Raw genomic sequence first — 535,601 nt, 5'->3', positions numbered from 1 at the left:
GACTGCAATGGGCTGGGAGGCCTATTGGTCTTTGTTTGTTTGATCACATGCACTTTGAATGCAAAGCTTTTGTCTTTATGACTTGTTTTCAGTGGTGAAATGGCACATGCAGTTCAGAATTCCTCCAAGGCTAGTCAAGATTGTGTCAGGTGATTTCAGCTCTGGGAGGGCTTGAAGGGGATTGTAAGTCCCTTTTGAGATGATGGTCACATGTACTCCTGAGTCAGTTTTAAAGTCAAAAGTCTTTCCATGACTATTCAGTTTCCCTCTCCAGGCAGGCTCTGTCATCACATGTGATAGATCCCATCAAAAATACCTCTTGATTGTCTAATATTAGTCAACTCCCTAACTGCTTAGGTACAGCAAACAGCTGGAAAATGTCCATATTTTGTGCATTTATTACTCCTTGGGCCTTGGCTATTAGGCTCTGATTTTTCTACATAGTAAACATATAGTCTGAATGGCTTTGGTGTTTGCCCGGGATTCCCTCATAGCCTTGGGGCTTTAATGGGACTGTTAGCACTCATGCTGTGTCTGTATACAGCTTTGAAGCTAGTTTCAAGTTGTTCCTGCCTTTTGGTCTACTGTTAGACTAGTTCACACTGCTTTACTATCTCTATAGCTGTGGGTAGATTTAAGTGTAACTTTAATTGTAGTTGTTGTGAGAAGAGAATCTGTTAACCCAAGATTCAATCTGTTTCTGATATTTTCATGTTTTACAGCCCCAAAATCAGTTTTTCAGCCAGTGCATGCAAAGCTCTTATAAAAAACCTCACATTTTCTCTTGATTTCTGAATCCTCTGCTGAAGACATGCCCTTTCATAAACCACATTTCTCTCAGATATGAAGAATGCATCAAGCATAGATGACTATGAAAGGGTTCTGGCTTAGTGACTGTCTTCAGTAAAGGTAAAAGATTTATTACAGACTAGTGCAGAGAGCAATCAATACATTAGACTCAGAGTTCCTGAATGGACCCGTCAAGTTTGCCTTTAGAGGAAGATTCAAGCTTTGAGAATAGCTTCAAAATATAGAAGCAATAAGACTGAAATCAAGGCATCTTATTACATCAGTTTTCCTTTCAATTGTGGATGTAGTAGCTGAACCAGAAATACTGCTTAGTGCTACAGAGGTTGTTATATGGTCTCAGGTAAATTATATTCTTAAGGGTTTTAGATGATATTTAAGAAATGGCAGTTGAGAACTGAATCTTTGTTCCTTCCAACATTTTGGTCACTAAGTGTAAGGCCCCATGCATCTAGGCCTGCAGAGCTCCTAAGCAGCTGGCATCTCCAGGCTGCTGCCCAGCAGTAGTTGTAATCAGCTTGCGCTCCATCACCTGGTGTGGACACAGACCATTAGAAGTTCCGCCTCAAGGGTTTGACAGGCAGGCACTTCGTGGCTCCTGCTTCATTCCCTGCCTCATATAAACCCAAGGGGAATTCTAGGAAGTGTGCAGACAACAGTGTTGGTCTCCTGTAATTGTCTATGTTCCTGAATTCCTGGCTTTGACCTCAGCTTGATTTGCACTTCACCACCTGATCTGGACCTTTGTATCATTCCTGGCCTGGAACTGATCTATGAACTCCTCTGCTGTGACCCTTGGCCCTGACTGCCCTTGTTGGGATTCTGACACTAAGGAACAGATTTTTTTTTTAAAAAGCACACAGCACACAATCGAGGTCAGATTTTCATAAGAGCTCACCATCTTGCGCTCTGACACTTCTGAAAATCTGGCTGTTAGTGTCCTTATCAAGTGTGGGGGACAATATGCCATGCATTGTGTGGGCACTGCAGGTGTGGAGATAATATCTATTTGTCATATTTATTAAATTTCCACCACTAGAACTCAATTTTGTGACAATCTCAGAACACCCACTTGCCTTCTGACAAAATAGTAGTGATACAAAACAAGATTAGTAATTTGTTATTTGGTGTTTCTAGCAGAAACACCAAAGACTAGGCTTTTTTCTAGAAGACTCTAATATACTGAGCTTGGAGTGGGGTCTGGCCATTATTAACATGCCTTGACTTATTAAGCTGTGTGAAGCATTAATAAAATAAGGTTACTAATGTTTATATGTTTCTTATTCTCTAGCACATCCATTCATTTTCAAAATAAGAGTAATTACTGATTTTTAAGAGCGTTTATCCTTAACACCCCCCCCCCTTTTATTTTTCATATCCATATGTGTGAAGTGACAGGTTCACTTTATACTATTAAGAGATATAGAGCCTCAGGTATTTGTTTTACATAGAATTCAATTCACAAGTCAGTTACAGAACTACTTAAATCTTTTGCCTAGTCTCTACAGTGACTTAAAATAGTTAGGAACAGATGGTTCTCCTAGGCAGGTGATTCCAACAGAGGCAGGAGTTTTGATTTGCATTTTTTTCCTGGAATTCTGCTGAGGGCTGAGTTGGCTCCTGACCCCATGGAACTGACCTGTATCCCTCATTCTAAGGTAATGGATCTTCTGAGCTCCATGTTGACCTCATGGGTGAGCTGCAAAAACACCTCATTCACATGGGAAGAAGTCCTGTGCCTGTTCACTGGGGTCATGCCCCTTTCAGCTCATTCTGTCCACAGTCAATATGACTCCTGCAGTATTTTTGTTGTCTGGAAATTAGAGGCCACTGCTTCCAGATTTCTCTCTAAATGAGGTTCCGAACTCTGGAAGAAACAGGGAATTAAGATAATCCTGAATGAACAAACATGAACTCAACTGCTGAAATACCAAGGATTTTGGAAGATATAAAGTGCTGCCTCTGCAGCTATCCTGGGCCTACCCCTCCCCAAACAGATCTGAAACCTCATATAGGGACTTGTAGTGGCTAAAGGGGGAAGGAAAAATAATGCAGTGGTGGCACTTCCCCACTGCATTCTAGTCCCTTTTTTCCACCAATGCAGAAGGGACAATATGGCTCTTGATGAGTCAAGGAAAGAGCACCTGTCTGGCTCTCTGGATTTAGACTAGTATCAGAGAGGTAGCCGTATTAGTCTGGTTCTGTAAAAGCAGCAAAGAATCCTGTGGCACTTTATAGACTAACAGACGTTTTGCAGCATGAGCTTTCGTGGGTGAATGCCCACTTCGTCGGATGCAAGAGTGGACACCCACGAAAGCTCATGCTGCAAAACGTCTGTTAGTCTATAAGGTGCCACAGGATTCTTTGCTGGATTTAGACTGTGTCCTGACATTTCATTCATAAGGGAAAGTGTGAGGTGGGGCAGTAGGAATTTCCCTAATGAGAAGTTTCACAGCTACTGGAAAAAAATAAATATTTTCCATTTCCATTTCATGATCCCAGAAGCCCACAGATTTTCTAGGGACCAGTAGTCATAGCAATTCCTTTTTACTGGTCTGAGACCTCTTAATATATTGTGAAAGCTGAATGCATTTATGTGAGTCTTATGTGGATATGTTGGCTGAGGTGTGGTGATTGTGTATGTGGGATAGGATGAAAGCTTCAGTTTAGGTTTCATTGTGAACTCACTACTGTTGTGCGCATAAGCGCATAATAAAATGCACAACAGTTTATTAACAAGGTCACGTAGCTCTTGAAAACTTTTTGATATATGCTTAGTCAAATCCCATCACTTATTGTAGCCACTCAAAGCTTCTCAACAAGGTCAATAAAATTATGCATCCGAGATATACATCCCTGTGGCGGGGCAACGACTCACTGGTGTGGCGCCTCCTGCTGGTCGTCTTGGGAATTAGCTCTTTCCAGCCCAGAGGGCCTTCTGCAGGCCAGTGTCTCGCCTGCCGCGGGCTCCGTGTCCCTCCCAGACCCTTTGCCCCTTTGCCCAGTGGTTCTGCACACAACAGTACCCCCTTGGTCTGGGTCTCCCCTCCCAGGGGAACCCCCAACCCTCTAAACCCACCTTGCCTCACTGGCTACTGCCAGTCATCATCTAGTCCCCGCTCCCTGGGGCAGACTCCAGTCTGTGAACCACTCATCATCGGCAAGGGGGTTAGGACCTGCTGCCTTTGCCTGTCTCTGGGTTGCCCCTCTGCAGCCCCAGTACCTTTCTTGGCCTTTTAACAAGGCCTGCAGCCTGGAGTTTTACTAGGCTGGAGCTCCCCAGCTCCATCTGCCCTTCCCCAGCACTGGTCCACCTCAGGTACCCTTCTCAACTCCCAGGCAGCCAGGTCCTTCTGTCTCAAGAAGCTAGAGAGAGAGTGTCTTCCAGTCTCTGGCCCTCAGCCCTCTTATAGGGCCAGCCATGGCCTGATTGGGGCATGGCTGCAGCTGTGGCTGCTTCCCTCAATCAGCCTAGCTTTTCCCTGCCACAGCCCTTTGCAGGGCTGCTTTTAACCCCTTCAGGGCCGGAGCGGGATGACCACTCCGCTACAGTCCCCTTGCCATGTATACCTTGTATATAATAGGTTTCAGGGCTGCTACTACCAGGTCATACCTCTGTACAAGACATAGACGGGTATAAATATGGTAAAAGGACTCAACCCTGTATAGGCATATATGATTTAGGGTTTGTTCAGAGTGAATGCACTGTCATTGTCCTATGGGGGAGTAGAGGGGGATGGTGGAGGAACATAGGCAGACAGGAGGGAGCCTGAGACAGATGGAGATGGAGTGTGAGCAAATGGTGAGAAACACGATGGGTGGGGAGGGGAGCCAGAAACCAAGAATAAGTGGAGAGGCTGAGGCTGAGCAGAAGACAGATGGACAGGAAAGGGTCTCTTTGGTTTAAAGCTGGCTGGTCAGATCAGTCCAAGTGTGATGGTATGTTTCTATTTGTTCCTGACCATCAGATCTGGTTGTCCCCTGTCATTGATTCATGTTGTCCTGGAAACCCCAAACCTGAGAACAAAATGTCTTTCCGATCCAGCATGTCTGGTCTAATGTGCATCCCTGCAAGCATCACTGGAGCTGAATTGATCTCTTTAGGATGTCACAATAGGCTCAAACTGACTTGGGCATTAGATAGCACCCAGTGAGATATTTGAGGAAAGGGAAATCTTGAACTAAAAATATAACCTATAATAGCCTGTACATACAGAGATTTTTTTTTATTTAGAGAGTGCTATTTTTTAAGTACACTTAGTAATCAGTTACTGTGCGTGTATTCAAATTGAAGAATATATACAATAATGTTGTAGATGGAATCCAGTTCCTTTGTTCCTTTGTTAAATCCCATTTGTTGACAACCAGTTGTATTATTTTGTGTACCATTAAATAACCTTTTATCACAGTGTAACACAGCCATGCCCCTGTCCCTTCCCTGGGATCTCATCGCTAACTAAATTATATCACCTCTGTTAATGACCATTAGAAAAGTTTGGTCAGCAGTATAGGGACAGGGTGACCCTCAGATGTATTTCAAATTATAACACAATAGACCTACTCTGAGGGGTCAGTTTACATTGGCTCCACAGCTTGCTTCCCATAGAGATACCCCAGACATGTGTTCACCTTAAAATACTTTATTGTACTGCCAGGAATGGCTGGTGTGAACTTAAGGTCTGTTACACACCGGTTACCTAGTGGTTGAACAGTATAATACAATTTAACATTCTATTACATCTCCTCTTTTAAGCTTCCATTCCTACCGTTTAAAAATCACATTATCTTACACAAAAATCATGTTATCTACAAAGTTCAGTATGGATCAGCCAGTGAAGTGTCTCTGAATCATATAGGGTTTCTAATTCCATGACTTGAATGTTTAACAACTTGGTCATATGGCTGTCCATTAGTTGCAACAACTGGCTGTGATCGGTCCAGAATCCTTGGGTTGTCATCTTGTTCTGCATCTGCCATCTGTAGTGTTTCCTCTGTTTGTTTTTTCTGAGGAACAAACTGTAGATGTGGATGGTTTCTGTTGAACTCTCCACTGTTGGTCTCAATCATCAGGCAGTTCTTTGAGTGATGCCTGCTATAAAAATGATCGTAAGTTCTTTTTGCCTTTTTATCTGATTTGGCTACTCTCTTCATGTCTGGCCACTTTGAAGATAGGTTCTTTTCCAAAGTTGGAACAGTAATTCTGAATCGTCTTACCATCAGGAGTTGTGTTGCACTATATCCAGTAGCTGCTATTGGTGTTGCTATGTGAGTCAGAAAAGCAAGGAATAATCTGTACTCATCTCTCAGACTCTCCATGAACTTGTGAGTAATGTGTTTTTTGTTTGGAAAAACAATTTTGTTTAGAATTACTTAAATTCTGCTTGATGAATTGTGGTCCATTGTCTATCACTAGTTGTTCTGGAATACCAAAATGAGCAATAATGCACTTTAGTTTCTCAACACTTTGACATACTGTCTTTCAAGTACATTACTATATATCTGGAAAAATTGTCCACTATGACCAGGTAATGATGTCCTTTGAATTCGCTTAAATCAGAAGCTAGTCTCTTTGAAGATCCGTCTGGGTATTGGTCTACTTTTATTGGCACAGCTTCCACCCAAAAGTTCATAATTATTTTTGTCTCAGTCTCTGAGTAATAGTTATAAAAATGCCCAAAAGCACCCTGAGTCCTTTTCTATCGATAGGAACTCTCTTTGACTGGACAGAGATTGATAAATCTCATGGATAGGAGTTTTTCAGGGCACCAGTACGTTCTTGTGATCACAGATTGTGCTACACAATATTTGAAGGCAATATTTCTGCATTCCCCAGAGGCAGAAATGGTTGACTCTTGACTCATGAAACTTTTTGCCCAGATAGGGAACATTTTCAGACCAAGGGACCAATTTTTTCATTAACCAATGTGGTTAATGCAAGAACTATGCACCCTCCTGAAAATTAAGTCCTTAAAGATGTCCATGTACCACACACAAACACCATGACTGAGAGAGTCAACCAAACACTTAAGGGAGTGTTGAAATGTCATGGGCAAGTTCCCTTTGGGGCATAGGAAGAGGCGTTACAGCTCTGTGGCAGAGTCTATCTGATCTCCCTTAGCCTCAGGATGGCGTGGCCTCATGGCCAGAGTCAATACAGCTGTCCTCTCTTGCAGGGTGGCCTAACAGCTAGAGTCAATATGGCTGCCCTCTCCCACAGGACTGCATCGCCTAATGGCCAGTGGGGGATGGGCCACCCCCAAAGGGGGGTGTGACCATGTAGGGGACCCGGACCCTCCCTACTCCACCAGGTCCCAACCCAGGGCCCAGTCAGAGGTGGGTATACTCACCATTGTGTCAGCAGTGATCCGACTGAAACATGCTGACTTAATTCCTGGTCCTACAACCGGATGAATGGCTAGTCTCCCAGGGTTACTTTCTACCCTGTCTTCCAATGAAGTGGTCCATGAGTCTCTGGGGTTTCTGGCCTCAGGAGCTTCCAACAGTTATGACACCTCTTGGGTGACTGTGGGTAGTTGGATATCTGCCCGGTGTCTTGGCAGGCTTCACCTCTGTGGTATGGGGCTCTGGCAGCTCCCGGGTGGGATCCTGCAACATGTATCCTCTGTCCTCAGTGCTCTGGGCATGATTTTGAGAGCTACTGAGCACATTCAAATCACTGGCACTTGTGGCTGATTAGGAGGTGTTCAGTACTTTTCAGAATCAGTGCAGTGAATGGAAATCATCATACTTAGCAGTTAAACAGCACTAGTTTTTTCATAGTGGCAAAATTGTACCTCTTCTGCTGGTTTGTGTAGAAAAAATGGCAGTGTTGTGCTTGCAATCCTGTTCTGTTTACTAAAAAGACTATTGTATCTTAATGTGAAGGCTTGACTGAATAGATTTTTAGGCCTCCAAATCCAGGCCTGAAGAAAAATGAAAAACAACCAAAGAAAGAGGTGTGTGTGTGTGTGTGTGTGTGTGTGTGTGTGTGTGTGTGTGTGTGTGTGAGAAAGTGTTCTTGTGACATCTTATTTCCCTCTAATAATGGATGGTGCCATTCTGCTACACTTAAGTCCCATGTTTGGATTCTGGGGGCCCTGAATCCTTGAATTACCTTGCAGAATCTCCCAGACTATCATAACTCCCAATGTAATTCACGGCATAAAGAACAGTGACAATTCAAAGAAGAACATTATGTGATCATTCAGAAGTCCAGCTATGTCACACTGGTAATGTGATGGGTATATATCCCACACTGGCACTAAAAGGGTTAACTAGAGCTAGAGAACAGGAGTACTTGTGGCACCTTAAAGACTAACAAATTTATTTTAGCATGAGCTTTCGTGAGCTACAGCTCACTTCTTCGGATGCATAGAATGGAACACACAGACAGGAGATATTTATACATACAGAGAACATGAAAAGGTGGAAGTATGCATAACAACAGGAAAAGTCTAATCAATTGAGATGAGCTATCATCAGCAGGAGGAAAAAAAACTTTTTGAAGTGATAATTAAGATGGCCCATAGAAGGTGTGAGGAGAACTTAACATAGGGAAATAGATTCAATTAGTGTAATGACCCAACCATTCCCAGTCTCTGTTTAGGCCAGTGTTAATTGTATCTAATTTGCATATTAATTCGAGTTCAGGAGTTTCTCTTTGGAGTCTGTTTTTGAAGTTTTTTTGTTGCAAAACTGCCACCTTCAAGTCTGTCACTGAGTGGTTAGAGAGGTTGAAGTGTTCTCCCACTGGTTTTTGAATGTTATGATTCCTGATGTCAGATTTGTGTCCATTTATTCTTTTGCGTAGAGACTGTCCGGTTTGGCCAATGTACATGGCAGAGGGGCATTGCTGGCACATGATAGCCTATATCATGTTGGTAGATGTGCAGGTGTACGAGCCCCTGATGGCGTGTCTGATGTGATTAGGTCCTAATGCTAAAATAAATTTGTTAGTCTTTAAGGTGCCACAAGTACTCCTGTTCTTTTTGCGGATACAGACTAACACGGCTGCTACTCTGAAACTAGAGCTAGAGAGTTCAGGCACTTGGTTTCACTGGGTGCGGGGCAGACTCAGCTAAAATTAAGCCCATCTGGGGAAGGAGCTGGATGGTGACAATAAATGGTGGAAGCCTTGATGCAGAAGGGTTGTGGGAGAGAGAACTCTGTAGTCCCTTTCTGGTTGCTAGAGAGTGTGAAGAAAGGGCTGAGAGAGGTAGATATACAGTAAGCCCAGGGAGGAGCTGTGGAAAGGGACCTGCAGGAAAGCCAAAGCAGGAAGAAGTCTAGCGATGCAGCAAGAAGTCTGAGCGAGCAGACTCTAACTGCTTTCTATGGGTTCATTTGACTGGAACCCAATGGAGACAGAGGGCCTGGATTCCCCTATCAGCCACCAGGAAAGGTAGTGCAGAAATGCTGTGACACAAGGGGGAGAAGGACTGTTGAATTTGGAGCCAAGCCTCCAAGGAGAAAAACCCTGTGAGGTATCACATTGAATGTGAGAGGGAGGACAACTCTGCAGAGCCTGGCAAGTGATGAAGAGCCTGGGGAGAAGTGGATCTGGTGAAGAGTTATGTATGTTTGAGTTTAGTTTATTGGACTCTTCGTTTACTCCAGAAGGGGTGGGACTAAACAGGACATGGCTGGAGGTTAAGTTACAAGAAGAGGCAGACAACCTCTGAGCCAGAGCAGCTGTCAGCAGGGGGTACTAAGTGAGGTGGGCCTCCTATATCACACCCAGCCACAAGGAGGTGATCTAGCAGTGAGTCTATTCTTCTCTAGGTAACATCAAAAAAGTTGTTTTATTTTTCTCATGATGAGTTTTGTGGACACCTTCTGCTTCTGTTTGATTTCAAAGGGGATTAAATTGGGCCTTTAAAGATAAAGGTTCTTGTCTTTTTGATGGTGTATGATAGATATTCTTAATGAGTGATACTCAGACCTCAGTGGTTCAGAAGCTAAATCCGTGATCCACATTACACAGAAGACCCTCAGCAGTGTGAATTCATTGTTTGATTTACTAATATATAGTAAATCTTGTTGTTCTGACTAAGCATTATTATTTTATCAACTACAACTGGTTAATAACATAGAATATGCATCCTGATTGGTTAATAACTTAGATTGGTTAATAATTAAATCACACAATGTTTTAAAGAGCCACAGGAGACACATTAAAAAGCCACTTGTGGCTCCCAAGCCTCAGGCCTTGTCTACACTGCCACTTTACAGCGCTGCAACTTTCTCACTCAGGGGTGTGAAAAAACACACCCCTGAGTGTTGCAAGTTTCAGCGCTGTAATGTGGCAGTGTAGACAGTGCACCAACGCTGGGAGCCGCACTTCCAGCACTGGTAGCTACACCCCTTGTGGGGGTGGTTTTTTTACAGCACTGGGAGAGAGTGCCGCGACTACGCAGCCACGGCAAAGCACTACCACTTTAATGTTGCTACTGAAGACATGCCCTCACTCTGAGTATCACTGATCTCAATGTTTCTTCAGTGTGGCTTACATTGTAATGGAGAAATTGCTTTATGGGCCCTTTCCTCTCATGATTGTGAAGATCATCTCATTACATTTTTGATTGTGTAACATTCCTGTGGCAACGACAATAACTGCTAACATGGATAAATAACTTTAGGAAAAAAATTAGTGTTTCACCTTGAATATTTGAGAGTAAATTGTGCTGCTTCAGTAAATAACAGGTTCTTTTATTTAGACAGCTACCTAAGAAATTTTACTGATTTTTTGAGATTGGTGAAGCACGTGCAGATTGAGCTTTAGTTAGTTCAGATACATATAACTGAAATAATAGGAAAATAAGAGTATGAAAAACATAGCAAAATGATCACCTAGTTCAGGGGTAGGCAACCTATGGCACGTGTGCCAAAGGCAGCATGCGAGCTGATTTTCAGTGGCACTCACACTGCCCGGGTCCTGGCCACTGGTCCAGGGGGTTCTGCATTTTAATTTAATTTTAAATGAAGCTTCTTAAACATTTTAAAAACCTTATTTACTTTATATACAACAATAGTTTAGTTATATATTATAGACTTATAGAAAGAGACCTTCTAAAAATGTTAAAATGTATTACTGGCACGCGAAACCTTAAATTAGAGTGAATAAATGAAGCCTCAGCTCACCACTTCTGAAAGGCTGCCGACCCCTGACCTAGATTGTGCATACTTACAGCCTTATGATAGTACAAAACAAAGCAATTCCCCAATGTTGACATTCTCAGAACCTTGTGAATACTTGCAACCTTATGGAGGCCCTTAGAAACAAAGATAGAAACAAACTGTCAGTGGAGCACACCACAAGGAAATGACTTTTTGGGCTAACACTCACTTGTGATCATTCATGAGTTGGGTTTTATATTCCCTCTTTCATACATTTATTTATCATGAGTATATTTAGTTAGGTCTCAGCTTATCCATATGTGGCTTTCCACATATCCATAATTGGAGTTCCAATTGCTGATACAAGCTTTTTGTGTCAATACTGCATTAATACATTTCCCAATGTTTCATTAGCCAAAAGGGTACATTTTATTCAATAACTCCCCTCCCTTCCCAGTGTCGTTAGGATTTCATTACTTTGTTCTCTTGTGGTTAACTTGTTATAAGACCCCTTATTGCTAAATCTTATAACCCTAGGTCACTTAGTTATGCTAAGACCTGTTGTTTATTATGTTAACAAACCTATAACTACTATGCCTCATGTAGACTTGTCCCTATTGCCAAGCCTACCTTAATGTTAATACTCAGTTGTATGTCTCAGCTAAATGTGCTTCACTCTTAAATATTAAAAAGCAATCACGTGTACACTATATGTATTAAACTCAAGCAATCAAATTAAACTTAAGCAATCCAGAATCAGGTCATGGATCAACAAGTCGAACTTTCAAAAGTGCGTAAGTGACTTAGGAGCACAAGTCCCATTGAAAGTCAAAGAGTCTTATGCTCCTAAGTAGCGTAGGCGCTTTTGAATATACCACCCATAATATATTTTTTGCTGTTTTAAAATGAGATTTTGGCAACTGGAAACAAACCAACCAGCTCTATGTAGACACCAGAAGTGCACCAGGGATCACAGTTTGAGAGTCTATAATGTAGGAGTTTTCTTTTATGATGTCATTGCTCATAATTTTATTTATGAAGAAATCTAACATTGAAACATAGGCAAATTTGTGCTTCATCTTTTTTCACTTTAATATTAAAGATGAAAAGCACAGAAACTAAATTTGATTTTTCATGAAACGGTGCACTTATGAACTAGGGATGAGAAATTATTTGAACTCAGTACATCTAATATTCAGTTTCTTTTATTAATGTTTTCTTTGTAATTCCCAGTATGTTTTTGTTGTATGCAGGGAGCAATAGGGGAGCCCTTCTGTAGTTAATTTAATACACGTCAGTTCCCATAGATGGTAATAAAAGATTGCAGTCTACTGAACAGTGTCCACTTTTCACTGCAAAGATAGTAAGTTATATCCTTGCAGGAGGACTGAATTTTTATGAGACATTCTTCATATCATTTACTCTCTTAAGGTCAAAATATCATTAAATCTTTAACGCTTAATTATCTTTATCATCCAAAAGTAATCTCCATTAACAAAAACATTTAATCAGTTCATTTCTTGCAGAAGCAAACAGAATATACAGTAATATACCTACTCTTCATGAAATTGTGTATGCAGTTAGGTTCTCTTATGAACTAGAGTACAGGGACTATTTGAACTCTAGAGCTCTCTTTTATTAATATTTTCTTTGTAATTTCAATATATTCTGTTCAGGGAACAATAGAGACAAATTCAACATCTGAAAGTTCTGATATTTTATAGCTAAAATATAAACCTGTCAAAGGGCTGCCACCTCAAGTCTAATATGAATGCATTGCAAGATTTTTGGCTCAGATCTCCACCCAGCTATGCCTTCCATCCTGCAGCATGGGGCATGGGTCACTTGCTGAAGGATTCTCTGCAGCTTGAGGTCTTCAAACCACAATTTGAGGACTTCAATAACTCAGACATAGGTTAGGGGTTTGTTACAGGAGTGGGTGGGTGAGATTCTGTGGCCTGCATTGTGCAGGTCAGACTAGATGATCATAATGGTCCCTTCTGACCTTAAAGTCTATGAGTCTGAGTCTATAATAGAAGTTTTGCCTAAGTAAAGACTGGATACTCAAGCCTTTAAATAGGAGCTGTGTGGAGTAGCTGCTATTGTTATGTAAGGATGTGAGTGTGGTTCCAGAGAACAAAGGTCATCCTCCAGTTTGGAAGGTGGATCGTCAGGACAGCAGTGAGCTCAGCCAATACTAGGCTCTGTCGCTGTTGTTAGTCATGTAATGTTTAAATAAAAATAAATAGTTGTTAAATACAGGCTCTCCATACCTGAATACCACAGTGGCATACTCTCAGCAGCGGTGCCAATTCAAATGTTTCTTTGGAGGGAAGTTGCAAACCCCGTTCTCCTCCCTCTCTACCTCACAGCCAGTTTTGCTGCCCCATCCCCCATGGGAGGGAGTTGCTATCACAACTCAGAATGAGCAGGAGGTGCATGAGGATATGGCATCCCTGCCTCAGCAGCGCTAGCAGCAAGGTTCCCTCTCTACCCTTGCCTCAGCTCCCTGCTGGGCTGCTAGGGGCTCATTTCAGCACCACCAGCTCTTGGGTGCTGCTGCTGGGGGCAGCGATGAAGCTTGCTAGGATGGGACAATTAACAGTTTCCGTGTGTCCTAGTAAATGCCTCCCCCTTCCCGCTCCTTACCCTGCTGGTTCGAGGCTTCCCATGGCACTGAGAGGAGCTGCCATGGAGCAGGAGAGCCCAGCAGAGTGTGACTCAACTGCTGACTGTGCTCTCTCCTAGGAGCCCCTGACTCCCGCACCTTGCTCCCTACCCCTCCTCCCTGAGGGCTCGAGGCTTCTTGTCAGGCCCCTGGTGCCCAGAGGAGCTGCGGTGTGTTCCAACAGATTGAGGGCCTAGGTGCCAGCCGTGTGAGATGTACAGTCAATATCCTGCTTATCAAATGCAAAAACCTGGGGGAGGGGGATGTCCCTAGCCCTCCTCTAATTGGCACCTGTGCATATGCTGTCTGTGCGTAATCACATTGATGTTAAAAATCCAGCCAGCCTCTGTTGGAGGGAATATGTACAGAGGCATGCAAGAGCTTCTCCTGATTATACCTCCTCATAGCTAGCATTTGTTAAAAATATCCCAACCAACCAAAAACCAAACTAGAAAGTCTATCCAAAATTATAATGGGGGGGAGTTCCATTTGACAGTTCCATTGGTTAATACACACTGATCCTGCAGAACTATGGTTTGAAAGGGGTAAAAGTCTCCTTAGCCTTTCAGCTGAAGAAAGTCGGACATGGTGGGAATTGACAAATAATGTATAACTGATATTTATAGTATAGTAGCACCCAGAGGCCCTAATCATAGAGCCTCATTGTGCTAGTGTATTCAAACACATGTGAAGACATACCCCTATCCCAAATATTTTACAACTTAAGTCCCTAATTATGCAATTGGATCCATTCTGTCAGACCCTTAGAGCTCTGTGTAAGGGCAAGGGTCTGCCTACACAGATCCAGTTGTGGGGACTGGAGTTTAAGAATGTACTCTAAAATGTGCTAAGAGACAAATCCACTCTTCCTGTGTGAAGCATAAGTGTGCATGGCACAACCTGAGGATGACACAAGGGTTTTACTCTGGGGCTGAAAGGGGAAAGGAATATACCACTCAGACTGAGAGGTACCTCTCCAGTCTTACCACAATTCTGAGACTGCAGTACTGCCACATGATCTTCTAGTGAGTTGTAATTATGGGTTGATATCATGATCATTTTAATCGGTAACCCTATTCTAAATTAGCCTGTGTTCATACAAATCACATCTTCATAAAGTTGAAATATTCTTTTTTTAAACAAGGCTTTGTTTTTTATTCTATTTTATTTATTTATTTTTGCTTGTGAAATTCTTTGGATCAGGTATTAATCACTGCAACACACTGAGACTACAGTGTATGTAACCTTTTACATCAAGTTAAATCCCTGTAGGTTCAGAGCTTTTGTCACTCCAGTTAGATAAAAGCTAACTACATACATCTTCCTTGATCTTTCTATCATAGTGAAGAACTTGGATCCAAAATTTGCCAGCTGGACCCCTCTCCACCTTCACTCAGACTGTCAAGGACTTTATTTACCACTGTGATTGAAAGCACCTTCTTTTCTGCCATAGGGCTTCTATGCATAATCTTGACAAGTTGCTCTTCATCACAGAAATTGTGTCAATCTTTAAAACTGCAATCTTCCTTATTTGGTTACAGCATCTGAATACCCAACTGCAGAAGGGGCAAGAAAAGCCACATGGAAGCAAAATCTAAACAGAATGTAAAAACGAAAGAAGGGAGGAGGTATGTGCTTTGACATAGGTGTGCTCTATGTTGCTGCTTTGCCTTTCAATTATAGCTTCCATTGGGCACCACTTCTGTACTGTTCTCACAGCTCTTCTTATGCTCTAGTTTCCTTGCTGCCATCAAAGCAAATGAGTAATTTTTGTAGTGCACAAGGACTACACCTTAATTTTATTCAATGAACAGCCTACTTATTGAGGAGGGTCTCTCTCTCCACAAGGATGACACCAATACTCCATGATCTGCACTACCTGCCTATTGCCTTCTGAGACAAAGTGGGTGAGGTAATGTCTTTTATTGGACTGACTTCTGTTGGTGAGAGAGACAAGCTTTCAAGCCACACAGAACTCTTCTTCAAGTCTGGGAAAGGTACTCCAAGCATCACAGCTAAATGCAAGGAGGAACAGATTGTAGCTAGCACATATTCTAAGGGACCATTCACTTTATATCTGACCACCTATCAGTCCTCATCTTCAAAGGAAACCTGCACAACACTTTCAAAAGATGAGCCTGGAAGCTTAAATTCATTAGTTTGGTAGGCACTGAAATCACGGACTGAACAGACACACTGGATTTATGGCTTATTACAACAGTCTGTAACCCACAAACTCCCTCTTTTTGTCCTATGACTGCAGAGGTGTTAATGGGCCACTCTACTTCAAATGGGCCCTTACAATATGTGTTAACGACTTATGATAACAATCTGTTCCACCTTACATTTAGCTGTGACACTGGGGGCATGGCTACACTTGCAGATGTAGAGCGCTTTGAGTTAAACCATCCTTCATAGAGTGCAGTAGGGAAAGCACTGCAATCTATCCACATTGACAGCTGCAAGCACACTGGCATGGCCACATTAGCAGTTCTTGCAATGGCCACAGAGAGCAGTGCATTGTGGCAGCTATCCCAGCATGGAAGTGGCTGCAATGTGCTTTTCAAATGAGAGAGGTGGGGTGGAGTGTGACAGGCAGTGTGTGTGTGTATGTGGGAAGGGAGAGTGGGTTTTTGGGGGGCTGAGAGCATGTCAGTGTGCTGTCTTGTAAGTTCAGACAGCAACAGACCCTCCTCTTCCCCCACCACCTCTCTCTCGCTCTCTCTCTCTCTCTCTCTCACACACACACACACACACACAGCATTCCACAGTAATGGTTGCTTTGTCTTGGAGCAGATAAGCATGCCGGCTCATATCGGCATGCCTGCTGCGATTCAAAACAATGACAAGAGTGGCCACTTGACTTAAGGGGATTATGGGATGTTTCTGGAGGCTGATCAGAGTGCAGTATTGCAACACATCGTTCACACTGATACCCGGGTGTTTCAGCCAATGCGCACCAAGTGTTAATCTTCTCGCCGAGCTGGAGTACCAGGAGTGCTCTAGCCCTGGAGTCAGAGTGCTCTACGTGCCTTGCCAGTGTGGATGGGTACTGAGCTAGTGCGCCCGGGGCTGCTTTAATGTGCTCAAACTTGCAAGTGTAGCCAAGCCCTGGGAGTACCTTTCCCAGAACTGAAGAACAACTCAGGCTATGTCTACACTAGAAACTTCAAAGTGCTGCTGCGAGAGCGCTCCCACAGCAGCACTTTGAAGTGTGAGTATGGTCACGCACCTCACAGCTCCCAGCGCTCAGAGCCTGTCCACACTAGCACTTTAAAGAGCTCAAACTTGCTGCGCTCAAGGGGGTGATTTTTCACACCCCTCAGCCAGCAAGTTAGAGCACGATGAAATATAAGTATAGACAAGCCCTCAATGTGGCTCGAAAGCTTATCTTTTATTGGACCAACTTCTGTTGGTGAGAGAGACATCACCTTATCTGCCTTGTCTTTCTATTATCCTGGGACTGACACAGCTACAACTACATTGCATATTGCCTTCTGGTGGAGTTTAAGGTAGTGTTTTTGGCTTATAAATCCCTCTGTGGCCTGAGACCTGTTCTGCCTGTTTCCACATATGTTTTACAGCCACAGGTGAGTTCAGTGGAGATGCTCAGAGTGAAGCCCTTAATATAGAAGGGAAGGAGCTGATGGCAGGATATTCTGTGACTCCATTTTCAAGAACACATATAAGTACTAAAGGAGATGCTATTCAGGAAAGTACTTGAACCCTTAGTATGGGCTGAATTTCCATTGATTTAAGCATCTACGCTAGTGTTCTCTGAATGAGGGATGCTTTCCTGAATCAGGGCCTCTGAGGAGTGTTCTGCTTTGCCCTGAAATATCCTGAGTCTGACCTTTGCAAAGCTTGTTTAATGCAGTGGGCATTTGGAGAAGGCTGAGATGGGTGTGGAGTAGTATTGTTTCAAATTAGTGTCAACTATGAAAAAAAACCCCAAACCTTCTAATGATAAAGCAAAGTCCACAAGAATACATATCCAGGAAGTCTGAGGCCACAACCAAGATCGTAGATAAGCTAGGTCAGGATCATACTGAATTTGCTGACACGTAGTACAGCACTTCGCCTTCCTCTTAGTGTCTGTCAATTCCCGGCCACCAGATGTGGCTCTGGGTTATGGCCTTAATCTGTACAGTGCCAAAATGACCTTTGTGATTAGCTTCCAAAACATAAGATTGAAGTTGTGTAAACTGGGGATTCTTATGATTCAACATTATACTGTGTAGTACCAGTCCCTTCTCAAGAGAAGGCACATAACATAATCCTTAACAGTTTCTTTGATATTTGTGCTAGTAATGGGTAACCTATCAAATTAAGATAAAACACTTTGTCTGAAGTTTCTGTGGGTTGATGGAGGATTGGGCATGGGAGGTTTGGCAGCCCATAAGCATTGCCATGCTGAGTACCTTTATGGTCTTGAATGGTATAGGAATGAGCTGAAAGTAACAATGCCCTTTGTAATATATGAGCAGCAGCTGATGACAATTCTATGTTTTGATCGAAACATACCATATATATTTAGATATGGAACTTCTGAATGCCAAAGATAGAGCGAGAAGCTCTGCGCATTATCTGTGAATATTACCTCTCAGGAGTGGTGAGTGTATGTGAAGAAGGCAATTGTTTTCTCTATGCCATCAGGGAAAATTGTGTGAAAGAACTGCACCCACTTCATATGGTGAAGAATCACAAGCCAATTGCAGTGGCAGCGAGCAAGAAAGTGCGTAAGAACTTGGGCTCATGTCAGTAGTTTCTTTGCTTCTTTAAATGAACACACACATTTAGTCCATTTCCATTTTTTCCCCCTGAAGCAGGTCCCGGAGCTGTTGCCAGATTAACCTTAAATTTACCATAGTAGTTAAGCAGTCCTAAGAATTAACATAGGTGTTGCATATTCTCTGGTGGTGACATTTCTCTGGTGATTTCCTTAAGCCTGTGGCATCAATTACACATCCAAGGTATTCAGCTGAAGGTTTGAAAAACTCAAATTTCTCTCCATGTACTTTCAGTCCACAGTCTTCCAAACATTGTAAGACAGCGTCCAAATTTTGAACATCATCCTCTTGCTCCTTTACTGTAACAATGTCATCCAGCTAGCGTTGAACTCAGTTCCATGCCTCCAGGATTCTATCCTTGTGGCCAATGTTATAGTTGGACCTAGCAATGAAAGAGAGACACTGGGGAGCTGATTTAAACACAGAAATCTGCTGTGGTGACTTCAGTGTTATAGCAAGAAACAAGAACACATGGAAGTTAAGGTCTGCTCTGAGTACAGAGTACCCAACCATTTAAAAGGGTAGGAGACATCGCATTTTTGAATCCTTATTCAGCTGTTTTCCCAAATTAATGCTGTCAAGCCTGATTCCCCACTCTGGCACTTCAAATGCAGAAGGTGGCGTCCCACAAGGATTCTGAAAATTAATACTGGCCACTCCAGGCTTGTATTAAACTTCCAAGGTTACAGCTTTTCTCTGACCTTGGATGGGTAGATGCTGCCACCACCCAAGTGCAGAACCCCTTTGAGAACCCAGGAAGGCACACTTGTGAATTCCTTCCTAGGGGTACCCTCAAGCCCTTTCAGCCCCCCTTCAGGGAAAAGCTGAGAAAGAAAACAAAGGAAATCAGCTGTTGCCATCAGCTAATTAAACATCTGCATAAACCTCTTAAGACACAAAACTCCAATCCTGTCCTTAAAAAAGGTAAACTTTATTAAAAAAAAAAGAAAGAAAAAATACATCTTAAAAACTCAGGTATTGCTAGATTTAAAAAGAGCAAATACAAAAATTAAGAAGCAAGAATAGCTTTCTTGATATCCAGCTTAAAGGTTGCAAGCAAAACAAAATCACCTGTGGTTAGCACAGAGGACTCCACAAGCCATAAAGAAATAAAAGTGATAAACCTAACTGCATCTTCCTAAACATTTCCTGATCTACTTACGTATCTGGGGTTCCAAATGAATAGTTTCTAGGTATGATATGATGATTTCTTATACCTGGCCCAAGCTCTTACAGCATAGTTCCAGCCCTATGTCTGCTGTCTGGGAGAACAACACAGACAACAAGGGGGAAGTTTTTTTTCCTAATTTTAAAAAGTTCTAGCCTTCCCATTCACTCTTCTGGTCAAGTGCCCACTCCCTTCCTTTTACCTATGGACTTTTTAACCCTTTACAGGTAAAGCAATTAGAGAACAACTACTGAGAGGGTGTTTATAGCTACCTGGCTGGCTGGGTGTCCATAAAAGGAAGCTGCTCCCCACTTAATTTATCACAAATGCTGTGTGCCCTCTCCTTTTATTATTATTATTATTATTATTTTTTGGTTGTACATAGACTCAGAGCTTGCGAGTGGGGAAGCATTGCCTCTTAAAAGTACCCGGGGTGGTGGTTAGTTAACTCAGATTTCTGGGTGGGTGCTTAAGTCAATTCTGTTTTGTAATGTTAAAGGGAACCCTTACATATTGAACTTGGCTCTTGTTGCTGCTGCTAACACCTAGCAGAAGGGTTACACATACATGACAGTAGTATTTAATCAACTGTTAAAACATTAAATAGGAAGTGTAAGTATTTTCACTATTTACTCCACTTTATTAAACCCAAAATTTTAGGAGTGCATTTAGTACTGTAGATTAATAATTGGCAGCAAAAGTCATTGCCCTTTTCTAACTTCCTGGCCTTCTTATGGTATATAGTATAGTTGCTCTTTCTGTCTTTTCTCCAATCAGCATTGTTCAACTGAGCAAGAATTCTGCTCTGAGAAATAATTAATTAGGGAGAATTTTCAGGTACAAAAATAAGGCTCTGGATGATCTAAAGTGTATACTAAAATGAAGTGAAGGAAACATAAAAGTCACCACTGGAAAATTGCTGAAAAAATAAAGCTACTGAACCAGTGTTAATGTGGTATTCAGAAGCAGTTTTGTTGAAATCTTTCTTCGGTGATTACTTTCCCATGGGTCAATGACCCAGTGTCTTCATGATATACCACACTAGAATTTTTCCCACTGCTGCTTGCTAAAGATATGTATTTTACAACAGGGGGATAAGCAAAGACACAATTATGGTCAGGTTAATTTGATTGTTACTTAAGACAATTGAGGTTCTATAGTAATTTCTGAATTGGTTTATCTAATTGCACAAGATTGAGTTAGTGAAAGCAGTGAAATTGATAAAGATACTGAAATCTGCCTAACTTGCATGTACAAAATTTACTATTAATACAGGTGTATGTGTAGTGTGCCTATTCCACATGCTGTGTGTGTCCAACAATTTGGAGAAAATTCCATAGGGGAGTCTTGGAATTTTCTTCTAAGCTCTCATGGTAGTGTGAGGCAGGCCAAAGATGACAATTTTTACTTGGATCCTGAAATGAATGGGAAACAGACAGGTTTTCAGGAGTGGGATGACTAAAAATCCAACTCTTAGATATTTTATAGCTAGTAAAAATAAATAAATAAATAAAAATATAGCATGACCCTGACCAAAGCGGGGCTCTAGAGCTCTTTATTTTCAAGTGTAAAAGATAGGAATAGAATAGGAACATGGCTGTAAAGATTCTTATAAGAGCTGTCATGTTATTAAAATATTAATTGCCATTAATCATGTGATTAATCATGCTGTTAATAGAATATGGTTTATTTTTGGCTGTTTTGTACATTTTCAAATGTATTGATTTCAATTACAACACAGAATACAAAATGTACAGTACTCACCTTATATTTATGTTTTATTACAAATATTTGCACTGCAAAAAACAAGAAATAGTATTTTTCAATTAACCTAATAAAGAGATTGTACTACATTACTTGTATCATGAAAGTTGACCTTACAAATGTAGAATTATGTACAAAAAACGCACCTGCATTCAAAAAGAAAACCATGTAAAACTTTAGAGCCTGCAAGTCCACTCAGTCCCACTTCAGCCAATCACTCAGATAAACAAGTTTGGCTACAATTTGCAGGAGATAATGTTGCCTGCTTCTTGTTTTGAAAGTGAGAACAGGCATTCGCATAGCACTGTTATAGCCAGTATGCCAAGATATTTATGTGCCAAATGCGCTAAAGAGTCATATGTCCCTTAATGCTTCAACCACCATTCTAGAGGAAATGTGTCCATGCTGGTGATGGGTTCTGTTCAATAATGATCCAAACAGAGCAGACCAACGCATGTTCATTTTCATCATCTGATTGAGATGCCACCAGCAAAAGGTTGATTTTCTTTTTGGTGGTTCCGGTTCTGTGGTTTCTGCATCTGAGTGTTGCTCTTTTTAGACTTCTGAAAACATGCTCCACACCTTGTCTCTTTCAGATTTTGGACAGCACTTCAGATTCTTAAGCCTTGGGTCTAGTGCTGTAGCTATTTTTAGAAATTTCACATTGGGACTTCCTTTGCATTTTGTCAAATCTGCTGTGCAAGTGTTCTTAAAACGAACATGTGCTGGGTCATGATCCGAGACTGCTATAAGATGAAATATATGCAGAATGAGTGTAAAACAGAACAGGAGACATATAATTCTCCAAGGAGTTCAGATAAAATTAATCCTTTTTTTTTTTTAAATGAGCATCATCAGCATGGATGCATGTCCTCTGGAATGGTGGCCGAAGCAGGAAGGGGTATACGAATGATTAGCATAACTGGCAAGTAAATACCTTGCAATGCTGGCTACAAAAGTGCCATGCAAACACCTGTTCTCACTTTCAGGTGACACTGTTTCTTTAAGTAGGAAGCAGTATCTCTTGTAAATATAAACAAACTTGATTGGCTGAACAAGAAGTAGAACTGAGTGGACTTGTAGGCTCTAAAGTTTTATGTTCTGTTTTTGAGTGCAGTCATGTAACAAAAAAAATCTACATTTGTAAGTTATACTTTCACAGTAAAGAGATTGCACTACAATACTTTTATGACATGAATTGAAAAATACTATTTCTTTATCATTTTTACAGTGCAAATATTTGTAATAAAATATAAAGTGAGCACTGTACACTTTGTATTCTGTGTTGTAATAGGAATCAATATATTTGAAAATGTTGAAAAACATCCAAAATATTTAATAAATTTCAATTGGTATTCTATTATTTAACAGTGTGATTAATCATAATTTAATTTTTTTAATCCTGATTAATTTGAGGTAATCGCATGAGTTAACGGTGATTAATTGACAGCTCTAATTCCTATAAAACAAAAGCTAAATAGGTGCCAAGCATACAGATGTGGATGTAACCTTGTGTATTCATGAATGATTTTTTACAAGAAGGTCAAAAATCAGGAACCACAGTTTTCATACCTCTGCAGATGATAACTAACTTCTCCATTTGGACTAAGTATAAATAATGTAACATTGTTCCTAAAAAATTATTATTATTCCTTATTGATATGTCAGCATTTGGTTCCAAAAAGAAAATAGTTTCCTGCACTGAAATGATATTGTAAAAACACTATGAGAGATAACATGACAGATTCCAGGTTCTGATAACATGCACATCAAATGATCATGTGCTATGTGTTTATATGGACAATTAGATTTCAATATGTTAGTGTAATAGGTTAACTGCAACTTAATCTGTTCTGAAGGGATCACAGCAGAATCAAGAGAACACCCATAAAAGCACAAATAAGCCAATACAGATGGCAAGACAGAATGTGTAATATAGTCACCGTTTCACCCCAAGAGTACCAAACTATGGAACTTTATTCTATTTATTTGCACAGAGATCTAATCGTTCTCAGTCAGATTGTTCCAGGGGATTAATAGACAGAAGACTGGTTTAGCCACACTGTTTTCAGGTCACACAGAAGAGCTTCTTTATTGTCAGGAGTCCGTTAGAGCTACATTTCCAGGGAGCCCAATGCCGGGGGGGGGGGGGGGGGTGAAGGGGGAAGAGAGAGAAAATGACCGGTGTTCAGAAAAGAGTTTTGTATTAATGGCCTGGCCTTCCAAGACAGGTGGAAATCCTTGAGTTCTGGAAATAGCACCTCCTTGCTCTATAGGGGCAAAACCTTCCCTGAATGACTACAAATCTAGCAGTTCCACCTCCCATAGGTTTTTCCTATGGAATGTGATCTGGCCCTAGAGTGACTATACAAAAAATAATAAATACATACCATATTTTTAGGAGGGGAACAGAAAATTATGAGAAACCTGCAGTAAGTGGAGAATGAAAGAATAAAAAAGAATTGGGGAAAGACTATAGAACAGTGAGAAGTCAATAATGTTTGAAGTACACATTTGGTTAGAAACAGCACTTTGAGACATACTGTGTTGAAAATTGAACAGAACCATAATATGCAATTGATATTGTTCACATTAGAGAGAAAAAAAGAGCTAAAAAAGTACCTAATGTGCAAGTGCTGGGCCACTTCTTAAAGTGAAACATCTTTGTCTTTGTAAAAAGCATCAATTGATATCCACGTGGTATGTGGGTGTCAGAGTGGTTGACACCTTTAAATGAAGTAGGTCCAGCTTCCCTGTGCCAGGACAAGTGCTCCTATTGGGCCAGCAAAGAGGACAGAGCAGCACTGGGAGCTATAAAGGATCAAGGCGAGACTTAGTGAGAGGGAGCCCCAGTGAGTCGGAGTAGACTGGTTCAGTCAGGAAGAACAGATAAGAGCTTCCAGAGACCAAAGAACTGGATGGGTCCCAGAAGGAAGCAGAAAGCAGTTCCTGGGAGAAGGCTGAAGGCAGGAAAGAAAGCAGCATGAAGGGTTTGCTGCTTGGTGTCCCCAAACCAGAGAACCTGGGTTGGAGGGCTGAAGAGGGCAGAAGGTGTTGCATGAGGACTCTAAACTGGACAGCTGGAGCCAAGAGCTGGTGAGGATTGAAGGCAGGTGAGCAGCAGAGGAGCTTACTCACTGGTATCTCCAGAGCCAAAGACCTGGACCCAGAGGAACCATGAGAGGACCAAGGAGATTGAGGGATAATCCTAGCAGAGGGGCTGTGGGGGTTCCTGCTGGGAAGAGTGGGGTTGCACTCCAGTTGGAAGGGCTGGGGTGGCTGAGGACTGAGATTCTTGGTATGTGGGAGGGCATCAGTGTGTGGTACATGGGGCATCAAGGGATGAGATGTCTTGAGTTTTAATGACTGCTTGTGCTGGGGTGATAAATGGACTATTTAGCTGAGACTTTTGTTATGGACTATTTGGACTAGCAGGTTGTACACCAGCCCTAAGGAGGGATAGTATTGAGACAAGAAATCCTGAAGTGAAATTATTGGGCTGCATGAGGGGGAAACTGAGGCAGACATGCCTGTCAAGCTGCAGTCTGTTGCAGGAGGGTACCCCAGAGGGGCTGCCCAGAGACAGTGAATTAGAATAGCTCTCCCCCGCACCCTGCATCTGAAAATACCAAAGGCAGTTTTGTAGTTGGTCTGTTAAAGAAAACCCTTTTAAAATGTATTTCAGATGTTTTGTCTTTGTTTATATCCACAAACCAGTACCATAATCTGGTTTATGACATCACAATCATTTTCACAGAATCCAGCTGTAATATTGCAATACTGCTTATGATGAACTCAGTAGACAATGTCGAGAAAGAATGCAGTACACTTACATACATGCGCAACTTTAAGCACATTAGCGGTCCCACTGAAGTCACTTACGGACTCTTGGAACATTCCATTGATGTCACTGGGACTACTGGTGTGGTTATTAAGCACATGTGTAAGTGTATGCAGGAGTAGGGTCATTATGGTAATATTTCCAGGGTAGACAGCCAAGCCACAGAAAGGACTCAAAGCTGAAAACCAAAGCAAAATGTTGTATGATAATATAATAATCCAGCAAGCATAGTTCAGTAGTTTAAGCATCAGCCTTAGCATACAAAAGTTTCATTGAAACCCATGATAAAATTTCAACAGGTCAACTCAATCTTTTAGCCTGCAAAAAGGTAAGTTTAGTCAGCAAGAGGGTCTTTCAAAAGAGATTTTCAAAATCATGGTCAAAACCTTTTCAAATGGACACTGCACATCTTAGGCTTTTATATTGTGCACAGATTTGCATAGGTGGTTACATTTCAGTGGGGGCAGTGTATGCATAGAATTTGTGAGGTGCTCTAAAAGAGTATTTCATCGGGAAACAGAGTATGTAGCAGTCTAATAAATTTTCATTGGCTCGTGTAGTATCATCTCTTGGAACAACCACTGTTAGAAGATCATTGGCATCTTTGTTAGAGAAACCCATGCAGCACAGATTAACAATTTCCAGTTGTTGATCTAGTAATGATTTTTTATGGACTAACTAGTGCCACATCGCTCTTAATTAGCATTTGGCAGACAAGGATGGTGGATTCAGCTTTCAAACTTCCCACTGTCCCTTCTGGCAATAACAAAACTCCTTGGTGCTTTGATAGCAGTGATTCCTGTAGTTTAGCAATTACTGGATGGCAGCTGTCCTACAGGATGTTCCAGGAGCCCACAAATGAGAATAAATCCAAGTAGCTCACTGTCTTGGCCCAGAGTATGGAGGAGGATGCTTACGATGTTGGAACTGGCAGATGTGTACTAGATGGCAGCACAAAGCTTGGCAAACAGTTCAGAGCTCTCTGAAATGAAGAGAAGTAGTGTTTTCATTTTTTGTCACTGAGATCAGAAGCTCGGCAATTCATGGCCACCATTGCCAGTAATGTATGTGATACAATTTTTTTATTCGAGTTGGCCTCTGTTCTTGCCCCCAGACAGCTGTATTGCATTTGGAACTTTTTTACATTAGTGTGCACAGTCAACCACCAATTACATTCCTTCTATAAAAGTACTGTAGCAATCAAATAGTCAGAATTTTTCTGTGCAGCAAAAATTGAAGATGGACTTACTATAAATGTTTAAGATAAAGAGGAATTTTCTACCTCAAATGTGGTAAAGAATTCAAGGTCTGTAAGAAAATATAAAACATTAGTTTCCATGTTATCCATTATTGCAGAAACTGTCTAGACATCTCAGCAAATCCATGATAAATCCAGGTCACTGGTATGCTGGGGCTTGGTCCTGTCAGCTGCTGAGCACTTCAACCTAATCCAGAAAAGCACTTACAGGCATCTTAAAGTTAAGCACATGCTTAAAGTGCTTTGCTGGAAGCGGGGAAGAGTGCTCAGCATCTTGCAGGGTCAAGCCCCTGCTGAAGAGGGAGAAAAATCTAGAGAGCCTCTTCCCTTTGTGAAAATAGGCTCTGCAGAATTCTCAGAGAGATGTGGCTAATGAGAACCACAGCCCCAAAATCATGTTCTGTGTGTTATGGTGCCCACCTAGCCTCCCACATTGGCTGGCACCCATGCCACTATCAAATGGAGGGTAGTTGTGCACACTACTCCTGATTAGAAGATCAGCAAAATGCACCCCATGGTGCTGTGTCTTGGACCACTGGGCAGAGTCTCTGCTCCCACTTACTGGAATGAACAAGGTAGTGCTTAGCCCTTGCAGGGGTGGTGAGTTATATGGCCCCGGGGGACCCATGCTCCAGCAATATACAGGGCACGGGGGTCCAGTTCCACCAATGTTCAGGGCCGGGTCTCTTCCCCCTGCCTCACCTGCTGCCCTGCATGCCTCTCCTGGAACGTCCCCTGGCCCTGCGCGCCTCCCCCGAAGTGTCCCTGTCTGCACCCTAGGCAACGGGCAGCTGCCCTGCGCTACAATCCCTCACTGGCCGCTGGTGGCTACAAAAGGGAGCAGCTGAGGCATTTGGGTGAAGGTTCAGAGGAGTGAGGGAGTGATCGCAGCAGTTCAGGGAGCCCCAGGTGGCTGCTCAGCCTGCTTTGGGCTTTTTCTTTCCCTTCCCTTCCTCTCCTCTGCTTTTCTTTTGCTAGTTTCCCTTTTCTGTGGCTGTAGCCAGGACACTCCGCCCTCCTCCCCCAGTGCTTCCTCCTCCCCATCTCCACTTTAGGGGAGAAACTTGGGCTGTTTTCCTGACTCCTTGCTGCAAACAACTTCACTGCTTCTCCTCCTCCCTCCTCTCACTCAGCCAGCTTCTTTTCCCTCTGTCTCCATTGGAGCAATGTAGCCTCCAGCTGCCCCACAGCCAGCAGAACTTCTCGCTGCAGCTTCTTTCAGGGCTTCTCCCGGGGTACAGCGTGAAGTCTTTCTCCCGTCCTTCCCCATAATCTCTCTCCAGAGTTGAGGGTGGGGAAAAGTTTGTTGATAGTTGGTTTTCCCTCTGAACTCTTGTCACTCTTGTTTTTGAATGAGGATTTCTTGCTCTGGGGAAGTGTAACCCCCAGAACCTGAGAGGGGCCCTAGGAGCATATGGGGTGACAGTGGTGCGGTATGAGTGTGCTGCCGGGGGGGGAGAGGGCTGGGGGGAATCCTCCTCTCTAGCTGCAGCCCCAGGGCAGCCTGCCTGCACCCCAAACTCCTCAGCCCCAGCCCCACTCCAGAGCCCACACCCCCAGCCAGAGTCCTCACCCCCAGCCTGCATCCCAACCCTCTGTCCCAGCCCTGACCCCCTCCTGATCCCCTCATCCCTGGTCTAATCCCTGGTCACAGCCCTCACCCCTGAATCCCAACTCTCTGGCCTAGCTCTGAGCCCTCTCCCATACCCCAAATCCCCAATGGCCATAACCCCAGCCAGAGCCCTCACCCCCACCACACCCCTATGCTCTGCCCCAGCCCTGAACCCACTCCTGCACCATGAACCCTTCATCCCCAACCATACCCCAGAGCCCTCACCCCCCGCCAGAGCCCTTATCCCCCATACCCCAACCCTCTGACCCAGCCCAGAGCCCCCTCCTGAACCCCTCATCCCCATCCCCACCCCGCAGCCCTCACTCACAGCCAGAGCCCTCATCCCTCCCCCCCCACATTGTTCAATATAGGGAAACTATTAAATGCTTACTGTTCTAGTGCATTTTTACATTTTTTTTAAATCCACTTACAAGTCAGATGGGTGGGTGGGACGGACTTGGACCCGTTCTGGGCACCACCAAAAATTATAGAAACCTGCTGCCTTTGGTCCTGGGTAGGTGATAAGAGATATTTTATAGCTTGGTTAGAGTAAGTACAGTGATCCGAATGATATGCAGTGTTGAAAATCCTTACGAGGCACTGGCCCAGAGGCTTAGCAGCAGTATAACATGCTGTCATATGGGGTTCCAAATTCAAGTGCTTAGCTCCATCCTATTCCTTGTGCCAAAGAGGTCTGGAAAGGTCCTGAGTTGCTCTGTATGCTCATCTCCAGCAGATACTGACTGAGGGGACTTCATCCAGCTTTTCTTGGCCTGCATGCAGCTGGCAATAACAAAGACTTTGAAGGCAGAGGAAGCAGAGATGGGGAAATATGAGAATCCTACAGCCACAGTAGCACCTCTGAACATTTTTTCAAGGGGGGGGGGATTCTTTGCATATGCAGTAAACATTTCTTTAACCACAGATGAGTAAAAGCTGTGAAATTCATTTCCAAATCCAAATTTGAGCTCCCACAAGGTTCAGGAGTGCTTGGGTCTGAAATTTTTGGCTTAGGAATCTTTCTTTATAACTTGAATATATTCCCAGGTTTGAATTTCCTTTTATTTTTCAAAATACCAGAACCTGTGGCCCATTTACATGTGTTAATAAATTGCCAACTGTCATTTCTATAAACTGAAATTTGCCCTTTGTATATTTTTTGTGTGGCTTGCAGCTAAATCAACATTGTCAGGGATGATTAGGCAGTGAACAGAGATGAGCTGAACACCATCTTCAGTCTGCTTTTAATTTGGATACAGAATTTTAACAAAATGTGTTCTATAGCCCCTACCACTACATTACTTAAGTTGGTCTCAATGTTTCCAACAAGAAGTAAATGCTTTTGAGTTCTACACACGTTCATGCAAAGGAAGCCTATCATACTAATTTATTTTCTAGCACATTTTTGAAAGTGAGTCTGACAGGCACATTCTGCTAACACTGTCTGGCTCATGGACGTTTCTGTATTGCTGGCAGAGTAAAAATAAAACAACTCCCTGTCACGGGGCTGATACACCCCATCACCCCATGGGGGTGGGGGAGAGGTATATCAGATCCCTGTGATCAAGTTTGAAAGGTGACCTGGGTCTTGGGGCAGTGTGGCTCAGGGGCCTCAGCCCTTACTGCAGTCCCACTGTCAGGGCAGTGCAGCCCAATGGCCAGAGTCAATACTATAGCCCCTGCTGTCAGGGCAGCACAGCCCAATGGCCAGAGTCAATACTTCTGGCAAGCTAGCCCATCACCCCCAGGGTGCATGATGGCCAGTATAGGGGGACCAGGCCCATCCTCTCCACCAGGTCCCAACCCAGGGCCCTGTCGGTGGCAGGTTTGCCTGCCACCAGCTCGGTGAGGGTCCAACCAAAAGACACCGAGCCTTGGTCAGGTTCTGTCACTGTTTCCCTGCAAGACCTCCCTAGGTCACTTCCTACCCAAGTCTCTGGAGTCCTCCATCTCTGGGATTCTCCAGTCTCTCCCCTCTCCATGACGTCCCATGCTGGTGTCCATCTCCAACTGGTTGGCCTCCACATCTTGGGGTGAAGGTGGTCCTCCCTCAGGAGCTGGCAACACACCTCCTTCCCCACCAGTAGTCAGCCCAGACCAGTGGTTTCCCCAGGAATTGAAATTAGGGGGGGTGTTCAAATTTACGGGGGGGTGTCAGGACCAATGAGATATATAAAAAAAGATATGAATAAAGTAAATGTTTTGTTAGGATTATGCAAATTTAACATAAGGAAAATGCAAGTTACACCAAAACACATAACAGGTCTAGATTTCTAAAAAAATATACATTTAAAAAAAAAGTATTTAAATTGACTTTTGAAAAGTAAGCCATCATGGGGTAAGAGGAAAGTCCTCTCATGGATCAGTAACTGGTTAAAAGATGGGAAACAAAGGGTAGGAATAAATTATCAGTTTTCAGAATGGAGAGATAAATAGTGGTATCCCTGAGGGGTCGGTACTGGGACCAGTGCTGTTCAACATATTCATAAATGATCTGGAAAAATGGGTAAACAGTGAGGTGGCAAAATTTGCAGGTGATACAAAACTAGACTGCGAAGAATTACAAAGGGATCTCATAAAACTGGGTGACTGGGCAACAAAAATGGCAGATGAAATTTAATGTTGATAAATGCAAAGTAATGTACATTGGAAAACAATCTCAACTATACATACAAAATGAAGGAGTCTGAATTAGCTGTTAACACTTAAGAAAGATCTTGCAGTCATTGTGGATAGTTCTCTGAAAACTTCCACTCAGTGTGCAGCGGCAGTCAGTGATTCCCAACATTCTGTTTGCTTTTTTAAAAAGAACAGAAGCACTTGTGGCACCTTAGAGACTAATACATTTATTTGAGCATAAGCTTTCATGGGCTACAGTCCACTTCATCGGATGTAGCCCACGAAAGCTTATGTTCTTTTTGCAATACAGACTAACATGGCTGCTACTCTGAAACCTTTGCTTTTTAAAGAAAGGGATAGATAATAAGACAGAAAATATCATATTGCCTCTATATAAATCCATGGCACATGTACACCTTGAATACTGTGTGCAGATCTGGTTACCCCATCCCAAAAAAGACATACTGGAAATGCAAAAAGTACAGAGATGGGCAACTAAAATGATTAGGGGTATGAAACAGGAGAAGAAATTAAAATGACTGGGAATTTTCAGCTTAGAAAAGAGATGACTAAGGGGGGGATATGCTAAAGCTCTATAAAATCTTGACTGATGCGAAGAAAGTGAATAAAGTAAATGTTTTGTTAGGATAATGCAAATTTAACATAAGGAAAATGCAAGTTACACCAAAACACATAACAGATCTAGATTTCTAAAAAAATATATAATTTAAAAAATGTATTTAATTTAAATTGACTTTTGAAAAGTAAGCCATCATGGGGTAAGAGGGAAGATCCTCTCATGGATCAGTAACTGGTTAAAAGATGGGAAACAAAGGGTAGGAATAAATTACCAGTTTTCAGAATGGAGAGAGATAAATAGTGGTATCCTTGAGGGGTCAGTACTGGGACCAGTCCTATTCAACATATTCATCTGGAAAAATGGGTAAATAGTGAGATGGCAAAATTTGCAGATGATACAAAACTATTCAAGATAGTTAAGTCCCAGGCAGACTGCAAAGAGCTACAAAGGGATCTCACAAAACTGGGTGACTGGGCAACAAAATGGCAAATTAAATTCAATGTTGATAAATGCAAAGTAATACACATTGGAAAACAATCTCAACTATACATACAAAATGATGGCATCTGAATTAGCTGTTAACACTCAAGGAAGAGATCTTGGAGTCATTGTGGATAGTTCTCTGAAAACATCCACTCCATGTGCAGCAACAGTCACAAAAGCAAACAATGTTGGGAATCATTAAGAAAGGGATAGATAATAAGACAGAAAATATATTGCCTCTATATAAATCCATGGTACATGCACACCTTGAATAGTGTGTGTAGATCTGGTCACCCATCCTAAAAATATATATATTGGAATTGGAAAAGGTACAGAGATGGGCAACTTAAATGATGAGGGGTATGAAACAGGAGGAGAGATTAAAGTGACTGGGAATTTTCAGCTTAGAAAAGAGATGACTAATGGGGATATGATAGAGGTCTACAAAATCTTGACTGGTGTGAAGAAAGTGAATAAGGAAATTTTATTTAATCCTTCACATAACACAAGAACTAGCAGTCACCCAATGAAATTAATAGGTAGCAGATTTAAAACAAAACAAAAGGAAGTATTTCTTCACACAATATAAAGTCAACCCAGGGAACTCTTTGCCAGGGGATGCTGTGAAGACCAAAACTATAGCAGGATTTTAAAAAGAACTAGATAAATTCCTGGAGAACAGGTTCATCTGTGGCTATTAGCCAGGATGAGAGGGATGCAACGCCATGCTCTGAGTGTCCCTAGCCTGTTTGCCAGAAGCTGGGGATGGGCAACAGGGGATGGATCACTTGATGATTCCCTGTTCTGTTCATTCCCTCTGAAGCACCTGGCCTTGACCACTGTTGTAAGACAGGGTACTGGGCTATATGGGCCATTGGTCTGACCCAGTATGACCATTCTTATGTAAAAATTAATTATAATAAAAATGTTTAGTACAGAAACTCCCCAACATAATGACCTCCCAAGATAGCAACAATATGAGATAACAACCTTGGCAAATAATGCATTTTAAAAATCTTGGCCTACTGGGAAACATATTTATATAAGTTTCCATTCCCAGTCACAAATCTAGCATTCTGGAGCAAAGTGACTAAAATATAGTCCAACAAACAAATGTTTATTTAACGTGCCCCTCACTTTTCCCTCCACCGCACTCCATTCACCGGTGTTGCCGTTGGTCAGTGGAGACTCAGAGTTCAGAAGGGCTTTCACGTGAGTACACCTTCCAGGTGGGGGACAAAAAGGCACAGTTTGCTATGGCCATGGCTGTTCATTGTGCCACCGTTCACTCCACCACTCTGTTGCCAATGGCCCTGCACAGTCACCTTCTGCTGTCATCTACCACTGTGACCTCTGTGAGTTGGTCTCTTGAGGTTCCACCAGCTCGCAGTGATTTCAGCTGAGCCCTCAGTGCGGGAACCTCGCTGCTAGTGCAGTCTGGGTTGTCTCTTACACAAAAACACTGTACCTACAGGAACACTGTCCCCACAACAAGACTAAGCACTTAGACCTGATTGTCAGTGATTTCAGCTGCAGTGGTCACTTAACAGAACAAAAGACTATCTATGGAGCCTAATCAGCTCTGTCTTTAAACAGTGGAGAGGGACAGGTCCCCACCCTCTCTCTTGATGCCTTCAAATCATCACAGGCTAAGTACAGTTCTACTGCCCTTTACTCATACAATAAAGAACAACATTTCATCCCCCCCTTGCCCCCACATTCAAGTGGTTTGTAACCCAACCCCAGCCAAAAACTATCACTTGGACAACACCGCTCTGTTTGCTGGATACCTAGGTAGATTAGGTGTGAATGTAAATATAATCTGGCCCTGAAGCCTTAGCCCCCGGCTCATCACTAGCTGTCAGGGAGAGCTCATTTAGACTTTGCTTACAAATCATCATTTGAAATTATTAGGTTGGCCAACATCACCAAAATGAATGCACTGACATCATAAAAAACAGCTGTATAAGGAAGCAAGGAAGCTAGTCTATGGTCATACTTTTCAAATCTATTATACTTTTTCAGATACACATTTTATCATACACTGTATAAGCTTTTAAAGCGTGTATTAATGTTTCAGTTTAAATTCAGATTTCCAAACAGTCACTAAATTGGTATGTAACTAGCTCACAAAACTGGTGGGGGGGGGGTGTTGGGAAAAATCAGGGGGGGTGTACACTCCCCCTGAGGGGGGGTGTAGGGAAATCACTGGCCCAGACTGAGCTGCTCTGCTGGCTTTTATATCCTGCTTCCAGCTGGAGCATGCCCAGCAGAATCCAGGGGGCGTGGCCTCCTCACCTGAGAGAGAAGCGTTAACCCCTGCTGTACCAGTACAGGGCTGATATACCCTGTCACACTCTCCCAAAACCTCTGAGATTTTCTGTAACAAATGGCCTGCAGAAACAAACCGGAGTAAGTGGTGTCAGCATGCTAATGTGAGTACTTAAACATAGATAAAACTCAGGCTGATGTCTTAAAATTAGCCACTGAATTAACTTATCATGATTAAATTTACTGTTAAATTCAGAGACACACAGCTTCAATGATCCCCAGCCTGAAGCAAAAGCATGCCAATAAAAATCAACAATCTTTTCAAGATCAAATACAAAAGCCACCTCACAAAGATTGAAGTTGCTTTTGAGCAGAAAATTGGCTGGTTTGCAGAACTTGAAGATAGTTTTTAAAGTTCTTGGAAATCAGTCATCACTGAGCCAGCTGCCAGCAGATTTATGTCAAAGCAGTGTATTTCTATTTGAAGATATTTTGCCAGGTTTGGGGATTAAGCTAAAGAGCTGCATTTACTGTCTAGCCCAAAGTGGGTTACAAGGCATACAATAAAGCACATGGGGCAAATCCTCTTCTCTGTACACATACTGAGTAAACAGATTATGTGCTGGGGAGGTCTGCAGGTGTTAAAGGAGGTAATCTTCCTCCTCACACCGCAGAGTCATAGTGCTGTTGCCTCTCCCAAAAATGGATAATTTTGGATCCCACCCAATGTTGTGCCAAGGGTGTTCAAGACTTGGTTCAAAGACTCAAATCCAGCCCTCTTGGCTGCATAAAACCCTGCTTCACCACTAAGTATTTTTAAAAAGGGACTTTCCTAGGCTTCATTAATTAGAACATCCTAGTCTATCAGCATTGCTTCTGAGTTCTCTATAGAAATAACTGCCAGATAACTTAACCCTTCCTGTTCCCTGGATGTTCTAAGGTAGGTCTTGATTAATTTTAGCTTGCTGAAATGTCTTTTGATAGCAGTCACAATTACTGGAAAACATCAAAAATACACTGACATTTCTGTGTTAGAGAAACTCTCATCTAAAAACCTTGTGTGAATGTAGCTAAGGAGATCAATGGGTGCCTTTGTTTCCAAATCATCCTTAAAGACTTATTTGTAAAAATTGGTGAAGAGCTCAGTCTCGTACTCAAAACTCTCAGAGTTTAAAACCTCAGAGTAGCTGGATGCTCAGTTTTGAGCATACCTCTAGGTTTTTGCTGCTTTTCAGTTTCTTACCTGTCAAAACCCCCAAACATTTCTATAAGTTCATTGTACTTGTGCATCCTATTGTCCAGTTATCTTAGTGTTGTCTAAAATGGGCCTGGAAATCTCACATCCAAAAACTTTTTAGGGGATCTGATGACCTTTGTCCTCGCATGTTCACCGGCATTGCTTCTCTCCTGTGAGATGGGCATATCTATGAAGTTCAAAGGGACACTAATGTTTCAGCCTGTGAAACAGCAGCTTTCTTACATGGAATAAATCCAGAAGATTGTAATTCCAATAAAGTGTCTCAAAGGCCAAGTAAACCGTGAGCTGTTTGAATGTCAAGATCTGCACTCTGCAAACTTTTGCTCATGACATTAATTTTTAATAAGATACTATGCCACATCTGGGTTAAAGCAAGAAATGAAAATTCTCAAATGTTATTTTGAAAGCTACCAGCTTCTGACTTACGTTTTGGTGTAAGATTGTGCAAAGCTTTGATCTCATCTTAAAACATCTAAAAACACCTTCAACCTTATTTCATAGTAAATGGATGGCCTCTACCCTTGCTGACCATCTTGTTGTGCTTTTTCAACACACCCAACAACTAGTAGAAGTGGAAAACAGGGAATACAATCTTTGAACAATTCCAAAAAATTGGAACAACTTGGGGGACAGCCATTGCAGCAGCTTTTCCAACAAGATTCAGTGAATGGCAGCAGCTGGGATGAAAGTAACATACTCATTTACTTGCTGAATTCAATTTTGAATATGTTTGCCATGTTAGCTCCATAGTCATAGCTTTGTCCTCTGAAGTCAGCTACATCTAAACCATCTTTTTTCAGCTTCTCTAAAATAACTGCCATAATACCTTTCTCTGGTTTGGTGTAGGGATCAGTGAAATGTATAAAGCTGACAACTACCTTCACTCCATCTTTCAAAACTTCAGCATACTTTAATACCCGAGATAATTGTCCCATTCAAGAGAGGCCTGGAGTGCAATCAAACATAATACAGTAGTTAGCTTTCCTAACCTTGTCGAAAATAGACTACCATACTTTTCTTGCGATCCTACTGATAAATTCGTTTTGTATTTGGTTTGATAAGTATGTCACCTTTGCAGTACTGGCCTTAAGAGCTTCCACATGCTCTCCCAACATACTATACCTTGCCAGAGACTTAAGTAAACCCAAAAACTTATCATGATCAAAACTGTCTAATTTCTAGTTTGAACCTCTGCAGGGGGAACAGACCCTCCCCTGCTGGCTGCCCAGCACCTTGTAAAGATAGGCTCTGAGTCGGGCCAGTGTGGGTGACAGGAGAACAGAGGCAACAGCCCTGGCAAAGGTCTCAGACCCCCCACCCCCACTCTCACTGCACCTCCCCAGCCACAGAGAGACTCCAAGCCCACTGAATCTCACTGCATCCCCAGGCCTGTATCCCTAGAGAAATCTCCAGTCCCAGTGAATCACAGTGCACCCCCTAGCAGTCCCAGGGAGACGCCACAGTCCACTGAATCTCACTGCATCCTAAACCCCTTATCCAGAGAACCCCAAATTTGAAAGCCCGCCCAATCCCAGTGACATTCACTGCACCCTGTTCCCAGAAAGGGCCTACCCTGTTTTAGTGTCGATATCAATGGCATTTACAAAGCACTAAGTGGGGACTCCCGAACACACTATTCAAGACTCTAAATGGAGGAAGCTAGTCCCCATGATGGAAGAAAAGAGCGAGATGTAAAAGAGTAAAAACACCAAAAAACAAAGAATGGGGCCTTTTATGGTTCCACTGGAACCATTTGAACCCCTTTGCATGGCCCTGATCCAATTCGCTTCACACTAAATAAGCTCCGGTGTGCAGCAGCTACAGGACCGCGTGGAGTACAGCTCTCTGATGCACAGGAGGTTGACAACCTCTGTCTTACACAAGCAGTCATGGGTAGCAGAATCCGGCTTTATTGCACAACAGTTTGCTGCAACTGAATCTATGAAATGGAAAGGGAGTGATTTGGTCTATTCACACGTAGTTAATGCTTGTGCCATCACAGTTCAGTTAGTTGCTGCTTTTTCTGTTTGACTTTGTAATGGAATCCTAGCTTCCAACAACTGTATGTTCTACTAACAGTAGCTCTGTGTGGCTTCATCATGTGGAGGGGGCAGTTGTTTTCTCTTCCTGCAGATGAGCTGTCCAGCATCATCAGATAGCATCAAATCACAACTTTGTGTGCCTTGTAACACTTGGTGTGATAAAATGGCAATAGAATGATATGCACTTAGAGAAAAAGTATACCTCTCCAAACCCCCGCCCATCCCAGATATTTGCTGGGAGTTGCTGATGTTAAATTATCTGAGGATCCACAAAGGGACAAATGTGTTGTGACTGCAATCCACAAAGCTGAGTTAGGCGCCTGGCTTCCCTAAACCAATGAATGGGGAAAGATAGGTGCCTAATAATGCAGTCCACAAAAGTCAGTATGCTAGGTGGGGAGCCACCCAAGTAAGCCAAAGGGAGATGCAGAGGAGAGGTATGTGTGTTAAGTCCCATCCTCTCTTGGAGATTGGCACCTATCTCTGCTTAGCAAATAATAGTGCTCCATTAAAGGGATGCCTGCAGTCAGACAGCTTAGGCATCTAAAGCATTTTTTGTAGAACTGAGTTGGGTGTTGCACACAACAGCTGGAGGAGGTGGTGCTGCCCACCTTATAACTTTTAACACGGTAGCTAGAGCACACACATGGGATGTGGGAGATGCAGCTTCAATTCCTGCCTCCTCTCTGCCAAAGGGGAAGAAAGAATATGAAATGGGTCTCCCACCTCTCAGGAGAGTGCTCTAACTACTGTCATGGGATATTCTGATGTGGAGCTCCCTCAGTCTCTCCTGATGAAGTTGTTACACACTGGATAAATAATGAAAGAGTGGTTGGAGCAGTGCCTTGTCACAGGACTCCCAGGTGGTGTGATAAAATGGCAATAGAATGATATGCACTTAGTATTCTCTCTCTCTCTCCCCGCCCATCCCAGATATTTGCTGTCCAGTCACTGTGGATAAATGCTTACAGAGTTGTTCTAAATGGGACATGATCCACTAGGAGCTTAGGAGCAGTCTACCACTGTGGGCACAAATGTGACATAGGCGTTTGAACACGTGTCTTTCTCTCCATCATGAATCATTCTGGGGCTTAAGTGAGAAATAGGCAACCAAATACTTAGAAGGAGACAGCAGTGTGCATGCCCAAAGGCAGGAACATAGGCACCTAGGAAACTTTTACTTTGAAAATGTAGGTGCTAAGTGAGTTTAGGTGCAAACTGGCTTTGGTGAGTTTTGTGGATCGCAGTGGAGCCAAAACTAGGACATATGCAACTAAACCTAAGACTTAGGTGCCTAAGTCTGGGATTTAGGTGCCTAACTACCTTTGTGGATCCCACCATAAATATTTCCAATAAACATTGTCTTACACTTATTACAGAGGAGTCTAATGTAAGTGGTACAAAGGTTACAAAACAAATCTAACATATTTAGCAATGCCAGAGGCCCTGGTTTGCTCTATAGCAGCAAATGTTTATTTATTTATTTATTTATTTATTTTGGAAAATAAAGGTAGTGGAAGCTTGCTGCATAGTGATATATATGGTGTGTCAAGGGTTAGGGCTGGCATGGAAGATGGCACAGACATATGAGTTGGAAAGAAGGGGCTGGAAGGGGCAATCATGATGTGTTGGCAGACCGGAGCACTTCAATTTCAATCCACAGGTAATTTCTTAGCCACCATGACAACCATAGGCATATCCCTGGTGGTTATTGGCTCAACTCATACACTTAGCCATGCTTTGGACCTGCTTTTTGCATTCAGTTTGAAGGTTAAGCAACTGGACCTTAAACTTGTGTTATGGACTGACCATTTTCTCCTGTATTTACAGATTGAGGCTCATCTCTCCTTCTGTGGCAAGGAACCCATTTTGAAAGGTTCCAAAGAGATCTAAAAGAGTCTTATTCCCCTAACAGAACATTAACTGGCTTGATTGTTTGGTAAGACTTTGTAATTCCCATAGAACAACCCTGGTTTACAGATGATGAGAGAGAAAATGTGGGTAGAGCACTGGAGGCAGAAGTCTCATGCCAAGGCTGATCGGTTGCAGCATATTTTTTTAAAACTCTCATACTGTGGCTGAGCAAGAGGCAAATAAATGTCCCTCCTGCTGTAAGGAAATTTCTTGTTATTTTTGCAGATGCAATTGATTAGATTAGAAACGAGCTGTTTGCTCCCATGATGGCACTGTGTTCTTGAGGGGAAAAAAAGGCATTGTCTTCGCTGCAGGAGTTGCAGCCAGTGATACTCACGGCGGTATTGACATAATTTTGGCCAAGAACCCTTTCTTTGGATCTGTGTGCTTCTCGGCTGCTGAAGACCAGTGGGGAAGTATTGGGTCTTTTGCTTGTGGACGCTATCAGCACCTCTTTCAGGGTATGTTTACACTGCAGCTTGGAATGTGACTCCTAGCCCAGGTAGAAAGATACATGCTAACTCCACTCAAACTAGAATGGTAAAAATAGTAGTGGGCCATGATAGCACGGGTTAACCACCCAAGTACAAGTCCACCTGACCACCTATGCCTGTGATGCAATGTTCACACTGCTATTTTAGTGTGCTAACTCAATAGAACTAGCAAGTGTCTGTCTATCTGGGCTTGGAGTCACACTCCCAACTGCATAGTAGACATATTCTTAAGAGGATGGTGGTCTATTGCTTTAGTGTGGCCTTTGTTCAAGAAGCCATGGCTTGACACTTCGACAATGTAGCTAATTCTCAACCAGTACCACATCTTTCCTTTCTGGGTAAGATTGTGGAGAAGGTTGTGGTGAGACAACTTTCAGTGTCTTGATGCTTCTGATCTCCCTGATGTTTGTCAGTCTGGGTCTATAGGCCTGTCTTTGGCACTGAGATTGCATTTATCAGGTTGGTCAATGCTCTCCTCCTGGTGATAAAGATCAAGTCTCCAAGCTGATGTTCATAGATTAATCAGCTGCCTTCAATACAGTCGATCATGAAGTGGTGTTGGCCTACCTGTGAGCAGTGGTATAGGACAAGCCTGGTCTTAAGTGGCTTTGTTCTTTTCTGTTGGAGAAATCTTAACAGGTAGTTGTGGGCAATCATACCTCTTCCCAAAGAGCTCTCAAGTGTGGGGTGCCTCTGGGAGCCATTGTGTCACCCCTCCTGTTCAAAGTGTATATGGAGCCATTGGGAGGGTCAGTAAGGAGGCACGGGTGTGGCGCTTCCTGTGGATGACAGCCAACTATATGTCTCTATCTTGTCTGACTCGGACAATACAGTTCTGTATCTCAGCCAGCATCTAGCTGAAACTAGAAAATAGTTAGGAACAAACTGGCTGAAACTCAACACAGACAAGATTGATAGGTGACTGGTGATGGAAGGTTGTGGGGGAAGCAGCTGGAGATGATGGTAAAGATGATATAAGTTTCTTTGACTGGGGGAATGCACCCACCGTTAATTAGTAGGGTTCAAAATTTAGGAGTGATTTTAGACAAGGAGCTGCTGTGCGACCATCATGTTACAGCAGTGACCCCATCAGCTTTTTCCCATCTGGGTTTTGGTATGACGTTATGATCTTTCCCTTCAGATGTGGACTTTGCCACTGTTATCCATGCTTTTGTCACCTCAAGATTAAACGAACAAACATGAGGAAGTACTTCTTCACACAACACACAGTCCACCTGTGGAACTTATTTCCATGGAATGTTGTGAAGGCCAAGACTATAACAGGGTTCAAAAAAAAAACTAGATAAGTTCACAGAGGAAGATAGGTCCATCAATGGATATTAGCCAAGATGGTCAGGGATGCTATACCATACTTTAGGTGTCCCTAAGCCTCTCACTGCCAGATGCTGGGACTGGACGACAGGGGATGGATCACTGGATAATTGCCCTGTTCTGATCATTCCTTCTGAAGCATCTGGCACTGGCCATTGTTAGAAGACAGGATATTGGGCAAGGTGGACCATAGGTCTGACCCAGAATGACCATTCTGCTTTCTTATTCTTATGTAAAAGACTGCAGTGTGTTCTACTTGGGGCTACACTTAAAAACCATTCAGAGACTGAAGGTGATGCAGAATGTAGTGGCTCATTTACTGAGTGAGTCATCTTGCTCGGAACATGTGACACCAGCACTCCAGGATCTCCATTGGCTGCCAATTAGTCTCTGGATGGAGTTTAAAGTGTTGGTCATTACCCATAAAGTCCTAACTGGCCTGGGAACAGCCTACCTGAGGAATTGCCTCTCTCCCACTGCTGTCATTATAAAAGAGGGGACAGAGGATAGGGCATGAGGCTCAGGGTTTCTGGAACTTACTCCTCCACTGGTATGGAATAGCATTAATTTGGTGACTTTCCAGGCATGCTGCCAAATATATCTGTTTCACAGGGTTTTTGGAGAAGGCTGAGTGTATTGTCCTGGAATGATGGAGTGGGAAAGAGCTATTTTGTAGGTGGCTGACTAGCCAAATTTCTGTCTAATTGATTGTTTAAAACTGCTGGTGGTATGTTGTAATATTAATCGAGTGCTAGGTTGCTCAGAGCCTTTTACAGGCTTGTTAAAAACTATTTAAATCATAATAAATGAATAAAGGCAGGAGTAAGAAGAAACGCGATCATAAATGCACTTTGAGGTCAAATTGTTCAGAGCTTAGAATGTTATGTCAAGGAGATTAAATTTTATACAGAGGGTGAGAGAACACCAGTGAAAGGATTTAAGAGGTGAGTGACGTGATCAGTGTGTTGGGCAGGTGTGATTATTTTTATAGTGGCATTTAGGACAGATAATTGATAACAACAGGAGCAGCTCTGGGGAAATCATTGTTACTGTCTGCTGATAGCAATTTTTTTTTTGCGGGTACCACATATGCAGTTGGTGTCTTTAAAAAAATCTCAGGATAATTTAAAGTAATATTGAGATTCTTGAAGAACATCTCATTCAGGTAATAATAATTTAAAATAAATAAAAACTAGTCCTATGTTATTTGAAGTGTCGTTTTTAATTTAATCATCCTTTGGCGAGCTGAGGTCTCATGCTGTGGTTTTTTGTTTTTTAATTTTGGTCAGGATATCTATCTATCTCAGATTCCCTGTTCTCTTGTAGTAAAAGAGAAGGATTTACTCTTTAACTAAGCACTGTTTAGCTGAAAAATAAAACATAAGAACACAAAAGAACATTAGAACGGCAATAGTAGGTCAGACGAAAGGACCGTCTAGCCCAGTATCCTGTCTTCTGACAGTGGCCAATGCCAGGTGCCCCAGAGGGAATGAAAAGAACTGGTAATCATCAAGTGATCCATCTCCTGTCATCCATTCCCAGCTTCTGGCAAACAGGCTAGCGATGCCATCCCTGCTCATCCTGGCTAATAGGCATTGATGGACCTATCCTCCATGAAAATATCTAGTTCTTTTTTGAACCCTGTTATAGTCTTGGCCTTCACAACATCCTCTGGCAAGGAGTTCCACAGGTTGACTGTGAGTTGTGTAAAGAAATACTTCCTTTGGTTTGTTTTAAATCTGCTGCCTATTCATTTAATTTGGTAACCCCTAGTTCTTGTGTTATGAGAAAAAGTAAATAACATTTCCTTATTTACTTTCTCCACAGCAGACATGATTTTATAAACCTCTATCATATCCCCTTTAATAGTCTATTTTCCAAGCTGAAAAGTCCCAGTCTTATTAATCTCTCCTCATATGGCAGTCATTCCATATGCCTACTTATTTTTGTTGCCCTTTTCTGAACCTTTTCCAATTCCAATATTTTTTTTTTTTGAGATGGGGCAACCACATCTGCATGCAGTATTCAAGATGTGGGCATACCATGGGTTTATATAGAGGCAATATGATATTTTCTGTCTTATTATCTATCACTTTCTTAATGATTCCCAACATTCTGTTCATTTTTTGACTGCTGCTGCACAATGATTGGATGTTTTCAGAGAATAATCCATGACTCCAAGATTTCTTTCGTGAGTGGTAACAGCTAATTTAGACCCCATCATTTTATATGTATAGTTGGGATTATGTTTTCCAATGCGCATTACTTTGCATTTATTAACACTGAATTTCATCTGCCATTTTGTTGTCCATTCACCCAGGCACATGATGGTATACTCTAATATGCAGCTCTAAAAAATCCAACACAGTATAGTGCATGTGTTCTTGGCATCTTGAAATTGTTTTAAAATACTGTCTGCTATTGCTTTGTGTGAACACCTTGGATAAAACCTGCCAGAGAGATACATTTTCCATATACTTCACCAGGTTACATATTTTTGTTAGTAGGGTTGTCCTGAGGAAATAAACTTTAAGGAGAGACCCACATGAAAAAAATGCAGGCTTTTACATAGGCTTTTTTCCTGTCCTTGGTCCTGAATGTTCTAGGAGACATACGGAAAAAAGAGTACTGTGTTAGAGAAGAATTGAAATGGAGAAGTTGAATCTAGACTTCAACCCTTTCAAAGTTTGAGGAGTATGGATCTATCTTTATCAATATAAACACATAGGTTTAATCAACACAGTATCTAGGTGCCACAGGGGTTCTAGATCAGCCTATTATAAAATTAAGGAGCATTCACAAATTGTGGATCAAGATATTGCTTCTGATTATAACCCTACGAAGTTTGAGGATGTTTTGATACAAAGTATGGGTTTAGGGTTATATATAATTATAATTAAGCATAAATACAGTGATTTGGGTAAAAACTTCTGAATGATTCAGAACCATCAAGTTGTGCACTCTGATAGTTAAGACCAAAGCAGACTGTGAAGAACTTCAAAAAGATCTCACAAAACTAAGTGATTGGGCAACAAAATGGCAAATGAAATTTAATGTGGATAAATGTAAAGTAATGCACATTGGAAAAAATAACCCCAACTATACATACAACATGATGGGGGCTAATTTAGCTACAACGAGTCAGGAAAAAGATCTTGGAGTCATTGTGGGTAGTTCTCTGAAGATGTCCACGCAGTGTGCAGAGGTGGTCAAAAAAATCAAACAGGATGTTAAGAATCATTAAAAAGGGGATAGAGAATAAGACTGAATATCTTATTGCCCTTATATAAAATCAATGGTACGCCCACATCTCAAATACTGCGTACAGATGTGGTCTCCTCATCTCAAAAAAGATATACTGGCATTAGAAAAGGTTCAGAGAAGGGCAACTAAATTGATTAGGGATTTGGAATGGGTCCCATATGAGGAGAGATTAAGGAGGCTAGGACTTTTCACCTTGGAAAAGAGGAGACTAAGGGGGGATATGATAGAGGTATATAAAATCATGAGTGATGTAGAGAAAGTAAATAAGGAAAAATTATTTACTTGTTCCCATAATACAAGAACTAGGGGTCACCAAATGAAATTAATGGGCAGCAGGTTTAAAACAAATAAAAGGAAGTTCTTCTTCACACAGCGCACAGTCAACTTGTGGAACTCCTTGCTTGAGGAGGTTGTGAAAACTAGGACTATAACAGTGTTTAAAAGAGAACTGGATAAATTCCTGGAGGTTAAGTCTGTTAATGGCTACTAGCCAGGAAGGGTAAGGAAGGGTGTCCCTAGCCTCTGTTTGTCAGAGGGTGGAGATGGATGGCAGGAGAGAGATCACTTGATCATTTCCTGTTGGGTTCACTCCCTCTGGGGCACCTGGCATTGGCCACTATCGGTAGACAGGATACTGGGCTAGATCGACCTTTGGTCTGACCCAGTACGGCCATTCTTATGGAAATCTGACATGAAAGATTTTTTTTTATTGCATGTCCAGGCAATAATAGTTCAAATAAATAAGTAAAATACTCTGGAGCATGTTTGGACTATTGTACGTATTATGTGATTTATTTTAGGACAGAGAGATCTTGAGACTTGCTAACAATCCATCACGATTTGTTGGTCACTCTCCAAATGTCCTACTTCTTCCTGGAGAAGTACTAAGTAGTATCATAATTAGAATTACAACAAGAGGGCATTCAGAAAATATAGGCTTAGTTGTAAAGTTTGCACAGAGGCCTGCAGAGTCTAGTGAGTGGGGAGGTGTGGGAAGAGCCAAGAGCTCCTTGACTTTCTAAAGCAATGTAAGTTAGGTCTATGCTTTTCCTGTAACTCGAGAGAAGCCCATCTAGCTTCTCTGTAAGTGAAGTGAAGGATTAGATGAGACCAAATTTGCATGTAGACTGTTGTTTTGAAGTCTTTTTCTCTAATGCTTTGTACTGTTTGATAATAAACCTATGTGTTTTAAGAAGGTCGTTTGTCAGTATATGACTTGTAAAGGGAAGAAATGCAGCTGTCCAGTTGGACTTGAGAAGTAATAAGTGGTTGGCATAGATGGTGTAGTGGTGTACTAGATTCCAGTCTCAGAGTCGAGAGTTGCAAAATTCCACCCTCAGCCATCTAAGGACGTAAAGTCTAATATCTGAAAGGGTGCACTCAGGGAGACCAGAAAGGGGACAGAGGTGCCATCAGCCCTGTTGTTATGACATTACATCATAAGAGGTGTTTATATGAATAATGATATTTTGTAAATAAAGAGGAGGAGAATAAGTGTAATTTAGCTATAATAGTTAAATAAAAAGCACAATTCCCTCCCTGACACTTGTGAGTATGTGAGGAAAGCAACAAGGGGTAGGTATAGAAAGGAAGTGTGCGAATGGTAGAGGTTATAGTATTTCCCCAGATATATGCCAAATATGTAGAACGAGGCCTGATACTTTCAAAGCATGAAGCTGAAATTTGAGTGGTATGTATTTCTTTATTAAACATGGTAAATCAACCGTGCCTGATTAAACAAAACACTACTCACATAATTAGTCACTTTAATATAGGAAAATTGGTTTAATCATATGAGTTTCAGCAGCCAAAAATCTGGCCTTGGTAACTATTGTAAATGCATAGTTCCAAATTTCATGGCAATTGATAAACTATTCTGTATATGAACAGCAGGGATCTGATTCATTTGGGTCTCTGCAATGTAGACTTTATGAATATGAGAAACCCTACAACCACATTCCATGTCTAGAAAACTTTTTAAAATGGCTAACATATTTTTATTAGATTAAGCAGCTTAACTAAGAATGTGGTAATTACCAAACGCATGCTGTGTAAAAAAAGATAAAGTGACTTTTCACGTAGAAAGATAACAGTAGTTGTAGTTTCAGCTAAGCACCTGCAGAGTACTTAGTGAATTTAGCAGCTGGAGATCTAGCACACATTTCTCTTCTTTGAGTCTTTAAACCTTTCTTCCTGATCTCCAACTATGGCATAATGTAGTATGGTCTTGCTCCAACAACTTATTCTCAGGCCTTCAGATTCAATTTAAACTTTAGGGTCAACATTTATAAAAAGAAACAAGGTAACCACTCAGTTCAACATGTCTGACCCGGGACAACTGATCTTCTTTTTCCCCTTCTCCCTTCCACAAAAGCTGTAAGTATAATACCAGTTCCTTTAATATCTCAAGTAACTCCATCTTTTTGCAGCATATCACTACAGACCATTAACAATGAGATACTCTCAAGTAATTAGCTAATATGAAATAATTCCATGTCCTTGAAGATTAACTCCTATGAAATCATCCTAGACAATTAAACTATCGCCTATACAAGATCCGAGATATTCCATGGTATGCCAGACCTACATTCTGGCCAAAGTTCCTTAAAACCTTAGCAGTCACTTCAACGGTGTAAAGGTAGAATATCTTCCCAAATCCATGGAATGTGTAAAAGTCATATATGTTGATCTGTTGATATAATTGATATAAAAGTACATAATGTTACTATTATAGTTTTGCAAATATATATAATTAACAATGTTAGACACACTATGTTTAAGTAATAAAACATGAAAATATTAGCCAATATAATAAATCTACAGAACACTTTTAACTAAAATATGAAATTACAGTTAGTGTGCTAAGTGCAATTCAAGAGAAAATATATAATTGAAAATATCATTTAAAAATAAAACAAAACACCCCCTAGAAACATTTCAAGCTGTGGAAAATAAGACAAGGTCACATAAACAGTTTTGACACTAACATTACCACTCAGCTTATACATATGCTCATGTAGTTTTAATCATTAGTAAGTGAAAACTATGTATCCTAGAGTTAGGAATTTTTTTTTAAAAAAACCTTTTAACTTACTTTACTGACATTTCCAAACAAATTTCAGTATGCACTGGGCTCTATCAGAGTGAAAAAACAACATGGTGTTATACATTAAACACATAGAGAGAAGAACCTGAAGAACACAAATCATATACTGCTAGCTCAATTTTTCACCTCTGTTCAGAAAGTGACTTGTCAGATTGACAGGCAACATGGTAACAGCAGATGGCTGAATACTTCCTAGAAAGAAGCCAAGGATAAGTCCTGAAAGATAATCCTAAAAAACAAACAAACAAAAACAAAAAAAAAACCCCCCTACAACAACAAAAAACCTCATGGTGCATCTCTCTATAGTTGCCCAAGAACAGATCTCTGTATTTAGCAAAAAATTACTATACCTCACAGCCCAACATCCTGATCTGCAATGAATGAGGGTTATTTCACGTACAATGCCAATATACAAGAAAGATGGATGTGTCACTTAAAAATTCTATCAAATAAACCACCAAGAACAACATTATCTGACCCTGAAGGTGCTGTTGATTCTGCTACAGAGAACAGCAAGTATGATCGCAACTCCAAATCAATCAGTGAGATTTATGATAGTCATAAGAGGCAGTCATCAAAAAGATGTACTAAGCACCCGTGGCATCAGCAATGAAGACCTTATATAAAAAGAACCCCAGAAATGAGAGAGATTTATTTTAGTTCAGTGCTTTAATAGAGGAAAGTATCTGAAAATGAGTAATGCTAAAGCTTTCTGCCAATCTAGAATAGCAATGAAAACTGGCAAGAATGTATCATCATGCTGTTCCCACCCATTATGTTCTCCATAATGATCATGAACAGCTCTTTTAACATTCCTTAGTCCAGAAGAAGGCCTGAGTAGGCTGGATTTCTACATTATCATTTTACGGATGACCAGATTTTTATGTGCTGTAACAGCCAATGGAGAAGCACTGGGAACTCTTCCAGGAACTATACCCATGCTTCATTAGTTTTAATTCTACCTTCAGCTACATAGGCAGACAATGCTTGCTTGTGAAAAATTCTTATTCTCTATGCTCAAATGAAGAAACTCTTAGATCGTTGAGCATTTGTAATCAGTTCCAACAATATGTCCTGTTTCTCAGTTGAAACACAGACATTTGTGATGGCCTCTGGAGTCCATCAGGCTGGTTGTGGCATTCAAACTTTTAATATAAGTCATTTATATAATTGCAAAGTAGCAATGAAACTACCGGCTGTAAATACAAATTTACAGCCAGGAAATCAGTGATTAAATAGCATTATCGTTGTCACTTTTGTTGGAAGCACAGTTATGATAACGAAATTAGTCAGACTTTCATGAAGAAAAATCCAAGTTTGGGTTACGATTGTCTAGTGGCAGTATATGCACATCAGGAGGATAACCAATGAAGCCTCAACAACAACAAAATACCCACCTAGGATTTTTGCATTTTAATAGAGCTCTGTTAATTAATAAAAATGGTCTTGAAACTTAAGATAAGAACATAAGAACATAAGATGGACAACAAAACGTAAAAGCCATCTGTAGTGGCTGATCATCAAATTTCCCACATGACCTGTTGGGACCAATTTAAGGCAGAGAATGCGATTCAATCCAATATGCATTCAAACACTGGCCTCTCTGCTAAGCTTGTCAACAAAGATGTCAGTTACTTTATGTTGTCATGATATTTTTGTGCTGTGGACATTGATCTGCTAGCAACTAGACTGAGACCACAAATTCATTTCACATAGGCCATCAGAAGGTCATCAGTATTCCTAGACTGTATCTGAATCTGTTATCTGGCAGCAAAGAACTCTATAATCTCAATACCAGTCCTTTGGAGTCTTCCAGTCTCCCCTAAACAATTTTCGGAGGAATTTTATTTTTTAAGTAACCTATGACATGTTGCTTTACTGACACCAAAAGACACAGCTCTTATTTTACCATAATCTGTTTTATTTATTTTGGTTTTCACTACTATATAATAAGAGCCTACCCACCTACACAATATTCACAGTGAAAAGCTGAGTTCTGAAAGCCTTTTATCCTAATGAAAATGCATGATATCCCATTTTACCTTAGTTACCACTGTGTTGGTGATGATTTGTTTAACCGCTATGGTTGCTATTTTAGTCTTGCGGAACTGTAGGGGGAACTGATAGCAAAATCTATATTTAGGTTATAGAAGTTTCTTTCCACCTTTTCTTTGAGAAGATCATGCCCTTCTGCTCTTTGTAGCAGGCCTTTGATATATGGCAACGGGAATCCTCTTAGGTGACAGAATTGCCTTTTCTTTTTCCAGTGATTTGTCCAAGCTATAAAGTGTTAAAAATTGCCACTTGCCTTCTTTTGTATGGGTTAGTTGGGGAGATGTTGGCAGAATGCCAAAATCACTGAATGTTCTCAGGTTTGTGCTGCCACCAGAGCAACAGCAGAAGTAGCCTACACTGCGCTGGGAACACCAGCAAGTGGCTAGAGCATAGGTGGGGGGGGGCAGGGAGGGGTCAAAGAGTCAGAGCAGGCTGCCCACCACTGTAAACCTTTGGACCCTACATATGGCCTAGGGGTCCATTTGTCACCCCCTTCCACAGGGTCCCCACAAGAAGCAGGAGCTCCCAACTCCTATGGGGGAGGGTCAGAGAGAGACAGATGGGGCTGGGTTTCCCCAGCCACATCCTGGACTCATCAATCCATCCCCTCTCTGGGAAAACAAGACTTTTCCTGCAACCATGCAATGTTGTTATTTCTTACAGGGAGCTATTATATTAGCATATGATAAAAAAATAAAAACAATCTTCAAGGGAATTATGGAAGGAAAATAATGTCCTCACTCTGAGTTTGAAGCAACAAACCAGAGGCAGCTTTATTTCAAGCAATTGCAATATGCACCGGAGAGTACACACGGGCAGGGGTTCCCCTCCCTGGGGATGTCTCCTTTAGATAAACAATTAGGGCAAGCATTTATACCTTTTGTTACAGACAATAATGATCAACAATCGCATCTTGTTTGTACATATTCCTTCTGATATCTTACTTTTCTCAGCAGTTCCTGCTACAGTCTGCATTCCATTCTTATCTAACACAAGGTTGAAAACCAGTATATCTTACAATTTTTTTGTTTCACTCGCTTTCCACTTGCCCAGGCCCTGCCTGAAATCTCACGTTATTAGAGCTAGTGTTAGCCTGACTCTTACTTTATTCCTAAAAGTTAAGATACCTGCATTCAAATTCCCTTTATCCTTTTCCCTGCTTCCACAGAGTTACACAGAGAGAGAGCAAGTTAGGTTAAAAGAATGATATTCAGGTTCCCATGAGTATTTGTCATGGGTTGCCATAATGTGGCATTTCCTAACTTTCAAGGTCTTGACATTGCAAATTAAATAACATTATTTTAACTGTGTGTGTTAGGATTGCCAACGTTGTGATATTTAAAACCAGACACTCCAGCAGGAATGCTGGAACCTTCCCTGCCCCGCCTCCTCCCCACGAGGCACCGCATGTTCTCCCCAAGGCTCCATCCCCCATTCACTCCTCTTCTCCCTCTTCCCCTGTCACTGCTTTTCCTCCCTCCTCCACCCCATGCCTGGGTCAGGAGGGATTTGCCTCCAGAACTGGGACTGGGATCTGTAGCTGCCAGATGCAGGTAGAAGGCATCCCTGGCTCAGTGGGGGCTGCTGCGGCTCCTCCCCCACCCACAGTAACCGGATGTTGGGGGTCCGGAAGTAGCACTGTCAAGTCCCCTTTTGACCGGACTCTCCAGTTGAAAACTGGACCTCTAGTGTGTGCGTGCTTGGGGCGGCAAAAAACCTAGAGCTGGCCCTGAGTTTAAGGGCTAGATTATTTTATTTTTGATGGGGTTTTTAACACTATTTCTTTAGGAAGTTTTAACAGGTTTACAAACCCTTGCCATGTAAATACCAGAAATAAAACAGTAACAAAAACAATAGGTTTTGAGCTTTTGTTTAAAAAGACATTATATAGTAGCCTGGTCTTCCAGATGTTTGTTTTAAGCACATCTCCTAAAAAGGGCATCACCCAGGAGTAGCCTTAGGAGGCATTGGGCCTCAGAGACTTATCTCTGAATCACATTTTCCTCTCTTGTTTCCTCTTTGCTCCCAGGGGTTAGTAATTTATTGCTAGCATATGCCACCTATAATATGTCAGTGTATATATAATATAGCCAATGAATGTCTAATTCCCGCACTGACTCAGCTCCTTTAGGGCAGGTCTACACTACAATCTTACACTGACCTATCTTAAGTTGACTTACAGGTACTGCAGTAATTACTGTGGTGGCTGATGCCCACACTACCTCCTTTTGTTGGTGGTGTGCATCCTCATTAGCAGTGCTTTCACTGACTGAAGAGGGGCAGCGAGGGGTGGGAGGGGAAAAGAGTGAAAGCCCTGGCTCTCAGCTCTGTGTAGCTTGTCACTGGGAGCCCAGCTGCCCCTGGAGCTTTTTGCCTCCCCATTATCAGGCGGGAGCAGGGAGGAAGCTGACCAGGGCTTCTCACCTCCAGTGGGAAGATCCGTGCCTTGAGTCCATTCAGCTGCTGTGCTCCTGGTAGGAAGTGGGGAGCCAGGATGCTGGGGGCAGCCTAGCTTGAAGAGGAGACTCAGCAGCAGTCCAGCTGGGGAGCTGGAGCTGGCTTTCATGTCAATTTTGCAGCTTCACTAGAGCCATGAAATTTACAACACAGTCAACAGCTGATGTAAGGAACGCAGTGTCTACACAAACACTGCATCACCCCAACTACACCAATATAAATCCTACGCCTCGTGTGCAGCTGCCTTATGTTGACCTAACTTTGCAGTGTAGACCAAGCCTTAGTCAACACGTGGAGGAATACAGCAATAGCTTGGCCCATTCCTTGCCCAGCCATTCCTTAGAGAAAATGGGTGAGTAGCCGCACTTACCTCTATGCAAAGAGATATCCTTGCTTCCATTTCCCCACTGTGCATGTGTGTAGACTGATTCATAATCTGGCCTTAAGTTAGCAATGTTACTATTTTCTTCATCATTATTCAGTGGGAAAATTTAGGACCAGTGCTAATTTTTCCCCTTTTCAATGTGGCCATTTTTGTGTACACATTCCATTGTAATTGTACAAATGGGGTGTATAATTAAGCACCTAGACTGTTTGAACTTCTTCCTCCTGAAGTCCCATCATTAGGCTTAAGAGTAATAGCCCCTTAAGAATAGGACAGCATGAACTTCTCAAAGCTGTGCTTTCAGGCTGCCTGCAGACTCAGGAAGACAGCTACCTCAGTTTGGCATTAACTACACTTGATTCATATCTGGTAGGTTTCTTCAGAATCAAAAGGACTAAAACCTTTTTAAAATTATGATGATGTTGATACCTAGCTCTGCATCTGTAGCACTCTGGAAGATAGAATGCATTCTGAAGGATCTAAATCTGTCATGGAGTTGAATAAGTACCACTGATTTACAGCCTGCAAGGCAAGAGTTTCACACCACTCTGTTAAAATCTATTAACAACAAGCATGAGAGTATGAAAATGATAATCTTTAAGGCTCTTTCCTCACTCTTTTGTGTACCCAGTGCAAGCAAGAAGTAGCAGAATGTGGCATACCATTTCACTTGATCCTAGAGAAAGTTTAAAAAACCCAGACAGCATGTTTCATGAATATGAAGGCACTTACAGTCGAGTGCTCCATTATAATTCCGGGTGTCACAGTATAAAGAGAAAAGTATAGCAATTATGCCAGCTGCATGTCTAGCATTCTTTTGACTCTAAGGTTTAGTCTTCTTATTTTGCATGTTTAATTGTTTTAAGTGATTCTACGTCTATGAAAAAGCTTCCATTTATATTTTTGCTTTCTGATGCTCTCTAGAGTTAAAATGACATGATATGCTAAAATATTTCAACCAGGGGAATAAATGCTTTGACACCTGCCTCACTGCACATTCTGCCAAATCGTAAACCATAATCACAATGATTAGACTGAGTTTTTCCTGTCTGGGATGTACAGATTTCCTTTTGTTAATTGTGTCAGAAGTATTATCTGATGACACTAAGCATGACTGCAACTGCTATTTCCATTTTGTTTAATGTAGCAGGCTATAAAACAAGATTTAGCAATCCCAATATACTGTAGTCCAGAAATCTAATTACATTTACACATAGGATCCCTTATGGATAGCAAGAGGTTTTAAATCACCAGTTACTATAATTTGATCTTTGCATCCACACACTACTAATGAACTTTGACAGATCCGAGTGAGAATGACTTTGTTCTGATATGTTTTGGTCCCCAAAGTCCCTGGCAGTACATCTTTGGCTGCACTGAATTTGTTCTCTTGACTGAAACGGAGTGTGCAAAAAAGGATCAAGTATGAAATGCTAGTGACCATGTCAACACAATGGATATCCGCTGCTTTTGATTCAACTTTGGCCTTTTTCTGCCAGTATGTAGAGTGATTTAGCCAGCCTCGTCATCACTGGGTTTTTTAGCCATTCCAGTATGGATTTCTTCCCCCACCCCAATACTATTTTACTGATCAGATGAGGCCCCATTCGTTTCCTATTGATGCTGGTGACAAAAATCCCATTGGCTCCACTGATGCAGTATCAAGTTCCTACTGGTCTCTACATTCATATCAGTGTATAGCAGGGGTGGCCAACATTACTGAACCTCCAAGCCACATATGACAACCTACAGAAGTTTGAGAGCTGGGGTGCGCCTGCCCGGACTCAGGGCTTCAGCCCCACAGGAGGTGCCTCTGGGGCTTTGGGTATCAGCCCCGCTACTACTGAAGCCCTGAGCTCTGCCTGACATGCCCTGCAGGGCTGAAGCCCCGAGACACCCTCTCTCTAGGCAGAAGTCAGAGGCGACACATGGTGGAGAGCACTGGGGGGGGGGGGTCACGTGCCCCCTCAATTTTTGCCAGGGTTTGCTAGCCCTGCTCAGTCACATAGTGCCACCAAGCCCCCTCCGTACATGGTAGATGCTGGAGTCAGCAAGCTAGGAGCTGCTGTCCTGAGGAGAGGCAGCAGCAAACAGCAGGGTGAGACACTGCTTTTACTGCTGTCTCTCCCTGTGATATAAAGCAGCCGTCCCTCCCTGCAATTCCCAGCAGTTTCTTGCTGCCTCTCCACACAAAGCTAACACCTGGGGGCTTCAGGGAGGGGCTGCTGAGGATAAGAGGTAGGGCATGACTCAAATTGTGCTCCCCATTCTCAGCAGGCACCAGTCATCTCTGGCAAAAGGCCCTACCCCCACCACCCTGCCACAGGGCAGAAGCACCGAACTTCCCCCTCACAGTTCGTGAGCTGCACTTATAACTGGCCACCTCTGGTACATAGTCTGATTCTCCACTTGCTTGCACTGTGTAGTCATTCCCACCTGTGCAAAGTGAGTGTACTACTGTCCTGATCAGTCTCACACTGGACCACAAGCTAAATATGAGTCAACCATGTAACACTGTTGCAAAAAAAGCGAACATCATTCTGGGATGTATTAGCAGGAGTGTTGTATGCAAGACACGAGAAGTAATTCTTCCGCCTACTCTGCGCTATTAGGCCTCAGCAGGAATATTGGATCCAGTTCTGGGCTAAGTATTTTATAAAGTGCTTTAAGAAGCCTTCATAATTATGAAATGTGCTATATAAAACAAGATCTGTTTTGATGTATACTACACTCCTAGATTCAGCCACATACTGTTTAAAAGTCCCCATTAACATCATGCAAAATGGCTTTATAGTAAACCAAAAACCAACTAAATTGGGGACTAATCACACAACTTAGCTTCTTTCCTGATCCAGCACATGCCTTCTTCCATTCCTCAGTCTCCAGGATTCCGTCCTTATCATTAGACTTCTTAAATGGGGCCCCAGGCTGCCTTTGGTCTTTCTAGCAATTGCACACTAGAAACTATGGGCCTGTAATGGGGTCATACATGGTCTGGTTTCAGACCCAACTGCTGCCTCAGTTTCCCATGTCAGCAAGGAGCCATCAGCTCCCATGCTGGTTAGGTCACTCTCCAGCTATATCACAAAAGTGAACTCCTTCCCAAGTTAATCAAAGCCCCAAAAGTAAACACAACCCAATCTTCCACCTCAGGTTCTTGCCAGGAACAAGAGGGTCTGTCTGAGGGTCTGTCCTCTTCCACCACAGCCTTTAGCTCTTCTCTTCATGTCACAGCCTTTCTGGGCTCCAGTCAGTCCCTTCATCTTCTCCCTTATTAGCAGGGTTAGCTCGACCACCTCACAAGGTGGCAGCATAGAGGGAACCTATCCCCACCGTTGGTTACCATCTCTTGGACCCTAAATTATTGGGTTAGCTGCTCTATAACTCAAACTGACCTGCTTTTCCTTCCCAAGGCTTCTTCTCTTCTCTTTTACGAAGCACAGGCTACCCTGATATTCCCAACAGCCTGGCACATGCTCCCCCTTGTCACGAGACCCCTACGCTCCTTCCCCATGTAAGGAGGATGCTAAACCTGGCACAGATGGAGCTGAGTGTCTAACATCCTTCACTGGCCAACTCACTTTTTGACAGGGCTCCTTCTCCAAAAATGTTCTTCACACACCACCTGGCCGTATTTAAATGAGACAGTGTCAATATTTTAACAAAATGCGCAGCTTTTTCCCCTACTTTGGCCATCCAGAAACCACACTTAGTCCAATTCATTTTAGTGTCAATACAAGGCATGTCTCTATTTGTTTCCATAAATGCTCCACTTTATGGGTTTTCAATGAAGATGGTTATGCTTTTTATATTTAAATAAAGAACTTAGTGCGGTAAATTGCAGCTCATGCCTTGTGTAGAGTAGCACAGAGGTACGGTGGAGTGACACAGGCTAATTTCACACTCTTCATGAAATCTTGTATAATTTGTCGCTAGTTCTCATGCAGCAAGTCATCATTTGCATTGGGAATAAAGGGTTGAAGCCACAGTAACCAATGGTAACTCACAATATAAGCAGTGCAAAATCTCATGGCGGGAGTGAAATTAATAAGCTCCTGTCACTACTGTGTGCTGCAGTATCAAGACATAGCAGACAGCATCGGCTTTACAGGGGGGAAAAACCTTTCACAGCAATACCATCACGTCCATTTAATCAAACAAAAATGCAATAACAAGGGCCATGGGAACGAAGATGATGCTTTTTACATCCAGAGTATTTAATTCAGATCTTTAGGATGTTAAGAGTTGATTTTTAATTAAATATGGGACAGTTTAAATCCCTTCTTAGAAAACAGACATGCTACAGTGATTATTTAGATGAGCCAGAAGGAGGTCTGTTTCTTCTATAATGGAATAAATATAACTTTTATTAATTATCGTACTTCTTATCTATCCTCTTTTAAAAAGTTTTCAAGTAATTAAAAACCAAGGGGCAGATTTTCAAAACATAACCTCTATTTATGCACATTCTAATTTGCATGTTCTCTCACTTTAAGTAAGCCATTTTATGCACTGTCAGTTGTCTGTGCAAAAGATGGTTTACATATACATACAAAGCAATATGAGATTTGCACATACACATTCTATCATATGTGCTCACTAGATAATTTGCAAAAAAAAAGTATGTGCAAACAATTACAGGAAGAAAGATACACACACACATACACACACCCCTACACCCTTCAGTCCTCTTTGAAAAGTTGCCCGTAAGAAGGTGAACTGATCAATTGTTATTATGCAGTCAATGTTCAGCACTAGTAGATTTTCAGATCATATAACTGATGGTACTGGTGATGTTTACGAAGTATAGAAATGTGGCTGATACAAAGATATGATTTTATTTCTGAGGATTCTCAAATGTTCTCATTTAGAAAGTTTTTCACAAGGAGAGAAATATATTTCTAAATATATTGAATGTATATGAAGACAAATTAACTTGTTTAGCATCGTACCTTTTTAATATGCATATATGTATTATGTTTTTCTCATTGCAGAAAATTCATTACTATATTTATTAAATAATATAGAGCTTCCCTGAATATCTGTTACAGCATAAGGCACTACTATTTGGAATCTCAGTTCATTAGTCTCTAGACTCACTCCCAGCTCCCATGGGGAGGAAGAGTGAGCTTCATGTCCCTAGCCAGTGACACCTCTAGCTGATCCAGAGGTAGTGTTGATGGAACCCAGAGAATGTTTTCTTCCAGTCCTCCTTGATGAGGAGTCTCCACCATGTAGGACCTTAAAAGGGGGGAGGGTTCTTGGGATTTTTTTAAAAGGATCCCTTCCTGTAAATGAATCAAACTGGTCCATAAACATTGGATAGACCTTGAAACAGTTCAGAAGTTCAATCTAGTTAAAGTTCAGATGACTAGCTCAGCAATCTGAGCCTCATCAGCCTTAGCATGACCAGATATTTTGATATCATTGGGACCGTCTCAATATTAGGGGCTTCTTCTTATATAGGCAACTATACCCTCTGCTCTCTGGGGAAAAAAAGTGTCCCAAATTTTCACACTAGCTATCTGGTTTCCCTAATCAGCCATCAAAATAGGGCTGGAAATATTATAAAGTAAGGTTTTCTCATGAGATATCTGGCACTTCCTGATTTTGCTGGAAATACCATGAGAAAAACTTTTGTTATGGTCCCTTGGCAGCGTTCTGGTTTTGGCAGGAACTAGGCATTGCAGACATACATGAAAATGAACAATAATTGTAATAGTAGTATCACCAACAATAGCATTAACCATTCTTGTTTAAATGTAAATGATGTGCAGGTAAGGTTCGGTATTAGTTTTGGGTGAAGACTGGAGTACTTATGTTTTCTGAACAACTTTTCCCATCCCCTCTATTTCCTCTCTCTGTCCTCTCTTCATGGGCAACTACAACCCCCACCCCCACCCCTTACCATTAATGGAGTTTGGAACACATTAAGGAGAGAATGCTCCAGTAAAAATCATCCACTCATTTTCAAACCAGCGTTCAGAATGATGCTAGAAATGGATAGTAATAAACAGAGAGTGTCTCATCTTACCCATTGAAGTATTACCATATATACGCGTTCATTAGCCCATTCATTTATAAGCTGACCCCCCAAGATGGATAGGTAAAAATAGCAAAAACTGTATGACCCTTTCATAAGCTGACCCTATATTTCAGAGGTTGGCAAACTTTGGCTCTTGGCCCATTAGGGTAAGCCGCTAGTGGGCCTGGATATTTTGTTTACCTGGAACGTTCACAGGCAAGGAGGCCCACAGCTCCCAGTGGCTGCAGTTTGCTGTTCTCAGCCAATGGGAGCTGTGGGAAGTGGCGCCACTTCCCACAGCTCCCATTGGCTGGGAACGGCAAACCGTGGCCACTGGGAGCTGAGGCGCTCTGTGTCTGCAGATGCTCCAAGTAAACAAAATGTCCCTACCCACCAGTGGCTTACTCTGACGGGCCGGGAGACAAAGTTTGCCAACCCCTGCTATATTTTAAAAGCTGGCGTCAAAAGAAACACTCAAAAGTTTTGCTAGAATTATTTTAATGTAATCTAATGAAAAACCTGTTGTTATAATAATAACTGAACAAATATATATTCACCTTCAAAATTACAGTCAATATTTAAAATCAGTAAATGGATATTTAAAACAAGTAACTTAGAACAATATGAGACTTTAAAAAGTCTTGAAATCCTTCGAAGTCTGAATCAGTCTCTGATTCACCAAACCGTTCATTAAACTCGGCTTCAGTCACAGCTGCACCTGCATTGTCATCATAGATGTCAGCAGTGTCGTCTTCAGACTTAGATTCCTTCTCATCATCAGCCTCTGTTGTGTCATCATCAAATATGGCATCATCTTCTGACCCATTGAGTGCATTGCTGATACACCATTTCCTAAATGATTTTTCTATCATTTCCGAGGGAATGGACACCCATGCGTCTTTGATCCACTGGGTGACCAGATTGATTTCGGGCTTCATAAGATTCCCGCCTTTTGTCATCTTCGCCATGCCTGAGCACATCCATTCAGACCACTTTTTGCGTAGCCTGTCTTTAAAGGGTTTGTTCAGGCAGACTTCAAGCGGCTGTAGAACTGAAGTTAAGCCTCCAGGTATTACAGCCAGGTATTACAAGTTTCATATTTTTGGCCACATTTTTCACCTCATCCGTCTTGTGTGCCCTGAACATGTCCCAAATGAGCACAGCAAGTCTCTTGAAAAGTGCTCCTGGTCTCTTATTCCACCCTTTTCCCAGCCATTCAATAGTCCCACTTTCACCCATCCATCCCTTTTTGTGTGCATGTATGATGAAACCAGCAGGAAATTTCATGTTTTTAGGCAAGGTTTTTCTTTTAAAAATAACAATAGGAGGGAGCTTTGATCCATTTGCCAAACATGATAAAACCACCGTAAAATGGATTTTTTCATGGCCAGTGGTTTTAAAACTGTTTTCTCATCAGCACCGGTTACCGTTCTGTTGCTTGGGAGATTGAATGTCATCGATATTTTCTTCCAGATCTCTTGGCAGCTTTTGTGCTATCTTTGTTCGCTGATGAAGACATGATGGTTCATGAAGCAACTGCCCCAACCCGCTGATGTGACAAACATTGATGGCTTTACTGACTTGTATTTGTCGTCTTTCGACATTAGCAGAGCACACAGACGAATTCCAGTTCTAGTGACAATGTACCCATTTTGTTGACATTCAACAATCCAATTATTGAGATCTTTCTCCAGCTCAGGAAATGAAGTGCACCTCATTGGACATTTTTTCTTGCTTCTTGGCATGTCTTTTGGTGTTGTTTTATTTTTTTTTTTGCCATTCTCTTACTTGCTTCTGATTGTTACAGAATTCATGAGCAGCGGCGCAATTATTGTTTGCTTCTGCATATTCAACAACTTTAAGTTTGAACACTGTGTGATAAGCAGACATTTTTCTTTTGATTTCACCATTGTTCATTTTAAATACTAGTATGAAAATAGATTATTATTATTGTAGTTATAGATTTTGTAGGACTTTATATAGGAATGTCACCTGCTTTATCACTGTCAAATTATTATTGTTCTTTGTTTATTTCAAAGCATGCTTGTAGATTGGCATGTCTGTAGGGATAATAGGCTATTTCAGTTTTATTAGAGATTCCATCGATTCTGCACATTATATTTTCATATTGGCTCGAGACTTATGAGGTCCATTGTATAAAGAAATGCACAAAGAGAACAAATTACACAGTAGCGGACTGACACCAGTGCTATAGTGCTATCATTCATTGTATTTTTCTGATTGGCTTGTAAAGTGTAGCATTTTGTGAAATGCATGGGTTAAATGTCATGCAGATCTGCAGCACTGCTCTTTTAGTATTCCTTTCAAGCCAATCTAGTCCACTAAACAAAGCCTTTGCAACTTTAAAAGGCTGCAGTATTGACATCAATAAATGGGTCAGCAAACTTTGGTTCCCAGCCTGTCAAGGTAAGCCGCTGGCGGGTCAGGACGTTTTGTTTACCTGGAGCATCTGCAGGCATGGAGCTCCTCATCTCCCTGTGGCCGCGGTTCACCATTCCCAGCCAATGGGAATGGTGAACTGCGGCCTCAGGGAGATGAGTGGGTCCATGCCTGCAGACACTCCAGGTAAACAAAACGACAATGTATTAGATATTCAATTCAATGATTCCATAGAGTTTAAAATCATCACATTTTGGTGTAGACCTGTTTATAAGATGACCTCTGCTCTTTGATGCATCACTTTTTTACCAAAAATATTCGGCTTATGAATGAGTATATACGGAATTCATCTCAGCAGTTAGGCATATCAAGGGCAGCGGTAGCTTGTATATTTAAAACAGATTTAATTAAATATAAAAATACTTTTATCTTCCTCTAACTAATTTATTTTATCTGATTTTCCTCCCTCCCCACCAGTTATCTCCTTCACTCATCTTTCAGTAAGTACAGTGAATATAGGCATAGCTTTATTTACTTTGTTGAGTGGAGTTGGGAGATGGTATATGGATGTGACTCCAAAATGTCCAACTACCCAGGTGCAATATCCAAAGCCATACTCAATTTCAGGATAAAAAGAGACACAAAGCATTCACAATCTCTGAGAAACCAATAGAATGTTCACAGGATTTACATCGGCTGAGGATCTGGCACTAGATGTGTTGCTCAGAATCTTTTTGGAGAGATCTTATCAGCAAGATTATGATTAAAACTCAGATCCATAATCAACTTGTGGAACTCCCAGCCACTAGATATCATTGAGACCCAGGGCTAGAGCCACAAAGGGAATTAGGTACCTACCTGCCACTTTAAGAGCCTAAGTCCAAAATTTAGATCCAAAAGCCCCCCTGCTCAGCTGACACCTAAACTAGAAGGACCATTGGTTTGATTCAATAAGGCAGTTGCTATGTTCTGAAATTTAGTTAAAAGCCAGTGCCCACAAACACTTCTTAAAGATTAGACTAAATAAATGCAATGTCAATAGGAAATATATTCCACAAACAAGAGGAAAAGAGAAAAATGCTCAGATGGGTTCTGGTGCTCAGTACTCAGGGAGACTTTGAAGGGGGAGCTAATATAAAGGACTATATGATGCTACTCTGAAAAGTCAAGTCCTAAACTTCTCAGATTGAGCACCCAAAATTAGAAGGATACCTTTGACAGTTTGACTCTAATCTCTGTGCCTCAGTTTCCCATGTGTAAAATGGGGATAATAACACCCCCTCATCTCAGAACAATGTACTGAATATTAATTCATTATTGTTTGTAAAGAACTAAGGTACTGTGATGAGGGCACCACAGAAAAGCCCATGAGGAAATTAATAATTCTATATTCAGTGCAGGGTCTGGATGGTATGCGGTAAATAATGCATTGAACCACACTGATTGAGGATGGAAAGAAATATTTAATAGGTACCCATTCAGTGGGCACCATCCATTCAGTGTTCTGAATGAAGCAGGGGGCTTTTGGCAAAAGTTAATATATAATCATGTAACTGAAGATTGTATCAAAATGCATACACACAGGAGGGGAAAACTAAGGTTTCCTGATGAAACTTAATTTTGGCATTTCTTAATGTTGAGTACTTGACCTTTAATAGTCTTCTAACATAGCTTTTTAAGATGTAATATACATTAAACTAAACTTGTGGTGACTGAAGAAAAGGAGAGGGTGAACAGCTGCAGTGCAGTGGGCTAAAGACACTACAGGTGTGTTGGCTTAATTGGCAAATAAGTGTGTATAACTAAAGCACAGAGGGTGCAGAGCAGGAGCTCATAAAGGAACAAAAGATTCAGGCACAGAACTTAAGGTGAATATAGAGGTAAATAAAATAATTTACCCTTATTATAGCTAGAATTGCAGTTGGTGGGAGTGGATGGTTGTGGCTTATACTACCTGAAGAAATCTGAGGGAAAATCCAGTAAATTGTAAGACTATTGTTTAGCAGTTAATTTAACAGCAAATGGTTTTTCTTGTAGTGCTGTATTGCTAAATAGAACTGCAACTGGTTGTCTTTAGTGTGGAGAAAAACCTGAGGCGAATGTGGGTAGTTGCTATGCCAAGTTTGCGGGGGCTTTTGCATTCAAGTAAAGGAGAGTGGATAGGGATGCAAGTTAGTGCTGGTTTAGAGGAACTGTGAATGACTAGCCAACTACAAAAGCAGTTTTTCCTCCCTTGGTGTCAGGGCCACCCAGAGGATTCAGGGGGCCTGGGGCAGGACCGAGTCTTCGGCAGCAATTCGGCAGCGGGTCCCTCTTGGAGGGAAGGACCTGCCGCCGAATTGCCACTGAAGAATGAAGTGGCGGTGGTAGAGCAGCCTAAGTGCCGCTGATCGTGGCTTTTTTTTTTTTCCGCCGCTTGCGGCGCTTGTACTCACCGGGCGGCGCTTCGAGGCTTCGGCAGCACTTCTGCGGCGGGCTCTTCCCTCGCTCCGAGCCTTCTGCTGCACTGAAGGACCCGCCACCAAAGACCCAGAGCGAGGGAAGGGCCTGCCATGGAAGTGCAGCCAAAAACCCGGAGCAGCTCGCGGGGCCCCTGTGGGGCCTGGGGCAAATTGCCCCACTTACCCCCCCCCCCCCTCTCAGCCCTGCTTGGTGTTCACACCTCAACTGCTAGAAGAGGGCCTCATCCTCCCTGATTGAACTAACCTCATTATCTCCAGACTGATTCTGGCCTGCATATTTATACCTGCCTCTGGAAATTTCCATTACATGCGTCTGACGAAGTGGGTGTTCACCCACAAAAGCTTATGCTCCAATACATCTGTTAGTCTATACGGTGCCACAGGACTCTTTGTTACTTTGTGCTACAATGTTAGCAGTGGAAAACAAGGGCTTCTGTAAGGAGCTTTTCTGTGGCACCACTCTGCACAGAAAATAACAATGGTATTTCAACCACTAGTCTCAGTTTGTGCTAGAATAAGGGCTTTTAAACATTGAACTGATTCCTGCTGTTCATGAGGCTGTGTATCTGTTATTGTGGTAAGCAGAAGCTGTTTGAAGAAGTGGGATATTTCTTGGCTGTATTTTGTCCTATGCGGAAGCTGTGATTAAAGTCCCTTGCTCTGCTCTGCCATTTCTGGGAAGAGAGACTGTGTTTTAGCTAATAAGGATGACACTTAAGGCTTTTTATCTACACTAGCAAGAGGAACATACTGTGAGAAACTAGTGGCAAAACATACAGAAAACTTTGTATGTTACAAAGCAAGGCAGAGCCTTTCTAGACAAAAGAACAGCCCATTCAGGCATTTCTGCCTAATATTTTTAATCAGGGATTGATTTTTGGGTGGGTGGCATCACATCAGTGATTTAGCACTTTTATTTTTTAATCTAAACTCTCTAGCCCTTTGGGTTAAAGTTTCTGCAGGGAGCCTGAAATAAGAGCTGTGGAAAGTGTGAACTGCCCCATTCACATCAGTGGAATGTCAGTTCAGATACCCAAAATAGGAATTAAAATGTCAATATTAACTTTTTCACTATTCAAAAAGTGTGCAGATCTGATTTCCCCCCTCCCCTGCCTCCAATCTACTGTGGGTGCGATCTAAATGTGGTGACATGACTGGATGGTGTTTAGCAGACACCTCTTCGAACAGCCACTCCCCCAGTCTGACTTGTGAAACTAAAAGGGACAATCCCACAAAATTTAATAGTTCACTTACTCCCCACTGAGGGGAGTTAAATCTATGGAGCCTCAGTGACCACTTCACCCCATACTTGTGAGGCCATTAGCCCAACAGAGCAGACTTAAACCCCAATCAGTTTTCTCCCTGAATCTAATGGCAGCTACTGCTCCTCCCTCTGTTAGAGGCTATTTGCAGACTGACAGATGTGACCTGGGTGTAACCAAACTGTTTTTCTTTGTAACCATGATAGCTAGAAATGTGTGTAGCTATATAACTCTCTTTAAATAAAAACTTTGATTCTGGGACCGCCTGTATTTTGGACATCTGGACAATATTGTGAGTAGTCTTATTTAGCATCACAACTGGGAGCTTGGCTTTGTGGGAGGAACTGGGAGAGAATACCACTCTATTACGTGGCCTACCTACATGCTAGTTTGAGACGTGCTTTCCATTGTACTGATCACATTTTTGACTCCTGAATCTGATACTTCAATAGATGACTGAGAAGCTTTGTTTGTGTGTTACAAATACAAACCAACTTGGTTTTGGTGACTTCACTGTTTCCACCATGAAGTGAACTAAATCAGTAAATGTATCTAAAGAAGGAAAACTTGCTGATGGCACTTTTTAAGAGTCACAGAAATAGTGACTGGGCAGTAAAACAGTGGCTTCTTTCTGTTAAAGCTGAGCACTTTGAAAAACCTGGCACTACTAGCAACAGGCAAAAGTAAGTGTCTGAGCAAAGCTGTCCAATTGTGCAGCAATGAACTCAGGTGAATTTTTGAGGTGTGAGTTATTCAATGTCGCAAATGCTGCAGTAGGATGCCAAAATTCTCCTTGAGCAAGTAGAAAAGATAGGATTTTTTTTAATAAAACACTATTAATACATGTGCAGTAGCTGTTCTATGAAATATTATGGGGTACTCTACCCCAGCATAAGCACCTTAGTTAAATATACACTTTTTTTCTACTGACCTGTCTGTGGGTTGCATCACAGTGCCCCATATTAGTTTCTGTGTGTGTGTGCACACAGAATGATTTAAACACTTTATGTAAACTTTCTATTTAGCTTAAAAAATCTGATCTGGTTACTCTGTTTGGCAAATAATATTTGTGCAAAGATGGTGGTCACAGTGATGAGTTCCACTACAGTAGGGTAAAGGGATGGAGAAAATCTATCAGTTCCTCTCCCTGATTTTTTTTTTAAGTCACTTTACATTTCCTAAAAAAAAAACAGGAGTACTTGTGGCACCTTAAAAACTAACAAATTTATTTTAGCATGAGCTTTCGTGAGCTGCAGCTCACTTCTTCAGATGCATAGAATTGAACACACAGACAGGGGATATTTATACATACAGAGAACATGAAAAGGTGGAAGTATGCATACCAACAGGCAGAGTCTAATCAATTGAGATGAGCTATCCTTAGCAGGAGGAAAAAAAAACTTTTTGAAGTGATAATTAAGATGGCCCATAGAAGGTGTGAGGAGAACTTAACATAGGGAAATAGATTCAATTGGTGTAATGACCCAACCATTCCCAGTCTTTGTTTAGGCCACAGTTAATAGTATCTAGTTTGCATATTAATTCAAGTTCAGCAGTTTCTCTTTGGAGTCTGTTTTTTAAGTTTTTTTGTTGCAAAATTGCCACCTTCAAGTCTGTCACTGAGTGGTTAGAGAGGTTGGCATATGTCACGTTGGTAGATGTGCAGGTGTATGAGCCCCTGATGGCGTGTCTGATGTGATTAGGTCTTATGATGGTGTCACTTGAATGGATATGTGGACAGAGCTGGCATCGGGCTTTGTTGCAAGGATAGGTTCCTGGGTTAGTGTTTGTTGTATGGTATGCGGTTGCTGGTGAGTATTTGCTTCAGGTTGGGAGGCTGTCTATAAGCGAGGACTGGCTTGTCTCCCAAGTTCTGTGAGTGAGGGATCATCTCTACGGATAGGTTGTAAATCTTTGATGCGCTGGAGAGGTTTTAGTTGGGGGGCTGTAGGTGATGGCTAGTGGTGTTCTGTTATTTTCTTTTTTAGGCCTGTCCTGTAGTAGGTGGCTTCTGGGTACTCTTCTGGCTCTGTCAATCTGTTTTTTCACTTCAGCAGGTGGGTATTGTAGGTTTAAGAATGCTTGATAGAGATCTTGTAGGTGTTTATCTCTGTCTGAGGGATTGGAGCAAATATGGTTGTATCTTAGAGCTTGGCTGTAGACAATGGATCGTGTGGTGTGTCCGGGATGGAAGCTGGAGGCATGTAAGTAAGTATAGCGGTCAGTGGGTTTCTGGTATAGGGTGGTATTTATGTGATCATCGTTTATTAGCACAGTAGTGTCTAGGAAATGGACTGCTTGTGTGGATTGGTCTAGGCTGAGGTTGATGGTGGGATGGAAATTGTTAAAATCTCGGTGGAATTCCTCGAGGGCTTCTTTTCCATGAGTCCAGATGATGAAGATGTCATCAATGTAGCGCAAGTAGAGTAGGGGCGTTAAGGAACGAGAGTTAAGGAAGCGTTGTTCTAAGTCAGCCATAACACCCCTACTCTACTTGCGCTACATTGATGACATCTTCATGTCACTAATGGAGTTGTTTTGGAGACTAATTTGCTTCCATGTGTGTATCTTAGACCTTGTGAGAGGATGTATTTATGCTGAAGTTTCCCAGTTGGCTCCTCTAGACAGTTCCATCTGTCTCAGACTGCATTCTCACCTTGGTTAGTTCTCAGTAATAATTACTCTGCTTCAGTCTACATGGTGCAAAAGAAAAAACACAAGTCCCATGGCAGCAAGTGTCAGTGTCTGGGTCAACTGATTCAGGCTCACGCTATGTGGCTGAAAATAGCAGTGTAGAATGTTCCTGGCATGGGCTCTAAAACCCCATCAGGGTCTTGTAGACCAGGTGCCAGTCTGTTTATGCTGGTATTTTTAGCTCTGTAGCCCAAGTAAGTTGGCCTGGGCTTTGAGACTTGCCAGTGCAAGTGTAGACAGTGAGCAACAATAAGTTCATCTTGCACTGTGCTAATATGAAAACCATCTTGGAACAGGGAAGAATGCAAAGTGCCTAATTGCTAGCTTGAATAGAATGTTGATTATTAAAATAACTGTGGTAATATCTCATTTCTAGAGATAACAGTAGATTGTCTCACACTAACGTTAGCCTGGAGTCCTTGATAGTGGATATTTTCTGTGGTTATTCCAGCCACCTTTTCTTGCTTGGGGCGGCAAAAAACCTAGCGCCGACCCTGATTGTAAAGCTTAACTTTTTTCTTCAGGACTTTTCCATTACAGGCAAAAGGAAAAGACTGCACTGTGGGCCAAACTGGCTTGCTTATTCCTTACTGTGGGTTCCTCCCTCAGACAATATCAAATGAATTGCATTTATGATTGTCATAAATATAAAGGAAAGGGTAACCACCTTTATATTATAAAATCCCTCCTGGCAAGAGGCACACAATCCTTTTTACCTGTAAAGGGTTAAGAAGCTCGGGTAACCTAGCTGGCACCTGACCAAAAGGACCAATAAGGGAACAAGAGATTTTTCAAATCTGGGGAGGGGGGAAAAGCTTTGTTTTGTCTGTTCTTTGTCTGTCAGTTCGGTGTGCTTGCCAGAGACAGATCAAGAAGGCAAGCAATCCAACTCAATTAGAATTAGAAAGTAATAATAAGGGAATTCTTTAGCTTACTTTTATTTTTGGCTTGTGATTTTCCTTGTCTAGAGGGAGGTTTATCTCTGGATTTGTAACTTTAAGGTTTTGCCTGGAGGGGAGATCTTCTATATTCTTGAGTCTTTTGTTGTTCTGTAAAGTACTTACCACCCCGATTTTACCTTTTCTTTAAAATTAATCTTTTAAGAACCTGTTTGTTTTTTCGTTTTAAAATCCAAGGGTTTGGGTCTTTGTTCACCTGTACCAATTTGTGAGGATACTATTCTCAAGCCTGCCCAGGAAAAGGAGTGTAGGGGCTTGTGGGGGGGGATATTTGGGGAAGATAGGGCTCCAAGTGTCCCTCCCTAAATGTTTCTTTAAATTGCTTGGTGGTGGCAGTGTTACTTAATCCAAGGAATAGGGGAGTTTTTAACATAAGCTGGTAGAAATAAGCTTAGGGGGTTTTCATGCAGGTCCCCATGTCTGTACTCTAAAACTCAGAGTGAGGAGGGAACCCTGACAATGACTGATGATTTTTTTTTATTAAGAATAGCACGGTTATGAATCATTGTGATATACTTCAAAAATGATTTTTTTTTAATTTTAGACATCTTGAAGTGACTCCGCAACAGCCTTCTGAAAATCAGTCCCTTTTATGTCATCTCAAGACTTGGGCGCACACAAATTGGTACTCAAAATCACTTGTCACTTCTGAAATACAGGATAGTAAGATTGTGTATCCCAGATTAGGTGCTAAACCCTCTAAAAATTACTCAAACTCTTAGCCTTGATTTTTTGCATCTTAAGTTCAAGATTTCTAAATATGGAATTAAAAGCTTAACTTTAGGTGTCAATTTTTTGAAAATATTGCTGTGTGTGCAGTGTGTGCTATTTAAGTGTTGCTGCACCATGTGGGGTGTGGTGTTGGGAAGTTTCTAAGGGCTTGGGTTGACCCATGATTTTTTTAGCATGATGCTCACTCCGTGGTGACCAACCCTTACCACTGGAAGACTCTGATCTCTCACTGGGTTTTAGTTAACAATCAAGGGTCTTGTTCTCCCTTGTCTTGCATCTTGTGCAGTCATTTACCCGTGCAAAGAAGATGAAACAGCACTAACATTCTGATTTTTCCCTCTCTGCACTGAAGTTAGTTCTTCAGGTTAACAAAATGTTAGAATGTTTTTAGGTCTCAGGTGGTCTATTTAGAGGAAAGTCTGTTTAACATTTTATTTTTACATTTTTATTAAGGACATTTTTTTTAAAACAATGTCTTTATTTCTAAGTCAGTAGCAGAAACAGATGAACTCCGCAGAGAAAAGGCTCCTATTTTTATGCAAATATTTTCTGTATTTCTCTTGTACATTTTTTTTAAATATTGTGAGGATATCTATTATAAAGAGCATTGTTTTTCAGTAGACTTTGTTTCAAAGTTTCCCATGAGGTGTCAGTGGGTCTTTTAAGTTTTAGCTTCTTCATCTTTAGAACTGGAGTTTTAAATGTGACATCAAGCCTGTCTTTCAAAACCCCCTGCCACCCCCCCACCCCCCCCAAAAAAAAGTGTGTGGAGTTTTACCATGCTCCCACGACTATTTTGGGTGGGTGCTTATTTTGACAGAAAACTCATTAAAATAGTACTTGTGAATTGGATGCATCTGTCCTGGTCTTTGTTTTTTAAAGGAAATCTTAAGACTGAACTAGTGATCACTGAAATAGTTGGTGGTGAGTTTTTCACAGATGAAAACACCCAAGATGATAAGTATAGTTTAAGTAATTGCTTATATCCAGCTACGCAACTGAAAACCTTGCCCTTGTTGATGCAGCAGAAAGTCTTCACCAATGAGATTGCACAAGTGAGAATGCTTAGTGTGCCAGGAAAATCCAATAGTGCCCCACTCCCAAGTCTCAAACCTATTTTGGTAAAGTGGTGTGGTGTGGTATGGTATAGGCAAACATAGCAAGTACATCATGACCCTGGGACTAACATTTTACATAGTTCTGAAGATGATTCGCCTCTGAGATTGAATCAGTTATACTCGTTGCTCTAATTGTATGCTATGTATGGCTGATAAGCTATTATCCCCTTCTGACTAGCCAAAAATTTAGTGGTTCGAGTTAGGAGGAGAAATTGGTGACAGTTGGGTATTTCTTTGGTGTAATCTTTATTTTCAAGAGATGCATGAAGTCCTGTGTCTCAACAAGAAGGTTTCAGAGTAGCAGCCATGTTAGTCTGTATCCGCAAAAAGAACAGGAGTACTTGTGGCACCTTAGAAACTAACAAATTTATTTGACCATAAGCTTTTGTGGGCTACAGCCCACTTCATTGGATGCATGCAATGGAAAATACAAGTAGGAAGATGTGTATATACACAGAACATGGAACAATGGGTGTTACCATACACATCAAACCTATCAGCAGGAGAGAAAAAGAAGTTTGTAGTGGTAATGGGTTCTTTTTCTCTCCTGCTGATAGGTTTGATAGCAAGGTTCCATCCACCTCCATAACACTATCGGTGGAGCTACACTTCTTACCAGCTTTTATGAGACACATAGGGCCAAGTGACTTTCAGCAGATCATAATGGTTCCTCTGATACATATAAAGCATGCCTTTTAAGGTGAGATCACGATTATATGAAAATGAAGAATACAGGGGCTACAGTACACTCCCCCAAGATGTAGCATATCACACATAGTCTGTCACCAAAACGGTGCATCAGCCCCATGAATTCTAAATGCAAGCTGTTTCCTCTAAACACAGTGGTTTTCAGTCATTCTAGAACACGTTTACTTCTCTAGAGGTAAAAATTGTAGCTGAACTATGTAGTTCAATCACTATCCAATACTCCCTGTGGTTTGTTAGAATAATAAGGGTTGTCTTAGGAACAAACTGAAAGGAAAACAAGGTTTATACACTGTGTGAAACTTGATGCAACTGAATCAGTTGCCTTTTTTAGGTAAAATCTGTAAATACATAAAATGAAAGCTTTTACAACATGCTATGGGCCTTCCTTTGTAACACGCTTACTCCTATTGAATATGCAATAGGACTTCCCCCAAAAGGACTGTTGTGGCATAAAGTATTACTTGAAGAGTATGGGTGGCATAAACAAGCCTTTAATTACTTCTATCTGTTCTTTCCCTGCTATATCCTAGAAGTCTTTGCACAGGTTACTACAGTGTTTCAAAGGATGTAGAAATCCCCCACTGTTTCCAAATATTTGTTGCAGTAGTTATGGGAAACGTGTGCTAGTGATCTTCTGCCCCTTCCTCCCTGGAAACTACTGGGAATCTCTTTAGGATACAGAGGCCATAATGACCAGTAACTGGGAACTGACGTAGATAAACTTGGCTTATATTGTGAGAGAGCGCAATAAGACCAATGAAGAGGGATTTGTTTGCTTGCCTTTTTTAAGTAGATGGTAAAGCTCACTTTTTGGAGGCACATATACCCAATAATATCTATGATTCAGAAGGAACAAAGCCTTCATTTTGCAATAGAAACTAGAGATGGCCATCAAATCAGTTATTGAAAGTATTGCATTATTTCTTTTGGCAACTAATGAGCAAACTGCTTTTAAGGAATGTGACAATTTCCAGAGCCAGTGTCTATGCACATCAGGTACTATCTGAAGTAGTAAAACACTACTTGCAAAAAGTGATATGTTAGCTTTCTATCACATGTATGAAAACTGCCACTAAGCCAGACTGTACCTAATGATAGTTTCCCTCCGATTTGGAGGGGGGAGTGAGAGTTGTACTGAATGATTATGGAAATAAATATCAAGAGAACTCCCTGTGTATGATGACAGCAGCAGTGTCACTCTCTCAGTAGATCTGAGGAAAGAGGTGATATTTGACATTGTTTCCTTTAGCTGAACTGATTAAATCTAGCAAAATGGGTTTAATATTTAAAATAAATATTGTTGCACACGGCTCACAGAAGCTTTGATTTCCACGCTGCTATGGTATAAGCCAGAGGAATGCTAACAGCTCTGTGACAGAGTGCAGGGAGTGAGCATTGGAGTTTGCACTCTGATCACTTAGAGACTAATTAGTGCCCCAGCAGAAGCTGATGGGAGGGGGAGCAATGATCTAATCAGACTGGTGGGCTGAGTGAGGTAAGAACTCAATTGGCCCCAATAGCCCAATGCTGATAAGAGGCATCAGAAGGAAGTGCAAGGAGGAGGGAGAGGGAGGAATGGGCTAGCGTCATAGGGCTCAGAGTAGGGAGACTTCTGTTCCCCCTCTGATCCTGGTGAGAGGGCTAAAAGCTTGGCTAATATTGTAAATAGGCTGTTGCATGGAAATTGTAGTGATGTTGGTAGAAGAAACTAGAAATAAAAGGTCAGTGAGTGTATGTCTGGTGGAGCTTTTGTAGTTTCGGCAGGGAAGAAGATGGAGGTGTTGCTCCAAGGTAGTGACTTAAAGACCCTGAAAATTTAACCAGATTCAAAAACCTGACCTTATTTATGGCTCTTTCACCCATTCCTTTATTTGGAGCTATTGTTGCCCCTTCTGAAGTGATCGCAAACTTGGGGCCTTGCAAGTCAGTTTCCTATTTGGAGGAGAAATTAGTGATGTTGAGTAGCCTTGTGTAATTTATTTAAATATAACATACAAATCCTTTTTCCTAGAAAACATAACTCTTTCAAAAAATATCTCTGGCACTGCTGCATTGTCCTATGAAGCAGCTGCTTTGGGGGTGGATGAGGTTTGTCTCTAGTACTTGCAAAAAAAAAAAAAAAAACTCTAAACAAATCCAGCTGTTTAAACTGTCTTATACCCTCTTTGTCCTTAACTTTACACCTGTGAAACACCAAGTCCAGGGCTATCCTCAGACAGCAAAAGACCTGGAAAAAGGTGACCTACCCATTAACCCTCCTTTTTGCAGATACTCTGTGACACAAAGGAAGCTCACAAGTCTAATGGCTCAGACAAAGAGTTGTGCTGTAACCCACACAATACCCTTAACAATAGTGATTACTAGGAGTCAAACAAAACACTTGTCAGAAAATGTGTATTAATCAAAACCATAACTTCTGAGGGAAACCCCATTATATAATTTTAGGACACTTCAGGAGATATGAAACCCCCAGATTCAAGTCCCAGCTTTGCTGATTTATAGCACTGACTTCAACCTAACTCTCCCGCATTCCAGCCACTACCACTTATGTCAGTGAAGCTTATCTCACACAGGGTGTGAATAAGCCACTGCCCTGAGCCACATAAGTTACACCAACCTAAATGCTGTTGTGGACAGCGGTATGTCAGTGGGAGAGCATCTCTTGCTGACATAGCTAGCCCGCCACTTATTGGGGGTGGATTAATTAAGTCGACAGAAGCATTCTCTCCCTTAGGCGTAGAGTCAGGTGTGATGGAAGCTTTCAAAGTGGGGAAGGGACCACTGGCACTCTAACCATGACCACTTCCCCCTGAGCCCCCTGCCCTCACACCACCTCTTCTCCCCAAGACCCCATCCCTGACTCACTCCCCTCTGCCCCTCCCCCTGTCGCTTGCCCTTATGGTTGGTAAAAATTGATGGGGCCATATCTCGTCTCCCCCCCCCCCCCTGTTCCAGTGCTCCTGATTAAAAGTGGCCACACTAGAGAGCTTACAGCGGTGCAGCTGCATCAGTACAGCAGCACCGCTGCAAGCTTTTTAGTGTAGTCATAGCCATATACAAAGTGGAGCAACCTCAACACTGGAGAGACCTACCTCAGAGTACCCCATAGCATAGCAGTCAGGTTTCAGAAAATGTGGGAGACCCAGGTTCAAGTTGTTGCTCCAAACAAGAGTGAAACTAATACTTCCAAGTCATTTTCATAGTATTGCCACCCCCAAATATTCAAAAATCATTAATCAGGCTCACCAAAAATCATGAGATGGGTTTTGAAAATGATCATGTACAAAATAATAGATTTGGTGTTCTTTTTATTTACATTCTGCTTTTTTGAGCCTTTAAGGTGCACTGGGTTCACATTTTAAGGCTTTCTCCACAGCCACACGGGCTAGAAACTTCATTTTTCTTTAAGAATTAAGGCTGAAATAATCATATCACTTGACTGAAGGAGCTGGGGCTTCAAAGAAAATAATAATGATCAAGACTCATGACAAAATCATCAGTTGGCAACACGGCTTTCACTTCTGTTTAAAGGCTAGTTACTTTCCAGAAGGGTCTTAAACATACTACAGTGATTGAGTTGCAGTTTTCACAGGAGAGTATTTTAAATCAAACACCAACAAAATTCCAAATTTTCAAGTTGAGGAAAAAGTTCAGACTTCTGAGCTATATCAGGGCCACTGCAGGCAGGGGAGAAAGAAGGAAAAAAAAAACAGGCACAGGAGCTCTGGGCAGCTCTTCCTCGTGAAAGAAAGTTGGAGGATCAAATCTTCTAGTCCTTAATCAAGTAAAACTTCTATTGCCACAGTGCCTCCACTAATAGATATTCACTTCACAGTGAACATGTGATAACATATGTGGTCAATAAATATCTGAGCCATCTTCTCCAGAGTTACACATCTTGTGCAGTGGCTCAGGGACTGCATTTTCTGTCATATTTTGAACAGTGCTGAGCACACAGATACTGCCCAGTGAATACAAATCATAACAATAATTGTTGACTTTGTGGACTGAGTGGATGCAATTTGTATTTTGTTCTGGAATTGCCCTGAATACAGCTGAAATCCTAAGAATTTGTGGCATAATCATATCTGATACTTGTACGACACTTCCTCATTCCTCCTTTTCTCAAACTCAAAACAGAAGACAAAATAAAATGATTTTCAGTTAAAAATTAAAATGGCACAGTAGGCATTGCTGTACAACCCAGCCTGGGGCAGAACCTGTGACCCATTGGCAGTTTAAGTGATCTCCTCTTATCTGACTTTCTTATTTTCCCTTCTCCCCCATCCCCCTCTGAAGTGGCTTTGGTTTTGCTCCCATCGGAGTCATCTTTGAGAGAGAGAGAGAGAGAGAGAGAGAGATACAGTAGATAGGAAGCTAGCCCTGAGAGACCTGGGTTCTACTCTCCCCACCCCCCCATGGACTTTAACACTTTCCTGTATGACCCCCCACCCCCTGCATTTGGCCCCTTCTTTTCACCCCTACCCCAATAGGTGCTGGCTTCCTCCGGGCCCAGGGGATTTCTCAACCCCCTGGTTCTGTCCCTGCCCTGCCTTTTCCTGCCCAGTTCTGCCCCTGAGTGTGCCGCCTCCTCCTCCTTCCTCCCTGAGCCTCCTGCATGCTGCAAAACAGCTGATTGTGGCAGGGCAGGAGGGATGGGGAGGAGTGAAGCACTGGGAGGTAAGGGGAGGGGACCTGGCTGCCAGTGGATGCTAAGCACCCACAGAGTTGGTGCCTAGGCCTACCACCACCTCACATCTCCCTCTTTTTCTGAATGTAACCTTGGCTCAGAGGGCTTAGCTGTATTTCTTCTGAGTCCCCTGCATTGTCTCTTCAGCACTCCCCGTCCCCCTCAGAGATTCCTGTTTTACAGGTTAATCTAAGGGCTTGGCTACACTTACAAATTTGCAGCGCTGCAGCAGGGTGTGAAAACACACCCTCTCCAGCGCTGCAAAGCGCCAGTGTGGTCAAAGCCCCAGCGCTGTCTGTTATTCCCCACAGGGAGGTGGAGTACCAGCGCTGGCGCTTTGACTACACTTAGCGGCAGCGCTTTGAAGTGCTAAGTGTAGCCACAGCCTAAGGCTTTCCAGATCCTTAATTTAATTACTAGTCTTGTCTTATCTTAATTACCCTGCCTCTGTTGGTAAACAAAGCACTGATTTCCGTGCCCCAGGGGCACAAGCTGAGAGAAGAACCTCTCTGCAGAACTTGCATTCCACACTAATTCTGTGCAGTTAAGATCTCCATCTGGGAGCACACTTCCTGTATGAAACTTGGGTGGGGGGTGGCAGCCCCCTGCCCTCCCTAATTGGTGCCCTTGGTCATCCCACAATGCCCTGCAGTGACCGAGTTGGTACAAGCACTCCTGGTGAGGATGCGCACCACTGACACAAGGAGTGTAGTGTGAACACGCACAAGTGATTTAATTACTGCAGTGGCTGTATGCTGACTTAACTCTAGGTCAACATAATTTTGTAGTGTAGACATGCCCTGAGAGTGAGTTACTGAAAGTCTGTTTGCAAATAATAATCTTAGGGGGAAAAGATTGGAGACACTAGAGACTTGAAATGTTTTAAGTGCTCTAACTTCTGCAAAGGACTTATCTGGATCAGTAAAAGGCTTAACTCAAAAGCTTTTACAATTAACATCTACAAAATCAATTTTACATTGAAGTCGGGTATAGGGCATTGTTTGCAGGATCAGGGCAATTAACTGTAAACTCTCCTGTACAGTGGCTAGCACACTGGGGCCCCAATCTTGAATGGATCCTTCAGGTGCTGTCACAATACAGTAATAAAATACTTACAGCCACGCTTAGTTGTGGTGACTCTTCTAGATGAGAGAGCTGAATGCTGCTGCTGATTTTTAATTTTTGAGTTTGTCCTTTATCAAAGAGACCCAATTTAAAAACAAAAAAAACAAACAAACACAAAACCTCATGAAGCCCTTCATTGTTTTCCCCACTTCATGGAATACCATATGGCATTAGCAATGTTCCTAGTCACCACTAGCTTTGGGGCTTGACTTTGATCCCTCCCAGTCCCCTGGCTTATACTCCATGAACAAAATCCTGTTCACGTATCATTAAATCAAGTCTGGGTATTGCTTTCAATATTTACAATTGGGAAACCTTTAGAAGGCATTAACAATGTAACAAATCTTCTGGGCTAGGCTCCAAGTTCTAGAAAACAAAAGGGGCTAGGAGGACTATTTTGTGTGAACTTGCACGATGTGAAATAGATTGATTTGCACAGACTTGCTGTTAAATCACCCATTCGACCACCTACTGTGCATCATATCTTGCCACGTCATTAATCTCAACTACTGTATGGGAACTGGAGTCTGTAAAAAGATTGCCTACCAAAGGAGCTGTCCCTAGGCAAATGCATAGAAGAAAAGCTCTCAGATATTCAATCAGCCTATTTACTAGGGAGTTTTTTTCTCCAAAGTAGCAAAAATATATATGGGGGGGGGGGCAGTGGCCATGGGTATATAAATGGAAAAACCCAGTAGTACTGGGTTTAGACTATCAAAGTCGTGACAGATAACTGCATACACAAAGTGCAGGCTAGATGCTTGGTATTACAGAAAACATTACTGCCTGTGTTTAAACCACTTCACCTTGAATGGTACCTTAGAATATGTTCTAACTACTTATGCTACTATCTGTTTGATCTTGTATTTAGCTGTGACTAGAGTACTTTTCCCAGACCTAGAAAGAGCTCTGTGCACCTTGAAAGCTTGTCTCCCTCACCAATAGAAGTTTTTAGTCTGATAAAAGATGTTACCTCACCTACTTCATCTCTGGACTTAAACCAGGCATTCAGTACCACCACAGTAACACAGCTTGAGTTAGAACAGTTTTGTATCTGCAAGTTAAGAGCAATGAGAAGTTCAAAACCTGCCTTATTCAGGGCTAGTGCAATCTTTCTTGCAGTCTGTTACACCTGAATCTTTTCTAAGTGAGACACTTGATATGTGGCAAATTCTGCAGATAGATAAGCACTGGTGCACATGCAGTGTCCTGATCAGAGAGATTTCCAGATGGTATTTCTTAGCTGGTGAGTAGAGGTGTGGTTTTTTTGTTTTGTTTTGGAATACAATATCTTGTCTAATCTATTTTAGTTTTTATACACTCACTATTGCTGTCTTATCTCTAGTGCTAGCTCAGAGTCAGCTATTATGCCTAATAGAAAGAATGGTGCACAAGTACTAATCATGCTGGTCAGCAAACATGTGCCCAGAAGGTGTCATAACTTGGTAGTTTTTTCATTGCAACACTTCATGTTGTGATACCAGCCTTTAAGTTCTGTGTTTGCGAAGCCCATTTTCCCAGCTCAGATTTAATAGAGGACTATATAAGGGAGAGAATGCCCACCCCTGCCATTGTGCTGTGGGGTTGAACTCTACAAGCAAAAATCTTAGGATTTTACTAGAATCTTGAGCTTGGCTTTCAGACTTCTGGTGGATCAATTTGGATAGTTCCAGAGTTGTGTTTTTTCTTAGAGTTAATCTACTACAATTTCACAGGCAATTTAATTATAACAATCATCTATCACAGGTTCAGTACTCTAGCCAAGCTTGTAACTTAAGCACTTGAATACCATGCTGATGAGTTGTATAAATGCTTAGATAGCTAGAATGACTATTTGCTCTCCTACCTTCGCCCAGTTGCTATAAGATTTTCCACCTTACTCCATAGCTTGGTAATAGGAATATTTTGGAGGAACCGCAGTCTGGGAAAGTACATCTTTAAGATGATGTGCTGGGGGAAAAAGGCAGCTGAGTAAAGGAGAGGAAGAAGGGTCATGGAGGTACTGGAAAGGACAGCTGGGAGAAGCAAGAAAGTGCTGCCCGGTTGGGAGCCAGTTGTTGAGAAGATGCTTGTGAGGATATATGAGACAGGATGGAGTAGAATTGTTCCTTGAGCACTGTTGTTAAGTGTTTAGAGGAGGGGGGGGGGTTAAGGATCAGGATATGGCTTGGATAGGTGCATATACAAACCTTCCTGAGCTATCTCCAGTTTAGGCATAGATTAGAACTTCTAAAGAGGGGTGTATGTGTGGTGTTACAATGAAAGCGGTATCTGAATATGGGGAGCTGTAAATGATGATGTATGTACAGGGAATGAACCCCTGTCCAGCTGATGCACATTCACTCTAGTGCAGAGAGCCTTTATAAGGTGGCCTGAAGCATCAATGAAACCCTTAATATGGGACTTAAAAGGGGTAAAGTGGTATGTATGCCCTCATGCAGATTCTCTGCACTGGAGTAAATTTTGTGTGTAGCAAGTACAGCATTTTATTTCAATAAAAAAGTACAAAGCTGACATGTTCCTACTACATGATAAACAATGTGGTCTGTGGCTGTCATATTGCCATAAGTTAAGAGGGAAGGAAGCTTCAATTAGACTGAGAGACTCAGGACATGGCTACACTTGCGAGTTAGGGCGCCCGGGGCTGCTTTAATGCACTCTAACTCACAATGCATCCACACCGGCATTTCCCGCCCCCCCCCTTAACTGTCTTGAACATCTTTCATCAAAATGATTATTAGCAGAGAGGGATATAATAATATAATATGGCTCATACATACACAACTACAGTGGCATTAATTCTAGTGTTGTCTAGTTGAAAACTGATTATCAAGAATCCCAACAACAGCGGATTAGAGAGGGCAGAGATGTTAGGCACTTCATAGTCTAAAAGGTATACTAGTGGAGATGGAATTGATTGAGTAGACTCTAATTAAAATGTCTGTCAGGGATAGCTGAAATGGTTGGTCTTAACTAGAACATATATTTCTGAGATATTTTGATTGCAGTGAAACTGCATCTTTCAAAGAGCCTGTCATTGGGAAGCCTTCTCAGAGAAGAGACAACCTCCATCCCAGAATAATCAATAGCCTACATCTGCCTGATGAGAAGCAGGGATTTGCACCAGGGTCTCCCACATCCAGATGGGCGCCCAGACCACTTTCGCTGTTTTTCATTTTTGAAGGAAAAGTTTTTGTTCCAATGCAGAACAGAATAAATAAAATCAAACTGTGTTCTCCCCACTGCAAAATGGAATTCTTATTTTTTAGGCTAGCCCTATCTGCCATCTTTAATTGACTTCACTACAATGGTATAATTTAGCCATACATGCGAGAGCAATTCTTAATTCCTTGTGAATGCTTATTCTCTCTTTATAATGTATAAAAGTTAATAATCTTCTGTAACAGACTACCTGAAGCAAGAGGAAGAATGTGTATTTTTTAGCTATTGTATATTATTATCTTGTGTATCTCAGAGGTCTGTTAGATTTGAACTTTACCAGTGTATGATGTTTACGGAAACAGCTATTCAAGATTTGTGCTGATGCTTTCTGCTTCATATTGAATTTAGCAGCTTTCAAAATTTCTCTGAGGTAAAATGATATATTGATCATTTTGGGTTTCAGCATAACATTTGCTACTCTTTTAATGTACAAAAGGTATCTTCCCTGCAGGCTGTGTGATTTGAACATTTTAAAATTTCTTGGTTATGCTTGGTCACAATAGTAATCACTTATTTTAACTTTAAGCAATAACTGTGTTAGTATGAGAACTTAATCGTGTTACTTGATTGAGGATAAGATTTCATATGTCAGGTGGCTTTGTAATAGTTTTAAGACAGTGATAACCTGGATTTGGTAGTGGGGAGATGTCAGAAGTACAGCCCTGATAAATTGTCTTGCTGTAAATATTCTAAGTATGTGTGTGGTATATGTGGGTGTTTTGTTGTTTGTTTTTTTAATTGATTTAATCAGCTCAAGATTTCTGGGAGAAATCTTTGTTCTAGTTGAAACTGCATCTATCTAGGTAACATTTAGTTAGCGCTCATCACTGTGGTAGCTGATCTCCTGAAGCCAACTCCAACCATTGAGCTTTGGAGTGACTCCATTGCTGTTTCATACTTTGGGCGAAGAGGAAAGATTCATTTCCTCCCTTCCCATTAGAGATATCCAGCACCCAACTGAGTTACTCAGGATTTGTGCCTTAATTTAGGGCAGGACCCTTCCAGCACACAGAGTGGTAAGTAGTTCCTCTCACAAGTAATTTCACTGAAGTCAACGGGGTGAATCAGAGTCACAATCTGGCCCCAAACAAAAAATTTGCTAAACATTTGGCTCAGTTTGTCTTAGTGTTATTTTGAAAGTGAGCATTGTCTTTTTCATCTATATTTGAGATGATGAGACTAGCTGTGCCTCAGAATAGAAACTTCATCTAGGAGCAGGCTGTTATAGAACCTACAACAAAAGGAATTACTTGAGTATACACGTTGAATATACTTAATTGACTTACGAAGGAAGGAAGGAAGTTAGTATCTTGCATACAGTGACTAATATATATTAGTCTTCTGTTCTGTGTATGACTGCATTGTCTGCTTTGACTACTACACCTTTATCTGTAAACATAAGTCTTCATAACTTGAGAACGATGCCATGTACTTAACTTAGCATTGACTTGCAGAAGGGACCTGTCCCAGGCCGGAAGGTGCATGGAGAGAAAACCAGCATGGGAGCTGTGCACCTCTTCAAATAGCCCTTCCACTTCTGTGCATTGGTGTAGTACCAAAATTAGGCTAAATATGCAATACGGGAATTTAAAATTTGAAGAAAGAACAAAACACTTAGTACAGCAGTCTGTAGGTGGATTACACTGAGTGCAGACAGCGTATCAAGAGCAAAATGAGAGATACATAGGTAATATATGCAGAGTATAATCAGTTCAGTGAGCAGGTGTATTCCATGAATTGCCTCTAAAGTGAATAATAACTTAAAACACTTGTTACTGGAAGCCAGTGTCATGTCCTCAGAACAGGAAGCCACGTAAGTCTGAGTTTAAATCCTAGCAGACGTGTAATAAGTACCTTAAACTGAATTAAGGCTCCCTGTTGTAAAACTTTGAGAGAGTCAGTCATTCTATGGCGTTGTGGGTTTTTAATAGTGCATTCATCCCCAAGCTATTTTTTGTGCATTTATTTCTGATTTAGAAACTCTTCAAAGCACCATTAGGGACACTTCTACTGGAGGATATCTTCACCTAAGCAACTAAATATGAAAAAGAGAGGCTCTGTTTTAATGTGACAAAGGTGACTTGCTCTTCTTCAAAACAAAACTTACAGCAAATATGTCCTTAAAGCCAGATACTTGCAGTCCCTTAGTCTTTTGCAGCTTTATTTCATATTGGATCAAATGTCCAATGTTTTGGTCCTGGGTCTTTAACTGAGGTAGTTTACAGAAACAGAAAAACAAAAGCCCTACTTATACAAAGCTAACAAAAATAGATGCTATAAGCAACACAATGTGTCCCTGTTCCATGCTTCAGTAGAGCCATTTTTGTTTTTGTTTTGTTGTTGTTTTTTATTTTTAACACAGGGGAATTTGTAGACTAGATAAGCACTAAATTGAAAGTAAGGTATATATAAATTGGCTCTTTGAAAATAATCCCTTACAAAGCTATCCTTTTTTCCAGTTTGTGTTTTTGTTTAATCACTACATTGATCATTCTTTATAGAAAGGTCCCCTTTCCCCCACATATGCTCTTTTAAGCATGATGTGTAGGTAATTTGGTATTAGATATGCAAACTCCTACCCAATGATCATGCATAGAAAGGATGGTCTAGTGGGCATCTGTAGATTTAGTTTCCAGCTCAGGCACAAACTTCCCCTGTGACCTTAAACAAGACACTTAATATACCTTTCAGAGTAGCAGCCGTGTTAGTCTGTATCCGCAAAAAAAACAGGAGTACTTGTGGCAGAGAGAAGAACAAATTTTTTTTTTCAGCATGAGCTTTGAGCTACTAAAGCTCACTTCTTCTAGATGCATAGAACACAACACACACATATATACATACAGATACATACAGAGAACAGGAAAAAGTGGAAGTGGAAGTAGGCAGAATCTAATCAGAGAGAGATGCTATCTTTAGCAGGAGAAGGAAAAAAAAATTTTTTGATAATTTAGATAAGATGATGAATAAGAGGAACTTAGAGAGAAATACAAATAGAAATAATTCAATTGGTTCCATGACCAACCCATTTTTTTGTTTAAACATGGAAATGGAAAGGAACACCTGCACACACCCACCACACAGATGGACTACACAAGCTCAGGAACAGTATCCATCCAGTATCATCCCTAACCTGGTGGCTGCTGACCTGGTGGCTGAACTTTGTGAACTATATTTCACATTTACAATATATATATATATGTATATATGTGGCACTGGTGTGGGGTACCCTGCATGGCCCTCAGTATGCCAACACATGGCTGACTACTTACAACTTTTTTTCCTACTCTCGTTCCCCTAACACTACTCTACTTGCTAACATGATTGATGACATCATCATCATCTGGACTCATGGAAAGCATCATTCGGAAAAGATTTTTTTAATTTCCATCCACCACCATCAACCTCAGCCTAGACCAATCCACACTCAGCCCCTACCAATCCACACAACACACTGTGCTAATAACAAACCTACTGCTACCATAAACGACCCCCACCCGAAACCCACTGACCTTACATACCTGCCACTTACATCATCCCAGCACCCACATCCAGCCACCCACACCATCCACAGCACACAATCCAACTTCTTGCTGCAACAGACTCCAAGATAAAGACACATACAGAATCCCTCCTCAAGAGACAACCTACACCACACCTACAAGACAAACAAAACCTGCAGAAAAACAGAAGAGAAACCCAGAGCAGAAAGACAACTACAGAGACAAAGAAAGAGAATAACAGGCCTAAAAACTAAAAATCACCCAAGCCCCCAACAAAACCACTCAGCACATCACAAAAAAGCAAAACCTCCTGCAAAAGATCATCCTCACACTCACTCATCTATCTTGACAGATCAGTCTTCACAGGCTACAGGAAGACAGCCAACCCCAGCCTCCAAAAGCACTCAAATACAGCAACATACACACCAACAACCCTAAACATCTATCAACAACATAAAGCCCCCACCAGGCAATCATAACCCATCCTCATATCTCTCACCCAATCACATCAGACACCACATCACACACACCACACCTCACACACTCACATCCACCCATCAGGCCCCTGCACCTGCATCTACCATCATGTGCATGTACATTGGCCAAATGCCATGTGCCCTCCCAAAAGAAAAAAATGAACACAATCTGCTCAAAAACATCTATCATAATCAAACCAGTGGGAAGACATCACAAAATCACTACAACCACAGTGACCACTTACAAAAACAACCAAAACAAACAAAAAAGACAAAAAAAAATTTTGCAACAACTCAAAAAAACAAAAAAAAAAGAAAACATTAATATGCAAACTTGAATTAATTAACTGTAATTTAAACAAAGACTGTTACACAATTTAATTTGGGGAATTTATGTTATTACCTCACACTATTTCACATCTTACACCTATTTATCTTATTTCTACTTTCTCATCTCAAAGTCTTTTCATTCACCTCCTGCTATCAGACTCTCTCTATCTGCTTACTTCCTCTCACTTTGCCTAATTCTCTCTGCCTGTTGTTCTCCCTGTTATCCTGCATCTGTGTGTCTGTGTATGTATCTGTATGTGTGAAGAAGCTCATGCTTTGTCTCATCTGAGCTTAAATTGAAAAAGTCTTAAAGTTCAACAAATTTTAATATACCTTGTTTCTCAAGCCATAAAATGGGGTTAATAGTGATCTACTTCACAGGTGTATTGTGAGGCTAAAGTCCATTAATGATGCTTGCTCAGCTAGTATGATAGCCCTATAAGTGGACTGAGAGTTGAACAGCCTTAGAGTACATTTCCCAATTGCGGGGGGGGAGGAGGGGGGTTGGTGGAAAGGAGTCCTTGTGGCACCTTAGAGATTAACATTTATTTGGGCATAAGCTTTCGTGGGCTAGAACCCATTTCTCATTTCAGTTTTTATCAAAGTGAGACTGTCTCATCAGTGACAAGTGATTTTTTTGGGGGTGTGTGGGGGGGGGGGCAAGGAGGAGAATGTGAAAAGCAGGAGTTATGCTGTGCACGTGTATTGTAATGCCGACAGCTCCCGGTCATCGGTGGGCAGGATCAAACCTGGGATCTCTGGAGCTTAGTGTATGAGCTGCTACCACATGAGCTAAAAACCAACTGGCTGTTAGATAAGGCTGTAGAGCAGACTCATTTTTTCTCTCTCTGTGATCTCGGTGCTATTAGATGGGACAGAACACCACACCCAGAAGGTGTGTGGGTTACACATGCACGCGCACACGTGTTTTATGTTTGTTTGGTTTTGCTTTTCTGTGTTTAAGGCAATTACACACACACACACACACACACACTTACTTACTTTTCCTGTTACTTCCTGATGTCTGAACTGCTGTTTCAGATGAAAATACTACTTGTGTGTGATTGGAAGAGGGTGGGGGGTTTTCTTCTGGAGAGAGGGAGGTGGCACTGGCAGACTAGATGCCAGCTTATGCCTAGGCCTCAACTGAACACTGACCAGTGCATAGCTGAAGACCAGTCTAACTCACCTGTGTGTTAGTATTGGTAAAATAGATTATTAGATTTATAAAAACGCTTAGTGTTTAGACTTGATGACATGCTTGTGAGTTGCTGCATGCATTAATCTTGCCTTATAACCTGGGATACAGATATAAGTGTTTTCTCTGAAACTGTGACCCTTCCCCAGTCAGGAGGGAAGCATTACCAAGTATGAAATACTAGTTTACCACATGAGGTGTTATCTCCTGCCCAACAGAAGGTCCATAAACACCATTGACTATAACAAGGTTGCATGAGGTTTAAGTCCTTGGCAGCATTCTGGCTTTGTACTTTTGAATTATTGCTCTTCTGTGAGGTTTTTTTTTTTAAATTACCCCCTTCCTTAGTCTTAAAACCATTTTAATAATCTTCATTATTATGGGGTTTAATCTCTATTTAGATAGAATTAGAGTAATGGTTAATAATCTGATCTGGTCTTAACAATGGTAAGAACTTTGTAATAAATCACAGGTGTAGACAAAAGCCTGACCCTTTAGGCTATTGAGCACCATCTGAGAGATGTTAAGAGCCCTCGATCCCCTAGTAACTGGGACTTGGGAGCACTTAGTACCTACCAGGTTCAGGCACCTAACCTTTCTTTTTTAAAGAAACCTCTTCATAGTTGTATTCTGTAGTCACAACTGTCTGAAATGATGAAATTCAATGGCTCTCTGAGTGACATCAGCTGACAACTTTTTTGTTTTAAATAGTCAGGTTTTTTTTTTTTTAAAGGTATTAGGCTTGATGGCTTAGCCAAAGTTCATAAGATGACCGAGGCATTCAGCATAAGACACTCAAATGAACAGCTTTTTATACAGCCTCTTTTTTATTGGAATTAATAGTTTCATATTTTTTTCTTTATTTCATTATATCACTCCAGGTGTTATCTTGTTGTCTCTTGTTTTATGTCTGTAACTATCAGAGAATGGGTCTTTGTCTCATTATTCACTTGATAGCAGCTGCCAGCTGTTTCTTGTATTTGCTGCCCTAAGGAACTTCGGAATGTTGTCACTAAGTGTACCTATTGAAATGAAATAGTACTGAATTAATGAGTCTAGTAACACTTCACTAATTGGAGATTGGTCCTGCTTTAAGCAGGGGGTTGGACTAGATGACCTCCTAAGGTCCATTCCAACCCTGATGTTCTATGAAACCTCAATGATGGTGAGGAGGACAGTAACTAAAGTGAGCAAACACATCATGATGATGCAACTGTATACCCAAGGTTCAGGATTGCAATCCCATGTGTATATGATAAAATATGATATCAGTGTTTCATGACTTGGTATCTTAAGTTTTAAAGCAGACAATAGTTAGTGACTTAAAACTTCAGCTTTGTAACTCCAGAATATAGAGAAAAATATTGTGCCCCAATAAGATGAAGAAAATGTACAATTTGCTTCTTTTTAGAATTATAAAAGAAATCTATTTTGCTATGTATATGTAGGGTGACCAGCTGTGCCAATAAAATTGGGACTGTCCCAATATTTAACCCTTTTGTCCCGCATCCCAATCAATGTACGATTGGGATGCCATTTGTCCCAATATTCAGGTAAGGAGGTGAGTGGGAGAGAGGCACCGACTCTGTGGGTGCTCCAGGGTTGGAGCACCCATGGGGAAAAATTGCAGCCAAGCTCCCCTCTCCTCGCTTCCTGCTGCCTAACAGCTGTTTGGTGGCGCTTAGTGCTTTCCAGGAGGGAGTGGGGACGTGGCACACTTAAGGGAGATGGTGGAGAAGAGGCGCAGGACAGGGGCGTGGACTTTGGGAGAAGGGGGTGGAATGAGGGTGGATGCTTGGGCGGGAAGAGGTGAGGGGTGGGTGAGTACCCACCCGGCAGAGGGGAAGTTGATGCCATAGGGGTGAGTGGTGGGTAGGGGGGTGAAGAGGCCGGTGGGCAGGCGGGGGATGGGGAACTGAGGATGGATTCAGCAAGCCAGCTAGGGATTGAGGAAGGGCACGGGGTGAGGGGAGGGGCAGAACCTGGGGCAGAGTACGGGCGGAGCCTGGGAGGAGTGGGGCTGGACTGTGGGTAGGGCTGACAGCACTCCAATGTGTCCCAATATTTTAGTGTTATGATCTGGTCACCCTAGGTATATGCAGCAATATTAAAAAAAAAAAAACACAAACCAAAAAACCCAAACTAACCTAGTGTAGCACAGCAGCAGTAATTGAGGCTGATCTTGTATTTCCATTCTAAATTATTATTTGGGGGGCATAAAATATGACCATTTATCCAGAATATAATTTGTGACATTGAATGAAAATGTATTTGCAAACAACTTTTTAAAAATTGACTTTAAAAGTCTTAGAAGCATAGGACTGGAAAGGACATTGAGAGGTCTTCTAGACCAGTCCCCTACACTCAGGGCTGGACTAAGTATTATCTAGACCATCCCTGACAGGTTTGTCTAACCTGCACTTAAACCTCCAATGACATAGATTCCACAATCTCCCTAAGCAATTTATTTTAGTGTTTAGGAAAAACTTCCTAATTCCAGTAGTTCATGTCCAACCTAAATATCCCTTGTTGCAACTTAAGCCCATTGCTTCTTGTCCTATCCTCAGAGCTTAATGAAAACAATTTTTCCCCTTCCTCCTTGTAACAACCTTTTATGTTCATGAAACACTTTCAGTTTTTCAGTAAAAATGAAACTGAAACCTTCCAAAAAGTGTCTTTTCCAAAACAATTTTCAGTTAAAGTATTTTTGGATTTTGAGAATCCATATAGTTATTACCTAAAAGAGAACTGAAAACTTAGTTGGGGAAAAAAAAAGTTTGTAAAAGGAAAACTTTAACCAAAAAATTCTCTCCTTTTGGCCAAGAGGCCATTTTTAATTCAAAAAAATGTTTTGAAGAAAACTTTTTTTTTTTTTTTTTAGCAACTTGGTTATGTCACAGTAGTGCCCAGAGGAAAGGAGAGGATGTAGGTAATACACAATGGCTGAGATTCTAATATGATCAAGTAGGGAGGAAAAGCTTAATAGGTAGGTGGCTTGATCTGTCCTGCTATGAGAAAATAACCTCTCTGTGCAATAATGCTTCGTTTTTATTCTCTCCTGTATGTTCTCCATTAAAAAGCATGCCACTTCTGTTTGTTTCAATGAGCATTTTTCCAAACTCTGTTTCAACCTGTAAGTACTGGAAACTTTGCTACTGATATATATATTTTTACAAAATCTTTCTGGGATGTGCCAGACACCAGCTCCGTGACTGCAGCCCCCTTACAGGAGTGGTGTCTTGTAGCTTACAGAAAGGTGATCCAAGTCCTAGGCTTTTTGCAGCCCACATCTAGCCCCTACTCTGCTCTCTCAGCAACTTTAGTTGCCTCCAGGTGTGCTGCCTGTGTGTGGCATTTACAGCAGGAGGCTACCGCGCTCTCTGCTTCTGCTTCTGCTCCTGCTCCGGATTATTCCAGCCTTTGAGCATGGCAGCTTTCTACTGGATGACATCATGGGAGCCGTGTGAGAGCCGGCACAGAGGGGGGGATGCGACGACGGGAGGGAGAGAGAAGCAGCGCCGGGCTGCTTGCCACTCGGCTGCTCATCAGCGAGGTCTGGAGAGGAGTGCCTGGCAAAAGGATGGGGAAAAGATGCCAGCGCTCCGGTATGCAGGCTGCTCACTGAGAAACTTAACCCTCCGCTGGTGAGTGATTTCCACACGCATGCAGTTAACACAGGAGGCGAAAGCGAATACACATACCCATGCACGGTGCAAGTAAGGAGCTCTTAGGTTAGGTGCAGTGTCAGGGAAAGATCTCGGATGCTTAGTGCTGGATCCCGAATGACCGACCAGCCCCTCCTTGTGCGTGGGGAATCCCCAGGAACCGTGCGAGTGAGAGATGACAAACCCAGTGCGTTTACTGAATACCAGCTATGCCCCAGGGCGGAGGGAGATGTGTGCGGTGAGGACTAGGGCTGGATAGTTGTTCTGTAATTGTGCGACATGGAGGGCTGCTTGTTGGTTTTAGTTACTGGTCGCTTATTTTGGGTCCATGCTGGTCAGTTAATATTACTGGTGCAAACTCAGGGCACCTGGTTCTCTCTCTCCGGGAAGCTTCCAAGCTGGTAGGACGTGGGCTGGTTTAAACAGCCCCAGCCCCTGCGAACTCCTCCACAGCAGCGGTTGGGGAGCTCAGACTTAACACTCCTCTCGCTTCCCTTCTCTAATTCTTACTGCTCGTTCTCTTGGTCTTGCAGCGCCCGTCAAAGCGCGCGCGCACAGCTGCAAGCTTCTAGGCGCTTTAGTGAATGGTAAGCGAAGGTGGGGTGCAAACAATTGACTGGAAAATTTGTGTATTAGAGGTTTGCACTGTAGTTACGTAATTGCCACCACAAATGTGACTGGTTTGTTTTGATTAGTTTTATTTCCTTCCCTACTCCTGAAATCCGTTTGTTTGTGTTTGCACTTTTTGTTTAGAAACTCTTGTTTCTGATTTTTGTTTCACAAGATGAAGCCCATTGACTTCACATTTGAAAATATGTATTTTGCTCCCACACAAATTCGGTTGTCAAAAATTGAAGAAACAGGCTATGAGGGGAGAGATTTTATTTGGCTGCATTATACTTAGGTATTCAGATATGCTTTTTTGGTAAGGCTTTTTCCCACTTGTAATTTCAAACACCTTTATATAACTAAAGGGACAACTTCACATACCTCTGTTTACAATGTGATAGATGGTTCTTGAATGTTATGGAGTTCTGGCAACAAAAATGAGCCTGGTAATTTGGGAGAAACAGCTGTCATAAGTCTCTAATATTCATACTAACTTTGTGTGTGAGAGAGTTTGATTAGTTGGAGCTTACAAAAGTGAGAGACCGAAAGCTATATCAGCTGTAGGTAGTGAAGACAGGTATTCATATTCACCCACTCAGATCTGCCAGTGCACCTTACTATAATCATTACCTGGGCTATTTTAGTTCTGGAACTCTCTTGAGCAAGATGATAGATTTCTCATTGTTTGTGTTATGAAACCTGTTATCCCACTGAACTCTCTCATTCTTCCTTACTGTATGCCCCCTTATTCTCATATTGACATTTTGTGCTTTTAGGGAGTATAAACTTAGCCACTTTTCCCCATTTATTCTGTTACCTTACAGCCATTGGTGAGATGAAAAGAGGAGAAACAACTGAATAATAAATCCAAACAATCTTAAGAGCAATGTAGAGCATGAAAGAGGAAGGTGAAGTTTCTCCTACAATGGGAGAATGGACAATAAACTACTGTGAAGACCAACTTCTAAAGACTGTTCTCTGGAAACCTGATAGCTATCTTTGCTTTCTTCCTTAATCCATGTGATGATTACACAATCTAAGTGCAGTGTCTTCAGTGCAGTTAAGCTCATTCTCTTGTTCATCTTGCAGAAAACTTCACTTTTAGTAATGAACAGCTAAAGTTGACCATGGCATGGTACTTTATTAAATAGTGGAGAGCTAATTAGCTGTTGCTTACAGTTAGAGTTCAGGTTATAATTAGGGTTTCCAGATCAAAGCTGCACCCAAACCATGTCTTTCATTTTAGATAACTGAAATGAAGAGAGAGAAAAAATTCTCCTAAAATTCTGACTGGGTTATGTACTTAGATCTGTTGCTGTGAAGCGTCTTGTGTTTTTATCTACAAATAGGAGGAAGCTGAATAGTGTTGAAGCTTATAGCTCTTCCTGTGTTAAGCTATTCTGGTTCTCTGTAGCACGACACTTATATGTCACTTCTAACTAGTATGTTCTTCAAGATTAGTTCACAGGGTGCTATGAAAGTACCAAATATACTTGAGACAAAAGGAGCCTGACATAAGGATATGAGGAAGTTTGAATCATGAGGTCATGCTATGTATTTTGTCTTGCAATGTGTGTCCAAGGCTAGCAATCTCAGCCATGCTCAACTGTGGAAGGAGAGGAAAGACCCGATGATGTCCATTCAGGGGTGTAAAAATGCCTTCTGATTTCTTCTTCAGTAAAGGCCATAAATACACTATAGGTTGATACTTGAATGGTCACTGTTTAAGTAGGTTGTTTCGGGGGGAGAGTGGTGAACTGCCAGAGTGAATCTTCCCTTCACTTTACAGTATTTTATTGTGGATCTATAGAGCTCTTAGGGCTTGTGCTCAGATATGGAGGAGGGTGGTGGCTGCCCTCTAGCAAGTCTCTGATTTGTGGGCAATTGTGGACCTCACTGAGGCTGATCAATATGCTACCCACCTTTAATTCAGGCTAAATGAGAACAATTAAATGCCCCTTTGTTTCAGCTACCACTAAACAATAGCAGCTACCATTCAACGTATGGACCAGCATGGCATGGCCTGAGTCACTGACCCATGTGGCCTGAGTAGATTTCCTGGAGGCTGATTGCGAATGCTGGGACTGGGGCATTGATTTGACTGTATGTGAGTGATTGTGAAAGGAACCAGAAAGCCAGGAGAAAGCTAAGAGGCACTGGTAGAATGGTCGTGGGAGGGAGCAGGGAAAGAGCCTCTTTGGGCAGAGGACTGGCTGGAAAGCGGGCTCTGATTTCTGAACAAGGAAACTGCCTCTTGTTTGATCCTCCTGTTTTCAGGGAAACGGAACTTTATGTACCTCCTTTGTAAATCAACAGGATTGCATCAGAAATGTCTGACTTGTATAATTTTTTTTCCTTCTCATGGAAACAACCTGGAAGAGTCACAAATATTGTCTAACTGCTCACGCCAACAAACAGCTCACTGTGAATCCGTGAAGATAATCATAAAGTGTGTGTGTGTGTGTGTGTACGTGCACCCGGGTGCATGTGTGCAATGAAAATGAGCATAGAGAGTCTTCACTGATCCAAAGGTCTCTTCCAATGTACATGATTATTTCCTCAGAACATAAGAAATCACCTGATAGTCCCAGTTGTTTCTAGAGGTAGTAAAAACTGAGGTGAAAGGGCTTTTTGTTCAATGTAAACCTTTGAAATTGAGTAGCTAGCATGCACCATGTAAATGAAACTTTTTTTGTTCATTCTTTTAGTTATTGTTTGATAGGGTGGGAGGAAACCTAGAACATGACTGTATATTAGGTCCATGGAATCAGGTGTAGCTTGAAATTTGTAGCATCTGATGTTAAAGAATAGATTGTCTATTAACCTAAACAATAGCATCTAGAGAGAGAATTGAGTTATAATTCATATTAGGGATAATCAACCTAATTATTGCTTGGCTCTGCAGAAACATGCACACGCTTCCCTGAGTCCCAGCCATACTACTGTGGCTCTGTTACCAAAATGCAGTAAATTTGTAGCTCCAAACTTGAAAGTATAAAGAAGATGTCTAGAAGCAGTGGTGTCAATTGGGGGAGCAAACAGGTCCCCCCCGCAAGTTTTTGCATTTGCTCAAAGTTCCACAGGCCTCAGAGCTGAGGGCAGGGTGTGATTAGACTTCTTTACTCAGTGGTCTTATGCATAGTCTTTAGGAGTGCTGCTGGAGCAGTTTGGAGTGTTGCCCCAGCTACGTGGTCTCAATGCCACTGAAATTTGACAGAAGAAGGGGCTGCCAGGCCAAATTTCAGTGAGTTGCTTGTGATCTGGTACACGGGGTTGCAATGCCACTCAAATGTGGCCTGGTCATGCCTCCGGCCTGACTGAGGGATGTTTGGGCCAAATGGTGGTGTGCCCTTGAGTACTGGGGAGTCTGTTCCTGTACAGTGGAGTGATGGGGAGTCCATTAGAAATGTGACTCTACAGTGAACATGCCAGTGCCACCTGTGGTAGGAGAGGGGAGACTACCCAGCTGAGGGAGATGCAGGGTCCTGGCAGGGAGGAGCAGAAGCTGAAATTTGCCTCCTCCCCCCCACCCCTAAGAAATATGTGAATTGATGTCATTGGCTGGCTGCATGTGGAGGTCAGAGAGTGGGAATATTTTAGATTCTCTGCTGAAGTTAGGTTAAAAGGATGTTGTCACACTGTTCATGCCCTCAAGTTGACTTCATTTAAACAGATGCCAAGGAAGATTCTTGTAAATTGATACATAATATTTATTTGCCGTAACATGCTGTATTCCTGGGGACCCAAACAATAAGAATTTTAGGTACTCAGCACCTCTGAAAAACAAAAGCTTTTATTTAGGGCCCTAAAGATGAATTTACAAGTCTAACTGTAGGTGCTGGAGTTTGGAAATCTTGGCCTTTAATGTTTAATAGTTTGGGTATACCTAGCAATCAAGGAGCATATATGGATAATATCCTCGCAACTGGATGTATTTCTTTGAATCCGAAAACTACTAATGACCTCAAACTGCAGCTACATATCATTTAACTTTCATATTAAGGAAGGTATATTTTGAAGCCCAAGCATATTCATTGTCTTTATGCAAATTAAACACTCCCTTTGCCTGGGTGGTGTAATGGGGTCCAAAGCAGTACTGAATGAGTGGGAAATATAAAGTCAGAGGAAGAGTGCTGACAGGGAGCAGTGGCTCTTCAGCATGCACCTTCATCCCTCCAATATATTATGGAAGACATTTGTGTTGATGCCATATGATGGGGGAACATACCAGGGCAGCAAATGTGACCTAATCCCTTTTGGGATATGTTGGATTCCTGATAGGAAATATGTGTTGAAATTACTGGGGCATTAACTCCTGTTTCTGGTTTCTGTTCTTCGTGAGGTGTGGAGAATGGAAGAGAAAACAGTGGCAAGAGGTCAGGGATTCAAGAGAGGAATGAAAAGAAAGCAGGCTATTTCCAGGCAGAGATGACCCTTGATAGTGGTGGTGTGGGTAGGGTGACCAGACAGCAAATGTGAAAAATCAGGACAGGAGGTGGGGGTAATAGGAGCCGATATAAGAAAAAGACCCAAAAATCAGGACTGTCCCTATAAAATCGGGACATCTGGTGACCCTAGGTGTGGGGCACAATTTAAAGGTTGGGAGGTGGGGCATGTGACCACCCCATGCCTGATAAGGCTGCACATGTAACTGAAAGTAGAATATCCGCTTTTTTGGTCTAATAGTACAAACTGTGTGTGAAAACAGATAATCTATTGCAACAGCATTGATGAAAGTCTCCTGCAGTTGAATACTGAAGATTTTTAGTAGCATTCCTCTCTAGTGGTTCTATTACTCAGCTATTTCTGAACACAGTTTATTGGGAAATGTTGTCCTCTGAGCTCATACACCCTCTTCTCCCCCACCCCCCAAAAAAACACAAAACAAAAACCAACCAAACAAACCACTTCTGAATTGCAGAAGGTACAGTGGTGGTATGCAGTTGTTTTCTGTCACTTCACCAGAAAAAGGTAACAAACTGTTTCTCTCAGTGAAAGTTGAAAACAGGATAATTTAAAACTGGGGTTTTTATTTTAGAATGGGGAGGCGAAATCAACTTTTTAAAGAAGCAAAGAGTGAATGGAGATGAGCAAGAGATGAGTAAGAAAGATGAAGAGAAATAGCAGTGAAGAATAAGGGGATCAAGACTGTTCAAATGAGAGTGGGTGAAGAATTTTAAGAGAAAACATAAAGGAATCTCTTGAGGAGGAGGAAGCGTAAAAGATTTAGAAAATGGAAAAAGGCCGCAGGAGATTAAAGGGAACAAGAAGCAATAGATTAGAGGTAAAAAGTCTCAGTGAAAGCTGTTGAGATGGAAAATTGGGAAAAAGAGTAGATTTAAGAGTGAAAAGGAGCAGTAGAAATAGAGCAGGTAGAACAACATATCTTGGGTCTTGATTTTGATATAGAAGAAAAACAACTGCATGGATGTAGGATGAAAGAAAGCTACAGAAAACTCAGTGTAAGCTGTTGGGTGAGTACTTTAACAATTATTCATGAGAATTTGTTCAACTTTAAAAGGAATTTTGCTTCAACTATTTGCAACCTGTTTATGTTCATTTTCCAAGAATAGTATAAAGAACAAATTTACTGGCAGAAACATTTTGCTGAAACACAAATGTGTAAGTACACAATATTCAGGAACTGTGAATTTCAGTTTAGTTACTTCAAATATTTATACAAAACCTTTATTTTATGGCCATCCTGCAATGGAACACAAAATGTTGACTTCTGTGTCCAAACAAGAGTCTGAATATTGATTACAACATTGGAAGAGAGAATGCTAATAAAAAGAGTAGTAAATAATGTTCAAACACTTGTTAAATATTTTCAAAAATAGTGGTAATTTTAACTTGGGGAGAGATTCGGATGAATTTGACTGACTCATTGATTATTCCTCAACTCATAGAACTGATTTCCAGAATTTGTTTGAGGGGGAAAAAGACTAACAGCTTTTTTTTTTGTAATTTCTTCTTGCTTTTTAATAGTCCATTTATCATTTTTACAATATATGTTCTCTGACAAGCCCTCATACAGGCAAGCTTGAATCAAGGGGAAAGGATGTGATCTTATCCATAAGCACAAAAATACTGTCTTTCCGATGTTGTGAGGGCAGCAAAGATGGAGACCAAATGGCAACAAAATATGGCTTCTAGTGGTCCACTGGTTCTTGAGTTGATGGACATAGTGTCGTGCTTGACCAGAAGCAACCTTTAAAATAACGTTTGTTTGTTTAGACAGGACCGCACACAGAAAAACCTGAATAAGTCAAGCAAAGGTAAAACTACCAAAAAATGAATCTTGAGTGAAATCTGGTGTGGTACAGAGCCAAAAGTAAAATAAGCTTCATGTGACACTGATGAGTAAAGAGCTCAATGCTATGAGGAAAAGGAAGCAGTACCACACAAGCTAATTTTCTGCCACAAGATAAATGTGCTGTGATAGAGCACACTTACAGCTTTCCCCATACGGATATGGGGAACTGATTAAAAAAGTTTTAAAATAGTGGTAACCGTGTGAAGAGTTGAAAACAAAACAGTCAATTTTAAGGAGACTGAAACTTGAAGAAAACATGAAAAGTCTAGATTTACAAAAGGAATTATGGGCGGAAGAGAGGGAGAAGAGGCTTTGTTGATATGAATATATAAAGGACTGAAATGAAAAGATTTAGATGCTCGGAGAAACAAGTGCAATCAAGAAGATGGGATTTAAAAAAAAACAAACAAAACTAAAAACAGTAGCAAGCTGAAATAAGAGAGTGAGTGAAATTTGTCCCTGTACAGAGGACTAATGCAAGGCCTTTATACTGCTTAAATTGTACTTCAGCCTTGTTTTGATGGCTTAAATATGTTTTAGTCCCCTGCTCAGGAGTGAAACGTACCAAAAATGAATGAGCTGCCTAGCATTGTGTTATAATATCAAGCAGAATATTTCCAATTCCAGATCGGGTGAGGTGCTCAGGGAAGATTGGACGGAGGAGTTTGTGCCCACTACAAGTCACTGTTTACTGTAGGTTGGAATGGGAACCCAAGCACCTTGGGTTTCACTATTGCTCTGCTGGCTGTAAATATCTGTGAAAATCCACTGGCAAAATATGTCCCACCCTACCCAGTGCAGGTCCAATAGATGGCCACCTACTACTGTTATCTATTACGCTGTTAACTCAAGTGGCAGAATTCTGTGTGATGGATCTAAAGACCATGTTGTGTGTGTTTATAATTATGAGAGAGTCCTTAATTATGTGATCTCTCACACTTTCTGCCCCCCCCACCCCCAGGAACTCTGCCTAATTCAGTGAAAATAGATTTTTTAAAATGTGTTAAGCACTTGGTTAGTATAGTGATGAGTGCCATAGAAAAAGCCATGAGAAAATTAATAATTCTGTCTTCAGAGCAGGGTTTGAATACTGTGCAGTAGATAATGCCTGGGGTGTCTCACTGACCAACCAGAAAAAAACAAAATATTGACTTGAGGACCATCCAAGTATGCTGAATGATGCAGGGATTCTGAGGAGAAAATAGTAGGCGATCGTATGCATATAGGGCTGTAAAAGGTTGCACGGACATTAATTATAGCACTTCATAATTTTTGTTTGTGCAGCCTTAATATTCCTTTAAACAAATTTGTTGTGTGTAATGTCACTAATATGATGTAGCTCCTGCCCCCAAATAATAGTGTGTGGCTTTTCCAGTGCTGATATATATCAATGTGTATTTCTGCACCTATGCTCCTCCACACTTAATACATGTATGTTGTCTAGGGGACCCATCCAAAAAATATGCAGATTATCTAGGAACAGAATACCAAGAAACCACAGAATGGGACAAAAGATCTTGAAAATACACCTCTACCTCGATATAACGCTGTCCTCGGGAGCCAAAAAAACTTACCATGTTATAGGTGAAACTGTGTTATATCAAATTTGCTTTGATCCACTGGCGTGCACAGCCCTGCCCCCCCAGAGCACTGCTTTACCGCGTTATATCCGAATTCGTGTTATATCGGGTCGCGTTATATCGAGGTAGAGGTGTAGTTTTGCCACCTTTTTGTAGGGTTAAATAACCATGGCTGTGTGCATAATTCATATACGTTGAGACTCTTTCTTGGTTTATTTAGAGGTGTTCTTCCATATCTTATGGGAAGACACTTCAGTCATACAAACTAAGTATTCTGGTAATTGATTTTTTTTCCCCAGGTGCTGGTGTTTGGACCAGTTGAGAATTAACTAATGTTACTTTATTCCCACTATCCTTAAATAAGGAAAGGAAAATATAGACCATGACCTGTTCTCCCCACTAATATAGGCAAGAGCTTATGGAAAATCTTTAATAAGAGGGGCTTTAGTAATAGGTGTACTGTAACCACAATACAGCTGCTAATTAAGGGGGAATAGGCTATTTTAGCTCAAGCTGCAAAGGCTCATGCTTTCACCAAGGGATGTGTACATTCTCTGTCACTTGAAGTCCTTGTCAAATAATAGCTCTTAAAAAATGATTAGGGGGCTGGAGCACATGACTTATGAAGAGAGGCTGAGGGAACTGAGATTGTTTAACCTGCAGAAGAGAAGAATGATGGGGGATTTGATAGCTGCTTACCTGAAAGGGGGTTCCAAAGAGGATGGATCTAGACTGTTCTCAGTGGTAGAAGATGACAGAACAAGGAGTAATGGTCTCAAGTTGCAGAGGGGGAGATTTAGGTTGGATATTAGGAAAAACTTTTTCACTAGTAGGGTGGTGAAGCATTGGAATGGGTTACCTAGGGAGGTGGTGGAATCTCCTTCCTTAGAGGTTTTTAAGGTCAGGCTTGACAAAGCCCTGGCTGGGATGATTTAGTTGGGTTTGGTCCTGCTTTGAGCAGGGGGTTGGACTAGATGACCTCCTGAGGTCCCTTCCAACCCTGAGATTCTATGATTCTATGAAAGTTATCCAGTGTTCCAGTTCAACCAGATGCTATGGGGTCATGCATCAATTCCTGGGTAAAATGCTGTGGTTTCATTTTGTGCGAGAAGTCAGACTAGATAATCATAATGGTTCCTTCTGGCCTTAAAAATTGATGAATATGTGAAAGTCAAGAATGATACTGAGTATTCTGCTCATTTTAACTTTTCATTTAGTCCCAAATTCTGTTCTTGTTTATATTGTAACACCATTCAAGGTCATATGGCTATTACTCAGGGTAGTTTGACTCTTAGGTTGAAACCCCATCCCATTGCAAAGGGCCTGTAAAAGTGCCCTTGTACCACTTCAGTCTTCAGTGCTGTGTAAGCCCTGTGTGGGACATCTGCAGTGGGGTAAGTTTCACCTTACTGCTTTGAAATAGGCATGGTATGATTTGATAAGGGCAATATACATGAATGCCATGCCTCACTCTTTTAAGTTAAAGATGATTGGGGGGGGGGAAGGTATGTTTAACCGCCCCCCACCTTTTTTATAATTTCACAGAGAATCTTTTGGCTTTCTGAATTATTCCAATGCCTCTCACCTTCTCTGTGGTAATATTTGTGAAGTGTAGAAAACTCTTCCTTGTGACTGCCAGACCAATAAATTATATTATTCCATTGTACTGTAGTTGGCTAACAAGCTATTAAGGATTTCAGCAGAAAGTTTTGCCTTTGGGGCTAATAATTGGAGGGTTTCTTGTTTCCACCAAAGAGCAAATAAGAACACAACAGAGATCTAAGAATAAAATAATTAGACTCTTCTGAAAATAGAAAAACCTCTCTGCTCAGTGGTGTAAACAAAGAAAATTAGTAGTAAAAATGATCAGTGCTGTTGAAATGCACTTGCTATCATGTATTTACCCTGGGGAAAAATGACTTGCATCACTCAACTCCTATGTGGGGTGGTGTATGTGTGATGAAGTAAAAGCAGATAATGATTTGCGTGAGGGAGTAATTGGCTAATTTCTGGCAGTTATAACTGATTGAGGAACAGCCAACTGGTATGACCCCCTCAACTCTCCAAAAATGGCAAATGTACAGCTGTTAACCATGACCAGTCTTTAGAATGTCAAGAGCCATTTTTAATTCTATCACTTTCAGCAGAACAGATAAAACAGACATCTTTTTGACAACAAAGTCTGATGTACTGCTGGGAGTAAACGTATTTAAGGGAGGATGGAGTGGAAGAGCTTTATTGCATTCTTCAAACTCCTCTAAAAAAAGCTTTGAGAAACATCTCATTCTCTTCCAAGTCTTGTGTACTTTACACTGTAATCCTATTCAACTTGCCTAAAGATGTGCACACTTGGGTGATTGGTACATGGGGAAGTGAGATTAAAAAAATTATTCCACATGTTTAAAGATACAGTGCCAAATTCTGCCTCTGAAATCAAGACGTTTGTATTAGGTGAAAGTCTCCATGAAACTTGTTTATCCGAAATGGAAAACTGATGTGGCCCATGGCCCACAAAGGAAAATAATGCTGTAGTCACTCCTCTGAATAAGCTGAAAGGTTTAAAAACTAATCACAGCAATAAGTGTCTTACTGAGCAAATGCCTTTGCATAGTTCTCTAAATTGTGTTTAGTACACTAAGTAAAGCACTTTGAAATTTGTAATCTTTGCCAGATGTAACCTTAAAGTGAACAGACAGCCAATTAGCAACTAAAATGGAGTAGTGTTTTCAAAATCAGAGCAGTTATTTAAAATACAGTATCCCAAGACACAGTTTGGGACAGGTACTGATCTTCACTGAGACAAAATTACAATTTAAATCTATTTTTGCCTGAGTGTAAGACTGGACCATTACTTAGTCATAGACTTGAGTAAGCATGGACAGTACATCAATTAAAGGTGAATTGTAAAAAGGGAAGAACCTTGGTATTGCAACCCTTAATTTTTCTGTGCAATGTACAAAGATTCAGTTCATTTTTTCTTTTAAAAATATTTTCTGTTTTTGTTGGGAAACTGGCATGTGGTGATGAGATCATCAAATTGAAACCTGAGATCCAGCTTTCCTTGCCCTTGATAAATAGGTTAAATAATTATGGCAAAAGTAAGGCATGTTGTTAATCTGTTCTAGCAAGTATTCAGTATTGTCAACCCCAAATGTTCAAAAATCATGAGTCAAACTCACCAAAAATCATGAGATTATGTAAAAATAATAATTTGGTGGTGTTATTTGCCTTCTGCTTTTTGAGTCTTTAGGAGGCACTGGGCTCATATTTTGAAGCCTTATGCATAGCCACAAGGGCTGGAAACTTACTTTAAGCATGAAGACTGAAATCATCACACATTCACTTGACTCCAAGAGCTGGGGCTTTAAGGAAAACAATAATTCTCATGAGGCTCGTGATACAATCATGAGAATTGGCAACACTCAGTATTTGATGTGAAGGTTTTCATAGAAACAGTTAAACAGAAAGTATTACCCCAAATCCCCCCACAAACTTTGCTCCGGTAAGTGTACCTGGATTGTTGTCATGTGAATTTTGTAGAATAAGCATACTTCATTTCAGTGGGATTTGCAGAGAAGCTAGCTTTGAAGGACAACAGGTATAGTCAGATCTTGCAGAGAGTTTGTGTTGCAAAGCAACTCAGCAAAACGGCCTTTTTCTATTTGTTTCTGCTCTGGCCCATCTATGGTTTCAATCCACTCTAAATTGATTACTGTTTACCATGTGAAAAGAATATTTTACAGAGCCCTGTATCCTTTGTAGTTATGTCACAAACTGGTGTTCTGGGACAGTGAAGTCCCTCTTCTTATTATTAAGTCAAAATGTGCTAGAGAGGCTCTTCTGTGCTACTTTTACATTTTCCACAAGATGGCATTGTTATTGAAAGGTAGAGAACCATGGAAATGCTACTTATTTTTGTTCAGCGACTCCAATCCAGTGAAAAGCTGCAGTTTGGCTTCAGATACTTATTGGCATTGTTCACCCTGTTTTAATGAGATCTGAAGTGTTTTATGGAGCTGTTACAAGCCTAGAGCTCAGTTCTTTGGCTAATTTCCAGAGGAACCTGGCATGTTTAAGTAAATTGTAGAATACATTTTTCCATTTGTTTGCTTATCTCCGTTTAATATTTTTAAACTGAATTTCAGTCTTTGTAAAAAGGACTAGATTGGCAGAACTAGAAAGCTGAGATTTCCTATTCATCCATAGAAAAAGTACAGTATGGGCAGTATCTGTGCAAACATGGACCTCAGTCAGGGCTGGCACCAGGGAAGGAAGCAGGTGCTTCGGGTGGCCAATAGATAGGGGCGGCATGTCTGGGTCTTCGGTGGGAATTTGGTTGTGGGTCCCTCTTTTTCTTTGAGCTGCCGCCAACGAGGAAGAGAGGGAGTGAAGGACCCGCCGAAGAATGAAGTGGCGCAATTGAGCTGCCACCAAAATGCCGCCGATTGGCTTTTTTTTTCTTTCTTTCTCCCTTTGCCGCTTGGGGCAGCAAAAAAGCTGGAGCTGGCCCTGACCTCAATCATGTAGAACCATCTATAGAGGTGAAAAGCTAACTTGCTCTCCGTGGCCATCAGTCCTTGAATTTTCTGCTGAGACTTTTATGAGTGCCAGTCGGTGCTGTTTGTGAAGGCTGGACTCTTCCTACTAGTTCATTTCATACCACACTGGACTGAGGTCACTGAATAGCCTGCAGATAAGGACTAAATGTTGTTCCCATCCACTTGTTTCATATTTCATACAAAGCATTTCATCTCTTATGGTTACCGATACGTGGATTATTTATTTAAAATGCTGTAATTGGAGCCCATCCATGCTTTGTCCATACAAAGTGACACCCTCTCCCATATATATGTAGAGTGCCCATCTTTACCAATGAGCAGCAAGGGAGTCAGATGGAGGAAAAAATGTGCCCCCTGAACATGTGATGTAGATTGTGTATTAAAACAAACCTAGAATGTTATCAGAATACAAGCAATATGGACGATGGTGTTGCGTCTAGAGGGCAGTTATTCCTACCTTGTAAACTGTCTTAACTCATATGGTTTGAAGCTTTGTTTCTCCCCCCCGCCCCCATACTTGAAACACTGCATGGTAGCTTTACATAAGTAATGAACTAGTACAAACCTCTTACATGTGCTACTATATATTAGCAATAAAATGTGTAGAGCTCTGTCATGGTGACACAGCAAGCTGCGCTTTATACCCCTTTCAGTCCCTATCAAGTGACAAGCCTGGCTCCCTGCTCAGAGGGGTAGCCGTGTTAATCTGGATCTGTAAAAAGCAACAGAGAGTCCTGTGGCACCTTACAGACTAACAGACCATGTGGTCCTACCACTTTTAGGCTAGATATCTGGGTGACAGTGCCCCTGTTTGCCAAGAGTGTTAGCATGGGAGGCTCAGCTGGTTTGAAACCTAGAAGTCTGTGGTCCTGTCTCCCCCTCCCCCCCCCCCCCCGAGCAGCAGATTAAAGTCACTCGGGTAGCTATTTTCAAAACAAAATATTGTTTGTTCATTTCCCAAAAGTACACCACACATAGGTGTATAGGCCTTTCTTTATTTCACCATTTGTTCTTTTTCCCTGACCCCTTACCTAAACATTAATCTTTCCTTGAAAGCTTTAGTAAGTTTCATTTAGCTCAGTTACCTCTGTCTCTGGGTTGGGGGGAGAGCCTGCTTGCTGTAGTTTCTCTTCAGATCCTATCCAGTGGCTGCTTGCTGTCCACTCAACCCCCCCTTCTCTAGGCTAGTATCTTTAAGATATTAGTATCTCCTTTTTATTCTAGGCTCAGGCCATGAAAAGACCATACCAGTTTAGTTGGAGTGAGGCAGGGGCATTCCCCAATTCATAGTTCCCTCATTGTTTCCTCAAGGACCCCAGTATTCTCCCCAGTATACCTTATTTTTACCATTGTTTCATTTCCTGCTTGTTTTTCCCCTTCAACAACATCCCTTGATTTAACACCTGGCAGTCAGGCAGGATAATAACAAATAGGTGAATGGTGGTGCATGTGATTTTATGTGGGGAGTTTTTATAACTCCATAAACTTTCTCTTTGGTGATTGTAAGCACAGTACAAAGAAAATATCTACATTTTCAGAGGGGTGAAGTAGGGAAAAACTTAAGTCACTTATCAAAATCTCACAAAAGGTCAATGATAGACCTCATGAGAGAATCCAGGTCTTTTGATTTCCTGTCCCATGTATTAGCTTCAAGGCAACTCTACTCTTTTTTGCCAGAATGCCTTCTTGAAAAATATAGTATACAGTAATCTGATATATTTCCAGGTTTTGAGACTAACCCTAGAATTGTGTTCTAATTATTCTTGTATTATGGTGGTATTTATTCAACTTCATTGAAAAATGAGAGAGAGAGAAACCAAATTTTAGCATTAACTGAGGTCTTTCATGCCTTATTAGGGGACTCCTTGTATATAGGATGGAGTGGCCAAAGTTGCAATTTCTGCCGTGTGCATGTGCTACACCTACAAATATTAAAAAAAAAAAAAAAAAGTAACCTAGTATTAAACTGGTGTGGCATGGAGTAAAATAAATTAGGACTGTGATGAAGTTGACAGTCACTCCCTATTCATAGAATTTAAGGCCAGATCACCTAGTCTGACTTGTAATTTGACAGATCACTTAATATCACCCAAATATCCCTATATTGAGCCCAGTAACTTTTAATTGGCTAAAACATATGTTCCAGAAGACACCAAGATATGCTGGATCATCCTCTAGCTGGGAGAGGGGCAGAAGGAAGGGGTCTGCTGAGTGCATCTCCTCATAATGGGACTGATTTAATTTGTGTTCCACCTTAGTTCCCCAGAAGACTGGCTCCACTCTGAAGAAATTTAGTCAGTATGCCTTAATAAGGCTTTCTTCTTCACACCTTGGGAGGAAAGAGTGGGAAAGGAGTTAGGGGAATTTGCACCCCCCACCCAACTGCCCTCTGAATCTCACTTGGTCCCCATTCTGATTGCAGGGCTTCCTTAAAAATTCCCAGACAAAGATTTGTTAAGGTGAATCTCAGGTTGTAAACACTGTGGTTTGAGTATACTACCTTCAAGAACTAAATTGCCTAAATTGAGGCACTCGCTCTAGAATATTCTGCTCAGACTTTGGCTCTAAATTTTATTTGAAAACTTAAAAGAAATAAGTTCAGAATGGTGCTTTTTTCTGACAAAAGCACAACTTCCTTTTTATCTATTCTGTTATCCAGAAGGTAGGGGTGTGTGTGTGTGTGTGTGTGTGTGTGTGTGTGTGAAAGGAGGGGGGGGAAAAAAAAGGAAGAGGGTTGTAAAATGTATGCAATCTATTCCATGACATAGGAAAAATAAGTCCTTGCATGGCACGTTCTTGGCATGTTTTGGGACTATGCACTCTTAGACGAAGGCCCGTAAACTTGGAATGCAACACCACAGATCCACTGTATTAGTGCTCCTTTGCTGAATGTTGACTATTTAATGTGTAGAGGCACTCCAGATTTTGTTCAGTGCTCATCAGTATGCTGAAAGACAGTGAAATGTGAACCAGTTATGCTGGAGGTAACAAGAAAATTAATGCCATCTTTCATGTCAATGAAAGTGATGCCTCTGGTGAAACTGCCTTTTTAACTTTGCTTGTTGAGCCAAGTGATGTGATACACATGCCAACCTTAGAATTAAACTTGGGATCAAAGGTTAGTGGATGGAAAATACTTCAGAAAATGAAAGGTGATAGGATAGTGACCAGTGGTTCAAAATGTTAACAAGAGTCTGTTAACCCCTTTGGGAAGAGGTTCCCTATGCTTGATTTCCTGTTGACATGTCTAATCAGGGCACCCAAGAGTCTCATCTTTTCCCCTCACTCTGTGCTGCACATATTAGACTGTTGTTCAGAATCTCCTTGCAATAACGTGAGCCTAAAGTAGAGCACTTACAACAAGCAAACAAAACTTGTACAAATGGAATTTTGGATTCCTTATGAAATATGTCTAATCAGGTCAAAAATTAGAGGGGTAGCCGTGTTAGTCTGGATCTGTAAAAGCAGCAAAGAATCCTGTGGCACCTTATAGACTAACTGATGTTTTGCAGCATGAGCTTTCATGGGTGAATACCCACTTCTTCAGATGCAAGTAGTGGAAATTTCCAGGGGCAGGTTTATATATGCAAGCAAGAAGCAAGCTAGAGATAACGAGGTCAGTTCAATCAGGGAGGATGAGGCCTTGTTCTAGCAGCTGAGTGAAAACCAAGGGAGGAGAAACTGGTTCTGTAGTTGGCAAGCCATTCACAGTCTGTTTAATCCTGAGCTGATGGTGTCAAATTTGCAGATGAACTGGAGCTCAGCAGTTTCTCTTTGAAGTCTCTGACTCAAAGAATACTTTCAGGACAACACTGAACAGCGCACTGATACGCAGTTACCCTCCCACCAACAGTACAAAAAGAAGAACTCCACATGGACTCCTCCTGAGGGTCAAAATGACCGTCTGGACCTATACATTGAATGCTTCTGCCGACGTGCACAGGCAGAAATTAGTAATAGTAATATAGTAATAATTGGAGATATACCAATCTCCTAGAACTGGAAGGGACCTTGAAAGGTCATCAAGTCCAGCCCCCTGCCTTCACTAGCAGGACCAATTTTTTTGCCCCAGATCCCTAAGTGGCCTCCTCAAGGATTGAACTCTCAACCCTGGGTTTAGCAGGCCAATGCTCAAACCCCTGAGCTATCCCTCCCCCCCTGAGCACTGGAATGGGTTACCTAGGGAGGTGGTGGAATCTCCTTCCTTAGAGGTTTTTAAGGTCAGACTTGACAAAGCCCTGACTGGGATGATTTAGTTGGGAATTGGTCCTGCTTTGAGCAGGGGGTTGGACTAGATGACCTCCTGAGGTCCCTTCCAACCCTGAGATTCTATTATTATGATTCTAAGGGGGGACTCAAGATGGAATTTATAGCAGACAGCCTACTTCTCTTATAACAGGCACTGGGACTCCTGAGTCCTGGCTCTGCAACTAACTTTTTTGTGTGGTATTTAGATAAGTCTCTGCCATAATCTCTCTCTGGTTTGGATATATTTTATCCGTCTTTAAAATAGACGTTTTAAAGACGGATATTCTTATATCTGTCAAACATAAGCGTAATTTAATTATCTCTGAGGTGCCCAGATGAAAAGTGCCAATAGAGACAAGTTGACAAAACCTTAATGTGCTACTCAAAATAATATAGCTATTAAATGTTTCCAACAGCAGAATGGAGGTTCAAAATTGCCTGGTCAGAGTGCAGAGAATCCCAGGATAAATCCTAAATTCTGGCTTTTCACAAGACCATTCATTTCTCAATATTTGGTTACTTTTAATGGCGGGCGTGAGGGAGGCAGGGAAATCAAGCCCCTTTAAAGCATTTCTGGTTGGGCATCAAAAATCACTAGTCACTTTTGAAACTGTGTTGGATTAAGCACCCAGTCACTTATTATTTCTGTTTCAGACAGCAACTATGTAAATAATCAGTGAATTGTTGCCTTTTACAAGCACTAGGTAAAAATACTGAAATTCACATGCAGAAGTGAATTAGGTATGATCTTTCTAAAAAGGCACTGGTTATATTAAAGGTGACATACTGTATATGCCTCCTGATTGCAGCGTTGTAAATACTGAGAATTAGCGCACAGCCCACCTAGCGGGCCATAGGTTAGTGATCTCTGTTAGGGTTATGGGAGTAGGAAGAAGTGGGAAGTGGTCACAGAGTTGCTCCAAAGTTGCTTTTGGAGTTTTAAGGCTGCAGTAACTTTGATATCTACAGCCCTGGTTGGCTGGAAGATTGAATTAACCTTGTCATGCCCTAAAGCAATGGATCTCAAAATTATTTGACTGCACCTCCTTCTTTGTCTGTTCACACCGCAATTACCTCCACACAAGCACATGCACTAATTAAAAACAAACATCAACATGCAACTCTCACTAAATATTAAAAATAGTAAGGCATTGATTCAAACAGAGGCAATGATCCAGTCTAACAAGCAAAAACAAAACTGCAATGGTGGTCGGTGCTTACAATTAAATGTGACCTAGTGTTGTAGCAAACTAACTAAGGTACAGATGGCAACTTTGTAAATCTGTCAAAATTGACAGCGCCATCTGAGAAGCTGGTATGTCTGTCTGGAGGAATTAGCCTTTCTAGTTATTCATTGCTGTGGGTAAAATGTGCACAATGTCTTCCCCCCACCCCCAGCTTCTCATGCTCCCCCAGGGAGCTCTACCTCTCCTTCCCCCATTTGAAAACCTCTGATCCAAATTTCACTTGGTCGTGGCCAGGCGGGTGTGTCTGAAGAGTTGAGATTGATTTGTGTAGTGGGGTACCTGCAGGGGCGGCTCTAGAAATTACACCGCCTCAAGCAGGGCGGCGCGCTCGCCACCGTTCCCCGGTCCCGCGGCCAGGGCAGAAGTGTCTGCAGCGGGTGCGCTGGTTCCGCGGCTCCGGTGGAGCATCCGCAGTCATGCCTGCGGGAGCTCCGTCCGAGTCGCGGGACCAGCGCACCCGCCGCAGTCATGCCTGCGGGAGCTCAAGCGGAGCTGCAGGAAGAGGGGACCCTCCGCAGTCATGCCTGCGGCAGGTCCGCTCGTCCCGGAGCTCCAGTGGACCTCCCGCAGGCATGACTGCGGAAGGTCCGCCGGAGCCAAATGCCGCCCTGCCGGGACAATGCTGCCCCACGTGCCTGCTTGGCGCGCTGGGGTCTGGAGCCGGCCCTGGGTACCTGGACCATGAAATCAGGCCACATTGGTTGCTTACTGGGATTGCTGTAGTACTAAGGAGGGAGTCAGATTTGCCCTTTGTTGATTTAATACATTTGGACGAGTGTGCTGACAAGATGAGTAATGGGCCTGGCACTTGATTTTTGCCTACCATGTTATACTGCATATGTTATATTTACTATCCTACCATGTGCCATGGTCTCTTTTGGTGGGCCCTCAAACCCAGATGTGAATTTATTTATATAATTAATAATTTTCTAAAATTTCTTGTTGTAGTGACGATTGCTTGTAAACCCGTTTTTTGTAAATTCTGTCTGCTGACATCTGGTATGGTCCTCTGATCTGACCCCTATCAAAATAAAATAAGCCAAACAATCTTTGACAAGGTCCTTCTAGTCGATGCATTAAACGGTTGTATTTTATGTGTCCTAGCTTGCTGGTTTTTGCCTCGACTTGCTTTATGCTAGTATGTGTATACTAATTAAAATGTTGATGCAGTAGGTACTCTTTAGTATTAAGTGAAATGAATATGTATCATTTATGCAATCACACTTACTATAATGAACCAACATTTTGGCCTTGTGGCAGATTTGAATTCTATACCAACTTAGAATTTTCCCTATACTATACATATTTTTTTCATCATTACCTATCAATCCTGGTAAGTAGTAGTAATGTGGGTTTGAGAGCAATGTCTTTCCTCTTACCAGATCTCCAACTTTTCAAAACGGAATTTAAAATGAGAATAATTGACTATAGCTTGAGACATTTTTATACAGAGACTCTAGTATGGTATCTTCTAATGTATATCCTATTATTATTGTGTTCTGAGTATGCTTCCTAATGTGGAATTCTCTTTGAACTACTAAATATATAATATTTCCATGTCTCTTCTTTGCCTTCAGGTACTCATTGCTACTTATATCAAGGCACCTAGGGTGGGATTTTCCAAAGCACCAAATTACTTAAAAGCATGCATTCCTTTGAAAGTCTCCTGGGATTTATCTTCCTAAATTAGTCGTATTGACTCTCCATTTGACGTAGGTACCTAAGTCACTTAGGTAGTTTTGAAAATACCACACTGATACTCAGTAGGTATGTAACTATATAGAATAAGCTATTAAAAAAAATCACGTGTGAACTGTATCAATGTCTGTAGAGTATCCGTTAAACTCAGTCCTGTCCCACTATAGAGTAGGCTAAATTTTAAAGTCTAGGAAGGATTTCCTGGAGATTTTCCATTGATTGTTTCAAAATCATGGTAAGAGATCTGCTGGGGATGTTCCTAAAACATTGGTTACCATTACTGATGCACTTGAAATAAGAATCTGAACGTGTTTTTCATCCCCCCCCCCATTGTAATATCTATGTGCTGAAAGACCAATAGGAAGATTTCAATTTTGGACATGGTAATACCATACACTGTTTGCTTTCTCAGATAATAGAGTGGTATCTAACCTTGTTTTTACCCAAATTGGTTTTATTTCATTACAAATGGCTTCTGCTCCTAAACAGTGTCTAGTCCTAAAGGTGGAGCACCCAAGCCAGTGGCTGTGGCATTCTCACGGTGAGAGGAAGAGCAGATGCCAAATCTTAGCCTCTCTCCAGTGACATCTGCTGGTTTGAAAGCTGATGGGAGACTGTGGTGTGATGGAAGGAGCATTCACTTAGAATGTCAACTGGGGACTGGGCTGGAAAACAATGGTGGTGGTAGTAGTGTCTTGTAGGATGATTTTAAATAGTTGGTCCCACTCCAGTTGAAGTGATGTCAATATTGGGGACCAGACTGGATGCAAGCAAGCTACATTTTGTAATTCACTCTGTTATCACATTATGGAATGATGGTGAGGGTCAGGAAACTTTTTTTTTTTTCTTTTTGCACACAATAAGTATCTTCTCACTGGTCCATCTACCTGCTGAGAGAGTGCTGAATTTGTGTGTCTGGATTAGTAATTCAGTTAGCAGAAACCCAGTTAGCAGATAAAGATATAGTATCATTTTTGTGTTCATCAATCTACTTGACTTAGATGCAAAATACTGGCAACTTTTCTAAAATTTCTAGCTGTCTTTTCTTAACGTATTGATTTCTAGAAACCTGTCACATGCATTTTAATGAGCAGTTTCCCTGCATGTGTCTTTGTATACCAGCATCCGAAAAAATAGATATTTTGTCAAGTCCACTTTGACAGTTTTTTGTGTTGATTTCCTTTCCACCTCTCCTGTTTTTGTTTTACATTCTAGGCTTTTAATAGTTTTCACTATCACACTTCCTTTTTTTCCCTCCGCACGGTACTTTCTCTTCTCAGCAGTCTGCACAGTGACATGGTACAAGCTCCATCTTTATTTCCCCACCCTCTCTTCTCTGCAATCTGCATAATGACACAACCTAAGCCTGTTTTCCCAGATTGCTAAAGTCCTTTCCCTATTGTTTTTTATATGGCTGTTACTAATATTATTGGACAGATTTCTACTTTCTTCTGTTTTCATTCCTCAGAATTAGTTCCTCGAGTGGTTATTTTTGAGATGTTAAAGCTAGTTAGCTTCTGAAATGGAGTCTAAACATGTTTGCTTTATAGAGTTGTTGGGGTGTGCGTGTGTGGGTTTTTTTTAGTGTTTAACAAAAATGTTTTTATCTGTGGAGATGCGTATTAATAATCTGATTTCTTTGCTAAAAATTGTTCCCTGTTTGTTTTCCCCATGTCTTTTGTGCAGCAATGTAGCTATTCCTACTGTACCTTTAGCTTTCCAGACCCTTGGGCAAAAACCTACAGTCCCTTATTGCAAGTACTGCAATTTGGCTGTGCAGGGTTGTCGAACATACGGCACATGGATTTAATCTTTCTTTGTGACATTTTCTGTTCTGTTCCTCCACCCACATAGCCCTCCTTTTTTTAGACACTTTTAAGCCTTCTATAATGCAGTTCACTTAAGTTACAACTTTTGTTTCTGGACCAGTTTGAATTTGTCAATTATATAATTCATATAACCATTCTCTAACTTTCTGATTATGGATAGGCAGGGTATTACAGCTGTACTAGCTAACTTAATTGTATTAAATCACAATTTCATAGAATCTTGGATCTGGTAATCCACAGAGATGGGCTTTAATTCTGTGTGTTTTCAAATGGCTTCAAAATCAGTCACAGGAACAATGGTATAAATTATAGCTGCTCACAGAGTATCTGCTATAATGGTTTCAGTGGAAAGAGGTTGTATAAGGAGTGGTTTGTCTCTTGAGATGCCAAATGTAAGGAGAGATGCAAGTCCAAAGTTCAGATAAAGGATGTAATATATTTTCAAATGAAAATTTGTGGTTTGTTCTGTTCTTTAGTATAGTCTTAGTCTGCTGGAAAATGCATATTAATGGAATACCAGAAGAAATCATACATGTTCTACTGGCCTTCTGATCTAATAGCAAATGGCAGAAATTACTCTTGTTGGCTTTTGGTCACTTCTTAATTCAGTACCCATCAGCCCTTTATACGATTAATCCTTTATCATCATTCCATTTGTATCTGTAGGAACTCTTCCTCCAGCTGGAAGCCACTTCCTTGGAGAACTTAAAAGGTTCAGCTTCTTGGATTATCTGCAGGACAAGACATTCTATCAACAGGGGAATTGGGTCCTTTTAGTGTAATTCCCACTAAAATGACACCTAGGACAATTTATGCCTTTGGTGCATGTGTGTTTCCTCTTGAGCTCAATGGGAGTCGTATACATCCAAGGTCAAAATTTAGCTCCTACTTGTTTCTAGGCACAAGAATCCTGAATAGGGCTCGCAACCCAGTTCTCTCATGCTCATTTCTTAGGCAACTAGTTTAGTTTACTGTGCTTTCCTATCCCTGCTTTGGTGTGCTCTATTATTTCATAATAATGAGAAATTAAACCCAATTCACTTTGTGGCTTATGATCCTAGACGTGGTGAGATTTATTTGAAAGATTTTAATATCTTAAGGACAGATTATTTTAAAGAAGCAATTTATTATTCATTAAAATAAAATGCTGACAGAACTGTAGGCAATGGTGCCTCCATCCTCCCCACAATTGTCTGCCTGAATTCAATCACTTGTTTACAAATGCAATAAATCATCCACAGCATCAACAGTAATCATAACCTAGAGTGATACTTTTTGACATTTAAGGTTAAATTTGAAGGACAAAGGAGGCTTCTTCACTTATAATGCTCTTCAAAGATGTACACACTATATACCATTTCAGAATTATTTTTTCAACCTTCTAGTGTTACATGAGCAGCTTCCCACTGAACAGATTCTGTAGCATTATCGTTTTAACCAGTGTTAAAAATGCTAAGTACTCCCTTCCTTGCAATTTTCATTATAAATAATGTTGTGATTAGGTGATATGACTTGGGTATTAGAATCTATGTGGCAGTCAATTAGCGTATCATTTAGGGCAAAATGGTAACTTGTCCTGTGTGCCTGCATGGGGAAGAAAGGGGGTTGTGTACAATACCACCTACTGCCTGTCTATGGGCTATCTAGACTTCCTGTGTATGGATAATAGGTTCCATGGGGCTGCTATTTCATTATAACCGTGTAGGGGTAAGAAGTGGGAGGAGTCTTAGTTTTGCGCACACACCCTCCAAGTGTTCTGGCCAATGCAGCTGAGCTGGCACTGGGAGGAGAAATATTCTGTGTTTGATAAAAGGATGGCATAGATGACTTCTCCCTTGGAAGAACGGGGTGGGGATGTAGAACCAGGGAAAACTTGTGATCTACGGGTCTCCAACCCGCCAGATCCACAGGTTCCTGGATCATCATGGTCCATCCTTCACCCAATGGCTTATGGATCAGCTAGAACTGGGACAACTTGAAGTCCAGTTCAGATGGAAAACTCCATCCCTGGGCTCCAATTGGTGGAACACCAAAGGTCCTGACTGGCCTGATCCTCCTACTTAAGCCAGAAGAGAAACAGGAAGTCATCCATTCAACTGGGCTCCATACTGTTTCAGACTACTCATCCAGTGCTACTTGCTCCTTTCTCCTGATCCTGACCTCCTAGTTCCCTGACTCAGCCTGATTTCTGGTATCTGATTCTTGATTGCTGACCTCCTGGTTTTGAACCCTAGCTGATGTGGGGACCCAGACCACAGCCCTATGCTAACTACTAGGCCTGGCCTCCTATGTCCCAACACTGACAGAACTGAGATTCTCCTATAGACTTTAAGGCTGGAAGGGACAGTCACGTGTGACAGGGTCAGGCCAGATGGCTACAAGAGTGGTCGAAGGTAGATCCAGGTTAAGCAGGTCCCTTTCCCCTGGGTAAGATAACCAGAGCAGTCAGGAACTTTCTAGAACTAATTGAGGCAGGCAGGCTAATTAGGACACCTGTAGCCAATTGGGAAGCTGCTAGAATTAAAGCTAATCAGGACACCTGGTTTAAAAAAGCTCTCACTCCAGTTAGTGAAGTGTGTGCAAGGAGCTGGGAGTGAGAGAATGTGCTGCTAGAGGACTGAGGAGTAAAAGCGTTAACAGACATCAGGAGGAAGGTCCTGTGGTGAGGAAATTGTTGGGAGGAGGCCATGGGGAAGTAGCCCAGGGAATTGTAGCTGTCGCACAGCTGTTCCAGGAGGCATTCTAGACAGCTGCAGTCCACAGGGCCCTGGGCTGGAACCCGGGGTTATACTTTGGAGGTTTACCAATGGTAGAGAGTCCTGTTGGCATCTCATCTTTGAAAGCTGCCACCCTTGTGTGCTGCAGAGGAATTGAGTAGCTCACATATTCAAAAACTCAATTTGAATTTTGGCATTTTACCAAGCTACCTGATAGCCTTTTCCCATTTTTGTAGACTGTTCCCTAAGATGGGATGTTGTCTGATCTCCTGTGGGAGCAAAGTGTCTTCGCTATAAATCAGGTTGGAATGGAGAAAAAGAGCAATATGATGCTTCAGTGCTCTGCCATGTGGGGGTGTTTGGAGTTTCTGTAAAATGTAACCAGTTCCAAAAATGTCAAATTACAGCTTTTCATTTATAAAACTTCCAGGAAGAGAGGTGAATGCCTCAATAAGCTGATTATCGGTTTCTTTCCATGCCATGTAAAACTCAAGCATTTTCTATCTAGGGCCCTTGCCCTCCTCCTTTAATGCTAAATAGCTATAAATAGTAGAATTTGAAGAAAGTACAGCATTTGGGGAAGGATTATTAATGTTTTTCAAGTAAACTCAGTTATGTGTAGATAATGGTAAGTTATCTCCTCTTGAAAGACACAATCTAAAGTGTGCAGATGAGGTTGCATATTTAGTGTTGGTTTAGCTCAATTGAGTGAGAATTGTACCCCTATATTCTCAAATCTCCTGGGCCATTGGTATTGAAAATCGAATTAGAAATTCTCACTGGAACCATTCTTAAGAGCATTACCTCTGACCAGGGGCAGTTTTAGCTTTTTTGCTGCCCCAAGCACGGCAGTTAGGCAGCTTGCCTGCGGGAGGTCCGTTGGTCCCGCGGCTTTGGTGTACCCCCTGCCGAATTGCCACCGAATCCGTGGGGCTGGTGGACCTACTGCAGGCACGCTGCCGAAGGATGCCTGACTGCCACCCTCGCAGGGACAGGCAGGGCGCCCACAGTGGCTTGCCGCCCCAGGCACGCGCTTGGAGCACTGATGCCTGGAGCCGCCGCTGCCTCTGACTTGGTTTCTGTGTAAATATGACCAGATGTAGTGCTTTAAGGCCTGAGATTTCTTTAAGATATCAAAAGAAGGCTTCTATTTCACTGAGATCAAGCAGGTGTCATTTGCAAAAAGAGCAGTTTGGTTTTTTATCATTGACTGTGATTCTCCAGTCTTTGCAGCATCTCTGATAGCTGTTGCAAGCAGTTCAATGGGTAGAGCAAATAGAAAAGGTGATAAAAATACTTTTACCCTGTGCCTCCATTTAGGAAGAAAGTCTCTGATCACAAACCATTTTAAAGGAAGTAATGGATATGTGGAATTGTGGAGTAGTTGGATGAGTTCGTGGCTGAAGGTCTGAAATTTTAATTTCCTCAATACTACTAAAAACTGTAGAGAGCACCCTATCTGCAACTAATGCTAGAAGAAAGCCACTTGTATTTAATCAATTTCACATTAAATAAACTATGATGATATTCAGTGAACATTTTTGGCTTTCCCTTGAATAAAACCAGACTTGTCAGTGTTGGAACAAACATATCAGCTGAAGAGGAACCACTTTGCCAAACTTTTTGGGCAGTATTTTATTGTGCAGACTGATGATACTGGTCAGCAGATCTACATTCTCTAGGACTTTTATCTTTTTGTTGGAGTATGGCTATGCTGGTGTCAAAACAGGAATTCAGCAGTTATCCCCATTCAAAGGGGTGACAAAATTATAGCAAGTATTTGATGGGCTAGAAACTGCTGAAAAAATGACTTACAGAACTTGATGCCAAAGCCACACCACCCTGAAGATTTGCCATTTGGAAGGTCCCTTGTAGCATTTTGTATTTTCAGTTCATTTCTGTTTCAAATTACTCTTTCTTCAGTAAGATGTGGGGGTTTTAGGCTTCAGAAAACTACTATAGTTATAGGAGCTCCTGAGGCCAGGTCTATACCACACATTTATATCAGTATAATTATATCCCTCAAGGGTGTGAAAAATCCACACCCTTGAGCGATGTGGTTCTACCAACCTAACCACCAATGTAGACAGCGCTATGTCATAGGGGGAAGCTTTTCCCATCGACACAGCTACTGCCTCTCGCAGAGCTGGGTTAAGTGTGCCAACAGGAGAGGCTGCACTGGTAGAGCATTTTAAGTGTAGACTTGCCCCGAGTCTGCACGTTTTGGCTTTGGCTGATCTTTTATCAGAGCTTAAAACAAAAGTGTTGGCTTGTTTTATTTTCTATGGTTTCTTTTTAATGATTATTTTTAAATCAATTTGGTGGGGGCATTGGTTTGAAAGCATTCAGCTGCCTTTATTTCCCAATTAACGGGGGGAAAAGTGTGTGTAGTGCATATGAGAGAGCTGTTTGTGGCATAGAGGCAATGCTGGAAAATTGCCCCATAATTTCTTATATATCAGCTTTTGTTTCTCAGGCAGCACCAATACATAGTTGCTTGAAGACATTTTAGAGGTTCCTGCCCTCAAAAACAATTTACTCTTGGTTTGTATCCTATATTTAGATAATAGTCTCCATTTTATGTATACCTAGGAGGCCTGACCAGTACTTAATGAAGTTGAAATTTAATGAGTGCTGGCTCGGGCAAAGCCTGTGCAAATACTGCTCTATTGCCATTTATTTCAGGTACGCTATGTTCACTGATCGAACAAAATATGTTTTTAGTGTATTATAGGAGACTCTTCATCTACGTTTCTGGTCTCTGATTCTAACCAGATATAAACTGATGTGTGATTTGGAAATAGATATCGCCTGATACATGTCAAAGAAGTGAAGACACTGCAACTAAGATCTTTAGTCAAAATCAAATTAATCTAATGGAGGATAATCAAGTTTGGAATGGGAAGTGAGGAGTGATTTTTAAAATAAATCTTTCATCAAAAGCCCTTCTAGGGGTATGTCTACACTACCAGATTAGTTCGATTTAACTTAATTCAAATTTGTGGAATCGACCTTACAAAGTCGAATTTGTGTGTCCACACTAAGGACACTAATTCGACTTTGAGTCCACACTAACGGGGCAAGCGTCGACATTGGAAGCTGTGCACTGTGGGAAGCTATCCCACAGTTCCCGCAGTCCCCGCTGCCCATTTGAAGTCTGGGATTTCCCCACAATGCATGCTGGGGGGAAAATGTGTCAAGGGTCGTCTTGGGTAACTGTCATCATTCAACGTGCTTTCGGGCGTCTCAAGGGGAGATGGAGGAGCTTACTGACTCGCTCGGATCTCAGCGAAACCAATATCCCCATTGTTATTGCAGCTTGCTATATGCTCCACAATCTCTGTGAGAGCAAGGGAGAGACCTTTATGGCGGGATGGGAGGTTGAAGCAAATTGCCTGGCTGCTGATTACGCTCAGCCAGACAGCTGTGCAATTAGAAGAGCCCAGCGGGAAGCGCTGTGCATCCGGGAGGCTTTGAAAGCTAGGTTCCTCAGGGAGCAGGGTAACCTGTGACTGCTCAGTTTCTTTACAGAGAAGCTGAACCTGCCCCTGCTTCAGTTACTGTTGACTTTGTTCTGCGGTTACATACCCCATTCACCACGTTTTCCCCCCTTCCAACACACGTTTAAAAATAAAGTTAATGGAACATTGTTAAATAACAACGTTTTCTTTATTAATGAATTTGTGTTAAAGGGCTGAAACAGGGATGCAGACTGTGGTGGGTAGGGTGTGCAGTGATGTTAACACCGCTTCTACACTCGAGGAATGATAGGCTCCTGCTCCTAGAGCGGTCTGCAGTGCCGGACTGGTTGTTTCAACGGAGCCTGCCATTCCTCCTTTTTGGGACTCTGTGCGGGGGCTACGTGACCTTGTGGCGGGGGAGGACGGTTACAGATTCCCCTGCTGCGTGGCTCTGTGGTCCGGGACAAGGACGGCTGCATAAGTTCTGTAACCGCCCTCCCATGCCACAAAGTCACGTACCCCCCACCCACACAGAACATGGAAAACACCTCCCAGACCGACCAGGGTGCCTACTGACTGCACTGTGTGTGTGATCTGCTGTTGATCCTGCCCCCGTGTCTGTACCCTGGTAAAGGTGACTGTCCTATGCAATTAACAACCCCCTTCACCGACAGTCTTCTGTAGAAAAACTTGACGGAAATAGTAATTAACAGCAAACTACTTTTAATAATCAACTACACAGTTAGGGGATGAAACTGGGATTGGGGCTTCGGTGAGCCAGGAAGGGAAGGACTTCTCAACATTTAGGGAATGAGAACCTTCTTGTATTTGTGCACTCTGCAGGGGTGCAGTGACAGTTTTCACGGCCCCTGTCGCCCCTCCTTCTTGTTACTTTGGGTGAGGGGGGTTGGGACTCTGTGGTGGGGGAGGGCGGTTGCAGATACAGTGCAGGGGTGCTCTGTCCTCCTGCCTGCAGTCCTGCAGAACATCCACAAGGCGCCGGAGCGTGTCAAATTTTCCCTGGGCATTTCCTGTGTGGCTGGTCAGAACATCCAAGCTCGGACTGCTGTCCAGAGCGTCAACAGAGTGGTGCACTGTGGGATAGCTCCCGGAGCTACTAAGGTCGATTTCCGTCCACACATAGCCTAATTCGACATAGCCATGTCGAATTTAGCGCTACTCCCCTCGTCGGGGAGGAGTACAGAATTCGAACTAAAGAGCCCTCTAGGTGGAACTAATTAGCTTCCTGGTGTGGACGGGTGCACGGGTAAGTCGAATTAACGCTGCTAAATTCGACAAACTCCTAGTGTAGACCAGGCCTAGGTGGTGGTGGGTTTTTTTTTTTGCCAGAGATACTTCGGTTGAAAGTTTTAAGTACACCTGAATAAAAAAAAGAAAAACAAAGACGCTTTAAGTTAGATATGCTTACCTACAGAGATCTTTCAGCACTAAGAGCCAAATTCTGACTTTTTTTGTGTGCCAGAAGTCTGCTTCTCAAATAATAGTGGAATTCAGTGCACATTTTTTTCCCCTTCCTCTGAGTTGTAGGTACTATAAACTATAGCACATGTGGAACCCACTGAATATGAGACCTAACAATGTAGTTTCTTCCTCCAGGAATGATTGTTATAGTCCTCTGAATCTTTGAGATCTGACGGTTAGCAGCTTCTTTTCAAGTTCATGACCTCTTTCCCAAGACTCCTGCCTTTCATCTCTGCCATGATTTATTCAGTTATGCCAGCTCTAAGTTTGAAAAAATATCCTCATATAATGCCAAATTTTCTGGGTCAAGTAATGCCAAAACAAGTTCTGGACACTGAACTTGGGACAGGTTTTCTTTGTGGGGAGGAGTAGGTTGTGGAGTATGTTAGCTACCATAGTGCTGAATGTGGTGTAAGTGTCAAGACAGAAAAGTAGGTAGAATTTTCTCAGGGGGAGGCCTTTAAACTCCCTGAAGTCCATTGTCTTGTCACCAACAGTCCCATATAGAGGTGAAGAACAGGAGCATGACCAATGGAACTGCAAATACATGGATCAACAAAACAAACCTGTTCTCTGAGTGGGAGCAGCGCTGGCTGCAACAAGACTGCTGTTGTCGTGGGCTGTCTGGCAGAGAGTACTTTGTCCCATTGAACCTACAGAATATCTTTTTGCATCTATTTGGATTTTGTGCAGGAAGGAAGGATTGGCCTATAGTGAGTTTTTACATATTTTGATGCCACCCAATATGGCTAGGGGTATTGCGTCCTTTTTATCCTGCCTTGTCAGATGTAAAAGGAGTTGACATTTTTCTTGTTTTACTGCTTAACCAGGATTCAGGAATAACTGCATGTCAAGGAGTGTATCCAAGTGTAATCATAATAGGTCACAGTGTGGGTTTCAGTCTTTTGCTTCGTCATAAGGTAACTTGGAATTTGGCCCTATATATTCAGTTGAATTCAAAATGAAAATTGATTTAATACAAACAGAGGACCTATGGTTCCCAAACACAAAGATATGGCTTTCAAATGCTAGGTATCAATATATGAGTGCACAAATATCACCTTTCCCTTTTTATGCTGTGATTCTATATACAAAACATGACTTAGTCCCATAGCAAAGGACTCAAAATGTACTGTCAGGCTGAGAGACTGAGCACTAAGCTTTGCTATGTTAATTTATACCACTAATTAATAATGTTCATGTATAACTAATATATACCAATTGCATGTCTCTCTTGATTATTTCTTCAAGTTATTTGATTCCTAGCCAGGGATCAGATCCCATGGGTATCATTAAGCATATGTTAAAACAAAATACTATCATGGTGGGGGGGTGAGAAAATTAAAAAAAATATTTAATTTCATGCAGAAAGCCTGAATTTGCTTGTTGGCATAGATTAATTCTGCATGAATGTTCATTTGAGGTGAACATTGCATCCGACGAAGTGGGTATTCACCCACGAAAGCTCATGCTCCAAAACATCTGTTAGTCTATAAGGTGCCACAGGATTCCTTGCTGCATTTGAGGTGAAGTTCTACTCTTAAAATGTGCACATTTTTGATGCCGTTTCCACAGAAGAGGGAAGATGAGAACAGTGTATCTGAGAGTGATTTTTAACTGCATTTCCATGTATTCAGAGATTAGGGTTTCTTATAAGTTTAACCGTAATTGTGAATTTCCTGGGTTGCCAACTTTGTTTGTTTGTTTATTTTTTAATACTTGCACTCTTTTTTGGAAAAAGTCTCATGGCACAAAACCTTAACTTCACCTTCAGGGAGTGTTTTGGTCTGGAAATTAGATTAGAGCTGGCCAAAATTTTTTGTCTAGAAAATGTTTTTCACTGGAAAATGTTAATTCAGGTCAACCAAAATATTTCATGAATTTGCATCAATTGTGGAAAATTGTTTTGATGTGAAACAAAATGAATCAGAAATTACTGACTCATTTTGGCACTGAGAAAAAAATATTTTTGATTTTTGTTCAGGCTATATTCACAATGGGATTTAGGTGACAGTAATTCACAGCTGTATCTGAGTGGTATCCACAAGAAGTGAAACGGCCATGCGGTCGGCCTTCAACGAGATGGGATGATTTCCTGACAAGGAGATATGGACAAGCATGACAAAGGATGGCTAGAGTGAGAGAAGATTGGAAGATGTGTTGTGATCAGCTCAGTCTTAACTGATGAAGGACCGACAGTCTACACAGACATGGAGGTAGTGCCAGAAACACTGAGTTGGGTGCTTCAGTTTGCTATATGTTTTCCTGTTCAGAACAGAATGAACATTTTGCACCCTAAGGTGCAAATATTTTGCAATATTCTCCAGCTGCCTACACTGCAGTTGGAGAATAACAGCGAAGACTTGGCAGCACAGACTATGGTATGGGTTGAGTACAAAAGTTCATGCCCTGAGTTTCAGGCAGCCTTATAGAGCCTGTGCTGAAGCTCATGCTGCTCGTGTCTTCACAGCTATTTTTAGCCATGCTAGTTAGATTAAAACGCACCAGTGTGCAATTACATCTCGTTACTTTGTAGTCATACCCAAAGTTGATGATTGGTTGCCTATTCCTAATTATTTAGAATAGTAAAAATGCTGAATGGAAGGATTCCTGTCTCCATACTGCCTTACACTGTCCTAATCATACACTTCAGCATGTGTAGTATTGGCTAGATAGTTGATGACTCTACATTTCTTGTTATGGTAAATGTAACTGTACAGAAGTTGCTGGGAGGAAGCTTTTTTTGTGTGTGTGACTAGTTATGTGAATTTAAATGCTCAGTAATTGTATGTAACAGCTGTGGGTGTTTGAAGGTGTGTGTGTGTGCGCGCACACCTGTTGAGAAGAATAAAAAAAGGCGTCAAAAGTCATCTTCACGTGTTTGTAGAGGAGCAACTAAATATGTGTGAGCCCAGCTGTTTGTGGAGATAAAACTTCATTTAACAGCTTGTCAACTGACAATAGAACACCTTCAAATGCCCTGCAGCTCTAAATTGATCAGAGTCTTCTAATAAAGAGGGATGATCTTTTATTTTAATTCACATATATATTCCCCTATTATTAACTCTAGTTGTTTACCTAAAAAAGTTAGCATTTCTAGCCATGTCATTTTATGTAAAGCTCTGTTCCAAAAGTAATAACTTTTCAAGGCAGTATATGCTCTCCAGCAAATTGCTTGAAAGTGTATATTTAAAATCTAAATGTGTTTTTAAGCCACCATATAACAGGGACTGTTGAGGAAAAACGGACTCTCTTCTGTTTACAGTTCTCCGTGAATGATGATATTCATTTTTACAAAGTAAAAATGGATCAGCTTTTGTTATTTCCCATTTCTCTGATATTTAATAACTCTTGTAGTTATGTAAGGCTGAAGGTCTGGCTTGTCTATATAGAAACCACTGAATCTTTGGAAACTCTTTGATAGAAGCTCTGCCAGGGTAAAGTCATTAAATTTTAATTGCCGGGAGTACTGAAACATTACCTTGATTCTTACTGAGAAGTGTGGGGTAGTGTGGTGGTGTTTGTTTTTTACTATTTGACAAGAAACAGTGGATCAGTTTTCCAGATCAATGGGGTACTGCACTTGGTTGGAGTTATTCAGTTCTTTGCAGGTCCACATTTCATTTAAATCTTAGGATTTATAGTCATGGAGGTTAAGTCCATTAATGGCTATTAGCCAGGATGGGTAAGGAATGGTGTCCCTAGCCTCTGTTTGTCAGAGGGTGGAGATGGATGACAGGAGAGAAATCACTTGATCATTACCTGTTAGGTGTCCCAGAGGGAGTGAACCTGGGATTGGTCACTGTTGGTAGATAGGACACTGGGCTGGATGGACCTTTGGTGTGACCCAGTATGGCCGTTCTTATGTCCTTACGTTCTAACCTAAATGAACCCAAAGTTATGGAGACAGACATGAGTCAAGGAAGCCAGCAGAGTATCAGAAACCTGGAAAAATCTCTGACTGGATGGGCTCAGGTATTTGGTCACAAGCTGAAGTGGTTCAAAAGTTTTTTGGATTTTTTTTTTTAAGCAGAATTTTTATATTGTTTCTTTTAAACAATAAAACACAGCAAGCGGCAAATATTTGGCCACACGCTTCTGAAACCTCATCCCATGTTCAGATTTTGGCAGACTAATTTCAGCTTTTCAATTAAAAAAAAAAAAAAAACCACAACAAATTTTGAAGGAAAGCAGACATTGTCCATGATTTTTTTTTCTGCTTTTAAAAAAACCCTAGTTTTCGATCCCCCCAAAAGTTTTGATGGAAAATATTTGTCCAACCTTTTTAATGAGCTTTTAGCACTTGCTGTTGCTGAGAACCAGTGATAACTTCTTTTCAAGTCATCTTTACAAGGTTTCTCAAAACTGGGTTTGTGCAGAGATGCGGAAGGTTATAAAATATTTATTTTTTCCCAGGTCTGCCCCGGGGCCGCAGGGGTCCCCATGAGAATATAGTTTTCTATAGTATTGCAACTTTTTTTATGGAAGGGGCCCCCAAAAGTGCTTTGCCACAGACCCCCTGAATCCTTTGGGCAGCCCTGTGCATAATCTACTTACAGGTGCAACGGCAAAACAAACTGCTAAAATGTTCTCATTAAGAGAATGATTTACCATTACTTTTACACTTTCTTTCCTATGAAAGACATTAATAAAAATGTGTTGTCTGTTATCAAACTGAAAATCCAATGATTTTAAAAGAAATGGCCAAATTAAAAAATCATAGTTCTGTTTGTGTCCTGCTGGTTCTACTGCCAGTGCACAGAGAAGGCAGAGCCATGTTTCCTTTTCTTTCTTGCTTCTCTGTTCATCAGAATAACAAAAATGTATGAAACTTGATCTTGGAGGGGAAAACCTGTAGCCTAAAGGGGACTTATTGTCCTCTAACCTTACCAGTGGCTTGAAAATGCCCAATTAAAAAAATGAATAAAAGATTGTATCTGCAAGCATGCTTGTACCATAAAGGTTCAATACTAACTAAGCTATCTTAAACAGTGAATCTTACATGAGGGGAAAGCAAGTAAACTATGCTCTTATCCTTTGAATAAGCATCTCTTTTTTGGATAAATGAAGCTTCACTTGCTTCATTTTCTAGTTGTAAGCATCGATACTGTATTTTTTTTCTGTTTGAGTAATGTAAATTTAAAAAAGGTAGATGAAAAGCTTTTTTTCTCTTTCAAGAGGCCCTATGAGGTCTGTGTGTAATTATTCACTTTTTACTTTTGCCATCTATAAAATAGGCCTGAGAGTCTCTATTACTTGTTCACAAGCCTTAAGTAGTCAATAATAATACTGACCTTAGAGTTTGAAAGTTCTGGCTCCTATTATCTGGTGGCGTTGTGATAAGGCTATTGGATCATAGCCTGTGTTTCCTGTGGAAACAAAGGGCTACCTTGAATGCAATATTGAAAATGGAAAATGCCATTAATAAAGTGATGTTTTTTCGATATGACGCCTTGAGAAAGTATAGTCGGCTGTAAGTAATAGTTGATGCGGCTTAGAAGGGTTACTTAAATATGGCGAGGTACAGTCTTGCCACTTTTTGGTTACATTTAATTAAGAAAACCTTAAGTTTCCTAAATATATTGTATCGGAATGTCATTCTATTTGGCTTGGCAAAAGGCAGTTATGCCATGTTGGTCCTCTTGCTCCTAACGTTTACAGAGAGAATACTAGGGTGACTGATCCAAAGCCCATTATAGAGTCTTTCCTCAGACTTGAATGAACTTTGGAATAGGTACCAAATGAAACTGTGAAAATAAAAGAAATACCTACTGCAAAATCTTTTCAGCATATGTCTAAGACATGCATGAATTGTCCTCTTCGAAATAATCCAAACACATTTTTAAGTTTAAAATCTAATTGGCATTTGTGATTTGAAATAAACCTAGCTCCAAATCAAACATTTTACTGAATTTCTCACTCCTAAAGTACTTATTGTACACACCCATACTTTTAAAAAGTCTCTCTCAATGTTAAATCATACACATCTTACAATAGTAGTAGTAATTTACCCATTGTACAGGGCTGTGTACGTCTGTCATTATGTACATAGTTAAATACCCCCAAGTAAATAAGAATCCTTGACCTAAAAAGGCACAATAGAACAAGCACATAGCACTAAGTTTTATTATTAGCAAGAATCCATCATGAAAGAGGAGATGGAAGGAAATTAGTGAACAGTCTGTTTTTTTTCAAATGTAAATGGTAGAATGAGAGAGAGCATGAAGTTAGGAGTGGTGAAGGAGATAGATGAAGGAACTGAGAGAAGCTTGGAAAGCCCAAAGAGGACAGGAGATGATGTGGAGGGAGATGACTTAGAACAGTGCTTCTCAAGCTATCTGATGTGGGGACCGGCAATTTTTTTCCCCAATGTGCCAGGGACCAGCGCCATATTATTATCCTATTCGATGCTCTTATGAGGAAACTCGCCGCGGACTGGCAGCCGATGGCTCGCGGACTGGACCACCACTTTGAGAAGCACTGACTTAAAATACTCATACAGAGCCTTGACAGAAAGGAAGAGCAGCTTGAATTTGATATGGAAAGTTAATGTAAAACAGGGAAAGAACATGTAAAGGTGTGAGAGATGGAGACACCAGTGGTGAGTGAAGGGAGAAAATCTTTGAGGCAGTGGTTTGGATAGACCGGAGGAAGGAGAGCAGAAAGATGGTGGTGGCTATGACAGCAGGTGCCAAAAAGATGGATGGACCAAAACTGTAGCAGCGGGAATGGAGTGAGAGGATGAGGAAAGAAGTGACAGGAGCGGGGACTTAAGGGAAGCATGCATCTAGAGATAAAAGGAAAGGTATAATCAAAGATGACCCACAGGTTGTGAGTTTGGGTGACACTGACAGGAAGGATGGTGAAGTTGTCCACAATGATAGAGGAGCTTGGATGGAAATATTTAAGATCCCAAATGAATATTTCATGGTTACAGAGTGAAGATAATTCTCTGGATTTTATTTTGGCATCATTGCCTGTGGGGAAAACTGTGCTGAAAAAAGTTCATACTACTCAGTTGTCTGTCTTTCTGCACCCCGATTGGTCTAGACCAGTAACCATTATGAAGGGTTGTGATTCACTATAGTATAATTGAGTGGATTTGCTCTTTTAAACTTATTTTCAGGCCACTCTGTGACAGGTTACCCCTGACTCCAGGGTGCCACCTGATGTACTGAGGTACCACTGGGCCAGGCACTCATGCCGCCTCCAGCACTCACAGTCAGGGGCACACCCAGCTGCAGAAAGACACAGAAATCAGCACTGCATGGGAAGGCTAAGGGTACATCCATACTACCTGCCCAGGTCGGCGGGTAGTGATCGACTTCTCGGAGTTCGATATATCGCGTCTCATCTAGACGCGATATATCAAACTCTGAACGCGCTCCCGTCGACTCCGGAACTCCACCACCGCGAACGGTGGAGTCAGCGGGGGAGCCGCGGACTTCGATCCCGCGCCGTCAGCACGGGTAAGTAGTTCGAACTAAGTGTTAGGGATTTTAAGGGGTCCCACTTGCCCCAGACTGTGTCCCGCTTGCCCCATGTTGAATTAGCTGAGCATAATTAACATTAGGCCATTATAGGTCAGCTTGATATTAAGACATAGGATAGCTGGTATGGCATAATCGAAAAGCCAACAGGAGAAAGGGGAACCAACGCCTACTGATAATTGTGAAACATGGCCTAGTATAACAACATATTAGCAATGGAAAATTAATAAAGAGTCTTGTACAATGTAGCCGCACGTAGGTGGGCGCACATGTAGTTGGGAGGGGGCTTGCTGTGCAACTCTATTGGAAGTAGTTGTATTGGGCAATTTGGTAAACAATAAGGCGTTATTAACAATTAAGATCCAGACCCCCACCCATAGGGTCAGAAGCAAACTGCATCCTAACCCCTGCCTTTCAGGCCCAGGTCTGTTAGCAAAACCCAATTGCTATATAGAACAAAGGTTAACTTCTGCAATTCTTGTCTGTCTATATCAGGGGCATGAGGGGGTGATGAAGAAACCAGAGAAAGGGGAACTGAGGAAGCTCAGCTAGAATGCTGAGCCTTATCCAATGCAACCGCAAAGGAGGGGTCTTACAGGCAGGCAGACTACCAACGAAAACTGCCCAGAAACAATAAAAGGAAACACCATGTATGAAAAAAACTGAAGTAGCTTGCAAATGTCACAACTGATACTCCCAAATAAGGGTATTTTAAGTAAATGCTAATTTGCGGTTTTAAACTTTATAAGCTCGGTAAAATTTGTAACAGGCAGAGGGGAGTTTTAACCCTCTCCCTGCATGCATGCTTGTACTATAATAAAAGTGCCTCAGTGTGTCTGACCCAAAATCAAAGGCGTGGTCAATTTTTCCACGACAATTTGGGGGCTCGTCCGGGATCCACAGATGACATCCCTGGATCAGAGGACCGCGGGCAGTTCCCTTCCAACCCCAGGGCCCATCTGAGAGGTAAGAGACCTTTTGAAATCTCTGCTGCTAGGGGCTTGGAGGAGGACTGGTCCGTAGGCTCTGGCTGGGGTAAGTCATAAGCTGGATCCAACCTTGGGACATGGTCAGACGCACCTGAGGCCCTTGCTAAGGCCTTATTAGACTCGAGTTGGGGTGTGGGAGGGACAGGGGAATTACGGGAAACGTGTCAGGTCAGGTCAGGTCAGGTCAGGTCAGGTTAGGCTGAGCTACTGTAGGCTGAGCTACAGTCTCAGTCTCAAGGCAAGGTGTGCCGGCAGCCCCTCGGACCACGCTCTTTGGGTCCGGAGAAAACTGATCGCCTATTAGAGCTGGGCGTTCGGCGTCCCGGAGCCACTAGGTTGGGAGGGACCAGGGGTAGTTTCGCCCTGGCAGCTGTGCCAGGAAACGTGCCTGTGTGTGTGAGGCCGTGCGGCCTGTGTGTGTGTATAAGGCCAAGCGGCCGGAGTGTGTCGGTTGTGAAAAAACGCTCCACGACCCGCTTGAAGAGAGATTGAAAAGCTTCCCTGACTGGCAGGCTTTGGTAAGTGGCTAACCAGTCAGGGTGCTTGTGTGTTCCCTATCCTGTTGTCCCTTACCCCTCCATATCCCCATGGCCCTGTGACCGCTCTTTGAGCACTGCCTTGTAAGAGGCCGCAGAGTCCCTTTTGTTCCCCGGAGCCATAAGCTCCCTTCCCTTCTTCGGAGAGGAGGAAGCCCCAGGAAACCGTACCGTCAGCTCAAAAGCTACTGCAGCATCGTTGGCTTGCAGGCTGGTGCCCAGGGCTGAGAGAGACGGGGACCACGGGTTGTTCTGTCAGCCCGCCCCCTTGTCCGCTTTCCTGTAGGTTCGCCAGAGGAAAATGCCTGGGAACCTGCTCCTTGTGTTCCTGCCATGAAAAAAGGGCAGGCCGAGTTGGGCCATTAGTGTAGAACTGTGGCAACCCCCGAGTTAGCATCCTGGTGTGATTGGCTTGAGTGAAGTGTGCTGTGGTGAGCATGGGGGCCAAAGGATCGAAAGTCCTGCCGGTCCCACCCCCAGGCACGCCTGCTTATATGCGTACATTATAGGTCGTCGACGTGTAAATATTTAAAAAATGGAATTGGTATACCAGAAATGATCCAAAACTGCAATTTCCCTGAAGGAAGTTTTGACCTTGACGGGATTGTACACCTCAGGGTGCACTCCTTGTCAACGCCATGCCTGTATTGTGAAGGTTGTTTTGTGTCGGTTATAGGTTTGGGGTTAGAACCCGAGGTATAAGTAGCTATGAACCCTGGGGAATTAAGTAACCACGGAGTGGTCCTAGAGAATAAGGTTGGCCAAGGCTCCCGTCAGCAATAGGCAGACAGTGGAGGGGCCGTAAAACTAGCTGTCAGTAATTGAAGCTAACAGCCCGTAGATGTGCCAGTGAATGCTGAAATAATTGAGCGTTACACCCTGACTGCTGGTGAGAGAGGCAAAGGGGTGTGATGTGTTTTGTTGTATGTTTTGTCCACTGTGCTAGCATGTCTGTTAAGTGTTTTATAGTTAGCCCTTTGGGGATGCCTGTCAGCTAGGTTGTAATTGTCTGCCCGGTATCCGTAATGGGGGCAAAAGGGGAATCTAGGTAGATTCCCATGCCAGAGAAGGGCACTCCTGCCACGTATATATACTCATATTATGGTCCTAGAAAGTAGGCAGGGAGCTGTTGCCCGGCCTCCACTGGCCCCGAGGGGAAGAAATATCAAAAGATTTGCTTTGTGAATTAAATTGTGCGATCTGTTGTACCCCAAATGGTGTGTATCTGGATGTGTCTGATCCCGCTCACAATGAGGTCCTGGCAGGTTTTCAGAAGGACACTCTGAAGGAGCAGACTGACCCCAGCCCTTCCTCGTTGCAACAGGAACAGCTGGTTAAAGTCTCTCCCTCCCTGTGGGCATTGTGAGCCGATCATGCCAACCAGGTTGGGCACATTGGGGCTGCCCAACTGGCTGAAATTTGTCTAAACCCAGCATGACCCAAAGTGTAGTAAACCCTCTCTCAAACTAGACCGAGAGAGGAATTTTACTGTGCTGTTCATGCTGTTGTTGTCAGTGCTGAGGGGTTGTCACCGGCTCAGAGAAGGATTGTATTATGTCCGGACATAGAAAAATGTTATTAATAAATAATATGCATCAAAATGTGATGTGTGTATGTAAATAGATAGATGGGGGGTTAAGTCAAAAGCCCGCCCTCCTTGCTAAATTGGTAGTGAAACAATGCCTGTGCCCATGAAAAGAAAAAAAAAATGTAGCAAGAAAAAAGGATCGGGCCCATACAAGCAGGCAACCGCAGTTTGAGGAAGTTAAAAGAAGGAAAGTTAAAAATTAACTCTGTAGTTATTGGAGGAAATTAAGCAATAAGACTGTCTGTGAATAATCCAGGCAAGAGGTTATATAAGTAAAAATCATTTGACTGTAAAAGATAGTCAATTTTGTTAAAAAAAACACGTATGGTGGGTACAATCTTTGTTTTATAATAAATTGGTGTTGTTTTGGGGTTGTAAAAACAAACAAAATGAAACTAGTGTTAATTTTGGTATTTAATATTTGATTCTTAAGGTAATGTAATGTGTTATAAAATTTTGGTAAGAGATTTTAAATCTGTTTTGGTAACAAATAGCAACAGTGATTGTGAACTTAATATACTGGACACATTGTAACAAGTTATGTGAAGCTTCACAGATCTAGTATGGTCACATGCCTTTTGAAGGCCACTCCCAATTGAAAGGCCAGATTAAGCTTTTATAAAATTTATACCAGGGCACCCAATGCAACTATCAACAGTGCCCTGCTGGCTTTGGCTCAGATGGACATTCATTTAATAAATAACACAATGCTTAATTATTGCAAGAGACTAATGAAATGTGTTAGGTCTTTTTATATATAATAGCTCTGCTGCTTGCTGGAACCAGAAGGCTGAATCTACATGGAAGTCCACCAGTGAGAAACTACTCTGGCCTCATTCTGAAAGACCCTTATCAAATCCTATTAATTACCAACACCGCTGTGAAGTGCCGAGAACTGACTACCTGCCCATGTTTCTCACTGTAATGGCTCTCCAACTGATGAGCGGTCTATCTTTCCTTCTGGCGTTGTTGCTCCTTCTAGACAACAGGAGTAAAGGACAGGGTAAAGATGTGGCAACTTTTCCTTTGTCTGCTGACAAACCCACTGAGCCTTTGAATCTTACTAAGAACACAACCTTTCCACCTGAGGACATAATAAAGCCTCCAAGCAAGCAAGGTGATAGTGCTAGCAACCTCTCCCTTGCTGCCTCACTGCCGGACAGCTAAGTGAATTAAGACTACGAAATCTCGAAGAATAGCCGGAAGCTAGCCAAAACTACCTGAAAATGAAACTTGTAGTGTTCCTCAAACTCTCCTCCTTAATGAACTTAGGGTGGGATGGGGCTGATGGAGCAGCTGGATGGTCGGTAGCGCCCAAGACTTTGTTGCCTTGCTTTGCTCATGTGACCCATGGTTTGGCCCACGTGAGCAAAGGAGGGATGATTACACTGGTGTCACGACACTAGTAGTACACAATAGTGGTAAGCCAGTCCGGACTAACGCAGCTCACCCCACTCTGTGGGGCCTGTCTGTGAATATCTGGATTGACTTTATCAACATGCCAAACGGTTGCTCATATGAATATGTGTCTGTATAGTCTCTGGATGGATTGGAGCCTTGCCTTGTGCAGAGGCTGCCTCCATCACAGTAGCAAAGAAATTGTTTAGGATTTTTATTCATGATTCGGTCTCCCTGTTTCTATAAACAGTAACCGAGGTATCCACTTTATGGGTCAGGACATGCAGCAAGTCTGCAAGACTCTCCACATTGAGCAGCATTTACATTGTGCTCACCACCCTCAGTATGTAGGGACAGTGGAACGGGAAAAGGGGAACTTGCAAACAAACTAGCCAAACTGTGTAAGGAAACAATCTTTGACATAGATGCATTCTATGACAAGGTAGATAAAATGCTAGTTTCTGGAATCTGCCACGATACTCATGGAAAAGTCTGTTTTCCTGCCTAGAGGCCATCCCTGTAGCAGATAACATCACCTGTACCTTATTATAGTATTCTCCCTCTCGTACTACAAACCCAGAGGCATCGCAGGAAGTTGTCCACGTATATAACCAATAGCTGTGGTATAGCCCCTATAGAAGAGACCCAGAGGGATTCAAATGAACTATACTTAATGCCACGTTAGGAACTATCAGGTTTACTTTACCGTTAACTCCCTTTCAAATTGCCGCTATTTGTCCAAGTATTTGTGAAACCCAACAGCCTGAAGGTAAATTGGGCCAACTGGAAAAGTATACCCAGTATTATTTCTGGGGCGCAGTTAACTCAGGTGTAGGCAGGAATGGGTGGATTGCACGTTATTTCAGCCCTTAGTTCTATGACCCAAAAGGTATTAAGAGGTGGTATTAAATATCACTGATGCTGGGAAGGCATTGCAGTGGGATCTGGCATGTTTGGGATTTCCTGAGTGACCAGCTACTGGCCATTCAGAGTGATCTTAAGCACCAGGCTTGGCCCACGGCCCTTACAGACATCTCAGGAGTACCATCTGACCTGTGGTCATGAAGGCATAATTGGAAATTCTCTGGGTAATTCGTGTGCATTCACAGTACTCCTTCCAAGCATATGGACCAGTTAAAGAAAGTGTGACTTTCCACATACCGAATCCTGCCAGGCCCGTGGGAAGCATGCATATGAGATTGGGTAATTCGCCAAGACATTTGGGAAATCAAGCCACCTGATATGCCTAGCCCATTACATTATCAAAACCCTCTAGCCCTCCATACCTCTAGGTACATATAGTGGGGACTATCAAAAGGAGGGTTGTCCATGCATATTTGTTTTTTGTTGTTGTTGCTGTAAAGCTTGTTGTCCCTGCCCTATATTTGCTTTGTTTATGCCACTTTATTAAGTGGCCCTTGTTCCCTTGAGGGAAATAAATCCCTGTCTGCCTGAAACCCTGGAAGCACCCTATAAAATGAGCCTACAAGTTTTGAGGTCCAGGCCTTAATTAATATTCACATTGAGGAAGTTGATGCCATTGATTTGGCATCAAAAGGAGGGAATTGTTAGGGATTTTAAGGGGTCCCACTTGCCCCAGACTGTGTCCCGCTTGCCCCATGTTGAATTAGCTGAGCATAATTAACATTAGGCCATTATAGGTCAGCTTGATATTAAGACATAGGATAGCTGGTATGGCATAATCGAAAAGCCAACAGGAGAAAGGGGAACCAACGCCTACTGATAATTGTGAAACATGGCCTAGTATAACAACATATTAGCAATGGAAAATTAATAAAGAGTCTTGTACAATGTAGCCGCACGAGGTGGGCGCACATGTAGTTGGGAGGGCTTGCTGTGCAACTCTATTGGAAGTAGTTGTATTGGGCAATTTGGTAAACAATAAGGCGTTATTAACAATTAAGATCCAGACCCCCACCCATAGGGTCAGAAGCAAACTGCATCCTAACCCCTGCCTTTCAGGCCCAGGTCTGTTAGCAAAACCCAATTGCTATATAGAACAAAGGTTAACTTCTGCAATTCTTGTCTGTCTATATCAGGGGCATGAGGGGGGGGGGGTGATGAAGAAACCAGAGAAAGGGGAACTGAGGGAAGCTCAGCTAGAATGCTGAGCCTTATCCAATGCAACCGCAAAGGAGGGGTCTTACAGGCAGGCAGACTACCAACGAAAACTGCCCAGAAACAATAAAAGGAAACACCATGTATGAAAAAAACTGAAGTAGCTTGCAAATGTCACAACTGATACTCCCAAATAAGGGTATTTTAAGTAAATGCTAATTTGCGGTTTTAAACTTTATAAGCTCGGTAAAATTTGTAACAGGCAGAGGGGAGTTTTAACCCTCTCCCTGCATGCATGCTTGTACTATAATAAAAGTGCCTCAGTGTGTCTGACCCAAAATCAAAGGCGTGGTCAATTTTTCCACGACATAAGGTAGTTCGTAGCGTAGCTGAACTTGCGTACCTTAGTTCGAACCCCGCCCTAGTGTAGACCAGGCCTAAGAGAGTTGGCACTAAAGTGCACACCCCCTCTGGAGTGTAAACCCCAAATTGTATCGTCTTGTGCTGGACAGAGAACTATGCAGTGTAAGTTCATGAAATCCGCCCCACCCCCAATGTAGAGGAAGATATGCACAGTTTAACACACTAGATAAGCAGGATATAAATTATCACTCCTCAGGGTGAGAATTTGCTGAACAGGCTGGCGAACTCATAAGGCTCAAGTAACCTGGGAAACCCAAGGCATTCATACACAGTCCTTCTAGCCTGGGATGATCAATTCCCACAGTTCAGTCCTTGCCCCTCAGGTGTTTCCAGGTGTGTTGTCGCACGGAGAGTGAAGTCCTTTCATAATGTCATTGTCCTGCTTTTATACCTTCTTCCCAATTGCTGGAAAGCTCTTTTGCTGTGACCTGGGTCAAACAGTTCCCATTGTGTAGTGCTAATTCAGAGAGGTTTCTATTGTACACAGTTCCTGGGTTAATCCTTGTGCTTTGTGTGCATTTCCTTAATAAGCCATTAACATTGTTTGTTTGACCTTTTTACTGTTGTATCTGAAAGGCTGCTTGTGGATGTTTTCAACCTCACAACAGATTTCAGTAACACATATGTATCCTTACTTCACATATGACAATAATACATACAATCCAATGAGATATTAATGTCTAGCAGATCAAGACTTTTAGAATGATACCCCATAAGACCTACTTTGTACAAAACACATCCTGATTACATGTTAGTGGTCAATATTGGGGTGCCAGGGTATCACACACTCAGTCACTTGGCATCCTGGGTTCTGCTACCAATTTTGTTTTATTTCTCTTGAAATAACTATATTGGCCAATTATTAGTAAATGTATGTGTCTACGTAATAATGAGCTCAGATCTAAATCTGAGAGAATAGTGGTTCATGTACAATACAGTGAGAACTATGGTGTCTTGAACAAGCAAAGCAGGCCCGTTAGTGCTCTGTAGATCACTTTTCCGTGCAGCTGGAAACTATTTCCATTCTATCAGTGACTCTTCTCTGTACCAGGTTTCATTTGGCCACTATGCACTAGCCCTCAAGCTGTATGCAAATGTATATAGAAATCATTGTAAGTTCACATTGTGGAGGTGCATCTTTCATATTTGATATGCCAGTGTTGACAGTGATGTAACTAAAACAATCACACATATATATGTCAGCAAAGTATTGTTAATGTAAGGGACAAGGTTATCAATCAGAATGCAGTCTTGGATCAAAACTTTTTAAACACAGCTCCTTCCAGTGGATGAAGCTTGAACACTTTGAAGAGAGCCAGGTCATGGCCAGAAAGAGTACGAGAAGAATAATTGTTTTTAATTAAGTAAAAAATGTCCTGTAAAGTTGGCTGTATTATATTTTTCCACATTAATCACTTAAAACATGAGGACACTGTATCTTGTATTTTGAAGCCAACAAGTGCAATGTTATGTCTTACTCCAAGGTTGGGATTGTTACTTTATGTAAACAATGTGCTTCATTTGTTTTAGGCCCAATTAAGAAATGGCAACCCTGCTAGTGTTAAAGTAAAATATCTAGATTACAGATTTTAAAACATATAAAGATAAGCTTGATGCCCTCTGTGAAATGAATGCTGGAAGCTGCAGGCCTTTAAATTTCTCCCAGAATAGGCTGGAAACTGTAATATAAGACGAGAACCTTAACAAAGAAAATGCAAGACATCCGAGAAGCTTTAGAGGTTACAACTAGAGAAAAGCTTAGCTTTGAGAGAAAGCTGTACATGTTAGAAAATAACATTAGAGCTAAGAACTTGGGGGTACTGAGTTTGCAGTCATCATCTTAGTCTGCTGATTGGATCATTCGCTTCAATGTGAAGTTGGGAATGGGTTGTTCAATGTGAATGTTGATCCGTCCCCCCTGGGTTTGCAGTGATTAAATGCATCTGAGGTGTCCATTTCATGTTAAATTCTGTAACCCTTACTCATGCTTAACACACACTCAGATGCTAGTGGACTTTGGGGAGAGGGGAAGGACAGTATTGTGGTATCAGTTTTCTAATGTTCTGCTCGGCTAAAAAGTTCTCATAGCCTAAAGCAATATGAATGGCATAATAGGGATAGTCCTATATTTTCCTTTCAGAAGTCCGTAGTAATAGCTTATATATATTTGTAAGATGGACAGTTTATAATAAGTAGAAGCACCAATTTAAACTGAAAACAAAGGAAGGAGACAAATGTTAATAGGCTTCAAGCCAGAGTTAGTTGATATTACCTCACCCACTTTGTCTTGCTTAGTTAACATGCCCAAGGAATAAAGAACAAAAGGAAGCATAAGCAAAGTCATACAATCACGCAATTCCAAAGCTAAAGGAGTGTTTGTGAAACCCCCTACTCTACTACTGGCTAGTGAAATGTAGTGTATGCATAGCAATAGGAAACTGTATTTATTAGGATTAAGCAACTGAAGTGACAACTGGAATAAGGCAAAAGTGTATTATGTCCCCACTATTGTATGTACTGGTCATTGAAGGCCAAGACTATAACCAGTTTCAAAAAAGAACTAAAGTTCATGGAGGATAGGTCCATCAATGGCTATTAGCCAGGATGGGCAGGATGCAAAACCATGCTCTCAAGTGTCCCTAGCCTCTCTTTGCCGGAAGCTAAGAATGGTCTGCAGGGGATGGATTATTTGATTACTTGATCTCTTGATGAGGGGGGAGGAATAGCTCAGTGTTTTGAGCATTGGCCTGCTAAACCCAGGGTTGAGAGTTCAGTCCCTGAGGGGGCCACTTAGGGATGTGCAGCAAAATCAGTACTTGGTCCTGCTAGTGAAGGCAGGGGGCTGGACTCAATGACATTTCAGGGTCCCTTCTAGTTCTATGAGATAGGTATAGCTCTCTATTTATATTTTTACCTGTTCTGTTCATTCCTTCTGAAGCACCTGGCATTGATCACTGCCAGAAGACCGGATACTGGGCTAGATGGACCATTGGTCTCACCCAGTATGGCTGTTCTTACTCATAACGTGGTCATAAAGTAGTCTCGGCAGGCAACCTAGGTATTGTATGGACAAATGATAAAGCACAATTGGATGACCTTGTTTTTGCTTCTGAGCTGTTTCTTCTTAGTTCAACACATCACTTAATGGAAGAAAAGCTTTTGGCAAACACAGCAAAACAAATTCTTGTTCATCAACAAGAGGAAGACAAAATATGGTTATTAGTGCCCCAAAGGCAACCATTAGAATAGAGAAAGAAACGCTACAGGAAATGAGTTTTTTTTTTCCCCTTCTAGGGAGTGAGATATGCAATGACAGTGAAGCCATGTTAGATGTCAAGCAAACAACTTTCATAAGCTTGAAAAGATTTGGAAAAGTAACATGATTGGTTCTGACACCATTTTGATTTTTTTTAACATTGGTCTCATATCTGTCCTCTTTTTTTTTTATTGAACAGAGCTATGGAAATCTGGAATAGAAATTGATAGCCAACTCATTCCAAAGCAAATGCCTCTGAAGGATATTCAGAGTAGAAAGTTTTCTTGCAATATCAGAAATTCCAAGTAGAGCAAACCAACCTAAAGTATCAAATGTGGTAAGGCTTTTTAAGGATGCCATCCACACGACTTCCACATCAAGTAATAATAAGGATACTAGTTGGGTGACCTAGAGAAGCATTATACAGAATAATAGATGCAGCCAGATTCAATGTGAACAGACCTGCTCAACACTGAAACAAATGGCAGAAACTGGTGGATGCTTTACTCACCTGTGGGTACACGAGGATAAAGGAAGAATACATAACTAGAACCAAGGTATCTGATCAATAAAAGTGAGTTTATGATGGAGTACCTCTCAGCAAATTATGAATTAATCCTCCTTGTATAACCTAGACCAACTAATAAGTTTTCAAGCAACTCCTAATTCAAAATGTCATATTATTGTAATGGATGTCGTGTTAGGTATTAATTAGGAAATGTTTGAAGTGAGAAACTAGAAGTGTGGGTTTTTAATTTTTTTTATCCACCTTATGCAGTTAAAGACATTGAAGATGATGTATCATTTCTAGAAATCAAGTTTACAGACTGAGTCAAACAAAGCAGCATTTATTGTAAAGTCACCTTAGATGTGACTGCAGTATACTTTTTTTTCCAAATGATGCCATCAATATGGTTAGATTTTAATTACATTTTTTTTTGTTCTTCAAGGCCAACATTGTTTCTGAAAATACGGTAAGAAAAGACTTTTTGGTTTCTCCAAATGAAACTCTTGAATGAAAAAATATTGAATGAACTGGAGTACCACTTGGATAGTTACTTGCCATTTACAATACAATATTTTCTTTGGCAAAAATGGTTTGATCAGTGTTGGTGTTTGAAATAAAGGTCTTGTTTTAGCAACAAATAATACTAAAATCAGAAAACCTAAGCAAATTTTAAGAGCCAAAAGCGCTAGTCTTACTGTAAATCTCATGCCATGGGCCTCTCTTTTTCCTGTGTGTGGGGGGGCGCAATTCAATACAAAATGAAAGTACCTCCCTCTTTGGTAATCACACAAATACTTGTTGTGCAACTGATGAATTTGTATATTGTGTTATAGAAATGATTTGTAAAAATCTAAGCAAGCTCTACCCAATCAAAAAAAAATTCCATCCAAAACACCTACATTATTCTTCTAGCCTCCCAGTAAAAGAGTACAACACATAAGAATGGCCATACTGGGTCAGACAAAAGGTTCATCAAGCCCAGTATTCTGTCTTCCAACAGTGACCAATGCCAGGTGCCCCAGAGGGAATGAACAGAACAGATAATCAAGTGATCCATCAGCTGTTGCCCATTCCCAGCTTCTGGGAAACAGAGGCTAGGGATACTATCCCTGCCAATCCTGGCTAATGGCCATTGATGGACTTATCCTTCATTAGCTTATCTAGTTCTCTTTTTTGAATGCTCTAATAGGCTTGGCCTTCACAACATCCTCTGGTAAGGAGTTCCACAGGTTGACTGTGTGTTGTGTGAGGAAATAGTGGAGTCGCATCATGCGCACAATGAGCATATGCCTCGGAGTGAGCGTGAGATGGGAGATGTGAATCTGCTGTTCCCGCAGTCGGTCTCAGTGCCTGCGTGCCTCTCATATTGTGAGCCTCTCGCTGCACTGAGTGTGATTCTAGTGTTTTTAAAGATGTGTATTTTTCGTACAGCATGGCCCCTAAATGCAAGCTACCTACTTCATCTGGTGCTCAACTGAAGAGACAGCGATCTGTTCAAATGCTGGAGGAAAAACTGACTGCGTTGGACTTATTGAGATACAGCACGTCAGTCTCCAACGTGGCATGTAAATATGGCAACAACAAATCTAGCATCCGTGCCCTCAAGATTCGAGAGAGAAATTCATCAAGCTGTGGCATCAAGTGCTCCAATAACTGCTAAGGTGATGAGCGAGGTGCATGATAAGACTTTAGTGAAGACTGAAAAGGCATTAAACTTATGGCTGGAAGATATGAACCATAAATGTGTGCCTATCGATGGCAAGGTGTTGCAAGAAAAGGCTCTTAGCCTCTACGCGCTGTTCAAACCTCCCGCCGAAGAGGGACAGCCTTCTGATGAGAAGGCATTCAAAGCCAGCTAAGGTTGGCTTAACAGTTTTAGGAACCGCTTCAGCCTCAAAAACGTGCAGACTGCTGGTGAAGCTGCATCTGCCAATGAAGAGGAAGCAAAAGCCTATCCCAAACAATTAAAGAAAATCATAGAAGAAAAGGGCTGTCTTCTGAACAAGTTTTTAATGCTGACATGACTGGGCTCTTCTGGAAAAAAAAAATGCCCAACTGCTCTTACATTTCGAAATCAGAAAGACAAGCCCCTTGCTTCAAAGCAGCTAAAGACTGTGTTGTTTTGTGGCAATGCAGCTGGGCAATGCGGCCGGGCTTGTTCTACTGGGCTGCAAATCCCTGTGCCCTAAAAGTCAAGAACAAAAATCTCCTGCCTGTGTTCTGGCAATCAAATAAAAAGGCTTGGGTGACGGCAGTATTATTTCTAGATTGGTTCCACAAGTGTTTGATTCCAGAGGTCAAGCGGTACCTTGAAGAGAAAGGACTTTGACTTTAAAGTGTTGATCATAGACAATGCTTCTGGCCACCCTGAGGGACTCCAGTTTGCGCATAACAACTTTGAAGTCTTCTTTCTCCTCCCCCCCCCACCTCCAATCTCTTGACTAAGGCATGATTCACTGTTTCAAGGCCACGTACACAAGGCTTACATTCTCACGGATATGTGGCGCTATGGATGCTGATCCCAATCTTAATGTGATGGAGTGTTTGGAAGTCCTTCAACATTGCCAATTGCATTACATATATTAAACAGGCACTAGATGCAATCAAGCCTGAAACAGTCAATGCATGTTGGCAAAACCTACAGAAAGAATGTGTGAATGATTTTAAGAGTTTCCCAACCAGTGACAAAGAAGTGAAACGCATTGCTCAGGTGGGCAGGCAACTGGGTGGTGATGACTTTGTCGACATCCTTGAGGAAGAAATTGAAGAATTAATTGAGAGCCATGGAGAAACATTGACTAACGAAGAGTTAGAGGAACTGATACAATCATCTACAGAAGATGAAGATGATGAACAGGAAGAGCCAGCAAGTTGGAATCTTCATCAATTTGCTGAAGTGTTCCAAGCAGTGAAACACTTGAATGATTTTAATTTCTGAATATGATCCCTCTATGGAACGAAGCTTCAAAATCACACATGGTACTACGGACTATTTGAGACCGTATCAAGAAATGTGTTTGAGCAGTTCAAGAGAACAGCGACAGTTGCCGATTACCCTGGTTTTTCAAGAAAAAACAACCAGCAGCAGATGAGCCTGGCCCATGGTCTCCTGGATGGACATCAAGCTCTGACGACACCCCCAAAAGTGTCGTTGTAGACTAGCAAGAATATCCAGGATGAATGGTGAGTGGTTAGGTTTACTGTTTTCTTTTTTTTATTCTTTCATTCTTCCATGTCTCTTGTGTTTAAAAATACAGTACTGTAAAACTATATTTTGCATATATACTGTATACATTACTGTACAGGGTTGTATACTGTACACAACCATGTATATTGTACTCTATGGGTGATTTAAGGGATTTTCAAGGGTAATTTTGACTATACGCGATTTTCACCTTACGCGCTGACTTTAGAACCTAACCTCCGCATAAGATGTGACTCCACTGTACTTCCTTTTGTTTGTTTTAAACCTGCTGCCTATTAATTTCATTTGGTGACCCCTAGTTCTTGTGTTATGAGAAGGAGTAAACACTTCCTTATTTATTTTCTCCACACCAGTCATGATTTTATAGACCTCTATCATATTTCCCCCCCCCCCTTAGTTGTGTTTTTTTTCCAAGCGGAAGAGTCCCAGTCTTATTAATCTCTTGTCATACGGAAGCTGTTCCATACCCCTAATAATTTTTGTTACCCTTTTCTGAACCTTTTCCAATTCCAATAGATCTTTTTTTGAGATGGGGTGACCACCTCCGCATGCAGTATTCAAGATGTGGATGTACCATGGATTTGTATAGAGGCAATGTGATACTTTGTCTTATTATCTATCCCTTTCTTAATGATTCCCAACATTCTGTTCACTTTTTTTTTACTTCCACTGCACATTGAGTGGATGTTTTTCAGAGAACTACCCACAATCACTCCAAGATCTCTCTTGAGTGGTAACTGCCAATTTAGACCTCATCATTTTATATGGATAGTTGGGACTGTCTTCCAATGTGCATTACTTTGCATTTATCAATATTGAATTTCATCTGCCATTTTGTTGCCCAGTTACCCAGTTTTGAGATATCCTTTTGTTGCTCTTTGCAGTCCGCTTGGGACTTAACTATCTTGAGTAGTTTTGTATCATCTGCAGATTTTGCCACATCACTGTTTACCCCTTTTTGCAGACCATATTAACACTAATTGAGTTTTCCTTCATAATTCATATTGTACACTTGTGTAGTCTCACGTCCTGACATCTGTTTATTACCATCATGTGATGGGGTGGCTGCCCCACCTCCATGTGAGAGGGGGCTAGAGTAGGCCAGAGAGGCTGCGCAGGCTGGCAGGCAATCAGGAAAGGGCTTACTGAGAGCCAATCAGGGCTCAGCTTGGCCATATATAAAGGCTGCCCAGAAGAGCAGCAGGGAGTCTCTCTCAGACCTTCAGAGTGGAAGGTCTGTCTCCTGAGTGAGGAGACCAGCACCTGGGACAGCGCTGTGCTGGGCAGGCTCGGGGGAGCAGAAGGGAACTCCAGTCCACTACCTGCCAGGCTGCAGGCCCTGAGGGAAGGGCCTAGCTGGTGCAAAGAGGCCAAAGGGGAAGCAGCCCGGGGAGAGAGGCACACAAGGGGAGAGAAGGAGGGCAAGAAGGCTGCCACCAAAGGGTCCCTGGGTCAGGACCCAGAGTAGTGGGTGGACCTGGGTCCCCCCCGTTCTCCCTTTTACTGCAGCTGGCCATGCACTAGGGTGGCTGAAACAAACTGCAACCAGCCCTTGAGACAAGGGGCTAGACTTTGGAGGTTGTGGGAGGCCAGTGCCAGAAGAGGGTGAGGATGGACTAGGGGGCATTGTCGGAGTGCAGTGGCCTGAAGGGGATGCCGCCAAGTGAGAAGCAACGCGGGTCCAGACTCCAACAGAGGACGAGATGGATGGGAAACCACCAGCAGAGGGTGCTCCCCATGGACTGAGCTAATTCCTGGAGTGACCAGCAGGAGATGCCACGGTGGTGAGTCCCAACCCTGTCACACATCACTTTTAGGCTTATACTTCAGTTCTACCTTTTGAGTAAAGCTCATGTAGGTAATCTGTCCTTACTGACTAAAGTGGCTCTTCAGAACTCAACAAGTTGATAGTTAAATGGAAGATTTGATTTAGTTTAATGCTAGTACAGTAGATATTTTCATCCCTGAAAGCAGAGTATGTCCTTGTGTTAAGTAAATTTTAGGGTATAAAATGTTACTCTAAGGATTTCTCTTTTTCTGCTTATGTAGTCTAGCCTGCACTTGTTTGAACATCTTAAATGTAATACAACAAAGAATTTTTTGACTGAACCTCTATTTCAAATCTGCATTAAATACTGGTCACCTGGTCCTTCCTTCTCCATTCAAATTGGTTTTACCCTGTGTGACATGGTGCAAGTTGCTTAATCTCTCTGCATCAGTTTTTCACTTGTAAAATGGTCCCACCCAAGGGTGGCATGAGGATACATTAATATTTGTGATGGACCCTATCACTGCAGTGTCAGAGGACATGTAATGATTTGGATGACAGTTCAAACTAAACAACACAGGGAAAAATATTGGAAAAATAATTTCACTGCTTCTACCAGTCTGGATACATATCATTAGCTACCTTTTATTTTTATTTATCTGTTTATTAAAGGATATTTATTGGTGGTCTAGTGGTAGAGAAGGATGCGGGTAGTGGACTAGGAAGCCTCCTTGTCAAAGAAGGAGACCTTGAGTATGAGTGTGTGGATTTTTTTTTTTTTTTTTAGTTCAGTGTTAACTTCTACAGTCAATCTCTCAGATGTTTCTCTGAGCACATGGACAGATGGCGATATAATTTCCAAGCAAAAATTCCAGATATAGACTGTAAACTCTCTAGATTCTGTGAAACAGGCATACCACCACACTAACAGTTTGACTGCTCAGGATCATACATTGCTCTTAAATAAAGAATAAATATAAGTGACGATAAATGGCCATCCGTGGAACAAGGTCCTTCCCCCTCTCCTGCTCCCCCTGCAATAATACTCAATACTGAAAAGGTTTATTTTTAACATGCCTGAAAATGTATGAAATAAATTCTACTAGCTTTCTTGAATAATATTACATAATTTGAGTATGGCCTGTTGAGAGACTTTCATGAAAGTCTTTTGAATGATGGAAATATATTTTTACTGATAGGGATATTATAAATATTTGCTCTTGAAAGGATCAAGTCTGGTCCTTCTGAAATGAATGGGAATCTTGACATTGGTGTCTGTAGGTTAATGATTTCACTCTAGGTAGACACATTCATCATTCTCCATTCGTGTTACTGCTTTTTTATTTTGTTTTGTTTTGAACATGCTTATTTTCTTTCTCTTTAAGTAACTGCTACTTGCAACTGACTTAAAACAATAAACATTCAAAGCACCTGTAGAGCCCAGGTCATCTGTCATTTACACAGGTGTTTGAAGCTGATTAAAGTTGGTCTGGATTTACACCAGTGTAACTGAAAGCACATGAGATTTAAAAAAAATTACTATGAGAAGAAGCTATATAGAATTTAGAGGGTTTTTGTTTGTTTTTAAGCTTGACTAATTGCATAATGTTTCTAAAAATTGCTCCATAATTGTTTTCACATTCTGGGCCAGATCTTCAGCTGAGAAATCTGGCATTTTTCCATTCAAGTAAATGGACCTATGCTAATTGACACTAGTTGAGGATCTGACCCTATATCTTAAGTATTTCATATTATAGGTAATATAGGGTTACTAGAATTTCACCTTGGAGTTTGAGGCAACATTTTAATAGTACTATTATAATGTAGTGTGATAAATTTTTAAACAGTTTCTGAAGGAAAAGCTCTATTCTGTGAAAAGAAACACTTTGTGCTCTGATGTTTTTATGAGGAGGACAATTTTATCCTTTTTAGGAATCATTTCGGAACAAGTTGGTTCCATTGTGTGCATAACTTTCTTCACTCAAAGTCCCTCATTTGTGGGGCTATTAATGGCTAGGTGAGTTTTAAGTAAGCCTCAGATTCTGACTATATTCTGTAAAGGTAGCATAACCACTATGTGCACAGCCTCTGCGGCACCTGAGTTGTCAACTACCCTCAATTAAATTGTGAACTAGCCTCAAAACAGGACCTTATGCTGGCCTTTTGCACACCCAGTGTCACCCAGTGGGAATAGTGGAAAGATCTCAAATGGTATCTTACACCATTTTGTCCAAATAGAAACTGCTTCTCTTCTACAAAATAACCAAGTTTGGTTAGCATAGTGAGAGGTTAGAAGAATAAGTACCTACTTCCGCTGTAATAGTAACATTTTCTCCTTTCTGGTGCTTCTACAATATTTGTTGCTAAGGTCAAAAGACTCTGAAGAGCATCCTATCCTGAGAAATGAGAGCTTAACATTCTAATAAGAGCCTGATCCAAAGCCCATTAAAGCCAACAGGAGGCAGGCCCTAGGTTATCCAAATTCTTGGAAGACAAATCCTAAAACATCAATAGAACATAAGAGGGCCTGTATTGTGACATTTCCTTATGGTAGCTGGGGTGCCATAAGCAAGTCACTGAGGAACTCAAACACAAGTAGGGAGTGAAATATTGTTGTTCATGAATATATTACTTTTGGGAAACTAAGGAAAAACATGGCATATTTCCTGATGTTAGAGGAATAAATGCACTGTAAGACATTCTATGAAGTACATAAGATGATGGCTAGGGACAGGAACACTAAATGCATACCACTATAAGAATCTTAATTTTTCCACTGTTTTGTGTCTTACAAGTAGAACATGTATTTCAGTGTGGTTGAACCGTATATTGGATAAGTTTTCTGTTATGCCGTAAATCTGTATAAACATATTGGCTAATATCAGTTTTATGTAACTTACACTGGAAAGGTGTTGCATTGTTTGCAAACCAATAAATGAACTATTTTTTACTTGGATCTTGAAAACATGAGGTGATGGCTCTGAAAGTGATATTCCACAACCCTGATACTTTAGGATCACCTCTCATTTCAAGGGACATGTCTCAGTTTAGTTCCAAATTTAGTCATGACACCACATCTATTATAAATTATTTTACCTCAGAAGTATTGAACTAGGAAAGAGCGATTTGTAGGAAGCATTTAAGAAAGATTTGAATCCCATATAACTTGACATTTTTTTACTTTCTTTTATTCTTGTGCTTCTAATTCTGTCTTACTCCCACATAGCAGTCCACATTTGTTCCCAGATATATTGAGCATTGCCATGCAATTAGGAACACTAATACCTTAACAAAATATTGTATCCACGTCAGCAAATTGATCTGTATTTTGAACATCATGGCTGTTAAAAGCCTGATAAAATTCATAGTCACTGCTTTCAAATAGCACCTTAATGCCATTTGTCTGCACAGAATCATGTTAGTGCCAGAAAAATGAACCCCCTTTATTATTGGAAAACTATATTAAGTGGCTTTTGAGATAAATTGGAACAGATTAAAAAAAAGATATGCTATATTGAAAGGGCATCTAAATATAAAGTGTTGATCAAATTAAGATTTCTATCACTACTTTAGAACATTTTGCTAATGCATCAACATTTTGCAAATGCCGCTAAGACATATTTAAAAAAAAAAATCTATCTTTAGCTCTCAAGTTCTGACACCCCAGTTAGTAGATAAATTAAAAAGGAGACAAAGAACAGAGAGCTAATTATTCACAATGTAGTAATATATTTTTAAATGCCAAGTGTTTTATCTAGTTGTCAAAAAGACTGTCATCAGTGTAAAGTCAATATTAAGTCATGACAAATTGTTAGAGGTTGGAGAATTGGAAAGAAGACAGAGCATGAATCACAAACATTTTATACAGTTAAGTTCAAGAGACTGTGTCTATCTTAGCATCAGCGATGGCCTACTTAAGATGTCACTGACTCATTTCCCTCCCCCCCTCAAATCTTGGTGTGTATGAAATCAGTGGGTTTAAGTCAATGGCCTATATATATAATATATATGTATGTATACATCTCCTGTACTTTGAAACTTTTATCAAAACACTTATTTTAAGGCAAGACTGGGAAGGAGCATAGTATGATCAAAGCATGCATAGCATATTGCTGCCTAACAAAGAATTGTTACTCATGAATAGAAAGATGCAGAAATGTCAGGAAGAGCACTACTATGGTAACACTTCTCCATTCTTATTAAGATCTTTAGTGCCATATGTTTTTTTTTTCCTGACCTGTATACAGTTACTGAATTTAGCTCTAAATATATTCAGTCTCCTAATAACTACTGGTGTTGAACATAGCCAAGTAAGCGCTTGCCTCATTTACCTAATGGATATAGACATTTTTGTTACAGAAACACTTCCTTACAACACACAGAATGTTTTCCCCTTCACAGGATAGTGTTGCAAAGAGGAAGGCTAAGATTTAAAGTGACTGACAAATTTGAAAATAAAGCCCCTTTCAAGGTGTTTCAAATTTGGAATACAAAGGTTGAGTGCTCAGCCTGTTGTGAAAATCAAGTGCAAGAAAAAGGCATGTCATGTTAGACATCCAATATCAGTAGTCTTTGTAGGCATATTTATAAATATTAAATACTCCATTGAAAGCAGGAGGGTGGTGGGGCAGAATCTAACCACAGGATTAGGAAACAAATTCCTGAGTTCTTGTTTTCCTCTAAGTCTTGGACAGCTAACTTGGGGCTTGATTGGCGGTCACAGATTAACAGTTGCATTCAGTTTTACTCTTTGTGAATGAAGGTTAAGTTGAGCAAATGAGTGTACCCCTGTTCAGTGTTACAGGGCACTGCTGGTATAAGCGACCAGCTGCTCCTGCAAAAGTGCTACACCCCATCCTTTTCCCCCAGTGCATTACACTGGAGTGTCAGTGGCTCTCTTGTCTTGTAGTACTTCAGGGCGGGGGCATCCATTATCATTTGTTTTAGCATGTCAGATGTTTGCTGTTGGGAACCTGCCCAGTCCCACTCTTCCTTGTGATCTGATGTATGGGTTTTGCTACTCCAGCCAGCTACAGACAAATTTTCTGTTGAAGTTTTCTCATTCTTATGAAGTGCTGTACCCCTTTCACAGACATGTCTGTGTCTGCCTTGATCTTGTTATTTTCAGTCCCTCTGCTGGGAGCTGTTATCCAATGTATGTCACCTCATGCTGTCTGAGTTGCATTTTTTTTCTGGGCTGAGTTATTCTTGTCCCTGCATTGCTGTACAAAAGCTTGGAGCTTTCTTTCATAGTCTCCTTCAGATTTTACATCATTGCTCCTTTCACCTACAGTGAGGATGATACTTGCAATTATTTTCACCCCAGGCAGTCCTTCTAGCACTTTGAGTCTCCTCTGGAGCTCCTCTGATGCTGGGCTTATACCCATCAGACTACACATCTATCTGTAGTGACCAAATGGAGTTGCAATGATTGTCAGCATGCCGGACTCTTTATCCAGGTTTATGTTTCAAAACCCATTCCTTACCTAGCAGACTGTAAAGATTCTAGCTTGGTAAAGCTCTGGCAAGAGGTCCTCAATTGTGAGCAGCTGTCAATGCTTGCTTCAGAAGCTTTGAGTCTATGCAGGTACATAACACGGCTAATTGCTTTTTTACCATCACCATGCTGCTTACTCAAGCTGTACTGGTCTCTGTAGGTGTTATGATACCTCTACTCTGCAGACTTTTGAGCTTCTTGTATTTTCAGTCTCCTTATGACCACTAGCCCTGACTTCCTCTCTTATCCTGCAGTTCCAGTTCTCTCCCTAGGCTTCTTGCCCCGATCTAGTTCTCTTGCTCTTCCCTGAGGTCCAGCTCTTGTCCATTCTGCATCTGAATCAGGCAGTTTCTTCCTCTGTGCTGTCCAGGCCAAGCAAAAAACTGTGATTTGAGAGCACAAGAGAGACAGGCATGAAACTGGTCTCAGCCTAGACCTTAGTAGCCTAGAGCAGCAATTTCAAGGGAAATTCTCATCAACCCACAGCTGGAGAATGCCACTGTGGATGGAATCTTCATAGAATTTAACTCTGATGCTGTAGCAAGTCTTGACTGAGTATGAGTCATATGTGATGTTTAAAAAAACGAATTGGATAAATGTCACTGGATTTTCACAGGCATGGCAAAAGGCACATCACTGACAAATGCCAATGCCTTGCCAAATTACATGTCTCTGCTCCAAAGCATTGGGGTGCTAGGTTACTGGAATGTTTTCACATGGGCAAAACAATGTGTTTTCTCATAATCTTTTTGTCTGAGTCCACAGAACCACTTTGGCTGAAATAAATAAAAGAATCAATTCTGAGTCCGACATCCATCACACACAATTTCAGCCCAATCAGTTTAATTTGGCAAAGTTATAAGCAACTGGAAACAGGGTCTTATGGGAAGTGTCAGGCAACCTTAATAATAGCAGTGCTACCAACCCACCTAGAATATCTTGTTACTTTCTCCCTCCTCCTTTGACAGGGAACCAGCATTGAAGTTGGACCATAGGGATACATTTTAATACTAATGAAACACATATGCATCTAAATTCTCACATATCACTGAAAATGTGTTGTGAAGTATAGCATATTAACCGGACCAGACTCTGGATAAGTCAGGACACAATTTGGCTGCTAGTGGTGAGTTAAATGTTTATGTATAATACTATATTGAAAACATTACAAAGTATACATTTTGTGAGATTTCAAAACATCATTTATTACATAGTCTTATTAGGAGTTGTATTTTGACTAATGAGAAGCTTTTTAATTTGATCAGTACTGACAACAGTGACGTATATAATCCAATTGAGAAATAATGATCATATTTATAATCTATTTTGCGTTCAGTTAATGTTTAATGTCTTATTGGCAAAATTAGATTGTGTGTTCCATTCTGGAAAACTATGACATGGATTCCTTTATTAAGTGTAAATACTTAATTGTGCAACATTTGTAAGAAAGGAAGGCAATGTTAAACTTATGTGGTACATAAGTAAATACTTGCCTGTAGTGGTGGTCCACTCAATATCCATAGAGACCTAAGCCTGGATCCACAAAGGGGGACGTAAGTGTTTGTTTGACATTCTGGGGTGCAATTTAGACTAGTGAAGGGTTGTCACCCTTGTCCTGCAACCTGGGGTGCTTCGTGATCCTTTGCTGTTGTAGCTCCCAACCTGAGCCCTTCACAAACAGCTAAACAGTATGCACGTCACATCCTCAGTGTCTGTGCATAGCTGCAGTCTGCCGGCACACTCGAGTCTCACTCTGGCTTACAACAGCCTTGGTTACCATTTGCAGGGTGAGCCCAACACACTCCCAGTCCCAAATTTCCCCCCAAATGTGTATTCTGCACTGTCCAGCCCTCTCCTGGACACTTCAGATATTTTAGGTCCATTGGCCCTGTGAGGTAACGATATCCAATGGTTTGTGACTTTAAATGTTGTTAACCAAATAATTTGTAATACTGGATTAGTTTTGATTAAAGAATAAAACAAGTTTATTTAACTGTAAGGAGAGGTTTTGAGTACAAGTATAAGGCATTAAAGTCAGAAATGGTTACAAGAGAAATAAAGATAAAACACTGCCTAGTACTAGAACAGTGGTTTTCAAACTTCTGTACAGGTGACCCCTTTCACATACCAAACATCAAAGTGCGAGCCCCCCCCCATAAATACTTTTTTTATATATTTAACACAATTATAAATGCTGGAGGCAAAGTGGGGTTTGGAGTGGAGGCTGACAGCTTGTGACCCCCCAGGTAATAACCTGGGGACCCCCTGAGGGGTCCCCACCCCCAGTTTGAGAACCCCTGTACTAGAACTTGGTTCAAAGTGAAATTCCTTACCATCTATTCCCAGTAACATTGCCGACCAAATTTTCAGGCCAGGATTGGCTCCCAGCGTCCAAAGCTATTTCTTTGTTATCTGAGCTGAAAGAGAGCTTGATGGGGGGAGCTACTTTTGGGGTGTGTTTGCCCCTCACTTTATAGATCAGTCCCCTTTTAAATGAATTTTTCTGAGGCTTATCCCTAGATAAAGTTAATTTCTGCTGTGCAGATGGAGAGAAGGAGTCTCGTGGTGAAAAAGGTTCCATGCTGTTTGCTAAAATGTAGATACTTTTTGTTCCTGCTCCCCCGCCCCCCCCTTTTTTTTGTGGCCAAAGAATGGTCACTTGACAGGTGATTTCCTGTCAATTTTGATACCTGGTTAGAGGTAGAAAATAATTGGGCTCTACAATCCAAGTAAGTTTCCGGATACTTACACAATGCATGGGGAGAGATAGGCACTCGAGAATGTAATCCACAAAAGTCAGCATGCTAGGCAGGGAGCTGCTCAAGTTTCCCAATGGGAGATGTTGATAGAGGCACCTGTCTCTGCTTGTGATAAATAACTGGAAGCCCCTCTCCTGGAGTGAGGTGGCTTAGGCATATATGGTGTTTAATTGGGAGAATGAGTCAGGTGCTGGCTTAACTCCATACAAATGGGGAGGGGGAGGTGGTGGTGCTTGTGCTTCTATTACCCACCTTCAACTTTTAGCCCACTGGTTAGAGCACTTATCTGGAATGTGGGAGACTGGGGTTCTCCCTGCTTAAAGAGGAGGAGGGATTTGAAACTGAGTGTCCTAACCACCAGTCTATAGGATATTTTGATGGGAGGGCTCCATCAGTCATTCCTCCACAGTTGTTCCACTGTGTATAAATATCTATGCAGTCATTGGGGCCAGAGGGGGTGAGTGAGAATGACACTCTAACCCAGTGAGTAGGGTACTTCCCTGGAAGGTGGGAGACCCAGAGTCCAGTTCCCATACTCTAGTGATTATTTCATTTATCCAAAGTGGGACAACTTCAACATGAGAGATTGAGGGAGCCCAACAACAAAATATCGCATCGCTCAGTAGTAGAGCACTTTTCTGAGACTCCTGTTCAAATACTTTCTCCCCATCAGTCAGAGTGGGGAATTGAACTTGGGTTTACCACATCCAGGGTGAGCGCTCTAACCACTGGCTAAAAGTTATAAGGTAGGCACGCTAACCTCCCGATTTTGAAGAGGGCCTGATCTGAGTACCCTACTGGATGTGGCCCCACAGGTAAGGTAGGCTCTCATCTACTTATTTCCCCCCAGGATGTGGATTGTGCCAGGGCTTATATGAGAGATAAGCATCCAGATGCCTAGACTGAGGCAGCAGTGCATATGCTCAGAGGCAGAAACTGAAGTACCTAGGGAAGATTTACCCTGAAAATGTAGGTGGTGTTGAGTGAACTTTGCTGCCTACAGGTTTAGCAGCAGCCAAGCAGGGGTTCTGTGAATAGTAATGGAGTCTAAAATTGAGATTTTAGGTACATACATCTGGGTTTTAAGAACCTAAATACTTCTGTGGATCTGAGCCTCAGTTATTAGTAGAGTGACCAGACAGCAAGTGTGAAAAATCGGGACGGGGGAGGGGGGTAATAGGAGCCTATATAAGAAAAAGACCCAAAAATCGGGACTGTCCCTATAAAATCAGGACATCTGGTCACCCTAGTTATTAGCAATTACTGGTCACTTATTGACAGATAACAGAACATTATCACTTGTTGATAATCATGTGAGAGTTTATTAATATGCAGCATAGTCATAGGTGTGTTGGTCCCAGGATATTAGAGAGACAAGGTGGGTGAGGTAATACCAACTGAAAGCGGCACTGGACCCTGCAAGAACAGATGCAAAACCTGTTATAATGATCCACTGTTATAATCACCCCCCCACACACAAAAAGCCCACCTCTTAAGATCCCTGGGTCTTACACATGCCTATCACATGTGGTGTACCTCATCCATGAACTAAATGCCCCAATAACAAGTAAGTGAGCGAAACCAATCACTATGCTCTCGAAACTCTCTGAGGAAAATGATAAAAGATGAAAAACACCACATCACCTGTGGGTGAACTCCTTTCACAAAGCCATCGTTCTGTATCTCACCTATCAGTCCTCATCCTCAAAGGAAACCTGCACAATACTTCCGAAGGATGAGTCTGGGAGGTTAAATTCATAAAGCTGCTAGAAAATAAAAATCTTGACTGAACAGAGACACTGGATTTATGGCTTATTACAACACTGTCATCCACTAACTCTCTCCTTTTGTTCTCTGACTACAGGAGTATTAATAGGCCACATTACCTGGAATGGTCCCTTACTGTATGTGCTATTTATGCAAAACAATTCTTCCATCTGGCGTTTAGCCGTGAAGCTCGGAGTACCTTTCCCAGACCTGAAGAAGAGCTCTGTGTAGCACCAAAAAGCTCCTCTTTTACCAAAAGATGTTGGTCCAGTAAAAGATATTAACTCACCTTGTCTTTCTAGTTTACTGATGAGCAATTTAAAATCTGCCAGGTATTTTTGTTTTCAAGTGAAAAGTGGTAACTGATTTTTAGGAGAGACCATCTGAATGGTGCCACTGAGCACTGTAATATGATTTGTGTGTTCATATAACACCTTTCTTCCCAAAGAAGTCCAGTGCACTTCATAGGTGCTGGAACTAGGAGTGCTGGGGTTGCTGCAGCACCCCCTGGATTGAAATGGTTTCCATTATATACCATCTTTACAGTTTGGTTCAACAGCGCTCAGCACCCCTACTATAAAAATTGTTCCAGCATCCCTAGTGCACTTTATGAACTAATAATTACATACATAGACAGAAATCCTCTTCTAACCAGAGACCATTACTTCCTTGGGTTTGTACAGCATGTAGTATATTGTAGGCACTATTGGTAACCTTTCATCCCTGAAATGCAACAGCCTTTGGAGTGTAGATTAGCTGTGCAGCCAGGTAACAGATACATGATAAGGGAGAGAAGGATTGTGTAGCTTCGTATATATTACTTCTGAAATTTTACATCAAACCCTGTGCCTACTCTAGCCAACTATGGCAGCTACCAAACTCTGCCCTCCTTACCCATAAGACAGACTCTTTGACTCCATTTTCTGGGTCTTCAGGGATGAAATTAATGGACAATTCCTCGCTAACTCTTCATGAATAGGATTCAGTAAGCTGTGCTTTATGGCTCATGGCCAGTAAAGCATTAACTGCATCCTCACTAACCTTCATTCTTGGTTGATCATTCTGAAGTTGACCTGGCAGCTGAGCAAGGGATGGGGGGCCATTGAGTCAGAATTCCTGCTTCCAGGAGAAATGCCTTATTGGGGGGGGGGGGGTGGAGAACTGATTTGATCTCACTCCAATCCAGCAGCTGCCTGAGCCTAGATCTTTTTCTGCTGAGAGAAGAAGCATTGCTACAGCCTCTTTTTTTCCTATCTCTTTTTCTCCCCACTCCCATCCTCTGAGTATAGAATCATAGAACTGGAAGGGACCTCCACGTCATCTAGTCCTTTCCCTTACACTCATGGCAGGACTAAGTGTTATCTAGACCATTTCTGACAAGTGTTTGTCTAACCTGCTCTTAAAAATCTCCAATGATGGCGATTCCAGAACCTCCCTAGCAATTTATTCCAGTGCTTAACCATCCTGACAGGAAGCTTTTCCTCATGTCCAGCCTAAACCTCCCTTGCTGCAATTTAAGCCCATTGCTTCTGGTCCTATCCTCCATGATTAAGAACAGTTTCTCTCCCTACTCCTTGTAACAACCTTTTATGTTCTTGAAAACTGTTATCATGTCCCCTCTCCATCTTCTCTTTTCCAGACTAAACAAACCCAAGTTTTTCAGTCTTCCTTTATAGGTCATTTGCCTGAAATGTGGCACCCAGAACTGGACATGATACTTCAGCCGAGGCCTAATCAGCATGGAGTAGAACTGAAGAATTACTTCTCATGTCTTGCTTACAACACTCCAATACATCCGAGAATGATGTTTGCTTTTTTTTGGAACAATGTTACCCTGTTGACCTCTATTTAAGCTTGTGGTCAACTATAACCCCCAGATCTCTTTCCGCAGTTGTCCTTCCTAGGCAGTCATTTCCCATTTTGTATGTACTGTATCAACATATTTTGTTGTGCTGGAGATGGTTTTCCTTGTACTGTTGCTGATAAAACTGTGGGCTCCCTTTTCTGTGCTACCAGCAGGGGATGGAACTGTCGTCTTGTAATCAGGAAGTAGAAGGTCCCAAAATACATTGGGGATTTTCAGAGGTAATTAAAGAAAAGGAAATCCAAACATATCTAATACTTCCCTTGACCTTCATTAATATCAACCATATTGCATTCAAGTACAGTCATGCTTTTAAACATTTTCAAATAAATGCTCAGTTAATTGGTGACGTAGATAGACAGTATGAATGTTAAGATGGTGATACAGTATATATTTTATACCTGTTTAGGCATGGGGAGACTTGGGCTGAAATGTTTTTACCAATAAAAGAAATATACTAAAAGATCAAGAAATTAGTCAGATTGCACTTCAGAGCATCCAAAGCCCTGAATTTGTGGAGGTCTAGGTAGTGCTAATGCTTCTAATGCTTTCTGTGGCAGCTAATTATTTTACATTACATTTTCAGGAAGGTGGCAACCCTACCTAGCAGCACATTCTCATCTGTTTTCTTCACAAGAATAGAGAACATGATTAATGTAGTTTGATTCAGATGCACAAGCTGTTTATTATGTTTCAAACATGCAAATTATTTGTGGGTGGCATACTTTCTCTTATTGTGCTTCTGTATCTGGAATCATTTGCCATCTGATTTGAACTTCAATTTAGTCAGCGCAGCATTTCAATTTAGAGGAAAATTGAATGCTCTTATAAAATAACGTCGTAGCAGGATTAGAGGTATATGGAAATTTATATAATTTATATTCTTGTTATGTAACAAATTGTAGAGTAACGTTTTAACTTTGTCCCTCAGAATTGTTCGGGAACACTTGAAAAGGGAAAAAAAAAAAGACCTCCCCCCCCCAAATACTAAGGAAGGTATTCAGTCGCTAATGTGTGCCTTACAGAGATGGCATTCTGAAAGAGGCTTTTGTATATTTGCCCTCATGAGAGAAATGGACAAGTGACATGAAATTCAAAGTAAAGACAGAGCTTTCCCCTAAGTAGTGGATGGAAAGTGACCTCAGGTGAGTTAAAAATGAAGCTTCAACCATAGTTTTGAACTTCTTGGCTTTGAATTTTATCATGAGGCCTTTCCTGAGTTCAGGTATAAGATATGGAGGCAGCTGCAACAGGTGCTACATGCAAGTGGCACCAAAACCACCTTGGGACTGCTGCAATTCCTCTCCGGAGCCTTTTTATCTCCTTCTGTGGATAATTTATCTGCCGGGCTAATTGACTCTAGAAAAGCATTTATTTGTCCCTGTGTGTAACTGTTAATTTCTTCTCAAACATGCTTCATATGAATCTTCTGTGTAGTGCCTTTTACATGGTAAGGGGATGAGATGAGTGCAGTGGTTTGCCCGCTAAGCGGAGGGTGCAAAAATGTGCCGGGGGGAGGGGGGCAGAATGATGGTGATTTATAATCTTTTTCAGATGCTATCACAAATATTCAAATAAAAGCAGAAAGGAAAAATCACTCGCCTGAAACAATACTTACGTAAGATGTGATTCTACAGCAGCTTTTGTACTAGAGGGGCTTCTTTGTAAACCTTGAATCAAAATCTACCTAACTGTGCTGGGGGGAGGGTGGTTTGGAATCCAAACCCACTTTTGGATCTAGAATTCACCTTTGGGGCCCCTACATCTGCAAAGGGCCAAACCATCCCATCCTCTAAAACACTCTGCACTTTTTAATTGGTGGGGAAGGGGCCAGGTGCTCATTCGAAGGGCATGTCTGCACTTCAAACTTAAATCAACATCCAGCCGCCACAGTAATCAAGTCGATAGTGTGTGTCAACACCACACTCCCTGTGTCAGTGGAGCGTGTTCTCACTAGCAGCGCATGCATCGATGCTGACAGCAGTGCACCATGAGTAGCTATCCTACAGTGCCACTCATTGCAGGGGTTTTGGGAAGGGCTTGCAATACCTCATGGGACCAAAACATTTTCTTAAGGGAGGCTGGGAATGTGGCTTCAACATCCCATGATGCAGTTTTCACCCCCATCTACCCCTCGAATCTCAACTGAAAACCATAATTCCAACCTTTTTAAAAAAAGACTGGCATACTTGCGCGTACGCCATCTCCTGAGAAGCATGGATCCCATTCTTGTTGTGAGCATTGCAAACACCATGTGTCGTATCCTGCAGTATTTCCAAAGGCAGGAGAGGAACCACCGCATGGCAATGTCCTTCAAGCAGCCCTGCTGGAATTAATAGAATGAAACAATTCCTGGTTGCTGCTGGCAGTTGTGCAGCAACTGACCACAGTGGAGCTTCATTTCTGGTCCCCAGAAACAAGCACTGACTGGTGAGATCGCAGTTCTGCAGTTGTGGGATGACTATTGGTGGTTGTAGAACTTTTGCATGCACAAGGCCATGCTCCAGGAACTGTATGCAGAGTTTTCCCCAGCCCTGCAGTGCTGTGACCATAAAATGAGACCTGCTCTTGACAATGGAGAAGCGAGTGGCGATTGCTGTGTGGAGGCTTGCAATGCTGGACTGTTACCAGTCAGTAGGCAATCAATTTGGAGTTGGTAAATCCACTGTGGAGCTGTTGCAATCCAAGTATGGAGGGCCATTCATAGAATCATAAAATATCAGGGTTGGAAGGGACCTCAGGAGGTCATCTAGTCCAACCTGCTGCTCAAAGCAGGCCTAATCCCCAGACAGATTTTTTTTGCCCCAGATCCCTAAATGGCCCCCTCAAGGATTGAACTCACAGCCCTGGGTTTAGTGGGCCAATGCTCAAACCACTGAGCTATCCCTCCCCCCATTAATCACTTTTTGGTAAGAAGGATAGTGACTCTTGGCAATGTGCAGGATATACTGGATGGTTTTGCTGCACTGGGGTTCTCTAACTGCTGTGGGGTGATAGATGGCACTCATATCCCTATCTTGGCACCAGACAACCTCGCCAAAGAGTACATAAACAGAAAGGGATACTTTTTTTCACTGGTGGATTACCGGGGGGCATTTTACTGACACAAATGTGGGTTGGTCAGGGAAGGTGCATGATGCCTGCATCTTTAAGAACACAGGTCTGTTCAGAAAGCTGTAAGTGGGGACTTTTTTCTAGAACACACACAAATAATTGGTGATGTTGAAATGCCAGTAGTAATCCTGGGAGACCCAGTATACCTCTTGCTCCCAGGGCTCATGAAACTGGAAACCTGGGCAGTAGCAAAGAACAGGGGAGGGATAGCTCAGTGGTTTGAGCATTGGCCTGCTAACCCCAGAGTTGTGATTTCAATCCTTGAGGGGGCCAGTTAGGGATTGGGGGCAAAAATCTGTCTGGGGCTTGGTCCTCTTGTAAGCAGGGGGTTGGACTAGATGACCTCCTGAGGTCCCTTCCAACCCTCATATTCTATGATTCAACAATCGGCTGAGCAGTGCAGAGAATGGTGACTGAATGCTCCTTTAGCTGTTTAAAGGGTTGCTGGTGCAGTGTGCATACTAGGTTAGACATCAGTGAAAGCAATATCCTATGTCTGCTGTGTGCTCCATAATATCTGAGAGACAAAGGGTGAGAAGCTTCCACAGGGGTAGGGTGTAGAGGCAGATAAGCTGTCTGCTAAATTAGAGCAGTCAGATATCTGGACAATAAGAAGAGCACAGCATGGAGCATTGTATCTGCACCTTTTATTGCTAGTACCCTCCCCTGATGTGGAGTGGAGGGGATGTAGCTTCCCCCCCCCCCCGCCAGAGTGTTAGGGGTAGGGGAAATACAATGATGCAGAAATGCTGTTCTGCAGGAACTGCAGAGAAAGTCTAGCCTCAAAGTGTTTCTCCTGAATGTCTACCAGTCGCCTCAACATGTCTGTCTGTTCTTTTAGAATCCCCAGCATCTCCTGCTGCCTGCCATGCTCATGCCTCTGGTCTACTCTCCTGTTTGCGATGTCCATGTCCAATTCTTCAGAGAGAGAAATCCTCCATGCCCTCTGCTTGGTGTCCAATGTCCCAGAGGCATTCATAAACATGTTATCAAATGTGTTGGGTTTTTTTTTTTTTTTTTGCATTCTTCTAATTTGGGACAGCCATTCCCCTGGTGTGGAGGATGAGTTGAAGGCCACACTTTCAGCTGTGAGACATGGAAAATACAAAACAATAATTGTCCGTGCATAACCAGGGTTTAGTGCACAGCTGCTGTGTATATAAATCACTCCCCTTATTCCACTGAAGTACAATAGAAATGAAAATGGCCACTGTATCCCCTGGGTTGACCCTCTGTGATATCAGCTTCCTGAGGGTAAGAGAGATGGGAAGAGAACTGATGCTGCTAACATCCGGGTAAGGACTGGGTCCTTCTGCTGTGTAGTACGACGATGCCAACAGAACTAATATTGGAGTGGCGAGGGTAAGTGTCCTGCTGTGGAAGAAATAAGTTAGTCATCCCCAGAAACCTTCTACACTGGATTGTAGAGTACCTCCATGAAACTTTTTTATGGAGATATCTCTGGAGGATTCTGGGGCCATCCCAGTGCACATAGCCCATTTTTTCCATGGGGTCCCATCTGCCTGGCTGGTGTGGCTACTGGGAAGCAGATAGCCACTGTACATCCTTTTTCTTTATTATTTTTTTTTTAAAGAACTCAACCTAAAGAATAAGAACATGTGACAGCCCCCCCCTCGCAATATTAATTGGAATTGCATATTTACCAGAGGAGCCTTCCCTGGCACCATGCTCGTCCATATGCTGTTCTGCGGCTGGCTGGACTTGGACTGCTCCGGGGCTTCAAACAGCTCTTGGATCTCTGGGAGAATGGATCCCCTGCATACCTGTATCCCATTCTCCTCTTCCTCATCCGCATCCAAGACCACCGCCTCAGTGTTGCCTGCAGTGGCTTGGGACTCCATCTCCTCAGAGGTATCAATGCTGCTCTTGAGGGTCATTGTGGTGTCTCCACTGAGAATCGCATGCAGCTCATTGTAGAAGCGGCATATCAGTGGTGCAGAACCAGAGTGACTGTTCGTTTTCCTTGTCTTCTAGCTCTTTGATTTTCACGTGACACTGCTGTGTGTCCCTGGTGTAGCCCTTGTCACCGGTGCCCTGTGCAATCTTTTAGTAGATGTCTACATTTCTATGGTTGTATTGGATCTGTGCCTGTACAGACTCTTCTTCCCACAGACCAATAAGATCTAGCACTTGCTGTGTATTCTAGGCTGAAGCGTGTTTGGGATGTTGGTTGCCATGATCAGTTGTGCTGGTGAGCTCTCCATGCTGGTGACACAGAAAATGGGAATTCCAAAGTTTCTGGTACTTTAACAGGGGAAGGGCTGTTTCCTGTGTACCTGGTCACTGAACAGTGGAGATGTAAACATTCACCAGAGTGGAAACAGTGGAGTATTGTGGGATACCTCCTGGAGGCCAGTAAAGTTGACATAAGCAATGCACTGTCTTCACTGCTTCATCGCTGACCTAATAACATGGATTTAAGTGCTATGCCTCTCATGGAGGTGGAGTAATTTAATCCAAAGTGGCAGGAAAGTTACATTGGTAGAATGGTCCTGGTAATGGAGAGAGAGACATTTATAAGGGAGCTTACGTCAACCTAACTCTGCAGTGTAGACCAGGCTTAAGTGACTCAAGCCCATTTTGAACTTGCATGTTGGTATACATGGATTATAGCATTCCATGACTTGAGCTTTGTAAATATTGCTGGTTTGTGAAACATCTGGATGAAGACAGTGATTAGAACCAAAGTTGTTTGAACTGAAATGCTAATGATGCTGAATGATTAAAATTAGGTTATATTAAAATTTGGTTTGACTTTGCTCTTTCTGAATTAATCAAGCTTGTCATGCTGCTGGTTGTGTACTTTTTCATTAGCAGGAGGTCTGTATAAATCTGATAGGAATGAATATATTTTCCAGAGTTTACTACTGGTCATCTTTTACATCTATAATCTCAGTATAACAACTAAGATTATTGGTGCAGTACGTAAAAGAGGAAGTGAATGATGAAAAAATATATTTGTCACTTTCTTTATGCCATGCAAAACTTGTATTTAATTTATATATATATGAAAAATAATTACAATTAGCAAATTAAAGTAATATAAGTTTGCTTCATAATTAGCCAAAAGGATTGTGAAACATATTCTGCCACATCGCAGGCTTCTAAGTTGCTAAGTATATTGCAGGAATCTGTGGAAGGCAGCAAGATATACTGGACTGATGACTAATAGACTCCAGGTTGTTATATGTCCCTAAAGAATATTTTAAATCACTTCCCCACATCCCTTCAACAAGAAGGGATGACAGCCTCTCTGTAAACCTGGGCTCATGAGCTCCCTGCACACGAGAGGCTAAAAGAACAGTGTAGTAAATGAGCTGCATCAAACAGTGTGTGATTCTGAAGTGTTTAAGGGACACAAGTGTTCAGTTAGAACAAAGATCTGGCTGTGGTTTCACTACCTAGATAATTCGTGTCTGTGCAAAACAAATCCTTTCACTAATGGTGTTTTAGTTGTACAGATGTGGCTTCTATGATCCTGTTGATTTATTTAAAGCTAATCTAAAAAGGATCACTTAGAAGGCCTGAAAAGAGAAATTCAAGGCTTCTAAATAAGTGTCTTAGGAGAACTTCTTACTAGTCTGTAGCAGGGCATTTATTTATGCATAGTTAATATAGTAAGACTTGTGTAATACATTAGAGCTTGCTTCAACTCTTGGGAGTGGAGTGCTCAGAAGTCTGGATCCAGATGAAGAGTTGAATGTTCTTAATGTTCAGGGGATGATTGGATTAAAGATTTTCATTTAGGGCCATGAAATAGTGTAAGTAGTAACTAGCACTCCTATTTTATGGCTGCAAAAACTGACCTGCAGGGCCAAATTCTGCTCTGTTGCTCTGGAATTATACAGGTGTAATTGTGCAAAATCTGTCCTACATAACTACAGATGCAAGGCTACGCAGCAAGTCAGTGCCAGATCCAAAAGTGAAATTTTAGGAGTACCTGAATTCTAATCCCATGCTATTTCTCTAGTACAATATATTGAGTCCTAATCTTGCAAATACATAAGCACTATGTTCAGCTGCAAATAACTCACACACCTCCTAGGTGTGGTGTTCTGTCCCATCTAGTGGCACCGAGACCAGTTAGAGAGAGCTAAAATGAGTGCTCTACAGCCTTAGCTCAGACAGTTGGCTTTTAGCTCATGCACTAAGGGTACATCTATACTACCCGCCAGATCAGCGGGTAGTAATGGATCTATCAGGGATCGATTTATCATGTCTCGTCTAGATGTGATAAATCGATCCGCGAATCGATGCCTGTACTCCACCTCGTCAGGAGGAGTAAGCAGCATTGAGGGGGGAGCCGCGGCAGTCGACTCACTGCTGTGAGGATGGCCAGGTAAGTCGAACTGAGATACTTCGACTTCAGCTACACTATTCGCGTAGCTGAAGTTGCATATCTTACATCGTTTCTCCCCCCCACCCATGTGTAGACCAGCCCTTAAGCTCCAGAGGTCCCCGGTTCGATTCCGCACGTTGACGACCAGGGTCTGTCGGCGTTACGCTTACTGCTGAGAGTAATCTCACTAAAATGAAATCCTAGCAGTGGTTGTAAGGTAAAGCGCTTGACACAAGGGGTGGAATCTGGAGTTTAGTGTGTGGAAGGAAGAGGGACTAGGCTGGGTCAATTTTAATATGAAGAGGAATGATTGTAAATTAGAAAAAAGGTGTAGATACATTTTCTTGGGTTTACGTTAGTTACTACTATCCAACGTGTGTGATACCTGTTTATTGCTCTTCCTATCCAATTAGTAGATTCAGAGCAAATGAAGACCCTTACAGCTGGAAAAAGTAGCATTGTATTCCTGTACATTGCAGGTCTTTTCCCTTGTATACAGTATCCTTTTTCAAAATGTATTCTAAATAGTAACACATGATATGAATCACACTTGCTTTTCATTCCCCTCTTCTCCCTCATGCAATATGCAGAGGTGTAACCACCCTGCTGAAAGTTTTATTTCCTCCCCAAAGGCATATGATTGATTTAAAAATAAAAGTGAGGGGAAAAACTTTGTGTGGTGGTTTATCCTCAATGCCTATGAAAAATGGAAACATCCTAGTTAGAACTGTTAGGTGGCTACATTTCCATCACAGTGAGATAAAGCACTGTACTGGGACTCAGGAGAACTATTTTGTATTCTCAGCTGCGCCAGTGGCCTGCTAGTGAACTTGAGCAAGTCACTTCAACTTGCTGTCTCCCCTTGATCCCCATTTTACAGATGGGAGAAGAGATATGGACCTCCTTTTATAAAGCACATGTTTTTGTAATAATTATTATTACATTATATGATGATGGCTTCATAGAAGGTGAATTGAGGTTTTTGTTGCACCTAGGGTTTTTTTCTTCAAATCCAAGGGTCAGGGGAACCCTCTTCTTGTAACTGAGGGCAGAATTTGGCTGTAAAAGCTAAAAGGATCTTCCATATGCAAATACCCAACTATCTCCAATTGCAGATTTCTTGTAGTGAATTGAGGTTTTTAATATGCAGATCTTGTATAAGGATTAAATGTTCATTATGGGTCAGGTGGTTTTTGTACCACAGGTAACCATATTGCATTACAATAACTGTGAATATGCATCTGCTTGAAGTTGCCCACTGCTTTAGGGTTTTACTAGATCAGGACTCTAAAGATGTTTACATGTTGGACTGACTAGTTTACATACATAAACACCTGCCTGAATGGGTATGCAAATGCAATGAATGGCTGATCTTATGAGATCTTTGTCTCCTCCCTTTGAAGGGCAGTTAATGCTTTTTAGGAAGCATTCTGCACTTTTGCAGTAATGGAAACTACCGGTAATTGCACACATGATGCACAGGTGCTATGATTGTAGGGACCACATACATACATGCACATATATATGCTGAGCTTCCTACCTAATTATGTATAATTATTTTATTCACTCTCCTACCCTCATGGAATTTGTCTGTTTTGTCCCCTTGTGTACTTTGATGCCTAGATTGTAAACTCTTGGGACAGGGACGGTCTCTATTGTTTTGTATGGTGTCTAGCACAATAGGGCTGTGATTCTGGATTGGGATTCAGAGGTCCTATCATAGTAACAATACTGACACTGAACTTGCACATGTAAATTAAGATGCCAGGTGGAGGCCCTTTAGAAGTTTTCCCCACTATGTTCTATTACAAGTTTTTATTTTAAATAGGATAATTTTATTGTGGGATATAAGAAGGTAATTTAAGGTTATGTGCCACTTAAAAATCACAAAAAATCTTTAATATTGTGATCTCTTAAAACGTTTGTCTCTGCCCTATGTAAAATCAGGGGGAGGGGAGGACAGACCTTTGTAATGGACAACAAATAGCAGGTAAAGGGAATTTAGAACATTTTAAAAAAAAGTTTCTCTAATTTCACCCTTTTAAACACCTCAGTCCACATGAGGCATTGCCATTGATATTTGTGGAGTTTTGCACAGTGGTCAAAGGCAGCACATGACCTTTTAATGAATAAATTATAACAAATACAGGTTTCTTTAATCCATATACAACAAAATACATGCTGGTGACAAAGTATCAATTTGTTTGAGATGAAGCATAATTTCAATCTTACAAAATAGTGCTAGCAAAACTCCTACAGACAAGTCTGGTTTGTCAGAAAAGCGACCTCTGGCATGGCAGTTTTCTTGTGAAGGATGGGGAGCTCAGACAGCAGGTTATTTACCTGAGGGAATTGTATCTTGATGGCAACATTGCAGATTGGGACTGTAGCGTCCAGAGAATTGGTTGTCAAGGCATTTTGTATGTTGACGTATTGCGTAACACTTGACAGCGAAAAGAGAAGGCTTTTGCTAAATGGATTCTTAGAAAGGCTTTTATTTTCTTCATCGGGAAGATTAAACTTTGGATTCAGGCTTAATCTATTGCCTGACTCTTCTTATAGCTTATATTTCAGAAGGCAATTCCTCTATAATGCTTGTATTTTGGACATGAGATACAGATTTTAAAGATTTTCCCCTGCCCCCATACTTATGACCCTCAAATGCTCCTATTTACATTGCAACTTAGCTTTCAGTTAATCATGCCAATCCCATCCTGATTTAAAAATATCCTCTGTAATGCTTCACATTAAATGATGTTCTCATATAAAATGCTGCTTCCGCCTGGCTGTAAAATAAATGGACATCAGGACTAAGATGCTTGGCCAGATAGCTACAGTTAATTTTCTAATGGCAGAAGAGAACCACAGAATGCATGTTTATGTACAATCATGAAACATTTGGGTAATGAAAGTTAAAGCCATTTCTTGATCAGTAATTTAACCTAATCCCAGACTCTGTTTCCTCAAATGAAAAACTGAAAGAGAATTTCAGTCTTCTTTTATTTGGTTTAGCTTTCCAATCAACTAAATTTATACAGTTTGTTTTGTTCAGATCCTTTTTTTTTGTAATGCAAATAATTGTCCCCTCACTGCTTTGCATATTTCTTTTATTTTTTTCTTCAGTAGATACTCTTTTCACTCCAAATCAGAGGATCTAACCAGAGCACTAATAGCATTTTTACATTTAATGGATTTTTTAAAAATAGTATTCTATGGAAATAGGTATAAGCAAGGTTATAATTCTGTGTTATTTTTCTTTGCTTATCTAATGTCTATTCTGCAGAAGAAGCTGTCAAGTCAGTCTTTTGTGTCTCTGCAGCTGTATCATGACTGTTTTGATACTTTGAACCTATTTCTTAATACAAACTCTATACTAGGCACAAATGCCAAATGACTTACTGAAAATTTGGCTCAATCTAAATAAATGACCATCTTGTCTGATTCAAGATGTTCTGTATATATCATTGACATCCACCTCCTCTCCACCTGAGCTTATTGCTTACCATATTCTTGGTGTGGTTTCACCAGGTCTGACAGTCTGTTCTGCAGTGTCTGTGATCATGCATGATGCACAGGTCTTCCAAAGCTAGAAGCACGTAATACAGTTTGTGCCACTAACATGGAGAAGTGAAGCCAGAAGCTGGGGGGAAAGGTGCCAGCCTAAAAGAGGACTCTCGAATGTGGTAACTAAGGTAGGCCATAAGCAAGAATTCCATTTTGTGAAATATTTTTGAGGTTTTGAAATTTTGTTTTCCTTCAGCTTTAGAACAAAAGGAGTCCTCTTTTTAATACTTTTACAAAAAAAGATGGCTCCACCACAGAATAGCCAATGACCTGATGGTTAGGACACTCACCCTGGTATCTTGATTTAGAACAGGAGCTTGAACCTGGGTCTCCCGCATACCTGGTGAGTGCTTGAACCACTTGGCTATTGGCTATTCTGGCACGGGTGTCTTTCACTCAGACCAGAAATTCCCAACAGAATTTAAATGAAACCAATATATTTCCAGTAAAAGTTTCAGCGTTGACAAATCAGCATTTTTCAATAAATGTTTTGTCAAAAAATTCCACTCAGCTCAACTGGTGACTCTAGAATGGTTTCTGCGTATCTGCAAAAGGGAGGAAATCTAGGAGTAGAATTAGATATAGGGAACAGGCTGAGGGGAAAGAGAATCATGGGGAGCTGAGAAGTGGAGTCACTCAGAGCTGATCTTACTCAATAGTGGAATGAAGAGAATGAGGCTGGAGAAAGGGATAGAAAAGAAGGGCAGAAATGGAAGGAAAGAGGGAGAAGATTAAAATACCCCTCAGTTATATTTTCTGGTCAGTTCTGCCCTCTGTATGTGGGTAACTCAGATGGAAAAGAAAAGGAGTTGTGAGCACATAAGAGCAGAACTTGGCATCCAACCTAAGGGAGGCTTATCCAGTCTGAGACTTGAAACATTTTGAGGCTTGCTGATCACTAATTATTTTAAAGGGTTTTTTAAATAAATTGAGACACCAACAAATGATGGTTCACTTGCCTTCTTATTTTTGTGAAGTCCAGTCAATGGTGAACAGCCAAATTCTACCCTGCACTAAATCTAAATAACTCCAGTGGAGCCAAGATTTCATCCAATGAATTAAATGGCAAAACAACCGAATACAATGCAATCGGGATTTCACCTACTGACTCTGTTACACCAATGTAAATCTGGAGTGGTTTAATTGAAGCCAATGAACTTAATCCAGTTTTACACCAATGTAAAGGAGAGAATTTATCACTGAAGTTTGTGTTGGTGTATCCAAATTCTTCACGGATTTCCTTGTGTCAGTTACCTTAATTATACCAATGTTTCATCATTTCTAGCCAAAGTTGCGAATTTCAGACCTCTAGTCCTTGCTGTTTTCACCTATCTGACAATAAATTTAATCATTTGGAATAGTGTGCTATTATGGGGTCAAATAAGTACTTAGATAGGACCAAATTGTGCTAAACCTGTTTATGTAATTTTTGTGGATAGAATTCAATTTACTCTGGGGGGAATTTGGCACAAAAAAATTAAATTCTGCATACAAACACAAATTCTGTGCACAATATTTTAAAATTCTGCAAAAAGTCTGCAAATTTTATTTGTCAAAAATAACACTACATAATTACGCCAGTTTCTGTTATTTTGGTAATTATTTCAAAATACCTGTTAGCAAGTATGTGTGCGCGTGCGCGCGCTCTCTCTCTCTCTCTCTCTCTCAGGACTAGAGTTAAAGAAACCCTTATGACAACCCAGTTCCTGATTTTTCTGCCCCCCTCCCATCCAGAGCCCAGTTGGTGGGCCAGACACCCACACTCCTCCCCTCCAGACCCCAGATACAGGGCTGACCCAGCCAATACACCCAAATCTCCTACCCCTGAGACCTTAGCTGCAGGGCTCCCCAGCCCAGATACCAGCTCCTCTTCCCCTCCCCCCAGCCCTGCTGTGGTGTTCTCTCCCCATGTTTACTTCCACCCCCACACACACTGTTCCTCACACCTTCTTGTCAACTGCTGCAAATGGACCATTTTGATTACCACTACAAACATTTTTTTCTCTCCTGCTAGTAATAGCTCATCTTAACTGATCACTCTCATTAGTGTGTGTATGGTAACACCCATTGTTTCATGTTCTCTGTCTGTGTCTGTCTGTCTCTTCCTACTGCATTTTCCACTACATGCATCTGATGAAGTGGCTGTAGCCCTTGAAAGCTTATGCTCAAATAAATTTGTTAGCCTCTAAGGTGCCACAAGTACTCCTGTTCTTTTTGATCAACAACAGGCATCTTAAAATTGGAAGAGAAACATTTTGTGCTCCTGATTTCATTTGCTTTTTAAAGCACAACACCGCCATCGTCCCCCTCCCCCGCCAAGCCAGAAGCTGCCACAACAGAATAAACAGAAAAATTGAATTGTGAAGTGAACTACACAGTTACACAACCTTACCCAAAAATCTGTTTGGTCAGCATTTTTCAAGGTACACCCTCCCCACCACATCTCACATCAAAATTATATTTTCTGATCTATCTCATGAGAAGCATCAATAGCAAAGCATTGAGGACCTGATGTAAGTTGCCTTGAACTGAAATTTAAAAAATGGTGGTTTCAAGTTTGCTTTATATTAAATAAATAAATAAATAAATCTTAGGTTTTTTGTTTTTTTTCTCACCTTCATAGGTATTGATGTTGAATGAATTGATGCTACCTCCTGTGGTTGAAGGGGAGAGGTAGTCACATCCAAGTGCATCATGGGTATTGTAGCACATATTTGTGGCAACTTTAATCAGTCTCCCAATATCCGTTTAACTATAAAACCATGCTTAACTTTCCTGAAGTTCCCACCTTCATTCACTACACACCTTCCAACTTCTGCCAGAAATGAGGATGGGATCCTACTGACAACTTCCTTTGATTCATTCCTAGAGCACAGACCATCCTGGGCACTGAATGAGGCAGGAGTCATGTGGAAAAAATAGCATGTGATCATTTAATTGAAGACTTTTTATCATGACATGGGCAACTTTAATTGAGGGAAATACAAGTTCCATTTGGAAAGGGCACCCAGAGGGGAGAGTCTGAGGGAGTCAAAGGTACACCTCACCCTGAACCATAGCAGCAAACTTTTTATCATTTTCTTTCTCCACTTCTGAGCCTTAACACAATGAGCAATAGGGACAGTATATGCCAAATTCGTTTTTTGAGCTTCATTTCCTGGAGTTCCACAGGGAACTACCACTCTGTTTTGCTAAGTGAAAAGCAGTACTTCTGTGGCAAAAAAGGCTGACTGCTTATGGCCTCCCACCTCCCAAAGAGATGAAAAGAGAGACTCTCTTTTTTTTTTTTTTTTTTTTAAGTGGGAGCATGAGGATTGATAGTCCCTTAAGTTAGCGATTCGTGGTGGTTTCATATGGTGGAGGCACTTCAGTTTGCTAGTTTGTTCCCAAATTATAACCCACATCTCTTAGGGAATGTAGAATCCCATACTTACCTTTAAGTACTCCAAAGTCTGTTACCTTCTACAAACTGTGGGGAGGGATGTATTTACCTAAAATGATTGCAAAATTCAGATATAGCCCAATAAACTTGATCAGTGACATTCAGGGCTGGATTAACTCTCCTGTGGGCCTGGGGCTATTAGATTTTGTGGGGCCCCAGTATACAACTCTTTTTCCTAGGAGGAAGTTTGGTGCAGGGGGGGACTGGGGCAGGGGATTGGGGTGCAGGATGGGGTGTGAGGTGCAGGCTCAAGCTGGGAGGTGCTTACCATAGGTGGCTCCCGGCTGGCTGTGCAGCAGGGCTCAGGCAGGTTGCCTGACATAGTCCCACTTTGCTCCCAGAAGTGTCCAGCTGCTAGCATGTTTCTGCGGCCCCTCAGGGGAGGGGGGACTGTCTCCATGCACTGCCTGCAAGCGCCGCTCCCATTGGCTATGGAGACAGTGCTGGGAGTGGGGGCACTACGGAGCCACCTTCCCTCGGCCCCCCCCCCGCAGAGACTGTGCTAGCTTCTGAGAGCGGCGTGGGGCTATGGCAGGCAGCCAGCCTGAGCGCCCTACTGTGCCACATGACTTTTAGTGGCCCTGAGTTGGAAATCGCTGCCTGTGATTTATTTTTGCAAGGTCCCCCCTTGAGCTGGGGCCCTGGGCTGCAGCTCCTAAAGCCTCTGCCTTAATCCAGCCCTGGTGACATTTTGGACTGAGGGGAACCCAGTAACTAAAAGGAAGCATTAAATGATGCTGTGCTGTTTAAATGACAAAAGAACCTAACAATTAATAAGCAGACAATAAGAACAGGAGTACTTGTGGCACCTTAGAGACTAAAAAATTTATTTGAGCATAAGCTTTCGTGGGCATTGGCTGCATGCAGTGGAAAATACAGTAGGAAGACACCACACACCATGAAACAATGGAGGTTACCATACACACACTAACGAGAGTGAGCAGTTAAGGTGAGCTATTACCAGCAAGAGAGAGAGAACTGTTTTGTAGTCAGGGCCGGTGCAAGGATGTTTCGTGCCCTAGGCGAAACGTCCACCTTGCATTCTCCCCAGCCCTGTGGCGCCCCCCCCCCCCCACTGCGGCAGCTCCCCCCCTCTGCCCTGAGACATCCCCCTTGCGGCAGCTCCTCACTCCCACCCTCCGCCCTGAGGCACCCCCTCCCCCAGCTCACCCCTGCTCCACGCACAAGCACACCAAGCATGCCATCGCTGCTTCACTTCTCCCGCCTCCCAGGCTTGCGGCGCCTAAGCTGATTGGTGCCGCAAACCTGGAAGGCGGGAGAAGTGACGTAGCTCACCCCTGCCCCGCCTCCTCTCCGAGCACGCCGTGGCTGCTTCACTTTTCTCGCCTCCCAGGCTTGTGACGCCAATCAGCTTAGGCGCCACAAGCCTGGGAAGCAGGAGAAGTGAAGCAGCCACGGCGTGCTCGGGGAGGAGGCAGGGCAGTGGTGAGCTGGGGCGGGGAGTTCCCCTGCGTGCCGCCCCCGCCCCCTTACTTGCTGCAGGCGGCCCTCCCCGTGCTCCCCTGCCCTAGCTCTCTCCGCCTAAATGCCAGTGGCAACTGGAGCGGCTGAAGATCCGGCCGCCGCAGTCACTGCCGAAGAAAATGCTGCCCCCCAAATCCTAGCGCCCTAAGTGACTGCCTAGGTCGCTTAAATGGTTGCACCGGCCCTGTTTGTAGTGGTAATGAAAATGGCCCATTTCCAGCAATTGACAAGAAGATGTGAGGAACTGTGTGTGTGTGAGAATAAGCATGGGGAAATAGTTTTACAAAGTAAAACTCATCAATTGCTGGAAATGGGCCATTTTCATTACCACTACAAACCGTTCTTTTTCTCTCCTGCTGATTAATAGCTCACCTTAACTGATCACTCTCCTTATAGTGTATATGGTAACACCCATTGTTTCATGTTCTGTGTGTGTGTGTGTGTGTGTGTAATCTATCTTCCTACTGTATTTTCCAGTGCATGCATCCGATGAAGTGGGCTGTAGCCCACGAAAGCTTATGCTCAAAGTTGTTAGTCTCGAAGGTGCCACAAGTACTCCTGGTTTTTTTGCGGATACAGACTAACACGGCTGCTACTCTGAAACCTAAGCAGACAATGTACACCTGTCCCTGTGATCTCGGTCCTTTAGTCCCAGATTAGGACTGCCTTCTCATGGACTGTTCCATCTACCAGTGCTAGATCCCACAACTTTTATGGAATTTAATATTGCAGCTAAGGGTGCAGTCCTTTTGCCTCTAATTTTGAACCTACAACAAATTGTAGGTAGCAAGTGGACAATTAACTAATTATCTGTGAGAACGTAGTTATTTTTCATCCCCATTTAATCCTTGGTCATGATTTTTTATGTGGATTTTTCTCTTATAAGATCTGGCCAAGACAACCAAATAGTTCATAGTTGTATCTGAACCAAAAATTTAGAAACGAAAAACTCCGTTACAAGTACTCTGAGCCATCCAGTTCTAAAGGTTGGGGAAAAGGTCTTTACTTACCAGATAAGTAGAAGTGCAAGCCCTCACTGGTTGCAATAACACTAAATGAACAATCCTGCAGCTTTGATTTAACAGAGTTGTTGAGCAAGATGTCTTTACTTAAACCAAAAACATACAACCAAAGAACTCCTTATAGGATCCTTGAGAACATTTCCTCTTGCAACAGACAGAGATTGTAGTGTAAACTACTTTGCAGATATGTGAGGTAGTTTAATCATTTTATTATCCCTCGGGAATTTGAAATCACATAATTCATTTTCTGTTTTCTTTGGACTTATTAACTGGTAAGAAGTTATTTAAGAACCATTTACATTTTATCTCCCATTATAATGTATTGAAAATGTCATATGGAACACATGAATTATTTGATAGGCTGGTGATTCAATTGCTTTCTAGTAGAGTTTATTTTAGGGTGACAGCAGATAATTAAAAGGTAGTGTATGGGTGTGTGCAGTTAATTAGCTGAAATATAGTTTGTCAGACATGACATTAAAATGAATCTTTTTGCATTTTAATTGTTTTATTTAATTGTCTTTGCTATCAGCTAATAAAGAGCTTCTTGGCATATAGGAATCTTAGTTCCTGAATTCTATTCAGAGATGTACATCAAAACTCACTATGTACTTCCACCTGTGGTGCCCTTAATATGTTTCTAAAGTGATCTCAGAGATTAGGTTGCTACTGCTGTATTAAAATATAATAAGTCTTTGCATGAGTCAGTGTAGACAACAAAGAGGAAAAAGAAGCCCAGATTACAGATACAGTTATACTACTCTATTCTTGTTGCTTCTTGTGTGGGTTAGGAATGTGCATGGTTTATAAAATAGTGAAATATAGTTATTGCAGCTCTGGCTTCTTTATCTGTCTTCAGGTAGGTCCACCTCTCTGGACTGAAGGGTAATATTTATCTACAGTGCCTTTATTTGGATGGATAGCAGTAACAGTAAGGGGAAGAAAAACAGTGCACCTTACTCTTTTATTTTTCCTTTCCCCTACTACATGCCCATTGTAACTGTCTGCTGTGCTTGAAGCTTTTTTGTTGCATCAATTACATATTTTCCTCTATATTCTCAAAGTGCAGAAATACTTAATTAAAAAGAAAAATGAACATCCTGTTTGGAACTCTTAGCTGCTCTCTCTGGAGCCCTGCAAAAGTATGAGCATCTGACTTCCAGTGCTGAAGGAGTTGATGGATAGGAAGGCTAATAAATGTGGTTCTCTTTCTTAGAGATTGTTGCAAGGTGAGTAACACAGAGAAATGATTTTATCTGAAGACATTATAAAGGTGATTAGAGAGCCTTCTTCAGTGGTCCTCCCCCGCCCCCCACTGTTTGATTCACTTCTGTGTAGAAGTTGCCATTGGTGATGGCTTGCAAAATTGGCTACATGAGAATAGTAAAGCCATAAGGGATGGAGGGGAAGGATATAATAAGAAGTAGGTGGGTACAGGGGTCTGTTAAAGATCAATAGGATGAATGGGTGGCATGCTGAGATGGGAAATAGTGATAGTTTTTATTAATACTATGTTTAATGAAGCAGGTGGCAGTCAAGTCAATTGATGGACTCTGGAATCCTGCCATTGCTAGAGGGAGACTGGGCTGGAGCAGGGGGCTTTTGAGACCACCTTGCAGGTCAGATGGTATTTTTTGTGGTGAGGAAGAGATGGACAGTTGACTAAATGTCTTGGGAATGCTGGTATATGGGAGGCTTGAGATGTGAGCCACTGTTTAGGGGTAGTGGGGAAGGAAAGGCATCTCAGCTCTCTGAGCGGTGCTTGAAAAATGGATCTGGAAACTTGTAGCCTTTTCACTGGGCTTGTGCATGACTGAGGGTGATGAGAAGGGGAGAAAAACTAGAAGGAGAGGCTACCCTGAAGGCTCTGAAAGTACGTTTCCCTTTTCCCGGCAGGGCTGATGCCACTGGAAGGTATTCTCCAGGGAAACGGGCTTCACAAAAAACTGCTGTTGGAAAAGCCAGCTCTGTTGGTGCTGGAGGGTCCCTATGTGGAGTTTGTAGGGGGGAACGGTTCTCCTAAACCTTGTGTTCCTGGATGGCTCCTCTGATAGATAACAGGAAAAAATTAGCACACTCCTGACTTTTCCTGGTGTCCCGATTAGTGGCTCCACATACCTAGTACTCCTCATAACAGAGAAAAGGGTTTCTGATGGGACTCAAAGCAAGCTCAATGCTCATCTTTGTTTTGCTGTCTGAATTGTGAAGTTGTTAGGAGTTACAACTATCCTCTATCTATCCTGGCACAAAAGCAACATAGCACTGAGATATTGAGATCTGTGATTTAGGAATGCATAGCTTCAACCTAGAGTATTGCTCCATCTTTCTCCAGTATAGATGAATTACTAGAAAAAAATTACCGGCTTCTGTATGTCCAGCATAGACTTATCTGATCATGTGCTCAGAAATCCATGGCATCTTATTGCCATTGAAAACTATAGGATTTGCAGAAAACAACAAAATACAGACTACAAAGGGTAGTGTACTTCAAAGAAAATCTACGAATAAGGGAATGAAAGTGATTAGCACCCAAACACAAAATTCTTCAACACAGAAAGTTGCAATTACTCTGAGCAATGAGGGGATTCATTTCTCTTATGTATGTTTGTGGTGTAGCAAACTCTGTGGCCCAAAAGAGTGTGTGTGTTTGGAGAGGTGGGGTATACTGGCTAAGGGGAAAATGTGATGCTACTGTTTGCTTGCTTGCTCTGAGGTTTCTAACAGTGATCCCTCTGCAAGTAGTAGGGTGATTAGACAGCAAATGTGAAAAATCGGGATGGGGTGGGGGGTAATATATAAGAAAAAGACCCCAAAATCGGGACTGTCCCTATAAAATTGGGACGTTTGGTCACCCTAACAAGTGGATAGAAGAAACTCTGACGTACAGAATATAACTTTAAAATGAATCCAACCAAACAAAAACAGGGCCTTACAAGGAAGTGTTCCACTATTTATTTTTACAATACATACTTTTCTAGCTTCTTTTGCCAACTTAGTAGTAACAGGTCAACTGTGATCTGAATAGAGATGCATACAGTCTTACAGTCCATTCTCAGCACCTTTTATAGCTATTAAAATCTAATAGGCTAAATTCTGCCATGACTTCATATTATACTATTGACATTTATGGGGTCAAGGTAAGTTTGATGGAGCTACGTGGAATGTAAGGTAATGGCAAAACAGTTTAGTGACACAGCAACTTGGGTGAGAAAATGTGGTCACATGGCTACAGAGATAGAAATACAACTACAGTTAACTACTTCTCCAAAACCATGTTTTAATCTCCAAACAGAGGGATCGAACAATTTAATGTAGGGAGGCTTTTGTTTATAATATTCAGGACTTGAAATTCCGTATGCTATATCGGGCTGTAATGTACCGACTTTGTGTGATTGTGACATTACCTTAAAAGTTAGTCCACAGAGAGTTATGAGAACTACTCTTAGGTAATGGCTTTCTTCTTAAACTTAAGAAGTAGAAGACTGTATGGCTGGAGTGAAAGGATGATGGTTCTAATCCCAGATCTCTTTGTATGTTTATGAGAGAGATTTATTTAGTAATTCAGCTTGTTGATACATACATTCAGGGGTGGCTCAAGGCACCAGCACACCAAGCACGTGCCTGGGGCGGCAAGACATGGGGGGCGCTCTGCCAGTTGCCGCGAGGGCGGCAGGCAGGTTGCCTTCAACGGCATGCCTGTGGAGGGTCCGCTGGTCCCATGGCTTCGGTGGACCTCCCACAGGCGTGCTGCCGAATCCGTGGGACCGGGGACCTCCTGCAGGCAAGCCGCTGAAGGCAGCCTGCCTACTGTGCTTGGGGCGGCAAAATACCTAAAGCCGCCCCTGCATACATTTACCTTTTTAACATACAAGCTTTGTAAGGCTATGCAGTTTCAATAAGGGTATCGGTTTGGGAGTGCTAGCTTAGTTCAGTCTAACTACAGTGTAATTGCATCCTGCTTTGAGCAGGAACATGGTGAGATGACAAGCTACAATGCTGGCAACCACTGGTGGCCTATCTACATTAGCATTCCCACTAGCACTTGTGGAGGTGCAACTGTGGGAAATTTAAAGGAAAATGCTGGTGCAGGCAATATTACATCAACTCTTTCCTTAAAACAGTCTTATTTTTGCACAGCAAATTTCTCACTTTAATATCTAAAAAATACTCTTAAACCCAGCCATGCTTTTTCATTAAATGTTAGAACCCAGATCTTTGCCAGCCATTCTTTCCTCAGTTGAGTTCTATTTCTCATCTCAGCCAAACAAGGACAGTCTGAATGTTAAAGTTTTGGCTGACAAATGTTGTTTTTCAAGCCTAAAAGTCCCCAAAGACAAAAACATAGACTTTTTAAAATAGAGCACATATTAGTAACAGCTCGAATCTGTTTCATGCTAACACTTCAAAATATGGATGAAGCAAAAATGCCTTAAAGAGCTCTGCATGTTTATTTTGTATAAAGGACATTTACAATACGTATAACTGATATAGCACCTCATGTGGTTGGCAGTCAAGGTGTGGCTCAGAAAGCTGGGTGAAGAACCAGTATTTTGGATCGCTGGAAGTGCTGAAAGCCCAAAATAAAATTGGTGTGGGTTGAACCAAACCCCAAAAGTTGTGTGTGTTTTTTTTGCTTTAGCACATTTTTTTGGAGATTGACAAAAAATTTGTTTCAGATCAAACAGCACATTTCACTTCCAGCCATTTTCATAAAAAGCAAAGGAAATTATTCACAAAATGGGAGGTGGTGTCTTTCCAATTTTGAGCCTAGTGAGGAGGACACTCATTTGGGATGTGGGGGTCCTGGATTCAGTTGCCCCTCTCTGCCTGCTGTGGCGCAAGGATTTGAACTTGCATCTCCCACTTCCTGGGTGAGTGCTATAACCTGGTCTATATGGTAGTCTAAGATGGGGATGGGGTCTGTCTGTCTGTCTGCCTTGCTGAAGCTGTTCTACTTCGTATAAAGTACTTGACTAGTCACTGGGGGATTGTGTGTGTGTGTGTGTGTGTCTGTCTGTCTCTGTCTCTGTCTCTGTCTCTGTCTCTGTCTCTCTCTCTCTCTGTGCCCCCCCCCCCCCCGATGGTTTGGGTGCTCACCTGGGTGAGGAGAGATACAAGTCCAATTCCTGCTCCATGGACTATTTAATTTATATGCAGTGAGACAGCTTCAATGGGGAGACTGCAATATACTCCAGAATATTCTAGAGCCCCTTGAGTAGGGCCCTCACCTTCAATATTGTAGATCCATGTTCAAATCCCTGCTCCACATGGGAACTGAAATCAGGTCTCCCACATCCCAGGTGGGCTAAAGGTTATAAGTAAGGTGCTGTGGTTTTGTGAATTCAGCTTGAAATATGTTGTGGGTTTTTTTTTTAAGATTAAACTATTCAATGAATTTGTGTCAAATTCACATTAGTTTTGGATCCACCAAAACTGCATTTTTCAATGAATAAAGTTTTGGTCTGAAAAAATTCACCCAGCTCTTCTGAAGGCTATATACTGAGAAGTTAGTCATCAGCAGAATGGGTTAAACTATATCTTTCGACCTCATTGTTATCTTCCTTGCCATAAAAATAGGTCAGTGCTGTGTAATTCTGTTGTTACAGATCAGCCTAACTACACAGAGCCTTTTATTGTTTCTGTAATGCTGTCTATACCCTGCGACTTGTAGATTTAGCATGTTTATTTCTGTTATCCCATTGTTTCAAAATTTTTGTTTTGAAAAAGATCAATAGATTTCAAGGACAGTAATGTTTAACACAAAGCTGAAATGCGTAATAGAACAAAAGTCCACCAGTAGCGGAACTGAAGAGGAAGCAACTTGCTGCTGATTTTCCAATCTGTGTGGTCTTGCTCTGACTTGGAGCCGCCCAAATGGCAAGGCTTCCTCAGACCAGTTGTTTCTGTAGCCCTGGTGGTGGTGGTGGTTGTTTTATTTTATTAATGACATTCAACATTGTTTTGTAGCAAAATCATAACTGGTCAGATCTATGTCTAATTTGCACAACTCTGTGGTATTCTAAGTGCAACCAAAAGCATAAAAATACACAAATTCTGCAACAATTGTGTTCTCTGTCTTGCCTTGTGTCTAGAAATTGTGTGTTTAGTTTTTATCATCTGTGAGAAGTTATTGTGAAGTTTAGCATTAGGTCTCAAAACTGGATCTCATATTGGACAGGGAACCAGTTCAGAGTATAGAGCAGTAGGGAGTGATTTATTCAACACTCCGTATTGGATGTATATGGTTGCTGCACGTTGTACAATCTGAAGATTCATCAGGCAGTCACTTCAACTCTTAGGTGTACAGCATGTTATATTAGTTGAGGTGACAAGTTCATGATTACTTTGGCTGGGTCACTCTCTGTCAAAGGGCATAGATTCCTGTCTAGCCAAAGGTGGTGGGGGTGTTTCTGGCTGTTGAGTCCATTTGGAGGTGCAGGATCACGAAGGAATCCAGAAGAACTCCTTAGACTGATGATCAGAGAGAAGAAGTTCACAATTTGATAGTGAAGTATATATTTGGTAGTCTTTCAAAGCACCACATCCTACCCACCAGCATCAGACCTATGCTTCCTGAATTAAGTTTCAGTAAGCTACTTTTCTTCCACAGAAAGAAAAGTAGGTGCAAGTGCTAGTATCTGTCCCCTTGAAAGTTCAATCCCTAACCTCTTTTTCATCTATTTACCTTTTTCTCATAAGATTTATTTCAGTTTATTGTCTACAGAGGAGGATTTTTTTTCACTAAGCTGTAAACAAGAGAGGTTCTTTCAGGATTACATTTTCCTAAAATTTTAATACATCACAGTAATCAGATATATTCACTATGCATTATTCTCCACTCCTTTAACAATCATGGTCATGCCATTTAAAAGTACTCACACTTTTGGGCTAGAATGATACATAGAACGTAATGATACGCAAGATGTAAGTACATTACAGCAGTGATAAAGATAATATCAATCACGCAATCTTCTTGAAATAGCTTGTTAGCTTCCACTTTCAAATTAATTCATATGTTCATAGCAAGTATCCTATGAATGTGTCCATTCAAGGCATTAAAGTATATCTAGTAATAACTGATTGATTGACATTTTGGTGCTAAGCCCCATTGTTCATTTCTTGGGTCCTGTTTCTTATCTGAGAGTATATAATGAGGTGATATTTGTCTAGGTTTACCATAGAATTTACCAAATTACATAGTATACTGGACAACTTAAAATTTATATTGGTGTTTTCTAGCTAAGAAATATAAAGCTGTTCCTCTGGTGTTGGCTATTTACTTTCACTGTGCACTTGATTTTGCTGTGAAGTAACCAACTACATTCTTTTAGCCAGTGTTTCTCAAACTGGGGTCACTGCTTGTGTAGTTGCTTTACCTGCCCCGTCCGCAGGTCCAGCCGATCGCGGCTCCCACTGGCCGCACTTCGCTGCTCTGGGACAATGGGAGCTGCTGGAAGTGGCACGGGCCGAGGGACTTACTGGCCGCCGCTTTCAGCAGCTCCCATTGGCCTGCAATGGCGAACCGTGGCCAGTGAGAGCTGCGATCGGCCGGACCTGCAGACGGGGCAGGTAAACAAACAGGCCCGGCCTCCCAGGGGCTTTCCCTACAGAAGCAGTGACCCCAGTTTGAGAAACACCTGTTTAGAGCTTTGAGGATGCATGTTGAAACTGTGTTGCCTACAGAAAATGGTATATTTTCTTGAAAGCCCCACAATTTTGATTAAAGCAGTTTTTGGATGATTGGATTATAGAACTGAAAAATAAAGCTTTTAGCTGAGCTTTACGCTTGATTTGGGCTTTGGCAAAAATTTTATTAGACTGAGAGAGCTCCCTCAACATGGGAATACATTGTTATAATTTTCTGTATGAAATAAAGATACCAGTAGAAAGAGCATGAAAGACAAACATAAAAAAAAAAACACTTCACAGGGTAGACCTATGACTGTTATGACAGAGGTCTATGTGTTTAGTGATTTTTTTAAAATTATGCATACTGTAGACTTTCTTCTAAAATTGATGATTTTATATGTGAGGGTAATTAACAATTGAAACAATTTATTAAAGGTTGCAGTAATTCTTAAATCAAGATTGGATGTTTTCCTAAAAGATGTGCTCCGGGAATATATTTTGGAGGAGTGCTATAGCTTGTGTTATAAAGGAGATTGGACTAGGCACTAGAGAATCACAATGGTCCCTCCTGGTCTTGAACTCTGTGATTTACTCAACAGTGACCTAGTCAACTAAGCTATGTTTCTTAGTAGAATTCAGAGTGCTTAATACTATGCAAAACAGATGCTGTATGATCCAGCAAATATATTCTGTTTAAAGTGTTCATGCTTGGAAATTCTATGTTAGGGGAAATAGAATTATTTTATGCTATTCAGTATGATTCTGATAAGTTGAGCATGGTTCCATATAGACACTAACTATCATGAATGTATATTTCATACTGGTTAGGCACTTGGAGCCTGATTCAGAGTCCATTGAAGTCAATTAAAAGACTCCTATTATCTTCAGTGGGCTTTGTATCTGGCCCACATTAGCTTGGAGAGAGCATGGGCAAGATGTGCAAGATTTTTAAAATGAGTTTTTTTGTTTTTGTTTTTTGTTTTTGTTTTTTGGTTGCTTTTTCTTTGGGTGCTCAACTCTTTCTGAAAATCAGGCCCCTTTCAATGTATCTCAAAAATTGGGACCCAAAAATTGCAGTACCCAAAGTCACTATTCTTTTCTGAAAATCTTGTCCAGGGACTATTGACCAAAACAAAACTGTCAATCATTTAGAGGATCCTGAGGAAATGAAATGACCTGAAGATGTCTGACCTAACCATTAAGGTCAGGCTTGCTATGAAAAACAGCCTAAACCTGTTTAATATATACCCAACCAAAATAAAATATCTTCTTAATAACTGCATCTCTCTTGGCCCCTTGTAGAAGTTGGTTCCTCTGTGTATTGACTACCAAGCATAGCTTAGCATTTGAGGTTTGCATGTAGTTTCGTCAATTATTTTTTGCAGTTTTGGTTTACAAGCCTACTTGAATTTTGTTTTATATTTTTAAGAAACCCCAAAATAAAACTGAAACATTTTCTTCACCATAAGAATCCATAAAGGATATTAAAACAGAAGAAATATTGCAACAAAAATACCAAATAATTATTCCATTGCAAGTGGAAGAGATGTTAAATTTCAAAGAGCTGGTTATAGGCAACCTGCTGAGGTAACAGTTACACCATGTACAAAAAGGGTTGCATATCATCACCACCTATGAAGGTCAAACCTATAGGCAGAAGAGAAGACATCTGAATGAAACCAAGGATGATACTGAATCTGTTTCCTGAGAACATGCATGATGCTCCTGGTAATGTGCTCCTGTGTCGAAGGAGTCATATGCCCACACATTCATGAGGAGAAGTAAGCTCACCCTTCAGATAGTGGGTCCACCTCAACAGCTGAACAGAACACTGCAGAAGAAACTGTTTTGAAAATAGGAAGAGATGATGATCAGAAAACCATTGAGATTTTGAGAGTGGTTAATGACAAATGATCAAGAAAAGGGAGAATAATCCCATTATATTTGAAGTGGGGTCAGGTCATCTTACGCTGACTAGCCAGTGCAGTTGGTATATGTATATATACAAACTTCTTCAATGTGGTGGGAGTATTGAGCTTTTGTAAACTTGACCCATGTTATGTGCTCAGGGCCAGAAAATAAAGATCAGTCACTTATTGACACTCTTATGTGTGACACCTTCATTTCATGTACCTCTGCATAAAACACACTGGCATTGCAGGAAGCAAAAAAATGGTACAAGAGCTTTTTACTTTGCTTAATGCCGACTAGCATTACTTCTCTGATTTATGCTTGGCTTCCTGCTCTGGCCTTGGTTTTTCAGGCAATGGAAAGAGCTGATGTGAGACAGAAGAACATGCATGCTGCTGACTCAGTTGAGATGAGACAAAAACACAGGATGAAATAATAGGGTAGTGTGACAGAGTGCTGGAAGCTAACAGGTGAGCTAGCACTCTCATCACTTAGGAACAATGAGTTACCCTAGAGAAGGCTGACTGGCAAGATGCAGCTAATTAGCTTATTAGGGTAGGGAGAGCTGATGAACCAATTAACCATCTGCTGAGGGGTATAAAAGACACAGGAAAGAGGTGAGGCGGGAGGAACGGGGCTAGCTGAGCATAGTATGTGCTAAGATCTCAAAGAAGGGAGAGCTCTGTTCCTCCCTGTTCCTGTAGGAAAGGGCAAGAAACACTGTAAATACTCGGCTGCATGAGACTGTAATGAGGACACTGAGGTGCCACTTGCTGGAGAGTCTGAGGGTATGTCTACACTACGGGATTATTCCGATTTTACATAAACCAGTTTTGTAAAACAGATTGTATAAAGTTGAGTGCACGTGGCCACACTAAGCACATTAATTCGGCGGTGTGCGTCCATGTACCGAGGCTAGCGTCGATTTCCGGAGCGTTGCACTGTGAGTAGCTATCTCGTAGCTATCCCATAGTTTCCGCAGTCTCCCCTGCCCATTGGAATTCTGGGTTGAGATCCCAATGCAAAAACAGTGTTGCGGGTGATTCTGGGTAAATGTCGTCACTCAATCCTTCCTCCGGGAAAGCAACGGCAGACAATCATTTTGCGCCCTTTTTCCCTAGCTTGCTGTGGCAGAGGCCATAGCATGGCAATCATGAAGCCCGTTTTGCCTTTTGTCACTGTCACCATATGTGTACTGGATGCTGCTGACGGATGCGGTTCTGCACTGCTACACAGCAGCATTTGTTTGCCTTTGCAAGATAGCAGAGACGGTTACCAGTCATATTGCACTGTCTGCCATTGCAAATTGGCGATGAGATGATGGTTATCAGTCGTTCTGTACCGTCTGCTGTTATCATGGGTGCTTCTGGCTGGCCTTGCTGAGGTCAGCCGGGGGCGCATAGGCAAAAATGGGAATGACTCCCTGGGTCATTCCTTTCCTATGCTTTGTCTAAAAATAGTCAGTCCAGCCTAGAATATGGGGCAAGTGTACTAGAGAACCAGAGAGCACAGCCGCTCCGTGTCAGGCCCCAGAGATCCCGCAGAAATGATGAGCTCATGCCATTCTAGGGGGCGCCCCTGCAACAACCCCACCCATTGCTTCCCTCCTCCCACAACCCTCCTGGGCTACCGTGGCAGTGTCCTCCCCATTTGTGTGATGAAGTAATAAAGAATGCAGGAATAAGAAACACAGACTTATTAGTGAGATAAAATGAGGGGGGAGGAAGCCTCCAGCTGCTATGATAGTGCAGGCAATACAGAATCTTTTCTTTGGACATGACAGGGGGAGGGGGCTGATGGAGCTCAGCCCCCAGTTGCTGTGAGGAGGACGTTTACCAGCCGTTCTGCAACATCTGCTGGGAATGACAAGGAGTCATTCCTATTTTTACCCAGGAGCCCTGGCCGACCTCACCGAGGCCAGCCAGGAGTACTCACAGGATGATGACGAGGACGGATACCAGTCCTTTTGTACCGTACCGTCTGCCACCAGGGAGGAGAGGGGAGAGGATGCTGCTGTTTAGTGCTGCAGCACCCCGTCTACCAGCAGCATGCAGTAGACATAGGGTGACATTGAAAAAGGTGAGAAATGATTTTTTCCCCTTTTCTTTCAGGGGCTGGGGGTGAAGGGTGTAAATTGACGACATACACCCTGAAACACCCGGGAAAATGTTTTTGACCCTTCAGGCATTTGGAGCCCAGCCAAGAATGCAAATGCTTTTCGGAGACTGCGGGGACTGTGGGATAGCTGGAGTCCTCAGTACCCCTTCCCTACCTCCATGAGCATCCATTTGATTCTTTGGCTTTCCGTTACGCTTCTCACGCAGCACTGTGCTGAGTCCCTGCTCTGGCCTCTGTCTATCATAGCCTGGAGATTTTTTCAAATGCTTTGTCATTTCATCTTCTGGAACGGAGCTCTGATACAACCGATTTGTCTCCCCATACAGCGATCAGATCCAGTATCTCCCGTACGGTCCATGCTGGAGCTCTTTTTGGATTTGGGACTGCATCGCCACCCGTGCTGATCAGAGCTCCACGCTGGGCAAACAGGAAATGAATTTCAAAAGTTCGCGGGGCTTTTCCTGTCTACCTGGCCAGTGCATCCGAGTTCAGATCACTTTCCAGAGCGGTCAGAATGGTGCACTGTGGGATACTGCCCGGAGGCCAATACCGTCGATTTGCGGCCACACTAACCCTAATTTGACATGGCAATACCGATTTCAGCGCTACTCCTCTCATCGAGGAGGAGTACAAAAACTGGTTTAAAGAGCCCTTTATATCGATATAAAGGGCCTCGTGTGCACGGGTGCAGGCTTAAATTGGTTTAACGCTGCTAAATTCGGTTTAAACGCGTAGTGTAGACCAGGCCTGACAGATTTCTGGGGCATCAAAGGATAGGGATGGAGCCTGCCCTCTTACAGGGAGAAATAGGGATAAAGGAAGTGGAAAATTATAATCTCCATCTTGCCTTTGGATTCAGCTTTGCAGCGAGAGCTGGTTGGAATGTGGGATTGTTGTTCCTTGGGGAAATTCCCAACTCCCATTTTTTTTCCTGTTCTGAACTGGGACCAAAAATAGAAATTTCTCAGGGAATGAAATACCAGAATTGCATTTTGAATAACTTGATGACATTTTCTTTATGATAAGGTCAAAATTGTTTCACTTTGAATTTATAGCCTTGGCTTAAATTTATTATAATAAGTTGAAATGTTTTGGCTATTGTATTGTCATGCCACTTACCAATTAGAATACCAGTTGAGCAAATAGTGTACCAATTGCCAATTACCTCCCAGTATTATGATGCTTTGGGGTTCAACTCAGACAAGTAACAGGTTTTGTCACCCTCTGCCTGTTAACTCTGGGTGCCTCTATGCTGTACAGCTTGAGTTCAGAGTTCAGACACCAACAGCATTATCGGAGCAAACTAGCCTCATCCTGGCTTTCACCAGCCTGGTTACTTCTTGCAGGATGACACCAACAGCCCCTTGAGTCCTGAGGTCTCTCCAAAAAGTCTTTCTTTGCAGTGCTCAGCCCCTCTGACTGTAGCACCCACAAAACCTTATCAAGTTTGCTGCTCCTTTAAAGATACTGTATACAGCACCAGCCAGTTAGGCTGAGGATTTTGCTCTTCAGATTGAAATACTGCACTGAGACGTGTAATAAAACAATATAAGTTTATTAACAAAGAACAGATATTTAAGGGATACCAAGTAGAAAGGATAAGGCTAGAAATGATTACAATCAATCAAAAGTGAACATGTTTCTAAGACTAAAGTCTAACTTAACCAAGTAGAGTCTTTTGTTCAAGTAGGTTTCTCACCTATATTCAGTTTCCAAAGATGTTCAACCCCCTTGGTTGAAAGGTTCCACTTTTCTCAGATATTCAAGAACTCTGGCCTCTTGTTTCTGCCCAGTAATGGGTGCCAAAATGGCTTTCTGTCCTTGCTTAAGTCTTCCAAACTTCAGTGACCTCATTGCATGAGGCGGGAAGATTTCCTGGAGCTGCAGCTTCCATCCCTTGCTTAGAGTGTGAATGGCCGTCCTCCATTCTCATTTGGCTGATGGCTTTGTCTACCTGGCATGTAAACGTAATTTCATTGTCTCTCTCCTTGATCGATTTACATTGGAGACGCATTCAAGCACGCAGAACCACATTCCTTTGTCAAGATGGGGGTGACTTTAGCCCTGTCTGCCAAACATCTTTTAGGAATATATTTCTGGCACCTATTTAAAATTCTTCATTGAACACCCTTATGTATGCTGTACAATAATATTGACTAGTGTTACCGGTCTGCATATGATACCTTTTATGATACAGATTATGACAACAGTTGAGTTGGGGTACAACAGAGCTGGTCAATCCAGCTGAGACTCATTGTTAAATACAAGGGAGCCTCTTCCCCTCCGGCACTGGGGTGCTCTTACGGGTACACATGCCTGCTGAATTTCCAACAACACTTACTGTAGCACCTAGTTTTTCCTAGTCTAATCTAAAGAATGAATTGGCTTGATTCTGCTAGACTACTGAGATCTGATGGGATCAAGCACGTGGTGATGTGACTGCAGGTCTCAAATTGACCAAGCCAGGGAAATCAAATACAAACCTCCAAAACTGACCCCTCTCTGATATGATACAAACAGCACAGAACACAATGATATGAATTAAGTATGAAACATTCTCCTTTGTTTTATTATGCTCTGACACTTCAGAAGGTCTCTGTTCTTGCCAAAATAAGCCCATTTTTCTAAATTGGTCAAGCTTTGGTTTGTGAAAGGAAAGCCATTTGAAATAAGCTGGGGTTTTTGTTTTGGATGGTTTGGGTTTTTTTTCAGTTTACAATGTTAGTGAGATGCTAAGTGGACTGTAAAGTTCTGTGAAATGTTTTGTATCTGAATGTGAAGCTGTTGATGAAGGATTGCATTGAACCCCAGCTTCCACTGATGTGTAAGCCAAAGCTCTGGTTCCTCTGAAGTGGAAAGCCCTGATAGCATGATGAGTTGAAGTGTCAAAGATTTCTATAACCCCTGATACATTCAGTGAATGGAAGAGCACAGCCCAAAAGCAAGCATCGTGGGTTTTGGAGGGGGTGTGACCCATGTCCCAGGAAGATGTGCTAATTCAGCATCGTCCTGAATGTAAAGCTATCCTTTCCAAAGTGGGGATCCTTTGGGAGGTTCAACCCCTGTTGGAACCTACGGGCAGCTTACACCCATCTGTGCACAGCAGGAAGGCCAAATTCATCTGGCATTCTATTGCAGTTTTCAAAACTGAAATAAATGGAGTGACAACAGGGATCAACTTGGTCCTGAATCATTGTGCTGAATCAGCTGCCTGCAGTGGTTTGGATTATTAACACAATATCATATATTAAAGAGTTAGAATTAAAGGTGACAGGTTTTCTTTACCTTATGTGGAACATCGTTTTTCATTACTTCAAAAATAAGCTAAGGACTTTCTGTATTGGATATGCTCCTTGTCACATGTTTTCTGCAAAGGTTTAGAGGTTTGGGAGATGGCAAGCGAGCAAAAAGAAACATGTATTTCCAAATTGCTGAAACAAGAAACTTAACATGGCATCTTTGTGGCATTGCTTTCTGTGCCTATTTTGGAACCAATAGTTGGATTGAATCAAGGAACCATCAGTGGTTCTCAACCTGTGGCCCAATTAGCACACAGCTTCAGCCCAGCTGTGTACTTTAAACATTTCAAAATTTGCTGCTATGGTCTGGCAGGGGGCAGGGCTGGCTGACTGGGGGAGAGAGAGAGTAAGGCTGCTGCTGCAGGAGCGCTCCTGCCAGCAGGGTACTAATGAGCGCTGCAGGGAGACAGGACATAGGAGAGTGGGTCTCTGGGTTGGTTTGGGGGAAAGGGGGGCTCTGGGCAATGACAGAGTGGGGTGCTGGGAACTAGGGGTTTGTGGGGGTGCTGCAACACCCCCAGGTTTTAGGTAGGGCTCTGCTCCTAGCCCAGCGCCGGGGCCCTAGCTGCGCAGCGGATCCTGGCTGCTTGGCCCCGCACCTAGGGCTACCTCCTGGCCTCACTCTGTGGAGGGATCTTTGGACAGGAGGGCATAGGGAACTGTGGGTCTTTTTGGGAGCTCTGTGGTTTTCTACCTGTTGCCCACATAATGCATTGGGGGCTGCATATGTGACCCACAATGATAAACGGATAGAGAACCACTGCTTTACATAATACTATGAAAATTCTGTGAACAATTTCAGCTTAAAAATAGACATTGGGTCACCTTGGGCCAGCTCCTAGCAAGGAAGCAGAATTTTTCTGTACATTAGGCCTTCAACTGTTTTATTTTAAATCCTTTTAGTGATGATCCTCCAATGGCCAGCCTAAGCAGATCATTCTAATTGTCTTTTCTGTTAAGTTTTCCCTAACTCTAACTTCATTTCTTTTTTTTTTAAACTTCAAGTCAGAACCCATGTTACCAAATTTTAAGAACTTTTCACTGTGTAGACCCCCAAAATTTTATTTTTATAGCTACTAAATGAGATTTTCCTTTGACATTTTTAAGCATCAATTGAGTGTGTGTGTGTGTGTGTGTGTGTGTGTGTGTTTCTGGGTTGTTTTGGGGTCTTTGTGTTTGCTGTGCTGAAAAATTAAGGAATTAGTATAATTTTAATGCCAAATAAAACTTAGATTTTTCTATTTAAATACTGTACAAAAGAAAAGCATAATTCTTTTCATAAAACCACATAAGATTTCAGATTATTCTGAGTATTATTGATTCTAAGGTTCATAAGAAGGTTTTGTAATCAGCATAGTAATTTGACTTTTTAATGAGACTAGTCCTGTGAGAATTTGGCTCATATATAGTACCTTTATGAATCTAATCAACCAGATGTTATGAAAAACAATTAGATACTATCTTTTTTTAAACCCACATGAGAGCAAGAACTGAAATAGTGGCGTTTTGCTTATCTGATCATTAAAACATGGATTTGACTGAACTAAAATCAAGATGTAAAATGACAAAATTTAAAACCCACAAAATGAGCTTCTTAAACAAATCTGTAAGCAAAAACCATTGGTATGGCAAAAGCTCTGGAGCTGTGCTTAAACCAAGTGACAGTCATACTCCATATGTGGTTTTTTTAATAGGGATTTATTAAAAGGGATTTATTTATTAAGCCACAACAGGATTTTCATTAATTGTTTCAGTTGCATTATGAGAGATGACAGTGAAGGTGGAGTGCCTTCAAAACCCAAGAAGTACATCAATACTCTACTAATGTTCTCCCTTTCATGGCTTATTACCATTGTGGTATGGCTCACTAACTTTAATTTTTCATAAAATCATTATTTTTCCAATTTGAATAATAGTTTCTGGTGAAAATGTATGAGGAAATTGGTAGAGAAAAAGTTTTTTTTTTTAAATTACCCTGTTTTTGAATCTAAGAAAATATTAAACAATAAACGTTTGAAAAAGGAATTCTTGGACCATATAGAGCCATCCTTACTCCTAGTCTTCAATAGCCCAGTTGCTCCTTTTTAGCTGGAGGCCATTCACAGCTCACTTTATACTATTAAAAACCAAAGCCTCAGTCTTGCAATAGTTCTATTCTCCTTGCCATAGTATCTGAGTGCTTTCCAGGAGTGTATTAGATGTTGGCCACATTGCTTGTGTCATCATTCTCTCCGCAGGGAGTGATTGCTTTGATAGGATGTCTTTTGTTTGCTTGTATTTTAAATGCTGCTATATGTTTGTTTTAGAGAAGGCAGGTCAAAGAAGTGTCTTATACTAGGGGTGGAAACTGGTGAGGTTTGTGATGGTCTTTAAATCCTGAGAGTTCATTCCATGGTTTTGGACTGGCCTATGAGAAAGCTCTGCCTCCTTCACAGATGAGCTGCATGTGCCCTTGTGGTAGAAAATTCCATTGTGCCTGTGGAATAGGGTTGCTGACTCCCTCCCTTATCCTGGAGTTTTAGGCAGTCTTTTAGACATGCTGGGCCCAGATTTTGTGCCTTGATGATATGGGCTGAAACCTTGAACTTGACTTGATGTTCTGTGGGAGACCAGTGTGGGGAGTGAAGAACAGGTTTGATGTTTGCAGTAGTCAGTGACTTCAGTGAAGCTATCATGGCTGATTCCCTACTCTAGCACTTAGAGTGCAGAAGCTGGGGGCTACAAGGATTCCAAAAAATAATACTGGCCACTCCAGGCTTATATTAAACTCCCAAGGTTACAGCTTCTCGATGACCTTGGATGGGTTGATGCTGCCACCACCCAAGTGCAGAACCCCTTTTGGACCCAGGAAAGCACATGTGGGTATTCCTCCCTGTGGGGTACCCTCCAGCCCTTTCACCCTCTCTCCAGGGAAGAGCTGAGGAAGAAAACAAAGGAAATCAGCTGTTGCCACCAGCTAATTAAACAACATATGCACAAATCTCTTAGGACACAAAAATCCAATCCTGTTCTTAAAAAAAGGTAAATTTTATTAAAAAACAAACAAAAAAGGAAAATACATTTGGAACGTAGGCTTTTTGCTAGACTTTTAAAAAAAATTACAAGAATTAAGCATTAAGAAATAAGAGATAAACCTAATCACGTCGTCTTAAACATTTCCTGATCTACTTACATATCTGGGGTTTCAAATAAGTAGCTTTTAGATATGGTCTGGTGATTTTCATACCTGGCTTAAAGCTTTTTACAGCATAGTTCCAGCCCTGTCTCTGCTCTTTTTCCCCCTTTCAGGAGAAGGATAGACAAACAAAGGGAAAGTTTCTCCCCCCCCCCCCAAATTAAAAAAGTTCTAGCCCTCCCATTGGCTCTTTTGGTCAGGTGCCCAAGCCCTTCCTTTTACCTATGGACTCTTTTAACCCTTTACAGGTAAAGCAAGTAGAGAACAGCTACTAACAGGGAATTTTGTAACTAGCTGACCGGCTGGATGTCCATAAAAGGGAGCTACTCCCCCTCCCCATTCATTTATCACAGGAGCTATGGCAACTTACACCAGCTGAGAATCTGCCTGTGAACAGTTCCCAACTTAGATTTTACACTGGAGTTGGTTAGAGTGGCTAGAGCTCCACATGCTCCACTGCCAAAAGGGCAGCATGGTACACTGAAAGGAGAGAAGACTTTAAAACTGTCACTCTTTCCTTCCAGCCTCTCCCTAAAATTTCCTCTCTAACCTTTTATGCCCTCAGACTGTCTCTCTTATCTTTGTTCCCCCCCTTAACTCCTCCTTCCTATTTAGTATAATGTATATGGCTGGGACCTCACAAAATACATATGCTCAACTGTGCCCCATCAAAAAAACAAACAAACAAAAAATCATCCAACTCGCCAATCATATAATCTTTTTTGGATAAGTTGTGTCCTCTGCTGTGTCTAACCAGTTTCATTGCACAGTGTACCATTTATACCATTAAATCAGCCATGAGAGTCATGAAAGTTACGAACATTTGCCAGCCAAAGCAAAAACTCCAAAACTGTTGTCCTGCCCTTTACTATAATGATACTGATGGTGTTGAAAAAACTAATGATATTTGATATGCGGAGGTGAAGGAATGAAGTTACTTGCATTGGGTGTATAGATGGATAAAATTTTGCATGTCTGCATTGAACAACAAACTCTGCTTCATGTAAAGAGAATACTTTTTAAAAGCTCCACAGTCCTTTTATTTAAAACAGACATTTGCTGCTCATAACAAGTACCAGGCTGACAGCCCTAGAGACTGAAATCTTCTATTAATATTATAGAACTGAAGGAATGGACTGATTTAGAGGGAGGAGATGAGAGGACGTTCAGTCCTTATGCCCATTTAGCCCTTGGCCTCTCTACTAAGAGAGCTGATAGGTTTGCTTGTCTGGCAATTACAGTGGTGGTTTTTGTGATGTTTCATTCCAGTTCCTACTTGAAACAATCAGCTCCCTTTTTAAATAGTTCAGATTTAATTCATGTGAGCCAAAATAGGATCACAATTTGCAGCCTGTATAGATGTCATGTAAGAGTTTGTTTAAACATCTCTATGCCACATGATTGAAGTGCTGCACAGTGTTTGAGCTTTTACGTGTAGGGATTGATGCTGAAGTAATTACTAATGTAGTAATCTCAGACCTGTCAAGAGACTGCATCGCATTCTTAAGAACGTAGCTAGATAGCATGCAGTGCTGCAATTCTGAAGAGAGAATACTAGAACTTATTTGGAGGATATGAGCAGGGAGTGGAGAGCAGGCCCTATTAGAGGGTTACGAGTCAGGTGCTAGGATGGAGGCTCAAAACATTTATATAAGCTTCTCGCAACCTCTCTGTACTGATGACATCCTCCTTGTGTTAGTGTGCAATAATGCATTTATACAGGTGGCAAATAACTATTTTAGTTCAACTGATGAGCTCATTTGCATTTATCTTAGTTGACAGAGTAAAGTTACTTCAGCTGTAATCCTTGATTGCTTTAACAAATCAGTCCCAGAAAACTTTGAAAAAAGAAACCAGATGATAGCATCATATGTCTTCTGCGGTTGAACAATAACTTTAGTTTAGAAACTTCTGAATATATATATATATATAGCACTGACTTGTAATGATAGTTTGAGGTGTCTGCTTTACTAGCAAAATCTGTGTCCTTTGAAAGGATGAACGGTATCTCTAGATGAGTAATGTACATCTGTGCTGCACTATATCAATATGCCCTTTTCATAAGTACAGTGTTGAGAGAACGTGTGTGAAATAGAAGAAGGTGCTAAATACTGTCTTTTGGATGGTGCTTTTCTTCAATTTTTTTTCAGAATTCTCTGTGGATGACATTTCAGTTTAAGATAGGCACATTAGCTGGCTAATTTACTACAGAAACTGATACATTAAATCTCTGCTATATTGATTATATTACTTAGAGTTGAGTTAGTAAGAGGCTGGCAGTCTTTACCTGAAAAACCCTGTGCTGATAACAAGTACTAATCCTGATGGGAAAGGGTTTAGTTGGTTCTACTGACTGAGGGAGGCAGGTGCTTTAGGATCTCACTTAAGTTCTTGGGAAGTGTGAGTGGCTTTATGGAGGAGAGGCTTGAGGATGGGCTACGCGGTTCAGAGAGCAAACCCTAGGTGCAGCCATGCCTGGAGAGAAGGTTTGAGTGGATCCTTATATTCTTACTGTTGCTTTAAAAATAAACCCAAACCCCAAGAAAGAGCTGAATTTGGACTTTTTCAATTGTGTGGACTAGGTGTGTAGAACAGATTGGGAAAGACATCTGGTGAACCAAACCTTCATCTTACCATCTATGGCAATTCAGATTCTGATCTAATTTCTGCAGCTTCGGCGCCTCTCTACTATCATTGCAGACCTGCTCCTTTATCATTGAAACAATACACTGAGTGACTGAGCTGGGCCACCAGTCAGTGGTTTGTGTACATATGATTTTAAAAAATTGTCTCAAGTTTCTGCTATTACTGTGGTGTGGGTCAGTTGTGACAAGTTCATTTCAGCACTGAAATACATTACAGTAAGTAATGGTGGAAACATATGTTGAGTAAAACGTGATTATCAGAATATGCAGTAAAAAGATGGTTAACAGTTAACATAACACATGTTTGTAAAATATATAAGCTTTGTTCCTATTTTTGTATATTTTTTAAAGGAGAAGATGGTCATCAAAGACCTGAACTCTAATGAAAACCTACTCCGTATTTGATGTAAATGTGAGCATAGGAGGTGTTCTCTTACACTTTTTAATTTAATCATAAAATAAAACCTTACAGCTATGACAAGAAAGCTGAGCTGCTATTCAATAAATCCTCATTTTAAAATACAGGTAAGTGTAGCTTAAATACAAACTGAAATGGTGAAATCCTACCCCCATTGAAATTCATAATAAAGTCCCCTTGACTTCCTTTGGAGACAGGACTACATCCGAAGCTTGTAAATATCCAGAGATGACTTTGGGGAGAGAAATTGACTGATTTGAGTTTAAAGATGTAGTTCTTCCTCATTGTTTTCTGGAAAGATTTCTGAGTCAGGAGAGCACAGTTCAGTTCCATTCTTGAAGGTCACTGACTTGCTGTGTGACCTTGAAAATCAGTTACTTAGCTTTGCAGATGGGTACAGAGATGTTATGTTGCTTTCACAGTAACAGATTTCATGGATCACAATTGACCATTTGTGATAAAACAAACCGTAAAATTTAAGGGCTAGATTCTGAATTAGGCATGCTCTGAGCGAGGCTTTGTAAAAACCATAGCTCCAAATCATAATTCCTTACCCATGTCATCCTTGCTCCTGTCAGTGGTGGTAATTTACTGCTTGTTTACACGAGCCTTTTGTTACTACTCAGCAAACACTGGCTCAGATAGTCTGGCCACTCAGTGAGGGAAGAGGCTGTGGAACTAAGACTTTGCCCCTCTTCATCCACAGCCTGCCCACCTGTTCTGAGGGGGGAGTAACTGGATTAACCCCACTCACTTTAGATAGCTCATTTACCCTGTGCTGGTACAGAGTCCAAACCACACTCCAGATCTAAGGGGAGGTGGGGGGAAGGAGGTGAAACTTAAACATTGTGCTAGTATTCTTATTTGCTTAGTCTAGGTAGAAGTATACAAGACATGGATGTTGCACGTGAACAACCTCACTGATGGTAGGGTTGAATGCTTGAGGTGGTAAGGCAGGCTCTGGAACCAGCTGGCTTGGTCATGAAAATTAAGGAGTTTAAAATAAAGGGAACCCAGATGTTTCTCAAGAAATCATCACTGTGCTCACTCTATCCTCCCTCATGCAGCGTAACTGAGAGGGAAACTCATCTTTTTGTTTCATGATTTTATGCTGTTTAATTTTGTTCAATGCTGAGATACTGCATTCATAGGGGCCCTATACAAAAAGCTAAGGTAAGAGAAAGGGAGCTCAGCCCTGTCTAAATTCTTGTGGGTCTTTTTCTTTCCCCTCCTCCCTCTGATGATCTCACTGACCATGACTTCAGGAGAGATTAAATCATTGGGAAGTGGGAGAGAGGAACAAATTTTGAGAATTTAAGAGAACAGTGACCCTCCTCTCTCAATCAACTTGAGAAAATGTTTTTGTTTCTTCTTAGTTGCTTTTTTCAGTTATATACCAGAACACTCATAGCACACTTGCAAAGTATTGATAGGTTGATGCTGACTACTGAGCTATGGGGTTTAATATTGCCAAGAGAAAGCCACTGGTTTGCTCTTTTGGGAAAAACACACACACTTTTTTTCCCCCTTGGTGGAAGTGAATTACAGCCCAGCATAACTATACAATAGAGAGACTACTTAGTCACCTTTGCAAAGCTTTTTGAAATCTATGGATGTCAAGCACTTTTTGTTTTGTTCAGGGCCACCCAGAGGATTCAGGAGGCCTGGGGCAAAGCAATTTTGGGGGGCCCTTCCATAAGGAAAAGTTGCAATACAATAGAATACTATATTCTCGTGGGGGCCCCTGTGGAGCCCGAGGCCTGAGGCAAATTGCCCCACTTCCCCCCTCTCCCCCCTGCAGGTGGCCCTGGTTTTGTTCTTGTTTTTGTCTTGTATGTTAATGGTACTCTTCCAACTAATGGAGGTATTTCAAATAGATGTGAAGTAAAAATTCCTATCCTCGATTAATAAAAAGAGCACTTTATTACGATTCCTGTTAAAGCAGAATAAGATCTGATTCCTTCCGTAACCAATATTATTGAACATCCACTATAACAGTACTTATTTCTGCACCACTTAGTTACATAGTAATCTTTACACAGTTGAGTAGTTGCTACATTTGTGAAAAAGGATTGCAGGCCTGGGTCTTTAGTCAATTATATCTTATAAAAATGGACATAGGGATTAATTATGATATTTTATAAAAAGGCCCTTCATTTTCAGCGTTCTTTCCACTATCTCAGTATCCAAATGCTGATGGTTACTGTTAGTGATAATATTATAGATATGTTTAGGTTAGCACATTTATTTGCTTCTCTTTAGTTTGTAAACAAATTAAGCCTAACTTAATAAAACGTGCCCAACTACTCTTAGAAAGGACTTTATTATATTATATTCAGTTATAAATGCTTCAGCACAATTTTTTTTTAAAAGAGGAAATTCTAGCATACATCTCAACCTGCTCAATCATGCTAAAGGCATGGCAGTGCATCCATACTCGGAGAGACGGTGTAGTTAGGTAGAGGTTAGTTAATGTACTTAGACTTGTTACTTTAGCGCAGACAAGCCTAGAGTAAAGGATGCGCCATGTTGATTTGTGGGATGAATATGAAAGTGAGAATCACAATTTCTAGTTAGAGAGCTGGAGCTGAGAGAAAAGACTGGTTAGGATTTCTGCTTCCTCTCCTTTTCCAGAACTGAATGAACTGAGTCACAATTTAGGTTTTGGCTGCAGGAAATTGCACTGTACCTTGGATTTTGGCTTGAAGAAACCCTGTTATATCATTTTGCTCCTTAAAGGAGCAGGACATTAATTACATTTACTGCTTTTTTCAAGAAAGCACACTACTGAGGTGTTTACATTTTATCTAAATGTGCAGAATCTTCTCCTGAAAACCCTGTCACCGGTGTGTGTGTGTATATATATTGTGTTTGTTTATGCTTATATATAAAAGAAACTGAAGCATAGAGATTTAGGACCATATTCTGATACCCTTACATTTTGCCTTGAGTTGTACCTTATGCTCAAATAGACCCACTGTGTTCAGTGTGGGCAACGGTATCAGAATCTGGGTCTATGTGACTAGCCCAAGATCACACAGCCCATCCGTTAAAGAGATAGAAATAGAACCCACATCTCAGCCTACTCCTATATCTTAGCCACTGAACCATGGGTTGGCTATGTTAAATAATACTTTGTAGCATTTTCTTACAATGTAACATGTTTAAGTTAGTAGGAGATGGCCTGCTGCACCCTGGCCTCTAGATATTTCTTGTTGTGTCTCAAATTCAAGAACTGTACAGCTCTGACTTTCTTTCAGTTGATTATTAATTTAAATGCTAGTCAAATGTATTCAGAGTTCATGGAAATAAAACATTAAAGGATATTGATGAGTAAATTATCACCTAAATTGCAAAATAACCTTAATGTAAGTATGAAATACAAAAACAGGAGGTACAGCTTGCTTAACAGAGAATTGCAAATACTGACAAAGCTGTTTAGAGGAGTTAAACGCTAGGTTTTTAGTTTAGTTTGGAGTGTCAAGTGTGACTGGAATTTAGTGATTTCTTTTGTCCAATTACATTTTGCTAGATAATGATGGGCAAATACTGTTGCTTTCACCAAGACTGAATAAACAGATAAAACTGGTCTGTAAGCATTGCAACTGTCTGCCCATTGAAACCTGAGTAAATTTGAAATCACTTTACTGAGGATCTAAATGGAGGACAAACAAAGCACAAAAACAGTCTGACACTTCCGATGAGTAAAGCACAGCATGATTAGCCGCAAGGGGCCTAAGTTGTCCTTCATATATATGCCAACCTGATGGACTTTATTGGCTATTGCAAATGTAGCATGTATTGGAGGCCAATACTTAACCTGAAGAAGTGGTTGAAGGCCAATAGTATCAATCACATGAGAATCCAAGAAGATGAAACCGATGTCAACCATCACACAATAAGTAATATAACATGAACAAAAATGTTGGGCCTTTAGCATATACCTTTCACCAATGTGCAACTTCAAACCAAATAACCGAAATACTGCACAGTCCTCCCCGGGTGCTACTGTCCTTGTAAAGGTAGCTTAGAACTTTTTTTTTTTTAATAAAATGTGAAACTGTAATATTTGAATATAGGCAATAAAAGCTTTCAGATAAGAAAAAAAAATAACAGCAAAACACCTGGCATTTTATTTTGCTATGTATGAGAGAAGCCCCATACATTTTATTTTGTTTTCATTTTGAAGGTACTAAATATAACCCATCATAGTGAAACAAAGATGGGTTCCCCTGGAATAGGCTGATAATGGCCCCTATACAAAGACCAACAGTGATGGAAGCATGTATCAGAGGGGTAGCCGTGTTAGTCTGGATCTGTAAAAGCAGCAAAGAGTCTTGTGGCACCTTATAGACTAACAGACGTTTGGGAGCATGAGCTTTCATGGGTGAATACCCACTTTGTCGGATGAAGCATGTATCTCTGGCAGAATAAAGCTTTCTGGTGATTAGTAAGACAGTGGAAAGATAGGACAAGGCATGTGTCCAGGAGGGAGCAAACTTCATACTATGGGGAATACAAGAGCAAAAGCTCTTACCCATCATTTTAAAATGAGTTCTGCCAAGAAGGTAGGTGGGGTTAGAGTGCAGACACCCACCTCAATAAGACATATAAAGAAAGTTTCTAATATTGCCATCCTAAAATCATCCTCTACATTACAGGCAGAGTGTGCAATGATTGCAAGGCGAGCGTAATATTGTCACTGCTGCTCAAGCCAGTAAATGTGCAGGCTGCTATATTCTCTACAAGTTACAAGCAGCAGAGGAATCCTGCTGAGGCCATGCTAAGATGAAATTACAGTAGTCAAACTTGTGGTTATAAGTGTGTTGTGAGAAGTGCACAACCTGTGCAAACTGCTCAGCTGGAAGAAACCTTTCCATAATATTTCTGACATAAGACTGGCATTGGAATTGCATGGTCAAAAAACCCACAAAGGTGCTTAACTAATGAGTAAAAAACAGGTTCCCGCTGCTTATGGAATTCCTTTTCCTACCATCTGCAAATTCAGTTTGGTTAATACAAACCTGATCCTGCAAACCTTAAGCCCTGAAGCATTCTCATTGATTTCAATAGGAGTAATTGCTTGAGTAATGGCTGTAGGGTGACCAGATGTCCCGATTTTATAGGGACAGTCCCGATTTTGGGGTCTTTTTCCTATATAGGCTCCTATTACCTCCCACCTCCTGTCCTGATTTTTCACACTTGCTGTCTGGATCTCCCTAAATGGCTGCCAGTGTGAATAATGGTTTCAGCAGTGAACCCTGAATTTGTAATGCCCTTAGTAGCCTAGAAAGTAGCAATAATACTCCATATGGCTAGACTGAGGCAGAATTGCTGAACCCATACACAATAATATTTGTACATGCAAGTCCGAGTTTACATCAGTCTCCTGCAGTGATGCACATTCTCCATCCTCATTTGTGCGTTCTTAATACAGTACAGTGAAAAGTTGTGTTTTGGTTTTTTTTAGTTCAGAACAGTATAATGTTTTCATCTGCCTCTGGGTACCTACTGGTCTTCTACTGATACTCTCTTGTTTCTGTTTCCGCTTGAAATACAGACCAGTTTTTCTCGTGTAACAAATACTGTTTTTTCTGGAGTATTTTATTTGATTAATTTTTTTCATGTGACAATCAGACACCACTGAGAGGAGTATCAGTACAAAACTCTGACAGAGAGAGCTTTTAGCTTCTATTCCAGAGTTTAGGAGCCTTTTTATATTAATTAAAAATATAGCCACGTAAGAGAAAATGGGAAGCTTTTCTGTACAAAACCAGAAAATAGTCAACCAAGAATGAAATCATACTCAAATGATATCTCAACTAGCCCATAAGTATCAGCCCGTAGTGTGCCCTCCCTTCAGAGGATTTCAACTCAAGACTTGTGCTGACCACATCTGTCTCAGTAGCACATAAGGAGAAGGTTGCTATCTATACAAAGTCATTCCCAATGCAAAGCACAAAGAACTGGTGTCATGTGCTGCCTGCGAGATGTGCCATTTCATGAATGGGCTGCCCCATACTACTCCAGATTGTTTCCAGGTTGATTAAAAGTGTAGCTTTATGCACAGTGCACTGTAGTAATCTAGTCTTGAAGTGACTAAGCAATGGATTATGGAAACAAGATCTGACCAGGAAAGAAATTGTCACAATCCGCTGTTCAGACAAAGGTGAAAATGCCTTCCTAAACTCTGTTCTGTGATCATGCAGTTGGAGATCCAGCAATACTCTCAGGGTGTGAAGTTGAGTTGAAAACGGTATGCACAAACCAGCCCACAACATATGGGCTAGATATAATCCACTCACTAACTTCCAGTTGCTTCCCCTAACCTGCCAGTATCACCTCAGTCTTCTCTAGATTGATTTTCTGCCACCTAGTTCTCATCTCTGTCTGAGTCTCCAATTCCCTTTCGTAATCTATTGTGTACAAACCGGGTGGTGTAAAATAGAGATATACAGAGCTGGCTTGGTGTCCCAGGCTTAGTTTGTTCTCAGTCCAACACACTAGTTAGTTTCTCAGCTTGCAGATATTTTCCAGTTTAAGATTCTACAGTAATTTATTGGAAGATTTCTCTCTGAAGGATTCACTGTTCGTTTGCCTATTGTCTCTGACCATCAGATGCCTTGAGAGTAGGGCAGTTTCTATAACCAGAAGCATATGTTCATTTGGCAGAGAATGTGTATGTGGGGAAAAAAGTGTTCCTCTGCATATCTGAATGAGCCTGTCTTGATCCTGAGGAATCCCTGTTTCATGCTAAGAAAAGTTTGATTTCAGTAGAAACTCTGTTCCTTGGGAAAAGATGTTGTTCCTTAATTGCATACCAGTGACTGGAAATAAATCTTTTATTTTACAAACTAAGCATGATTAATAAATATTGGCCATAACAATGGTTGATGGACTAAGTGGTGATAGAAAGAGTAGGGAATAGAGTATGCAGAACTCCTGCTACAAGTCTGCTGCTTTACAAGTAGCAACATGAAATAAATTAGCCTAGATATAGGCCTCACCTTCAGACTGGTGAATGACCTCAACTTCCATTGACTTTGAGAGTTGAGGGTACTCGACACTTTGCAAGATTGGGCCCTAGTCTGGCAGTAGATGACATAAGTGTTGTAGTTTAAATCTGTCATAGTTATGCTTTCTATTTATTACTAAATGGCACTTTTTGTGCTTTTCATTACTCTTGTTCCTGTGTGTCTGCAGGCTCAGGAGAACAACACTGCGTGTGGTTCATCATCTAGTCCTATTCAGAGGCTTCCTTTCTAAGGGCCTAGGGATATTTTTTTTTAACTAACTGTTTCAAGTTAAGAATAAATTGATAGGACTATGGTGTAGTTGGGAAGAGGAGTGTGGTATTTCATAAAAAGTCTTACCGAGCAACCAGAAATTCTGAGCCTTTTTACATAGGCATTACTGAGGAACCCTTTTGTTTTCTTATATATTTGTTTGAGAGGTGAAAAAAGACATGATTACAAATGCACCATCCTTATGTAATCTATGATTAAAGGTCACTTGACCAAAACTAATGATCAGTGACTGGTTATTAATCATAACTTTGAATGTGTTTTCAATGTTACTGAGTTCACCTGTATTCGCTGTGGCCAAAATACAATATGCATTGTTACAGAGATGAGTACATTTTCCAAGTGTTCCTGGATTTGACACTTACTTTGACTTTAATGAAGTAGTGTGGCTATGTTCTTGCACAACTCTTAAAATATTTTGGGAAGACAGGAACCTTTTGGGATTGATTGACTGACACTAGGCCGTGACTATGAGCTGATACTCATGACTGACTATGAATCTATAAGGCAGTAGTAAGAAAACGTGGGAAACTGGTGTTGCAAAAAATCCAATTTTAATTGGAGCCTATTGGAAATGTGGATTTCAAGAATAGATGGATTTCAATGAAGTGCAAATGAGACCTATCCAGTAATTCCCATTAACGTCTCTGCATCTCACTCTGTCTCATGCTGGTTGAGATCAAGGTTCCATTGTATACTCTCTATTCCCTCAACTGGTGAGTACAGAGAATCAGCTTTTTTTTTTTTAAAGGAAAAAATGAACCAGATAGAGAAATCCTTATGTTAGATACCAGCTGGGGATAATGGAGGGGCCTCATTCAGGTTTGAACTGACTCCATATAATAGGTACCAAAAGACAGAGGGGAAACTCCATTCACCAGCTCAACCACAATGATTCACTGAGGTCTTGGGTAAATGTTCCTTCCATGGATAACGGCTGAGTTTCAGTCATGATAGTCAATGTGTCTGTTGTCTTTTTCATAAATAAACTAGGAAGAACATGATTAGCCTTACCCCAGAGGGAAAATCAACTTCTGTTCTGGGTGAAACAAAGTTTCCTATTGCTGATTTGCACTGCCCATCGAGGGGGAGGTGAACACCAAGATTTACATGGTAAAGTTGGGTTAGACAGAGTGGAACCTACTCCTAGAAATACCCTTACTCAGAAGTCAATTTGGTGGGCTGGTGATTGACCTCTTTGCACCTGTAAACAGCAAAAAGTGCTCCATGGGCTCTTCTTGAGTCAGGACCCAAGATGGGAGATAGTGAAAGACACTTTGCTCATCTAGGCAATGTTCTCCTGTATACTGGCTGCATTTTCCACTGCTTCCCAGAGCCATACAAAAGATATGAAGAAGAAGAGCAGCAGTGATCCTGTTTGCATTTCTGGACGAAGAGTCTCTCAGGCTTCGTTAACCTAGCATTGGAACTTCAGATGTTTCTACTTCATAGAGGACCCTGCTGTTGCTTTTTAACTCTTCTAGTTTGTTTTAAAATGAAATAACACAGCTCTCTCTCCCTTTTTATCCTCTGAAAAGCTGTTCTTGAAAGTCAAGGATTTTGTTTTTTTAAAAAGGACTTCAGTAGAGTAAGGAGCCAGAATGAAGTAGTTGGATATCAGGATTTCACAATCTCGTATTTTACAAAAAATCTATCTTGGTGGCTGTGGAGCTATTATATCGAACATCTTTTATGAATCACCTTTCATGTTTTTCCCCTAGAATGATAGCTTTCCCTAAGTTTAAAAAAATGACATACAAATGTCTCAAAACAATGTGTACATTTTGATACCTGAAAATATTTGTTTATATTAATTTTTCACATATTTTCTTTCATATTAAACATACATTGAATTTATTTAGTTGCTTTGTAGGGGCACTGAATGTGGATTTAGTCACATATGACTTAACATTGTCATGCTGCCTGAGGGTTGTAAGCCTTTTGTTGCTGTTTGATGTTCTAGAATCATGCCCTCAATGGAACAAATTTAATGGAAGATATAATTGCAAAAAATGCAATCTTACGATGATGGATCACTTTTTCCCCCCCTGTCTAAAATCATGATTTAGATTACTTGAACAGGGAACAAATTGAAGTGTTAAATCAAATTAACAAGAGCCAGGATAATGTGAAAATGACTTTGACTGCTAGGAAGTCAGTGAAAGGTTCCCCCCCACCCCCCGACTGAGGAATATGGCATTAGACCAAAGGAGCATAAGTATGTCTGTCTGTATTTTTGTGTTGATGGTAGCTAACAATCCTATTCCTGGATTATAGACTCATCTGGAAATCACTGGGTGTCCAGAGTTGGAAATAACAGTCAACCCAATTGACCTATTACCTATATCAAGATGCAGAGTCCAATCTTGCATTAAAGTCAATGAGAGTTGAAGGTGCTCTGCAAACCGAGGAGGCACTTAGTACCTCCTAGTATTATGTCCTGGATTCTTTCAAGGACAAGTCTTCCACAATGAATTTCAACTTTGTGGACACTGTGGGAAAGACACAGGCCGATATAGTTGTCCTGTGTCAAATGTCCTAAGCAGTCTCTGTGGAATATATATATTTTCACCTATGAGCAATATAATCTTATAATGCCAAAATAAAGGTCACTGTAGTCCGTATCTGCAGGGATGTACAGAAGAGGCTATATGGCCCAAAGAGTTTCCCTCTGCCCAGGGGCGGCTCTACCTTTTTGGCCGCCCCAAGCAGTCATGCGCGGGAGGCGCCCCGGAGCCGCGGGAGCAGCGGACCTCCCGCGGGCATGACTGCAGAGGGTCCGCTGGTCGCAGCTGCGGACGGTTCGCAGGTCTGGCTGCGGGAGGTCCAGCCGAGCCGCGGGAAGAGCGCCCCCTCCGCAGTCATGCCTGCGACAGGTCCGGTCCTCACGGGGCTCCGGTGGACCTCCTGCAGGCGTGACTGCGGCAGGTCCGCCGGCCCAATCTGCCGCCCCCCCAGGAAAAGGCCGCCCCACGCGCGTGCTTGCCGCGCTGGAGTCTGGAGCCGGCCCTGCCTCTGCCTTTTGTTACCCCTGTACAGAGGCTGGTCAAAATCCCACAGTCTCTCCTCCTTTCTTTCTACTCACATCTTTACTAGCTATCTGAAACGGAATAGGATCTGATGGGGTCAGGGTCTAGGTATGGTCCCAATCCCATCCACAGCAGCTAGTGGACCTGGCCTGGCAGGGCGGCCCAGAGGATTCAGGGGGCCTCGGGCAAAGTGGGAGAGCTGCGGCGCTTGTACTCCCCAGGCGGCGGTCCGGGTCTTTGGCAGCATTTTGGCAGCGGGAGGGGGGCCTTCAGGGTTGCTCTGCATCTTCCGCAGCACTGAAGGGCCCCCCGCTGCCAAAATGCCACCGAAGACCCGGACCGCCGCCAGGCCAGGGCTCACGGGGCCCGGGGTCTGGGGCAAATTGCCCCACTTGCACCCCCGCCCCCCGGGTGGTCCTGTGGCCTGGCTCAGAGAGGAGAGCATGCTGCATCTCTCCAAGGTTGTTGAAGCTATCACTCTGGCATAGGCACCACAGGAGGAATTTTGGCTAAAATTCCTGCTGGGTGGGGTGAAGGTTCCAGCCACAATTCATCTCCTTTGCACCATCCTTTAGCACAGGTTCAGCATCCAAGGCAGAATATTATGGCAACTAAATTCAAAAATAAAGTAATGCATGTAGGTTACTGGAGACGTCCCCGCCACCCCGTTTTCAATATCATATGCTCTGTATACTTAAGGTGATTCATAGGTTAGTGTGTGCTTGCGCACATGTACAAATTATATATGACAGTGGGGATTTTTGGGGATTCACATTTCTGGAGGTGATTAGTTTAAAAAAAAATCAGTTCCATTTTGTTTCCAATATGTAGTCAATAAAGAATGCTGCAAAGCTACAGACCTGGCTATGCATACAGTAAAGAGCTGTTCAGAATGAATATTCATATTATTCAGTATAGTAAACCAGAATAAGCACACCCTTAAATTAGTGTTGAGAGTAGAAATAACATCATAATCCCATCTAAGCAAACAAACTTTGTCGTCCTTCTACTTAACATTATATAAAAGTCTATATTTTTAGTATTAATCTTAAAAATTTCAAACTGAACAAAAAATGAGAAACGGTTTAAAATTTGTCAATATGAAACTGTATTATAATGTACTAAAGATTTCTGCAATTTAAATTATTTTTTCATTGTACGGGTTACATTTTCAAAAATTTGTACCTACGGTGTTTTAATTCCAATTTTTGCATTGATAGAATGCAGAATCTGGGTGAGCAGATGGCATTTGTGCATGTAAATGTGGTAGTTAGATGCTCTGATTCTGTCTAATGTAACTGTAAATGATTTAAGAGGGAGTTTGAACCTTCTTTTAGTTTGGCCTGATATGTGCAGTTGGTATGGCAAAGAAATATCTTGTGATGAATAGGTAACACTAAATCTCTCTATGGGAACTGAGAGAATGATATCCTTTTTCTAAAACAAGTTTGTAAGCAGTGTGGAGTTTCAACCCTGCTCTGAACACCACAAATACACATGCTCATTATATAAAGTCCAAACTTATTCCTGGCCAGGGGTCTGGTTTTATTGGCAATTGAAATAACACAATATAAACTTCAGTCTAAACCAGGGGTAGGCAACCTATGGCACGTGCGCCAAAGGCAGCACGCGAGCTGATTTTCAGTGGCACTCACACTACCCGGGTCCTGGCCACCAGTCCGGGGGGCTCTGCATTTTAATTTAATTTTAAATTAAGCTTCTTAAACATTTTAAAAACCTTATTTACTTTACATACAACAATAGTTTAGTTATATATTATAGATTTATAGGAAGAGACCTTCTAAAACATTAAAATGTATTACTGGCACGTGAAACCTTAAATTAGAGTGAATAAATGAAGACTCAGCACACCACTTCTGAAAGGTTGCTGACCCCTGGTCTAAACTTTCTCTCCAAGCTGGGCAATTGCAGAGGCCATCTCCATCTCAGACCCAGTTACCTGTTCTCCAGACAGATGTTCAACTTCTCCATTACCTTATTGGAGAAGTATACGTCTGCCAGTTAGTATAAGTCAGAAATAATTGTGGCACGCATTCATGTAGGGCTCATGTGCTTTGACAACACAAACACTCAACTAAGTCCCTTGCATAAGGATGCAGAATACTAGTGCCTGCCTTCCTGCTTTCTTCTAATAGGACTCAATCCAGCAGTCCTTCCATATGTAGAATTCCCATAAATTAAAGTCAGAGTTACACATTGATCAGGGTTGAGCTTCGATATGTACCATATTCAAATACAGATTAACTTTATGAAAAGTGCTGCCCACCGGTTTGTATTACCTCGATGTGTAGTATAGACCAGTTTTTCAAAACTTCTGTTCTGCCTTGCCTAGTGAAAACCAGGCTTTTAAATTTAGTCTTGATTTCCCTTTTGGTGCCCTTCTGGTTGCTGTTGCTTACAAAAGAAGCAGTAAGAAGATAGATAAAGAAATGTTTTTCTCCAGGAATCTTTACCATTTTAAAAAATTTTTTTTAATCTGTGGCTTTGATTTTTATGGTAGTATTGAAACCAGCTAATGGATTTCAGAGCGAAAAGACTGAGTTACTATGGCTACACAGCAGCCTGAAAGCTTAAAAGGACAAAAGGATAAATGAATACAGTACTGGTTGCTTAGCCATTCCCTGAATGGCTTATAATAACTTGAGAATTTTAGTCTTTGACTGAGACAAAGAAAGAAAAAAAACATTTTAGTTCTTTAAGAACTTATTTTCCATTTTCAGTTCAAACCATTGCTTTTGGAATTTTATTCAGTTAATATTTTGATTTGAATATATTTTGGCATTAAAGTGAAGTCCCTTGTTACTGTTAAAATAAGCACAGTGCTAAAATTAATACTTGACGATATCTAGAAAATAGGTAATACTGTAATTAATTTGCAATTGAAAATGTAATACCCCTCAAATTGTTTAGGGAGTAGTTACAAATTGTTAGAGATACTTAATTACAGGTTTCAATGCATTTTCATAACCCTTTGTTTATTTTTTTGGTTGAAACATTTGACTAAAATATGCATGTAAATATGTGGTTATGAAACTATTTTACAAATTAAGTGCTAAAAGTTATAGTACCTATTATAAAGGTAACAGACAAATATCCTTATCAGCTCAAGAGCATATTTTGAAAGTATGTATACAGAAACTAGCTCAATTCTAAAATATTAAGGATATGGAGTAGTATGAATATAAACCTTTATTGTGTATCTGTTTTTATACCTTATTTACTCTGAGTTACAGGATCAGATTTCTTACTTTGATCCAGCACACTCTTGCCACTCTGGAAGCCTGCAGATCTCTTCCACTGGTGATTGCCAGAGACTGGGTGGGGGGAAGGGAGGAGGTAATAAATACATGGAACATGATGGGGGGTGGGAGGAGATCTGGGTAGAGTACTACTGTGCTCCAGCTATTCTCAGCTCATGTATCAGCCCTGAAAAACAGCTGGGGTATTTTAAAGTAGCCCTCAGGCTGCTCCAAACTATTTTTTGGGGCTGGTATAGAACTGGACTCAGAGTAGAGGAACTTACATCTGTCTAGCTCCTTCTCAATCACTCACCTCATCTGTTCCCAACAGATATTGGGTGTATCTGAGAATCTGGCCCATATTCTCATTATTCATTATTTTGAGTTTACCAGGGCAATTCTTCTCTGACTCATAATGTGTGCCACACCTTGAAGGTCCTCCGATATCATGTAGGAGAATGTCCCATTAAACACTTAGGTCAATCTATTCAAAACTAAGCAGTGATGTTCAGGTGTTTCAATTTTGGGTGCTCACCTTGAGACACCTTTTGAATGATTTTTTTTTCTGGAAGTACTCAGCACTTCCCATTGACTTAAGATGGCATTGAATATGCCCAATGCTTCTGAAAGTCAGGCCAAGGTTTCTAAAGTTTAGGCTCCCAGAAATTCGGGGCACTCAGAATTACTGGTTGGTGCTGGAAATTTTGGCTGACATAAACAGAACAAAGTCTGTGGGGTTTCATGGATTATACACCCATGCACACCTTTGGCTCACTATTTTCAAAAATAAAATCTCACCAATATATTGTATATATTGTGAATTTCCCTCTAGAACAATAATGGGAAGGAATGTGAATATTAACGCAGAGTACTGGGACAGTCTGTACTCAGTTTAAATAGTGCTGTATTAGGAAATAATTACAGGTTTTAATTCTGGACCTTGCCATTTACAGCTTAACTGACTTTTTATTCTATATAACTCTTTGTTTTGCCAAATGTATGTTACTACATATATAGTTAATATTTTGAGTGTTTTAATGAAGTGAAATCTACCAATAGAACTGCAGTTTATAAAATAACCCAGCTAATCCTGCTTTATAGGATTTACATATGATTCTCTCATAATGCTCTTCTAAAATAAAACAATTTAATTAAAAAACAAAAAAACAGCTAAACCTTAACAACTAGGACTTCCATTTTCCATACTGTTGTTGAGGCTTTATGGAATGCAATGTTGCATACTAGACTTTGTTTAAAACAACAACAAAAAACTACTATAGAAACAAGACTACTTGAAATTCTGAAGTGGATCAGTCAGGAGGAAAGTGCTTCAACGGAAGACAGGGAACTGCATGATATTTAGTGTTGCCATGGGAGACCGCTTTACAAGAACATTTGCAGAGCAGATGGACTGAGGCTAAGTAAAACAGATAGATACAGGTATTGAACAAGAGTTATGTAATTTTCTGTGAAAGAACAGGAAAACATGATCACTAAGCAATGCAACAAAATTCAATGAATCGTACTGTGCACATTTTGGATGGAGATGTCAGTAGATTAATTTTGAATGGTGACACTTTGCTATAAAGTTCTTTGTCTGCTTTTAACTTCAGTAATTTTAATAATTTTAATTTAATAATTTGAGGTAAATCTACTGTATTTTGATGGCAGGAAGAGGAAATAGCCAACTAATTCTTTGAAGATCACTGACTTTTTGAGAATCTGAGTTCATCCTATTTTTTTCTTCAATTTACATAGAGTAATCAGGGACACATTTTCCCATCTGTAAACTATCTTTCCGGTAGCTGTTAAGGCTGCAGATTTAGACATCTATTGAAAGGAATGGAAAATCCTTTTAGTTAAACTCCATTCTCTGTTGCTAAAAGCTCTTCTGTGGCATTACAAATACATTTTTATTGAGCAAAAAAACCCCAATCATTTTGAAAATTAGTTATCCCTTAAGACTACTTCCGTAGAAACTTAACCAACTCTTTTTCTGCATAATGTCTAGCAATATGAAAGTGAAGATAATACATATGCAACCCACACTTCAGTAGTGAGTATCTATAGGCAAAATACACACAGAATGTCTATCTAATAGTATATCTATAATGAGAGATGAGATGTGTGTGTGTGTGTATTTCTATGTTGAATATACTACGTTCAGTGGTTGAGATCTGTGGAGGTTATGGCTGCAGAAGGTTTTAATGTTCTACTTTCTCCTTTGGGAAATAAATATTTGGAACATTAACATTGTGTTTTTGTAGCTGTGTTTGTGAAAAATTTGAATACTTAAGTGAAAACTTGTCAGTTCCTTTCACAAATTCTGATCCCTTTTTGAAAATGTGTGAATTCTACTGGCAAAAGAATAGTTTTTAATCTAAAAGATTTCTTTATATTTTGTCTTTGGTTGGGTCTATCTCCATGCCTCTCTTCTCATTAAGATATTCAAAAATTACTATATAAACATTTTCCATGGGCCTATTCCAAGGAATGTCTTCTGTGTGGTAGCCAGATCTTCAGTTAATTTAAACTGACGTAACTCCACTGATATCCATGGAGCTATGCCAATTTACACCAGCTGGGGATCTGGCCTGATTCCTTCTAATAACAGCATACTGAAGATGATTGATTTAATATATGGGCCCATGAGCAACAAGTTTATTTCCAGAGTGAAGGATAGTTTTCAAGGAAATTTAACATATTTAAGCAAACAAACATTTGAAATCTTTTATAAATTTTCACAATGAAGGAATATGTATTTATAGAAACATTATTTATGGGTCTAACAAAAGTGCCAAAAATTTATACACCAATTTTCTACCTTTTTAATGTAAATACCAAGAATAGGATCATCTAAAGGTAAGCTTGATGTAAGAATTACTGGGTGATAGTCAGGTTAGATGGTCAAAATAGTCTCTTCTGGCCTTTAAACCTATAAGTGAAGCTGTAGCCTCATTGAAGTTCTTGGCAACACCTATTTGACATGATTGGGATTTTATCCTGTGAATCTAAAATTTTGTCTTTCATACCTGAACTCCTGTATGTCTTGTATACCGCTTAGACTATCCAAGTTACAATGAGATGGATTAATACAATTTTCTAAACACACAAAGAAAGGGGATTTGAGGTTAACTTAATCTCCTTTCACTTTTATCTTTTCTTGAGCATGGACCAATTTCACAGAACACTTAAAAGAAAATTCACAGATTTTCCTCAGTTCAAAAATTGACTTTTCTACAGTCTTGATTACTATATATATAATATATATATAGTGTGTGTGTGTACACACGTGTATATATAATATGCTGCTTTTCATGTGAAAATAGGTTTTCTGAGATGCCAAATACTATTTCTGTATATAGCTACATATATTTAGACTTGTTTTAATGTTCCTTTGTTTCAAGTCTCTATTTTTGTCCCTGTGTAGGCATGCGGTTTTAACTGATGCAATATACAATGAGAAAACAGGATGTACAAAGCATAATAAAAATATAGCACGTGGTTTGTTGTCTAACACATTCAATATATAGTTGCTTTGTTGTAGTCAGATCAATGATCAAGCATTTGATATTTCAGAATATTTGAGTTCCAGCTTTTGAAACACCGTAAGTGGAGTTCGTGTGATTCTGAGTATCTTTTTCATATGTGGTACTCTGTTAATAAAGTGAAACATTTCCATTGTTGTTGCATACAGCGCAAAGGTTGATGAATGTTAGCTCAAATATCCAGTGTATTAAGGCAACTGTTAAGTAACTTGCTCTTCTACACTAGAGATGCTATTACTATTGTCATTAGCCTTTTTTTTTTATTGCTTTCAACTTACGTTTGCTCAGACTGCAGCCAGCCTCTTAATGAGTGTGTGGGTGGAGTGGTAGTTACAAAGAGCCTTTCCCCATCAATATCATCAACATAGGAATAATAATGGTTCAGTTCTCATGCTCCATGAGTTCAAGGATGGTTCTTTGGATAGTGCTCCAAACCACACCAAAAAGATCAACCAGAGATATGTTCCTATCCCTTCAAGCTGTAGAATGTTCAGTGCTTATTTATGCATGCTCCATGGCTCCCAGACCCTCATGGGCATTGATGATCTGCACCATCCCCAACATAGGCCAATACTCTAAAGGCATCATCAACCTTAACATGCTTTGAAGGACAATTCACAGAAACTGTGTGAGTTGCAGGTGTGCATGTTTTTTGTTATCATACAGTTGGTTAGTCATTAATTGATTTCTGTTGTTTTCAGGAAATGTACCCAGGAAAGATCTTGAAGGGACACACACAGCTCTGCCTAACAACAATTTGCTAAGAGATTGCTTTATTCGTAAGTTCCTCTTTGTCATCATTTAATGGGAAAATGTATTATCACAAGTAGAGAGTTTATTTACTTTAGGAACATCTGCATTTTTACTGTATGTAAAGGAAACACCAATAAGTCATTTTCTCCACACTTTTGCTATTCTTATATTGCTGAGTTGTAGTGGGTGGTGACCAGTTTTGTTCTTCTCTATTAAGGTTCTATGCTGACAGCACATTTTGTCCACCAGTTTTGTATGTCTCATGATGTGCTAAACTGTAGTTACTTATTATACAGTGAAATAATCTTATTTTTAAAAAATGAATTTAGTGCTTGCAAAAGGTGATAAACACCAGACTTTTTTTTCAAACTTATTAATGCACCAAAAGGTTTTGTAATAGAGACTAGCAATGCCGCTTCCAGTGTGCCTTAGTTCTCTTTTGGAGTGACTGCCTCTCTCCTGTGGCAGCCAATACAAATATTGTCAGTGGTACAACTGGCTGAATCTGGCCTGCAGAATGATTCCATCTGGCCCTTGAATCCTCCGCTCCTCCAGCAGCAGTTGCCTGGAACAGAGCATTGCAGTGAGTGAAATGCTGCCCAGTCCACATGTGGAGAAAAAAGTCTTCCACCTAACATGACCTTCTACGTATGGTGTGTTTGTGAGGACACCATTTGTAGCGTCCTCAATGCATGCACCATGGAAGAGGCCATGTTGTAGAGATGGTCTTCCTCCGGCATATGCAGCACAACATTTTGCTACAGCAGCAGAGTGTGGAGGTAGCTGGTGACCATTGTCAATCTGCAGAACCATCTCTCAGCTATCAGGGTAGGGTAATCCTTATTAACAGGAAACAGCTCTAACTAGCCCTGCACTCCGTTCTTCCTTCAATCCCCACACGTAGATCCCAGTCTCCTGTAGCACTCAGTCTGAGGGAGAGGATGGAGTGGTTTCTCTCAAGTGCAAGGGAGCAAGTAACTTAATGGCTTCTGGTAAGAAGCGAAGTTGATGCAGAGAAGAATAGAGCATTTCAAAGTAAGTTGGAAGATGGTGACTTGTTCATTGAAAGTAGTGGACAAGCATAATGCCTTATTTGCTTTTAATGTGTTTTTTTAATGTGGCTGAATCCTAACTTTAATAAAAATCTGATCCTAGAATTTGGAAGTGTACTTTTGTATGTGACCCTCAGGTGCTCCAAAACTAGCAGCCAGCCCACAGCATTGAAGAGGTTGGACTACCAGTAATGATATTTGTGGTGACTTTATTTGAACTGGAGTGAAACCAACTGATTTCATATAGACCACAAAACAAACATTGGTAGGAAACACTTCACCAATATGAATTTTGTCTTGATAACACTTCTGTGAAGGAAGGTTGAGTAGCCCTATTTTATAGATAGATTGGTTTGCCCATGGTCACATGGTCTGTGGCACAGCTGGCAACTGAACCCAGATTGTCTTAGTCTCAGTTCAGTGCTTTAACTACAAAACAAACCTAAAATGTAGAGATGAATGGTAACAAGATATGGAGCCTATCTCCTGATTTGCCTAGATCTTATATAATCAAATATGCATAAAATCATATCAAAAGCTAGCTGTTCAGTAGACATTATCTACTTACTAGCCTACAACAATCATGTAAATATCTTGAGACTTTAATGGTGTCTCCATTTATATCATACTTCCCCTTCAATATAGCATTAAGTTTTAAATTGCTGACTTACTAGCTAGACAAATTGATTTCTTAACATACGGTGGTTTCCATGACGATGTTAACATTTACCATTTTAAAATAATTAGGGTGACTGCTGGATCTGAGGTATTCCCGGTACTAAATACTTTCAAATATCAAGTACCACTGTACCTGGTGTCTGTAATTTATTGGACAAACTGATGACTTAGATAACAATAAAACCTTTATCCTGAACTTGCAAAGGCTGGTCAATCCCCCAAATCAAACCTTTATGGAGGTTCAAAGAAATTTGTTCGCTTTGTTGGGTTTTTTTTATATTTTTTCTGGTAGCACTTCCTGGTTTTATCTAGGCAGTGCTGAAATGATCCCAGAGACAGTTTTCATGGTATTTCCAAACTCCTGGCACAAATTGATAGAAATTTCATTATCAACTTTTGTTATATTTTAAAACCTCAGTTCTGTATGCGTTGTTGTCCCAAGGCAGTGAAACTTCACAGTAAGCCACACAAATTGTTTGTCATGTCTGTACTGTATTAATATTCACATAGCACTGACTAAATGACCAAAGATTTGTTCCTTGTCACCCAAGATTAAGTGTAAAACTTTGCCTCCATCTAATGCCATCTCCTTTGTGGTTGTGCCAAAATTGTGGTTAGGAACTTACAGGTTGTCCCAGGACACTTCATGCAGGCTTTCACATCTAGTTGAGAAAAGGAGAAGGGGAGGGTATTTGCTGTATGAACACTTCTTGATATTCAAATATGTTAAGTTTTTAATATTGCTTGGTGAATTTACTTACTTAATACAAATGGGATAGGTAGAGCTCGAACAACATATAACTAGGCTAAAAAAAGAAATAGGGTTGAAGTTAGAATCATCTTGCCTATTCCAACTCACCTACTATCTGTTATATTATAATTGCACTTCTCTGAGGGCAACAAATTAAGGAAAAAATATTGTTGGAAATAATATAAATACAGTTGACTAGAATAAACAAAGGGATGTCATCAGAAAAATCTATATGACATGAGGCAAAACACATGGAACCCATATTGTGTAAAATGGCATATTTATGGCATATTAGACAACAAATACCTGGCAGTTGCAATGTTTGGAGTACTGGAAGTTAGTCTCTATCTCATTTTTAAATAGTGTGACCATGTTTGAGGGCGAGCAGAAAGTCAGATGGTGGGACCCCATATTGTCAAGTCCTTTATTGCTAGGCAGGGTTTTAGTTAGGGCTGTCAAGCAATTAAAAAATTAGAGATTAATTTTGTGATTAATTGTAGTTAATAATAGAATACTATTTATTTAAATATTTGTGGATTTTTTTTTTTTTACATTTTCAAATACATTGTTTTGGTTCTGAGTGCAGTTATATAACAAATCTACATTTGTAAGTTGCACGTCAATGACAAAGAGGTTTCACTACAGTACCTTTATGAGATGAATTGAAAAATACTATTTCTCATTTTTAATTTTTACAGTGCAAATATTTTGTAATAAAAATAATATACACTTTGATTTCAATTACAACACCGAATACAATATATATATACGAAAATATAGAAAAACATCCAAATATTTAATAAATTTAAATTGGTATTCTATTGTTTAACAGTGTAATAAAAATTGTGATTAATAGCAATTCATTTTTTAATTGCAATTTTTTTTTTTTTGAGTTAATTGCATAAATAAACTGCTATTTAAAAACAAGCAACTAAAACTAGGGCTGTTGATTAAGGGTTTGTCTTTTATCCTTAGGCCATGTCTACACTGTCTACCGATGCAGCTGTGCTGCTGTAAGATCGCTCGTGTAGCCACTCTTTGCTGACAGGAGAGAACTCTCCCATCAACATAATAAAACTACTACCATGAATTACAGTAGTTATGTCAGTGGAGAAGCTCTCCCACCACCATAGGGCTGTCCATACAAGCACGCAGGCAGGCTGCCTTCGGCGGCTTGCCTGCAGAGGGTCCGCTGGTCCCGCTGCTTCGGCGGACCTCCCGCGTGCCTGCAGGAAGTCCACCGAAGCTGTGGGACCAGCGGACCCTCGTGGCTTGCTGCCTCAAGCACACACTTGGCGTGCTGGGGCCTGGAGCCGCCCCTGCATACCAGCACTTCAGTCAGTGTACCTTATGTTGCTCAGGGGTGTTTTTTTCACACCCCTGAGTGATGTAAGTTATACTGATAAAAGTGGAAGTGTACACAAGCCCTTAGAATTATCGGGTATATCAACTTGTGGTCTTCATTGGTTTGGAGCATGCATACTGTGAGATTTTTTTCCCCTTGTCTGAAGACTCAGAAGATGCTTAAATGCCATAATGGAGGAAAAAATATAGTTAAATAGATGTTAACAGATGAAAAGGAAAATCAGAGTTGTGAATAGTTTGATTAAAAGCTCTTCCCTTGTTAGTTACTCAGCTTTTGTTCTCTTGATTGGATGTCATAGTTTCACCAATTCTCCAATCACCATTGTCTTATAGCCTATGCAAGTCCTGAATTGGTAATAGAAGACCACTGGCTGGCTTGATATCCACAGAAAACTAGAAACCTTCAAAATAGCAAAGTGTCTCGTGTTGCTGTGAACAATTTCCTGTGGATTTTAATTTTTTTGACAGCTTGTTGATTACAGGATACATTGAAGTCAGTGGTGTGTTACAGTCGTGTGTGTGTGTGTGTGTGTGTTTGAGAGAGTTGCTGAAGTGTTGAGCCTTGAGAACTTGACATACGACAGGTCATGGTGAAGAGTAGCAAGTGCCCACTGACTTTCTCAGAAAAACTTGGATCCAGAGAAGTGCTGCTCTGTTTATTCCAGCTACATCTTATATTCATGTCATCAGCAGGTAAACATAGATGGTGCTGAAGGATTACTATGGAGCTAATAGTGTGGAGGATGTTTTCTTTCTAAGTCCAAAAGGAGAACATCCACCCCAATGCAGGCAGGGCTGTGCTGTGACCGGATATGAAGCCTGATTGTAAATGGTCTAAAATATTGGCAAAGGACAGGTGTTTGTCAATGAATTACAAAGCTGTGTACCTTAATCCTAAATGTTGTTGCCCGTTTCTAATCCTTTCAGAGCACACATTTAAAAAACTGATATCTGATTCTGCAATCCACTGTTGTGAAAGAAGCAGTCCAGTCCCATTTAAAATCAAAAGTCTCCAGCAAAAGTGTAATCCCCATGCAATCAATTCTTGTACTCATGTGGATTGCTAATGTGAATAAACAAGCATTTTAGTATCAAACCCTTGGTGAGAACTCTAACTGTTGAGTCCAGTACCAATGACATAGGCACCAAATATTTCCATGCCATTAGCATACTAGGTAACGTCAGGGTTGCTTTGCCTCTCTGTTCCTGATTCCACAATAATTCAGGAGCATTCAACTGCCAGATCCTCATCTGTATGGATGGCGCCACCTGGAGTGATTGCAGACATGTTCCAGTTGTTAGCACTGTCTTTGTCACTGCCTAAATCAGAGTGGACATTTGAGGTCTGCCTTCTGATCGGTACCATCAGCAGAGTTCCTATCTTCAGTACTGACATGGACTGCAGTACAGACCACATCTTCAGGATCAGTACTGACGGTGGTGCTGGTGCTATCTTTGGTATTGCTACTGTTCCTATAATAGAGAGAGGACCTCTTGGCCTAGTGCCAATTGGCCACCAATCCTATATCTCAATGGCCTCCATGGAACCTATGGGTGAGGTTGCCTGACCAAACTTTGATACCACCTGCTCAGCTGCCTATGTTACAGACTAAGGCCTGGTCTACACTAGGACTTTAATTCGAATTTAGCAGCGTTAATTCGAACTAACCGCTCAACCGTCCACACCAGGAAGCCATTTAATTCGAACTAGAGGGCTCTTTAGTTCGAATTTGGTACTCCACCCCGGCAGGTGGAGTAACGCTAAATTCGACATGGCTAGCTCGAATTAGGCTAGGTGTGGATGCAAATCGAACTTAGTAGCTCCGGGAGCTATCCCACAGTGCACCACTCTGTTGACGCTCTGGACAGCAGTCCGAGCTTGGATTCTCTGACCAGCCACAGAGGAAATGACCCGGGAAAATTTGAATTCATTCATTCCTGTCTGGGCACTTTGAATCTGACGTCCTGGCTGGACATCGGGGCGAGCTCCGCAGCACCTGCAACGATGCAGAGCTCTCCAGCAGAGGAGTTCATGTTATCTGTGAATAGAAAGAGGGACCCAGCATAGACTGACTGGGAACTCTTCGATCTGATCGGTGTGTGGGGCGAGGAGTCTGTGCTTTTGGAGCTGCGCTCCAAAACAGGGAATGCGAAGACCTACGAGAAGGTCTCCAAAGCCATGAGAGACCGAGGATACAGGCAGGATGCAACGCAGCGTCGCGTGAAAATCAAGGACCCCAGACAAGGCTACCAAAAAATCAAAGCGGCAAACGGACACTACGGAGCCTGCCACCACTGCCCCACCAGTGACCGTGGACTCTGACGATGGGACAGTGTCGACGGCCAGTTCCTCGGTGATGTTCGCGGACGGGGAAGATGAGGAAGGGTTTGTGGAGGACGAGGCAGGCGAGAGCGCTTACAACGCTGGTTTCCCCGACAGCCAGGATCTCTTCATCACCGTCACGGAGATCCCCCAACAACCCTCCCCGGCCATTAACCCGGACCCTGAATCAGGGGAAGGAGCAGTCGGTAAGTGCTGTAACCATGTTAACTTTTATTCTTAATATAACAGGAATCTTAACTGTGTGAAAAGGAGGTCTCTCTAGATCTGGGGATAGAACAGAAATCATCCTTGGAGATCTCCACAAAGCTCTCCTTGCGTTAATCGAAAAGCATCAGCAGGAGGTTCCTGGGGAGAGCTGCCTTATTGGGTGCTCCGTGGTAGCACAGTTTTCCGCGTAAGGCTTTCATGAGGAACTCAGGGAGCACTGCCTCCCCGAGCACGGCTGCATCCAGCCCTGGTTTGTGCTAGCTTTCACGCAGCATGCGCTCTCTATCTCCTTCAGTGACCCTCCTCAGGGTGATCTCGCTCGGAGACTCCTGCATCTAATTAGGGTAATTACTGTAATTTTACGCCTGGTCCAAAGTATTTTTAAAAAATCTACGGACAGACGGCATAGCACAGACTCAGCACGCAGCTGCGTGACGAGCGTAACGGAAAGCCAAAGAATATAATGGACGCTCATGGAGGGAGGGGGGAATGAGGACGCAAGGTATCCCACAGTTCCTGCTGTCTCCGAAAAGTATTTGCATTCTTGGATGAGCTCCAAATGCTTCTAAGGTCAAACACAGTGTCTGCGGTGGGTCAGGGCATAGTTCGGCAATTTGCGCACACACCCCACCCACCACCAGAAGTGAAAACAATCCTCTGACTCTTTTACATGTCACCCTATCTTTACTGAATGCTGCAGATAGATGCGATGGTGCAGCACTCAACACCAACATCCTTGCTCCCCCCACGCTATGGATGGCTGATGGTACAAAAAGATGGAAATCCGTCCTCATCATCAGCCTCTTGGCACATGGGGCAGTGCAAAAGGGCTGGTAACCATGCCGACTAGCATCAGTAAGGTCGATCAAGAGCGCCTGTCCCTAATTTTTGATGGCTGATGGTACAATATGGCTGGTAACCGTCCTCATCATTGCAACAGGGGGCTGAGCTCCATCAGCCCCCACCCTTCATTGTAAATAAAAGATTCAATTGCCCCTGGACTAGCAGAGGGATGATGGGGTCCTTCATCCACACTCCTTAATGTCCTGCCTGGACTATCATTGCAGCTGGAGGCTTCCTTCCAGTCATTTCTCACAAACAAGTCACTGTGTCTTATTCCTGCATTCTTTATTACTTCATCACACAAGTGGGGGGACAATGGTATGGTAGCCCAGGAAGGCTGGGGTAAGAACGGAATGAACAGGTGTGGTTGTTGCAGGAGCACCCCCTGTGAATAGCATACAGCTCATAATTTATGCAGGATCGGACACAGAGCAGCTGTGCTCTCTGGTTCTATGATACAGTGGTTCTCTAGTACACTTGCCCATAATCTAGGCAGGACTGATTCTATTTTTAGATACCAAAAAGGAGGGATTGACTCAGGGAGTCATTCCCAGTTTTTGCTTTTGCGCCCCTGGCTGCTTGGCCAGGGGCACTTATGACAGAAGCAAATGGTGCAGTGCAAAAGGACAGGTAACCATGCCCATCTTATTACCATCTTATTACCAATTTATGGTATGGTTGATGGTACAATATGGCTGGTAACCATCTCTGCTGTCATGCAAAAGCATGCTGCTGTGTAGCGCTGCTGGCCCGCCTCTGTCAGCGGCATCTAGTACACATACGGTGACATACACAAAAGGCAAAACAGTGTCCAATGGTTGCCACGCTATGGCGTATGCCAGGGCAATTCAGGGAAAACGGGCTTGAAATGATTGTCTGCCGTTGCTTTCCCGGAGGAAGGAATGACTGGCGACTTTTACCCTGAATCCACCGCGAAAATGATTTGTGCCCCAGCAGGCACAGGGGTCTCAACCCAGAATTCACAGAGACAGCCTAGACTCAGTTAATTGTTCGCCAAAATGTATCTTTGCAAGGAATTCACTCCCTGTTTCCCATCTCACAGCTTCCACTGTCTCCAGACCTGCCACAGCATCCTCCTCGCAGAGGCTGGCAAAGATTAGGCGGCGAAAGAAAAAGACAAGGGACAAGATGTTCGAGGAACGTATGGGCTGCTACCTAGCAGAGGCGGACCAGCAGAGCCAGTGGAGGGAGACCGTCTCTCTGTGCCAGCGCTCACACAGCGAACGGGAGGAGAGGTGGCGTGAGGAAGACAAGCAGGCGACTGAAACGCTGCTTGGACTAGTGAGGGAGCAAACGGACCCGCTCAGGCGCCTCGTGGATGTTCTGCAGGACTGCAGGAGGACAGAGACACCCTGCAGTTTATCTGCAACCTCACTCCCCTGCCACAAAGTCCCATACCCCCCTCACCGAAAATAATCAGGAGGAGGGGCGGCCGGGGACGTGAATACTGTCACTGCACCACAGCACAGTGCTCAAGTACCCAAAAGCTCTCATACCCTACATTTGCCGAAGTCCTTCACTTCCAGACTCACAGTAGTCCCAATCCCAGTCCCATCCCCTACATGTCTACTTAATTAATAAAAATGCTTTGCTGTTAATTACTGTTTCCGTTATGTTTTTTCAAAGAAGACTGTGCTTGAATGGGGGGGCGTGGGGAAGGGGGTGGTTAATTGCATAGGACAGTCACCTTTCCCAGGGTACAGACACGGGGGCAGGATCAGCAGCGGGTCACACACATGGTGCAGTCAGTAGGCACCCTGGTCAGTTTTTGGAGGTGGTTTCCAGGATCTGTGTGGGCGGGGGAGATGTGACTTTGCAGCGGGGGAGGGCGGTTACAGATCTTATACAGCGGTCCTTGTCCTGGACCGCTGAGTCACGCAGCTGAGGAATCTGTATCCGTCCTCCTCCACCACAAGGTCACATATCCGCCCGCACACAGAATTCCATAAAGAGGGATGGCAGGCTCCGTTGAAAGAAGCATTCCGGCACTGTGGACCGCTCTAGGAGCAGGAGCCTGTCATTCCTTGAGTTTAGAGGCGGTATTTACATCACCGCACACCCTACCCAGCACAGCCTGCGTCCCAGTTTCAACCCTTTCACGAAAAGTCATGAATAAAGAAACCTTTGTTAAGTAATAATGGGACATGTATTTTATTTTTACACGTGTGCTGGAAGTGGGGGTAACGGGGTGAACGGGGTATGTAACCGAAGAGGAGAGTCAACAGTAACTGGGTAAAGAAACAGGGGCAGGTTCAGCTTCTCTGTAAAGAAACTGAACAGTCACAGGTCACGCTGCTCGCTGGTTTTTGAAGAGTTCCTTGTCGCTGTCCCAGGCGCCTGTATAGGGCTTCATGAGCAAGTGCATTAGCGGGCAGGCTGGGTCCCCGAGGATGACTATAGGCATCTGCACATCCACAACAGTTATTTCGTGGTCCGGGAAGAAACTACCTTCCTGCAGGCGTCTGAGCAGCCCACAGTTCCTGAAAACATGCGCGTCATGAACCTTGCCCGGCCACCCGACGTTGATGTTTGTAAAACGTCCCCTATGGTCCCCCAGTGCTTGCAGCACCATTGAAAAGTAGCCCAATTTCTCAGCAGCTGACTGTGGAAGAGGTGGATGATAAAGTGCGAGGAGGAGAAAACGGCGATGATCGCAGCGGGCTCCATGCTTGCAGTGCTGTGGCGTCCGCGCTGTCACTGACCAGAAAAGTGCACGAACAGATTGCCCGCAGGCACTTTCAAGGAGGGAGGGAGGGAGGTTGTGATTGACGGTTCAATGACGACACTTACCCAAAACCACCCTCGACACATTTCTCCCCCCAGCAGGCATTGGGGGCTCTACCCAGCATTCCAATGGGCAGCGGGGACTGCGGGAACTGTGGGATAGCTTCCCACAGTGCACCGCTTCCAAAGTCGATGCTGGCCCCGTGAATGTGGACTCAGAAATTCGAATTAGTGTATTTAGTATGGATACACAAATTCGACTTCATAAGGTCGAATCCACAAATTCGAACTAAGTTGATTCGAAATAGTCTTGTAGTGTAGACAAGGCCTAACACAGAGGCTTTTTCCTCAGAGCAGGTTCAGACAGAGCCTCTTATAAAGGAACTTGTATTGCAGCAGGTGATTCCAGTGGTTCCACTTCTGTCGTCGTCTGCCTTACTGGATGACTCCATGATACTGGAGTCTTCCTCCCCAGTGCCTCAAGATTTTAAGGAGCATCAGGAGCTTCTAAGATAAATGGCTTCAGCCTTGGGTCTTCATGTTGAACAAGAAAATATGCACAAACTGGTAGATATTCTTCAGTCTTTGGCTCTGGGGAGGCTAGCTCTCCCTATCAATGAAGCACTGTTAGAACCTGCTAAGACTTTGCAGAGTACCTCAGTTTCATTGATGCCTACAGCAAAACATACAGACAAGCATTATTGCATTCCTATTCAGGGGTTTGAGTGCCTTACAGAGTTGGGGCAGGATGTGAGTAAAAAGCAGCTAATGAGAGGTCATGACAAGGGAGATACAAATCTATGCACCAGAACAAAGAGTCTGGATCTCATGGGGAGAAAAGTCAACCTCCTCCTTGCAAATATCCATTGCAACTCAGTAGGCGCTGCTGTTCAAATATGATTTTGAGAATTGGGAGTCGATAGCCTAATTCACAGACAAGCTATCTGGATCCTCTAGGGAGGTGTTCAAGGCATTCATTGCAGAAGGTTGCTTGCCAAGACAGTTTTGCAATCTGCATTAGACCTAGTGGATGCAGCTACTAGAATTTAATGTACAATGAGAGGCTTTGTGGTGGCAGAACTCCAGCATAGCTCCAGAGATTCAGTGTAAGAAGACTTACCCATTTGATGATCAGTGTTTGTTCTCTGATAAAGAGATGACTTCATCTTTAAGGCAGGGGTTCTCAAACTGGGGATTGTGACCCCTCAGGGGTTCATGAGGTTATTACATGGGGGGGTCATAAGCTGTCAGCCCCCATCCCCAAACCCTGCTTCGCCTCAAGCATTTATAATAGTGTTAAATATTTTAAAAGTTTGTGTTTATTTATAAAGGGTGGGGGGTCACACTCAGAGGCTTGCTGTGTGAAAGCGGTCACCAATACAAAAGTTTGAGAACTACTGGTTTAAGGGCTCCTGAACAACTCTGTGTTCTTTTGGGATTTATAACCCTGCCACAAAGAGGGGTTGTTTTGTAGGTCAGCAGCAGCAACGGTGCCCTCAGAGGTATTTCACAAGGCACCAAGGCTACTCTGGAAAGGGGAAAGGAGTTGAACAGAAGACCATATCAATCTATCTTTACCCAGCCAGCTTGTAGTCCTCCACCTTTGGGCTGGCAGTCTATTTGACTTCTGTATTGAGAGCAACATACCAGTTATGAATGTTTCAACCCTGTTTCCTGAATTCAGGGACAGGTTGTCTCGTTCTTACAATGCTTGCGAAGCCATATCATTGGGCTAATGGGACTTAAGCACTATAGGATTGGTTTATGCCTTTAAATCTCTCTGTTTTCCCCCCTCTGCCTCCTCTACTCCATCCCTTTTCAGGTATCCCTCTCACAAGTCACTGCTTCTTCAGCAGGTCCAGGATATATTTGCTCTGGGAGCTACAGAGGAGGTTCCTCATCATCATTGCAGAAAGGGATTCTACTCCCAATACTTCCTGATCCCTGAGCCCAAGGGAGAGAGAAGACTTATCTTCTATCTCCGCAGTCTCATCAAGTATATAAAATTCTGCATAATTACCATGGCTTACTATTCTTCCTGCATTGAATCACTGACTGGTTTGTGGTTCTCAGTCTCCAGGATGCCTGTTATCCAGGTCGTGGCCTTCACAGGCTCAGAAGTTCCTGAGATTCCTCATAGCTGGCCAACTTTATAAGTACACAGTTCTCCCTTTCGGCTGTCATCAGCTCCACGCTTCTATACCAAGTGCATGACGGTGGAGAGGGGGAATTCATGTCTTCCCATACATAGACGATTGGCTAGTGAGAGGCAGATGTGATGAACAAGTCCTCAGTCATGTTCATTTTCACACTGGACCTCTTTGATTGATGAGTTGATTTTAAATAAAGCAAAGTTGAAACTGAATTCTACAACAATAACAAAAAATTAGAGTTCCTGGGGCCCCAGCTAGACTCTACAAATTCAGGGGCCTTTCTCCTGCACAAATTATTCTAGATGATTAGTCACATTTTTCTGAACCCCCAATATCATGGCCCATGTATGCCTGAAGTTACTGGGCCATATGGCTGTATGCCCATATGTGGTTTAGCATACAGTTGCACCTTAGACCAACTTCATACATGAATGACAAGTTGCTTGTCTGAGTGCTTTCTGAAATACTGGATTCACTACAGTGGTGAGCAGAACAGAACACTGTTTGCCGGGGTGTTCTCTTGGCCCATCCTCCACTGATCAGAATGGTAGTTATTGATATCTCCAGAATAGATTGAGGAGCACATCTAGCAACATTAAAGGTTTGGGTCTTGGAGCAGGAAGCATCCTATCATATCAACATCCAGTGTTGCTCATCTAGTGTTGAGCAGTCTGCACCTCATGGTGTGAATTTTACTTGGCTAGATGAGAACTCCTAGGTCTATTTATATGGCTAAGTTTAAGTGTTTTTAGATTTGGTCAACATAGAAGGGAATGCAACCCATGTCTGCTTGTGTTTCAATACATTTTGGGTTACCTGCTGCATTTCAAACCTTCAGGTCTAGCTTTTCTCTCATTGGAGAGTTCATTTAACTGCAATTTTGGCATTCCATCTTCCCATCCAAGGAAAGTCGGTTTCTTAAACTCCATGGTAATGAGATTTTTGAAGGGTATCATTTGCCTGTTTCCTTCTGTAAAGAAGTGGTTCTACTGTGAGACTTTAATAATATGTAAAAGCAACAAAGAATTCTGTGGCACCTTATAGACTAACAGACGTTCTGCAGCATGAGCTTTCGTGGGTGAATACCCACTTCTTCAGATGCATCTGAAGAAGTGGGTATTCACCCACGAAAGCTCATGCTGCAGAACGTCTGTTAGTCTATAAGGTGCCACAGAATTCTTTGTTGCTTTTACAGATCCAGACTAACACGGCTACCCCTCTGATACTTTAATAATATGCTAACCACACTCATCATGTGCCCTCAGTTTGAGCTGAAAGCAACCTTGTGGTCTTTCCTTTCCCAGAAGATAGCCTTACTTGTGGCTATAACTTGCAGAGGAAGAGTCAGAAAATTACAAGCCTTAATGACTTGTAGCAAATTACAAGCCTTCATATATCCAGATCTTCAAAGACAAAGTGTCCTTAAAGATCACATCCAAATTTTTTGCCTATATTGTTCCCTAAGACACATCCAAATGTGCATGAGTAGCAGCTCCATACTTTAGACATCAGGTGGTACTTAGCATTTTATTTAGAAAGGACTAAACCATTTCATTCATATCTTCAACTTTTTGTTTCCTATATGGATTGGATGAAAGGTCAGCCAATCTCCGCATAGATGATTTCCAGGTGGATAATTTCTTGTATTACCATGCTTATGGAGTAACTCACGCTACACCCCCCACCAACATTATGGGCTCATTCGACAAGACCAGATGAGATGGTTCATGGTTCTCAGCCTTGGCATCTAGATCAGAAGCAAACTTTGGGAGGGCTATTCTGCCGTCATTATTTAAGTTAACTCGAAGCCCCACCACCTACCAGAACTGCTTGTGCATCACCTGAATCTACAACCTCTTAGATAAATAACTACCTTTTCTTCTTCATTCTAAAAAAATTGTTGTTCTTCAAGATGTGGGTGCTGAAGTGTATTCCATGAGGCACCCGCCATTCCCACTGCACCAGTCTCCAGCCTTGCATTTTGATGTCAGGGAGGTGCTGCCTTAATATTGCCATAGGAGGGCCTATGAGGGCCAGAGGGCATGAGCGCCACACTGTTGGCTACTGCTAAGCCAAGTTCTCCAGTTTAGGTGCACTGGGCATGTGAACACCTGAATGGAATACACGCAGTACTCACATCTCAAAGAACAATAGTTATTATACGGGGAAGTAACCCTCTTATACACACAATGACAACTCTCTGGATTTTCATGAGACTAGTGATCAATATTATGAAGCCGTGACATTACTCAGAGTACAACCTGGACTGCTGACGGGCTGTATCTCCTCAACTCTTCAACCTGAGGTGCCCTTTACGGCTGTTTCTTTCTTCAGATGTTAATTTTGTGAGCAGAGTGAAGGGAGGAAGAGTGATATGTGTCCCCTGTTCTCACTTCTTATAGCTATTTTCCTCTTTGAAGATCATCTTCAGCTGAGGTTTAGAAAACAGGAGGTCTGGGGAACGGGATCCCCCAACTGTTTCTTTGCCAATATGTACATTTCTTGCTCACTCCCTCCTTCCTGCCAAAGGATGGATGCTTAACCAGGTGATCGTCCATTTGATTCTGTTGACACCTGGCTGAGGTGTCAGTTTGCCTTTTGTTTCTGAGGAACTGGTTTGTCTGCTTTTCTAATGTTATTAATGCCATCCAGTATAATCTTATAACTTCACATACGATGTTGCCACACACATTTTACAAGGACAATAATGTTCAGCAGATTGAGTTTTCAAATTATACTTTACAAGGCATACCTTTTTATATAAAATTTATCATAGTCTTCTTCTAAAATGGTACAGACTATCACAGAAGCCCAGTCACCAAATCCTTATTCTGTATTGATTTCATAGAATAAAGCCAAAAGGTTCTTACAAATTATAGGAGTGACATTTGGTTCTTCTTCTCTTGTCATAATTCCTGTCATTTTGTCCACAAGTTTAAAACTATCCCTAGGAATGTGAATTAGTGATTTTGTAAACCTCCTACATTTAAGCTTTTTACTTGATAAAGTACATTTAATTCATATGTACTCTAAATCTAAATCTAAATTTAAATGTGGAATTCCAATAATGTAGGAGATGTTTTTGAATATACTCCTTTTTCTGATGCAAAGTAACCTGGAGTTTTTGAAAAACTCCAAGAACAAAAACTTTTTAAATTTGCTATCTCAGCAGTAACGTTCACTTCCTGTATGTTTGTTTTAAGACTGTCAGATTCTGCTAATGTTGCACTGCGTAGCATCTTACTTCAGTCTCTGAATTCAGTGGGACTGTGGACTACAGTATGAGCCAAGGTGGCAGAATTTGGGCCATAATCCTTTACTATATGTACAGTGAGATGGAAATGTGGGATTGTATTGAGCCAGGAGCAGTGCTGGTAAGGAATAGTTTCTCCTCACCCCAATTCTTCAAAGAGGTAATAATCTGTCACTGTATTATACCAATAGCAAATTACTAGTCTCTTCTCACCCATGCGCACAGTACACCTACTCAATTGTACTATCTCAAGTATTGGTGGGGTTGAGCCTTCTTCTCTGAGAAGGATATGAGTTCATTGATTTGATTTTGAGACATTTGGGATTTTGGATATATTTTTGAATTTGCTCAACTGCTTGTCTATTGGAATTACATCCAACTGCTGCAATAATTTATGTTCTGTGTACAGTCACTAACTTTTTTCTCTGAATTTTTTTGGTCACAGTTTACACAGTTACACTTCTCAGATTTACAACAAATCTTGGTGGTGGGTTTTTTTTTTTTTTGGTAGGCCTTAAGAAGCTAACAAATTTGCCAATATCTTCAAATATGCTGTACATACATGGCAATTTAGCACTCCTCTGACTCTTGACATTCTATAAACGTGCATGTTTTATTTTTGAGACTTCCTTTCTATGTGCCATATATTCCCTTAGTCCATTGCTAACATGACTGAAAGTGAATAAAACTGATAGGAAATTCTGAGAGGGCAGTGAAGTCAGTCTCTGTAGCACTGCCTCCCCTAACAACTGCAGTCCCCCATTCTCCCAATAGATTGTTTATCCTAATATTCTTATGCTCTGTAGAGTACCAACAAGCAACCTGAGCCCCATTCCTGAGAGAAAGTGGATATCTATGCTACTGCCACTGTCCTTTTCAAGTATCCTGAGATTTGTAGGATTTCCCCTTGTATCTCAGGCTATGGAAGTTTGATATGCCATTCTGTTAGCAGAAAATAGCTGGAAGCCCGGTAGATTCAGCCCAATGGGGAATCCTCTCAGGAGAGTCCCAGTATTGACTCCTATATCATCCTCCTGGCCTGTAGATTGGGAATGAGGACATGGCAAGGAGGTCACACCAACCAACCTCACCAGGTAGAGGAGTGGCACTATAAGAAAGATAAGCCTTGAGGCTTCTTTCTTTTACATCAGGAAATGGCCTCACAAACACCTGGCTAGAAGATAGGGTGGAGAATGCAAAGGGGTTTCTTAAATCCAACTTTGCCTCTTTCCCCACACACACTTCACAGAGCACAGGTCTAAAATCTGGACCATTAATTTTATTTTTTTTATAACTGCCCCTCCCCCCATATTTAATCATCACACCTGAACAGTAAAGTTGAGAGAAAAATGGTAAGATTCTATAGATGCATCCCTGACCCATCAAGCGTCCAACACACAGAGAAGAAACAGTGCAGCCTCCTTTAGGACTAAATTCTGGTTAGGACTGTGTGCCTGCATAAGGAAGTAAGAACCCTTCTCAGTATTATGGTCCTGTGTGAGCCACCTAGTCCTTGCGTCGAGGCACTTAAGTGAGTAATTTTGCTTATATGCAATTTGATCCCTCCCTGGAGTAGATGGGCAATGAATGAACAGGGGTTTGTCTCCACCCCATGTTCTTATGGACTAGAGTAGCTGAGCCCCATCAGGATGGTAGTAATTTACTGCTGGACTATATTCCCGTAGATCCTCCCAGCATTTCCTTCACTCTTGCGGTCTAGTAACTATACTAGCAGTAACGTACTATCTGCTCAGGAGAAGGAGGGAAGCAGAGGAGGTATTGTGACTTAGAGGTACTTTTTTTTCCCTTGGTGCTCCTGGAAGGCAGATTCAGTGTATGCACCATCTCTTACTCAGGACTGTGCCTAACTTCACAATCTAGAGCTTTGAAAGATAGCTACATATTTTGTCAATTGAAATGGGGGCAGTAAACTCCTCTGTGTTCAGAAAGTTGCATGGAGATAATTCGTTTAATCTTAGTTTAAGATGAGGTTAGATTTCTACTTTGTGTGTGGACTTTTTTAGACTGGAATAGTTTGGTGATAGTGCTGATGAAGTAGTGCATATATTTTCTGAGGTTCAGCACTGAGTTGTGTTGTTACAGCACGCATCATATTTGATAGTGTCCTAAACGCTCTAATCAATATTGACCAAACTGCTTGTCATTGGCTTTATTATCCAAACTGAATAATTTTACCAAGTAGTTGTGCATTTTAGAGCAAGCTGATGACTGGTTCATTATGCTATTTTGGGGTTTATTATACTTTTCATGCATGGGAGATTTATGCACATAACTTCCATTAGCGTTAATGGGAGAATTAACAAGAGAACAGAATTCTTTGCTGGATTTTTCGCACAGTTGGATTGGCCCACTCTTAGCTAATTGTTGTCTTCCATTTCTGTCATGTGCCTTTTACAAGTTACCTTTTAACAGCTTCGCTAAAGGACTATTAACATATAATATGCAGTATATTGGGAATATGCATACGAAACTATTTTGTCATGCAACAAATATTTGACAGCAAATGGACTCTCTTCTATAAAAATAAAGGAAAAGTCTGATTCATTTAAAGGTCTTTCAGAGGTAAAGTTTAACCTATCATGACATCAGTCCAGGTGTCAAGTTAGATTTTCCAGGGTCCCTTTGATGTTTTTGGTACAGATATTTTAGAATTTAACAAAATAATTGTGGTTCAAGGGTGTTTGCTTTGTGTAGACCACAGATGTATTGCCAAGTACCATATTCAGGGTATGGAATTCTTAGAAGACACATCGAGCCATTGTTTCAGATTGGAATGGCAGTACTGCCTATTAAGATCACAGGTAAATCACAGAGCAGGAGACATACAATTCTCCCACAAGAAGTTCAGTCACAAATTTAATTAACACATTATTTTTTTTAACAAGCATAATCAGCATGGAATTCCTCTGGAATGGTGGCCAAAGAGTGAAGGGTTATATGAATTTTTAGCGTATCTGGCACATAAATATCTTGTAATAGCAGCTACAAAAGTGCCATGTGAATGTCATTTATGTCACCTGAAAGTGAGAACAAAGAAGCGAGCAGCATTATCTCCCATAAATGTAAACTTTTTTCTCTTAGCATTTGGCAGCACAAGAAATAGGACTGAGTGGTTGTTAAGGTCAGGCTTGACAAAGCCCTGGCTGGGATGATTTAGTTGGGGATTAGTCCTGCTTTGAGCAGGGGGTTGGACTAGATGACCTCCTGAGGTCCCTTCCAACCGTGATATTCTATGATTCTATGACTTGTAGGCTCTAAAGTTTTACATTATTTTGTTTTTGAGTGCAGTTATGTAACCAAAAAAAATCTACATTTGTAAGTTGCGCTCTCATGATAAAGAGATTGCACTATGGTAGTTGTATTAGGTGAACTGAAAAATACTATTTCTTTTATAATTTTTACAGTGCAAATATTTGTAATAAAAATAATATAAAATGAGCACTGTACGCTTTGTATTCTGTGTTGTAATTGAAATCAATATATTTGAAAATGTAGAAGAATACCCAAAATATGTAATAAATTTAAATTGGTATTCTATTGTTTAACAGTGCGATTAAAACTGTGATTAATCATGATAAATGTTTTTAATCGCGATTGTTGTCAGAGTGCTACTAGTGTGGTGCTCTGCTTTCTCCAATATTGATATCACTCAGCTGCGTGCATGTGTTCCCTCTGTGTGCTGCCCCAGCTCTGCACAGATAGCTGACCCAGCAGACCCGAAGAGAACCCCCAATAACCACAGAGTCTAGTAAGGTACGAAGGCATGTCGGCCAGGTTTATTGTCGAAGAAAAGCACAGTCTCCAGCTCCCTGGCAAATGTAGTCCAAGGTGCTGCTAAGATACAGCTAGCCAGTACATATGTACTCCTTGACAATGGACTCAGCTCAGTCAGTGGCGGGACTTTCCACTGCCCCCTCGGCTGGACAAAGACATCGCCCCAGGGATGCATTCTTATACACAGGTACAAACAAGTTACACATCACACCTGACGTATTGAGGTGCAACCCCTCTATGCAGCAAGGTACAACCCCTTGACGTAGTAAGGTGCCGCCTCTCACCTTGTACATGTTGGTTCGATCAAAACAACTCTATCCATCATATTACCCTTTTGCCCCTGTCATTGGGATGGGCCAGCCTGTTCTTTGTTATCTGTGTGGAATGTGCAAGTATGTGAATGTTCTGATATCTAGTGTTCAGTACCTTTTAGGTACGTATCTTCTTGCAGCATCAGCCCTTTCCTTGCCAGCTTCTGTGAGCAGGGCCTGCCTCTGGCTCACAGCTTAACTTTGCTTTTATGTTAGCAAAGTCTTGACCATTACTTTAGTTTAGGCCTCAGGCCTCATATCGGGCCTCTGATACCAAGGTTTATATCTTAGGGCCTCCTCTTACTACAGCAATTAAGTTTTTTGAGTTAGTCGTGAGTTAACTGCGATTAATCGACAGCCCTACTGTCCAAAAGTGGCCAAGTTTTAAGCCTTTGAAAAACTGCAGTTTGTGCAAAGTCAGTAGAGACTTCCTGGTGTTCAGCAAGTAAAATCTGAAGATTCCATCTTCACTAAGCATGCTCCAGCCCCTGACCATATGACCAAATGGCATAGGTGCAATCCTTACAGAGCCCCTGGTAACAGGAATGAACCAGGACTTTCCATTCAGTTGCATCTCCTGGCTGCCTTCAGTTGGGGTGGAGGTGAGCACCAGAACTGTGAGCAGAAATTTTGTCTTTCCTGTGCTTTCATTAATCTCCTGCTGGTGCCCAGACTTGAATGCAGAGTGGATAAGAGCCAGATTGAAGGGAGAGGGAGAGGCAAATAAAGGAGTAGATTGGACTAGGAGCATGGTGAAGTTGGGAGCTGAGTGAGCGGGGAGAGGCTGACTCCTTTATAAAGGAGACTGGGACTAGGACTCGGGAAGGAGTGAGGAGAGACAGAGAGCTGGTGGAAATGGTTGAATAAGGAAACTAGCAGTTGTAGAGAAAGAAGTGAGAGAGTGGAAGAAGATCTAGGGCTGGCTGGATAAAGAGACTAGGACAAGGAGCTAGGGATGGGGTGAAGACGGAGATTGAGGTTGGATGAGGAACCCAAAGGGTGAGACTGAGTTTGGAAGACTTGTGAGGGGGGAGGGGAAGGAAACAGGAATGAGAAAGGGCAGAAGGAGTTAATGGGAGCAGGGGAACGAACATAGGATCTGTGATTACTAGGCACATTCCCCTCCAGGTCATGAAAATGGAACCCAAGTTTCCTGAGCCTCACTCTTCCTCTTCTGTCAGTAAATATCTGTAAAACCCACTGGGGAAGCATGTTTCATACTTCTCTGTTGGCTGGGCCAATGAAAGAAATATAAGAATGGGAACATACACTTCTACCCCGATATAATGCAACCCGATATAACACAAATTTGGATATAATGCAGTAAAGCAGTGCTCGGGCGGGGTGGGGAGGAGGCGGTTGCGTGCTCCGGCAGATCAAAGCAAGTTCGATATAATGTGGTTTCACCTATAACATGGTAAGATTTTTTTGGCTCCTGAGGACAGCGTTATATCGGGGTAGAGGTGTACTATTGCTCTCAGTTACTCCATTATCTCAAAAGAGAGAGATCTGTGCATTGGATCCAACCCTGCTGATGTCCTGTGTCTGTGTCAATATGATGTAAAGGTGATGAATTTGTTTTTGTTTGCTTTTTTAAAAAAATTAGGAAATTATGGAGAGACAAAACTACATTAAAATAACATTATTAAAGTTGCAATTTCAAGCACTCAAAACTTAAAATATGACTGACCTGAGGTTCCCTGTACATTCTTCCCCCTTGTATGAGCTCATAGTGTTGTTTTTTTTTGTCAGCTCCGTCTCTTTCAGTGGAAAGAATGGATTTGTTCCAGGGACGGAGCAGGGTTGTGTCACAAAGGAGGCTGTTGTTGTCTGTAGGACCCCTGCTTCATTTGTTGCAGAAACTAGAAGGTGTGTAGTGAATGAGGCACTAGGCTATGGGATAATCTGGTGAGGGTCATGCTCAATCTGAAGCTGTTTCACTTTTAATCGATCAGTAAATAAATAGTAATTGGAGAAGGGATTTGAGCTTAGGTCTCTCACCTACTGGGTGAAAGCCCAAACAACCAGGTTATAGAGTCATTCTTTCTCTTTCCCTGGCCAGTGATTATTCATTGTCATTCAGAGTTGGTCATAAACCACTCACCGAAAATTTGAACTCAGCATGGGATGAAAACTAATCAACCCAGCCAAAAATTCACAAATGTACTCTAAGAAACAGAACTGAAATTTTAACTAATATTGAGAGATTGGGGAAAAATGAGTGTGTTTGCATTTTATACAGATCAAAAAGCAGATTTATTCTGTTTAAAATGACAAATATTTTGCACAGCTCTAGATGGAAGGTTTTGTTGGTTCAATAGAGATGAGGTTGGCATCTTGCATCCAATTTCTATGTCTTCATGTCTTGTTAAAATTAGATATAGAATTAAACTTTAAGATGACACAATAGGTTGGATTTTGTAAATGTATTCAAGCAGCAACTAGTTTGAATTTTGCCCTTTTTTTGCATATAGTAAGCATCTTCCTGATCATAAGCTAGTACAAAGCTGTCTTGTAGACCAAGGGGTGGGAAAAAGAATGCTTGCAAAGGTCTTTCATCTATTGCTTCATTATTTATTATGTAGATTTCTTTTAATAAAGGATATAATGGCGAATATAAATTGATATATCTAAACTGATGACACTAAGAAATGCAACATCTGTCGCTGGTGTTCCTGAGGATAATTTACTTCTTAGGCATAATTTCATGCCTTGTTAAAATGAGAGGGGAACACTATGACTTGCTGAAGGTGAAATAAGGGGACAAGCTCCACTAAAGAAAGATGAACTTCTGTGGTGTTTAGAGGATTTGATTTATAACAGAATGTCTCCGTAAGTGGTGGGAGAGCAAATATCTCTTGCATGTTAAAGTTTGTTTAGTTATTTTTTTGGACGGGGAGTGGGGGGGTATTGACATTGCATTCCCTTGTCAATACGTTGACACACTTTGCTGTTAACTCAATGCTAATGAACTTATGTGCACTGATAGGCCACCCTCTGTGTCTCCATTAGCCTTATACATATGGGAATTTTAGAGACTGCCCCAGGAATTAGAGGTGAGGCACCCTCAGTCTCGTGCACATTTTCAGCTGCAGAAAATGTGAAGAGGTACCAGTGGAAAGGTAGCAGCAGTAGGTGGGAAAGGATGGTTACAAAGAACTGTACAGCAAGTGGTGAGTGGGCAGTTGTTTTGATGAATCAACTAATGTTTTGAGCTCCTCTAAGGAGAGAGGAAGGATATGGTATAAGTGATGAGTATTAATGGTGTTTACTCCTAATTTTTAGATTTTTATAGTTTCTTAGCCTCAGTAAAATGGAAGAGGATTTCTTTATTTGTATTTTCAATATTTTATCATTCCTTTTTAAAAGGTCAGTAGTAGATTGTTGGATGCCCTCTCTGCACATGTCCTTGCTGTGCTTGGTGAGTAACACCTGGCTGTTGATCTGGATGGCAGGGACGGCCAGTTAGGAATAAGAGCCAGCAACAAGATGTGCTTCACTGTTTGTGGAAGTGAAATGCTTGGCTGATGTTGCAGACAATTAATTATAGTCTGGCCTGCAAAGCTTTGGGAGCTGGGCACACTTTAGCTCCATTATGGCTAATGTTGTTAGGGAATATTGCAGAGGGAATTTGTTTAGCCTAGACCAGGGGTCTGCAACCCGCGGCTCCGGAGCCGCATGCGGCTCTTCAGCCTCCTTGTTGTGGCTCCCTTCAGCCTTGACAAAAGGAAAAAAAAAGAATAACGGTTATTTATTTAATTTTTATTTATATATTTTATTTTTGTTTATTTTGTTGCACAGTTATCTTGGAGTTCGAGGTGATACTTTAACATCGAATTTTTAAAAGTTTTTATAATTTGTCAATTAAAATATGCGTCACATCCACATCTATAGCCCTTGCCTTTACCTGCAGGCGGCTTCTTGAGTGTGCGACCCCCGCGGTAAGCTAACCATGAATACATCCCAAAAAAGAAAAATCTCAGAAGAAAATAGAGAGTTTAATTCTGCATGGACAGATTCCTTTGCCTTCACTGCCAACGACGCTGGCTTACCTGTGTGCTTGATATGTGGCGAGAAATTAGCAAACAACAAAAAATGTAACGTTGAAAGACATTTTCAAAACAAGCACTCAGCATTTTCTGAAAAGTACCCAACTGAAGATGGGCGAAAGAGAGCGATTTCAGAACTACTACGGAAAGTTGAGCAGAGCAAACCTACTTTCAAGAAGTGGATCAACTCTCCAAACTCAACTACAGCTGCTAGTTTTGTGGCAGCTCATGAGATCGTAAGGAGGGGGAAGCCGTTCACAGACGGAGAATACATGAAAGAATCGTTCATAAAAATATCAGAGCATCTATTCTCCAAATTCAAAAACAAACAGGAAATTATTCAGAAAATTAAAGAAATGCCTCTCTCTGCAAAGACCGTCAAGGACAGGACCATTAAAATGGCAACAAACATCACCAGTAAGCAAATTGATTACATCAATTCAGCTCAAGCATATTCAATTGCCTGTGATGAGTCAAGTGATGTAAACGATATTGAGCAGACAGCACTGTTATGCAGATATGTGAACTCTGATGGGCCGCAGGAAGAACTGATTGAACTCATACCGCTAAAGGGCCAAACGCGGGGACAGGACATTTGTGAGGCTGTTTTGAGTTGTCTAAAAGCCAAAGGAATAAACACCACTCACCTGGTGTCAGTGTCTACTGATGGTGCATCCAGTATGAGAGGAGCACAGAAGGGCTTTGTGAATTTACTTCAAAAGTCACTGGATCGAGAGCTGATGACGTTTCACTGCATCTTGCACCAAGAAGCACTGTGCGCTCAAACATTCCCCCCTGAATGTGTGGAAGTGATGAACCTCGTTATTAAGATAGTGAACAAAATAATTTGCAAACGGGTTAAACCACCGACAGTTTTGTTCATGGTTAGATGAAGTCGAGAGCGCATATTTGGATCTCCTGCTGCACAACAGAGTTCGGTGGCTGTCAAGAGGAGACGTGCTGAAATGCTTCGTTGCTTGTCTGGAACATGTGAAAACCTTCTTGGAAAGCAAAGGCCCCTAGACCATATAACTTTAAGAATTCCAGGTGCAATGCTTTTGTTCAGTACTTAGTTCTAAATTTGTGCATCCTCTGAAGATTTGAGAGATAAGACAACATAGAAATGGGGATGATGCTGTATAATAATGTAACAGATACACAAATATCATTTAAATCTTTGTAGAGAGAGGACTCAAATATTCCACACAGGAGAAAGGGAAAGGAAAGTTCCTTTTAAACCAAATTTATCTTTTCTGCAGAGAATGCAGCTAAAATCTTCCAGACAAGGAGATAAATGGGCTGAGCCCAGAGACAAGTGAAGCAGCAGAGATCAATTAAAAACACTTGGCTCATTAAAATGAGCAAGGAGAAAATGTTTCCACAGATGTCCTTTTAAGAAGTCAGTTAGACTCTGCTTTACCTCGAAGAAACAAAAGCCTGAACTGCCCTGAAAAGATTAATGTAGGTCATCTTTGGATCAACTTCTGCCTGCATCAGCATAAAAAGAAGTTGTATAGAGTAAAACTCTGAAAGTTGTTAGGAGATGAAATAATGCAATTTGTTATGGAGATGATATTAACTTACATCATGTAAATATTAGATGGGATGATGTAATACAGTCCATCAATGGAAAGTTCTTGCAACTTTGGCCTAGATCTTGGCCCGTACTTCATCTCCTTTTAAGCTGCTTCAGAGGAGCAGTTGGGACAGAACGATGATAGCAGGGAGGTCAAAGGGTAAAAGCTGGCCTTTTCTATGTCAGGTGCAATGAATGTAACTCAGGCACTCTGGAAAATCTGGCCTTTTGGGTTGAAATCTGGCTACCTGTGCCACATTAATATGCACCTATTTTGGAACTATTTCTGTTTCAGGATTCGGTTCTTAGTTTGATTATACCACTTTTGTTTGTGTTTCTAAACATCAAGTTATCTTTTATTGATAGGGCCAGAAATGAAATGACTGTCTATCTGTAAGAGAACTTTGAAGTCCTCACTCAGTTTTAGTCAAGCAAAACTCCTACAGAATCGTCAGTAATGACCTCTGGATGTGGCCCTATTATTTTACATCAAAATTTTTGCAGGGATTTAGTCCTTTGCTTTTGTAAAGTGCTTCTCCTTTTTAACTTAAGATAACCTAGAGTATTTTACACTATATTTCAATTACTTTACTACAGACAAGTTCAGACTCATGTCTCAACTCCCATTGGAGTCGCAGATTCCATGAATTTTATGGTTTTACAAAAATATATTTGACTTTTGACATTTCTTGTACTATTCTGTGTGGGCAGATGTGATAGGAAACAATTGATGAAAACTTGGAAAATAGTAAAGTTAAGTCCTGGCTGCCTGTTTACTCCCCGCCCCCCCCTTTTTTTTTTAACTAGCTTCTCCATCAACCTAGCTACTGCCTCTCAGGGAGGTGGATTATCTAAACCGATGGGGGAACCCCTCTAATCAGCATAAGTAGTGACTACACTGAAGTGCTGTAGTGGCACGGCTGTAGCATTTTAAGTATAGACATACCCTAAATCCCATTGACTCTCAGTGAAACTTAAGCTCTTAAATGTCTCCCTCTTTTGAAAATGGCACTTTGGCTCCAGTCCTAAATCAGTTAGGTCTGGTCTACACTGAGGGGGGATGGATCTAAGTTATGCAACTAGCTGAAGTCGATGTACTTAGATCTACTCAATGCGGTGTCTCAATGGTCAATTTATTGCATCTAGACTAAACACGATAGATTGACCCCCGCTGGATTGATCGCTGCCTATCGATCCAGCGGGTAATGTAAACAAGCCCTAAGTCACTTTTGAAAATTTTACTCTAAGTACCCAGCAAATGGATTCTCAAACAAAGTTTTAAATCCCCAAGGATTAAAGAGAATTTTTCCTTCCTTCAAACATTTTGGGATTAAAAAAAAATGAAATTTTGGAGTGCTTGGTTGGGTTGCAAAATTTGACTCCAGTGTGGCAACTCCTTTATTACTTGTTCTCACAACATATGTACTATTTTTTGTTTGCATTACAAACAAATATATATAGTAGATTAAAAAATGTTGTTAGAGTGTTAGTGGCGTGTTGTGTGATGTACTAAAGTAACTTTTTTTTTATTTCAGTAAACATCAGAGTAAATGGCTTTATATAACTCCTACATAGAACAATTTTTCTGACACATTGTTTCTCTTTCTGTATGTGAACTGTCTACAAACAGACTGTAATCTTCTTGAATGTTTTTATTATTTAGAATTATTCACTAAAATGTTTTCTGCTATGAATTCTTGGACTGAAGTTTGTCCACTAGTAATTTGCTGCAAATTTTTGATATTCAAAATTCAAAAAATGAGCTGTTTTGATTGGCACACAGGTTTTTGACTCCTGATTGGATGAAAATACTCCTAAAATCATGTATATGATGCAAAAACTCATAATTATGAATTTGAAATGTGTTCCTCCTAGAATATTCTACGATATTCACTTAAAATTGCTGTTCAAATTAAAATCTCCACTGGTAAAATCACTCATTGTAAAATTCACACAAATACTGTGTGTTTACTAAGTGTATACATTTGCAAATACTAAGTGTACACACACAAATACTAAGTGTATACATTTGCAACAGATTATTTTTTAAAGTGAACAAATATTTGTGGCTTAAAAAAATGCCAAACAAATCCCCCAGTATTCACCCAGCTTTATCTTTGCTGAGGTCAGGTTGGCTTCCTTGTGCCAATGGTTCACATTTCCCTGCAAAAGGTGTAGTTAGTGTGCATATTGGAGGAGTTTCATGATCTTTGTTTCCTGATCCTGTCCTGTTTTCTGCCTGCAGATCAAATATGCAACAGAGAATGTGACACTCGCTTACTAGACAAAAATAAATAAATTAGTTACACTAGCTTATATTGTGTTACATGCCCATTACTCTGTAAACTATATTTTTTAAACAACAACAATGATGTCTTGAACTAAACATAACTGACATTTGCTGCTGGAATAGTTTTGGCTTATTTCTCCTGTTATATTACAGTCTCTGACTTTTTTTTTCTTTATGTAAGATCATTTCATGTTGACTGTTTTCTCTTTAAGTAGGATTTTCACGTTGAAGAATAGCTGAACTCTTAAAATAGAGAAAGGAAAGATGTGTAAAGTAGTACCAGTTGAGGGGTAGAAGATGGGGTAAGGGGGGGAGGAGAGAGGGATAGGTGCATAAAAGATCTAAATGATTACTTTTCCACTATAACTTTGCTAATAATTCACATAAAACAAATAGCAGCCTCTCCCCACATTTCACCAAAGTTTTTGATAGCTGAGTGCTGTAGTGTAAGGTCCTGTGTTAATAGGACCTTGCATTTTATTTTCCAAATAGGTACATCTCCATATATGATATATCTCATAGAACTGGAAGGGACCCTGAAAGGTCATTGAGTCCAGTCCCCTGCCTTCACTAGCAGGACCAAGTACTGATTTTTTGCCCCAGATCCCTCCATGGCCCCCTCAAGGATTGAACTCACAACCCTGGGTATTATGGACTGTTATCATAAACTCAGAGTACGCTACAGTTATAAATTCGCAAGGCATACTTTGTGATATGATATCCTTGTTTTGTTTATATTTGTCCAGTTAAATCTATATGCGCTGCTCCCATCCACTGGAGGAGAAACATATTTTCAGAGAAAAAAGCCACAGTGGGCCCACCTGGAGGGCAAATTGGCAACATGGGATATTGCCCATTCTGTGTTTCTCCTCCACAAATCATCCCCGTGGCAAAGGTGGGCAGTGGCAGCAGTCAGGTGTGCAAATGCAGGAGTGGGAAGGAGCAGAATTAAGCAGTGTGGCTCTCCCATGCTAGGCTGAGAACGAGCTGCAGGAAAAATTGCAAAGAGAGGTTCTGCATGGGGGGCAGCATTAACTTCCTTTGATGTTCTGTGGTTCTTCTCTGCACAGCTTGGAGTGCTGCCAGTGACAGCCTGGCTACTTGCCATGCACAGTTGCCTTGGCTGATTGTGGGTATTCATAGGAGTACCAGTGGAGACTTCTCCCAAACTACATGGAAGGATGTTTGGTTAGGACATGGATTGGAGATTGCCACCCTTTCTGGTGCTATCCCTGCCTATTCTGTACACCTAGGGGTTCCACTGATTTGAGGGGAAAATGATCAGATTTCTCAGCTCCACTGTAGCCTAGGGAGTAAATACTAATTTATTCTTCTCTGCATGAGTTTTTGTGCAGACAAGAAACAAGTGGGCCTTACTCAATAATTCACAATGGGCCCTCCAATCAGGAGATGAATTATTACGATTGTCTGTAAGTCATGTTTTGGTCTAAGCTTTAGATCACCTGTTTAGGTGTATGGGGGAAGGAAGGAGCAGGCACTATGTGCTGAGGAGCCAGTGAAGGTGCAACATTGTTTTAAAGTAGTTGATGGGCTACTTTAACCTGTGCATTCTTGCACGCTACTATTAGCTGTATTTCTTGCTAGACATCTCTCTTCTGGCTCCTTTTACATACAAATTATGTTAACGTAGACTGCTTTAGACTAAATGAATCAAATACAGAATTGCTCTTAAGGGGGCTGATGGTCGTTTCACATTAGCAAGTGGGTGTAGCTTAATGTCGTCTAAGACTGTGGCTCTACAGAGTCACATGCAGTGAGGCACGGGTTCTGATTTGCTACCACAATAGAAATCATAAATACTACTAATAAATGCACATGACGGATGGAGAAGTCCAGGATTAGAAGAAATTTTTAACACCAATTTAGATTCTCCTGTGAAATTTACCTACTCAACAAGAATGGATCTTAATACCAGCTATAATTTTTTGACAACTAAGGGTACTTCCAGACTACCCGCCGTATCGGCGCTCGATATATTGCGTCTTGTTGAGACGCGATATCTTGATCCCTGAACGCACTTCCCTTTGACTCTGGAACTCCACTGGAGCAAGCAGCAGTAGTGGAGTTGACAGGGGAGCCGCGGCTGTAGATCCCATGCCGTGAGGACGGGAGGTAAGTCGGAATAAGATACGTCGACTTCAGCTACGGTATTCCTGTAGCTGAAGTTGCGTATCTTACATCGACCTTCCCCCCCCACCCCCAGTGTAGACCAGGCCATAGTAATTTAAGAATTGCCATACTGGATCTGACCCATGGTCCATCTAATCCAGTATTCTGTTTCTGACAGTGACCAGCACCAAATGCTTCAGAGGAAAATACCTTGAAAGATGTGGGATAACCTAAGGAAGTCTCTTAGATTGTGGCTACACTACAGACACTGCACAGTCTGCTTACATGGGTATGACTAGCAATGTAGATAGGGAGACTTCACTTAGGCAAGTAGAGTGTCTGACATGCCTAGGGTGACCAGACAGCAAGTGTGAAAAATCAGGACAGGGGCTGGGGGAGTAATAGGAGCATATATAAGAAAAAGACCCAAAAATCTGGACAGTCCCTATAAAACTGGGACATCTGGTCACCCTAGACATGCCTGAACAGATCCGTCCCATCCATAGCTTTGGGATGTGGGGTCCAGGGTGGCCTGGCGGGCTAGCAAGGGACCTGGTGCCGGCAGCAGCGAGAGACCTGGCCCCAGCCTGCTCTGTTCTGCCCCTCTGGCTCCTGGTGTTGCTCAGAGGAGCGGGTGGAAGCTGGGCGGGGGCAGAGCAGAGGCAGGAAGAGGCAGGGTGGGGGCTTGGGGGAAGGGGTGGAATGGGGATTGTCCCGGGCCCTACACCCCTCTAAGGACAGCTCTGTGCCTGAATCCCCAGGTTATGTAACTTGCATGTCTCTGTACATCCCAAGCAGTGCTTCCCACAACAACACTGCTATTTTTAGTAGTGTAGTGTCACGCTGCCTCCTGCTGCAAGGAAAGGCTCTGGCAATGGGAAAAGCTCCAGCAGTTTGCTGGAGGTGAGCCTTTCCTGCTGCCTTCCCACTGCCAGAGCCTTTCCTCACTGCAGTGAAAGGTTCCAGCAGCAGGGAACTACCAGAGTCTTTCCCCACTGCCTTGCTACTTATAACCAAGAACCCCTCTATGCCATCTGGCAAGGGTGTTACAGGAAGTTCCTGATTCTGGCATGTACATGGTGGTTCACCACCATGGTCATCAATGAAAGTTGGGGTCACACCGCTCATTAATATCATTGTGAAATGTATGTACAGATACTATGTAAGGAGTTTATAAAATATATATATAAAATTATAAAATACGTTCTTAGAGGCTGTAGGAAGGTACGAATCACCAGCAGAAGTGGAAAAAACAGGTTTTCTGTAATACGAGATGTCTGTTGGATGTAAATTAAGCAGTGCAAGCTAACGGAATGGATTAGCCATTCTACTGTGAAGTTTATTGAAGAGATGTAAAGTCAACAGGGCAGCAGCACACAGGGAAAACAAGCCACAGGTGGTTACACTGTCTGAGAGTACAGACAATGAACTTTGGGGAATAAAAGTAGAAGGCAAAAAAGACATCCCCTTATCCTGCACTAAGCAAGTAAACAGAACATTCATGAAAGGATCTCAGCCAACCTTGGCTGAAACACTGCATAGGACTTTTGGGGTGAGAAACTTCTTTAGACAGGAGATTGACCAGTTACTTAAGTTTGGTCTGTAGAATAATCATCATCATGCTTTTTATATATGTAACCATTTGTTCCCAGTAATCTTGCACACTAGTGCTATCATTTGAATCTTGAATCTTTGCTATATCTCAGTGCTGTGATATTAAGCAAGGTGCTGATCCTGAGTTCAGTCATACAAGTTGGTGTGTACACTCTCTTTCTTTGGGGACAACAGACCTGGTATTTCTGTGAGAGCTCAGTGGATAAGAGGCTGGAATGCTTCAAAGGGACTCAGGTTCACCTACTGTTAACCTGCAAGGCAAAAGAACAGCTAGCATAGCCCAGAGGAGTGTGCTTGGGTGACTAATAGGCTGGTGGTATCAGGATGCTGACACCCAGTTTAGGCATAAGCAAGACTCCCCCTGCTTCCAGCATGGGGGTAATAAGGTAACACTGTCCTGGGTACCCTGGGACCGTCACACTGCTGCCAGAGCCTTTCACTGCAGCATGTAGCTACGCACCACAGTGATAAGTGTGGATACAGCCTTCCTTTCACTGTGGCGTATAGCTACACATGTAGGGCCTGTACTCTACACGGCACTATAAGTGTAGACATAGCCTTCCTAGTTACTAATAGGTAGACTTAAATTTAAGCCCTGAAGAACTCCATCAAACGTGCACCCAAAACTCTAGTTTAAGACTTTGCATCTATAACCCAGATATGCTTGTTATCAATATAAAAGTCTAATTCCTCTCTGAATCTTGCTAAATTCTTGGTCTCAGGGACATCCTGTGGCAATGGGTCACACAATGTACTTGTATATTACTGGGGGAAAGGATTTCCTTCTATCAATTTTGAATTTGCCACCTTTGAATTATACGGGACGTCCTTTTGTTCTTCTGTTCTCCCTCAATTTAAGTCCTCTGTCTACCTTCTGTATACCATCAATTATTATATATCCTTTTATTCTTATTAATCTCCTCTCTAAGGTATATCTAAAGATTTCAAACTGGTCAATGAGACAAAAAAGGTTGGAGTGTTCACCATGAGACTCGCAGTCCCATGTCAACCATCTGTACTATAATTCATTGTGCAAGATTAAAAAAAGAGAGAAATTATGAGTTTTCCACAAAAAATTGTTTAATTTTTGTAATCAAAATTTTGGGCTTTCCGGGACTTTCTAATGAGCTCATCAGATTTAGCCTATTAGATTCATGGGAATAGTCTGATAGGGTATATTTATTATAACAATCCTAAGATTTGCCTGTTCAATGTAGTTTCATACTTAGGTGTGTTATCATTGGAAAAAAGAACATCACTATCCTTTCAGATCATGTTTTCAACATTATTCTTATGCAGAAGGTGCAAAGTAGGAATGGCACGAGGCATCGATTTTCTAGTTATATCCTTTTGAAATCAGTGTATTCACTTTCCTACTTTGTAATACTTAGTGTGATTTTATTTGTATTATGGTACTACCTAATGGTTCCAATGGGATCCCATTGTGCTACTTGTAGCACATATGCCTTAAAAGAGCCATCCCTGCCTAGAAGTGCATACGGTCTGTAAGACACACACAAGGTAGGGACAAACAAAATTCTATTTGAATAGGTCACTTTCAAACTGATTTTTTTTTCTCCTTTGTGCTCAGGCCAGGTTAAATTGGTGTAAGTAAGAGTCAGGGTCTGGTATAATCTGGTATAATCTTTATAATATCTGCAGACTCCAGCTTGTTTTGGGAAAGCAGCTATGTTGTATCTTGATGTCTTTTCCTGCAGGCACTTATTACAGCAAAATAAGTAACCTAATACAATAGTAAGTACAGCTCATTTTGCAAAAGCATGATAAGTCTGGCCACTTGATACAAGAGAAAGGAAGCAGCAGGGAAACAGGAGACCAGGGAAACAGATGTTGCCAAGAGTTTGTGCTACATGCATCTAGATAACTTGCCAGATGTGCCTCATCACCTCGGTAACCCACCTATTAGGCCTTTGATAATTTGTTCCTTGCCTCCTATGGACCTTTGCTTAAATAGCTATAAATTGCCTTCCATTAAATACCCAAATACACAGAAGTTGCTTGTGTACATCTTGAGGATGATTAGAGTTTGGACAAACCTTCATTTTTAGGTTTGGTTTGTACATAAATACAGTGCCTTACAAGATAGTAGATATGGTCAGTGTCCTCCAAATTGCTCTCAATGCGAGGTGGTTTGGATAATGGGTCAGGACAAGCACAAGTTTTTTAACTGGACAGCCAACACCCAAAGCAGTCGATCATGAATGTGCACTGTGTATAACCTAATAAACAAACTTGGTTATTTAATCTGTAGGACACCATTATTCATCACTTCAGTACTGATTTAGCACCTGCAGTGCCAGCAATGGAAATTGAGGAAGCTCAACATTCTCTCCTAAAGCAAAGGGCTCCAGCAGTGCATCATTGGAACTAGGGGGCACTCATGTCGTAGCTGCAAGTTCTACAGTTGGAATATGGACTCAAACCCAACTATTAATGGGACCCAAATATGATCTCCACATTGAAGAGCTCAGAGGGAAAAATCTTACTTTGTAATCATGAATATAATGAATCTTTCTGACCTGAAGTCAATAATAGCTGTGCCTGGTCGCTGTGACCTTTTGGCATTGATTTCTAAGCTAGTAAACCAGTGATTGTCTTATGGATTTAGAAAGTAACTGCTTTATTTCAGTCTTAGATGAGATATATAGCACGAAGCAAACCACCTTCATTCCTTTCTTTGGGTCTTGTAGATATGAGATTTCTAATCTCCCTCATAAACATGTGTTAGTGTGTTATCATCATTGGACTTATTCTCAGGTGTATGTATCACTTCAGTTCTTTTTGACACTGATAAAAAATGTTGCTAGGAGTTATTTTTTAGCTGAGAGATTTTCTGTTTCAGATCAGAGAGTTGCAGTTGGACAGAAAAGGTGTGAATTTTCATGGCTATAGCAGTGTGTTCATAAAGCATGAACATACTTCTATAGAAAAAGCCAGCGGGATAAGAAATTTAAAAAGCAGAGTGTAACATTAGGCCTATCAAAGATGCAATAAAGACAACTAGAAAAAAGGTATAAAAGAAGGAAAAACTATTGCTGAGTGGTGAGGGAAATATATTTTAGGAAAAATCATCTTTAAGAATTATAGCTTACCAAAATATTTAAGAATATTATTATTGCAAAATGTGATAATCAATTAAAATTAAATGAAACTACAGCCTCTCTTTTAATCCTTTCATTAAATATTTACTATATTAATTTTAGTCCCCTCCTGAAAACCATTTATGACATGGCTAGTCTGGGGATATTGGAGAGTATAGTTAACAGTAATCAGATATTTCTTTCCATTTATATTTCAGTGACTAAATATGTTTGCCAAATGTGTGATAGGAAAGCAAAGACCAATGTTTACATGCACTCCTGTAAACTCCTATCATACAGAACTTCAGGGAGCATGTCATTTGAAAACTAGCTGCAGAGGGGAAAGAGTATGCTTTTTTCATTAGTATTATGTATTTCATCAGTTTTTAAAAGCTTTCTCAAAAGACATGTCGTGTTGAGCCAGACTTGGGAAGTTCCGGAATTTAGTTCATGTAAGCATCCAGGAGTTATCCAGACTTCAAAGTCCAAAAAAGTGGACTTGAAATGTCATGGGAACAGGCTTTTTGTTTGTGATATTTTGGTACTTCCTGCTTCTGGTCAGGATGGAAATGTATCTATCCTTTCTCTGCATTTCCACTTTCAGGTCTTTCAAGAACCAGAAAGTGAAGAGGTATGCATGAATATGAAAGTGAGTGGGGGTGAGGGGAGCAGCTGACTAAGCTTTTGCAAATCTCAGAAAAGGTTCGATTTGAGTTTTGAAAAAGATTTTGGTCACTTATTTTATTTGAACTGGTTCTTTCCATCACTAACATGAAAGAATTTTTCAAACCAAGTAAGCTGCATCTAGTCCAGGGGTATCAAACTCAAATGACCATGAAGGCCACATGAGGACTAGTACATTGGCCTGAGAGCCGCATTACTGACACCTCCCCCCACCGCCCTCGGCCCCGCCCCCCACTCCAGCCCTTCCCCACCGCCCCTGCCCTGCCTCTTCCCACCCCTTCCCTGTCACCATTCCAATCCCTTCCCTGAAATCCCCTCCCCAACTCCGCCCCCTCCCTGCCCCAGGGGGTGCAGGAGGGGTGTGGGATGTGGCAGGGGCTCAGGGCAGGGGGTCAGGGTTCAGGGTGCAGCAGGGGGCTCAGGGTGCAGGAGGAGTGCAGGGTAAGGCAGGGGGTTGGGGTGCAAGATGGGTGTGGGGTTCAGGGCAGGGGGTCAGGGTGCAGGAAGGTTGGGGTGTAGGAAGGGGATCAGGGTGCAGGAGTGGTGCGAGGTACGGTAGGGGGTCAGGATGCAGGAGGGGTGCAGGGTGCAGCGGGGGTTCAGGGCAGGGGGTCAGGGTGCGGGGTGCAGCAGGTGGTTCAGGGAAGGGGATGGGGTGCAGGAGGGGTGCGGGGTGCAGCAGGGGGTTGGGGGGTGGCAGGGGGCTCAGGGCAGTGGATTGGGGTGCAGGATGGGTTCGGGGGACAAGCTCTGATGTATATTTATTGTGCAGACATTCACTATCTCTTAAATCTGAGCCTTTGATTGTATGGATAAGGATAATAACAGAAATGGTTACATATAAAATAAAAAGTATAACACACTTGGAATCTAAACTCAACTTAAACAGGCTAAAAACCGTTGTCTAACGGAGCTTATCTCACCTAAAGCATTCTCTCAGCGATTCCAACCCTCGTATCTGTGATCCCCCTTTCATGAATGCCAAAAGCACTATTTTTGCTTCCTCGGTGAAGCATAAAATGGTGTGATTTTTTGCCATCCTCTTATACCGCCAAAATTCATTGATTTGCCCCAGATGATACCCCCACCTCAGGTTTATTCTCCAGTATCTTATCTACTTTTGACTTCCCATCCCCCTGTTGACTCGCATGTAAATTGGGCTTCTATTGTGTTGGCCTACAATGTTTAATGTATACGGCCAATGAAGAGACAGGTGAATCAACAGCCTTTGTCCGACCCAAAATGGTTTGTACGGTTTGTCAGCTCTGCCTTGGGTGCAGATTTTATATGTACTGAAAATGTTTTACACACAACTTAAATGTCATCCGTGCATGTCTCCCTCAACCGTTATGGGAATCAGTATGACATATGATTTTATTAGATACCTCATTTGACCCTCTCTGGATAATTACTGTGAAAGCGATGCGTTTGGTGCAGTGAGTTTGTCAGGCCTGTCAGGAGTTACTGTTATGGAACAGTGAAACCTTTCCCAATTAGCTTTAAGAGGTTCCGAGGGTCACAGTACCCAATTCCCACTACTATTTAGTGAGACATGGGCATCTAACTCCCTTAGTTCCATTTGAAAATCCTATATCTAATTCCAGACTCAGGCACTTAATAAGTGATCTGATTTTCAGAGGTATTGAGCAACCCCAACTACTGAATTGAAAGGGACTGCTCACATGAATAAGGGCTACAGAATCAGAGATTGATAAGTTAGACCCACATGGACATTTTTTGATATTGCAATGTGCTCCTTATTTGGCAGTTTCTGTTTAGTTACTAAACTTATTTTTCCCACTTTTACATAATATGTTAGCATTGGTGGTGGTGTCTTAAGGCATTATTTTTCCTTTGAACCATTTTCATTTCAGTTGGTGTTCAACTGTCTTGTGATTTCCTTGCCTGGAAAAATAGCTCTCATTTTGTGTAGTAAGTTGGTTTGCCCTTTTATTTTAAAGCAGATTATGCCATAGATAGGTTTTTAGAAGTCTGCACATCAAAGTGCCTGCTAGTTTCTCCAGGCAGTTTGAAATGATTTTCAGTTGGTATATTTGATGGCCTTAAAGCAGCACCTGTGTACATGTCTAATTGCTTAAGTATGTTGAGAAAAATATAAACAATCCTCCTCTTCCACAGATGAGCTCTGTCAGTACAGAGTTCTTGAAATTTGGTCCCTTAGCTGATCTATTTAAGGTAAATGTCACTGGTATTATGTTTCATGCTGTACATCTTGGTGATCACTAAGGGCCCCTGGATGCAATGTTTACTACTGTTAATAGGAATTCTCTGTAAATTGAAGGCAGGATATGGTCCTGAAGTGTCTAGCTAGTTGCATGTCCAAATTAGGTAATTGCATACACAAATTACAGTTTTCACTTGACCCACATTAACCATGTAGCTTGTACAAAACCAACGGCACATTTTTAGCCCTGAATGAAGGAAACTCACTATCTATATGCTGCAGTAACATGATTTTGAAATGACTTTTTTTTTCTTTATTTGTAACTTTTTAAAAATAACTGAGAACTAAATAGATTATAATTACTTGGAAGCTGAGAAAGGACTCTCACTTTCTAACTTCCCAAGCGAGGAATTATTTTGGCATAGCTCATGTGGACAAAGGAAGACATTAAAACTACAATCTCAATGCCTTTCGCTCAGAATGTAAAATCAGTCTTCCTTTGCAAGCAAACAAAAATGCTCTTATTGGTGGGTGAAGGTACAAAAAGCATTAACGTTGTCCAGTTACTAGTTACTAGCTGGTTAGCCCAGATACTACGATAATACATAGTCTAAATGACTGGATGGAAAAGAAAAGTCATATTTTATCCTTGTTTTGGTAAAGCTGAGTTGAAAGCTTCAGGTCAAAGACAGAATGTGGACTGTGTGTGTGTGTGTGTAAAAATAGTCATTCTGATACAGTATATCTAAACAAGTCTTGAAATTCACCCCTGTGGGAAAAGGCCAGCACAAGGCATACTCACCGCATAAGTCCCACTCAAGCTCTGTATTGAGGAATCAGTGGTTCATAGGCTTTGTGCAGACCTTTGCACAGAGGTAAATTTATCTCTCTTCATTTTAGCATGAATAGTATGAAGTAAATAACCCCAAGATCTACAAGTAAGTCTAGGACCTAATTCTCTTCTGGTGACCTCCTCTAGTCATTTATTGTTGATAATTTTTAATGTTATTGAGTGATATCCCATATATGTTGGCCATAAATACACTGTAGCAAAACATTTCATGATAGCTAAACACTTGGTGAGATATTCAGCAGCAAAAAGGAACCTTAACTAGTACACATCTTGTAGCAAAAGGATGGTTTTGTGGCATAGTACGAGTTAACAGTCTTAACATATTCAATTCCTACTAGTGATCCTGGTTTATCACTTCTAACTATCTAAAAGAGGTTTGTTTTCATTTTGTGTGTTGTGCTGATTTTGTCCATGAATACTTTCATGAAAAATGGAATGAGACATATTAATGATGGAATGTCCTTTAAAGGTAACCCTTGATCTTTTCTAGATCATTTTGGATCAACTTGAAGAATAGCTTGAAAGTTCTACTCAACAAAGGTGAAGCTTCTGTTCTGAGAGTAAGTGCAAGCCTCTCAGAACAGATGGGTTTTAAGTGAGACTTAAGGGATACTTAGATCCTGGTGTGGATGCTCCGTTTATGGATATGGAGTAAAATCCACTCTAAGTTTTTATGTTGGCCATATGCGAAGATGTTTTATATTGTCTTTAAGCAAAAAAAACAAAAACAAACATACATACATTCCAATAGACAAAATTTGTTTTGAGTAGCATTTGAAATCCTAAGAGAGCAAATTAATGTTATGGGACATTGAGATTACTCTCATCTTGTCTCTCTCTCTCTCTCTCTGTCAACTTTTCAGGGGATACAAGAGGAAACACCCTCTGGCCCTTACGCTTACTCTAGTAACGTTTTGGAACCTGGCAATGGATGACATACAGAAAACTGAGTCTTAAAGAACTTTGGGCCAAATTGTACTTTGTAGAGATTGTATAGAAATATAGAAGGTATACACTCCACATATAGATCTACAAAGATTTGTCAGATTTGTACACATTTAATTAATTCAGCCAAATAAAGCAGTGTTCTTGTACATCATTTCTAAAAAGGTATTGCTCCAGTTTCTTATGTAAAAGCAGCAAAGCAGTTTCTTATGTGTAGATAGGTTCCAATATTCCAAGCACTCTTTATTTTTTTGAGCACAAAGAATAGCTACTGGGAGCCATAATTTTATGCAAAATCAGATTTGTGAGTCAGCCTGGTGTCTGTTGTAAGATTGGGTTTATCCTGGCCTTAAATACACACATTTTTGAAAGTATCTTGGGGCATTATTACAGGAGATATGCTAGGAATGATATTTCCAGCATATGTAACTGAACTGGAGTCCTTTATGCTTGATGTACATATTTGAACTATACAGGTCTAGATTTCAGAATCAGAGGTCCCTTTTGGATAACTTTGAGGTTTATATTCTAACATAGCTCAAAAAAATCCCATGTGACATGCTCCCAAACAAATCTCAGTTCAAAATTTAGGAAGAGACAGAGGAGTATTCTGTAAACAACCTTTTTATATATGCTGGAAACTGACTGACTTTTAACATGTATCATTGTCCTTGACAAATACATAATACACTAGATTCTAATTGGTTAGGGATGTTTAGGTAAATATGTCATTAAATTGGGAATGTAAAATCCTATGAGTAACTGTTGAGTAAATTCAGATTCTTACACTTTGCTCTCAAACAAAAATTGTAGATATGAAACTGGTTTTCAAACTTTTCAGAATAAGGCTTTGAAAGGTTTGTTTCCTAATCTTAACTGTTTCCACTACATTTTTAGATTATGAGATTCTGTGATAGAACTACTGAAATGTAACTTGGCAACATCCCTGTAGAGGCAGTGTTTGCATAAGAATGTGGAGCTGTGGAGTGTTAACAATAGGAAGTGTGGTGATGATGGGAAGAAACACAACAAATCCAACAGTTTTGGGGCTAGTACCAGGGATCTGGTGAAAAATGGAGGGAAATAGGGAAGAAATCTGAGATAGCGGGATGAGATAATTGAATTAGGGAAATAAGAAGATAGAGATCATGTGGGGAAGAGAGAGACCAGAAGCAGATTAGATTAATTGCCTCCTTCCTTTCCTCCATCTGACTGTTTTGTAAATATTTGTCACCTGGAAATTCTGGTATACAGGCTTTTGTTCAGGTGATATCAGAAGTCTAACATGAGTTTAAACCCATTTCTTACTGTTCAGTTTAGCCTGAACTCAGCAAAGCAATCAATCATGTGCTTAACTTTAAGCATATAAGTAGTCTCTTAATGTCAATAGGGCTATTCACATGCTTAAATTTAAGCATGTGCTTACAAACTTGCTTGATCGGGGCCTTTGATAGTCCTATAAAACAAGACAGCACAATACTGTAGTGAAGAGTTATAAAATGCAATAAGAATCATAGCTATGAGATAGTAAGCTAGATAAGAATATTTTTCCTAGTGGCTATGTAGGCTTCAGTGATTGCTGAGTTACTTCCCATCACATTCAAATGGTGTTACCGTTATTGGATAAAATATCAAACCAAAAATGATTTGCTAGTTCTTCTAGTAATGGAGAAGTATGTAGCCAAAAGTAGGAACATTCCCCCCCCCACCACACACACACACATTGTTTTTTCTTTTCAGTTTCGTTATCAGACAAACAAAAGATGCAGCGCAAATATTAATTTGGAGTATAGTATAACCAGGGATTGCATCTTGTTTATCCTCTAATTCTTGCACAGAATTTTAAAATGGGGTGGGGGGGACTTGTTTTTGTTTTTATCAGCATGCTTCTATCAAATTCATGTTTTTTTGATGAGCTTCTAGTGATGGCTTATTTAAAAACCTATTCACTTTTATTGGAGAGACAAAGTGGATGAGGTTATACCTTTTACTGGACCAACTTCTGTTGGTGAAAGAGACAAGCTTTTGAGACAGAGCTCATCTTCAGGTTTGGGAAAGCTCCTCCCTACATCCCAGCAAAAGGTAAGGTGGAATAGCTAGTTTAGCACAAATAGTTAGCACATATCCTAACAGACCACCTCTACCTTGAATGGTCCCTTATCAACTCTACAGTCATAGGACAAAAAAGAGTTAGGGGGTTACAGATGGTTGTACTAAGCCAGACATCCAGTGTCTCTGTTCCGTCCATTATTTTTGGTGTCTAGCAGAGTTATGAATTTAAGCTCTGAGGATTGTCTTTTGAAAGTGTTGTCCAGGTTTCCTTTGAGGATGAGGCTTGATTGATCAGATATAGAGTGATCGCTTTTGTGAAGTGTTTACCCACAGGTGATAGGGTGTTTTTGTCTTATCACTTCCCTGTGTGAGTTCATTTGAGAGCATAGTGGTTGTCTGATTTCACCCACATAAAATTGTTGTGGAGGCATTTAGTGCCCTGGATGGGGTACACCACATGTGTGGGATCCATGGCTCTCAAGGGAGGTGTTGATCATTGTAGCAGTGGAGATAAGTCTGCAGGTTTTGCATCGATTGTTCTGGCAGGGCCTGGCGCTGTTTTAATTAGTGTGTCCTGGTCTTTGGGGAGCTTGCTTCTGATCAGGAGCTTGGGGAGGTGGCCTTGTTTGAAGGCCAGAAGTGGGGGTATCATGGGAACAACATGGCTACAACTATGCTGCATTGAAACTTCTATAGCTGTTAGGCAAAACTATATACATTTCAATAATATTTAGACATTTAGTAATTCAGAATCTTTTAGGATCTACGTTTATTTAAAAAAAAGTGTCATGTTTTTCTGTGTGGTATGGATCACAAACTTCCCAAGGTAATTATCACCCCCAAAATATGTTTCATTTGACTAAACCATTTTTCAACAGTTCCTTTGATCAAAGAAACAAAACATAATCAATTGAATCTATATGTAGATTTATGGGCTAGGGAATGTGCTTTGTTTGAATTCAGACAGTAGCCCTTATAAAAAATGTTGAATCAACTTTTTGCTAGTGTCAGTGTTTCTACTACACTCTTATGGCTATATGAGCTCCCTCTAGTGGCTCATTTACATTAAAGCTCTTAGTTTTCCTTTATTCAAGTATCTGCGTAACAGTGTGAACAAGGTTGCTGACCCTCATGTAGAAGACCAAACTCAATTTCTTGTGAACTTGTGTTTTTCATTGAAAAACACCATTAGTTCTCTTGAATATGATATGGAAATGCATTTAAATTCTCAGCTCCTTATTTTCTTAGAGAAAAAAATTAGAAATGATAAGGGAATTAACAAAAATCTGACCAACTTCTTATTTTGTACAAACAGACCCTGATCTGTTGCAATCACTGGAGAGAATTCATTTCCTCTGTCAGAATTTGGCCTGGCACAATGGTATCCTAGTCAGTAATGCACAATAATAGTATGTGGGGAGTTTGATTAACATAACTGCATATTTGCTTGTGGCTTGAGTTAGTATGACATGTCTACCAACCTTCACTCAAAGCTTTGGGGGTTTTGTGTGACGATATATGTGTATATACCGTTACAGATCCTCTGGGTCACAAACTGCAATGCCTCTTATAAAATATTATGAGTAGAAAAATACTATTTAATTTTAAAAACACTTAGTACAGTTTCTACCTAATATTTCTCATTTATGAATAGAATTAGAACTCTTGGCCTTCATTCGCTAACCCGTTTTGGGGGACTATGGTACAGAAGATGATAAACACATGCTTTTTGTTTAGCTGGTATTTACATCAACAACCTATAAAATATGAGAGTTACGACTGAATTTCAAATGAGAGCAAATTTGGTGCTGTTACTGGATTGTATATGACCATCATCACTTTTGTAGGTGATGATGATGATGTAAATGAACACCCAACAGTGGATTTGAAAGGTACTGTTAACATAAGCAATTTTTACTAAATGTTTTGATCTTGCTGCTTTTAAACTCTGGTGGGCAGACTACAGATTTAATCCCGACTGCTTACATTTTATACAATTTAGCACTGTTTTATCAACTATCATATCAAGTCCGAGATGCAGCTAGGTAAATGCTTGATAAATATATTATTATTTATTATTTTATTTCATTGTTTTACAGAAAGTTAAACTTGTAATGCATACAATTGCTGGGCACAAATGTCTTTCAAGGAGTCTAATTTTACATTTTCAATGACATGATATATTTTAATTATCGGTGTTAACTGCGAATATTTCTGGCTTTGTTCCTTTGGAAAGTTAACACTGATTTCCCAGGAAGCTACTGGATTTACAGCTGTTCCAAGATCCATCCAATCTATTGCAGGTTAAACACAGATTGATTTGTGGATCTCCTTCCTGGTGGATGGGGGCTCAGTAGAACTTAGATCCATCTGCAGTGAGGCCCCCGCTGTGACATTATACCCCCTAGTCTTCATAGAAATATAGTTATGATATAAATATGGCCTAAGTAAGATATATTTTATGCAAGATGGGTCTTGTAAGGTATTGTTGGAAAGGTTATGATTTACTGAAAGTGATTATCTAATTTGTATGTATGTATCATTTCTGTATCTAAAGTTAGGGATATTGACTATGTAACAATTACAACTGTGTGTTTATTTGGAGGACACCCACCAGACAACGGGCCATCACAGCCTTGATGGGCCACTAGGAAGAAACGATAAGACTTTGATGATACTAATCACTCTCCCTCCTGCGAGGGGTCCTGGGACATAGCTGTGACCACCAGATCAGGTGGTCCTGTCACCTGATACAAAATACCACCCTGGACATTGCTGGTACTTTTCTTCTGTAGGGGGATGGGGATCAAACTAAGGTTTTCTCGTCTTAGGTAAATCCGTTTTAAGGCTGGGGGAGGGGATTAATCTTCACTCTCCTCCATTGCCTACCCAAGAAGAAAGACTGCTGAAAGTACCTGGAGGGACAAAGGACCTAACCTGTGGGGAAAGGCAGGGGTGAGTCTAGACTAAGATGGGGGGGGGTCCAGTGTGTGCGAAGAAATAACTGGAACTCTGAGCTACAGAAACTCTGCAACTTGCCTAAAATAACATTTAGGGTGAGAAATTACTTCTTGAAACCAGTCTCTTTAAGATCTTAAATTTAGTATGCGTGTTTTGTTTTATTTGCTCAGTAATCTGCTTTGTTGTACTTGCTATCCCTTATTATCACTTAAAATATGTCTTTTGTAGTTAATAAACTTTTCTTGTTTATAAAATAACCCAGTTTGTGCAGTCCATACCGGGGGAAGGAGCAGGGGGGCTGGTAGGGAAGAAGCTGTGCATATCTCTTCACATTGAGGGAGAGAGAAAATTTTTATAAGCTTGTGCTGTGCAGATCTTTCTTTACAGCACAAGACAATATACCTTTGGGTCTGCACTCCAAGGGAGGTGAGCTCCTGAATGCTGGGGCAAGTCCCTTAAGCTGAATCTTCCCAGAGCTGATCTCAGTGTCTGTCTCTCTTTGCAGCTGGGTGTGGCCCTGCCTGTGTGTGCTAGAAGAGGCTTAAGAGCCTGGCTCAGCAAGACAGGGTAAAGGGACCCAGGCTGGCAGAACAGGTGGGCTCAGTGGTATCCCAGTACATCAGGTAGCACATTAAAGCAGGGCAACCTATCACACCCACTGCTAGAAAAGGCACAGGAGTTGAGGCAATCTCAGGATGTCCTCTGTTGGCTCTGATGTTTGAATTTAGAATCCTGCGATACTCATTATGATCTGAGAAAGAGCATTTGGCAGGAGAGCAGTGCCAAGCATTGAGGCAGTTGAGTCTGCCAGAAAAAAAACAAGTTTAAATGCAGCAGCGCCATTTCCAACCCCACCCTTGCTGGAGCATGCAAAGAAAATCCCCATCCACCCAGGCCACAGCAATGACGGTGGAGAAACACAGCCACTACTGCCTGGCTTGGATGCCTTTCTTTGCTCCTTTCTCTACAGTTCTTTGCCACTCCAGTCTGCCATTGTGTAGAGTAAACAATGGCTGCCAGTTTCACTTTTCTTTGTATATAAAGCACCAGACGAGCCTATAATTTGTTAAAAATACTTCTTTTCACAAAAAGGGAGTCAGCCTAGACATTGTGAGGTACAGGTTAAACCATCATCCTGCACTTGCAGAGCTGCATCAAACGATATGTAGTATCGGGAAGTTCTAATGTAAGTTGTGCAAGTGACTTCGTAGTGTGATGCCCAAGCTGATTGAAGGACATGATGTGTCATGGAAGTTTTATTGTTTCATTGCTGAAAATTACACTAGGGAGCTTTTTGTCCTGCATCAATCCACTCTTTTGCTTGCTGTAACAATTCCTGTTGAGATACAGTTTTGCACTGTATGGTACTTAACGTTAGTAATATAATGGGCCATCATATCATGCAACATGTCTTTGGGTTTTACTTGCACAACTTGCTTCCATATTTTCAAACTTGCTTTTTTGACTTACCACTTCAATGTCACAGTGGAGATGGAGAGTTAGACGTTGCAGGTATGAAATATATAGGCACAGACCTCACAAGTGGCAAGTGCATTATTCTTCTCTGTAACTGCATTGATTTTCTTCTTAGTCTGTTGAAGAAGGAAAGAATTGTAAATAAACTAGTAATGCTGATGCTGAATTGACGTGTAGTAATGTACAATACATTATGCACAACAGAGGAAAAAATTTTCCAGAGACATTCATCTCAGTTGATGGCCGGCCCACAACATTTTGGCACCTGAGGCAGGGAGCTCAAATGATGCCCCCATGGCCCCTCGCTTGGGCCAAAACTTTGAAAGATCTCAATTCTGCCTTCTTCCTCTCATGGTACTGCTCTGCTACCTACCCCAGTAAAGGAGAACTAACAACTTAAAATGCCTTGTTCAAAAATTTTAAGTAATACTTGACTTTCAAACGCCTGAACAGCAAATGTAACTTTTCTTGTCTGCATAGTAAACACTGGCATTTTTATCTGTTTGAATAATCAAAGTGGTGCTTTCTGTGCCTTTTTGGTTGCAAAGATTTGAACTGCTTCCTGCTGAAGGTCCACAGTCTGGGCCAGCTCATGCTCTATTGAGATGGCTGCAAGGCCAACCAGCCTCTCCTGTGTCATTGTAGAGCGTAGATGTGTTTTTATTAACTTCAGCTTGGAGAAGCTGTGTTCTCCACTGGCAACTGTTACAGGAAGTGTTAGAAGTATGCGCAGAGCAACAAAAGCATTTGGAAAGAGGGTGGCCATCTTATTTGTGCACATATATTCCAGAACAGACTTTGAAGTTGATCCTGCTGAAAAGTATCTTGAAAGGGCTTTCAGTTCATCACCTAAATCACTCACATCAGTAACACGCATGTGTCAACACTGTCATCATGTGTCAACACTGTCTCTAGTGCCCTGTACTGCTGGTGTAGGTCTTCTTCAGGTATAGTGAGGAGTTTTGGAATATCATACAACATCCCAAATATACTGCTGTGTTCCTTGAGCTGCAGTTCCTTCAACTGACTGTATTGCACAATTTAGCACCTCGTAGATCTTAAGGTCAGAAGGGACCATTATGATCATCTAGTCTGACCTCTTGCACAACGCAGGCCACAGAATCTTACCCACCCACTCCTGTAACAAACCCCGACCTATGTCTGAGCTATTGAAGTCCTCAAATCATGGTTTAAAGATTTCAAGGTGCAGAGAATCCTCCAGCAAGTGACTTGTGCCCCACACTGCAGAGGAAGTCAAAAAAAACCCCCAGAACCTCTGCCAATCTGCCCCAGAGGAAAATTCCTTCCCGAGCCCAAATATGGCCATCAGCTAAACCCTGAGCATGTGGGCAGGACTCACCAGCCAGACACCCAAGAAAGAATTCTCTGCAGTAACTCAGATCCCACCCCATCTAGTGTCCCATCACAGGCCATTGGGCATATTTACTGCTAATAGTCAAAGATCAATTAATTGCCAAAATTAGGCATACCATCTCATCATACCATCCCTTCCATAAACTTATCAAGCTTAGTCTTGAAGCCAGATATGTCTTTTGCCTCCACTGCTCCCCTGGTTAAATAATTCAACTTTGAATTGTTGTTTGGGGTTTCTTATGGGATTATCCCATGCCTCATAATCAAAATGTCGTCATCTTTAGTGACTCTTGTATTCTTGAATGGGTGGGGAAAATAGCTTCAGTGTGAAGTTCCTCTGCCAACTTCTGTGTACTCTTCAGAACATTTTGAAATCCTTCATCTGACAGGTAAGACTGTAGGTATGACTTTGCTTTGTCCAGTTGTTCCATTGCTCCAGATATATCAAGGCCAACACCCTGGAGTCTTGCTTACAACATTTATTTCAAAGAGTAGGCCATGCCACAACACTGAGCCACACAGAAATGTGAAGTTGTGTATGTTTCTGGTGATTCCATTTCCCTCTGCCACTGTTCTGCCACGAACAGTTCATGTCATAGCATTATCCTCCATAATGGCAACTATGGCATCATCTATCTTCCCAATTTGGTGTTTGATAGGCTTTATCGCCTCCACTCGACTTTCCCATCATATGGCACTCAGTGCTTTCAGTGTCAGAGAGGATGTTCCCAGATGTTGCTTCAAAATTTGCCATCAAATGAGTTGATGCAGAGAAAAATATATAGATGCTTTGAATTACATTAAAAAATTCAGCAGCCTCACTAGAAGCTGATGCTGCATCACTGACCACCAAATTCAATGAATGAGAACTGCATGGGACAAAAAAAGCTTGAGGGTTTAACTCTCGGATCTGTGTCTGCACTCCTCTGTTCCTTCCTCTCATGTTGGCACCATTATCGTAGCCCTGACCTCTCATGTCAGCTATCGCAATTCTTGTATTTTCAAGCTTTTTAAGAAGCACATTTGTCATACCAGCTCCTGTAGTATCATCAATGTCAATAAATTCTAGAAAATGCTCTCTGACAGTCACCATTGCAGGGACATTTTCACTAGGTTCTGTTGTTGTTACAAAACGCACCACTAAAGTCATTTGTTCCATATGACTGATGTCAGGGGTGCAGTCCAGAATAACAGAGTAATATCTTGCTGACTTCAGATCTGCCACAATCTTCTGTTTGACTTTTGTTGCCAGTGTGATCTCATTTTGAATTGTTTTTCCAAGGTAGTGGTATGTGTACATTTCTTGGGTGGTGACTCTCTTCTTAGATGCTCCGGGAGTACAGCATCAAATTCAGCCATCAGCTCTACAATTTTAAGGAAGTTTCCATTGTTTGGCACATACAGCTGATCTGAAGTGCCATGCAGTGCTAGGTTTTGGTAGCAAGCATTCTCACAATGGCAATGAGCCTTTTCAGAACATTTTGCCAGTAAAGAGACTCTGATGCAATCTTCTCTTGATGCTCATCATCTGTGGTGGCCTTTAACCTTTAGTCTCATCTCAAGCTCTTGACACCTATGGAATGTTCTGTGGTGATTTGCTGCCTTCTCATGGTGTGCCAGACTTCTAGCCAGATTTTTCCAGTCCTTTGTTCCAGTAGAACCCAATGTGGCTGGAATATTAGACCAGAAGAGTTTGCAATAAAAACAGTATGCAACATTCTGGGTTTTTGAGTACATAAGCCATGGCCTCTCCACTTTTGTCACCATTGGGGATTTCACGCCAGTAATGTGTTGGATGGAAACTTCTATTTTCATTGTCTTTGAGGAACATGAAGTTTTTCACTTGCTGTGGCCCATGCAGTACAAAGAAATCCCTCAGGCTACTGCTCAAGTGGGTCCACAGTCCTGAATCATCTAGACTTAAGGAACTAAACTCAGCAGCAGCTCTTTCTTGTGCCTCCACCACACTCTTCTCTGATCTACACTTTTCTTCAGGAATGTGCAGGGTTACATCCATTTGAGATGGAGATATGGATGCTGCAGTAGCTGCCAGGTCACCTGCAATCTGACAACTGGAAGATCAGGCATCTCCTCACCACTCACATCCTCACTGGGGCTGGAAGGCTCACTGTGAACATTTGTAACTATGTATCTCAGGAGAGCTCCTTCCTGCTTAGATAGAAAAGCTTCCTTTGCTTTCTTTCTTTTTCTGAATGCTGCCCCAGAGGGGCATCTTCTTTTTTCACATGTTCTGTGCCAGCTATAGTGGCTCTCAACACTCAATTGAAGGGGACAAATAAGCAGGCTTGTAGCAGGGCCTGAGTAAGGGAAGATATCAGTGTCTTAAGGGCCTAACTGGCTCCTACTACTTCAGTTGACTGCCTGTTCGCCTCAAGTGGGTTCATGGAAGCAGCAGGAAACAGGAAGCTCCCTGAGAAGCTGGTGTTAATCAGTCCAGGCTCCTGGAGGTGCTAGAGAGGTACATAAGAGGCTCAACCTCCTCTCTCTCTCCCCCTGCAGCTCCTGCCGCTGTCTGTTATTCTCTCTCTTACCTTTTCTCCTGCCTGCCTATTATGTCTCTTGTGCCCTCCTTCCTCCAACATCTCTGTGCACCTAGAGCAGAGAGAATACATATGGACCAGCAGCAGACACAATTTTCTACACTCTGGGTCCTAGTCCTCCCCCCCCCCCCCCACAACACACACACTGGCACCTGAGGCAGCCACCTCAGTTCCCCTCATGGTAAGGCCAGCCCTGTCAGTTGATTTCCTCATTTGTGTCCACGCTTTCAGTGAAAGACAAGGCAGCAAATCCACATACCTTCCAAGAGCTGAGTCAGCTGAAGTGCTACCTGTGGCACAGAGACTTACTCAGAACTTCACCACCTTTTGGAGTTTAAGGCAGCAGGTTTAAAACAAACAAAAGGAAGTATTTCTTCACACAATGCAGAGTCATTGCCAGGGATGTTGCAAAGGCCAGAAGTATAACTGGGTCAAAAAAGAATTAGATCAGTTCATAGAGGATAGGTCCATCAATGACTCTTATCCAAGATGGTCAGGGATACAACCCCATGTTCTGGTGTCCCTAAGCCTCTGATTGAAACTGGGACTGGATATCAGGGGATGGATCACTCAATAATTGCCCTGTTCTGTTTATTCCCTTTGAAGCATTTGGCACTGGCCACTGTCAGAAGACTGGGCTAGATGGACTATTGGTCTGATACAATATGGCCATTCTTGCATTCTTAAGGTGTGTGGAGGGGGAAAGCTGCCCAAAAAAAAAAAAGCAGGAGCTGGTGATGTGATTGAATTCCATCCTTCCCATAATATGAACAATATATAGTAACACAACATTTTTACTGCAATATATAGTAAAACTGCACTCGACCCAGTGAGATCAGCCTGCCGGGGCCTAAGATATGGCATGTACGTGTAACTTAAAGCCCTTTGATGTCATAAAGCTGATGAACGATAATGTTGTAAAGTGATATTGCTCATTTCTCTGCTGGAGAAAGATCTTTCCTTCATTAATGGCTAGTACAAGAAGGCAGATGATGAGATGGCACTGTCAACTGCATGCAGCAAGCACTGGACATTGAAGAGTAACCTGTGCATTAGTGACATAGGGCAGGAACATCACTATATCCTGTCCCTGTTCCCAGATTTACAATTTTTAAACCCCCAACACTGTTCTCATGCTTAGTGGAAGTGAATAATCAACACAAGTAAAATTTAGTTGACCTGATGTTGGGAACATTCATGATATGCTTGGACCACACCAATCTCTGATGTCATTTGGTGGCAGTAGTGACAGCGTGCAAGAGAATTATGTGGCTAGTAGCTGTAAAGATGTTTTAAAAACCCAAACTGAACACAATGTACACTGGACACACAATTCTCCCCATAAGGAGAATAAGAGAGGGAATAAACCACCTATGACAGATGTTAGTCATGATGGTTAATGCCTTACTGGAAGACACTAAAATACCATGTTGATGAGAATGGTACAAGAACCTGTATAGCACAATCTCTTTAGGCCAGTTTAGAAGAGTGAGACTTATGTATATTGTCAGGGGCTTGAGAATTCTGCAAAGGTAAGGGCCACAAAGACTGTGGACTAGACCCTTCTGTTGTCTGCCAATAAATAACTGCTAACGGTATATTCAGCTTGAGGGATTTGAAGCTTCAGCTGCTTTAAGTAGCAATGTTATATGAAGTTGCCCATAATCTAGTACGAATGTTTAGTTCAACAGCTCCTGCAGTGACCAACATGCAGACTTGCTTCTCCACACATGCTGTGCCAATGTGAGAGAAGCAGATAACTTGTGCTCTGGTGTATACACCCGCTAAGATACCGGGCCCCCTGTATGTTTCTCTGTTGTTCTCCCCCTTTCTCCTTTTTGTTTTATGTAGCTGAATAAGAGTTGTGTTCTCTTTTTCCCTTTAGATACAAAAATCATATGTTGGTGGCAATAATTCTATTTTGCTTTGATTCTCATTACTTTAACTTATATCTGATATAATCAGTTGTGGTCTCAGTCAGGCAAGTTTTATTATTTAGAACCAAGCAATATTAACTGTGGATAGGATTAATTTTTTTAGAACCTGGCTGTGAATTCTTTCTAAATCTGCTGCCACTCCTATTGACAGAGCTTATTTTCTTATACAGTATTATTGGTTTATATGTGATCCTGTGGGCAATGTCCTAGTCTGTCTTACCAGTGGTTTAGTGCACACATTTTTTTATTAAAATGGATGTGAGACAAGCTGGGAAACCTCTGTAACTCTTCTGCTGTAGCTGGCATTATTTCTAGTTGTACTATGATTTAGTCCTTTTGTAATTTTGTAACTGCTGTTCGTGCAGATCACAGGCAAAGATCAGTATTGCCTTGATACACTCACTAATAACAGGGGAGAGGTACAGTGACTACCTTTATACAAATTGCTGTTTGGCATACTGTCACTGTGCCTCAGGGGGTCACAGCTGAGAATACCAGGACAAACTGCTAGAAATGGGACAGACTCACCCCAAACTGGTGGTTGTTCTTTCATAAGAAATACCAACCCATTAACAAAAGTAAACACACTGGTTAATAAGTCAGAACTGCAGTCTCCTTGTTTCACCACGCAGACGCTAGACTTTATGATGAGTGGTTATTTAAAACCAATTTCCTCAAGCAAAGGGTTCTTCTAATTCTAAAATATCATCCACCTAGCCAGGTCACCATATAACTCAGATCTTTCCCCATAATCATGCTATTGCCAATCCTTTAGTATCTAATATCTAAACGTTTATTTATAGGAGAAAAGGAGGAGGAGAAAGTTAAAATGAACAAGGAAAACAAATACACTAATCTCAAAGTTTTTGTATCCGGTTTGAAGCAGTGATGGAATAAACTGCTGGCTTGTAAAGTCTCTGGTAACTTCCAAAAAAATTGGAAAGTCCTCAGTCCATTGGTTGGAATGTTCCTTTTAGTGTAAGTCCATAGTCCAGAGATTAGAGCAGGAAAGAGGCAAAATGGAGATGCTTCCAGGGTTTTTTATACCTTTTACCATATGGAGGGACTGCTCTCGGTCTTAGTTTGCAGAAAATTACAGGCACAAGATGGAGTCCAGGATCACATGAGCAAAGCACATGGCCTTGCATGCTTTGAGTCATAGGAGCAGCCATTACCCATTTTCTGACCTAAACATCCCCCAGAGAGGCTTACTGGTGGGGGAGACAAGCTTCTTCTATATCCATTGTGGGAGCTAAGTGTCCTTTTAATGGGCCATCAACTTGAATAGTCCATTCACGATGTGCTGGCTATACTGGATGCGACTACCTTGAGGGTGTTACCCAAGGAGCAAACATATTTGAAATACAGGTATATAGTCAATGTTCATACCTTCAGATACAAAATGATATTTGCATATAAACAGGATAATCATACTTAGCAAATCATAACTTTTCCAATGACACCTTACATGAGCTACTTTGTACAAGATTTGTTGCAATTCTTTAACAGTGGTAGCAACAATGATATACATGGTAATATTTTAATCATACAACATCACACATACATACTTATTACCTTAAACATAGTTGTTCTTTAAAAAATTTAAATTGCCTTTGATAACCAAATATTACTTGGGGATTTGTATCACCACCTATATATTCCTTATGCTATTGGGGAAGCCTTCTTAGAGGTCTGTAGAAATAGACTGCTGCTGTTTGGTAGATGTGACAGTTTGTGCAAGACACCCAAAACTATGAGCCACTGTGTTGCCACTTCACCTCAACAGGAGTGAACTTTGCTACTGCTTGTCCAGCTTGCTAGCAAACTCTTCAGGACTTCGCCAGTCCAAATCTTTCCTTGCAGAGAGCAATTAGATAACTTCATGGAGCATAAGTCATCAGTGGCTTTAGCCAAGATGGTCAGGGAATCCCAAATCCCAAATTCCCCAGACAGATTTCCTTGCAGTTTATAGTCCCTCTCAGTGCACACTCATAGAAGTTGTGTTTGCTACTTTCAAAGAGAGAGTGTACACACCAACCTGTTGGGTTACCTGAGGACTCACTCTCCACTGTTTAATACATAGTACTGAGATGGCTGTGTAATAAAAAAGAATGACTTGATAGATAAAGAGCAGATATGTAAGTGATAGGAAGCAAGAATCAATTAGACATATGTTTACAAACAAAACAAATCAAAACATGCTTTCTAGTGACTAAAACTTAATTTGAGCAAGTTTTGTCTTAACAGATTTTTCATTTACATCATGTTTCCAGAAACTCTTGCCCTTCTGGTCAAGAGGTCCAACTTTCATAGGCTCAAAGGATGTTGTCCATTTATGTCCCCCTAAGTGATGGGTAACTAAAATGTCTTTTTTTTTTGCTAACCCCATTTTACTCAAAGTCCATTGTCTCTGCCTCAAGAGCCAGGAAAGCTTCCTGTGGAGCAGATTCTGTCCCCCAGCATGATTGTTAAATGGTCTCTCCCACTCGTTTATCTTGATGGCTTTGTTTACCCTATACATAAATTTATTTTCACTGTCCTCTGCTTGTTACCAAGCCAGTGAGACAGGTAAATACACATTCCATTGTCTAGGGCAGACCTCCCAAACACATTAACACACACATCTATAACTTGTGCACAACCACTACATACATCACATAATGATTTTTAAGACCAGAGTGTCATCAGTTTAGATATGATATCTTACATGATGCCTTTGGATATATATCTTATGACAACCGTGTGCTGGGGAAGTGAATGTGTCAGGCCTGATGTGAGTTACAGTAGGCGGGGGGGGGGCTCTCCCAGTTGGCATTGAGAGTATCCCAGGGTCACAGCAGAATTTACTAATTTCCTGTACTATAATTTACTTGTATGGAATCCTGTCAGTTTATATGTGAAGTGTTCAAAGTTGCATCAGGGGAAAAAATGGCAAAATAAAACTCTTATTTTTGGAACGTCTACTGTTGAAAAGAAGTTTTAATAATAAGATCACTGGTAAATTAAATAACTCAAGATTTCACAGGTCTTATAGTTAAGCAAGCAAACAAAAACCCTTTAGAGATGGACTCTCCAAAATTCTTGGGGGGAAAAATTCCATGCATTTGCCTTCCCTTCTTCCCCACCAAAGAGAGGTGAAAATTATATTGTATTTTTATATTAAAGGAAAAATTAGTCAGTCCCTTCACCTTCTAAAACTTTGGCTTTGAAATTTAACAAGTGTTCCCTCACCCTTCAAAGAGAATGTTCTGATTTGGAAAATAAAATACTCCACCTACAACATTCTGAGGATACTGCTTTTCTTCTGCTGTCCAGTCACAGTAATACCCTATTTTCTCTGCTTGGGGCTGCACTCTGCCTCTGTTAATAGGCTAGGTTAGCCCTCTGGCTAAACTAAATCCTCTCCTTCAGGTTAAATGAAAACCCAAATATAGGGGTGCGGGAAGGAAATCTTTCTCATGGTAGGATTCTGCAAGAGCCTTTACCCTGCTTGGGCCACAATCCTTTCCTTGGAGTTGGTATGTCCTAGTCCTTGCAGGGAAGCAGTCATTTCTTCCAGCCTCTGTATTCCATTTCACTCTTTCCCTGGGCTATTTCCAACCCTGGCTTACCTGCCTTCCTCTTTGGTCACTCTCCGCCACATTTACTGTACATTAGACACTCTCCTAGGCTGCTCTCCCGAGATCCCTTACAGACTGGAACCACTAAGCAAGCTGCTGCTCTTTCCAGGTTCCTTTACTTTACTGAGGAATAGTGTCTACCTTTGATTTTTCTGTTTTCCTCATCCCAGCAGGCCTTGTTGTAGCCCATAATCTCCTGATTTAGGGTAAAAACCAGACAGAGGTGAGCTTTTCTTGAAGGCCCAGCTCATTCTTAGACAAAACCTTATTTTTCTTATTGATATTATTCAATAAAGTTATGAAGACAAATGTTAGTCATGAGAGATCTTGAGTTATGCTGTTTTTAATACATTTCTTGTTAAATACATGTTTGTTTTGTTTTTTACATCCGTGTTTAAGGCTAGGTGGAAGACGTGTCTCTTGAGAAAACTTCAGGGTGAAGATTAAGTCAAGAAGGATAGAGAGGGAATAGCATAATAAAAGCTCTGGAGTCACTTAATGAGATGACAAAATCGGGGGTAACCAATTCACAGTAAACTGGCAGAATGAAGAGTAAAAGCAGCAAAGAAGGAATTATTGAGATTTAGGGAAATGCATTGCCTTGAAGATGAGGATAAAGAGTTTGAATCTGATGCTTATAGAAATAGGAAACCAGTTCAGGAAATCAAGTATGTAGATAAGGGGGAATTAAGGGGAGCTAGACAAAGCAGTGAGAAAGGAAGATTACTTCAGTGTGCTGCAGCTAAATAGATTTGAAGGAAACAGTGTCTGAATCCAGGAGGCCAGCAATGGAGATGCTGAAGTAGCTGAAGGAAGAGGTCACTAGGTTATGGATCCAGAGTTAATGGCAGAGAAGAAGAGGAAGGAATGGATTTGGAGATCTTATAAAAGAAGTACTGCTGTGATTTAATCAATACCTTAGTTGCAGGGAGTAGGGAAAAAGGAAGAGAGAGCAATGTTTTTAATAAAAGTTCAAAGTCTCTCTCTACTTAGCTAACTAACCTCCCTCCCCCTCTCCATGCACAAAAAGCCCAAACTAGTTGGTATAGCACTTTCATGTGAAATTTTGGACTTTACTACTTTTTTTCCATGTGAAAAAAGGCTGTTGCCAAAGTCACATAGAAAAACAGCATCTAAGGGAGATAAAATAGTAGAGAGCAAAATGAGCATAGCTTGTGCATAGCTCTTCTATTTTGCAAGTAGACCCTGGGTATTTATGGAGCAACCACAGATTCCTTGGAACAAAATGCATATGGTGTTTGCTATAAAATTTTGGCAGCAGATTTTCCAGTCAAACCCTGGAAACATCATCTGAACTACATTTATCCAACTCTTAGTAAACACATCTCTACAAGTTTATTACAGAAGTTTTAGGTAGTTAATAAAGAGAAGTGCTGACACAGAGTCTAAACTGACTTCTTTGGCATCTGTGAAGTTTGCCTTTAAAAAATAATGCCAGAATTTATGCTGCCCTGTTGTGCAGTTTTTGAGGAGATGAAACTCATTCCTCCCAACTCAGGAATACAGGCCTCCCCTACATGCAGTAACTGGACTTTAGGTGTCAGTAGATCTGACCAGACACCCTCAGGTCCTCTTTCGACCAGACTTTCCGGTAGAAAACCAGACATCTGGCTGTCCTAAGTCTCAATGATTTCAGTGGGCCTGTTCATGGCATAAGGGTCTATTTAGGTTGGGGAAGGGTTTCCAAATCTGGCACACAGTTTCCATACCATCTACCTAATATTTCCCTCATAGTTGCACTTCCTATCCTGCACTCCTCTTGTGTAGTGTCTAACCCCAGATGAAACTGCATTTCAGTGAGATGTGAAGTGATTCTTGGGTGTATCTGTAAGACTGTAAATCACTTCAGAAGGCCAAGAGTCACTCTGGCTAAAATATACTATAAATACAAATCAATATTCTCTTTTCAAGAAGTGGTTTAGATAGGATGTTCCTGTTCAGAGATCATGGGGTGTTCTTTGAAATAAATATTTAATATATTTTAAAATATTACATTTTCAAATTTGTGAACAAATACTGTACATAATGAGAAAGCAAAGGTGGACCAAAGGATTGTGATTTGGGGTAGAACATCAGCTCTAGACCCCACAACAGTACACATGGCAAAGAAGTCGCAATAGGCTTCCTCTTATTAATGGGACAGCCACTGAAAGGGTAAAATATTCCATCCTAAAATCTGTCGTTGACATTTCAGGAAAAAGAAGAGGATGGGGTGTATTTTAGTTGCAGTACAGCAACTAACCTGTGCCTATAAAAGACACTTGCCTTGATTTAGATCTGACTTTCTGTTTTAGAATAAACTGGGGGTTAATAAACTAAATAGGTTGCGGTGAGGTGGGGGGAAGAAGTCAAGCTTACCAAGAACTGCTTGTCATATCCTGTAAGCTCTTTTTCTGGCTAACTGAGAGAGATCTGGATGGGCTTAAATGGATTACTGGTTAACCTAGAAATCTCTGATTTGAATCTCAGTACAGATTCTTTAAAATGAAGAATTAGAGTGGTATTGCATCAAAAGCAAAGTTAGCTTTTTTTTTTTTTTAATTAAAGAAGCAGATGTGGACTCTGCTCTTTACTGGAAAATTCACTTTCAGGTCTCTCACACAAATAATAAAGTTCTGCTATTGCATTAAGAAAGAGGTGGATGACTATCATGACAAAGCAGACCTAGATTCTGGGCTTCCTAATCCTATAGATTTTAAGAGCAGGAAGATAGTTTGTCTAGAGACTTAAAACTTTTGACAAGCTGATAAGGATTCATTAGCCTTAGACAACAATATTACTTAATATGAATAAACTAAGATCAACAATATGGTATACAGTATTACTTGTCTTGAAATGCCATTAAAGTACTTAATCCATGTATAGAACTGTTTTCGTAAACTGTTTCTAGTTGTGCTTTGCTTAAATCCCAGTATTTTTCTAGTTTATATTCCAAGTTCAGAAAAGATCCCCCTTTGTTGTATGTGTTTTGAGGTCTAAGTTTTTCAAACTAATTTTAAAATGTAAAATATGTGAATTGGATGTAAATAGGTGGAAAATCCAATAAAGGAATCAAAAGTTTAAAGGAAATATGGGAATGCAAATAGATTTCATTTGTATTTAGTGTAAATATGTCTCCCCTGCATATCAGTATATTTTGTGCAGCTTCCACAGAAAGGGTGTAACACATATGCATGCCTTCCAATAGGACTGCTAAGAGATTCATTCACCTTCACATTATTCCAGTTTTATGCAAGTGTAACTCCATTGAAATCACTGGTGCACAATTGGAGTAATGCAATGGTGAACCAGGCCTTAACTTTTATTTTTGGGCACTTTCCAGTAGGCTAATTTAATCCAATAAAGTGAGAGAGAGAGTAGTTGACACAGTAAAGAAAAAGGTGTTAAGAGAATCTCTTCACAAAATTATAAATAATGAGATCCAATATATATACATAAGCTGCCTTATTGATATAAGTAAAAACTCAACTACCTGTTTCAGGATATATTTAAACATATGTGGTACAGCCTGTTCACATATTACCTAATGTGTAAGTTGCCCGTAAAATACTTTGGTACTTGCTTGGTCTATATTTTTCTCTGTTGCACCCATAACTGTTATCGAAGCACTGCTTAGAATATGTTTTGCTGTGTTCTAGGCTAGTTGTTTCTTATACCTTAAGAAGTTTAAAAAAATGTTTTTAGAAATAGATATATCAAAGTACTCTGAAGAGGGAGAAATTTCTAAAACAGCTTTGCTTTTCATACCCTTTTGTGTAATATGACACTTGAGGACTGCTTCTATTGTTCTGTAGTTTAAGGTGGGGAGAAGAAACAGTTTCCTTGGTTTTGTTTCTGGAACCTGAGAGGAGCAGCAGCTATTGGGTGTAAAAAATTCATGCAAATTATCTTTCAGAATGCATGTGTAAGTGTAAAACTGCCATGTGTGCTCTGTTCTGTGCCTGTGACTTATCCTGCTGAGCTTGCTTCTGGTGCTGTCTCAGAGAAAGAAAGGTATGGGAAAGGGTTAAATTCTTACTACCAACCACTGAAAGGCACATTTGCAATTGCTCCCAGTCTTGTCTTCCTTTTTACACCTCATTCGCTCTCTGCTGCTCTTCATTTCAAGGCACATCCTTGACCTAAGCAGATTATTGTGGACGCATGAAGGACACAGCAAGATATCCGTGCTTTTCAAGGAGGAGATTTGGCTCCAGAATAGGACACTAAGCCTTTCGACTTATGCTTATTTACCTAGTCAGCTCGATACAGTGTCTCTGGGTGCTTAGTGGACTCCTGTGGAATCAGCCAGGAAACAAAAGCAGAAGTGGCAGCCGCTGCAAATGTGGGAGTCTGTGCCATTAAAGGGAAGCAGTTGCTAATAAGGGCCTGTGAGACCTAGGTTTCCTTGGTTTCCATGACAGTTATTAGGTAGCATAGAAATTGAATTGTCTCCCACAATGCTCTAGGGGGGAGAAAGGGGTGCTCCATTGACAAGGCAGAGTAGTAATTACTTGCAGTAACTCGTCTGTCTGAGAATGCAAAACTCTCTGGATTATTAGGTTGTGCAGTTTTTTTTCTTTCCCAAATGTGGTTTGCTTTACTTTTTTGATGGAAGACTCTGGCTTGTGCTACAGTGTCTCAAATAATATTTTCCCCTTTTTATTTAGAAACTGAGCTTGGCAAAGCCAGGATATGAACAATTATACAGGTGGGCTACTCTGGGGGAGTGAAGATATAAAGCATCCAATCAGGTATTGGCAACCTGCAGAACTGTCAAAATGCCCCTCCAACAGATTTCTGTAGTCCCAGCGCGGGAGACTGCCAGCAATGGGAGAAGTTCAATGGGCAGAAACAAAGAGAAGAGCAAGGAAGTCGAGGTAAGAGGAAGGTTTTGATTTGATACAATAGGAAAAGCCAATCCACAGTAGCTAGCATTTCTGTCTGCTCAACAGGATGTACTGTGCTGTAGCTTTGGACCAGCACGAACATGATCACAGCATGCTTTAGCAGACTGAAATTGAATTCCTATAAAACTAATAATAATAGACTAAAATGCATCTCTGAATTATGGGGGTGGGGGTTTATAAATATTTAGAGTTATTGCTGAAAGAGGAGGTTGCAAATTGCAGTGTCAGTGGCATGTTTTTTGTTACGTTTTATTTAAATATTTCAATGCTTAACTCTTTTATGAGCTTTATAGCCCACCAGCATTGAAAGACAATGGATATTATTCCGTATACACGTGCAGATTTTCAAATGTCAAGGCAGTTTGAACATTATAGTTTCTTGTTCCTAGTTTTTTTTTGGGGGGGGGGGGACAAGGAATAGCTTAGAAAGATTCCTCTTTAAGGGAAAACATATTTATTGTGTTAATGCTAAAGTCTGTTTCACTAATATGCATGTACTCCTTGTATTAAACATAGGCACAAGTTCTATAGCCTACAAATTAGTCTACATTTTCATTTAAAATGCATCAGTTTGTTTTGTTTTTCATCCATTGTCCCCTGCCTTTCATGAAAAAGATGATTAAAAAGCAACAAATATTATTCCACCAGTATTAATAATCAGGTTTTGCCTATTTAAGAGAACAGTCTTGGATCAAAATATAATGAAAAAGATGCACATAAAATGTAAAAATCTACACAATTGTTTCTAAGTTTTGAAAAGTGTTTTGTTGGTGAGTGGCAGAGATTCTAGTTTAAAATATCTATCAGTAGTAGGTGACACCATACAAAACAAAGCAAGGCTGAGACGATATCAGAAATAAATACTGTAGCAGCTAAAGCTGCCCAGCCCCCTTAAACACTTTTTGCTTGGTATATATTCCCAATTAATCATTAAACATTTTTTTTCTGTTCTGGATGTTAATCTTTCTATCTGGAAAACAAGTGTGGCTGTGGAGAAAACATATGAGAATATTTTAATGATGAACTGGGAGAAAAGTAATAAAGTTCACTGAATTTCCAAAGAGAAGTGGTGTTTACAACCCCCCTCCCCCCGTTTTTAATCATTTGTATGACTTTGTTTTCAAGAAATAATTTTAGAGACTAACAGATGCTGATGTTTCTAGGATTGTTGTGCAATGGTGGAAAATACTGGTTGATTTGTTGACTGATTTTAGACTAAGAAACTTTCGGTCTGGTAATTGGCTTTAAGACAAACGTAGCAGTCATTGTTTTCTAATTTTAAATTTTAGCGAAGAATATCCTTGACAATGTCCTTCCCTAGAAGTGGGGAAAAAAAGTATCTTTTTCCAAATGCACTGTGCTAATCAGAGTTTATCAAACTTGATAATGCCTAGAGTTTTGTGCACTTGGAACAAACTTTAATTTTTTCCATAATAGTGATAAAGAGTGAAGTGGAAAGTGTTCAAATTAAGATTGCATATATGGAAATCTAAAATGTAAAATGATACCTAGAATAAAGTAGCTTTTCTAATTTTTTATTTAAATTATTTTTGACAGAGTAACGCATTTGTTTAACATCCACACAGAGTTCATTAGAATCAGTAGAATTGTCTTGTGCTCCACCGTGGGTGATTTTTGTCCTGTGAAGGGCTGAACCAAATCATTTTGGAAAGAATCAGATACCTCTGAGTACAAACATTTGCAGGTTTTTCATACAGATGTATAATTGGGAAGAGTAAACTAGTTTGCAGAATTTATTAGATTCATGAACGTTTAATTAGTTTTTACTTTTTTAAAAAAAATTGTGCCTGTTGCAGAGTATTGGTTAAAATGCATATTCAGAACTGTCCTCTGCTGGACAGCATGTCTGATCTGCTCAACTATATGGTCCTCCCTCTGTCCGTAGCCACAATTTACGCAGGATAAAAGACCTAATACTACTAACAGCTAATGGAGATTCTCCTTTAGATCAAGTGGTAGGGATGTTTTTCCAGAGCTGAAGGCCTTTGAACAGGGCAATTGAAACTGTTCAGCTAAAACCCTAAGCATATCTTAAATGTATGCTTGGTTTGGATTCTTCTGTGTTTGTGGGTATCTGAGGTTCATCAGCATTGTGCTGAAGTGGGCTAATGTTTGGGTTCACAGAAACAGTCCTTTGTCCTTCTAGCTGTTCTCTCTCTCTCTCTCTCTCCTCTGTTCTCTCCCACTCTCACCTAGAAACCTTCCTGCATCCCATCCCATCCCATTCCACATCTTATTTTTGTCTCCAGTAGCAGCCTTCCCCTTCTGCTAGGCACATGAGGTATATTGATACCCTCTATCCTTCCCCTGGGTCTTTAGGGGCCTCTGAGTAGTTGCTTCCCCTCCTTTTCCACCAGCAGGTTGTTTTTTATTTATTTTTTATTTGATAGGAAAGAGTCTTTGAAAGCCACTGTCCTCTAGCCATTAGAAAGATCTTCTTGGGTGGTAGAACCAGAAAGCTAGTTTAGTAAAACAGGGAAATTCACCTTCTTATTTCCTGAGTAGGGTCTGAAAGATGCTCCATAATCCCTGGCTACTATGTGGGCGTAGAAGGTGTATGTCCTCTAACAAGTGGTGGGTAGGGAACTCTCTTGGGTTCCCCAATTGCTGCAATAGAGATTATGGAGGAACCTTTCCATCCCTGTCTATTCATGTGGCTGGCTGCAGTGAGAGAATGAGTGTTACTAGCTCACAGTGTGCAGTAGCGTGAAGGGCAGGTGTATACTGGTTGAGCTAACAGAAGGACCTCAGAACTATGCGAAGTTCAAGACCCACCACTGCTGGCACCGCTACATGTTTCTAATCTCTCCTGGGAGCACTTCCCCTGAACGTTTTACTTCAGTAAAGGATTTTCCACTTTTAAGACCAGGTGGTTGACTGATACGGAAACATTATCCATAATATCAGTAAGTGCAGGTTACTTAGAGCCCTCAACCACATGAATATTCTAGCAGTATTGGGAGCACCAACACAGTATAACATATGAGGGTATGTTTGCAAAGTGGCCTGCCTCTTGAGAGCGTGATGTGCAATTTCTTTGTAGGAGTAAAAGTGTGGGTGCTATTCAAATATGCTCAACTCTTTTTTTAGCCACATAACACATTTTCTGGTCAGCTTATCTCACTGTGTATTGTTGAAGTCATGGTTAACAGTAGGGTTCTACATAAAATTTAATAATAAAGAGCCAGGTCCATTCTTTGTGCACATTGCGCAGTTCAGGAGAAAAGTGGAGGAAAAACGTGGTTTGGGGTCAGTTTTGCACTACCGTCCAAATCATGAGGCCACGGGGCACTGGTATTGTTCCAAGAAGCAATTTATAGTAGCCTGAAGGCTTTAGGGCAGCTTTTCATTAAAAAATGCAGGACAGGCTCTGGCCCAAAAAGTTTAGTTGAGCAAGTTTTACGTGTCCTTCTTCTCAATCTCTTCCTCCACGAACACTGTCTAAAAAAAGAGTACTAGCAAATAATGAAGAATGAATTGGTGGTTGTAGGCAGTCATTCTAAAACTTGTAAGTGATTTTTTTTTTATATTTCATGGTTACATTGATTTTTCTCAATGTACATTTTTTCTGAAAAGCTACAGTGCAAATAAATATTTTGCCTTATGCCTGTGTGTGAGAATAAGCCAAATTCTTTCTGGATGTAATTCCGTTGACTTCAGGGAAATTGCAAGACAGATGAATTTGCTACTATATGTTTTAGGCCCTGAGAAACCTATAGTTACGTTAGAATTCTGGTTTATAGACATAATGTAAAATTTCTGTGCACTCATTTCTAAAAAAACCCCAAAACTCTAGGTAAACCAAAACTCCTAACTTGTATGTGCAGCATCCCACATGCAAATGGGAAAACACGGAAGCCTACATTTTCAAAGGAGTCCACTTATGTTTTAGGCCGCAGTGTGTGTGTGTGTCCAAACTGAACTGTTAAAATCAATTGAAGCTGTGACTCCTCAACAGTCCTAAAAATCAGGGCCCCACTGTCTGAAATTGAGCACCATAAACTTGTCAAAACTTTTGAAAATCTAGGCATCAATGAGTTGAGATCGGCAGAATAGACCTCATAATGATAGTACTATGTGCAGCTGTGCCTGGGAGCTGTTGGATTTCCTTTCCTGTGATGACAGGCAAAAGAAGTGCTATGGATGTGTCTTCAAAAACTCAGGGTAGATGAGCAAGAGATGCTTACATTCCCTTATGATAAATTCTTTTGACTAACCAAGGTCCTACACTTATGGGTACCTAAAGGAGTCTCCATCTATGGCTGACTTTGCATAGGCATGATTTGCCCCCAGGCAGGAAAAATGAGCTTGAAAATGTAATTTGTATGTGTTAGAGTAATTTAGCCAAAGCAACTAAATGAAGCTTATCTGACGCAATATATAACCCCAATCTAGAGCTTACAGAGAAGAATAAGCTACTGCTGCCACTGTGGGAAACAAACTATCACCCTTTTTGTTTGAGTGAATGTATGAATTGTAATTATAGAGGATAATGATAAGTAGCATGAATGACTAGAGAAAATGGTAACCACAACCAAACCAAATTCTTTCCCTGGCATGGATGCTTACAACCGCGTTAGCAACATACAATGTTGATTTGCCTTCCCATGGGACCCCCTGAGGGAAGGAGCTCTTGGGTCTGTGTCAATACCACATCATTAGAGTTTCCATGGTTATTTTCCTTTCTTTGCAAAGGAGAAATACCATTGGTAACTTTCTGGTAAATAGTTAACTTTATATTTAAGATTACTACAAATTAGCATACTTTACAGGAATATTACCCAGGCAGAGCTACAGGACAAAAACTAGTCCCCCGTGTGACGGGTTGGATCACAGGAACCCCCTTGGGAGCTGCCAACCGATGTGCCAAGACTACTTCTATCCCTGTTTTCCCTGCCAGCTCAGGACTTCAGCACCCTGTCTTGCTGAGCCAGACACTCTTGTCTACCTCAACAAAGACCAGAGTCTGAATTACCTGCCCCAAAGCTGCAGGTTTACCTGAAAACAGCTCACAGAAGTGTGCTTGTCTTTAGCACCCAGATGCCCAACTCCCAATGGGGTCTAAACTCAAATAAATCCGTTTTACCCTGTATAAAGCTTCATGCAGGGTAAACTCATAAATTGTTCACCCTCTATAACACTGATAGAGAGATATGCACAGCTGTTTGCTCCCCCAGGTATTAATACATTCTCTGAGTTAACTAATAAGTAAAAAGTGATTTTATTAAATACAGAAAGTAGGATTTAAGTGGTTCCAAGTAGTAACAGACAGGAAAAAGTAAGTTACCAAGCAAAATAAAATAAAATGCGCAAATCTATGTCTAATCAAACTAGATACAGATAGGATCCTCACCAGTTCCAGAATGCTCCCTTTTACAGCCTAATCTCTTTTTAGCCTGGGTCCAGCAATCACTCACACCCCCTGTAGTTACTGTCCTTTGTTCCAGTTTCCTTTAAGTATCCTGGGTGGGGGGGAGGGGGTGGAGAGGCTCCTTCTTTAGCCAGCTGAAGACCACATGGAAGGGTCTCCCAGGGATTTAAATAGACTCTCTCTTGTGGGTGGAGACCCCCCTCCTCACCCTGTGTAGAATCCAGTCACAAAATGGAGATTTGGAATCACATGGGCAAGTCACCTGCCCATGCATGACTCAGGACTTGCAAGGAGCAGCCATTACCCACATGCTACCTTGAATGTCCTCAGGTAGACTTCTTATGTGGATTGGAGTCTTCCAAGCTCTTTTGTCTATTAAATGCTTCCTAATTGAGCACATTCCTTTCCCAAGGAGTGACAAAATGTTTTAACTAAGGCTACTTAGAAATCAAGCAATTATACAGCCAATGTTCATAACTTTGAGCACATAAATGGTGCCTACATACAACTAGGATAAACATAACCTTTACATAGATATGTTATATGGCATATGCAGCAAAACCCTATTCCAGTTATATCATACATACATTTATGAGCACCCCCACCTCATAAAGCCTTATGGAGTACACTGTCACACCCCGGACAAAGCTTTGCACAGAATTCCTGTAGAGAGGTTAGTGGTGGGGAGAAGACGAAACTTCCCTTCCTCCCCACCAATTTGACAACAGGGTATGGAACACCAGTATAGCTGCTTTGCATCTGTGATTACAACCCATGGACTGTAGGAACATGTGCATCAATCTGTATAAGTGCAATCTCTCTTCCATGGTTTATCATGGAATATACTAGCACATTATTCTGTGGTGCACAAAGGATGCTAAGTCTCTATTTGTGTCCCATCAATGCGTCTCTCCCATATCATATAATCTCATATACATCAGAATGGTGACAGATCTGCAGCTTTTTAGCCCTGGCATGTTAGTAGAGGCAGAATTTGGCCAACAGGGAGCCTGAGACAGTTTGATATTTGAATTTGAACATGTTATGTTTTTTATTAAGTCTATATCTGATGAGGTTCAACAAGGACAAGTGCAGAGTCCTGCACTTAGGACGGAAGCATCCCTTGTACTCCTACAGACTAGGAACTGAGTGACTAGGCAGCAGTTCTGCAGAAAAGGACCTACGGTTTACAGTGGATGAGAAGCTGGATATGAGTCAATAGCGTGCCCTTGTTGCCAAGAAGGCTAATGGTATTTTGGGCTGTATAAGTAGGAGCATTGCCAGCAGATGGAGGGACGTGATCATTCCGCTCTATTAGGCATTGGTGAGGCCTCATCTGGAATACCATGTCTAGTTTTGGGCCCCACACTATAGGAAGGATGTGGAAAAATTGAAAAGAGTCCAGCGAAGGGCAACAAAAATGATTAGGGGACTTGAGCACATGACTTGTGAGGAGAGGCTGAGGGAACTAGGATTAGTCTACAGAAGACAAGAATGAGGGAGGATTTGATAGCTGCTTTCAACTACCTGAAAGGGGGTTCCAAAAAGGATGGATCTAAACTGTTCTCAGTGGTACCAGGTGACAGAACAAGGAGAAATGGTCTCAAGTTGTAGTGGGCGTGGTTTAGGTTAGATATTAGGAAAAATGTTTTCATTAGGAGGGTGGTGAAGAACTGGAATGGGTTACCTAGGGAGGTGGTGGAATCTCCTTCTTTAGACGTTTTTAAGGTCAGGCTTGACAAAGCCCTGGCTGGGATAATTTAGTTGGGGATTGGTCCTGCTTTGAGCAGGGGGTGGATTAGATGACCCCCTGAGGTCCCTTCCAACCCTGATATTCTATGATCTGTATTTTAAAAGAAAATTGCATTCTAATAAGTCTGTTACTGAAATGTTTTGCATCAGTTTTGTGTAGAGAGCATATACTATTTTTCTAAACAGATCTCTTCTGTTCAAGTGAGAAATCAAGCTGACATCTAATGGTGATTGCAAATGCCAACCTAGAGTAACTGCTAACATTTACCTTAAAGCTCACAAATAGCTTAGAAGTTATTGACATGCTTTGTGAAGAGGATGCTAGTAGCTGAATGTTCTTGCTGAACATAAATTGGATTCCCTTTACATAAGCTACAATTACTCAAATAAAAAGGAAGATTCCTTTAAAAATATACAATGATAATGTAAGTAGCATATATTTAGCTGCATACTAAAGAAAATGATGTGGTCATGTGCATCTGTACAGTATTCTCACTGTTAATTACATAAGTAAAACCATGTATCTCTTCATCTTAAAAATGACATTTAAATATAATTTATTCTAATTTTGCAACTGAGAATATATACCTATATCTGTGATTTTTACCTTTGGTTTCAAGTACCAAATAGTTCTGTATGTAGTTCCCAATTAACTGTAACAGCTATTTTAATGATTACTTAAGGGGAAAAATCAAAGCAGCTGCTGATATGCCTAAGTTAGGTTATTGAAAATTGTGGATACAATTAATCAGGTACTAATAAAAATGAGGTAATATCAGAGTACCATGGTTGTCCGCTCTGCTGGATGGAATCAGGCCTGCTAAATTGTTGATGATTGTCACCTTCTAGCATGTGGGCAAGGATACAAAAGCCCTAATAGTACTGACAATTAATGAAATTATTCTTCAGCTTAGATGGCAGATACTTGTGTTGTTGAAGTTCTTAAATTCTGTTCCCAATGTTGGCATCTGTGTAATTTAACAGGCAGCCTTGTTGCCGTCCCTCATTTATTGCCTGCTAACTCATACAAATTAGTTACCAGAAGTATTGGGCCGGGGGTTATTATCTTTGTAGATCAGCTAGTTGAGGGTTACAAAATCACAAACACTCGAAGATGATTATTTTTATTTGAGAGGATAGAGCAAAAGTACTCAAACGTGCTAGCTAGTGTTGCAGAAAATGGCATTGGCAACTCTAGGCAACATGATTTCTTTTTAGTCTGTGGTGAGCAAATGCTCCAGCCTGGTATAGAACATACTGTACTGCTGGAGGTGCCATCTTATGGATAAATCATAAAACCAAATCTCTGACGTCTATTGTTGTCTCAAGAGTTGGGGAGTTAGCCCAATTTTCTTGGAAACGTTCCAATTTCAACAATTATATTGTTACATTGAATTTCATCTGTAAATGCAATTATAAGCTATTCTTCATTTCCTGACCAAATTTTTATGTAGTTTTATGTAGCTAAGTTAGTCATTTCTTGTAATTAAAGTAAGTATAGTATGTAAATTAGTTTGTGAAGTACTTAGGATTCTTCTAGATTTAAGGTGCTTTGTAAAGGTAAATCCTTATTTAACTCTTCTGATTCTTGTCCTGCAGTCTTGGTATTAGTATTGTGTTGGTCAGTTATGGTGGACCTGGATGTCAGCAAATTTTATGAAACTGAAAAAAGAAAACTTAGTTCTTCTGTTCTAACCATTTTTGACTCCTTGTTGCTGCTTGATATTCCTTTGAATGGCAAATAGTTCTTCAGTTAGCAGTAAGGAAATAGGAGATTGCTTGCTGTGCTTTTATTAGCTTCCTGTAGAACTATAACAATTCCTCACTGGCTGCTTTGCCTGATAAGACTACATAAATGCCAGTGGCTACCGAGTATGACAGTCAGGCTCCTTATGAAAAGGAGGTGATAGTAGCACATTTCACCAATTTGAGTTACCATGCATTGGGGGTTTGCCAAATAGGAAAAAATTGTGTTTCTCACTGATAAACAATTTGAAGCTTTAGATCCCATATCTCACTAGCCTCCTTCTTTCTCTACATTCATAGTCTGTGCTTAAAATCTGATGAGGCATATTTCTTGCTACTTCTGAAGTTTGCCTGCAAGCCTTGTGGAGAAAGTCTGTAGTTATAATTCCTGATAGCTCTGGAACTCCCAGTAGCACTCATTTGAAGTGGGTTTGTTCAGTCTAAGTTTAAAAATGTATGAAGAACGTCTTACTTTGGATTTACTTTCATTTAGATTTCACTTTAACATTTGTCTGAGATTTTAAATAGTTTTAAGAATAATTGGCATTTTCCTGCTTAGTTTGAGATTAGTTTGCTGGAATAACAGTATAAATTGGTCACTGGTAAGAACAACAATAAAAGGAAAAGTTTGCTTGTCCACATATGCACAACAAATATTTGCTTTACTGATAAATGGTGGAAGCTTTTCCCTCTCATTAGCTAATAAATATGTTTTTGTTTATATTGGATCATGGTCTTTCATTAACTTGCACTTCAGAGAGGTGCCTGATTATGGCCTGAAAGTCTAGGCAAGGGCATAGTTGAGGTCTACCCCAAACACTGTTCTAGTGCATAAATCTGGCTCTTCAATGGAGCTGTTTTGATTGGGTTCCATTCTGGAAATTGGAAGGCTGGTGATGTGCTCTCCAGGCTACCCACAATTCTTCTCCATTATAAACAGCTTTGTTATGGAAACAATAACTCCAGCTTTGGGAACAAACTGGGAAGTTTGTGCTTTGTACCTTTGATACAGAAAATGGTGACGTGTTTTTCATGACTTCAGCAAGATTACTACTTTTAAGGCTTTTCTATTTTTTAATTGTATACATTGAAACTTCCACGTCGGCACTAAAAAAAAATAATTATAATGTAATAAAGGAAGTAGGGCTGTCAAGCACTTTAAAAAAAATGTGATTAATCGCACTGTTAAACAATCAGAGAATACCATTTAAATATTTTTGGATGTTTTCAACATTTTTCAAATATATTTGTAAGTTTCACTTTCACTATAGAGATTGCACTACAGTACTTGCAGAGGTGAATTGAAAAAAAACTATTTTTTGTTTATCATTTTTATAGTGCAAATATTTGTAATAAAAAATAATTGAGCACTGTGCACTTTGTATTCTGTGTTGTAATAGTAAAATATAGAAAAAAATCCAAAAATATTTAATACATTTCAATTGGTATTCTACTGTTTAACAGTGCGATTAAAACTGTGATTAATTGTGATTCATTTTTTTAATCGTGATTAATATTTTTGAGTTAATTGCATGAGTTAACTGTGATTAATTGACCGTCCTAAAAAGAAACATTGTAAGAATTACAAAAAAATATACGTAACAAAAAAATTTGAAAGGTAAACTATTAATTTATTGTATTTTATTACTCACCTTATTGTATATAAATGGAAGGAAAAGTCACATACTTTTGTTTTGTTGTCTTGGGTTTTACCCTCTCCACTGTAGAAATCAGGTCTGATTCTTTTCTGCCTTGCACCCTGTGTTATTTACACCTATACAAGTGTGTGTAAAACTCATCATTTGATTTGATAGGATTTAACACCACCTTGCCCAGATGTTGATGATGACACAAGGTGTAAGGCAGTGTTGAATCGGGCTCTAAGCCTTTTGCCTAAGGGAACAGACTCTTCCAGTTTAGTGTTTCTTACAGTTAATTTACAATTCCTCCTTGGATGGAGTTCATCTGGGATACTTATTCTTAGAGCAGAAGACATCTCTGGAGTAAACTTTCACTTTTGTATAGTACATTTTAGAACTGCAATATCTATTAGTAATAATCGGATGTGTGAGAAAAATCCACTGAGCCTGGCACTGAAAAATTTGTGTCTATATCTAATGCATTATCTTTTTCAGATGCAATGGTTTAAACACAAAAGTTTGGTATATTCACCTTTTTCTCAGTGGAAGCTACCATATGACTTGCAGCTTCCTATCACTTAGAGGTAGTTATGGGTTTTTTTCCTGCTCTTTTATGAGGCTGCATTTATTGTAAGCCTGCCAAATGCTACACACAAACATTTACTACTGTATGAATAATTTCAGCACGTTGGACAGCAATCAAGGTTTATCAGTCAGCCGCTGCTTCCCCTATAGTCTATTCTCTATCTGTAAAATTTGAAAAATGATATTTGAAAAATATCTGTTGGCACATTTCATACTTGCTATTTAACATTTCAAATATTTTTGCTATTTTTATGAAAAGCTAAATATTTTGTGCTTTCATCTCATATATATTGTAGTTTCTTTGTTTCCCATGGAAGACAGTGTAAGGAGCTAGAGAGGCAGTGGGGGATGAGGTGGGGAGGAAAAGGAAAGAAAGTGAGTGAGAGAGAAACTGCCATTTTTCAGTGATAATAGTAATGTTTTGCCTGAAACTACTGCATGAAAACGTGACTTCATGCCAGAACAGAATTTTGTCTCTTTTGCTATGAATACAGTGTGCCCTAGAGGAAATGGTGACATATCACCTTGGACCAAATTAGTGAATTCTCTCAAACTGGCAGAATTTTTCATTTTTACATTAACAAAGTGGAAAATTGATAGTTTTGCCCAGTATTCTCTGATATTTTTCCTTTTAAAAATAATCTCTTTTCCCACTGTAATAGTGGGAATGTTCTTTGAACTGATTGGGCCATTTGTTCTGATGAGAGGGCCAAATTTGTGCTAAATTTGTGTACATATTCATTTTTCACACAAACGTGCTTGTGCTCACAATAATAAGCAGTTGTGGGCTTCAGTTTCTATTTTCTTACAGAAAAGTAGTATTTGTGTGTACAATACAGTGGTCACACTTAAAAAAAATCTGTTTTGAAAGACAGTACTGGGTTCCAATGTTACTTCTCATTTAAAGAATAGGGAATCTCTCTTAAACCATTAGAAATTTTTAAAATGGAAGAAACTTTTGAGGGAGCTCACTGTACCTGGGCATTCAAAATCTGTTGTAACAGAGTAAGTGCCCACATTTGAAAACGTGGCCTAAAATGTTTAGACTTCAATATTTATTGTAGATGCTCATAGAACAGTAATGCAAACTGGTGAAGTCATTAGAATAGTAGCAAGTAAATGCCTACCCTACCTCTGGTGTTCTTGACCAGAGCTGGGATAATGGCAGGATAATGGACACCTCCTTGAAGCTTTGAAGGGGTGAGGAGTCCTTCCTCCTCTTTTTTTGGTGTTAGGTGCTAGTTGGGTTAGAGGATGGGATGAACACTTGACCATCACACCCATTTTGAGTAATGGTTGGCCATTTGCAAGAGCAAGGGAGTTGATTTTTTTTCGACTACCCAGAGGCATTTTTTTAATCCTTCTCCTGGATGGGTCTAGTCATTGTTTGGTGCCTCTTGATCTGTCCTGCTCACTGTGATTGGTTGATAGTTGCCTGTCAATTATGTTTGTTTTGTCAATTTGTTTAGTGTGCTTTGTGCTCAGTTAATTGCTGTTTGAGATCAGGCAGGATTCCCACCACCATCCCAAAGTGAATTTCACATTGTGCTTTGGTTGGTTTTTGCCCTCCAATCAGCTACCAAGGGGACTGGCTTGTTGTTATGCTTTAATTGTTGTTGCTTTTGCATTGTCCAGTAGAGACTGTCATGTTAACAAAGCCAATTTTGGAGTTTGTAAACCTGTGCAAAGATTGCAAAGTATTTGGCCTGGGCAGACTGGTAGTCTAGAATCCATTTTATCCCAAGATACTGAATTCCTCCACACCTTTTCATTCTTATCATTCACACGATGAAAGAATTCTGGGGGATTTTAGCAGTTGGGGCCGTGTCTCTACATTTTGAATGCAGGAACCAGAGTTTGCCTCTCCTTACATATTTAAGTTCTGTCCTATTAGCTAGTTTGAGAACTGAATTGGGCTAATGTTTGACAACTATGTTAGGAAGGTACCATTTAAACTCCTCTTTGGTTTATTTAATTAAAAGTAGGGCTGTCAATTAATCGCAGTTAACTCATACAATTAATTTTTAAAAATCGCAATTAATAAAATTAATCATGATTAATCACACTGTTAAACAATAGAATACCAATTGAAATGTATTAAATATTTTTGGATGTTTTTCTACATTTTAAAATATATCTATTTCAATTACAACACAGAATACACTTTATATTATTTTTTATTACAAATGTTTGTACTGTAAAAATGATAAACAAAAGAAATAGTATTTTTCAATTCACCTCATACAAGTACTGTCCATAGTGCAATCTCTTTATCATGAAAGTGCAACTTACAAATGTAGTTTTTTTGTTACATAACTGAATTAAAAAGCAAAACAATGTTAAACTTTAGAGCCTACAAGTCCACTCAGTCCTACTTCTTGTTCAGCCAATCACTAAGAGAAACAAGTTTGTTTACATTTATGGGAGATAATGTTGCCCACTTCTTAATTACAATGTCATCTGAAAGTGGGAACAGGCATTCGCATAGCAGTATTTTAACTGGCCTGGCAAGATATTTATGTGCCAGATGCACTAAAGATTCATATGCCTCTTCGTGCTTCGGCCATCATTCCAGAGGACATGCTTCCATACTGATGACGCTTGTTAAAAAATAATGCATTAATTAAATTTGTGATTGAACTCCTTGGGGGAGAATTGTACGTCCCCTGCCCTGTTTTACCTGCATTCTGCCGGACAGGATTAGAATTCGAAACTGCCTTGACAAGTTTGAGAATTGGTCTGAATTCAACAAGATGAAATTTAATGAAGACAAATGCAAAGAACTACACGTAGGAAGGAAAAATCTTAAAATGGGGAATAAACCGGCAAGGTATTAATACTGTTGGGAAAAAATCTATAGTGGTTAACAGTTTGAATGACTCAAAAATCTGATGCATTTGCAAAAAAAGGCTAATATCCTGGGGTATATTAAGAAAAGTTTTGTATGTGAGACATGGGAGGTAATTGTCCCACTCTACTCTGCACTGGTGAGGCCTCAGCTGGAGTACTGTATCCAATTTTGGGTGCCATCCTTCAGGAAAAACTGCAGAGAGTCCAGAGGAGAGCAACAAAAATGATAAAAGGTTTAGAAAACCTGACTTTTAAAAAAAACACACAAAAAAAAAAAAAAAAAAAAAAACACCTGGGCATGTTTTGTCTTGAGAAATGAAGACTGAGGGGGGACCTGATAAGTCATCTGATTTATTAAGGGCTGTTATAATGAGAACTCTGATCAGTTATTCTCCATGTCTACTGAAGGTGGGACAAGAAGTAGAGGGCTTAATTTGCAGCATAGGAGATTTAGGTTAGACATTAGGAAAAACTTTCAACTATTAGAATAGTTAAGCTCTGGAATAGGCTTCCGAGGGAGGCTCTGGAATCCATCATTGGAGGTTTTTAAAAACAGGTGGGGCAAACACCTTTCAGGGATGGTCTAGGTTTACATGGTCCTGCCTCAGCACCAGGGGCTGATCTTGTTGACTTGTTGAGGTCCCTTCCAGCCCTACATTTCTATGATTCTGTGATTTGCAAGGCTTTTGACCACAGCCTGGACTGGGAAAATAAGTGGATAGAAAGTGGCCCAGGGAGGCAATTCCAAAGCACCCAGGGTGTTGGATATCACTGCTTCTTATAGGGCCCCAGATTGGAGTCCAGTGGAGAAAGAGGGCCTGGGCAGCCCTACCAACCATCCTCTTGGGAAGGAGACAAAAATGGCTTGTCCCTGCCCCTCACCTTAGAGATAAGGAGAACAGAGACATTGTAAGCCATTGTACCTCAAGGTAAGGGTGTGCAACCCACAGCGGCCTGGAGGCGGCCTGAAGAATCGTCTTTTGTGGAGATGTTGGACTGTATACATATTGTTGGACTTTGTTACTCCAGAAGGGGGCAGATTCGATTGGTGACCTGGCTGGCAAGCCAAGTCACTACATACCAAAAGGGAGACTTCCACAGTAAGTAAGTAATTGCTAGCAATGGATGCTGGAGATGAAGGAGAATTGGGACCCAGTGACCTGTCCAGCAGGTGGCACCACCAATAAAGTCAGCCTTGTTGGAGAGCAGAAGTAAGAAAATTATATATCAAAACAAGAATAGACAGGTCAATGGACCATGGTGGAGTCATTTAGAGCCACTGACTGTTAGGAACTGAATGTAGTTGGTCTGGTCTAAGGGTTGGAGCAGTGACTGTCAGGTCTAGTGATCAGGGCAGCATTGAAGGCTAGAGGCAGAGTCAGGAGTTGAGCCACAGGTGAGAGCTGGAGCCAAGAGTCAGAGCCAAAATTGGAACTGATGTTTAGGATCAAGGTGTAGAGCATGAACCACAGTTAAGGCAAGGCTCAGACACAGAGCCAAGAGCAAGGCAGGAACTGGATGGGAGCAGAGCAGGAACAAGGTTGGATGTAATCACAGCAGAATGGGCTCTGATGCAGCAGCAACAGGGAGTCCACACAGTTGCTTGAACCACCCATCTGAATCACTTACTGGCTCAAAAATAGTGGGTGTGAGACAAACCAGCAACTCCAAACCAAGAGGACTTCCTGTGGGGCCCGACCTTGCAGGAGTAGTGAGGTGCTGCTTCATCTGTCTCCCTTCCTGGCGGCCAGAGAGTGTCAGAGACCAGCATCTTCCAGAGCCCTGGGTTCTGGACCTGCACCCTCAGATCCTTACATTGACATATGGATTTAAGGGATGTCCAAGTTGCCTCTTTGATTACAGCTATGTCTGTATTGGACAAAGGAACTACATTTGACACTCCAACCAAGGCATATCCGTGACATCAGTGTAATTTAGAGGTTTCATTGCTTAGTATGTCATGTGAAGAGAGATTCTGCCTCTCGCATAGCCCCAACCAACGGGTAATGCATAATCTGCACTCCCCCTGCCCCAGCAGTACTTCCAGGAAGCATTATGGCTTAGATACACCTCTCAGAGACCCAATTCCCCTTGTGCTGGGGGTAGTAATTTGCAGCTGGACCATACTATATCCATTGTGCAAGCTCAGCTGTGTTGGCCAGCGCATTGTGTGTCCGTGTAGAACAAGAATGGAGTCAAAGCTCCACCCATTCCCCACTGCTCCTCATTCACCTGCTCCAGGGATTGAGGCGTTTTCAAAACTTTTTTTTCCTGGTTACTTCAGTTTACTGAATCAGTGGTGCAGAGAGTGGATTTTGTAAGACTGATTGCCATATACAGGATCAGAGTAGCAGAGTTGCAAGAAAAAAACACCATGCAGAGTAGTATTGCATAATAATGTGTTCTGAAAAATAATTCTACTAAATGCTTCAGTTTCTCCAAGTATAGCTAATCAGATGTATAATATTTAAACTACAATTTGTAATATTTCTACAAAGGCAATCATGTATCTTAATATTGTAGGAGGGATTTTTTTTTGATAAAATATACTGAAAATTGGTGATATAATCTTAGGTAATCTTCTGGGAGAACAAAAGGCATTGTGCAGGCATTACAGGCAGCTTAAATCCTGCAGTTAAACACTTCCTAGTCTCAGAGCTGAGTTGACCTAGAAGCAAAGTTCTAGATTTACAGTGACAGAGGTGAATTACTGACCTCTAGCGCTTTTACTCATTTTAAAAAAAAACAACAAAAAAAACCAGACTGCCTTACAGTGAAAGACTGTTGGACTATACAGCATCACTTTTGAGGATTACAACTGCAGTGATGCCATATTTCACATTTTATATAGATTTGATATATTTGTTGCTTTTCTTAAAGCTTCAGCTCCTGGAGTCAGTTGATCACATAAGAATCACAGATTTCATTTAAATAAGTAGCTTTCCTGTCCTAGCGCTTGTGGAGGAAAAAATTAGACAACATGAACTCTAATAGCTCAAAAACCAGCAAATAAAAAGAATCCAAAATGGCTTAATTTTTTTTAAATACAATCTCATGAATTTTGGAATATGACTCATGATTTTTGAACACTTTGGGTTCAACACTGCAGTTAAGGAAGAATTTGGCACTTTGGAAAAAATAGGAAAAGAAAAATATGACAATCAATTTTTTACTTTAAAAAAAAAACAGACAGGTAAATATTTGTGGCATAAACTAGAGAACCGATTTGTTGAAGTTCTGGAGGATGCAGAAATCTCCCACTGATTAATTGAGGTTTTCCAAGGATAACAGGCAGCACACTCACTGTGCCCCATTTACTAAGGCCTCGATCCTGCAGTGGTATCTCCACAAGTGACCCACAGCATGGAGCGCACCCACAGATGTGTTGCAGAAATTTGTGAACAGTGACATTTGGTCACTGTGGCCAGCTGTGAACTCTCAGTGAAGCTGAAGAGGGTTAGCCTCAAGGATTCAGACCAGTAGCATTAAAAGATTGGGCCAAGAATCCAAAAGTGAGGTGCGAAGCACCCTCAATTCCCACTGAATTCACCAGGAATTTAGGGGACCAAGTAAGTTGTTAATGTAAATGTTGGTTTATCTTTCATTTGGTAAGGCCCCTCATTAGTCCACCCTCCTTCCAGTTGAGGGCCGCTCAATTTGGATTCCCCTTTGAGGTTATCAGTGCTACTGTTTAACAATCAGGTTTTTAAAAGCAGTTTTGTGCCCATGTAAATGGTATATGTGTGTGTGTGTGTACCCTGATATATACATGCACACATCAGATGCTGTGTGGGCATAAATATGTTCATTTGAAATCTGGCTCCAAGATTTTGAGACTGTAAGCACTTTGAGCAGGGGCTGCCATTTACTATTTTTTTTGTACAACACCTAATATAATGGGACCCTGACTAGTTGGTCTTTCGTCGGCTATACAATTATGATGTCTGCTGGGGGAAAAGTCATTGATGAGACTTAAGATGGCTGAGGAATTCGTGCTTTACAGGTTTTTCCACATATGTGGCAGGTGGTTGCTTGGAGAAAGCACAAGTGCTGGCTGGGATGCTGTACCCTTTCTTTCTTCCTCCTGCCATTTCTCAGCCTCTTGAGCAAGGCGAGTGTCTTCAAAATGGATTGAGTCTTGGTCTATGATGCAACACCATTGCAGTCTATTGCCAGCCAGCTCTTTCCAATTCATAGGGTCAATGCCTCCCTTCTTAAGGTTGACTTTCAGGTGGTCCTTGTAGTGTTCCCTCTGTCACTTATGGGGTCTCTTACCATGACTAAGTTGAGAAAAGAGGACTTGCTATGGAAGATGAGTATCAGCCATCTGCACCCAATGACCAGCCCAGCAAAGTTGATGTTTCATAATCTTTGCCTCAACACTGGTGGAGTTAGCTGCAGAGAGAACACTGGCATTGGTGTGACAGTCTTCCTATCTGATACAGACAATCTTCCTATGGCAGCGCTGTTAGTACCACTCCAGATGCTTAAAGTGGTTTTGGTATATCACACGTCTCGCACCCATAAAGAAGAGTGGGGATGACTACTGCATAGTTGACTTGGATCTTAGTTTCCATCTGCAGATCTCTATCGATGAAGACACAATGGAGCAACATTCTGAAGGATATGCTGTCACAACAGATCCTATGTTCAATCTCTGTATCAAGATTGGCTGTCTGGAAGGGATGGATACCAAGGTAAGGGAAATGCTCAATGTTTTTTCAGGGGTTCACCACCAATGACAGTTTGTGGGAGAATGGGGGCAACTTGTGCTGGGACAGGCTGATGGTGCACCTTAGTCTTCCCAATGTTGAGAGAAAGTCCCAGGCTATGATAGGCACCTGAGAAGAGATCTAGGGTGGATTACAAGTCAGCCTCAGTGTGTGCAACGATAGCACAGGTGTCAGCATACTGAAGGTCAGTAATAACAGTCCTGGTGACTTTTCTTTTAGAATGAAGATGTTGCAGGTTGAAGAGCTGGTCGTCTGTGCAATACTCAATCCCAGTTCCAGAAGAAAGGCAGTCATGAATAAGAATCAAGATTATGGCAAGATAGGAAAAAAGGGTTGCAGCAATAACATAGCCCAGCTTAACACCAGTACGAATGGTGAATGGTTCAATCTCCAACCCATTATGGAGGATGGTGGCGGTCATGAAGTAACCTGAGAGCATGAATGGACAACTGACCTTAGATAGCACCTTCCATAATGTTTCATGATTGATGGAATCAAAGGCCTTGTTAGGTCAATAAATGCCATAAACAATGGCTGGTTGAACTGTGAATCTGAAGTTTCAGCTGTCACCATTGAGTCCATTCCTCAGCATCCAGTAATAGAACCTCTTGCTGACCCCCCCATCTTCTGAGGAAGTTTGGTGAGCCATCACTCAGATTAGAAACAACAAGGCGCCAGGCCCAGATGACATCCCCATGGAGGTCTTCAAAACTGGTGGAATAGCACTCGTGCAAATACATCATCAACTTCTTGTTAGAATTTGGGTTAATTAGGAAATTCTACCTGACCTAAAGAATGTCACAATATTGGCAATTTTTAAGAAAGGGGACAAGTCAATGTGTGGGAGTTACTGAGGTGTTGCCCTCCTCTCCATTGCCAGGAAGATCCTTGTTTGTATCCTTTTAAACAGTCTCCTCCCTCTTGCTGAAGATGTCCTTCCAGAATCCCAATGTGGTTTCAGACCATCTTGCGGCACCAACGTGATTTTTATTGCATGACAGATCCAAGAGAAATGTAGTTGGTCTTTAACCAGTACAGCAATATAAATGTTAAATAATAAGCATCTAGAAGTGCTGCTGCTCCTTAAATATCCAAAGGAGTAGCCCACATTGCCTTAACCTCTATTAAGTCATGGGATGGAGGCAAAAGACTGTGAGTTAAAATCAAATTAGGCATTTCGAGCGCAAAGCTACTATTGGGCCGAGAGGTAAACACGTTAAGTGCCATTTTGTGTACAGTGCATTAGGACAACTTTACCAGTGGGCCACTTAGTGCACTATTAAGAACACAAAGGGCACATAGATTAAGCACAGGCCCTCTCTTTTGCACCTCAAAATCAGATATATAGAAACTTAAAATTCAATCACATCTATAAATTACAAACAGATGCAAAATTGTGAGTACAAAAACATAAGTCTGATTAAAGTCAGGCTGAAATTCCAAAATCTTTATTGAGCCCTTTAGTTAAGCAGTTAATGCCGCCAAGCATGAAAATTATTATATAAAGCTGTGCAGAAACTGGAATTCCCATTCCATGGAAAATGTTGCATTTCTGAAATTTTTTACTTTCTGAATTAGAATGAAAGTTCAGAAATGCAACTTTTTCCATGGAATGGAAAATTTTGAAAAATTCCATTTCAGGAGAACTGGGGAGCCAGGCAGAAAATAATGCTCTTCGGAGCCATTCCTCCTTGACATCAGTGAACGTTCTGGCAATGCTTGGAGTCATAGTATTACTGTCAGTCTGGGTAATTTTCCTTGTATGATCATTGGAGGGTGGAAGTAGGTGTGACTTCAACATGCATGGTGAGCACGAAGAGGAGTGAATGCAACTAAACCCTGGTGTCTGGGTGCTACTCAGCCAGCATGTTGGACATGCAAGTTTCAGAATTAATATTAGCTTCTATAAGTGCCAAAGGAATGATGTCTATAGCGTTGTTTTGACTGGCACTTTAAGGGGACCATTTTTTTGGAGAATGGTTTCTTTCCATTATCTATTGTCATGAAAAGTCTGAGCATGTGAAGCTAATCTCTGAAACTGGATTCAGTTGTTCAGATTTTCATCTTTGAATGTGTAGCTTGTAAGCATGGACTCAAACTCTGAAAACAATTAAAAATAGAACAATGTCAAATAAATAAAGCTGATAAAATTCTATGGAACAGGAAAGAATGAAGCTCATCAAGTATTTAAAAGGTTCATCTAAGTACATGGAATAGATAAATGGGAAAATTGTTTGTTTATAAGCATTTCTAAATGTTACCTCATTAGATTTCACTCATTCTGATTATGTATTTTTAATGATTGCATAGAATCTGTACCCTACTTCCCATTAGTCCTTTTAGAAGTGGAACTTCAAAATACTGACTAAACTCTAGATATAGGTTGCAGATTTCGAATCGAGTGATTCAGGAAAAATAAGTAATGTATATTTATTTCACATTACTAGTATCATAATACCTGCTATTGTATCACAATATGGTAATTGTAAATATGTCCATCATATTAATTAGCTGCTGGCCTTAAGTTTTGGATGATGTGGTAATTTAATTTATGTCTTTCACTGTACCACTTACAGTGAAAAATCTTTAGAGGATGTAAAGTATAGAGGGACAAATAAGGTTAAAGAACAAGGTTGGGGTTGAGATCTGGGTTCTATTCTCAAGTTTGCCATGGAATTTCAGTGTAGCCTTGGGCAAGTGTCTTAACATCCCTGCCTCAGTTTTATCATCTATAGAATGGGAACAGGAACCTCTTTCTATCCCAGAGGACCTTTAAAAACTAAATTCACCGGTGTTTATGAAATGTACTGATGTTCTTAGATGAAAGGGCAAAGTTTTATTAGTACGTATAAAATATTATTGCTGTTATACTAAGGTCAGAATGTGTCTTCATATATGTGAATAGCTAAAAGAGAAATTACTATTTTTTAAAGAAGCCAGAAAATACACACACAGGTTAACAATGTCTATTGTTAAGGCTACTAACATGTTCCATTAATAAAGATCTTGTTTTTAGTTGCTAATAACATTGCCAACTTTGTTTGGTCTGAAATTTTCCATGCTAGGTGTCTGCCGCTGGCTGATCTTTTTTCGGGAATGGGGGGCGAGGGGGTGGGAGAGGAGTCAGCTAAAATGGCTTAGCTGTTTCTCAAATTAAGGCTAAGCAGAAATATGTTTTGTCCACGTATAAAAAACAAAATAAAACAAAAACTTACAACAGTTTTTTTGAGAAGCTCTATGCTTTTGAGTAGGGACTTGAAATTTGGCAGCAGGTTGCCTTTATGTCTGGGACTTTTGCCATCCGCATAAAAATATACCCAAATTTGGGCACCTTCGAAGCCTCTGGAAAAATAGCAATTTACACATGCTCATTAGAGACTTGTTAGTTTGGCAGCTAAATTCTCTTAACTATCCTGTCTGCACTGGGCATGCTCTCAACTCGTATGTGTTGACTGGACTGCATGTAAACCATTCCCCTGGAGTAACCGAGATGCTCTAACTGAGAGGAGCAGGGACTGAGCAGGCTTTTCCATGCAAGTGTTGCTCCTGTTGCTATGGCACTAAACTCTGGAACTGAGAGCAGGGAGACTGTCTTCCTTGTGCTCTCACTTCCCCATCTGCTGGTGCTCAGGTAAAATGGATTAGATGGAGGAAGCAAATTTACCTGAATGCAGAAGGGTGAGGAATGGGATGGAATGAAGTGCAGGGTGACAGGGACAGAAGCTTGAGGGGAGGGGAAGTAGGAATCTGGAGTTGATGGGAGTTAGGAACTGGAGCTGGGAGAGAAGGCAGAAGATGAGGGACTAGGAAGAGAGGAGGGAAAATGGCAGAAGCTGTGGATGGGGAAGTGTGAGGGGGTGGAAGGGGCAGAGCTGTTAGGGGGAAGGGCAGAGGTAGGTGGGTGGGGAGACATGGGCCGGGGCAGATGTGGAGGGAGGAACAGGAGTTGAGCAGAATGGTGGACAGTCAGAATCTTGGAAAGGGGATAGTGGTGGGATTGTTTCATTTTAAAAAAATCTTAGAAAATTACACACAAAAATACTTGAGGGACATTAAGGTTGCTAGAGTCCAGCATTCAAATGCTTGAATAGGGATTATCTGTGCAACCTTAATTTGGTCCCTTTCCGAGTGTGCCTTATGATAGTCTTAATTACATGATCACATGCAATTTTTTCCACAGGACCCCTGACTCATTCAGTGCAAAGGATGGACTGGCCTCTGGGGTGATTCAGATTAGTGTAGTGAAGGAGGCTGTTTTCCATAGGACTCCATCTCATCAGTTGCAGGGGTTGGAAGGTGTGTAGTGAATGAATCTGGGAACAACAGGACAAGGAAAAGATGGTCTCCTGGTTAAGGCAGTTGAATGCTGCCCTGGAAAATTGGATTCTATCCAAGCCTCTGCCACAGAGTTCCTGTGTGACTCTGGGCAAGTCACTTAAGCAAAAATTTTCACAGATGACCATGATATGTTCCTCCTTTTCTGGGCACCCTGTTTGTGACACCTGGGGTCTGATTTGCAGAAGTGTTGAGCCCTCCCAATGCACCTGAGATCAATGGGAGCTCAGGTCAGATAAAATGCTAAGTATTCAGAAAAATGAGGCCCTAGGTGTCTCAAAGTGGGCACCAAAAATTAGTTGATACTTTTGACAATTTTGGCGTTAATCTAAGCCTCAGTTTCCCATGTGTAAAAAGGGGGTAACACCACTTTGCCTCAAAAGGATGTTGCGAAGTTAAATTAGTTGTTTGTAAAGAACTCAGATACGAATATCATAGAAAAGTTAATGCGGAAATTAATAATTCTGTATGCACTGCAGTGCTTGGATGGTATGCAGTAAATAATGCATTAGGCCATACATTGATTGAGGATAGAAAGGTATATTGAGTAGATACCCATTCAATGAGCGCTGTCCGTCTTGTGCACTGTATGAGGCTGAGATCCTATGGAAAAATGGTTATTATGTAATTAGACTATCTCATAATGCATATGCACAAAGGAGCCAACTTAAGGTTGCATGGGCAACATTAATTCTGGCATTTCATGACTTTTGGGTGCTACACTTTGCAACTATAATGATGATGTGTGTGTGTGTGTGTGTGTGTGTGTAGCTGAGTTGACAAAGACTGTGAATCTTTTTCATTCTAGCCTTTTCTGAGTTTGTGAATGTATCATATATAAGTTAAGCATGGCTGTTCAGAATTCCATTGTAATATTAGTTGGATAACACAGCAGCTGAACAGCAGGAGTCAAACGCTCTGAAAGATTTGTTAGGATCCATTTCCATATATAAGAAGCTTTCCTAAAAATTCATATAGAAGAAAATCTGGTGGACTGCTACATCCCTTGGGCAAAATTTGGCTTTGTTCATAACTTTTTACTCTCCCAAAACAAAATGCTCATTCTTCAGCAGATTTGAATTGTCTTTTCACATGTTGATATTTTTAAAGTGTTTTTTTTACCTTAAGAACAACAAAAAATCATAGATCTATTGTGTAGTTCTAAAGTCAATTGATAACAAAAGCAAGCTATAGCCAAACAAATGACTGAGCTGTTGAACTAGGATTTCAAAAACTGCTCTATTCAAATCTGATATACTGGTGGAAGCCCGCTTAAATGTGGTTTTCTTTGTTTCTTTGTTTGTTTGTTGTTGTTTCATTTTTTAAAAGGCTAATTAATATTGCATCTTTCTATGAGGTACTAGTCTGGGGGAAGCAGCTGTGTTGATAAGTGACCACTCCATGTATTTGCCATTTTTGGTGCATATTTTGGCCTTAGTTTGTTGATTTTACAGATGTTGTTGGACTGAGTGGGCTGGGGGATGGGAGTTGCATGCCGATTGTAGACTGTTTTGAATCATTTAAACAAAGTATTGCTTCCACCATTTTCAATGATGGGAGTATTCAGGAGTATAATCTTTACCAGATATGGTTTAAACCACATGAAACAAAATGCATTTAATTATGGATTGTAAACCTTCAGTAACTTGTAATGTTTTATGTGGTTCTCAGGGGAAAAAATACCAAAACACATCCTAACAGTTAATCTGTTGTTAAGTGTGGAGTTATTTGTCTAATGTTAATCATATGGACACTTCTAGAACATATGATCTGGTACCAAACAAGCTCTGGACTGCTTGAACTGGCTTCAGCTGTCCTAGAGATGTATACTGCTGTCTCATCCTCAGTGCTAAAAATAAGTATTAACTGGGCTTTAACTTATTCCTGCAGCCAAACTCTCATTCTGTATCTTTTGTAATGTGATTTCTGCAGCTTGAGCTGATGCTTCTCCAGTATCATGAATAATCACTAAGTCTGAAGCCTAAGGGCATTTATTTGGTTGAGGGAAAACAAGAATTATCTGATGGGACCAGTCTTAATGGACTTGGAATTCTGTGCTTTCTGTGAACTAAAAGATAAACACAGGATCCGTTGCTGTGCAATGTTTTTCTTCCTAGATTATCAGGCATGTTGCTGATGTATGTATGTATGTTTGTTTGTTTGTTTACTTTAGCATTAAAACAGAGACACTGTGCTGCCTCAAAACTAGGAATGGGCATAATGGACACTGAAGGTATAAACTGAAGGGAAAAATTAATCAGGCTCAGCTCCATCAGCCAGATGCATAACAATAACTTCTTATACATCCAGCTGTGAACCTCATTTTGAGATGGACTCTTGGGTGAGGATATTGTTATATTACAACCTTTAGGCCCTAGGGAAAGGATCCTTTGCATAGAAGAACATGTGTAATTCATATATTATTTTACTTCATTCTTCAAGTTTAAGGAAGTCCACTGTCTCACCATTGCAGCATAAAAGAGTATTTTGTGTTGTCAGTATTTTTAAGTCAACCTGTAGGTAATATAAAAAAAATGGAGATATACCTCTCTCAGAACTGGAAGAGACCCCAAAAGTTCATGGAGTTCAGCCCCCTGCCTTCACTAGCAGGACCAAGTACTGATTTTGCCCCAGATTCCTAAGTGGCCATCTCAAGGTTTGAATTCACAACCCTGGGTTCAGCAGGCTAATGCTTAAACCACTGAGCTATCCCTTGCTTTCGAATAACCTTCTGATTCCTTTTGGATCATCATGTTTTGAAGTCATATGGTCAGAAGGGGAGCTGAGGATGGATGGTGTTGACTGGTAACCTGCTCTTCAACCCAGGATAGGCTCAAGAGGCCAGGGAAGGTGGGACAGATTTTATGTACCCTCAGATGTAGCTGAGGTGTGGCCTGACATGAGTGATTAACACAAAGATGGAGGCCCCATTTCCTGAAAGATAGAATTTGAGAGGTAAACAGATCTGTTTAAAAAGACAGAATGTTTGGACCAGCTAAGATAAGAGGGAGGATACCTTGGGAACCATTTCTACAAACAAGATAACAATGAACATGATAAGATAGGAATGTAGAGAGGTGGTAAAGAGGAGGTCAAGCATGGAAGCATGTTGGTTTTTGCAAAGTAACTAAATCATCCAAAAATGTCTTGTGCAATTTATAGTAAATGCAATGAGATATGTAATGTATATAACAGGATAGGGTTTTTTTGTAACTTTGGAGCTGTGATGTACTCTGCATCCACCTCCCGGGTGTTTGAGCCTGATGAACTCAGCGCAGCGTTACTATATTCCAAATAAAAATAGCTGTGTGACAGAGTCTGGAGTCAAACTGAGTTCTTGGGAAGTAGAGTGGAAAAAGGTCCCAGAGGGAATCCTGACATGAGGAAATCCATGGGAACTGGAACATGGTAGCATGAGCTGGGAATACAGAGGTTGGAGACAGGTTTCAGAGTGGTAGCTGAGTTAGTCTGTATCAGCAAAAACAACAAGGAGTCCTTGTGGCATCTTAGAGATTAACAAATTTATTTGGGCATAAGCTTTTTGTGGGCTAAAACCCACTTCATCAGATGCATGAAGTGGAAAACACAGTAGGCAGCTTTAAATACACAGCACATGAAAAGATGCGGGGTCAGTTTTAACGAGCCAGTTCAGTTAAGATGGAGGTGGCCTATTCTCAACAGTTGACAAGAAGTAGTGCTAATGAGGCCAGTGCAATCAAGGTGGTCCATTTCAAACAGTTGACAAGAAGGTGTGAGTATCAGCAAAGGGAAATTAGTTTTTGTAGTGACCCATCCACTCCCAGTCTTTATTCAAGCCTAATTTGATGGTGTCCAGTTTGCAGTTTCTCATTGGAGTCTGTTTTTTTTAATTTTTTTGTTGAAGGATTGCCCTGTTTAAGTCTGTTATTGAGTGTCCAGGGAGATTGAAGTGTTCTGCTGGTTATTGAATGTTATAATTCTTGATGTCTGATTTGTGTCCATTTATTCCTTTGTGTAAAGACTGTCCAGTTTGGCCAATGTACATGGCAGAGGGGTATTGCTGTCACATGATGGCATATATCACATTGGTAGATGTGCAGGTGAATGAGCCCCTGATGGTGTGGCTGTTGTAGTTAGGTCCTATGATGGCGTCCCTTGAATGATAGATATGTGGATAGAGTTGGCATTGGGGTTTGTTGCAGGGTTTGGTTCCTGGGTTAGTGTTTTTGTTGTGTGGTGTGTAGTTGCTGGTGAGTATTTGCTTCAGGTTGGGGGGCTGTCTGTAAGCGAGGACTGGCCTGTCTCCCAAGGTCTGAGAGTGAGGGATTGTCCTTCAGGATAGGTTGTAGATCCTTGATGATGCACTGGAGAGGTTTTAGTTGGGGGCTGTAGGTGATGGCTAGTGGTGTTCTGTAACTTTCTTTATTGGGCCTGTCCTGTAGTAGGTGACTTCTGGGTACCCTTCTCACTCTGTCAATCTGCTTCTTCACCTCACCAGGTGGGTAAAACTACAATTTATACCCGCCTACTGTATTTTCCACTCCATGCATCTGATGAAGTGGGTTTTAGCCCAGGAAAGCTTATGCCCAAATAAATTTGTTAGTCTCTAAGGTGCAACAAGGACTCCTCACTGTGTTTTTTAGAAGTTGGAGAGAGATTAGTTGCATGGGTTTGGGATCATTGATCACTTGTGATAGTAGGAGGAAACAGGTCTGGAACACATTATTTATGGGGTGGAGACCAGTTTGTGGCATTTTCAACTGGTCCCATCATTTCTGGTTCTTAGGGTGTGGACCAGTAGAGACTCACCCCTTCTATGCTTATTATGTTAAGCAATATTACTTGACTTGATCATGGATAATGCCTTAGGTTTCGGTTATATAAACACAATCATTCTGAATGATGCTACAGAACTGTAACAGGCTGTCACTTTTTGTTTGAAATACCTAGCCCATTACCAGGTGTTGATACATTAAAATATTCAGCCAAACAAGATGTTTGGTAATTATAGTTATAGAATTACAGTATATAACATTTACCTACAGTCTAGAGCATATATCTAAAAGAAGTGTACAGTTTCACAACTCATCTTTTTATAATAGTTGGAAGGAGAATAATTTCTAAATTAATACATTTGTGACTTTCTCCATCCACACAAAATAATTTAGTTTTTTTTCAGTTTCAGATAAAACTTTTAAATAACCTATGCAACATTAATAACTTTTCAGTATAGTGCTGTTTTTACTTAACTATTTTTTTGTTATATAGATTCTATGGAGGTATTTATTTTCCCTAAACATCCTTGAAGTCCCAGTGTTCACTTACTGTTTACCCTTGGGATTCACCAATGCATCCTACTATACAAAAAAACAACAACGTTGTTTAGTCTTAGCTGTTAATTGCTTTTCATTCTTGTAGTATGTATATAAACAAACATTGCAATGGATAATGTTCACTGAGTAGAGCTTAATGGTCCTTTGGCTTCACTGTATAGTAGCAAATGTTAATTCTATAATGGATTATACTCTCGTGATTTCCTCCAGTGGTTTTTAGTTTGCTAAATGCCCAAGTCCTCAAGGAGATTAATTTTGATAGTGAACATAGTTCGAGAAAAGTAGAGAGAATACCAAGGGAGTCATCTCCAGTACTACTGAGAATAGTTGGTTTTCTGTTTCTCCTAATAAACATTTAAACTTTGTTGTCCCTCCATAACTAAAAACTAATTTAACACTGAAATAATCTTAAATCATGTTTGACGCCTCCATGACTGACTGCTGTTGAGACTGCATGGTTCTTTTTAAAAAAAACAGTATTTTTTATGATTCTCATCAATTAAAAGATTAAAAAAAAAATCCAGAGACAATGTAGTGTTCATTCAAATCCAGATAGTCTCTTGACTTTTTGGCTTTATTCAGCAAAATTTCACAGTGTGAAATGTACTTTCTTTGCTGAGTATGGCAGTGTTGGTATTTTTATATTCAACTGAATGCTAGTTATAGTTTGCATATTTTTCTAGTGACTAGCAGCAATTAGTTTAATTTTGTTCTCACTCCTAAATTTGAAATGCCATTTTCTAAGTATAAGCAAATTTCCATAATCTTCCAGTCTTGGTTACTTCCAATTGGTATCTTGCATCATATGTGTCGAATGCTATCTTTTAAAGATAAATTATTGAATGGTGACAAGAGTTAGGGATTATCCTGAATGAGGATACAAACTAAACCCCCTTGGACTTTGGGAGATCCAGATCTGGATCTGAACTTTGTCTTAGACCTATTTGTAATGTAGATGCATTTAAAATGACTAAAACTGTAGGGCTTCCATTCTTGAGAAACTATTGCAATTCAAAGAATTCAAGTTTAAGTTTAATGTTCATAGAATTTCACATTTCCATTATGAACAGCTTCCTTGAAGGACAGCCTGTGATTCTAACAGCAGTTGGCCGCCTTGAACTATGGACTGTGGGATGAAAAAACTTGGAAGCAGTTTCCAGTTGATGTTCTGCTGCTGTTGTCGCTCTTGGCTGTTGATTTGGTGCAGCAGGAGTTTCCAGATGGTGAACTGTCTTCTGTGAGTGACTGTGCTAGTTTAAGTTGGCATTGCCTTTAGGAAGTAGAAGCAGTTCTTAGCAGCCAGTGAGCTCCTTATGACTGCTGCTGGTGATAGAAGGATCATAGCCATCTAAAATCTAGGTTCTTTTTTCTTTTTAAAAAGCTGCTATTCCTGACAGAGGAGCTAGTTGGATAAGTATATTGTATTTGGCTGTAGGTGTTGGAGAGAGTCTGTCTTCACATTTCCACATGTGGAACTTAACTGACCATTGTCTGGCTATGCCGAAAGAAGTCAGGAGACATTTGACATGGGTTTAATCAGGCTGCAACTTTATTAGATGTCTGGGACTACTCGGCAGATAAGTGTACAGTGCAGCAACCCCGTGTTTATTCCATAATTACCCAGGGAGCTTTTCCTAGCTCCCCCTCTTTTTCTATCCATGTTCCTCTGGCAAATCCATTGCTGGGACCTTACCATACCCGGGGTGTGGAGCTTCCACCAACTCCCCCTCTTTTTTCCTCCCGGTTCCTCCAACAAATCCATTGCTGGGACCTTACCATCCACCCCCAACCTCGTAAGAGGGTTAAGGTGGGCTAAAAAAAGTGGGGTTGGCTCCTTGCCGTACCAATCAAAGGAGTCCTAACCACCCCCACCCCCATTCGTTCCTTTAATGCACACCTCTTTTAAAGTCCTTTTCCAAGCCATTTATCCGATCAGTGTATGCCTTTCCTTTGGCGTACCTGTACTGGACATCTGCCACAAGGAAGTGCCAGAAATTAGCTTGGCTTCCTCCTCCCCACATGGACTCAGGTTCCCAGACGTTTCCTAATGCTGTCCTTTAAATTAGTTAAAAACATGGCAGCACCTAAGTTGAACAGGTGAACCCCATCCTCCAGAAACAACTCTGCTGTCCCATATACTATGCCAAGATGTGAAATTACCACCCCTCCTATGATCCCAAGGATCCCTGTTCACATACCTCCTTGCCTTTTCCACCCTGGTGTGGGAGAGGTCCCTCATGGCTCCTTGCCAGACTCTGCGCTGAAGCATGTCTGACCAAATAATGTTAACTCCTGGAAAAAGTTCAAGGATCAGCCCCAAGTCCCTCCTTGCTGTGAGCATTAGTTCCATCCTGTTAAGCATTCCCAAAGCATTTTTTCCAAGGTGCACCACAATTGTATCTGGGGGCCACTGACAGCCTGCACAGCATACAGCATCGGTATTAGTTGATGAACCCAAGCCAATATGGTGGTAAGAGAAAAATTCCTTCCCAGCCCCCGTAAAAAGGGGGCAGCTAGTGTAATGTCCACAGCAGGTATTGACCAAACCTGGTAATTTACCACCTAAAAGGGGAGGATCTGGACCTGGAGCAGTGGGTGGGCCCAGGTCTCCTCCTCCCACCCCCACTCGCCACTGGGAAAGTGGCTGGACAATTGACTGCAGTACTGTCCCCTGGAAGCGGGGAGCACAGATGGTGAGACAGCTGGAGAGCTGTGTCATGAAGAGGACACTGCAGTCATGGGAGTGACATGGGTTCGAGAGCAAACATGACAGTGGACGAGTCACCATGAAGAGGGGGTGTACCAACCTGCAGCACTAATCCCCAACATGACCAGCAGGAGGCACCACAGTGGTGAATGGACCCTGCAGTTGCATGAATGGGATGTGAAAACTCCTATCAGCAAACTTAACTTCTTCTGCCATTATTTTTTAAAGATTGATATTCTCTCTGGTTTGTTTAAAATTTAAATGCTGTCAAGCATCAAAATCCAACTCATGAATACAGTTTCTATTGTCATATTATTTCAAGATATCTAAAACATGAAATCTCACTGGTGGTTGAGACTGGCACTATTTAAGCTGAGAAAACTAATGGTGTCATGTTCAAGAATGCCAGCTTACTTCACAAAAAATTGAAGCATAGCCATAAAATCTGCTTTAAAAAGTTGAACCATATTTCATTTATTCTGAAGAAAATTAACACTAATTATTGCTTCCTTGGATGATTATTCAATTACTTCCTTTCCTTTCCACCACCATTTAAACATGTACAGAGGTGCCAATCAACATTTCCAGGAGAAAGTAATAGCAGTATAACTTTCTCACACCACTTATGAACATAAATATGAATTTACTGAGGATGTCTTCCTCTAAGTGAGAGAAGCCACTGAAGCGAAAGAACAGGGTATATACAGAATTTGGAATAGATAATTTAACAAAAAGTCATATTCATGTTGTGGCAGAACTGAAATGCTGGAAATCGTTCCCTTTATTTTGTATTAGCAATTGTACTCTGCAATATTTTCCCTTCCAAATCACCCTCTGGCTTCTCTAAAATATAACTTACGTTATTTGTTCCTATTGTCATTGTCTTTGGCAAATACTATAGACTACAAGTTGTGGTTACGTTTGCTTTACTATTAACAGCTTATATACTGTGCCATGGGCTTGCATGGCACATACAAAAAAATACATTCTTAGGCAATATCCATGCTTTGTGGTAAGGTACCCCTGACTTCCCTGCAAGGGTTAGTTATTTCAGAGTGTACCATAAGGAGAAGCAGCCACTATTCCACATTACCTGAAGATGGGGCAGGAAGGGTTGGAGAGTGTCTGTCTGAAGCCTTGACTCTGCACATGTGCATATAGATGTAGGTACTAGCCACTGAAGTTGAACTGGCATGGAAGAGAGAGAGGGGATATAAGGCAGACACAGATTACTATCCCTCACCTTCTCTTGGGGCAGGGGTAGTACCAATGTCCAGATTGTGAAGCAGATGCTTGGAGTCTACGGTCTGGGCCTTGGGCTCTCCCTGAGGCAGCACAACTATACACTGCCCCTTACTCCGTGTGGGTGTGGTGAAGCTGCAATCTATCCCTAAATTGGATGGGTAAAATACAAACCAGTTAAAGGAAGAGATGTCAGGGTGAGAGTGTGCAGAGTCTTAATCAACAAGTAAGAAAGGTGGGTTTTCATGATTGGGGTTCCATTGTGTTAGGCAGTGTACAGAACAAGAAACAATTCCTGACAGAGTTTACAGGGTAAATTTTTAAAATGTTCTTAAATCCCATTAACTGTCAGTGAGATTTAGGCTCCTAAGGGCCATATCTTTAAAAATTAGGTACCTAAAGATGCAGATGGGTGCCTAAGTGCTTTTGAAAATCACAGTAGGCAGCTGTCTGCATCTTTAGGTGCGCAGATACTCTTAGGCATTTAAGGCCACATTTTAAAATATGTATCTAGAAAGTGTGATTCCCAGTGGTGGGAGATAGATTCATACTAGCTCTGCTCAAGCTAGCACACTAAAAATAGCAGTGTGGATGTTGCTGATTGGGTGGTGGCTCAGGCTAGCCACCCAAGCTTGGACCCAGAAGGTCATGGGAGCTTGGACTTGGGAGGCTAGCCTGAACCACTGCTAATGTAAAAGCATCCACACTGCAATTTTTAGAGCACTGGCTTGAGCAGAGCTAGCATGAGTCCGTCTACCTGGACTGGGAATCACACCTCCCAGCTTCTGTGTAGATATATCCCAAGTCACTTTCACATCATAGTTGTGTGGTAGAGCCATAAGGATTTGGGGAGAGTCAATACTCTGAAGTAGTGAATGTTTAGATTTCAGTTCTGCTTTGATAGTAACAGGGAAACAAAGTATTTTAATAAAGAACAGTCCTACTGAATGAATTTATTCATGAACAGTACACTAGATATTATTTTTGTTCCTATTTTCAAGAGTTTTTAAACAAATAAAAATATATATTACAGTAATCACTGTAAAGGAGGTGCTAACTATGGGCAAGACTTTTGTGTCTTATCATTTCAAGGGAGCAAGCTATGTTGAAATGCATTCTGCAGGTTCTCAAGATATTTAAGTCTCAGGAAGACTGCAAAGAGCTACAAAAGGATCTCAAAACTGGGTGACTGGGCAACAAAATGGCAGATGAAATTCACTGTTGATAAATGCAAAGTAATACACATTGAAAAACATAATCCTAACTATACGTATAAAATGATGGGGGTCTAAATTAGCTATCATCACTCACAAAAGAGATTGAGAAGTCATTATAGATAGTTCTCTGAAAACAGTCACTCAATGTGCAGCAGCAGTGTGTTTCTAATAATAACAATAATTAAAAAAAAGAGTTGGGAATCATTAAGAAAGGGATAGATAATAAGACAGAAAATATCATATTGCCTCTATATAAATCCATGGTATGCACACACCTTGAATAATGCCTGCAGATGTGGTTGCCCCATCTCAAAAAGATGTATTGGAATTGGAAAAGGTTCAGAAAAGGGCAACAAAATGAGTAAGGGTATGGAATGGCTTCCGTATGATGAGAGATTAATAAGACTGGGACTTTTCAGCTTGGAAAAGAGACTACTAAGGAGAGATATGATAGAGGTCTATAAAACCATGACTGGTGTGGAGAAAGTAAATAGGGAAGTGTTGTTTACTCCTTTTGTTATGAGAAGAACTAGGGGTCACCAAATGAAATTAATAGGCAGCAGGTATAAAACAAACAAAAGGAAGTATTTCTTCACACAATACACAATCAACCTGTGCAACTCCTTGCCAGAGGATGTTGTGAAGGCAAGACTATAACAGCGTTCAAAAAAGAACTAGATACATTCATGGAGGATAGGTCCATCAATGGCTGTTAGCCAGGATGGGCAGGAATGGTGTCCCTAGCCTCTGTTTGCCAGAAGCTGGGAAAGGGAGACAGGGGATGGATCACTTGATGATTACCTGTTCTGTTCATTCCCTCTGAGGCACCTGGCATTGGCCACTGTCAGAAGACTCTATGATCTAAAAAAACAAAATGAAACAAACAACAAAAAGACACCCAACCAAATTAGATTTTATTCTCATTGGTCTACAGTAATATATTTCCAAGAAATTAGATTAGGTGTAATTATCCTGAGAGGTCAAGCAACTCTATATCCCCATTAGTATACTTATATAACACATTTTAATACCATCTCACAGTAGGACTAACTTTAAGCCCTTTGAGATATGCAGACACCAGACATCACCTTTGGCTACGTAATACCCTGAGGAGATATTACTTGCTGCTACAGCAAGTAATAGTTATCCTTCCATTTCCCTCTTTTTTTCCTTCATAGCTTTTTATGAGCAGTCATAATTTCCCATTGGTTTAGTTTGTTGTTCTGCATCTGATCAACAGATGAGTGGTTGGTCTAAAGCAATCCTGAAGGAAGGAGAGGGACAGGTTCTTATTTTTGGGGAGGAGGGGAGTGGGATGAGGAGGAAGGTGCCATTTGATTGTAGCTAGAAAATGTTCTAATGTATCCTGTGCAGTGAAGGAAGGCTGCTGGAGATTTCACTGGGCTAAAGGCTGTATGAACTAGTGATTATTGAGAGTGCATTCCCTTGCTGGTTTTCAAGAATCTTTGTATGATGTCATCATGTAAATATTATTAGTGAAATGCATACACTGGAATTCAAGCTGATGTTAAACAACCTCCAGTAATTCAACAGCTCAGCTATCAGTCATTCGCTGAAGTATAGATTTTAATAGCTGCGTATGTAAAGAATGAAAGAAGGCTGATTAGCATTCTCTCAGCACAGTACTCAGTGGCATGTTGTCAAAAACATGTGAGCTATGTGAAACGCACCTTACAAAGGCTCAGTAGAAATATTTTCCTTTTCTTTCAACTGAATAAAAATCCCAAGATTTAGTTCAGGCAGTTTGCTCTAATCTGACACACCCAGGATGTTTCAGGCATCTTATTTTTCATAGCACATTGTGAGTCACAGACTCGAGCTGTCTGAGTTGTGGGGTATTTTTCTTTCCATTTGTTTCTCATATTAATGATATAAAGGGATAGGTGATCCCTTTTGGATAAAATAGGAATTGACCACAACCACTGTCCAAAACTCAGATGTTTTGTTGAGATTTGGAAAGGTTTGGTTACCTTTTTGTCACCGTTATTTTCCATTGCTATGCTGCCTGGTGCTTCCTGGTTATGGCTGAGGGCCAAAATACCCAAAAGAAGGCTGTTCATATGGTATTTGCAGGCTGACCAGGAAGTACTGAAAATTTTGAAGAAATGCCTGTTTTCATGAGATTTCCAGCTCCATCTTACTGACTCTCAAATAGGCTCAGATAGGTGGATAACTTACAGAAAACTTCTAAAAATCTTTGGCGGCTTGTCCAAACCTAGGACACAAAAGCAGCTATTCAATATGTGGGCCTCCAAGATAAAATTTGAGTTCACCGGGAAAAATCTGAGTACAGTCTCATGTCCTGCTCCATTTCTTAGAGTCCTATTGTATGACAGAAGGTTAATAGTTAAGTGTCCAAGCAGTTTCTGTTCCAACTTTCACCATTCTAAGATTCCAGAACACCTTCAGCTTCACAAATACTCGATAAGGAGGTACTATGATCATGCATAGATAACACAGTGAGTGGGTGATAGATAAATACCTAGAATGATAGACTATGACCCTTGCAACCACCTCTGAAACATTATGCGTATTTAGGGTCCAGTCCAGCTCCCATTAACATCACTGGTCCCTTAGAACCCGGCTTTTTCTCAACACCTTTGAAGTATTGCATATAGTATAGAGACTCTCTCTTAATATCTCAGCTGCTTGCTACTGGAGAATTATTTCAAGGTTCCTACTTTGCTAATACATCCATCAAGTTGTTTTGGACAGATAAATATAAGTCTACATCATTTAATGTGGAGATAATATGATTTTCTTCACAAATACATTAGTTTGAATGACACTAGTAGAGATTGCTTGTCTTTTCAATCTGCCTCTCTGTCTAATTTTGTCATCAAGTGCCTGGGACTATCTATATAACAAAACATCATATTTTGTATTGAATTGTAACTAGTAGGGCATGAGGGAAAATAATATTCTGTTTGCCATTGGGGAGGATATTAGTTGGTCTTTGGGTACACCCACTCTTGGAGCTATAAAGCTTCACAGAGGAATACTTTTGCCATCATTAATTTTAGTGTACACTCTTCCACTGAAGAATGAGTGTAACTCTCATTAAAATTTGAGAGTTAGGCATCATGCACTCCCAGTTACTCTAAGTGTTATCTTACTCTAGTGTATGAATCTATAGTTCTGATGTGTCATGCCCCACATCCTGCAACTTCTTTCAGCTGTTTTGGTAAATTTATATCTGCTGTCCCAAAAAGTAAGTGGCACATACTTCTGGTATATTTTATCTGCTCAATTTCTTGTTTTGAATTCAGCAGATTCCCACAGTGCTGCTGATAATGAACAACAGAGCTTTGGTACAGAAGCTCATGCAGATAAACACCTTGCAATGCTCATATAGCAATTTTATATGAAACATTATGTTGCTGCATTTTTCTCCTTTGATAAATTGGGTTTGCACATATTATGCAAGTTTCTGGGGGGGGGTAACCCATAATGCTCTAAACCAAAATATATGTTGTTTTAGTGAATAATCACCCTGCTTCTTAAAGGGAGAAAATGTTCATTGTGATTATACTTATGGGGAGAAAATAGTTTTCTCAAAATCATGTCTTGCTAAGATATTTACTGCTTTATTTTCTTTGAAAAGATGAAAAATAGTTGCTTTGAGAAATCAACAATTTAAGTTATGTTTGAGGTGCCTTTAACAGTCATTTTAAAATAAATACTTTGTTTTAAGATCAATGTTTTTTTAATGGAGAAATATCCAAAAAGCTGCCACAGCAGGTCTAACTTACCAGAGACCTTTAGGATAATGACTCCAGGGAGGAAAAAAATAATTTATTTCTAGCATTACATTTTTACAAATAAGAGTGTGGCAACATCACTATGGTGACATTTTACTGTTATCCTTTTTTAATAGCCTGTCATTATTAGTCATGGCTATCTCAAAATGACATATAATTCTTACAACTATGAATATAAAAGTATGTTAGATGAGGCACAGAAATATTTGAGGATGACATCTTGTGTTAAATGTTTACCATAGGAATCCCTGTTTAGCATTTCATTTGATCAGTTACCCATCACCATGATATCTGGGTGCTGTCTGATACTACCTTCTGTGTACTTATGCAGATGTGTGCATATACACAGTAGAAATACAAACTCAATGATTACCTAAAGTTGTTCATTATGCATATATAAAGATGCAATAATTTACAGTTCATACTGAAAACTCTTATGAAAATGTTAGTTACACAAGGAAGCACTGAAGAACAATGAAATGCCAAAATCAAGTTTACAAATTCAACCTTAACTCTTAACCTTAACCTACCTCCTTGAAGATATAAAGTTTAGAAATTTATTAACATAGTGCATTAGCCATAGGCCATTGTGTATAATACAATAATTATTTTAAATTGACACAACTGCAAAACAAATCCAAATTTTAAGGACACAAGTTAAAAACAAGATTAACACTTCCCTAAAATAAGTTATACTGGTAAAACCACCATGTCTACACCAGTATGTGAAAATAAGATTTAAAAAAATATTAGGAGTACACTATTCCATTTAGGTCAAAAGTAGCCTCTCTTTTATGGCAAACCAGTAAATAAGGTGACAGCCTGTATATCTGAAATATTTTTCAGTGTGTAGCAAATATTCTGATTTCTGAGGTGATATGGTTAAAGACATCTGGGCCAGAAAGGGAGATAACCATTAATTTCTTGGGTGACAGTACAGGTTACAAGGAAATAAATAGTGTGGTAAGTCTTCAAACTGACCAGATGCAGAGGGGCAAAGGCAATTACATTTCTTCGTACCAGTACACCTCCTTTCCAAATAGGCCGTCTACTGAGTTTGGAAGTGGAGCTCTGTAAAGGCCCTCCTTAACATACTGCTATTCAAAATATCCTAATATTTCTCATAACTGTGACTTTCTTTAAGTGAGAAAGCCAAAGAGACATTTGTTATATGAACAATTGCCATATCCAGTTTTTTTGCACATATCTTCTGCAATGAGCTTAATTCAGGTTTTTATACTTTTGCCTACAGTCTTAAGTCAAATTCCGAAAAACACGAAGAATGGAGGGAATACTGAACTTGCAAAAGCCAAGGGAACTTTAGGGTATGGATATCATTAAGCTGTTCTTCCAGACATAACTTTGGAATGTACTGTTGATTCATATTTGGAATATGGAGCCAATAATTAATATAAAGGCATTGGGCTTTGGTCAAAATAGCACATTCCCCTACCTCTGCCATGAGCTGGGATGTAATTTGGGAGGCTGAGTATTCTCTTTAAAAAATTTTGTGCACAATCTCTACTTACTAAGATTCTTGCAGCCCCAAATTTCCACACCATAAAGTATTTGGGTACAGACATTAGGTTTGAAAACTCTAGGAGCTGGAGTGATTAAATTGCGCTCATCAACCGAAATAAAATGCAGAACTGCTTGCATAGAATGTAAAGCTTTTTCTTTACTACCTCAATATATTTATCCCATTGGCCATTATATGTAAAACAAATACCTGAATAGGGGAAAATCTAACCTGTTCTATATAATGGCCATCAATCATCCATTTAGGAAGCCTGGGTCTGCGACCAAGGACAATTACTTTAGTTTTCTGATAGTTTATTGTCAGACACTCCTTCTGGCAATAAGACCTAAAGTCCTTTAACATTTGCTTCAAGCCTAGAGGAATTTGGGACAGCAAAGCCATGTTGTCTGAAAAAAAGTAGGACTGATACAAATTGGTTCAGAATTTTGGGAGGGAATTATTGCATCCCTTCTGAAGCCCTTACCTCATTAATATAAAAATTGAAAAGGAAAGGGGCCAATAGCCAATACTGATAGACATCTTTTTGCAATGGATATAGGGTTAGCTAACATTGCTGTCCTGTCTCTGGCCACTATTTGGCTATGAAGAGCACTCAGGAGATAAAGTAGCCTAGAGTTGCTAGCCCCCCCTGATTTCAGATCGACAAAGGTTGCATAAAATTTTTACCATGGGGGTGGGAGGGGACAACATTTAATTTAATCAAGTGAGTGGACAAAGCAGTTATCAATGGTAAGGCAGCCGTTTTGGAAACTGGCTTGTTCCTTGGAAAATAAATTATAATCTTCTGCCCAATCTACATGTAATGTAGGCTCCTTTGTATGACACAGACTTCTGTCATATGATCATTTAATAGCATTACCTCACTTAGGTCCTGATTCTTCAAAGTGCATAACTTTAAGAGCGTGTAGTACTGTTGCCGGCACAGAGGGCCCGAGGGGGGCAACAGTGAGGTTTGTTGCCCGGTGTGCGTCGCGCCAATGAACACACCAGGGTGGAGAAGCAGATAGAGTTTATTCGAGATCTCCGAAAAGGCTCTAGGAGACCAGCATGTCTCAAATCAAGCACGCCGATACAAGCAGTTTTCCCTTTTTATCTTAGTTTCCCCCTTCCCCCCTTCCTCCCTCCCTTCAGGCATGCAGGAGTGAAATTAGGAAGGCCAAATCACACTTGGAGTTGCAGCTAGCCGGAGATGTTAGGAGTAACAAGAAGGGTTTCTTCAGGTATGTTAGCAACAAGAAGAAAGTCAAGGAAAGTGTGGGCCCCTTGCTGAATGAGGGAGGGAACCTAGTGACAGAGGATGTGGAGAAAGCTAGTGTACTCAATGCTTTTTTTGCCTCTGTCTTCACAGACAAGGTCAGCTCCCAGACAGCTGCACTCTGCAGCACGGTATGGGGAGGAGGTGTGGAGAAAGAAGTAGTTTGGGACTATTTAGAAAAGCTGGACGAGCACAAGTCCATGGGGCCGGATGCGCTGCATCCGAGGATGCTAAAGGAGTTGGCCGATGAGATTGCAGAGCCATTGGCCATTATCTTTGAAAAATCATGGCGATCGGGGGAGGTCCCGGATGACTGGAAAAAGGCTAATGTAGTGCCCATCTTTTAAAAAGGGAAGAAGGAAGATCCAGGGAACTACAGGCCAGTCAGTCTCACCTCAGTCCCTGGAAAAATCATGGAACAGGTCCTCAGGGAATCGATTCTGAACCACTTAAAGGAGGGGAAAGTGATCAGGAACAGTCAGCATGGATTCACCAAGGGCAAGTCATGCCTGACTAATCTAATTGCCTTCTATGATGAGATAACCGGCTCTGTGGATGAGGGGAAAGCAGTGGATGTGCTATTTCTGGACTTTAGCAAAGCTTTTGATACAGTCTCCCATAGTATTCTTGCCAGCAAGTTAAAGAAGTATGGGTTGGATGAATGGACAGTAAGGTGGATAGAAAACTGGCTAGATGGTCGGGCTCAACGGGTAGTGATCAATGGTTCCATGTCTAGTTGGCAGCCGGTATCAAGTGGAGTGCCCCAAGGGTCGGTGCTGGGGCCGGTTTTATTCAATATCTTCATTAACGATCTGGAGGATGGTGTGGACTGCACCCTTAGCAAGTTCGCAGATGACACTAAACTGGGAGGAGTGGTTGATACGCTGGAGGGTAGGGCTAGGATACAGAGGGACCTAGACAAATTAGAGGATTGGGCCAAAAGATATATGATGAGGTTCAACAAGGACAAGTGCAGAGTCCTGCACTTAGGACGGAAGAATCCCATGCACTGCTACAGACTAGGGACCGAATGGCTGGGCAGCAGTTCTGCAGAAAAGGACCTAGGGGTTACGGTGGACGAAAAGCTGAATATGAGTCAGTGTGCCCTTGTTGCCAAGAAGGCTAATGGCATTTTGGGTTGTATAAGTAGGGGCATTTCCAGCAGATCGAGGGATGTGATCATTCCCCTCTACTCAGCACTGGTGAGGCCTCATTTGGAGTACTGTGTCCAGTTTTGGGCCCCACACTACCAGAAGAATGTGGACAAATTGGAGAGAGTCCAGCGGAGGGCAACAAAAATGATTAGGGGGCTGGAGCACATGACTTATGAGGAGAGGCTGAGGGAACTGGGATTGTTTAGTCTGCAGAAGAGAACAATGAGGGGGGATTTGATAGTGCTTTCAGCTACCTGAAAAGGGGGTTCCAAAGAGGATGGATCTAGACTGTTCTCAGTGGTAGAAGGAGTAATGGAACAAGGAGTAATGGTCTCAAGTTGCAGAGGGGGAGGTTTAGGTTGGATATTAGGAAAAACTTTTTCACTAGTAGGGTGATGAAGAACTGGAATGGGTTACCTAGGGAGGTGGTGGAATCTCCTTCCTTACAGGTTTTTAAGGTCAGGCTTGACAAAGCCCTGGCTGGGATGACTTAGTTGGGTTTGGTCCTGCTTTGAGCAGGGGGTTGGACTAGATGACCTCCTGAGGTCCCTTCCAACCCTGAGATTCTATGATTCTTTCCCCTGTAGCAATTACATGAAACAACATTGGCTGCTGTAATGGTAGCTTGTTAGTAATATTTTCTTCTGCAGTGATCTTGTCCTTCAGCTAGAAGCAGGTAGCCCCCCCCTTATCACTACCGCTTTAGACCGGCTTGAGCTGTGCTGCAACTGATAGCTGGCTGTTACATATTTTGTTTTTCAGCTGCTGGCATTTTAGGTCGTTTAAAGTTCAACATGGAGGAGCTTTGGTTCACTTAGGCCTAGAGCAGGAGGGCTTCATTGACACTCGTGGTCTTCCACCCCCGCAAGTTACCTAGGGTGATGCCTAGTGACACCAACAACTCCCTCCTTTGAGAACACTCAAAAGGCACCAGCTTGAATTTTCTCATAATCTTTGGAGATAAATGTGTTCAGTTCCAGAGGCAGGGCTGCCTCAGCAATTACATGCATAGGGACTGTGTGGGGAGGCGAGGCACAAAACCTATTAATGCTGGCTTTACAGCAAACAAAAAGTAAGAAAATAAAAAAACATATTATTGCCTCTGTGAGTAGGAGGTGCACAACTTGGCCGCCGAGTCCTTCGATATTGGGCAACCAGCTAAAAAGGGAATCAAAAATGGTGGGGGCCTGTTCTTGGGCCTTCCATTGGTTGAAGGCCTGCTCAGCAGATAAAATGTGCTTATTAATGTCCTTCGCATTTTCTAGGACATATGTACAGCATTCATTTCCAATAAGGGCACACACCCCGCCCTGTGAAGCCAGAAGATAATCTAAGGCCTGGCGGTTTTGCAGGGCCAGCAGTCGGAGCTGATAAAGCTCAGAGCTTATGCTTTTTTCTATGGCTAGGGTGTCATTGGCAAACTGGGTGAGGAATACAGAGAGCCTCTGGTAGAGTTGGGCCAGGCGTCCCACCCCATAGGATGGGAGGAGGATCATACCAAGTCTGTCTCCCTCACCAGTGGGCTCTGGGGTGGCGTACAGGGACAGTGCGGTCTGGGGCGGCCATACGGGGCTTGGGCCAGGACCCGCAAGGGAGGGGCAAGAAATCCCTTGTAACAGCTTCCATACCACCCATGAGGGAGCCACTTATAGGCGTTTTGGCCACATATGTAATAGAGTAGGCCATTGCCCACTAAGCCATTATACCCCTGACCCATCTGTGCAGCCTTTGCGGGGGTCCAATATGCAAGCCCTTCTCCGGAGTCCTGTCCGGAGCCATCATAAACCGGAATGGACACATTAGCGGTCAGGGTCAAAGAATATTGACAAGTGCTGTTACCAGCGAACCATGTGTGCTTGGCCGTCCTACCTTGTGCATGACAGAGGAGGCCAGGGGGAACATCACTAAGCCTGATGGGCTGAGGGATAATGGCGCTATTCCAGAGGGGCTTCCAAGGATAATTGGTGAGGCTAAACTGGGCTTCCTTGGAACAGTTTGCAGCTAGAGTAGGCCATCCAGGGGCAATTCTTGGGATGGGTGGCGGGTACTGGGAGCCATTTATGGTTTGCCATACCTGGCACATATCAGACCAATTTTGGGGAACTGCTCTCCATGGCAACCCTGCCAAATGGTGAGGGATCTGGGAACATATCCAACAGTTGGAGAGATTAAACTCGCGGGCAAAGGCAACCTTCAGGGCCTCATACGTGTTTGTTTCCAAGTTGACAGGGATTCCTTTCCATCCTGCATGTGCTCGGGGGGAAATGGGAGTTAATGAGAGGAATGCTCCCATGGCAAAAAGTAACATGGTGGCAGACCCTGGACCTGAACCCATGCTGTAATTACAAGTCCCCAAACTCCCACAAAATAATAATCACCAACAGCAGACAGATTAGAAACAAAAGGGACCAGGCCAACAGGTTAGGCCAGCCTCCTGAAAACAAACACAACCAATGCTCAGAGTTCTCGCAGGGAGTGCGCTGTGGCTGTCCAAAGAGAGCACAGGGCATTCCCAGCAAACCTTATTGTCGCTTAAACAACAGTTTAAGCCCCAGATCGTCGCTGGAAGTTTTCTCAGCAGGCTGGACGGTCCACTGTTCAGGAGCGGGCACTGCTTTTAGACGAGAGTGATGAATCCAGTTTTTGTGCCCTTCAACTTTTGCTGCCGTGTGGGAAACAAGCAGGACGGTGTGGGGTCCCTTCCACTTCTCTTGGAGAGGCTCGTCCTTCCAGGTCTGAACGAGTACGGAATCGCTTGGCTGCAGGGAGTGGACCGGGGCATCCAGCAAAAGAGGCTGTAAATCTTTGGTGTACCTGTGGAGAGAAGAAAGAACAGTAGAGAGAGAGCACATGTACTGAGATAAGAAACCGCACCCCATCTCCCATTCCCCTGCCAGAACCGGTGTACCATTCAGAGGCCATGCCCTTCCAAACATAATCTCGAAGGGACTGAGCCCTAATCTGCCTTTAGGGAGAGTGCGGACGCGGAGCAAGACGAGGGGCAAAGCATCAGGCCACCGAAGAGAAGCCTCCTGGCAGACCTTTGAGAGATGTCGCTTGAGTGTCTGATTTGTGCGTTCCACTACTCCACTAGCCTGCGGTTGCCATGGCGTGTGGAGCTTCCAGGGGATCTGTAGGGCATCTGATATCTTTTGAACGACTTGTGACGTGAAGTGTGTTCTGTTGTCAGATTCCATCCACTGGGGGAGCCTGAAGCGGGGAATGATCTCCTTGACAAATTTGAGGGCCACCATTTTGGCAGTGTTGTTACAGCATGGGAAGGCTTTGGGCCATCCGCTGAATCGATCCACCACGACGAGGCAGTATCTGATCCCTTGGGTCCGGGGGAACTCAGTAAAATCTATTTGCCACACCAGTCCCGGGCCTGGGGTAGGTTCCAAAGTGGCTGGTGGCATTGACAGTCCCGGTCGAGGGTTATTCTTTTGGCAGACCAAACATTCAGCCTGTACCTGGGATGCTAAGAGTCTAAGTCCAGAGGTTAGAAAATATTTACTCATAAGCTGGGTAACAGCCTCCCTGCTGGCGTGGGTGGTTTGATGTAGTTTCTGCAGCACCGGCCGGATTAGGCCCTTAGGTAGGAGGATTTTTCCTTCCGTGGAGTGGAGCCATCCCTCCTTTTCCTGGAGACAGAGCTTGTCGGCCAGTTTTCTTTCATCAGGGGAGTACTGAGGGGCTGCAAGCTGACCTACTGATGGGATGAGGGCATGCATAGGGGCCTCTTCGGTTTCTGGTGGTTTCAGGGTGGCAGCGCGCTTGGCCTCCCTGTCCGCTCTGGCATTGCCCTTGGCTACATCTTGATCTTCCTTTTGATGGGCTTTACAATGCACCACCGCCACCGCCGAGGGGAGTTGTACCGCTTCTAGGAGCGGGAGAATTTGAGGCCCATGCTTGACTGGGGAGCCTTGGGCTGTCAGCATTCCTCTTTGCTTCCACAGGCCAGCGTGAGCATGCAACATCCCAAAAGCATATTTTGTGTCGGTAAAGATATTGACCCGTTTTTCTTTTGCCAGCTCGAGCGCACGGGTTAGGGCCACTAGTTCAGCAAGCTGGGCAGATGTCCCAGCAGGCAAACTCTCGGCTTCCACAGTCTCGTGGAGGGTCACGACAGCATAATCCGCCCTCCTTTGCCCGTCTATAACAGTACTACTGCCGTCGGTATACCACTCACAATCTGCATTCGGGAGTGGTTGATCTTTCAAGTCCGGGCGGCTGGAATATTGGGCATCTATGACATCCAAACAGTCGTGTTCCTGCTCCTCTGTCTCTGGCAACAGGGTAGCTGGGTTAAGGGAGGGACAGGTTTGCAGGGTAACTTCGGGGTTCTCTAAAAGTTTCGCCTGGTACCGAGCAACCCGAGCCTGGGTGAGCCAGAGACCACCCTTAGTGTCCAGCAGGGCTTGGACCATATGGGGAGTATACACTTGCACAATTCCCCCCAGTGTTAGTTTTTCGGGTTCCCTAAGTACTAGGGCAGTTGCTGCGACCGCCCGTAAACATGCTGGCCACCCCTTGGCAACTTGATCAATCTGTTTGGAGAAATAAGCCACGGGACGCTTCCAGGTGCCTAATAATTGAGCAAGCACTCCCAGGGCCACCCCTTTTCTTTCATGTACATACAGTTGGAACGGCTTAGTGAGGTCCGGCAGACCCAGAGCTGGGGCTTCCATCATTTTCCTTTTCAAAACTCTAAATGCCTTGTTGGCTTCTGAGGACCAGTGAAAGGGGTCGTGATCCGCTCCCTTAACGCATTCATACAAAGGTTTAGCCCACAGTCCAAATTCTGGGATCCATATTCTGCAGAAGCCTGCCATACCCAGAAACGCCCTGAGCCGTTTACGATTGCTTGGGATAGGAACTTGGCAGATAGCTTCCTTCCTTTCGTTTGAAAGCTGACGCTCCCCCTGCCTGTGCCTTAAAGGCTGCTAGGTCCACTGGGTTAAAAGGCACATGAGTGTACACTTGCATAGTAGTGGCCGGGCGATTGTCTGCTCCAGGACGGGCTATCCGAGTCTCAGTTATCAACGGATAGAATCCCACCGAGGGAGCAGTCTCTCGAGGCACCCTGTCTTTATATGGTGGGGGTGTTATAGCCGAAGGGGACACCAGATCTGCCATCACAATTGTGGGGGGGTTCTGGGGATTAACAGTAGTTACTATCGAACCTGTCGGAGTCAAATTACACTTTTGCAAAATATCTGTTCTATTTCGTAAAGCCATAAACAATTGCGCATACAGATGTTCGTTCCATTTACCCGTTCGCTGACAAAACAGGAGTAGCTGAAGGATCGTGTTATAATTAAGTGATCCTTCCGGTGGCCATCTTTCCTGGCTCTCTAGCTGATATTGAGGCCAGTCTACTGTACAGAACCTCTTTAGCTTACTCTTAGTCATCGGGTCCGACTCAAACACTTTCCAATTTGCTAGAATGCATTCTAAGGGCGTACACTGTGCCCTGCCTGTCATACTCTGTCCCTGCCCCATATCCTAGGGTGACACTGGGCATCCCCAGGTCCTAACAGGCAAAAGTCCAGACCACTGGACTGTTCCTACCTTATCCAAGGGACCGGTTCCTTACCGTTGCCCGCAACTGCCTCTCCACTATCCGAGCGCGTTGCACCGTTGTGCCCTCTGGGGTCGATCGAACCGCGTCTCCGCCGTGGCCCCCGATGAAGTCACCGGTGCGTGCTGGGCGTCGGTCGTCACCGTAATCCACCCACCCAGGGATGCCAAGAACTGTTGCCGGCACAGAGGGCCTGAGGGGGGCAACAGCAGGGTTCATTGCTCGGTGTGCATCGCGCCAATGTACACACCAGGGTGGAGAAGCAGATAGAGTTTATTCGAGATCTCCGAAAAGGCGCTAGGAGACCAGCATGTCTCAAATCAAGCACGCCGATACAAGCAGTTTTCCCTTTTTATCTTAGTTTCCCCTTTCCCCCCCGTTCTTCCCTCCCCCCCCTTCCTCCCTCCCTTCTTTCCCTTGTAGCAATTACATGAAACACCCTTGGCTGCTGTAATGGTAGCTTGTTAGTAATATTTTCTTCTGCAGTGATCTCGTTCTTCAGCTAGAAGCAGGTAGGCCCCCCACTTATCACTACCGCTTTAGACCGGCTTGAGCTGTGCTGCAACTTATAGCTGGCTGTTACATATTTTGTTTTTCAGCTGCTGGCATTTTAGGTTGTTTAAAGTTCAACATGGAGGAGCTTTGGTTCACTTAGGCCTAGAGCAGGAGGGCTTCATTGACACTCGTGGCTTTCCACCCCCCCGAGTTACCTAGGATGATGCCTAGTGGCACCAACAGTACTATTGACTTCAACAGAGTTACTTTAAATTTACATTTATGTAATTACACAGAACATTTTGCGGAATCATCAGGACCCCTTGTCTGTTACCTTACATACTTTCAAATCTGCTAATTGAATGATGCATGTTTCTTTCACTATAATAGTATGTGATCATGTAATTAAAAATTGTATCATAATTGGCATGTACAAGAGAGAAGAGTGATTCTACTCGTAAAAGTGAGTTAAAATGGGATCTTTTCACTCCACAGATGTGCTTTCTGCATGCATTCATAATTGCATCCATTGTCTTTAGTGACAAAAAATAAATTTTATTCCTATTTAAAATCAGCAGGAGTTAAAAACACAAGAGGGAGGGAACTGGATTCTATTCCTTATTGTACACTAACTTTTTTTTTTTAACTAAGCTCTAAATAGTAACACCTGTCCAAAACCATCAAAGACCATAGAGTTGCAAGGATGTAACAGAGAGCATAATTTGGCTTGCAATCTTTATTGCTGGTGTTGATGCATGAAAAAATAACTTCTCTTAAGAGCTGAGGTTGAATCTGCAGGGTTGGCAGTTAAAAAAGCCATCTTTTCACATGCAAACTGAACACGTTTCATGGCAAGTCGTTCTGAAACAATCAACTTAGAATCCCACAATGGAACTTCAGAGTCACAGTTCAGAAGAAAATCACAGGCTAACTTTAGCATTTTTAACTTTTGGTCACTTAATCTTGCAGCTTTCATGGTCATTTAATATATTTTCAGTATGGAATACCATAGTTTTTTTCTTTTAAGGAAAAAGTCAGAAAACCAAAAAGATGAGATTTTGCTGTTTGCCTACATATTTTTACTTGACACACCACCATGCCAGAAATGAAACCAGGATGGCATGCCACAGTGACAGATGCATGCCTCGCACCATTTTCAGTAGTGCTAGGCACTCATGTTGAAATAGCTCAGTGAAAGCCTGACCTTGCACCATTGCAATCAATGGACCATTGACTTCACTGCGTTCAAGATTAGCCCCTGAATGAAAGAGTGCATGCTAAACTGTGTATTAAATTAGACGACTTTTCTGTCTCTTTCAAAAAAGGCCATATAACTGTACCTTGAATGAGACAGAACTTACCACAGTTCTTACTATGAATTAAAATTAGCTGTGCTTGAATGCAGTGAAATCTTTTCTATTTATAATGTTTAGTGGTCATTGAACAAGTGTACTATTGTTTGAAGTGGCTGGAAAACAAACAAATCTAGCGAATTACCTTTTAATTCTGCTCAAAAATTAATTTTTGTCAACACCCCCCCCCGCTCTAGCTGTCATAGTAAAAATTAACAAAGCAAACTCTCCTGTACAATCACTGTGTAACCATAAATCAGCCATTTCAAGACTCAACAAAGGAGCATTCTCCTGACAAACTCCAGCATTCTATCTCAATTTATTTTGATGCTGTTCAAAAATACAGTACATCACAAGCAAGTATATTTCTCTGTGTGTTCTAAAAAATGCCATTTTCCCCAGATTAAAAAAAAAAATCTGTCAAACTCTGAATATCACCTCAGAAGGTGAGTATTTCAGATAGTTATATGCAACTGAAAACAGGTGGTTATAATTACTTAGGGAATCACAATTATAGTGTTAGCTAAAAAATCAGCTAAAATAATATGAATGTAAAGAACAGGGGTGTGTGTGTGTGAGAGAGAGAGAATATGTAAATACCTGTTTAAATCAGGAGGACTGTGGAGTGTGTTGAGCATTAACCTCTGAGCTTTTATGCTTCTCTGAGGCTATCACAAAGGCAAAGTTTTTAAACTTACGTTACCATCAACATATCTTCTCTTAGTGTATATTTTATTTTATTTTCTAAGGACTGGGAGTGTGAAAGTAATTTTATAATTAGACTCTTATCATGCTCTATGTAAAAATAGAGCCTGGCTTTATCCTGTAGCAGAGAGATTCCAGAAGATGATGCCCAGAAATATATTCATGCCAGCGGTTTAATCTTGTTCCACTGTGGCACAAGCTCCTTTGAAGTGATTTAATATGAATTACACAAACACGATTTTATACTTTGTTAGAAGTCCTTAATTTTTCAAATGCTGTTCAATGAGTTAATTATCTAATTAATTAATTACATTACAGGAGAGAAGCCACCATAACTCTTTTTATCTGTGGAATCTGATTTCAATATCTGATGAAATATATAAACATGGAAAAGCTGAGATTGGGAAGGTGTGTAAATTAGACTCGGGCCCAATTCACTTCTAATTAATACAAGAAAAATGCTGATTTATATTAGAACTAAATGTAACTGTTTTCCCCTTAGAAAACATTTTATTGTTTGAAGATATGCTTTCTTAGTCACGTACAAAGTGCAGTAGCAAAGGAGATGTCATTTGTATTGATCACAGTCGTAACAAAATACTTATTGTCCACATGAAATATATATTAAAGTTAAATCTCTAAACGTGATTGTGTGGAGATAAAGGTTTTATTATTTCCTCAAGTTTAAATACTTACATTATTCTTAGGACCACAATGTCTTTAAATGTAGCGATTACCAGAAAAGAATACAATACAGTGCAGTTATTTAACTTAAATTAAATAAATCCATGTTTTTATAGAGGGGTTATGTGATCAATTAGGGTTTTTCCCCTTGCATTACAGAACTTGAAGCTCTATTGGAAATTATCTGTGATGCTCAACAACTTTCTGTTTAGGATTAGAAGTTAGAGATAAAATAATGAAATGGCTTATAGACTTTATTTCCCCCCTGCTATACTGAGAAGGTTCTTGATAAACTCCGCTGAACCATTTCTTAATTCTAGAAATTGATGTTCTTGTCTTCTTTGGGGGAGTTCGACATAATTTATAGGATGTGCTGGAAGTGGTGAAGTCTATATTTTGTTAGAGCTTGTAAAAATTGTCATAAAATCACCAGCTGTATTCCCATATACAAGTAAAATGTCCTGCTGTGTGTGTGTGTGTGTGTGCGCGCGCGCAAATTCCTGGGATGACAGATTTTATCAAGTAATTTCTCAGATTGGATAACATAGATTCTTATAATTAGGCCTAACGTGATAGTGAAAAATGACATTAAATAACTTTTTGCTGTTCAAACTCTTAGAAACTTTTACTTAAGTAGGCCCATATGTTCTGTCTCCTTCTGTGCAAAAATGCAGAGAGGGGAACAAATTAATTAAAAATCCAGAGACTGGATGGAGCCACAGAACTATTTCTTCCTTCCCCAGTGTCTCAGTGAGTGGTGAGGATTCAGAATAGTCAGAGGCAGGACTACAGTACAGGGCCAAGGATCCATGGGTATTCAAGCCTACAAATTTGACAATACAGCCATAAAAAAGGATACACACACAACACATTACTGAACATGACAGCACCGGCAGAAGAGTAGTCATTCTTAATGAGAGCTGCTGGTCCATAATCTATCATGGTTTCTAAGCATTGCTAGAAGTCTAGCTGGAGTCTAGACATATTTACATTTGAAAATACATTTTAATACCATACAGGGATTCTCTCCATCTGGCATTACACTGCTGCAGCAACAAAAAGGGACCAGGAAAGCCATTTTGATGGCCAGGGGGATAATTCCCCAGACCAGGCACTGGCAGCCTTACAAAGGTAATCTCATAGTGTATGTCTACACTGGAGCTGGAAATTCCAGTTCGAGGGGTGTATCTGTGCTAGTTTTGATGGAGCTAATGTACTGAAAATAGAACTGTAGAACTCTTTAGAGCATCACAGCTAACAGCTCTGAAAATTCCATCCATACTGAGCATGCTCCAGCTCAGGGTTGAAATGGACTTTCCCTGCAATTGCAGTTCCCTGCTGTTGTGTGCTGGGCTGTGGAACTGAGATCAGGGAGCCTGTCTCTCCTGTGCTCCCTTCTGGGTCCAGGCAGTGTAAAGGAGGAAGCTGCCTGATTTGAATGCAGAGGGGTGGGGAAAAAGGGGATGACTGGAACTAGAGGCTAGTGGCAAGGGAAGAATAGGGGAACTGGGAGCTGGAGTGAGAGGGGAGATTTGGGCAATGTGACTGGGACTGGAAACCAGTAAAGTAGGCAGAAAGAGGTTGAGGGGAGACATCTGACAAAGAGCAAAGGTGCACAGGGAGAACAGAAATAGCTGGGAATAGAGATTGTGTGGTGGGGGGAACAGTGAGGTTGAATGAGGAACCTGGCAAGGGAGCACATTGGAACTGGGAACCAGTGGGGAGGGGAATGTGGGCCAGCGGCCGGGCCGGTGCAAGGAAGTTTCGCACCCTAGACGAAACTTCCACCTGGCGCCTCCCCCTCCCCCGCAGCCATGCGGCAGCTCCCTGCCCCCACCTCTGCAGCTCATCCCCCTGCCCTGAGGTACCACCCCCCCTGCAGCATTCCTCCCCCCCCCCGAGGAGCCGTGCAGCACCTCCCCACCCCAGCTCACCTCTGCTCCGCGTCCTCCCTGAGCACGCTGCCCCAACTCTAATTCTCCTCCCCTCCCAGGCTTGTGGCGCCAAACAGCTGATTGGCGCTGCAAGCCTGGGAGGCAGGAGAAGTGGAGCAGCAACCACGCGCTCAGGGAGGAATCGCAGTAAAAAAAATTGGGGGCACTGCTTTTTGGCACCCCAAAATCTTGGCGCCCTAGGCAACCGCCTAGTTTGCCTTAATGGTAGCACCGGCCCTGGCCAGCGGGTGACTGGAGGATGGGTGTCTGTGTAGAGTCAGCTCACATGAGGAGCCAGAGGGAGGAAAGGAGGAGGAAAGGGGTAATGAGATTGGAGACAAGGAGCTGGAGGTGGAAAATGAGTATCAGGGTAAGAAAAGTGAGATTGTAAAGTCAAGTTAGGAACTGATAGAATTAGGATTACTTGTGTGTATGCATTATGATGATCACATATTTTTTTCAATAGCATCCCTGCTTCTTTCAGTGAACATAATGGACCTGCTCAGGGGATAAATCAGGACTGTGTAGTAATGGAGACTGATCTGTAGGACTCTACTTTATTTGTTGCCAAAATTGGAAGGTGTATAATGAAAGAGACGGGTTGAATGAAGAAAAAGGATGATTTTATGGCTAAGGCAGTTGGATGCTTCATTAAGGAACTGGATTGTATCCCTGCTTCTGCCACAGAGCTCCTGTATGATGCTGGGCAAGTCACTTAAATGTAACTTTTCACAAGTGGTAACTAATTCTGTTTTTCTTATTTTCTGAGTGACTGACTTGAGACCCTGGGATCTGATTTACAGAAATACTGTGTAATGCTACGTGCTCTGAAAAAGCAGATCCTAGGCATCTCAAATTGGGCACACAAAATTAGTGGACACTTGTGGCCTTCATCTCTCTGTGCCTCAGATCCCCCTCTGTAAAATGGGGGTAATATCTCTCTTCTTTCACAGGAGTCTTGTGAAAATAAATGAATCCGTGTTTGTGAAACATTCAGTTACTTTATGATGAATGCCATGGAAAAGCCTATGAGAAAATTAATAATTCTGTCTTCAGAGCAGGGTTTCTCTTCAGAGCGGCAAATAAGGTGTGGGGCCACACATCAAACAACATGGAAAAAACAAAATATTGAGTATCTGCTCATTCAGTGGGTCTTGTGGAAAAATATGTGTTGATCATGTAATTAAAGATTGTATTATAATACAATGCACACAAAGAAGTTGAATTAATGTTCTGTTAACATAGCTTTCCCCCGTGTAACATACTAAATAACAAATATACAAATAAAGGTGTCCTAGTATAAATTCTTTATGTACCCATGAGTTAATCCTCTTTCATACTGAAAATTGACCATCTATTCCTACTTACAGTTGCCTGTCTCTTAAACATTTCCTATCCATTAGAGAACTTCTTCTGTCACCCATTTCTAGTTGCTTCAATAGTCTCTTGAGAAGGATTTTATCAACGGCTTTATGAAAGCACAAATATCTCCCCTACTTTATCCATTAATTTTTTTTATTTCCTCAAAGAATGCTAATAGGTTGGAGAAAAAAGTTTTGCCTTTATAGAACTGTGCTAGTTTGTCCCTATTGTATCTGGGTCTTTTGTATAGCTTTCTTTAATTATTTTTTCAGATAATTTATCTCCTACTGAAGTAAAGTTCACTGATTTGTAATGCCAAGGATCACCATTAGCGCCTTTTCTTAAGGATAGGTACAAAAATAGCTGTCCTCTAGAATATAGTAGATTGTTTTAATGATAGATTACTGTTTCTGTGTGATGACATTCCTACTTGCATGAAAATTTTCAAACACTGAAGTGAAAGTTAACCCTGGGCTTAAATTCTTTGCTGGACTGAGGCCTAAGGCACCTAAATAAGTGGCTTGATTTTCAGGGGTGCTGGCCAACTACACTACTCAGTGGCAACATTTAGGTGCTTGGCACTTCTGAAAAATGGGCCATTAGCTCTCTAACTTTCATCTTCTGAGTGTTGGACACAGTACCTGTATCCCCAGCTGCCTCTTATGAAGCAGGCTGATTTTGTTTTAGTTTAACTAAAATACTGTTCTTGAAATCGGAATGTAAAATCTTTCTCATCATGCAGTATAATAGAAATAACCAGCATCTGCTTTTGTGGCAACAACACTTTATTTAATCTCTATTTAACCAACAATACAAAGGAAAATATCACATACAATTAGACATGGGGAGAAAATATGCCCCACAAGACCTACCCAATGCACCCAGACAGGCATCCAAAGGTGGAGGAATAAGCAACAGCCTGTATAAAATCTACACTTAAAAAAATTATAAAAAAGGAGGCAAGACAACTTAGGATATAAAAATCAACCCTGAATACCATGTTCATTCTTATCCACAGTGAGCAGAAAAGTGGATAAAAGAATGAAGAATATGTTTTGCTCACTTAGCTTGCTCTGTAGCAGAGAAATTATTCTGTTGTCCCTATATCTGTTGAGTCTACAGCATCTCGGTTTGAGAAGAAAAATGTATGGCAAAATCTATAGTATTAACTGCATATGATATTTCTGTAGCAGGCACATACATGTAATTAATTCTGAACCCATTCTTAAGAGTTATGCCTGGGAGGCATTTGGCCAGTTACCTCAGCAAAACTGAAAAATGGAATGGCTTGTACCATATTTTCTTTTTAAATCTTTAAAGGAATTTAGTACTTATTAAAGAGGCTAGATTGGCAGTCTTTGGAGAATAAAGTTCCCTCTCAATCCACAGAACAGATACAGCAGAGGCACAGATACAGCAAGCTTCCTCACACAGCTGGAGTGCCTCAGCCCTACCTGCAAAGACAGCTCCTAGCAGTGAGAGTAGATCATTCTCCAGTAACTGAGCTTTTTACTAGGACTAGTTCCCTTTGAGGGGCTGATTTTTGTTAGTTGCTCCTGACAAGAGGCACCATAACTGTTCCTTGGTGCTTGGATACCAGGATGATGGATATAGTAAAGGAAACCAGGTAGATGGAGATTATTATGTATCACCTAAGTCACTGAAAGCCTTTAAATAGTAATGACTTTTAGTTACTATAATCTTGGGACAGATTTTAACTTAGAAGTAAAAAGCTCTGTATACCATTACCAGTTTTTTGACCTATTCCATTTTCCTCTTAAGAGGCTTTAAGCTGTATACTTCAGTTAATTTGCAATCAGTTATTAAATCAAATATAGATTATTCAAATTAGCTTTGTACTGAGGAGAATTGGAATTTGTCTCTACCCCCCCTGTGTCTAGGATCTCTTGCACAGAATGATGAGGAAAGAGTAGACTAGCAGTGATGCCTTGTGATCAATTAGAATGGCTGTTGTGGAATCAACCTACCTGAAGCTATCAGATCCCATGTTATTTTTATCTGGATAGTTAAGACAACCAGAAACTAGACAAAGTGCTTCATTTTCAGAAATCTATTTCCGAAGCAATTTGGTAAACCTGGTGGTTCACAGATGACTGAGGAAACAAGGTAATTAATCCTTACAAATAAAAAGACTCAGTAGTCAGTCTGAACCATCAGCAGGGGGTTTAAAGCCAGCTGCAAATTGTGAGAATGGCACTGTGGGTTTGTTACCTGGTAGTTGTTTATCTTGTAAAAGAGAGATTAGTCATTCAAGAGGTGCTTTTACAAATGTATGCAAATTGCTTTATGATGGAAATTGTGTTTGAGATTTTCTTATTGAGGAGGGCCAAAAATTAGTAAGTATAAATCACTTTAAGTCCTAGCTGATAAATTTACCACTGCTAATGCCATGTACAGTATTTTGAGAGCCCATGATATCATTGATAGCTTGTTAAATGGACTTCCTCAATAATGGTTGTCAATAAAGTGGCTATAAGCTACTGTCTTAATATTTAATTTGATTTATATAATTATCATCGTCTGGCTTTAATGTAGACACTGTATAGCTGTGGAGCCTAAGTGCTGGACCTCCACAGTGACTGAAGTTGTGCTTGACATTAATCTCACCTACATTTTTTGATGTTTGTTTCTCTAATCTCTGAACATTTCAAACACAAATGGTAATACATCTGAGAAATGTCTCCATTCATTTTAATGAACTCAATTGTCTCCCCCCCTTTTTTTTTAAGCTGGCAGTTGTTGTTGTCAATAGCAATGTGAATTGCATGTTATTTTATCGCTTTTGATACCATGCCTCCCTGTGCTTTCATTCACTTTATAGAACAAGTTTCCGCTCTGCTTAAGTGAAGCAGAATATATTCCATTATATAGCATGGCTAGTACTTTAGCACTTATTTTTAATCATTTTAAAGTATTTTATTTATTTATTTTTTTAATACTGTAAAGAACATCTGCTGCCTCATGGAAAATTCTGAAAAGCCATCCTTCTTTTACCAGAGCCGTAGCTTCATTGTAGATAAGGTTGAGGTGGCATGTCATTCTAAGGCACTTCCATTCTAAGCCCCTTTTTTTCTCGGGCTTATAACTTAGTGAGCAAAATTTCCTCTGCTGAAGTTTGGCATATGTGACCTAAATTTAGAGGTAGTTCTCTCACAAATTTAGGGGGATGAAAAGGTTGGGTGTTGAGTTATAAGAAGTATGAATTATGATGAAACAATCTGATAGGGAGCATCTGTGTAAGCTTAACTATATTCTGATAACTTACTCAAAGCTTATTAATTACTATAAAATATCAATAAAAGAAATGTTCTATAACCTTTTATTTTAGTTAACCCATATATTTAAGGTTACATATTTTCCCATTAATCTGACTTATTGCCTAATGTAGTCATGTAATTACATCCCTAATCATAATATTCATGTGCAAAGAAGGTAGAAAAAAGAGTGCAAAGATATGTTTGATTTGACATGAGAGGTGGAAAAGGACATAAAATGAGGGATGTAAACATGTTGCTCGCATGTTAGTGAATCGCTGTTTGGATAAAGAAGAAACTAAGAAAAAGTGGCTATTCAAGAAGGCAGTGTTGTTTATTTTCTACAATTTATAATCCAAAGCATAAAATTTAGAGGCTCTGCTATTACAGGTCCCATTCAAATTCCCCTCAAGACAGTATTTCCATTGATTAAATTTGGAAATGGCTCTACCTATTTCCATATGACTATCAGGATCCTGATCTAGATTTGTTGTCCTTTTAGGCAATGAGACTCACAGAAAAGGGAATAGGGACTAAAATCTTTTTTTTCCTATCTCTAATCATTTTTAAAACTAAAAACTTTCTCAGGCAAGAACTACCGTATATACTAGTTCATTAGCCCGTTCGTTTATAAGCCTACCCCCCAAAATGGATAGGTAAAAATTGTATGACCCTTTCATAAGCCGACCCTCAATTTCAGGGGTTGGAAAACTTTGGCTCCTGGCCCATCAGGGTAAGCCATTGGTGGGTCGGGACGTTTTGTTTACTTGGAGCGTCTGCAGGCATGGAGCCCTTCAGGCATGGCACGCCATTTCCCGCAGCTCCCATTGGCTAGGAACGGTGAACTGCGGCCACAGGGAGCTGAGGGGCTCCATGCCTGCAGACGCTCCAGGTAAACAAAACAACAATGTATTGGATATTCAATTCAATGATTCCATAGAGTTTAAAATCATCAAATTTTGGTGTAGACCCATTTATAAGCCGACCCCTGCTCTTTGATGCGTCACTTTTTTACCAAAAATATTCGGCTTATGAACGAGTATATACGGTATATACATTATTTTAACCCATGCATCCCTTCTCCCCCTCGGTCCTCCTGAAATATTGTGTTTTCTAGGTGGCTGGACTGCAGTTAAATTGAGCTTTTACTTTAAGTCTCTCAATTTAGTTTTTAAAATATATGTTAAAACTGAATACCGTCCAGCCACCTACAGATATGATGTTTTTAAATCCAGGATTTTGCTTCAGGCTCATTTTGCAGTCGTTCATGTTCCCAAATGTAAATTTGATTTTAGTGAGACTACTTACTAAGTAAGGGCCATTTTCTGCAATTTATAACTTGTCTTTTTTTTTTTTTTTACCTTTCGCACAAATATTTAACAAATTTGTTTTGAGCTCATTGGTTCAGTCATTTAAAAATAAATAAAAGCAGTGAGGAAAAATATTTTGATTTTCTCATTGTGTGTGTGGTATTTTTCCCTCGAATAGCTCCAGTGCCTCACTGGTATGTGATAGAGACTTGAAATGTGGCAGATATTCCTGGGTAGCATGTGCCTTTTGGTGGTCTGGTGAAAATTGGTTGAGATTTTTCCAAGTTATAAGGGTTTAAAAATGTGCTTTGTGTTTGCTTACTTGGATATTGCTATGTGATCACAACAGTCTAATAGTATGTTCACATGTATCTGTCTTAGGAAAGTATTGTGTATTTCTCAGCATGCACTGAAAGAAGCAGGGTTTGAAAGGAGATGTCCCTTCTTACCTTAGATGAGAGAAGTTATCAGACAAAATACTACGTTAAGATGGAGTCAGCGTATTGTTCACCTTAATGGTAAATGACTGATTTAAAAAAAATAGAAAAATCAAAGCACTGCAAACCTAGAGAATTCAGGGTTAAGATTAAACATTAAAGAAATTGAAAATGATCATTATATAAATTAAAACACAATCTTAACTAGCTACATGTAGATGGCCCAATAGATATGGGTTTTCAGGAAGGTTTTGAATGAGGAAAGGATTATGGTCCTGTGGACCATCTCAGAGAGAGTATCTGATATAGGAGTGACAGTGAAGAAAGTCTGATGTATTTGTCAGAGCAGCACTAGAGGGAATTGAAGGGACAAAACAAAAAGAGCCAGAGTGGTAAGTAGAATGATGGAATTATGCAGGGTCTTGAAGGCAATGGCAAAATACTTCAACTTGCTTCAGTGGAGAAGGTGCGGCTAATTAGGCCTTGATTCAGCAAGATACCTAAGCACAGGGCTAATTTCAAGCATGGGAGTAGTCCTACTTCAGTCTCTTTGCTGAATTGTAGCTTTAAACTGGGAGGTGACTTGTTCAGAATGACAGGCCAGAAAGCTGAGCTTAATACGGACCAATGAATGGCATGGAGGCCAGAGAACAGAAGATTGTAATGGTAATGCAACATCCCTGGATGGATTGTCAGCAGTGAGGTTGGAAACCAGGGCCTCTGAATCTGAAAGCATGAGCTTCCACTGCCTGATGTATTAGATCAAGGCTGTAGGATACTCATAAACCTTTCTGTTTAGCCAGCCACTAATGGGAATAGAGTTCCACATTGTTTAAGTGTGGCTTACACAATAGTCAAGCATTAAAGTTGTTCCTTCGGTGTTAAACCATAGTCTAAACTTTATGGTTTCTGTTATTGCTGGTAGAACATATTGTCACTTTCACTGAAATGGTCGTTGTGATCTGTTGCGGGTTTAGAATTAGTAGTTGTAATTTAAAACTTCATGTTCAAATGTGCAGATATCAGACATATTGGAAATGCTTAGAAGTTCATCTTACTAGTGCATAATTTAGATTTTAGTTAGACTGTCAAATATTAATGGATCAAAGACCATTATTTTGGGGCTTCTGTTGGCAATAGCAAGTTGTCCTCTTACTGTGTGTGTGTTTTTCCCCAAAGAGTAAAAATATTTTACAAAAATATTGCTTTTTTTGGTTGATATTGTAAAATGGTTTATGCTAGGAATGGCACATGCTAGGGCATTCTGGTAAATGTGAGCCCCATCCAGGTGCCTCAATGGTTTATGACTAAGAAGTATGCTGCTCTTACAACAACCGTGTGCCCTGGCCTGTTGTTTTTAATCTATCAAAACAAAAATGTAAAATTGACATTTAAAGTGGAAAATATTTAATAAAGCATAATAGGCTGGAGCTATGCTGTTTTTGTTGCTTAATTGCATGGGTTGGAATATTAGATATTCAGATTGCTCACTCATCCCTTCAGTCTATTTTATAAACCATTACAACGGCAATAAACTCTGGCTGTTTAGCAATTATTTTATCCATAATAAATAGTACCTGCAATGAACTTGCCCCTAATAGTGTTCAGTACTGCCATATGTAGTGCCTGAGGTGAAGTCCTAGGCATTTGGTGGGGCGTGTATGCTAGTGAAATACTTTATTTGAATGTTCATAGAAAAAAAATTCAAAGAGATGGGAGTAGGACTCCGCAGATAGACACCTTTTTTTTTTTAATTAACAACAAAACCTTTGAAGTCAGTGAGAAGAAAGCAATGCAGTTTGCAATCCTACTGAGCCCTGAGGTCTGGTATTATCACATTTATCATCTTTACACAACATATTAAATATCCAGAGACAGCTGCTAAAGAATTTTGGAAAAAAAGGTCTTGTCTTATGGTATCATCAAGGATTAACTGGATATATCAATCAACTGCTAATAAATAAACTGAGTGTTGAACCAAGTTCTCGGCAATGGATCTGCATCAACTTATACCAGCAGTCAGAGACTTTGGCTTTACATGTCTAAATGTATGTATTAATTCAGACCAAATAACAGAGGTGTTCAATAATGTTACCATTTACAGTAACATGACAAAATGATTTCCAGATAATATTACAAATGATACATTTACCCACATCTTAAATTTGCACTTCAAGTATATGCCATGCCACATGCAGAGTAGAGGTCACTGCTCAAAACCCATTCAGCCCTAGGAGGAAATCATGCCAGATGGTTGATTCTAAGTTTCAGGATAAATGGATTCCAGTTATTTAAGTTGTTACAGGGTAATTACTCTGTTAGGCCAGTAGGCCAGTAAGTACCTGTAACAGCTTAAATAACTGGGTTTCCTTACATAAGTAAACTATGTTTATTTACATAACTTGTTATTTTTAGGTTAACTTCTGAGTAATGTGACCATGATTATTTTCAACCACAGTATGCAGAAAACCAAATGTAAGAATTTTACAAATACCAGACAGGAAAAAAGAGATATTAGGGAGCAAATAGGCCAGTTAATAGGTGAGAAGAGACACAGGTTAAATGTGATTTGAATGTCTGAGGTGTTTACATAAATATTTTTAAATTAGTCTTTAATTAGGGAAAACTAAAAGGGATGTGGACAATTTGAAAGCAATAAGGTCTTGTCACTTAGCTGTTGTTAAAAAGCAGGTCAGGGAATACTCTGTAACATTAGTGTGAACAGTAAGGTAGATTTGGATGATTATCCAGCATCTCTGGGGGCTGGTCTTCACTACGGGGAGATCAATACTGCTGCAATCAATGCAGCAGGGGTCGATTTAGCGGGTCTCATGAAAACCTGCTAAATCGACGGCAGAGCACTCTCTGGTCAACCCCACTATTCCACTTCTCCAAGAAGAGTAAGAGAAGTAGACAGGAGAGTGTCTCTCGTCGATGCAGCACAGAGAAGGACTCCAGGGTAAGTCGACCTGAGCTACATCAACTCCAGCCATGGTATTCATGTAGCTAGAGTAGTGCAACTTAGGTTGACTTATCCCAGTAGTGAAGACAAGCCTTGGGTCTCACAAACTTACTGAACCACTGGCAGTTATTTCTGAATAGTGTTGGAGAACAAAGGAGTTACCGGAGTATTAGGAAAATGCAAATATGAAACTAAGCCTTAGTCTCATCCAAAATCCACTGAGACAATAGGAGTCTTTTGAATGACTTCAGAGGACTATGGATCAGTCCTTAAAGCTTTCATTATGATACTGATCTTCTAAAAACAAGCAAAACATTCAAAAACAATCCGCCAGCCAGCCAGCCAACCAACCGACCAAAAAAAATGTAAAAGAATTGGCCTGAGGGGTATATAGATACCTATATATTGTAAATAGTTTCAAGTGAAATAATGGAACGAATATTGAGAACCTATAAGCACCTAACGGAAAGTAGAACTATCGATAGTAAACAGCATATTCATTAAAGAATCCTGTGGCACCTAATAGACTAACAGACGTTTTGGAGCATGAGCGTTCGTGGGTGAATACCCACTTCGTCGGATGCAAGTAGTGGAAATTTCCAGGGGCAGGTATATATATGCAAGCAAGAAGCAAGCTAGAGATAACGAGGTTAGTTCAATCAGGGAGGATGAGGCCCTGTTCTAGCAGTTGAGGTGTGAAAACCAAGGGAGGAGAAACTGGATTTGTAGTTGGCAAGCCATTCACAGTCTTTGTTTAATCCTGTGCTGATGATGTCAAATTTGCAGATGAACTGGAGCTCAGCAGTTTCTCTTTGAAGTCTGGTCCTGAAGTTTTTTTGCTGCAGGATGGCCACCTTAAGATTTGCTATTGTGAGGCCAGGGAGGTTGAAGTGTTCTCCTACAGGTTTTTGTATATTGCCATTCCTAATATCTGATTTGTGTCCATTTATCCTTTTCCGTAGAGACTGTCCAGTTTGGCCGATGTACATAGCAGAGGGGCATTGCTGGCATACGCCATCATATAGATAGACAAAAAAAAAAGTGAATACAGGAATGATGGCCTTCCATCTCCTTGAGTGTTGGCATCTCAGGTTCATAACTTACTCCAGCTACCAGCTGAAATTAGCCAATGTAGCAGCAGAGCCAGTGTGACAGCCTCTAACCTTTGCACATCTTGGCTTGCCAGGACAGGAAATGGCATGTGAAGAGATCCTTCACCAGATTTAACCAGAGAGCTAGAGAATGGCCCTTAAAGGAGGAGAATAATGAGGTTGAGAAATGGTACATTCTGATGCACAATGGTGGGTTTATAGACTGTGCATGTTCTTCATCCACAGCTTCACCAAATCCTAATATCTCTTGTCATTGATCCATAATATGGACTCTTTTGCCTGCTCTTTGTTCTGGAGAATTCCATCTCTACTAAATCTAATTTTACAAGCACCTTGAAATTTGGCCCATACTATTAATGAATGTCACGCTGTGATTCACAAAATCTTAATTCCAGTTATTGACACTGTCTAATGAATTGAAACTGGCTAAAGGACACTAAAGAAAGGGTAGTGATAAATGACAATGTACCAAATTGTAGCAGGTGTCTCGTACCACATCTTTATTAATGATCTGCAAAAATGATGATCACTCTTAATCTGTGAAAAAAAGAATTTGAGTAAATCCCTTTCTACTTTCTTCTCCAAAATGCAATCAAAATTGCATTTAACAACATACAATTTTTGATACTTCAGGGTTATTTGCAACTGTGTATATCTGGGGCGGGGGAGGGAGGAACAAAAGAGAGAGGCAATTACTAAGCAATTCTTTACTGTGAGATGTTTGATTTAGAGTACATGCAGTTCCCAAACAGATAATCTGGTCTAAACTAAAAAGTTCATATTCTCAACAGTTTAGTATCTTCAACTTTCAAAATTCACACTATACAACTCAAAATAACCCCTTCATTACAGATTAAGTGTCATCTAGAAACAACCTGAGGAGGGGACAGTGGTTTACTCCCTGTCCTTTTTTCAGACAGGATATGGCAAAACATGACTGGCTGTTGACATGATTGTGTTGGTGTTAACAGCTAATTCTCCTCTGGTGTGAAATTATTTGACAGTAGCCAAGCCTCTCCAAAGGATCTTAGTGCTTCTGCTGCTTGGCCTCAAACTCAAAATAAACACCTCCTGAGTGAGGGGGAGCACAAAGGTCATTGACAAGTCTTGCTTCTGAATCATAACAAGGGCTATACCACTAATGAGGTTAGGTATATGAGTCAGAAGTATGATGAGATCTAGTGGGAAAACAATCAAACACCTCCATGCAAAGGAAATACTTAGAAAACAATTGTGAAAAAAAGACACAGAGTTGGCAGTGGACATCAAAGCAGGTATGAACTTGCAAGGCACTATGACAACTGGGAATGGCAATACTGTTTTTGGCTGCATACAAAAACATATCATGTCACAGGCCACATTAGTGTCCTCCTTGGTACAACACCAGTGAGACCAAACCTAGACTATTGCATTTAGTTCTATGTACTTCAATGTACCAGAAAAATGTTGGTAAACTAGAAACAATCTAGAGGAGAGGGAAAAAATGAATATAGGGCTTGGATGATTGATTTATACAGTGAGAGTAAAAGAAATAAGTATTTACATCAGTAATTATTTGTTTAGTTCTTTGACATTGTACCAAAAAAAATAGACTAACCCTCTGTGTTCAGACATTCGGCTACATTTATTCCCTTGTCTCTTACTATGGAGAAGTTAGGGTTTTGCAAGCACAATGTTGATTCCCACTGACTCCTGTGGGCATCTGTTACGGATCTTAGTTGCCTGGTGTTAAGGAGATCAGTAAGTGCATGGGGTGTATGGAGCACGTGAGAGTGTATGATTCGCAAGCTTTCACAGCCCACGTAGCACAATCTAGAGCTGCTACGCACTCAGGTAATCCCTTGGATACAGGTGGTCTTATGGTAGATAGGGATGCTACCAGATGCTGTCTGTCTCCGTGAAGCTGGGTTAAAACAGCTGAATACTGGGTCTAGCTGTGGCTGCAATAAAGGTGGAATGGCTTTCCCATATCTGGTAAGCCCAGGCTGGGGGTGGAGGCTAAACCCTGTTTTATCTTTATAAATGCCTCCTTTTGTTCTTGCCCCATATTACTAACTCATTTGCAGGCTTCCCCCCTCTAGTGAAGTTTTGAATTGGTTCCACCATCTCTGAGTACTCCGGTATATATGTTCTACAGAAATTAAGGAGTCCCAGGACCTTCCGGACTTCCTTAACTGTCCATGGTTTTTTTTAACTCTCGAATTGCCTGCTTTCTGTCTACTGTGAGTGCTTTTTCTCCTTTGGAGATGTTGTGCCCTAGGTATAAAACCTGCTGCTGTTGCAATTGAGCTTTCTTCGGGCTTAATTTAAATCCTGCCTTGTGAAGATACATGAACAGTGTTTAGGGTTTTTAAATGGTCCTTTTCATTTGAACTGGCAATTAGCAAATCATTTACATACTGTAATATCACAGTATCCCCTTCCAAAGGAACCTGTGCTATTACTTCTGCCATTGCCCTGTGGAAGATGGAGGGAGAATTATGGAACCCCTGAGGTACTCGGGTCCAAGTGTACAGCTGGTCTCCTACTGTAAATGCAAATTTCTCCTGACTCTCTTTTGCAAGGGGAATACTCCAAAATCTATTAGCTACATCCAAGACTGAAAATTCTGTGTGTCCTGGTTTTAGCAAATTAAGAATAGTGGCAGGGCTTGCCACAATAGGATGTGCCTTTGGAGTCACCCGGTTAAGGTGGGTGTAGTCTGTAGTTAACCTCCAGGTCCCGTCTGGCTTCCTGATGGGCCAAACTGGGGAGTTAGTTTTTCTAATCTAATTGTGGAGGTGGTTTTTCTAATCACCCCTCTAGATTCCAAATCAGTGGCTATATCTTTAACTGCCTCTAAGGCTTCCGGTTTAATTGGGTACTGTCTGTGGGCTTTGTCGGTCCTTCTACAAATATAGGCTTCATGTTTACTAGCTCACAATCTTGTTTATCTGTTGCCCACACTTCAGGGTGAAGGGAACATGGGGTTTCTGCTGGACTTCCCCCCCACTCTGGTGGTATTACCCTATTTCTGGCAATCACGGCTATATTCCTGTTTGGACCCTCCAGCCCATTCAATGCATCTAGCTCTGGGGTTGATTACTCCTTCGAGCTCCTTAAGGAGATCTATGCCACAAATTGTGTCTCCCTGCTCGGGGCAAACCCAGATTTGACTATGACCATATCTTCAAATTCTATTGGCTAGTAATAGGAGATATACCAATCTTCTAGAACTGGAAAGGACCTTGAAAGGTCATTGAGTCCAGCCCACTGCCTTCACTAGCAGGACCAATTTTTGCCCTAGATCCCTAAGTGGCCTCCTCAAGGATTGAACTCACAACCCTGGGTTTAGCAGGCCAATGCGCAAACCACTGAGCTATCCCTCCCTCCTAAGCTGCCTTAGGGCTGCTATTAATCTTCCCCCTCCCACCCCTTCAATCCATATGGCTCTACGTGTGAGGGGGAGATCTTGGCTGGTTATTGATACCGAGGCTCCTGTGTCTATTAACATGTTGGTCCCCCACTTGTGCTTTAAGAAACATCCTGGGTTCCCCTTCGGTTCCAGCCACAGAGGCCGCTGATACCTATTTGCTAGCCAGGAGTTTAAGCAACTCCTGGATTTGTTTATTCTTTTCTTGTTCTTGGGCACTAGTTGTATCAGTTTTATTTTGCTTGTTTGGCCACTGCCCTTCTTTACCCCCTCCGGGGTGGAAGCAGTCTGTCTTTGTATGGCCACTCCTTTTACAATTACTGCACGTTTTGATTTTATTTTTGTTTTTACAGTCACGTGCCAGATGTCCAGGCTTATTGCATGTAAAGCAGGTAGTAGTTCTAACTGCATGCACAGTTATCACTTCTTCAGAGGGGGTGGTTGCTGCTACCTTCCTCTTTTTTTTTTCTGTGTTCTACTTCTGTGGCCCATTTCATTACTGCTGAGTATGTCTCTCCTACTGAGATGCCTAATGCCAGGACTGCTTGGTGATCTCCAGGCAGTCCTTCCTTTAGGATTTGAAGGAATACATCATGGTCTCGGGATGTTATATTCTCCAGACCTGAATACGCTCGGAATGCATTCCATTTCTTTTCAGCATAGGACATGGCAGACTCCTCCCTTTTGCTGAACCACAGATTGCAGAGCCCCCCAGTTAGTGGTCTGGGCTCCTAGAATTCTGTTACAGTGCCTGCGTCTGGGTTTGGGATTCCTGCTCATTCTTGAGCCTCCCACTGGGTTGGGGTTATAATCTTCAGCCCAGCGCCCCATCTTCCATCTATTATCTAGGTTCTCCCCCACATCCCTGGGGCACTTGACCAGGATGTGAACATCCTTCCTATGGAGGCCATGTATTTCAGTCAGGCCATCCAGCTTGTCCCAGAACTCTGTATTTTTGTTATCATGCTTGAGATTGGGTAAATCAGACAGTAGTGCCTGTTTTTCCTGGGGGGTAAAGGGACGGTAAATTTCAGTTGTTTCTGTCCTGAGTCCCCTTACTGGTTCACCCTCCGCATTAACATTTCTGAACCTCCTTAACTGTGTTTTGATTGGAGCCATACGCTGTACTTGCTCCCCTGGGGCAATTAATCCTTGCGGTGCTCCTTTATTATCTCTGTGGGTGCTCAAGTTTGGCCTGTCATGTGAAGTAATGTATGGAGGGGGCTCTGATTCCTCCCCTTTGCTTTGTGCTGCTGAATTTTCCCACAGATAGTTAATTGGTGGAGCAGCTGGCTGACAAATGCCAGGAGTGTGCTCTCCTCCTCCCAATCTGGAGGTGTGTCCCAGGCATGGGGATTCTTTTGCTCTGGGAATCTTTTCCAATTTCCAGACAGTTACATATTTTAGAGCACAAGCTCTTATCTTTCAGAGCCTGGGTTTCAAATCTTAAAGTTGCAACCTCTTTCTCCTTTATGTTAAGAATATCCAATATAACTATTACTGCTTTGTCTGTTTTGTCACTTTTCTGATTATTCCACCAAGTAACCAGATCTGCCTCTGGTCCGGCTGCAGAGTAGTTTGCTTTTTTAGCGGCTGCCTGCCGAGTTTTGACATGTTTATATTCCAAGCACTCGCGAAGACTGATTATTGCCTCTCCTTTTGATGCCATGGGTTTTTAGTCACCCTGGCTGCTGACCTTGTTGGAAACTTATGTTCCCCCTTCCCCAAATGCTGTAGTTTCAATCTCCACAGCCTGTCAGCCTTGGTGAGGAGTTACTTTTCCCCCTTTTTTGTGCTGTGGTCTCAAATCTCCACAGCCTTGACAGTTTTATGAGAATGTCTCCCCACTCTTAGAATATCGTGCAGCTTAAGTTACAAAGAGTTGCTGGCCTTATTGGTTGGAGACTTTGTGCTGTTCGAAAGCGTGTACATCACATGCCAGGGGGGGCATTCCCCTGGACTTGCAATGTTACGTACAATGAGGAAATGGACCACCAGTTTGCACTGCCTACCGCTTGCGTACCCAGCCAGTCCTGGGCTTAACTCGCATCCAATCACTTTCTGGTGGCTTATCCAAGTCCTCCATAACACACCCCTTAGTTTAAACAGTACATAACCCTCTTGCACAAGTCTTCCCTCCCATGTGGTACCCCTATTTAATCCCTCTGCTTGGACTACATGTGTCTAGGTTCCTTCACACAAATTAAAAAGGAAACAAGATGTGTCTGAAAGGGGATGAAAGGCTTCTATACCTGGCCTAATGAAGTGGTAAAGTAAACATACTCACCTCTTTTGGATTTCAGTCTCAAATCCTCAACTAGTTCACAAACTTGAATCCCGGATGAGCCCCCAAACTGAAGGACATAAATCCACACCGTGTAGAGGTCAAGCATAGGAGTTTATTATACACAGTGCTGGCGGAGTGTCACCTTGCTTATTAGGCTCAGAGACACTGTCAATCAATTGATTACAATGGAATATATGGATTTTCTATGGGCGGGGGAAAGTGACGAGGTAGGCAGTTCCACACCCCGGGATAGGTTTTGCAGCAAGACCAGATAGCCAATGGTTAACAGGTTACATAATGTCTCCACCCATGGTCTCAAGTTAGCAAGTTAACATTTAATTAATACTTTGATAAAATGTTATTAATATAAAATATATATGTTGGATTCTGATTTGGGGCCCATAGGAATGGGTAGCTCCTCTGATTGTTCAGCAGATACATTCCTAGGGGTTAAAACAAAAAAACAGTGAAAGTTTATGACAATAAAGATTCTCCTTTGTGTTTTAAGACAGGCATTGGTCCCTTGGAAGGGGAGGTGGGAGGATGCCATATCTTATACTGACATGTGCCAACTTTTCATAAACTCAAGGTTGGATCTGTGGGAAGAACGTCTCCCTACAGAAGAAACTAACACAATAGGAACAGAGATCCTTTGTTCAATCTGCAACTCTGAATAAGACACAATTATTTAGTTTTTAGCTCCAACACCTGGCAATTTGCTGACTAGTCTTATTTTAGCAAAACAAGGTTATCTGTTTACCCCAGCTTTCTCTTAGCTGATCACTATTTGCTAGGCCTCTGGTCTCTTGACCAAACTCTGGACTTTGGGTCTGGAAAAGAGCAGGCACAATCCATTTACCGGGTTGTTATATAAAATGCACATGGATTTTAACCCTTCAAACCCTGTCTATAATCCCATCTAGTTAACTTGCCTGAATGTATTTTAAGGAGGGTGGGATAAGTCTGTAAATACAGTAACTCCTTGCTTAACATTGTAGTTACATTCCTGAAAAATGTGACTTTAAGCAAAACGATGTTACGTGAATCCAGTTTTCCCATAAGAATTAATGTGGGGGGGGAGGGAGTTAGGTTCCAGAGAAATTTTTTTCACCAGAGAAAAGACATATATACATGTCATATATACATGTGTATTTAATATATATATAATATACACACAGTATCGGTTTTGAACAAATATTTTAATACAGGTACACAGCGATGATGATTGTGAAGCTTGGTTGAGGTGGTAAAGTCAGAGGGTGGGATATTTCCTGGGGAACTCCTTACTGCTAAATGATGAACTAGCAATTGGCTGAGCCCTCAAGAGTTAACCCATTGTTGTTAATGTAGCCTCACACTCTACAAGGCAGCATGAATGGAGGGAGGGGAGACAGCATGGCAGACAGAGACACACACTGTGTGTGTGAGAGAAAGATGCTCATTGCCCCTTTAAGTACACTGACGCCACTCTAAGTACACTGCCTTTTTAAGTAGATCAGCAACTTGAGACAGCAGCTGCTGCCAGCAAGCTCCCTCCGTCCTGAGCCCTGTCCTGTTCCCAGCTCCACCCCCGCTCTATGAAGATGGGGTAAGTGGGGTGCAGAAGCAGGAGGGAGGTGGAAACACTGACACTAGCCCCCCACTTCCCCTCCACCCCCGCACACCAAACAGGAGGCTCCCAGTAGCAGCTCCAAGGCAGAGGGCAGGAGCAGCACATGGCAGTGTGGGAAGGGACAGCTGAACTGCTGGCAATTGGTAGCCTGCTGGGCAGCTGCTGCACAGGGAACTTAGGGGAGCAAGGAGCCGATGGGGGGCTGCTGGGCCACCCTGGTTCCAAGCCCCCACCAGCTAGCTGCAACGGGCTGCTCTTTCTGCAAACAGTGGACAAAGCAGGCAGCTGCCAAACAACGTTATAACGGGCATTGCACAACTTTAAACGAGCACGTTGTCTAATTGATCAGCAATGAAACAACGTTAACTGGGACGACTTTAAGTGAGGAGTTACTGTATTTATAATTTCCATGGTCTTTCAGAATTCAGTAGTTTACAGTGATTGACCAAGATTCATGTCCTCAGAAAATCCACATATGGACTTTGTCCAGTCAGTGAGTTTCTTCATAGGCTGAGCCCTGCACATGTATTGTGCCCCATTGATTTCAAGGAGTCCATCTACGCAGAGCTATTTGCAGAAGCAGGGCCTAAGTATTGATTTTTGAACAATGAACTGTTTCCCCACCTCTTCTGTGGGAAAAATACTAGAATATTTAACAGCAAGATCTCATCCATTATAACCAAGTTTTGATCGTATCTGAAATGTCTGAAAATGAAATGCTCTAAGCAGGAAAATTAAGTTCAGTCTATATGGGTTTTTCAGTATGACAAATACATTTTCTTAACATCTATTCATTGGACCTACATCTTCCTATTAGCTTCAGGGGAATGGGCTCAGCGTCTACTGGTCAGGCACATTATGAATAAACACAATGTTGCTTCCAAAGAATGGGCATTAAGGAGAAAGGTTCTCTCTGAGGCTTATTCTGGAATAGTTATTCCTGATTAATTCTACATCTGGAAATTTGTATTCTGAAATAAGTGTGTCCTCAGATGGAGTTAATTAGGAATAGTTATCAATTTTAAATGTACATCTACCTTATACTGGATTAATTTTCATGTGTAGACAAGCCCTGAGAAATTTAATCTTCTGTATTTAGTTTGAGTTTCAATTAGGTAAACAGAAAAGAACAATTTGATCTGTTAATGTTAGATAACTTCAGGTAAGTAGGAACAGTGGCTGTGAGAATGTTTTGTAACATTCTCTTAATTTTATTTTACTTTAAGTCATTTGCTAATAGTGTTTCACCCACATCCATTCCCAAGTTCATCCATATTTGGGTTACAACTATCACATTTGTCTGTACTAATTGGATAAATGTGCAGCCATATAGCTAATAGGAACCCAACTAACAATTGTATGACAATTGTAATAATTTTATGTATAATTACAGGTGAATTTTGCATACATATTTGTACATGCAATCATTGTGCCTTAAAAAGAAAATTTGGACTTGGAATGATCATTTCTCAGCCTCCTCAGTCTCACTGCTGAAATAATTGTGTTTGTAAGTTACTCATCAGAAAACAAGGGGATCATGAGCTACAAACTTACCATTCAGAAAAGGAACTGCTGATTTGGGTACAGTTCAGACGTTGATAAGTGAAACAGGGGAAATGAGTAGTTGGTAGTATTAGTTCCTTTTTCATCAGGTGATTATTTGAAAAATAAGCACTGAAGATTAACAGAAAAACATTATAGAAGTAGGTAAATAACCCACCACTACTGTCCACTATATTGGTTTTTATTTAGCCAATTAAGAAGGCACATCAGTTAAAGAAGTTTTAGTACTTTATTGCATATAGCATAATGGGCTAAAATCAGCTCTGCCACAATCAGATACATCTCTCATTGATATCAGAGAGTGCAGCATCCACATATATTAGGGAAGAATTTGGTCTGAAATCTATAGCCATTAGGTTGTTAATATTGATATTATCTCCCTTTAGCTAGGCGTTGTTTCCTTCTGGGGATTGCACTAAAGTTAAGAATGAAATAATGATGCTAGAGATTTTACTGGGAAAGGGAAAAGACCTGAATAGTTTCTAGTTAAATGTCACATTTTAAAATGGACACTGCATTCTAATTTACAATTTATTTGTTATACAAAGAAATATGTGGTCAAGAAATGTGAAGACAGATCTGCTCACATTTTAATGTTCTCATGCCTTCATTGTAACTGGGTTGCATAAACTCTGAGTTAAAAGCTATTCTCTGAGTAAGATTGTAAGAAAACTTGTAGGAATCTCTTCTCTTTTCTGATATAGTGGCTTTAACGTATTTAGAATGTAGGTAGGTAAAGAAAAAAATGAGAATTAGCTCTATATGTTAAAAAAAAAATTCTACCTTACACTAGACCCTCTGTATTTTTCACTGCTGTTTCTGCTATGTGTGCTTTTGCATGCAGTATTCCTCCTATAAAGACCACTTTTAACTATCTACTTTAGTGTGTGTTTAAATGTGTGTACACACCTTTTGGCATGTTTGATTTGAACCAGAGTGCCACTTGATTGTGTCCTTAGCATGAGGGAACCACTCATCGTCACTTCAAGGTGACACTTGTGATAGGAGAGAAAGACACTGAAACAGAGCAGATAGAGTCAAAGAAAATCAGAAGAATCCTGAGATCGTTTTTAACCACAAGAAATAAAATAATTTTCCCCAAACTTATTTTGATTATTAATTTCACCAATTGAACTGTCAAGTAATTAGTAGTTTTGATCCAGTCCTTAGCCAGATCTCCCAACATTTTCTTCTTTCTTCCAACCTTCTTTTGAAGAAGCTTCTTTGAAATTAATCTTATTTTTCAAAGTATGATTTTGTTGTTCTGTTTAAATTGTTTAATGGCAAGTTCCAGTATCAAAAGTTCTACTAATGATCAAAAATTACTCATGAATCCCAATTATTTTGGACTCCTACAAATGAGAGAATTGGGTGCTTTATCAGCTATCCAAAATAAAAGCTGAACTGGTATTTAATTCTATACCACTCATTTCTTAATTCTCTGAACTCATAAGTTAATGAATATAGATGTGTTATATAATATTAGTTGAACAGCTACAGACAGCAGGGACCAAAAGAGTGACTTTCACTGAAAGTAAATACAGGAATTAAAGAGAAAATCTAGAAACAGCAGCATTGGGGGGTGTCAGCTTAGAATATCTTGAAATAAAGTTTGATTTCTATATTAATTACATGATTGCTGCTGGCACACTTTGGATAATATTCCGTTGCTTTTTGTTCCCCTCAGGTTATCACATATTTTTCACGAGTAAGGTTTGCCATTTTGTTCTATTGTGTAAATTAAAGGGGGTGGAAATGTTAGGCTGCTATTTAAGAAAGTGGCAGCAGCAATTAGAAATAAAAAAGCAATATATAACAAATGTTGGGGGGGGGAAAGGAAATATATAGTAGTCAGTATAAATTAGATGTTTTTAAATGCAGGACATTGATAAGGAAAGCTAAAGATATCAGGGGAAATAATCATGGTTGGCAGGGCTAAGGACAATCAGAGGGAGGTTTTTTTAAAGTATATTAGGAGCAAAAGAAATCCTAGCAATGGTGTAGGCCCATTGCTCACTGGAGATGGTCAGAATCATAAGGGTGATGCTGAAAATACAGTTTTCACTAAATATTTCTGTTCTGTATTTGGAAAGAAGCAGGATGTAGTGTGTTTATCACTTGATGATGATGAACTACTTTATAGTCCATTAGCAACTAAGGAGGATGTTAAACAAGATCTACAAGGGATACATAGTTTTAAATCATCTGGCCCAAGTAACTCGCACTGAAGAATCATACAAGAATTGGCTGAAAAGATGTCTGGCTTGCTGATAATTTTTAATAAATCTTGGAATACCAAGGAAATTCCAGAAGAATGGAAGAGTGATGGTTTGACTACACTGCAATGTAAGACCAGGGTTAATAGAACTTGAGTTAGCAGACTCTGGATTTGTTAATTAAGGCCTGAGCATCTACATTCATTTGGAATCCCAAGTTAGGAATTGTTGAACCCTGGGTTCCGACCTGGGGCTCCAGCGAATACACCTGGATTATGCAGGTCTGAGTCTAACCACCCATATCCCAGACTTCCTAGTGCCCCTCCCCCAAAATGTCGCCACTCTAGCCCTTTGTTTGTGGAGTAGTGTGAGAAAACTTGACTGGTCCACTGAACTTGACTGTCCAGAAGACAAAGAAAGTTGGCCTGTGGGATTGTGGGATACTTTTGGTGGACTCCCAGAGCACAAGTCCAGTGGGGCTGCTTCTACACTTCAGAGCACTAGGGTTTGAATCTTGGGTCCCAGCTTGACTCAGGCTCAGACCTTCCATGCCCGTGGGATTCTGAATCCCAAGTCCTGGGTTAGCATAATTTGTGTGTAGAGAGAAGGCCGGGGGTAGGCTTAAACTTGAGTTTGAATTGTAGGCTTACATTGCAGTGTAGAGATATTCTTAGCATCGTGCCAATATTTAAAAAAAATGCTGTGGAATTTGTCAGGTAACTATAGACCCAATAGATTGGGCAAAATAATGGAAATACTGATGGGATTCAACTGAAAAAGAATTAAAGGATAGGGATATAATTAATGTCCATCAACCTGGTTTATGGAAAATAGGTCTTGTCAAACAAACCTCATTTCATTCTGTGATGAGATTACAAATTTGGTTGATGCAATTGCCTTTATCAATGTAATATACTTAGACTTTTGTAAGTCATTTGACTTAGTGCAACTTGACATTCTGATTAAAAACCTAATACACAATATCAGTAGAACACATGCTAAATGACTTAAGAACTGAATAACTGACAGATCTCACAAATTAGTCATTAATGGGTCATCTTTATGGCTGACTTAGAACAACGCTTCTAATGTCGTTCTACAGGGACTCTACTAAGCGCTACATTGATGACATCTTCATCATCTGGACTCATGGAAGTAAAGCCTCGATAAAATTCCACTGCTGATTTTAACAATTTCCATCCCACATCAAATTGGGAGAGTGGTAAATAATTGTAGGGATAGGGCAGTCATACAGAGCCACTACTGGATTGCTAATAAGAGATGGTCACATACAGGTAAAATGTGTTTTAATAAAAAGTAAAATTATATAGTGAGAAACAAGGAATGCAGGCCATACCTACAGAGGGTGTGTGTGTGTGTGTGTGTAAGATACAACCGTATTTGCTCCAATCCCTCGGACAGAGATAAACACCTACAAGATCTCTATCAAGCATTCTTAAACCTACAATACCCACCTGCTGAAGTGAAAAACAGATTGACAGAGCCAGAAGAGTACCCAGAAGCCACCTACTACAGGACAGGCCTAAAAAAGAAAATAACAGAACACCACTAGCCATCACCTACAGCCCCCAACTAAAACCTCTCCAGCGCATCATCAAAGATTTACAACCTATCCTTAAAGATGATCCCTCACTCTCACAGATCTTGGGAGACAGGCCAGTCCTTGCTTATAGACAGCCTCCCAACCTGAAGCAAATACTCACCAGCAACCGCACACCATACAACATAAACACTAACCCAGGAACCTATCCTTGCAATAAAGCCCGATGCCAGCTCTGTCCACATATCCATTCAAGTGACACCATCACAGGACCTAATCACATCAGACACACCATCAGGGGCTCGTACACCTGCACATCTACCAACGTGATATATGCCATCATGTGCCAGCAATGCCCCTCTGCCATGTACATTGGCCAAACCGGACAGTCTCTACGCAATAGAATAAATGGACACAAATCTGACATCAGGAATCATAACATTCAAAAACCAGTGGGAGAACACTTCAACCTTCCTAACCACTCAGTGACAGACTTGAAGGTGGCAATTTTGCAACAAAAAAACTTCAAAAACAGACTCCAAAGAGAGACTGCTGAACTTGAATTAATATGCAAACTAGATACCATTAACTGTGGTCTAAATAAAGACTGGGAATGGTTGGGTCATTACACCAATTGATTCTATTTCCCTATGTTAAGTTCTCCTCACACCTTCTATGGGCCATCTTAATTATCACTTCAAAAAGTTTTTTTTCCTCCTGCTAACGATAGCTCATCTCAATTGATTAGACTCTGCCTGTTGGTATGCGTACTTCCACCTTTTCATGTTCTCTGTATGTATAAATATCTCCTGTCTGTGTGTTCCATTCTATGCATCCGAAGAAGTGAGCTTTAGCTCACGAAAGCTCATGCTACAATAAATTTGTTAGTCTTTAAGGTGCCACAAGTACTCCTGTTTTTTTTCATTAATGGGGATTAATCATTGAATGGGGTTGTTTCTAATGTAGTTCTACAGGGGAGAGTACTAAGCCAACATGTCAACATTTTCATCAGTGATCTGGAAGTAAATATAAAATCACTGCTGACTTTTAAAAAATTGTGGATGACACAAAAATTGGGAGAGTGGTAAATAATTGTAGGGATAGGGCAGTCATACAGAGCCACCTGGATTGCTTGGTAAGAGAGGTCAATTCAGGTAAAATGTGTTTTAATAAAAAGTAAAATTATATAGTGAGAAACAAGGAATGCAGGCCATACCTACAGAGGGGTGTGTGTGTGTGTGTGTGTGTGTGTCTGTGTGTCTGTGTGTCTGTGTGTGTCCCCTAGCCTGAAAAGCAGTGACTCTGAGAAGGGTTTGGGGATTATAGTGGATAAATTCAACATGAGTTCCCAGTACAATGTTGTGGTAAAAGGGGCTAATGCAATCCTTGGATGTATAAAACAAGGAAGTACTGAGTAGGAGTAGGGAGGTGATTTTTTCCTCAGTATTTGGTGTAGGTGAGTCTATACTGGAATACTGTATATAGTTCTGGTGTCCACATTATAAAATAGATGTTGCAAAAGTGGAGAGGGTGCAGAAAAGAGCCACAAAAATTATTCCAGGACTAAAGAAAATGCCTTGCAGTAAGAAACACAAAGAGATTGTTCCATTTAGCTTATCAAAAAGAAGATTGAGGGTCGACTTGATTACAGTGTATAAGTACCTTCACTGGGATAAAATACCAGGTACTAGAGGGCTCTTTAATCTATCAGAAAAAGGCATATCAAGAATCTATGGTTGGAAGATGAAGCCAAAGAAAATCAAATTGGGAATAAGGCACACATTTTTAACAGGGAGGGTGATTAACCACTGAAACAAAGAAGTAGGGGAAGTGGTAGATTCTCTATCACTTTATCTTTAAATCAAGACTGGATGCGTTTCTGGAAGATATGCTTTAGCCAAACATATATGTTATTGGGCTGAATACAGAGGTCACTGGGTAAAACTTAATGGCCTGTGACTCACAGGAGGTCAAATTAGAAGATCTAATGGTCCCATCAGGTCTTAAACTCTGTGAATCTATTAAATATTCAAGCATGCATCTTTTGGAGGCATTTTTTATTACAAAAGGAGGTGGCTTCCATTGAAAACATAAGGTGACTGATGACATGCTTAAAGCTAGACACATGCTAAAGTAGCTTGCAGAATTGGGGTCTAAGGTGGTATCACTACAGACTGTGAGTAAAGGGATTGGAATCTGGCCTAAGTAGGGGGTTTTCTTTTTTAAAATTTTGGATACAATTCCTATTAAGATGCAACATAATGGAAAAGGAGATATCTAGAAATCTGTTGAATCAAATTTAAATCCAGGTTAGTTCCAAGAATGTCTCATCAATATGTACTACCTGCTTCATATTTAAAGTGATGTTATGGAGCAAATGAGGAAGAAGAGGGTATACATAGTTTCCAAGCTCATTACATTAAGTAAGTCTGCTCTTTATGCAATTGAAAATGTCTCCAAAGACGCATGCTACTGTATTTTTTTTAAATAACATACTATTTCCATCCATTATAAATCACATGACAGAGCCAATGAGTTAAGTAGATGTTTGAAGTTAGGCATGTGCTTAAGTACCTTGCTGAATCAGGGCCTTCGCCCTTAAACAGCCCCAATAGTATTCTCCCAGAGCCAGATACTAATGATTGTGATTGAATGTATCAGAATCTGATCCTTAGCTCTTAAAGAAATCAGTTCATACTTAACAATGCAAAGCAGTTTGACATACAGTATTCTGTGGAAGGAAAACTAGTTTGGCTTGACCAAACTATTTTGATAGATCAGATCTCTGTGAGTGTTTGATGTTGTATAGCTGTTCTGACCACTGCTAGTGTGGTATATTTATGTTGCTGGCAACCTATGGCAATTTATTTGCTTATTCTTTATCTAAACACAGAAAGCAGCCATGAAGAAGGTAACCAAGGGTAATTCAAATTTACCAGGGCAGTCAGCCATTGAGGCCACTAAAAAACATATTAAGGAAGAAATGCCAGTCTTATCTACATCTCTAAAAAATGTATCCTTCATTTGGAGGATCAGTTGATGTACTGGGGCTGCCATTCAGAGGTTAATGTTTATCAACAGTTACCACTGAGGTTATCTGGGTTTACTACAACTAATTCTTCCAATTATAAGAAAATGCAGTACAAGACTGTACTATGGGATTTAAGGTATTACAAAACTGTTGCTGCATTCTGACTTCACAGTAGCAACTATTGTCACTGACATACTGCTATTAGTGAGGTTAAAAATAGAAGTGATCTTCAAACCTGAAAAATATAATTTCTTTTCAGAAATACAGGGCTGGGATTCACTGTTGTGCCCTGGCTGCTTTGCACTACTCCAGCAATGCAAGGCAGCCTAAACCAAGATTAACTAGCTAGTTAACTAAAATGTATGGCTGCTTTATGTCACCAGAGAGGCACAATGAAGCTGGAGCATTTTTGTGAATCTAGTGAATTTTATTTGAGTCGATTAGAATTATGTGTGCATGAAAGTAAGAGAATGATAAGGTGCAGACTATAGACAGCCGTAACCAACAGGGACTGTATTGTTTGCATATGGTAGCACAGCCAGTGCATCTCAGTATAGCTTTAAGACACATCTAGTGTTGCAGCCCTGGGTGTCTCTGTCAATCTTATTTAAGTGTGCCAAGGCATGGAGTATATTTGTGTGCTGGGCAAATGCCTTCACGCTGATTGCCAGTGGGAATGTTACAATGCAAAGAAGGGAGCCATTTAGATTATGCATGGAATAACACTGTGTGTGTTCCATTTCCTAATGTTTTAAGCCATTCAGAGCATCTCACCAAGGATTGAAATAGCAGTAGCCTCTGATATATTTTGTCTTAATTCAGCCTTTGTTAAGATACTTAAATCTAATTGTAATCCTGAAAGAGGTGTGTAGTTTTTTTCCAGATTAGACAAACATTAATTTTGGCATGTTAGACCTTGTTTCATATACGATAATTAGTTTTAAATACTACTTTCCCCTTAAGATATTTAAATCACCACTCATAATAAAATACCACCAGTCCATAGAATCTACTTAATATTATTGTTACATTCTATATTATTTTATTAGGTTTGAGCTAAAATTATTTCCATAATAGAAGCAAAAGCAACAGAAAATACACAATACTTCCATGGAAATGAAATAATTGGGACTGAAACTTTTCAGATTAAGGGTCGGTTGCAGCTAGCCTTGTGTAGGTGCTTTAAATTGGGTGAGAAGATAGAAGACCTTCCCTCCACTGTGAACCCACGCTGTAACAGGGTGCTGGCTTAAGAGGCACTGAACCAGCCCCTGTTAGCTCAGAACCTGCTAGCATGGCTCCCATCAAGGGGAACTGGCTGGAGCTGGCAGGGTGTGACTCATTAAAAGAGCCTGAGAGCAATCACCTGGGAGCCTGCTGAGAGGAAGGCCTATAAAACTAGCAGGAAGGAAGTAGGAGAGGGGGAACAGAAATGTGAGGAGTGAGGGCCTGTTGCTTCCAGCTGCTGTAAGAGCAAGCTGTTCCCTAAGGGGCTACCTGACTGGTATTGAATTGTATATAGCTGTATTAAAGGTGGTGGTGGGAAAATACTGGGAAATAAAAGGGCACTGGTGTGTGAAAGAGGGGTCTCCAGCAAATTTGTACTGCGAGCAATGAAGTGCACGTATATACATGGAGATACAGCCATGATCCTGGTCCTTGCAGGCAGAGTGCAAGAAGGAAAAAATACAGCCCTGCCAGGATGTTCAGCCACTTCAAAGTGAGCAGGGCAGAGTCATGGTCTTTCCTCCCACAAGTGCAGCCAGCTAAAGAGGGATTGCATGTTCCACCTACAAAAAGGAGGTGTAAGCACCACTCTTTGGCATGTTCCCCTTAGAGTTGTTTGGAGAGAGATCACCTGGTGGTGGAGGATGTCCACTTTTCATCAGAGCTGTAGCTTAGAAAGTCACTTTGGAGGCCTCAATTAATTTATATTTTTTTCAATTGTCTATAAAACAGATGTGAACTTAGATTTCGTGACTGCTGGAATTGAAGGAGATCAGGTACAATCATTCTGAACAAATAAAAAATGCAGTATACCAGTTTCAGATGTGCGGAAGCTCATAGTATACTCCTAGGAAAATTCTGAGCCAAACAATTACAAATTCTGTCCAAAAAAAAAAAATTCTATGCACAATATTTTAAAATTCTTCATATTTTATTTGTCAAAATAACAATATAATCATGCCAGTTTCAATTATTTTGGTAACTTATTTCAAAATACCTGCCAGCAAGTATGTCTGTAAGAATACAGACAAAAATATGCAAGAAACGTGTGGTTTTTGAAACATAGATTCCTTACTAGGCATGTTAATATAGAACTGTGAGTAATAATTAATTTAAACTACAATAGAGAAATTTATTTCCCTTTAGCAGCAGTGCGAAGACTTGTGGGAGTCAGGGGTAACAGAGGAGCTGAGTGGGAGGTAAGTGATTGCTGGGAAGAAGCCTGGGAGTGAGCCTGGAGGATTGTTGGGTGTTGCTGGGAGAAGTATGGAACAGGGTTTTGGGAGCAGGATTGTTAGGGAGTTGGGGAGCCTCCCCTATATAGACCATTAGCCTCTCCCATTCAGTCAGGCACATCTGCCCCTGTCCCATGTGGCCATGCAGTCCCCCTCTGGCCTTCCCATGTGGCCCTGCAGCCCCCTCTCATTCAGCTCCTGGCTCAATTCTGTCAACCTACTAGCTCCTGAGCCCATGCCCCAGTCTGTGGGCCCCGCCCCCGTCCCCAAGCAGTCCCATGTTGCTCCGTACTGTCCCGTCCCATGCCTCCTCACCTGACCTCACTGTGAGGAACGCAGCCTCTCTGCCAGCTGGCTGCACAGAAGCTCCTGGTGGGTGAAAGGTGTAAATGCAATCCCTCTCCAGCAGAATCTATATTCCTCCAAGAAAAAAAATCTACGGGGGATATGAATTCTGCACATATGCAGTGGTGCAGAATTCCCTTAGGAGTCATAGTATAGTGATTTTAAGAGATACACGTTGTACACTGAATCACATCTGTGGCCTATGCTTTATGGTCTTCTTTCAGTTCTGTCAAGGTCCGAATTCCAAGAGTATATAGTTGTGCACTATCACTTTGTTTCATTATTTCCCAGACTATATTATCTTTGAAGTTTATTTGTGATCAAACCCAAACTGTGTGTTGTGATAGATAGCTTGTGTGTGTGCCTGAGATGTGTAGATTTGTTTTATCAGGATGAATTGGTATCCCAAACATGATGAGTACGTGGCTCCTTAGAGCTGCTGGATTTTTCATTAATCCCGTACACTAAGGAATCCCTGGAAAAATTCACGCTGGTAGCACTTCCACTAGGTATACTGACAGAGTTGGCAGAGGCCATCAGAACAAAATGACCCTATGAAGTGTAGTGTGGGCAGGGAATTAATGCCAAGATAACTATCTTAAAACCAAGCAATATAAAAGCTTGATGAGATATTATTGTAACCTTAGCCAAAGTCACACTAAAATAAGCATTTATTAATAAAAATAACTGAATTTTAGCCAGTAACGTTTCACAGAATAGAGAAGTTTATTAACCAAGTGCTGCTTGATTTGAAATGAGCTTTCTTACCTAAATAAATGACCCTCCTTGATGTTGTTTTCAACATAAGATGTTTAAAAAGGCTTTGATCTCATACGTAATTGTCATCCTTTTTGAGTATGCAGAGACAGATAAACTAGCATAATTTTTGTTTTTTAATAAATATTTTATTTTTCATTTTTGTCTGAATTTGGCACTGACCAAAGTGATTGACTCCTTCAGTCAAATTCCTCTTCAAGGCCCATGTTTCCACAGAACTCACTAGATTTGTCTACTAACCACCAGGGCTCCCCAGAAGGGGTGGGGGGGGATGGGGGCAATTTGCCACCCCACGAGAGTTTTTCGAGGCCCCTGCAGCGGGGTCCTTCACTCGCTCTGGGGGCCCCAGAAAACTCTCGCAGGGCCTGGGCCACTGGAGCTTCTTCCGCTCCGGGTCTTCGGCGGCAATTCGGCGGCGGGGGGTCCTTCCGCTCCAGGACCCACCGCCGAAGTGCCCCGAAGACCCACGGTGGAGGGGCGGCCCTTCTGCCCCGGGACCTGCCGCCAAAGACCCCAGGCCCCCTGAATCCTCTGGGCGGCCCTGCTAACCACTGATGTCTTTGTATATCACATGTGAATTTTGCTCTCGTATTATCGTAAGATCTATTGGGTAAGGGCCATATCTTAGTCTTGTAAAACTGTGTGTACATTTATAAATAAAGATATGGTATAGTGTGGGCTCTTATATTTGTAGCAAAACCACTATGTCCAAGGCCAAGTCCTCTCAAGAAAATTTGAGAGGACAATTGAACAAATTTGACAGTTAATTGAAACAAATAATTGTTCGCTATTAAGTAAAGTCCATCAAAAACACTTACTGTGACATAAGTATTCATGGTGAAATCCTGGCCCAACTGAACTTAATGGGAGTTCATCCCAGATCTCCAGGGGTGAAAAGACTGCATTAAACCACTGAGCCAGGGGACACATGCAATTTTCTTATGAGTGATCTGCATTTTGTATTTGATAAAACCATATGTAAAGTGTATTTGTTTGCCAAAGCACTAACATTAGACTGTTAGGACGATGGATTAAAACTATTTTGCCTGGGACATATTTTCCCCAGTATGGCACTGTATAGTGTGTATATGCTTTGTAAGAAAAGACAAATGTAGGGTAAGATTATGTCTCATTTGCACCTATTTTGATACTACAGTAATTCAGTAGATTTCAGTGTAATGTAACTGGAATCAAAATGTACCTAATAATTTGATTAATCAAAAACAATCTTTATTATTTTAAGATGAGATAATGCTGACATACAGTCTTGTGAATTTGAGCCTTTAGATAATGAAACTTCCAACCTAGTTCTTATGATATGATCCTAAGAGAACCCCAGACGATTTTCATCTTGTCTTAGTGATAAAGAAATGTATTATATAAATCTGTACTTTTGCTCTTTGGTTTTAAAAATGGTAACAGACTGACATCCTGAAACAGGCCAGGATAAGTTTAACATTAAGTTTCTTAGTGTAGTAAGTATGGTTATAAGTAGTATAATAAGCAAATAAATAAATAGCGTAATAAGCTAAGTGTAACTTATTAAAAATAAGTCCTGTTAAAGCGTAGTTTCTGTGATCACTAGTGATTTGTCTCAGTGCTGCTTTCTTAACACGCATTTATTGACATTGTGGCTAGACTGTAATTAACGTTAATGTTTAGATACTAGCCTTGTAGTCTACCTTTTGAGATGGTGACAAATGTATTAAAAACTGCCTGCTTTCCTGGCTCTTGTAAATTTCTGCAGCCACAGCTGCAACCATGTGATGTATCAAGCACATAAGGTAAGACTGAATGCTGTCAAGCATCTACTCATATGGGTAGTTCCATTAGTTTCAGTAGGACTACTCATATGAGTTACTGTTCTCCACTGGGAATAAGGGGTTCACGATCTGGCCTAGAGTGAGGGAAGGCTAGTGCCTCAGGGACTCAGCGACCAGTCATTGTATTGCTCTTACGTTTTTTCAACTTATTCAAGCTGATCAGATAAGACCTATGTGCTTAGCTCTCTCACCACCATATAAATATGTTCATGCTCAAGGGCTCGTTTTTTTGTTTCAGCTTTTTATGATATCACATGCACTCAAGACTTCTTCAGAGATGTTGCTCTTGCACGCACAGCTCAGTACGCATGGCCATTTATTCAGTGTTTAATTTGCAATGAAAGAAGTGCTGGGGCTCAAGCAATTTTTTTAACTTTAAGAACTGACATGCCAAGCCCAGAGGGGCTGGGTCTATGAACTGCCAAGCCTAGAGGTGCTGGGGCTCAGGCCTGGTAAGCCCTGGCACAAGTTAAGTACTGCATGATAACTTTAAAATAAGATCTTGATGGAATGGCTGTGGGGAATGAACAGCTTTGCAATTTACTTTTCTCCTAATCAGATCATTGAATTGCTCAAGTTGTATATGAATAGCCAGTGGAGTAAAGCTTTTCTTCTTTTTAAGTGACCATTTAAACTTCAGCAAAGGGTCAAATGTTATTTAGACTCTTGGTAAATAGGGCTTTATGGATACAAATCTTGCTTCATGTTTACAATGACACACAATAAAATGGAACATTTTGGAACTGTTGAAAAGATTTTAAAAATTTGGCTAGCTGGGACTTTAAAATATCTGTGTACAAGTATTTAGGAGACCATAGATCTTGGGTGATTGCTAATGGACAAGTAAGATTTCTGCCTCCACATCACTCTCTCAGATCCAATACAAGTCTGCGGTGACTAGTTCTGATTAAAGAGGAATATCAGCTGAATCAAAAAATTCTGAATTTTGAAATTTTTGTCATGAAATGTTTAAATTTAACAACTTATATAAAAGGAAAAATTTCAACGATTTCAGATTGAAAACTGTCAAAAGGAAAAATATGAAACAATGAAGCAATTTGATGAGCGATTCAGACATTTCAGCCCAGACGATAAATTGTAAGATAGGCCATTTGAGTTTATTTATTCAGTGCATCTGCAGGTAGGGGATGGAGAAAAGCTGGGTTGTTCCTAGGCTCCAAGGATGCATGTGTGCATGTGGACACAGACACAAAATTGGTTAATCAGCCAAAGAAACAAAATATATATTCATGGTGGGAGGAGCATGGCTGAGAAATCCTAGATGGGAACCCCACTAGCAAATGATTCAACCCACATTGTGTAAGGCTTGCCCAGAATCCCAGAGAGACTAGCCAAAGGACAACTGATTTTAATGATCAGAGGAATTAAAAGCAGCCCTGAATCTATTCCCTCTCTCCAGAGATTGGTGTAGAAGGGCATTACAGCTCCGCATCCTTATCGGAAACTGCACAAGCAAATGATCAGTCATGCAGTGCACCCCAATCCAGCCTCAAGTACCATCAAAAGGAGAGCAACAGTTCATCCTCTGGCACTTGCAGGTCAATGGAGCTAGTCACATTGTCACCCAGTAGTTATAGGTACCCACGTCCAGTCACAAATAACACAGGCACCATGTGACAAAACTCAGTCATTAATCACGGGGAATGGTGTTGCAAAACATTTTTAATTATGTTTTTTAAAACCAATCTTAAAAATTATAGTGAAAATACAAGAAATTTCAAAGAAATCAAGATGTTTTCACAAAACAATTTTACTTTCCTCAAAACAGCATTTTTTGACTAAATTATTGTTTGTCTCAAATTTTGACCAGCTCTAGTAAGGATCAAGATTTGCTGCCATTCCAAAATTGCTTGGTGGGCTGTGTGATCAGTATTTAGAACACCAGAAAATGCCATTACGCTTAACAAAAATTATTAGCCTTACTGCATTGTCAATGAAGGCTTTAGAATGAACATGAACACAATGGATGGTCTTTTCATACCTAGAGGTAGTTTTCCCAGAGTAGAGTTTGGGGAATGTTGACAGGTTAGTATGGGGATGTTTGCATTATTGCTGCTCATCCTGAACCTATTCTGTGTGTGAATCCTTCAATCTGGTGTTTGGATAGGCACTAAAAATCATTTTTGGAAACTTGGAACTCAAATTGTCATTTTTAATTATCTAATATTTTAAGAACAGCAGCTGTTCATGCACCTGTAGACTGTTTTGATTGTTACATATTTTACCCTTTGGATTTAATAATAGTTTGTGCACAGGTCTATATGGTTGCATGTTACTTTAAAGACACAAAACTGTGCCAATTTCATATGTTACTTTTGACAATATTCAAGAAACATAATTTAAAACTGATACTTTCTTATAAGACTTAATCCTGCAAGATGCTGAGCACTCTGATCCAACACCGCTCTTAAATGCTTATAGATGCGTATTATTTAAGATTAACCAGTGCTTAAATGTAAGCAAATGAGTAAATCCTTTGCTGGATTAGACTGCTGATGCTTTGAAGGACTGATCCCTAAAGGAATCTACAAGAAAGATTTTTCTCTCACTAAGGTGAAAATGGGTTTGACTAAATGTATGTTACATTGATTAGATGACTATTTTATATTAATACTTTGCATTTCATGTGATGATCTCAAGACACTTAACAAAGATGGGTAAGTATTATCATGCTCAAAGAGACTGTGATTTACCCCATCATAAGTAGGACAGAATTACAGCTAATACCCAAGTGTCTTGACTTAATTCCATGCTCTACCCAGTAGAAAAATGCTGCCTTGTCCATTTAATTCCTTTAATTAAGCATTAAATATGGCAGAAGGTTTGGGAATGGTAATACCAGGATATGTGAATGCCTATCAAAATATTAGAGGGGTAGCTGTGTTAGTCTGGATCTGTAAAAGCAGCAAAGAGTCCTATGGCACCTTATAGACTAACAGACGTTTTGGAGCATGAGCTTTCATGGGTGAATACCCACTTCGTCGGATGCATGTAGTGGAAATTTCCAGGGGCAGGTTTATATATGCAAGCAAGAAGCAGGCTAGAGATAACAAGGTTAGTTCAATCAGGGAGGATGAGGCCTCTTCTAGCAGCTGAGGTGTGAAAACCAAGGGAGGAGAAACTGGTTTTGTAGATGGCTAGCCATTCACAGTCTTTGTTTAATCCTGAGCTGATGGTGTCAAATTTACAGATGAACTGAAGCTCAGCAGTTTCTCTTTGAAGTCTGATCCTGACGTTTTTTTGCTGCAGGATGGCCACCTTAAGATCTGCTATTGTGTGGCCAGGGAGGTTGAAGTGTTCTCCTACTGGTTTTTGTATATTGCCATTCCTAATGTCTGATTTGTGTCCATTTATCCTTTTCCGTAGAGACTGTCCAGTTTGGCCGATGTACATAGCAAAGGGGCATTGCTGGCATATGATGGTGTATATTACATTGGTGGACGTGCAGGTGAATGAACCGGTGATGGTGTGGCTGATCTGGTTAGGTCCTGTGATGGTGTCGCTGGTGTAGATATGTGGGCAGAGTTGGCATCAAGGTTTGTTGCATGGATTGGTTCCTGAGTTAGAGTTACTGTGACGTTATTGATATAAATTGGGACCATATAGAACATGTGTTGCAACCAAGGTCCTGTAGTGGCACCAAATCTTAAGTAAAGGGGGTCATCTAAGGTGTCTAAGACCAGGTTCTGGGTTGCTGGTTATGATTATGCTGTCTGTATGTCTGTGTATCATTTTGTAGTTGAAGTTATAAGTATTGGCTCTGTACTGTCTGTATTTTGTATTATGCTCTGCTTCTGGGAAATATCCCAGACAAGCTGGTGTTAGCCCTGCCTAGCTGGCTTGATGGCCCATTAAGGACCATCAGCTACACAATTGACCCATGGAGAGAAGGCAGACACGGCTTGTGACTCAGCAAGGTATGCAGAGACTTGTCCATGTGACTGCAAACTCCATTTTGCTGGGATTTTCCACAGTAAGAACAAAGAGATTCTTACACCTGGAAAAGCCTATATAAGGCTGATGCATCATCTCCATCTTGTCTTCAATCCTGCTTCTGACCTCTGGAGGGACTTTGCTACAAACTGAAGCTCTACACAAGGGACTGACTGACCCATCCCAGCTGGGGATGTACTCCAGAGACTTAAGTTGAACCTGCAGTTTACTCCATCACTGCTGCAAGCCTGAACTAAGGATTTTGCCATTACTGTATGTAATTGATTCCATTTAACCAATTCTACCTCTTATCTCTACCTTTTTCCCTTTGTAAATAAACCTTTAGATTTTAGATTTTAAAGGATTGGCAACAGCGTGATTTGTGGGTAAGAGCTGATGTGTATATTGACCTGGGTCTGGGGCTTGGTCCTTTGGGATCGAGAGAACCTTTTTCTTTTATTGGGGGTTGGTTTTCATAACCATTCATCCCCAGGACGAGTGCACTGGTGGGGATACTGGGAGACTGGAGTGTCTAAGGAAATTGCTTGTGTGACTTGTGGTTAGCCAGTGGGGTGAGACCAAAGTCCTTTTGTCTGGCTGGTTTGGTTTGCCTTAGAGGTGGAAAAACCCCAGCCTAGGGCTGTGACTGCCCAGTTTAAGCAATTGGTCCTGATTTGGCACTCTCAGTTGGGTCCCGCCAGAATCGCTCCGTCACAGTTACTATGGTGCAGTGTGCAGTTACTGGTGAGAATATGCTTCAGGTTGGCAGGTTGTCTGTGGGCGAGGACTAGCCTGCCACCCAAGGCCTGTGAAAGTGTGGGATCATTGTCCAGGATGGGTTGTAGATCCCTGATGATGCATTGGAGGGGTTTTAGCTGGGGACTGTATGTGATGGCCAGTGGTTTCTTTCTTGGAGTTTGTCTTGCAGTAGGAGGCTTCTGGGTACACGTCTTGCTCTGTTGATCTGTTTCCTTATTTCCTCGTGTGGGTATTGTAGTTTTGAGAATGCTTGGTGGAGATTTTGTAGGTGTTGGTCTCTGTCTGAGGGGTTAGAGCAGATGCGGTTGTACCACAGTGCTTGGCTGTAGACAATGGATCTTGTGGTGTGTCCGGGATGGAAGCTGGAGGCATGAAGGTAGGCATAGCGGTCAGTAGGTTTTCGGTATAGGGTGGTGTTAATGTGACCATCACTTATTTGCACCATGGTGTCTAGGAAGAGGAAATAAGGAAACAGAGCAAGACGTGTACCCAGAAGCCTCCTACTGCAAGACTCCTACTGTAGGAGAACACTTCAACCTCCCTGGCCACACAATAGCAGATCTTAAGGTGGCCATCCTACAGCAAAAAAACTTCAGGACCAGACTTCAAAGAGAAACTGCTGAGCTTCAGTTCATCTGTAAATTTGACACCATCAGCTCAGGATTAAAACAAAGACTGTGAATGGCTTGCCAATTACAGAACCAGTTTCTCCTCCCTTGGTTTTCACACCTCAGCTGCTAGAAGAGGCCTCATCCTTCCTGATTGAGCTAACCTTGTTATCTCTAGCCTGCTTCTTGCTTGCATATATATACCTGCTCCTGGAAATTTCCACTACATGCATCCGACGAAGTGGGTATTCACCCATGAAAGCTCATGCTCCAAAACGTCTGTTAGTCTATAAGGTGCCACAGGACTCTTTGCTGCTTATCAAAATATTATGTTTTGATATCCCAAGAAGGGTGAAGATGTAATCATCAGCAGGTAAATCTGATTTACCTATTCATCACTTAGATACTACAGTGATGAACAGTATAGGAAAATCTAAAATGGATAGAATTATACCCACACAGTATTTTCTTTGTTGTTAAAGTGCAGTTCTTTTAAACAGTTTGGTCTTGATTTTCATGAAAGGTCTTTATCATTTCCCCATTTACATTGTTCAGATCCATTTAATTCAAATCTTTTCTCATTAAGAGTAGTAATAACTCATCAATCTGTTAGCAAAACCTTTTTGTTACTTTTCATAATGCTATAGAATGGCCTATTTTAAATCCTGAAATGTTATAAACCACCAGATTGTTAATTGCTTCAGATGCTGTGAAAAATAATTACTCCAAATTATTTTTGATATTTAATTGGCAGTGTAATGCATTTAACTAAAGACCTAACTTTACTATTTCAAATTGGGTAGTGTGGTGGAAAAGTAGTTTGTAAAATTTTGCAAGTGAAAATATTACGTTTCCTGTAGACTTTTCACATTTAATAGAAAACTACCACTGATGGATCTCCAGATATCTCCAAGATAAAAATATAATGTTCAATCAAACAGCTCCAAGATAGCTAAAACAAATGTGCGGTCACAATTTCTGCTCCATACAGGTTATGTATTATATATAGCTAATGTATCTAAAGGAGCATGTGTGTTGATTTTTTTGCTATTTGCAATGAAAATTCCCCTTCCTGTCTGACGCCAGTTGTTCAATGTGTGTGTGTGTGTGTGTGTGTGTGTGCGCGGGCGTTCACCCAGCTGATTTTTACTCACTTTGCTCCACACCTTTAGGGCTCCTGGATGAAATTTGATATCTATTGATTGTTTCAGGCAATGTGGGAGCTTTAGGGGTAATACCATTCTCGCAGCTAGGCTATAATATAGTTCCCCTAGAAGGTGGCATGTTTCAGCAAGAGATATTTTTAATTTTAGATAAGGGAATTTTCTGGTACTGAAATAGTATTAGTGCATGTAATACATATTATAAGTATACAGTTCTCTTTCTGTCTGCATGGTTTATTTCAACTATACTTTTTTCTGTAAAAAATGTTTATTACCTTGTTTATACACAGTCTAAAGTGCTGTTAAAAGGCATGCACGCAATGAACTTAGTGTCAATGTTTCAGGGAATCTAAATTATTTTCAGAATTTCAGACATTGAGAAGGGATAAGTGGAAGGAGAAAATGTTGGGCTGGTGTCAAGCGATAGCTCGTAACCCTCACAGACTCCCAAACATCACAAGAACACCCGAGGTCTCAGGTGATGCTTCACATACCTCTACCTTGGTGAGTGAAAAGTTACGTTTCATGATGGTATGCAGATGAACCTCAAAACTGCTAGAATAAATTTTAAGAAAAGTAGTGTTTGCCCTTCATCTTTCTATATTTGAATCACTTTGACATCATTTGCTATTTTTGGTTTTTCACTTGCCAGTTTCCCCTCTTTTCTGTCATGCATTGTCCATTCCATTTTTCATGCCACAATCTTCATCTTGTCTTAGTAATAAGAAAATGTCTTAGATAAATCTGTACTTTTACTCCCTTTGGTTTGAAAAATGGTATCAGACTGTCAAATCTGCCCCACTGTGACTTGATTAAGGTCTGCGCCTGCTGCTGTTACTCATTCAAGTAGACCCATTTAGGTCAGTGGACTATTCATACAGCCAAATGGCTCTAGCACCAATAAAAATCATTTGTGTATTCAGTTCTTCTAAAACTGCACGGAGCACTACCTGTTTAGAAGTGTATTGAGTTGAATATTTGACACAATGTGGATGAAATTTTAGAAATGCTTACCATTTCTCTTTGCTAAGATGGAAAAAGGACACTAACTGGAAACCCAGCTCCTGATGTAAAACAAGACCTGAATCCTGCTGGATATGAATAGTGTTCTTTGCTGGCCATTACTCCTCTTAAATCAACTTATTTTTCCTCCTTTTTATTTCATGCACTGTGGTTGTTGGTTTATTATTCAAAAACTTTGTAACAGTTAATTAACTTACAATTTACAGACTTACAATTGTGTGTCTCTCTCTCTCTCTCTCTCTCTCTCTCTCCAAGATGTTACAGTATAGTATATGTATTAGTTGCACGAAACTGAGTGTTAAATTGGCCTCCTTTGAAGTTTCATTCAGTCTTTGTCATTTGTTTTGACTTGGGCATTTATTCTATGAAGACACTTTTCTTTTTATTGAAATTCCTATTGTAATTTTTGCGTTAAGGTGATGGAGAATTGCTCCTCAAGCGAAAACAAATGATCTGTCAGTTTTCCCACTTATCTTTTCCCCCCCAAAACCCCTTTCAGGAATATTTAACATTTTCAGTGTTTTACATGAGGCAGGCATCTCATGTCAAGTGTTACTAAAGAGCTGTCAAGAACAAACATTAGAACAGGGAACCAGAAAGAAGAGAACATTTGTTGAAACACGGACCTGACATCAAAACAAAAAAGCAAATAATTGTTTAAAACCAGGTTTCTTTACAGAGGAATGTGGTAGTATGGAGAGCTGCTGGAGGAGGAAAGGGGACATACAGAACTGCAGCAAGCTACATAGCAGAAGTTCAAACTCTGGTGAAAAAAACCCTTTAGTGTTACTTAACATGGCAATGTTCACTAGTTTCTTGGCATTCATGTACTGTATGCTGTTGGGATGAAAAGCAAGGACAAGACCCACCAGCTAAACACCAAGAAAAGAATTCTCTGTAGCAACTCAGAGCCCTCCCTGTGTAGTTTCCTATCACTGGCTGTTGGAGATATTTGCTGCTACTAGTCGCAAATCAGCTATATGCCATTGTAGGCAGTCTCACCAGCCCCTCCATAAACTTATCAAGCTCAGTCTTGAAGCCAATGAGGCTTTTTACCACCATTGCTCCACTTGGAAGGCTATTATAGAACTCACTCTTCCTAATGGTTAGAAAACTTTGCCTAGTCACTTAAGCCATGCTCTTTTGTCAATAAACTTGTTTTGCTTTCGTTATAAATAATCAATGTTAGATCAGTTCTGTAAAGCCTGTTCTTCTAGTAAGCTGACAGGTTGGAATGTTCTACTGTCTCTGTAGAGGCAACAAATATAATACTTTTTCTGTGAGGGTCCAGTGAGAGAGACTGGATGCTGCAGGAGGCACAATTTTGGAGCAGATTTGGGGCTGGAAGGGTACTGAGGTCAGCCTGCCAGGAGTATCCAAGTTGAGCTAACCCAGAGTGAAGCCTGTAGGCTGCAATCAGGCTGTTGGGGTCAGAGCTCTGAACTGCAGTTGCGCAGTCACAAGACACCCAAGTTACAAGGCAGACATTGACTAAACCCCTTACAGGCCTGAGTGAACCCTAGAATGTCACAGTTATGTAGTCAGCAGGATTTACACACAGTTTATTGGTTAATTGGTTGGCTAATTGAGGTTCACACTGATAAGCTGGTTTTAGGTGATTCACAAGTCAAAAGGTTGAAAACAGGTTATGGTTTTATTATTTTCTGTTTATTTGTTTTCGGTCAGAGAATTAGAACAAAAGTAAAACATAAGCATGAGCGTCAGCAAAGCAACCACAAAGTGAGACCTGACTAAGGTGGAGAATGACAGAATAAAAGAGGAGCATGAACACCAAAATTGGTTAGCTGAGCATGAAGACAAAAAGCGTGAACACCAAAGATGGGAAGCTGCCTGGAGATCTAAAGAATGAGAAGCAGCACTCTGGTGAGCCCTGGAAGCTGAGAGTCAGGGAAGGGAGAAAGAAGCAGCTGCACATCACCAAGCTCTGGAGCAGAAAGGAAACCCAAGAAAAAGAGATGGAAACGGTGTATGCCCAGAGCATAATGGATAAATAGGGTCAGATTCCACAATCTCCAGGTACTCCCACCATCCAAGGAATGCTCAGATGGGAAAAGCTGTGCCCAGCGTGCAAAGAAGCAGACTGTATTGAAGATTACTTTGCCACTTTTAATGTGAAGGTCATAAAGTTTCAGAGGACAAGAAAGTTCCAACATTGATTAGTAAGCTTTTGGGTAAAGCCTTACATGTGTTTAATGAAATGCCAGGTGATAAGGCTTTGCAATAAGATGACTTTTATAAGGCTGCATTGCAAAGGTCTCAAATTACTCCTGAAGTGTATAGATTGAAATGTAGAGCCCTCAAAATGCAAGACAAGAAGAGTCAGAGCAAATATGCATGTAAATTGTGCAATTTGGATAAAAAATGGGCCAAGGGGAAGGAAGAAGGGAATTATGAACAGTTGCTTGATTGTTTTTCAGAGGAGCAGTTCCTGAGCATATGTTCTGAAGAAGTCAGATACACTGTTTGGGATAAATACCTGGTATTCTGTCCAAATGCAGCACATCTGGTTGATTCCAAGCCAAAACAAGCCAAAATGTCACACCTTTGTAAATTACTTGTTTTGTTAGACTGTAGAATCACCAGGTTAGAGATTGTGTGTTTGCTTGTGTATAGCAGTTAGCATGCTGGGGTTTCACTCTGGATTGGGGCCTTTGAGTGTTGTTGTAAAATAACTATTAAATAATTATAATCTGCCTTGGATTTCCCTTAACCTCTCTGCACCTCTATTTCCCTATCTGTAAAATGAGGCTATGGATCTTAAACACCTTTTAGAGCATATACAGTGATGACAAATGCTAGTTATTGTTATTACTTATTTAATTCTACTAGTAAGGTACAATTTGAGTCATGGGTGACAGCCTACCTCCCCTGAAGTCAATGTAAATTTTGCTATCAACTTCAATGGTGCCATAATTTTATCCTTGTTTGGTTTAAGTATACTCATGGTATAACTGTTCCTTTGTGAGCTCTTTCTCTATCTTTTGTCAGAGAACGTTTAATTTTTCTACTTTTCTGGCAAAACTGTATAATGTAGAGGAGGTATTGGGCTCTAGGTAAGGGATGGGTTCCTCCCTGGCATATTGACAGCTATAGAGATTGTCTGGGCCATATTGCCCAGATACAACAGCAAAATGGATCTGGAATCTGGGAAAGGATAATCCATCAGGAAAAAGATAATTCTCAGCAGCTGGGGGACGGGGGAGATGGGACCCACCAGCTCCCACTAACCCTTTGGGAGCCAGGTCCAGTTACACTCCTCACCTGCCTTTCCCAGGTATTCTGCAGGTGTTCATGGAATTATAAGGCTGCAATAGCCTTGGGATCCTAGTGGAATAGCTAGAACAAGGACTACTGGACAGTTCTTGGTGAGTCATGAGCCTCGTATCTGAATGAGCTCTGCCTACTCCTCAGCAGTGTAAAATCACCTGTCTGGGCTCAATCCCTGCTGTATGTGGTAGAATTTGCTATTTTTAGGGTGTTTTTTTGCGGGGGTGTGTGTGACAGAGCTGGTGTGAGGGCAGATGTTGTGGCAGTAAGAGCCATTGTTCCCCTGCATATACTGCAGGGAATGACTTTGTTTTTGAAGAGGGATTGGATTGGATTGGATGATCCAGTAGGTGTTTTCCATCTTTATATGATTTTGTGATTCTGATATGCATATATGGTCCTCTCTATTTAAATCCATTCTAGCATTTTCTTTTTTAGAATTTCATAGCAAATCTTTTCAGGATTGTGACCATGCTGAGAACCAGCACTCTGGTCACTGTAAATCCAATTAGCTCCCCCTGAGAGGGCCTGATTGAGGGAAGGAGTGGCTAATTACTAGATCAGCCTGGGCTGGGGAGTGCTACGGAGATAATTAGTCAATTAACTGCAAAAGTAGAAAAGGAGCACAGAAAGGAAGCACACGGGAGAAAGAGGAAAAAGAAAGGCTAGCAGCATCCAGGTAAGGGAGATCTCTGCATGTAAAGATCTCGTCCTTATCCTGTATCGGGCAAAAAAGGGATGGTGAATGTATGTCACTGTAAATAGAATTGCTGCACAGAAATGTAAAGGGGTAGTAGTTGGTATAACAAAAATAAACTACATGGCAGCGGTTACAAACCAGAGGTGTTAGAGCCATTTGTGCAGAAACATAGGAGCAGAGGACACACGCCCTGTCACAATGATCATGATAAACACTCATTCCTATGCCTTGTTTGAGGAATTATTACAGAGTGGGAAGGTTTGATTAAGAGTGTTATATCTTTACAAAAATGAATTGCTCCAGCCTAGCTTTTCTTCTCCATGGCTTCACTTCCAACATTTCCCAGCTAAGTGCTTCTTCAATCAGGAACTGGACTGCTGGTGTTTTACTGAATTTCCATCCAATCCAAATCCTGTAAATCCATTCATCTCTCTGTACTCACTGCTATGAGTGTTATGGATTTTCTTGCATCCTGCAGAAGATCGAGTATGCTTTAAATTGCTGATAGCAACTGTAAGTACTCTCCCCAGAGACAACTATGGTACCATGCTCTGTGTGTGTGTGTGAGTGTGTGTGTGTGTGTGTGTTACAGAGTGGCAGTGGTAGTTTCAGACAAACTGAATTTAGCTTCCATTTTTAGCCCTATTTTAAATTCCCAAAAGATTAATGTTCCTACTAAAATTCTGCAGGCTGCATTTCATCAGAGGAACTTGCTTAAATTCACAAAATTACTGTATTTTGAAATAATATACTAGTCCTTCCCTTTTAAAAAAAATTGAATTTGTTTGCATATTTCCCCAAAAAGGATTGTCTTAGACATTTCCACACATGTTCAGTTGGCTTTTCTAAGTAGAAATACCTTTTAGTGCTCTGAAAGGAAGAGAAGCAAGTTCATGTGGAAATTACAAATATATAATAAACATAAAAAGCACACATGATATTTCTGTGACAGTCCAGTCAGGTTCAAGGTGCAACCTATATCCGTGAGGAGTTGTACCATCACTTGTCCTGCAACCCCAGGCACCTCACAGTGCCTTGCTACGGTAGCTCCCAACCTGGGACTTTCACAAGCAGGTCACACCCTGAGTATCAGTGTGCTTACACAGCTCTGGTTCAGCTGCTCTGACCCTAACAGCCTGTTTTCAGCCCCATTCTGGCTTCCATCAGCCTTATTACAACAAGCAAGATGACCCCAATGCACCCCCCAGGCCTGAATTTTCATTGTCCCTGATTCCACCATGTTTATTTACAAAGAAGACAGATAAATAGTCCCGTCTTTCAATGTACTTTGGAAGTAACTGTCCTGTGGCAAAACTGCATTCCTTTGTCTGTGGTGGGGTAGCTTCTGTGTGAGTGGCATACGTTTTAAGAATTATAATTTATGTCCATAACTTTGCATCAGTTGCACCTACATCACACAATGATACAAGTAACTGGTGAGTTATGAGCTTTCCAGTGACATATTACAGCATACATTTTAGATGTAAATTATAACAGTAGTGAGTTGGGGTACAGTGAGCTGGTCAGGCCAGCTGTGGAACACTGCTGGACATCAGAGTGCCCCTTGCCTTCTACCCTTGGGCTGTTCTTAATGTCACAGTTTCACACAAAGTTAGGCAGGAAAGAGAATTACTAGCTTATTCAAACATGTCTAGGAAAGGAGGAGTGGAATACTGTGGAAGGAGCTTAGAGGAGAAAAAGGCAGAAGAAGAACTTACCCAGCCTTATGGGTCAGGAAGCATAGGGGAAGTATGAAACTCAAGGACTGCATACTGCTTATGAAGTAAGGTTAAGCTACGTTTTGGTTGCTTGGTTTGTTTGGATCAGGCTGAAGAAAGCTCTGATTCTATGTAGATTAAACCAAAGTAGACAAGTGCTACTTAAGAGACTTCACTCAACTTGGACCCCAGAGACTATTGTTCTTATTTAAAGGAAGACTGTGTAGCTATATAGCAGCATCTCTTAAATAAAACTAAATATCGTAAAAGAATCCAGCAACATTTTGTCTTTGCAAGGGATCCTGGGTTCTCCTCCCTGCTCCTGTAAATGATCTTACCAGGCAGGATTAACAGAAGAGTTAGGAAAGAACAGTGTGATTCATACATAATGAAGCATGCCATGATTATCATGTGTTGTGAGAATTACACTAGAATAGGGAAGAAGTTGAGATAGAAGCAGAGTGGGGATGTGTTAGTATGAGGAAGAAAACCTTTTGGATTAAATATTTGCACAACAGTTCAATTGGCTTTTTGCCAAACCTGTAAATAGGGTTATCTGTGAGGAGAATATTAATGTAAAGATAACTGTTCAGCAGATGTGCCATGCAGGTTGTGCACTGCATTGTGACGTGGGAGACTGATGAAGGACAGGTGCAATGTTAATCTACTCCAAAAACCCCACAAAGACAAGGGACGGAGGATATAAAGCAGTGCTTTGACATGGAATAAGATGGTGAGTTATTCCAAATGCACTGAGGAGCTTTGTTCAAAGTAGGTGAATGATGTAAAATCTTATGGTTGGTATAAGCTATGTCTAAGCAACATAGCGAGAAATAGAGACTATTAAGTATAAGTCACTGGAGTTAGTAGTAGCTGCCCAAAGTAATCCATCAGCTGTCCGTTTGGCAGTTCCTAGTTGGTCACAGAAAGTATCACCATAGTTGTAACTCTGAGGGGAGTACACTTGGCAGAGATCGCAAGAGCTCAGTGACTCTGGACCCCAATGTGGACCCTTTATGCTGGGATAGAGGCAGCCTGAGGGGGCCGTTTGTGCAAAAAATTAGAAAGTAGCTGCCTACCCTGGAATTATTATGAAAGTATGGAGAGGAGCTTAGAGAGAGTTAATATTTCAAGTAATGAAAAAAGTAGTATTAAGGTAGTGACAAAAAAGAACTGATAGGAAATTCAAATGAAGGTTGAAATTTATTTTAACTAATACTCTTATAAAAATACTAGATAGAATAGTGCAAGTTAAAAATAATGCCACAGTCCTATTATCAAATTCACTAAATTGTTTTATAATTGTAATGTTATTTTAAAAACCACTTTGAGAACATTGTTTACATGGCCAAGCACTCAAATGCCAGGAAATCTTTATGCACATAATTATGATGCATTTTATAATTACATTATTTCATACAGTTTCTCAAAATATACATTTACAATAGCCTACAATTAATGTTTATAAACTTCAGAAGCATGCAGTCTAGTGGGGAAGAGGATGGTGAAAATGGTTTCAGATCCAGTAAAAAAAAAAAAATGTGTGTGTGTCTGAAGGTCAGAATTTAAGCACTTTTTTGCCAACCAGCTGCTGTCAGATGATGAGAAATTGTAGTTTTCCACACCACTTTAAGCACTGGTATATCTTTTACTTACATTAATTTCAGTGTTAGAATGATCCATTAACTGTGTTGATGTAGCATAAAATTTTTGAGGTGCCCAAATGACCTAGAACCTTAAGCCCATTTCAAAAGGGATTTAGGCCATAGTTGATAGAACTAAGCGTATTGGGTGTGCTGCTGCACCCCCTGTGTTGAAGTGGTTCCTATCATATACAGGGTTTACAGTTTGGTTCAATGGCTCTCAGCACCCCCACTATAAAAATGGTTCCAGCACCCATGAATTAGGCCTTTGGGACCTAAGCTCCTAAGTCACTTAGGGTAAAATATTCAAAAGCACCTTACACAGCAAGTACTGCGGAGGGGCAAAGGAAGCCATGAGGCTTTCAGATTCTTTCAGTAACATCAATAGAGACAGTATTTGATTAGCCACTTCACTACCCTCTCTTCACCTTCCCCACCCCTTCACTCGCTGAGCCTGAGTCAATTTCTGTGAGGTGGGAAAGGTAGAAGAGAGGCAGAATGTGTCAGCACTGATGGAGCGTGTTGGCTGAGACACTTGAACAGAAGCATAGAGTGTGTAGTAGAACTGGTCAGAAAAAAAATGACCAAAAAAATGTTGCTGTAATTTGCCAGTTCATCAAAATCAAAATGTTCTATGGGACTGTGTCAGTTTTAACAAAACTCTTTCAAAAATGATCCCACCTGCTCAGCTCCATGGCAACCTCCCTGGAAGGCTGATGGGAAGGTGGGCACCTGGGAGTCCTGGTTCCCAGGCTTGTATCTCATTTGCAGCTCAGCTCCCAGGGATTTAGGGCTCCCAAGAGTTCCAGCATCCCTGGTTCCAGTGCTTCTTCCAGGAGCAGGGTCTCCCAGCAAAGCTATGTGTAATTCCGTTCTGTGGAGTATTTTTAAATTTTGTGGTTTTGTTCCAAACCAGAATGAAACCAAATTTTGAAATTTGAAAATCCTCCTTGAAATGAATGCTCTCTGCTCATCTCTTGTCTGGAGGATGGTTTGGGAATAAACTTTAAAAATGTAACTGACCAGATGTAAGCAAAATTTCAACGATTTATGTGTGTCTGTCATCTGTCTTGTCTATTTAGGACCTTGTGTGTGTGTGTGAGTGGTCCAGTTGATTGAAATAGGAATCTGTTTCCTATTCAGATCTGTAAAGTTACTTGTGTGAGTTTGCAGTAAGTGCTTGGGGTCAAAAGAGGTGGCACCATGTCTTCATGTGAATTTGCAAAGCACATAGCACAATTGGGTTCCTGATCCTGATTCAGGCCTTTGAGCATTTTCACAATAAAAACACTAAATAATAATATATGATAAGTTCTCTTCTTTCTAAGGCATGTGTTCTAATAGTTTGGGCCTTGATTCATTAAAGCAATTTTACATGTGCTTCCAACCCATCGACTTCAATGGGACATAAGCCTTAATTGCTTTGATGAGCTGAGGCCTTGGATCCATGTCCTATACATTTTTTTTTCAACCAGCATCACAGTCTTTCACATGCATAATTCAGGGTATGAGCCAGTTGATATCTAACTTATCTGAGCAGGCTAGCCCGCCTTTGATGCAATTGAGGATATAGTGTACTATCCACCTCTATCCTGCTGCTTAGCGTACAAGCAACAACAACAACAACAACAAAAAGATGCATATGTGTGAACTGAAAGGTCAGAGGGAGGGTAGTTTAATGCAGAAATGCAGGTCACAGATTACCATGGAAGCTGCAGAGCTTTTTCAATGTATTAGGTATGATATAATAAATAGTAATGCGCAAAAAAAAAAAAAACCCGGAGGGAAACAACATTGAACAGTTTCTTTCAGAAGGATTAGAATAGCAAGCATGCTGTAAATTGTTTTATTTTAATATGTTAATTTGCTCAGCCTAGTTACTTGAAAGTACTGAATACTGTAACAGTGATTTAGTTTTAGATAAAGTATAAAATTTAATTTCAAAATAAAAAGAAAATCTCTTGATCTGAACATGAAATAATTGCCTTACTGATTTCCATCAGGGATATTGTAATTACTTACTGACTTTCCTGTAGAACAGGCTCATGTTAAGAGACTATAGAAGTCCAACTGTTTTAACTTTTTAATTTTTTTTTACTCTTTTTAGCATAACACCATCAATACTGAGTATGCTTTGCCATAAGGAAATTCTGTAGGTTAAAGCCAAAAGCTAGTGCTTAGATGCTACTGTGATGAAGGCCATATAATTACCTGGACAGATAGATAGGGGTTGTGTTAATTATTTTCTCATTTACATGATTAATTTGTGAATGTAATTAGGTTAACAAGGCTGCAAAACAAGCTTATGATTTCGCTGTATTAGGAGGTCCACAAAAATTCCACTCAGATGCTGCTGCCTGAAATCCAGTGCAGGTAGTGCATGGATGGTGGGTAGGAACTTTCCTGAATATACAATACATGTTGACTTTATCCTAGGGAAATAAAATCAAATTTAACAATTCAGTAATTCTCTCAGGATAAGAAAACATATACCTTTCATACCCCATACTTCCCAGCTTGTCAATTTCCACACACAACTTGCCATTCACTCTGAATTACATTTTCCCTATTGCAGTGTACAAAAAAATAAAAGGCATCTTATTTCCAAGGTCAGAATGATTCCACCTATGGAAATCCAACAAAACAGCATCATTCAACAGACATAGTAAATTGGACACTGTTTATCATGTCTCACCATCTGTATGTCTGAAAAATGCAAAATTGAGTTGCATATGTCATGCTGTAAAATTTATAACTGTGAATTTTGGAAACCTAGGAGCCACCCTATATAATAGTTACTGCATGTTCCTATGGTTCAGCACTATTACTGCTGGCTTATGTTGGGTAGCTTTTAGAACAGGGGTAGGCAACCTATGGAGCGCGTGCCAAAGGCGGCATGTGAGCTGATTTTCCCTGGCACTCACACTGCCTGAGTCTTGGCCACCAGTCCCGGGGGGGGAGGGGGCACTCTGCATTTTAATTTAATTTTAATTGAAGCTTCTTAAACATTTTAAAAACCTTATTTACTTTGCGTACAACAATAGTTTAGTTGTATATTATAGACTTATAGAAAGAGACCTTCTAAAATGTTAAAATGTATTACTGGCATGCAAAACCTTAAATCAGAGTGAATAAATGAAGACTCGGCACACCACTTCTGAAAGGTTGCCAGCACCTGTTTTAGAATAATATGTGGAGCATACGTAAATTCATAGGAATAAGAAAGGAGATAGTTTAACTTATTCTGAATCCCTCATGATTCTTGGAACTAGAGGTTCACACCCCAGTAGGGTTGATTCACCCTTCATTTTTCTGAGGCTGGTAAACTGAGTTTCATGCAGTTTATTGTATATGAGTTTTTCAGAGAGGACCTTAAAATTGAGGTTCTCTCTGCTTACAGGGACATTAAAAACTGTTGCCTGATCTATCAGTTAGGTATCAGTTAAAGTTTCCAAGTAACATGGTGTGGTTTGGCAGGGTTCAGCCGCCGTGAGATCAGTATTACTATTAGGTTGGCAGTGAGGACCCTGGCGTATTCAGGAGAGACACTCTCACTTAAAGAAGACCTTCTGAATTTGTAATAGTTTTAAACACAACCAGTGATATCACAAACACTACAATGTAGCAAAGTAGACAGAGAGACTAGAGGAATCAGAACTTGCATACTCATGCCATCCTTTGCATGGAGTCCCATACTAGATAAGATGACCTAGGAGTGGTCCTGGGCCTGACAGTTTCCGGGAAATCTCTTGGGAATGCATGGACGAAGTGTGACCTTTCTAGCAGAGGTTATGCTAATACTTATGCCTATTAGCAGATTCAGTAGCAGTTTCAGCCCCTTTCCTTATGTGTATTTTCTCACTCTGTTAATGCTGGTGTGTTTTGCTCCAATAGGTGACAAGGACTTCAAGCTTATTAGCATGTATGTCAATTGTTACCATGGGATTCTTGCGGTCAAACATTTGCTGATATTCTTAACTTTAAATATCTAAAGATGGTGTAAACTGACATCTTGTAGTTTATCTGTCAGCAGTTTAGCAACAGTTGCTTATAACAGCACTCTGTCTTGTTACACCTTGTCATATACGGTCACTTACTGGGTAGCTTCTTATGTCAAGTCTTTAAACTGTAGGTTATGGTTGATTTGGCTAAGCTATTATCTTACAGGCTTGAGACCTCTAGGCTTTTGCATTATTACCTTAATCAAGACCTGTACCCCATTTAGCATAACAACTGAGTACAAAATCCACACCATGTCTCAGTAAAAGTAAGAGTTTGTCCTGGTGTCCTTGCCCCAAAATTTCCCTTCTTCATCGTTATACACTTTGATTCCTGTTGCTTCCATATCCATCCCTAGGTGATTTTTGTCAGTATATAGGACCCAGTCTTGCTTGGGATATTTTGAGATGAAAAGCTATGTAAATTAAGGTAATTATTTACTAATTTACAACTGTTTATAAAAGTTTCAGTTGCTCACATCTTTATTTGTAAGTCCTTTACCGCATCTCAGTGATACATGATAGAAATGTTGGGTTTGGGGAATGTGGGTAGAATTGAATAAGAATCCAGTCCTAGGGTGCAGTGTTGCTTTCTTCAGAAGATGCATTTTTATGTGATCATGTACAGGAGTTGACTGCCAGATAAATTTGTTATATTAAGCAATATCTAAATCTATAAACAATCAAATACATAATCTGGCTAAAGCCTTTACTTCACTCATGAAAAGGAACACATCTCTGCTATCTGAAAACAATTGTGTGGCACAGAAAATAATCCTATTACTTTCTTAATGCATGTAACAGTAACCAAAAGGATTACAAGTGTCAACTTTGTTAGAATGTTGAAGGAGTAAGACAAGGCATTCCCAAGTGGTTATTCCATGTTGCCCAGTTTACAAAGCACTGATGGTGTTACTATAGTAAATTGTGCTTTTGCTAATCCATTCGTATTACTGCAGTGAGCTCACATTAAACAAAGGTATCTCTTCCACGTTAGATATTATGTTTTACTCAAGAGGCAATGAAGTTTTGTTCAGCTCTACAGTCTTACAAGGTACTTGTGTGCATTTGACCTAATTAATTATATATTTCTTTAAAAAGGCTTTTACAAACTGCAGAATTCTTAAGGAAATATATTTAATACAGCTGGCTGAACACAGTTAGTTACAGTTACAGGAAAAGTGTCGACAAATGTTTTTTTTTAATTTCCATAGGGCTGTCTAGTTAGACCATGTTTGACCTCTTTTCATTTCCTGTTTACAAATGTTCACATGAATATTTTGCACAGAATGTTTGGGTAGTGGCTATTTCTCACATGAGTGCTTGTATTCACATTCAAACAAGGTTATTTGAGTGAAAACAAAAATATTTGTTATTTATTATTTTCTATTTATCTCCTAGTCATTTGTTTTCCTTATTCTCTTGTATAGCAGCGACTATTCCACTTAAAAAGAGACAACTGGCATCTTTGTTTGTAAATTGTTTTAAATGTGTTATACTTTTTGCCAAAGAGAGAGAGGCTGGGACATCTCAACAGAGTTTAAACATTCACACATTTGAACCTTCAGGGCTTAAATTAATTTTTAACATATCCATAAAAATCCTGGATTCATTTGAAAGCTGAGTAATTGAAAGCACACATAGCTCTAGGCTATACATTACAGGTTTATAGATGATAAAACAAAGAGGGGGTTACCAGATCACAATCTACCTGCTATCTGTGAAAATGAGTTCTAGAAAATTAGTAAGTCAGGCAGGGGCAAGCAATTAACCTGCCTGTTTGAAAAGGTGAACAAGGTTATTCTAATTTTAGCTCCGTGAAGTCTTTTGTCCCGTTGTACACAATTAATTTGAATACATGCATTGTCCTCCAAGCTCCCCCCTTACAAAGAGCAATAAAGAAGCAATTTGCATTCACATTTTACATTTACACTGCCAGAAGTAATACTAGCAAGAAAATCTGCTAAGGTACAGCATTCAAGCAAAGAGTGCAGGGTGCTAAATCTATGAAATCTTGTAAAAAAAATCTCAGGTCATCCTGAATGCTACCATTTAAGTCAGAAACTTCTCAGGTCACCTGTCCTTAACTCATTCTATTGTGCCTAGGTGTGACAGAACATTATTACAGTTGTATTATATTTTGTGATTCAGCACTATTTCTCTCGCAGTAGCATCTGGAGGCTGCAATCAGGATCAGGTCCCCATCATGATAGGTGTGGTAGAAAAACACATAAGATACAGTCCTCATCACAATCCGTGACCCCACTCCTGCAAGCATGTATGCATGTTTTTACATTGATTTGCTTAACTTTAAACATGATGAGTCCAGTGAAGAGAGTTTGCAGGATGAGGGCTCAAGATATGGCAGAGCATGTAAAAGGTTACACAGTATTTGAAGGGAAGGGTTTGAGTCTTTCACCTATAGCACTTTTACACCAGTTTGTTCCACAAGCTTCAGTTAAGTTACTTCAAACTTGCACCAGAAGAGTAACATGAATACTTATTTTGTTATATAACAGGATTCAATCTCTGTTGTTCACATTTTACCAAATAATTATTACTGTTTCCAAAAAGTATTCTTATGTAATTAACAGAAGGGAATTTAGCTGGTCAACAAAGCAGAGAAGCCATTTTATGCACTAAAATAAGTATGTATGTAAAAGCTTGTCCATGCTTCGGTGTAAATCTACTTTGTACTAGCCTGCTGTGTGCTAAAAGTTCCTTAGTGTGCTATAATCTACTCCAGTTTCAAAGCGGTGTAGATCAAAGTGCACTATGGAACTTTTAGCGCATAGAAACAGAATCCACATGGACAGTTAGTACATGGTAAGCTACAGCAAGGTAGATATACATGCCAGCTTGCCTCAGACTAAATGTTTGTCTATGTCCTCCATTTGGCTATTGATGGTAATGGAAGAATAAGGAAGAAGAAAATCTCTTAGGCCTGGTCTACACTAGGAGTTTATGTCGAATTTAGCAGCGTTAATTCGACTTAATCGTGCACCCGTCCACACCAGGAAGCTAATTAGTTCGACCTAGCGGGCTCTTTAGTTCGAATTCTGTACTCCTCCCAGACGAGGGGAGTAGCGCTAAATTCGACATGGCTATGTCGAATTAGGCTAGGTGTGGACGGAAATTGACCTTAGTAGCTCCGGGAGCTATCCCACAGTCCACCACTCTGTTGACACTCTGGACAGCAGTCCAAGCTTGGATGTTCTGACCAGCCACACAGGAAATGCCCAGGGAAAATTTGACACGCTCTGGCGCCTTGTGGATGTTCTGCAGGACCGCAGGCAGGAGGACAGAGCCCCCCTGCACTGTATCTGCAACCGCCCTCCCACACCACAAAGTCCCAACCCCCCCTCACCCAAAGTAACAAGAAGGAGGGGCGACAGGGGCCATGAAAACTGTCACTTCACCCCTGCAGAGTGCACAAATACAAGAAGGTTCTCATTCCCTAAATGTTGAGAAGTCCTTCCCTTCCTGGCTCACTGAAGCCCCAGTCCCAGTTTCATCCCCTAACTGTGTAGTTGATTATTAAAAGTAGTTTGCTGTTAATTACTATTTCCGTCAAGTTTTTCTACAGAAGACTGTCTGTGAAGGCGTGGGGAAGGGGGTTGTTAATTGCATAGGACAGTCACCTTTACCAGGGTACAGACACAGGGGCAGGATCAACAGCAGGTCACACACACAGTGCAGTCAGTAGGCACCCTGGTTGGTCTGGGAGGTGTTTTCCATGTTCTGTGTGGGTGGGGGGTACGTGACTTTGTGGCATGGGAGGGCGGTTACAGAACTTATGCAGCGGTCCTTGTCCTGGACCACAGAGCCATGCAGCAGGGGAATCTGTAACCGTCCTCCCTCGCTGCAAGGTCACGTAGCCTCTGCACAGAGTCCCGAAAAGGAGGGATGGCAGGCTCCGTTGAAACAACTAGTCTGGCACTGCAGACCGCTGTAGGAGCAGGAGCCTATCATTCCTCGAGTGTAGAAGCGGTGTTATCACTGCACACCCTACCCACCACAGTCTGTGTCCCTGTTTCAGCCCTTTAACACAAATTCATTAATAAAGAAAACATTGTTAATTAACAATGTTCCATTAACTTTATTTTTAAACGTGTGTTGGAAGGGGGGAAACGTGGTGAACGGGGTATGTAACCGCAGAAGAAAGTCAACAGTAACTGAAGCAGGGGCAGGTTCAGCTTCTCTGTAAAGAAACTGAACAGTCACAGGTTACCCTGCTCCCTGAGGAACCTAGCTTTCAAAGCCTCCCGGATGCACAGCGCTTCCCGCTGGGCTCTTCTAATTGCACGGGTGTCTGGCTGAGCGTAATCAGCAGCCAGGCGATTTGCCTCAACCTCCCATCCCACCATAAAGGTCTCTCCCTTGCTCTCACAGAGATTGTGGAGCACACAGCCAGCTGCAATAACAATGGGGATTTTGGTTTCGCTGAGATCCGAGCGAGTCAGTAAGCTCCTCCATCTCCCCTTGAGACGTCCGAAAGCACATTGAATGATGACAGTTACCCAAGACCACCCTCGACACATTTTCCCCACATAGGCCACAGTTATTGTAGAAACAGCATCTGGATCATGGAACTGCAATCAGTTTCTTTGTAACGCCTCCCTGGGAGAAGCAGAGAATAAAGCCTAATGTTTGCAGAAGTCAGCAGTTTGGTTGGGCCCCATTCTATGGAAGATTCTGGTGGAATCCACAGCAAAAATGGTGGGAGTTTAATGGCAATAGAAGGTTTTGGAGCAAAGGGGAGAGAACAGGCCACCACGGTCCTTCCTCTTTCAGAATTACTGCCACAACAAACCTTGAAAGGCAGTCAAAAGCTAATAGCGGCTGACTTCTGAAATCACTGGTTGTTATCAGTAGGGGATTCTACAACCTGGCTAGTAATCCTGTTTTCACATCTATAGAATCACCCAGTCCTATAATCACCTATAGTTGGGCCCTGGTCCTGACTGAGTTTTTACCACAATAGAAATAATTTTTAAAATTAGACATGAGTTTACAATGTAAAGTTGCTGCAAAAAAACCAACAACCCAGTATAACTTTGGAATGCATATGCAAAATCACTCTGCCCCAGTGAGGAAGGTGTTAGCCTTAGATGTATGTAGCTGTGGTGCAAATGCAGTTCTGGATACTCATTCCCAGAAAGACCGAGTAAAAACTGCAGGCAGTTGAGAGAAAAGCAACAGAAGGTATAAAGCGTAAGAGAGATTAACCTGAGAGGAAGAAAGATGATCGATATTTAAGGCCCTGGACTGGGCTTTGGTAGAACTCTGTCCAATTCCTAGCTCTGTCATAGACTTCAGTCCTGTGCAACCTTGGACAGTTGCTTGATCTACCTTGTGCCTCAGTTTTCCATGTGTAACAGAGAGAGCACACAGTTGTGAGCATAAAATCCATTCATGACTGTGAGGTGCTCAGATTCTACACAGGTGAGGACCATAAAATTACCTGGATTGATGATGGACAGGTTAAAAGACCTAATGTATAGCTTGAGTAAGTGACTAAGGAGATAAGAGAAGAAACAGATAAAAGTCTAATGCTTCAAAGGTATAGACAGTAGACATGGAATAAAATTCTGTAGTGTTTTGCATGAAATGAGGAAGAGGTAATGGAGTGAAACTAAGAAAAGAAAAATCAGGCTGACTATCAAGAAAATGTATTTAGCTGTGGAAAATGTACAGTAAAAACATATTACGTTGTGGAAATGATGGAAGCTCCATGACTTGGGAGCCTGAAAACTAAATTGTCCAAAATATCAGAAAAGTAGTGAAAGGAATGGTGGTGCAATAGGTTTCCTAACATGTCTCTAACTTGTATGTTTCTGTTTTTCCTCATTTGTTCTTCCCTTAGAAAGGCCAGCCTTTTAAAAAGGAATAAAATGGGTATTTGGCATTGTATAATATTTCAATAGACTTATAAGTGCTTAATTATTGTTTGATAGGGTGAAAGTTGACCAAATAGCAAGTGTGAAAAATTGGGATAGAGGGTGGGTATGGGGTGGTGGTAATAGGTTCCTATAAAAGACACCGCCCGGATTATCAGGACTGACCCTATAAAATTGGGACATCTGGTCACCCTAGTAGGCTGTGATTCCTTCTTTAAATCTAACTCCATTGTTCTTCTGTGAAGGGGTGTGTGTGTGTGTGTGCATCTTCCATCCTTGTTCCATTTTTGAAATTCCTCCCCCTGGGTCACCCAAACTCTCCTCAGCAATACACAATTAAATGTGGTTTTGGATGTGGGCTAGAATCTGAAGGATGTAATGCAAATTTTTCACAGGATACTTTAAACAAGAGTTGCGTTTTGAGCTCCATTACTTCAAATAGAGCTAAACCCAACCATAATCATGATTTCAGATTTGTACATCTAAAAATTAACTGTGGAAGCTTTCCCATTATGCTGTCTGAGAGAATAGTAGGGATGTATGTTTACCAAGGCTCTGCTGAATTATGAACAGTTGTTTTTTAAAATGTAATTTGGATTTAATAAACAAAAACTAATATGAATTTTTGGAAATTAAGAAAAGATTTTACCTATTAATTTATTCTTTCCTTTAGATGGAGTCATGAATATAGAGTAAGAGTGTATTTGTAATCATAGTAAGACATCCTAAGATGTATGTGGTGTGCATATTTCTAGCACAGTAGATTGCCACTTGTCAGGCAGTTGTGCCTTGTCCTAACAATACATAAGGGTATTGTAAGATCCCAGACTGACACAATGTCTATTAAGGATTATTGCTAAATTAGAATATCTAGCATGTTTTTTTCTTTATCTCATTGTTGCCTTTTATTAGGAAGCCATAGAAGGTCCCCTGCACAAACATTGTGCAACTTTGTTCTACTCTCACTATTTACTGTTTGTCTAGCAGTAGTGTGTCATGTCCCTATTGTGCTGGATGCTGTACAAACAAGCAAGACAGTCTCTACCCCTAAGAGCTCATCGTCAGGTCTGATAAGACACAGCCTGGGAAACGTACAAATGGGAAAGAATGGTGAGAGAAGAGGCAACAGTGGAATAAGCACATTTTACATATTAGGTCTTAATCTCAGTTTGCCACGTACATGCCAATAAGAACTTAAGTGGTCGCAGATTCCATGCACCCAGTAGGTAGTAAAGCTGGGCTGTGCATCAGCTCTGCATACATCTCTGTAGCAGAGGTTTGCATATAAGCTGGGGAGGAGAGCAGAGTAGATGCAGTGATGTGACCAGTGAGTCTGTGGTCACACAGACCCAATGGCTCTCAAAACCACTGTGCATACAGGCAACAGAGCGGTCTAGAGATGCCTTTTTCATAAGATGAGGCTGAATTCCCTCAAACCCAACATAGTTCTAACAGACCAAGAGCATATACAAAAATTGTGTGTTGGGTGGGAGGCGCAAGATTCAATCCACTAACATTTAAGAGTATACTCATCTTGGCAAACTTTTCTAATGTAGAGCACAATATTTCCTTAAACTGAAATAATAGGATTTATTTTTTATTATGAAAACCTGAGTTTACTTAATCATGTTTGACATTTGTTTTCTCTGGATAATATTTCAAAATGTGCTAATTGCTCCTAGTAATCTCTATAATCTATAAATATTAATATTCATGCAATGTTAATAGCAGCTGATAAAACAAAATGCAGAAGAACAAGCAATTCAATTAATCAATTTAAATTGATTTCATGACTGCATAGATAATTACTAAATTGTCAAAACACCAATAATGGTTCCTGTTGAGTAGATTGAGTATTTTGTGTAATATAAATAAGATCTTCATGTGGTTTCTTTGATGAAATAGTTTAAGGCCATTTTATTTGAATTCTCGGAGATAATAAAAGTAAAGAGACATTTCAATTAAAGGCAACATTAAAGGGCCAAGGTGAATGGTAGACCCCAAATATTTTTACTGAACTTTCTTTATAAATCACATGCAATTATTCATGTAATCTTGTTTTTTTCTTAAAACAAATGCTTATTAAACATTAAAAATCAATGCCTGCATCCAAGTACTTTTGAGCAGTCCTATAATCATAGAAATGTAGGACTAGTAGGGACCTTAAGAAGTTATCTAGTCCAGCCCCAGATAAACCTAGACCATCCCTGACAGATGTTTGTCTGATTTGGTGTTAAAAACCTTTAGTGATAGGGATTCCACAACTTCCCTTGGAAGTCTATTACAGAATTTAACTACCATTATAGTTAGAAAGGTTTTCTTAATATCTAACCTATATCTCCCTGGCTGAAAATTAAGCCCATTACTACTTGTCCTGTCTCCATGGCATGGGGAACAATTGATCACAGTCCTCTTGATAACAGCCCGTAATATATTTGAAGACTGTTATCAGGTCCCCCACTTAGTCTTTCTTTTTCATCAAGATTAAACATGCCCAGTGTTTTCAGCCTTTCTTTACAGCTCAGATTTCATTTTTGTTGCTCTCCCTGGACTCTCTCCAATTTGTCCACATCTCTCCTAAAGCATGGAACCCAGAACTGGACATAGTACTCTAGCTGAGGCCTCACCAGTAACAAGTAGAGTGGATAAATTTCCTCCTGTGTCTTGCATACAACCTTCCTGATAGTACACCCCAGAATATTAGCCTTTTTTGCAACTGCGTCACATTGTGGACTCGTTCAATTTGTGATCCTCTATAATCCTCAGATCCTTTTGAGCAGTACTATCACCCAGCCAGTTATTTCCTATTTTGTAGTTAAGCATTTGATTTTTTTCTTTCCTAAGTGTAATATTTTCTATTTATCTATATTAAATTTCATCCCCTTGATTTCAGAGCAATTCTCTAATTTGTCCAGCTTCTGACACCTGTAAATTTGGTGTCACTCCATTATCCAAGTAATTAATGAGAATATGGAGTAATAGCAGATGCAAGACTTACCACCTCTGAGTTTGAAAGCAAACCATTGAGTATTACACTGCTCTACAGCCAAAATGCTTCTGAAATAAATGTAGTCAAACTTTACTAATTCTGGGCCACTGAGAACGAAAATGATGCTTAAAATTGTTGATTGGCTCTAGTTTTCAAGTTATGCTATTGGGTCAGTATATACGATCCTTGACTTGGGAATAACGGAGGATAAGTGAGTTATAAAGGGAAGGGATCTCAGTTTAAACCAGAAATGACTAAAATACATCTTTGACTGGATCTATGAATAAATCTATGACTGGGTTTGGACAGTACTTGCTTTTTAGGCAAAACAATGAATAATGCAATCTGAAGCTGGTATTGCGTCATACATGATAGGAATTGCATCATGTTATTCCTAGAAGTCATGGATGATGCAATCATAACGAAGCTTACATCACTCTGCTGAACAAATTGCCCTATATCAGCTCTAGAAATCATACAGTGTCGTGCTCTCTTATTTGTCAGTGTTTGATTTTGCAAAGGGACACATTTCTGTTTAGCCAAAGTGAGCAGAGATGCCTCGTACTTGTGTGAACAGTGCAGATAACTTCTGCTATGTTTGTGGTGAAGTGACTTTTGCATCACAAAAGCGCAGTATAACCACTATGGTTAAGAAAGCCTATCACCTTTATTTTGGCTGCAAAATTGGAGATCAGGACAAGAGGTGGGCCCCACACATATGCTGCAACACTTGTGCAACAAATCTCCACCAGTGGTTGAACATGAAAAGGAAATCTATGCCTTCTGCAGTGCCAATGATTTGGAGAGCGCCAACAGATCATACCAGCAATTGTTACTTCTGCATGGTGCCTCCAGTTGGGAAAGGTGTGTCAAAGAAGAAAAAGTGGACTGTGCATTATCCAAACATTCCACTTTATAGTAAATTAATCTAGACTACATGAAAATGTCATGTGGGACTGTTAAAAGCCTAACTAAAATGAAGATAGATCACATCAATTGCATTCCCTCCCTCCACTGGGCCAGTAACCTTGGCAAAGACGGAAATTAGGTTTGTTTTGCATGATTTATTCTTGAGAAATCCATACTGACTATTCTTTATAACCCTATTATCCTTTGGGTGCTTACAAATTGATTGTTAAATAATCTGTTCCAGTATCTTTCCAGGTATCAAAGTTAGGCAGACTGGTCTATAATTCCCCGGGTTCTGTTTGTTCCCCTTTTTTAAAGCTAGGTACTATATTTTCCCTTCTCTAGTCCTCTGGAATCTCACCTGAACTCCATGAGTTCTCAAAGATAAGTGCTATCAGTTTTGAGACTGCTTCAGCTAGTCCCTTAAGTACTCTAGGATTTATTTTATCAGGTCCTCCAACCTGATCTAATTTTACCTAAAAATATTTTTTAACCTGGTCTTTCCCTGTTTTGGCTTGTGTTCCTCCCCCCTTTTTAATATTAAGTGTGATGATTATCTGGTCACAATTAATCTTTTTAGTGAAGACTGAAGCAAAGGAACATTAAACACCTCAGCTTTTGTGATGTCATCCGTTATCAGCTCTCCTTCCTCACTAAGCAGTACTACACTTTTCTTCATCTTTCTCTTGCTCCTCATGTATTAAAAGAACCTCTTCTTGTTGCCTTTTATGTCCCTCTCTAGGTGTAACTCATACTGTGCTTTATCCTTTCTCAGTTTGTCCCTATGTGCTTGTGCTTGCAATATAACCATGTGTATACACACTAAAAATGAGTCAATTTCATTTTCAAGCTTCCAAGAGGTTACATTATAATCCAAAGGATATCTGAAAATTATTGAAAATACCTCAGCAAAGTCTTTTTAAGAACAAAGAACATTACCAGCTGGGCATTGGATAGTATGCAAGTCCTCCTTTTTGCAGATCAATATAATTTATAGTTATGATCCCACAGAACTTCACTGCTGTCCACAGGGGAGTAATCTTGCGCCTGGTTGATCACCTTCAGATTTTATTCTCTCCTGTAAGGTGATTTTTTTTTAGTGCCTTTCTAACAGTTAAGATGTAACTAGGAACATCTGGTCCCACTGATTTTTAAATCTCTTTTCCTTGTTTTTACTGTGGTATCATTGATGTTCCAGGCATTCTGTTTAAAACTTGACTTTTATTGCTCACTTAGCAGAAATGAGACAAACCTGAATGCAATTTGGCTACCTGAGAACAAAAGGAATCTGCCAGCTGCCTAAAGATAGAATGGGCATGGTAATGATACCCACACAATTTTGTACTTGTAATGGGGGTCAGGTGGGGAACATCTTGCAGATAGACTTTTGGGCTGCAGAGGGAGTGGAAGGAAGCTTTCAGGTTTACAGGGTTATTGCTAAGTATAGATGTTCTCTTTTAAATATTCTGGTGTCTAAATTTTGTCCCTGGATTAATTATTAAGTAACAGAATTCTGAGTGCTTTTCTGTGAGCCATGTCCTCTCACAGTTGAGTTAATGAAGTTGTAATGTGCAGGTGCTTTTCTAGTATACCACATGCATATATCCCCATTGTGAATCCAGTTAATAGTATGTGTTACAGATCATAGAGAAAAGAACTCTATGCACAAACTAGCACAACTAACCCTTTCCATATCGCCTTAGAGATGCCCCAAATGCTGTGATTTAACAGACAGCTGGAAGAGCATTCTGGGTATTTAAATGTAAATTGGCATGCAGAGCATCCAATTACTTCTTCAGAGTAGTTCCTAAGTTTCAGTAGCATGATGCATTCTGAAAAACAGTTAGACCTGTTAAAATAGTGCCTTCAGATCTCAAATACACCTCTACCCCAATATAACGCTGTCCTTGGGAGCCAAAAAATCTTACCGCATTATAGGTAAAACCGCGTTATGTCGAACTTGCTTTGATCCTCCGGAGTGCACAGCCCCTCCCTCCACCCCGGAGCGCTGCTTTACCGCATTATATCCAAATTAATGTTATATTGGGCCGTGTGTATATCGGGAAAGCAGTGTACCTCACAAAACACGAATGAATTGAGCCTTTCAATACTCTTTCAATGAGATAGCTGAGTTTTATGCACCCCATGTTACAGATGAACAGTGTCATAGAAAGGTTAAGGCCCACATTCTCCAATATGACCTTCTACTTTGGGTGCTCAGTTTTACATACCTTTACAGATTTGATTATCCCAATGACTTCAAATGACTGTTGATGCTCAATATCTGAAAATCAGGCTCTGGGGCCTACATTTTCAAACTTGGAAGACTAAAGATAGGCACCTAAATTCATATTTAGTCCTTTTTTATGTAATTGCTAGATTTTCTGAGGAATCTGGAAACAAAATGCTTAGCATCTCCTAAAGTCATGGTCTTTGATGTAGGTGCTCAAGTATCAATTTAGGTGCCCACATCTGGTTCAGAATAGGACACCAAGCCTATAGCTGCTGGAAACCTGCAGGTCGTTAGCATTCAACCCCACCAGGGACAGGCTGAAATAACAGTGGGATATTTGATCATTCATGATCTACTGTTGCCCAATCTGGGTTAAAAACTGCTTTGTGCTCACTGAGGTTGCTGTGGAGTGAACCTCTGGGGAAAAAGAATACACACAAGCTTGGGCAAATTCTTTATGGAATTAAAACCTTCCACCTACAGCACATTTAAAAATTTTCATCAACATTTTTCACAAAAGAATTATCATTAGAAATTTTTGACTTTTTTTCATTATGGTGAAAATTTTCTTACAATTCAAATGAAAAAAAATGTTATAGTTCAGTTTGGTTCAAATTGAAAAAAAAAATTTGTTCCCCCCGCCCCCACCTCGAGGAGAAAAAGGAAGGCAGGAAAGGAAGAGAAGGAGGGGGGAAATGAAATTAATTTTAATGTAATCAAAACACATGTTTTTATGAAAATTCAAAAAATTGTTTAATTTTATTCAAGTTTTTCCACATAAAGTAATAGCCTTCCCTCCCCCCCAACTTCCACCATCTAGCTTGGCATAATTGTGTAAGGAATGCTGTGTGGGAGAAAACAATACAGTGAATCTCTTAGGCCATGCGAATGGGGGTGCTCACCTGGCTGGATTTCTTGAAATGGCCCTTGTGGGAGCATAACTCTAGGCATGCACATTTTAGAACTTTGGTCTGTGTGGCTAAAGCTGGACGTCCAAAATTAGTGGCCCGTTTTGAAAATATGTGCCGAAGGTTCCACAGGAAGTCTGTAGCAGAGCCATAATTAGCACTGAGGTGTTCTGATTCCTGGGCTCTGTGTGTTAATGAAAATCATCCCTTTTCTCAGCTTGACCTGCACTCTGATCTACTTTATTTCTAAACATGAATATATATATATATATTTATTGGAAATCTGTCTTTCTCATGGATTGTAATAAATTATGTAAACCCAATGGATTCTACAAAGTGCGGTAACAAAGCTTTCCTTCAGTAATGAATGTTGTCAACATGAACTTTTGTGCACACCTACAAAAAGCCATCATATAACACTTGACTCTGGGCAGGAATAGACCAGGAGGTGCAAATTAAAACAACCCAACCTCTATTTTTAAATAATGATCTGTTATATCACAAGTAGTCTGGTTATCAGGGGATGTGACCTAATGCAGTGTTTGAAAGAGTCCCTGGCAAAATTGTAAAAAGTAAAGGAAGATTACTTTAACATTCATGTGTTCCACTGTCCCTCTGCATTCCTCTGACAGCTTTCCCCTCCCCTCATATACACCATGCTCCAACGAGTTAGAACACACATTAGATAAATTCTTCCCTCAGATACACACATTTCACTGTCCTAGCTTTCAGTGGAATATGGGAGATTGCATCCCTCATCCAGGACAGAGTTAGGACCAAAACTCCTATTTTCAAATAATCGTATAAAATATGGTTACTTATCAGTATTTCCTGTAAAAATACTCATCTCTAGGCAAAACCCCAACTTCTCCTTGCAAGGGCCAAAAAGTAGCATTTTGAGGGGGTGACAGAAACCCACATAGTGAGATATTACACTTGTCCTTCATACTCCAGAGCCCAACTCTGTGTTGACTCTGTGTAGGAATTCTGAATGGACGTGGTAGGGTTGGACTGTGGCCACTCTGTCACTGAATAGTACAGAGGTCATGGTCTGAAACTGGATATTGGAGTAAGGGGAAAGGGAGAGATTGGGCTGCTACTATTCTCTGTGAGCTGTAATTGCAGCCACTGTACAATATCCTGAGTGCCTGGTGCCCCAGTTTTGGATTGGTGGGAAAGACTCTGATCACCTCAACACGTGCCCCTCTGCCCATCCTCCCACCCCATAGTTCCTATGGGTATTGCTCGTAAGATGAGGATTTTGCTTCTTTGAATGCAGTGATATTTAAATTGTGTAATTCTATAAATGCTTGATACTGAGCCCAAGTGAATCTTTTGCAAAGAGATACTTTTTTAAATAATGTAGCATGCAGTGTTATATGAGCTAGAGCTGTGTTCAGCCTCTGGCTGTCTCTGGAAATACGTTACATATTGGCTCCTATGATGTAGGAGGTTTGCAATTAGTTTAGTCATTTTGTGTGTTTATTTTCAATTCAAACTGTGCAGTAGATAAAAAAAATTGTGACTGGAAACAACTTATATTTTTGTACATGAGAAAATTCAAGACAATTTGGTTTTCTGTTATCTCAGTTTATTTTGGGAATGTAATTGACTGCATAGGGGCCAGTGAGAGTTGTATACATATTGGTTTATCAGCATTCAGAGGTGATTAATAAGTGTGGCTATATTTAACTGTAAAATTTGGTGTCTAGAGTATATTGTGAATTTTTAAAAAAGCACGTTGATATTCAAAAACTCTACACTCTTTACTAACTTCCCTTAGGTTTTTGTTTGTTTCTAGGGTCCAACTGTCCAACACTTTTTTATGAAGTATGGTATATTACTATTCCACAAATTCAGATGAACTGCTCCCAGAGCAAAATCAGTGTAATGGTGGAAGAACAAAGTTCCAACTTCAGCTCTACATTGGTGTAAGAGAGAGTAGATTAATACCACTAACTTCAGTTCAGTTACTTTGTATTCGCAGCAGTGTAATGGGAAGAAGAATATGGCCCCAAGAATATGTGCAGGTTTTTTGTATTCTGCAGGGAAGAATCATGAACTTACCACTTGCATTTTCTTAGCAATTTACTTGTATTTTATTAGAATACAGATTCCCCCCGCACAGTAAGAGCACTCAAGCCAACTTGCAGAAGTTCTATCCCTATCAGCTCTCAGCACAGCTTTCTCTTTGTGTAAATTAGAAATCATTTCCAGCTTGAACTCTACTTTAGAGCTGCTTGAAAAAAGGAGAAAACAGGTGAAAAATATCACTAACTTGTCCCCTTTTGATTAAAATTTCATTTTTTTGAAAATTTTCAGTCTGCTCTAATTTTTGTAAGAATGTTGTAATTGGTATTACTAATTGATTAGAACATCAGACATATGAAACAAACTCAATTAATTAGTTCTATTGTTGGTTTAAAATAATATATGAAGAATATAATTTTATTGCTCTTCTTTCCACATAATGGCTTTTATTTTTATATATCTATATCAGATAGATAGATATAGATATCTTTATATTATCTGTGTGTGTGTGTGTGTGTGTGTGTGTGTGTGTGTGAAGACAGTCAAACCTAAAAGCTACTTGTATTTTCGGTATTTTTTTCCTAAAAAAATTCTGTGCTAAGTTTGAGTGTATAGTATTTCATTTTCTTCTAAATACCTACAACAACTCACTTGCAAAATAACAATTGAGTTATACATAATAGCATTGAGACCACGTACAACTAAGGTCATTGAGACCCCTCTCCGTTCCTCCAAATGTCTTTGCTACTCTTTCGGTGTTGCAGCTCCAGAAGTCAATATCTTGGAAAGGCTGCACACCATCATAGTATATATTTGAGTGCTTTAAATTTCTTCTCCTTTAAAACTGTCTACATTAGAACTGTGCCAAACTTTTGTAACAAGAGCTAAAAATTGGTGAAACTCCCCATGTTATTCTGCAGTATGAGTTTGGCAGACACTTCACTAATAATCAGCTCCATGGGTCACTTGGAACTGCTCCAGAGACCACAGTTTGCTTGACATGAACACAAGGGATTACACAGTTCCCATTTTTATCTGCTTGTTTATAGAAGTAATCTAAAAAAGAGCAATATCTGTATGTCGCATATAAAAGTTCAGCTGTTTTTTAGGTGCCCCTGTTGCAATAAAAATATGGCGTGTTGAGAGGAGAGAAGATAGCAGAGAGGATTGTTTGTTTGTTTTACCAGTAGGAAAATATATATTATTTTGCAGCTTCCCATAACTGAAAAATAGAATAGATTTCTCTTCACAAGCTGTACTCCCCTCCCATCACCAAAATTAAGGCCATGACTGGAACATTTCAGATCCCAAAGGAATTAAGAATGTTGTGTGTGTGGAAACATGGAGGTATACTTGAAACTTCTTTGCAGCCTTTCATTAAAACTTTTGTTGCCCAGAGATTGCTATAACTAGAGCATCAGACTCATGAAGCTACATTTAAGGTTGATATAACTTTTCTATTGGAAACTGTTGGTTTCTCTCACAGGATCACTTTTGTGGATGAAATCTCTCATGCACTGTTTTGTAAGAGATTTTATTATTTTTAATAGAAAATCAATAATATTGTTTGTGTTCTTCAAGCTTGGAAAATATATTTTTACATACTCCTGAGAATGTTTCAGGTGGTCTTTTAGCACATAGATACACAAACTGGCTTTATTTTAAGAAAAGAACTGACATATTTGAATACATTTGTTACCTGCAAACCATGCACATCACAGTATCTTTACTGGGTTTTTTCCCATGTACCAAAGTGCAATTATCTACATGTTCATAGATGTAGATATCCCCAGTCATCGCTAATTCTAAAAGGCTTTTCACTGGGGTCAGATATAGTATGGATCTTTCTCAAATCTAGAGGTCTTAGTTGGTAACATTTAGCAAAATATCTCTGTGCTTGTACCACTTATTCAGTGTGAGCACTGCTCAACATCATTTTCTGCTACATTCTGAACGTGTCACCTACACGTTAATTTGCAATGTAACTGTAGCACCAACTCAGATAATGATATTGTGAGTATACAGTTGTTGCATGGAATGATTAAATTCTTGGAATCAGGATCAATTGCAAATTGAAAGCACAGCAGCTACAAATTTGAAAAAAATATGTGCTTTCTGGTCTGAATATGCCTAATCTTGTCTAATTCCTGAAGCACAGTAGATTTGGGTGTAATGAATACTCATGATAGTCAATTCTGTGCCTAGTGTTCTAGATTTGCGGTGAATCTTAATTATGGACCAGATTCTACCACCCTCCTTCACCTTCCCTAATCTTATTCCTTTCAGGAGTATTTAATATATGTAATATGTGCATACATTAAAGTATAGGAAAGGTTTAATATCTTTTTATGTCTTGTTGTTATTTATGATTTGTTGATGGTTTTTCCCTTTCTCTCATTCCCTGAAGTGTCAATGAACACAGCAGCAACAAAATCTGTTCTCTACAGCAATACTGCCATGAGCTGTGATCTTGTCAGATCTCATGAGCTAAGCAAGGCTGGACCTGGTCAGTACATGAAGATTGCCAAGGGAAAAAATAAGTTTGCAGAACAGAGAGAGATTTTGTGCTAAAACTGCATTTATTTTATCTGAAGAAGCTATTCCTGGAGTTTTGGCTTCACTTTATCTACCATATTTTCATTTATTTTTTTCAGATATGTTTCTTTAAAAATACAAATCAAAGGAAGTTGTGTTCATCTTCTGTGGCTCTGCATCTTTAGGACTCATCTTTAGGGCTCAGAAAAATCAAGGAATTCTGAGACTATGCCAACAGGTTTCAGAGTAGCACCCATGTTAGTCTGTATCCGCAAAAAGAACAGGAGTACTTGTGGCACCTTAGAGACTAACACATTTATATGAGCATAAGCTTTCGTGGGCTACATCCACTGCATGCATCCGATGAAGCGGCTGTAGCCCACGAAAGATTATGCTCAAATAAATTTGCTAGTCTCTAAGGTGCCACAAGTACTCCTGTTCTTTATGCCAACAGACTAACTTCAACATTAGCTCATTTCCCTAGGTCTTGTGCTTTACCATAGCCTTGCTTTACAGAACCATGAAAAGCAATGTGGTACATGGTACTATCTGACATACAGAAATGGCCAAGCAATACAAAGGAATTGTTTACTTTTTCCTGTAATTATGGCAGGCACCAGTACTATGTAGTGTACAGGGGCAGCTCCAGACACCAGCATGCCAAGCGTGTGCCTGGGGCGGCAAGCCACGGGGGGTGTTGTGCCGGCGCCGCGAGGGCGGCAGGCAGGTTGTCTTCGGCAGCATGCCTGCGGAGGGTCCGCTGGTACCACGGCTTCGGCGGACCTCCCACAGGCGTGCCGCTGAATCCACGGGACCGGGGACCTCCCGCAGGCAAGCCGCCGAAGGCAGCCTGCCTGCCAGGCAAAATACCTAGAGCCGCCCCTGGTAGTGTAGACCACAAACTGATTTTATTTTTGTTCTCGCAGATAAAGGATGCCAGAATGTGAAGAGTGATAGTACTAATCCCGGTTAATTAGGTGTGGGAGGAACACCCAATTGTTACACTTCTCTATCCCAGGTCACTGGAAGTCCTTAAATCAAGAAAAAGAGAATGGATATGGAGGCACATAATTGAGCTTTACATGTCTGCATGCTCTCTGTATTAAGCCAGAACAGGCTAACTCCCCAAAGTCCTGTTTGAACGTGCACTGAAGGCACTTTCATGGGTACTGTAGATACCAACAACTGTATCAAAGAGTAGGAGGCAGAATTAACTCTTTCATTTTGGCAGGTACTACAGTTTTCTAGAACAGTGCCTAGAAACTACTGTGGTAGGCAAATGAGATATGCTGATAAAACTTAAACTGCAGAATGTTGATCTACTCTGCTAGAATTTAGCCATTCAAGAATATAATAGAAGCATACAACATTATAGAAATACATAGCGTGCAAGTAGTGACAGATTGCCATTAATTCTAGGGATCTGGCAACAGATAGTCATAGAGACTGTAAGATAGTCCAGCTTCTTTAGCAATAGACTGTGGGAAGTTTAGAATATGTTGACAGCAAAATATGTTATATCTGCTGAGGACATCAGGATGCTATGTTGTGAAGGAATGGAAGTTTGTTTTTAACTGTCAGAGTGCTTGCTGAATGTAACACAGTGTCTCAAGGCTGAAGACTAAAGTTGCATCTATAAATTTACTCCTGAGGGCATTCTGCACCAAAATATTAAAAATTCTGCACACAGTATTTTAAAATTCTGCAAATTTTATTTGTCAAATAAATATGATGGCTCCAGCATGGCATTGGAGGGCACAGGTCACTGGCTGCACAGAGGTGGGAGATCACTGTGCAGCTCCCCCCTGGGACACGGACTCAGCGGTGAGGCTGCACCCAACCCTGACACAGCACAAGGACTAGGCCTGCCCCAGAAACCCCCAGGACCCTGCCCGTCTGAGCGAGGTGCTCCAGGTGTGGGCAGGCAGGCTCAGCAAGACAGGATCCCAGTGTAGAGGGGCTTAGTAGGGGGATCTAGGTATGGGTTGAGAGGGTTCTGTGTTGGTTAATCTGGGTGTGGACAGCTCAGTAGGGGATCTGGGTGCAGGGGGCATCTGGATGCACAGGACTTGTTGGCGGGGTCTGGAGGCAACGGTAATGGGACCTCACAGGGGGGTCCAGGTGAAGGTGGTTGTGGCTCAGCAGGGTTGGGTCAGGATGTGGATGGCTCGTTTGGGGTGGTCCAGGTGCAGGGGGAGCAGGGCTCATCAGAAGGGGTTCTGGGTGTGGTGGTGGGTGAGGGTGCGAGGTGGAGCAGCTCCCCATACAGTGATCCCTCCCCCTGCAGCTTAGGAGTGATGGCCGCAGGAAGAAGATGGTGGGGGGGCAGTTTGCAGAGCTTCCTACAGCCAGGGGAGAAATCTGGCAGTGAGTTTGACACAGCCCCAGATGCTGTGCAGTGGAAGAGGAAGTCCTGTCGTCCCCAGCCCAGCTGGGACTAGCAGCTGAGCCTGGTACAGAGTAGGAGTCACCATCCAGGTCTTACCCAGTCCTGCCCTATTCCCCACAGTGATTTACCATCCGAAACTGCCAGGGAGAGTTGCATGACTGCTCTTGTGGCTTCCGTTTGCTTCCCCGTCAGAAAGTCATTTTTCTACAGGGAAGCAAAGAAATCTGCTAGGGACATAAATTCTGTGTATGCACAGTGGTGCAGAATTCTCCCCAGGAGTAATGAATGCATTAATCTGTGTCTAATATCTCTCATATGCACAGTTGCTAAAATATTAAGTGTAAAAGCAACTCAAAGTCCATGCTAAGACTAATCTCTTGAATAAGAAGGATGAATTCAAACTGGAACGGGTACAAAGAAGGGCCACTAGAATGATCCGAGGAATGGAAAGCCTGTTGTATGAAAGGAGACTTGAGGAGCTCGGTTTGTTTTCCTTAACCAAAAGAAGGATAAGAGGAGATATGATTGCACTCTTTAAATATATCAGAGGGATAAATACCAGGGAAGGAGAGGAATTATTTCAGCTCAGTGCTAATGTGGACACGAGGACAAACGGATATAAATTGTCAGTCAGGAAATTTAGGCTTGAAATTAGACGAAGGTTTCTAACCATCAGAGGAGTGCAATTCTGGAACAGCCTACCGAGGGAAACAGTGGGGGCGAAGGACCTCCATGACTTTAAGATTAAGCTGGATAAGTTTATGGAGGGGATGGTATGATAGGATAACGGGTTTAGTCAATAGGTCAATAACGTGCCACACTGGTAATTAGTACAAAGGGTCAATGTTGGGATATTGTTAGCCTTTTCCAGAGGGTCTGGCTGGAGAGTCTTGCCCACATGCTTGGGGTTCAGCTGATCACCATATTTGGGGTCGGGAAGGAATTTTCCTCCAGGGTAGATTGGCAGTGGCCCTGGAGGTTTTTCGCCTTCCTCCGAAGCATGGGGCAGGGGTCGCTTGCTGGTGGATTATCTGCTACTTGAAGTCTTTAAATCATGATTTGGAGCATTCAACAGCAGAGTCAAGGGAGTGAATTAGTTCGGGAGTGGGTGGATCGGCTTATGTGGCCTGCATCTTGCAGGAGGTCAGAGTAGATGATCATAATGGTCCCTTCTGATCTTGAATTCTATGATTCTATGATTCTTGTATTAAAGTGTTAGTGTTCATAGTACTGTAAAATTACCTAGAATGAAATTCAGCTTTCATTTACAGTAGTGAAATGTCTGACTCAGCAGGACTGCATGGGTGTAACTGAGATTTTGGCCCATAATGCATGCAGACCTCTTTGCAATATCTAAAGACCTTATGCTAAGGCCTGATTTGGGGAGGGAAGACACTTATACCAGGGTCTCAAGCTCACTTCCAGTCCCCCCCTCCAAAAATTCCGTGATAAGGCAAAATGGGGGGTGAAATGGGTGGTAGTGGGGCCCCAGGGAATATGATGTACTGGGCCCCCAAATTTCTCTAACTATTGCTAACTAAGGACCAATTTTAAGTTTTAGCTTTTAATTTCTTTGTTGGTTGATTAAATCGGACCCTCGGTATTACTTCAAAGTAGTTATTTGTCTGTGTAGTATATTTACAGGGGAAGCAGACATTCATCTGCCTTCATGAATTATTCAGACACTTGCTGAGTTACCATACAAAGATGGAAAAGGCTTTATGTTCAAAGGCTTAACTAGAGTCACTTAACATCGTTAGAAGCAGTCTCATTGGAAAATAATAATTAAAATTTTCGATGTGATTTTAATGTGATGAAAGGCCAAGAGGGAAAAGAGCGAGGCATGCAGCTGTAAAGGAGTACAGGACTGGATGCAGGCTAAAAGTGAAGGCAGCAGAGAAGTACTGTCAGGTGAAAATGAAAACCTGGAGTTAGGTCTGCAGGTGACCTATTTATTTTTATACTTTAGTTTCTTTATCAATCAACTTGCAGGCATGGTATTCCTTATTTCTTGACTAAAAGTATGTGAGCACCATGATTGCCTTCACTTGGCATATTACTTTGTAATTAATAGTATGACCACTTCTTAATTTTGGTTCTATGCTCTTTTAACTATACATTACACTATACTAGTTCCTGCATTATGTTTTCATTATGATAGTTGAGATAATGGTTTTGCACAGTGATGTAAATATTTCACTGTTTCTTTTTATCTTTTTGTGCTATTGACCTTGGAGTACTTTCAAAGACAGATTTCTCTAGAGGATTTTTATACGTCAAAAGATGTACATATATGTGTGTTTCTTCCAAGAAACATGTATTGAGAGGAGAGTATTAATTCTGCTTTTGTTGGTTAGTGCTTTGTTGTCCTACCAGTAAAAAAGCACGTGGATATACAAATGCAGCACATAACTGGTTAATAATAATTACATGTCGTTATTTGTCTGGATTGTTCTGCTATACATTTTAATGTTTATTAGACAAATAGGCAGTATAAATCAGGATAAATTAGGATCTGTCCGAATTTTCTTTTCTTATAACCATAATTTGATTAGGTGCTACAACTCAACAAAATATGGAATTGCATTTTTTAAAGAGGTTGACAGGTGAAGCATAATTGAATTAATTATAATGATCATTTCCAATTAAGAGCAATGATGGACATCAGGCGGGAAATTAGTTACTGAATATCATAAGTTGATTAGTGGTTTCTTGATAAGAGTTAAATGTGATTATTCGCATGAATAAAGCTAGTTGTGTGTTTACAGGATCAAACTGCTAATTTTTAAGGTCAAGAAAAACTAAAACCCTTGTCAATAATTAACCACTCCTAAAAAAAACCAATAAAAAAACCCCACTTTTTAAGGTTGCAAAGCAACAACTGTGTACTACCTATTACATGCTTTATAAAACTCCAGAATTTGAAATTGCCCACATAATAAATAAAAACACAATGTCTCTCTCAAATAAAGTGGCATATGTAAAAGGAATGGTTAACAACTCTTAGTAATAAACCACACAAGTCCATAGGCAGGACAGTATATTAGTCTCACAGTTCCAGGTCCACAATTGAGCTTACATTTTTTTCTACAAGCCAACAAAGAGCATCATGCTTGCAGAAATATATTGGCACCTCATCTTGCTCTCATGATAATCCCTGAATAATGCTCCTATTGACATCAGTGAAAGCCTGTCAGGGTTCCCTCCCCACTCTGAACTCTGTGATACAGATGTGGGGGCCCACATGAAAGACCCCCTACGCTTATTTCTACTAGCTTAGGTTAAACACTTCCCCAAGGCACACATTCTTCCGTGTCCTTGTATGGTATCACTGCCACCACCAGATGAGTTAGACAAAAATTCAGGAAAAGGACCACTTGGAGTTCCTATTTCCTTCAGGCCCTTTCCTGGCCTGTTTCCCCAAAATATCCCCCCCAACCCCCTTCACCCCCTTTCCTGGGGAGACTTGAGAATAATATACCAACCGAATAGGTGAACAATGTGAGCACAGACCAGACCCTTGGGTTTTTAGGACATTAAAAACCAATCAGGTTCTTAAAAACAGAACTGTATTATAAAGAAAAAAGTAAAAAAGCACTTCTGTAAAATCAGGATGGAAGGTAATTTTACAGGGTAATAAGATTTAAAACACAGAGGATTCCCCTTTAGGCAAAACTTCAAAGTTACAAAAAACAGGAATAAACCTCCCTCTTAGCATAGGGAAAATTCACAAGCTAAAACAAAAGATAAGATAACTCATTTCCTTGCTATTACTTACAGTTTTTGTAATCTTGGATGCTTCTTTCAGGTAGGGTTTTAGGAGATTGTTTTTCCTGCCCTGGTCCCTCTCTGTCCGAGAGAGAACAACAAAGAGAGCACAAACAACCCCCCGCCCCAGATTTGAAAGTATCTTCTTCCCTTATTGGTCCTTTTGGTCAGGTGCCAACCAGATTATTTGAGCTTCTTGACCCCTTCCAGGTAAAAGAGGGATTTTATGTTACCCTTAGCTGTATGTTTATGACAGAGCCATAATGCAATCCACAACAAAAGCCATAACTTTGCATGATTGAATGCAGATTTTCCGGACAGCTAATGCAGGAGTTTGCAAAGAGATTCAAGGATATGAAAAGTTTGAAGGGGTAGTAACAAGCCATTTTTTAACAAGTATGAGACAAATTTTAACCAAAGGTTAAAAATTTAAATAAAGATCCTTTTGTAATGACTTGTTTATTTCAAATTGTGCCTACCCAGTAAAACTGGCAATTTTCAGCTCGAATTGGTTTTCCAAACCTAAGTTACTGTGGGGTTGAAATTGGACTTGTAATAAAAACTGGTTGCAACTTTGACAGTCTCTCTCGGTTCCATTCTATGCATCCGAAGAAGTGAGCTTTAGCTCACGAAAGCTCATGCTGAAATAAATTTGTTAGTCTCTAAGGTGCCACAAGTACTCCTGTTTTTTTTGCGGATACAGACTAACACGGCTGCTACTCTGAAATCTCTCCATAATGTGAGTGTATTGTCTTGATGAAAAGAGGCACTTGCTGTTAACTCATAGGTTTCCGCTAGTACTATGCTATAGTTTCAAATGCTTACAACAAGTCTAGATTGTTGCTCTTTATTTACAAATGGATGAAATGGAACACAAATAATAGACCATTCAGATGTTTCAAGCTGAGCCTTTGCATTCCAAGCATAGACTTATCAACATGCAAACTGTTCTTTACAGCTTTTCTTTGTGTTGCTACAAAATGGGCTGAGATTTCTGACTTTATTTTCTAACCTGCACATCAGAAGTGAATGATGTGGCCAACATCACCACACTACTGATGTTAACGACAAGTAAATAATGCAGCTTTACGAGGGGGGCAAGATACAAAAAATAATGTAGTCCTGTAATCTAGCAGGATAAGTCAGTAATAAAACATGAAAGTGGGTACATTTATAATGGTGCATGTATGTGAACAAGTCTTGCAGAAAAGAAGGAATTACCCACTAACTAAACTTCTTTCCCGCTTCCGTCCTCCAAAAGAAAATTATTACTGTCTGTGAATGGATGACCTAAAGAAGAAACATGGTCAAAATACTATAGGACACTGTTTGTTTAAGGTACTAGCCGGCCTTTAATCTAACAACTTTCCTGCTCTGACCAGTTTATAGAAGCATCAATCATTGTTGTCTTCAGCTCAGTTCTTCAGAGTCTACTGCAAAACCCTAGAAAGTTCACTTCAGCTGTGGGAAGTCAAATAAAGGAAAAATAACTCTGTTTAGCACCACTCTGCCTTACATATTGCCTTCTGAAATAGGTGTTGAAGACTAAATTGAAGAGTCACAGAAACTGCAAATAGCAGAGGATAACATTTGAATTAATATGTATCTTTTCTTTCATACATACAAAGTGTTCTATATTCTCAATTATCATGTTAGACATTTCTGATGTCAGTAATAAATAGGGAATACATAAACATGCATCTTTCTGGGCCATTTCCAGCCAATGTTCTTCCAAGATCTATATTCTGCTTCTAATGTTTTCCTGATTCTTCAGAGGAAAGAAAGCAGCTCTTCTTCGAGGGCTTGCTCATGTCAATTCCATTGTAGATGTGCACGCGTGCATGATCATCGGAGATTTTTGCCTTAGCGGTATTTGTAGTGCCGACTGTGTTGCCCCCTTGAGTGACACGCTCATGCGATGGTATATCAGGTGCTGTTGGCCCTACGCCCTCTTAGTTCCTTCTTACCACCATGGTGGTCATTTGGCGCACCTTTCCTTGCTCGCCAAGGACTTGCATTTTTTTCTTACCTTGGTCTTTGTGCCTTTAGACTTTGTACATAGTTATTTCTGGAGTTAAATACCTGTTTATTGTAGTAGTTAGTGTTAGTAGTTAGGTTCCAGTGGGGACTTTGCCCCCAAGTGTAACTGAAGACAAAATGTATCCCTGTAATTGAAAGGTAACTAACAATTCTGTTGATAATACTGGAAAAGAAATAAAATCCAGTTCATTCCCTTTTAGTTTTGTGTTGACCACACGTGGACTTACTGGAGCAAACTCCCCACCTCCCAAAAACCCCCAAATTGTTGAAATTAATGGATCTGATTCTGAATACAAACAGGAAGCAGACATCTTCCATAAATAATAAACCTCAGTTTAAAGTATCAGGAGAGTTGGTCAAAGAATGTTATTTCTCTCTTCTCGTTTGGAAGGTCATTAGCAGATGTTCACTGTAATTAATTTTACAACATTCTTTTTAAGCATCTTACTAATTGTACAGTGTTGTAACTCAGAGCAAGGGGGGTTATTTCCTGACTCAAGTGATAATCCCACTTGACATATGATATTTCATTCACATGTATAACTGAAGAAGTTATTATTGATCATAAATGTATTTATCTAAAAAAAAAAAGCCCTGCCAAGATTAACCTGCCCCTGAATAAAATCAACTTTGATTTAAAATTAACAAAATACTTTTTAATAAAGGCCAGGTTCATAGATGGATAACATCTAATACCAGAAAGGACCATTGTGATCGTGTAGTCTGACCACCTGTATAACAGAGGCCACAAATCTTCCCCAAAATAATTTAATGAGCCTAACTTTTAGAAAACATCCAGTCTTGATTTAAAAATTGACAGTGAGGGAGAATCCACCACAACTCTTAGTAAATTGTTCCAATGATTAATTACCCTCACTGTTGAAAATGTATGCCTCATTTCTAGTCTGAATTTATATAGCTTTAACTTCCAACCAGGGACAGCTCCAGGCACCAGCGAAGGAAGCAGGTGCTTGGGGCCGCCAATAGAAAGGGGTGGCGCTCCATCCGGTATTGGGGCGGCGCTTCGGCGGCAATTCGGCAGAAGCTCAATTGGGTTGTTGTGGGGATTTTTTGCTGCTTGGGGCGGCAAAAAAACTGGAGCCAGCTCTGCTTCCAACTATTTGACTGTGCTATAATCTTTCTGTGCTAGATTGAAGAACCCATTGTAGGTACTTATGTACTGTATTCAAGTCACCTCTTAACCTACTCTTTAAGACAGTAGATTGCACTCTGAGGCATGCTTTCTAATCCTTGGGTCATTCTCTTAACCCTCTTCAATTTATCAACATTCTTCTTGAATTGTGGACCCCAGAACTAGATACAATATCCCAGCAACCCAATAGGGGTAACATAACCTCTGCTTCTACTCAAGATTCCCCTGCTAAACATCCTAGCATATTAGCCCTTTTCCCTACAGTGTCATAATGGCAGCTTGAGTTCAGCAGATTATCCGTCTTGACTCCCAAATCTTTTTTCAGAGTCACTGCTTCCCAGAATAGAGTTCCCCATCCTGCAGGTATAACCTATATTCTTTGTTCTTAGATGTATACATTTACATTTAGCCCTATTAAAACACACATTGTTTGCTCGTGCCCAGCTAACCAAGCAATCCAGATAACTCTGAATCAGTGAGCTGTCCTCTGTTGTTTACCACTCTCTCAATTTTTTGTCTTCTGGAAACTTTCAGTGATGATTCTGTTTTCTTCTAGATCATTGATAAAAATGTTAAATATCTTAGGGCCAAGAACCAATCCCCGTAGGACCCCACTAGAAACACACCTGTTTGATGTTACCCTGTTTATAATTATGTTTAGAGACATATCAGTTAGCCAGCTTTTAATCCATTTAATATATGCCTTAATTTTTTATTGTTTGTTTTTTAATCAAAATGTCACATTTTACCAATTCAGATGCCGTACAGAAGTCTACGTATATTATGTCAATACTATAACTTTTATCAACCAAACCTTAAATCTCATTAAAACATATCAAGCTAGTTTAACAGTATCTATTTTCCATAAACCTATATTGAGTGGTATTGATTGTATTGCCATCCTTTTAATTCTTTATTAGTAAAAGTCCAATGTCAGCCACTCCATTATTTTGCCCAGGATTGATTTCAGACTTAAAGGCCTATAATTAATTGGATCATCCTGTTTACCTTTTACAATATTGGCACAACATTAGCTTTCTTCCAGCCTTCTGGAACTTCTCCAGTGTTCCAAGACTTTGAAAATAAAACATTAATGATCCTGTGAACTCCTCGACCAGTTTTTCGAAAACTCTTATGGAAGCTATCCAGACTTGTTAATTTAAAGATGTCTATCTTTAATAGCTGCCATTTAACATCTTCCTGAGAGGATAGTGGAATGAAAAGTGTGTTATCGTTATACAATGAGACTGAATCTGTTTTTCTCCATATGAAGAACAGAAATGCTTATTGAACACGTTCAATGATGCCTTTTCTGCATTATTATTGCCAATTCTACTATTTCCGCATAGCAATGGACCAATATCATTGATGAGACTCTTTTGTTCTTAATATACTTTATTATCCTTAACTTTACTGGCGTAGATTTATTCTTGTGTCCCCTTGCTTCCCTAGTCAATTTTCTACAATTCTTAGCTTCTGATTTATATTCATTCCTAGATGAGATGTATGGTGTCACAGGAGCAAAGCAAAAGAGTAATTGATGGTACTTTTGTGTCTGTGTTGCATCACCTTTAAGTATTTGAATATAAACTTCTCTTGGACTATTAGAAGGTGGAGATTGTGCAGTATATTTTCGGAGGCTTGTCTTTTCAGTAGTTCCACAGCAATTTAATTGCCGTCTGGTTGTTGAATCCTCCGTGCACTTTAAAAAAAGGGGTGGGGGGCGGGAGGGTTGTATGTGTGGAGGGTCAAAATAAATCCTCTGGCTTCTTACGAAGTAAACCCATCATTTTCCATATTGGATGGATAGTCCCCACTCAAATCCACTTTCAAAACCTTATTACTAATTTGTCCCTTACAAGGCATTGATGAAACAAGGCACAACAGTGCTCCTTTAAGAGTTTTTAGTGTTATTTTTTCCCTTTAGTTATCCAATAACAGCCCAGAATATTAACTTTGTACAATACAATTTGGATGTCAAAATAAGATGAGGAAGAGACACATGTTATTGTTGTTTCTGTTTTGAAGTACTTACAAGACAGCTAGGTATTACAATGATGGGGGCCATAGATATAACCAGATAAGCGTTAGAAGAAATCTTGCTGTACATTCATTGATGGCATGCCATAATTAGGAATAACACACTTTCCTGACACTTAATATATTTTGCATGGATATGATGATGCTTTCTTGTATGAAAACAGTTACATTGACCGATTATCCAGAAAGAAAACTTGAATATGCAAATTAATCAAGAATTAGAAGAACAAATAAAAATCCATTTATAAAGAAATAATTAATCTCATTTATTATTTTGAATGACAGATATGCCCAAAATAAAATATAAACAGATTACATTTTAGAATATTAGTAATAAGCCACCTACACTAGACTCCAGTGACATCATTTTACCAAAACCAGTAGAAGCAACATATAAGCTGTAAAGAGTAATACAAATAATAAGTAAAAGCATGTTAAAAATATAAATCTGGTAGGATGGAGTGTTAGCAAAGAGAGAGATTTAAGTATAAGTAAGTAAAATGATAATTAGATGAGCAAAGAAATACTCAGTATGAAATAGCACAAATATTTCAACTAACAGTAATAGGATCTTCAATTAGGTTTTAATAAATTGGTTACTAAAAACATTATAATGGAAACACTAGAGATGGGGGTTATTCAAACAGTATGTTTAATTGTTTTGCTCCCCTCTGAATAGAGGAGGGAAGGAAAACTGCCCAAAACAATGACTTTTCCAGATAGCATGGGATTTGTGTATAGAAAAGAAATTGGTTATAGAAAGTCTTGATCCTAGTCTGAAGTTGAGACATAGTACCAATGCCAGACTCGGAAAGTCCATTTTTATGAGTTACAAAACAATCTGTATAGTGTCTTTCATGAAAATTACAGCTGATTGGGAGGGAATGGTGGAGGAGAATGCAGAGGAGGGGAAGGTGAGGAATTCCTCATAGGGGAAAAAAGTTGATATTTTTTTTTGGTGAAAAATTGAAAACTGAAAATTATTTCCCCAAAACTGAACAATTTTGGCCAAAAGCTTTCAGTTGAAAAAAGAACATTTAGATTTGGAAATGCCATCATGGTACCTAATAAGAATTGTAGTTCAGGTGTCTCATGGCCTGATTCTTCTGTATGGGCTGGACACAGAGTAAAATTCAATGGTCAAGTGTTTTCATCATGGCAAAAGTTTACCAAGGATCAGTTTTTAAAATATTCATTGATGATCTACAAAAGGAGAGAAACAGTAGGCTAGTGAAATTTTCAGATGATACTAACGTTTTAAATTAGTAAAGATTATGCTAAAAGTATTGAGGGAACATCCAAGTGATTTAACAAATAAAGATAAATGGGCAACACAAAGGCAATTGAAATTAATTGTTGACGAATGCAAGGTAATGCAAATTGAAAACAATTATATAAACAACTCATATTCTTTGCTGCATTCTAAATTAACTGTTAGCACTTAGGAAAATGACCAAAGTGTAATTGCAGACAGCTCAATGGGATTGAAAGTAATACTGAAAGTATTATGATGATACTACATATATCAATTATAATTGTCGTCATATAGAATATTATGTTCATTTTGGGCATATTATCTCAAAAATTGTATATACTAGAATGTGTATATGTGTATAGAAGAGGTAAATCGGGAATTCATATTTACCCTTTTTCCTTATGCAAGAATAAGATGAACTGCAACAAATTAAAAAACTGATAAAAAGTAAATAGTTTCTTCACACAATGCAAAAATTATAGTATTCACTGCTATAAAATATCATTGAGGCCAAGAGGTTAGGAAGACTGTATAATGGAATTGACATTTGTATGCATATGAGATAATCTACATCCTTTGCATAGGATTAAAAATTAAATACATGTATGCATATAAACAATGATGCTTCGGGCATATGACAATTTATGAAGAATGGTTTATGAAAGAACTTCCTCAATTGGCAGGTAATCCCATAATTGCCCATTACTGATTAACTGCACTTTATCCTGAAACATCTGTTAGTAGCCTTGATGGAACAGTATGACAATTCTTCTGTTGCTATTTTCCTAAAGAAGACAAATTTTCAAGTGAGATAGGAAATGAGATGGGGTGTCCATTACACAGAGAAATATACTAGGTTGACCTAGACCAAAAAACCAACAGAGGAGCCTCTTGTTACTGTAGTGTTGTGTGCAAGAACAGAGAGGAAACCAATAGGGCTGGTCAAAAAACTTCTTTTGAAACTTTTTTTTTCAATAGAAAATGACTTTAGATAAAAACATTTTTTAAAAAAACAAACCTGTTTTCTCTAAAACAAAGCAAAACACACACATACAGTGAATTAAAAATAGAAAAATTTCTCGGTAACCATGACACCAAATTATTTAGTTTTTTTAATTTTTTTTCAATTAAAATAAAAAGTTACTGCAGAGAAAATAATCATTTCCTGACCATCTATAGAAACTAGTGGTGGATAAGCAAAAAGAGTGGACAGAGAAGTTTTGTGAGAGCAGTATTCTGGAGTAAGCTCATGGAGGATTTTAATATCAAGGAGAGCAACTTTCAACTGGATCTGACAAAACCATTTTTCTTGTACCCACCGAGTTGATTTACAGGTTTTCATCTACATTATCTCTATCCTATCTCTTGTCATACATTTACTCCCCAGCTTACTTAGCCCACTTTGCAGACTTTGTGTTATCTCATCAGCTGTCCACATATTGAAGTCTATCTTCCACTTGTTTTGCCTATATCTGTGCACATTTTCCCTTCTTTCCTCCACCGTCTCCCAAAGCAATTGTCTTTCCCATTGTGTCTCTTTAAATGTTTCCTAAAAACCTTCTTTAAGCTTATAATTGGCTCTGAGTCTTGTGGCATTTCAAGTTAAGAATGCTATACAGTTAATACAAAAATGTACTGTTTTCTATTTCACCTATTTCCATTTCCTTGCCTGTTCATTTCGTTCTGTTTTCAAAGCACCATTCCCTCATCATGTATGGTGTCTGGTGACCTTTTATACAATTAACCAGCATGTAAAATTGTATTCCCACACTACCATGCAGCAGTTGGTATCTCAATGGGTATTTAGACATCTCCCATTCTTTACAAGGCTTCTGTTCAGCTACATGATAACCCTTCATCAAAGGTCTGTATTAAGTTGAAGTGTTGAATAAACTTTTTCATGAAACTTGTGATGGATGAGACCAACAGGACTGGAAAAGGGCCTTATAAAGAATAAGAGATTGTTAACATAATATACACCTCTACCCCGATATAATGCTGTTCTTGGGAGCCAAAAAATCTTACTGCGTTATAGGTGAAACTGCGTTATATCAAACTTCCTTTGATCCGCCAGAATGCGCAGCCCTCCTCCCCCCCCCCGAGCACTGCTTTACTGCCTTATATCTGAATTCGTGTTATATTGGGTCGTGTTATATCGGGGTAGAGATGTACTAATTTGTGGGTATGCATGCTATGACTCTTAAGTAGAATCAGAAGTGTTCGGGTGTTTTTGATTTTCTTGTCTGCTAGCAACTAGCTTATTAAGTAGATATAAATCTTAAGGGTAATTCTCCTTTAGCTCAAATGGTAGACCTCAGTGTTTACCATACTAGAAGTTTTGAGTTCTACTTGTGATTCTGGGTGTTTGCTGTTGAGCTGATAATCATGATTTATATGTACCTAGTTTGTGCTTCTAATAAACACTCAATGCACATGGATAAGCCCTGAACTGGGGAAAGTATGGAAATTTCTGACTGATTTTTGTGTGTACCATTGGCTTCCAATAGCTGTGATCTCAAACCTGCTTAAATGTTTGGGTTTTCCTTGTTTTCTACTGACTGGTCCAAGACGGCTGTGGTGTTGTAATGATCTCAGGCAACGTGCCATCGCTGCATGAATAGGATGATGTCTGAGGACTTAGTCACTGGCCTATGCTGTGATACCACATTAGAGCTCCAAAGTAAATTAGATCATTATGTCCTACTATTTTTTTTTGTAATATCTACCTGATTATTCTCATACTGCAATGTGACAATCCAGAATATGTCCATTTGCTTTATCAACTGAGATTCTACAGTGGTATTTACACCAGAGGTTGCAGAGGCCTTGTAGCTTTTACAATATCAACAGTTAGAGCACTTATTACTTTAATAAAATTAGCGGGTGGTTCTAAACCCTGGATTCCCTATGATTCTGTCAAACCATTCCTGCATTATATATTCACTGATAACTACGTGTTCTTTGTTAAATTCCTTATATTTGCAGGTTTGGCATTAAAATATTCACAATCTTTTAAAATTAATGGAAAAAAGGATTCCTGTGCCAAAACTTAAAATGAAATCACCAAGCTGTGTCCTTCCAAACCCTCTCCTCTTCTTCATATTCTTCTTATTTTCCAAGTGCTGAATAGATACAAAATATCCTTGCTATCAAAAAGTCTTAATTAGAACCTTCTAAAATATGAAGCATCTGTTCACAAACAAGACTGGTTTCTTCGTAGTTTATTAAATTTTGTGTGGTTTACTGTGAATTTTGCTCTGCCGGTCCAATAATTGAAACAGAACTTATCAGGCACTTAGTAATGGATCACATTGTCAGAGATGAAGATCTCCCATGCAAATCCATGTAATGTATGTTTGATGGCAGAGAAAGAAAGATAATAGTCTACGTGAGAGCTATATTCCTTAGGTTTGAATAAATAGAAGACTGTAATCTAAATGACAGTTGATCTACTAGCCTGGCATTAAATCTGATCTCGTTTTCATTTTTTATTTAACAAAGTGCTCTACTTCACGTTTAAAGTATAATATATCAGCAATGACAATTTATTAATCATTCTGTGTTATCCACCTACGTAGGGTTTTTCTGTTTGTTTTTTGCACAACAATTTTAATCAGAGGGTTAACTTTCAGTAGAAATTGTAATATGGGTTGTAACACTATATTCAGCATAAAGTAACGTCGAGCTGTGTCATTAACTCTGCATTTTTTTCATTGAGAGTAAAATGTGTCTTGCAAAAGCCATGTTTCTGAGGAGATTGTTTCTGATTGCTTCTTATTTAGAGAGTAAACTGGATTAAGGACCAAATCCTGAAGTCCTTACTCACTTTTTATTCAGGCAAAACTACTATTTACTCAATGGGAACTTTGTCTCAATAATAACTGAGTTAAGACTTCAGGATTTGGCCCTGAATTTAGAGCACATTGGTGGAAATCAATCTGAATATTTTTCCTCAGGGAAATCAAACTTCCAGTCACCTAAATCCCTGACAGACTCAAATTCTGCGGCATTCTAGCTTTCACATTTTTTTTAAATAGGGTTTTATACTTTTCAGAAGTGATGAGTTTCTAAAATTCCCCTTGAAGACAGTGGGAGGTGTGAGGGCTGAGTTTTTTCTAAAAATCAGGCTCTGAAGATAATCTTCCAAAAGTGAACTAATGTGATGCTGTTTTAAATAGCCCTGAAACCATAGTGTTAAGGTAGACGTGAACTGTGTCCATTCACCCTAATGTGGGGCTAACTCAACTCTGAAACCCAGTGATACTTTAAAAAGATAATTTTTCAGAATGCAGTTGTTTTCCTACTTTGCATGTATGATTGTGCATACGAAGTGGAAAGTTACAGATGCAAGTAAATGGGCAGAAATTCTAAAGTCTCTTGCATCATTTTTTCCCCACTGAGTGATTCTGAATGAAACAAAAATATTATCTAAAAAATTGGCCCAAGATTTTGAAATATGGGAGCCTAAAGTCAGGTTCCTAAGGCCAAATTGTGTGTCTTCAGGCCAGAAGGGACTGTTATGATAATCTAGTTTGACTCCTGCATACCAAGCTACAGAACCTCACCCAGTAGTTATGCATATTAAACCTTGGGAACTAAGGGGAGCAAAGTAGCAGAGAAACTTAGTGATGGCTCTTTGCACAGGAGTGAATTTTACTGTTCATGTATAAGGCTTTGAATATGCAAAGCACTAGATATATCCAGAGAATGTCAATGCCAGGGTCGGTGCAGTGATATTTTTTACTTGACCAACTTCTGTTGGGGAGAGAGACAAACTTTTGAGCTTATTCAGAGCTCTTCAGCTCTATCCAAGGGCCAGAAAGAGCCTGGAAAGGCATAGAGGCATCACACTGATCACTAGCCAGGAGAGGGTGCTTTGTGTTGCTCAGTAAACACCCCTGCACCAAAATAAAATGTGTATCTACACTGCAATCGAAGGTGTAATTTGCAGCCCAGATAGCCATACCTGCAGCTAGCTTTACTCTAGCTAGTGAAGCTAAAAACAACAGTAAAGACACAGAAATGCAGGCAGTTATAGGCCTGCCTGAAACCCAGGCACATACTCATGGTGCTAGCTTGTGCCAGGGTCTATGCCATTGTGTCTTTGCAGTTTTATTTTTAGCTGTGCTACTTAGACTGAAACTAACATGGATATGCCTACTCAAGCTGCAATCACACCTTTTGATGATGGTGTAGGTATATCCACTGGAAGATGGTGGTCATAGTGTGATGTATCTCAAAAGAGTCTGGGTGGTAAAGTGGGGAGAAAGATGACAGTTGTGCAGTGGTCATTAGGGAAACAATTTTCTGGGGAAACATAAATGAATGTGCTAAGGCATGTCATGATCCTCTAGTCTACAGAGACAAGTGTTCCCACTTTCAATGGGCAACCATAGCTGCCTGGTGGGAATGATTTACTCTTCACTGGGTGGCATTGCTGTATCATAGAGTAGGTTTTCTATATCATCCTAACAAGGATGGTTGTTAACACTAAATTACAGAAGGATTCCAGTGGCACCCCTGCTTATGCTCATATGAATAGCAATAATTCCTTACTAATTAATGTAATTGCAATGACTGTATCATAGGAATAAATAATAAGCATCTTAATACTATTTTTGTTGATGTTGGTTTGTACCCATCTCATGATTAAAGCTGATCATAAAATAAATAGTCCGTTAGTTTTTTCAGTCCCTTTTTATATTGTTCCAGATACCTGAACAGGAGAGAGAAAAGAAGGAATAACCTTGACTTACCAGTTTTTATTTGAACAGAGAAGAACCACGTTGCCATGGAGATCAGCATTTAACTTGCAGACATGACTCATTCCTGCCAAAGCTTCTGTAAAGGCAACACCTTAATGGAGAGTCAGGCAGATGTTTGATTATAATAAATAGCTTAATCAACTATGGGGAAAAAATCTTTATTTGCATTTACCATTCAAATATTAACTTTGAGAGTAGGGGAGAGAAAATGGAGAAGTTAAATATATCCTGTCTTAACTTCTAGGTTAAAGCTTACAAAGAGTTACACCTTTTCAAAGACACTCTTTGCTTCCGTTTTACCACAGGTTTTTTTAGAGGATTTTTTTGAGAGAAGAAATGTAATGCAAGTTGCCTGATCTTAATTAGGCTGAGGAGCATAAAATAATTTTACCCATTGGAGAAGTGTTTTAGAAGTCTGATCAGAAAAAAAAATCTAATGTGCTATAGACTTAAAGAACAGGAATTTAGTTCTGAGTAACCCTGAGTAACCCTTAATTCTGAGTCACTGACTATCCTGGATTTGGAGTGATGGAATTTAAATGCTCGTGCTTATATTTACCTGCCTAAAGAAGAGGGATAGATTTTCTGTTGCCCCTAGTATCTGCTGGGCACGTGGGGTGGAACAGGAGGAACTGGTTGAAGCTTTCTGATCTGTTGGCAGGTCTTACGCCAGCCCTGGAGTAGTTTAGCACAACATTGCAGCCCCGGTGCTGAGTTTTCCTGGTGCAGAAGTGAGGGTTTGACTCTAAAGTCTTGCTTTTGTTTTGAGTTTTTCAAGAGCAATTTTCCATGACCACCTAAGCTACTTACAAGGGGCTCATCTGGCTTTTATGCATGTGTACACACACACTCTTTCTCCTAACGCTGGAGTCCAGCTAACCAACAACCACTCTGCAAACCTGAGCAGGGGAAGAAGGTTCCAGCTGCTCCACTTCTTTTTTCCAATTAGCTGGAGGAGCCAAACATTTGAACTTTGTAGGAAAATTAAGGCAATGGGGCTTGGCCTCTAGATATAGAGTTCTAATGTACAGCTGCTGCTATTCACAAGCACAGCTGCTATTATTCAGGTTATATTTAGCCTTCTGGATAATATATGGACTAGAATTCTGACTATATTTTTACTGGCTAATATCCCAACTCCTTGTCTTTGTCTAGTGTCTCTAGGCATAATTTAACCTGAGTTCACTGGTGTGTATGTGGTGGAGAGGCAAGGATGTGCACTCTGTGCCACCCATGGAGGGTGCAGATTGGGTCAGCTCCAGAGTGGGGTTCACCTCCTCCCAGCCCATTGGGGTAGTTTGCTCATTGAGGAAGGAAGGGGCAAGCAGTTCATAGGGACTGTAATTGTTGTATAGGCCACACAAGGGAATAAACTCCTTGCACTATTCCAAACCTTTTGTCCCCAAAAGACGCATGCAAGTGCAGGGCTCAATCTGGTACTTAAGTGGCCTTGTTGCAAACCAGCAAAACCAGCACTAGAATGTTGGAAAATATTATCGTATTCCTGCTTGTAGCAAGGACAGCAGTATCTCACATCAGTAAGCATGTGTATATTTCAAAAGAGAAAATATGTCAGTCCTGCAATTATTGGGGATTATTTTATTTCTTCTTTCATTGTGTATGAATAGAGTGTATTCATCAAGCCACAGGGCAAGAGTACCTTTCTTATTTGATTAATTTGTCATAAGCATAAGATTTGTGGAAGTTTCTATCCTCACGTCTCCTCCCCCCCTAACCCTGACAGTCTCTCTTCCATGGGTGAGCAAGCTGATGGGAATTATATACAGCACTGCGTGGCTGCATTACAGTTCCACAGCTCCATTTCATTGTCATCTTTGATTGTAAAAGGTTCATTTCACTGTCGATTAAATCAGGACAGCAACCTTTCCAACTAGACCTAGCAGATGGAACCACACTTCAGTTAACTTCCCAACCAGTGTACAAATATTTTACCTTGGATGTTACCAAGAAACTATTTGTTGTAAGTATAAGAAGGAACCATAGTTGCAGATTCTAACACAGGGAGATTTATTGGATATCATATACCAATTGTCATATATTGGGATAGCATAAGATTAGATTAAAAGGAAAGTGAATGTTGAAATGACTGAGCATAAAGTTACACTTTTTAAGAACTGATAAACTTCATGGAGTATTGAAATTAAGTTTTCATACATCTTCTTCATTGTAAAATTAGAACAGCAAAGAAAGGGCACACTGGAGTTACCAGCCTCTCTTGTGAGATATAACTCTTTCCCCTGTGCCTTCTGTGTTCCTGACATTTTCTGTAATGGGTCTAGCATGGCCCTTCTTAATAAATAATAAATTCCAATTGTTTTGCTGGTATGTCTGCAAATTGTAAAAGAAATTAAATGAGGGAAGCAAGTGTCTGTGATGTCTGCATTACAAAGAAGTGATGGATATTATCCACTGCCAGATGTCTTTGTCTGATTAACTCGCACAGTAGTCAGTGAGACGCCTCATGTTAAATGCCTTAAGACTGGACCCATAATTCCATATCTTTGTAGCCCACTTCTAAATTATGTTTCTCTGTATTACCTCACTATTCCTCTGAAAGTCGGATGAAGTTTTCTCTATGTAACAAACATAGTAAAATAGTGAGTTTAGGGACATGGCTGTTCTTGTGTAAGGGAGAGAAACCCCTCCTGTGTACAAATTTATAGACAAAAGTAAAAGGTAGAGATGTGCAGAGGACAGAAGTTCTGTTTAGTGAAGCATTTTGATGCTTTGAAATGTGACTTCATTCCAAATCAGAAAAAAAACTTTCATTTCAATTTTAACTTTTTTATTTTGTTGTTATTATTATTATTATTTTATTATAATACAGTACAAAATAAAAGTACCAGAGGGGTAGCCGTGTTAGTCTGGATCTGTAAAAGCAGCAAAGAGTCCTGTGGCACCTTATAGACTAACAGACGTTTTGGAGCATGAGCTTTCGTGGGTGAATACCCACTTCGTCAGATACATCTTTGCTGCTTTTACAAAATAAAATAAATTGAAGTAACGTTTAAAAAAAATGAAAATGTTCCATTCAAAAAATGTCAAAACAGGATGTTTTGGCCCAGTTTTACATTGTCAAAACTATTTTTCTGGTTTTCTTCCAAAACAAAAATCTGGCAAAATCAACTTTTTTTTGCAAAGGATTTTGGCGAATAGCATATTCTGACAGAATATGGTTCTATCAAAGTTTCTCCATCAAGCTATAGATATTTTTTTTTAAAGATTGGATTGATTTTTCCATGTAACATAGAACTGGCCGTGCAGGCTAGTAATTGTGATAGTCTACATTTGGTCAATAATGTATATCAACAAAAATAACATGGAGAAAAAAACAGTTGGCAGAGCTAATGATGGCAGGAAGTAGGGTTTTATGCTAAGGTTTAGGAAATCCTCTTATGGTTGCATACAAAAAATGGGAACCCCTATCTCAGGATGTAGGCACCCTTAAGAATATTTTTAAAATATCGTTTTTATGACTTTCAAGTTTATCAATTAATCTAACCAGCAAAAAAACAAAAATCCCAAATCCTCTCACCACTCTCATACCTTCATTCCCCAAGAGCCAGGAAAAATGATATGGGCTTAGCAGCATGCTCTGATGGTCAGCATTTTGGAGCTGTTTCAGACCCAGGGAAGAGGAGTGAATTCCAAGTCTGAGGGGAACTGACAGAAAGCTGTGCAGGCAGCTGCCTTTTCTAGAGGGCTCCAGCATGAGCACCTCTGCTGACCTGAACGGTGAGGGCATGGTAGCTTGCAGGAAGGCCCTTGGGCATTTAAGGCTGTATAGATTAAGACAAGCATTTAAAACTCAACCTGGAAAACCGGTAGGCAAACAGTGCTGATCATAGACCACTAGTGTAATATGCTCATGGAGAAATGCCCTGCTTAACAAATGAGCTAATGTGTTCTTCACTAGTTCTGTTAACACCATCAGTTTATTCTGTAGCTTCATGTAGGGTGCATTGCTTTTACCTACTCTCAAGGTGACAAGGCAAGGCATGGATGACATCATACACAGTAAAGAACCAGGAAGTTTTGATTGTAAGTAAATTGAAAAAAATCTGTCTTGGAAATTGCTGCAAACTGGTTACCTAACTGTAGCAGGGAAACCAGCCTTAGATTATGAACTCAAAAAATATTAAAATACAGACACACCTTTAATCAAAGATGGGTATTATCTTCACCCCATCTTCGAGTTGTTTCCCCTAGTCAAACAATATCACTTCCATTTTATCCTGATTGAGCCTCAGCTAGCTGTCTTTCATGCTCCAGTCTTGGACAGACACTAGGTAAGACAAGGTGAATGATGTAATATCGTCTATTGAACCAACTTCTGTAGGTGAGAGACGCAACATTTTGAGCTTACACAGAGCTCTCTTCTACAACAACACTGCAGCCACTTGGTAAGACGTTCAACAGCTTTGACTGGTTCAAATGAGATGGAAATATACAATTAAGTATCAATACCGCACTGAATACACTACAATGCAGAGGTCATCCCGAATTCTCCAAGGGGCCCATATACTACTTAAACAAGAGGGGAGATGAGATTGAATCCTGCAGAACATAAGAACTCCCCATTAAAGGAAAGAACAATTTTCCATTACCTCTCTTGGAGAATATGCAGCAAGAAAGAAATGTGGCCAACCAAAAGCAAGCCTTGCTCATCCCTCCTGTGACCTGCAAGTCCATCACAACCTTTTAACTAGTTCTAACTCAGAATGAAATATTATTAGATACAGGGCAGCACTTGGCCAGACGGTAAATATCAAGGAATGATTGCTTGAGCAACAGCTGCATATATGGTTCTTTAAGAGAAGCTGGACACCAGTCTTCCACCAAAAAGGCACAACTAATCTCAGTGATGAGCACAGTTCTTTCCAGTGGCCTTCAAAAAAGGGTGAACATTTTTTAAGTTATTTCACAGGGATCCAAGTACACCTATTTTTATTTTTTTTTATTTTAGTGGCATTTTTATTAAAAATATTATTGAAATTCTTATCAAAATGGTTATAAAAATGTTTCATTTATCAAAAAGCCAGGTTTTGGTAAACAGAAAAGTTGGTAACTGTTTTGATTTGGAAAAAAAAATGTTAAAAACTCGTGAATACGCTTTTTTGGGGGCGGGAACCCAACAGTTGACAAAGTAATTTTGTTTTCTGAAAAGGTCATTTGTTTATTAAAAATTTTGTTTGAAAATTTGTGCCCAGCTCTAGTTATCGCACAAAGTATTCGCAGCATATTCAGTATTTTAGAGTAACAGAGACTGATACTCTAAGGAGAGAAAACTTGTTCCTTCATTATACTGCCCTACCATATGGAGGCAGAGAGTTCTTTCCAACTAGGCACAATTTTATCTACAAAGTAAGAAGAAATTTCTATACAACGGTAAGCATTTAATTTGATAACCCAGTGTAGATGGCTCAGATTAGTCAAGTGGTGTCCACCATCTCCTGTGTATTTGTGCTGTGTTATTAAGCTAAGGGTGATACATTGGTTTACTGATATGTTATATACCATGAATCATTACTTTGAGCATCCTCTCTATTTTGATTACAACTTGAGTCACATTTTTGTGCAGTTTATATAGGCATTGGGGCCCGGTTTCCACAAATCTATCTCACGGAAGATATGCTCCAAGCCACATATTGCAAAGTGTAAATTATCTCAACCATGTGACTGAGGCAGATCCCTCTGCTGATGTAAACTGCTGCATTGCTATCAGCTGAGGATCTGGCTCAGGCACTGCTGGTGGAGCATTGCCCGATGTCTTATATTCTTTCTGTAAGCTACAAAGCATACATGAAGAAAGCTGCACATTATAAATCTGGAGAAACTATCCCCTTAAGGATGCACTCTAATAAAAAAAATGTGATATCTATTCAGAATGGGAATGGTAATTAGAATATACTTTTATTGCTGTTTTGAGGGATGCAGGTTTCCTAAGTGAGACAGCAGAGAAAGAGATAAAATGGAGCCAGCCAGACTACATGGTTTTCTACAGCAGTGGAAAGAGGAAAAACATAACATATTAACCACAGTTTAAACCACTAATTAAAATGGTCCATGAATAAGTAAATAAATCATTTTGATGGTAATTTTTAACAACGAGTGCCCATAAAGACAAACAAAAACAAATACATTGTTCATCTATAACAGTGGTCCCCAAACTGTGGGGTGCACCCTCCTAGGGGCTTGCAGAGGAATGAGGGGTGCAGCACAAGAGGGCAGGGAGAGTGTGTCACTCAGCCCCCACTCCGCCCCCACCTCCACTCCAGCCTGGCCCCAGACCTTGGCCGCAGCTGTGGTCCCTGCTCTCAGTCCCTGGTCTCTGCTTCTGGCCGTGGCTCCACTCCCGGCCACAGCTCCACTCCCAGCCGGGGGTGGGGGCACAGCCACATTCGATTACTGCTAGGGGGGCCACGAGAGGAAAAGTTTGGTGACCACTGAGCTAGGAAGTGTGACAAGTCTCTGATTTAAATTCATAGCATACAGTGGGCAAACATTCAAGTGAATCTCAGTGTCAGGGTGTAATCCAATGACATTACTCAATATTCTGTGTAGTAATTAAGAGAGATGAATAAAATAAATACATTCTGTGCTAAAGATCACATCATCTGGTAAGTAACTATTTGTAACAACTCAGAGAAAGATTGGATGCTGTTCTGTCCTCATCATGCAAAGGACATTTTCTCAAGCATGAAGGTTTGGTTAGATGGACTTAAGAATTGCCTGCAAGGTCTTTACATTATAGTCAACCAGCTACCCTGTCAGTGTCACTCTTTTACATGCACTTTGGTTTCATGTTTCTATTAAAATTATTAGGTCCTGACTAAGGAATTGTATGCTGTACAAATAACTCTTCCCTTTGTTGAGGGTGGGGTATCTTCTAGTACTCTCAAAGATTCCATGTTTTCTTTGGTCAGAGAGAGCCCCTAGAATGAGCGGGGTAGGGGAGGTCACTAAGGGCAATTTGTGGCTTTCAACTAGCTGTCCTTGTCTAACCCGTTCTGAGAACCAAATATGCAGCACACCCATCCAAACCTTTAAACTTTATGAAAAGAGGATTAAGATTTAGCTTTTAAATGAAATGTTCAATCTATTGGGTAGCACAATGCGTAGTAAAAGGGAAACAAGTGAGCTTTAGCAATAAAATAGTGTTATGTCTCTTCAGACATCCTGTGCTATACTGGATATCTCAGTGCTTACAAAAACAAACAAGAAAACAAAACAGTTGTGGTATAAATCTACAGTAATTTCAGTGAAGATACTTCAGGTTCACACTGGTGAAACTGAGATCTGGATCTGGTCATGGCTGGTAATACATGTGTTTGTATCTGCAGTTATTAAAAGTGCAGGGTTTAACAAGTCATTTGTGGTACTGGTACATTTGTTTCCTCATGTTGTGGTGTCATCCTTATCTATTGATAAATCTGACTTCATCATAATAGTCACAAATGCTTTTAGAGATATATGCAGTGATATAGCTGCAATGGTCCCAGGATACTAGAGAGATGAGGTGGGTGAGATGTATCTTTTATTGGACCAACTTCTGTTAGTAATAGAGAGAGGCTTTTGAGCTACACAGAGCTCTTCTTCAGATTTGGGAAAGGTACTCAGAGTGTCACAGCTAAATACAAGGTGGACCAGACTGTTTAGCATAAGTAGTTAACACAATGGGGGGGGGGGGAGAGATAGCTCAGTGGTTTGAGCATTGGCTTGCTAAACCCAGAGTTGTGAGTTCAATCCTTGAGGGGCCCATTTAGGGATCTGGGGCAAAATACTGGATGATTTAGTTGGGGATTGGTCCTGCTTTGAGCAGGGGCTTGGACTAGCTGACCTTCTGAGGTCCCTTCCAATCTTGATATTCTGTGATTCTATTCTACATTTCAAGGGACCATTCAAGGTGAAGTGGCCAGTTACCACCCTTCCAGTCAAGAGGGGGAAGGCAGCTGGGGTAGAGGGTTGTTGTGGGTATAAATCCACTGTGTCTTATTCAGTCCATGATTTTCAGTGTCTTACAGCATTATGTATTTAAGCTCCCAGGCTCATCTTTTGAAAATGTGTGGTTTCCTTTGAGGATGAGGACTGAGAGGTCAGATACAGAGTGATCACTTTGTGAGAAGCGTTCATCCACGGGTGATGTGGTGTTTGTCTTTTATCATTTTCCTGTGCGAGTTCATTCGGGTACCTAGTGATTGTCTGATTTCACCCACATGGTTGTTGTTGGGGCATTTAATGCACTGGATAAGGTACACCACATATTGTGATAGACGTGTAGGACCCATGGATCTTGAAAGATGTGGTGGTGGGGGGGTTGATCATTGTAGCAGTGGAGATATATCTGCAGGTTTTGCATCTGTTCTAGCAGAGTCCGGTGCCGCTTTGAGTTGGTGTCCCCTGGTCTGTGGGGAGCTTGCTTCTGATTATGAGTTGGAGAGGTTGGGGTTGTTTGAAGGCGAGAAGAGGAGGTTCAAGGAGGATTTCTTTCAAGATGGGGTCCCCATTGAGTATGGGCTTCAGTATGGGCTAGCAGTATGAGTAATTATGCAGCATTCTGGACAGACTGCTGAAGTACGTGCTGACATGCCGTCATTGTTCTGGTACCCAAACTAGCTAGATTAAAGAAAGCTCAGTTATGTCTGCATGAGCTGCAGTCACACCCTCTGCAGCGCAGACCCACCCCCTTCTCTACTCCACATCAGCATCGGTACTGTACCCACCTACTTGACTGTATCAGGCTTCCTCATAAACCCAAACACTTTGCTTACAAACACAGTTAATACGTTTCTTTCAAGTAAGCAGTTCTTCTGGAAAAAATTAAATGAGTGCTGCATGCATGACATTTTGCCTAGGTCTTGGGTCAGACAATTAAGAGCATGGTTCTGTCCCCATTACACAATGCGTAGTACCTAACTCCATGAATAGTCCCAGTGAAACCAATGGAATACACAAGGTACTGAAAGTTTCTCATAACTGGGAACTTCAGTCCTGCTAAGTATTTGCTCACCCTGAGAACAGCTCAGGTATGTTTCAGGGCTGAAGCTCCACTCCTGCAACTTAAGTGGATGTAACTAAACTTCAGTTACTTGGTTTTTGCTACATTAGGGTTTACCTGTGCTCCAAATTCACCTTGCTGTGAGCAAAAATTGGCCCATAAGCAATAGCAATTTACACTTGTATAACACTCTTCCCAAAGAAGCCACAGAGTGCAGTACACATTATGAAATTTCCAGCAATTAAGAACAGTTAAAAGCAACAACAGCCCAATTTTGAATTGCCGCACAGATTGAGCATTACAAATGGCATGAGGAAGTATATTTCATAGTCAAAGGGCAAGATTGCTAAAAAGCTTTGGTTTCTCTTGTCATAGGACTTTAAATAGGACAGATTTAAGAGACCAACTGATTCAATAATTAATGAACAGTGAGGGGTATAATGAATCAATTAGATCAATAAGGGTCACACCATACAGTATGAGGGAGGAAAAAAACACCTTGCTGAAAATAAAGAAATTTAAATACAAGTTATGGTTTGGATTTCAGTCAAGGGTATTTTATTTTATTTTTATCATGGAGACAGGCTAGTGAATGTGACTAAATTTGCAGGGTATGCAGGGAACGCTGTACTCTGTGTAATACAAAGATAGACACTCAAGTAATAGAAGTCCTCTGATTTACACCGCCTGAGAGCCATTACACTACAGTCTGTGAAGCCTGTATAAGAATATACTTTTCTCTGGAACCATAATCTTACTACACTTTTATACCTTTTGTGTGTGTGAGTGTTTGTTCCCTCTCCCATTTTTCCTCCCTCTCTTCTGGGGCAAAAAGGGAAGGATTTCAGTCTTATAAAAGAATGAGAAACCTGCCACTAAACTCCACTAATGTTGGAAGAGTAAAAGGTGGTATGGGATAATTCCCAGGATAAGTCATTTAGCCCAGATCAGCTATTTTTAAAGTTCTCTGAGGTCGTTAGTTTGGAAATGGTCTCAAAACCTCATAAGAATTGTCAGATTAATTTTTCATTCTTGCATGGTTTTTTTTTATGCATGAACCAGATTTCTAAAAGTGGTGAGCTCCAGTATGATGATGATGATGGGGAAATCTTTTATCTTGCTCATCAGCATCACCTTCCATGCTACAAAAAGTGATGGGCTGAGGGAGGCCTTGATTGAAGAAGAGAACACACTTAGCAATTATTAATTATGGGAAGCAATGCACCCAGTAGATAAAGCACTGGATTATGTAATAGAAGACTTGGTTTCTATAACTATCTGCCACAGAACTGCTGTGTAATCTTATGCAAGTCACTTAATCACTCTTGCCTTCCTATGAGTAAAACAGTGGTAATGATACTTACCAATTTTAATAAAGTGCTTTGAGATATACAGATGAAAAGTACTCGCATAGGTTATCAGTGATATTATTATTTTAATTGTTATTACAGTAATTTAATCAACACAAAGGCTTCACTAAGAATTGTTTGAATCCTGTTTTGGGTGTATTGTGCATTGTGTTTGGGGTGGGGTGCTTAATTAAAATCCTTATAATTAAAGTAATATGTTTTACAGGTGCACATTTCTTCAGTTTAATTTAATAGTGTTAAAGATAGAAAAGATTAAGGAAAAATAAGACAGGCATCAAGTTTCTTCAGTAAAAGTTTCACCCTAATAAGTAATCCCTTGGAAACAGCATGTGCCACATTAGACAATTCAAGGCAGGAAGGAGGTGCAGCCCTCCATCAGGTCTCTTCCCTTAAAAATAGGGAGTTTTATGTAATAAAGCCATGTTTCTCTCACTTCCCGTTTACATGCGAGAAACTTGATTTCATCATTTGGTTCATTTCTTCATTGTCCCTTTAAAGAAAACTCTAATCAGTAAATATGGTATGAAGAATTGCTGGATGCTACAGTACATAAAATAATCAAGTAAGTGTTTTATAGCTCTATTGTAATTGAGCCACCTAGACCTGGTGTATTTAATTAATGTTCTTTCCTTTGAAATGTATTTTGGCTGTTAGACAAGAACTTGGCCACCTAGAGTCTTTCATCTCTGATGTTAATTGACTATTGTCTGCCAATTACTATGACGTGCTGGAATCCAAAGTGAATTATTCTGGCTTCCAAAACAAATTAATTTGTCTTCCAAATTAAAGAATGCAAATATACTGATAATTCATAGAGAAAAGATGAATGTGTATCACACTCAGAATTCAAAGTTGGAAGGAGGAGCATATGGAAAGACAATGACAAAGATAACCTCTTTTCCTATGATTTCCTCTACTGTTGATCATGGCAATTTGCTGCCATTTATGTGTGGACCATCAGGAACATTCATATGGGGAAGTACAATACAAGGAGGTAATTATGAGGCTAGAATATTCAGGGAAGAAAAATCCATCAACTGCTGGGGTTTTACTGTGACCCTTAAAATACAATAACCAGTAGAAGGGCACACCTCAAATAAGAGAAAACTAAGGAGAAAATACACTCCAGTGTGCAAAATAAGTTAATTTCATAGCTGCATCCCAGAATATCCAGAAAACAAAGAATTTATCAGGACCTAAAGACACCTAGCTTAAAATTCCACATGGTGGTTCAAATTTATTTTGATCAGAGTTCAGGATGCTAATGAAAAGGAGACTGACAACCAAGACTGAGTATTGCAGAACGCTTCTGTGTGAGAATTCTATGGAAAGGCAGAGCAGCTGTCCAGCATGACACCCTGAGACTGCCTGGAAAGAAATGAGCGCAGCCATTTTATTGAGATTCCATCAGTTCATGACAGGATGAATAGGTCTCTATTCAACAGGGACAAAAGCAGCTGATAAATCAGGTGTGGCAGAATTAGCATAGTTGTTTCATCTCTGTGAATTGCTGTGAGGTCATCCTTCACCTCCAGCAACATTTATAGTACTCTGACCTTGCCTGAAGCCATAATGTGAGGGGGCAGGTTATAGGTGGAGGAGAGATGTTGCTAGAACTGATTTGCTCAATAATCTTGCCTGGGAATGAGGCCTCTAGGCTCTAGGCTGTGTATTCTTTGCAATGCAATAGTCCTTGTATTTTTCCCACTGAAGACTGTTTCACAACCTCTAGAATATTTGACTTTGCAAAGTTACTACCTAAATCTTTGAATAGTTCTTCTTGATAACTAAAGAGCCTTCTTCGATCTGCCATCAAAATTTATTTTTGAGATATTAGGTCTATTGGAATCTGTTAGTTTACATAATGTTTTGGCATCATGTCATGGTTTTGTTTGCGTGTGTGGTATATCCTGTAAGCAGCAGCTGCACATAATAAAAATAATAATTCAGACAGAAACTAAAGTCCACTTAAGTAAATGGAAAGATTAATTGATTGACTCCTCATCAGGCCCTAGGGCAACAGACAGAATTTACTGATGGTGAGCATAGCTACTGAATACAGAATTATAGCACACTAACAATGAGCATTTCTTCAAGATTTAGCTGTACAGCCAGTAAAAGACCTCCTGTAATACTATCTGTACTAGCTCCATTTGGTGATTCTTGACAGTGTAAGAGTGCAGTGTGCTGTATTACATTTCTGTTCAGCAGAGCAAGGAGGAAAATGGAACCTGAAATTTAATATCAATTTGTCATGCTACATCTCTAGGGTTGCCAACTTTCTAATCGCACAAAACTGAACACCCCAGCCCTGCCCCTTCCCCAAGGCCCCGCCCACTACATTCCCCCTCCCTCAGTGGTTCACTCTCCCCCACCCTCACTCACTTCCCCTGGGCTGGAGCCAGGGGGTTGAGGTGTGGGCTCCAGCTGGGGGGTGCAGGCTCCGGGGTGGGGCTGGGGATGAGGGGTTTGGAGTGCAGGAGGGGGCTCCAGGCGGGTGGGTGGAGCTGAGGGATTTGGTGTATGGGAGGGGGCTGCAGGTTGAGGCAGGGGGTTGGGGTGCAGGAGAGGGTGAGGGCTCTGGGGTTGGGTCAGGGATGAGGGGTTCAGGGTATGGGAGGGGGCTCTGGGCTGGGGCAGGGGGTTGGAGTTCAGGGGGAGTTAGGGCTCTAACTGGAGGTGCAGGCTCTGGGGTGGGGCTGGGGATGAGGGGTTTGGTGTGCAGGCTTGGGGGTGGGGCCAAGAGATTTGGAGTGCGGAAGGGGGCTGAGGGTTGGGATGCAGGAGGGGGTGAGGGCTCTGGGGTGGGGCTGGGGATGAGGGATTTAAGGTGTGGGAAGGGCTTTGGGCTAGGGTATGGGATTGGAGTGCAGGGGGGTGAGGGCTCTGGGATGAGGCCAGGGATGAGGGGTTTGGAGTGTAGGAGGGGGTCTCTGGGTTGTGGGGGGCGGGGGTGTCAGGGTTGGTGTGCTGGCTTACTGGACTCTTAATGGCCCGGTTGGCAGTGCTGATCGGAGCCGCCATGGTCCCTTTTCGACCGGATGTTCTGGTTGAAAACAGGACACCTAGCAACCCTACATATATCAGGCCTAATTAGAAGGGCAGGTACTGTAGGCACAGTGAACTCTTTCATACATAAAAATAAGCAGGGCCACCCAGAGGATTCAGGGGGCCTGGGGTCTTCGGCCTCAGGGGTCTTTCCACTCCGGGTCTTCAGGGCACTTCGGCAGCGGGTCCCGGAGCAAGTGAAGGACCTGCCGCTGAAGACCTGGATCAGAAGAAGCTCCAGGTTTTCAGCAGCAGGTCTTTCGCTCCGGGAGTGTTCGGCGGCACTGAAGGATCTGCCACCGAAGACCCACCGAAAACTCTTGTGGGGGCCCCTGAAAACTCTCGTGGGGGCCCCTGTGGGGCCTGGGGCAAATTGCCCCACTTCTCCCCCCCCCCCTTTGAGCGGCCCTGAAAATAAGAGGTAACTAGTTGCTTTACTTTACTGGATCAGGACTGTGCGATGACACAAAGGCATGCCTTTTATGCTGCAGGGGACAAAATGAGGTTGAAACGATGCTAATAAATTAGGGAAATAGATTTAAACTCACAAGCTATTTGTTACATTTGCTACATTTTACTGAGCAATTTGAATGTTTTTGTCCCTATCAAGGTGTTTGTCTTGATTTTCTGTAGCTGAACAATGCTAAGAAAGAAAGATACAAAACCAACAGTTGCAGTTTTACAACATAAGCTATCTTTATCGAGGCCACCAAGTATCGAAGCTCCCCTAGCAGGTCTCCAATAATAAATGAATGTAAATCAAGTATTCGTGCAATCATGCAGGTCATTTATAATTGCCAGGTAATTTAGACATTAGCAAGCAAGTAACAGAAGGTGGTTTTGACATGCAGAAATCTATCACAAATGCCATTGCTACCTTTTATAACTACAGTGTTATGATTAATGTTGTGAGAATGCCATAGAGAAATAAAACAGACTGTATTTAGATGGATGAATAATAAAGAAAGCTTATTCTTGCTGCAGAGAAATACATTGGCAAATAGAGCTATATAGAAAACCAGAACATTGCTGCAGTATTATGAAAACATGTATATGCCAAAATTAGATGTTATATGTGATATAAACATTAATAAATAAGAAAAGGATGATCCATGTGTGCAGTTTGCTCCTGTTATCCACCTTGAAAGCTAATATTGATGCATTGATATAACTACCCTTACTTCCCTGAAGTTCACTCCTTGTCTTAAAGAACTGTGTATAGGACAGACTTTGAAAAATAGGTTTATGCTCAAGAATGATCTGTGACTTCACGTATGGTTCTGCCTTTGACACAGTATGTTTTGAAGGTAGTAGGGACAATTATGATATTTAATAAGTTTGCTTTCACTTTCTCTCCTCTCTTCATTTCCTCCTTTCATTTTTCTTTGTCTGTCTAATCAAGTCTATTAATCTAATCTTCTGTACTGTATTTCTCCATCTAATCAGCATTTGTGAAGTACCTGCCATTTATCTTCATAATTTTTGTGTATGTCACTTACATTCAATCGATACATTTTTTGTTCACTCTTATCTATAGCCTTCCTCTTTTTTTTTCTCCTTTTGAAATTTGTATAGGAAAATAATGGCAGAGCACGCACTCTCTCTCCTCGCCACTTACAATTGACAACTACTCACAATGCACATATCCGATTCCTCAACATCACACTCCAATGCACAACCTTAACTCTGACTTATAATATGCTGCAAAGAATCCTGTGGCACCTTATAGACTAACAGACGTTTTGGAGCATGAGTTTTCGTGGGTGAATACCCACTTCGTCGGATGACTTGCATCCGGTGAAGTGGGTATTCACCCACCAAAGCTCATGCTGCAAAACGTCTGTTAGTCTATAAGGTGCCACAGGATTCTTTGCTGCTTTTACAGAACCAGACTAACACGGCTACCCCTCTGATACTTATAATATGCTATTACTTTCTTTTAAAATGCTAAGGTTAGAGTAGAAACTGAATTGTGATGTGACTGAGAGGAATTAGCTATATGGTGGAAGTGACAGGAAGTTTCCTCTGGTGGTGGCATGTCTCTGAATGTGTTTGGGTGTTATAACGTGTAGGTGATAATAGTGCCCTAATTAGTGATTTCCTTGATTTTTCAGTCATAGTGCTGGTAGGAAATGCACTTGAGAAACTACCTCTAAGTTAACTAAGTTTTGTATCCAACATGTTTACTAACAGTATTGAGATATTTCAGTCCATTTGTTTCGTGCAATGCCATGATGGCAACTGGCATCTAAGGATAAATGTATCATTAAACAATAACATGCATTCCATCATATCTTAGCCTTTAAGACGGGGCATAGGAGAGCTAGATAAATGTGGCTAGGAATCCTTTCTGCTGTCAATGAACACACACTGGACCTGTGACTCAACATTTATCTGTGCCACAACTGTCAAAGCTATCTAAAGCTTAGAATGTAGATAACATTCCATATAGTGTGGAACAAAGATAGGCATCCCTAGGTGAAAAAATGTTCTGTTATATTAATTTAATCCTGAGATTGAAGAGTGTGTTGGTTTTCACAGGCTGTGATAGATGGTGACATTTGGGAAAGAGATGGAAGAAAGGAGGCTGCTTTACTTTTGGAAAAGGACAACAGCACTAGTTAATCCCCATCTGTAGCTGCAATTCACAGTGCTGGTCTATATCAAAGAAAGCAGAAGATATACAGCCGTGCAGCAGTGTGTTGATTATTGTTTAGATCTATCCTGAAATCTTTACATCCAAGGGACAAAAGTGGGGAAATGTGTTAAAGATGCAGCAAATTGCATTTGAGTAATACTGAATATGGGTAATGTTGTAATGTTTACTTTCTGTGCATATTACAGTCCCTTAATTCCCTTCTCTGGTGTTAACAATCTCAATCATTTGGGGGTGAGACTAGACTGTGGCACTTTCACTGCTGTCCTGAGTAGAGGAGGCTGCAGAACTGCACTGGCCCAGGAGAAGGACCAGAGAGATCATTCTTCAGGTTTTTTCCTTGTGCACAGGTGTGGGGGGGGGGGGAAGGGGGGGAGACGAGGGTGTGATTTGCTCTATCTGCCAGATCAGATTGTGTGCTGCCTCCTCTCCACAGGCTGGTGAAGAGTGGGATCATGGCCATATTTCTAAGCCTCCCCCACTCCTTCTTGGTATCCTGACTGTGGCAGGGAGCAGGAGCAAACAGTCCCTGCTCTCTCCAAAATGCAAGAGAATTTTTTTGAGAGAGGCTGTGCAAGATGTATGTGTAGAGAGATTGTTGCTCGCTCTTCTACCCCCATACATGGGTCTCTTGCAATCCTAGCCTTTGGTACCTTCCCTTCGTTTTATTCCTATAGTGTCATACCCATAAGCATTGTGTAGTGCTAGTAATTATTTTTCCAATAAAGCTTCTGACAGGCTTTTTATCTTGGGATCAGTCAAAAATACTTGGTCACATGACATGTAATTAATATCATGTCTGTGTATCACACTGTATTGGACTTGGTCAGTAATTCTCCTTGAAACTTTATATTTATTTTGCTTGGAGCTTTGATAAGGACTGTTACAAAATTTCCACAAGGATAAAATACAACAAAGCAAAAAAAATGACTCTTGGTGTGAATCTGTTCAGAGGTAGCACATCTGATTTGATTTTTTTTTTGGGGGGACAGTCATGTCTATTTCACTTTAAAGCATACCTGAAACCTCCCCATTATGTGCTCTATGTGATTATTTTTTACCTGATTATATCGTGGAAAAGCATCCACTAACGGATATTTTTTTTTGTTTTTAAGTCAACTATTTATTCTGTTTTGAATGCAGTTTCTGACCTTGTGCATCAGAGTAATGCAGGGATAGTAGCAAATATGGTAGCATGAAAATTGTACTTGTAATTGCAGGCAAAAGCATTACTGTGAAACCCTCACACTGTAACAGTACGTATACTATTGACTCAGTTTGGCCTGTGAGGTAAATTGCTCCAAGTCTCATTACATTGCAATTAGTAGTTTCAAATCAGAAAGATATTGGGTCACATTCTGATCATCTTTGTTGATTGGCACCCTATTTTACAAAGGTGTCCATTGACTTCAATAGAACTGTTTGTGAAGTAAGGTACTTTTCAGTGGAAGATTATCAGGATCTGGCCCACTATTTAAGTTGGTGTAATGATAAATAGCATCAAGAAGTGCTCTATTAATTTGGCATGATTTCCCTGAAATGGCTATCTGCAGAATACAATACTGGTAGGTGTGGAGTGAGATCTGTCTGTTTATCTGCTGCAGATATTGCCATAAAATTGTCTTCCTTGCACTGTGACAAATTCTGTGGCTCCAGGGGCCTCGAGAGGAATGGCCAGGGACTGGGCAATCTCTTCATGTGTCGCACAACCCTAAACAAGCCCATATTTTCTGCATTTGTTGGAAATGTTTATGCTTTGTTTCATAACTACGTATCAAGCATATTGATACTATGCAGTAGTGTTCAACTTGTGTAACGGGGAAGATCTTGCAGGGAGTCCAAAGAATTCTGCTCTGGAATTTTTTGAAAAATATCTGCCATTTGGTGCAGCTTGGTTCATACCAAACAGAAAAATATTTACTCTTCAATCTCTTGATGCGTACCAAGTGATAACACTAGATGTGAGGAGAGCAAGGAAACCACCCCATTTGCTCTTTCGGTTTTATTAAACTTTTAACACATCGGGTTCCTGAGATTCCTCTTTCAGCTCATCCCTGAAAGATTCACAGGAATGCACTACTCGCACACTGAAAGAGTGCACCAGAAAAGTGTTGTAGGTGTATTCTTTTCACACACAAATGGAGCTGGCAGGGTAAAGTGGAGGGTCTAAATTGTACCACATAAGAGCCTGTGACCTAAAGTAAAGCAATCCTGATGTTTCATTTTTTGTGTTGTTGAGGCAGACAGGTACCGAGCTGTAGTTTTATCTGTATTAGAGCTTTCATTTTGGATGGCTAATATTTCTTATACGTAAATGGGACCGTAAAAAGTTATTTTAGGCAGTCACTATCATTATTTATTATTTTTGATATTGACAATTTGCTGAGTGCTGCACAGAGGGGAAAAATAGAAGCAAATAGCCTTATACAGAATGACAGCATTTTAGAGTTATAGCCCAATGCACTTTAATATTACTCTTGTAAGCTGTAGTATTTTGAGATACTATTTTAAAATATTGTACTTTTTTTATAAGACACTTCAGATAAAATGACTTAACCCAATCTTAACCCACTAATTAGACCAACCTATGAGGTTTGAAAAAAGCTTAGTTTTAAGCTTTAGTTTCACTGTTGTTTTTATTGGGTTTGAAAGTGAAAATACCAAAACCTTCCACAAAAGATTGATCTTTAGACAAATCCTGTTGTTGTAAATCTCCCATGAAGGCCTGATCTTTTGAGATTTCCAACATCAGTTCTAGATCAGTTTCAGATAAGTTCAGGTTTCATATAAACATCAAATAGTTAGATGTTTATATCCAAACTGAACTTCTAAAATTGTAGGTAATAATTAGTGGTGAATGAACCTCTACAATTTTGAAGTCAGAAAATTGTGTGTTTGTGTCATTTATGAAAAAGTAAGAGAACTTTTTCTGCTTCTACTTTTAAGATTCATTGAGGTGTAAATGATTTTGAAATGATGCATGGTGATTTTAGGGTCATGGTGCATGTGAACAATAAATAATTATAGGACTTGTATTGCTTAGTATGGTGCAACTCTCTTAATAGAGAGTTGTAAGCAAAATAGTGAATAGTCACAGAAAACACTTCCTTTAAGAACTAACAGACTAAACGTACAACATTTTTGAGGGTCATGATTCTTTCCACTCTTTACCTTCTTGGTGTGTCAGCAGTCTGGTGCACTCCTGGGCCAAAGCTGCCCACTTCAGAGTCTTTTAGAAATCTCTGTTCACTCTGACATCCTTCTATCCTACAACTGCTGGACCATTTTTCACCCCAGTGGATGGAAAAGTTCCCTAGTTTTCTTTCACATTTTGGACTTGTGAGACAGTCTATGATGCTCCTGCTGGCAGGTCATGTTCTCAGTTTCTTCTTTAGCACAGATGCATTTGACCCTCACTTCTTTTCCTACACCAATAGCTAGAAAGGAGCTAAGGTCCTAACAGATATAGGCCAACTAGTTCACCCTTAGATGAGGCCTTGAAATGGCTTATGGACCTAGAACTGCATCTCTAGAATGTTGTTGTGCAGGTGCCATGCGTGCGTGTGCACGAGTGCCTTGTTCAGACTGCAGACCCAGTGCTGTCTGTAACTACACTTTTTATCTTTGTCTCTAAGCAGAACTTTCATTACAAGTCATTTAAAAGTACATTTAACATAATTCTAGGGCATGTGTATCAATTTCCTCCATCTTAACAAGTACTCAGTACAAGTGCTGAGAATTTGTTCTCACTCTACCGGTACTTCACACAGCTTTGAAAATAAACTCTACTTTACTATTTTTATCTACTGAGGTGAAGTCCTCAAACATCTAGAGAGTTCTTTCTTGCTATTATCCTTCTCTTTACAAGAAAATGAGCCTAAGTGGAGTCCTCAACTTTTTCCCCACAATTTAAAATTTTCCTCATTTATCCTCATCTGATGTATCATGGTGGGGAATGCAACTTTCCCACTGGGAATTTATATCTATCTGTGGTGATAACAAAATCCTGGACACTGCCACTATCAAGAGAAGATGAATGAGCCCATTCAGTGTTTTCATGAATATTACTGCATGAATTTCCTAGCAGAAATACTGAACTATTGTCCCAACTTGATCAGCCCATAAAGCAATCATTTTAGAGTATTTTTCAATGAAGTTCTCTGCAGCTCTCAGCCTGTTACTACTAGAATGATCTCACTAAGGGTTCCTTAAGCTAATATTTGCTTTAATAACTCAGGTTTGTACATGTTAGAAATTAAAACAGTTCTTTGAGTTATTGTATTTTAAAGTCTCAATTTTTATTTTTAATTGGAGCAAATGTTGCCAAATACTCACAAAGTATATGCTATCTTACCTGGTGGTCAAAGATCTGTTCACTCTTTTGGACTCCAGATATTGAAAGAAAGGATATTCAGAAGATATGCTCAGCCTTGTGTTATTAATTGTACTTTGGTAGGTTATTTCAAATGTAAGAATAATTCAAAAGAGCTTAAAGAATACTCATTAATTCTTGTTCCTTGTGTTAAGACCTTTGTGTTTCTCAGGTCTAAGTAATTTCCACTATGAATAAATTTCAGTATGTTCAAATTTATGCAACTGAAATGTTAGAAAATAAAATTAACTCTCCAAAGCCTTGGGACTTACTATACTTTTCTCTACTGCAAAATCTTATCCTTCCCTTTGTGAGATGGTATCAACCTTCCTTTCTGTCCTCTTCTTTGGAGAAGGATAGTAAGTTAAAACAAAAAACAGTCACGCTAAAAAGCATTTTTCAGTCATGTGTGTATGTGTGTGTGGTTTCCCCATAATATAATAACTATATATAACATAAAATAATTTAAACAATGCTTAATGAGAAATGGTGTCCCTGAGAGACACCAAAAGCATATACTCAGAGTAGTTTTTACACCTTCATCTTCTTCATCAGCATCATCTTCATCATCATCAAATATGAATAGTCTACTAAGGATTGTTGCACTAGCCAGAATAACTACAGTGATGTCATTGCACCAGGTACCATGTAGTGAAATTCCTGGATCTGGTCCAATCCTGGTCAGATCTCTGAGGTGGCCCCAGTTAGGGTCAGGGTATGCACTCATTCACATGTTGATGGACAATTTGAGGGCACATTGTGCTGGGGTGCTTTAGTTCATCCTGGCAACATGGCTGAAGAGCATGCAATGTCCTAATTGAAGGAAAGCCAGATCTTTGTGAGATTGTGATACATTGCACAAGTAAAAACACTTTATGCCCAGGATTTGGCTCTAACAGCGGATATGGAATGTGTCTAGCAACTCCCAAATCTGCCTATAAGAGGGTCTGGGTCTCTGACTCATATAGCAATACAGGTAGTACAAGGGGCGCCGGAATGGCCCCATCACTTTTTACTGGCCATAAGAGTGAGTGATGGGGGGAGGGACTGGAGAGGGGGGTGGGCCTTGGGGGAAGATATGATACAGGAGTGGGGCCTTAGGGGAAGGAGTGGGGCAAGGGTGGAGACTCGGGGGGAAGGGCCATGGTTCAGGTGCCAGTAGTCCCCCCACATTTAGGGAGCTTCCACCACTCCTGAGTAGTACACAGGTTTAATAGCTCCCAAACTTTTATCTCAGTGCAAAAATGTTTTTGCATCCATAAGCGGACCTGGACTTCATGGAGTGGGCAGCAAGACTTATTCATTAAAGAACATACTGGTTGCTGCAACTGTTTGACCTGTTTGCAACCTAGGTAGATATACAGTGGAGAGAACTGACAAGTTCTTTACCCTACCTGCACTAGAGATTCTTCTGTCATGAAATGTTCAGTTCCATAGTGCGAGTCTTGTCTGAGACACCTTGGAGAGCAGGGCGAAAATTCTCTGACTTCTCCATAAGCAAGGCAACATTGTCTGTCAGAAACATGGTGGAACGGTAGCCATGACTGGAGTACAGGTATGGAAGGGTATGTGCTGTTTAGGAAAGACCGAAACAAAGGTAAAGGTGGGGGAGTAGCATTGTATGTCAATAATGAGGTGAAATGTAATGAAATAACTAGCAATGCAATGGATAATACGGAGTCTGTTTGGGCAATGGTGACATTGGGGAAGAAAACTACTAGAGAGTCCCCTGGGATAGTGATTGGGGTGTGCTATAGACCGCCGGGATCTAGCCTGGATATGGATAGAGAGCTCTTTAATGTTTTTAAGGAGGTAAATACTAATAGGAACTGTATGATCATGGGAGACTTTAACTTCCCGGATATAGATTGGGAAACAAATGCTAGTAATAATAATAGGGCTCAGCTTTTCCTAGACGTGATAGCTGATGAATTCCTTCGTCAAGTAGTTGCTGAACCGACAAGGGGGGATGCCATTTTAGATCTGATTTTGGTGAGTAACGAGGACCTTGCTGAGGAAATAGTTGTAGGGGACAACCTTGGCTCGAGTGATCACGAGCTAATTCATTTCAAAATAAATGGAAGGATAAACAAAATTGCATCTGAGACTAAGGTTTACGATTTCAAAAGGGCTAACTTTACTAAATTACGGCAACTAGTTAGGGAAGTGGACTGGACTAACATATTTAGGGATCTAAAGGCGGAAGACGCCTGGGGTTACTTCAGGTTGAAGTTGCAGGAGCTGTCAGAGGCCTGTATCCCGAGAAAGGGAAAACAGTTCGAAGGTAGCAGTTTTAGACCGAGCCGGATGAGCAAGCGTCTCAGAGGGGTGATTAAGAAAAAACAGAAAGTGTACAAGGACTGGAAAATGGGAGGGATCAGCAAAGAAACCTACCTTATTGAGGTCAGAGGGTGTAGGGAAGCAGTGAGGAAGGCAAAGAGCCGGGTGGAGATGGACCTAGCGAAGGGGATTAAAACCAATAGCAAAAGGTTTTTTAGCCATATAAATAGGAAGAAAACCAAGAAGGAAGAAGTGGGACCGCTTAAAACTTTAAACGGAGTGGAGATTAGGGATAATCTTGGCATGGCACAATATCTAAATGAATATTTTGCCTCGGTCTTTAATGAGGCTAATGAAGGGCTAAGGAATAGTGGTAGAGGGACTGATGGGAATGAAGATATGGGGGTAGACATTACGGTATCTGAGGTAGAAGCCAAACTTGAACAGCTTAACGGAAGTAAATCGGGGGGCCCGGATAATCTTCATCCTAGAATATTAAGGGAATTGGCGAGTGAAATTGCAAGCCCGTTAGCGATGATTTTTAATAAATCTCTAAACTCGGTTGTACCGTTTGACTGGAGATTAGCTAATATAGTTACTATATTCAAGAAGGAAAAAAGTGACCGGGTAACTACAGGCCTGTTAGTTTAACATCTGTAGTATGCAAAGTCATGGAAAAAATTTTAAAGGAGAGAGTGGTTACGGACCTTGAGGCCAATGGCAACTGGGACAAATTACAGCATGGTTTTACGAAAGGTAGATCGTGCCAAACCAACCTGATCTCCTTCTTTGAGAAAGTAACAGATTTTTTAGACAAGGGAAATGCGGTGGATCTAATATATCTTGATTTCAGTAAGGCGTTTGATACGGTACCGCATGAGGAATTACTGGTTAAATTGGAAAAGATGGGGATCGAAATGAAAATCCAGAGGTGGATAAGGAGCTGGTTAAAGGGGAGACTGCAGAGGGTCGTATTGAAGGGTGATCTGTCGGGTTGGAGGGGGGTTACCAGTGGAGTTCCTCAAGGTTCGGTTTTGGGTCCGATTTTATTTAATCTGTTTATCGCTGACCTCAGAACCAAAAGTAGGAGTGGGCTGATAAAGTTTGTGGATGACACCAAGTTGGGAGGTATTGCCAATTCGGAAAAGGATCGGGATATCCTCCAGGGAGATTTGGATGACCTTGTAAACTGGAGTATTAGTAACAGGATGAAATTCAATAATGAGAAGTGTAAGGTTATGCATTTAGGGATAACTAACAAGAATTTTAGTTATAAGCTGGGGACGCACCAGTTAGAAGTAACGGAGGAGGAGAAGGACCTAGGAGTCCTGGTTGATCGTAGGATGACTATGCGTAGGCAATGTGATGTGGCCGTTAAAAAAGCTAATGCGGTCTTGGGATGCATTACGCGAGGTATTTCTAGTAGAGATAAGAAGGTGCTAGTTCCATTATATAAGGCGTTGGTGAGACCTCATTTGGAGTATTGTGTGCAGTTTTGGTCTCCCATGTTTAAGAAGGATGAATTCAAACTGGAACAGGTACAAAGAAGGGCCACTAGAATGATCCGAGGAATGGAAGGCCTGTCGTATGAAAGGAGACTTGAGGAGCTCGGTTTGTTTTCCTTAACCAAAAGAAGGATAAGAGGAGATATGATTGCACTCTTTAAATATATCAGAGGGATAAATACCAGGGAGGGAGAGGAATTATTTCAGCTCAGTGCTAATGTGGACACGAGGACAAACGGATATAAATTGTCAGTCAGGAAATTTAGGCTTGAAATTAGATGAAGGTTTCTAACCATCAGAGGAGTGCAATTCTGGAACAGCCTACCGAGGGAAACGGTGGGGGCGAAGGACCTCCATGACTTTAAGATTAAGCTGGATAAGTTCATGGAGGGGATGGTATGATAGGATAACGGGTTTAGTCAATAGGTCAATAACATGCCACACTGGTAATTAGTACAAAGGGTCAATGTTGGGATATTGTTAGCCTTTTTCCAGAGGGTCTGGCTGGAGAGTCTTGCCTGAATGCTCGGGGTTCAGCTGATCGCCATATTTGGGGTCGGGAAGGAATTTTCCTCCAGGGTAGATTGGCAGTGGCCCTGGAGGTTTTTCGCCTTCCTCCGAAGCATGGGGCAGGGGTCGCTTGCTGGTGGATTATCTGCTATTTGAAGTCTTTAAATCATGATTTGGAGCATTCAACAGCAGAGTCAAGGGAGAGAATTAGTTCAGGAGTGGGTGGATTGGCTTATGTGGCCTGCATCTTGCAGGAGGTCAGACTAGATGATCATAATGGTCCCTTCTGATCTTGAATTCTATGATTCTATGATTCTATTAAGCAAGGCAACATTGTCTGTCAGTATAGTCTTGGTCAGTAGACACTTATTGCCCAAACTGGATTCCAGCATGTGGAATGGCAAGTCCTAATATTCAGTTGATGGCTCGATAGAGTAGTGCCAGGGTGTGAATGCATCTCTGCCACACACCTGAGGTTGTGTACAAATGTGGCAAATACTGTGAACTAACATGCACTCTTGCACCAGTTCCAGTGAAGATCACTCACCAGATTTAGCAGAACATCAGGAACACCAATTCTTTTCAGTGCTACCCAAAGTGCTGACCTGTTGACCAAATCAAAAGCCAGTTTGATGCTGATATATGCCACCGGAGGCAAGGAGTTAAATTCTTGGTGCAATTCCACCAGGAGCCAGAGGGTAAGGATAGCATCCATTGTTGACTGCCCAACAGTGATACCCCATGAGAAGTTATAATTGGATATAATCCAGTACAAGTAACCAGATACGTGGCTTTAAAATTGAATTTATTATTTAGAAGTTACTAAGACTAATGCTAGGGACTGCAGAGAGATGTAGTTCAGCTAAATCATGGGTTGGTCTCTGGCTGTTAAAGGATGCTGTGGATACCCTCGTACCATACCAGAGCATGAAAGGGCCTCTGGGCAGCAAGGTAAGAGCAACAGAGCAAAAGCATTGTAGAAAGTTGCATTCAGTTTTATGTTCTTCAGACATGGGCCTCACATAGTGTTAGCTAGCTGAGATGGAAAGCCTATGTGGGGTAGACAGGCATGTAAAGTTGAACATTTTCTGGCCAAATTTCACACTGAACCAAATCTTTTAAAATTTTATTAAAATCTCTCATTTTTGCAGAAAAAAAGCACAAAGTGAGTTTTTGGATTCGTTGCATCACTTCCGGAACAGCACTAGATTTGTTCTTTTGTGTATCTTTTAGTGGCACCTGGACATAATGAAATTCCTCATGTTAATCTCATCACATGGTATCATCATGGATGTTGTCTCCAGAATTACTTACAGGCCTTGATAAGTAACAAGTGGCACCTGTATACGTGAATATCATACTATTATTTAGCTTTTATGAGTTGGACTTTACATATTCAGAGTGATTTCACCAAGACTAATTAATTGTCGCAATGCCCCTGTGAAATAACAATAATAAGTAAGCATGAGTTTGAATCACCTTAAAATGGGGATGGTACTAATTAATAAGTTAAATGACTGAGACTATGATGCAAATAAATGCATGGCTGGGATTAGAACTCAGAAATTCATGGCTCTTAGCCTCACAGTCAGCCCACTAGACCATGATGTAAGATGCAAAAGGTTGAAAACAGTGATATCCCAATGTACAGAAGAGAGGAGATATTGCAGTCCTGTATGGTCCTTTGGATTGTGCTGTATAGTATTGCATGACTAGAGCTGGTTGAAAATTTTCCAGTATAGTATTGTTCCATCAGAAAATGCCATTTCCTTACTGAAGCATGGGAATGTATCAATTTAGACCTATTTCGGACCTATGGGAGAAAGCATGAAGGTGTTTGAAAATATAACAGGTGGGTGATGGAGGCTGGCATCATGGATGATTGGAGGTAAGCAGTGGCCATTCGATAGTGAATGAGAAATGATAGCTAGGGCAGGGATAGACTTCGAAGGGCCTTGAAAAGTGAAGACAAGTAGCTTAAGTTTGGTATGATAGAGAAGGGGAAGCCAGTAGAGGGATGCAAACAAAGGGGTCACATGGTCAAATCAATGGGCTAGGAAAATTATTTTTGCAGCGCCATTCTGAATAGATATGAGTGGCGCAATATTGCATTTGTTTAAGGACAGAGAGAAAGATGTTGCATTAATCAAGCTGTAAAATGATGAGAGCCTGGGCAAGAGTGTTAGCCTTGTGGATGGATAAGAAAGACTGCACCTTAGAGATTATGCAAAAAGAAAATGCATGATTTAAGTATAACCTGGACGTGAGGACCCAGAGAGAGTTCAAAGTCAAAGATTATACCCAAGGTATGGGCTTGAGTGACAGGTAGAATGGTGGTGTTGTCCCAAGTAGTAGAGAAAAGAGGTAGGTTTGTGGGGAAAGATTAAGAGATCTTGATTAGCTATGCTGAATTTGAGCTGATGGCTAGACATCTATGAGAAGATGTCAGAGAGACAGGGTGAGATTTCAGTTTGGACAGAAAGAGACAGGTCTAGAGTAGAGAGGTAGATCTGTGTTTTGTGTGCATAGAAATGGTAGTTGAATTTGTCTTTGTGGATGAGATTACCCAGTGATAATATGTACAGAAAGAAGAGAGAGACCAAGGACAGAGCCCTAGGGAGCCCCAAGAGAAAGCTGGAAGGGCATAAGGAGAACCCTCTGAAGGAGGAAGAAGCAATTAGAGAATCCGGAGAGGACTGAAGCCATGGGAGGACAAGAATTTCAAGACGAGGAGCATGGTCAGTGATGTCAAAGGTGGTTAAAAGCTAAAGGAGGATGAGGATGGTGTACTGGTTCTCAGCTATAGCTAGGAAGAAGTCGTTAGAGACTTTGGTGAGAGCTGGAGTGCAAAGTGGAAGAAGCTGGATTGGAGAGGGTCTAGTATGGAATTGGAGGAGTGGAACTCCAGGCAGAAACATAGGGTCACAGTTTCCTTAAAACCTGTTAATTGGCTTACTGTATAAAATCACTGTAAATGCTTACTATTAAATTACCACTAGAAGGAATTCAGTATAATTTACCATTGGTGTTATGGAATAATAAAATATTTTAAATGCTGCTGTATGAAACTTTTTATTGTAGGTCTCTTCAGTGTTGTGGTTTTGTAATTGATATAATATGCTTTAAAAGCCTTTTGTTTTGAATTTTTTTTAAAGAGAGCAAACAAGTTTACACCTTTCAAAGCACTTTACAGACATTAACTAATTCATGCTATGAGGTCTTATAAAATTGTCAAGTATTAATGCTGGTTTTTATTGCAAGAGACATAGTAGGAAGAACATGATGATAAACTTTCCTGATGTATGAAAATAAGAATAAAAATTGATGCTTGAACATATGGTTGTTTCTTTTACAATAGCTTTTAAATGTAAAATGATATTAGGTGTGCAGAAAAACACAGGCTGTTTTTCAGCAAAAGTTACTCTTTCATGAAAGGGAATAAGTTCGTCAACAAGAAAACGTATTTCAAGATACTAAAACATTGATTTTGAAATTCAGCTTCAAAATTATATATGGTGTTACACTAGGAGTCATTTAAGGGCAAATTTCTATAGTCATAACTTCATTGCAGCTCTGTTATGCTCTCCCTATAAGCACACACCACCTAGTTTAATGTGGACTTGAGTTAGGAACTGTACCTTTAATCTACATAATCTCAACCATCTTAACTTTTATTCTATTTAATTTTATTTTGGTGTTCTTCTGGATAGCTGGATGTTTCTTTGAAATAATTGATTTGCTCATGTTACCACAAAGTCTCTCTTCTCTTTTTTTCTCTTCACGCATGCAGCAGTAAGGTAGACCTGGAGTTTTCAAGGATGGATGATTTAGTGGTTGAGTTGGTGTTTTTCAAGGAGTGGATGACAGGAGATTTCAGGCATAGGAATCCTCGTCTCTTTAGGGGAAATGAAGGAGTGGTACTCACTTTTGTAAGATTTGCAAGAGGGAGCCTTGCTGTGATGCACCTTAGAAGCGACTCACATGAAAGAAGTACAAAGTTCTACTGCCAGATCTTTAAACAGAGTCTGTAATTTGCTCCTCCTTTTTTTATAGGTCATTGTTGGTGCATAAGCTTTTGCACAACCCCAGAATGCTAGTTGTGCTAGCAGACCTGGTAGTTCAAAATATAAATACTCAGCTTGAATGTGGATTTGCTGTGTGAGTGCATAAATCTGAATTTTAGGGCTTACAGAACTTGTGAACGTAACCCATTATTTCAGTGTATCTTGCGTCCCCATCTTATGGCTGGTCCACAGGAAAGAAACAGAGCCTACTACTGCTACCAGATAATACAATGGTCACCAAACGATGGGTCCTGAGGAACCAGTGGACTGCAGAAAGATTCTAGATGGGTCGCCATATTTCAGGATTTATTTAAATGGGTGCTGGGAGGTGACAGCAATTCTCAATATAACACAGACTAGTTTTCCTTAAACAGCACAGTGATTTGCTTCCTGGTTCTAAATTTACATATTTTCATTTTAATTGGGTTTTTAAGAATACGTAAGCATACCAAAGTGTTCAAGGTCAGCTGTTATTCAATCATCAGAGTAGAGCTCAACACTTTTTGCATGTAGTGTGTCAGTTTCCAATTTTCACTTCAGAGTAATTTCATAACTTTGGCATCAGAAATTAAATTATGAGCATTAATAATATGGCTGGTTATCTGCGGCTATCTCCTATGAAACTTTTCAAAGCTGTTGAAAAATCAAAGTAACTCTCATATAATATCATTAACAACTGTCTCATCAGCATAGCACTTGTGACATTGTAGAATATGCCTGATATTTACATTAGAAACAGCAGTGTGGCCATAGTTATAGATAAGCATCAATGTATAGTATAGTAAAAGCTTACATTTTGTGAAAAAAGGAAAAATATAAAATTTAATGCAAATGAGTGTCGAGGTGAAGTGTTTATGCTGAACATAAACATGAGTGTTCAAAAGCAAAAAAGTCTGGGGCTGCTAGGCCTTTTAGGATTGTCTTCACTACTGCGCTTGCTCATTACCGTATCTCAGCACTGTTTAGCTACTGTGCCTAGTCATGCCTCAGGACTGTATGACAGCTCCTAGCAAGCAGTGTATCTGCTTTAAAGGTTCTCTCCCAATGTAAAGAATCAACAGTGATAAATACAGTTAAAAACAGATCCCTTTCTTAAGATGTATACATGCTTCAAGTAAAGAATCCAGTGGAACAAAGAGTGAACAAAGAATGAAAGTGCCAAAATCTGTGATCAAGAGGTATGATGAGAATTCTTGAAAATTTGATTTTTGGATCTGTAGGTCCCAGAGAAAATCAAAAACCCCAGTGCCTGGCTTGTTCTGAGGTATTAACAAATGAATCCATGTAGCCATCGAAATTGCAGCAGCATCTGAACACCAGATATCCTTATTTAGTAGATAAACTGGTGAATTGCTTTTTACGGATAAACAGCAAGAAAAAAATGCAACAACAAAGTTGCTTATGTAAAGGTGCAACAGTGTCAGAAGCACCATTGGGGGCATCCTGTCTCAGATTATCGAGGATAATGAAAAATAAAACACCTCACATGATTGGAGAACAACTTCTGCTTCCAGCAGCTATTAACCTGTGAAGTCATGATTGGTACTGAAGCTGCCTGAAAACTGGAAACTATCCCGCTGCCTGACAACACTGTACACAGAAGAATTTAAGATATGGCTTCTGATATCAAAACACAGGTCTTTGAGAAATTAAGGCTAGGGATACCTGCACACTACAATTGGATGAGTCAACTAACATGGCTCAAAAAGCCAAGAAGTAGCATTTGTGTGAGAGGGGGACTTTAATGGAAAAAAACATCCAGAAAAATTCCTCATGCAATAAAGGAGGAAAATTTTTGACTGCTAAATGAATTTATAATCACCAACAATATAAATAGGAAAAACTGTGTGGGCATTTGTACAGACAGAGCTGCCACTATGAAACACACTAAAGAAGTTGTACTGAATGCTAACGCAGTGTACTGCATTATCCACCGTGAAGCACTGGAAACAAAACAAATGGATGCAGAATAGCGTGACGTTCTTAATAGTGCCATTACAATAGTAAACTTTGTCAAAGTAAGACACTTGAATTCATGTTTACTTGCTATTTGTGTTCTGAGATGGGCACAACTGATTAAACTGACCTGCTTCATTCACAAATGTGTTGGTAGTCTCATGGAAAAGTTTTGGAATGTGTTCTAAAACTTAGAAACAAACTGCTGTCGTTTCTGTCAGGAGTTAACTCTGATTTGGCAGATTGCTTCAGAAATGGTACTTGGATGGCCAGGTCTTGAGGATATCTTTAATGCATTGTATGCTCTTAATTTATCTTTGCTGGGTAGTAATACCAATATGCTATTTTTGCAAGACAAATTGAAAGTTTTCCAAAGGAAACTTCACATTCGTTAAATTCTAATTGAGAATGAAGTAACCGACATCTCCACTTCTTTCAGAATACCTCAATGACACTGACAACATGTTTGACAGCATCAGATAAAACACACTTATCGGTACTTCACCAAATATATTCATGTTACTTCCCCAAATTTGAATCTGATTGGATTGGGGGCCCAATTTATAGTAAACTCAGAAAATCTGCATTCTCTGGAGAGCAAAGAAAAGAATGAGTTCATTTAATTCTCATGCATTAGTTTTCTGAAGATGAGATTTCCTTCCCAGTCATTGGAAACTTTGTTTTGGGATTAAATGTGAGTACCTTGCATTGTCAGAAAAAGCTTTTACCATTTTGCACCACCTACCTGTGTGAAAAACAGCTTTTCCATGCTGACAGCAATTAAGAGCAAACAATGCAACAAGTTTCTTGTTGAAAATTATTTCAGACTTTGCCTCTCCAAAATTGCCTCAAGAATGGAAAGGTTTTGCAAAGCCACTCGAGGTCATCATCATCTTAATTATGTACAGTGCTAGCAGTTTATAATTTACATAATTTACATAATTTAGCGGGAGAGTCTTTTCTTTTGTGTTTTTAATTAGTGGCTGATTTTGGTTTCACTGCACCTACTATTTCACTGTTGTATGTTGGAGACAGTAATGTTTTTGTGAAGTTGATACAAAATCAATATTGCTGTTGCAGTTACAGTTCATGGGTCCAAATACAGTTGGTGTGTCAACTTAATAAAAAGTTTGGGAACCGCTGAGATAACAGATGATCCTTTAGCTCAAGTGATTTAGTTTTGTGTGTTTAGCACTTAAGGTCCCGGATTCAATCCCCCTGCACTGACAATTCCCCACTGTTGGGGAGGAAGGTCTCTGTACAGGCCCGTAATTTCCTGCATGCCATTTAGAGGTTTAAGTGGGGTACCTTGAATGTAGGCCCAGAGATTCTATAATACATGTAGCATGGATATAAAACTGATGTTTGAGACTGTATATTTTAAAAATAGGGTAGAAAATATAACCTGAAAAATATAATGTGGAAAAAAACCCCATATTTTATGGAGGTCATAATCTTATGCTTTTCTTATCACCCCAAATGGTGGATTCAAATGCTGGTGTGATACTGCTAATAAACAGGATTGATTCTGGTCACTCTTACTTCCCAGAAGATCTGAATTTGGACCAGGCACTATTCATGTAGGTTTTCAGTGTTTACTCTAGGGAAAAAAAATATTTAAAAAATATACAGTCTCAAACATCAGTTTTATATCCATGCCAAATGTATTATGGACTCTCTGGGCCTACGTTCAAGGTACCCCACTTAAACCTCTAAATGGCATGCAGGAAATTATGGGCCTGTACAGAGACCTTCCTCCCCAACAGTGGGGAATGTTCAGTGCAGTGGGGATTGAATCCAGGACCTTAAGTGCTAAAAACACAAAACTAAATCACTTGAGCTAAAAGAGCATCTGTTATCTCAGTGGTTCCCAAACTTTTTATTAAGGTGATGCACAAACTGTAACTGCAACAGCAATATTGATTTTGTATTAACTTCATAAAAACATTACTGTCTCCAACATACAACAGTAAAATAGTAGGTGCAGTGAATGGATGAGCTCTATGCTTCAAAATAAAATTCTTAGAAAAGGGAGATCCAGATTTGAGAAGGCATCTTTTATCAGACTAAGTTAAGCTGATACAAGAGTGGCAGAAGTATTATTGCTGAACAGTTAATTGAACCAGTGTAGCCCTTTTTCTGTGAATTGTCTGCAAATACAATTTGATTTATTAGTAATCATTCAGCAAACACTTTATGCTAGTATATTTAAGCATATATAGTATTTGTGAGCTATTTACTGTGACTGTCTCTGACGAGTCATAATTTGTTGTTCACAGTGTGTGATTGGTCACTTACGCTACATGTTGTTGCCACTTCTTCTCCGTAAATGGATGATTGAAATTTCATAAACAGAGATCAGTGGGACTATTGAATGCCTATATTTGTGCACAACGTATCTTTGTTTACATGTGGATGGGGTGTTCACACCAAGCACTCCCAGCATTAATGCATATTCAAACCTCTTCACTCAAATGTTCATGGAAAAACAAACAAAGAGGCCACATTGAACAGCAATTCAGAATTCAAATTAACTCTATTTTTTATAGCATGCTCAGTTTTTATTAGCGTGCACAGTATGACCAATTTTGGCAGCCAGTTGCTGAACTGCTGGAGAATATACGTGTGGACTAACACACAAGTGTATGCACAGAACTCAGTATGTTCACAGTCAGAATTAAAGAGTTCAGTTTCTTCTCAGTCTGAGCTCATAGAATCTGGGTTACATCTAATTCAGTAATTCGTCCAATTTTGTTTTCCAGAATGACAAATCCCCAGGCCGCTCTACAAGTCGATCAAGTAACATTTCAAAGGTAAGTGGAATATGTTAACTTATTTACTTTTATATAGAATTCCAAGTCACAGCAATTTATTAAGTGTAATGCAGTACTTTATTCCACTACCCAGATATCCATATTCTGAGATTCTCTTTGTATTCCCCAGTTTGTAATTTTAGGCTGCCATGCTTTCATTGCAATGTAAAACATGTTAAAATACATAACAATCTTTTTTCCACACTCAGTATAATACCTTTGGGAAATATGCTGTCATCTTTGGTCTAAGGCAGAATTATTTCTTACTCAGTTCTAGAATGATGGGACCATAGTGTTCAATATGTTGCAGTTATGATTGTATCAGCCTTTGCTATAGGAGTCCCATCTACAGGGATTTACAGCTAGTAAATTTACACCAGAAATGGGCCAGTGGTAGAATCTCAGATCCCTTTCAGTTTCTTGGGAGCAATAAGAGTGTGTCTATTTCAGACTTGGATCCATGGATTTAAGCAACTCTTATGGTTTTGGTTCAAATGTGGATGAAATGTCAAGTCCAAAATGGCAGAAAACAGAGTTAAAAACTGAAATCTCACGAGAGCAGTTCCAAAGGTTTTGGCACTATAGAAGCCAAATCCAAGTACTAGCTATAATCTAATTTCAAACCCCATCCTATACCTGTTCCAGATCTGAACACTGTCTTCAATCCTTCTCTAACAAAAATGTACGGTGCGCTGGACCCTGCAATAAAAGGTTTTATCCCCATAGCAACATTTGATTTGAAAATGCTCACTCTAGTAATTTTTAAGTTACATGACAGCAGTTCAAAGGCTAAAAAGGTTTTCTGCTCTTGTTTAACAAAACCTACGGCTTTGATAAAACCACTGTAGTGTATAGTATGATATAGTCTCTTGTTTCTTTCAGGATTTTTTTGTAATGACTCTATGATGTCAAATTCCTCTTTTAGTGAGTTTAATTAAAGATTTATAGGAAAGAATAAAGTAATTAGTATGTTACATTACAATGTATAATTATCAATATCTGTACTTACAGTGTATTGGGTACACATTATACAATATCAAAATTAGTATAGTGCCAGTAGCAAAAAGCATATTTACCTGACTGTGTGTCCATTAGAAGGAACTAGAATTGTCTATTAAATATTGGATTTACATTTGATATCATTTATTCTGATGTAAAGCTGAGGGAACTCAACTGATATAATCAAATTTCTTCTTGATTTACATTGATCTAACAGAGATCAAAATCTGGATCTACCCCTTAAAGTATTAATAAATACACCATCACTCTGTCCAAATTATATATGTAGGTATCAGCTCAAAGGACAGCATAATGTTTTGTATCTCTTCTCATCTGCTTCCATGGCACCTTTTTGTTATGTTTTAAGGTCTCATATAACACAAAAAATTACAGATGAAAACCATTGGTTTAATAACTTGAATGTTGTGAGATACCAACCAACAAAAGCCAGGAAATTCAAAATTGAGCCTCAAACTCTAAGTATTAACTTAGTCTGTCATGCCTTTATCTCATACCATTGGCTAAAAGAAAAGGACCGGTGTTGAATTGTAGAAAGGGTTCTGAGAGGCTTAATTAATGTTTTGAGATCCTCAAATGAAAGGGGCTATAGAAGTGCAAAGTATTAATAATAATTAATAAGAAGAATGAGCTCAGGTACCTCTCATGATAGGAGGCTGAACTAAATAACAGATACCCTTAGTTCTGGCAGTGAAATTACAATTAGGCATGTTTGGTCCTAACTCCGAATTCCTCACTTTTTAATTTTTGACAAATTCTTAATATTATGTAAACATAGTGTTATGTGTGTGGATATTAATAGTGTCATTATAGATGGGCCCAAACTGATACCCCAGATGCAAAGACTCTCTTGAACTTTTGGGAAAGTTTTGATTCAAACTTCACTCTCTACTACATGCTGAACTAAACTCAAAACCCTAATACTCCCAGACTTTGGGAGGAGCCAGAGATTGTGGCTCAGTGCCTCCTTAATTTTGAACCTGGTTAGTTATAATACCTAAATCTATGACGACTTACAATACATAGTTGTCTGTTTTTCTAAATTATCCAGACTTGCCCTTTCTTAGGCTGTCTCCTGCTTATCTGTAGCATGATATCATTCCATTTGACCAGCTACATTATATATTCCACTAATAGGGAATATGCTGGAGTATACTTGACAGGGGAGCCAATGTTTCCAATTAATTTTCTGCTCCAGAAAATGTTTTTTAAGAAGAAAATACATGGCTTTAGATTAATATAATGTGGTACAAAACCTGATCTAATTTAAATGATTCCCAAAACAGCTTAGTTGTACAGCATATTTTTTTCCTAGAGCAAAATTAAAAAAACAAGACTATTCTCATTAAAAATGTTCCTGCACCCATTAAAGTCAATTGCAAAGTTCCCACTGACTTCATTGGTGCAGGACCAGACGTTAAGTCTTTATCTAGTGATATGAAATACAATATCAAAGTATGTTGCTTTTATTCTACAGGTTTCTGTCTGTAGTATTTCTGTAGAAATGGGGGGAAGGAAGAGGAGGGGGTACCTATATCCTATCGGTCTGACCCAACGCCCAATGGAAAGATTCTCGTTGACATCAATAGATTTTCGATCAGACCCTATTTGAGATTCAGTGTATCAAAGATTTAGCAAATACAGATTCATATTTCATTTTCTGCGGACTGATCAAATAACTTCTTCAAACCTGCATCTACCTAGAAGTTGCCATGAATTGTTTTTTTACATTGAAAGTATCTACTGAAAAATAAAGTAAAATAAATAAATAAATTGTGATTGTGCTGGGAATGCTGAGTTGAGCCTCTGACTCTCCATCATAGGGGTAGTGTATTCAGTTGAATTAAAGACAACATCTTGGTAGTACAATAGTTTCATTGTATTGATTATGCATTTGGCAAAATATGTACATGTTCTGCTCATTTTGGATTATATGCCCTAAAAATAGCTGTGTAGACACATTGCAGCTTGGGCTGGCGCTCAGGCTCTGAAGCACAGATTTGGGTGGTGGGATTTGGGCTTCAGTGCCTGAGCTACAATCCAAGCCATAAGTCTAAGCACCATCTTACACAGCTGTTTTTAGAGTGCTAGCATGAGCCTGCTAACATGTAGACCGAGGCTGGGAGGGTTGCTCACAGATGCAGTATAGTCATACACCCTGAGGCCTGTAGCTATTGTATAATGTGTAATTAGCTTAGTTAATCATCATAACAATTCACCAAATTTGAATTGAAAAGAATATGGGACAGAAGCAGAGAGAGTTATTGGACTTTGAAATATATCTATATTTCCTGTTGGATTATGAGCAGAAAATATTCTAAAATGAGCTGAGTATATACATATTTTGCTTATTTATATATGAATCCCCAATAAGAATTTGCTCACTGAAGTATTTTAACCAAGCTATAGGAAAAAGTTTTATTCATTAGAAGTTGATTTTTGTACTTGTGGTAATTCCTGGTTTATACATAAATTAAAACAACAAAGTGTCAATTTATGAGTGGTTGATGATAAAATAGTTATTGGGAACAGAGTCAATAAATGTAATATGCACTTGACTCTAAAGGTCACCTTAGAAAATGATGTAGATTTATTGCTGGTGAAAGGTGCCAATTTACGGACCTAGTGAATGAAGTAATTTGATTAACTAGAGGGCAGCAGCAGGGCAAACTTCACCCAAATGCTTGCCCAACAACATGCTCAGTGCTGTACTAGGTGGGACTTTTGCTATGGCCAGAAATAGTAGTGGACCCTGAGGGATGTTGGGTGCAAGAGGGGACTGAGGTAGTCTCACCCACTTTTTCCACATTCCATTCGAACCTGCCACCTTTTAAGACTCTACATCCTTCCACTCAGTCCTCCATTCCAGCTCCACCTTGGTCCAGTGGCCTTCCCCTCCATACTAGCAGCTGCTGCTGCTGCATCACCTCCACCATTTCCCCACCCTGAAGCTCTATGCTAATCTGGCATTCACAGAAGGAGAGTTAATGAGGATGCCTGAAATGCAGGCACCACAGTAGTCTGTGGCAGCCAAAAAAGGAGTTACTACAGCTCCTGCATCAGCCCAGCCAGATGTGTGAGGTTCCAGCTGGCTGAGGGGATGCATAAAGGGCTGCCAAATGCCTGAGTGTCCTGCACAATGAGTGACATTTAGCAGTCCTGAAACGGTTCAATTTAATAAGTGTTGCATAGGGAGTAAAGAGATTTATTTTGTTTAATAAAAGGATACCAAATAGCAAAATGCTGTTCAGTTTCCTCCTTTGCTCATATTAGTAAGTTTTCCATGTCATGAATATCCCACAATCAGAAATGGGGAACAGAAGCCCACTGTGGGCATGAAATGAAGGGCCAGATACTCAGCCAGTGTAAATTGGGATAGCTCCACTGAGTTGAATAAAGCTACACTGATGTATACTGTAGATCTGGCCCGAGCTGTTTAACTTTCTGCTTCTTTTATAACTTCAGCGAGAGGTCTGGTGAAAGTTACAAGCTCTGTTCTACTTATTATGAACATTAATTTTGAAACAAGAAAGTCTCTAGTCTTTCAGTGTAGAGCATAACCCTCAAAATTTAAACCAGTCACTACAGGCCACGTCCAGCAGTCCTTACTCAGGTGAAACTACCTTAATAATAGAATGTGGGATCTTTAACCCTGTGGCTCTCTGTTCAAATCTAGCTCATGTTGCTGACAGCTTTTGGTTTCTCCCATCTATTCATTGGTCCCCATACTATATGAAGGTCCAATTCCAGGCACAAAACTACTTACCACAATAGGCACCCTTGTGGCAGACTTACTAGAGAATCCAAGAAGGTTTTTTTTCCCTATTGTCTCCCCAAAGTAAACCACAGCCACTGAGATGTAAACAAAGAAACTGTTGGGGGGAGGGGGGACAGAAAGATGTAGAAGACCTTTTTGTGTTCAGTCGAGGAATGATGATGTGTGCAATGCTGGCTAGACTTCAGGAGAGAAACACTGGTGGAACTCTATCTGAGGTCATTGAGAAGAGCAGCTGGTCTTTTATCCATTAAGGATCCAAGTCCCAGCATTTTATTTTGGCACTTCCCAGCCCACGCTAGTAAGTACTATCATTAGATCGAGAGATAGGTATGTAATCTTTTTATTACAATATTTTAATCAAACCTCTGGAAATACCTCATTGTATTTCAAAGATGAAAATTGTATTTTGGGTTTTGGGGGTGGGAATTGGAGAGGAAAAAGCCGTTCTTATTTTCTCCTAACCATTTTGCTCATCCATCTGTTTTCTTTCCATGCTGACTTTTGTAAATCTGCCAAGGAGTGCTCTAGAGTGCCATGGAGCTTATTTTAAACTTGTGAAGATTACTTCACATCACTTGGTGCACTCAGTCCAGAGAGGAAGAAATACTATCCTAGGCTTAGAAGGCAGCTCATCGTTAATATTTCCATTTCATATGGTCACCCACATTTCATACTCTTCATGATTGTTGTTTGTTATCCTTTCTGACAGAAATGGATCATGAATGTGTAACAGTTGGCACTAACATTTTGAAAGATACTTCTATGTCCTCAAACAGTTAAGCATTAGGGCAAACAATGGGGGAGGGTCTGATTTTTGCAAAAGATTTCTTAAAAATCAAGTAGAGGATAATCTATGCATGGAACTAATGTTGTCTGCCTGCCATAATCCTCTAGTTTCAGTCTGTAGGTTTGCACAGTACTGATGCCTGTTTTCAATTGTGGTTGGTTTCAGGGAAAATCCATTGGGCATGTTAGGCCAAATCTATTACAGTTGCAGCAAGTGAACTATCTTCTAGTGCCCTTCTCCTTTCGGACCAAGTTTTATCCTGCCATGCTTCTCAAGGAATCCTAGGAAACTATCTTCAGCTGGGGTAGTTCCTGTAATTGAGTCATCTTATAATAAACACACTCTCACTCATTGATGTCTCTTATTGCAAAGGCTGTGCAAGAATAGTCGTCTCTTCCTGAGATCAGTCTCACACACCATAACCAGGTTTCCTGGCTCTTTCCTTAGAGCCTTAGCCCTCAAGGGCTCCCTTCTTGTCTGCCTTGTCTGTTTGGGTTTCTGGAGAAGTTCCTTTCAGCAGTAGCTCCAGTGGCAGTCCATTCCTAGGCACTTCCTCTATCAAATGTAATGTCCATTCTGGTCAATTTCTTGGCCATAGGATTTGAAAAGTAGTCAAGTTCACATTTTCAGATGTTTACATCCAAAATTTCAGGGTGTTGGAACCATGGACGGTCTTGTAGACGAGGACTATTCCAATTGGTGGTTGGTCTTTTTAACCATGACCAAATAGTGAAATGATTGTGTTTAATTTCTGTAGCACTTCTGGAGGTGGCTTAGTAGTACTCTAGATTTTTCTGTGCACTGCTAGAATTGCCAGATATTCACTACCACTGGTCATCTGCATGGATAAAGAAAGAAAGGCTAAAATTAAAGTTGTTTTTTTTATTTTTCCATTATCTGTCATCCCAGGGAAGGGAACTCCTTGAGAATCAGTCGTGCATAAAGATGCTCAACCCCTTTTTCTCACTGAAATGAGTTTCAGTGCACTACTTGTATTTCTGTCTGACTCTTATTACAGCTTGTGGACATTTAATGACTGAATAGAGAAGAATTATTAGGTCATTCACAGCAGGCACCAACTGTAGCTATCTGACTTCCTTTGCAAGTAATGTCCAAGTTCAAGCAAAGGATTGCACATAATCTAATAGATATACTTATAGGAATATTGCCTGTTTTTCATTTTAAGCACATCCATTGCTATCACAGGGTCTATAGCATGTGAGTCTAACTAGATTACTCAGGTTAAAATCAAGTCTACAGGTAAATGAAATATTTGAGAGGAGGGAAAAAGGGAAAATATTCTTAAGTGAGTTTATGAACATTTTATTTTGAATATGAAACTTTTCATAATTTCACTGAGTATTTGCCCAGTTATGTGACTTGTTTAACCTGGTACCATTATGAATGAAAATGGACTTATTTTCAGGATTAAAGGATATTTTTCAAAGAAAAATGGCCAACTTTGAGAATTGGGCATTTTGCCTTGAAGACATTTCAGAATTCATATTTTTATGTGTTTTTATGTTAAAACGGTGATTTCACCAGATTTCATAGGAAAGTAGAATTTCAGGGATGTAAAATAATGAGAAATATGTTAAAAATTTTAGTGTGACAATGTGCAAAAGAATTTTCGCCACTTTAACAAAGCATTAGTCAAGAAATTTTAGGCTCTAGTCAAATTTCATTGTTACCCTTTGCTCTGTGGTGTCTTTCACTGCAACATATTTGATAAGGTCTTTTCTGAGTAGCTTTTCTGTCCATGTTACTTACACAAAAGGTCAACTTTATTTTTTTTAATATGGCAGTAGCTAGTTTCATTTTAAATAATTATATATTTTTACCCTTCTTTATCTCACTCTCATCTCTATCTCTCACAGAATCACATATATTTATATCTTTGTTCTGGACTATTGCTTACTCTATTAGTTCATTTTGCAGACCCTTGATGAAAGACTGTGCTGCATTGTCGAACGCTGTAGATATACTCCATCACAGAGGTAATTAATCAGGTATTTATGTGATGTAAGGACCCAGAAAATTAGAGGGGAGAAGATTAGCATTGTTTGTAGTAATAGTCGTTAGGACTCTGGAGGTGAGTTTAAAAACATAACAACTCAGTTTATGCAGAGATAGAAATTCATTTCCTGAGTTTAACTGAAAATGTAGAAACAAACTGGTGAGGAAGAATTTCACATTAGTCTAGTTCCATAGAACTATAGACACCAAGCACTTGAGCAGGATGTCAAGATACTGAAGCAAAGAAACAAACTCAGAAGCTAATTATACCCAGACGGCACAACAGTTTCTAACTGCTGCTGGAAATATAGCCTTATAGGGCCTCACTGTTGAGGGCAACTACATCTGCATTTCCCCTCAGAGGTCCAGCCTTTCTCAGGCTTCTAGCAATCTTCTAATGCCTCTCTTGGATGGAGACATGTCTCTCTCCTTCCTGTAGTTCCACGCTGAACAGTTCCCTGCCTTCATTGTGGTGTTCCCAGTAAAATACAGATTGTCTAAACAGGCTTATTTTGTCTTCTCTTCAGAGACTAAAAACAGTGTAATTGCCCACAGATGTAAGTTACCATACAACTCTGTCTAAGCAAGCCTATTTTATTCTTAAGGTAAAAGCACTACAGAGAATATATTTTCAAACAATTAAAGAACCTATACATGTGATAGCTTACCAGAGATCACCCCCTAACTCCAGCAGGAGTAGTTGTTCAGCCCACAACCAGGGGTTTTCCTGTGGTTTAAAGTTCATCACACCCCTTTGCGCTGAACAAGAACCCAATCCTATGGGGCTGCAGTTGACCAAAGTCCTTCCAATCCTTTCTTAAGCATTGGGGCCCTCTGTAGACTGGAGGTCCTGTCTGTTTCCTGGATCCAGGGAAGAGGTGAAGAGTCAGTTTAAACTCAGGTTGTTTGGCCCAATGTCCTTTCTTTCTCTGCTGGTCTTTAGATAATCCTGCTTGGATCTTTGAAGAGACCACAAACAGGTAATCAGCCAGACAATGGGCCCCCTCCCCGGAATGAAGCTTGGAAGAGTTGATAACCAAAGGAATTACATTAGCACACACCCCCTTCAATAAAATTTACATCCAGTAATACATAAACAATTACATATTTAATACAATGGACCCCAAAGGGATTAAACTTAATTCAATAAGGTTTGTCAAGGATTTTGCAGAAAATTGCCATCTTTCACATAGGGTAAGTTTTCACTAGTACAAATAGTGTGTCCTTTTCTATGAGAGAGCTAACATGAGAAAACTGTCTCGCTGTGAAATCCAAGTGCACACAAGGCAAAGCAGTAGCTTTACTTCAGTGTAGATGATTGAGTAAACCCTAGTATTTTGCAGCTTGATCTCTGTTAGCTTTCTCTTTGTAAAAAGGACATGGAGAGAAATCTTGGCCCCATGAAAGACAATGGGAGTTTTTGCTATTGACTTCAAGGGGCCCAGGAGTTCATCAGTCTTTTGTTAATTAATGAAGACACAGCACTCATAATAAGCCTTTTGCTGATGCCACAGTTAGGAAGCATGGGCAACTACTGTAACTCTGCCCTCCTTACACTGATTTAATTGTCCGTCAAGATATGTTCCTTGGTTTCTGTAGTAAGAGGACACTTTAAAGGGCGGGAGGAGGGACATGAAATCTGTTTTACTGTGTTGTCTTTTGAATCCTCTTTGTAAGGCAAGACCAAAAGTGTGCTTGTTTTTACAACATGTGGATGTGGGTGCTTGTTGGGTTAGGAGTGAGGAGGAAGGAAGGGTAGGCTAGACCTGCTTTGCTGGCAATGAGTGTGCTTTTCCCACAGCTTTGCAATAATAGACTGTAAACTGTTAGGGGCAAGGACTGTTTTTTTCTGTCATGTGTACAGTGCCAAGCACAGTGGAGTCCCGATTATGGCCTCCAGGCACTACCATATTACCAATACATAAGAATAAGAAAATAGAAAATAATTGGGAGTGTGAGGGGTGGAGATATCCAGATTTGATTTGTATTTTTTTTTCTGCCTGGTGCTTGTATGTATGTAGGCAAATGTGCTGCTCTTTTAATTATGCGGGGGTGGGAGGGGAAGTGGGACAGTATTTTTAACTCTTGGGAAGGTCGAATAGTTCCTGGGATAGACAGTCTTTTAAGTGCCTTTATTTAAATCTAAATAAATAAAATATCTAGTCTTTTACCACAGGAGAGTATATTTCCCTTCACTGCCTGTGTCGTTTCTCTGCGACTGTTCTTTGTCTTCCTAAATGTCTGAATTATTTAAGAGAGATGATGATATGAGAAAGATCTGGTGGATTCATTTCTTTCCATTGTGGTTATCTGGAACAAATCTTGTCTTTGAAATATAACCCTCTGAGGATATGTTTATGTATGTGTTTGTGAGACTGACTGGTTGTACTAAAATGCTTCTTGGGAGAAATGCTTCTAACGCATTGTAATGATCTTTCTGCATGTTCACTATGATTCAAGTGCCCCTTAGTTAGTGATGGAAGCTATATGCAGAAAGTCTTAAAAATTCCCTGATGGGAGGTTGTGCTTATTTTCCAATTAAAAGAACTTCAGACTCAAAGTAAATTGTCTGATTTTGCTTGGCTCCATTACTTTTCAAAAGCCCAGAACAGGCAGTAGAATACTATTTCTTTGGGAGTCTGGCACAGGGTCTGTCATATAAAACTCAGTTGAGTTATAGTTGGAGGGAGGGAGAAAGATGAAGTGTGGTAATACTCATTGCCTGGTTTAGAATGTGGAGCACAGTAACACTCAATGGACAGAGACTGAAAGATGGAAGTGATTTTTGGTGTACCTTTAATCTCACCTTATCTAATATTTTTGTCACCAAATATTTATCAATTTTGTCTCTTTTCATGATATTATAAACAACAATGAAAGGGGCACTGGCATGTCACAGACATACCTGCTAAATGTTTGGATTAATGATTACCTTAAAAATGCCAAATTACTGACCTCACATGATTTGGTATTTTGAAGCATCTGTCCTAGATACTGTTTTAGAGGAATATTTATAAAGATTCACTATAGTCCCATTTACATACTGCTTTCTGTCGAAGGGTTTAAAAAAATGCTACAAGCAGGCTTCACTGATGGAAGATTTTATTTCATAGTTTACATTCTATTCTACCCATCCTAAGTTAGACATATGGAAAGCTATTTCATTCCTTCAATCAAAGCTGAAGATTCTTCCACCTGGGTTTTCAAATTCTTAGTTTACCCTCTATATAGCACTCTGAGGTGCAAATATTAAGCATGCCTTATCACAATATAAGTGGCTGATTTACACAATAGAAGCAAAACTCAAGATGCCATGCATAATGTAGCTTTTCTATAGCTGCAAACAGCACATTTCCTTAACAGTGTAGCTATCCGAGAATGCACAGTACACGCTATCAGAATGTATAATTGTAATAAAGTGGTTATGATAGTATTAACTGGGTTACCTAATGTATTATGGGATGGAGCTATGCTCTGCCCCTCCTTTACTTCGCATTTTAGTCAGGGGGAGTTTTCCCACCACTGTGGTGTGATAAAGTTAAATAAAGCAGCAAGTTTCCACTTATTTTTGTTGCTCTGAGCAGTCTCTTTATGCAAATAACCACTGCTGACTTAGGTTTTAAAAAAGAACATGTATTTTTCACAGAACTGGGAGTGTTCTTTTTTTTTTAAAAAAAAAGTATCTATAGTCACATCCTGCAGTTGATAGGCTGGCCTGCTACGTTTGCTCACTATCAGTTGTAGGATTGGGGTTTAAGATTATAAATATTTAATCCCAAATACCCTGGTACAGTGGCTGCATGTAGCTGGTAACTGGCCCTTCTCTGTGATTTTTAATATGCCTTTCCAAATTTTGCACTAATCCTTTGAATGGGTATTCTCTTCTGAATTACTGTGACTTTTCAAAGGGCTGTGTTCTATCTTTTTTTAAACATAACTCTCAGTCAAGTCCGATGGGAATAATGCATAAATCTGAGGTATAATAAGGCTCTTATTTATTCAGATGTGTAAGAGAGTGAGCATATCCTATCCCTATGTAATAACTGTTTATGGCTTCTTAAAAATAACAAAACCAAAAATGTATAAATCTTAAAATGTCATTATTCTTCAAAAGGTGTCTTCAGTTAATATTATGTTTACAAAAACAGCATTAAAATATATTAGAGTAAATATTATCTTAGTCACCTAAATGATAACTCCTGCTGATAAACAGAACAGGTAATATCAAAAAGTATGGCGCAGACCTGTAGCATAGCTCATATTAAACCATTACAACTCTAAAACTCCAAGGCTGACAAACACATTCTTAGAAAAATAGATTGTTCTTGCAAACATTAATAAAGCATATGTAGTTAAAATTTGATGCAGCAGCATTCAAAATTATTGCTGTTTGTTTTCCTATCTGGTGTAAATATTTGAATTTGTTCAGAAAACACACAGTGGGTGTTTGTAGAATATACTATTTACAATAAGCTCACAATGTGTATGACAACAGCATTTGTTTTCCTAAGTCTTTGCCTGACTTTTGAACTTTTGAATAAAATTGCATTGAATATGTTTCAACTTCAAGGGCCTACCAGTATAGAATAATGCATTTTTCAATTTATTCTTGGTTAGACTTGACCTGTTTTAAACTGCTGTTCGTGTGTGTGTGTGTGTGTGTGTTTGAAAAAATACTGTACATGCTGCTGTACAGATTGTATGTAATCAAAATGCCTACCAACAGTTTATAAACAATACTTTATCACTCAATTGAAGTCATGCAAGTTGGCAACATGTACTCACACATCTAAGTCAAATTCTGTGTGTGTGTGTGAGAGAGAGAGAGAGAGAGAGAGAGAGATATTTTATACACACATACATCTTAAAATAATATGCTTCTTGTCTAGATATGTTTAGAGAAAAAGATGATAGCCTGAGCTATAAGACTATATACATACATGTATATCAAACAGTCCTGATAGCATTAGGATAACCATGATGCTTAAGTTGTTTGAGTTATGTAAAATGTCCCGTTTTCAAGCAGGCTTTTAAATAATAATCCATTGAATTGAGGGATTGATATGCCTATCCTTAACATACCTTATCTTATGCACTTTTATCAGATTTAATGTGCCTATTTCATTGTTGAGCAAGATGGCAAATTTACGGCCCCAGTCCTGCTAAGTGGTGGTTCTCCCTGTACAGAGTCCCACTAACCCTGTGATGATCCCAAAAGTGACTCAAGAGCATGAGTACAAACCTCAGGACATACTGTTAAAAACCAAGGTACAAACCCCAAATTGGTTGAGTTCTAAATTTAGATTTCACCAACCAATTGCACCAAGTGCAAACTCCTGAGACACTTTAATAGCCTTAATGTGGAGTCACAGACAGACCCCTGGGTACTCTGGTCTGTCCTACCTCCACCCAGGTGAGTGAAGCTCAGTGATGCATGGTCCTTTACTCCAAGAATCACAGTAATATTCTGGTTACTCCTAATCTCAAAGGACCAGTCACTTGCTGTAGGTCAATTGCATGTTAGATCTCACATCAAAGACAACGCTTGTAACCAATCCTATAGTAACCTATATGAAGATTTATTAAAGAGGAAAAGGAAACTAGAGCGTTATGTACAAGGTTAAAGCAAGAAACATAGACACACAAATGAGTTATAGCCTAGACTTCAAAGGGTAATATAGGCTTCGGTAATCAGCAAGCTTTGCTGATTTGTCCTTTAGGGCTAACCCAGGATAAACAGCTGGAGATCTCTTGCTTATGTCTAGAAATACCTTGCATACCCAGAGTCGAAGAATCATAGAGATCCTTAGTTCGTTTGGCTTGGAGTTTTTATCCCCCTTGTGCCATGTGCTCTGAGGTACAAACTCAGCTGATGGAAGGAGTCCACTTGCATGACTCATCTTCATGGGGAAGAGGGGAGAAAAGCAATAAGTATATTCAGTCCTTTTGTGGACTGTCTCTCAATCCATATATAGGGAGTTTCCAGTTGTAAAATCCAACCCTAGCCCAGCTGGTATTGCTGGGTCTCCTCTTTTGGAAGGAGCAGCTCTTCACTCTAGAAGAGCAGCTCTTCACCCTAATTAATGTCCCTCTCCTGTATGGCGATTCACAATACAACCTCTCAAATATTACATTACAATATTACAAGGGAAATTAATGCAGGCAGCAGCTCACAAGCATTCAGTAGTCTAAACACTAAACACGTTCTTATCATTCTAATACCTACTTTATCAAATATGAACCCACGAGTGAGCCAGACTGATTCTAGCTATGTAGCTGTCAGTGTCCAACTGAGACATGGGGACCTCTGCATGAACTGGCATCTGGCCAGCTGGCATCACAGACCCAAAAATATTTTGCTGCATTCTGCAATACCGTGCTGTCTCTTTAAAAATGTGGCAGCCTCATAAATCTTACAACATTTTGCCTTATTGGAGCATTGAGATCCTTTCACATAATTATTTCCAAGATTTGGTAGCCCCTTTGCCCTCTTTTCTTCTTTTAAATAAAAGAATAAAGTGTTCTCGAACAGAGAACATAGTAGCACTGTTCAGATATGTTCTTTCATTTTTATAGTCCCAGATATGGGAACTTCCTCGATCTGCATCCTCAGAAATACAAAAGATCAAAAAAGCAGCAGATGAAATACAGCTTTCTGTTAGAATCATAGAATCTCAGGGTTGGAAGGGACCTCAGGAGGTCATCTAGTCCAACCCCCTGCTCAAAGCAGGACCAAACCCAACTAAATCATCCCAGCCAGGGCTTTGTCAAGCCTGACCTTAAAATCCTCTAAGGAAGGAGATTCCACCACCTCCCTAGGTAACCCATTCCAGTGCTTCACCACCCTACTAGTGAAAAAGTTTTTCCTAATGTCCAACCTAAACCTCCCCCTCTGCAACTTGAGACCATTACTCCTTGTTCTGTCATCAGGTACCACTGAGAACAGTCTAGATCCATCCTCTTTGGAACCCCCTTTCAGGTAGTTGAAAGCAGCTATCAAATCCCCCCTCATTCTTCTCTTCTGCAGGCTAAACAATCTCAGTTCCCTCGGCCTCTCCTCATAAGTCATGTGCTCCAGCCCCCTAATCATTTTTGTTGCCCTCCGCTGGACTTTCTCCAATTTATCCACATCCTTCTTGTAGTGTGGGGCCCAAAACTGGACACAGTACTCCAAATGAGGCCTCACCAGTGCTGAATAGAGGGGAATGATCACATCCCTTGATATGCTGGAAATGCCCCTACTTATACAACCCAAAATGCCATTAGCCTTCTTGGCAACAAGGGCACACTGTTGACTCATATTCAGCTTTTCATCCACCGTAACCCCTAGGTCCTTTTCTGCAGAACTGCTGCCCAGCCATTCGGTCCCTAGTCTGTTGTGGGGGACAATGTTCCTGCAAGAAGCTCAGCTTATAAAAGTATTTTGAGACTTTAAGAAAAGGCTTGCAAACAAAACTGTTTGTCAGAATAGTATTTGCCCTCCATGGAAGGGAAAATCCTCTTGATGACTTTTGAAGAATGGCTACTCTCTACATTAAACTAAAATGCACACAGAATTGAAAAGACAGAATACTGCTCACTTAATATGCATTATGAACAACTTGATGGTATACATTCAGCAGTTATGTAGTTACAATTTAACACAACTAAGACAAATTACACGCAACCAACGCAGGTTAGAAAATAGAAAATATTTTCGTGGCCAAGCCTGATTTTGCCCTCATTTACGTGGATGTTGTTCACAAAACACCACTGTTTCCTTTGGTATTTATAGACTCATAGACTTTAAGGTCAGAAGGGACCATTATGATCATCTAGTCTGACCTCCTGCACAATGCAGGCCACAGAATCTCACCCACCCTCTCCTGTAACAAATTCTGATTTACATCAATGTACCTATCAGCAGGTATCCTATGGGCACCCTTATTAGTCACACTGGTCCCACAGGGCACCTGCTTAGAGAAATTACACTGAAGACAATGGCAGTGCTGTGGAAGGAGAGTTTGCAGGACAGGGCCTTCATTTCTATATGTACAGTTATGATATTGTTATGGCTTTCAGAGAAGCAAATGTTGTCGTTAAGGTACAAAATGGTCTTCATAATAACCCCCTATTCTCCCCCCCACACACACACACACACAGATTTCCCAGAAATGTTTCTGTTGGGCTGAGCCTTCCCATGTGTGGTCTCTGTCCTAAGGTGAATGTGTTTTCAAAAGTGTAAGTGAAATCCTTGTAGCAGTTTCTGAGGAAGTGAGAGTCAGAGGGATGTATCTGAGGCACATTGCTAATCAAAGACCAGGGGTGTTGCAGCTTAGGCCTGACCCCTTGTCTCTGGGCAGTGCCCAAAGGCACAGTCTAGCCCAGTGGGAGTATCTGGAGAACGAGGCACATTCCAACTCTTGTAAGGATATCAAAATCTCCTTCCACTCTCAACCTCAGGAGGAGCCACGGGAGTTGTTTGTGCCTCAGATCCTTCCCTCAGAGGCACAAGTCTTTCCTGCTCTCCTCTTTCTTTGAGGGCAAATAAATTACTGCAGTCCTTGAAAGACTGCAGTTTACTTCCCATCTCTCTCACAAACAGCCGGCAAGTAGGATGGGAGTAGCCAAGATTTTGCCCCCTCCCTGCCCCTTTGCTCACAGAAGAGTATCCAGAGAGCAGATTTGCACTCCTCACCAGACCCAGATCCAAGATCTGTATGGGACTTATTAGGCCAAGTAAGAGACTATAAGACTATAACAGGGTTCAAAAAAGAGCTAAATAAATTCATGGAGGATAGGTCCATCAATGGCTAGTCAGTTTGGGCAGGGATGGTGGCCCTAGCCTGTTTGCCAGAAGCTGGGAATGAACGACACGGGATGGATCACTTGGTGATTACCAGTTCTGTTCATTCCCTCTGGGGCTCCTGGCACTGGCCGCTATTGGAAGACAGGATATTGGGCTAGATGGACCTTTGATCTGACCCAGTATGGTCATTCTTATGTTCTTATGAGATGGGGAAAGGGCCTTAGTCCCCCTTACTGCCTTACATGGTTTAGTAAAACAAGGGTATAATCTAGCCCACAAAGAGTGGAATCACAGCCCAGTTGCATTTGCAGCTTTCAAGGAGAACACTCAAAATCTCGCAACATCAAATATTGCTATGAGCTTGAGCTGAGTCTATTAAATAACAAGGCAGTGAGGCTGTTCTTTTCATTTCTGTTTCAGCACCTAAGACAAGCTAAAGTAATTCAAACCATTGTATCTTGTGATAGTGTTTGTCAGCACTTTGGCCTTTTCTTGCTATCCTATTTTGGCAAGCACATTGGAGTTATGACCTAGATGTGTTAATAGTCATTGATACAGATGAGCCATCTAGCACTTGCATTTCTTCCCACCTGGACTATCCTATCTCTTGTATTAGCATACAAGTGGGAGGAAACAGTGTTCTTGATTTTAGATCAGAAAACATTACATGGTTTTCAAATATTTTTGCAGGATTAATTTACATATGTTGCTGCTGAGCCAGGCCTCAATTCTGCAAGCTGTTCTACGTGGGCCCACGGGTCCACTCTCATGGATCAACCTGCAGGATTGGGGTCCAGGTTTGTAGCCAGCACAAGGAGCACTAGTGGAGCTTTGCTAGGTCCCAGTATAAGTTCTGCCTAAGGATGCGTTTTTTCTAATTTTTTTTCCTACCAGCAAGGGGATGTTCTCCAAATGCCTTTTATTTGCTTTTATATCAATTGAGAGGTAGAAGTCTCAGGAATGGAGAAGTAAGAACTCAGGGTTGTATTACTTAACTATTTGGTTAAATAAAAGTTGTTTACAGAAGTCTGTGAAGAGCCCTACATCTTAGCTTGAGCCCAGTGGTTGTATGCTTCAGCCCATTCTGTCTCAGTTCTAAGAGGCCAGTTGATTGGATACTCATCCCTCTAAATCCCATTGCAGCACAAAGAGCAAATAAACCTAGTCCATAAATTCTTGAGATATACATTTTACAGTATGTGTTTGTTTAGTACCCAGCACGATGGCTCCCCGATCTGACTGAGGCTTCTGGGGTTCTGCTGTAATACAAATATTCATCATAATGTTGACTTATCCCATTCCCAAAATAATTCTTTGTGAGAATTCTGCTTGGAACAAAATGACTTGACTTGGTTCATTAGTTATGCAGCTGAAAGGGGAGAAAGGAGATGGTTAAACAAAACAGTTGCTTGAGATGGAAGTTCAGGAATTAACTTCATATAACCTTTGGTATAGTTGGAAACCTAAATTTGTGCTCACTTTTGCTTTTACTCAATTCCAGTTGCTTAGGCTGCTGATTCAGGAAATAGCGTTACTTTTTCAGGGAGTTAGGCAACATTTTTACTAACAAAATGATAATGCTGAGAAATATGTCCTAAAGAGTTAAGAAGGAATCACAATTCAGAATAATTGCATTGCTATAATACAAACGCATAATGGAAACTATAGTCCTGGTAATTCCAAGTTTAGCTAGCAATTTTCTTGATTTTCTACAATGAACAGAATTTTGACTTGAACCCCTGAGGAAATAGACTTCCCCTGGTAAGAGAGAAGTTGATAAGAAATCCATTAAATACCAATGCCAAAATTGGACATACTGTTTGTTTCATTTTAATTTTTTTTAACAGATGGATAATGATACCACTTAGAATTTGTGTTTGAATGCTGATTTGTTGGAAATAAACTTGGTGTACTCATTTGAGTGAAAAATTACACAATAAGGCTTTGATTTGCACAGGTGCTAAGCACCTGCAACTGCTATTGACTTCAGCTGGAGCTCTTGGTACTCAGTGCCTTTGAAAATCAAATTCTTGTTCTTCAATCTTGCCTTCAAGTTCCTGTCTATATTTCTGCTCTCATTCCTTCAAACTCTCTCTCCCAAAACTGAGGCTCTTCCCAAGCACCCCCCCCCAAGCACCTCATTTTTATTATTTGCCCACTCTTGTCTTTTAGTCTTCTTCCATATTGCCCCTTATGCTTGAAAAGCCTTCCTTCTCCTTGTACACCAAGCAATCTCCCCGGATACACTCAAAATCCTCTTTAAAGTGCATTTATTCAACCAGAGAGATGAGACAGGTGAGACAATATCTTTTATTGGACAAGAAGCTGGTAAGAGACAAGCTTTCAAGCTCATACAGACCTTTTCTTCAGGTCCTTTGATGACAACATGTTCAAGTCCTGCATACAAGTGGTACCGGGATTGTCTTCTTGTTTGTATAGCACCTAGCACAATGCATCCCTCATCCTTGATGTTGGTCCTTTATTATAGTACAAACAATATGGTAGTGTTTTATGTTTAATAATTAATGTATTGAGCTATGTCTGTGTAAACGAAGAAAATTCTCTGTTCGAAGGCATTCACAAGCTAGGTGGATAAAACACACAGATCGGAGAGTGGCAAGACAAAGTAACAGTGTCACCATTAGGATTGTTAGAAAATTTTCTAGCAACATCTCTTTTGGTCAGAAAATGCAGTTTTGTCAACAATTTTTTTTCACAGGAAAATTTGGTTTTCAATATTTTTCTACTTTTTGATAAACATTCAGAACAAATCTCATTTTGGTTCTGGTTAAAATTTTGTTTTATTAGTTTGAAACCTGAAAAACTTTGGTTTTCAATTTTCAGTTTAGGCTTTTGGGGGGGATTTATTCCCCTCTTTCTCTCCCTTTGATCTACTGGAAAATATTAAAAAGGAAAAGGAAGAGGGAAAACCTTTTCCACTGGGGAAAAAATAAAAACGGGAGAGAAGAAGTAGGGGGAGAATTAAAAAGCAGCAGTTTTCTCCTTATTCCTACTTTTTGTATTTTTTTTTTTAGTGGAAAAGGTGGAATAAAAGTGAAAGGACTAGGGATTTTCCCCACTTTCTCACACTTATATTAAAACATCTTTACACTTGAAAAGTGTGAAAAAGTGAAATAAATAAAATAAAAAGTGATGGAATGTATTACTTTTCTAACTTGCTAATCTTTTAACAAACTTTTTTCACACTTTTTCAGTCAAATAAAAGGGGGGAGAGAGATTGAGGTCTTCTTTTTACCATTTTCCATCAGCGAAAAAAGGAAGGAAAATGAAACTGTTACTCCCCAGTTTCTCTGGTTTTCTACTCTTTTTCCTCTTTCATTGAAAAGAAGGGGAAAGTATAAAGGGAAAGATAGTGAAGGAAAAAATTCAAAATGTAACAGAAATTAAAAGAAAATGTTGTTTGAAAAATGTCCATAGAAAAATCAGATTTTTTTATTAGAAAATATTTATTTTTTAATGGGGAAATATATATATATATATATATATATATATATATATATATATATATATATTCAACCATCTTTTATAATTATGCAAAATAAAATATAAACAGCACATACATGAAGTTCTACTGTTCAGGTTTTGAGCCATGCATGTTTACTGTATGTATAATAATATGGACTTTTGCTGTCTATATCCAATTTAGACTGTAAATTCCCTTTACACCTATGCAGCACCAAGCATGCTCCAAGTCTCAAACAATGATAATGGATTGTGTAGTATAGATACATGTCCACCAGGATTTTGACAGAGACCACAAACTCATTTCAGGGTCTCTGAACAGTCATCAGACTTTATGTGACTACTGACCTTAACCGCATTCAAATCAAAATGTGTAAAGCTCCATAAACCATTGCTGATCCTCTAAGGCATCCATTCCCCAGAGTATCATTATTTTAATAGGACTTGAAGTTTCAGTTATTTGAATATGTCAGGTGTTGGGAATCTGGAGGATTTGATGATGAATCGCTGCTATAAAGTGTACTTTGTATCTGAATTAGAATAAGTGTCACTTTAGGGACCGGACAAGGCCATCTAGGACAACACTTTTCCCACTGGTTCTGTCTTAGCACCTTCCTTTTCAACATAGCCCCAAGTACCATCCTGAACCAAGCATCCCATGCAAATACTTTTGGTATTACTTAAGAGGGAGGTTTAGGATAATCTATTCACCTATCCTGCCATATCTTTACCCGCTATGTGAAATTATTCTGCGTGGGTTATCCATTTATAACTAGCTAAACTCAAAGCTTAAACCTAGAGCTGGATGAATGATTTTTTGGTTTGGCCAGGAGACCAAAGAATCAGGGAGAATACTGCATTTGGTTCCGAAAATACTTAACATTTGTCAGCAAATTTGCCCAAGATTTGTCAGGTTGTCAGACTCTGAATCAGTCAGAGAGAAGATTTGAATCCACAGCTCCTACCTCCTAAGTAGTGCCTTAATCACCAGGCTATAGAGCCATATAGTAAAAGTGAAACAGCTTCGACAGGAGAGATTGAGAGCAACTCAGTGCAGTCAGTGCCGGGTTTACAGTGGTGCTATGAGACCCTGCCAGCCTGCTGGCTTCCCCCCACCCACCACTTGCTCCTCTCAGCCTGCCCACCGGCTGACCGAGGGCTCCTCTCCACTCCCTTGCCCCATCCGCCGGCTTCCCTCTGCCTCCTGGCTGGACCCCAGTGCACCTCTGGATCCAGGCAGTCTCTGCTTCCCACCCCCTGTGGGGCCCCACCTGTCTCCCTGGAGCTGAGCTGCCTGGGACTGGTGCAGAAGCCTGGCCAATCTCGGCCAGTTGGGGGGCTTGGCTTGACCCCTCCAGGCAAGTGGGTCCTAAAGGAACCTGGCTGGGGCAAGCCCTGGCCTGGCTGATTGTGCCACTTCCGACAGGCCGGAGCAATTTCCTGCCCTGGGACCAGCCCTGGCTGCACTGGTGGCTCAGCCCGGCAGACAGTCGCCTCCCAGCAGGGCCGGGAGGCAGGGCATGGGGGAGTGGGTCTCTGGAGGGCCTGGGGGGTGCTGGGTTGTGAGGGGGCAGGGAAGATCTCTGTGTGTTGGGGCACTAGAGAGTGGGGTTTCTGTGTGGGGTGTTGGGCAGTTATGGTGGGGCTATGGGCAGGGGGGCACTGGGCAGGGGTGGTGGTGTGCAGGGCACTTTGCATTTGTGGCAGGTTCGGGGGGGGCACTGGGCATAGGGAATGGGGGTGTGTGTGTGGCATGGACCCACCTCCGAGGGGAAGGGGCATGCAGGCAGAATAGGGATGGGCAGGCCATTTTGCGTCTGGCAACTGCCAGTTTGTAAATAGTGCACTTGCACTGGGCTAGGTGGAGCGGGGCCACCCCTGTCATGCCATGCCCCTGGCCATCCCCCTTGCTCTGGGGACCAATCTCCCCAGGCCATGCTGAACTGCCCCCATGGTGGCACCAGGCCCACAAAAGGTTAATCTGGCCCTGACTGCAGTATAGTTTATAGCTTCCTGGTTAGTCACTTACCTGGCACTAGGAAATTTGAGTTTAACACTGTGGTCTAGAATGGGGATTCAAACTACACATACACAAATCTTTTCCCAGCTGAAACTATTGGGTCAAATTCACAAAGAGTTTTGAGTCAATTGAAACTGCATTTTTTTTGGCAAATGAACTGTTTATCTGAAACATGTTGCCCATTCAATTCTGAATGCTTTGCAAGTGTGAAATCATGTATCTTTACTGAACATGTCCATAAAGTCACTTCAAAGTTCCTTTTTTTCCAATTCAGAAGGAAGCTTGCTTCATGCCTGTGACTTAAATTCTTGGGAACTTAAATGTGCAATATTTCAGAAATAATTTGTCAAGAGTACAGCTGAGTTACAGAAGACACACGTTTTCTGGGAAGATTTACAAGTCTGTGGTGTACAAACCAAAGACCTAGAAATAATTTGAGGAGGTTCTTAGGGTTCCAGCAATAATGATTCATTAATTCCACTACTATCTGTGCTACCATGAATATTTGTCTTTACCAGAAGATGATAGTTTACTGGCTGCCTTTTAGAGCAGAGAGAGATGCTTGATATTAGAGGGTTATCTGCAGTCAGATGATGATCCAGCCTGCTTTTTTGTTGTCCTGAATGTGTACTGTTTACAATTATTCTGTTTGTAAAGTGCATCATCAGCGCTGTTGAAAATAATTATGACTAAAACATCCTGTCATCTCTGTTAATTTAATTGCATCCTTTTGAAGAAGAATTAATCTAAACTGGTTAAGACATGAGAAGGTGCTGACTAGAGAATGATTTCTAACAGCAATTTTTGAAATGCCAAACCTAATCAACTGGAGTTGGCACTGTCCCTTCAGCACATTTGTAGCCTTCATGTCCTAGAGAAATGAGTTGCCTTGCTTATAAATGGGTTGTCAGACAACTTAATTTTGAATTATTGCCTTTAATTATGCTACTCGATATAATTTGCTATGATAAAATTAGTGCAGCTGGCCTCCGGTTTAGTTTCCACATTTGAATGCACCATACAATGAAGCTGTCTGAAATAAACATTTATTAAAGGAATACACTCTTTACAAGAATTCATTATTCTACATGCCAAATGAAATAGAGACCTTAGTATCAATCTTGTCCCCATTCAATGAATACAGTAAATTCAACATAATCATAGTGTGCCAAGTGGCAAATTATAGCAATGAGATTTGGTATGCTGAGTTTATGTATTTGCAAAATATCTGTTGTGTACATTTTCCCTTAAGGATTCATTATCTTGATTGAGATTGTATTAGAAAAATGCACACAAGTTATCGTGCTTTCAGTTTAGAGTGGCTCCATAAACAATTAACTTAACTGCATGATTCTGTTACTGTAACTGTATGAATTTCGTCACAAACATTTAGCTTCTTGTTACAAAGCTTAAAATCTAATTCTACCATCCTGACGAGAAGTAGCGCTTTACTCTGTATGATCTCAGTGGGATTACTTGCAAGCTAAGGCTTTTATTCTGCAAGCAGCTTTGCACAGAAGGACTCCTGCACCTACACAGAACCCCATTGACTTAAGTAAGTACAGCTTGCAGGCTCCAGGGCCCAAGGTACACCTCAACCTGAGTGAGGGCTGCAAGATCTGACCTTTAATTAATAATGTTATGGGCTGGGTGAAACCTTTCTGTGGTTGAGTTAAAACCTCATTAAGTTTGGTAGCTGTGAACTCACAGTTCAATTAACATAGTTAAAGCATAAGCCAAACCTAACATAAAATGTGTGAACCTGTCCAGAAACATTTGGCTGAGTATTGTTTTGGGGTAGGGATGGGAAAAGAGATCACACAGAAATTAAGGTTGAACAGAAGAACAGATAGAGCCAGAGAGAGACTGAAAGAGTAGCTGACTCTGGAAGAAATCTACAGAGAGGGAGGGCAGAGGGATGCAGGCTGAAAGGAGTGCTCTTGGTGCTATGAGCAAAAGAAGCTGTTTTCTGCTATTTGATTCCTTCTGAATTCAGAGTCACCAGGAGCGGCGCCACGTTTTTGCTGCCCTAGGCAGCAGTGCTCCTCCTCTGAGCATTCGGCAGCGGGGGTCCTTCCGCTCCGTGTCTTTGGGGCACTTCGGCAGCGGGTCCCGGAGAGAGTGAAGGACCCGCCGCTGAATTTCCGCCGAAGACCCAGAGCGGAAGGACCCCCTGCTGCCGAATTTCTGCCGAGGGTGGCAAAATGCCGCCCCTCAAATCCTGCCACCCTAGGCGACTGCCTAGGGTCGCCTAGTGGAAGCGCCGGTCCTGAGAGTCACAGAATTTTGTACATTATTTGTAAACAAACAAAACTGCATCAAAGAAATACCTGACTAGCCTCAGTTTCTACTCCGAACTGGAACATCTACAGGACCCCAGACTTTGACTTGTCATTTGGGTTGAAAAGGGGTAATAATAAATAAATCAAAACAAATGTTAAGAACACCGTCTCTGTTTTAGAGCCTCACACGTCACTTAAGTTTGAGATTTGGATATTAAAGAAACACTGTTTAGTTTAAACCTGAAATTTGGGTTTCTGTTAAAAATTGTGGGGAATTTACTGAATGAAATTTACCACTGAGGAGAGGATCTGTATAAGGCTTGTGCACCACTTAAATCCTACTTAAGCTCTGTTTTGAGGGCTTAGGTGATTCATAGCCCTTACATCTGCATACGAGTCATGTTTCACTGTAATGGGCATGAAAATGCTTCCAGGTTTTGTTTTGTTTTTTTTTGTTTTTTAATTCAGTGGAGACAGTTTTGGCAAGGTTTGAACATTCCCCTCTAGTGTTGGAAACCAACAAACACCATTTTGCTAATGTATGAGATATAGAAAGTGAACCTCACTATGAACCAAACTAAAAATCTCCTTTAATCATCTGAGTGAATGGGAAACATAATGTTTTCCCTTTTTTACCTGAATGGCTAGTCAAAATTCAGAGTCTGGGGATGTTCCAGTTGGGAGTAGAAATTGATTATGGAATCTAGGATGTTCTTTGATGCAATTTTGTTTATTTACAAAGAATTTACAAAGTCCTGATTCTGCAAACTCAGGAGGAACCAAAGGCAAAAGAAACAGTTTCTTACCTGACAGCCCCAAGCCTCTTTAGCCAGCACCAGACCCTAAAGTTTCTCTTTAGCTTCTCCCACGGTCACACTCATGCCATGCTTACAGGCTTCTGCTTGGAATTCTTCTGGTTGTCTGGGCTGGTTCTCTCCTCTCCTTCTCCCAACCCCTTACCCAAAACAATACTCAGGAAAAAACAAAACAAAAAACATTCAACCCACACAGTCCAGAACTCCTGGGTGAGTTCACAAATATCTTTTGCCTTAGGTGAGAGAGTGTGATTAATTTATCTTTACGGTTATGTTAATTGAAGGGTGTGTTCCTATTTCTCAATCTCAGTGAAGTTTTAACTCAACCCATAAAAAGGTTTCACCCATTTTTCCCAGACCTGAAGAAGAGCTCCATGTGGCTCAAAAGCTTGTCTCTCACCCACAGAAGTTGGTCCAATAAAAAGTATCTCACCCACCTTGTGTCTCTGATAACACTGAAGCCAATTAAGGGCTTCCACAGAGACAAGATTCTAAGGGTATATGTACACTGAATTATAAACCTGACTCTTTGAGACCCGGGCTTGTGGAGTCCGTGTTTCCAAGCCTGTGCTTCAGCATCCATGCTGCGTTGTAAACGTGGGCTTACAGATGCCGGACCAGGGTGTGTCAGCCGTGCAAATGTGTCCCCACTGTACTATGCAGACCTTCAGACTGAGTTCTGCAGCTTGACTTCCATCCACAGTGCAAAATGACAGAGCTTGGACCTAAGTCACAGTGGGCCAGTCCACTAGCCAGAGCCATTCCTAGGGTATGGTGAATTGGGGCGACTGACCTGGGCCCTGTGCTTCACGAGGAGCTGGGCGGGGCGGAGAGAGGGACAGGGGCAAGGAGGAGCATCCCTACTAACCTCTTCCTCCCCCGAGTGCCTCCTGCCTGCCAGCAGGCCCCAGTGATCAGCGCCGCCTCTCGCTCCCAGCACCTACTGCTGATCAGCTGTTTCGCGACATCTGGAGGTGCTGGGGGAAAGGAGAGAGGAGCAAGGGTGCAGTGTGCTCGGGGGAGGAGCGGAACTGGGTGGAGAAGAGGTGGGGTGGGGGTGGGAAGAGGTGAGGTGGGGCAGGGGTGGAGCCTTGGGGAAAAGGATGGAGTGAGGGCAGGGCCTGGGCAAAGCTGGGAAAGGAGCATCCCCCAGCAAATAGAAACTCAGCACCTATGTTCTGGGTCCTGCACCCCACTAGGGACGGCTCTGCCACTAGCAAGGTCCTGTGACCCAAGTCCTGAGTTCTCACTGACCCAAGTCAGACTGATTTGTATGTGGACAGAAGAGGGGCTTGGGCTCAAACCTGAGTCAGAGCCCAGGTTCAGTGGGCTGTGTAGAGAGACCCATCTCGAACTGGGAGTCCCAGGGCTTCCTGGCTCTCCTCCTCACAGCAGGAAGCATGGAAGCCCTAGTGTCCCTGATCCCAAGGCAGTCAGCATGGCAGGGCTGCCCCAGAGCCCTGGAAGCATGAGCTTTCCAGCAGCCCACCAGGAAACTAGGCCAGGTTCTCATAGCAGCCATTCTGTCAGCCAGGGTGCCCTTGCAAACTGGACTGTGTTTCCCTGATGTTTTGTTTGAAAACATTTAGGTTTAGATGAATGAGCATTTTCTGATGACAATGCCATTTCCTCAGAAATCTCATAACCAGCTCTAATAGGGAAGTAATTATCTCCATTTTATGGATAGGAACCTGAGGCACAAAGTGACTTGTCTGTTGAAAAGGAAGCCTGTGGTAGAGAAGGGAATTTAACTAGTGTCTCACAGGTACCAGGCTAGTGCTCTAAACATGTGGACTATCCTTCCTCTCAATACACCTTGGACTAATCCAGAATTAGGCCAATTCTTGACAAACAATTTGCTCATTTCTAAATATAATTTTGCTTCAACCCATTGAGAGTCACCCATTTTTATTCACGTTTTACAACCATTTCTGTGAATAAAGTTCCCCTTACAAATGTTCACAGAAAGCAATTAGATGCTGGGATTTGTTCAATCACAACATACAATTGGCTTTGTTTTTAAATGAAATGTATTTTGGATAAAAGCAGAATTAATTTATAAAGGTTAGGTCAATCAAACAGGTAACAAACAGCGGCACATGGTACCAGGTCATCACTCACACCACCCAACGAGTGAATCATGAAGAATTTGTTGCACATAACTGTTTGTGACTGATCCACCAGCTGAAATTTGCTAGGAAAAAAAATCCAAACAGTTGCCAATATGAAACAAAATAATATAATTCACAGTCTTGATGTGAATTTCAACTGATGTACAGAGAAAGAGCTAAAGTAACTCAAAGCCAAATTCTCCCTTGTGTAGAAGGACTGCACAAGGTCTGTGCATTATTTGTCCCACTTAAACCTTCTGCATATGGGTGAATTTCACTCTAAAGTTAACTTAGGGTGTTGTGCTAGTTGACCAGTGATTCTATCTGGTACAACTTGTGTTCATACTTGCAGTGTTTCACCAAAGGACACAGTTCTTTATGGCTAAACATGTATGGAAAGGTAATTGTTCAAGTGTAAAAACTGTCCTTAATTTTTTCTGACAATACTTCACCACTTTCCACCACCCATCCACCCACCCCAAAAAGCACAAGGCTAGAGGAACAGGCAAGGTGTGTCCATGCCATAGAGTTTAGCGGATATAGAGCATGGGTGGGTCCAGTAGTACCAAGGGTAGAGGATCCACTGCTATGTGGAATCTCTTTTCTGGCCTACCTGCAGGAAGCCTGTGTAAGGCCCCATGGGCTGGGCTGGAGGAATCGCCAGATAGCAACTCCTTGGCTGCTCTGTGGCCTGGATGGATTGTTCTCATGCCCTTATGCACTACGCATCTGTTGGTGCACAGTCCAGCTGCTTGGTCAGACACTGACCCCTGCATTTTGTTCCTCAGTGACAATGCATGAGTTATCTATCACTTAACAAGGCTTATCACAGATGTTGAGATGAGGAAGAATATATTCCACAGCACACACCCGCCAGCTGTTTCTAACATCCTCTTTCCCCAGATGTAATTGACTCTGCCTTTTCACCTTCAAAATTGTTGAATTGAGATGTTTGTTTATATAGAGAGATGAGGAACATAAAATGTTTTCTCCATTGATGACTGGGTTTTTTCATTCAGTGGCAGACACTTTAATGTGCCACATCTGCCTAATGACACATCACACCTGAGTTTTGTAACAGGCGGAAAGGACTTAATCCATACAAAAGCAGTTTTAACATACATGCTTTCTCACATCACACCATTATCAAGTTCACTTTTGTATTCCTAAGGGTTTTTTTTTTTAATGACTGAATCCCTCACCCATGCAGACTTTGTTTCAAGTCCTACCTTTGGCTCCCAAGTCTCAGTTGAGTCCATATTAAAAATCATCATAACACAGTGGTGGTCCTGCTCAAGACAGACTCAGACCTTAAACGTTATGGATGTTATGGGTCAGGATTAAGCTGCTGTTGCAGGAAGCTCTTGATGCCTCTATCAACAATGTTTAGCTTGGGCTATTAATTCCTTATTTTCATTAGTACAGAATTCACACCTGATCAAAATAAAAATTAACATCCTTCCCTGTGCAACGTAAAGCGGGAGTCAGTTTCATAGAGTGGTCTATATAATATTTGCCTTATCTAGGGCCCATGATTTATCAGCATTAAGTTTTGGTGTCTGATCCTTTGCATTCTCAGCTCCTATTTAATATTCACTCTTCTCCTGTATATGGTGTGATTGTCTTGGAAATGTTTCCTTCATGATACTCTGGCTCCGACTGAATTGAAGATTCTCAGCACCTCAGAGGGATGCATCCGATATCATAGTGCCCATATCAGCCAGGGGGAGGGTTCAGATACTTCAGCTACTTTGTTGCTCCCTCTCCCTATAGAAGCAAGCATGCTGCCTCCACAATCTAGTCCCTGGTAAACCAGAAATCTCTCAGGACCTAAATTTGGATCCCCCACAGCTACCCTACCAATAAACTATCAGGCAGACCAAAATTGTTTCTTGTCAGCACCATCAAAACATGTTTCTCACTGGATGCGCTTTGCAAATTGTAGTGACAACCTTAGGAATGGAATTGTGTACAGTAGATGTGTATTGAATTTCTCTCTCCTGCTGTTTGGAGAATGTGATAGGCTCTGTAGAGTTGCAGCCTGAACTTTGGACTTTCTCAGGCTCATCAATTTCACATTCATTCAACTCCGGTAGATGATCTGATTGCCTTGGAAACCTTTTTAAAAAATGCTTTAATATTCATGATGCTCGGTCACTTCATGACACGCAGGTTTGCCAGCTGAGCCTCTGTGCTCATCCTGACTCAGAATAACGTCAATGTGTTTTATTTCATTCTGACAAGGATCGTCATACTTCTTTGCCTGCTTGAAATAGAAAACAACATTCTTTCCCATCAAACACTTACAGTAGATCAGAACTAAAATGAAATCTCAGCTGATGAAAGCCTCTTCCTGAAACAAAAAAATATCCAAGGGCAAATGAGAGCTGGAGCCCTTCAGTCATATTTAGTTCCTCAAAAAGGTTTTACTTCTGTTCACTCTTCCTGTATTTTGTGAACTTGTGTGCTTGCAACAGAAGACGATGCACAACTGCAACAGTTGTTTAAACTTTTTAATCATGTGGCAAAGCAGTAAAATATCTGCAATGTATTTCATGAGCAAAGATTCCAAATTGTCTAACTTTTTTCAACAGGCAAGCAGTCCTACAACAGGAACAGCTCCTAGGAGTCAGTCACGGTTGTCTGTATGCCCTTCTACTCAGGACATCTGTAGGTAGGTGCTGAATCAGTCATTTAAATCTGTCTGTCAAACATTAGTTGTTTTCTTAATATAATAGTTTATAATAAGCTATAAACTCCTGCTTCTGCCTGGCATTATTCATGAATTACATACATCTGGGATTTCTTTTGAGCTCTTGTTTTTGTCATGTTTCCTTTTCAATCTCATATTTCCTATTAAATCAACTCGTTTCTATTTTCATCTTTTTTTTTGCTCTCTCCTTACCATTTTCCATCCCTCTCCTTTGCTGCTGCTTTATTTAGATCTACCACCTTGCATGATGTGTCAGAAGATGAGTTTGAACATGCAACACCTGTCATGGTGCTGACCCCTGCTAGTAGGGAGTCTGGTAAGAAACAAGTGAAACGAAGGTATAGGCAGAGGAAAGAGACTGGTGACAATGTTGAGAATACAGAAAAGCAAAGAAAAGAGGACTGCAAATTGTACCCGATGGTTGCAAGCTCCAGATGCAATGCATTGCACAAGGAAACATCTGATTCATCATCCTCAGATGAGAATCAATGGGCTCAGGCTAGAAGGAGAGCCAGAGAAAAGGTTAAAATGCCCAGGAGAGGGAGAAGGAGCAATAGATCTTGCAGTAACACAAATGGATCTCCAAATAACAATGCCATTGAACTTGTCACTCTGGGGACAAAAGGGGAAAAGAAAAAAGAGATGTCTGATTCTGATAACCACATTTTAAATCACCGGAGAAGGGTTTCAAGATGTAAAGAATCTTGCCTTTCGCTGTCTTCAGTGTCCTCTCTGGAGGCGAGGAATTACTCAAGAAAATGTGGAAAAAACAGGGGCAGAAGCAACCCCCGAGAGCTGCACTTTTCATCTCATCTTAGACAAAATAAAGTGTTCGGGGAAAGCTTTACAGAGAGAGGCTCTGGCAGTGATACTCTGACAGTTCCAGAAAATGGAGAACCTGTTGGGCCAGCGCCCAATGTGACTGATGCAGTTCAGAAACTTCCTGTTTTATATGATGACTGGTCTGATGATTTAGAAGTATGCAGGTTAGTCTTTAATAAGAAAGATTGGATATTACCAAAAGGAATTGGTTATTGCCATGAATTATACACGTGCTTTTTACCTGATTCTTGCTGACATTTGGATCTTTTTTTATAACTACTGCTCAGTAGCTATCTGTTAGGGACTGTGATACATAGCACAAAATAGTTGATATAGGAAGATTTCTAAAGATAGGACACCTAACTCATTTAACAACACTAGTAGCACAGAATTAGATTCCCACCTCCTGCAATGGTGACTTGTCCTACCAAGTTTGAGACACTGTGCACTCTGGCATGAGAACCAGAGATTGAATGGGAAGATCAGATAGCTCAATGCTAATGGGATACGGAGGCTTTCATTCTTATATGACCAGTTCAAATCCACCTCTGGTCTGTAGTGTTTGAAATGTGTTACTCTCCGGGACTGTTCATTGACCTACATGAAATGAGTTCTTGGTCTCAAGTCAGTGCATATTACACATAACATCCTTATAGCTGGCATTACTTTGGCAGTCTTGGCACATACATTAAGGGCTGTATCAGCACGAATAGTGAACTACCTTCCAGGTTATGATGGAGGTATGCTGGCAGGTAGTGTGGGGGAGTTTGTGCAGCTGCTATCCATGATGTGTTATGTGAATGAATAGAGGTCTTTGGTTTCCGAGGCTGTCAGTCTGGCGCCATTCACAATGGAAGTGCATGGAATAATAACAAATTCAATATTTGAAGGAAAAAATATATTAAAAGGAATTAGAATTAGGTTAAAGTAACATCAACAAGTTGTCCAGCTAAGCAGAGAAGTTGTGCCTGAGGGAACTATTAAAAGGAAGGATTTAAGACCAACATCAAATCAGTACATGGAAGCGTGTCAGTGGATCTGAAAGCTCACAGGTTTGTGCTCTGAGTAAAAACACTCTTCAGCTTACTGACACCTTTAAAACTGAGTGAACTTGAGTAAATCAATTCATCAGTAAATTGAAAAGGAAGTTATAGGGGAAAATCAGGCATTAAAGTTAATATTTCTTTAAAAAAAATATGCTGGACCTGTTTGTCATTTACAGTGAGTCCCCGGCAGTGGGCCTTACTGTAAATGAGAATCAGAACTAATATATTGGCACAGTAACTGAAAACTTTGCAATCTTCTTTTTGGGAAGAATTGGTATGAAAATGTAAACGGAAGTAGAATGAGGAAATGAATGTGTGGTGAAACTGCATGGCGTGATAGTGTTCTTTCTGTCTGGCAGTAAGCTCCAATGGTCCTGGTTAAGAAAATTGTCAGTATAGACAGTGTGCTCCTTCAGATTACTATATGTAAGATATAATTATTAGTGGATCATGTGCTGCACATCCTTCAATATGTTAGGCAAGCCACAACATAGCTCCCTTTTTCATTGTTTGTTTGTTGTATCTGCCTGTTGTCTTATCCTGTACGTACATTGTGAGATCTTGGGAGCAGGGCCCATCATTTTGTTTTGTGTTTTGGCCCTGATCCATGCTTGGGGCTCTACCTACTACTGCAATAAATAATAATAATTATCATTATTTATATTACAATAGCACTTTGAGACCTGAACATATATTGAGGCTCGATGTGCTAGGTACTGTACAAATATATAGTAAGAAAATTCAGTTAGGAACTGAATATAATCCCCTCTTTACCCAAAATAAGTATGTCCACACAAGGGCTTGCCCAGATTTAACTAAATCAATTTTAAAAAACGATTTAAATGAAACAAGTGTAACTTTTTCAGGTAGACAGGGCCTAGTTGCTGCCCCAACCCATGAACTCAAACTGTGTTTTCAGATGCAAGCATGGACTCCATTTTCCTCTTTAGTGCTTTTTTGTCCACCCACCCAGCTTTACTATGACTGTCCTGGGAATCCTCTATCTGTAGGGCTATGGCTGCTACCTAATCCACATTTTGCTCACCCTGTGGCTTGCAGGAAAGGAGGAGAAAGAAGGTCATGTAGAGGGAGAAGGAGGCCTAGGAACTGTTAGCTTAAATGTCCTTTATCATCTTATGTGTTTCTCAAGTGTACTTTCACTACAGTGTTTATGCACCAAAATAAATGTGTGGTACATTAGGTAGGGTCAGAAACTAGGAGATAGGAGGCAATTACAGAGAGGGAAATTGGAGGACCCTTTAAGGTTCAATCATCATAGTTGCTTTTACAGCAGTGTAAAATGTCCTGGCTTGAGGCTGGAAGTGAAACTTTTGAAGGTTCACATGAAACCCTGGCCCAGGCTCAAGTGTAGTGAAAAAGGGCTGCCCAGCTTAGAGGGGGCTGTGCCCTACTTGATCTCATGGTAAACATGAACATGGAGGAGGTATATGAAAGGATCAGGCACCCTTATGAGAAGTTGGCAAATCTCTTTACCTGGCTCTTTGCCCCATCTTGTTGACTCTTTATTGTAGTGGCACTGTAGCTGTGCTAGTATTAGATATGGATGGGATAGAAACTGGTAGCTTCCTGTGTCATTCTGATTCCATTAGATATGGCCAAGGTTGGAATGTGTAACTGCCTTAGTTGAATCCAAGTGTTTTGTCCTGGTTTGATTATAAAAATAAGAGAAGCACGTTTTCTTCTTGTACGACATATTAGTAAGAAGTCTCCACTACTGTAATGTTGCTGCGTACACAATTCCTTTCTAGTTTATTAAAAAAACTCCTGGTTAATATTCAGCAACACTGAATACCTGCCTGATCCATGTACCTGTCTTCAGACTTCACTCTGAAAATACACACAGACACATGCAACCCAGAATAAGACTCAGAGTGATTAAAATCACAAAAGAAAGCATCACAGGCATGTTTAAAATTAGATAAATGCTTGAACAGAGTCTCAGCCCTGACTTTGCCAGCTTGGAATTGCTGAGGGAGCACACAAATGCAGGTGGAAAGCTACCCTAAAGGAGTAGCCGAAGACATCAGGAGGAACAAGGAAGGGGTGGGGCAGAGTACATGGCATTCCACCTGGGCAGCTCCGCAGTGTCTGTGTGTGACTGCTACAGCCTGCATAATTTAAAGGATCAGTGGAGCCTCCTTTCCCTGCCACTCTGCTCAGCTCTATGGAGTGTAAATGTGGCACAGCTGAGAATCTGCCCTTTTCTTTTAAAATGCTGTCATGTTAACAGAGCCATAAGGCCACCCTTCCTTCACTCTCAGGGAAAGTGCTGTATTTCTTGCAGTCATTCTAGATGTATCACCTCTGGAAGATTGCACATCTAGGAAGGATGCTACAAAATCAAAAGCATGCTAATTTTTCATGGCTACTAAGTTATTTTACTTGTTAAATTTGCCTACAGCTTCACAGAAGGGAGAAGATTTATTATGCGATAATACTGATTCAGCTGAAAAAATCTTACTAGGTATTGTGGTACAAGCTACTTAGCTATTTAGTCAATAGCTGATCTGTAGTTTCCTTCCATAGATTCAAATGTTTCTTTCAGGAATTAAAAAAGGAATGAAATATTCACTTTGGGGTAGGTATATGTGCTCAGATAGTCACACTCTTCTGCACTGCATATCCTGGCATATAGGGCATACACTCTGCCTATGTATGTGTGGTATTCAGAGTGAGTAACGTGCTGCCAATATATTAATAAGGGGCTTCCTCCAGATTTTCCACATAAGTCAGTGATGCATGTTTACTGCAGTGTAAGACTGAGTGGCTGGTCAGGGAATGGACACTTTAGCGTCTTGAGGTCAAACAAGCTTCCCCTCATGAGAGGTGGTCTCCTTTAGCTGGGACAAGGAGTTAGGTTGGGGAAGTGGATCTCTGCATTGTTTGGGGGTGTCACTGTGCCTTAGTAGGTGACAGCTGAGGATACAAAATTCAGGACAAACTGCTGAGGCTCACCCCAAACTGGTGGTTATTCTATTGTTAGATATACCAAGCCAGAAACAAAAGTAAACATCTGTCTCACCACACTGGTTAGCAAGAAGTCCAAACTGCAGTCTCCTTAGGCACCAGCCCTTGTTTCACCACCCAGATGCTAGATTTATGATGTGGGGTTTTTAAAACCAATGTATCCAACAAAGGGTCTTTCTAATCTCAAAAGAGCAGCCACTTAGCCAGGTCCATATATAACTCAGATCTTACCCAATAATCACGCTGTTGCCAATCCTTTATTATCTAATATCTAAAAGTTTATTTATAAGAGAAAAGAAGGAGGAGAGAGTTAAAATAGATCAAAGAAATGATACACATACCTACATACAGACATACTCATTGCAAAGTTCTTGGATCAGGTTTGTAGCAATGTTGGAATAAACTACTGGCTTGTAAAGTCTCAACTTCCAAGAGATTGGAAGGTCCTCAGTCCATCGGTTGGAATGCTCCTTTTAGTGTAAGTTCATAGTCCAGAGATCAGAGCAGGAAAGAGGCAAAATGGAGATGTTTCCAGGGTCTTTTATACCATCACTCATGTAGGGAGGATGCTCTTATTCTTAGTTTGTGGAAAATTACAGGCACAAGATGGAGTCCAGGGTCACATGCTTTGATGACTCATAGGAGTAGCCATTACTCATATTCTGGCTAACGGAGTGGGGACAAGCTGCTTCTATATCCATTGTGAGAGATAAGTATCCTTTAATGGACCATCAAGTTGAATGGTCCATTCACAATGTGCTGCCTAGACTGGATGTAAACTAACTAGTGGGGGTTACCCGAGGTGCAAATGCCTTTGAAATACAGGTATATAGTCAATATTTTCAACTTCAGATACAAAAATGATACATGCTATAAACAGGATAATCGTACTCAGCAAATCATAACTTTTCCATTGACACTTTACATGATATACTTTGTACAAGATGTGTTGCAATTGTCCAAAAGAGGCAATATTAATGAGAAATGGTCATGTTTAAATCATACAGCATCACAGGGGGGCTCCCTCCCTGTTCAAATTCCAAGATGGCTGAGCAGGCAGATAGTGGCAAGGAGAAATGCAGGACTTGCTCATTGCAGCAGCTTACCTCTTCTCCTCATGCAGTATTTGAGCTGCTGGTGGAGGGATGTATGTATGTACAATATTAGGCCTACAAGTTTTGTCTCCAACATGCTCCTAGCAGAATGGGTGGGGATACAAGAAGGGCCATCCCTTTGCAGTATCTGAAGTGGCTGTGGTAGTGGTTGATGTACCTGTGATGTGGTGGCTACCTGAGCAAGTACTGTAAAGTTCCAAGCCTTAGAATTCTCAGTGACTTCAGTGGGCTTTGTCTTGGGTTCTATATTATTCCTAAAGAGGAGGATGAAATCATGGGCGGGATAGTTTAAAACTCAGTTTAAGTCACTGTCGAGGGTAGCTCCATGGCTTGGATAGGTCCCCAGTTTTACTCAAACAACCCTGGGGCGGGCCTTATAGGCCACAGCACTGTCTGGAATCTCCCCCAACACACCTTTATGCTAGAGTTTACCATGCAAGATCATTGGAGGGCAGCCCTATAGCTCAGTGTCTGTGCCAAGGGACTCTTCCGCTTAGCAGAAATGGGGCTGGTAAGGCTCCTTTACATCACTACAGCCCGTGTGCCTGGTGTAAAGGGGCTGGAACCGGGGTGCATACATGCACAGTAGAATCCTGATTTTTCTAAACTTCTTGAGTGGAAACAAATATGTTCAGATAATTGGGAGTTAATAGTCAGGGAGCGAATGGAACAGAGAGAGATGCTTAGCGATCATTAGAAAGGGAGGTTTAGATGAGGGGATTGGTAATGAAATCTGCATAATCCACTTCAAACATCACTTTAATAAAATCAGCTTTTTAGTAGAAAAGTTTTGGTGAATGTATTAAGTTGATTTGATTTTTTTTTTAATCACTCTTTCTGAACTATATTATAAATACTTCAAAAGAAATGAGATGAGGCATTATTGTATTCAACCACTGACAAAAGTAATGTAAACATCATGGAAATTATATTACATAGGGTACATGAAAACGTAATTATGAAATCAAAAAATTCCTGAAATCATGATTTCACTACATGAAATCAAGTGTTATAATCATGTATCAGTTGTATATAAAATTAACATGTGTCTTATTGGTACTGAACTTTAATCACTTAATACTCATCGGGTTGGGAACCAAAGGGAAAAAGTCTAAAAGTTGAGAAGCAGTTTGGGAAGACAGATTAAGATTAGTCTTGAGATGAACTGTAGAGCTAGAGATATATTTATTTCTGCAGCTGTTAACCTTCACATCAGGATATTAACATTAAAACCTAGATGCTTAGTGTAAATCAACGCAGAGCCCTTTATTTCAATGGACCTAGGCTAATTTATATAATATCTGAGACTTTGGCCCTAACTTCTGAAACTTGAACATCAGTGATGTACCTGCATTGATTAAGAAAATATAGTTTGCTTAGATCTGAGGAGTATTCAAAATATAGGTATCTTAAGTGTATTTTGTCAAGTCTGCTGGCAAACCTTGCAAGTTTGTCAGTTGCTAACAAAATGATGATCCCAGTATAAAGGCGAGATAATCTAAGGGCTGTTTCCACCCACATTAAGACTGCTTTATGCTTCCTGATCTGTCCTTACTGTAACAGAGAATCACTTTGAAAAAGGAAGCCCTTACTTCCTTTTTAATAAAAGCTTACGTCAGCAATCCTTTGACACACTATACTAAGTTCACTGAAGCGAGCATGCATAGCAACATTCCAAAGTAAAAAAGTTAATAACTTTTAAAATTAGACTTTAAGCAACTATGTTTTAGTAATGGGCACAAATCTCATCTGGGAGAGTCCAGTAAACTAGGTAGTCCTCTTCTTCTTTCCAGTTTTACTGGGAAATAGCAAAAAGTTAGAAGGCTGTTGTAACTATGTTTGACAGAGTTTTTTGGGGGAGGTGGTGGTTATAATAAATTAATTGCTTATCCAAATTACTTCAAATTTTCTAGAAAAAAGCTACCCAAACTTGAGGGGGATAGGACTTCTTTTGATGGATTTTATGGCAGCAGGGGGCAACATCAGATTTAAAATGGAAACTTGGTAGCAATCTTAACTGTGAATAGACTTCTGTTGCTCCATATCTTTTTCCCTTTCATTTAGAGCTTCTTGCAGGGCTCACCTGTTTGTAACAGCTCTCTAAAAGAAATATGGTCTTTACTGGAAGAGTGATTACAGCTCAGGCTAGTACCCAGAGTAGCAAAAGTGTGGTGCAATGAAGATGCAGTGTTTTTTATAAGACATGTTGCAGCTTGTTAGATAAATGTCCCTGCATGGTGGAATTATGGTTGTTGGAGGCCTGGTCTATGCTAGGAATTTACATATGTGTAGCTATGAAAATATGCAACCCTGAAAGTTGTAGCTAAACCTACCTAACCCCAGTGTAGACAGCTCTAGGTTGATGGAAGGAGTTGGCTCCAGCTCAGGGAGGTGGATTACCTACACCGATGGGGGAAGCTCTCCCGTCTGTGTAGGTAGTGTCTATACTAAAGCACTACAGTTGCAGTGGTGCAGCTGTGCCACTGTAGCATTTTAAGGGCTTGGCTACACTTGCAAGTTACAGTGCAATAAAGGAGCCCCGGGCGCACTAGCTCGCTGCCCGTCCACACTGGCAAGGCACATAGAGCGCTCTGACTCCGCGGCTACTGTGAGTGGAATAACGTTTGCTGCGCCCCTGCTGGAGCGCCGTGGTGCCAGTGTGAACAAGGTGTTGCATTACTGCACTCTGATTGGCCTCCGGGAATGTCCCATAATCCCCTTAAGTCAAGCGGCCACTCTTGTCTTTGTTTTGAATCATAGCAGGAATGCGGATAAGCCCTTTGAAAGCTGTTTCTGACAGCTGGCTGCTTATCTGCCCCGAGACAAAGCAACCATTACTGTGGAATGCTGTGAGTGAGGGAGAGAGAGGCGGGGGGGAGGTCTGCTGCTGTCCGGACTTACAAGACAGCATGCTGACATGCTCTCAGCCCCCCAAAAACCCACTCCCCCCACACACACATACATACAACACACTCCCTGTCACAGTCCTCCCACCCCCATTTGAAAAGCATGTTGCAGTCACTTGCATGCTGGAATAGCTGCCCATAATGCACCGCTCCCAATGCTGCTGCAAGTGCCACAAATGTGGCCATGCCAGTGCGCTTGAAGCTATCAGTGTGGACAGACTGCAGCACTTTCCCTACTGCGCTCTATGAAGGCTGGTTTAACTCAAAGTGCTTTACATCTGCAAGTGTAGCCGTGCCCTAAGTGTAGACAAGCTCTGAGCCTCCTTTCCCAAAATTTTGGCACAGGTTTTGCCAGGGGCACGGACAGTGTGAGAATATAGTAGGGAAAGCCTTATTATGCACTGGCACGGGGAACTCCACCAGTGACCCTGAAATAAAACTATAATTGAGGAATCAAGGGTTGCATCTCTTGAATAGGTCAAGTTGTTGCTTTGAGGGGAGGGATAGCTCAGTGGTTTGAGTATTGGCCTGCTAAACCCAGGGTTGTGAGTTCAAATCCTTGAGGGAGCCACTTAGGGATCTGGGGCAAAAATCAGTACTTGGTCCTGCTAGTGAAAGCAGGGGGCTGGACTCACTGACCTTTCACAATCCCTTCCAGTTCTAAGAGATAGGTATAGCTCCAATTTTATTTTATTTTTTTTTTTGCTTTCAGCATTTATATCTGATTAACAGAGATGTAGAGGCTATTGGCTGATGTGTATATTGCAATTTATATTATTAAAATTGTGGGTTTGGTTCCTTAATCCTAAATTTTGGGGTGTTATGAGGTCTTGTTTTGCACCAATTTTGAGTGGCACTGACAGTGCATTGGGATAGGAATGAGTCGTAACTATTTACATGATTAAACTGCCTGTTCATCAGTTATAATGAAAGAAGATTAATACAAGTATTGTAGACAAAATAAATTGTTCATAGCCAGCATTCCCTAGTACATTTTGCTCTTGACGCTCTTCTTTATTCTGATCACGTTTTGAGAAATCAAGAGAGCATCTTACCAGAACCATTATGAAATGATGTTAGTGTGCTACAACATTTTCAAAAGGTGTTTTTCTGTATTCAGATAGAGACAGCTGACTATATAGCATAATGGAAGGGCAGGAATGACAGAGCAGAGGTATACAAATTGATTACATTCAGTATGCAGAATTAATGTGCTTAATTCACACTAGGTTTAGAGGGAGAGGAAGACCAATTTGTCATTTAGATTATTTTATACTGAAATAGAAAGAAAAAAAGAGAGCGTGATCAGAAGGCAAGTTTGCCAAATGAAGGAGAGAGAAACTCAACATGCTGTTTTCTACTGTTGGATGAACTATCCAGAGAGAATAATTCCAGCAGCAGAAGGGATGGTACAGGAGCCTCTGTTCCACTGGAGGTTCATCCTTGCACTGGGTTAATCCCTGCTGAGGTGGGATACACCTTGCACTTTAGGGCCAGATTGTGCCTGCCTATTTAAGTCTCTCCATAAAAAAAAGAAATCTGGGACAAATGTAATCTTCTTGTCAGTAGGTGCATGGCTTTACGTCCACTAAGCGTGGGTACACGGATAGGTTCTTTTCTTCTGGTCTGTGAAAAGTTTGGTAAAGGAATTTAGGGCACAATTCTCTTGGGTTACTTCTAGAGCAGGGGTGGGCAAACTACAGCCCAGGGGCTGCATCTGGCCCTCCAGACATTTTAATCTGGCCCTTGAGCTCCCTGCCAGGGAGCAGGGTCCAGGGCTTGCCCTTCTCTGGCACTCCAGCCAGGGAGCAGGGTCAGGAGCTTGCCCTACTCCGCGTGGCTCCTGGAAGCAGCAGCATGTCCCCTCTCCAGCTCCTATGCGTAGGGGCAGACAGGGGGCTCTGCACACTGCCCCTGCCCCAAGCACTGCCCCCGCAGCTCCCATTGGCCAGGACCCACAGCCAATGGGAGTTGCGAGGCAGCACCTGTAGACAGGGCAGCGTGCAGAGCTGCCTGGTCGCGCCTCCACGTAGGAGGTAAGTGCCACCCAGAGCCTGCACCCCTGATTCCCTCCCACACCCCAACCCTGATCCCCCTTGCATCCTCCAAAGCCCTCAGTCCTAGCCCAGAGCACCCTCCTGCACCCCAGCCCCTCATCCCAAGCCACACCCCCAGCAGGAGCCTTCAACCCCCCCGTACCCATCCCTCTGTCCCAGTCCAGAGCCCCCTCCCACCCCCTGAACTCCTCACATCCCCAGCCAGAACTCTCACCCCTTCCCACACCCCAACTCCCAATTTTGTGAGCATTCATGGCCTGTCATACAATTTCCATGCCCACCCCTGTTCTAGAGGAAGTACCTGAAAGTTTGGATAGTGTGTATCCCTCTTCAGGACTCTGTTGAGAGTCCCCAGGGGCAGAAGCATCCCTCTATCAGATGCCTTTGTGCCTGTTTCAGAACAAAGGCAAGTACAGCCTGGTACAACTACAGTGCGGGTGGCCAGCAAGACAGGGAAAGGAGCTGCTTTCTGTGGCATGCTGACAAGGTAATGGGTCCTAATGTATTCAGTGAATTCCTTACATATCTAAGAAATAACAGGGATTTCAAGTGACAACATAATGCCCATATTTAGTCTCGTTTACAGCCATCCAGCCCCATGAAGGCAGCTCCATATACCTCTTTAGCTGCTCCTTATAGTTGGCAGCATGGCTGGTTTATGTACCGTGCTGTCACAGAATGTATCTGCCCTCTCTTCTGTCTTTGAGGTATGTCTACCCTGCAGCCAGAGGTGTGATTTGCAACTCATATAGACATACCCATGTAGGGTGACCAGATATCCCGATTTTATAGGGATAGTCCCGATATTAGGGGCTTTTTCTTATATAGGTGCCTATTATCCCCCACCCCATCCTGATTTTTCACACTCGCTATGGTCACCCTATACCCATGCTAGTTTTAATCTAGGTAGCTCACTAAAATTGAAGTGAGGACATACTGGCACATGCTTCAGCATGGGCTACAAATGTAAGTTTTGTGCCCACCGAGGTCCAGCAGGCTTGTGCAGTCCATGCTGAAGCCCACACTTGCCACATCCTCACTTCTGTTTTTAGCAAGCTGGCTAAATTAAAGCTAGGATGGGTACATCTACATGAGCTGCAATTCACATCCCTGGCTGTGGTGAGATGTACCCTGAGAAATTCAGAAAGGCTTTAATGCCCCATGGGCTTGCAGAGATGTAAATGAGGGAAGAATTTGGCCCTACATAGTTAAATGAAATACAGTGAAGCAAAATATCCTCTGAAATACCTTGATTTATTATTTTTCAGACTGAGATATAGGAATGAATGTGTGGAAGATCAAATAAATACAAATGTAAGGGCCACATTCTTGCAAAGATGCATTTAATTGGTGCATCCACACTACTCACATGAGTGCAGAAAATGGGTTACTGCATGGCGTTTTGCTCTTGTTTCTTTTATAAACTGCATTCACAGTTAGATATTTCACATGCAGACATGAGCTGCCACTTTTTTTAAAATATAGCCATGAGTGGTGTAATTTATAGGAAAATATGGGTGTGGATATCTTGTGGATAAGGGATCTTTTTAAGACAAACCTATTTTAAATCTACGGTATATTATCTTTGGATTCTGGTGTCACCAATGTTAGAGTTTACATTGTCACCAGAAATCCCTGATGAGAAAATTATGCATGTGGATATGGCTTTATACATAAATGTACCAAATTTATCCAGAATCTTTTGTGATGTAACGTCCATTTCTGGGGTTCTGGTGATGCAAAGTGCCTGCAGTCTCCTCTCTGTGGGGGTCGTTCATGTGGCCAATGCCACCCTGTAAATGCTGGGTTTAAGATAATGTAGGTAGAGATGTAGTGATTCAGTCATAATCCTAATCTGTCTCAGATGAGAAAGCTCCTTCAGAACACTTTGCACAGATCAGTTGATGGACAACATGAGAGTGGACTGTTCACCAATGGTAGTACAATCCCTTGGATAAAGCAGGCAAGACTGATACAGGATGGTAGAATATGTTGTTTGCTGCACAAGCAGGAATGAAATTGGCCTGTTTTCCTAACTACTGAAGTGTAAAGATAATTAGTGAAAGACAGGTTAGGATAACCGCTGTTCTCCCTAATGAGGGCAGAAATTAGCAGCTATTCTTCCTAATGAGGGTAAAATTGTTACCCTGCGTGTGAAGGAAAAATACAAACCTATTGCAACATATCTATAGCTCTAAATTATAGGCAGAGCAGGTGGTGACACTTATTATTAAGTTTGCCTGACAGTTTCTATTAAAAGACCCAATTTTCAGTTGCTAATAATTTTGCCAGATTTTAACCATAGGAGCTGAAATGTTCCATGCCAGCTGTTTGCCCAGTGCTGAACTGGGCAAACAGCTGGCATGGAACAAATATATATATTTGTTTAGCTGTTTCTGAAACCAAGATTATGGAAAATTATGTTGTTTTGCCCATGTTTTTAAAAAAAGACTTACAACCCTTTAGTTGAGAACCAATGAATGTTAGCAAACATTTAGTTGAGAAACTCCAGTGTCTCCATGCTCTGGAGCAGAGACTTGAAATTTGGTAGGGGGGTCAGCCTGATGTGAAGGGTATGTGCTTTGCTGTCCCTGTGACAATCCACTCAAAGGTGGCCAATTTATGAGCCCCTGAAAAAACACAGTTCTCACATTCCATCCTTTCCCTTCCTACAGTTCCTTTTCTCATTCACTACATATCTTTCCAACTTTGACAACAAATGAGTCAGGAAAAATGAGGGAGGAAAAGAGTCATGGAAAAAAGTAGTGTCTGATCAAGTAATTGGAGATTGTATCATAATGCCTTAACACAAGGGAGATGAATTAAGATTGCATGGGAAATCTTAATTTAGGCATTTCCTAACTTTTGAGTGCTTGACTGTGCAACCGTTATAATATACTTTTAACAATAATTTTGGATGTAATATATATAAGATAAAACTAAGGTAGCACAGTTATGTACTCAAAAGTCAGAAGATGATACAATTAAGGTTGCAGGTACAACTTTACCTCTGTCCTCTTCTGTGTATTCATTTAATAACATCATGCATTCAATTTGTTACATGATGCAATATATTAACATTCAGTTTTTGTGCAATCTTTTCATATACATTTTAGAGCTGGTGAAAATTTTTCACCAAAAAAAAGTTGTCAAAAATTGCTTTTTAATAAAATACAAAACTATAAAAAATTGTCAATATTACTGAAACTGTCAATTCTTCTCTAAATTTTTATTTAAATTATTTTAAAATTTTTCTTTTTTCTTTTGATTACTGAAAGATATTTTCTTACTGAAAACCCAGTTTTCAGTAAATGAAAAGCTTTGAAAACAGTTTTTGCAAAAAGTTTTATATAAAATATTGCAGAACATTTCACAAAATATGGAAAATAAGAAATGGAAACAATACTGAAATTGTTCATAAAATTGTTTTCCTGGTGCATAACAAATAAATCTGGGCTCTGCAGGGGCACATTTTGTAAATAAATAATTTTCATGGGTTCTGTCTTGCATATACACAGAGTAGCATATAATTCTACCAGATACTATGCGTGTGTCTCTCTAAAGGTAGAAACAATTCTATGCTTGAGAAATATTTTATGATTATGTAATTATCAGGTAGTAATTTGATGTAATGTACTTAAACATATGTACAGCATTTGACTTGGTTCTGCATAACATTTTGAGTAAGAAACTAGAACAACGCAAAATCAACCCTGCACACGTTAAATGGACTAAAAACTGCCTCATAGGACTCAAAATGTAATTGTAAATGGGAATCCAATTTGAGCGGGTGTGTTTCCTGGTGATGTCCCATTGAGATCTACTCTTGGCCCTACTCTATTGAGCATTTTTATCAATGATCTGGAGGAAAACATGAAATAATCGCTGGTGAAGTTTGCAGATGAGACGAAGATTGAAGGAGTGGTACGTAATGAATAGGACAGGCCGCTGGTACAGAGCAATCTGGCTCTCTTGGTAAGCTGGATGAAAGCAAACAGTGTGCATTTCAATATAGCTAAATGTAAGGTCAGATAACTAGGAACAAAGAATATAGGCCATACTTGTGATGGGGGTACCAACCCCACAGTGAGCCATCAAAGGTTAACGAGCTGGTGTGGGCCCACTCAGCCCCACTCTGCTACATGTGCACCCGCTGTCAGGTAATGAAGGGGCAGGTAAAAAAGGAAGAGGAGAGCTCAGTAGCGAGCTGATGAGGGAGAAGAACAGACGACCTACCCTTTGCTCCCTGAAGAAAAGGCCAGCCTAGAACCACTGTAGAGACTGCGGGAGCCTTCCAGAAGGAGTGAGGGATGCAAGCAGGCCAGCACAAAACTATTGAGTTTGGTTTTGGGACATTTTCTTTGCATTTGTACATGTTGAGGCAAGTTCACATTCTAGAAAAAAATCCATCCGTGTTCAAACCCATGTGGGGAGGGATAGCTCAGTGGTTTGAGCATTGGTCTGCTAAACCCAGGGTTGAGAGTTCAATCCTTGAGGGGGCCACTTAGGGGCAAAATCAGTACTTGGTCCTGCTAGTGAAGGCGGGGGCTGGACTCTATGACCTTTCAGGGTCCCTTCCAGCTCTATGAGATAGGTATATGGTCTGTCTTGTGCATAAAGCCATACTAGATTATCACAATGGTCTCTTCTGGTCTTAAAATTTATGAATATGTGACTCATATAATGCACAGGCACAAGGAGTAATGTTAACTATGCAACTGTAAATACTCTTAACAGTATTTTATATGGAATTTCGTGTGTGTGTATTTTCTAATTTTGTTTTTCTAAGAAAAAAGGATAAATTCTATAATTTAGAAATACATAATTAAAAGTTGCTGTCCTGTGGATCTTACAAGATATTTATAAAACCACTTGCTATCAGAATGCAACTAAATCAATGAGGCATATCTCCTGAAGAGCCCTGCCTCGGTCACTGTGTATATTTTTTACACTGTAGCCAAATTAGTTCTCTGTCCATGAGCAGGTATTTTTAAAACATTGAACTGTCATTAACTGATTTTCTCAAGTATAGTCAAAATAATTTATCCAAAATCAAGACTATTTGTCTGCCAAATTTAAAGCTTGGGAAGTCAGTGGGAGCTGGGACTCCTCCTTTAGGACCCTTCCAAGAGCTCAGCCTGCTCTTTTTGGCACAGTCAGTTCAGTATCAGAATTGTTAAAAAATTAGCAAAACTTTTTTTTTTGGGGGGGGGGGAATATTTTTTCCTATTTAATTCATCTCAAAAGTGCTCAAACAATTTGTATTCAAACTTTCCAAGGGTGGGGATGGGGTATTTATATTTATAGAATCAAATGATATATTTATATATTAAATTATATCATTGTGGCTATAATTACAGCTGTATTTATATATATAAAAATAAAACCCTCAGGCAGAGACCAGGCCTGCAAAATGTCAACCTGCATTGAATGTCAATTCAGCAATTTATGAGCATCAGAAAATGGGAGGCTAGAATGGAAAAACTTTGGCAGCTTTAAATATAGCTATTGCTAGCCCTCCAGCTATAATTATTTTATGCAATATTTTTTTCAACATCCTTGAAGAAAATCTTTTATGAGGTGAAATTTATGACCAGGGTAGGTGGGCAGTGGTAGGCCTGGTCAATTGCTGTGCTGGTTCAAATCCTCCTAAGCCAAACATTTACACTTACTCACTCTGTCTTTAGGCAAGACATGCTGTGCATCATTCTAAGCCAATCTTTTATGGGTAAATAAATTACAAACAGAACAAAAATACACAGAAGAGAAGAGCACTTAATATACTGAAAATTGTTTCTAGAATCATTTCCTCTGGATATCATTTCTATTGCTAGAATGTTTGTTTTCTCATTGCATGTTTTTAATTTATATTTCAGGTAGTGTTTTGTATTAAGTGTTTCTACTGAAGAATAGTTTTGTTCCTTTCAAAGTAGTCATTTTATTTGCAGATCCCAATGGAATTTTAGCTTGATATTTTAGCTTTTATAATAATGTAAAACGATTTCAACAATGGTTGAAAAAGACTCTTGGGTACCCAATTTAGTTGTCTAATTTCTAAATGGCTTAAATGCTGTAAAAGAAATTATATGTAACTGGAATTAAAATGAGCAAAACCTTGTATTTTCCCTTTGGGAAATGGTTTTAATTTAAAAAGAAAGTGATGTTGCTTTTTTATGTAATGTTTTAGACAGAGATAAAACTTTTATCTAAACTGGCAAAGGGTAAGACTTACAAATTGCCATTAGCAAAGAGGTAAGTTCATAACCGCATTCACAAAACTTTAATCAACTCTTGGGAATGTGTGTGCTGTATCAAAATAGCTATTTATTCATTATGTACAGTGAGGACACATAATAGCTGAGGCTTCAATTTGTCAAGTTTGGCTGGGCTAGAATCATAGAATATCAGGGTTGGAAGGGACCTCAGGAGGTCATCTAGTCCAGTGGCTCTCAAACTTTTTTTTACTGGTGACCTCTTTCACATAGCAAGTCTCTGAGTGTGACACCCCCACCCCCTTATAAATTAAAAACACTTTATATATATTTAACACCATTATAAATGCTGGAGGCAAAGTGGGCTTGGGGTGGAGGTTGACAGCTTGCAACCCCCTATGTAATAACCTTGTGACCCCTGCAGGGTCCTGATCCCCAGTTTGAGAATCCTCTAGTCCACATACCTGCTCAAAGCAGGACCAATCCCCAGATCAATTTTTGCCCCAGATCCCTAAATGGCCCCCTCAAGGATTGAACTCATAGCCCTGGTTTTAGCAGGCCAGTGCTCAAACCACTGAGCTGTCCCTCCCCACACAGGTTTGGATACGGATGGGTTTTTTTTTTGTAGAATGTGAACTTGCCTGAACATGTACAAAAACCTAAAGTGGTGCACATCAGTGAAGATTTGTATCTTTGAGTAGTGCCTAGGCACCATTATTAGATCACTGACTGAACCAACTGCGTGGACAGTTTTCAATTTCATTTACTGTTTTCTTTTTAAGTTGTGTTTTCATTTCTGGCTGTACATCTGGAAGACTGATTCTGTTCTGCTTTTTCATTCTTGTAGACTAATTTTCTCATGGCTGTGGGCGAGGCCTTTGAAAGATACGGAATGGAGTTGAGTTTTTTCAATGGCGCTTTTGGCATAAATCAACTCTTGCTTGAATTTCAGATTTCCTCTTTCTTCTGGCAATAGACTAGGTAGCATATTTGCTACTGTTGTAGTCAATAGTTATAGCAACATATTTGCAAGACTTTGCTAGCCCTTCTCACGATTCATGTCAAGTGCTCATGTGTCCTGATGGATATGACGCTCCTTCCCTTTGTAAAACAAATCCAGCATGACAGCCCCCATAGGGAACAGACTGAACATAGTTGTCTGTATATTGCGGAAAAAGGTTTTCTTCAGGTTTTCTCATACAAGCGACAGAATTTGCAGAAGAGTTACAAAGTGTTCCTTTTCTACATTTTAATTGCCTGTTGCAAGCTTCACGTGCCTCTGAAGGACTAAGTGCCCTAGTTACCACTTCTCTATTTTGAGGTTGATGTGGTTTAGGTTTTGATGCATTGCTTGTGGCTTTTTATTTTTTTCAGTTTGCCATTTAGGACGTCCATTTAGCTTTTGTGAGTGTTTGTTGAAATTAAACTTCTTTTTAATGAACAGTCCTACAGCAAAGTCCTCTGTTCACCTGCAGAACAATTCTTAGCCTTTCTAGAGACACTGTCAACAAAGGTGTCAGTAAGTACCAGTTCTGATTATTGTGGTTTTTGGTTTGATTTTTAATGTGGACAGATGTTTACTAAGAACTGACTGAGATCACCAAGTCATTTGACGTAGGCCACAGAAAAGACATCAAGTAATAGTACTTTTAGGACACTACTGACTCCAAATACATTTGAAACAGAGATCCAAATGTAAAAAAAGCTCTGTATCCCATTACCAGCTAGTACTCAGTCTGTGGCTAGTCCCCACAAAGTGCACACACAACACCCGCAAGGGGTACATCTACAATGCAGCTGGGAAGGAGCCTCCCAGCATGGGTAGACAGACTCAAGCTAGTGGGGCTTGAGGTAGTGTGCTAAAAATAGCAGCTTGGATTTTCAAGCTCACTCGATGCTCTGAGTGTGAGCTCAGGTAGCTATCCAAGTCTCTGCTGGAGCTGCAGTTTTTATCCTGCTATTTTTAGCATGCTAGCTTAAGTCCCACTAACATGAATTTGTCTGCTGTCTTGGCTAGGAAGCTCGCTCCCAGCTGCAGTGTAGACATAGCCAGGCTGGCTGCTGTTGTAGTCTTTGTGCTTCCAGATAGTGCAGCTACTACCTCAAAAGGGGCAGAGACGAATGGAGAACAGACAGGGCTGTGACTCTTCCAATCCCCTCTCACGCTCTCCCAAGGGGTCTGTATGAATGCTAAAGATATCCACCAGTCTGTCTCCGTTACCCCTTGGACCATTTTCAGGGTAGGCTTTCTATACCTTTCATACTTTGCCTGTTTTACTTGGGGTCTGATTCTGTCACCCTAGCTGAGTATATCACTGGGGCTACTCACAGAGTGAGGTACTACTCAGCATGAGTAAGGTGACAGAACTAGGCCCTAAAGGTTTTGTCATACAAAAGCTGGGGGGGAGGCGGAGAGGGAAATGAGTATAATTTCTACTGATTCATCTCTAGATCACACAGCAAATTCAAAGTGTCAGAAGGGAATGAGGAATGCATTTCTGGGCTCTAATCTAAAAGGTCACATACCTTGAATCTTATGAATGTCAAATCTGAGAATGAAAAGCAGTGTAAATAAACCAGTGTTTTTGCTTTGCTCCTTGGAAAGCTCCCTTACTATCTGTTGCTGTCCTCCCTGTCAGGATCTGTCACTGTGAGGGAGATGATGAAAGCCCCCTCATCACACCATGTCGCTGTACAGGGACCCTACGCTTTGTTCATCAGGCCTGCCTGCACCAGTGGATTAAAAGCTCAGATACACGCTGTTGTGAACTCTGCAAGTATGACTTTATAATGGAGACCAAGCTCAAACCTCTCCGGAAGGTACGATATTAGTCATTTAATTATATTCAAGTGTTGAAAGGATGAGATGGCTGTACTACCTGCTGACATATTTAAGATACATTTACATTTCCCAAATGTCATTTGATTTACTGTTGCAATAAACACAATAGGGGTGATGTTCTACTCCACAGAAGCTCATCAATTTACAGCAGTTGTGGTTCTGGACCAATGCATTTCATGCCCTTAGAACATTGTTTCATATGATATATTTTGCTGTTTAGATTTTTCTTCCTTACCTTTGGTGTTATATTGGTATGTACATAGATTACAAAACCAGAAGGGACTCAACAATAATCTAATCCGATCTCTCACATAATATAGGTCACAGAATATCACCCAGCAATTCCTCTATCAAGCCCATAATTTTTGGTTGAGATTTATGCAGATGATTGTGCAGAGATGGAAACTGGAGATAACCCAAATAATGCTTCTAGATGCATAAATGTTAATGGTTACATTTGTGTGAAAATTTATAATACCCATCCATGTGCATTAAGTTCCCTCTGTATATTAGGTTACATTAACTGATTTGGTATCTAGGAAGTCAAGTATATGCAGTTTGAAGGTAAATATGCTTCCAGATGAATCTTTTAAAAGTCAGTTTAATTGACAATGAAGTGTCAGTGTATAGAAGGTGAAGAGATGTTAATTTTTTTGCAAAAGGGAAATAACCTTTCTTTCTCTTGTGATTCTCTTCCCCACTTCCCCCAATACATCATTGTGTCCTGATGAGGTTTTATTATCTTTAGGGTTGGAGTTTCACTAGAGCCAGCATCTAATTTAAAGCTAAACTTTAATTTTGATGTGAGGTTTTCTGAAAAGTGAGTATATAAAAATAACATCTTACTCAACAGACCTGTTACTTATGTGTATTCAAAGCCACTTTGGTGAAAAAAAGATAGGTTTTACTGCTTTTTACTCTTGTTAACACAGCCTAGAGAGAGTGAGCCGGATGCTATGCCTTCCTGTGTATCATTCACAGAAATTATTTAGCAAGTTCCAATCAATTATACCAGCTAATAAAAAGCACTAGGGCTGTGCAGGTGTCATGGAAGTCTTAATTTGATCTGCAAATGCTTTATCACAGACGGTCATGTTACAGAGAAGGAATACTTTATTTTAAACTGCCAGTCCTGCAAACTCAACCTGGGATCTGAGAATTGAGCACATCTAGAAAAGTTATTAATTATTATTTATAATTTTTAATATACACAGGCAAATTGTATCTGGAGCATACTTAAATATCTTTAGTCACACACTCTGGCATGATCTAAACAAATTGCTCACTCTCACCAACGTAACTGCCAAACTTACAAGTAAAAATTGCCATGTTTCCCAAGTGAATACACTGAGAGCATGTTATTTAAACAAAGAAGCTGCCTAATTCCACTATACATTAAATTTAAACGGGATGTGTGGAAAGCCCAAGAAATACAAGTTACAGCTTCCATGATGAAAAGAAATGAAAAACTAACATTACTATTGACATCTGAGCAGGTAACTCTCACTCAGAATTCTTCTTTCATTCTGAAAATCATATGGAATACTGGCAAATTTAGAGTGGTTACACAAAACTGCATTCATGTAAGTCTGTAACTTTCTTCATTGAATGGCAAACACTTTAGTCATGGCCCCCTGACTCTCAGTCATCACCAGTTCTTGGTAATATCTCTAATTTTTTACATGCCAGGGATTGTCTCTGCTTTTCAGAAAGTAGTTATTTTCCACTAGAAGAAGCATTCCAAGCCCAGTTTATTTCAGCAATATTAAAAGATGCCATCCAGCCTTTTTTCCCAAAATTCATAACTTACCAATATAGTATGTACAATATGGGCCCAGTGTATAACTGCATGGACCCAGTCCTCCCACTGAAATCAGTGACAGAAGTTTGAATTTTATATTGTAATTTGGTCTCTGAAATATACTTTTTCTCCTCTTTCTTGCTGGTCTTCTCGGATTAATTCTTCTCTCTGCTCATTACTTCAACATACCAAAATTACTGGGAATTTCTTTGAATCAATACTGAGAAGTTCTTAAAATTATTTATATTACTTGCATTAATGGAGTCCTGAGTCTTACATCCTTTTGATATAATATCATGGATATACCATGCCTAACAGTTTACATTTATCTCTTCTTATCATGTCACCATGTTAAGATACACCATACAGTCATGAAGAAGCTGTTTTGTATGTTGTTGCAAAAGCAAAATTAGAATGGGAAGAGAGATCACACAGAGATCAGCCGTATGAATGTTCATGTGCATTAGTACTTGTGGCAGTAACACAATTTATTTGAACTTGGTGGATTCAGATGTCCTAATCTGTCCCAATAATGGTCTATAATCCTACTCAGCCCTTCAAAGGCATCAGATGGAGGCTCCCCTTTCTATGCCAGGGCATTGCCTACCCACACACTGCTATCATGATCCCATTGCCTTTCAAATGGATGGGAGTTCTGCAACTGATCTCAGTGATGGCAGGATTAGTCACTTCATTGGGAATCCCCAAAACAATTATTTCCTCTCTACAACTGGTCAGTTTGGAACACTGAGAGTGACTTTTATGGCAAGGGTAGCCAGGTTAAGTGTGATCTCTAGAATTCTAGAATACAGCTACCTCCATATTTAATGGAGGAGAGGTCCACAGAGACTACCTATCTTTATCCATGCAGTCTAGCTGGGCCTGCTCTTATGGCTAAATCTTATTGAAAAGGGTAATCTTTCTCTATGCTTTTTCAACCATCTTATAGAATTTAATAGAAAATTATAGCACTGCTAAACAATTTATAAGATGGTTCAGAAAAAACTATCATTCTCTATTAATTAAATTCTGTAAGCTTTTACATTTACAGTTCTATACCATTGATGTTATCTCTGTTAAATTCAATAGGGCTATCCCATAACTCTGGGTCTGTCCATGTGTAGAAAGGTATATATTTTAAAAATGGGTGAAGGGGGAGAGAAAGCAAGTATGTGTTCCACGGTAGTTCGGAGTAAGGCTGTGGCTGGCTACACTAGAGAGCTTACAACGGTGCAGCTGCGCCGCTGTAACACTGGTAGTTCAGATGCTCTAAGCCGATGGGAGAGAGATCTCCCATTGACTTAAGTACGCCAGCCCCTGTGAGTGGCGGCACCTATGTTGGTGTGAGACCCCTCTGACATAGAGCTGCCCATACCAGTGCTTAGGCCAGTGTAACTTACATCTCTCAGGGGGTGGTTTAGTCACACCTCTGAGCAACATAACTTATACCGACTTAAGCTGTAGTGTGTACATAGCCTAAAAGTGTGTTACCATGAAGTACATTATCCCGTGGCTCTACTGTGCATTTGTTTTTTCGTTTTGGAGTAAAATAGCAAACTAAAAAATTTTTTAAAAAATGAGAATACTCATTACTAGTGAATGAGGGTAGAAAAAACCATTTTAGGAAATAGTTACTTCCAGCTAAGTAGGTTAGTTATGTAGATTGAGAAATGTTGCTGTATAACAGGCAGTTTCTGGAAACTTTGATTACCTCAAGAGTGCCTGAATCGACTGTAAATGCATCAAGACATAAAGGAATCAGTTAAAAATACAATGATAATGAAAAATGTATAGAAAAGCAATTTACATATTCCTGTCTAATTCATCACAGAAGTTTTATTAATATTAAAAAGCCATGGTATTCGCAGATAACCTGTTAAAGCTTCCCTTTTAAAGAGGAAAATAATATGGCTTTGATTGTAAAACCACTTTAGATATGAAAGATTTCCCACTCCTAACCCCTCACTGGTCTCCAGAGCTTCCCTTGATGACCATCCCTTTCAAAGCCATCTATAGACCCATCTTTTCCAGACTATCCTTCTCCATGTAGACTACTGCCCTCTGCCTAGTGGATCTTGGCTCTCAGGTATCTTCTATTGCAAACCTTCATGTGCTTTGAGGGTAGAAAAAAGTGCCAGCAAAATGGTAGATTTCTGAGGTTCACCCAAGGAAATTTTCAGCAACTGAGAAGAGAAGGCTATTATTTGACAGATTTTGTGGTGACTTAGGACACTGAGCCAAGATTGTAACTTGATCTTGGGAGATATTGAGCTCCCTTTGGAAGTTAAGGTGCTTAGCAACTTTCCAGATCAGATCCTTAGGATTCAGTCTTGCAGCCATGCAAATGAGGGTTTGAGCATCTCTTGCAAAGTGTTGCTGAGTGCCATCAGCTCCCAGTAGATCACACTTACACCCAATCCCTACTGTATGTTATGTCCACTGGGGACTTAGTCATTGATTTCATGGGACCTGAGACTACTTGAAAGACAGAACAGTGGTAGGCACAGATGAGAGAAGTGCTCAAAGCCAGGCAAGATCAAGTCCACTGGTAGGATAGGGGTAAGATATTCACAGTCCAATAAGGTGAAATAATACTGAGCTCTACAGATGAATGGACCAGTAAGAACACAGTAGATGGCATATGAGGCACTGAACAGTTAGCTGAGAGAAATGCTGTTTCCTGGATACAGTTAGCTGACTCCCATGACTAACTGTGGTATGTAACCTATCTCTTAAATCAGCCACCGTACCAGATGACTGGAGGGTAGGTAGTGTAATGTCCATTTTAAATAAGGCTCCAGAGGCAATTACAAGCTGGTAAACCTAACTTCAGTACCAAGCAAATTGATTGAAACTATAGTAAAGAACAGAATTATCAGACACATAGCTAAACACAATATGTTGGGGTAGAGTCGACGTAGCTTTTGTAAAGGGAAATGATGCCTCATCAATCTATTAGAATTCTTTCAGGGTATCAACAAGCATGTGAACAAGGACAATCCAGTGGGTATGATGTACTTGGACTTTCAGAAAGCCTTTGATGAGGCCTAAATGGCCACAGAAGACCCAGAGAAAGACAGGCCCTCATAGGGCTGAGAAAGTGGCCACTGAGGGCACTAGAAGCAAAATCCCCTGCAATGCCATATCCAGGCACGAGGGAGTGCCATAGAGGTGAAGGTGTGCTATAACACCCTCCTTCCTTCTTTCTGAAAAGCATTTTGTTCTGGTCATCCCTATAAGGGCTCTGCAAACCATGGGCACTCCATGGACTACAATCTGAGAACTAATGATTAGAGATGGACTGTTCTGTATCTATAACATTCTTAAGAATTCAGCCTTTTTTTGACTAGCAAGCAATTCATGACTCCATCTTCATTTTTCTTTGAATGTATTTGTTCTTTGTAAGTATTTGCTGAATAGTTTTGATGAATAATGTTCAGCATATGGATTGTTTGACAGCTGTTCTCTTTGGCTCTTTACTATTCACATTGTGTGGTCAGTCACCTAAATATTGTTTCTGCTCCCTGTTGGATGACTAAAGCTTGTTGAATAGGGGAATAGTGAATAATGAAGAACCAGCGTCTGGTATGAATAAACATTATGTGCTAAAATGCATGAAACTGGATTCACAAACAATGAATAATGTGAGTCTGTGAATCATAGTAAACTGAACTACACAAGTGTAATAAAACATTATTAATGAATCAGCTTTTTTAAAGCATTCCACCAGCTCTACTAAACCCACCAAACAGCTGTCAGCTTAAAACAATTATTTTCACTACTACCATCAGGGCTAGATTTGAAGCAGCAATCTGAAGGTGAAGGGCTCAATATCCTTGTGATGGGTTGGATCACAGAAACCCCCTTGGGAATGCCACCTGATGTGCCTAGACTACCTCTGAGCCTGTTTTCCCTGCCAGATTGGGACTTCAGAACCTTGCCTTGTTTGAGCCAGACACGCTTGCCTGCTGCAAACACAGATCCAAGTCTGAACCACGTCCCCCACAAGCTGCAGGCTTAACTGAAAACAGCGTAAGAAGTGCTCCTGTCTCCAACAGTCAGATACCCAGCTCCCAATGGGGTTCAACCCCCAAATAAAATCGTTTTACACTGTATAAAGCTTATACAGGGGAAACTCATATATTGTTCGCCCTCTATAACACTGATAGAGAGATATGCACAGCTGTTTGCCCCCCCAGGAATTAATACATACTCTGGGTTAATTAATAAGTAAAAAGTGATTTTATTAAATACAGAAAGTAGGATTTAAGTGGTTCCAAGTAATAGCAGACAAAACAAAGTGAATTACCAAGCAAAATAAAATAAAACACGTAACTCTAAACCTAATACAGTAAGAAAACTGAATACAGATAAAATCTCACCCTCAGAAATGTTTCAATAGGCTTCTATTACAGACTGGATGCCTTCCTAGTCTGGGCACAATCCTTTCCCCGATACAGTCCTTGTTCCAGCTCAGGTGGTAGCTAGGGGATTTCTCATGATTGCAGCCTCCTTTGTTCTGTTCCACCCATTAATATATCTTTTGCATAAGGCGGGAATCCTTTGTCCCTCTCTGGATTCCCACCCCTCCTTCTAAATGGAAAAACACCGGGTTAAAGATGGATTCCAGTTCAGGTGACATGATCACATGTCACTGTAAGACTTCATTGCCCACTTGCCAGCACACACACATACAGGAAGACTTACAGGTAAAACAGGTTTCAGAGTAGCAGCCGTGTTAGTCTGTATCCGCAAAAAAAACAGGAGTACTTGTGGCACCTTAAAGACTAACAAATTTATTTTAGCATGAGCTTTCGTGAGCTGCAGCTCACTTCTTCGGATGCATAGAATGGAACACACAGACAGGGGATATTTATACATACAGAGAACATACAGTCAATTGTCCTAGTTGATGGGCACCATTAAGATTCTAATTCACCATTAATGGCCCACACTTTGCATAATTACAATAGGACCTCAGAGTTAGATTTCATATTTCTAGTTTCAGATACAAGAATGATACATTTATACAAATAGGATGACCACAGTCAGTAGATTATAAGCTTTGTAATGATACCTTACAAGAGACCATTTGCATGAAGCATATTCCAGTTACATTATATTCACTCATTAGCATATTTTCATAACATCATATGGAGTGCACCGTCACTATCCTATTACCAGTCTTGCCACTAATTCTCACAAACCCCTGTTTGATACCAGACTATGGAGGTTTGGCTCTTGATTGCAGTATGTTTCGTTATAATTATTTTCATAATAGCATCTTTGGAACATTTCAAATGCCAGACTTGTAAGGATCAAAACTGAACCTATTTACAGATTAGCTACATTTCTATTTCTACGATACTATGAAACAGGATTGGCATTAAAAAAACATTGTTTTAACTTGACTGGTGAAGTACCATATTTATTCAGAGGTTTTATTTATTTATTTATTCAGACTTCCATGTGCCCTTAATTTTGTATTAATGTTGTTTACAATACAGTCTAAGATTGTGTGATAAACCCACGTTTATGTACTTGAACTTCAGTAAAGCATTTGAAATGGTACCACGTGGGAAATTATTAGTTGAATTAGGAAAGAAGGGGATCAGTACAAGCATTATAAGGTGGATAAGGAACTGGCAAAAGGGGAGGAAGCAACAGGTTGTGCTAAAAAGTGAATTATTGGACTAGACAGAGATTGCTAGTGGAACTCCTCAATAATCAATCTTGGGACCAATCTTATTCAATATTATTGTTCACTACCTTGCCACAAATAGGAGTGTGCTAATACAATTTGCTGATGATACAAAGTTGGGAAGCATTGTCAGTGTAGAGGGAGATCAGAACATTATACAGGAAGAGCTGGGTGACCTTGAAGACTCCCATGGCAGAAATGGGATGAAATTCAATAGTACAAAGTGCAAGGTCAAACACTTAGGGTCTAATAATAAGAATTTCTACTACAAGCTGGGTCTTGTCAGTTGGAAGCAACAGAGGAGGAGAGAGACCTGGTTGTGTGGGTTGATCCCAGAATGACTATGACCCACCAATTTGAAGCATCTGTGAAAAAGGCAAATGTGATCCTAGGATGTATCAAGTGAGTCATTTTCAGTAGAGAGCAGTGTCCCTCAATGTCATTGAACAAGGCACTGGTAAGACTGATTTGGAATACTGTTTACATTTTCATCGCCTGTGTTCAAGAAAGGCAAATTCAAAATGAAATCAGTGCAGAGAACAGCTTATTGGGTGATAATGGGAATGAAGGGTCTGTCTTATGAGAGGAGATTGGAAGAGCTTGGCTTGTTTAGTCTAGCAAAAAGGCATCTGAGAGGGGATATGATTGCTCTCTATAAGTACATCAGTTGGATAAATATCAGGGAGGGTGAAGAGCTATTAAAGTTCAAGGAGAATTCTGGCACAAGCAAAACTAGGTATAAACTAGCCACGAACAAGTTCAGGCTGACAGTTAGAAGAAGGTTTCTAACCATCAGAAGGATGAGATTCTGGAACAGCCTCCCAATGGGAGTTGTGAGGGGAAAAAAATATTTAGTTTTAAGAGAGAGCTGGACAAATTTATGAGTGTGATTGTATGATGGGATTGCTTGTGGTGGTAAGGGGGGGACAAGGCTCAACAGTGCTGGAGTTCACTTTTGGTTTATGTCATATGTCCTAAAAGCTCATACTTTGGGGTTTCATCTAGTCATCTCCAGGGGTCAGGAATGGATTTCATCTCCCACTCCCCTCCCCAAATGTATTCTGTTGGGTTTCTTTTAATCTCCTTCCTCAGAAGAATGAGGGATGGTCACGGCTAGAGATGGTACATAGGATGGGGAGGGCCAGGGCTCTGAAGTGGCATGGAAAATTCTCTCTCTCTCAGGTGCTTGGCTGGCTGGTTCTTGCTCATGTGCTCAGAGGTTAATTGATCATTATATGTGGGGTCAGGAATTAATTTCCCCCTACGTCAGATTGGCACTTACCTTGGGGGATTTTCAGTAGAGTTATGTCTGAGTCAGATGGGGCCATGGGCCAGATTCTCAGTTGATGCAAACTTGATAGCCCTGTTGAAATCAAAGGCCATATGCCAATTTATACCCATTTGCCTATCTCAGTCTCTTCCAGGCCTCATACGCTATAAAATAAACTTAGATATAGTTGGTAAAGTTACAGCTACAGTTCAGAGATACTCAGTCCAATATTTGAAGCGTGAAGCATAGTAAAAAACATAAACTGAATCAACATATTACAATAATCCATATGGAATGGATGAAAGCATCAAATTAAAATGTGCATAACACAGAGATACATCTTCAAATGGAGATTTTCCCCAAAGCCTCTCACTATGATTATATTTCAAATTACTTTTCATATTTAAATCTTGCTGTCTAGTTAAAGATTTTTGGTCTCTGATGAGCTATTTTCCCTTAATGTATTATCCCAACTGATTATTCTGTAGGGTCAAATATGACTTTCTTTCTCTCCTAGTTTTGATTTAACTTTGGAAAAAATTTAAATAACCATTTACAGTAAAATCTGTGTTACCTGGCACTTTACCAACCAGAAAACTCTATAAACCGGCATTTCTGATCTTCATTGAAAGCCTGGTTTATGGTCCAGTTGGCGTGGGGCCAGCAGGCTCCCTACCTGGCTCTGCATGGCACCCCAGAAATGGTGACATGTCCCTGCTGCTCTTAGGCAGAGGAAAGGCCACGAGGGGTTCAGAGTGTGGGGAGGAGGGATGGGCTCTGGGAGGGAGTTTGGGTGTGGGAGGGGGCTCAAGCCAGGGGGCTGGGGTGCAGGAGGGGGTGCAGGGTGCTGGATCAAGGTGGTGCTCATCTGGGGTGGCTCCCTGCTAGCGGCAGTGCCCCTGCATGTCCTATTGGCCGCAGTTCTTAGCCAATGGGAGCTGCAGAGCCAGTGCTCAGGGCAGGGGCAGCACACAGAGCTGCCTGCTGCGCCTCCGCCTAGGAGCAGCAGGGACAGGTTGCCACTTGTGGGGAACCACCCCAGGTGATCGCCACCTAGATCCGGCACCCTGCCCTGAGCCCCCTCCCACACCCAATCTCCCTCCCTCTTGTTAATTGGAATTTTTTACTCACCAGCAGCCCCCATTCCCTGAACATGCCAGATAACAAAGCTTTTACTGTATTTAGGAAGTAAGAGTAATTTCACAAATCATTATCATGTAATTACCATTAACCATTAAAAATGAATTTATCAACTTTGTTTATGCAACAATTCAGGCACCATTTTATTTCTATTTGGAAGGATAATAGAAGTTACAAGATGATCCTCCTTACAAAATGTAAGGCATGTTTCTGGGTTTTCTTAGATTGAATGACAATTCTGTCATTGCTTATATTAACAAATTAAATAGAACTGTTAATATTCAGACAAATGTTATCTTTTTTGTTTATCCATTAGAGATTGTCGATGTAGCTCTTCCAAGCATTCACTGGTCTTGCAGCCTGTGTTTGTTTATACATTGATATTGTATACCAAATCAAGCATTACTACTAGACAGTTTTCAGTTGGGCTACTGATTTTCATATATCAGAGGACTCCATGAGATTACCTTAGGTAGCCCACTGATACCCATAATGGGGCAGATGGAAGATAAGGTCTCTCCCCACATGATAACATCAGCCCATAATAAAAATAATAAAATATATACAAGAAATAAACTAATTTAAATGGGTTAGCTCATATTCAAGATTCTCCAAAGGAAAAATGTAAAGTCACTGCTGTACTCCCAGTGCACCAATGGGGTAGATTAGTGACTCAGTGGTTGAGGCGGGTTAGTGAAGAATTAAGATATTCAACACAGAGATTCACTATTGGTTAAAAGCAGATATTCAGTTTTAATGTAATAAGTAACAAATTATTACCCTTTGTCTGCAGCAGGGCTTGCTGGGTCCTAGGGAAGGGCCTGGCGACTGATTAAGATCTACTTAGTATTGCTCTCTATAGAGGCAAGAATAAAAAGCCATAATACCGGTCACAAATGAGCTCCGTCAAGATATCTTAAGGCAAAACTCTGTTACAGATTTTCTATACAGTATGTTGTGTTCGCTAATAATAATAATAATCCAGTCTCTCGCACCGAGTCTATTCCTCAAACACTTAGGGAAAGATTCTCACACTACTCCTTGTATTGTACTGTTTCACCTTCATGGGTTAGAACAATTTTGCTTGGCAAAATTTTCAGTCTCAGCTTACCCATAGACTCTATAGAGGCAGAATCTAGCATCTCAAAGTGACATTATAACTATCCTCCAAATCTTTGTATTCTATATAATACATTCTTCTCATATGGTTTCAAGTCAGCCCTTTACATGGGACATAGAGTTAGAAGAGAATGACTTAGGTTTCATTAGCAAAAATGTTTTCTTTGTGATGGAGCCTTGAAATTGTGTGGTCAGTACAAAGTCAGAAAAAGAGTAACCTTTAGGAAGTGCATCTGTCTGATAACAGAAATAGTATTTTACTGTTTGGATTAGTTCAAGGCTTGATGATTTGAGGATAAATCTTTATCGGGTGATATAATAATTGAAATGAAGGCAAAATATGCTGAAAGATGTTGATTTCTTTTTGTTTAAAAGATAGCTTCACTTTGATCATTCCTATTTACGCTCATTATTTAAGAACATGCCATGTGATATTCACTGCTGAAACTGATATTCCCTGTAGAGAGCTGTGTGAGCTCCTGCTGTGAAATCAAGCTTGTCCATTACAAACCACTCCTCCCAACAGAAGAGATTCTATCAGAACCTGAATTGACCTGCAATATCTGTTAGGAAAAAAGGAAACTTTTGAGCAGTCACTACTGTATCCCTTGCTTTTTTTTTCTATTACTCTGAGCTGTGATGTAGAAATCACACGGCCTTTATTATCTTTATAACAAGGTCCATGATAAGAAGTGATAGCTAATGTGTGGATCCGGTAACATTGACTTGCTGTGGGATTTGCTTTCTTTTAACCTAATTTGGTGGATACGTTTCAATCCTTGACATAGCAGAAGGTCCTGCATTTTCCTTTGATTTCTGCTACACAGTGTTGTCAAGGCAACCAGCATCAGTGTTTTCTTTCCTACAGTAAACTAAGACTCAAACATTGCAAGCCTTAAATCACACTAATTTCTTGTAATATGTGAGGTCAAATACTTCACCAGTATGCACAAAGGCACAAAGCTATTACTTTTTTTATTGGCTATCATGTCATTATAGTGTACAACTTTGTGCACAAGGGAGAATATGTATATTAAAGCTTTTAAAATTAAAATAATTCTATAGCATTTATGTCCGGTTGTGATGCCTCAAGGATACAAGGGACTGTTTTGTACAGACAGTTGTTATACTTCTAATGTTTTAGCAATTACAGTTGAGCTCTACTGCTAATTTGTATGTAAACAGATCACACATATACTTGTTCTTGTGGTGCAACCTTCTCATGACTTGTGCCACTACAAGAACAATAGGTCATAAATGGATAGTCTGGGCTAGCCACCACTCCCAATATTTCTTTTTGTTCTGTTCAGTGGAGGTTCTGCTGCTCCTGTCCCAATTTACAGTGCTTTATACCAGCTGAGAATCTGACCCTCCCAACCTTTCATGACCCAAAAATATCCCCAAGGTATCATCATGCTAGCAAAATGTCATCACATCAGAACATTGTACTGTGACATCCCAGTGCAACAGCCTTCCTGGAGAGAATACAAGATGGCTTTTATTGTTTCTAATGTCGCTTTGCTGTTCATGGTGATTTGGGCTCTTATTTTAAAATAAAAAAACAGAGCTTTGGTTATCAGAATATAATGCTTCTTAAAAATCAGCTACTAAAAGCTATTTCCTCTTTACTCATCTGCCATTCCCAAGTTCTGTATTTCCCCCACTATACTGGTTGATCTCAATAACGCTCATGGAAGTGTAAGGAATTCAGGACATTGCTCAGTTTTAGATGTTTGTGATGTCATCCACGGCCGCACAGAAACCTGAACCTGAATCAATGCCTTTTGTACATTCCAAACTCTCATTGTATGACACAGTTATCAAAGGGGCTGTGGGTAAGCCCAGAGTCCGAGCTGTGCTCCTCACAGAAATGTAGCATTTCAGCAGGTGCTGAGATTATTGCAATTCTGCTCTACTCAGTAGTGTGGCCTGTGGAACTCAGAATGAGTCTAGACCTTTTATCCCCATCCTTTTTGGTGAAGAGTCCAGTCAATCATATCCTAATAGTGATATATGAAACATGAGTCTTTGGAATTTACTGAGCCATACTGGAAAATTAAAAAACATAAGAAGCTGAACACATCAATTTTTCAATTCTCAGCCCCAATCTTGACTTAAAACAAATCTGAAGCTGTTAGTTATTTGTTGACTTTTAGAGATAGTTCCAGAAATACTTGAAACATTCAGTTTTTAGGGCTTGATTTTGAAGCTGATGGGAATTTTGCCGTTGGCTTTAATGGAAGAGGGCTGTTTGCCAGCCTAATACTGATTAATAATGTAATAAATGACTAAATTAATCAAATTAAAATATCCATACTTTACTGAGATTATTTAAACTAAACTTTGAAATCATATGAGTAGTTCTGAATGGAGGCCTTCCTTAGCTAAGAAGCAGGTTATATATAGCCTCTGCCTGGATCTGCTTTGCTTCTTATTGGTGGAATAAATGTAATTATTTCATTTACAATATATATCATGGCTCTTCTCTTGTAATTAACTGCTATATTCACAGCACTGGGTCTAAATTATGTTAAATTAGGGTAAATAATATATTTAATTTCCTATATTTTACAGCTTTCAGTATTGAACTCATTTTTCTTTTAAGTTTAAAAATATAGTCTTTCACTACAAGGACGTACAATTTTCTACATGTACTTCACTCCCCTGCCACATGATGTTCAGAAGTTGGCTATGTGAAAAGTAAAAGCACAATATTAGATCTTTGCCAGAGGACTTTGAGAACATAAAGCTTGCCTCAACTCCTCATCTGTGTGTTATGGCTGTACTTTTGTGAAGGACTTTCCTGGATTATTCAGCACAGATTGGTTTTTGTTTCATTGGATCAGAGGATCATCTCCATGGAGAAAAGTATAAGAAACAATGAGATAGGAGTAGCTATTTGTTGACAAATTGGCACATTTTTTGCAAAGGTCAAATTTAAAGAAAATAAAGCACCTCCGTTCTTTCAATCACTGGGATGTGGCAAGTCATGCATTTGAACCTGACATATATATTACACTTGCACTTGAACAGTCAAGCTGATCAAGCTGAAATGCATGAGAAAATGTCAGACTGGCAGACCTTTGGCCTATAGAGTCACCCAAACCAAACAACACCTTTCTTATGAATCAGATTAATTTGAATAAGTGAATATCAAATACTGGGTTCTGGTTCTCCACCCAAGTAAGGTTAGTTTATTCTTCAGGAAGAAAAAAATGACCACATGAAAAATGGCTATTTTCAGGATCACTTGCACTATTTACTGGGTGAGTAGGAAGGAGCAGTATTCGCTGGGGGCAATTTTGTTTGCATTTAACAGAACAGAAAATGAAAATAAAAACAGGGATGCAGGTGGGGATTTGGGTAGCAACTTTTAGAGGTTCATCCAACTCTTATCAAATTATGCTTGAACTAAAGGTTCCCTAGTGCACGTTAATGTAGTCCCACTTCAAGCAGAACTACGCTAATATGCACTAGGGAACTTTTAGTGCATTCCAGCAGGATCCACATGGGCCATTTAGTGTGCAACAGGCTGATGCACATTAGAATTTACATCCATGCTGGTGCACTCTAAGGCACCATGTAGACATTCCCAGAAAAATATTTGTATGTGGTTTCCTAATATGCAGTCATGAAATTATGGACAGTGACACTTCAGGGTATTTAGAAAGAGGTCTGAAGAATGTATTTCAACAAAATGTAAGGCTGATACTGAGGGGAAGAATGATTGGCTACAGTTAAATATATTTTTCAGAATATTTGAGTGTTTTAACTCCGTCTTCCTCCTGAATGAGTACTAAAGTTTCTAATGAAGTTACTTCCCTTTTGTGTCAGGATTCTCTAGGAGCTTTCTTTGGGATATAGCTTTTTGTTGTTGTGTGGGTATTTATCTGTGTATTGTTGCTTCCAACATACAAAGCTATACTTCTCTCAATCCACATTATAGGACATACGTTGATGTGAAGGGGAGTTACGCACATGGTCTTATTATAATCAGGATTACACTGATGATAGAAAATATAATACCTTCAGGTCAAATTACACCATAAGATCTCTGGCAAATCTGAAATAAGTGGTTTATAGTTTTGTTTGTAACAAACAAGCGAGCATAGGGGATTCTCTCTCTCTCTCAAAAGTGGTTTTACTCTGATGCTAAGGCAAATGGAACAAAAGGGGGGGGAGTGCATGATTTGGAGAGAATAGGACATTTTTAGCACAATACAGTACTAAGTGCAATTCTTTCCCCTTATGTTTGCTTAACACAAAGCAAATTCAGGTGCAAATATTTTCCAGACTTTAGGAGGAATAACTAATATTATACAGTAGCCACAGGAGATCGGTAGTCACCAGGATGATGGTTGGATGCATGAATTTTGACTGGGACTTAGTAAATAATAGGAAAATATAATTTTTTTTAGTATTGTATTTAAAATGTCAGCAATTTTGAATAAATTATCTAATGAATATTATTTGATAGGTTCTAATTTTGACACATTACTCAAGGTGGTTCCAGGTCTCATAATTAAATATTTGGGGAACCAAGTTGTGTTATGAATAGAGAGGAGAAGGTGATCCATGAGAGGTCTTTTGCTAACCAAAGTACTCTAAGCAACTTATAGAACATAATAAAGACACAGTCTTTGCCTCAGGGAGCTTTCAGTCTAATTAGACAAGGCAGAGGAAGAGAGAGAGACGCACAGATTAGTTGAGGTGAAGTTTGTGATGCTTCCCAAAGGTACTCAGAGTTGAGGCACCTTGCTACCATCTGCCCTTAGTGTGAGGAAGCCTTGTCTGTGCTCACCAGGGGTCAGCTCCCTGACTTCCCCCTTCACAAGCACTCCACTCTCAGCCTATCCAGGCTGTCCATTTACACATTAGTAAAACCCAACCCTCAAGCCATCCAGGCATTCCCCTAGAGTCCTCAGCCCCTGATCCACCAGACAGTCCCAGAATTCCCAGATCCTCTGCTCTCAAAAGAACAGTATGTGGAGTTACTGTGGCTTTAGGAGAATGAATAGAGTCTCCAGGGTGTGGGAGCTGACAGTAGGAGGAGGCAGCTGATTTTAGGTTAGACAGATAGATTTACCTGAATTAAGATTCTCTGTATATATGTTAACTATATGTCTAATAAAGACTGCTGTTAAGTTACTAGCAATGAATTATTAGAAAGACTAGTGTTTTCTATTCAAGTACTCTAACACAGAACAAGGAGTGGGGTACGTGATAAAAAGAACTGGAAGAAGTTATTTAAAAAAATCCTGAGGTAAAAGTTATTCAGGAGTGAAAAACAAGTTTAAATGAAAGAAGATGGATCCATTAAGAGTTCTCACATTTCTAAAAATGTCAAGAAATGTTGAAGAAAAAAATTGGAAACGGTTTAAACAAGAATTTGATTTGTGAGGGCATCAGTATCTACTCATAAAGAAGATAAACAAATGTTGCCAATCTTTTTGAATATTGCAGCAATTTAATTATATAATTTGTTTGAGCTTAATATTAGACAACAATCTTTAAAAATGTGAGGAATACTGTTTACCAAAAAGAAATGAAACATTTTAAAGGTTTTGAGTTTCACTCAAGAAATCAAATGGAGGAGGAGACTTTCAAATAATTTTCAACAGATCTAAAGAGAAGTCAGATGGGTAATTTCCAAAATCAAAGTCAATTAGAAGAGATAAAATTGTGATGGTTATAAAAGATATCAATGTAAGAAAAAGACTGTTAAAAGAGCCTGATAAATCTGGGAAAAAAATGCAAATATGCCAAACTGCTGAACTTAATCAACAATGATTGCATATTTCAGAAAGAAAACAAGCTGATGTGAATACAGACTTAAGAAAAAGTAAATAACAAGTCTAGGGAGGAAAACAGAGTGAAAGTATTATAGTTAAAACGTATGAACATATGAAAGAATGTTCTAGTTATGGAAGGACAAAAAAGCAAACAGGATGTTAGGAATAATTAAAAAGGGGATAGAGAATAAGACTGAGAATATATTATTGCCCTTATATAAATCCATGGTACGCCCACATCTTGAATACTGTGTACAGATGTGGTCTCCTCACCTCAAAAAAGATATTCTAGCACTAGAAAAGGTTCAGAAAAGAGCAACTAAAATGATTAGGGGTTTAGAGAGGGTCCCATATGAGGAAAGATTAAAGAGGCTAGGACTCTTCAGTTTGGAAGAGAGGAGACTAAGGGAGGACATGATAGAGGTATATAAAATCATGAGTGATTTTGAGAAAGTGGATAAGGAAAAGTTATTTACTTATTCCCATAATACAAGAACTAGGGGTCACCAAATGAAATTAATAGGCAGCAGGTTTAAAACAAATAAAAGGAAGTTCTTCTTCACGCAGCGCACAGTCAACTTGTGGAACTCCTTACCTGAGGAGGTTGTGAAGGCTAGGACTATAACAATGTTTAAAAGGGGACTGGATAAATTCATGGTGGCTAAGTCCATAAATGGCTATTAGCCAGGATGGGTAAGAATGGTGTCCCTAGCCTCTGTTCGTCAGAGGATGGAGATGGATGGCAGGAGAGAGATCACTTGATCATTGCCTGTTAGGTTCACTCCCTCAGGGGCACCTGGCATTGGCCACTGTCGGTAGACAGATACTGGGCTAGATGGACCTTTGGTCTGACCCGGTACGGCCGTTCTTATGTAAGGAGGCACAAACCTAGACAATGTCCAACATATGGTCAAACCTGACATATCTGCAAGAAATAGAATCATGTCACAAAAGTTTGCAAACAGAGAAGTCTGGAAACACTTAGAAATAGACATTTAGTTCAAAATTCAAAAGTCTCAAAGAGGATACCAAATAAGTAATACAGAGCTTCAATTGTATTTATATGATTTAAAATTAGAATATCAACTTTCTAGAGTTTATGAAGTAACCAGTGTAATTGAAGATGATGATAGATTTTAAATACATTTCCTGTAACAGAAAGCTTAGCAACAGATTACCTAGATTTTTTCAAGATTATAAGGAAAGGATTAACTATAAATATCAGTCAAATTTGTATCAAATGAATTTTTATGATAGAGGATTGCATCAACTACCTTGTTTGAAATACTAATGTAGAAATTGGGCTCAGAAATTGTAATCTTACGATGCCATGACTAATAATGGTCAAGTGTGTAGATTAAATTGGAGATATTTTCAGTAGTTACCTGCAAGACCAGACTCAGCTGAAAGAAGAAATTATATAGTACAGCAATCCGTCTTGAGGCACATCACTTGCCTTTATCTTCAAGGCTTTAAAATAATATAATTTTCTATAGACACACACACACATCTCCTTATGTATTATTTGCACATACACTTCACAAAGACTACAATGACCAGTGTGACTCAGGCTTTCAGTAGAGATTTTACATAACACTCTTTGGGGGAACTAGTATGTAAATACCAGACTCAGGGGATCCCTGTAACCCTAATGCACCCCTCTGCCGGCTGGCATCAGGAGGTCCTTGGGTCACAATATTAAACATTCATCTTGTTAGTTCCATCCCCCCTTTTCCCCTCATTCCTCTTGTCAGTGCAAGTGGTTCATCCTCCCTCTTTCCCATTGCCCCTCCATGTTAAATATGGCTTTGTTCCATGCTCTCTGCATCATTATAGATTTAAGACTAATACCAACATAAAAATAATCAGCCATGCAGATGGTGCCCATATTGTTGGTGTTGAGAGGCAGATAGATGTCTTGCCATGGAGTGGAAAGGAATGCTCTGGCATGGTTCTGGGGGGTGAAGGAAGGGGCCCTCATGGCTGGTCCTGGCTCTAGAGTGGCTTTCACAACATGTTCAGCCTTAATGGTGTATCACAGCTAAAAAACTGGATATGTTCTATAATAAGACATAATACATGCCATTAGATAGACCACTAACATTCTACTAACATACAGTACATGCCATAAAATGCAGCAGTCCCTATTGCTTTGATTGCAAAGCTAAAATTTTGGATTAACTGTTGTGAGCCTGGCTTTCCAACACTAATGTAACTGTGACTTGTGTCGTTTTAGCCCTCGTTAGGATGACCTACTATACAAATGTAGGTTATTCCTTTTGATAGCTGGAGCAAGACATCTTACCTAAAGATATGCTTAGAGACATCTTATATGGGATCTCGCCACAAAGATGTGCAGTAATTTCTTTATGGCAGAGTGGACAGGGAAAGGAATTGGCTGGCTGTGGAAGAGCCAGGGGTGTGAGCAACAAATCCATGGAATATAGAGAAGGATTGCCCAAGAGTCTGGTTTAGCAAGAGTGGGTGATAGCAGCAGCTCTTGAATGAAGGTTCTTGGCAGAGGGTCAGGGCTAGATTTCATCCCCCTTCACTCCTGTATGGGTTATTCACCTTTAGCCTGTCCTCTCTGACTGCGTGAATGATGGATTTCTCTGCAGCCAGAGTGCATCCTTTCTGGATATTGTAAAGAGATAGGCGTGGTCATCTTCTAGTTGTTTGTCAGAAAAGATCACTCCCTACTGATCTGGAGGAAAGCCTTTATCCATCTTGGATTTCATCCAAGCTATTCTCTGTGGTGGCACTGAGCTCCACTTGAGCTCCACTGGCACTGAGCTCCACTGGCCTATAGTGCAGCACAGCCCCTATTATGACTGTCTTTTGGATTGCACTAGCACTAAGCAGCCACAGCTGGAGACGCATTGTGCTAGGCATGTACAAACACATAGTGAGAGACTGTATTCCCCAGACTTCTTGTAGTCTTAGTGGACAAGACAAATAAAGAGTCAGAAGGGAAACTGATTCACAGAAAGGTGAAGTGACTTGCACAAGGTCACATGAGGCTAGATTCACAAAGGAACTTGAGCATGGCAATGCTAAGTGTCACCCTGCTTAACTTCAACATGCCTAAAAAAAACACCTGGTTTAAGCACCTAGCTTCTTATACAGTGCATGGGAGACATAGGCCCCTTACAGTGGGATTCACAAAAGCCAGCATGCTAGGCAGCTCTTCCCCTCAGGTAGTCAATGGGAGACATTAAGCCAAGTGGTGTGTGCTCAAAACTGCCCCTCTGTTGGAGATAGATGCCTATAAAATTATTTGGAGCAGAGGGACTGGAGGCCTTTGACTTCCTAAGCAAGTGCTGCAACCATCAGCTAGTCTTTTGCTCTCTTTTGTTCTTTTTCCTTCCACACCTTCCCAGTGATTCGCTCATGATTTATCCAAAGTGGAACAGCTTCAACGGGAGATTCTGAGGGAGCCCCACATCAGGTCTCCAGTGCCCAGTCCACTAGATCATGCAATGTCACACCGAACAAAGACTGTATTAACTGCTGTTTCAACATGTGAAGAGGATCCTTAAAGGCTTTTTAGAGAGGAGGATTTATACATTGTAGAAGGCTGCTTTTTAAATAAACAACCATAATGTGACATGAGCATATCCCCAATAGATGGGGAGGTGATGATGATGTTGGTTAGGAAGAAGGTCCTGCTGTGGGCAGAGGATGCTATAATTATCCACCATGAGGTTTCTGGCACATTCCTCTGAAGCATTTGCTGCTGGCCACTCTGAAACAGGATACTGGGCTGGATGGACCAGTGGTCTGACCTAGTATGGCCATTCTTATATTAATGTTCCACATTCCTGCATTCTGTGCTGGAATGATTAGGATGTAGGTACTGGGGTGAGAATAGTTAGTGAATTATGATTATTCGTGATGATACAGATTGCAAAAACAGCTACTTCATTTTGCATTTTTAGAGATAATCTGCTCCAATTACTTAATATCCCTACTTTGCACTTTTTAAGGGCCTGTTAATTGATGACAAAGAAAGTTACAAATTCATAAAGTTACCAAGTAGCGTGCACTGATTGTACCAACCAAGGACAACTCTTTCAATTCACTGTCATTTTTAAAGAGAAATGTATTGCTCTTTATTTTGAAAAAGCTGCATTATGAATTCTGTGCAGAAAAAAAATCTCATTACTAAGGTGTTTAGCAAAGTCAGGTATTTTAATAACATAGTTCTTCAATAAGCTATGCGACCATTACTGCAGAAGCTGTAGAATCGTAGGGCTTTTCTACCAGCAGAGTTGCACCAATTTAAAATGTGCGATTTTAAAATTTCTTTAAACAGGTGCAAGTCTGTGTAAACACTGATTTCAGTTTAAACCAGTATATTTTAGGTTATGTTGATGAGCAACAGTGAAATAAGTTACTCTTTAAATGAAATGAGTGCCTACAAAGGTGTTTGTATCAGCTTAACTAAGGGTATGTCTACACTGCCCACATTACAGCACGGCCGTGGCGGCGCTGTGATGTGGGCAGTGTAGATGAGCTTTCTCACCGCATAAGAGCGATTAAAAAAAACTCACCCTGAACGAGTGGTGGTAGTTGCTCCCAGCAATAAAGTGCTGTTGATATTGGCACATTTCAGCACTAAAACTTTTGTCGGTCCGGGGTGTGTTTTTTCACGCCCCTGAAGGACTAAAGTTTTAGTGCTGAAAGTGGCAGTATAGACACAGCCTAACTGTTGCAAATTTGTGTGTAGACCAGATCTTAGATTATACATTGTGTGGACCGTGTCTTTCTGTATGTGCCTAACACACACCTTCGTACAGCAACCAGGCACAAATATACTCCCTATGCTTCACTGAGCACAGGAACTGCTCTCTTCTGGTGCCTCTGGGGTGCTGCTTATTTCAAAGGGAAGGTCATAGTCCTGTTCCTTATTCTGCCCACCCAGTAGATATGGCAAATGCTGCACTATCCTAAGGGGAGGTGCCAAAGACCCACTCACCATGCTGTGATGTACAGCAGGTTATTTTGTGCTGCATTAGGGTATAAGGTGGTTCCTTGCTACAGATCTAACCCCTAGTGCCTCTTTTGCTTTGCTTCTTATACTACAAAGGCTAAACTCTCCTCTCTGATCCACACCTCTGATCTCTTCAAAGCTCTTCTGCTCTCCCTGTGTGGAATCCCTATTGTCTTTTATTAGTATTAGTTTGTCTTTCTCCTTCTCAACACAGATTGCCTAGTGAACCCATTCCATTTCTGAAAACAATCTCAGATTCTTTCCTCCAGCTGGTAGTTCGATAGTAGTGAGTGGTTTACTGCGGAGTCAGAGACAATTAGCACTTTGACAACTGACCAAAAACATAGAAAATAAATGCCCTCAAGTTATATACTCAGATCACACTGAAATATCTTGAATGCTCAGTTCACTGCATCATATACTTGCTAAAGTCCTTATGGTCGTTTGCCCTATCTGTTCCAAAAGATCATCCGAGATCTGCTAATCATATTAGGCCTCTTTTGGGGAAGGAGCCATACTTCTCTCTGTTTGTAGAGCACTTGAATTAGCACATTTTACGTGCCGTCATAAAATCATCATTTCAGATTCCCTTTTGCAGAGATTATTGGGTGGGAGTAGGGAGGGCACACTCTCTCCCCCCTCCCCACTTATTTACCTTCTTGAAAAAAGAACAGAAACTATGTAATAAAATAGCCTTGTCTCTAGATGTGAACAGAAGAAGCTCCATTCAGGTGTGGGCGCTGCTTCTTGTATTCTGTTACCTATCATGATTGTTTGCAGAATTATATATAGCAAGAAGGATCGATGCAACAGGAAAACACACTGAACACAACAGATTTAATGCTCCATCACTATAGAATTTCCCTTTCCAGGGCTGCTCTAACCAATCCTAGAAAACAAAGATCCAGAAAAAGATACAATAGTTACAATTAATGAATTCTACAGAAGCCCTTTCTCAGCAAGATCAGACATCTTTCTCTACTTCAGGCAGTCTCTGAGCTGCCTCTTTGAAGTGGCACAGCCCTGTGAGTGGCTGTTATGACATACTCAGGACACTGACTGACCTGGACTTTGAGCCACTAGCACTTCTTTGCTGGCGATATCTGAATTTCTTGTGTTCTGAGATCTTTTTTATCTTCTTTTCTTTTGAAGGTTGTTACACAGTACAAGGTTAGTTTCCTCCTGCTCCAAGCATTCAGAGGAGAGACACCTTTCCCCAAAGCAGCCTAACTTGTAACTTCAATTTTGTATGTACCGTCATTTGCCCCTTGCAAAAGAGAGACCTTTGTGTATGTAAATAGCATATTAATTTACAAATATGGGTAGCTAAATACAAAATTGTGGGAATAAATTATTGTGGGCCAAGTCTTTTGGCCCAAGTGAAGGTTGTGGGAAACCCTGATGGCAGGGACGGGGTGGAAGGATGCAGAGAACTGCACCTTTAGCATGCTGCAGAAATATGCCCTTTCAGGGCTCTATCTGCCATACTATGGCTAATGCTTGAGGTACAGGATAGGCCAGATCAGGGATGTGTGACTCTCTGAACAGTGTCTGTGATTCTGTTGCAGGGGAATGGGGACATGTGAGCCAATGGCAACTATAATCCTCAGGGTGCAGCCTGTTTGGAGAGACTTATGTTTCCATCCTGGAACTGGTCTGCATAAATGCTGTTTACCTAAGTGTTGTGTGCGGGAATTTGAATTGCAGGCATACTTTTACAGACTGAGTTAAGGCCCCTTTGAAAATTTGACCGAAAATGTCTTAAGTAAGCAATCTCTAGAAAATGGGACTGCCTCCCTGGATACTTCAGAACACCTGTCTTTGAGTAATTGCTTGAATAAAACCAGCATAGTGATTTTCGCTAACCAGTGTCTCCTCAAAAAGACATAAAAAGAGGCAGTTTTGATCCTGCTTCCTTTTGACCTATAGCCAGCCCCCTCAAGTACTATGGATTTCCTGTAGATTACCCAGCAGGGGTAAGGAACTGGTTAACTACACTGGCTATCATAGTCTTATTTAGATACCCTTTCCTCACTGAGTGTAGGCAAACTCTTTAGATTCATATTTCTGTGATAACTCATGATGATTTAGTTTGTAATTAGAAAAAAAAAAGATTATGAACTTCGGTAACAGCTTTTAGTTTTTGGAGGAAGATCATGTCTTTATAACACTGAGGAAGCAAAAAGCTTGAATGAGGAGCAATGTGTACTGTTAACTAAGATTATTACAAACTTTCTATGGCATGAGTTAGTAACAAAATGTTCAATTTCTTTTTTCAAAGGTTTTGGGATGTGTGCATAAAATCTACAGTGCACATTGTTTCTACTTCTGTATTTAGTCCAATACACTTTTTAATGGCTGATTTTATTTTTGTGCGAAGTTACAAAATCTTGCTTTCATTTCTTTGTGCCTTTGAATTCTCCTCACAATACATTGTGTTATAAACTTTATGAACTCAGTACACAGTCTTATAGCACCCTCTAGTGGTTAGCAACCTGCACGACACTTTCAAAATACAAGTGTTGGAGCTTGAATTCATAACTTAGCTAGTCACTAAAAATCATGGTCTTAATCAGTGCTTAATTTGTAATGAAGGAGGTGCAAGGGCTCAAGCAATTTTTTAACTTTCATAACTGACGTGGCAAGCCCAGAGTTGCTGGGGCTCAGCCCTGACACAAATTAAGCATTGTCTTAATAAAGACACTGGATTTATGGCTCATTACAACACTGTGAAACCCACTAAACACCCCCTCCCCGCCCCCCATTTTGTCCTATGACTACAGGCCACTTTACCTTGAATGGTCCCTTAGAGTGTGTGCTAACTACTTAGGCTAAACTATCGGTTTGACCTTGTATTTAGCTGTGACATTCTGAATACCTTTCCCAGACCTGAAGAAGAGCTCTGTGTAGCTCAAAAGCTTGTGTGTCACCAGCAGAAGCTGATCCATTAAAAATTATTACCACACCCATCTTGTCTTTCACAGTACAAATGTAATATTCTAGTAGATTTGTTAAAATGACCTCTTTTGGTTAGCCTTCCGTCACTCACCTCCGCTTGACCTTTGCCCAAAATGAAAAGGAGAGAGAGAGAATTGAGAGATGCCTGTGAAGCTTATAACACAAAATTCCACAAGACACAAAGCATCCTTGGTATAAACAAGTACATCCCAAGTGACTTTATTGGACTTGTGGCAGGACTGAATTAGAACCACAGTATTTATTTGCTGTACCCCTCATTCTTTCCCCCACATTCTTCCATTATCTCTTCACTCACTCTGCTTACTATCTTCTTAGGGCATGGCTACACTTGCAGATGTAGAGCGCTGGGAGTTAAACCAGCCTTCGGAGACCGCAGCAGGGAAAACGCTGCCATGTGTTTACACTGTCAGCTGCAAGCGCACTGGCATGGCCACATTAGCAGCTCTTGCAATGCCACAAAGAGCAAGGCATTGTGGTAGCTATCCCAGTGTGCAAATGGCTGCTACGAGCTTTTCAAAGGGGGGGGGGCTGAGTGTGACAGGGAGTGTTTTGAGTGTATGTGCGGGGAGACACAGTGTGTTTTGGGGGGCAGAGAGTGTGTCAGCATGCTGTCTTGTAACTTCAGACAACAGCAGACCCCCCCCACACACACACACACACCAGCAGCATTCCAAACTAATGGTTTGCTTTGACAGGGGATATCTGCATGCCTGCAGCTGATTTCAGTTGGGATGCAGCAAGCTTTATGTTTCTCTTGGAGGTGGATTACCAGGAGTGCTCCAGCTGCAGAGTCCAGGCACTCTACGTGCCTTGCCGGTGTGGACACCTCAGGACTTGGGGTGCCCGGGACTGCTTTAATGCGCTCTAATTTCCAAGCTCTTATACAGCACCATGAAATCACAGTATAAAAATCTCACCATGAGTGAAACTGGTGCACCTACCATTACCACGCATATTGGCACTCATGGGTGCAATTTTTTTGTTTTGTTTTATATAACATGCCTTCCCCAATCCGTTCCCCCCATTCCCATTTAGACTTCTCTTGCTGTTTCTCTGGCCTGTCCTCTTTCCTGCTGCTGTCTTTTTTTACTCCACCAGCCTCATTACAGCACCCCCCCTCCGGCCAAATTCCGCTCCTAGTTGTAGATTGATTTTAAGGGGAGCCCCTCACTTTTATCCCTTTTAGTCTCTTTGGCTGACTGCTTCCTCATTCCCTTCCCCAAGGTCTCACTGCTTGCCCCCTTCCTGTCCCCTTATGCCTCCCTAGTTAGATTAAAGTCTTTTGTGCTTCAGGCATCAACAACATTACATACCCAGTTTAACTTTGAGAAAAGACTAATTGGAGTGTTTGTTTTTCCTAAGCGTTATAAATGAAAGCCCAGTGTTAAAGGAAGTTCTATTTGTTGGTAAGTGTTATATTGTAAGCTCTTTGGGACAGGGATGATAATTTATTCTATTTTTACATAGTGCCAAGCACAATGGGGCCCTGACCTGGTTGAGGCTACTAGATGCTATTAATAAATTAAACAAAATCTGTGGCGTTTTCTTCACTATTAAAAGTTCTATTCCCTACAGGTTTTTAATACCTTGCTCATCACAGTAGTATCTGAGTGCCTGCCAGTAGTGAATGAAGCAATGTGACTCTACATTTGTCACTTGTTTGTTCTCTCACCCTCTCCCCACAGAGAGAGAAGCACGTGCAGTGGTGTGTCTTGTTTTGGTAGGGTGGTGGGTTTTTGCTATTGTTAAATGTAACTGTTGCTGTGTGTTTATATGAGAACAGGCAAGGTCAAAGCAATGTGCCTTGTACATGGAGTGGAAAATAATGAGGTATGTGATAGTCAACTCCTGGGGGAGTTCATTCTACAGTCTCAGATCATCCCTGGAAAAGGTTCTGTTTTCCACACAAACTTTATTGTTATTGTTCAGAGTTTTCCATCATGTCAGAGGAGCATAGTTGTTGACTGTGATCTTTGTTCTGAAGATTTTAATCGTGCTTTAGGTATCCTGGGCCCAGCCCATGATGATGTGTTTTGAAGATAGGGACCGAGACTTTGAACCCAATTTGAAATTCGTGCTGTTGGAGAAGGCTTTCCAAACGTATGTGCTCTTTTCGGGGAAGTAGAATGATAGTTCTTTGCAGCACTTGATACTCAGCTCTAATGCAGGTGGTAGGCACCCAGGATTGATAAAGCCATGTACCACTCTGGATAGTTTTTTGGGGTGAGATTTGGCAGCCTGAATGGTAGCTGACAAGAAGGTTCTCTTGGCCTGTAATATAGACTCAGCAGAGGCGTTCAGGAATTTGTCATGTTTCATCCTGTCTGAATCATCCTTTGTTTTCCACCATTGGTGCTTGAGTTTCCATCCCTCTCTTCATCCAGTGCAGGGTGCCAGAAAACCAGAGAGATCTGTGTGGGTAATGGGTAGAATAGGGCCACTGGTGGGCCAGGGTATGAATGGTGCTCAGTGGTTTGAGCATTAGCCTGCTAAACCCAGGGTTGTGAGTTCAATCCTTGAGGGGACTAGTTGGGGATTGACCCTGCTTTGAGCGGGGGGTTGGACTAGATGACCTCCTGAGGTCCCTTCCAACCTTATGATTCTATTCATTGCAGAATGGTAATGATTCACCAAGTCCAAGGCTACACATCCTATGGGTTGGGTGTTGTTATCTTTAGTAGGCTCTGGAATTTGTTGGGAGTCTGAGTGTTTGTGGTTTAATCAGGATCACTGGTCTTTCCGGGTTACCTAAGTGCTGGAAGCCAAAAAGGAGTTTGAAGAATAGCTAGCCAAAAACTCAAAAGGTAATAAAAATGTTTTTTAAGTACATCAGAAGCAGGAAGCCTGCTAAACAACCAGTGGGGCCCCTGGACAATCAAGATACAAAAGAAGCACTTAAAGACAATAAAGTCATTGCGGAGAAACTAAATGAATTCTTTGCTTCAGTCTTCATGGCTGAGGATGTTAGGGAGATTCCCAAACCTGAGCCGTCCTTTGTAGGTGACAAAACTGAGGAATTGTCACAGATTGAAGTGTCATTAGAGGAGGTTTTGGAATTAATTGATAAATTTAACAGTAACAAGTCACTGGGACCAGATGGCATTCACCCAAGAGTTCTGAAAAAACTCAAATGTGAAATTGCGGAACTGTGAACTATGGTTTGTAACCTGTCCTTTAAATCAGCTTCTGTACCCAGTGACTGGAAGTTAGCTAATGTAACGCCAATATTTTAAAAGGGCTCTAGAGGTGATCCCGGCAATTACAGACCGGTAAGTCTAACGTCATTACTGGGCAAATTTGTTGAAACAATAGTAAAGAATAAAATTGTCAGACACATAGAAGAACATAAATTGTTGGGCAAAAGTCAACATAGTTTCTGTAAAGAGAAATCATGTCTTACTAATCAGAGTTATTTGAAGGGGTCAACAAACATGTGGACAAGGGGGATCCAGTGGACATAGTGTACTTAGATTTCCAAAAAGCCTTTGACAAGGTCCCTCACCAAAGGCTCTTACGTAAATTAAGTTGTCATGGGATAAGAGGACTGGATTGAGAACTGGTTAAAAGACAGGGAACAAAGGGTAGGAATAAATGGTAAATTCTCAGAGTGGAGAGGGGTAACAAGTGGTGTTCCCCAAGGGTCAGTCCTAGGATCAATCCTATTCAACTTATTCATAAATGATCTGGAGAAAGGGGTAAACAGTGAGGTGGCAAAGTTTGCAGATGATACTAAACTGCTCAAAATAGTTCAGACCAAAGCAGACTGTGAATAACTTCAAAAAGATCTCACAAAACTAAGTGATTGGGCAACAAAATGACAAATGAAATTTAATGTGGATAAATGTAAAGTAATGCACATTGGAAAAAATAACCCCAGCTGTACATACAATATGATGGGGGCTAATTTAGCTAAAGGAAGCAGCACATGGCTGCTATTTGTAGGGTCCCTGCATTGGGTCCCAGAGTAGTGGGTAGGTGGGCCCAGATCCTGCCACTGAGGAAGTGATCTAAGCCCCAAGAAGGTGATGAGATTCAGTACTAAAAGCCCAAGAAAGGGGCTAGGATTTAAACAGGCTTAGAGATGGGGCTGAAGACCCTGGACAGGGCCAACCATGGTTGGACCTTTTAGCCTGGAAAAGGTTCCTTCATGTATTTATACTGTGTGTGACTCGGCCAGAGGGCTGCCTGAAGAGATTAACAAACAGGAGGTGCTGGGAGCAAAGAGAGATAGAGAGAGAGAATGCGGGTTCGCACCTAACCTACAGGAGGTAGTCATGAGAGGTGAGTGCACACTATCACACTACTCATTGCTCCTGTTTCCAGATCATTAATGAAGATGTTAAATGAGATGGGCTATAATCCTTCCCACAATTCAATATATTACTGTTTATCATTATTATTTGTTTATAGGCCTTCAGGAAGTTTTTAATCCATATTATTATGTTTCCAAACCAATTTGTATTAATACTGGGAGTAAAATGTTTGGGACATTGAATCAAATGCCTTACTAAATTCGTAATATATTAAGCCAAGTCTTCTCCTGCCTCAGGGCAACTTTACACAGCACGGTGAGCACAAAGCAGCCCTGATACTGGCTTATCTGGCCACAGGTAGATCATCCCACTATCCGCAGGTGGTGGACAGCCACCATAATAACACCATCCTTTCTGCAGCCAAGATAAAGTGTATGTCTCAGCTATCATAATGGTCCATTGGTGCTGTTGGCAGCTGGTGCAAGGGAGAGTATCCTTCAGATTAGACAAGGCTAAGGCAGAACCTTCTCAGAACTAGGGGGGGGGGCACAGAAGTGACTTAGTGCTCCTCATTCTCAGCTGATGCTCTAGCCTATTATCTCTGCCATTTCCCCCTTCGCCTACTAATATTTTAATTCTGTCAATAATCAAAAAGCAGCTAAATTTGCCTGGTAAGATGTGTTCTTTATTAACCCATCATGCTTTTTTTTTTTTTTGGTCCTTTAGATGTTTTGTGATGTCCCCTTCTCTCCCCCAATACTTTTGTTATTTTACTAGTGACAATGATTAGATTTTAAGGGGCCAAGAGTCTTTGGATGTCTGAGCTGATCATCAAATCCTGTCCAAAACTAGCTGGATTATTAGACCTCTGGCTAAAAGAGCACTAGAGAGCTGGGCCAAAAAGGTAAGTATTTTCCAGTGGGTGAAAAAGGAGGAAGGCTTCCCCATTCCCCACCCCCGACCTTTTCTACTGGAGGGAAAGGAAAAAGGGAAAAAATGTGAAGCTGAAACATTTTCAGAGACCAAAATATGTTCAGTTTTTAGCTTTTCAAAAAATTGACAAACTGAAGCTTTCACAAACATTTCTGTTTCACCATAAAGACATTTTCTACTGGAAAAAACACTGACAAAGTTTTCAAGCAGCTTTTGTCCTCTATCTCAGTTTTATTGAGACTGTTGGTGGATCAGCCCTCTCAGAGTTTAGAAGGCCTTAGTAGAGAACAAGATAGCTACACTACTGAAATGAGACTAGTGAATACTAATTGCAAAGGAAATATACCATGAAATACTGCTACCAGTAGGGCAAAATGTGCTCCACGAGAGAAAATTAGATGACAGAACAAACTTCTCTATAGGCAACCCAACTGAATCCTCTTACATTCAGCACTTATCACAGGTAAAGCAGTCAAAGTCAACATCCGCGATTTAAACTGAGATGGAATCCTTTTGCCCCTTTCCCTTTTCTGAAATCCAAACAATTGAAGACTGCATTTTCCTCAGAAATGCAAGCCTTAGTGGAAAGGCTTGAATGGAATTTTCATGATGAAAAGTCTCCAGGTCTAGTACTGTGAGTTGTGATGATAATGCTACATTCTATATATCCTGAAAACTGAATACTGTTGTATACTATCTAAATTATCTGCAAGACACAAAAACTGAGCACATTTTTTCTTCTTGTTATTGCCTCTGACTGGCTGTGAACAAATAATCTCATAGAAGCTTCTATCCTCAATATCACTGAATGCAGATGATAGTCTCTGGGAAAATTGAAAAGACTAAATGCTTGATATGTACCTGGCAAGCAGACTGACAGCTTTGTTTCATTTCACATCACTTGTGAGATCTTTCAGCAATTCCAAAGTATTATGTAAGACTGCAAGATTTAATACGAACAACTGTAATGAAACCAGCCATCCCAAGGCCTTGAATAGTGAATGCTCCAGAGACCTCAGAGAGGAGTCTATGGCAGCAGCAGTGAAACAAGCATACATGCCTGGAAAATTCATCTAGACCACCTACTTTAACTGTTAACTTGAAAATAATCCCTGAATATTTTGCACATTGACTATTTTATCTGCACGTCAAGAAGTGCACCCAACTCAAAGTGAATTGTGGGAGTCTGATTGTAGGTAGATTGCTATGAAAGACTGAAAACTGTTTGGTTCAGCACACCATTTATAGGATTACCAACTGTGTGTAAAAGTAGTCACCTGAAACTGTGCTAAAGCATTGAGGCAGTGACATTTTCCAACCTTAACCAATCAGGTACTATCACTGCAGAACCCACTACAGGCACCAATCAACATTTCACTGTAAAGCCGTATATTATTTAGACAGTCTAAAACAGCATTCTGGATTAAAGTTGCAATAAGGTTTCAGAACTAAACAGAATCAAAGAATAATAAAGTCTGGGTTGGTGGATTCATCTGTTCATAAGTGTAAATTTGTATATTACTATTAGATTGAACATGAAGTTGCATGAGAACGTGCATAAAATGAGGAATGTAGGATAGTCATGGGGGGGGTGGTTTTACCTCTGTATATGGCCCTGGTGAGACTGTTACTGGAATAGTGTCCAATTCTAATGTTCACACTTTAAATACATGTTGGGAAAAATTGGAGAGGGTACAGAGAAGAGCCACAAGAATTATTCAAGGACTAGAGAATATGAACCTGAGTGAGTCACATATTAAGTTAGTATGTTACACACCTTCTGTAACATTCTAGTGTTTCATAACCAGTTCATTGCCAACATGCTAGTCAGGGAGAAACAATTTCAAAATGTGGCCTTTCTGCCTTAGCAATAAAATGTTCCATATACAGATTCTCATTGCAAAGAGTGAATGAGCTGAGGTTAGTGCAGGAAAGATTATAAAGATATTAATCCAACAACTTGGTGGCTATTAGAATTAGTCAAACATCTTAACATTGAGATTTTCATGAAAATTTTGAATTTTGACTAAAAATAAAGTGGTATATTGGCAAAACTCTTCACCTGTTTTCTTCAACCATTTCTAGTTGAACTAGATATCTGATATGGGATTACGTAGTAGTGATTAACAGCATGGACCCAGGTTAACTGGGGAGGAGACCCAATGACTTTAGACTAATCGTGTCTGTTGTTAACAGCCATCAAATTCAGACTGTTAGTTTTAAATAACTCTAGAACAAAATTTAGGAGACGTAATGCAGACAGAAAATAGGGAAAGAAACTATTTTCTATGTTAAATCAATTCTTGAAGGTTGGCACTAGCTGTTTTAACACCTGTTATTTTTAACCAATATAAACCATGGCTATTTCATTTTCGCTCTGTGATGTAAGAGTCTGGGTGCCTTCTCTTTCCTGTACCTCACACCCTTTCCTCCACCTCATTATCTCCAGAGTATTCTGTTTTTAATGGTTATAACTGTTGTTTTGTTACATCAACCCACTGAGATCACTGACTTGTAAAACTGTGGTATGAAGCCTTAAGAGTGAGGAACGCTTTTATAACATCCTTTCACCTACCCACTAACACCCTAGCCTTCAGCCCCAAAGGCCTAGACTTACACTGTACCTATATATAGCACCTTCCCCAGAATCATAACTGTTCCCACAGTCAGAATTGCTTCACTTGGAAAGTGGTACTTTTGACACTTTTACTGAAGTTGTAGCATCATATAGGAATCAGTATCCTGCAAGGGACACCAACATGACCATAAAAATTGTGTGCCAGTCCCGACATGGGGTTAAATAGGAACTATTACTGGTATATCAATTGTCTTCTTGCATGAGCTGGAGAGAGAGAGAGAGCATGTATGTCTGTCAGAGAAAAATTGAGTCTTTAAATTTCCTTTCCTGCTCATTTATTTTGCACGTCTGCTCTACCCCATGCCACCCAAGTTGTGCACATATTGGCAGCTGAATTTACCCTCTGCTTTGTGTCATTGTTTAGATACTTTGTGAAAGAGCTACAACTAGAAAAGTCTCATTATCTCTACAGTTCAGTCATGTAGTAATATGGCCATCAGAAAGGTGGCGCTGTTGTATTATGTTTTCCACCTACTTTACTACTAATCATGAAGGTGACAGGTTTCAGAGGGGTAGTGATGTTAGTCTGTATAGCAAAAATAACGGAGTCCTAGTGGCAACTTCGAAACTAACAAATTTATTTGGGCATAAGCTTTCATGGGCTAAAACCCACTATCTTTTCATGTGATTATATATAAATTCACACATACTGCTACTGTATTTTTCACTCCATGCATCTGATGAAGTGGGTTTTAGCCCATGAAAGCTTATGCCCAAATACATTTGTTGGAACCACAAGGACTCCTCGTTGTTTTCATTTGTGAGGGTGGTGTCTGTGGATTTCAAAAGTATTCATCAAAGTTAGAGGCAATTTGTTTTTAAATACCCCATCCTTTTGTTTAAAAAGCATGTGTTTTTTTTTAGTAGAATTTGTTTCGATTAACAGGAACTGTGGTAAAAACAAAAAAAAATCTACACAGTATTAATAAAAGAAAAAGACAGAGTTTGAAGTTAGCTGAATTGCATGGGTGCAACTGAGAAGAGACTTTGGCCTATTGTATGAAATCTATCCAGAGTCTAACCCAGGATTAAGTGACAGGTTTTTAAGCAGCCAAGAACATTTGGAGTTCTGGAAGATGTGAATTTTTCTTTATAGCTCCAGGTTTGGGATGCTTGTTGCAGTTAAAACTAATATTCACTTTTTGACTTCCCTATCACTGTTAATCTGCTATTGCTGCAGAAAGACAAGATTAGGCATAACACATAGGCAGGTGGTAATATATCAGAGGTGAGACTCCTGCCACAGGATCTTACATTCTTATGAATTGATATAGATTTGTATGTACTACATCAGGTAAGTTTGTGATGCTTACAATGCTATCTTAGGGGGATACGTTATAAGAAAAATATTTCGGAATTAACCCTTCTTTCTTCTTGTTTCAGACAGGAACAACCAGAATAACAAGGAGGCTTTCTTTACAAGCCCACTTAATTTCTAATTATTTTCTGATTACAGTGGGAGAAACTACAGATGACAACAAGTGAAAGAAGGAAGATAGTCTGTTCAGTTACATTCCATATTATTGCTATTACCTGCGTTGTTTGGTCATTATATGTTTTGATAGATCGGACTGCTGAGGAAATTAAGCAAGGCAATGACAATGGTAAGTGACTTTATCTCCTTCATTGCTAACATAGTGAGGGAAACATTAGAAATGCAGATAGACAGCGAGGCACTTTTTATTTGTAAATATATAACAGGATTATAGGGAATTGATTTGATGACAAAGCAAAGGACACAATTCAGTTTACAAACCTGGTTTTTGCTGAATATATTTTCTTTCCTGCAGTTGAGATCACAGTTCAATGCACGCATCACAACTACTAAACCATTCAATTCATTCTTTTCATTTTACTTCAATAGCTGGACTTTTTTTAAGCTACAATTAAAAATTGATGAGTGAAACTTTAAAGTTCACTGCAAGTTCAGTTCAGAGCATCGAAAAGATTTAAGCTGCCCATCTGACCTATTGAAACCTCTGTCTCCTACAAAACTGGGGTAGACATCTTGCAACAGGCTTTCTTAGAAGATTTCAAGCAAGTTAACTTCTAGTCCCAGCAGGAAACACTGCATGAAATTCACCCGAGTGTTGAAAGTCCTGTGCAGCCCTTAATGTGGGAATTAAGTATCACAGAGGTCCTTTCCTTCATTCTCTGCACACAGCTGGATTTCATCCTTTCACTGCAGCCTTTATTGTGATATTTCAGCACTTCCAGTTCTAGTGAGAATGCAGACATGCAAACATTGAGAAAAATGAGGGAGAGGGAGGAGTTACTGGAACAGTTTAGAACAGGGGTAGTCTATTTTTGTCAAGGTCTACATTTCTTCATCAAGGTATAGGCAAGGTCCAGGATCCAGAGGAAATAATAAGTAAATAGAAATATTTTGGGGTCTGTTCAAAAGCATCTGGCAGTCCAGATTTGGCCTGTGGTCCATCTATTGACTATCCCTGATTTAGAACCTTAAAAAAAAGTTTTGGTTATTATTTCAGTAGTAGAATAGTACAATCCCTTCCTGGATGCCACAGGACTGTGGCCTCAGTGTGCTAGAGGGCATTTGAATGCAAGATGGGATTTACATAGCTGATTTGTTTTATAGACTACAGTGGATTAATGAACTAAGCAGATATTGCCAACATGCATATAGTATACTACTTTAGTAGAGTTGAAAATGCTATGCTGCTTTTAGTTACAAGAATCCATTTAGGTAAAAATTAACACATGGGAACAAATCCTGGCTATGGATACACCCCTTGGCACTCAGTGAAATCAGTGAGGAAATAGATTAGCACATTCAAAACTGCAGACAACTGCAAAGCTCCCATCGCCTACAGTGATTCAACAGCAGGCCCACTCTTCTTCATATTGAAATTCAGAACTCTGATTTACTACCCAAAAAGCTCCACGCTAGCCAGGAAGATGGGGGGGGGGAATCCTTAAAAGTATGTTTCCCTATTTCCGCTTGGTGTACTTACTCCAGGGTCTGGTGATATGACAGAAGTATCTAATCAAAGGAGCTTGTGCGAATCAGCATAGCTCCACTGCCTTCAGCAGAGCTACAGTGATTTACTGCAGCTGAGGCTATTACCTGGTGTGTAACTTTTCAAAACTAACAGCACATCTCAACAGCCATCACTAGTAGGTAGGATTTTCAGAAGCTTCTAAGTCAGTGTGTGGAGTAGCTGTCATTGTCTTAACAAGGAGACTATCCCTGTCACTTGAGTAGGAGTCCAACTGACTTTCACTGGAACATGTGCTAAAGTCACTTTGACTTTCAAAAGTGCCACCCTGAAAAAGTTAGCATTTACCAGCAATTTCCATGATAGGGAAATCTTTGGTAATCAAACACCATTCTGTGATTATTTCAATGATTTCTCACTTACAAAGATTTTTCTAAGGCAAGCCAGTTGCATAAGCAGCAAAAACAGATGATTCAACTAGGGCTGTTGATTAATTGCAGTTAACTCACACAATTAACTCAAAAATTAATTGTGATTAATCACACTGTTAAATACATTTTAATTGGTATTGTATTGTTTAATATTTTGGATGTTTTTCTACATTTTCAAATATTTCATAGAATCATAGAATATCAGGGTTGGAAGGGACCTCAGGAGGTCATCTAGTCCAACCCCCTGCTCAAAGCAAGACCAATTCCCAACTAAATCATCCCAGCCAGGGCTTTGTCAAGCTTGACCTTGAAAACCTCTAAGGAAGGAGATTCCACCGCCTCCCTAGGTAACCCATTCCAGTGCTTCACCATCCTCCTAGTGAAAAAGTTTTTCCTAATATCCAACCTAAACCTCCCCCACTGCAACTTGAGATCATTACTCCTTGTTCTGTCATCAGGTACCACTGAGAACAGTCTAGATCCATCCTCTTTAGAACCCCCCTTTCAGGTAGTTGAAAGCAGCTATCAAATCCCCCCCTCATTCTTCTCTTCTGCAGACTAAACAATCCCAGTTCCCTCAGCCTCTCCTCATAAGTCATGTGCTCCAGCCCCCTAATCATTTTTGTTGCCCTCCGCTGGACTCTCTCCAATTTTCCCACATCCTTCTTGTAGTGTGGGGCCCAAAACTGGACACAGTACTCCAAATGAGGCCTCGCCAATGTCGAATAGAGGGGAATGATCACGTCCCTCGATCTGCTGGCAATGCTCCTACTTATACAGCCCAAAATGCCGTTAGCCTTCTTGGCAACAAGGACACACTGTTGACTCATATCCAGCTTCTCGTCCACTGTAACCCCTAGGTCCTTTTCTGCAGAACTGCTTCCTAGCCATTCGGTCCCTAGTCTGTAACAGTGAATGGGATTCTTCTGTCCTAAGTGCAGGACTCTGCACTTGGCCTTGTTGAACCTCATCAGGTTTCTTTTGGCCCAATCCTCCAATTTGTCTAGGTCCCTCTGTATCCTATCCCTATCCTCCAGCATATCTGCCACTCCTCCCAGTTTAGTGTCATCTGCAAACTTGCTGAGAGTGCAGTCTACGCCATCCTCCAGATCATTAATGACTTAATTTCTATTACAACACAGAATACAAAATGTACAGTGCTCACTTTATATTATTTTTATTACAAATATTTGCACTATATAGATGATACAAGAAATAGTATTTTTCAATTCAGCTCATACAAGCACTTTAGTGCAATCTCTTTATCATGAAAGTTGAACCTACAAATGTAGAATTATGTACAAAAAACAACTGCATTCAAAAATAAAACAATGTAAAACTTTAGCGCCTACAAGTCCACTCAGTCCTACTTCTTGTTCAGCCAATCACTAAGACAAACAAGTTTGTTTACATTTACAGGAGATACTGTTGACTGCTTCTTATTTACGTCACCTGAAAGTGAGAACAGGCGTTCGCTTGGTGCTTTGGCATTGCATTTTGGCAAAGAAGGTACCAATGTTAGATATCTAAAAGTAGCTACAGCACTCGACCCAAGGTTTAAGAATCTGAAGTGCCTTCCAAAAATCTCAGAGGGACAAGATGGGAGCATGTTTTCAGAAGTCTTAAATGAGCAACACTCAGATGCAGAAACTACAGAATCCAAACCACCAAAAAAGAAAATCAACCTTCTTCTGGTGACATTTGACTTAGATGATGAAAATGAACATGTTGGTCTGCACTGCTTTGGATCATTATTGAGGAGAACATGTCATCAGCATGGACGCATGTCCTCTGGAATACTGGTTGAAGCATGAAAGGACATATGAATTTTTAGCGCATCTGGCACATAAATATCTTGGGACACTCGCTACAACAGTGCTATGCAAATGCCTGTTCTCACTTTCAGGTGACATTGTAAACAAGAAGCAGGCAGCATTATCTCCTGCAAATTGTAACCAAACTTGTTTGTCTGAGTGATTAGCTGAAGTAGGAGTGAGTGGACTTGTAGGCTGTAAAGTTTTACATTGTTTTATTTTTGAATGCAGTTGTTTTTTTAACATAATTCTACATTTGTAAGTTCAACTTTCGTGATAAAGAGACTGCACTGCAGTACTGGTATTAGGTGAATTGAAAAATACTATTTCTTTTGGTTTTTTTCAGTGCAAATATTTGTAATAAAAATAGAAAGGAAGAACTATACACTTTGTATTCTGTGTTGTAACTGAAATCAATATGTTTGAAAATGTAGAAAACATCCAAATATATTTAAATAAATGGTATTCTATTATTGTTTAACAATGTGATTAATCTCAATTGTTTTAATTACTTGACAGCCCTAGATTAAACTCTAATTACTGCTCTAGTGGTTACAACTAAACCTGGCAGTTGACCACCAGTAGATTCTAATCATAGGGCTGACATCATATCTGTCTTGGAGTGCCTCTCGCTTGTGACTTCTTTGTCACATTAGAAAGTTGTTCAATTTCTCTCTGCCTCAATTTTCCCATATGTAAAAGCTGGATAACTGAATACCTATCACCATTGCTGTGAAGCTTAAATTATCTTGTTTCACCTTGATCATGATTTGCACTCTATATGTAATAAGGATTTTTAAAGATCGTCCATATGTGACTAATAAATTTATTTAAAGTATTTAGAAAGCAGCATTGATACAGAGGCTTATGACATGCAGTCTCAAAACCACAGACTTGCATATTATGTATTAACGCCAACACTGTCATCATTAGATCTGATGCAGTAATGCACAACTGAGGTCCCCCCCCCAAATTTAGTCATACTGCTAAACATACAAAGCAGCTGCAGTGATGTTAATTATCATGTGATGATAAAGCTGTTCCCAGTAATTGATTTTGTAAAGTTCTGAGACTAGTTCTAAGCTAAAGTGAATCATTTTAGCGTTACTGAGTTCAAATTCTCTGATCTGTAGCTTTAGTGTCATCACCAATGGAGCCTTTTCTACAATTACAATAAGACCTTTGAAGAGTTTTTCCTGTTTTTGAACTAAGAGCAAAGGGTGCAATGAGCAAAAACAATACCAGGAACTGTAAAGTTCTTATTTAACTAAGCAGGAAAATAGCAATGTATTGATTTAGAGAAGGGAAAAAAAAAACTACAAAGAGAAAGAGGCATAAAAAACAAAAAAGCTGTGGTGCTGTTTTATTCACTACGTGGATTTCTTCCCACTAATTTGCTATTGAGCCAGTGCTACAGCATCATACCAAGGGAACATAATGGTACTGTAGGTGCCACTGTTCAATTAGGATAAAATAGGGTGTGCCAGGTATATTTACAGACCCTTAGCATGCAGCAAACTAGGGTCTAAAACTATAGTGCACCAAATAACCATGTGGCCCTTGCTACCACTCATTATGAAACTTTGTGCATGGTAGCAGGGTCCACGCAGCAACTTAGTGTGTAGCAGACCAGTACACTGTACATACCCTGGCTTGTGGCACACTTGAGTCTCCTTATAGACCAGCCATCAAACTTCAACTGTGTTAAATACATTAAAAAACCCACAAAACAAAAGTTTATTTCTTTAAGTAGTAGGGCCCAAAGCCCAGTGACCTGGCCATTCCAGTGTAGAAAATTACATTCTGCCTACTTAAAATAGATACTATGGGCATGGGTACAATCATAAACATGTCTGCTGTTTTAAGGACACTTATCTTTCTGTCCTAGGACCTGATACTGTTAAATCAAAACTCCCCTAATGTGCTAGATGTTTAGGGATCTGATCTTGTTTCTATGATCAAGGGAACAGCTGCTATCTTCTACTATAACAACAGCTGCACTTCATGTGTGTGACTGTATATGTACGGTACAAAGAGCATTAGGGATCCTTTGAAAAGAATAATGTTATGTCAACATTATGCAATACTGGAATGTATAGGCTACAGCAAAGACAAGGAATCAGCAAGACATTATGAAATGATGATGATACTAATTATAACTTGTTTGTTTGAAAGGTGTCCTTGAATGGCCATTTTGGACAAAACTGGTTGTGGTAGCAATTGGGTTCACTGGAGGCCTAGTCTTCATGTACGTACAGTGTAAAGTCTACATTCAGTTGTGGCGCAGATTGAAGGCTTACAATCGAGTGATCTTTGTTCAAAACTGCCCGGACACTGCCAAAAAACTGGAGAAGAACTCTTCATGCATTCAGAACTCTGAAACCAAGGATGCTGTGGTAGTACCAGTATCACAGACAGGTACAAACTCACAGCAATCAGCTGAAGAAATGACCTCTGAGGTCATGCCAGTTTGACAGAGGTGGCATTATTTCTTTATTGAAGGTGTGCATGTTTTTTACTCCACGGCCACTACAGAAAGTGGAAACAATCATGCATTTTAAATAAAAGAACAAAAAACCCTGACCAGGGAAATGGATACAGTGAAGCAACATGCATTACTTATGGAATGTGACCGTTTGTGAAATAGTTTCTCAGTCAGCCAGGTGTAGTGGAAGTGTAGAAAGCACAACAGATAACAATTCTAACAGACAGTGTCAAACAGACATGACAAAATGACCTTTTTAAACTGGATGACCAGGAGGAATTGGAAACAGACCTGCTATAACTGTTCTGTTACAGAAAACATCAACAACTTTCCATCTATTTGTTACCACTAGGCATCCTATTTGCTAATCATCATCATCTTAAAAATACACTTCAAGGTGACACTACTAAAAAGTCATTTGCATTAAACTTGTATCAACAAAGTAAACAGACCTGCACCATGTCACTCACTTTCTAAATCTCAAAGTCATTGTTCAACAGGTGAATGGCTACATTGGAGCCTGAATGTTTTGGCAGCCATGTGAGGTGAGGATATGTGAAGCACACATTCAGTGCTTTTGGATAGGTGTGTGTTTTTTTTTGTTTGTTTGTTTGTTTTTTGCAAAATAAGCAATTTCAACAAGTAGTCTTCAAGTCCTCTAATTGCCTCAAACAATTCCTTGGTCCCATAAAATACAAGTATTATTTAGCCACAAGGCTAAAATTATTAGCTCTACATCTGGAACAACACCTTTAGTGCTGCTTATCTTAAAGTAAAATAAATGACACTTGTTAAGTGAATTAATGTGAACTCTGCCAATATATGTAGAAAGGATATATAGAAAAGTTTTTCTCCAAAATGGAAAAAGACAAAGTATAATCGGAGGCATTACAGGTTGAAGCATGGAGGTCATTACAAAAGAATATGAAATGAATTTATACCCTCACACCCCTAGGAATGACAGTTAAAGACTGAGCAGGGGCAGAATATTTTAAGAGTTCATGCTTCAGCAATTAAGGTAATCACAAAAGAGCATACCTGGACCTATTAAAAGATGCCAGTATCACCCTGTTCTGACTTGACATTGAGCGATTACGGATTCAGCAGTTCAGTTGTTAATTTTGTGTTTTGAGCATTTTCATGTAAAACTGAAGTGTGAATAACATTAAAGAGTGCAATAGATAAATGAATGTAGATAAAATGATATCAAACAAAGGTGAGTTACATAAAGAATTTTGTGATTCACTTCCAATTGCTGTGGTGTTTATTATTGGGACAGGCGAGCGAAAGTGGCCAGAAGTAGCTGTGCATTGGTTTGGGTAAGTCTGGGGACTATAGTAAATTAGGGCCCTCTTTGATCACGTGTTTAGGAAACTGGTGTGTGCATGTGGGGGGAGGCCAGAAAATCAAACAAATCATTTTGTGGATGTAATGTACCAAGCAGAATCTACCCTGCAGAATGTAATTATCCTGAATTTTCTAACCTTAAAGCACCATTAAATGTCAGTTGTCTTGCAAGTACTGTGCAATTGAGTCTTAGTTTCAGTTCAAAAGGAGATATACTTAAACTGAAATTGTCCCCTGAAGAGAATTTAGGGAAAGTGAAGTATTTAGTGTCTACTCCAAAGCCCACTGAACACCACTGTAATTCTCCCATTGACTACAGGGGCTTGGACTAGGCCTTTAATCCCTTACAGCATTATTGAGGCCCTTTCCTTGCCGTTTTTATTTAGTTTAACATTTTCTGGGAATTTATCAGTTTGTTACAAAAATTTAAAAAGGATGAAAATCTGCAGAAAAAAATTAACTTTGCACTTTTCTGAGTAAATATGGGGTAAATCTCACTGCTCCTGTTTTTTGCTTTTCTTTTGTTAACTTTCAGAAAACTCCTAGTGGTCTGAAAGGTAGTCAGATACAGTTTTTTTATTTTCAACCCATTTTAGTATGAAAACTAATTCCCTAACTTTTATCCATGTTCTCTGTAAAGCTGGAAATGGGCATGAGATTGACAATCGTACATAAGCCAGTATTCAAATAATTCCCTGCTCTGGAAGCAGAGATGGTGGCTTAAGCAACACTTTCTTTAACTTCAGTGGCAGTTTTGCTTGGATAAGGATTGCAGAATTACTACATACTAGTGAGGAATTGTGGAACATAAACAAAATGCTTCTGTCCCCTATAATGGGCATGGACGACTTCTTTCCTTGTTTCTTAAAATTTGTTTCCATTTCCAGAACTAATGCTTTCAATTACTCATTTTAAAACAGTTAGTGACAATGCACCACTTACCTTTGTGTTAGTACCATTGGACTGGGTAGAATTCCTCCTCCTATTATTTCATATAGTGCTATAGCTTGAAAGCAAATGTTTATTTTCCTGGTCTGTCCACAACAATACATTCCCCATCATCGGATCAAGCCCTTTTTTATATATCTGTACACTGCAGACACACTTCATCTATGAAGAAAATATTTTACACTGTGTAATACTTGGAAGTAAGAGTTGTTACTTGTTTAACCCCATTTTCTTTTCCAAAAAAGGTGGTTTTTTTGTGAGTGAATATGTACTGAAAGAAGGGGCGGGTGCTTAAGGGAAACAAAATGAATATAACTGCTAATTGTTGTAGAACAAATTTGTATTTGTATTAAACAAATGACCCAAACCACTGCAGTTTTCCATATTCTGTATGTATTTTAAGTGGTAGAAACGATCTTACCACCATATAGTATATTTAAGTTTCCAAAAGAAAAACAAAGCAAACATACATTTTGCATAAAGTGTGACATTCCTTCAACAGGACAAAACATTTTCACATCCCATTTTTCTCCACAGGCAGAACTCCGAGCATAATTATAAGTGAATTTGTTGGGAGGATTCCATCTTTCTGATCCCTCCCCATTGTCTGTCTTAACCAAAATCTTTTCCTGGGTGCATAACTTAAGTTTTAAAAAGCCCCCTTTGTACAGAATTCCAGCAAGCATGGGCCCCATCATTTTCATAGGATAGTCTGCTACAACTGTGCTCTGGATAATCAAAATGTCATTAGATAATATCAGACTGCTTTGTGTCAAATAAAGTATTAGAGCAGGGGTGTTCACATTAAATGGTATCCATTGCCTCCAAGACCAATGGATTACAGTGCTCCTTGAGAGAACATCTAAGCCAGTCTTGCCAAAGTGTAAAGAAAATTTCCTAGTTTAAACAGAGCTACATGCCCAACTTTGCCAGTATAAAAAAAAAAAAAAAAAAACACATTTTATTAAAATAAAAATGACTGAACTGTTTTTATTAGACATGTTCATTTCTATCTATTGTATACAAATACAGAGCTAAATTTATTTTAAAAGTAGGAAATTGTGGGTAACCTGAAGTAATGTTTGATTAGTGTCTGTCAAGTTAACCTTTTAGCTCAAACACATTGGCCAATTTTTTTTCTATCTTTTCGGGGGGGAGAGGAGAAGGTCCTTTGCTAAAGTTTGGGCAGCTAAACTAAGGCTTATGTTGGAACTTGGCTGCTACCTTAGAGATGACCCGAATGCCACTCTACCTTCCACAGCACTAGGTATCTCCTGATTCACTTTCAATTTGATCTTAGGATTTAGCAGTTGATCACTTTGCCTGAGAATTCACATACCTTTTGGTAAGATGTGTGCAGTACAGCCTGGAGCATCCTCTGCTACAGTTAAACTGAGGAAATGGGAATTAAAACAGCACTTTTTTGTTTATTCCAATGGGTGCTTTGCATTCAGTTCCAAGTTTTTGCTTTCTCCTTCAAACTTGCCATATAGTTAAAATTCCTTAACTAGTACATAATCTATAATTTGAAGAAATTAGGTTGTTCTTCAACAATTCCTGTGTACATTTGCTTTAGCAAAGTCTTTCTTTAAAGAAAGAACCCCCTGTAGTAACAAAATTAAGGTGGGTTTCACTTGAACCAGTTCAGCAACCAATAAAAGCTCAGTGCTTTTCAGAGGCAAA

General features: G+C 40.7%; 1 protein-coding gene and 1 long non-coding RNA gene across 23 annotated transcripts; one reads left to right on the top strand and one right to left on the bottom strand.

The window, feature by feature from the left end:
- Positions 1-62,530: 62,530 nt before the first annotated feature.
- Positions 62,531-534,280, top strand: MARCHF1 (membrane associated ring-CH-type finger 1). Of its 22 annotated transcripts, XM_039539334.1 has the most exons (15): positions 62,549-62,589; positions 164,726-164,889; positions 209,748-209,825; positions 269,375-269,584; positions 288,150-288,276; positions 288,532-289,206; positions 349,707-349,750; positions 350,124-350,173; positions 360,003-360,142; positions 441,466-441,516; positions 471,208-471,287; positions 471,557-472,312; positions 491,112-491,292; positions 525,390-525,537; positions 531,314-534,280. In XM_039539334.1, exons 9-15 carry the CDS (start codon positions 360,041-360,043, stop codon positions 531,610-531,612), a joined length of 1,617 nt encoding a protein of 538 aa, XP_039395268.1. In that variant the 5' UTR covers positions 62,549-62,589; positions 164,726-164,889; positions 209,748-209,825; positions 269,375-269,584; positions 288,150-288,276; positions 288,532-289,206; positions 349,707-349,750; positions 350,124-350,173; positions 360,003-360,040; the 3' UTR covers positions 531,613-534,280. The 22 variants fall into 22 exon arrangements, with proteins under 22 accessions (XP_039395264.1, XP_039395268.1, XP_039395261.1 ...); XM_039539330.1 differs by lacking the exons at positions 164,726-164,889; positions 288,150-288,276; positions 288,532-289,206; ... (1 more) ...; positions 350,124-350,173; positions 360,003-360,142 and adding exons at positions 120,581-120,812; positions 210,704-210,834 and having other exon boundaries at positions 62,531-62,577; positions 269,501-269,584; XM_039539327.1 differs by lacking the exons at positions 288,150-288,276; positions 288,532-289,206; positions 349,707-349,750; positions 350,124-350,173; positions 360,003-360,142 and adding an exon at positions 210,704-210,834 and having other exon boundaries at positions 269,501-269,584.
- LOC120405654 lies at positions 311,314-337,908 on the bottom strand. The gene is made up of 3 exons (XR_005598747.1): positions 337,765-337,908; positions 316,453-316,630; positions 311,314-313,670 (listed from the first exon to the last, which is right to left on the bottom strand). It is a non-coding gene; the product is annotated as an uncharacterized LOC120405654 (long non-coding RNA).
- Positions 534,281-535,601: the final 1,321 nt, after the last annotated feature.

This window comes from Mauremys reevesii, linkage group 5 (genome assembly GCF_016161935.1).
Source record: "Mauremys reevesii isolate NIE-2019 linkage group 5, ASM1616193v1, whole genome shotgun sequence".
NCBI classification, from domain to species: domain Eukaryota; kingdom Metazoa; phylum Chordata; order Testudines; family Geoemydidae; genus Mauremys; species Mauremys reevesii.
Note: the sequence above shows the minus strand (reverse complement) of the source record. Positions and strands in the feature narration are given on the sequence as shown.

Coding starts and splice junctions, on each gene's coding strand:
- MARCHF1 (XM_039539330.1), top strand. CDS start 210,808: ATGCAGAGAAGAATAGAGCATTTCAAA. Junction 210,835..269,500: donor GAAGAATAGAGCATTTCAAA/GTAAGTTGGAAG, acceptor CCCCTCCAACAG/ATTTCTGTAGTCCCAGCGCG. Junction 472,313..491,111: donor GATGATTTAGAAGTATGCAG/GTTAGTCTTTAA, acceptor CCTCCCTGTCAG/GATCTGTCACTGTGAGGGAG.